The 576,716-nt window shown below is 42.2% G+C and overlaps 3 protein-coding genes across 3 annotated transcripts; 1 reads left to right on the top strand and 2 right to left on the bottom strand.

The window, feature by feature from the left end:
* Positions 1-92,990: 92,990 nt before the first annotated feature.
* LOC126213578 (E3 ubiquitin-protein ligase MIB2) lies at positions 92,991-326,684 on the bottom strand. Its single transcript, XM_049941425.1, has 19 exons — positions 326,196-326,684; positions 318,222-318,482; positions 303,075-303,246; positions 295,971-296,086; positions 274,855-275,040; positions 250,022-250,188; positions 229,703-229,918; positions 221,208-221,382; positions 202,677-202,807; positions 195,971-196,119; positions 177,094-177,250; positions 168,337-168,491; positions 153,724-153,916; positions 136,386-136,538; positions 126,857-127,060; positions 122,177-122,204; positions 121,615-121,672; positions 108,217-108,374; positions 92,991-100,962 (listed from the first exon to the last, which is right to left on the bottom strand). The coding sequence occupies exons 2-19, from the start codon at positions 318,445-318,447 to the stop codon at positions 100,733-100,735; spliced, it is 2,874 nt and encodes a 957-aa protein (XP_049797382.1). The 5' UTR covers positions 318,448-318,482; positions 326,196-326,684; the 3' UTR covers positions 92,991-100,732.
* A 192-nt stretch (positions 326,685-326,876) lies between these two features.
* Positions 326,877-447,213, top strand: LOC126213573 (phosphatidylinositol N-acetylglucosaminyltransferase subunit A). The gene is made up of 11 exons (XM_049941419.1): positions 326,877-327,024; positions 327,217-327,373; positions 347,058-347,237; positions 413,879-413,997; positions 420,999-421,120; positions 423,003-423,094; positions 425,819-426,024; positions 427,532-427,617; positions 433,335-433,518; positions 439,036-439,126; positions 446,741-447,213. The coding sequence occupies exons 1-11, from the start codon at positions 327,008-327,010 to the stop codon at positions 446,843-446,845; spliced, it is 1,359 nt and encodes a 452-aa protein (XP_049797376.1). The 5' UTR covers positions 326,877-327,007; the 3' UTR covers positions 446,846-447,213.
* A 66,903-nt stretch (positions 447,214-514,116) lies between these two features.
* Positions 514,117-516,587, bottom strand: LOC126213572 (uncharacterized). Its single transcript, XM_049941418.1, has 2 exons — positions 514,569-516,587; positions 514,117-514,336 (listed from the first exon to the last, which is right to left on the bottom strand). The coding sequence occupies exon 1, from the start codon at positions 516,335-516,337 to the stop codon at positions 514,583-514,585; it is 1,755 nt and encodes a 584-aa protein (XP_049797375.1). The 5' UTR covers positions 516,338-516,587; the 3' UTR covers positions 514,117-514,336; positions 514,569-514,582.
* Between the last annotated feature and the right edge of the window lie 60,129 nt (positions 516,588-576,716).

Below are 576,716 nucleotides of genomic sequence, written 5' to 3'. Positions count from 1 at the left end.
GTTTCATAGAATTTTTTTCTCTTCTAATACTAAGCTACATTCACTATGATGAGGAATACTGTTATCCTCAAATATAATTTGCATTAATAATATGTTATTTACTTTGTAAAGAGGTTTAGACATTATTTATCTGTTCTGTTTTGTTGCTCATGTGTGAAGTTGATGTTTCAAAAGTTATTCTGATCTTTTATGTAGGTACTTATAATTCCTGTCACACTGATGTATATGTTTATTTCTATTCTTTTGTAAAGCCTGTATTACAAATGTTCTCTGTATTGTTATGTTCTTTAATGATGTATTTTGTACCTTTGTAATTGTATTCTTATGTTATAAAATTGTAATTGGCACCAGTTCATCAAATTATTAACTTGTAAGTTACATTTCACTGCACACATTTCTGTTGGTCATAGTATAAGGACAATATGTGAGAAGTAGGGACTGTTAGTGTTTGCACGTGTGTTAATAATTCAGCAAGTGACTGGATAACAGCATTGCTGGTTCTAAAGACAATTAAAAAACTTTGTGAGTGCACAAGTGGTGGTTTATGGACTTGCTATATTATCCGCAAGACTCTTCAATGGTGATTGTGCACCTGCATAGTCACAACAGATGGCTGCTGGCCATCTCTACAAGGACTACAGTGGGTCTGCATCTTTGATGACCCAACAATACCATTATTTCTACAAGGACTGCAGTGGGTCTGCGCCTCTGGTGGCCCACCAATACCGTAATCTCTACCAGGACTGCAGTGGGTCTGCTCTGTGATGACCTACCAAACGATATTCTTCAAAACTTCGATTGACTCCGCTGTGGGTTTGCTCTGTTGTGGCCCATTACCTGTCAGCATGTCAAGAGTCAGCACTGTCTTTCCGTTGGAAGAACAACACTACTTCTTCAAGACTGCAATGGAAATCCACTACTTCTGTGTGCATTCTCTTTTACTAATGAGACTTTGTGAAAAAAAACTGTAATTACTATTATGATGAATGATCAGGACTATCTTTATGGACTGTGAGAAAATTTTAGCTTTTGACCAACATTGTATCAATAAGTGTGTGCATTTGATTTCTTTGTTATTGTAATTACGATTATGCAAAATTTTAACAAATATGTATTGCCCAGTGCCCAACACAATTTGTAAAATTTTTTGTGGGGAGCATGGGGGCTATGTAAGTAGGCTGTTTAGGTTTTTTTATTGGTAACGCCACCTCTGTATGAAAATCACTGGCTGTGCTGTGTGCAGTCTGTGGCTGCTTTGCATTGTTGTAATACTCGCCATTGTAGTGTTAGGCAGCTGGCTGTGAACAGCGCATAGCGTTGCGCAGTTGGAGGTGAGCCGCCTGCAGTGGTGGATGTGGGGAGAGAGATGGCGGAGTTTTGTAATTTGTCATGAACTGCTATATATATATTATGACTATTAAGGTAAATACATTGTTTGTTCTCTATTAATATCTTTCATTTGCTAACTATGCCTATCAGTAGTTAGTGCCTTCCGTAGTTTGAATCTTTTATTTAGCTGGCAGTAGTGGCGCTCGCTGTATTGTAGTAGTTCGAGTAACCAAGATTTTTGTGAGGTAAGTGATTTGTGAAACGTATAGTTTAATGTTAGTCAGGGCCATTCATTTGTAGGGTTTTTGAAAGTCAGATTGCGTTGAGCTAAAAATATTGTGTCAGTTTAAGCCCAGTCCTGTATAATTGTTCTAAGGGGACGTTTCACCCTGTACGGGAATGTACATAACGTATGTACGAGTGCAGGGGTAGCAGACACGTGCTTGACGACATATGGAAATCAGGGTCTAATCTTGAAGAAATGCTAGTGAATTTACGCTAACGCGTATAAATTTATGCACCATCTCGCCACATAAGTATTCTAATGTCAATTAAGTAGGTGGTAGAACACTGGCATTTTTTCCTGGGTTTGTTGGCGAGTTAATGTTTTCATTTTTTTCCATTTCTTTCCCTGAGCGACCAGCTCGTACTTCCTGTTCCACTTCCTCCTGAACGTGAATGTGGCGTTCCACGTTCGTTAGAAAAACTAAAGGCACGTACACACTCTCAGATGAGAACAGCAGACAGTAGAGCGCTGTATCATCTGCAGTTCGATAGAAACAAAACACAGTGACAAAGAAACAAATAAAGAATTATTTACCCATTGCGTGATAATGTAATGACTACTGGAGCGATGAAAATTTATACATTGTGCTGGGTGAGAGCAGTAACAGGCGGTAGTGTTCTGTCTATGCCAGTGGTACAGACACTAGTCCCTGCCCCTGTACATACACACACTCACACGCACACATAGTCAGAAGGTTAAGAGCTGCAAAGATGACAAATTTTTTCTTATTGAGGTAGTGGATAAGTTGCAGAACATAGTCGATGAAGGAGAAGTTCCAAGTGAACCCCACTCTTATTGACAAGAAGATGTACTGGTTATGGAAACATTAAATGCAGCTGGGTTCAGACGTCCATTCCGTCCAATGTGTTGACCACCCCACCTCAATCATGTGCAACACCTTGACTCTAGTAATTCCAAGACCCACGCAATTGTATAAAACAAACAACCACTTTTCAAACTCGTAACTACAGCCTTAAGAAACCATCCTATCCAATTTACTAACTTATGGGGTGTAAAGCTAGTTCGCGTCCGTAGTGTAACACTACACGTGCACCCTGGGTAACGCTAAATGAACTAGCACATACTGGCAGTCAGATAATCTGAGGATCTCCTGACTATAAGAAACTTTCAGTAAGAGTTATGTCACCAGACAGACCAAACGGCCCTTGTCAGGTCCCTCTGACCAGGAAACTCGGACCCGTGGTTCGAATTTGTCACATAAACATAGAAGGCATAAACTATGCTAAGTGCCAATTTCTATCAAAACTATTAAAAAATGACAACATTGACTTGGTTGCTATACAGGAAACTCATTGTGATACAGTGCAACAACTAAATAAAAGGGGCAAAATACCAGGCTATGAACTGTTGGAAGCGACCTATCATAGGTCTTATGGAGTAGCCACATATGTCAAACAAGATATTGAAAACGCTTTCCTAATTTCTACATCCACCAACGAAGACATTCATAACGTTGTCACAAAAATCGGAAGCATTACCGTCCCCAATATTTATAAGCCACCTGCTACACCTTGGCCAGCCCATGTTCTTTAAACTCATCCATCCTGCTGCATACTTTGGGGGCTTCAATAGTCATCATTAACAGTGGAAGTATAAAGACAATGATGCAAATGGAGAAGCACTAGCAAAATGGGCAGAAGACGAATACTTATACCATGTATTCGATGCTAAGGATCGATTTACGTTTAAATCAGCTGCCTGGAGACAGGAATACAACCCTGACCAGTGTTTCGTCTCGTCCAACAACAGAGACCAACCTCTCATGGCCTCACGTAGAGTTCTGTCCAACTTTCCGCACAGTCAGCACCGTCCAATCATAATAGAGGTAGGAACTCAAATTCCCCTAATTACCTCTATATCTCGCCCACGATGGAATTTTAAAAAGCCAATTGGACTGGGTTCTCCACAGATCTGGACAAATGTTTGGGATGGATACTACGTACTAGCAAAAATTACCAAAGATTTGTTGGTGCCATGATAAGCACGGCCAAGAAGCACATACCAAGAGGGCACTGCAAAGAATACATCCTTGGATGGTCCCAAACGAGCGAAGAACTATACCAGAGCTTCCTTGAATACGGAGATCAGGAAATAGCAGATGAACTGCTTCACAGCTTGGATGCTGCCAGAAGACAAAAGTGGACGGAAACTGTAGAAAGCCTTAATTTCCAAACATCTAGCAGGCAAGCATGGTCTATGCTAAGAAAACTAGGTAGCAGCCCACTAGCACAACGACAAAAAGCAGCTGTAAGACCAAATGCCATAGCTGCACATCTAGTTAACAAGTCTAGGACACCAAAGGATAAAACTCATACAATCCAAGTGAAGCGAGAACTCAAAATCTTAAAACATGAAGCCACAGAAACTGCTGCCATACGATAAATAAATACTGACTTATTAAAATACACAAGACTAACCCTAGACTGTACACTAACGTGAAAGCTGCACATACAGACCATACAAGGAAAGTGTACAACAGAAGAATACTTCCGTAGATAGTTACTGATCAAACATGAGAATTGCATCCTTCTACTGTACTCCACAACTCGAAACCTGGCAATTGACTTTTATCATTTTCCAGAGCCTGGAGTGTCGCTGGTATGTTCTATGACGCCCCCTGTGGACATCAAATGAATGACTACTGTCGATTGCCTAGCGCCGTAAGACGAGGCTCCAACCCACTGCAACAACATTTTCGTGATATTGACAGAGAACAGGCGAGTAGCGAATTACCATAGAATGCATCAGACGTAAATTAACGGTTAAGACGGAGGTGAACGTTGTTGGACACGAATGCATTTTAACGAAAATGAGATCGTCGTTATCACCAGCTAACATGTCTGCACACACACATACATAACCTAGGGTTTCGTGAATTTAGTCTCTGCACGTGCCCTAACTGATATACAGATCACTGTCTGTTGCTTTTTCGGCAAAACCGTACTGAACATGCAAGTTTTCGAAGGAGGCGGTGAGTTCTGCTCCCGAAGAATAGGAGGGATGTTTAAGGTTTCAAGTCCTCTTAACGTCGAGACCATTCGAGTAGCGACATGGCCTCTCACTACAGATGAATGAGGGCAGAAATCAACAGTACCCGTATTTAAGGTTCAAGTGGCTCTGAGCACTATGGGACTCAACTGCTGAGGTCATCAGTCCCCTAGAACTTAGAACTGCTTAAACCTAACTAACCTAAGGACATCACACACATCCATGCCCGAGGCAGGATTCGAACCTGCGACCGCAGCAGTCGCACGGTTCCGGACTGCGCGCCTAGAACCGCGAGACCACCGCGGCCGGCCTATTTAAGGGAAGGCCGCACTGTTTTCTGCAGTGGCTTGGCGAAACCACAAAAAACCTAAACCTGGGATGATGGACCGTGATTTGATCGTGCCCGCATCTCGTGGTCGTGGGGTAGCGTTCTCGCTTCCCACGCCCGGGTTCCCGGGTTCCATTCCCGGCGGGGTCAGGGATTTTCTCTGCCTCGTGATGGCTGGGTGTTGTGTGCTGTCCTTACGTTAGTTAGGTTTAAGTAGTTCTAAGTTCTAGTGGACTTATGACCACAGCAGTTGAGTCCCATAGTGCTCAGAGCCATTTGAACCATTTTTTTTTATTTGATCGTTATCTCTGTCTTCTCTTCTTCACGCGATCAGGCCCAGAGGACCGCGCGCCACCACAGTTAGAGCTCTCCATCAGTCTCTGTCTTCTGCTATCTGTCTCCAGTTTTCCGTGACTCCCAGCTGCAACAGGTCTTCTCTCACTCCATCGATCCACCTCTTTCTAGGTCTTCCCACTGGTCTGCTGCCTGACGGGATCCATTCCATTGTGATTTTGGGCCATCTTCTTGCCTCCATTCTAACAACATGTCCAGCCCATTGCAGTCTTTTGCTTCTCATCACTCCCAAGATGTTAGGCTCCTGGTACAGCTCTTCTAATTCAGTGTTATGGCGTCTTCTCGATTCTCCAGTAGTCTGATCTCTGACTGGTCCAAATATTTTCCTGAGGACTTTCCTTTCAAATGTTATCAGTCGCTTAAGGTCTTGTTTTCGAGTGCTCCAGGTTTGAGAACCATAAAGTACTACTGGCATTATTAATGTCTTATACAACCGTAGCTTTAGTTGTTGCGAGACACTTCTACATTTTAATATAGGGTCTAGAGAGTGATAGTATCTGTTTCCCGCCTGCAGTCGTGCTTTTATCTCTGCTTCAGTTGATGTTACTTCTGTAAAAAATGATCCAAGGTATTTGAACTCTTTCACATGTTTATACCTGGTGTTGTTCACAATTAAATCTTGAGAGTTCTGGATCTTTCTTCCTATGGTCATATACTCTGTCTTTTCAGAGCTAATTTGTAGACCGATCCTAGCTGCCAATAACTCCAAGGTCTGGATACTTCTCTTCAGATCTTCTTGTGTGCATGCTAATAGTGCAATGTCGTCTGCATAGGCCAGATATGTAATGTGTTCATTACCAATTTGAATGCCCTTGATGTTTTCTTTGTTGAAATCCCGCATTACCTTCTCAAGTGCCAGGTTGAAGAGGACAGGTGATAGCCCATCTCCTTGGCGTAATCCTGTTACAACTTGGAAGCTTTCTGTCATTTGATTGCCTACCTTAACCTTAAGTTCTGTGTCATTTAGGCATACCTCTACCAGTTTGACCAACTTCTTTGGTATACCAAACTCCGTCATAGTTCTAATCAGGCTAGGTCTATGTATACTGTCGTAAGCCTTCTTGAAGTCTACAAACAGGAGATGTAACTCTCGTCCGTATTCGTACATTTTTTCACAGACCTGTTTTAGGACAAAAATCTGGTCCGTGGTTGATCGCCCTGCCTGGAAACCTCCTTGGTATTCTCCAATTATGTCTGTTGCTATAGGTTTTATTCGTTGCAATAGGCAGTTGGAGAAGATCTTATAGCAGATGTTGAGTAGCGCTATGCCCCTGTAGTTGTCACATACGGATTTGTCTTTCTTTTTATATATGGGGCAGCCAGAGCGAGAGCACCAGCAGCAGCGAGTACTGTTTGTATAAAGCGTTTATTTTGCATTTTGTTTACGACCTTCCACTAAGGAAGGGATTCTATTTGTGTTTATCTGCTCTGCATAGAAACTAACAGTTCTTGATCGTTAGGAGAGAAATTTATTTTGTACTTATTTGCTGCGCTTAGCTTTTAAATAGTTTTTCTGGGAAAACCTAGCGTAGTTTTCGCGTCTCGTATTTCAGTGAGTGTTTCTTGATTATCAGAGTAGCTCATCAGAAGATTATCTTGGGAATTTGTCACCGTATAGAGTAGGGTAAACATAGTCATGTGTAGGGACTGTGGTTGTTGTGAGCGGACGCAAGGAGAATTGGCCACTCTTCGGGGGCAGGTGGAGGCTTTGTCTGTTAGGCTCATCGAGCTCGAGGCGCAGGCGTCGGCTCGTAGTGGCGTTGGGGCAACTGTGGTGAGACCTATGCCTACTTCAGTGGCCTTGGAATCACATGGAACCCCTGATGTCGCTGCGTCTTCCGGCAGTGAGCATCTTACCGGTCAGCCATCACTCCAGGGTGAATGGCGGACAGTGGTGGGCTCGCGCGTGCCTGGCCGAAAGGCGAAGGTGGGATCTGGCCGCGTGGCAGCTGCCTTACCCCTTTCCAACAGGTACGGGGTGCTTCCTAGTGGTGATGACATCGTTTCCGAGCCACCACGGGATGCCTCGCCTGTTGGGCCAGTGGCCGATTCTCCGGCAAGGTCCCGACAGTCACAGAGGGCGGGCCTATTAGTTATAGGGAGCTCCAACGTTAGGCGGGTTATGGAGCCCCTCAGGAAAATAGCGGGTAGGTCGGGGAAGAATGCCAGTGTGCACTCGGTGTGCTTGCCGGGGGGTCTCGTCCGTAATGTGGAGGAGGCCCTTCCGGCAGCTATTGAACGCACTGGGTGTGACCGGCTGCAGATAGTAGCACATGTCGGAACGAATGACGCCTGCCGCTTGGGTTCTGAGGCCATCCTTGGTTCCTTTCGGCGGCTGGCTGATTTGGTGAAGACAACCAGCATCGCACGCGGAGTGCAAGCTGAGCTTAATATCTGCAGCATAGTGCCCAGAGTCGATCGCGGTCCTCTGGTTTGGAGCCGTGTGGAGGGTCTAAACCAGAGGCTCAGACGACTCTGCGACTATAATGGTTGCAAATTCATCGACCTCCGTTATTGGGTGGAGAACTGTAGGGCCCCCCTAGACAGGTCAGGCGTGCACTACACACCGGAAGCAGCTACTAGGGTAGCAGAGTACGTGTGGCATGCACACGGGGGTTTTTTAGGTTAGAAAGACCCCCCCCCCTCTTGGGCGAAACGATAAAATACCTGACGGCTTACCAGAGAGAACATCAGCATCGTTGATAAAGAACGTCCGTCCTCAGAGACCAAAAACAGGAAAAGTTAACGTAATATTGGTAAACTGCAGGAGTATCCAGGGCAAGGTTCCTGAATTAGTATCGCTTATTGAAGGAAATAGTGCGCATATAGTATTAGGAACGGAAAGTTGGTTAAAACCGGAAGTGAACAGTAACGAAATCCTAGACACAGAATGGAATATATACCGCAAGGATAGGATAAACGTCAATGGTGGAGGAGTATTTATAGCAGTAAAGAATTCAATAATATCCAGTGAAGTTATTAGCGAATGCGAATGTGAAATAATCTGGGTTAAGTTAAGTATCAAAGGTGGGTCAGATATGATAGTCGGATGCTTCTATAGACCACCTGCATCAGCAACCGTAGTAGTTGAGCGCCTCAGAGAGAACCTGCAGAACGTCGTGAAGAAGTTTCGTGATCATACTATTGTAATAGGGGGAGACTTCAATCTACCAGGTATAGAATGGGATAGTCACACAATCAGAACTGGAGCCAGGGACAGAGACTCTTGTGACATTATCCTGACTGCCTTGTCCGAGAATTACTTCGAGCAGATAGTTAGAGAACCAACTCGTGAAGCTAACGTTTTAGACCTCATAGCAACAAATAGACCGGAACTTTTCGACTCCGTGAATGTAGAAGAGGGTATCAGTGATCATAAGTCAGTGGTTGCATCAATGACTACAAGTGTAATAAGAAATGCCAAGAAAGGAAGGAAAATATATTTGCTTAACAAGAGTGATAGGGCACAAATCGCAGAATATCTGAGTGACCACCATCAAACGTTCATTTCTGAGGAAGAGGATGTGGAACAAAAATGGAAAAAATTCAGAAACATCGTCCAGTACGCCTTAGATAAGTTCGTACCGACTAAGGTCCAAAGCGAGGGGAAAGATCCACCGTGGTATAACAATCATGTACGAAAGGTACTACGGAAACAAAGAAAGCTTCATCATAGGTTTAAGAGTAGTCGAATCATAGCTGATAAGGAAAAGCTGAACGAAGCGAAAAAGAGCGTAAAGAGAGCAATGAGAGAATCATTCAACGAATTCGAACATAAAACATTGGCAAACAATCTAAACAAGAACCCTAAAAAGTTTTGGTCATATGTAAAATCGGTAAGCGGATCTAAATCCCCTATTCAGTCACTCGTTGACCACGATGGCACCGAAACAGAGGACGACCGAAGAAAGGCAGAAATACTGAATTCAGTGTTCCGAAACTGTTTCACTGCGGAAAATCGTAACACGGTCCCTGACTTCAGCCGTCGCACGGACGCCAAAATGGAAAATATTGAAATAAACGATATCGGAATTGAAAAACAACTGCTATCACTTAGTAGCGGAAAAGCATCCGGACCAGACGAGATACCCGTAAGATTCTACAGTGATTATGCTAAAGAACTTGCCCCCTTTCTATCAGCAATTTATCGTAGATCTCTGGAAGAACGTAAAGTACCTAGCGACTGGAAGAAAGCGCAGGTCGTTCCCATTTTCAAGAAGGGTCATAAATCAGATGCGAATAATTATAGGCCTATTTCGCTTACGTCAATCTGTTGTAGAATAATGGAACATGTTTTATGTTCTCGTATTATGACGTTCTTAGATAATACAAATCTCCTTCATCATAACCAACATGGATTCCGCAAACAGAGATCATGTGAAACTCAGCTCGCCCTATTTGTCCAAGAAATTCACAGTGCCGTAGACACTGGCGAGCAGATTGATGCCGTATTCCTGGACTTCAGGAAGGCATTTGATACGGTTCCGCACTTACGTTTAGTGAAAAAAATACGAGCTTACGGAATATCGGACCAGGTTTGTGATTGGATTCAGGATTTCCTAGAAGAAAGAACACAACATGTCATTCTTAAATGACTGAATTCAGTGTTCCGAAACTGTTTCACTGCGGAAAATCGTAACACGGTCCCTGACTTCAGCCGTCGCACGGACGCCAAAATGGAAAATATTGAAATAAACGATATCGGAATTGAAAAACAACTGCTATCACTTAGTAGCGGAAAAGCATCCGGACCAGACGAGATACCCGTAAGATTCTACAGTGATTATGCTAAAGAACTTGCCCCCTTTCTATCAGCAATTTATCGTAGATCTCTGGAAGAACGTAAAGTACCTAGCGACTGGAAGAAAGCGCAGGTCGTTCCCATTTTCAAGAAGGGTCATAAATCAGATGCGAATAATTATAGGCCTATTTCGCTTACGTCAATCTGTTGTAGAATAATGGAACATGTTTTATGTTCTCGTATTATGACGTTCTTAGATAATACAAATCTCCTTCATCATAACCAACATGGATTCCGCAAACAGAGATCATGTGAAACTCAGCTCGCCCTATTTGTCCAAGAAATTCACAGTGCCGTAGACACTGGCGAGCAGATTGATGCCGTATTCCTGGACTTCAGGAAGGCATTTGATACGGTTCCGCACTTACGTTTAGTGAAAAAAATACGAGCTTACGGAATATCGGACCAGGTTTGTGATTGGATTCAGGATTTCCTAGAAGAAAGAACACAACATGTCATTCTTAACGGTTCAAAATCTGCAGATGTAGAGGTAATTTCGGGAGTACCGCAAGGAAGCGTGATAGGACCTTTATTGTTTACAATATACATAAATGACTTAGTTGACAACATCGGTAGCTCCGTGAGGCTATTTGCAGATGACACGGTTGTCTACAAGAAAGTAGCAACATCAGAAGACTCGTACGTACTCCAGGAAGACCTGCAGAGGATTAATGAATGGTGCGACAGCTGGCAGCTTTCCCTAAACGTAGATAAATGTAATGTAATGCGCATACATAGGGGCAGAAATCCATTCCAGTACGATTATGCCATAGGTGGTAAATCATTGGAAGCGGTAACGACCGTAAAATACTTAGGAGTTACTATCCGGAGCGATCTGAAGTGGAATGATCACATAAAACAAATAGTGGGAAAAGCAGGCGCCAGGTTGAGATTCATAGGAAGAATTCTAAGAAAATGTGACTCATCGACGAAAGAAGTAGCTTACAAAACGCTTGTTCGTCCGATTCTTGAGTATTGCTCATCAGTATGGGACCCTTACCAGGTTGGATTAATAGAAGAGATAGACATGATCCAGCGAAAAGCAGCGCGATTCGTCATGGGGACATTTAGTCAGCGCGAGAGCGTTACGGAGATGCTGAACAAGCTCCCGTGGCGGACACTTCAAGAAAGGCGTTACGCAATACGGAGAGGTTTATTATCGAAATTACGAGAGAGCACATTCCGGGAAGAGATGGGCAACATATTACTACCGCCCACATATATCTCGCGTAATGATCACAACGAAAAGATCCGAGAAATTAGAGCAAATACGGAGACTTACAAGCAGTCGTTCTTCCCACGCACAATTCGTGAATGGAACAGGGAAGGGGGGATCAGATAGTGGTACAATAAGTACCCTCCGCCACACACCGTAAGGTGGCTCGCGGAGTATAGATGTAGATGTAGATGTAGATCACAGCTACCTTCCATTCCTCTGGTATTTCATGTTTACCCAAATTTTCTCGATTAGCTTGTGGATTTTGAAACAGAGGATTTCGTCTCCAGCCTTGAGAAGTTCAGCAGGAATACCGTCCTCACCTGGACTTTTACCATTCTTAAGGTTTTTAATCTGGTTCCTTATCTCTTCAATGGTGGGTGGAGGATATTCTGGGTCCACTGTTACTGGTTCATCAAACTCAAGTAGTTCGGTTGGTTCATCAGAGTTTAGTAATTCTCTTAAGTATTCCATCCATCTTCTTCCAATTTTTTGATCTTCTGTTAACATTCTTCCACTGGCATCTTTTATGAATCTGTGTTGATGGTATGTCCCTCCTTTAAAACTTTTCACTTTTCTATAAAGTTCTTTATACCTATTTCCATGAAAGTCTTGTTCAGCTTCCTCCATGATACTTTTTAACATATTTTCTCTTTGCTTTCCTCAATGTGGCTTGGGTCTGCCGTCGTGTTTCTTCAAACTTCGATTTTTCTTCTTCTTGCATATTGCTTTGTATCCACAGTAGTTTGGCCCGTTGTCTCTCCCTGATAGCTCCCTCACACTCATCATTGAACCACACTCTTTTTCCCCTAGTTCGCTTTGGGATTACTTCTTGGGCTGTTTCTTTAATGGTCTCTGCAATCGCCTTCCAGTTCTGATCCACCACAGTATCTCCTTCCTCTTCATTCAAAGCCTCAAAACGGTTTGTTAGTGCTATCTTGAAAGTTCTTCTTATATTATCTTCAGTCAGACTCTCATGGTCATATCGAGTGACTCTTTGCATTCTTTTGTGCTTCCTGGCTCTCCATATTGTTTTCATCCTTCCTCTGACAAGGAAGTGGTCTGATCCACATTCCGCACCTCTTGCCGCTCTAACATTTTGTATCCTCTTCTTTATTCTCTTCTCTACAATTAGGTGGTCAATTTGGTTCACTGTTTTCCCATCTGGAGACACCCAGGTTCCTTTATATATTCTCTTCCTGTCGAAATCAGTACTACTTATAAACAAGCCTTTTGCAGTCGCAAAGCTAACCAGCCTAGTGCCATTATCGCTGCTCACATCATGTAAACTGTGCTTTCCGATGGTCCCCATGAAGGCTGCTTCTTTCCCTATTTTCGCATTAAAATCTCCAAGGATAATTTTGTAATGTTCACTTGGTACATTGTCTAAAACCGTTTCTAATTCCTCGTAGAAAATATCTTTTTTGATGTCATCGCTTTCTTCGGTTGGGGCATGACAATTTATATATGTGAGTTTGTGTTTTCCCGTGTCTATGGTTAGGAGTGAGATTCTGGGGTTGATTGATTTAAAATCTATGACAGTGGTACAGAGTGATTTCTTCACTGTACCACAACTTTTCCTGTACATTTTTGGTTTCCGCTGGTGTTCCGTGTACGGTCACAGCGTGGGGATGTCAGGCACTCCAGCTGTACACATCACGTGGAACACGCACACAAATGCGCACAAAATGAGTATCTGTCGAATAATGTTCAGAGAAATTTGTTGCCAAAGCATTCGTCTGCCGCATTCTATCGACAAGTTGCGTAATTAGTCACACAGGAATTCGTGTTCCAATGCAACATAGTGTCCAGCGGGATCTGAGTTGGAAATGTGATGTCATAAGATATAGATTCTTCTACGATATTTCTGCAGCCGTGGTCCAGGGGTATTTCCGCATCGAGCGCCGGGTGGAAGGGTCGCCAGTTTACTTCCTCACCACAGTACGCCCATACCTGGACAGCTTTCCCTCGGTGTTTTCGTGGCTTCGTGTGTAACACATCGTCTTGGCTAGAAGCTAACAAGAGTTTACTTTGGTCTCTTAGAGTGATGTGACGGGTATACGATGTGAACGCTAGTCCACTCAATATCCTTCACATACAGTAGGATCCGTTCAGTGGAGATGGTAGTAAAGAACAACATTCCTTCCCATCTACAGTTTTGTGTGTACCGCATTCATACAACATGTAATGAGGAAGTAGCGACGTTCTTTCTCATCACCTAAAGTGGCCACCTCTGATCTAATTGCTAGTGGAGAATATTTGTGTTGAAGTCCTCCTTGGAACAGCGTCGAAATTGGTGTTAGCTGATCTCGTTTCTATTCCCTACGAGATTGTTGCCACGTCTTGGCCAGGTGCAATGGAGCAACAGATGAATGCACATCTACCTGCTCCTGGCTTTTCAGTTTGATGTTCGTTGCAGGGTCGTGAAACTGTTGTTAGCAGACTGGCTGTGTCCGCAGTGCAACACAAGAGATGTCGTATACAGGACAGAGAGCAGCTGGGTACATCTACTCCTCACACAGCGCTCCCTGAAGTGAGGCTGTTGGTTGCTGTATACTGTAGTGCTGACTCCTGCTCTACTGGTGGGATCGATGGTGCGAAAAAGGAAGTTGAGATAGCTGGTGTGTGTCCTAGCATCTTCCAGAAACATACAGGCGTGGGGAAGTCGTTGAGATTTCTGGTGTTGCAATGATTAAACAACAGAAAAACTGTGAGGCCTCCAAATTTGTCTGTTCCGTTTAAGTCACCCTTTCCTACGACCTCTTACCGGCTTTCTCCTGTTACTCCCATTAAGCCGATTGGTAGCCAGGATTTGCTCCCTCTTTATCCAGATGTGATGCCTGACTCCTCTCGTGTGTGCGGATCAGAACTGCAAGACAGAGCCTCTGGTTCAAATTGTTTTTCAGGTAATCTGGCTAATGTTCAAGAACAACCTATGTACCTGACAGCAGTCGCTCTATTGCCTCGTAATCGCTATAAGCAACGCATCTTCCTTGAGCGGGTGGCAACTTGTAAAAGGAAGAAAATGGGTCCTGGCCTGAAACTAGCTATCAAGTGAATAAAAAAGTGAAATATCTCACAGTGGCTGGTTTTTCGTTGTACAGATATTTTGTTTCGGCCAGTATGTTGCTAAAAACTTCCGTGATTTCGAGACAACGTTGATTTAGCAGTACTCGCTCCTAATGTTTTATCTAGTGTCATAAACTTAATATTATCAACCAAAGAAAATGAAAAGTAAGAGTTGTATCGAGTGGATGGACAGACACAACCTCATGAATCCATGGACTCTGCATATCATCAGGGGACTGTTCAAGATGATGGATGCTCTGTAATGGTGTGCGGCATGTGCAGTTGGAGTGATATGGGAACTCTGATACGTCGAGATACGACTCTGAGAGGTGACATGTATGTAAGCATCCTGTCTGGTCACCTGCATCCACTCATGTCCATTGTGCATTCTGACGAACTTGGGAAATTCCAGCAGGACAATGCGACACCCCACACGTCCACAATTGCTACAGAGTGGGTCTAGGAACACTCTTCTGAGTTTAAACACTTCCACACGCCCCAAACTCCCAGACATGAACATTATTGAGCATATCTGGTATGCCTTTCAACGTGTTATTCAAAAGGGATCGCCAGCCCCTCGTACTATTACGGATTTATGGACAGCCCTGGACGATTCATTGTGTTATTTCCCCCAGAACTCATTCAGACATTAGTCGTTTCGCGGCACTTCTGCGAGCTCACGGGGGCACTACACGATATTAGGCCTGTGTACCAGTTTCTTTGGTTCTTCAGTGTATAACGTAACAATTCAGGAATTTAATACGGATGATACAGAAATACACGACGTTTCAATGTATAGCTATGCTGATATTGAACGACAGGAAGAACCTGAACCTGAATGTGGATGTTCAAGGAGTGTACGCCGACCTACATATGAAGAAACGATCGCCATAATAAAATAAGGGAAATCAGAGGTCGCACGGAAATATATAAGCGCTGTTTTTGCCACGCGCTATACTTGATTGAAATAACAGAGAATTGTGGAGGTGGTTCCATGAACCCTCTGACAGGCACTTAAATGGGATTTTCAGAGTATCCATGTAGATGTAGGTGTAGATGTAGACTTCTGCTGCAGCACCTGGAGACCTGGTCAAGTCAGCATGACAGCGGGTATGGAGCAAAATCAGGAGTGCTCGGACTGAGCATACGCAGAAGTAACAGAGGTGGTTGTGGAATTCAAACCGGAGTGTTTGGCAGAAGGACGAAGTTGTTTTCGTGAAAATCTAAAAAAAAAAAAAAAAATGGTTCAAGTGGCTCTCAGCACTATAACTACTGATAACTACTGATAACTATTTAAACCTAACTAACGTAAGGACATCACACACATCCATGCCCGAGACAGGATTCGAACCAGCGACCGTAGCAGCACCGCGGTTCCGGGCTGAAGCGGCTAGAGCAGCTCGGCCACAGCAGCCGAAGTGAAATTCTATTAGGTAAATTTACAGAAAAGGAATGCGAGGAAAAATGTGCTACATTTACGTTGAAACTATTGCACGTCTCAAGTAGGAACCTCGAGAACGAAGTAAGAGAAATTAATGTGCGTACAATGGTATCTATTCAGTTACACACACTCGCTAAATATGGCAAAGAAACAGTAGATACATTCGTTAAGGTTGTTACCAAGTACCGTTGACCATGCTGTATTATTCATTGATCAATCATCAGTGATTGTTTGCTTAATGGTTCCTCTAAAACATGATACTCAAAAGTGAGGTTGCATGTCACTGCCAGGGGAGCTGATGGACATCAGAACAACTTGTGCCACTTATCGCAGAAAGCGACGGAAAGGGCGGTGTTCTTGTGGAACATCGTCTCCTACTCACCCAGCAGAGGCAGGACAACACTCTGGACACCTGCAGAGTTCAGTAATTCCTCAGACACAGGAGGATCGTTTCATGTTAAAGTTCCCCAAGCCACGCGACTGAGAATGTATCTCATTTGTCACTTCCGAGGGAACTGATTATGTTTTGGAGAGTGACCCTGTGCTAAAAGTGTATAAATGTGTTGTCCTGTTGAAAGATCACCCCCAAAAGTAGCACAGTACTACAGCTTGGAGGAATCCAGCACAGTTTAGTGTTCCCTCACAGAACAACATAGGTTATTTTAAGTTACAGTTGGCCACAAAGGATATTTAAAAACTGATCCTTTAACCAATAATACAGGATATGAGGAACATCTGTGCTAGAGCAGCTGTGTGATTCAGGAAGTTAGTCAATAAGAGCTGTCCTGCTGAAACAACACATCCCAGTAAAGTTGTCCAAAAGGCAGCAGACCAGGCTTTTTGTATGTAGCAAATTCTGCGTTTTCCGACCAAACACCATTGGTTATTTTGGCTTATTATTCTGTCCAGCATGAAACGCCAATATATCAGCATGTCTGGGACAGGTGAGCTGAGCAACACCCTGCTGAGGAGATCCGTGTAACACAACAACTGAGTAGATGGGTGTCGTTCTGAGCAAAGGTTAAATCAGCTGGTTTTGTAGGAACAGGTCTGGTGTATACTGCTCTCATCAGGGTGCCGTGAACAGGCCTCAGGGGCTACTTTCGGCCACAACTGAACACGACATGCAACCTGGGTTAGCTCTTAGATGTCACAACCAGGTTGTTTGAGCTACTTCAGCACGATTGGAGCTATGAGTGAGGCGCATTGTCGTGCTGGTAGATACCAGTGTTGCAGGGTCAGTGCAGGCTCACGCTTCTTATGTTCTGCACAGTTCAGCGTCTCCTTAACAAACACCAGGCTTCGTTTCACCCTACGTTTCCGCACAGCATGATATATTAATCTGGTCTTGCATGTCTTCATGGTGGGACATAATGTGTATCACATCACTGTAACACAGCATGGAAGGTGAGGTAATGCTGATAATGTACGAACGGCAGCAGAGCAGGCTGGATGCTCCTGCCAACTTCCGTTTTACCTCCACAACCACCACATGTGATCTGCTGTAAACTCGTAATATTCACTCTCACCTTTAAAGTTATCTTTCACATCAGACTCTATAGCGTTTCCACGTAAAACATACTTTATAACTATGCAATTACAAGTTTATTTATGTATATACAAGCACTGATTACGTCTGTGGGCTCTGAATAATAATACGAGGGCGGTTCAGAAAGTAACCTCCGATTGGTCACAGTGCGGGTTGTGGGGGGAGTAGCGACGCAATCTGTGCGTTCACGCACTCAACAGGTCAGTTGGCATCAAGCCGTGGTCGAGTGAACGTCGTACCCGCGCTAGTTTAGTTTTTGTGGCAGTTTGAAATGTGTGCTGCAATAGAAAACCCCGCCAAATGTGAAGTGCGTGCTGTCATAAGGTTTTTTACAGCCAAAGGATATTCTGCAGCAGCTATTCATCGTGAGCTTTGTGCCGTGTATGGACCGAGAGTTATGAGTGAAGGAGTTGTCCGTGAATGGGTACGTTTATTTAAAAGTGGACGAGAAAACGTTCATGATGAAGAGAGGAGTGGTAGACCATCATTGGTGACTGACGAACTCGTTCAGACAGTTGATGCAAAAGTTCGTGAAAATCGACGTTTCTCAATGTCGGAGTTGTCTACTGGTTTTCCACAGATTTTCTAAGACTCTCTTGTACGAGATAGTGACAGCAAGATTGGGTTACCGTAAGTTCTGTGCATGATGGGTGCCCAAAATTCTTACCGACCACCACAAAACTCAAAGAATGGCCTCTGCATTAGACTTTCTGTCACGTTATGAGGACGAAGGAGAACCATTGTTAAACAGAATCGTGACCGGTGACGAAACCTGGATTAAGTACGTGAACCCTGAGACAAAAGACCAATCAAAGATGTGGGCACATTCAAATTCGCCTACCAAACCGAGAAAAGCCTCGCAAGATTTTTCTGCCAGAAAACTGATGGCAACGGTGTTTTGGGATGCCAAAGGGGTGTTGTTGGTTGAATTCATGGAACGTGGTACGACCATTAATCAAGACGTGTACTGTGAAACAATACAAAAGTTACGACGGGCTATACAGAACAAACGCCGTGGTATGCTGACTTCCGGTATCGTTTTTTTTGCACGATAACGCCCGTCCTCACTCTGCTCGCAGAACAACGGCCCTACTTGAGTCCTTCAAGTGGGACGTTATCAACCATCCACCTTACAGCCCAGACCTGGCGCCAAGTGATTATCACCTCTTCATGCATTTGAAGAAATGGCTCGGGTCACAGCGGTTTGATGACGACGAAGAGCTCAAAGATGCGGTCACAGGCTGGCTCCAGGCACAAGGGGGTGATTTTTATGCAGAAGGAATTTCAAAGCTTGTGAAGAGATACGATAAGTGCCTCAATCGCTATGGAGACTATGTAGAAAAATAGTGCAAATATGTAGTTGTAAGATGTATATATTAAAATATTTTTATTTAACTTGGTGTATTTTTTTAAATCAACCGGAGGTTACTTTCTGAACGGCCCTCGTAGAATAGAGACAATTATATTTTGTATTTGTAAAGGATTAAGTAGTGGATTTGTGAAATAATATCTGTGTCGGCGAGTTCTGAAACCGCCACAGAAAAGAATTAATAAAGAAAAACTCAAAGATTTCATGACAATCAGCCATTTAATAAGTAGTAGTGTAAGAATAATATTGTCGTTGTCTTCTTCTTGGAGTCACATAGAGAGGAGGAATCTGTGACGCTATGTTTAACACGTAGGTAGCTTTCATTTGTCAAGATTGTAAGCAGGACGCTATTGGGCGCTGAGTATAAAGAATGGTGTGTGAACTTGTTATTCGAGTTTTAAATGTAGTTGTTTAATGAGAATTCGTATGGTACTATTAGAAAGCTTCCCTGGTATTTTACACATCTATTTGCGACACTTTCAGCTTTTTAAGTCGTGTCCGCGGTGCAGAGCTGAGACACGGCGGAGCGAGCCGCCGCCGCGGCAGATTCAGATCTGATAATAAGGGCAGTCATCCGGCAATAAGCGGTCAGGCGAAAAGTGCATTTAAAATTATTTCTCGCAGCAGTTCGAGATCGGAGTACAAAGCAGCAGATTTTACGTTGTGTTTCACAGGCGGACGCGGGCTGCTAATATTGTAAACTTTAACAGTATCAAAGTTAAAATACTTTCATGTTTCAAAAGGAAACCTTGCTAAGCAAAAATTATGCGCTAGTATAAGTTATAGAAAAAGGGTTGAATGACTCTGACAAGGGAACATCCCCATCGCACCCCCCTCAGATTTAGTTATAAGTAGGCACAGTGGATAGGCCTTGGAAAACTGAACACAGATCAATCGAGAAAACAGGAAGAAGTTGTGTGGAACTATGAAAAAATAAGCAAAATATACAAACTGAGAAGTCCATGCGCAAGATAAGCAATGTCAAGGACAGTCTGAGCTCAATAGTGCAGTGGTCCCGTGGTTAGCGTGAGCAGCTGCGGAACGGGAGGTCCTTGGTTTAAATCTTCCCTCGAGTGAAAAATTTACTTTCTTCATTTTCGCAAAGTTATGATCTGTCAGTTCGTTCATTGACGTCTCTGTTCTCTGTAATAAGTTTAGCGTCCGTGTTTTGCGACCGCACCGCAAAACCGTGCGATTAGTAGACGAAAGGACGTGCGTGCCTCTCCAAAGGGAATAGAAAAAACTTGATCGCAAGGTCATAGGTCAACCGATTCCTCCACAGGAAAACACGTCTGATATATTCTATACGACACTGGTGGCGGCATGTGCGTCACATGACAGGAATATGTTGTCGACCCACCTAACTTGTACACTTGGCCAATGGGTAAAAAGATTCTTCTACCTTGCCCGATTTAGGTTTTCTTGTGTATGTGATAATCACTCCTAAAAAAGTGATGAAAACATAAGAGTTTGTCACATAAACTAAAAATAAAAAAAATAAACTTTTCGTTCGAGGAAAGACTTGAACCAAGGTCCTCACCTTCCACAGCTGCTCACGCTAACCACGGGACCACGGCGCTCCTGAGCTGACATTATCCATGATATTGCATATCTGGCGCATGGACTTCTCAGTTTGTATATTTTGCTTATTTTTTCATAGTTCCACACAACTTCTCCCTGTTTTCTCGATTGATCTGTGTTCAGTTTTTCAAGGCCTATCCACTGTGCCAACTTATAACTAAATCTGAGGGGGGTGCGATGGGGAGGTTCCCTTGTGAGCACTATGGGACTTAACCTCTGAGGTCATCAGTCTTCTAGAACTTAGAACTACTTAAACCTAACTAACCTAAGGACATCACACACATCCATGCTCGAGGCAGGATTCGAACCTGCGACCGTAGTGGTCGCGCGGTTCCAGACTGTAGCGCCGAGAACCGCTCGGCCACCACGGCAGGCCAAAAGTTATAGAAAAAACATTTTCTGGTTAATAATGTTAGTCTTATGCTCTAGTGTTAGCCATGGCACTGATTAATAATTAATGTTGACGAAAAATCCACTGCAAGGTTTGAGGTTCTTTAAGCATTGTGTACGGTAGCTTCTTTATTTTTGATAACAGAAATAATTTCACAACATTTTTACGATAATTGTAGCAGAGGTGGATACGTTGTGCATTCCACTGAGTTACAGTAACGAAACTATTCATTTAATAAGAAGCCAGTTCCAGTATAATAATAATTAATCTCATTTGTTCGCAACATACAATTAACCAAAGTAAACCAGTGTCCAGAAAAAATAATTGGAGCGCGAAAACTCATGCAATGAATTTTGGCAATAATATTCCACATACTAGCAAAAGTACGGCAACTAACAAATCTGAGCCTGGGGTAGGGGGAGACACAGTAATACGGTGTGACCTCCAGAACTGGAACCTGGGGGAGGAAATCGATATAAAACTGCAGTCTCCGTATGTCCATCTGTCAGTCACTCGACATGAATTTCCAGCTTTTCCATCTCACTTCGTCCTCGAGCCGCGAGTTAACGTCATTCCATTCCAGTCTGGGCATCATACGTGAAATGCAAGCAACAGGCAGGGGTAAATAAAAATGGCGCGGACGAATGGATGCGATTGGACGTGAATGTGACGCAGACACCACGTATATGCTGGCCACGTGATCCAGACCAGTGCAGAGCGCAGGGCCAGCTGTATCAGTGCGAGTGGAGCAGTACAAACGAGACGACGGTACTCACAGAGGAGCAGCGGGTGTCCGTTGTGGAAAGTAACGACACAAAAAAGGCATTGGAATGGTGTGGTTAGTTGTTTGTCGAGAAGTTTAATGGTGTCAAAGTGCCAGCAAGAAACGCCACGCAACGTTCAGTCCAAAAATGGCCTCAGACAGTATGTGTTTTGAACAAGTCATAAAACATTCCTAAACATGCCCGGACACCAGAAAATGTGAATGGAGCTCACCAGAAAATCCTTTAATGTCCTATCAAAGCAATCCGACGCCTGTTGCAAAAAACTGGAATGACCGATCATGCTGGCGAATATAGCTGGGCCTGCACATGCATCCCTACTGAGTGTCTGTTGTTCGCGCCTTAAAACCAGCAGAGTTCCCTTAGCGCCTCCAGTTTTGTGATTAGCTACTTCATGTCTACTTGAGTGGTTATGTCAACTCACAGAATCACATATAATTTTCGCAAAACACAGCTGCATTATCGCAACGATGGGGTTAAGTGTGCACACCACGTTACTGGCCCCATCTGCTTTCATCAGAGTCTGACTTCGGGGCGTTACATTGCCAACATTTTGAAATCATTTCTGGCAGCACTAACGGAGGAGGTAAACACCTACAGTTAGTTTCAACAGGATGGAGCAGCTGCCCATACAGCCAGCCAAATCTAGGAGTCATGTGTGTCAGAGTTGTTAGCGGAGATCAGTCTGGTCACGACCGCAGCTAGCCAGCCATTTCACATGATCTGTCACGGTGCAATCATTTTGTGTGGGGAGCTCTCATGTCTAGGGTGTGTCGCAACAACCCTCATAGCCTCCAAGGACTGCAGCAGAGCATTTGGGATGAGACTGCATCAATCCCAGCGGTCCAGCTTCGATCCACGTTCAGCAGCTGGCTGACCAGGACCCACAAGTGCCAAGACGTGGACGGTGGTCACTCGCGGCATCTGCTACAGACAGGTCAGTACTGTATTTCCTTCACCCTGCTGTGTTCCTTCGTACCCTGGAACTCTGTCCTCTGGGCCACTTTTATTTGCCCCACCATATAAACTGGCGAGCTATCTTGAAGGCTAAATTCATCATCAAGTCTCATCATAACCACATTTATCCTCAGATCATTAGTTTGTAACTCGACAGCATGATATAGCTAGCAATTAAGGAGATGTAACATTGATGATGTGCCACGAAAATTGCTCTGGGCCACAAACTCCGTTACAGCATGGAACTAAGTTTCTGATGATGACGTTCTTATGTCGTATGTTCTCGAAATTCCTTCCGTGTTAAATATGAACAAAAAGTTCAAGTTCACAAGAAATATTTCCATCGTCGTTATCAAAAACAACAGATTACCACTGGGCCACCAGACAAGTGGTCGGTGGCGGCCCCACCGTATACATTGCCGAGCTATCTCGAATGCTGTTTTCTCAAGTTTTGATGTAAATAATTTGGCGAGTTACTTTATAGTCTCCTAGGGGTAAGATAATGACCGTCATTCCGGTGAAAGCCAAAGCCCTACATTCTGATGTCTACAGCCTCTTACACAGCAGAAAATGTAAGATATGAATGGCGTGTCGCATTTTTTATTGAACAAAACATCCATGTCCGTCTTCCGAGATTTACCTGCTCCTTTCTCTTCATTCGTATTAAATATATTTTAGTTTTCTAACATTCTGTACCTTTTTCGAATGTTTTTCTGTGCTTTGGTAAACAGTTCCATCATACACAGTGCCGAAAACTCGTGACGGCGTAACCAGCGTCTGACAGGCATACAGACGTAAAAAGCACCTGCCGTAGAAAACTGCCGTGTCGCTGCACGCCCTACGCGGTTATACACGTCTGTGACGTCACGACATCAGCACTTGTGACACGCTTATTAGGAGTTAGTCTGACCCAGCACATCCAGGCTGGAGAGGTCGGCCGTACATTCCTTTCACTACATTAATGCTTTGTAAGTGTCCAGAACTATGGAGGGCAAATTCTACATTTGTTTTTTGCCTCCTCAGCGGTATTGTGTTGCGTGGTTCTCGTATTTGTCTGTCTTCTCTGTAGAACCAGTGGAGATAGTGCAGTCGCAGAGTGGCGCTGAGGCGGCCTGCGGCAGGGCACACACTTTCCACTCGCCGCTGAGTCTGCATAAAGCCTCGATGCAGCTGACATCAGTACCCCATTCCCACTCGCTTCCTTTCTTCCCCCTCCACCTCAATTTACATATAAAAATACATATTCCTCACACACTGTCAGTCGAACAACGACGAATACAATACTGAAATTTAATTTTTTTGTTTTAGTCTTCAGTAGCAGTTTATTTATTTTGCTACTGGTTACGTTTACTTCCCAAGTAGATGTAACGTGTCAAATACAAAAATCTGACACAGTTACTTCGGAAGTGAGGGTCACGAATGCGTGCCAGAGGATGGCCTGAGGATGGTAGTGTGTACCGCAACTGGTGGCTGGGAGGCAAAATAAACAAACTGTGGCTATAGACTAAAACCAACATTTTCAAAACAAAAATAAGCGCTCATTTTCACCTTCTTGTATCAGTCCACCTCAACATTATTTCACCTCGGTGTGAGGGCGGTTTGGTCGACCTGTTATAAGTAGTCACGTAATCGGTTTGATAGTTTATGCTTAACGGACCTGAAAGCATCGATGTACAGTGAGTTTTCCTTAGTCACCAATGTATTTGTTTACTGTAACAGACTTGTCCGAGTCGGCTACCCAGCCTCTCGCGCACTTTGGTCCACCCTCCTACGTACTGCGCACTTGGCTGAGGTCTGGGCACTTTTTTTTTTTTTCATTCCCCTGCCCCATATGGGCAGGGGAGGGCTGTCAGCGGCACAATCCGCCGTTCTTCAGCCGAGCGACATGACAACTAAAATAAGAAGAAAATGTTACATACATAAGGCGATAAAAAAGGGGAACATAAAACAGAGCAAAGGGAGAAAATGGAGATAAAATTAGACTGGCATGGAGACGTTCACAGGGGACAGTTAAAAAAGTCACCAGGAAGTTAAAAAACACAGTTGGCGATGCTTAAAACACAGAGAAGACACTGAATGGACATGCACAGGCTAAAAGTCGGCCACAGTATTAAAAAAAACTCCAGAACAACACACTTAAAACCCACTTCTAGCACACACGACGAAGAATAAAACTGCCAGGTGGGACCTGCCTGGGGAAAGGTCAGAGCGGATGGAAAAGGAGGGAGAGCAAGGGGCAGCAGGGGAAGCGGCAGGATGAAGAGAATAGGGGTGTCAGCGGGTACATGAAGAGGCCAGGAGATACGTGTGGCGGGAGATGAAGAGGGAAGACAGGGCAGGAGGGAGTGCAGACACTGAAAGAGGGCACAAGAGAGGGAGGGAAGTAGGAGGGGGAAGCCACTCAGGAGGAGGAAGGGGGGGAGAGGGAGCCCTGAGGAGGAGGCAGGAAGATGGGGTTAGATTTGGTAGAAAGAGTAGATGTCAGGGCGAAGCTCATCATCTGGGAGGGCTGGACGGTGGAAGTTGAGATGGAGGGTGTGGAGATGGAGAGAGGGTGGGACACAATGGTAAAGGTGTGGCAACTGGTTGAGGGTGGAGAGGAAGGGAGGCACCTGGGGGGTGAGGGGGATCAAGGTGGCGGACAATACATAGTGTACCGATGTGTTCAAGGGAAAGGAAAAGGTTGGGGAGGGGGATGAGGTCATAGAGGATGCTCGTGGGGGATGGAAGACGGATGTGGAAGGCGAGGCGGAGCGCAAGGCATTCGAGGATTTTGAGGGCTTTATAGAACCGGGGAGGGGCGGAAATCCAAGCTGCACTGGCATAACAGGGGATGGGGCGGATCAAGGATTTGTAGGTGTGAAGGATGGTGGAAGGATGCAGACCCCACGTCCGGCCGGACAGGAGTTTCAGGAGGTAGAGGCGGTTGAGAGGTTTGTTTTGGATGGTAAGGAGATGGGGAGTCCAGGTGAGGTGGCGGTCGATTGTGAGGCCAAGGTATTTGAGGGTAGGAGTGAGGTGGATAGGACGGCCATAAATGGTGAGGTAGAAATCATGGAGGCGGAAGGAGTAGGTGGTGCGGCCTATGATCAACGCCTGGGTCATGGAGGGATTGATACGGAGGAACCACTGGTTGCACCAAGTGGTGGATTGGTCGAGGTGGGTTTGGAGGGTATGTTGGGACTATTGAAGGGTAGGATAAAGGGCTAGGAAGGCGGTGTCATCAGCAAACTGGAGAAGATGAACAGGTGGGGAAGGTTTGGGCATATCAGCAGTGTACAGGAGATAGAGAGGGGACAGGACAGAACCTTGGGGCACACCGGCAGAGGGATAGAAAGTACTGGAGTTGGAACTGTGGATAGTCACATAGGAGGGACGATGGGAGAGGAAGGAAGCAACGAGATGGATGAAGTTGATGGGGAGAGCATACATCAGAGAGGAGCCCGGGATGCCAGACACGGTCTTAGGCGTTCTGGAGATCAAGGGAAACAAAGATAGCAGAGCAACGGGAGTTAATTTGGAGGGAAAGAAGATTGGTAAGGTTAACGGCCTGGTCGTTGGCGGAGAAGGAAGGCCGGAAGCCACATTGGGTAAGGGGAAGGAGGTGGTTAAGGTGGCGGTGAATATGGAGGTGAGGCAGATGGGACGATAGGAAGAGGTATCAGAGGGGGGTTTGTTAGGTTTAGGGAACAGCAGGACATGGGAAGTCTTCCACAGGTCGGGGTAAAATCCAGTGTAGAGGAGGACATTGTAGAAGGTAGCAAGGACAGACAGGAAGGATGTGGGGGATTCCTTGAGGTGGCGGTAGATGACGCCATCATGACCAGGGGCGGTGTTGCCTTTGGATCAGTCCCGGCGTTTTTTTGTTGTAAGGAGTTTCCAGATGTGTTTCACGTTTTCACATATGTGTCAGTGAAGCTGGTAAATGACTTTCCAAACCTAGCTAGGAATATTCATAACCATTTTAAAGCTAGTGTTAAGTGTCAGGATGTGCTACACACAGACCTCCATACAGTATAGACGCACTTGCCTTTTAAAGACATGTTTATCCTTTAGTGGGAAGCCACTGACGCAGGAACGCGTATTTGCGTAACGAGATCGTTGCGGATGTGCGCCAGGAATACTCCAGCTTCTTACGTGCGTGTGTGTGGGAAGAGCAGGCAAGAGTGCTGGCGTCATATCCCAGCTGTGACCGCAGGCGGCTAGCGGTCTGCGGTCAGCTGAAATCCTGTTTGTGCTCCAAACTGAGTCCCGGTTGCGACAGCGCGGCTGTGGGCGTTACAATGCAGGGCGTGCGAGGCCAGCGACACGGACCGAGACCGTACAGTTTGGGGCCCACCGTACGGGCCAACCCAAAATCACTACAGCGGTGACACATGACTGTGGCTAACACTTACCAGTACATTGATAAGCATTACAGAGAATGTAAAATTAACTTCAGAATTTCCATCGTTATGCAAGAGTGGCGAATCCGAAGCCGCTGCACACTTTAGAATCAGCACCTCCCAAAACGTTGAATCCGTCGTCCTTGCCACGACGGCACTGCGTTCCCTGCCCGGTAGAGTTCTGGCCCTGACACCAACTCATTTCTTTTCCAGGGGTTATGTGAAATACCTACGTCTAAAACCATTCCACAACACAAATCGCTCATTTCTGATGCGACAATTCATCCACAGACGCATCTAAATGTATGATACGAAATGTTCTCGCTTACATACTGTCTGTGTCGACAAGGGCTTCATACAAAATATCTATAAAGAATCTAAAATAAATTTGCTCCGTACGGAATATCTACAGCCACTGGTAATCGCTTCATTCTGTTTTATCTGTATACCTAGAGATACAAATACGTAATTTATAAATTTTACATAAGAATATGAAGAAAGACTCAGAAGACTAAAAGGATTCAGTAGACGTATAGACAATCTTACCCGGCGATTATCAGTGCAAGGGACAATATAGAGAGCCTGTGATACCCTCATGTCATTTATGAACCAAGGAAAATATTGGACAGCGTAGGCTACAATAGTCTAGTCCCACCTCCACCTCCACTGTTTAGCAGCAAGGCTATGCGGGAGTGGGGTGGCCTGCGTGCCTCAGTGACGCAGACAGCCATACTACAGATGCAACAACGTGGAAGGGGCGTCTATACAGCAGCCAGACCAACATATGGTTCCCGAAGAGGAGGGCAGCCTGTTCTTTAGTTAGAGGGGGCCAGTCCAGACGAGTGTCAGAAGGTCTGGCCCTGCAACATTAGCCCACACGCCCTCCATACGTTGGTATTATGGGCGGATGATGGCAAGCAGAAAATACAACTGTCATGCTCCCATCGTAGCAGAATCTGAAATGTGATACAGAATAATTCTGAAGATGAGATGGTGAAACAGAATATATAATGAAGAGGTACAGGATCGAACTGATAGGAAACAATAGAGGCACTGTCTGACTAATAGAAGGAATCGATTGACAGGATACATCCTCAGATATCAAGGAATCGTTAAGTAGGTAACCGAAGTAAGTGTGAGGTAGTGCAAAAAAATCGGAAAAGCAAGCAATGAATGGTTGGAGGTATCAGAAATTCCTTACGTCATTAGGTGCACCTGAAAGCATTACATACAGATATTAGCATCCATACGTTACATCCTGGTGCGCAAGTCAATTTGCGACACATTGTTCATAATTTCCAGTTCTGCTAATGACAAAGAACTATACAGACTTTCCCTCAGACCACAACTCAAACATGTCCTACGGACAAAAACAAACTAAAGAGTGTCACTAAATATTGGTCAATATTTTTGTTTCGCACGAGAGCTTTTCGTGGGCCAGTATTATACTGCTCTACCTGTGTTCTTCAGAAGTACACTGTAATGTCCTTTCGGACATGCATGCAAATACGGACGCATGCATGTCCGAGGAAACATTCCATCGTATTTATGAACAACACAGGAACTGCAGTATTGCATTTATCCGCCAATACCGGGCAATCGATAGTCAATTAACATGTCTCACCTGTAGGGGAATATATTTAGTCTAAGTACGAGTGCAAGGTGGTGGTGGTGGTTAGTGTTTAACGTCCCGTCGACAACGAGGTCATTAGAGACGGAGCGCAAGCTCGGGTTAGGGAAGGATTGGGAAGGAAATCGGCCGTGCCCTTTCAAAGGAACCATCCCGCCATTTGCCTGAAACGATTTAGGAAAATCACGGAAAACCTAAATCAGGATGGCTGGAGACGGGATTGAACCGTCGTCCTCCCGAATGCGAGTCCAGTGTGCTAACCACTGCGCCACCTCGCTCGGTCGAGTGCAAGGGGTTGCAGACATATGGTTGACGACATATGGAAATCATGGTCTGGTCTTGAAGAAAAGCAAGTGAATTGACGCTAGTGGACAAGATTTTATGCGCCATATCGTTACATAAGTATTTGAATGTCAATTAAATAGTTGGTAGGACACAGGCATTTGTTCCTGTGTTTGTTTGTGACTGAAGCTTCACATTTTTTTTTATTTCTTTCCCTGTGCGACTAGCTCGTACTTCCTGATCCACTTTCTCCTGAACGTGAATGTGGCGTTCCACGTTCGCTCCAAAAACTAAACGCAAGCACACACTCTCAGATGAGAACAGCAGACAGTAAAGCGGTGTACCATCTGCAGTTCGATAGAAACACAACACAGTGACAAAGAAAGAAATAAAGAACTATTTACCCATTGTGTGATAATGCAATGACTACTTTAGCGATGAAAATTAATACATTGCGCTGGGTGAGAGCAGTAACAGGTGGTAGTGTTCTGTCTATGCTAGTGGTACAGCCACCAGTCCATGCTCCTGTACATACACACACTCACACACACAGACGTAGTCAGAAGGTTAAGAGCTACAAAGATGACAAATTTGTTCTTATTGAGGTAGTGGATAAGTTGTAGAACATAGTCAATGAAGGAGAAGCTCCAAGTGAACCCTACTCTTATTGACAAGAAGATGTACTGTTTATGGAAACACTAGGAGCGGCCGGGTTCAGACATCCTGTCCATTTCCTCCAATGTGTTGACCATCTCACCTCAACCATGCTAACCACACACACCTTGAATCTAGCCATTCCAAAACCCAGGCAATTGTATAAGACAAACAACCACATTTCATCCTCGTAACTACTGCCTCATGGAAATATGCTATCCAAATTACTAACTCACTAAAATACACAGAACTACGCCTCGACAGTAAAGAAACGTGAAAACTGCAAGTACAAATCATACAAGAAAAGTGTACAACAGAAGGATACTTCTGTAGCTACTTACTGACCAAACATGGGAACTGTATCCCTCTACTGTACTCCACACCTCCAAACATGGGAATTGACTTGTCTCACTTTCCAGAGTTGGTATTTTCTATGAACGCCCCCTGTGAACATCAAATGAATGACTACTGTCGAATAATGTTCAGAGAAATCTGTTGCCAAAGCATTCGTCTGCCTCATTCTATAGACAAGTTGCGTAAATAGTCACTCAGAAATTCGTGAACAGTTCCAGTGCAACACACTGACCAGAGAAATCTGATTTGCAAATACGACGTCATAAGGTATAGATCCTTCTATGATATTTCTGCAGCCGTGGTGCAAGGGTAGTTCCACATCGAGCACCAGGTGGGGGGGGTCGCCAGTTTACTGCCTCACCACAGAACGCGCATACCTGGACAGCTTTCCCTCAGCGTTTTCGTGTCCACGAGTGTAACAACAGTTTACTTTGGTCTAAAAATGGTTCAAATGGCTCTGAGCACTATGGGACTCAACATCTTAGGTCATAAGTCCCCTAGAACTTAGAACTACTTAAACCTAACTAACCTAAGGACATCACACACACCCATGCCCGAGGCAGGATTCGAACCTGCGACCGTAGCAGTCCCGCGGTTCCGGACTGCAGCGCCAGAACCGCACGGCCACCGCGGCCGACTACTTTGGTCTCTTAGACTGATGTGAGGGGTATACGATGTGAACGCTAGTCCACTCAATATCCTTCACATACAGTAGGATCCGTTCAGTGGAGATGGTAGTAAAGAACAACACTCCTTCCCACCTACAGTTTTGTGAGTACCGCATTCATACAACATATAATGAGGAAGTAGCGACGTTCTTTCTCATTACCTAAAGTGGCCACCTCTGATCTAATATGCTAGTGGAGGATATTTGTGTCGAAGTCCTCCTGGGAACAGCGTCGAAATTGGTGTTAGCTGATCTCGTTTCTACTGCCCACGAGATTGTTGCCACGTCTTGGCCATGTGCAATGGAGCAACAGATGAATGCACATCCACCTGCTCCTGGCTTTTCAGTTTGAACTTCGTTGCAGGGTCGTGAAACTGTTGTTAGCAGACTGGCTGTGTCCGCAGTGCAACACAAGAGATGTCGTATCAGGACAGAGAGCAGTTGGGTACATCTACTCCTCACACAGCGCTCCCTGAAGTGAGTCTGTTGGTTGTTATATACTGTAGTGCTGACTCCTGCTCTACTGGTGGGATCGATGGTGCGAAAAAGGAAGTTGAGATAGCTGGTGTGTGTTCCTAGCATCTTCCATAAACATATAGGCGTGGGGAAGTCGTTGGGATTTCTGGTGCTGCAATGATTAAACAACAGAAAAACTGTGAGGCCTCTAAATTTGTCTGTTCCGTTTAAGTCACCCTTTGCTACGACCTCTTACCGACTTTCTCCTGTTACTCCCATTAAGCCGATTGGTGGCCAGGATGTCCTCCCTCTTTATCCAGATGTGATGCCTGACTCCTCTCATGCGTGCTGATCAGAATTGCCTCTGGTTCTAATTGTTTTTCAGATAATCTGTCTAACGTTCAAGAACAACCTACGTACCTAACAGCAGTCGCTCTATTGTCTCATAGTCGCTATAAGTAACGCATCTATCCTGAGCGGGTGGCAACTCGTAAGAGGAAGATAATGGGTCCTGGCTCGAAACTAGCTATCAAGTGAATAAAAAAGTGAAATATCCCACATCGTCTGGGTTTTCGTTGTACTGATATTTTGTTTCTGCCAGTATGTTGCTAAAAACGTCCTTAATTTAAGTCTTTTTGTCATGGTGCTCCAGGAAGCCAAAGAATACCTCGCATCTAATGACTTAACTAGCGTCATAAACTTAGTATTATCAACCAAAGAAAATGAAAGGTAAGAGTTGTATCGAGCGGATGGACGTGTACGGGTATAGAGGAAACCTCATGAATCCGAGGACTCTGCATGTCAGCAGGGGCTGTTCATGCTGGTGGAGGCTCTGTAATGGTGTTGGGTGTGTGCCGTTTTTTGGCTGATATGGGGCCCCTGATACGTCTAGATTCGACTCTGACAGGTGACACGTACATAAGAATCCTGTCTGATCACCTCATTCATGTCCATTGTGCATTCCGACGGATTTGGACAATTCCAGCAGGACAATGCGACACCCCACACGTCCACAATTGCTACAGAGTGGGTCTAGGAACACTCTTCTGAGTTTAAACACTTCCACTCGCCCCAAACTCCCAGACATGAACATTATTGAGCATATCTGGTATGCCTTTCAACGTGTTATTCAAAAGGGATCGCCAGCCCCTCGTACTATTACGGATTTATGGACAGCCCTGGACGATTCATTGTGTTATTTCCCCCAGAACTCATTCAGACATTAGTCGTTTTGCGGCACTTCTGCGAGCTCACGCGGACACTACACGATATTAGGCCTGTGTACCAGTTTCTTTGGTTCTTCAGTGTATAACGTAACAATTCAGAAATTTAATACGGATGATACAGAAATACACGACGTTTCAGTGTATAGCTATGCTGATTTTGAACGACAGGAAGAACCTGAACCTGAATCTGGATGTTCAAGGAGTGTACGCCGACCTACATATGAAGAAACGATCGCCATAATAAAATAAGGGAAATCAGAGGTCGCACGGAAATATATAAGCGCTGTTTTTGCCACGCGCTATACTTGATTGAAATAACAGAGAATTGTGAAGGTGGTTCCATGAACCCTCTGACAGGCACTTAAATGGGATTTTCAGAGTATCCATGTAGATGTAGGTGTAGATGTAGACTTCTGCTGCAGCACCTGGAGACCTGGTCAAGTCAGCATGACAGCGGGTATGGAGCAAAATCAGGAGTGCTCGGACTGAGCATACGCAGAAGTAACAGAGGTGGTTGTGGAATTCAAACCGGAGTGTTTGGCAGAAGGACGAAGTTGTTTTCGTGAAATTCTAAAAAAAAAAAAAAATGGTTCAAGTGGCTCTCAGCACTATGGGACAACATCTGAGGTCATCAGTCCCCTAGACTGATAACTATTTAAACCTAACTAACGTAGGGACATCACACACATCCATGCCCGAGACAGGATTCGAACCAGCGACCGTAGCAGCACCGCGGTTCCGGGCTGAAGCGGCTAGAGCAGCTCGGCCACAGCAGCCGAAGTGAAATTCTATTAGGTAAATTTACAGAAAAGGAATGCGAGGCAAAATGTGCTACATTTACGTTGAAACTATTGCACGTCTCAAGTAGGAACCTCAAGAACGAAGTAAGAGAAATTAATGTGCGTACAATGGTATCTATTCAGTTACACACACTCGCTAAATATGGCAAAGAAACAGTAGATACATTCGTTAAGGTTGTTACCAAGTACCGTTGACCATGCTGTATTATTCATTGATCAATCATCAGTGATTGTTTGCTTAATGGTTCCTCTAAAACATGATACTCAAAAGTGAGGTTGCATGTCACTGCCAGGGGAGCTGATGGACATCAGAACAACTTGTCCCACTTATCGCAGAAAGCGACGGAAAGGGCGGTGTTGTACTGGAACATCGTCTCCTACTCACCCAGCAGAGGCAGGACAACACTCTGGACACTTGCAGAGTTCAGTAATTCCTCAGACACAGGAGGATCGTTTCATGTTAAAGTTCCCCAAGCCACGCGACTGAGAATGTATCTCATTTGTCACTTCCGAGGGAACTGATTATGTTTTGGAGAGTGACCCTGTGCTAAAAGTGTATAAATGTGTTGTCCTGTTGAAAGATCACCCCCAAAAGTAGCACAGTACTACAGCTTGGAGGAATCCAGCACAGTTTAGTGTTCCCTCACAGAACAACATAGGTTATTTTAAGTTACAGTTGGCCACAAATGATATTTAAAAACTGATCCTTTAACCAATAATACAGGATATGAGGAACATCTGTGCTAGAGCAGCTGTGTGATTCAGGAAGTTAGTCAATAAGAGCTGTCCTGCTGAAACAACACATCCCAGTAAAGTTGTCCAAAAGGCAGCAGACCAGGCTTTTTGTATGTAGCAAATTCTGTGTTTTCCGACCAAACACCATTGGTTATTTTCGCTTATTATTCTGTCCAGCATGAAACGCCAATATATCAGCATGTCTGGGACAGGTGAGCTGAGCAACACCCTGCTGAGGAGATCCGTGTAACACAACAACTGAGTAGATGGGTGTCGTTCTGAGCAAAGGTTAAATCAGCTGGTTTTGTAGGAACAGGTCTGGTGTATACTGCTCTCATCAGGGTGCCGTGAACAGGCCTCAGGGGCTACTTTCGGCCACAACTGAACACGACATGCAACCTGGGTTAGCTCTTAGATGTCACAACCAGGTTGTTTGAGCTACTTCAGCACGATTGGAGCTATGAGTGAGGCGCATTGTCGTGCTGGTAGATACCAGTGTTGCAGGGTCAGTGCAGGCTCACGCTTCTTATGTTCTGCACAGTTCAGCGGCTCCTTAACAAACACCAGGCTTCGTTTCACCCTACGTTTCCGCACAGCATGATATATTAATCTGGTCTTGCATGTCTTCATGGTGGGACATAATGTGTATCACATCACTGTAACACAGCATGGAAGGTGAGGTAATGCTGATAATGTACGAACGGCAGCAGAGCAGGCTGGATGCTCCTGCCAACTTCCGTTTTACCTCCACAACCACCACATGTGATCTGCTGTAAACTCGTAATATTCACTCTCACCTTTAAAGTTATCTTTCACATCAGACTCTATAGCGTTTCCACGTAAAACATACTTTATAACTATGCAATTACAAGTTTATTTATGTATATACAAGCACTGATTACGTCTGTGGGCTCTGAATAATAATACGAGGGCGGTTCAGAAAGTAACCTCCGATTGGTCACAGTGCGGGTTGTGGGGGGAGTAGCGACGCCATCTGTGCGTTCACGCACTCAACAGGTCAGTCGGCATCAAGCCGTGGTCGAGTGAACGTCGTACCCGCGCTAGTTTAGTTTTTGTGGCAGTTTGAAATGTGTGCTGCAATAGAAAACCCCGCCAAATGTGAAGTGCGTGCTGTCATAAGGTTTTTTACAGCCAAAGGATATTCTGCAGCAGCTATTCATCGTGAGCTTTGTGCCGTGTACGGACCGAGAGTTATGAGTGAAGGAGTTGTCCGTGAATGGGTACGTTTATTTAAAAGTGGACGAGAAAACGTTCATGATGAAGAGAGGAGTGGTAGACCATCACTGGTGACTGACGAACTCGTTCAGACAGTTGATGCAAAAGTTCGTGAAAATCGACGTTTCTCAATGTCGGAGTTGTCTACTGGTTTTCCACAGATTTCTAAGACTCTCTTGTACGAGATAGTGACAGCAAGATTGGGTTACCGTAAGTTCTGTGCACGATGGGTGCCCAAAATTCTTACCGACCACCACAAAACTCAAAGAATGGCCTCTGCATTAGACTTTCTGTCACGTTATGAGGACGAAGGAGAACCATTGTTAAACAGAATGGTGACCGGTGACGAAACCTGGATTAAGTACGTGAACCCTGAGACAAAAGAACAATCAAAGATGTGGGCACATTCAAATTCGCCTACCAAACCAAGAAAAGCCTCGCAAGATTTTTCTGCCAGAAAACTGATGGCAACGGTGTTTTGGGATGCCAAAGGGGTGTTGTTGGTTGAATTCATGGAACGTGGTACGACCATTAATCAAGACGTGTACTGTGAAACAATACAAAAGTTACGACGGGCTATACAGAACAAACGCCGTGGTATGCTGACTTCCGGTATCGTTTTATTGCACGATAACGCCCGTCCTCACTCTGCTCGCAGAACAACGGCCCTTCTTGAGTCCTTCAAGTGGATCAACCATCCACCTTACAGCCCAGACCTGGCGCCAAGTGATTATCACCTCTTCATGCATTTGAAGAAATGGCTCGGGTCACAGCGGTTTGATGACGACGAAGAGCTCAAAGATGCGGTCACAGGCTGGCTCCAGGCACAAGGGGGTGATTTTTATGCAGAAGGAATTTCAAAGCTTGTGAAGAGGTACGATAAGTGCCTCAATCGCTATGGAGACTATGTAGAAAAATAGTGCAAAGATGTAGCTGTAAGATGTATATATTAAAATATTTTTATTTAACTTGGTGTATTTTTTTAAATCAACCGGAGGTTACTTTCTGAACGGCCCTCGTAGAATAGAGACAATTATATTTTGTATTTGTAAAGGATTAAGTAGTGGATTTGTGAAATAATATCTGTGTCGGCGAGTTCTGAAACCGCCACAGAAAAGAATTAATAAAGAAAAACTCAAAGATTTCATGACAATCAGCCATTTTATAAGTAGTAGTGTAAGAATAATATTGTCGTTGTCTTCTTCTTGGAGTCACATAGAGAGGAGGAATCTGTGACGCTATGTTTAACACGTAGGTAGCTTTCATTTGTCAAGATTGTAAGCAGGACGCTATTGGGCGCTGAGTATAAAGAATGGTGTGTGAACTTGTTATTCGAGTTTTAAATGTAGTTGTTTAATGAGAATTCGTATGGTACTATTAGAAAGCTTCCCTGGTATTTTACACATCTATTTGCGACACTTTCAGCTTTTTAAGTCGTGTCCGCGGTGCAGAGCTGAGACACGGCGGAGCGAGCCGCCGCCGCGGCAGATTCAGATCTGATAATAAGGGCAGTCATCCGGCAATAAGCGGTCAGGTGAAAAGTGCATTTAAAATTATTTCTCACAGCAGTTCGAGATCGGAGTACAAAGCAGCAGATTTTACGTTGTGTTTCACAGGCGGACGCGGGCTGCTAATATTGTAAACTTTAACAGTATCAAAGTTAAAATACTTTCATGTTTCAAAAGGAAACCTTGCTAAGCAAAAATTATGCGCTAGTATAAGTTATAGAAAAAGGGTTGAATGACTCTGACAAGGGAACATCCCCATCGCACCCCCCTCAGATTTAGTTATAAGTAGGCACAGTGGATAGGCCTTGGAAAACTGAACACAGATCAATCGAGAAAACAGGAAGAAGTTGTGTGGAACTATGAAAAAATAAGCAAAATATACAAACTGAGAAGTCCATGCGCAAGATAAGCAATGTCAAGGACAGTCTGAGCTCAATAGTGCAGTGGTCCCGTGGTTAGCGTGAGCAGCTGCGGAACGGGAGGTCCTTGGTTTAAATCTTCCCTCGAGTGAAAAATTTACTTTCTTCATTTTCGCAAAGTTATGATCTGTCAGTTCGTTCATTGACGTCTCTGTTCTCTGTAATAAGTTTAGCGTCCGTGTTTTGCGACCGCACCGCAAAACCGTGCGATTAGTAGACGAAAGGACGTGCGTGCCTCTCCAAAGGGAATAGAAAAAACTTGATCGCAAGGTCATAGGTCAACCGATTCCTCCACAGGAAAACACGTCTGATATATTCTATACGACACTGGTGGCGGCATGTGCGTCACATGACAGGAATATGTTATCGACCCACCTAACTTGTACACTTGGCGAATGAGTAAAAAGATTCTTCTACCTTGCCCGATGTCGGTTTTCTTGTGTATGTGATAATCACTCCTAAAAAAGTGATGAAAACATAAGAGTTTGTCACATAAACTAAAAATAAAAAAAAATAAACTTTTCGTTCGAGGAAAGACTTGAACCAAGGTCCTCACCTTCCACAGCTGCTCACGCTAACCACGGGACCACGGCGCTCCTGAGCTGACATTATCCATGATATTGCATATCTGGCGCATGGACTTCTCAGTTTGTATATTTTGCTTATTTTTTCATAGTTCCACACAACTTCTTCCTGTTTTCTCGATTGATCTGTGTTCAGTTTTTCAAGGCCTATCCACTGTGCCAACTTATAACTAAATCTGAGGGGGGTGCGATGGGGAGGTTGCCTTGTGAGCACTATGGGACTTAACCTCTGAGGTCATCAGTCTTCTAGAACTTAGAACTACTTAAACCTAACTAACCTAAGGACATCACACACATCCATGCTCGAGGCAGGATTCGAACCTGCGACCGTAGTGGTCGCGCGGTTCCAGACTGTAGCGCCGAGAACCGCTCGGCCACCACGGCAGGCCAAAAGTTATAGAAAAAACATTTTCTGGTTAATAATGTTAGTCTTATGCTCTAGTGTTAGCCATGGCACTGATTAATAATTAATGTTGACGAAAAATCCACTGCAAGGTTTGAGGTTCTTTAAGCATTGTGTACGGTAGCTTCTTTATTTTTGATAACAGAAATAATTTCACAACATTGTTACGATAATTGTAGCAGAGGTGGATACGTTGTGCATTCCACTGAGTTACAGTAACGAAACTATTCATTTAATAAGAAGCCAGTTCCAGTATAATAATAATTAATCTCATTTGTTCGCAACATACAATTAACCAAAGTAAACCAGTGTCCAGAAAAAATAATTGGAGCGCGAAAACTCATGCAATGAATTTTGGCAATAATATTCCACATACTAGCAAAAGTACGGCAACTAACAAATCTGAGCCTGGGGTAGGGGGAGACACAGTAATACGGTGTGACCTCCAGAACTGGAACCTGGGGGAGGAAATCGATATAAAACTGCAGTCTCCGTATGTCCATCTGTCAGTCACTCGACATGAATTTCCAGCTGTTCCATCTCACTTCGTCCTCGAGCCGCGAGTTAACGTCATTCCATTCCAGTCTGGGCATCATACGTGAAATGCAAGCAACAGGCAGGGGTAAATAAAAATGGCGCGGACGAATGGATGCGATTGGACGTGAATGTGACGCAGACACCACGTATGTGCCGGCCACGTGATCCAGACCAGTGCAGAGCGCAGTGCGGGCTGTGTCAGTGCGAGTGGAGCAGTACAAACGAGACGACGGTGCTCACAGAGGAGCAGCGGGTGTCCGTTGTGGAAAGTTACGTGACAAAAAAGGCATTGGAATGGTGTGGTTAGTTGTTTGTCGAGAAGTTTAATGGTGTCAAAGTGCCAGCAAGAAACGCCACGCAACGTTCAGTCCAAAAATGGCCTCAGACAGTATGTGTTTTGAACAAGTCATAAAACATTCCTAAACATGCCCGGACACCAGAAAATGTGAAAGGAGCTCACCAGAAAATCCTTTAATGTCCTATCAAAGCAATCCGACGCCTGTTGCAAAAAACTGGAATGACAAGTCGATCATGCTGGCGAATATAGCTGGGCCTGCACATGCATCCCTACTGAGTGTCTGTTGTTCGCGCCTTAAAACCAGCAGAGTTCCCTTAGTGCCTCCAGTTTTGTGATTGGCTTCTTTATGTCTGACGAAGTCTGGTTTCACCTGAGTGGTTATGTCAACTCACAGAATCACTGGTTCTGTGCAGCGGAGAATCCATATAATTTCCACAAAACACAGCTGCATTATCGCAACGATGGGGTTAGGTGTGCAGTGTCTGCACACCGCGTTATTGGCCCCTTCTGCTTTCATCAGAGTCTGACTTCGGGGCGTTACATTGCCAACATTTTGAAATCATTTCTGGCAGCACTAACGGAGGAGGTAAACACCTATAGTTAGTTTCAACAGGATGGAGCAGCTGCCCATACAGCCAGCCAAATCTAGGAGTCATGTGTGTCAGAGTTGTTAGCGGAGATCAGTCTGGTCACGACCGCAGCTGGCCAGCCATTTCACATGATCTGTCACGGTGCAATCATTTTGTGTGGGGAGCTCTCATGTCTAGGGCGTGTCGCAACAACCCTCATAGCCTTCAAGGACTGCAGCAGAGCATTTGGGATGAGACTGCATCAATCCCAGCGGTCCAGCTTCGATCCACGTTCAACAGCTGGCTGACCAGGACCCACAAGTGCCAAGACGTGGACGGTGGTCACTCGCGGCATCTGCTACAGACAGGTCAGTACTGTATTTCCTTCACCCTGCTGTGTTCCTTCGTACCCTGGAACTCTGTCCTCTGGGCCACTTTTATTTGCCCCACCATATAAACTGGCGAGCTATCTTGAAGGCTAAATTCATCATCAAGTCTCATCATAACCACATTTATCCTCAGATCATTAGTTTGTAACTCGACAGCATGATATAGCTAGCAATTAAGGAGATGTAACATTGATGATGTGCCACGAAAATTGCTCTGGGCCACAAACTCCGTTACAGCATGGAACTAAGTTTCTGATGATGACGTTCTTATGTCGTATGTTCTCGAAATTCCTTCCGTGTTAAATATGAACAAAAAGTTCAAGTTCACAAGAAATATTTCCATCGTCGTTATCAAAAACAACAGATTACCACTGGGCCACCAGACAAGTGGTCGGTGGCGGCCCCACCGTATACATTGCCGAGCTATCTCGAATGCTGTTTTCTCAAGTTTTGATGTAAATAATTTGGCGAGTTACTTTATAGTCTCCTAGGGGTACGATAATGACCGTCATTCCGGTGAAAGCCAAAGCCCTACATTCTGATGTCTACAGCCTCTTACACAGCAGAAAATGTAAGATATGAATGGCGTGTCGCATTTTTTATTGAACAAAACATCCATGTCCGTCTTCCGAGATTTACCTGCTCCTTTCTCTTCATTCGTATTAAATATATTTTAGTTTTCTAACATTCTGTACCTTTTTCGAGTGTTTTTCTGTGCTTTGGTAAACAGTTCCATCATACACAGTGCCGAAAACTCGTGACGGCGTAACCAGCGTCTGACAGGCATACAGACGTAAAAAGCACCTGCCGTAGAAAACTGCCGTGTCGCTGCACGCCCTACGCGGTTATACACGTCTGTGACGTCACGACATCAGCACTTGTGACACGCTTATTAGGAGTTAGTCTGACCCAGCACATCCAGGCTGGAGAGGTCGGCCGTACATTCCTTTCACTACATTAATGCTTTGTAAGTGTCCAGAACTATGGAGGGCAAATTCTACATTTGTTTTTTGCCTCCTCAGCGGTATTGTGTTGCGTGGTTCTCGTATTTGTCTGTCTTCTCTGTAGAACCAGTGGAGATAGTGCAGTCGCAGAGTGGCGCTGAGGCGGCCTGCGGCAGGGCACACACTTTCCACTCGCCGCTGAGTCTGCATAAAGCCTCGATGCAGCTGACATCAGTACCCCATTCCCACTCGCTTCCTTTCTTCCCCCTCCACCTCAATTTACATATAAAAATACATATTCCTCACACACTGTCAGTCGAACAACGACGAATACAATACTGAAATTTAATTTTTTTGTTTTAGTCTTCAGTAGCAGTTTATTTATTTTGCTACTGGTTACGTTTACTTCCCAAGTAGATGTAACGTGTCAAATACAAAAATCTGACACAGTTACTTCGGAAGTGAGGGTCACGAATGCGTGCCAGAGGATGGCCTGAGGATGGTAGTGTGTACCGCAACTGGTGGCTGGGAGGCAAAATAAACAAACTGTGGCTATAGACTAAAACCAACATTTTCAAAACAAAAATAAGCGCTCATTTTCACCTTCTTGTATCAGTCCACCTCAACATTATTTCACCTCGGTGTGAGGGTGGTTTGGTCGACCTGTTATAAGTAGTCACGTAATCGGTTTGATAGTTTATGCTTAACGGACCTGAAAGCATCGATGTACAGTGAGTTTTCCTTAGTCACCAATGTATTTGTTTACTGTAACAGACTTGTCCGAGTCGGCTACCCAGCCTCTCGCGCACTTTGGTCCACCCTCCTACGTACTGCGCACTTGGCTGAGGTCTGGGCACTTTTTTTTTTTCATTCCCCTGCCCCATATGGGCAGGGGAGGGCTGTCAGCGGCACAATCCGCCGTTCTTCAGCCGAGCGACATGACAACTAAAATAAGAAGAAAATGTTACATACATAAGGCGATAAAAAAGGGGAACATAAAACAGAGCAAAGGGAGAAAATGGAGATAAAATTAGACTGGCATGGAGACGTTCACAGGGGACAGTTAAAAAAGTCACCAGGAAGTTAAAAAACACAGTTGGCGATGCTTAAAACACAGAGAAGACACTGAATGGACATGCACAGGCTAAAAGTCGGCCACAGTATTAAAAAAACTCCAGAACAACACACTTAAAACCCACTTCTAGCACACACGACGAAGAATAAAACTGCCAGGTGGGACCTGCCTGGGGAAAGGTCAGAGCGGATGGAAAAGGAGGGAGAGCAAGGGGCAGCAGGGGAAGCGGCAGGATGAAGAGAATAGGGGTGTCAGCGGGTACATGAAGAGGCCAGGAGATACGTGTGGCGGGAGATGAAGAGGGAAGACAGGGCAGGAGGGAGTGCAGACACTGAAAGAGGGCACAAGAGAGGGAGGGAAGTAGGAGGGGGAAGCCACTCAGGAGGAGGAAGGGGGGGAGAGGGAGCCCTGAGGAGGAGGCAGGAAGATGGGGTTAGATTTGGTAGAAAGAGTAGATGTCAGGGCGAAGCTCATCATCTGGGAGGGCTGGACGGTGGAAGTTGAGACGGAGGGTGTGGAGATGGAGAGAGGGTGGGACACAATGGTAAAGGTGTGGCAACTGGTTGAGGGTGGAGAGGAAGGGAGGCACCTGGGGGGTGAGGGGGATCAAGGCGGCGGACAATACATAGTGTACGGATGTGTTCAAGGGAAAGGAAAAGGTTGGGGAGGGGGATGAGGTCATAGAGGATGCTCGTGGGGGATGGAAGACGGATGTGGAAGGCGAGGCGGAGCGCAAGGCATTCGAGGATTTTGAGGGCTTTATAGAACCGGGGAGGGGCGGAAATCCAAGCTGCACTGGCATAACAGGGGATGGGGCGGATCAAGGATTTGTAGGTGTGAAGGATGGTGGAAGGATGCAGACCCCACGTCCGGCCGGACAGGAGTTTCAGGAGGTAGAGGCGGTTGAGAGGTTTGTTTTGGATGGTAAGGAGATGGGGAGTCCAGGTGAGGTGGCGGTCGATTGTGAGGCCAAGGTATTTGAGGGTAGGAGTGAGGTGGATAGGACGGCCATAAATGGTGAGGTAGAAATCATGGAGGCGGAAGGAGTAGGTGGTGCGGCCTATGATCAACGCCTGGGTCATGGAGGGATTGATACGGAGGAACCACTGGTTGCACCAAGTGGTGGATTGGTCGAGGTGGGTTTGGAGGGTATGTTGGGACTATTGAAGGGTAGGATAAAGGGCTAGGAAGGCGGTGTCATCAGCAAACTGGAGAAGATGAACAGGTGGGGAAGGTTTGGGCATATCAGCAGTGTACAGGAGATAGAGAGGGGACAGGACAGAACCTTGGGGCACACCGGCAGAGGGATAGAAAGTACTGGAGTTGGAACTGTGGATAGTCACATAGGAGGGACGATGGGAGAGGAAGGAAGCAACGAGATGGATGAAGTTGATGGGGAGAGCATACATCAGAGAGGAGCCCGGGATGCCAGACACGGTCTTAGGCGTTCTGGAGATCAAGGGAAACAAAGATAGCAGAGCAACGGGAGTTAATTTGGAGGGAAAGAAGATTGGTAAGGTTAACGGCCTGGTCGTTGGCGGAGAAGGAAGGCCGGAAGCCACATTGGGTAAGGGGAAGGAGGTGGTTAAGGTGGCGGTGAATATGGAGGTGAGGCAGATGGGACGATAGGAAGAGGTATCAGAGGGGGGTTTGTTAGGTTTAGGGAACAGCAGGACATGGGAAGTCTTCCACAGGTCGGGGTAAAATCCAGTGTAGAGGAGGACATTGTAGAAGGTAGCAAGGACAGACAGGAAGGATGTGGGGGATTCCTTGAGGTGGCGGTAGATGACGCCATCATGACCAGGGGCGGTGTTGCCTTTGGATCAGTCCCGGCGTTTTTTTGTTGTAAGGAGTTTCCAGATGTGTTTCACGTTTTCACATATGTGTCAGTGAAGCTGGTAAATGACTTTCCAAACCTAGCTAGGAATATTCATAACCATTTTAAAGCTAGTGTTAAGTGTCAGGATGTGCTACACACAGACCTCCATACAGTATAGACGCACTTGCCTTTTAAAGACATGTTTATCCTTTAGTGGGAAGCCACTGACGCAGGAACGCGTATTTGCGTAACGAGATCGTTGCGGATGTGCGCCAGGAATACTCCAGCTTCTTACGTGCGTGTGTGTGGGAAGAGCAGGCAAGAGTGCTGGCGTCATATCCCAGCTGTGACCGCAGGCGGCTAGCGGTCTGCGGTCAGCTGAAATCCTGTTTGTGCTCCAAACTGAGTCCCGGTTGCGACAGCGCGGCTGTGGGCGTTACAATGCAGGGCGTGCGAGGCCAGCGACACGGACCGAGACCGTACAGTTTGGGGCCCACCGTACGGGCCAACCCAAAATCACTACAGCGGTGACACATGACTGTAGCTAACACTTACCAGTACATTGATAAGCATTACAGAGAATGTAAAATTAACTTCAGAATTTCCATCGTTATGCAAGAGTGGCGAATCCGAAGCCGCTGCACACTTTAGAATCAGCACCTCCCAAAACGTTGAATCCGTCGTCCTTGCCACGACGGCACTGCGTTCCCTGCCCGGTAGAGTTCTGGCCCTGACACCAACTCATTTCTTTTCCAGGGGTTATGTGAAATACCTACGTCTAAAACCATTCCACAACACAAATCGCTCATTTCTGATGCGACAATTCATCCACAGACGCATCTAAATGTATGATACGAAATGTTCTCGCTTACATACTGTCTGTGTCGACAAGGGCTTCATACGAAATATCTATAAAGAATCTAAAATAAATTTGCTCCGTATGGAATATCTACAGCCACTGGTAATCGCTTCATTCTGTTTTATCTGTATACCTAGAGATACAAATACGTAATTTATAAATTTTACATAAGAATATGAAGAAAGACTCAGAAGACTAACAGGATTCAGTAGACGTATAGACAATCTTACCCGGCGATTATCAGTGCAAGGGACAATATAGAGAGCCTGTGATACCCTCATGTCATTTATGAACCAAGGAAAATATTGGACAGCGTAGGCTACAATAGTCTAGTCCCACCTCCACCTCCACTGTTTAGCAGCAAGGCTATGCGGGAGTGGGGTGGCCTGCGTGCCTCAGTGACGCAGACAGCCATACTACAGATGCAACAACGTGGAAGGGGCGTCTATACAGCAGCCAGACCAACATATGGTTCCCGAAGAGGAGGGCAGCCTGTTCTTTAGTTAGAGGGGGCCAGTCCAGACGAGTGTCAGAAGGTCTGGCCCTGCAACATTAGCCCACACGCCCTCCATACGTTGGTATTATGGGCGGATGATGGCAAGCAGAAAATACAACTGTCATGCTCCCATCGTAGCAGAATCTGAAATGTGATACAGAATAATTCTGAAGATGAGATGGTGAAACAGAATATATAATGAAGAGGTACAGGATCGAACTGATAGGAAACAATAGAGGCACTGTCTGACTAATAGAAGGAATCGATTGACAGGATACATCCTCAGATATCAAGGAATCGTTAAGTAGGTAACCGAAGTAAGTGTGAGGTAGTGCAAAAAAATCGGAAAAGCAAGCAATGAATGGTTGGAGGTATCAGAAATTCCTTACGTCATTAGGTGCACCTGAAAGCATTACATACAGATATTAGCATCCATACGTTACATCCTGGTGCGCAAGTCAATTTGCGACACATTGTTCATAATTTCCAGTTCTGCTAATGACAAAGAACTATACAGACTTTCCCTCAGACCACAACTCAAACATGTCCTACGGACAAAAACAAACTAAAGAGTGTCACTAAATATTGGTCAATATTTTTGTTTCGCACGAGAGCTTTTCGTGGGCCAGTATTATACTGCTCTACCTGTGTTCTTCAGAAGTACACTGTAATGTCCTTTCGGACATGCATGCAAATACGGACGCATGCATGTCCGAGGAAACATTCCATCGTATTTATGAACAACACAGGAACTGCAGTATTGCATTTATCCGCCAATACCGGGCAATCGATAGTCAATTAACATGTCTCACCTGTAGGGGAATATATTTAGTCTAAGTACGAGTGCAAGGTGGTGGTGGTGGTTAGTGTTTAACGTCCCGTCGACAACGAGGTCATTAGAGACGGAGCGCAAGCTCGGGTTAGGGAAGGATTGGGAAGGAAATCGGCCGTGCCCTTTCAAAGGAACCATCCCGCCATTTGCCTGAAACGATTTAGGAAAATCACGGAAAACCTAAATCAGGATGGCTGGAGACGGGATTGAACCGTCGTCCTCCCGAATGCGAGTCCAGTGTGCTAACCACTGCGCCACCTCGCTCGGTCGAGTGCAAGGGGTTGCAGACATATGGTTGACGACATATGGAAATCATGGTCTGGTCTTGAAGAAAAGCAAGTGAATTGACGCTAGTGGACAAGATTTTATGCGCCATATCGTTACATAAGTATTTGAATGTCAATTAAATAGTTGGTAGGACACAGGCATTTGTTCCTGTGTTTGTTTGTGACTGAAGCTTCACATTTTTTTTTTATTTCTTTCCCTGTGCGACTAGCTCGTACTTCCTGATCCACTTTCTCCTGAATGTGAATGTGGCGTTCCACGTTCGCTCCAAAAACTAAACGCAAGCACACACTCTCAGATGAGAACAGCAGACAGTAAAGCGGTGTACCATCTGCAGTTCGATAGAAACACAACACAGTGACAAAGAAAGAAATAAAGAACTATTTACCCATTGTGTGATAATGCAATGACTACTTCAGCGATGAAAATTAATACATTGCGCTGGGTGAGAGCAGTAACAGGTGGTAGTGTTCTGTCTATACTAGTGGTACAGCCACCAGTCCATGCTCCTGTACATACACACACTCACACACACAGACGTAGTCAGAAGGTTAAGAGCTACAAAGATGACAAATTTGTTCTTATTGAGGTAGTGGATAAGTTGTAGAACATAGTCAATGAAGGAGAAGCTCCAAGTGAACCCTACTCTTATTGACAAGAAGATGTACTGTTTATGGAAACACTAGGAGCGGCCGGGTTCAGACATCCTGTCCATTTCCTCCAATGTGTTGACCATCTCACCTCAACCATGCTAACCACACACACCTTGAATCTAGCCATTCCAAAACCCAGGCAATTGTATAAGACAAACAACCACATTTCATCCTCGTAACTACTGCCTCATGGAAATATGCTATCCAAATTACTAACTCACTAAAATACACAGAACTACGCCTCGACAGTAAAGAAACGTGAAAACTGCAAGTACAAATCATACAAGAAAAGTGTACAACAGAAGGATACTTCTGTAGCTACTTACTGACCAAACATGGGAACTGTATCCCTCTACTGTACTCCACACCTCCAAACATGGGAATTGACTTGTCTCACTTTCCAGAGTTGGTATTTTCTATGAACGCCCCCTGTGAACATCAAATGAATGACTACTGTCGAATAATGTTCAGAGAAATCTGTTGCCAAAGCATTCGTCTGCCTCATTCTATAGACAAGTTGCGTAAATAGTCACTCAGAAATTCGTGAACAGTTCCAGTGCAACACACTGACCAGAGAAATCTGATTTGCAAACACGACGTCATAAGGTATAGATTCTTCTATGATATTTCTGCAGCCGTGGTGCAAGGGTAGTTCCGCATCGAGCACCAGGTGGGGGGGTCGCCAGTTTACTGCCTCACCACAGAACGCGCATACCTGGACAGCTTTCCCTCAGCGTTTTCGTGTCCACGAGTGTAACAACAGTTTACTTTGGTCTAAAAATGGTTCAAATGGCTCTGAGCACTATGGGACTCAACATCTAAGGTCATAAGTCCCCTAGAACTTAGAACTACTTAAACCTAACTAACCTAAGGACATCACACACACCCATGCCCGAGGCAGGATTCGAACCTGCGACCGTAGCAGTCCCGCGGTTCCGGACTGCAGCGCCAGAACCGCACGGCCACCACGACCGACTACTTTGGTCTCTTAGACTGATGTGAGGGGTATACGATGGGAACGCTAGTCCACTCAATATCCTTCACATACAGTAGGATCCGTTCAGTGGAGATGGTAGTAAAGAACAACACTCCTTCCCACCTACAGTTTTGTGAGTACCGCATTCATACAACATATAATGAGGAAGTAGCGACGTTCTTTCTCATCACCTAAAGTGGCCACCTCTGATCTAATATGCTAGTGGAGGATATTTGTGTCGAAGTCCTCCTGGGAACAGCGTCGAAATTGGTGTTAGCTGATCTCGTTTCTACTGCCCACGAGATTGTTGCCACGTCTTGGCCATGTGCAATGGAGCAACAGATGAATGCACATCCACCTGCTCCTGGCTTTTCAGTTTGAACTTCGTTGCAGGGTCGTGAAACTGTTGTTAGCAGACTGGCTGTGTCCGCAGTGCAACACAAGAGATGTCGTATCAGGACAGAGAGCAGTTGGGTACATCTACTCCTCACACAGCGCTCCCTGAAGTGAGTCTCTTGGTTGTTATATACTGTAGTGCTGACTCCTGCTCTACTGGTGGGATCGATGGTGCGAAAAAGGAAGTTGAGATAGCTGGTGTGTGTCCTAGCATCTTCCAGAAACATACAGGCGTGGGGAAGTCGTTGGGATTTCTGGTGCTGCAATGATTAAACAACAGAAAAACTGTGAGGCCTCTAAATTTGTCTGTTCCGTTTAAGTCACCCTTTGCTACGACCTCTTACCGACTTTCTCCTGTTACTCCCATTAAGCCGATTGGTGGCCAGGATGTCCTCCCTCTTTATCCAGATGTGATGCCTGACTCCTCTCATGCGTGCTGATCAGAATTGCCTCTGGTTCTAATTGTTTTTCAGATAATCTGTCTAACGTTCAAGAACAACCTACGTACCTAACAGCAGTCGCTCTATTGTCTCATAGTCGCTATAAGTAACGCATCTATCCTGAGCGGGTGGCAACTCGTAAGAGGAAGATAATGGGTCCTGGCTCGAAACTAGCTATCAAGTGAATAAAAAAGTGAAATATCCCACATCGTCTGGGTTTTCGTTGTACTGATATTTTGTTTCTGCCAGTATGTTGCTAAAAACGTCCTTAATTTAAGTCTTTTTGTCATGGTCCTCCAGGAAGCCAAAGAATACCTCGCATCTAATGACTTAACTAGCGTCATAAACTTAGTATTATCAACCAAAGAAAATGAAAGGTAAGAGTTGTATCGAGCGGATGGACGTGTACGGGTATAGAGGAAACCTCATGAATCCGAGGACTCTGCATGTCAGCAGGGGCTGTTCATGCTGGTGGAGGCTCTGTAATGGTGTTGGGTGTGTGCCGTTTTTTGGCTGATATGGGGCCCCTGATACGTCTAGATTCGACTCTGACAGGTGACACGTACATAAGAATCCTGTCTGATCACCTCATTCATGTCCATTGTGCATTCCGACGGATTTGGACAATTCCAGCAGTTGTGCCACTTATCGCAGAAAGCGATGGAAAGGGCGGTGTTCTTGTGGAACACCGTCTCCTACTCACCCAGCAGAGGCAGGACAACACTCTGGACACCTGCAGAGTTCAGTAATTCCTCAGACACAGGAGGATCGTTTCATGTTAAAGTTCCCCAAGCCACGAGACTGAGAGTGTATCTGTTACTTCCCAGGAAACTGTGGTACGTATTGGAGAGTAGTGAAAGTGTATAAATGTCTTGTCCTGTTGAAAGATCACCCCAAAAGTAGCACAGTAGTACAGCTTGGAAGAATCCACCATAGTTTAGTGTTCCCTCACAGGACGAAATGGATTATTTTAAGTTACAGTTGGCGACAAAGGATATTTAGAAACTGATCCTTTAAGGAGTAACACAGGATATGAGAAACATCTGCGTTAGAGCAGCTGTGTGATTCAGAAAGTTAGTCAGTAAGCGCTGTCCTGCTGAAACAACACATCCCAGTATAGTTGTCCAAAAGGCAGCAGACCAGGCTTGTTGTATCTAGCAAATTCCCGACCAAACACCACTGGTTATTTTGGCTTATGATTCTGTCCAGCATGAAACGCCAATATATCAGTATGTCTGGGTCAGGTGAACTCCTTGGAGAGCAGACCTGTGTAACACAATAACTGAGCAGATGGGTGTCGTCCTGTTCAAAGACTAAATCAGCTGGTTTTGTACGAATGGAGTTGGAACAGGTCTGGTGTATCCTGCTCTCTTCAGGGTGCCCTGAACAAGCCTCATGGATTACCTGTGGCTACAACTGAACAAGACACGCTACCTGGATTAGCTCTTAGATGTCACAACCAGTTTTGCTGAGATACTTCAGCACGACTGGACCTATGAGTGAGGCACATTGTCGTGCTGGTAGATACCAGTGTGGCAGTGTCAGTACAGGCTAACGCTTCTTATGTTCTCCACAATTCAGCCTCTCCTTAATAAACACCACGCTTCGTTTGACCTTACGTTTCCGCACAGCACGATATATTAAATTGGTCTTGCATGTCTTCAGGGTGGGGCACAATGAGCATTACGTCGGCTGTATCACTGCAACAGAGTATGGGAGATGAGGTAAAGCTGATAATGTACCAACGGCAGCAGATCAGGCTGGATGCTCCTACTAACTTCCGTTTTACCTCAACAACCACGATATGTGGCTGTCGGTTACAGATACACTCAGTAAGGTTCCTGCCGTCTCATCCACAATCAGTACGTATACATTTTATGTTAAGAGGTGCTGACTATTTGATTCCAAAGACTGATCTTTTATCTCTGTGCCATAAAATCCTATAAAATTGTGGGAGGGAGAATCAGTTTCACGCAGTATGTTAGAAAAACCGCGTCGTCTTGCTGAAAGTAAACGTGTTGCAGAATCTTCAGCAGAACCGACAGCACGTATACAGCACACTACTGTGTCAATTCAGCATTAGCCTGGTGCAATTTTAGGTTGTGATTTCGCACAGCACGGTACTCAGTCTTGGTCGGGTATGTCACCGCCAGCCGAAGTAATGAACACTTGTGAGAGCAGAGCGTGGAAAGCAGTGAGTACAGTCGCGTTGTCTTGTTGGAAGCACACGTTCCAGCGACGTAGTGGAAGAGCAAACAGAATGGGCTTTGTTTCATCCTGCACCATAAGGATCCCTCAACAGACGATAAGGCTTGTTTTGGGTTACGTTTGCTTGTGGTGTTCCCTCTATGTTTTGTACATTGTCCAGGAAACTGAATAACCTGCGGAAGGTTGGAGCTGTGTGACATGTTCAGTGAGTGATCGAGCGTTTTGCTGCTGGAAGAACACGTGCCACTTGTGACGCAACACCATAGTATGTAACACAATAATACAGCATTACAAGTGAAATACTTAATTTTGTTCTTTCTTGGCAATGTGATTTTTTTGTTATATATAATCAGTAGCATCTGAAGTTATGTACACGTGCGTGTTCTATAAATGTTTGCATTTTTCGCCATTTGGGTACTGCATGGATATAGTGGGTCGACTATTTTTTGATATAATAGAATGAATTTGTAATGCATATTACTTCATTTTTATGGTTTCAGAGTATATATTACAATAACAAACATCGTAACAGCTTTTCTTGACGTTTTGGTTTGACGATTTGTGCCGAAATTGCCGAAGATGAATAATTTTGCGAGTTTTATTACAACCTGTAAACTTCACACTTGGCTCCAGCACCACAGTTCTGCACAGTGGGTGTCAGTAGAAATTAATATCCCAGGGAATTATAATTGACATGCATCTGCTCATGGAGGCGATTACTGGCTGTAATTATTCCATGGCAGCGAAATTTGGTAGATATGCTAATGCATTAATGCGGAAACCACTCTTTTCATGCAAGATGGGACAACAACTCAAGTCGTTGAACCCATGAAAGATCTGCTTAACGCTGCCTCCGGAATTCCGATTTTGCCCACCCGGTGCAAATCAGCTTTACATTGTTTGTATGAGGCGAATATATCAGCGTAAGAGTGGAAATGTCAAACCACTGTCATCTCTATTAACATTTTATTTTCAACATGTTGACATCATTTATTACCTTATTAAAACAGTTGCAGTTAAAACAGTTCAGTAACGACGCAATATGGACGTCACGTCAATCTAGACGTACTTGAAAATGCGATAGAGCCGAAACAGTCTATCGTAAATAAAGATTACTGATTATAAGCAGCTATTCGGTGCATCTGCTCTAATAATCATGTCGTTATCAGACATTCATTATGCTGCTGGCCCTAAAGAAAATAAAAGAAAAACTTCTATCCTTCTTTCTAGCATTCACAGAACCAGAGCTGCACCTGATGGCCAACACTAGAACTACTTTTTTTTTTTTTGCCAGCGTAAATCATTTCTGTGTTAAGGCATTAGAATGTCTACCAACTTTCGTGACCATACGGTAATTACAGCCCACACTGGACCTCTACGAGTAATTGCACTTTAATTATAACCACGTTTTACGTTCGTACAGACTATCAGACCAACTGTGTGTCTGGACTGAAGAGCTCCTAGCAAACAGAACACAACATGACACTCTAAACGCAGAGAAATCATCAGACGTTAAAGTAATTTCGAGTATGGTCCAAAAGAGTGCTAAATAACTTATTTTTTATCACATAAATGACCTAGTAGATAACGTCAGAATTTCCATGAGATTTCCATGGATGATGCTGTTGTATACAGAGAAGTCGCTAATCAAATAATTACTGCGAAATGCTGGAAGAGCTGGAGAGGATCGACGCCTGGTGCAGGGAGTGGCAGCTGACGCTCAACATAAACGAATGTAGTGTACTGGCAATACGTAAACAGAAAGACTCTTTATCGTATGACGACATGAGCGCGAAACAATAACCGGAAGCAGTTATTTCCGTAATATATCTAGGAGCTATGTTTATGGAGTGATTTGAAGTGGAACAGCACACAAAACAGTTTTCGGGTGAGGGAGACGCCAGAGTGTGACTCGCTGGAAGCCAACGTACTGTTTCCTCCTACATACATCTCGCGAAAAGACCACGAAGATAAAAGTAGAGAGATCTTAACACAGAAGGAGGGTAACTAGTGGTCGCTCTTCCTGCGAACCATACACGGCTGGAACAAAAAAGGGGGAGGTGACAGCGTTGCGCAAAGTACCCTCCGCCACACAGCGCAAGCCGGCTTCTGCAGTATAGATGTAGATGTCACCACATGTCGCTAACCTTACTGATTTTTCCTGAATATGCAAATCAATTATATCTATGACTTAAGGTCTAATTAGTACTTTAAAATACACCATGCCCAGTTTCTTGATAGTTAAATAAATAAGGCAATAACTAGCGCTATTACCTTAACTATTCCTTGCCTTTCCCACAACAAATTTATATCGATTACATCCTCCAGGTTGCAGTTCTAAAGGTCGTACCTTACTACTGTCTCTAGCCCCCTCCACAGCCCTGGATATATTATTACTTGCCATTAGCATCACGCCGTATCTGTATTCACTTTTAATGTGCCACAGAAGCCTGCACTTTAAATAATGACAATTATAATAAAATACACTACCTGACAAAAAAACATTAAATGTCGAGAAGGGGAGGAGAAAACGAATGGAAACTTCAGCGGTAGAGGGAGATAATCGGTGTAACTTCCGTAATTGCAAGATCGAGTCAAATTGACAGAGATGAGCCCAGTTATCAGTGTGACGTTCCACCGCCTCTGCTGGGATGGGTGTCATGCAGTCGCTCTGTACCCACGTGGGGACAGCAGGCGCACAGCTGTTGATGCTGACACTGGGACGAAGCCGGCGTCCGAGGCTGCCCCACACACATTCAGTCAGGGTCAGGGAATACTTCAACAGGACACTGCCCGTTCACAGAGACACGTGCAATATGTGGGCGAGCATTGTCCTGCTGGAAAACAGCACCACGATACTGTCACACTAGAGGTAGCGCATGAGGATGCAAGTTATTTCCATTCATTAAGTAAACAGAGGTAAAATTTGTTTCATTTACTTTATCCAATAGCTGTACTGCCCTTGATCTGATAGTAAAATTAAAAAAACTAATAATATTCACTCTCACCTTTAAAGTTATCTTTCATATCAGACTCTTGCAACGAATATTGTCAATAATGCCTCACAAAATAGGGAAAGTACGGCATGTAACAAATCTGTGGCATGGGGTGGGGGCAGACACAGTAATACGGGGCGACCTCCAGAACTGGAACTTGGGGGAAGAAATCGACATAAAACTGCAGTCTCAGTACGTCCATCTCTCAGTCACTTCCAGCTGTTCCATCTCACTTCATCCTCAAGCCGCGAGTTAACGTCATTCCATTCCAGTCTGGGCATCATCCGTGAAATGCGAGCAAACCCAGTAATATACAGGCAGGGACAAATAAAAATGGAGCGGACGAATGGATACGATTGGACGTGAATGTGTGCACATAACAACACCCTGTGACGTATATGCCGGCCACGTGATCCAGACCAGTTAAGAGAGCAGTGCGGGCTGTGCCAGTGCGAGTGGAGCAGTGCAATGGAGGCGACGGTACTCACAGAGGAGCAGCTGGTGTCCGTTGTGGAAAGTTACGTGACGAAAAAGGCGGTGGAATGGTGTGGTCAGCTGTTTGTCGAGAACTTTAATTGTGTCAAAGTGCCAGCAAGAAACGCCACGCTAAGCGTAGTCCAAAAATGGCGTCAGACAGTATCAAAAACACTCTGAAACATGCCCGGACACCTGGAAATGTGATTTTAATGCACCAGAAAATACTTTAATGTTCTACCAAATTAATCCGGCGTCTGTTGCAAGAGACTGGAATGACACATCGATCATGCTGACGAATATTCTATCTGTCTCGGCACATGCATCCTTACTGAGTATCTGTTTCTCGCGCATGATAACCAGCACTCGTTCCTTAGTGCCTCCAGTTTTGTGACTGGATGAGATAACATTGAATGGCTTGGACATGGATCCGTTCTTTATGTCTGACGAAGTGGTTGCCTACTCACAGAATCACAGGTTCTGGGCAGCAGAGAATCCGCACAGTTTCCACAACGATGGGGTTAGGCGTGCAGTGTCTGCACGCCACGTGATTGCCCCATCTGCTTTCGTCAGGGTGTCACTTCGGGGCGTTACATTGCCAACATTTTGAAATCATTTCAGGCAGCACTAACGTAGGAGATAAACACCTACAGTTAGTTTCAACAGGATGGAGCAGCTGCCCATACAGCCATCCAATCCTAGGAGTCACGTGTGAAAGAGTTGTTAGCGCAGGTCAGCCATTTCACCTGATCTGTGACTGTGCAGTCATTTTGTGTGGGGAGCCCTCAAGTCTAGGGTGTGTCGCAACAACCCTCACAGCCTTCAGAGGACTGCAGCAGAGCATTTGAGATGATACCGCAGCAATCCCAGCGGTCCAGCTTCGGTCCACCTTCAGCAACTGAATGACCAGGGCCCACAAGTGCCAAGAGGTGGACGGTGGTCACTCGTGGTATCTGCCACAGTCTGGTTAGTGCTGTAATTCCTTTCCCCTGCTGTGTTTCCTTTTACCCTGGAACTCCGTTCTGTGGACCACTTTTATTTGCCCCACCATATAAGCTGCTGAACTATCTTGGAGGCTAAATTCTTCATCAAGTCTCATCGTAACGACATTTATCCTCAGATCACTACTTTGTAGGTCGACGGCATGACATACCTAACAATTAAAGTGATGGAAAGTTGATGATGTGCCACGAAAACTGCTCTGGGCCTCAAACTCCGTTACAACGTGCAACCAAGTTCCTGACGATGACGTTCTTGTGTCATACGTTCTCGACATTCCGTCCATGTTCATTTTTGAAAAAAAAAAAAAAGTTCCAGTTCACAAGAAATATCTCCATCGTCGTTTTCAGAAGCAGCTGACTACCACTGTGCTACCAGACAAGGGGTCGGTGGCTGCCCCACTCTGTACATTGCCGACCTATCTCGAATGCTATTTCCACAAGTTGTGATGTTAATAATTTGGCTCAAAAATGGTTTAAATAACTCTGAGCATTATGGGACTTAACATCTGAGGTCATCAGTCCCCTACAACTTATAACTACTTAAACCTTACTAACCTAAAGACATCACACACATCCTTGCCCGAGGCAGAATTCGAATCTGCGACCGTAGCGGTCACGCGGTTCCAAACTTAGGCGCCTAGAACCGGTCGGCCAAAGTGGCCGGCAATAATTTGGCGAATTCCTTTATCGTCTCCTAGGAATAAGATAATAACCGTCATTCTGGTGAAAGTTATTGCTCTATATTCTGATGTCTACAGCCTCTTACACCGCAGAGAATGTAAGACATGAATGGTGTGTCGCATTTATTATTATGTGGAACATCTACGTCCGTCTTCTGAGAATTATCTGTTTCTTTCTCTTCATCTGTATTAAATATATTTTAGTTTTGTAATGTTCTTTACTTTTCCTAGTGTATATCTGTGGATTGCAAACAGCTGCATCATACACATATTTTTATATTCAGAGGAGAAACTTGGTGACTGAAATTTTGTGAGAAGTTCTCGCCATAAGAAAAATAATCTTTGTACAAATTACTGGCATCCCAACTCGTAGATCATATCCATGACACTCTCTACTATTTTTCGACAGTACAACACTAACTGCCCTTCACTGAACTTTTACGATGTCTTCCACCAACTCAGTCAGCAGATGGTCCCATACCGCAGAGCAAAATTTCAGGAGATATCAACGAAGGATGTAAAACTCCCGTCATGGTAGGACGTTAAGCGCCCCCAACCTGAGGCGAAAGCAAAGGGTGCGTGATGGAGGGGAAGCTGCGTTGCGAGAGGCACACTTACTGTCTCTCCTGAGAGAGTGCGGCAGTTGGGCGAGGATATGAGGGTAAGTTTAACGACGATTCCGGAACCCTGCGGCCTGGCTGCTGCAGTTCCTCACTTCCTGGACGACGTTAGGAGTCTCCCAACCCAAAGCGAAAGCAAAGGGTGCATAGCGCAGAGGGAGCTGCGAAAAGGGACACTATATCTGTAATTTCTGCGTTCTGGGCTGAGTGGCAGTGTAGGGCCGGTGCGGCACATTGCTGGCCTTGGCTGCGTCGTGCTGCGCTCGCCCGGTGCTGCTGCTCCCCAGAACACAGGAACATGCCACCATCTGTGTCTCTGCTGCTGGTGGCCTGGTTTGCTGTCGTGAAATCTTACCTCAAGTCGGTAAGTGTGCCTCGCCACTCCTCTGTCTTCCGAGGCGTGTTCTGCCAAGCCCACGGGGTGGTAACACAGCCAGGGTTAGGCTAAATGGGTCCACACCCCCGAACAACTGCGTGACCAGCCCACCACCTGAGTAGGAGTGGGTCGTTGGCCGCAAGGTGGAAGCTCAGACCAGTAGGGGTCGAAGGGCGAGAGTTGCGTCCGCCTCTACGGACTGTGGGCTGTACTTGCCGATGCGGGGCGAGTGAAATCGGCGGTGACCAAGTACTGAAGGGCTGGGAACGAGGTGTTGAACGCGGCAGCTGAGGGCTCCTCGGTCTAGGAGCTGCAGTTTAGTCCCCCCTGCCCATGCCAGAGGAGTCGGTCCAGGTTAAGAGAAGTGGTTCCCAATCTTTTTCACTTGCCAAGAAAAGATGGCTACTGAAGAGAGAAGCGATTCTGGTGCGCCCATATGGGTTTCAATGCTAGCCCCTACCTCGCCACAAGATGGCCTGTGTCAGGTCATGGAGGATAGCATCAGGGATAGGCATACAAGGACTCAGTTCCTAGATCAAAATATTAAAAACGTCAAATTAGTCAGGACGCAGTCCATCAAAAATGAGCTGGCAGCAAGGGCAATTGTCAATGCCAAGTTAGAAGGCAGATTTGAGGAGCTAGAAGAGGAAAATGAAAAACTAAAAAATCAACCAGTCAAAACATGGGCTGGCATGGTTGCACAAGCAGAACCAAAGGCCCAGTTAATGGAGGACACCATGGTCAAGGTCTGCAAATGGCCAGACACGGCAGTCTTTTTAAGACCAATGCCTGGCCAAGATGTCAAGAAAGTTCAGGTGATATTCGCCACTACAGTAAATCTGGTCAGAGAAAAAATTAAAATTAATAGAGTTAAGGCAACTAAAAATGTAATCATTGTTGATGTTGATACAGAGGATGATAAAAACAAGTTATTAGCTGACATGGGCATAAATACCTTTATGAAAGATTTCGAGCTAAGATTGAGGACAGGACCTAGGGACCGAGATGTAGTCCATCGTGTCACGGAGGTCTCAGGGGCCTTGTGCAAGAAACTGACAGCTCTGGAAAAGAATTAGGTAGGGTTCCATGCCATACACGTCAAAAATTACCTCTTGGTATACATCGTGGTACCTCATTGCCACAATTGCGGAGACATACACTCCTGGAAATTGAAATAAGAACACCGTGAATTCATTGTCCCAGGAAGGGGAAACTTTATTGACACATTCCTGGGGTCAGATACATCACATGATCACACTGACAGAACCACAGGCACATAGACACAGGCAACAGAGCATGCACAATGTCGGCACTAGTACAGTGTATATCCACCTTTCGCAGCAATGCAGGCTGCTATTCTCCCATGGAGACGATCGTAGAGATGCTGGATGTAGTCCTGTGGAACGGCTTGCCATGCCATTTCCACCTGGCGCCTCAGTTGGACCAGCGTTTGTGCTGGACGTGCAGACCGCGTGAGACGACGCTTCATCCAGTCCCAAACATGCTCAATGGGGGACAGATCCGGAGATCTTGCTGGCCAGGGTAGTTGACTTACACCTTCTAGAGCACGTTGGGTGGCACGGGATACATGCGGACGTGCATTGTCCTGTTGGAACAGCAAGTTCCCTTGCCGGTCTAGGAATGGTAGAACGATGGGTTCGATGACGGTTTGGATGTACCGTGCACTATTCAGTGTCCCCTCGACGATCACCAGTGGTGTATGGCCAGTGTAGGAGATCGCTCCCCACACCATGATGCCGGGTGTTGGCCCTGTGTGCCTCGGTCGTATGCAGTCCTGATTGTGGCGCTCACCTGCACGGCGCCAAACACGCATACGACCATCATTGGCACCAAGGCAGAAGCGACTCTCATCGCTGAAGACGACACGTCTCCATTCGTCCCTCCATTCACGCCTGTCGCGACACCACTGGAGGCGGGCTGCACGATGTTGGGGCGTGAGCGGAAGACGGCCTAACGGTGTGCGGGACCGTAGCCCAGCTTCATGGAGACGGTTGCGAATGGTCCTCGCCGATATCCCAGGAGCAACAGTGTCCCTAATTTGCTGGGAAGTGGCGGTGCGGTCCCCTACGGCACTGCGTAGGATCCTACGGTCTTGGCGTGCATCCGTGCGTTGCTGCGGTCCGGTCCCAGGTCGACGGGCACGTGCACCTTCCGCCGACCACTGGCGACAACATCGATGTACTGTGGAGACCTCACGCCCCACGTGTTGAGCAATTCGGCGGTACGTCCACCCGGCCTCCCGCATGCCCACTATACGCCCTCGCTCAAAGTCCGTCAACTGCACATACGGTTCACGTCCACGCTGTCGCGGCATGCTACCAGTGTTAAAGACTGCGATGGAGCTCCGTATGCCACGGCAAACTGGCTGACACTGACGGCGGCGGTGCACAAATGCTGCGCAGCTAGCGCCATTCGACGGCCAACACCGCGGTTCCTGGTGTGTCCGCTGTGCCGTGCGTGTGATCATTGCTTGTACAGCCCTCTCGCAGTGTCCGGAGCAAGTATGGTGGGTCTGACACACCGGTGTCAATGTGTTCTTTTTTCCATTTCCAGGAGTGTAGATCATATACACAAATACTGTAGCAGGAAGCCTGCATGCTCAAAGTCAAAGCTGAGGACCACTTAAGAAAAAACTACAATAAACCAGGCGTCTGTATACCATGCATGCATAGGGGCAAAAAGACCTGTGGTGCATTTGGTACAAATTGCCCAACATATAAAATGTTGGAACAGCACCTAATTTCCAGAATAGATTATGGCTGATGGTGTCACTGAGACCAGGAGAGCCAAAAAAAGAAAGTCTCTCAGGCTCCTATTGGTTTCTCCTCCTCCCTCATCTGGGGGCCTACTCAAACTGATGAAGTGGAAAGATATGGTGGGCGACCAGTGGCAGTGGGCTGACCAGACATAATCCAATGCAGCCCAGTATTAGACAACAGCCCACATGCTAGTACAATAAACAGTGCCATGCCCGTACAAGAAGGACTTTCATAACAAATACTACAGGAAAGCAATGTTACCAGCACGATGCAGCTGCAGGCAGCACAAAGAGCTATGGGAGCAGACCCAAGAAGAGTGTACACAAACTTAGAGCTTGACATGCACGTCGTATGCATAGGGTACAAATATGGTAGAAAGGTCACCCTCTCAGCAATGGAGTCTGTGGACAGGATACAACTCAAGTCGATGAATCTCCCCACTGACTTCAGAGCCCTGCGTGACCTCATTGAAAAGGTTTTTGAAAGACGAGATGAAAGATTTGATTTGGAGGAAATTTAAATACAGTGTGTCCTAGCAAACGGACACATTGCGTTAGATTGGAAAAAGACCTGACCTGATTGTAACGTACATACTTACTTTCCACAATGTCAAGTGAAATAATGATTGGACAGATAATAGTCGCTAGGTCATTCAGGATGTGCCAAGGGCAGTGGAGGAATGGAGGCTGGATATAATCTGCTTGTAGGAGCCATACTCCCAAGCTGGACAAATCTCCTTTATGGCTGCCACTTGGCACGTAATGTACACTGGGGAGGAGCCAAAAGCAGCTATAATTGTAGCAAATAAGGCCTTACGAGTTGCTACCATAGCACAATTATGAAATAGCCACTGCAACATCATGGAATTACAATCACCTGTAGGACTAGTGTACATCATTAACATGTACTTCCAATATAGAGGTAGTTTTGACGACTTCTTGGATCATCTCACTCGAGTCACCACGGCATTGTGGGGGCAAAAGATTATTGTAACCGCCGATATGAATGCCAAATCGCCCCTATGGTAGGGCGGCACTAGAGATGCAAATGGGGAGAAGGCTGAAGAGTTAATCATGGCCTCAGAACTAGCTGTGGCAAACAGACCAGGGAATCCCCACACCTATAGAGGTGGAGGTGGATTTGGAAAAAACATAGATGTCATCCTGTCAACACCCAGTTCCATCAGCAACATCGAACTGGAGAGTCCTAGATCAAGTCACAACGACCATAATCTGATTGTGTTTAGCCTTAGTGTCAAGGAGTGCCACTGGGACCTGGGGTGGGAGATCCAATACAACTTCAATAAGACATATTTGTAATGCCTAGCTCAGGAGTGCGACATTCATCTGTTGCCTGAGGATGATGTAGACGTTGATAGGTATGCTGAAAAAATGGTGGGGTCTGTAGTTAGAGCAGTGAAAGCTGCTGTACCACCCAGGAGGAGAAACCATTGCGGCCTCCCCATCACCATGGACTGCCGAACTACAACGTATGCGCCAGTCTGTGAGACAGACGAGGAAGTATTACCAGCAATGTGTCATCTGGCAAGAAAAACAGTTCTGGCTGCAGCGATACAGGGCAGCCAGAAAGGTCTTCCATAAAGAACTGAGGGGGTTAGGGTTAAAAGCTGGGAAAGATATGTGCTGCACCAACTGGCCACTGCCCGTAGGGGAGGCCCCTACAAGTTGGTCAGAGAAAAAAAATAAGATCTCTCAAGGTTCTCTCGACAATCAGAGATGGCGACCAAATGACAGAGTCCTGGCAGGAGTCTGCCGAGGTCCTTCTACAGATTCTGTTACCAGATGATGAGGAGAATGAGGACAATGAGATTCAATGCCATATCTGTATGGAACATCATGTAGAGTAGAGCAACAACACCATAATGTACCCCTCTTAGAAGGAAGAAGAGGCAGTACATATTAAATCTTTCAGAAGGGGGAAGGCTCCAAAGCCAGATGGCATAGTAGTAGAGGTTGTACAATTACTCGCCCTCAGCTAATAGGACCTCTGACAGGGCTCTTCAATGAATGCCTAAGGCTTGGTAAATTTCCGAAAATTGGGAAAAGGGCAAATTTGGTAATTATAAAGAAAGGAAAAGATAAGGACCATAAGGAAACCAATTCCTAGAGGCCGATATGTCTCCTAGATATCCTGGGGAAATTAATAGAGAAGTTTTTGGCTGACAGTCTGGCGATACACAGGATACTGCGCGGTATGATTAACAGGCAGTTTAGCTTTTGGCTGGGGCAATAAGTGGCTGGGGCAATCAGTGTCTGACGCAACTGCCCTGGCGGTTGAGGTCTGCAGCTCAGCCCCACGCAAGTATGTGGTAGTCATCATGGTGGACATCAGTGGCGCATTCGACAACCTGTGGTGGCCCTCGCTCTTCTCCCCTTGTGTGAGAAGGAGTGCTCAGGGCCCCGCTGTGGCTCTCTGAGGAGCTGTTAAGAGGACAGGGAGGTTTGGTTATCATCGGGAAAATAAGTAAAACCATCATGAAGGATTGCCCATGGATCTGTTCTGGGGACACTCTCTTGGAATGTAAATATAGAACCGCTGCTAGAGAAATTATATCTCAACTAGGACGTACTAGACGTGACAGCCTACGCAGATGACCTGCTGCTGGTTGGTGGCCATAGCCGTGAAGACCTAGAACCGAAAGTGGAAAAAACAATAACATCACTTTTAGAATGGTGCCACGAAGCGAAAATAAGGATTGTACCACACAGATCCACGTATCTATTGCTGAAAGGTAGCCTGATTAGAGATCCAACCGTTAGAATGAAAGAATCACCAGTTGTTCAGTGCCGCGAGGCCAGATATCTAGGGGTTGTAATTGATGAAAAGTGGAATTGTACATCAGATATAGACACCATATCTCAATGAGCCCTACAAGTTTTAAACAATCTCATCAACATAGGTCATAAAAGATTCCATCTGAAACCCAATCATTAAACTCTATCACAATAATATTTCAACATCAATAGTAGGATACAGGTGTGGGGTCTGGGCACACAGGCTCACGAGGCCTGCCATGACCGTGAGAAGGGTGCAGAGGAATATGCTGTTACACTCTGTTGGGCATATCGAACTCCTCCTGGGGAGGCGGGGGCGTTGTTGGTGTTAATGGGGCTGTATCCATTAGACATCAATATACAGGAGCAGCCAGCATGCTACTGGATAACCAAAGGAAAGACCAGGGAAATCATGGGGGTACAGTTAGGTGACAAGTTTGCTATCAGAGGAAGGGGGAAGGAGCTATCTACATCTACATCTATACTCCGCGAGCCACCTTACGGTGTGTGGCGGAGGGTACTTATTGTACCACTATCTGATCCCCCCTTCCCTGTTCCATTCACGAATTGTGCGTGGGAAGAACGACTGCTTGTAAGTCTCCGTATTTGCTCTAATTTCTCGGATCTTTTCGTTGTGATCATTACGCGAGATATATGTGGGCGGTAGTAATATGTTGCCCATCTCTTCCCGGAATGTGCTCTCTCGTAATTTCGATAATAAACCTCTCCGTATTGCGTAACGCCTTTCTTGAAGTGTCCGCCACTGGAGCTTGTTCAGCATCTCCGTAACGCTCTCGCGCTGACTAAATGTCCCCATGACGAATCGCGCTGCTTTTCGCTGGATCATGTCTATCTCTTCTATTAATCCAACCTGGTAAGGGTCCCATACTGATGAGCAATACTCAAGAATCGGACGAACAAGCGTTTTGTAAGCTACTTCTTTCGTCGATGAGTCACATTTTCTTAGAATTCTTCCTATGAATCTCAACCTGGCGCCTGCTTTTCCCACTATTTGTTTTATGTGATCATTCCACTTCAGATCGCTCCGGATAGTAACTCCTAAGTATTTTACGGTCGTTACCGCTTCCAATGATTTACCACCTATGGCATAATCGTACTGGAATGGATTTCTGCCCCTATGTATGCGCATTATATTACATTTATCTACGTTTAGGGAAAGCTGCCAGCTGTCGCACCATTCATTAATCCTCTGCAGGTCTTCCTGGAGTACGTACGAGTCTTCTGATGTTGCTACTTTCTTGTAGACAACCGTGTCATCTGCAAATAGCCTCACGGAGCTACCGATGTTGTCAACTAAGTCATTTATGTATATTGTAAACAATAAAGGTCCTATCACGCTTCCTTGCGGTACTCCCGAAATTACCTCTACATCTGCAGATTTTGAACCGTTAAGAATGACATGTTGTGTTCTTTCTTCTAGGAAATCCTGAATCCAATCACAAACCTGGTCCGATATTCCGTAAGCACGTATTTTTTTCACTAAACGTAAGTGCGGAACCGTATCAAATGCCTTCCTGAAGTCCAGGAATACGGCATCAATCTGCTCGCCAGTGTCTACGGCACTGTGAATTTCTTGGGCAAATAGGGCGAGCTGGGTTTCACATGATCTCTGTTTGCGGAATCCATGTTGGTTATGATGAAGGAGATTTGTATTATCTAAGAACGTCATAATACGAGAACACAAAACATGTTCCATTATTCTACAACAGATTGACGTAAGTGAAATAGGCCTATAATTATTCGCATCTGATTTATGACCCTTCTTGAAAATGGGAACGACCTGTGCTTTCTTCCAGTCGCTAGGTACTTTACGTTCTTCCAGAGATCTACGATAAATTGCTGATAGAAAGGGGGCAAGTTCTTTAGCATAATCACTGTAGAATCTTAAGGGTATCTCGTCTGGTCCGGATGCTTTTCCGCTACTAAGTGATAGCAGTTGTTTTTCAATTCCGATATCGTTTATTTCAATATTTTCCATTTTGGCGTCCGTGCGACGGCTGAAGTCAGGGACCGTGTTACGATTTTCCGCAGTGAAACAGTTTCGGAACACTGAATTCAGTATTTCTGCCTTTCTTCGGTCGTCCTCTGTTTCGGTGCCATCGTGGTCAACGAGTGACTGAATAGGGGATTTAGATCCGCTTACCGATTTTACATATGACCAAAACTTTTTAGGGTTCTTGTTTAGATTGTTTGCCAATGTTTTATGTTCGAATTCGTTGAATGCTTCTCTCATTGCTCTCTTTACGCTCTTTTTCGCTTCGTTCAGCTTTTCCTTATCAGCTATGATTCGACTACTCTTAAACCTATGGTGAAGCTTTCTTTGTTTCCGTAGTACCTTTCGTACATGATTGTTATACCACGGTGGATCTTTCCCCTCGCTTTGGACCTTAGTCGGTACTAACTTATCTAAGGCGTACTGGACGATGTTTCTGAATTTTTTCCATTTTTGTTCCACATCCTCTTCCTCAGAAATGAACGTTTGATGGTGGTCACTCAGATATTCTGCGATTTGTGCCCTATCACTCTTGTTAAGCAAATAGATTTTCCTTCCTTTCTTGGCATTTCTTATTACACTTGTAGTCATTGATGCAACCACTGACTTATGATCACTGATACCCTCTTCTACATTCACGGAGTCGAAAAGTTCCGGTCTATTTGTTGCTATGAGGTCTAAAACGTTAGCTTCACGAGTTGGTTCTCTAACTATCTGCTCGAAGTAATTCTCGGACAAGGCAGTCAGGATAATGTCACAAGAGTCTCTGTCCCTGGCTCCAGTTCTGATTGTGTGACTATCCCATTCTATACCTGGTAGATTGAAGTCTCCCCCTATTACAATAGTATGATCACGAAACTTCTTCACGACGTTCTGCAGGTTCTCTCTGAGGCGCTCAACTACTACGGTTGCTGATGCAGGTGGCCTATAGAAGCATCCGACTATCATATCTGACCCACCTTTGATACTTAACTTAACCCAGATTATTTCACATTCGCATTCGCTAATAACTTCACTGGATATTATTGAATTCTTTACTGCTATAAATACTCCTCCACCATTGGCGTTTATCCTATCCTTGCGGTATATATTCCATTCTGTGTCTAGGATTTCGTTACTGTTCACTTCCGGTTTTAACCAACTTTCCGTTCCTAATACTATATGCGCACTATTTCCTTCAATAAGAGATACTAATTCAGGAACCTTGCCCTGGATACTCCTGCAGTTTACCAATATTACGTTAACTTTTCCTGTTTTTGGTCTCTGAGGACGGACGTTCTTTATCAACGATGATAATGTTCTCTCTGGTAAGCCGTCAGGTATTTTATCGTTTCGCCCAAGGGGGGGTCCCTCTAACCTAAAAAACCCCCGTGTGCACGCCACACGTACTCTGCTACCCTAGTAGCTGCTTCCGGTGTGTAGTGCACGCCTGACCTGTCTAGGGGGGCCCTACAGTTCTCCACCCAATAACGGAGGTCGATGAATTTGCAACCATTATAGTCGTAGAGTCGTCTGAGCCTCTGGTTTAGACCCTCCACACGGCTCCAAACCAGAGGACCGCGATCGACTCTGGGCACTATGCTGCAGATATTAAGCTCAGCTTGCACTCCGCGTGCGATGCTGGTTGTCTTCACCAAATCAGCCAGCCGCCGGAAGGAACCAAGGATGGCCTCAGAACCCAAGCGGCAGGCGTCATTCGTTCCGACATGTGCTACTATCTGCAGCCGGTCACACCCAGTGCGTTCAATAGCTGCCGGAAGGGCCTCCTCCACATTACGGACGAGACCCCCCGGCAAGCACACCGAGTGCACACTGGCATTCTTCCCCGACCTACCCGCTATTTTCCTGAGGGGCTCCATAACCCGCCTAACGTTGGAGCTCCCTATAACTAATAGGCCCGCCCTCTGTGACTGTCGGGACCTTGCCGGAGAATCGGCCACTGGCCCAACAGGCGAGGCATCCTGTGGTGGCTCGGAAACGATGTCATCACCACTAGGAAGCACCCCGTACCTGTTGGAAAGGGGTAAGGCAGCCGCCACGCGGCCAGATCCCACCTTCGCCTTTCGGCCAGGCACGCGCGAGCCCACCACTGTCCGCCATTCACCCTGGAGTGATGGCTGACCGGTAAGATGCTCACTGCCGGAAGACGCAGCGACATCAGGGGTTCCATGTGATTCCAAGGCCACCGAAGTAGGCATAGGTCTCACCACAGTTGCCCCAACGCCACTACGAGCCGACGCCTGCGCCTCGAGCTCGATGAGCCTAACAGACAAAGCCTCCACCTGTCCCCGAAGAGTGGCCAATTCTCCTTGCGTCCGCTCACAACAACCACAGTCCCTACACATGACTATGTTTACCCTACTCTATACGGTGACAAATTCCCAAGATAATCTTCTGATGAGCTACTCTGATAATCAAGAAACACTCACTGAAATACGAGACGCGAAAACTACGCTAGGTTTTCCCAGAAAAACTATTTAAAAGCTAAGCGCAGCAAATAAGTACAAAAACACTGTTATTGAAATAAAAGGTTCTACCTAGTAAGCACTCGAACACGCAAGAAATTACAAAAATAAACTAGTAATTACACAGATAACTGAAAATAAGTCGCTGCTGCTATGGCAGTAATCATGGGAAAATGAAGAAAAGGGGAGAAGGGTATTTCAACTGCTCCCTAATTAACAAGGAAAGATTAGAGATGGGTTTCTTTGAGCCAAGTAGAGGACTGCTGCACTTTCTTAAAGGGAATGGGCCATATCCGATATACTTTCGTCGATTTGGTAGACGGGCTCCACCAGCGTGTGACTGTGGTGTTCGTCGGGACGGCACACCTGAACATATCATCTATGACTGTCCAACATATGACGACGTAGCGTATGATTTAAGACAACAACCACCGAACAGACATCTTCTCCATAATACGACGTGCTGACACCTATCATAGCCTAAATAGTTTGGCAAACGAGGTATCACGCAAGATTATGTGGGAATTTATTAGGGACCAAAATAGTCAACAAACAAACCAACAAAGGCTGAGGGGCACCTGCCCAATACCGCCGAACGCGGAATGGCCGCGCTCCAGGATCAGGCAGGCAGGTGTATCAAACCTCATCAACAGTAACAGCACTTCCAGTTTCACACTGGGTATTAGAAATATAAGTTAGAATGTAGATGAACTAACAATACTAACAAGATTAGGGACTCCAGCGAAACGCAGTCTTTGGTTCCTTTTCCGACAACATTTTCTGTAACATCGTTGAAATTCGAATAGTTCGTAATTCCTAGGTATTTAGTTGAACTGACAGTTTTTATATTTGTGTGATTTATTACGTATCCGGTACGTGAAGGATTTCTTTTCGTATTCATGTGCATGACCTACATCTGTGCATTGTTTACAGTCAGTTGTCACTTTTGGCTAAATAAATTGGCATTTGGCGATTGGTTTTGATCTTATGCCAACTTTACTAGAGGGTTAACGGCAGAATAATGTGCAAACACTCTGACAAAGCTGTTCAAATTGTCTCCTAAATCGTTTATACAGATTAGGGACAACAGACGGTTTATAACCCTTCCCTTTCGTACCCCTAATGCCATTTCTGTTTTACTCGATGACTTTCCGTCAGTTAGTACGCCCAATGACCCTTCCGCCAGGAAATAACGGATCCAGTCGCACAACTAGGACAAAATTCAATGGGTTTATAAAATGATTACAAGCCGTTTCTGAGAAATGGTATCAAAAGCCTTCTGGAAATCAAGAAAAGAACCAGTTCAAAGTCCGTTGTCGATAGCACTCGCTACTATGAAAGCTAGGTGTGCCTCACAAGAACGATATTTACTGAATCGGTGGTGAGTATGTCTCAATAGACAGTTTTCTTCGAGACAATTCATAATGATCGAACCCAGTGTATGTTCCAAATCTTACTGCAGATCGACGTTACTGGTATGGGACAATAATTCAGGGAATTACTCCTGTTTGCTTTCGTGACTGTTGGTGTGACGTGTCGAACTTTCCATTCATTAGGGGCTGATATTTTGTCGAGTTAGTGGTTGTAGATGATTTCTAAATATATACCACCATACTCGTAAGGGGACGTGACTGGTATACAATTCGGACGGAAAAGTTGCCTTTATTAAGTGGTTTAAGTTGCTCCTCTACATCGAGGATATGTACTTCTAACTTACTGAAGTCGGCTGCTGTTATTGACCAAATTTTGTAATATTTACCGCATTTCGTGACTCCGCTTTAGCGGCACTTTGATCAGTAACATAACCAATGCCATCATACTGAGATGGCACTGATTGTGTCTTGCCACTGATGTACTTTACATACGACCAGAATCTCTTTGGATTTTTGTACCAGATGTGTAGGCAAAGCACCGTTGTGGAAACTATTAAAGGCATCTTGCATTAAAGTCCGCGCAAAATTTTGAGTTTTTATAACACATTGCCAATCTTGGCGATATTCCGTTGTTTTAAGTTTCCCATGCTTTTTTCCTTTCTTCTTGGATAGTGACCTGTTCTGTGCTCAATAGGAGATTAGTACCGTCGCTTATTAATATATTTGGTATAAATATCTCGATCTGCGGGAAGCTACTAACGCAGGATCGCGATTGCTCGCCTCCAAGTCGTATTTGCGTAAGTGGACCATTGCGGATGTGCGCCAGGAATACTCGACGCGTTTACGTGTGTGTGTGTGTGTGTGTGTGTGTGTGTGGGAAGTGCGTCATGTCTTCACTGCGATTGCATGCGGTTAGCGGTCAGCGGGCAGCTAACATCCCGTTTGCGGTCTGAGCCGCTTCCTGTTTCCGACAGCCCGGCTGTGGGCGTCACAACAACACAGGGCGAGGGAGGCCAGCGAGAGACACGGGCCGAGTACACACAGTAGGGGGTGCAGCGCACGGACAAACCCAAAAGCACTGTAGTGGTGACACGTGGCTGCAGTCGACTCTTGCCGGTACGTCGATAAGCAGTACAGAAAACGAAAAATAAAATTCAGAATTTCCATCGTTGTGCAAGAGCACCGGATCGGAAGCCGGTGCACGCTTTTGAATCAGCACCCCCCAAAACGCTGAATCCGTCGTCCTTGCCATGGCGGCACTGCGTTCTCTGCCACCTAGACCTCTGGGCCTGACACCCAAGGATTTCTTTTCGTGGAGTTATGCGAAATACCTTGTGTATGTGCCACATTTGTCGAAAACTATTCGCCCATTTCTGAATCGTCGGTTACTTTACACACACTTCTAAATATATGGCGTGACATAGTTTGTCGCTTACATGTTGCACCTGTCATCATGGGCTTCATGGTTCAAATGGCTCTGAGCACTATGGGACTCAACTGCTGTGGTTATCAGTCCCCTAGAACTTAGAACTACTTAAACCTAACTAACCTAAGGAGACCACACACATCCATGCCCAAGGCAGGATTCGAACCTGCGACCGTAGCAGTCGCACGGTTCCGGACTGCGCGCCTAGAACCGCGAGACCACAGCGGCCGGCTGGGCTTCATGGAAAATACCTATAAATAATTTAAAATAAATTTGCTGTGTTTCGAATAGCTACACCTATTGGTAAGTTTTAACTCTATATCTACAAATACAAATATCTAATTCAACAAATTTATACAGGAATATGCTAAAGAATAAGGAGAAGATAAATGGGATCAAGTAGACATATAGATGTCAGAGTAGCAAATCTTACCTGGAGATTATCAGTGCAAGGGGGAGCCAGAGAAACTGTCGTACCCCCATGTCATTTGTGCACCAAGTAAAATATTCAACGTTGTAAACTAAATTAGTCCAATCCCGCCTCCACCTGCATTGTTTAGCGAAAAGACCGCCGTGGGGTGGCGTGATTACCTCAGTGATGCAGTGTAGATGCAACAACATGGGAGAGGCGTCTATGCAGGAGCCAGACCAACATGGGGTTCCCGAAGAGAGGCAGCAGCCTGTAGTGAATAACGCTGAAGATAAGATGGGTACATCGAGTACTTAATGAAGAGGTGCTGAATCGAAGTGATGAAACATATAAAAGGAAACGATTGACAGTAAATGACGTGAAGTATCAAAGAATTGTTAATCAGGTAATGGAACGAAGTGCGTGGTACAGAAAAAGGGAAGAAGCTAAACACTGAATGGTTGGAGGTATCAGGAATTCTTTACGTCATTAGCTACAATTCAAACCATTACTTCTAGATAGTAGCATCCATATATTTAATCCTGATACGCAATGTGCAATTTACAACACATCGTTCATGATTTCCAGTCCTGTTGATTACAAACAACTATACAAACTTTATCTCAGACCTCAACCCAAATGTGTCTTACGGACGTAACCTAAAATATTGGTTTTCCTCATCAGGATCGACAGCAAACCAACACCTACAACGATAGTTCAGGTATACTTGCCAATGTTTCAAGCGGAAGATGAAGATATGGAGAACATATATGAGGGTACTGAACGGGTAATTCAGTATGAAAGGGGAGGGGAAACAAAATAGTCATGAGGAACTGGAATTCGGTTGTAGGGGAGGGAGTAGAAGAAAATGTTAAAGGACAATATGGGCTTGGCAGTAACAATGAGAGAGGACAAAGACTAATGGAGTTCTTCAGTAGATTTCAGGTAGTAATAGCGAAGCCTCTGTTCAGTATTTACGAGTGGTAGGGGTAGGCCTGTACTAGGGAAAGACTGGGAAATATGGAAAAAGTCCAGTTAGATGACATCATGGTCAGGCAGAGATTCCGAAATCAAAAGAGATATCGAATCCAGTACTAGAATCAGGTAGGTACACGCAGAAGCTGATGTAGACCCAGATCGCAATTTAGTAATGACGAAGAGCAGACTGAAGATTAACAATTTGGGCGCTAAGAACTGGGATACAGAAATACTCATGAATAAAGATATATGGTTGAAGATCTCTGAGGCTATAATAACAGCGCCGATGAATAGCTCAGAGGGAAATTCAGTTGAAGAGGAATGGACATTTATAAAAAGAGGGACTACACAATTTGGAAAGAGAAACATAGCTAAAAAGAAGGTAATTGAGAGGAAAGAGAAAGAAGTTAACAGAAGAAATACTTCAGCTGGCTGACGAAAGGAGCAAGTACAAAAACGTGAAGGCAAAACAGGAATAAGGTAATAAAAGTCATTTAGGAATGAAATAAACAGGAAATGCATGAAAGCTAAAGTGGAATGGCTGCATGAAATGTGAAGAAATCGAAAAAGAGCTCAATAATTGTCGTAAGGAGTGACTCAGGAATAGAAAAGTCGAAACAGCCTTCGGTGAAATTAAAAGGAAGGGCGGTAAAATTACGAGTGCAATGGGAATTCCATTGTTAATTGCAGAGGAGCAGCTGAACTGATCTATTTCAGAATTTCGCTACCAGAATGAAGATGGTGGTCTCAGATTGGTGTTTGGAGAAGCAAAACAGAGGATGTAGACAGACTGAATTTCAGGAAATGTAATTTTCAGGTCTCTGGTCGGTAGTCGCTCGATGGCGAACGATTGGTTTGACAAAACTCAGATCTCATTTTTGAACAACTGCAGGAGCCGTTCATGTAATCCGTAAGAAAGAACATTTTTAATTAGGAATGAAATCACGCCAGTGTCGGATGAGTAATGAAATGAAACATGTGGACTGGAGTACTTAAGTAACTCAAGATAAGCTAGTATATTATAATATCACTACAATTACAGGCCGTGATGGTTACATTATGGAAGTAGACTGCAGAAAGACAAGAGTGAACACCCAGGTTTTTACTATCTGCTCTCAAAAATTTTACGAGGACACAAATAAAATTGATCGTAAATTTTGGAGCCTTTGTGAAATCTCTAGGCACGGTGAATATGATAAGGTGCAACAAGTGAGACGTTTTATTCTAATCTAATTCTTTCATTTTTAGTACAACTTTTCTGAAAACAATATTATAAGATTTGCTTCTGCTGACTGTAATTATATGAAGCGTCCGAGAATCGCTGCTGCTACTCGGTTAACTGGAAAGCTTCCTGAACTAATTATTTCCTAATTCATATTTTACTCTCTTCACAAATGTGCTGGTGAAGCTTGTAAATGTTTTCTCAGAGATTGGGTGACCTAGCTAGGAACATTCATAAACATTTTAAAACAAGTGTTAGGTGACAGGAGCAACTGCATGAATTCAAAAAGTTTTTAGATATCAAAATTCATAAATTGTTACATCCATCATAGACAAGATGGCTATCTTTGCAGGGCATGGTAGTGAGAAATTTAGAAGAGTGGAATACGTTGGAGGAGTCTCCTTTGATTCTAAGTACAACAGTTTTCAAATCGGACTTTAAGTAACTCTGCCAGTCAATCGAGGTCCATGTCAAGCAGTTTCCAAGTGAACATTTTGTATAATAGCTGCACACAGAGGAGATGTGGAGCTCGGTACCTGTAAGAAGGCCATCGCCCACAGTGGCACATAACGCTGCACGTCTCCAGTGGGCCAAACAGCACAGGAACTGTCCAGAGGCTGACTGGAGTGTGTGTGTGTGTGTGTGTGTATGGCGGGGGGGGGGGGGGGGGGGGGGGGCAGGCGAGTACAGTGTGTTGCAGACGCTTCCGTAATGTTATGATAATGTACCATGAATATCACGAATATAAATCAGGTCGTTTATTTCAACATTCTTGGTGACCAATTGTTGTCCTTCATCCTACCGATTCTTGACGAGTGTGCTATGGACAGCGACATCTTCCAGGGCTGTACACAAAGCTCCTGCTTTTACTAACCTTGAAGCACTCTGTCGCGCCTTGAATGGTTCACTAAGCAAACAGATCCTAATCCTGCAGATCATGCAGGGGTCCTTTGGAATACCACATCAAAACAGAAACAGTACTGAAATGGAGAGCTGCAGGCTATCTCCACGTTGAACTATCTGTTTACTAAGCAACAAGTAAAGGAACAACGGGTTCAAATGGCTCTGAGCACTATGGGACTTAACATCTATGGTGATCAGTTCCCTAGAACTTACAACTACTTAAACCTAACTAACCTAAGGACATCACACAACACCCAGTCATCACGAGGCAGAGAAAATCCCAAACCCCGCCGGGAATCGAACCCGGGAACCCGGGCGTGGGAAGCGAGAACGCTACCGCACGGTAAAGGAACAGGAAGAGAAGTTTTGTGAGGAAATGAAAGTTCTGTGGCGAGAAGCAAAACCCTTAAGCATTCTGCATGTCACAGTTCCGCCAACGACGCCGAAACTCATGGGACTGCAATAGAACTGAATGGATAATATCTTGAAAACCGGTTGTAAATGATTTTCTACCAAAGTAAAACAGTGATAATGGAATGTAATGAAATTAGATGAGGCGCAGCTGAACGAATTAATTTACGAAATTATGTAGGCATGAGCTTTGCTCTATGGGCAACAGAATAACTGAAGATGGACGAAACAAAGGGCGACAAAATAAAAAAGTAATAGCAGGAAACGAGATTCTGAAGAGCAGAAAAGCGTATCCGAAAAAGAGGAATATACTACCACTGAATGTAAATAGAAATTTTACGAACTTCTCCCGAAGGTATTTGTCTTATGTTGAACAGCAGTTTAGGCAAGAAGGGAGCAGAAGCTTTTAAAAAGTGGCGCTACAAAATACTGTTGACTATTTAATCGGTAGATCGAGCAACTAATGTGGAAGTACTACATTGACATGGGAAAAACGGAAACTTAAGCTGTAACTTGGTTGGGTTGAGAGGTCACACTGAGACTTCAAGGAATTGTAGAGTTTCTAATGAGGGAATTACTGGCGGTTGAAACTGCAGAGGGGGACCAACGCTCGACTACCGTAAGAAGGCTGAGATGGGTATCACGGCAGTGGCTGTACACAAGTGCAAAGGACATACCAGCCGGTAAAGTACCATCAGACCAGTGTCTGTACCACAAACAAGTGTTGTGCAGTTAAGTGTGTAGGCGGACAACACGTGTACATGGCCACTCCGTAATTGACTCTAAAGTGCCTGGCAGAGGGTCTGTCGAACCACCTCCAGCCTATTTCTGTACACTTCCGCTCTCGAACATCGTGCATGAGAAATGACACTTGCATCTTCCCATGCTACCTCCGATTCCTTGTACTTTATTACGACCATCGTTCCTCCCTATGTAGATGGACATCCACAAATTATTTTTATATTCGCAGGAGAAAGTATTTGACTGAATTTGTCTCGCCGCAACGAAATACATCTTCGTCTGACTTATTGCCACCCCAAACGCGCAGATCATATGCGTGACACTCCTTCCCTTACATCTCGCTGGTACAAAACGGACTGGTTTTGAGCTTATGTTGACTTTACTGGCCGAAACACGATAGCATCATGTACACACATACATAGGCTCCTAAATCGTGTATAGAGATCAGAAACAGCAGACGGTTTCTAACACTTCCCTTCCGTACGCCAAATATAATTTCTGTTTCACTCGATGACTTTCCGTCGGTTATTATGAACTGTCCCCTTTCGTACAGGAATGCACGATTACAGACGAACAACTGGGACGATGCTCCATAGGCACGCAATGTGACTACAAGCGTTTTGTGAGCAACGGTATCAAAAGCCGTCCAGAAATGTGGAAAGGAATCCGTTTAAGGTACCTTGTCGATAGCACTCATTACTTTGAGTGAGTGAAGAGCCGGTAGTGTTCCAGAGGAGCGGTATTAACTGACTGAATCGGTGCTGAGTAACGTGGACGCGTCAGCGGACTCGGAAATGGACCCTGACACAATCTGGTCACGTAATTAAGCCAGCCATGAGATCGAATTTAGCTTCTTGGTTGTTAAAGTGTGCTGGCTCATACGCTTCCTCCTTTGAATATTAATAGGGTTGTATCGGATTTGCGGCTAGCTTCTTAATGTAAATTGTTCTGTGTTTCTTTTGCAGGTACCGTATTCCTGCAAGAAGTCGAGTCAACATCTTTTTCTGTCTCGGTTTTTTGCATGTGTTTAATGTGGCTCCCGTGTGTTCAATATGTTTTTTTTGTGGAGGACATTTCCATTGAAGGAATTGAAATCCTTGATAATGGTAAAGGGATAAGATGGACTTTTCTTCACGTGACCATTCTCCTTTATGCGTCATCCAGTACCTGACGCACTTTGGATCTATCCGAATTTATTAAGGAACAGGTGATTCATTTGTTTCACAAATGTTTGGATACTATTTTGACAGGTGGTTGTTCTAACTGTGTGTTGCGTCCTGTAGACCAGTTTCCTGATTTTAATTCTGTCGGTACTAGTTAAATTCCAGAATGAGAGTTTCACTGTGCAGCGGAGTGTACGCTTATATGAAACTTCCAGGCAGATTAAAACTGTGTGCCGGATCGAGAGTCGAACTCGGGACCGAGTTCGAGTCTCGGTCTGGCACAGTTTTAATATGCCAGCAAGTTTCAGTAGTTAAATTGTCCGTTCTTTGCGTCTATCAGTATTACTTATTTTACTGTTTCTTCTAGCAACAGGTGTCACATGTTTAGTCTGACCGGACGTGTGAAAGGACTTTGGCTATCGATGCCATCCCCGCCGACTTCACGGACCACAGTGTAGTAGCTGTCACATTACGTCACACACGACTGTCGGTGAAAATGTTCTGATTCCGTTGGGTGTTGAATACGTCGCAAATGGAGATCCTTACCGTATTAAGGTGAACCCAGAAGTGTTGTACCATAGTCTCTGGTCAGCTGCGTGATAAGCCTCCATTTTGGAATGCTGAGTTCGGAGGGCAAACCCGAGGTTCTGACAAACGTTGATACGACTGTACGCTGATAGAGCGCGGAAATTTCGGAGCACGCAAGAATTTTACAACTCTCTCTTATGTGGCCTTTAAGAAAGTGCGCATCAGGCTCTGCTACGTATTGCAGACGTCAGGCGTGTAAAGGCGCGATCATTAGGAGTGAAGCGGCGTCAAGTGGGAGGTTTGAGGTGGCGTTCCAAACCACGTCCGCTGGGTTGTGGACCAACTGACTCCTCTGTATCATCTGATTCGGCATCAGACTCGTCTTCCTCATGCGTGTATCACATCGCTCAATATCGACGAGGGCAATGTTGTGACGGCACAAAAGGACATGCTGCATGCTCTGCACCATTTCTACGTTAAGCTAAATGATGTACCCATTAATTTTTTTTTTCTTTAAAGTCAGTACCGCCATTAGACTGTTGTTTATTTACAGTGTTACATTTACACTTACACAATCATGATATCGTCTTCAAAGTGCCAGTATCAAGTGTCTTTTGAAAGTAGGTTAGACAATAACAGTGAAATACGTAACAAATGACATGACCATATAAGAATCTATATATGTAACGCTTACTTACAAGTGTTATAAATTTCCTAAGATGGCATACTGCCGAATTAAAATGCACTATTGGACACAGAGTCGATTGTTCTGGCAGAGCCTACTGCTTTGCTTCATTACTGAGTACACCATCTTGACTGAATGACAGTTGGCTAAGTGTCAAATTGTCTTGGTCAAAGAAATTGGTGTTACAAGCAGGTCACTTTTTTTTAATCTTTGGACTCAGTGTCGGGTAGGATAGGAAAGGTTAGGAGCAATTTATTTTCTTTGGTAGCTGTTACATCTTTGCAGTACCTGTTTATCTCAGTATACCATGAAGTTGCCTGCTCATAAACATATACTGTAACAAACCTGCCGATAACATCCGCTGCATCCATAAATATAGCAGTCCAGCTAGTCATTGATGTTGTTTGAAGTACCCTTTCCTCCCTCTGAGATATACTACTTTCATGAGGAATCAATATACCTCACCCCAAACTTCTGTCAATAACCAAAGGACAAACTGACTGTCTCTATAAAAACTTTAATTTTATTAAATTTATGGAATAAATTTTAGTATCACAACTATTTAACACATAAAATACTATGATACACGGATCCACACAGAGAATATACCGATACACACTTAAGCCATACCTCCACTTTGGACACATCATTCCCACACAATGACCCAACATATGCTATATTTGAACCTAGCTTTAGCATTTAAAAGTGCCCATTTACCATAGGTGTATCTTAATTTAAAAAAAGTCAGTCACTTCACATATTTATTCTTATTCCTTTATTAGTTACCCTTTTGTCCCCCTCCCCCCCACTATAATGGCTTCTTCATTTTATTAGTCATTTTATAACCCGCCCCCAATCCATCCTTCTATACCCTCCTCCCTTACATTTACACTCCATATGCCTACGGAAGTCAATGAACGATTCATAGTATTCTTGACCTTGTGTTTCTTCTCAATTGTTTATTACCTCTCTAAGAAGTAATTATGATCAATAATGTTACATTTGTCTTTGTTGTTAAGAAATACAAATTAACCCATTTGTTCGGTATTCTGTGTTCACTCAATCCACAGTTCATGTCTCTGTTATTGTGCTGCGTACAGCTGGGGAGTGCTGATCCATCTGTCGATGTTGGTCTATTGACGATACTCCATAGGCACGTAATGTGACTGCAAGCAGTTTGTGAAGAACGGTATCAAAAGACTCCCAGAAATCTGGAAATTAATCGGTTTAAGATTGCTTGTAGGTAGCTCTCGTTACTTAGACTGAGTGAAGAGCTGGTTGTGTTTCATAGGAACCATGTGCGCTGAATCGGCCCAGAGTAAGTGTCGATATATAGTTTTCTTCGAGATAATTCATAATGATCGAACACAGTGGATGTTCAAGGTCACGGTGAAAATCGATGTTACTCGTATTGGTTTCCTTTCTTCACTGTAGGTGTGGTGTGTGGAATATTTCAATCTTTAGGTGCGGACATTTTGTCGAGCCAGTGGCTGTACATGATTCCTAAATATGGAGATATTTGACCGGCGTCCTCCGTAGTTTATCCAACAGGTATACTTATCAGGTAGTTTCAGTTGCTTCTCTACATCGACGGTATCTACTGCTAATTTACTCACGTTGGCAGCTGTTGCTGATTCGAATTCTGTAATATTTACTCCGTCTTATTTGGTGAAGGACTTTTGGAAAACCGTGTTTAGTGACTCCGCCGTAGCGGCACTTTGATTAGTAACATTACCACTGCCATCGTGCAGAGATGGTATTGATTGTGTCTTGCCACTGGCGTACTTTACATACGACCAGAATCTCTCTTGGTTTGCTGCCAGATGTAGATACAAAGATTCACTGTGGGAAATATTAAAAGCTTCTCACACAGAAGCCTACTCTAAATTCTGAGTTTCTATAAAACATCGCCAGTCTTGGAGATATTGTATTGTTTTAAATTTCACAACGTTTCCTGTTGTTTCTTCTTCGAAAGTGACCTGTTTTGTGCGCCATGGGAGAGCAGTTTCGTGTCATACTCATCTGTTGTTATAAATCTCTCGAATGCTGTCGATACTACCTTTTTTTTAAAAATTGAAGTGACAAGCGGTCTAAGCCTGCATAGGTTTGAAAGCTTATGAAGTCATGAAGCTAACGCTTGTCTCCTGTTTTTCTAATAGATATATTTTTCTTTGCTTCTCAGTGATTTTGGGTGTTAAGTTGTTCAGTCTAGCTGCAGCAACCCATGTAAGCGTCATGATGCTCCCAATGTGCTCAGAATTATTTGTTACCGAATGGTCACTGAATGTTTTCGCAGACGTTGGCTCCGGAACCAATTCCTTGAAATAAATTTCGGAAAAAGCATTTAGTGGATTTTCGGGCAGTATTTTATGCCTATCACCGACTTTAATATGCACTGTCGCAAACATATCGTGGGTCAACTGGAGTCACCATCATTTACAACGGCTATTCGGAGAGTAGGGTGCCATCGGCCGCGAAATGGAAACCACAGTGATAATATAAAGTGTTTTGTTTGTAACAGTTAGCTACGCGATCGCGATACTTCTCTACACACTCGGCACCCCGACTTAGATATTTGTCGTTGCGTTGTACCAACTTTCCGACATCCTTGTCATAGAATGCAGCCATCTGTGCTGTCCGCCAATTCTCTGAGCTGGTCTACAGCTCTCTGTCTGTTCCAAGAGGGTGTCCTGAAAGCGAGCAGGGCATATGAGCAGAGATAAAAACTCAGAGGGAATCAAGTCCGGGATGTATGGTGGCCAATCAAAACTGCCCATCCAAAATGCTGCTGGAGCGTCTTCGTTGCCACAGCAGAAGGAAACGCACGACAGGTACGTTAGGCAGGGTTGCATGAAATCAGGCGAAATACGGGGCACGCACCCATACTTAACGGCAGACACTATTTTCGAGTCATCTTTACGTTCTCACTGCGCGGTCAGAACTGGAAAGAGTGACATGACGCGATCGATTACCATACTAGACTCACTGCCAATCACATCCGTGCAAAGCATCATCGGATTTTCTCTGTGCTTTCCATTTTACACCTGATCGGATTTTACTTCCCAAATAGGGCTTTACGTGATTGTGTTAGTGGGGTACCTGTCTGACATGAGGATCAAAATTTCCTTGAACCTTTTAAAAACTATAGATTCTCTATTGGGAGGTCGATGTGAAAATGTATTTTAGGCATAAACTATCAAATAGTATTAGGAGCTTGTGACATATGGCCTTGGTGGCTGTCGACGGTTGTGAGTAACCATTACACATTACAATTCAGTTTGCGTAAATCACGTGGGCGAGAACAGCACACTAGTCAGCACACTAGTCCACCACAGACAGGTCTCCACACAGTATCGATGCACTTGCCGTTTAAGGACATGTTATGTTTTATTTGCGTAACGAGATCACTGCGGATGTGCGCCAAGAATACTCCACATGCTTACGTGTGTGTGTGGGAAGTGCGGCCACGAGTGCTGGCGTCATATCCTAGCTGTGACCGCAGGCGGTTAGCGATTTGCGTGAGCTGAAATCCTGTTTGTGCTCAAACTGTTCCTAATTCTGACAGCGGGGATGTGAGCGTCATAAGCATTACAGGCAATGTAAAATAAACTTTAGAATTTCCATCGTTGTGCAAGAGCAGAGAATCCCAAGCCGCTCCACATTTTTGAAGCTGCACCTCCCAAAACGATGAATCCGTCGACCTTGCCATGGCGCCGTTGCGTTCTCTGCCTCCTATATCTTTGGGCCTGACACCCAAGGTTTTCTTTTCGTGGGGTCATGCGAAATACCTTGCGTGTACGCCACCTTTGCCGGAAACCACTGCAGAACACAAATCACACATTTCTGCTACGCCGCAAACTCCACATACGCTTCTAAATGTGTGGCGTGAAATGGTTGGAGGCTTAAATCTTGTACGTGTCACCAAGGGCTTCATACAAAACACCTATAAAGAATCAAAAATTAATTTCCTCTCTGTTTTATATCTACAGTCACTGGTAATCGCTTCATTCAGTTTTAACTGTATATCCTCAGACACAAACACCAAATTAAAAAATTTTATATAAGAATCTGAAAAAAATAGGATTCAGTAGACATATAGACGTCAGAGCAGCCAGTCTTACCTGGCCATTATCAGTGCAAGGGAGAAATCAGAGAACCTGTGATACCCTCATGTCTTTTATGAACCAAGAAAGATATTCCACACTGTAGACTACAATACTCCAATCCCACCTCCACCTCCACTGTTTAGCAACAAGGCCATACAGAGGTGGGGTAGTGTATGTGCCCATACTGTAGATGCTACAACGTGCAAGGGGCGTCTATGCAGGAGCCAGACCAACATATGGTTCCCGATGACGGGCAGCAGCCTATTCCTTAGTTAGAGGGGACCAGTGCAGGTGACTGGCAGAAGGTGTGGCCCTGCAACATTAGCCCACATGCCCTCCATACGTTGGCAAGTGGAAAAAAGCTGTCATGCTCTCATCGATTCAGCATCTGAAATGATATACAGAACAAAGCTGAAGATAAGATGGCTAAATCGAATACGTAATGAAGAAGTATTGGGTCGAACTTATAGAAATCAGTACTGGTACAATCTGACTAATAGGAGGAATCGATTTGTAGGATATATCCTCAAGTATCAAGGAATCGTAACGGAAGGAATTGTGTGGTATTACATAAACATCGGAAAAGCTAAGCACTGAACGGTTGGAGGTACCAAAAATTCTTTATGTCATCAAGTACACCTAAAAGCATTACTTACAGATATTAGCATCTATAGGTTACATTCTGATGCACAAGTTAATTTGTTTATGATTTCTAGGCCTGTTGACTACAAAGGACTATACAAACTTTCCCTCAGACAACTCGGACGTGTCACACAGGATCTACACAAAGTACAGAGTGTGACTAAAATTTTGGTCAAAGTTATTTCCTTGGACGAGAGTATAAAATTGTACTTGCTGTGTTCTTCAGAAGTACAATGCAATGTTGTTCTGGACATACATGCATATTTGCATGCGTGCATGTTCGAAGAAACACAGCATCGTATTTCTGAACAACATACACACTGCAACAACGTATTTGTCGGCAGACACCGGACAAGCGACTTTCAGTTAAAATGTCTCCTCGTATTAGAATATACACTGTGGATGTACGAGTCCAGGGGTTGCTAACACATGCTTGACGACATATCGAAGGCTGGGTCTGATCATGAAGAAAAGCAATTGAATGTACGCTAATGGGCATGATTTTATGCGCCAACTCGTCACATAAAGCCTTGAACGTCATTTAAACATATTGTAACACACTGGCACTTTTTCCTATGTTTGTCAGCGAGTGAAAGTTTATACTTTTTTCATATCTTTACCTGTGCGACCAGCTCGTACTTCTTGTTCGGCTTTTTCGTGAGGGTAAATGTGGCGTTCCACCTTCACTCCAAACAGTAAAGGGAAATACACGCATTCAGATGGGCAACAGAGGGGAGAAAAGCCGTCTACCGTATAAAGTTCGATAGAGGCACAACACAGCGACAAAGAAAGAGAGATTTCGTCATGCGAATTTAATTATGTTTTTAATATATCACCAAGAAGTTCACATAGTACAGGAGTGAAAAAATATGACGACTGGTACTTCCGAACAGTACTTGAGTAAATATTAAAATTTGTGCAACGAGTGAAAGTTGTGGGTGTAAACTCGAGTAGGAGTCCCAACGTCATTTACACTGTGTATTATAATTTCTGATATTAAACTGATTTTCTGTGAAAAATGCTTTGAAATTCGATGTCAACTTGTGATTATATATTTTGTTAAGGGTTTACTATATACATTTTTAAGAGGGATTTTGGGATTTAAATTTTAATGTTAAGCAGTTAGCTAGTTTTAGCAGTAACTTTCACTAATGTCGTAATTGTCATAATCTTAAATTTCTTTAAAAAATGTAATCATTACAATGCTCTTCATTAAATATTAATCCTGACACTATTTCCAGGAAGTCCGGCCTGTCGACCAAGATGTACCCTCTCTTGTGCGTTGATCAGAATTTCAAGTCTCTCATTCTAATTGTTTTTCATCTACTTTGGTTAATGTTCAACAACCAAAAATGAATGAGAAGGCGTTATATAACGTGATACCGTTTCCTTCTTTCTCGTCTCAGCATAAGCATATACCTATGGCACAAGAGTAACATAATCTGCCTGACGTTGTCGTCTACGTCCAGCAATGATAACGATAATGTGCCGGGACAAATAGGTGCTAACAGTTTCTTATCACCAGAAGACAACGTATATGAAGTCAGTGTATTGAACAGAAAGTAAGATTAGATTAGATTAGATTAATACGTGTTCCATAGATCATGAATACGACACTTCGTAATGATGTGGAGCGTGTCACGTTAATAAAAGATGTCTGTACAAGATATTACATCACACAAAATAGTGCATGACACTAATGTTTAAGTTAGTTTTTTTCCCCTCCCTTAATTTATATCTAAAAATTCAGCCAATGAGCAGAAGGAGTTGTCATCTAGAAATTCTTTTAATTTATTTTTAAATGTTGGTTTACTATCTGTCAGGATTTTGATGCTGTTTGGTAGGTGACCAAAGACTTTTGTGGCAGCATAATTTACCCCTTTCTGTGCCAAAGTCAGATTTAACCCTGCATAGTGAAGATCATCCTTTCTCCTGGTGTTATAGCTATGCACACTGCTATTACTTTTGAACTGGGTTGGATTATTAACAACAAATTTCATAAGTGAATATATATACTGTGAAGATCCCTAGATCCTTAAATAGATGTCTGCAGGATGACCGTTGGTGGGCTCCAGCAATTATTCTGATTACACGTTTTTGAGCAATGAATACTTTTCTACTCAACGATGAACTACCCCAGAGTATGATGCCATACGAAAACAGTGAATGAAAGTAGGCATAGTAAGCTAATTTACTGAGATTCTTATCACCAAAATTTGCAATAACCCTAATAGTATACGTAGCTGAACTCAGACGTTTCAGCAGACCATCAATGTGTTGCTTCCAGTTTAACCTCTCATCAATGGACACACCTAAAAATTTTGAAAATTCGACCTTAGCTACAGACTTCTGTTCAAAGTCTGTATTTATTACTGGAGTTGTGCCATTTACTGTACAGAACTGTATATACCGTGTTTTATCAAAATTTAAAGAGAGTCCGTTTGCTGAGAACCACTTAATAATTTTGTGAAAAACATCATTTACAATTACATCACTTAGTTCTTGGTTTTTGGATGTTATTACTATACTTGTATCATCAGCAAAAAGAACTAACTTTGCATCTTCATCAATGTGGAATGGTAAGTCATTAATGTATATCAAGAAGAGTAAAAGACCTTAGACCGAACCCTGTGGGACCCCGTACTTGATAGCCCCCCAGTTTGAGGAATCAGCTGTTGTTTTAACATTACATGAACCACTTATTTCAACTTTATGCATTCTTCCAGTTAAGTATGAATTAAACCATTTGTGCACTGCCCCCCTCAAACCATAATGATTTAGCTTATCTATAAGAATTCCATGATTTAGACAATCAAAGGCCTTTGAGAGATCACAAAAAATACCAATGGGTGATGTCTGGTTATTCAGAGCAGTGAAAGTGTATATAGCACTTTCTATTGAAAAGCCTTTCTGAAAACCAAACTGACATTTTGTTAGTACTTTACTTTTACAAATGTGGGAGGCTACTCTTGAACACATTAATTTGTCAAAAATGTTTGATAGAGCTGTCAGAAGAGAGATTGGGCGATAGTTGTTGACATCCGACGTATCCCCCTTTTTATGCAATGGTTTTACAATGGCATATTTCAGTCTATTGGGGAAAACACCCTGCTCCAAAGCGCTATTACATACGTGGCTGAGAATCCTACTTATCTGTGGGGAACAAGCTTTAAGTATGCCATCAATTCCGTAAGAGCTTTTACTTTTCAGTGATTTTATTATTTTACTGATTTCAGAGGGAGAGGTTGGTGGAAATACAGTTGTTTCAAACTGCACAGGTATGGCCTCTTCTATTAGAAGCCTTGCCTCTTCCAGTGAAGATCTAGATCCTATTTTCTCCACAACATTTAAAAAATGATTACTGAAAATATTTTCAATTTCTGATTGTTTGTTAGTACACTTGTCATTCAGTTTTATGGCACTAAAGTCTTCCTGTGCTCTTGGTTGCCCTGTTTCCCTTTCAATAATATTCGAAATTGCTTTAATTTTATTATCAGAGTTACTGATGTCAGACATGATACACATGCTTCTGGACTTTTTAATAACTTTTCTTAGTACCACACAATAGTTTTTATAATATTGAACAATTTCGGGGTCAGTACTCCCTCTTGCTGTTAGATACAGTCTCTTTTACGGTTGCAAGATAATCTTATTCCTTTAGTTAGCCAAGGTTTTTTATATGTTTTCTCGGAATTATGTTTAACTATTTTCTTGGGAAAACAATTTTCAAATACCCATAAAAATGTATCGTGAAATAAGTTATATTTCAAGTTTGCATCGGGTTCCATATACACTTCATCCCAGTCTAGCTGCTTTAGGCTTTCCCTAAAGTTTGCAATATTTATATTGTTAATTGAATGCACTGCTTTGAAATTCTGATTTGATATACTGCATGGAGTTATGTCATGTACTGTAACTAGCTGTGCACCATGATCTGAAAGATCATTCTCAACAGGAAAGTTTTTAATAGTAGTTGTAGCATAGCAATTGTCATTGCCCTAATTTGATCATGGTTTTAAAAGATTAGGTTCACTTCAGTTCCTAGTAGTTTTCTATCATGTAGAATTCAAACGCGCACATCACATTCCCCTTGAGTAGCTACTAATGACATATCTCCTCTGTCGTCATCAAGTCTACTCCTGTTATGCTTAAGTACGAGGCCGGAGGGTGAACGATGTTGCAGTTCTACTTCACGGAGGAAGAAACAACTAGAAAGACATCACTTTGGCAACAGAGGTTGCGCGATTCGAATGCCGAGCAGAAAATAAAGCGGAGGAAATCCCTACGTTTGTCGCTTCTAAACCACCTTGTTCCTAACGATCGATTAAATGTACACCATTTAAATGTTTTAATTGCGTATTAGGGCTTGTTTCAGTGAGAAGGGTGTAAGGAAAAGCTCTGTCAATTGTAGGGGCCACGTATGTGGCGTTGCAGAGTCGGTCGTACTAAACACGACGACAGCGTCCATCTTATGGCGACTCGGCTTTGTATCACACAACGAGATCTGCCGCGTAGTGTGGAGTTGTATGTGTAAATGTTCTAAGGTAGGTGACTACATCTCCATACGCGTTTCCGGGGCTGGGTTTACAGTGGTGAGTTGTCGACACTGCTAAAGGTGCGAGTGCTTGCCGACCATCAGAAGCACCCGTGTAACATAAGTGATTACAGTTTGCCCAGTGACGAAGCACCGGGGAAAATTTGGTCACTCTCTTCCAAAAGGGAGAATTTCGAGCTAAATGACTGCACGAGCTATGCAGTCATCATATTCCAAAATCCTTGCTTCGATGGAAGTAGGGATGTGGGCTATGTCGGTCGTCAGAACTAAAACTCTACGAAAGGCGAAAATTTTTGACACAACAGAACGTTAATCTCTAACCCAGTATTATGAATTCCCTCTACAAGTAACGTATCCTGGCACATCTTTCTTATCTCGATATTATATCGTTAGCCATATTCGATTAAGGAGAAGTCATAGCCTTTTATTCCCTGTAAAAGTCGGACATTAGGGATATTACTTCACAACGCATAATAAAACACATCACACGTACTCCTCAGTAAATGGCCAGAAAACTATGTGCTTCCCGTCAAACCGATATTCGGTCTCCTGTGAAAACGGCCAGCTAAATGAGCCACAGTCCAACAAGAACAGAAAATCGTCGAATTACTGCAATTCTATCGTTTGTGTAAAAAACGAATTGTCGGGACAGTGTTTGAAACGTTTGCTGTCGTTACACCTAGCCAAACGTAACAAGGATAGTTATCGGACTAATACTGCGACTCTTGGGGAAATTTGGTTAACTGAATTACTACATGTGTGACACTAATACGACAACGAGATCAGTTGTTGAAATCAGTTCTTGATTCCAGGTACGGAGACTACAACTGTCTGATCTATTTGCTTTCAGATACCATCAAGCAGGGATTGAAGCATGCGCCGTCTGTTTCTGCATCTCTATGGTCCATGGCATTAAGGGTGGTGTTTGTCCACATACGAGAACTAGGGGCGTATAACGCAGTCATGCACCGTAAAATAAAGCTTTGGTGGCCTTCGTTCTCGCGATCGCTGCTGCCCAGCGATACGACAGAATAATATCGCTGACACAACTTTCTTTTTCTTTTCATCGCCTTTTCAGTGAATTAATTCTCGACTTGGATGCGGTCCTCCTCCATTGTGTAAAGGCCCTGGACAGATCGTTTTTATCTGTTGCCGTTTGACGAATGCTGTTTATAGAAACAGAGGGAGAACTCGCATATACACAGACCACCAAGCTCTTTCTTTCTTGCTATCATGCAAATTGCCTCATTCACGGCTCACCCGGTGGTGCCTTTCACTGCAAGAATACAGCTTCGAAATTATTTACATTAAAGGTAAATCAAACGTAGTAGCCGATGCCCTGTCCCGTTTGCCCCAAGGTATACAGGATTTTTCGGAACTATCCGAGCAAACATCAGACTTTTAACATCTTACTTATGTATTATGGTACATACGCCCCATACTACCGCAATATGTGCAAGAACTTTGCTTCACTTCAGGACAGCGACCCCAGGTGGTCAAATATCAAAAAGAAATTACGTACAGATCCTTCTTCACATTTACAAAAATATTACACAATACACAAAAATGTACTTTTTCATAGGCGTACCCCAGACTCGCACCATTGGTGTGTTTGTCTACCCGACGCGCATGTTGACGATTTTATTCTGTTCACACAAAAAACTTGGGGACACTACGGAGTCACCAAATACACTGATAAAATAGTACAGTACTGTTATTTTCCCAATCTGCTCAAATGGCTCTGAGCACTATGGGACTTAACATCTATGGTCATCAGTCCCCTAGAACTTAGAACTACTTAAACCTAACTAACCTAAGGACAGCACACAACACCCAGCCATCACGAGGCAGAGAAAATCCCTGACCCCGCCGGGAATCGAACCCGGAAACCCGGGCGTGGGAGAGTGTTGCAAATTGTTCGTAAATGTATCATCTGCCAAAAAGCAAAATTTTCCAACCGATCATCTATTGTACCAACCCGACCTTTGGAGATAGTATCGTTGGATAACGCCGGACCTTATCCCAGAGCTCGTGGAAGTGTGAAATACATCGTTGCTGTATTTGATGTCTTCTCAAAACACTATGTTGTGCAATAAAGCCAAGATCAGGAAAGAGAAGTATGACAAACATGTTACAAATACACAAACCTATCAGGTTGATGACCTTGTTCTTTTGCGTTCACATCCCAAGTCTACAAAGTTAAAACAACTGAACAGAAAATGGCAGCTATTATATTCAGGTCCTTTCAGAATAGCAAGCATACCTCACCCAGGTTGCTACTCCCTAGAATACCCGTTATCTCACAAGCCGAGGGGGCTGCATCCCCACAGACATTTGAAACCCTTTGTGCACTAAAACAACATAATGATAACTAAGTTGAACATGAGCAAGTTGCTGTGAAAACGAGATCATAATATTTGTATTGAATACACGAACATTAAGTTATACAGCCTAAGAACACAAACATTCATTTATGGAAAGTATATACTGCAGTTACACTTGTACACATAATTATGAAGAGAAGGTAAACCCAGGTGAGTACACTTACTGAATGAGAAAAGATATTCATATAGGAATGAGACCTACGCAGGTTACATTAGTTGTTAATTGTAAATTATAAGGTGAATCAACAACTAGTTAGTTATTTCAAGGCACTACAATGAGAGGAAATAATAGCTATTGAGATCAGTAATGACATATGTAAGTAGCAGAATGAATGAGGAAGTAAGAATGAATGATCAGTATGAATGAGTTAATATTTAGGTTAATATAAGAAGGTTTTGGAGCAAAATAACTGATGATGGTCGAAGTAGAGAGGATATAAAATGTAGACTGGCAATGGCAAGGAAAGCGTTTCTGAAGAAGAGAAATTTGTTAACATCGAGTATAGATTTAAGTGTCAGGAAGTCATTTCTGAAAGTATTTGTATGGAGTGTAGCCATGTATGGAAGTGAAACATGGACAGTAAATAGTTTGGACAAGAAGAGAATAGAAGCTTTCGAAATGTGGTGCTACAGAAGAATGCTGAAGATTAGATGGGTAGATCACGTAACTAATGAGGAGGTACTGAATAGGATTGGGGAGAGGAGGAGTTTGTGGCACAACTTGACCAGAAGAAGGGATCGGTTGGTAGGACATGTTCTGAGGCATCAAGGGATCACCAATTTAGTATTGGAGGGCAGCGTGGAAGGTAAAAATCATAGAGGGAGACCAAGAGATGAATACACTAAGCAGATTCAGAAGGATGTAGGTTGCAGTAGGTACTGGGAGATGAAGAAGCTTGCACAGGATAGAGTAGCATGGGGAGCTGCATCAAACCAGTCTCAGGACTGAAGACCACAACAACAACAACAACAACAACAACAACAAGAAGGTTAGTTACTGTGAAGTAGTTGATGGAGACAAGAGTATTTGAGGAAAATATTATTGGAGTTTTATGAGAATGGAAGTGCCAAATGGCCCCACGTATGTGATATATTAATGCTAGATGAGGAATATGTTTAATGTATAAGGATATATATATTATGATGAATATGTGAGTAAGGAATGAGTGAGAATGTTTGGTAATATTGTGCTACATAGAGAAGTGAGTAAACAGTCTACATCTTTAAGATTACATAAGAATTTCAGTTTGAGAGAAAACATTTGTGATGAGTTAAAACACGTGAGTACAAGGCGTTAAAGGTGAATCTATTTACAGTGCCCACGAAAATGAACAAATGCAAGAAAAGCAGAGTGAACATGATGATTACAGCTGTGGAAAGAAGTGTAATAAGAATGTAACTTGGAAACACATTAGCTTTAATTTATTTCAGAAGTGTAACTTAGTAACCTTTCGTTAAGTTTTGTTAGGCCATTGTGTGGAAGAAAACATTTATAATTCGTGTTCAGACAGGAGAATGATATTTTAAGGAACTTAAGTTGAAATATAGTTTTTACACATCCCTCATGTGAATACATTTGTGTATACGAAAGTGAAATTTAGTGCCATGTTAGCCTTTACCATACTTACACACAACAGAAATCCCTGAGGAAACAAAAGATAGGAGAGTTATTAAGGCCGTTTTGTGATTCGTACACCACCTCCACTTAAGCGAACAGATGACAAAATTACATCTACGTTGAAGACATTTGACTTTTCAGGCTACGCAAGGTAAGTGCAAAGGAGCAGTGACCATCCGTGCAGCCGAAGTCGAGCAACGGACACTGAGAAAGAGACATTTTACTGTCAATTATAATACTATGTTCTTTATTTATGATTTATAGAAAGAATGATATATATACACCACATACATGATGTTTAACCTTCACTAAAGTAGAAGAAAGTTTATGGTTGAACTCTTGAGAGGAAATTTGATATGTTATCATATAATACACATTATGAGAGAGACAATCTCTGAGATACATTTTCCATTTGTATAGACGGTATCCACAAGAAGTCGAGATATTGAGGAAGTACTGAGCAGATATGCGATTCACTCATGCAAGGATTTGTTAAGGTATAATACACTAAGTCATATGAACAATCACAACACAAACAGAGAATCTGTCATGACGTTACACTACACAGACTTGACGTAAGGACACTTACATTTACCCATGATTTGGTAAATTGTAAGCACCTCCTTCCACACACCCCTTGAAGGTGATGCAAACGTTATAATGTATTATGTTCTTTTTTTATGTATTAGCTGTAGGATTTGGAAGTTTTTAGGTAGTGAATAGTTTCTTCCAGTCTATCTTTCTTTCTTTCTCCATTATCCTACCACCTACTGCAACTGGGTATTTTTTGTTTGTGGAATGTAAGAATATATTGTGTGACAATAAACTTTCAGGTATGAATAAAAAGACATGAAGAAAACTGAGTATGGCATTACAAGCCTGGTCAACCACTAGCCAAGATATGGAATCAAAAGAAAGAGATAAATAATAAATGAAGGAAAGCCCGTGCTTTAAATGTTAAGTCTGATGTCCCTTGGCACGCCCAAACCTGATTAAAAAAAAATTAAAAAAAAAATAAAAATAAAAAAAATTAACACCACAATAAAAGAAAACCAATGGGACTTAGTATAATTTTTTAGTGTAAATATTTCACATGCAGATTCTTGTAAATTTATATGTATTTGTATATGTATTAAAACTTTGCATATTGTCAACATATTTTGAAATGTGACCACGAAATGTAAGCTTTCAGAATTAACGATGTAAACATGCTTGGACAAAGTGAACTTTGTTAAAATGTAAATATGGCAAAAAAGTGTTGCAAACTGTGTTAAACTGTGAACTTTATAGACAACGAATTTTGTGTTATTTGTGAAACTTATAGTGCATAAACCAAATAACTGTTTGTAAATCGATATAAACTGCAATTTACTTCGACGATAATGAGGATTTTCACACTGCAAATGAACGTTTGTTGGCAAGTGTAAACAAAGTGGTGAAACACCTACCTTTGCGAACATCGACGCCGTTGTTCCTGGCCGGCCTTCAGATGCTTTGGAGACAATAAACTCAGCACCTGTCGTAGGCGATGTGGAGACTAAAAACTACATCGACCATGTATGCCCCGGGAACAATAGTCATGAAAACGCACAAGGACCTGGAGTGTTGTGTCGTAACAGAAGACATGGACGTTGCTTCAGATCACGCACACGCTCAATCTTATGGTGTCACCGGACTTTACACGCCATTCATGCTGGAAAAACAACTTGTAATGAACACTATGTGAAAGTGAATACTGTTTAAGACTGTCATAACACAGCGACTTTGAAACTGCCGCACGCGAAATTCAGTGATGCTATTGCGCATGCGCAAAGACTATGTGCTGCCAGAGATGCATTGGGAAACCAACGCTGGAAGCTCACAACATTAACTGCGCTGGCGAACAGCTTGTTCAAACAAACTGTATGTAAATATATATATATATTAATTGTGTAAAAAGGACCCAAACTGTAATAATTGTATTTAGTATATAGATTTAGAAAGTATTGACAAAGATAATTCCCTAAGTATGCACGTGCCGTTTCCTATGAAAATATGTATAATAGACATTTAGGTATATCTATTCTATAGTTTGCTAGCCTGCCACGCTAAATGTTTTAGCGTGACAGTCGAGGGGGCGATGTAGCGGGACTTTGAATTTCGCCGCGCTACACTCGTTCCCTCAGATAAAAATATCCCGTCGCAGCGGTATGAGCGCTCGACGGCAGAGAAAATACCAAAATTGTAACTTTTTTTGTTTCCTATCCGTTTTCAATTGTCTCTTGATAGCCGGAGCTTAAGGCAGACGTGATCTGATGGAGACGTTAAACAAAACTTATTAGCTAGTCTTGATCTGATTTTAATGTGTAGACATGTTGTGGAAGTTGTTAAGAAATTCTAAGGATGGAAGTAGCGAAGTAAATTAAATTCCGTACAGTATCAAGATGATTTTAATTGGTATAAATTAGTGGTTCCTGGACTATTGCAAGATTTCGGAGCAGACTTTTCACGCAGAAATGAAGGAGATTTTTGAAGACCTGGACGCCGCCCGAAAGAAGACAAGTTAACCTGGTAAAGGATGATCTCTCATCTACGCCACTTCCCCCTGTCAGTTACATTCTGTTATTCTCTGTTTCTTTTCAGTAAGTTTTGTAGTGGAAATTGGTTTAACTTTTGCTCAAAAACACCACAAGGACCACCCCAACTATAGCCTTTCTGGAATACAAAGTCCGATTTGCATTTCATTCTTTCCTTTCTTCACGGTCATTTACGATTTTAAAACCCCCTTTTTATTCACCATTTCTTCCCACATATTCAACCTTTTTTTTCTTTTTCTTTTCTTCTCTCTTTTCTTTTTTTATTAACCACTAGGCTACAGTGTGTTACTTAATATTTCAAATACTGTTGATTCATTGTAGTATTCAGTAGTAACATGGACAAAACGGAAATGACTTTTTATATGTTGGCACATCAACTACATTATTTAATATGATATACTACTCGTGGTTTATTTTCCGCTGAGGACCTGCAGTATTGTACAACAAGCACTAAAATTAAAACATTACAATTATTTTTTGATACATTTTCTTTTATTACTTGATGGCGAATCGGAATGAGAGATATATAATACTTATTCAAGTACAACATCCATTTTGTATTGTCGGTAACAAATTCCATGTTTCAAAAAAACAATCTTTGATGCCAGTCTGCAGTAACATTTATAACTACCTTTTAGTACATCATTACAGTTAAAACAACTGCATGTCAGAGACTTTTCACCGGAGAAAGCAGCTGCTTTATAGCTTTAACAATTGGAGAGAACTTCATTTAACATGGCGACGCACAGCTGTATCTCTGCTGTAAAAGTATGTGGTATTTGGCACGTAAATATTCTTTCTCACTTCAGCACAACACATGGCTATTGGGTACATGGTAAGCCTGCCTGCAGCGGCTTGCAATGCCTGCGAATCACATACAAACTTAGGAATAAACACTTCACTGCCATGACTGAAAGAGCAGATAGAAGGTCAGATGTGAATATAATTACACTTTAGTAAAATAGTTCCAAAAACATACAATCACAACAAATAAATGGATCACATAAGATTACAGTATTCACCTCTTATTTTTAATACTTTTATGGATGAAATCACTAAGACCAGAAAACCCATCTTAATGTAATATACACACACACACACACACACACACACACACACACACACACACAGTCACTGTTTTCCATTGTCTGTACACCAACATTAAAATAAATGTTACCTGCAAGGTGAAATCTGTATTCTGTGTAAAATTTGTAACCAATATAATCTGAAAATTTTCAAGAAGGTGACTAAATTTATTGCATTCATTGGAAACAATTCTGAAATAAAAATGATGTGAATGCTGACAAAATAAAACTGAATAATTTGAGGTGTGGCATTACTAATAAACATGGCACGGCACAGACAAAAAGTTGTCAAAGCTGAGACTGTAAGCAGAAATTCTCATGTAGAAATATTAAGGGATACTGGAGAAGCACAGAAACAAACGAGAGTTACAATTTGTAACACAAATCTGTTCTAACAGCACTGTATATAATGACTAGAGAAGCACTTACTATACATTTCTCAGAACAGTGAAAGGGTGTATCGGCTTTATTAAGAAACTACTTGGGGGGAAAAAAGGTATGGTCTAAGAAACAAAGTTCAAGAGGAGAAAAGGAATTGAAATAAACCCATTACAAAAATAAGTAGCAAGAGATGAGCTCCCGAAATAGAAACCTGTACAATTAGAGGGTGAAGTCAAGAAAAATGTTACACCAATTTCTGACAATAGATAAACTTTTTTGTGGTCTGGAAGCATGCTTATCCCTTCCTATTAGAAACATTGTTTAAACAGTGAAACCGCATTTATACATTTCTCAGCTTACGTTTTTTGCTCTTGTATGTTGTACACTGTGCACGTTTTCGATTTTACATGCAGAGTTACCCCACTTTCACATTTTCCATTTATATGTTTTTGCACTTTTACGCTATTATTTTTACTCCTTCACAGTCATTTTTGTCAGACTTATATGATATAAAGACCAAGAAATCATCTCGAAACATTTTGTATATAGTGTGGCGAGCGATTATTGGTTTGCCGTCTGCATCCAAAGTCGCAGTTATTATCGCGGGTCAGTACACGTGGCGACACTGTTGTTGTTGACCTTGTGACAGTTGGTTTCAGATCGTATAACCTGGCGGAACATTGCTACAATAGCTGCCTTCACACGACGCCACTCGGGGGAGGGGATGGTGCTGTCGGTCGGCCAAGCAGCGAGTAGCCATTTATGAACAGTCAGCACGAGACATCAGCAAAAACAGCAGCAGTGGTAGCATCTAAGTTGCTCACAGCAACAGCTAAACCTGTTCTCAGTCGTCGCACGAAGTGTCGCGCCGTGTGAATGCGTGAACACTGCAGACTAGCACTTCTCAATGACGTCATCTCACGGAGTCCTAAGGAGGGGGTAACACGGCCTGCAGTACAATACATTCCAGTGGCACTTGATGGTAGTGTCAGCAGGTGGAGAGCACACCGAGTGAAACAGTGTTTTTGTAAGGGGTGAACTCAATTTGTTTAGTGTAGTTTCCAATTTTTATGCATGCGAAAATGATGAGATTGTCACGAAGAAAAAGATGACGTCTTTCCATGCAGGAGAAAGTAAATGTAATTGAAGAAGTGCAAAGAAGTCCTTGTGAACCTAAAGTGGGCACTGCAAAGCATCTCAAAATCCCATATTCTACCTTAACTACCATACTGGCCACTGAAACATGGATACGATCTAGTGCTTCGAAAGCCAGACGTGATGAGAAACGCATGCGTATCCCAGATGGAAAGTTTGCAGATGTGGGAAAAAATGCCAACAGACTCGGTTTCAGAAACAGCGTGCAGGTAATGTACCTATTTCAGGTGCAATACTGAAAGAAAATGCCTTAGACTTCGCTAAAAAGTTAAATGATGAAAACTTTCAAAAAATGCCGGTTCATCACGTCATCGCACATCTCGACAGTGGGAAGGAAGATCCTAAACTGGATATGATGCAGATAAACCAAAGAATAGATTTGTAAGCTGGGACACACTTTACACATATGCTATGTATGTATAACATTCTCTGTCAATTCCATCTGAACTTCACTAACATTTTTAGAATAGCACTAGCAACTAAATTAAATTCAGTACAGATATGTAAATGTAGCTTTTTAATTTATTTTTCTTATCCTGGCAATGAAGTACATAAGGAACGCTTGGGATCAATTGAAGCCATACACAAACCCAACTCCTTTTGAAAAACTGACATCACAGAAGATGAAACTCAAGCTGACTCCGAAGATGCTGAACATTTTGACGTAGATTTCAATATACCAGAAGACAATGAATAAATGATGACTAACTGAAAACCTCAGCTGCCGACAGGTGTTGCTGATATACCTCGATGTGGACAGCTGAAAATGTGTGCCTCGACCGGGACTCGAACCCGGGATCTCCTGCTTACATGGCAGACGCTCTATCAATCTGAGCCACCGAGGACACAGATGAATAGCGCGACTGCAGGGACTTATCCCGTGCACGCTTCCCGTGAGACTCACATTCCCAACTGTCCACAATTCTACATATGTATTGTACCTTATACACATTTGATACACATTTGCCCACTCACTCATTACTCGCGCACACTTTGGCGATTCCCGTAAGAGTTTGGGCAACCTGTGCGCATTCGCACAGACGAGGGTCAATGGCTGGGTAGCCTTTAACTATATATACAAAGACAGTAACTTGAATGACTGGGTTCGTATTTCAAATGGAACTGATTCTGGTGATTGTGATGCTGGTACTGCTATGTGTTGTGTACCAGCTGAGGAGGAAATAATTAAAGTAGCAGTGCAAGTATCAGCTGAAATAAATATTTTTGGGGAATCCAAGGAATTGGATGGTGGACCTGTGGACCCTCTCAGTCAGTCAGAAGCACTTACTGCATTGCAAGTAACACAACGTTACATAAGATTAGTGATGACAAGATGTGCACAGTGACTGCATATGAAATCTTGATTTATGACTTCAGTATTGCTTCCAAAAAACAAACCGCAATTGATTCATAGGCCTAAATAACTTTAATTTCCCATAACTTAGGCATAAGCTGAGCTACTGTACCTATCACTGTACAATATATTTGTATTTTATTTGTACACACTTGACTTTAATAGAAGTATATTAAAAAGTTTCATTTTAACATTAATCCAACTTGCACATTTACTTTATCATCTCCCTTCAAAATGTATAAATGAGGTTTTACTGTATTAATAGCTTGCAAGGACAGAATTTTCTGACAGAAAAATTGTAAAAATGCCACCTTCTAATAGCAGCACCTTCACATTATCAGAATTCACAGTACAATTTCACATTTACTACGTGAACGAGAAATACGACAGAAGTGCTGAAATGTACAAAAAATGCCTGAATTGTGTTATAATAGATGACAAATAGATCAGAACTGTTTATAATGCACAGAGGGCTTGGCAAGGAAGCAGGCACTCCACAGTGTTTTTTAACATAGCCGTGGACAACATCATAAGGAAAGTTCGCCAAGGGTCAACAGCAGATGATATGAAAATCATAGCATATGCAGATTAATGATAATTCGGGAAGTAAATGAGCAGAATTTTGAAGAGCAACCAAATACCTGACAGAGAGTAATTGAAGAAGCGGGAATGGAAATAAGCTTCACAAAAAGCGAAGTAATGAAAATTGGCAGGAAAAGTGAAAACATGAAAGATTTAACTCACAATGGAAAAATTATTCAAGTAGTAGATGCTTTCTAGTATCTAGGAAGAAAATTAATCCCGAAAGGAAACGTCAAGGATGAAATTTAGGAGAGAAAGGAAAATTGTTCAAAATTTTATTATTTTGTATCCGACATAATTAGAAACTGGAAAATAACTGCCAGAGCAAAGATCGTGATATACAAGTCATATTTTCTTCCAATTTTGACCTACGGATCAGAATGTTGCGCTTGACTAAGAAAGATCTGTGTGGAATACAAGCAACAGAGATACAATTTCTACGAGGAATCCTCGGTAAGACACGAAGAGACAGGATAAGAAATGAAATAACACAAAATCCCCTGCTGATCGAGTCCCTAAAAACCAAATGGTTTGGTCACATTAAAAGAATGGGACCTGGAAAGCCATGGACAAGATGGAGAGACTCAGTGAAGGATGGCGTGAACCAAAAAGGATTGCAATGGGAGGAGATGCTAAATGATAGACTGTGGGAGAAAAGAGAAGCTTAGAAGAGGCTCTGTGAATGACCTGCATAAGGAGAATCATGTCGAGAAGAAGAAGTAGTGTTGAAATGATGAGGGGACATCACTTTGACATTAAATTTGGATATTTTATAACTAAGGTGGTCTGTGATCATAAATGAGAATTAGGACAGCCATAAATTAGGACTACACTTGCGGCATGACTGATAATACGTTATTTGCCTAAGCCCACCTCACGTATTTGGAATGTTGCACGAATTAACACGACAACATTCATAAACTGTAACTTTTGCATCTTTTATTTGACTGTGAAGAATGAATTTTTTGGCTCTGCTCCTCTGGCCTTTGACTTTAATTCATAAGGCTATAAAACCACTACACCCCAGCATTTCCAATCATACATAAGAATTGGGAAAAGTGATACTCGTGCTTCAGAAGAATGTTTGTAACTGCAATAAGCTATTTCCCTTACAGTGGGAAGACTTACACCTGTAAGCTTAGAAACGTGTGTCCCACGACCTGAATAAGGAAAAATAACACTATTTAATGCCTTGTCATTGACAATATTATTAAAGGTGAACCACAGGCTTAGATTGGGAAGAAAATCAGCAGGGTCCTTTGCAGAGAAACTGTCCCAGCATTCACATAATGGAGTCTCGGGAAATGTGAGAAAGCCGACACCGAGATGGCCAGAGCCAGAAACCAGCTCCTTACGAATGTGAGCCTGCTGTGCTAACTGCTGTGTTTCATCTGAAAGAACTATTACAAGCGATAGTATGTACAAAAACAATGTCAAGAGAGGGACTGTTTTCAATGGTAAAGACAAACTGTGTATAGGAAGCATTGCACAGCCTACATGTACATGTATATGTACAAACACCCTACATGTACATGTATACGGACGGGGTGTTACAAAAAGGTATGGCCCAACTTTCAGGAAACATTCCTCACACGCAAATAAAGAAAAGATGTTATGTGAACATGTGTCCGGAAATGCTTAATTTCCATGTTAGAGCTCATTTTAGTTTCGTCACTATGTTCTTCCACCTACGCTCAATGGAGCATGTTATCACGATTTCATACGGTATACTCTACCTGTGACACTAGAACATGTGCCTTTACAAGTACGACACAACATGTGGTTCATGCACGATGGAGCTCCTGCACATTTCAGTCGAAGTGTTCGTACGCTTCTCAACAACAGATTCGGTGACCGACGGATTGGTAGAGGTGGACCAATTCCGTGGTCTCCACGCTCTCCTGACCTCAACCCTCTCCACTTTCATTTATGGGGGCATTTGAAAGCTCTCGTCTACGCAACCCCGGTATCAAATGTAGAGACTCTTCGTGCTCATATTGTGGACGGCTGTGATACAATACGCCATTCTCCAGGGCTGCATCAGCGCATCAGGGATTCCGTGCGACGGAGGGTGGATGCACGTATCCTCGCTAACGGAGGACATTTTGAACATTTCCTGTAACAAAGTGTTTGAAGTCACGCTGGTACGTTCTGTTGCTGTGTGTTTCCATTCCACGGTTAATGTGATTTGAAGAGAAGTAATAAAATGAGCTCTAACATGGAAAGTAAGCGTTTCCGGAGACATGTCCACGTAACATATTTTCTTTCTTTGTGTGTGAGGAATGTTTCCTGAAAGTTTGGCCGTACCTTTTTGTAACACCCTGTATGTGTACACACACACACACACACACACACACACACACACACACACACACACACACACACACACACACACACAGAGAAAGAAAGAAATCACGTACCACGAAGGAGTCTGTGATGAGGGATTGCAGTTTAACAGCTGTCCGATATGCAGCTTCCTGTTTATGTGCCTATCTGTACACAAGGCTTACCACTGTTTGTATTCCGGCTAGGAATTTCCACTGCTGAGGAAAGAATCTCTCTTTCAAATCTGAGCCCCCACTGCATTTGACTGAGTAAGTGCCAAGGAAAATAAAATTCTAATTCACAACCTGGATGGCACACAATATCACTCCTGCATGTAGTACAAAATGACACTCTAGCTTTGCCGTCGAGCTTGCACCGGGCGAAATGCTACTTCTGCTTTTGTAGCAACATTTGTTCTTAAAAAATGTGTCTACTAACTTCATTCTAATGAATATACTTACAGTTAAAACTTTTTAAACCTAAATCTCTCTCTCTCACTCTCGTTCACACGCATGCGCGCACACACACACACACACACACACACACACACACACACACACACACACACACACACACACACACCATAGTAAACCACAGAATGTGACACAACAACCCAGTCAGTCAGTATAGACTACCCTACACACAGAAAGAGAACAATGACACAAAAACTATGTTGCAATGCCCAATCAGTCAACAGTATTTCAAATCGTACTGAGACATATAATTCCACTGCTGCCAAACACATTATTGTAGTGACTTTCCCCAAAGGCAGGCGAGTTACTGTGCAGTGAAAGCAAAACATTTTTTTCTCGAAGGGTAAACACGCAGTGCAACTCTCGGCTGCACTCGAGTGGCACTGCACTATTTGTAACAACACTGTACAGCTGCCCGCACAGTGTCACCGAGATACTCTCACTCCGCGTCAGACTGCATCGTGACGGAGACCTTACGTGACGACACACTATTTCCTGTCGAGTGAGACTATTCCCGGTAGAAATAAAAAGTGTACGGACACACACACGCCGTGGCTTTACCGGCGCAACGAGTGGAGCGCCGCAATCGTTTCTATCGCCTGGTGACGCACCGGGACACTGTAGACTCTACCCGCAGGCCTTTGACGGTAGAAGCTGGCAGGATGCAACTGTCTCGTGGAATACGTGACGGGTAGCCCGTACAGGTTTATCTCCGACGTTACAGGGTTGCGACACCCGTGACATGTGGCTGGCACTGGTTTCTCTCTCACTCTACTGTCTCACGACGCACGTGGCAGGTGGCCCGGTACAGGTTTTCACCGTACGTCGTAGTCTCGGCCGAGCACCAGTTTTCCGCGTCACGGTCCCGAGGCGGGCAGCCTAGTACAGGTTTATCTTGCGCGTTATGGTCTTGCGGCACATGTGGCAGGTGCGCAGTGTGGCCGAGCAGGGGGCGCAGGCGCCGTGGCCGCACAGGAAGGCGACGTTGCGCCGTCGCTCCATGCATATGGAGCAGCAGTGCGTCTCTTCGATTTCGGCAATCTTCGACTCGAGGTAGCGCAGTCTCTCGGCACTCGGGTGTCGTGACTTGCAGGCGATGGTGCGCCCGTCTGTGGAGGAAACAGATCTTACATTAAAACTCGAGTATTATCCAGAAAGTACAGCAACAGAACACTAACCTCGTACGTTTGTAGGTGGATACATAGGGTGCCTCTCACAGCATTTTCTCTGTGGTTTTGCCAAATATTTGCAGATTTTTTTTATGTAGTGTGTCTGTTGTCGGCTCAAACAAATACTGCTCATCACATTTTTCGTGCGACGCCCGGAAGGTGTAACTTTGTTCCCCGTTAAAAACAAAATGATTTTTAATTTGGAATATTACACGGCCATTCGATAAGGCAGTCCCAATTAACCAAGTGCGATATTCCTTTTATTAATACGCATTAACAGGGGCAGTAAAACGTGAAGAATAACAATTACTCCCGTAGTGGAAGTCTCGCCCCGGTCCGAGCTGACTGCTGCCACCGTGGAGCAGCGCTACCGATTTGCTGCCTGAGTACTGGTGTACTCTTCACATTTTACTATCCCTGTTAATGTTGTTGTTGTTGTTGTCTTCAGTCCTGAGACTGGTTTGATGCAGTTCTCCATGCTACTCTATCCTGTGCAAGCTTCTTCATCTCCCAGTACCTACTGCAACCCACATTCTTCTGAATCTGCTTAGTGTATTCATCTCTTGGTCTCCCTCTACGATTTTTACCCTCCACACTGCCCTCCAATACTAAATTGGTGATGCCTTGATGCCTCAGAACGTGTCCTACCAACCGATCCCTTCTTCTAGTCAAGTTGTGCCACAAACTCCTCTTCTCCCCAATTCTATTCAGTACCTCCTCATTAGTTATGTGATCTACCCATCTAATCTTCAGCATTCTTCTGTAGCACCACATTTTGAAAGCTTCTATTCTCGTCTTGTCCAAACTATTTATCGTCCATGTTTCACTTCCATACATGGCTACACTCCATACATGGCTACACTCCATACAAATACTTTCAGAAATGACTTCCTGACACTTAAATCTATACCCGATGTTACAAATTTCAGTTCTTCAGAAACGCTTTCCTTGCCATTGCCAGTCTACTCTCTACTTCGACCATCATCAGTTATTTTGATCCCCATATAGCAAAACTCCTTTACTACTTTAACTGTCTCATTTCGTAATCTAATTCCCTCAGCATCACCCGACTTAATTCGACTACATTCCATTATCCTCGTTTTGCTTTTGTTGATGTTCACCTTATATCCTCCTTTCAAGACACTGTCCATTCCGTTCAACTGCTCTTCCAAGTCCTTTGCTGTCTCTGACAGAATTACAATGTCATCGGCGAACCTCAAAGTTTTTAATACGTGTCGTTAAATCAGATATCGTACTATACTAAATCTGGACACACAATATTTTGCTTTAAAAACAATTCTGTTTGTAATGGGAAACAAATCGACTCTTTCCTTCTACACGTGGCACTGCACGAAAGACGTCATTAGCAGTATTTGTCTGGGCACACATGACCTACACACTGCAGAAACAAAGTTGCAAATACCTCCCGAAACACCAGAGAAAATCCACCTGACGGCTCTTGGGAGAGATACCCCGTATAGCTGATACCTTTTATCAGTTCTTTGTCTAATCATTAAATTTAGGATTAGGTTCCTAAATGAAACTTTAACTCTCCAGAACAGCTAATGCTGGTTTGAAATTTTGTGTAAAGTGAAAACTGTGTAACGTGCGTGCAGGCCACAACATGAAAAAATTTTATTTTTTCAATCTCTATAGATAAGAGCAAGTGTCCTGATTGAATCACTGACTCATCATCACCCAGCCTAACCGCTAAGCATAGAAAATTGAAATTTGGAGAGCATTTTGATATTACACTGTAGGCACCATTTAAAAAGGGATTTTTATCAAAATTCCACCCCTAAGATGATCAAATATGGGATGAACAGTTTTCTTGAAAAATGTCACTATTAAGGAAATTTTGAAGGTGGAACCGTGAAAAATGATATTATGTTTCTCAGTCAGAAACAAAAAAATACTTGTTTCAACATTTTTGAAAATTGAACCCCTCAGGGAGTGAAATAGTGAGTGAAATTTTTTTTCCCTTTTTTGTAAAAGAAAGAACTACTCAGTATTTTAAAGGTACATCTATGAAAACTAGCATTTGACGTCTAGGTTAGAAATAAAAATAATAGGTTTTAAGTGTTTTTGGATTTCAACCCCTAAGAAGGGAAGGGGGTGACAGGGGACGAAATGTTTTATGAAAATATTTAATGATCCAAGCATTTTTAAAACTAAATCTATGAGAATTTGTATTTGGCTTCTCAGTTAGACATAAAAAATGTGTGTTTCAGTGGTTTTGGAAACCCAACACCTAAGAGAGTAAATAAGGGATAAAAGTTTTAATAGAAATATTTTGTTATATCAAAATATTTTTAAAGCTAAATCTATCAAAAATGGTATTTGATTCTCAGTTAGAAATAACGAAATATCTGTTAGGGGACGAAAGTTTCTACCGATTATCATCACAAGAACTCAAAACGCAGCATCAACAAAAACCTCTGACTCCAGCTACCAGAATTGCTTTTTGGTCAGATGTACATTCGGAGAAGACCAGGCTTCTACTGCCTTAATTAGCGACACTTTTGTAAGGTGGTGATACAGCTCACACTGCCTTTAAACTCCTGTTCGGCCTCATCAAATTTAAAACGTTTGTATGCAATATCTCTAGGCTGAGTAAAGTTCTCCAGGAATGTAAATTTATTATATGGGATGAGAGTACTATGGCCCACAAAGGCAGATTTGAAGCAATTAACGGAACTTTGAAAGACATAAAACGTGACGATTGTGTGATAGATGGAGTTCCTGTGCTCTGGCAGGGGACTTTAGCTTCCTTTCGTACGTAGAGGAGCCCGAGCTGACGAGGTTAGGACGTGCATAAAATCTTCGCATCTATGGCCCTATTTCACGAAACGGCATCTAAAGAAAAATATGGGAGTCTATGTAAGAGGTGATAAGTGTGCTGGAGAGTTTTCTGAACCTCTACTGAAAATAGGGAACAGTAGTCACAATCTTAAAAAAACTAACAGATAGAATTTACCCCGATATTTTGACCGTACGGATGAAGTTCACAGACCGGATGTGTAAACAGGGCGTACAACACCTGAGAACAACAGAGCTGGCACTATTAATGACATACTACTTATGTCCTTTTGAAGGTCAGAAATGGAATATAGTTCTACGGAGTCAGTGTGGCAGACAGATGAAGTAGTCCACTAACCAGTGGAGTTCCTTAATAGCACTAACCCACCTGATCTTCTTTCTCCCAAACTTCTCCTTAAGGTTAGTACAACAATCATGCTACTACTGTGGACCTTGAACTGCCTAAACTTTGTAATGGTACTAGACTACGAGTAACTGCTCTCCACAAAAACATTACCAACACCACCATTCTTACCGGATGTGCTCGGGGTGAACCGGTATTCGTACTGTGAATACCATTTACACTGTCTGACAACCCATTTGAGTTCAAGCGATTACAGTTCCCCCTCGCAAGCCCCACTTTGCAATGGCACTCAATAAATATCCTGGCCAGTCGTAAAAGGTGGCAAGTGTCCACCTGGGGGAGGACTGCTCCTCACACGGGCAGTTCTACGTCGCCTGTTCGAGAGTCAATTCTGAGAGCAGCCTGGTGATTTCGCGCCAAACACTACAACCGGCAGTGTGGTATATCGAGAATAGTTTCAATAACTTCCAACATCCTGCCTGCATCTCCATTACTTTTAGACCAGGTACACTGTTTCTAGATTGCTGACTTGTACAAGTACAATGTGCTTAAGAACTTACGAGGGTGGTTTGAAAAGTCTTCTGAACGCAATAGAAAAAGCTTTTTTATTTTTCAATGTAGTCTCCTTGCAGATTAATGCACTTGGTCCAACAATGTTCAAGTGCCTCGATCCCATCTCGAAAAATGAGTTTCCTCCAGGCCTGCAAATTAGTTGTCAACTCCGGTTATCAGTTATTCGTCTGAAGTGAATCTTTGACCACCAAGAAAAATTTTCAGTTTTGGGAAGAGCTGGAAGTCTGACGGAGCCACGTCACGTGAATAAGGTGGGTGTGGCAACAATTCGTACCTTAGTTCGCGTAATTATGCCATGGCGATGGCAGGTATGCGGGCGCGCATTGTCTTGATGGAAGATGATTTTCTTCCTTGCTAAACCTCATCTTTTTTCCCGTATCTTTTGTTGCAGGAGGTTAGCACAGTATTCTCCGGCAATTGTTTGGCCAGTGGGGAGATAATCAACAAACAGAATCCCATTCGTATCCCAGAATACTGATGCCGTGACCTTTCCTGCCAAAGGAATCATTTTTGCTTTCTTTGGCTGTGGACAATCAGCACGTTTCCACTGCTTTGACTGTTGTTTTGTCTCTGGTGTATAGTAGTGCACTCAAGTTTAATCTGCGGTTACAAACTGGTGCAAAAAACCTTGTTTATTTCTCCTAAAATGGGCCAAACATTGTTCCAGTATGTCCGTTCTCGTGCGTTTTTGATCCAGTGTCAAGAGTCGTGGCATCCGTCTTGCAGATATTTTTTTTCCATTTCCAATTCTACAGTTAAAATGTGGTATGTCCTTGCAAATGAAATCTGGCAAGCGTGAGCAATTTCACGCGCTTTCAATCGGTGATCGTCCGTGACCATTTTGTGCACTTTTGCAATGATTTCTGGAGTAGCAACGCATCTCGGCCGACCTCTGTGCGGATCATCATCTAAGCTCACCTGACCAAATTTAAATTCATTTGTCCACTTGGCAACAGTTGAATATGAAGGATCAGTCACCCAGTGTATTCTGGAAATCGGCACAAATGTACTTTGCTTCCATACCTTTCTTCTCTCTCTCTCTCTCTCTCTCTCTCTCTCTCTATTCGTTTAGTCGGTTCCGACTCTTCGTGACCCCATGAACCAAATCACGCCACTTTTTCCTGTCTTGCACTTTCTCCCGTAGACCTTCCAGGTTGGAACACATTGCTTCTGTGATGCCATCGACCCATCTCATCCTCTAACGTCCTCTTCTTCTAGTTCCTTCAATCTCCCCCAGCATTAATGTTTTTTCGAGCGAGGCATGCCTTCGCATTGTGTGTCCAAAGTAGGTTAGCTTTTGTTTTAACATTAGACCTTCCAGGGAGAAATCTGGTTTAATTTGCTCCAATATTGATCTGTTCATTCTCTTTGCAGTCCATGGAACTCTAAGAAGTTTCCTCCAACACCACAATTCAAAGGAGTCAATTCTTCACCGTTCAGCCTTTCTAATGGTCCAGGTCTCACATCCATACATCACAACTGGAAAGACCATAGCCCTCACAATACGGATCTTTGTTGCTAGTGTTATATCTCTGGACCTTATAACCTTGTCAAGGTTTGACATCGCCTGTCTACCGAGCAACAGGCATCTCCGGATTTCGTGGCTGCAGTCGCCATCAGCAGAGATCTGGGAACCGAGATAACTGAATGTGGTCATTATCTCCATGGTTTCTCCTGCTATATCCCACGAATTGGTAGGTGTAGTTGCCATAATTTTCGTTTTCTTCACAGTCAGCATAAGACCGGCCTTTTCACTTTCGTCTTTCACCTTCAATAAGAGTGTTCTCAATTCTTCTTCACTTTCTGCCAACAGGATCGTATCCTCCGCGTACCTGAGGTTGTTTACATTTATTCCAGCTATTTTAATTCCTGTTTCTCCTTCATCTAGTCTCGCATTCCTCATAACACGTTCTGCATACAGATTGAATAAGTACGGTGACAGTATGCAGCCTTGCCGGACCCCTTTCTGAATCTTTATCCATTTCGTTGTTCCATACATAGTTCTCACCGTGGCTTCTTGGTCAAGGTATAAACTCCGTATCAGATGAATGAGGTGATCTGGTACACCCATGTTTTTCAGTACGTTCCGTAATTTGTTGTGATCGACGCAGTCAAAGGCTTTGGCGTAGTCAATAAAGCAGAGGTACACATCTTTCTGGAATTCTCTCGCTTTTTCCATAATCCACCGAATTTTAGCAATTTGATCTCTAGTTCCTCTTCCTTTCTTTTACAAAGTACTTAACCACTGCTCGAATATCGATTTTTCCATCTTTGCAAATCACTACGCGGAAACAACAACAGAGCCACGTCACCGCCACAGCTCTCTTCCGAGACGTGGCACGTGTTTACAGGCAACAGTCCAATGAATATCACGTGAACAACTCGTTGCGCTAGCACTGACCTCTTGTGGTGATTCCGTATAAATTCAATTACATTTTTTTTTTTTTTTTAATGTGCCAATGTTGGGTGAAGAATTGCTTTATTAAATTTTAATGCCCTGTCGGCATCTTAGTTTGCATAGACTAGATACAATGTTTGCACAGTGTGTACATTGAAACTGTAAGTAATGGATGAAAGAACATACTTTTGTCCATCCCCTTTCCTCTGATGTGACAACAATCAACTAGTGCACTCCAGGAATAGGGTGAATGAACATGAGCAAAGCGACCTTGCCGTTCAGATCACACTGAAAGGCTCACCTGACTGAGAGGAGGAGGGCTCTCCGAGCACAGTTTGCTAAACGGAACTCTTTTTTAGTGAGCTGCCGACGGGAACAGACACTCAACAGCTTACACGTCAAACTCTACCTGTTCACTTCACTTCCCTTCTCTTCTGAAATAGGACTGCGGGCTACTGGAGTTACCGTGTCTTCTTGGCTTTCCTCAAGGGATTCTACACTTTGTTTTGTGAAGCGCACTAATTTACATTTCTAAACATTAAGAGAAGATTCACAGTTTTTGGACTGTTTTGAAATCTTATCAGGATCTGACCGAACGAATATTTGTGCAGCTATTTTCAGAGGGCACATTGTAATTGATAACTGCAACAGGGATATTAATCAAGAAATAACCCTGTATCATTACTGATTTATGAACGTTCTCCCGACTACACAAAAAATCTGCACACAGTATCGAGAACGACTCCAGTGGCTATTACAGTGGTGTGAGGATTGGGTTGGGTTGGGTTGTCTGGGGAAAGAGATCAAACAGTGAGGTCATCGGTCTCATCGGATTAGGAAAGGACGGAGAAGGAAATCGGCCGTGACCTTTTAAAGGAACCATCCCAGCATTTGCCCAGAGCAATTTAGGGAAATCACAGAAAACCTACATCGGGATGGCCGGACGCGGGATTGAACCGTCGTCCTCCCGAATGCGAGTCCAGTGTGCCGACCACTGCTGCCCTCGCTCGGTGAGGATTGGGGCAGAGGTGGAGGAGGACGGAGGACGTGGGGCACTCACCGCTGGTGATCCTCTTGTTGACCACCTGTCCACAGCGGAGACACTTCTTGACGCGCGAGGCGCACTCCTCGCAGGTGACGCGGTGCCCGCACGGCTCGAACCGCACGTTCTCGTCTCCGAGCTCGGAGCAGACGGCGCACTCGACAGGCGGGGGCGCGCTGTGGCCGTGGCTCTGGCCCCGCGCCTCCGCGGGCTGCGGGGGCGGCGCGGGAGGTGCCGAGTGCGGACGCGCCGGCACGCCCTGCAGGGGGTGCGGAGCAGCGGCGGCCGACGAGGCTGTCGCGTCGGGTGTCGCGCTGCGGCCCGGCTGCAGAATTGCGTGTGAAAAATGCAGAACGGGAAAATGTATTTTTAACTGTCAGCGATAAGTGAAATGTGATATTATGAAATCTGTTGAGGAAGCAAATGGAACTTCACAGCAAACATAAACATAGCCAAAGCCTTGCGGACAAACAAAAATTACGCGAAGCGAAATGTAGTGTGAGGAGGGCTATGCCAGAGGCGTTCAGTGAATTTGAAAGTAAAGTTCTGTGTACTGACTTGGCAGAAAATCCTAAGAAATTTTGGTCTTATGTCAAAGCGGTACGTGGATCAAAACAATATGTCCAGACACACAGTGACCAAAATGGTACTGAAACAGATGATGACAGACTAAAGGCCGAAATACTAAATGTCTTTTTTTCAAAGCTGTTTCACAGAGGAAGACTGCACTGTAGTTCCTTCTCTAGATTTTCGCACAGATGACAACGAAATAGACGACAGAGGGATAGAGAAACAATTAAAATCGCTCAAAAGAGGAAAGGCCGCAGGACCTGATGGGATACTAGTTCCATTTTACACAAAGTACGCGAAGGAACTTGCCCCTCTTCTTGCAGCGGTGTACTGTAGGTCTCTAGAAGAGAGTAGCCTTCCAAAGGATTGGAAAAGGGCACAGGTCATCCCCGTTTTCAAGAAGGGACGTCGAACAGATGTATTGAACTATAGACCTATATCTCCAACGTCTACCAGTTGTAGAATTTTGGAACACATATTATGTTCGAGTATAATGACTTTTCTGGAGACTAGAAATCTACTCTGTAGGAATCAGCATGGCTTTCGAAAAAGACGGTCGTGTGAAGCCCAGCTCGCGCTATTCGTCCACGAGACTCAGAGGGCCATAGACACGGGTTCACAGGTAGATGCCGTGTTTCTTGACTTCCGCAAGGTGTTCGATACAGTTCCCCACAGTCGTTTAATGAACAAAGTAAGAGCATATGGACTATCAGACCAATTGTGTGATTGGATTGAAGAGTTCCTAGATAACAGAACGCAGCATGTCATTCTCAATGGAGAGAAGTCTTCCGATGTAAGAGCGATTTCAGGTGTGCCGCAGGGGAGTGTCGTAGGACCGTTGCTATTCACAATATACACAAATGACCTTGTGGATGACAACGGAAGATCACTGAGGCTTTTTGCGAATGATGCTGTGGTATATTGAGAGGTTGTAACAATGGAAAATTGTACTGAAATGCAGGAGGATCTGCAGCGAATTGACACACGGTGCAAGGAATGGCAATTGAATCTCAATGTAGACAAGTATAATGTGCTGCAAACATACAGAAAGAAAGAGCCCTTATCATTTAGCTACAATATAGCAGGTCAGCAACTGGAAGCAGTTAATTCCATAAATTGTCTGGGAGTACGCATCAGGAGTGATTTGAAATGGAATGATCATATAAAGTTGATCGTCGGTAAAGCAGATGCCAGAATGAGATTCATTAGAAGAATCCTAAGGAAATGCAATCCAAAAACAAAGGTAGTAGGTTACAGTACGCTTGTTTGCCCACTGCTTGAATACTGCTCAGCAGTGTGGGATCCGTACCAGATAGGGTTGACAGAAGAGACAGAGAAGATCCAACGGAGAGCAGCGCGCTTCGTTACAGGATCATTTAGTAATCGCGAAAGCGTTACGGAGATGATAGATAGACTCCAGTGGAAGACTCTGCAGGAGAGACGCTCAGTAGCTCGGTATGGGCTTTTGTTGAAGTTTCGAGAACATACCTTCACCGAGGAGTCAAGCAGCATATTGCTCCCTCCTACGTATATTATCTCGTGAAGAGACCACGAGGATAAAATCAGAGAGATTAGAGCCCACACAGAGGCATACCGACAATCCTTCTTTCCACAAACAATACGAGACTGGTATAGAAGGGAGAACCGATAGAGGTACTCAAGGTACCCTCCGCCACGCACCGTCAGATGGCTTGCGGAGTATGGATGTAGATGTAGATGTACACCATCAGCACTGCCACCCCTCCCAAGAAAGGGCTCTGTGTGTTTGGATCACATCCAATACGGACGCGTCTTATGAGGACATCACTGTCTGCACAGTTGGAAAAGCTTCGAGGCAGTGAGCGGCAAAACTGTAGGCAGTGTGTTACACACTGCGGGCTTTCAAATAACAATGAAATGGTGTAGTGTGATGGCTCTCAACTACATACCCTCAGACTCAAAGTTGAAATATTAAAAGTTTCGGCCAGTTTCGTTGTCTATGGGCCGGGATACGTAGTTGCCGCATTACGAGCCAAATACTACCAAGTCTAGAATACACAATATGAGTATACACACGAATCGAATGGACCGAGGTTCGTATCACTCGGCAATTGTGAATGTAATGTAGAAATTTATAAATGAAAGATTGCAATTAAATAATATCTGCAGGTGCTATCTTAACAACTTTGAATGATGAATACGATAGTAGTAGTACTTCCGAGAATGTGGTATATTTCTGCAGAACACTTATTGGTGCCGATGGTCCAGCAATTAAATAAAATATACGTTCAATAACAGGGAAACAATAGATTCCTACTGCATTCCTGCGACAACATAGCTCGCGAGATATTTACTTCTAAACAAGTAATACGTCTTCACTGCAGAAACCTCTGAAATCTCACAAGTTCGCAAGTCGGCGCTCCGAAGTATTTCTATATCTTGTGACCACGTGCAAACTGCTACACCCTCTCCGAGTCTCTCTCTCGCGACCGTGTGTCCGTCACGCCGTCACGTCCAGCACTCCCCGTGTCCTGTCCCGTACTGTCCGTGTCCTGTGCCGTTCTGCCCACAACTCTCCTTCCGCTTCCATCCAGTCTCCCCAATCACGAGCACTGTGATTGGCTAGAGCGCTCGCACCATGTCTTAAAGCACACACACCCACACAAACATAATGAAACACATTTGATATACTGGATTTACATTTAAATAAGTTGAAATTAAATAAATATTCCTACGGCTGGACCATAAACACACACTAATACACATTAATAGATACATAAACAAATTAAATAAACATATATAAAAGAAATAGAACAAAAGGTAGGCCAGTAGCCTAATGTCTCTGTGCTTTCTAAAACAGTAAATATTTAACCAATTTCTTCACGAATAGCATATGTCGGATATAAACAAAGACATAGATGAATAAATATATTTATAAGCAGGCTACTACTGTTTTTTCGTGTCAGTGTGGAGTACTTATGGCCTGACGCGATTAGTAGTAATCGGCCACTTTGACCTCCAATAGCTCGTGTACTATTCGAGTTACACACCTGTAATTTATACCAATTTAGGTTACACTAATAGCTTTCTAAAAACTTGTCGAGCGACAAAATCAGAAGAACCCTTTAAATTTTGGAAATTTGTTGCTGGGTGTTACTTGCACAATTTACAGTCAGATACTAAACTTTAAACTAATAAAGATACTGAAAATCTGACTACACCATCAGAATCGTCGTGAAAATAATGGTAATGTACATGTCTCTTTTTGAGGTATCATGATTTACCTGGCTACTATTCATTTCTATACGAAATGTGAAATGTCTGCCATGACGGTTTCGCAAAGTCCGCCATCTTTGGCACTCTCGGAGTGGCTCCTTCACCTACACAGCGTCACCTTGGAATTCCCAGCCAAACGGTCAATGGAGCACGTGACCCGGCCATCGTGCGGCCGCCAACTAGCCGCGGCCTGCCGAGAGGCCCCAGCACGGCCACGCCAACTCCCAACTTAGAATATTTTCAGGGCGTCTCACAACTCGTCCGTTGCCTCACAACACGTGGGTGAACTCGGGACAGCATGAGTTGGGGAGGGGGACCTGCTATTTTCCTCCCCCCCCCCCCCCCCCCCCAGAAAAATATGACCTTCAAAAACACGAATTTGTAGCCTGCCCCACAACACAGACAAACACAACAATTAATAGGTATTTACAGTTCATTCTAAAAATAAGGTGGCACTGCAGTCTACTATAGTTAGTAGCAATGCAGTGTACTGGAGTTAGTAGTTGAGTAGATATAGAAAAAATTGTGAAGCTGAGCATATACTTTTTCACAACACTGATCCATTTTAATGTGGTTTATACGTTTCATATTTAGAACCTAAGGAAGATGATGATATAACGCCTGAGGTTAAATATTTATCTTTTATTATTGTTACAAAAAAAAGTCTATATTACTTTCTGTAAGAAGAAACCAAGTGTTACTTTCTGAATGAAAATTTTGTACTGCAGTGAATGATGCCTTTGGACTTCTTTTTTTCTGAACTAGTATGATCTTTGTTTCTTTCCTGATTGCGTCCATTTGAATCTCCTGTCTACAGATGATCAATGTATGGTAGATGTAGGTTTATTATTTTATAAAAATTGCATAAATCCTAGTAGCATGAGACTAGTATTGGACTTATTGCAGTTTGACAAACGTAATGTAACAGAACAGTTATTTTGATAGTGAAATAATAATAATAATTTTTTTTTTTTTCTAACACAATGAAAAATTTGCACTGCAAGTATAGATACTACAATGGAAGGAAAGCGAAGTTTTAACTGTTCTGGCTTATGTACGAGTAAAAACCTCAACAGAAATTAAAAGTCATTTCCTGCCAGATATGGAGCAAGTCTAGGGAAGTGTGGGTCACATGTAATGTCGTCTCCTCAGGGTAAAATACATAGACTGCCTAAGTACGTTCTGCAAAGGAGTAAAGAAAGTCATCTGTAATTTCACAGTTATATACATTCAGTATCAGGATTGGTCGATTTGTCCCGGAAGGTTAGTTGTAGAATGCTTCGTCAGTCCTAGAGAAATAACACACATCGGTTTCTACATCCAGAAGATGAGATGACAAATGTAGTGGTCTGTTAGAAAGGGAGGCAGCTTGAAGAAATGTGGGACATGTAAAGGGTACTGACTAAGTATACCCGGAACTGTTTGGTGGGGAATCTCAAGACTATTTCTTCATTAGTATCAGTAACACCTTCCCTGCTCGAGATGCAGTTTGGAACCGAGTCAATGTGCAGCATAGCTTGGTATGACCATTTCTGCCTTTCATGTTACTTTATTGATGCTGGATGCTAATGAACTCCAGGGCTGTTTGTTCAGTTAACGATTAGTGATGGAGAATGCAACCAGACGCAAATACTTTTAAGGAGCTCTATTTTACGGATACGACTGGTTTCAGGCCATTACATCCACTTCCGACAGCTGGTTCAAATGGCTCTGAGCACTACGGGACTTAAAATCGGAGGTCATCAGTCCCCTAGAACTTAGAACTACTTAAACCTAACTAACCTAAGGACAGCACACACATCCATGCCCGAGGCAGGATTCGAACCTGCGACCGTAGTGGTCGCAAGGTTCCAAATTGAAGTGCCTAGAACCGCTCGGCCACACCGGCCAGCTCCGACGGCTGGTCCTGCTTTTTGTTGCAGTATAAGAATTGTTAGTAGAATGTTGTCTACTTCTGTAGTTTCTTCTAATGAACAGCATTTTCTTTCATTCTGGTATTTATGCATTTCTGGAGGAAGCAAAAAAGTAAACAGCACACACATCACAAACCATGTCACACAAACATTTTGCAGTATTCTACATGTCAGTTGCAGTAGTAGACATGTGCTTTACATGTAGTATTTTTGCCTACTGTATACAAAAATGTATTACAATGAAAGACATCACATACGGGAACATACAACACATCTATATGACGTTTTAGTCAATGATCATACACACATCAAAAAAAGTTTTGCATCACCTTGGTTCCAAGAGTTCTGGAACCTGTACAGAAAATTGGAATTTATATCAACATAAACATCATTTCCATCGTTTCTACTGCTCATGGAAACCACACATTGTGTGTTGTACCACCATGCAACAAGACCTTCAGAGGTGGTGGTCCAGATTGCTGTACACACCAGTACCTCTAATACACAGTAGCACGTCTTGCATTGATGCATGCCTGTATTCGTCATGGCATACTATCCACAAGTTCCAGATTGTCCCTCTCCTCAATGGTGATTCAGCGTAGATCCCTCACAGTGGTTGGTGGGTCACACACCCATGAACAGCCCTTTTCAACCTATCCCAGGCATGTTTGATAGGGTTCTTGTCTGGAGAACATGCTGGCCCCTCTAGTCGAGCAATGTCGTTATCCTGGAGGAAGTTATTCACAAGATGTGCACGATGGGGGCACGAATTGTCATCCAGGAAGACGAATGCCTCGCCAAGATGCTGCCGATACAGTTGCACTGACAGTATCGCTAAGGCATTCAGCCTGACCAGGCTGCCTCCAAACATGTCTCTGACAATTGTCTGGTTGAAGGCATATGCGACACTCATCGGTGAAGAGAACGTGATGCCAATCCTGAGTGGACCATTTGGCATGTTGTTGGGCCCATCTGTACTGCGCTGCACGGTGTCCTGGTTGCAAAGACGGACCTTGCCACGGACATCGGGAGTGAAGTTGTGCATCCTGCAGCCTATTGGGCACAGTTTGAGTGGTAACACGACGTCCTGTGACTGCAGAAAAAGCATTGTTCAACACGGTGGCATTGCTGTCAGGGTTCCTCCGATCCATAATCCGAAGGTAGCGGTCATCCACTGCAGTAGTAGCCCTCGGGCGGCCTGAGTGAGGCAAGTCATCGACAGTTCCTGTCTCTCTCTATCTCCTCCATGTCCAAACAACATCGCGTTGGTTCACTCTGAGATTTCTGGACACTTCCCTTATTCAGAGCCCTTCCTGGCACAAAGTAACAATTTCGGATGCGATCGAACTGCGGTATTGACCATATAGGCACAGTTCAACTACAGATAACACGAGCTGTGTACCTCTTTCCTGGTGGAATTAATGGAACTGATCGGCTGTCGGACCCTCTCCGTCTAATAGGCGCTGCTAACACATGGTTTTCTACATCTTTGGGCGGGTTTAGAGACATCTGTGAACAGTCAAAGGACCTGTGTCTGTGATGCAATATCCACAGTTAACATCAACCTTCAGGAGCTCCGAGAACCAGGGTGAAGCAAAACTTTTTTCGATGTGTGTATATGAGGGCGTAATGGAAACTATTACCTTACAATTTTTTATGTGAAAACTCTGACACTGGCGATGCACGTATTTCTATCACAAGAGATCAGTTTGTTGATAACATCACTGTACAGTGTTTGACTTTGTTGACAGAGCCACATACTCAGCTATGCTCATATCGCTTCATCACTATCAAAGTTACATCATCCAAGTTTTTCTTTAAATTTTGGAAACAGACGAAAATTGGAGGATGATTGATGACAGTTAACCCAAGAAGTTGGAGTATTGCAGATGCTGCAGCGTTAGTGTGTGGTCTGGTATTGTCACGCTGAAGAAGAGCGTGCTTCACGTGTGGACAGTTATAAAGTCAATTACAGCACACTGCTTCCCACGCACTGAAATAATTATTTTACACACCACCACATTACAGGCCACAATTTGTAGCCCTCTGGCAGTAGCGGGTTGCAATTTGTGTCAGTGAAGTGGGAAAGTCAGCCGAGTAATACAAACGAATTGTAATACCTCAACTGATACTGAGAACAGAATACCGTATTTACTCGAATCTAAGCCGCACTTTTTTTCTGGTTTTTGTAATCCAAAAAACTGCCTGTGGCTTAGAATCGAGTGCAAAGCAAGCGGAAGTTCTGAAAAATGTTGGTAGGTGCCGCCACAACTAACTTCTGCCGTCGAATATACATAGCGCTACACAGGCATGCTTTGCAGGCACAAAGATAAATACTGGTACCAAAACCTCTGCGCCAGTAAATAAATTAAAACTGCATTTTCATACATTATTCGATGAAGTAAATAGACATTCCGTAATGTTCATCTTCGAATGTAGGAGCATTTCAATGTACTACGAAAATCCACTGAAGAGACTGGGATGTTTGTCAATCAAAATGGCCAACTCTACATTCTGAATTTTTTCCTACCTGTGAGAAGAGATGGTTGCTAACAGGAACTTTTATGAATTGTGAATCACATGCAGTATTCTCTTCACCGTAAGAATAATACGAATATAAACATTTTGCCATGTATTCTTTCGTGCTTGTTGCTAACTCATTTAAATCCTGTCTGCGTAATAAACTACGAAACTAGAGTGAGACAACAGCAAACGCGGAAGAATATACATATCATGTCATGTTTATATTCGTATTATTCTTATGCCCAATAGTGGTACAATCAGAAATGAAGCACGGCAATTGACTAGATTTTTAAATCTAAGATGACTCTTATTTCTGTGCAGAATGTAAAGTAATAAAGAGGTGCCTGCAAAGATTTTGAAATTGAGAAAAATTTTCGCTAAACTCTCGTTCAGAACATCTTCTGTCATACACAGCCTATTATTTCGCTCTTGTTGATCATTATCAAAGAAAACACCAGTGTAGATAGCAACAAATAGCAGTCTCTTGTCATTGTTTTGCTAATGAGACAATTCCTCTCTCTCTATTTTTTTTTTTTTAAATTGTAAGTGGCGGCAGTGCGCACAAACAATGGATGACACAGTACAATAAGGCATTTTCAGCTTAGAGTGACGTAAACACCTATAACAAAGAGAACGGCACTTATCCGATAAAAGAAAAATAGGTAATGAATTCAAACGAGACGAAGCACGTGAAAAAGGAAGGGTACCCGTACAAATACGTACGAAGCGCCCGAAGCATAGCAACGGCTACCTGGTAAAGCTTAACTGCTAAGCTTACGACTCGAACCAAACTACTGTAGGTGTATCGTCATTCATTCGACCTCAATTGTGTCTCATATTACAATGGACCAACTTCGTTTCGATTTGGAGGTGCGGCCATAAACTTTTCCCTCCCCTTGAATTTCGAGTCTCAAATTTCAGGTGCGACTTAGATTCGGGAAAATTTTTTTTCCTTGATTTCGAGTCTCATTTTTCAGGTGCGGCTTAGATTCGAGTAAATACGGTAAACAATTCGGAGGCATTACATTTGAGCACACCAACGTATCAGCAAAAAGTAACTGGAATGTATTTTGTGTCACAACAATGAAAAAAAATTTTAGTTAAAAATTTCTAAGTCAAGTGATTTTAAGAATGGTCAAGGAACCTGCAATCTGAAGGAGGGAGTGGGGAGGGGGGAGGGAAATCTTAAGAAAGAGAATCACTATACCCTCCTATAGCCAGTACATCTCTCATACCTCCCAAACTCTTGGGACATACTCTGCAGCAGAGGGAATTTCATTCTGGAAGCAGTTCCTTAGGGTGTGGTTAAGCCATTTCTCCAAAATATATCCTTTTTCCAAGAGTGATAGTACGGCACAGCATGCAGGGGTAGTGCTATGAAATTCAGGAAATGGGGAGAGGATGTGGTGGTAAAAGGCTTTGTGGGTGGGGCCTGAATTGTTTAAATCTGCCAGGAGATTTAATACAGGGTGTTTCAAAAATGACCGGTATATTTGAAACGGCAATAAAAACTAAACGAGCAGCGACAGAAATACACCGTTTGTTGCAATATGCTTGCGACAACAGTACATTTTCAGGCGGACAAACTTTCGAAATTACAGTAGATACAATTTTCAACAACAGATGGCGCTGCAAGTGATGTGAACGATATAGAAGACAACGCAGTCTGTGGGTGCGCCATTCTGTACGTCGTCTTTCTGCTGTAAGCGTGTGCTGTTCACAACGTGTAGACAACATGGTTTATTCCTTAGAACAGAGGATTTTTCTGGTGTTGGAATTCCACCTCCTAGAACACAGTGTTGTTGCAACAAGACGAAGTTTTCAACGGAGGTTTAATGTAACCAAAGGACCGAAAAGCGATACAATAAAGGATCTGTTTGAAAAATTTCAACGGACTGGGAACGTGACGGATGAACGTGCTGGAAAGGTAGGGCGACCGCGTACGGCAACCACAGAGGGCAACGCGCAGCTAGTGCAGCATGTGATCCAACAGCGGCCTCGGGTTTCCGTTCGCCGTGTTGCAGCTGCGGTCCAAATGACGCCAACATCCACGTATCGTCTCATGCGCCAGAGTTTACACCTCTATCCATACAAAATTCAAACGCGGCAACCCCTCAGCGCCACTACCATTGCTGCACGAGAGACATTCGCTAACGATATAGTGCACAGGATTGATGACGGCGATATGCATGTGGGCAGCATTTGGTTTACTGACGAAGCTTATTTTTACCTGGACGGCTTCGTCAATAAACAGAACTGGCGCATATGGGGAACCGAAAAGCCCCATGTTGCAGTCCCATCGTCTCTGCATCCTCAAAAAGTACTGGTCTGGGCCGCCATGTATCCAAAGGAATCATTGGCCCATTTTTCAGATCCGAAAAGATTACTGCATCACGCTATCTGGACATTCTTCGTGAATTTGTGGCGGTACAAACTGCCTTAGACGACACTGCGAACACCTCGTGGTTTATGCAAGACGGTGCCCGGCCACATCGCACGGCCGACGTCTTTAATTTCCTGAATGAATATTTCGATGATCGTGTGATTGCTTTGGGCTATCCGAAACATACAGGAGGCGGCGTGGATTGGCCTCCCTATTCGCCAGACATGAACCCCTGTGACTTCTTTCTGTGGGGACACTTGAAAGACCAGGTGTACCGCCAGAATCCAGAAACAATTGAACAGCTGAAGCAGTACATCTCATCTGCATGTGAAGCCATTCCGCCAGACACGTTGTCAAAGGTTTCGGGTAATTTCATTCAGAGACTACGCCATATTATTGCTACGCATGGTGGATATGTGGAAAATATCGTACTATAGAGTTTCCCAGACCGCAGCGCCATCTGTTGTTGAAAATTGTAACTACTGTAATTTCGAAAGTTTGTCTGCCTGAAAATGTACTGTTGTCCCAAGCATATTGCAACAAACGGTGTATTTCTATCGCTGCGCGTTTAGTTTTTATTGCCGTTTCAAATATACCGGTCATTTTTGAAACACCCTGTATAATATCTCTCTTCATCTGTAGCCTTATGCTCTGTTATAACCTACTGTGCAGTTGTTTTGCTGCAGAGACAGAATCGAATCACAAATTTTGTTCAATACCCTCTACACTCTACGACGGTACTGTCTTCCGCGAGCATTTCTGTGCTAATAGACAAATAAAATGGCACGTAGTCAGTATTACCGACCTGGTCCACGACTGTCCCCGCCCCGGTGGAGCCAGTGGCCGTGCAGTTCTGCGTGGGCCGAGTGCCGCGGGCCGCCGCGTCGTCAGCCCGTTCGGCACCCGTCGGCTGCGGTTGCGGCTGCGGCTGCACAGTGCTGTCGGCCTGCCTCGCAGCCGCAGTGCTGCGGTGGGCGTGGCCGCCACTGCTGCTGTTGCTGCTACTGCTGCTGCTACTGCTGCTGCTGCTGCTGCTACCGCTGCCGCTCATCCCTGCTGTGCCGTTGGGGCTGTGACAAAACAGAGTCTCGTACAGTTTTTGTTTGAAACTTAATGCTAAACGTACACATTTCGAAATTAGTACATTTTTACAACACTAAAATTTAGAGAATGGAAAGTCACACAGAGTAGACTGTGTGACATAGAATTATCACCCTTTTGAAAGTACTTACATCGCATGCCACAGGGCGTATGAAGAAACATTTTCTTAATTTGGCCAAAAAGGAATCACCGGTCGGTCGGTCGATTTGCCGGAGGGGACCAAACGGCGAGATCGTCGCTCCCGTCAGATTAGGGAAGGAAGCCGGCTGTGCCCTTTCGAAGGAACCGTCCCAGCATTTGCCTGAAGCAATCTAGGGAAATCGCGCAAAACCTAAATCGGGACGTCCGGACGCCGGTCTGAACAGTCGTCCTCCAGAATGCGTGTCCAGTGTGTTAACGAATGCACCACCTCGCCCGGTACGGGTTTCGTCAGATTAATGGTATGTAAGGGTAGAAAAGGAAAATATTGTCTAGATTTTAAATTAAGCCCAAAGATAATTCTGCAATGACATCTTTGCGCTGTTTCACAATTCACGTTACACACTTATAGAGTTTGTAGATGTGTTACAAACTTTTAAGGATGATGAAGACAGATGAACATGTCAATTTGAGGTAAGGGTCCCTGGTTCAGAAATAAGCATGTCAAAAGTTACAAGAGAAAACTGTTCCGATACCTTTGTCAATGAAAGTTTTGCTGCGATTTTAGGGTAAGCATCTTACAGAGGTGGTAATATAGAGCAAGACGACCGTGGCACGCTACTTTGTATGCATTCAATATCCACTGTTAGTCTCTTTTGGTATGGGTCTCTCACACTTCTAGCACAAGTCATGTTATAAAGAGACATAACATGGGACAATGACCTAAAATCAGTACTAGGAAAGACTTAAATTTGTTGGAAAATACAATGCACCTGTAAGAGAAATTATGTGCAAGTTGCTAGTGTGACCAATTCTGGAGTACTGCTCCAGTGTTTGGTGCCATTGTCGAGTAGACGAGACAGCAGACACGGAACGAATTCAGAGGTGTGCTGCTACGATCGTAACAGGTGTTTATAGCACATACGTAAGTGTAATAGAAATGCTCAGGAGACTTAAAACGGGAACCCTCGGAAGTAAGACGATTTAGTACTCGTGAAACTTTTTAGTGGACCTGTAATCGAAGAAGACAGTGTAACTATTATGTTGCCAAAACAGTACATTTCATACAGGAATCAAGAGAAAGAGACGAGATTAGGGCACATACACAGGAATACAGAAGGTCATTTTCTCTTACTCAGTACAGGAATGGAACAGCCAGTCTGCTAGCCAGTAATTATTATGAATCATCACAATTTTTACAGGCAATCGTAATACTGTACTGAGATTTCAGTAAGAACAGTCTTTAAGTCCTTTTATGTAAAATACGTGGAGTACTTCATAACTTATGCTCACTGAATAATTATGAAATTTACTCTCCACAAAGTTTCTTAACTGCAGTGAAAGTTTACTGAAATGTCTTTTCAGCTCAGTAAAATAGGATATTTGGAAATATTGTAGCACTTGGGATAGGACCCTATCTAGGTAAACTACTAAGGATAAAATATAGGTGCTAAATACAAAGCTTACAGAACACAAATTTATTATTAAAAAGGAAACTGCATAACTGGTTCATGTAATTACACAATACTCAACTGATAATCTGAGATGGAGGTGATGGCAGAGTCACTATTGTTGTGTGAAGAACTCTCTGCTCTGCACTTTTCAATGGCTCACAACATCTACATTGTATTCTTTGTTTTTCGACCTCTTTTTTCCACAGTTGCAAATGTATAAGGCGTATAGATTAAGAATCGTCATTTGCAGTGGAATGGTGAGATGACAGTAGTTCCTCACAACACACAAACGTGAATATACTTAGTGCAGTGAAAGTGCTGTGGTCTAAAATCTAACACATACATGTGGAAAAACACGAAGAATGACGTAAAAAAAACGTGAAAAACAATAAAAATTAAAAATATTTACAGTAATAAGTAAAGTACCTGCATGTGAACTGTTCACGATCCTAGCAAACAAAATTTTAAGAGAAAAGGATCATTGTTACAGTGACCACTGTAGATGCTTCAGAGTAGAGTGAAATGTGTTTGGTCTCATTAAGACTGTCATTACAGTTGCAAAAGATGGTATTTAACCTATACAACTTGCTTGGCTTACAGAGTATTTACGTCAATATAACTGTAGGAAGCGAGTGATTTACAAGACACGGGAAGATTACAGGCGAATGGCTGGTGTAACCACTATAGTTTATATTACCTTCTAACTTCTTTCTCTGTTTTTACTTACTGTGACTTCTGTATCACCAAGCTCTTGATGTAACATCTATGAAAAAAATTTATTCATTATTTACGTCAATTTGTGTCAATGTAATTAATCTACGGATGTAATTTTAAAAGTAATGTTATGTAAAAGAATGAAAATGTTAAAACTTTACTTGTAATAATGGTCCATGCATAGGGAATGTAGGTTTGCAATCACGTGAAACACGGGGAAAGTCTCTCTGCAAAGAAACTGGCTTGGCAAGAATAGAAAAGGGGGATTTGGCAGTCAAACTGCATGGCTCGTTTGTGATAAAGAGATAGTCAGTGGCTAGCAGACAAAGAGTTTGCATCTTGTGAACTGAACAAAGCAAGAAGCCTAGTAACATTACATAACATAACCTCAGATGTGGAAGTAATTTGCTTATTATTCATGGCACACTTTGGCTAGCTCTGTACTATGAAAATTTGATGCTAAGAAGAACATTTTCAGAGATTGTTACACAGCAAGAACCACGGATAGGAGCAGCAGATTGACTCAGTCATCACCTCCATATCGAATTATCAGTTGAGTACTGTGTAACTGCGTGGACCAGTTATGAAATTTCCTTTTCAATAATAAGTTTGTGTTCTGTAAACTTTGTGCTGAGAACCCATATTTTATCCTTACTAGTTTACCTAGACAGGGCCCTATCCCAAGCACTATGATATTTCCGAGTAACGTATTTTATCGAGATGAAAAGTCACTTCAGTAAACGTTCACTACTGTTAAGAAACTGTGGAGAAGTAAATTTCATAATTATTCAGTGAGCCTAAGTTTTGAAGTACTCCACGTATTTTTCATAAAGGGACTTAAAGACTATACTTACTGAAATCTCAGTACACTATTATGATTTCCAGTAAAAATTGTGATGATCCATAATAGTTACTGGCTAGCAGACTTTAAAGGGCCAGCACGAGGATTACTTATTTTGCAAGTTTGGAAGTAACAGTGTTTACAATTTCATTTGTATGTAGTTAATAGGGTTTCTCATGTTGTGTTGTGAATAAAATGTTCAGCCTTGATCTGAGTCTACTGGTAGATTAGTTTCTGGGTCCCCACGCTAATTGTTAAGCCAAATTTAATTTTCATATTACAATTACAGCATTAACGACATGCACTTACCAGCTCTCTAAAATTTGCATGCTATAATAAGCAATTGGCTACAACTACTGAAACAATACTAGAGCCCAGTAAATAATATAAGGAGCTAAATAATGTAAGGAAGTGAATGTTCTCCAAGTATAAAAATAATAATAGGAATAGAGGACGTAATTACCTGACAGCCTTTTGAAGGACAGTATTTACCAATAATTAAGCTGATAAAAGAACATCTAGTCCAAGTTAATATTGCTGCACCATTAGTAATTATTTATCTATGATAATCATTAGCTTCCCGCTTTAATGTACAGATAGGAAGTGTTAATGTACATATAGTAAGTGTTAATGTATAGATAGTAAGTGTCACAAGAGCCAGTTTGTACAAAAACAGTTAATATTCCCACTGTTGTTCATGCCAAACTAGTGTTACATTGTTTGATAAACTACATTACTTCTTGGTATCTTACTTACAAACATAATTTTTGTATCAAGTAAAGGCAATCTAAATAGTTAACGTTGCTTACGAAATGTTCTAGTACTCGATACAATTTTGCCTTACGAGGCTAGCGACTGTTTCCTTTTATGTAATTACAGGGTGTTTCAAAAAGGACTTTCAACTTTAAAAATTTATATAAATTTATTGAAAGAAGATACAGAGCTGGGTTCAGTGTTATTTTGTAGGGAAACACATCAAGTTTTTTTACCTGAAACTAAAGATTTTATCCTGCACACATCCCATCGGAAGTCAATTTCTTCCCAAATTCGCTGTATCACTGCAGGTGTAACTTGCTCAGTGGCAGTGTAAATTCTTGCTCTAAGTTCAGGTAGAGAAGCTGGCACAGGAGGTACAAACATGACACCCTTGCTGAAACCCTATTAAGAAAACGGAAATCGAGTGGTGTCAGGTCTGGGGAACGTGGGGGCCAAGCGACTGGTGCATCAAGGCCACTCATTGACCTGGAAAGCTGTCACTGAGAAAATCCCAGATGCTGGCCTAGTAGTAGGGTTGTCCACCATCTTGGATTAAGTAAACATTTCATTCTTGGTCATCCTCACTGATCTGTGGTATCAAAAATTGTTGTAACATATCCAGGTACACTATCCTGTTAATGATTCTCTCACGGAAGAAAAAGGGGCATGCACTTTGTTCTCACTCAATGTACAAAAAACGGTCAGTTTAGGGCTATCACAAACATGTTGCAATGTTTGATGTGGATTTTCACTGCCCCAAATCCTACAGTTACACGTGTTAACCTTGCCACTTAAGTGAAAAGTCATCAGAACGGATGATTTTGTCCAAGAAATAGTCATCCTCAAGTAATCAATTTAACATATTCATATAGAAGCTCTTTCAAGCAATTTTATCAGTGTCTTTTATTGCTTGTACAATAGTCAATCTGTACAGTTTGAAATGCAAACAGTTTCTCCCCACAAGCCGAACAGTCTTACGTGGGATTTGCAGTTCACGAGATGCACGCAGGGTCAATTTCTTAGGGCTGTCGACAAAACATTGTCTCACTCGCTCGATGACATCTTCAGATGTGCTCGGACGACCTGACTATTTCCCGTGTCTTACTGAGCACCCTGATCCTATAAAACACGTATGCCACTCATAAACTGTAGGCCTATTAGGAGGATCTTTAGGGTACTGGGTACAGAAATTACAGTGAACTGTTGTCGCCGACATCGATTCTTCAAACCAAAATGCACAGCTGGCACACACGGGTCCAGTGAAGGCAGCCATCTTTAACGGAATTGCTGCTAGCGCTCCTTACAGTACGATTCGGCACTAGTGAACTACGTGAGACAAAACTCTTATTTCCTTATGAATTGACACTACAATCACCTCTGTAGGTACTACGAATTAATTTATATGAATTTTCAAAGTTATAAACTCCTTTTTGAAACACCCTATACAGTTTGTTTGATTACTAATACAACCTCAGCCCCATTGGCATTTTTTGTGCTGCTGCTTCCTTTAAATAAAAATCTTTGGAGAATTGGAAACAGTCTGATACCTTAACCATTATACGCACGATAACAATAAATACCGTGTTTACTCGAATCTAAGCCGCACTCGAATCTGAGCCGCACCTGAAAAATGAGACTCGAAATTCAAGGGGAGAGAAAAGTTTTAGGCCGCACTACCAAATCAAAACAAAGTTGGTCCATTTTAATATGAGACACAATTTAGGTCGAATGAATGACAATACAGCTACGGTAGTTTGGTTCGAGTCGTAAGCTTAGCAATTAAGCTTTACCAGGTAGCCATTGGAACGCGTCAGGCACTTCGTCCGTATTTATACAGGTACCCTTCCTTTTCCACGTGCTTCCTCTGGTTTGAATCGATTGCTTATTTTTCTTTTATCTGATAAGTGCCGTTCTCTTTGTTATAGGTGTTTACGTCACTCTAAGCTGAAAATGCATTACTGTACTGTGTCATGCATTGTTTGTTGTATTCTGATAATGAGCGTTTACGACCTGTCGCCGCTCGCGGCACGGCTTGCTTTTGTGCACGCTACCGCCGCTTACAAATAAAAAACAAAAGAGAGGAATCGTCTCACTAGCGAAACAATAGCAAGAGACTGATATTTGTTGTTACTTACACTGCTGCTTTCTTCGATAATCATCGAGAACCAAATAATAGACTGCGTATGATAGAAGATGTTCTGAATGAGAGTTTAGCGAAAAATTTTCTCCGTTTGAAAATCTTTGCAGAAGCCTCTTTAGTACATTACATTCTGCACAGAAATCAGAGTCATCTCAGATTTAAAAATCCAGTCAATTGCCGTGCTTCATTTCTGACTGTATCACTATTAGGCATAAGAATAATACGAATATAAACATGACATGATATGTATATTCTTCCGCGTTCACTGTTGTCTCACTCTAGTTTCGTAGTTTATTAGGCAGACAGGATTTAAATGAGTTAGCAACAAGCACGAAAGAATACATGGCAAAATGTTTATATTCGTATTATTCTTACGGTGAAGAGAATACTGCATGCGATTCACAATTCATAAAAGTTCCTGTTAACAACCATCTCTTCTCACAGGTAGGAAAAAATTCAGAACGTAGAGTTGGCCATTTTGATTGACAAACATCCCAGTCTCGCGAGTGGATTTTCGTAGTTTTGGTGCCAGTATTTATCTCTGTGCCGGCAAAGCGTGCCTGTGTAGCGCTACATATATTCGACGGCAGAAGTTAGTTGTGGCGGCACCTACCAACATTTTTCAAAACTTCCGCTTGCTTTGCACTCGATTCTAAGCCACAGGCGGTTTTTTGGATTACAAAAACTGGAAAAAAAGTGCGGCTTAGATTAGAGTAAATAAGGTAAGTATCCTTTCACAGGAGTAAAGTTATCGGTGTACGGCTAATTTAGTAGGAGCCGGCAGTGTTGTACCGGACGAGGACGTGGAGAGCGCCCAGAGGCCGCAGACAGCGTGACGCACCTGGCGGTGGCGGCAGTGACGGCCGGGACGGGCGGCGGTGGCTGCCCCTGCAGGTTGTACGCCTGGAGCAGGTCGGCGAGGTGCGGGCTGCCGGCGACCAGGTCGAGCGGGCTCTTGCCGCGGTGGTTCCTCTTGGTCAGGCTGCAGCCCTCCTGCACCAGGTAGCACGCGATGGCCAGCGCCACCGGGCTCTCCTCCTCCACCCGCTGCGCCTGCATCAGCTGCGTGTAGATCTGCCCGACACACACCCGTTCCGTCACCTACTGCCACCGGGTAAACGGCTCCGAATACATTTCGCACTGTCCTCTTAACTCGCGCAGTCTACCTTTTTAGATCGGGAACGTAATCTTAAGACGATAGTAAACTGCTTACAAGGGAACCTCCCCATCGCACCCCCCTCAGATTTAGTTATAAGTTGGCACAGTGGATAGGCTTCGAAAAACTGAACACAGATCAACAGAGAAAACAGGAAGAAATTGTATGTAAAAATGAGTGTTTACAGCATCACGATGGTCGCTTCTGTGTTTGATGACATTGCAGTGAACGCACATTGGAAGCGTGTATTTGTCATCGCCATACTGGCTTATCTCCCGGCGTGATGGTATGGGATGCCATAGGTTACACGTCTCGGTCACCTCTTGTTTGCATTGAAGGCACTCTGAACAGTTGACATTACATTTCATATGTGTTACAATCCGTGGCTCTATCCTTCATTTGATCCCTGCGAAACCCTACATTTCAGCAGGATAATGCATGACCGCATGTCGCAGGTCCTGTACAGGCCTTTCCGGATACAGACAATGTTTGACTGCTGCCCTGGACAGCACATTCTCCAGATCTCTCACAAATTGAAAACGTCTGGTCAATGGTGGGCGAGCAACTGGCTCGTCACAATACGCCAGTCGCTACTCCTGATGAATTGTGGTATCGTGTTGAAGCTGCATGGGCAGCTGTACCTGTACAAGCCATCCAAGCTGTGTTTGACTCAATGCCCAGGCGTATCAAAGCCGATATTATGACCAGAGGTGGTTGTTCTGGTTAATGATTTCTCAGGATCTATGCACCCAAACTGCGTGAAAATGTAATCACATGTCAGTTCTAGTATAATATGTTTGTCCAATGAATACCCATTTACCATCTGCATTTCTTCATGGTGTAGCAATTTTAATGGCCAGTAGTGTATATCGAGACAAGAATGTACGCTATCGGAAAGTGGCGTCTGGAAGGTGGCCGTTTGCGGACAATGACAAGCCCGAAACGGATAGGCACGCTCGAAAGTCCCGACCCGAATCCGAAGGGACACTTTCGGAACTAGTCGGACACCGACTTCGCTCCAGATCACAGTGTCCACATCACTATCTCCTCCAATTTCAGCTCTCGAGGAAGAATTGGCAGCCGTTCCTCCATAGACATTCGTACACCTCACCGAAAGTGTCCTAGCAGAGTTCGAGCCTTCACAAAGGTAAAGGGTAGACACACCTGATATCGTTGTTCACAAATAGCTGTCTAGATACTTCTGACCAGATAGTGTACAGCCAACCGTAAAACGGAGATAGGATGAAACCTGCATTCTCAGTGAATTTCAGTAGACGACTAGGGCACTCCGATCGTGAGAGGGACAGGGCAATTTGCATACTCTGTTCAGTTTGTTGACACACCTCAAATGGTAAACTGGTGAATAAATCGTGCACACACTGTCAATTTATGGTAAGAAGGGTCTTCAGCACGGTACGTTGCCTGGAAAAGTGAGGTACACCACAGTATCGTCATCCGACTGTTATCGTGACACACAACATTGTAGATACGCTTCGTAACAGTCACCCGCAGACGACAATAACCACCGACGACCACTACCGACGAATTACGGTTCACAGGTACTCTCAGGACCCTGTGGCAGAACTGCGTGTTACCTTTTTGGAAGCAAGAGGAAAGGCTGTGTCGAGACAGGTAGAACGTAATCGTCTCCTCAGACAGGCGGTGTCTCTTAAAAACAAAAACACAAACCCGTCAGCACTGTGGTGGGAGGAGGTGAGCAACGGAACACAGTTTCTCTTCATCGACTGGGCCACGATTTGTCAGACATCCGACCGTCACCGTAGACGAGTGTGGAAGTGCCCGTGTACTAAAGTGTGTCTCAGGCTCGTTGTCCCGCAGGTTCGGTGCACACGCGATCGGTCACACTTCGGACAGGACACAATTGAGGTTAATATGAGGGCTACGGAGTGTCAGGATGGGATCCTTTAAACTGTCATTCGAGCCCCACAGTCGACAGGTCTGTCTTTTCATTCGACAGTGCAGAAACGCAGCCTTCCCGCCTCTCGAACACAGTCGGCCCGGGAAGGGAGTTAACGATATGCCACAGCCTGCGATACCCGCAGACACGAATGCGACAGAGCACAGCCGGGACCGAACGAAATTGGCAGTGTCATCTCGGGAAGTCACCTCACACTCTGTTACCTCAGGAGGGCTGCCGCCGATAAGCGGGACACGCTCGTGCAGTGACGTCTCCGCCACCTCGCAGATGGCGCACCGAGGAGGGTCCTAGTCTGTAGTGGTGTGGGCTACTGCGGTACTGAATGTAACCCGACACCAAATTTTAGTTACGACAGATGTGCAATTTTGAATGAACTGGTTATTGTGTTGTTATTACTTCAGAGTAAAGTTATTTTTTGCTTTCATAAGGCTGACTTTCTTAATTCCCTGCTGCCCTTCAACCCAGGCCTGCTCACATTCATAGAGATGTAAGTGGTGCATAACATTATTAAGGGGCCAGGGGGAGGGGGGGGGGGAGTTAGACATCAAACGGGCTGACTTGGAGCAGGAGAGGCACTACAAGACATTTTAATTTCCACTGTCTATACCTTTACAAATAAATCCATAAAACTTTGTCAGCATGACTAACTAGTAAGGATTCAGGATTCACACTCATAGCAGTGGCAGTTCAAAAACATGACAAATAATGTTTTTTTTACATGTGAAATTTCTTCATTTTTTTCCACTTACTATTGGCTGCATTTGTTGCTATAGGCACACTGTTTCATATGGCACACTGTTTCATATGTAAGAGAGATTCTTAGATGAATTTTGCACGGCCTACAAACCGTACTTACAGGTGTATGAAACTCTAGAATTTATTTAATTTATGAAAAAAGAATGAGCTGTTACATTTTAAACTTCATGTTTAGAAAAAACTCAAATTTTATAGTTCATTCTCTCAATTTTTACCATAGTTTTTAATAGATTTGGAAAATTCTAAAGTTTTGCACTAAGGAGTTTGTGTTTAATAAGAAGTTATTTTCCGTTGGTAAGTATGTAAGGGATTACAGGTTATTGCACCAGCGTTTTAAAAAGATTAAATTAACACAAGGACACTTGACAAATTTACTTTCTTTCACACTAGTTTTTGAAACAACATTTGCATTTGTTTATTGCTGTTTATAATTTTTCGCTGTATAGAACTTGTCAAAACATTCACCTTGGTGAAGTTGCAGCTTCCGCTTGTATGTTTTGGAGTAGAAAATTGATTCCTTTCATCCCCATTTCTCCTTGTGTTTGCCGCAAAGCATGCAATCCTTAGCTGATTTTTTTCATACTTTTGCATTATAAAATGCGAAAACTGAGTCTTCAGTTGTTCTCCACATTCATTTTTGTCTTTCGAGTAAAGAATATAACTGTTCACTGCAGCAGATTGAATCAGCCACAAGAATAATTTTTTTCCACAACTTGTGGGACAGTCTTGTAAAACCATAGCATCTGCATTACTGATCAGCCCTGTACACTCCTCCCATAAACGCGTATTCCCAAATAACAGTGGGTTTCAGGAACCACACAGGCTCTTTGTTCCTGTAACCAGTGATTAGTTGGATTTGAGGACCAAAGAGTTTACTCAAACAGTCACTGATCTCTTGGCATGGAATGAAAGACACATGATTTTCATCTCACTTTGATAGCCACATAACTCACGTCCATCAAGTTTTGTCTTCTTCAAATTGCATGGAAAATCTTTCCTAGAAGGCATAACTGTACCTGTTAGATGAAATTTCATTTTGTGCAGTTCCTGAGCAAGTCGAGGGCTCGTACAGAACCTGTCAGTAAACGTATGATAGCCTGAACCACCTGCACAAGCTAGTAATCGCTCTGTCACATGAACCACTATTCAGACTGCAGAAGGTGAATCAGGGCAAATTAGACTTTCTACAGTTGTCTATCCACAATATGGGATGTGAGAAAAACCATAACCATTTCTTGAATTACACAGGCAGAAACGTCAAACTCCACATCACAGGCTTCTCTGGGTTGTAGCACTTTAACTGAATTCCTCCTTTGAATCCTACTGCACTCTCATCTATAACCACATTTTTTTGGTACATAAAAGTTCTTTGCACTCAATGTCATAATACTCACTAAAATTCTTCACCTTGCTCGAACTCATACATTGACATCCCTGAGCTGTGACAGTTGGAACTAAATACAGCATTCAAAATAAAAATAAGAAAAAAAAAATAAAAAAAAAAATAAAATAAAAAAGGATAAAATACAGAGACGAGAAAAAAATATCGGAAAATGTAGTTCATTCTAGCCAGTCTTCTGTAAGGTAGTCAATTAATTTTGCCTGTAAATTGAAGGCCATGTTCAATATTACACCAAGAAAAGCCTTCAATTCCTCTTACGAAACATCCCTCCATGAGTACCACATTGAGCATTTTGTGTTTTGCACGTGGAGTGACTTTCTGTATCTTCCCTTCAGCATACACCTCTGTAGCAGACACAATTTCACTAATAAGAGCTGGAAATATTCGAGTTCGGATTTTGATCGAACACCGGGAGAAATGGTGATATCTCATCGTGTGACAGACAAAGGAAACTTCATGAGATCACTGTTACCATGGCAATAAACTTTCCAGGTTTTCGCTACAGGTTTTCTCTCTCCGTCGCTTTCCACTCCGTCAGTAGATTCTGATTCACTGGAATTTATACCACTGTACACAGCAGAAATTTCTTCCCAGTTACTTTCATCACTAAATTCTTTTTCATCCATAATGTCTTCGGGGAGCCACCTTGCAATATCGACATCACTTACATGTTTTCTACCAGCCATTATCGTACTAGAAATTTAAGAATGCAACACGCTTTGAGTTGCCAGATTTTTGTACTGAGTGCTGCCACAGGCCTAATGAGTTCCAATAACAGAGCAGCCAGAAAGCACAATAACTGAAACGTGTCTGACGTCGTATGAGATTGGAGCCGTAGCTGAAAATTATAATGTCAGACATTGTCCGACAGTGGAGTGGACAGAAATCGTGTTATCATACAATAAGAGGGATTTCTGCCTATTTATAGACAGTTTTATGCGGACAGTACATCGTGGCAGTCTGTTGCAATCATAAATAAACGAGAGCTACGAGTGCTCGAATGGAGACAAGTTGTGCGAGGGAACAAGCCCCGCCTCCTGTTTGAAGGGCTGCCATCCTACAACCGCGTTCCATGTCTTGACGAAAGTGTAACTGACATAACAATCACAGGGATCGCCAATTCCTTTTTTTGGTGGTAAGATTACCATTTCAATCCCTTCGTGCACCAGGATTAATCCCTTCTTTCATTTAGGAATGTTGTTGTTGTGGTCTTCAGTCCTGAGACTGGTTTGATGCAGCTCTCCACGCTACTCTATCCTGTGCAAGCTTCATCATCTCCCAGTAACTACTGCAACCTACATCCTTCTGAATCTGCTTAGTGTATTCATCTCTCGGTCTCCCTCTACGATTTTTACCCTCCACGCTGCCCTCCAATGCTAAATTTGTGATCCCTTGATGCCTAAGAACATGTCCTACCAACCGATCCCTTCTTCTAGTCAAGTTGTGCCACAAACTTCTCTTCTCCCCAATTCTATTCAATACCTCGTGATTAGTTACGTGATCTACCCACCTAATCTTCAACATTCTTCTGTAGCACAACATTTCGAAAGCTTCTATTCTCTTCTTGTCCAAACTATTTATTGTCCATGTTTCACTTCCATACATGGCTACACTCCTTACAAATACTTTCAGAAAAGACTTCCTGACACTTAAATCTATACTCTATGTTAACAAATTTCTCTTCTTCAGAAACGCTTTCCTTGCCATTGCGTCTACATTTTATATCCTCTCTACTTTGACCATCGTCAGTTATTTTGCTCCCCAAATAGCAAAACTCCTTTACTACTTTAAGTGTCTCATTTCCTAATCTAATTCCCTCAGCATCGCCCGACTTAATTCGACTACATTCCGTTATCCTCATTTTGCTTTTGTTGATGTTCATCTTATATCCTCCTTTCAAGACACTATCCATTCCGTTGAACTGCTCTTCCAAGTCCTTTGCCGTCTCTGACAGATTTACAATGTCATCGGCGAACCTCAAAGTTTTTATTTGTTCTCCATCGATTTTAATACCTACTCCGAATATTTCTTTTGTTTCCTTTACTGCTTGCTCAATATACAGATTGAATAACATCGGGGAGAGGCTACAACCCTGTCTCACTCCCTTCCCAACCACTGCTTCCCTGCTTTCGAAATGAGAAAACAAAATAAGCAATCCACAACACAAAGTAAATTGAGTACACAATGCATTTGGTGGTGCCTACAGTGCAAATGTTTGCTTCAGTTGGCAGTGGTAGTTCAGACCTGACCACTACCGGTAACTTACGCAACTACAGTTGAGAACACTCCCCACCTAAAGCTGCCACTATACAGTGTCCACATAATACATTACATTTCTTTATGTTGAGGGACAACTGCCAATTCCTGCACCAAGTGTCAACCTTCTTGTCCACCGTGTCGATCCTCGGCAGGTCGTCCTGAATTTTGCTACAATTTTCTAACACTGTGACTTCTTTACAGACAACAGTATCTGCCTTGTGGGGCTTCAAACATTGAGTGTTGCCTCGGATTTGTTCAATGTAAACATTTAAAATGTGTGCTGCAATTGGTGATTAGGTTTTTGTTCCCCAATAAATGGAGACAAACTGAAATTTATTGGGAACCTTGCACGGCATATGAAAATAGTGTAATGAGTGAAGCTGAAATGAGACAATGGTGCACAATGTTTAACAATGGCCACATTAATGTCCACAAGGAAGCATGAAGTTGCCAGCTGAGCATTATCAATGCTGAACCGGTGGAGAAAATCAATGAATAGATTCACAAAAAAACAGCCATTTCACAATTTTGGCGCTCTCACTACAGTTTCCTTAAATTTTAACGAACTTTGTTATTTTGTGTTGTGATGCAACTTCTAGGCTACCGAGGTTTGTGCGAGATGGGTAACGAAACTCTTTCCAGAACGTCACAAAGCAGCACAGGGCAGTATCTATGACAGTTCTCGAGGCCTACGACAAACACGGAAAATCACTTCTCGATTGTGTCTTAACGAGGGACGAGACTTGTGTACAGTTCGTAACTTGTGAGACAAAACAGCGGCCTATGGAGTGGGGTCACAAAACGGAGGAAATGTTTGCAAACATTGCCATCAAGAATGATTACTGGAGATTGTCTCTGGCAGATTTCCTCAAACGAGTGAAACATTAAAAAAATTAAGAAGTGCGACAGGAAAACAAGTGTCGGGCAAGTGTCCAGGAAAGTAGCATTCCGAGAATTTTTTCATTCGTGACAATGCACGATCCCACACAGCCATTCAAACTTGACAGATCCCCGATAATTTCGGATGGGAGCATTTCGGTCATTCAGTGAACAGTCTAGGCTTTAGTCCAAAGGACTTTAACTTCATTCCACACCCGAAGACCTGGCTCACAACATAGTTCACACAAAATGACGAGGAACTGCATACAGGTGGAAATATGTTGTTGAAGTCTCAAGCAGCAACATTCTATGATGATGGAATAAAAAAATGGTATTGTGATAAGTGCCTTAATTTGTGCAAAGATAATGCTAAAAAAAAAAAATAGAATGAGATTTTCACTCTGCAGAGGAGTGTGCACTGATATGAAACTTCCTGGCAGATTAAAACTGTGTGCCGGACCGAGACTACATCTACATCTACATCTACATCCATACTCCGCAAGCCACCCAACGGTGTGTGGCGGAGGGCACTTTACGTGCCACTGTCATTACCTCCCTTTCCTGTTCCAGTCGCGTATGGTTCGCGGGAAGAACGACTGTCTGAAAGCCTCCGTGCGCGCTCTAATCTCTCTAATTTTACATTCGTGATCTCCTCGGGAGGTATAAGTAGGGGGAAGCAATATACTCGATAGCTCATCCAGAAACGCACCCTCTCGAAACCTGACGAGCAAGCTACACCGCGATGCAGAGCGCCTCTCTTGCAGAGTCTGCCACTTGAGTTTATTAAACATCTCCGTAACGCTATCACGCTTACCAAATAACCCTGTGACGAAACGCGCCGCTCTTCTTTGGATCTTCTCTATCTCCTCCGTCAACCCGATCTGGTACGGATCCCACACTGATGAGCAATACTCAAGTATAGGTCGAACGAGTGTTTTGTAAGCCACCTCCTTTGTTGCTGGACTACATTTTCTAAGCACTCTCCCAATGAATCTCAACCTGGTACCTGCCTTACCAACAATTAATTTTATATGATCATTCCACTTCAAATAGTTCCGCACGCATACTCCCAGATATTTTACAGAAGTAACTGCTACCAGTGTTTGTTCCGCTATCATATAATCATACAATAAAGGATCCTTCTTTCTATGTATTCGCAATACATTACATTTGTCTATGTTAAGGGACAGTTGCCACTCCCTGCACCAAGTGCCTATCCGCTGCAGATCTTCCTGCATTTCGCTACAATTTTCTAATGCTGCAACTTCTCTGTATACTACAGCATCATCCGCGAAAAGCTGCATGGAACTTCCGACACTATCTACTATCTACTACTCGGCACCTTCGCCTTTCGCGGGCAAGTGCTCTACCATCTGAGCTACCCAAGCACGACTCACGCCCCGTCCTCACAGCTTTACTTCTGCCAGTACCTCGTCTCCTACCTTCCAAATTTTACAGAAGCTCTCCTGCGAACTTGCTAAAAATAGCTGAACAATGTGTCTTCCAAATTTAAGTAACAATTTTTTTCTCCATTTGGTTTTTTTATTATTATTCTAAAATGTAAGTTTCATTCTGAAAAGCTCTTGTACATACTGTGAAAAATAATGGATCTGTAACAGTTGCTTGCAGCCTGAAGTTACTTTTAGATCTGAAGACTTGTCTCCGGTAACGATGACATGACGGGTTCCGTCTTCTAGAAAGTGGTCAAACCAATTAGAAAGCTGGTACAATATTTTGTACACTTGTATCTCGTTCATTAGGAAACAGTGCAGAACTATACTAGACACTGTCAAGAAGTCGGGTAATACAACACCCACCAGATGCGAACAGTGAGGCTGGGTTTCACACAATCACTGTCTGCCGAATCCATATTTGTTCCTACAGAGGAGATTTTTGGCATACTCGAGGATAAACACATTCAAAAGTTCTGCAACACACCCACATCAGTGATGTACGCCCGCAGCAGTGCTGGGGCTAACAAATTACTCCGGAAGTGCAGGCCACTCACCCCGTAGATGGCGGGCGCCTCCAGCTCGTGGATCTGCGTGCAGATGGACGCGCGCTTCATCAGTGCCAGGTGCAGCCCCGTGTCGCCGTCCTCGTCCTCCGCGTTGACGTCGCCGCCCGTCGACACCACCAGCTCCACCACCGAGCAGTGGCCCTGCGACCGCATCGGAAAATGCACAGCTACCGAGAGAGTCACACCGAAACTCTCGACAGATGCTCCGCTACGACTGCGACTCCGACAGTGTAATAAAAGTGACTACGTTACTGTAATCTACAGACGTTACACTAAGAATTGACACATTGTGACATCGTGTGACCATATGCTATACAGAACATATCAAAAATAGAGAGCAAAAATTTAGATATTTATTCGCCATATGCAGAGAGCTAAAAACAGTTCGACATATTTTATTTTAACTACAAGTTCTTTGTTGCATTACTTATTTACTTACTTGTGAACCAATTTACAGTATGAGCTCATTTCAGCATTTTGTCATTATCTAGTGTACCTGTGGACATGGGACAATAGGTATAATATTGTTCCTCGCGTCTGCGCTAGTCTATGCATATGTATGTCACCTAATGCTTACATCTTAATTGGTATGTGTAGCACCACAATCCTTTTGGAAACCTGTATCCTCTCCCAGCCTCATCCCTACTCTTCCAAAGAGGGCATATGTGTAATATCACTAATTTACACCAATTTAAACTGCTGCTTTGATTTTATCTTTTCTGGTTATCTGGGTTCAAATACACCGAACTTTATTTATTTATTTATTTTGCAGCAAACTGATAATTGTTTTGACATTGTTTACGTTGGGCCTCACCAGAATGTAGAATGAAGGAAACATGTTGGATTAAAAGCTCATGTACCATCATCACTTGTACATTATACAAACTTCAGGCACATGGTATGAATAATTTTGCTATTGTAACTATGGAGTAATTAATGATTCAAGTTCTGATATTTCTAGTCGTGAAAAGATAGCTTTTTTATGTTTTCGAGCTAAAAAATTGATTGTAACTTTAATAGAAATATGACATGGTGATTTCTCAGTCAGAACCAAATATGCTCATGTTCTAATTGATGTTAGTTAACAGAACTGTAATTAAGACTATACAGAAATGTAAAATTTTACAGTGCAAAATTTAATTAATTAAATCTAGGCCTTTCATTCAATAAAACTAATCGCTCTGTTCACCTGTAAATGATAGTGTGATCATTCTTTAAGTAAGTAAAATGATGTAAGCAAAATAACAAAATATATTGTTGTAATGATAAAACATGTAATTTATGGTCTTAATAGAAACAAGAGTCTTTCTTGTCTTTGTACGAGATTATTCACTTTTATTTCATGTAAATTTGGGTAGTGTAGTTTCAGCTCTCTGAGACTGCAGACGTGTGTGCAAGTTGCATTTGCTTGAGTGAGTGAGTGAGTGAGTGAGTGAGTGTGTGTGTGTGTGTGTGTGTGTGTGTGTGTGTGTCTACTGCTGAGAAAGGCCTTAATGGCCAAAAGCTACGAGTGTGTGAATCTTTTTATTGTGCCTATCGCGACTCAGCATCTCCGCTATATGGTGAGTAGCAATTTTCCTTCTCTGATATTGTTACATTCCATCCTGGGTTTTCCATTGTTTGATTTGTATGTAATTTGGGAAGATGTATGTAAAAAATTTTACTGTATACATCTAAAAATTTAATATGTAACAATGACAGTAATTGTTTAAAATCATATAAATAGAGGTGATTTGTACACCACCACAGGTCAGTTTGAGGGCAGTCTTACGTCACTCATGAGACAGTATTAAGTCAATTTTATTCACGTAGTTTGCTGCCGAACACCTAGCGTGCAACATAAAACTCTTTGTGAACAAGAAATATTGGGATTTTTTTTTTAACCATTGCACGATTCCCGTGTGGCGATGCAACAACATCAAGATGAGCCTATGACATCATTAAGAAGCAGCATCCCAGATTACACAAGATACGTATTATTTACTTGCTGGAGGGTATCCGTATTATGACGTGATATACTGTTTTTCTTTTGTTAAGCAACAATACACGTCCCAAACTTCACAACACAAAAACATTTTCGCTACAATATATTACATACGACATGGACCGTATCGCGCCTCTGAACAGGTATGTCGGTTATATTTCTGTTACGATACAATCATATTATTTATATATTTACTTTCTCTTTGTGTGATCTTGTAATGTTATTTTTGATAGCTCCAGCTCCAGCAATGCTATAAGTTTACAATGGAATATCTACTTCACGGAAAGTCAGTTCGTATGTTTGATTTTTCGGAGATAGTATTTTGTGATTTTTATGTAAGTGATAAGTGTTCTACTGTCTTATGTTTATCACTATCAAAAATAATTTTTTAAGACTGAAAATAAAAAGTAAACCTATAAATAACATATCAAACAGTCATGGGACAGTGATATGCTCAAATACAGATGGTGGTAGTATTGCATAGACACAGTATTAAAGGGCGCTGCATTGGTGGAGCTATCATTTGCACTCCAATGATTCATGTGAAGCCGGCCGGTGTGGCCGTGCGGTTCTAGGCACTTCAGTCTGGAACCGCGTGACCGCTACGGTTGCAGGTTCGAATCCTGCCTCGGGCACGGATGTGTGTGATGTCCTTTGGTTGGTTAGGTTTAAGTAGTTCTAAGTTCTAGGGGACTGACGACCACAGATGTTAAGTCCCAAAGTGCTCAGAGCCATTTGAACCATTTTTTGATTCATGTGAAAAGGCGCCCAATGTGACAATAGTGGCACGACGGGAATTAACAGACTTTGAATGTGTAATGGTAATTGGAGCAAGACGCACGAGACATCCTGTGTCCAAAAACGTTAGGGAATTCAATTTTCCGATATTCACTCTGTCAAAAGTGTGCCGAAAATACCAAATTCCGTGCACTACCTCTCTCTCACCCTGGACAACACAGTGTCCAATGGCCATCACTTACCAACCGAGAGCAGTAGCTCGAAATCAGTGTGGGACGTTTGACAAACGTATCTGTTAGGACAGTGCAGCGAAATTTGGCACCGATGGGCTACGGCGGCAGACAAATGACTCGAGTGCCTCAGCTAACAGTACGACATTGCCCGCAGTGCCTCTCCTGTGCTCGTCGACTACACCAGTTGGATCCTAGGCAGCTGCAAAGCCGTAGCACGGTCAGACGAGTGCCGACTTCAGTCGGTAAGAGCTTACAGTAGGGTTGGAGTGTGATGCAGACCCTACAACGCCACGGATCCGAGTTGTCGACAAGGAACTGTGCAAGCAGGTGGTGGCTCCAAAACGGTGTGCGCTGTGTTTCAATAGACGGAGTGGGTCCTCTGCTCCAGCTGAACTGATCACTGACCATTTGCAGCCATTCACAGGCTTCGCGTTCCCAAACAATGGTGGAATTTTTACAGGTGACAATGCGCCGTGTCACCGGGCCACAATTATTCTTTACCAGTTTGAAGAAGATCCTGGACAATTAGAGTGAACGATTTGGACATCCAGACTGGACGACACGAATCCCGTCGAACATTTACGGGAGAGATTCGACAGGTCAGTTCGTGAAGAAAGCCCTGCACTGCGAGCACTTTCGCAATTATGGACAGCTATACAGGTAGCACAGCTCAATATTTCTGCACGTCACTTTCAATGACTCATTCAGCCCCTGTCACGTCAAGTTGCTGCACTGGGCTGGGCAAAAGGAGGTCTAGCACGAAATTAGGAGGTAACTCGTGACCTTTTTAGCATATCGTAACTATATGACAGTCAACATTTAAACTCCAAGATGCCATATGATCCAAATCGTACCTGCTAAGATGTAAGAATTAGGTGTCTTGTGTAGACACAGACTAACACAGATGTTAGGAACAATATTATACCTATAATGGCATCTTCACAGGTACACTTGATAATGGCGAAACACCAAAATGAGCTCATCCTGTAACTTGTATCACTACAATTTACTCGAATCTAAGCTGCACTTTTATCCGGTTTTTGTAATCAAAAAACCCGCCTGCGGCTTAGAATCGAGTGCAAAGTAAGTGGAAGTTCTGAAAAATGTTGGTAGGTGCCGCCACAACTTAACTTCTGCCGTCAAATATATGTAGTGCTACACTGGCATGCTTTGCAGGCGCAAAGATAAATACTGGCACCAAAACCTCTGCGACAGTAAATAAATTAAAAAAAGGTGGAAAACGAGATTATTTCTCTGCCCCGAGTTTCGACCACTGCATTTTCATACATTATCCAGCGAAGTAAATACAAATTCCGTATTGTTCATCTTCGAATGTAGCAGTATTTCAATGCACTACGAAAATCCGACTGGCGAGACTGTTTGGGATGTTTGTCAATATGGTCAACTCTACGTTCTGAATTTTTTCCTACCTGTGAGAGGATTGCTAATAGGATCTTTTATGTATTGTGAATCACATGCAGTATCCTCTTCACCATAAGAATAATACGAATATAAACGTTTTGCCATGTATTGTTTCGTGTTTGCTGCTATCTCATTGAAATCCTGTCTGCCTAATAAACTACGAAACTAGAGTGAGACAACAGCAAACGCAGAAGAATATACATATCGTGTCATGTTTATATTCATATTATTCTTATGCCTAATAGTGGTACAATCAGAAATGAAGCACGGCAAGCGACTAGATTTTTAAATCTAAGATGACTAATTTCTGTGCAGAATGTAATGTACTAAAGAGGCTTCTGCAAAGATTTTCAAACGGGGAAAAATTTTCGCTAAACTCTCGTTAAGAACATCTTCTATCATACGCAGTCTATTATTTGGTTCTTATTGATCATTATCAAAGAAAGCAGCAGTGTAAGTGACAACAAATAGCAGTCTTTTGCCATTGTTTCGCTAATGAGACGATTCCTCTCTCTCTCTCTCTCTCTCTCTCTCTTTTTTTTTTTTTTTTAAATTGTAAGCCGTGGCAACGAGCCAGCGAGCCATGGCGTAAACACTCATTATCAGAATGTGGCAAACAATCCAAGACACAGTACAGTAATGCATTTTCAGCTTAGAATGACGTAAACACCTACAACAAAGAGAATGGCACTTATCAGATGAAAGAAAATAAGCAATCAATTCAAACCAGACGAAGCACATGAAAAAGGAAGGGTACACGTATAAATACGGATGGGGCGCCTGACGCATAGCAAAGGTTAACTGGTAAAGCTTAACTGCTAAGATTACGACTCAAACCAAACTACTGTAGCTATATCGTCATTCATTCGACCTAAATTGTGTCTCATATTACAATGGACGAACTTTGTTTCGATTTGGAGGTGCGGCCTAAAACTTTTCTCTCCCCTTGAATTACGAGTCTCAGATTTCCAGTGCAGCTTAGATTCGGGAAAATTTTTTTTTCCTTGATTTTGAGTCTCATTTTTCAGGTGCGGCTTAGATTCGAGTAAATACAGTAAATAAATAAATAGTGCAGCAAAAACATTGTAGTTAAAAATAACCCATTCTTCAATCACATATATGCTGTGGGGCACTGGAAAGAAATCCACTGAAAAAAATTTCATTACAACACGTGTCCAGAAGTGTTTGGTTTCAGGGTTATGGCCTCCAAAACACCAATATTCACCAGAATGCTTTTCCTGCTGCAAGCTGTTGCTTTTAAAGAAGATGTTTGAAAATTTCTATCTCCTGTTCGAATACAGACCCCACATTGATGCCTCACGGCTGAGGAACCCAATCCCAAACTCCAGGAGTTCTGCATATTTCGTTACAACCTGCGACAATTTCATTCCAAACAAATTCCGTCTCAGGCAACAGAGACAAATGAGCCGACAAATGCCCCACAAGTAGAAAATGATACGGTTCATATAACGTGAGTGAGAAGGGCGAGCAATCCGTCGAGCAGGAAACTTTCGATACAAACACTGCTGGGCCATACGACTGAAGTGCACACAAGTGCCACAGTGCGAGAAATGAGCTCGTAGATAAACAGACAGTGGAGTGCTGTCAACAGCATGAGATATGTTGTTTTCCAGGAAGTCTGTGTACACCTGCCCATAATTATGTTTACAAGTAAACAGGATCCAACTAATTGATCACCAATGATAGCAGCCAACAAGCTGAGGGAGAACCAAACACAGTGATGCCACTCATGTGAACCGCGCTACCATCTGCGAATAACGTTACGGCAGTTCTGCCCGCACCATTCACAGAATGTAATGTGTGGAGTGTGATCTACTGCTGACAGGGTCCGTACACATTGCAAATGTTAAGGACACAACCGCTGCTCCCGCAACCGTCTCCAACAGTCATACGAAACCGAGCACTTCAGGACGTCTTTTAATAAAGTTCTTTTATCGTCTACTAGCTGCAGTGCCCATTGCTACAGGTAAGATCTCTGCAATTGTTTTGCTTCTTTATACTAATTTTGTAGACGCTATGAACCACCTGGTTGTGACATTTTACTGTACGCATCTTATTGCCGATACTCACAAATAATGTGATGCATATAACCTTCCGAAGAAGGGCACTAAGTGTCTGAAATCGGTACAGAAATTAAATTTCTTTTACGCAACTGACTGCTTATTTCTTGTTATGGATTATGAACTCTTATGTAGGCAGTGATCGCCCTCTTGTCTTGAAGGTAAAGTGTTCAAAATTTCATCAAGATCAGAATAAAACTGTAAACTCATATGAATTACAAAGAAAACAAATGAGCTGACATTCTTCTTTATACAAATGGGGAATACATATCTAAAACGATGCCCTCTATTTCTGTACAGGGTGTCCCATTTATCTTGACCACCCTAAATAACTGTTTGTCCAGAAGCAAATTACAAAATGTTTCAAGCAGACGTTCTTTAGCCGTCAGGGGACACCAATCAGCACGACTGTCTTCGTAGTAGCTTTGTTTTTTACAAAGACATGAACAGCGGTATGACTTTTTTAAATGGTACCCTGTATTTTTTATTCAGTAATTAATTTCCTCTTCTAAAGACCTATTCAAAAATGTATCACAATGTACCATTCACTCAAACACAACATTGACGTTGATGCTCCCAGCGCTTAGTGCTGGTACTCGGGGTAATGGAACACATCCACGAGCCGATGTTGACAGAGGACAAATGTAAACATAAGTAGAGTGCACACCCATCATTCCGTCAATCATTGTTAGTTGAAGATTTGTGTGAATAGAATGTAGGCCAATGAAGAGAAGGTAGAAATACTACTCATGTATAGTGGATGTAAGTTAGCAGAACAGCAACTGCAATACTGTTTTCTTATGTACGGGTACATTTATTACAGTAGTTTAGTCCTTTTCAATACTGTTGTGCATAGTAGGCATGCATTAAAGTCTGTCCTTCCTACAAACTGCATCGACATAACGTTTCTTTTATTGTTGTTGTTGATGATGATGATGACGGTTGGCGAAATACTACGCAAGCAGCGGAACTGTACAGAGCAATATCCTGAAAAGAACCCACCTTCCCAACAGATGTTTTCTCGTCTTGCTGTGATGCTTCAGGAAACGGGAAGTTTCAACCCACGACAACGCAATCGTCGTAGCACTCGCACAGACAAAGCTGCTGAAGTTACTGTTATCACTTCCTTTACTATGAATTCACATGTGGGCACACAACAGCTTGAACACGAGATTGGCATTCCTAAAACTAGTGTAAGTGATATTCTTACACGTCACCGCTTCTATTCTTACCGTGTACACCTACATCCTAAAACTGCGTGGGAATGATTTCCAGAACCGTGTACAGTTCTGTCGGTGGGCACAGCAGCAAATCCTCACCAACCCGAACTTCTTCCCCAAAGTTCTATTTACTGATGAATGTTCCTCCTCAAACAAAGGACAGGCAAATACAAGGAACGTGCATTATTTGTCCAGCGACAACCCACGACGGCTTAGACAGGTGGAATATTGGTGTCAATGGAGAGTTAACATCTGGTGACGGATGCTTGATACTACAATTATTGGCCCTATTTCATCAATGGTAGTCTAAACGGCATAGAGTATGCCAACTTCCTCAGACGAATTGTTCCTCCTCTTCCGGATGAAGTGGCGGTAAGAACCAGAATGGTGATGTGGTATCAACACGATGGATGTCCAGGACATAATGACTCGCGTGCACGTCGTGTTCTGAACCGAAGGTATCCTGCCAGATTGATTGGTCAAGGAGCAACAGTTACTTGGCCTGCTAGGTCTCCCGATTTAAATCCTCTGGGGTACGCATTAAAGACGTTGTCTATCGCGATATTCCAACAACTCCAAAGGATATGCAGGAATGTATCGCGCTTGCTTGTAATTCTCTTCAGCAGGCAACACTGGAAGCAGTAAATAATTTTTTCATTCAGTGAGTGCACCAGTGTATCGTTGTCCAGGGTCACCACTTTGAGCGCCTTTGTATGTTCTACTCCTGAGCAATGGTACAGGAGAGTCAAAGTCAACTGTGTGTTACACTTTTATTTGGTTTTCATTTGTTTTCTGACAACTCCAGCAAGTGTACAAGTTTGTGATCCCGGACTCACAGTCAATGTAGTGTTATGTAATTAATAACGTCGTTTTTTCAGTGAATGGTACACTGTGATACATTTATACATTTCTGAATAGATCTTTAGGAGAGGAAAGAATTACCGAATAAGAAACACAGCGTGCCATTTAGAAAAGTGATACCACTGTTCGTATCTTTGTAAAAAACAAAGCTACAACGAAGGCAATCGTGCTGATTGATGTCCCCCTGACAGCTAAAGAACATTTGCTTGAAACATTTTGTAATTTGCATCTGGACAAACAGTTATTTAGGGTGGTTAGCCGTGCGGTCTAACGCACAGCTTTCCGGACTGGGAAGGAGCGCCTGGTCCCCGGCACGAATCCGCCTGGTGGACTTGGGTCAAGGTTTGGTGAGTCGGCCAGTCTGTGGATGGTTTTTAGGTAGTTTTCCATCTGCCTTGGCGAATGCAGGCCGGTACCCCTTATTCCGCCGCAGCTACACTATGTCGGCAATTGCTGCGCAAACAAGAGGGAGGGGAGGGGGGGGGGTCCACCGGGTGCCGAACTGCACAATAACCCTGGGTTCGGTGTGGGGTAGTGGAGGGGTGAAGTGGACTGCGGTAGTCACGTGGGGTTGTGGACCACTGCGGCTGTGGGGACGGAGCCTCTCCATCGTTTCTAGGCTCCTGGTTAACATACAATACAATACAATAGGGTGGTCAAGATAAATGGGACACCCTGTATATGTTCATATGTGTGTGAATTCTGAAAGGACCAAACTGCTGAGGTCATCGGTCCCTAGACTTACACATTACTTAAACTAGAACAAAACACACACACACACACACACACACACACACACACACACACAACTCGAACCTCCGGTGGGAGGGGCCGCGCAATCCATGACTTGGCACCTCAAACCACACGGCCACTCTGTGCGGCACCTATTTCTGAAACACCCTGTATTCACAAAACGATTGACATTGATGATGTTTTGTTTCAACTACGTGCTGTCTTTGAATGTCTCATTTAACACAAAAAAATCTGCTGCAGAAAATCATCCAAGTGTTTAGCATACAGGTGGAGATGTGTGCAACAGAGCTAGGAGTGCTGGCAGACAGGTGGAACAGCCCCACAGTCCACGGAAAGTGGAGAGTCTACTACTTCGTTACGGAAGACAGGCGTGTCACTGAACGATATTGCAACAAAACATTCGACAGGGCCGAGTGCGAGGCAAGCCTTGCTCCAAAATTCGGATTATCGAAATTTTGGAGTGCTAGGTCCCAAGTACTTTCACTGAAGACTACAAAATTCAGTATTTTTCAGAGTACTTCTAAAGATCCTGAAAGGAGAATTGTAAAAACACAGTTTGAAGAACAACTTTTTCTTTGCAATGAAAATAATCTAATACAAACATTTATCTATATTTTTTTACCAGTGGTCACGAGAGTAAAAAATAGGATAACTAAGAGCTATGGCACTGCGGAATATCTTTCACTGATATATTTGAGAAAATTTAGTAACAATGGCTGTTTGAGTAGGGAGTGCAAATGTACAGCAAGATGGAATTTCTCTTTCTAGCACATTATTTTCTAATGAGGAGAAAGAGATAGCTTCAAAATTTTTTCAGTGTCGGGTATCCCAGTGGGTAGCAGAAATATGTGAGGAAGACAGATGAGCAAAAGAGATGGAAGATATTCTACAGAATTTTCAGTATGTCCTGGAACCAGAAACTGTAAATGCTATGTTACACAAATCTCAATTCTCAAAGTTCTATAAGGAAAAGATGAGCACAAGCGTCACTACTGACTTGACATCAAACGTGGATAGATTGGCACCAAAACATCAAATGTAAGGATCAGTATATTAACAAAAATAATCAATATTTGAAAATATAGCGTGAATGTGTAGATAAAAAAAAAATCTACTCACCAAGTGGCAGTAGCAGAACAAACACATAAAAGTATTAAAGGCTGCCAACTTTCGAAGCAAGTGGCTCCTCCTCCTGGCAGAAGACTCGAAGGGGCAGGAAGATGACTGGTGAGGTTTAGGAAAAAGACGGAGAGTTCGGAAAAGTAGCCCAGAAGTCCACGTCAGTGGACACTTACTGGATGGGATGAGAAGCAAAGACTGATTCCTCAGGACTGCATCAGACAAAATTTGAAAAACTCAGAGCTTAAAAGTGGAAGATAGAGTAATATAAAGGACAGAGATTGCTGCCAAAACATCGTGCACGAGTTAACACGAGCAAAAAGCTAACTGCAGTCTATGTGATAGACGTGGGAGTGGTGCGGCGAAAAATAAACAGATCGGAAAATTAAAGACACAGAAAACCAAAATGAAGTGAAGAAAGAATTGTTACTGTGAAGAAATGTCAATACCGAAGAAATTAACATAAATTAAGGCTAGCTGGGTGACGAGAACCGAGGACACGAGGTAGCACCAGTTGCCACGTGTGGAGTTCTGAGAAACTGGTTTCAGGAGGGAGGATCCAGATGGCGCACGTGGTGAAACAGGCGCCGAAGTCTCACTGCTATGTTGCACTGCATGCTCTACAACAGGATACTGTGTATTGCTGGTATACCAGGTGTACCGGTATGAAATGAGCGTTTTTTTGTGAAAATGAAACACTAATTTTAAATTGAAAAGTAAAAACATTTTATTCAAAGTACTGGCCATTGCTTTCTACACATTTTGACCACCTCTCTGGCAATTTGTGGACACCACACCAATAGAAATGTTCATCTTTTGAAGCAAACCAATCAGACACCCAATTTTCGACTACTTCGTAAAAATCGAAGTGTTCCTCAGCCAATGCGTGTCCTATTGATGAAAACAAATGGTAGTCGGAAGGGGCCAAGTCTGCTGAATACCGTGGGTGTGGTAGCAGCTATCAGCCGAGTGTTTTGATCGAATCCTGAACCAGTTTTGCTTTGTGTGCAGGTGCATTGTTGTGCAAAAAAATTACTTTGCCATGTCTTCCGGCCCATTCTAGTCTTTTTTCGATCAATGCATGGTTCAAATTGATGACTTGTTGTCTGTAGCGATTAGTATTCACAGTTTCACTGGGTTTTAGAAGTTCGTGATACACCACACTTTTCTGATCCCGCCCAACACAGGGCATTGTCTTCTTGCCGCATCGATCTGGTTTTTGCAGTCGATGTTGACGGTTGTCCCGGATTAACCTGTGATATTCCCAGTTTAGGATTCTTAAAATAAATCTATTTTTCTTCGCCAGTAACAATTCGATGCAAAATTGATTTTCTTTCATGTCTTTGAAGCAAAATTTGACAAATGGTTTTTCGGTTTTCCATCTGTCTTTCATTCAATTCGTGTGGCACCCATTTTCCACACTTTTGGATGTTTCCCATAGCTTTCGAACGGTCAGGAATTGTTTGTTGTGCAAGATTTAGCATTGCTGCCATTTGCTTCCGACTCAAAGTATCATCTTCATCCAATATTGCTTGCAATTCGGCATCTTCGAACTTTATTGATGGTTTTCCACGTTCATTACTTACATCAAAATCATTATTTATGAACTGTTGAAACCATCTTTTGCATGTTGCTTCTAACAGAACACGATCACCATATGCCTCGACAAGCATTCGATGTGACTCTGCAGCACTTTTTTTCAAATGAAAACAAAAAATTAATGCTTTCCGCAAATCATCACTTTCTGGTATAAAATTCGACACTGTTAACACGATGAAAACATATGTTGTTTGTTCCATGACTTGATGCATACTAAATATCTTTGACAGATGTCATACCAACCAAACAAAAAAAAAAAAAAAAATTAAGGCTTGTTCACAATAAATGTTCCCTATCGACACATTTGTATCTTAACGCTCATTTCATACCAGTACACCCTCTGCCTATGCCCATTCATCCTAACTGATAACTTGGCACCAGTCATGCTGATGTAAAAGGTAGAACAGTGTTTACAAAAGAACTGGTATACAACATGTCATTTCACACGTGGCTCTCCCTTTGGTAGTATATGCTTTGCCAGTTACAGAGCTGGCATTAGTGGTAGCAGGAGCGTGCATAGGGCAAGTCTTGCAGTGGGGATGGTCACAGGGGTAGGAGCCGTAGGGTAGAGACATGGGAGCGGAAGCAGCGAACAGTCTGACGAAGATATTATGGAGATCGGGTGGGCAATGAAAAGCTTTTCTGTGTGTGGTAGCCGAAATGCCTGACAAAATGGGCCTCATTTCAGAGCACAATTTTGGGAAATCATAGCCTCGTCAAAGTAGCTAATTAATATGTTCGAGACCAAGATCACACTGAGTGATAAGTAGTAGAAGACCACTTTGCTCAGCTTTAAGAGCGGAAGAATCCATGTCTAGTGAAGAAAAGGGAACGGGGAAAAAAATAAATTTACAGCTCCCGGCTTTGATGAAATGAGGTTGGAAGAAATTGACATCCTGAATGACTGAACTGATTTGAAGTTGTCAGGATTCCATTAATCGTCCTTCTGAAAGCCTCAGCAATTTTGCGAAGTGGAATGCCACACAGCTATCTCGCAACCACTGAGAGTCTAGCGACGGAAAGCAGTGTTTGGGGGGTGAATGCTGACTGAGTTTCTATCAGCTATCCACTCAAACATTCAGCCAAATAAACCCATATAAAATAATTGCTACATCATAAGGGGATGCACACCACAGTATTAAAATAGATTTCTTTTGTATCAAAGAAAAATTCAACCGAGAAAACCAGTAAGACAGAGTTTCTGGTTTACCTTCAGGAGGCAAAATGTGTAGTGCTATCAGTAGGTACATAAAAGAAGGTACACACTATTTTGGTATCAGAAGTAATAGTTCCTTTCTTGCAGATCGGAGACAGCTAGGTCGGGGAAGGTTAAAAAGGAAGGACAGGACGAGAGGGACCCACCTGTAGTGAAGACGACAGCAGACCGGAAGTGGGGAAGGACTACAGAGAATAGGTCAGAGACAGTACGCCGATAAGCACTGAGCCGACTTTAATGCAGAGATGATAATGACAGAATGAGAAGTAAAGACAGATGTGGCAAGGTAGAGACGAATAATACAAGTAAGTATTAAGACAGGAAAAAAAGTCAATATACACTGCCTGAGAAAAAAGTGACGACAACGAAATGAAATTTAACGAGTTGAGACATTAAGTGATGTTATTTCACCGATTACAAAATCGAGTCACACTCAGAGAGGTTTCCAGAATGAGATTTCCACTCTGCAGCGGAGTGTGCGCTGAAATGAAACTTCCTGGCAGAATAAAACTGTGTGCCGGACCGAGACTCGAACTCGGGACCTTTGCCTTTTGCAGGCAAGTGCTCTACCATCTGAGCTACCAAAGCACGACTCACGCCCGATCCTCACAGCTTTACTTCTGCCAGTATCTCGTCTCCTACCTTCGAAACTTTACAGAAGCTCTCCTGCGAACCTTGCAGAACTAGCACTCCTGAAAGAAAGGATACTGCGCAGACATGGCTTAGCCACAGCCTGGGGGATGTTTCCAGAATGAGATTTTCACTCTGCAGCGGAGTTTCATATCAGCGCACAATCTCACAAGAGAAACTTCAACACCCACACCTTTCAGGTGATGGCTCAAGTCAGTAGAAGTAAGTTTACAGTTCACTATTGCCACGTTTGTAAGTGTTCTCATTTTCCTTCTCTGTTTGGCTTGTATTCACCACATTCGTACACTGAAAGTTTGATTATGCTGACAGTTTTCTGTGATACTCTCATTCTGCCAGCAATTTCTTGCTGTGCATAAATATTCCCATAAGATCACTTTCTTTAGCAACTTCAAGATGTATTCCTTACTAAAGACATTCAAATTCGCAGGTTATATAATATCTTGTTAATGTAACAACAAGTTAGTGGAATAAGAACCAAGCTGAAGCTCACTTCAGAAACAGTACTGTAAACACAGTAGCATGGTTTGTGCACTGCCAGCCTGCACTAACACAGACTGGAGGGAAAATCACAAATGTTGGCAACTGTGAAAACAACAGTGATCAGCGAGGTGCTCCAAAATCTCATAGTATCAATCAAGAATGAAGTAACCAGTAAAACCAATCAGATATAACACTTTTCTCCCTCATATTTTTATCAGTGAACTTAAGAATATTAAAAATACAGGGTGTTTAAAAAGGACTTTAAACTCTCAAAATTCATATAAATTAATTCACAGTACCTACAGAGATGACTGTAGTGTCAATTTGTAGGGAAATACATCAAGTTTGTCTTGCGTAGACCAGTGCGGACAAATCGCACCATAAGGACGGTTAGCGGAAGTTGCATTAAAGATGGCTGCCTCCACTGGACCTGAGAGTGCTAGCTCGTGTGTTTTGGTTTGAAGAATTGAAGTCGGCGACAACAGTTCAGCGTAATTTCCGTACCAAGCACACTGAAGATGCTCCTAGTAGGCCTACAATTTATGAGTGGCATATATGTTTTGTGGAAACAGGGTGCTCGGTAAGACACGGGAAAACATCAGGTCGTACGAGCACATCTGATGACATCGTCAGGCGAGTGAGACAACGTTTTGTCAACAGCCCTACAAAATCGACCCAGTGTGCATCTCGCGAACTGCAAATCCCACATACGACTTTTTGGAGTCTGTTGAGAAACCATTCGCATTTGAAACTGTACTGATTGACAATCGTACAAGAAATGAAAGACACTGATAAAATTGCTAGCAAGAACTTCTGTGCAGATATGTTGAATTGATTACACGAGGATTAACATTTTTTGGACAACAATCATCTTCTCTGACAAGTCAACTTTTCACTTAAGTGTTAACCTTAACACACACAACTGTAGGATTTGGGCAGGGAATATCCATGTCAAACATTGCAACATGTCCGTGATAGCCCTAAACTGAACGTTTTTCGTGCAAAAGAACAAAGTATATGGCCCTTCTTTTTCCATGAGAGAACCACCAACAGGATAGTTTACCTGAATATGTCACAACAATTTTCGATACCACAGATCGATGAGGATGACCACGAATGAAATGTTTACTTCGTGCAAGATGGTGCACCACCCCACTACCCGACTGACGTCCGGGATTTTCTCAGTGACCGCTTTCCAGGTCGGTGGATTGACTGTGATGTACCAATTGCGTGGCCCTCACGTTCCCCAGACATGACACCACTATCTTTTCTTTATGGGGATTCACCAAGGGGATCGTGTTTGTATCTCCTGTGCTGGCTTCTCTACCTGAACTTAGAGCAAGAATTTAGACCACCACTGACCAAGTTACACCTGCAACGCTACAGCGCGTTTGGGAAGAAATTGACTTCCGATGGGATGTGTGCAGGATAACCAGCGGAAGCCACATACAACATCTCTACCGTATTTACTCGAATTTAAACCGCACTCGAATCTAAGCCGCACCTGAAAAATGAGACTCTAAATCAGGAGAAAAAAAAAATTTCCCGAATCTAAGCCGCTCCTGAAATTTGAGATTCTAAATTCTAGGGGAGAGAAAAGTTTTAGACCGCCCCTCCAAATAGAAACAAAGTTGGTCCATTGTAACATGAGACACAATTGAGGTCGAATGGATGGAGATACAGTTACAGTAGTTTGGTTCGAATCGTAAGCTTAACAGTTAAGCTTTACCAAGTAGCCATTGCTATGTGTCAGGCGCTCCGTCCGTGTTTATACGGGTACCCTTCCTTTTTCACGTGCTTTGTCTGGTTTGAATCAATTGCTTATTTTGCTTTGATCTGATAAGTGCCGTTCTCTTTGTTATAGGTGTTTACTTCACTCTAAGCTGAAAATGCATTATTGTACTGCGTCACGCATTGTTTGTCGCATTCTGATAATGAGTGTTTACGACGTGTCGCCGCTTGCTTTTCTGCGCGCTACCACGGCTTACAATTAAAAAAAAAAAAAAAAGGAGAGGAATTGTCTCATAACCCAACGACAAGAGACTGCTATTTGTTGTTACTTACACTGCTGCTTTCTTTCATAATGATCAACAAGAACCAAATAATAGACTGTGTACGATAGAATTTGTTCCGAACGAGAGTTTAGCAAATAATTTTCTCCGTTTGAAAATCTTTGCAGATGCCTCTTTAGTACATTACATTACATTCTGCACAGAAATTAGAGTCATCTTATATTCGTGCTTCATTTCTGATTGTATCACTATTCAGCATAAGAATAATACGAATATAAACATGACATCATATGTCTATTCTTCCGCGTTTGCTGTTGTCTCACTCTAGTTTCATAGTTTATTAGGGAGACAGGATTTAAATGAGATAGCAGCAAACGCGAAAGAATACATGGTATAATGTTTACATTCTTCAACCTTTTCTTTTAATTTATTTACCGACGCATAGGTTTCGGTGCCAGTATTTATGTTTGTGCCTGCAAAGCATGCCTGTGTTGTGCTACATATATTAGACGGCAGAACTTAGTTGTGGCGGCATATACTAACATTTTTCAGAACTTCCGCTTACTTTGCACTCGATACTAAGCCGCACGCGGTTTTTTGGATTACAAAAACCGGCAAAAAGTGCGGCTTAGATTCAAGTAAATACAGGGTTAAAGGTCAAAACACTTGATGTGTTTCCCTACAAAATAAGTCTAAACCCAGCTCTACATCTTCTTTCAATAGATTTATATTAATTTTTAACGTTATGAAGTCCTTTTTGAAACACCCTGTATATCTTTTAGTCTAATATGTGAACCATCTATAGTGTGATACTTTGACTATTATGTGTGTAATGACACTACTACACATTTCACTTCCTCGGTCAGCCATTTTGTCTCAGATGTCAGAATTTTAAATTTGTGCGGTGCGGGCCCTCGGGACGCAGCCCAGGCAGCCACACATGCAAGCAGCGCTCACCTGCGACACTGCGAGCAGGAGCGCCGTCTGCCTGCGATTGTTGCGCAACCCGACGTCGGCGCGACCCAGCGAGAGCAGAGTCTCGGCGACAGCGCGGTGTCCGTTGAGGCAGGCCAGGTGCAGTGCTGCGAAGCCGTCGTCCTTCTTGACGTCCACCATCTGGCGGGCACGCTGCAGCAGCCTCTCGGTGGCACTGCAACGTACCGATCTCGTAAATGAGGCTGTTGCCCGGGTGTGGGACAGCACCGCCGTCTCGCAAATGAGGCCGCTGCCTACGGTGGGGTGCGGTTTTGTTCTCGGCTTTTCCTAGTTAAAACTGAAGTATATTAATTCTGATGTTTCGGTATTAAACCGACATTGTAGTCTCGGAATGATGAAGGCAGCAGAAAAAATTGGAGAAGACAAGGTGAAAGCAATAAATGATGACTAACTGAAAACCTCAGCTGCTGACAGGTGTTGTTGATATACCTCGATGTGGACAGCTGAAAATGTGTGACCCGACCGGGACTCGAACTCAGGACCTCCCGCTTACATGGCAGACGCTCTATTCATCTGAGCCACAGAGGACACAGGTATATCAACAACACCTGTCGTCAGCTGAAGTTTTCAGTTAGTCATCGTTTATTCCAGGGAAAAGCTGCACGGTCATCAACAGTAATTGTTCTTTCGAGAACAAGTTACTGTCTTCATATATAAGGTGAAAGCAATGCTGTTCACATACGACTTGTTCTAAAGAAACAGAGAGGAGGAGAATCGGGAACAGCCAGGTGCTTAGCAAGAAACTTTGAGAAGGTATGTGATGGAATCTGTTAAAACTAGAGGGAAAAAAAAAAACACAAATAGCAGAATACGGGTTGGAGGTGAACAAGTGAGGAAGGTGGAAAGTGAAAAGTGTCAAGTACTTGGGAATTGTGATACAGGAAAAAGGAAGAAATGAGAAAGAGATAAGTGAACATGGCAGACATGCAGAAACATTCCTGTGAAATGTTAAGAGCCTGTTTAGGTACAAATTTGGCGTCAGATTGGGTCGTTTGGGGGAGGAGACCAGACAGCGATGTCATCGGTCTCATCGAATTAGGGAAGGACGGAGAAGGAAGTCAAGGATGGGGAAGGAAGTCGGCCGTGCCCTTTCAAAGGAACCATCCCGGCATTTGCCTGGAGTGATTTAGGGACATCGCGGAAAACCTAAATCGGGATGCCCGGACACGGGATTGAACCGTCGTCCTACCGAATGAGAGTCCATCGTGCCACCTCGCTCAGTTGGAAGAAAGCAAAGAAGTAATATATAAAAGTTACTACATCACAACATTGACCTATGCATCTGGAATATGGGTAATGAAGAAATGAGATGTAAGTAGATTACAGATACGTGAAATAAAGTTCCTCAGTAGTAGGATAGGAGCAACAGGGAGAGGTGGGATGAGAAGTGAAAGAGGAACCCTTGCGAAGCAGGATAGAAATATCGAGACTAAGACAGTATGGGCACTTAAAGAAAATTGGAAAACATGAGGATTCCCAAGAAGATACACGAAATGTAAATGCGAAGGAAATGACCAATGGATAGATGGCTGAAAGAGTGGAGAAGCCTTTTGAAAAAAGTGGCAAGGACTGGACCAGAGCGAACACCAAAAGAAGGTGGGAAAACAGGACTAGATGGTGAAGCTTATGTTCCAAACAGGCCCAGATTGGGGCTGGAGACGGTTCAAGATGGTGGTGGTGGTACTGAACCTTGTTCCTTCTACATCTACATATGTACTCCGCTAGCCACCAAGCGGTGTGTGGCGGAGGACACAAATCGCGCGTAAGTCATATTTCCCCCCCTCTGTTCCACTCGCGGATCGTGCGAGGGAAAAACGACTGTCTGAACGCCTCTGTACGAGCTCTTATTTCCCTTATCTTTGAACGGTGGTCATTACGCGATTTGAAAGTTGGTGGTAGTAATATATATCCTACATCCCCGGTGAAGATCGGATTTCAGAATTTAGTGAGCAGCCCCTTCTGTTTAGCGTGCCGTCTATCTGCAAGTGTGTCCCACTTCAAACTTTCTGTGAGATTTGTAACGCTCTCGTGATGGCTAAATGTACCAGTCACGAATCTTGCCACTCTTCTTTGGACCTTCTCAATCTCTTGAATCAATCAGACCCAACTGGTAAGGGTCCCATACAGACGAACAATACTCCGAGACTGGACGAACTAACGTATTGTAAGCTATTTCCTTTGTTGAAGGACTGCATCGCTCCAGGATTCTACCAAGAAACCACAATCTAAAGTTTGCCTTACCCGTTACTTGTGTAATCTGATCATTCCATTTGAGATCGTTGCAAATAGTCACACCCAGATACTTGACGGATGTTACCGCTTCCAAAGACTGGTCATTTATTTTGTACTCTTACATTAATGGGGATTTTCGCCTTGTTATATGCAGTAGGTTACACTTATTAATATTGAGATAACTGCCAGTCATTACACCACACATTTATTTTTGGCAAATCCTCATTGATTTGTTCACAACTTTCATGTGATACAACATTCCTGTAGACTACAGCATCATCGGCAAACAGTCTAAGGCCACTGTCAATACCATCAACCAGATCGTTTGTGTAAATCGTGAAAAGCAGCGGACCTATTACACTGCCCTGAGGCACACCTGAAGTTACTCTTGTTTCCGTTGAAGTTACCCCGTACAGGACGACATACTGCTCCCTGTCTGTTAGAAAACTTTCTATCCAACCGCACACGTCACTGGATAGACCGTAAGCGTGCACTTTTTGTAGCAAGCGACAGTGCGGAACTGAGTCGAACGCCTTTCGAAAGTTGAGAAATATGGCATCAACCTGGGAGCCAGTATCTAGAGCCTGTTGAATATCATGCACAAAGAGGGCCAGCTGTGTCTCGCATGACCGCTATTTCCTAAAACCGTGCTGGTTTCTGCAGATGAGCTTCTCATAGTCTAGAAAGGTTATTATGTCTGAACACAAAATATGATCCATGATTCTACAACAAATTGATGTCAGTGAAATTGGCTGGTAATTATGTGCATCCGATTTTCTACCCTTTTTATAGATTGCAATGACCTGGAATGCATGGAACTTTCCCCCGTTCCAATGATCTCTGATGGATGACGGATAAGAATGGAGCCATATTTGTAGCATAGTCAACGTTAAATCTTACGGGGATACCGTCTGGACCAGATGCCTTTCTGGCATCTAAGGATCTTAACTGCTTTACAATCCCAGATACACTAAACACTATGTCAGCCATCCTTTCGTTTGTTCGTTAATTGAAACGGGGAATAGTGCTGCTGTCCTCTATCATAAACGAGTTTTTGAAAAGTAGGTTTAGAATTTCGGCCTTCTGTTTATCATCATCAGTTGCATTACCCGTACTGTCAGCAAGAGAAGGTATTGAATTATTTGTAACATTCATAGTTTTTCAGAATGAGATTTTCACTCTGCAGCGGAGTGTGCGCTGATATGAAACTTCCTGGCAGATTAAAACTGTGTGCCCGACTGAGACTCAAACTCGGACCTTTGCCTTTCGCGGGCAAGTGCTCTACCATCTGAGCTACCGAAGCACGACTCACACCCGGCCCTCACAGCTTTACTTCTGCTGGTATTTCGTCTCCTACCTTCCAAACTTTACAGAAGCTCTCCTGCAAAAGCTGTGAGTACCGGGCGTGAGTCGTGCTTCGGCAGCTCAGATGGTAGAGCACTTGCCCGCGAAAGGCAAAGGTCCCGAGTTCGAGTCTCGGTCGGGCACACAGTTTTAATCTGCCAGGAAGTTTCATATCAGTGCACACTCCGCTGCAGAGTGAAAATCTCATTCTGGAAACTTCCCCGAGGCTGTGGCTAAGCCATGTCTCCGCAGTATCCTTTCTTTCAGGAGTGCTAGTTCTGCCAGGTTTGCAGGAGAGCTTCTGTAAAGTTTGGAAGGTAGGAGACGAGATACCGGCAGAAGTAAAGCTGTGAGTACCGAGCGTGAGTCGTGCTTCGGTAGCTCAGATGGTAGAGCACTTGCCTGCGAAAGGCAAAGGTCCCGAGTTCGAGTCTCGGTCGGTGCACACAGTTTTAATCTGCCAGGAAGTTTCATATCAGTGCACACTCCGCTGCAGAGTGAAAATCTCATTCTGGAAACTTCCCCGAGGCTGTGGCTAAGCCATGTCTCCGCAGTATCCTTTCTTTCAGGAGTGCTAGTTCTGCCAGGTTTGCAGGAGAGCTTCTGTAAAGTTTGGAAGGTAGGAGACGAGATACCGGCAGAAGTAAAGCTGTGAGTACCGAGCGTGAGTCGTGCTTCGGTAGCTCAGATGGTAGAGCACTTGCCTGCGAAAGGCAAAGGTCCCGAGTTCGAGTCTCGGTCGGTGCACACAGTTTTAATCTGCCAGGAAGTTTCATTCATAGTTTTTACGTACAACCAAAATTTTTTGGGGTTATTTTTAGAATCTGCAGATAAAATATCCTTACATTATAAGTGATAGTAATTACTTAATAGTAACACTGATTTTTCTTTTCTGTGCAGTTCTGAGGTGAACATGGCACATGAAAATAGAGAATTCACAGTGAAAGAGGTAGTGTTGTGATTCAGTACCTCTTTCTAAAAGGGAACCCAGCCACACGAATCTATGATGATATGTCTCCCAGTGGTAGCTACCCTTCCTACTCCACTATCAAGAGCTGCATTTAAAACTGGGCATCTCAGCATTGAAGACTAAGAGCGTCCTGGAAGGCCAACTCAATAATTACACTCCTGGAAATGGAAAAAAGAACACATTGACACCGGTGTGTCAGACCCACCATACTTGCTCCGGACACTGCGAGAGGGCTGTACAAGCAATGATCACACGCACGGCACAGCGGACACACCAGGAACCGCGGTGTTGGCCGTCGAATGGCGCTAGCTGCGCAGCATTTGTGCACCGCCGCCGTCAGTGTCAGCCAGTTTGCCGTGGCATACGGAGCTCCATCGCAGTCTTTAACACTGGTAGCATGCCGCGACAGCGTGGACATGAACCGTATGTGCAGTTGACGGACTTTGAGCGAGGGCGTATAGTGGGCATGCGGGAGGCCGGGTGGACGTACCGCCGAATTGCTCAACACGTGGGGCGTGAGGTCTCCACAGTACATCGATGTTGTTGCCAGTGGTCGGCGGAAGGTGCACGTGCCCGTCGACCTGGGACCGGACCGCAGCGACGCACGGATGCACGCCAAGATCGTAGGATCCTACGCAGTGCCGTAGGGGACCGCACCGCCACTTCCCAGCAAATTAGGGACACTGTCGCTCCTGGGGTATCGGCGAGGACCATTCGCAACCATCTCCATGAAGCTGGGCTACGGTCCCGCACACCGTTAGGCCGTCTTCCGCTCACGCCCCAACATCGTGCAGCCCGCCTCCAGTGGTGTCGCGACAGGCGTGAATGGAGGGACGAATGGAGACGTGTTGTCTTCAGCGATGAGAGTCACTTCTGCCTCGGTGCCAGTGATGGTCGTATGCGTGTTTGGCGCCGTGCAGGTGAGCGCCACAATCAGGACTGCATACGACCGAGGCACACAGGGCCAACACCCGGCATCATGGTGTGGGGAGCGATCTCCTACACTGGCCGTACACCACTGGTGATCGTCGAGGGGACACTGAATAGTGCACGGTACATCCAAACTGTCATCGAACCCATCGTTCTACCATTCCTAGACCGGCAAGGGAACTTGCTGTTCCAACAGGACAATGCACGTCCGCATGTATCCCGTGCCACCCAACGTGCTCTAGAAGGTGTAAGTCAACTACCCTGGCCAGCAAGATCTCCGGATCTGTCCCCCATTGAGCATGTTTGGGACTGGATGAAGCGTCGTCTCACGCGGTCTGCACGTCCAGCACGAACGCTGGTCCAACTGAGGCGCCAGGTGGAAATGGCATGGCAAGCCGTTCCACAGGACTACATCCAGCATCTCTACGATCGTCTCCGTGGGAGAATAGCAGCCTGCATTGCTGCGAAAGGTGGATATACACTGTACTAGTGCCGACATTGTGCATGCTCTGTTGCCTGTGTCTATGTGCCTGTGGTTCTGTCAGTGTGATCATGTGATGTATCTGACCCCAGGAATGTGTCAATAAAGTTTCCCCTTCCTGGGACAATGAATTCACGGTGTTCTTATTTCAATTTCCAGGAGTGTATATCACATCAACGGAAGTCAGTAGGCAGGGTAGAGCATACTAAGTTTTTGGGTGTAGATATAGATGAGAATCTTAATTGGAAAATTCATGTTTTGGATCTCCTAAAGTGGCTAGGTTCAGCAATTTTTGCAATCAGAATAATTGCGAATTTTGAGGGTACAGAAATTAGCGCTCTAACATACTTTATGTGCTTTCACTCTCTGTGTCATATGGAATATTATGTTGGGGTAACTCAACACTTAGGCAAAAAGTATCCACTGCTCAAAAGAAAGTGGATAGAACAATGTGTGGGCCTCATAGTCGCAAATCTTGTATACATCTCTTTAAAAGGTTAGGAATTCTTACAACTGCCTCACAGTACATGTATTCAGTAACGAAATTTGTTCCCAACAACATGGACCAGTTTAAAAACAACAGTGACATACATGATTATAATACCAGAAGAAAGAAAGACTTATACTATCCTCCACTTAACCTATCTTTGGCACAGAAAGGGGTAAAATATGACGCTGTAAAACTTTTCAATAAATTACCAGACGTAATAAAATGTCTGACAGACAGCAGTAACAGTTTCACAAATAAATTGAAATCGTATCTCCTTGACAACTCATATACCATAGATGAATTCTTGAACAGGAATAAATAAATCTATAGGTATAATGTATGTATTTTGTGCCATTTAAGGGCATGGAGTTGGTAACAAAAATTTTAAGCTTAAAAAATTTTTTTTTTTTAAGAAAGACAAACACCCTTCATTCATGTGTGTATTTCTTATGCACTTGACTTGTTCCACATCATAACAGTTACCATGAGATTGATCAATGGAACACGTAACTAACTAACTCAAGTCAAAGTTCTGGAAACTGTGGATGACATTCATTCCACAATCCTGGATGATCAGAGGACAAATTCTAAAAAGATAGCAGAGACCTTGAGCATATACCGAGAATGTGTGGGTCCGTATCATTCGTGGCGCTTTTGGACGTAAGAAAGCTCTCAGCTGAATGGGTTCCCAAACATCTGAATGCGGAAGAAAAGCCTGAACGAGTGACTGCTTCACAGTCCATTTTGGTCCAATTTTGCCTTGATTCTGTATAGTATTCTCAGATCATTTCATCACTGTGCAGGAAACATGGATATACACTTACGATGCAGAAACCAAAGGACAGTCAAAAGAATGGACAAACATTGGTTCTCCGTGTCCAAAGAAGTTCAAAACACTAAGATCGACATACGAGTTCCGCACACCCGTCTTTTAGGATGGAGATGGAATCCTGCTGATTACTTACAGTGTAGTAAAACCATCGTGGCAAAGTACTATGTCGAACTTCTTAAACTGAAGCAACTGTCGGTCCCCAAACGTCAAGGAAAGACAAGAAAAGGAATCTTGCTCCTCCATAAGGCTGCTATCACACAGTTTGAAATCCTCAAACATCCACCCTAGTCCCCTCACTTGGCCTCCTCACACATTATCTGTTTTCAAATCTCGTGAAACATCAAGGGAAGACAATTTTGGATCTACGATGGAGCCAGAAAGGCTGTAGGTGAGCAGTTCACAACATAATATTGTTTTAAAAGATGGGGGTCACTCCATATGAAGTGGTCCATTTGCTTGACCATTTTTTATATTTTTATTATGTGGTTACCCCATAATTGAGAAGTTAAAAAAAATTTTAAAAATAATTTACCTTGCACCTTTACTGGATGGGGGCCATTTTTATTTGTAGGCGCGTGACGATTTTTCAGTCTGGAGACATTAGTGAAAATTTGAATATCTCTGCACTGGGTTAATTTACAACACTGCAATTGACATGATTGTTTTTAGAAAAGTGTCCTCTACAACATTGTCTATTACACAAAATACCCTAAATTCAAAAATAACCAGTCAAAATCACCTCCAAAGTTTGGTATCCAAATTTTCAAAAATCCAATTTTTAGGCCCAAACATAACAAACAAGGAGTGATTTATGAGAGAGTATTTTTTCCTACAGTTAGATATCATACACTACTAGCCTCAAACAGAGCAAGAACTCTTACAAATGTTTCCTTAATTTATTACGAATTTTTGAAATTTGAAAATTTTCAGTTTTTGTAAAGTTTGGGGTTAGTTATCTCAGGTGGGACTGAATATAAAAATATGATTTTTGCGCAGTTTGTACACCTATATGATAGCAACGTACTGTAAAAATTTCAACATTGATATCTGAATGTGAACAAAGATATAAATTTTTGAAAATGAGGAGATAGTACACATTACTCTACAACTGATATTATGGCTGTTGCCTATTTAAATGGTTTATTGTTTCATTGTAATAAAATTTAATTGTGACATATTTAGTTAACATTATCACCCCATATTCATTTAGTTTATTTATTTTTAATAATGCAATATTAAACAATAGTAGCTTTCGCTTTTGTTCTATGGTAATAAAAATGCCCATTTACCTTTAGGTTTATTGTCAAAGAAGTACATTATTGCTGGGTCTGGCATTGCATATGTACATTATTGTTGGTTGTGGCATTGTTGTAATTAGTCTGTTCTGAAACCTCTGTTAGAGTGGATGTACATACTTCATCGGGAATGTAAAATGTGTTATGTGCTTTGTTCTGTGCGTAATTTGTAATTAATTTTTAGAGATTAACTGGAACGCAATAACATGCGTGAACAGTGCTCTATTGGACAGATAGCAAGTGAAGTGTGTCACAAAAAAGTTCAAGGTTCAGTTTGAAAAAACTTGAAAAATGTCAATGAAGTTGATGAAGTCAGACAAACTTTGTTTAAATTTCGAGTACGTTCTTCTGTAACATCAGTGTGTGAGTATCATAAGAAGAAATATATTCTGAGGTACAATAACATTTTTGGAAGCAAGTGCTGTGATCCACTTAACGTTCATAAAAAGCCTATTACTAAAGGCTTGAGGGAAATAAAACTTGAACATTTGTCCTTGTTATTTGAGAGCGAAACAGCTTTCCAAGTGAAACGTAATGTGATTCCTGGAAATTCCCTGTGCCCAAAATGTTACTCAAAAATATTTGTTGTGAATCTAGAACCAGAGTCATGTAACCTTGTTAATGACATTTATATTACTAATGAGGAAGCTGTTAGCAAGTTAAACATATCGCCTGCTTTGGAAATAATAAAATTAAGTAACAGTAAAAGAAAAGCAGCTATTGAAAATAAGGCACAACAAACCTCAGACAAAATTAGAAAAGACTTGGAATCATGATTTAATAATACAGATACCAACATTATTTCTAAAGAAGAAGAAAACATACCATTAGCATCATCTGACACTGAATATTTGAGCTTAATTGAGGAACTAAAAATTAAATGTTTAGTGACATCTAAAGAGGAAAAAAGTTAAAATTTTAAGTTTGCTCCCTGACTCATGGTCAAGATAAAAAAAGTAGTTCATAAATTCAAGGTTTCTCATCATTTGCATAAACTGACCCAAAAATTAGTGAGACAGCAAGGCATTCTTCCTATTTTAGGAAAAAAGAAAGGAGTAGGTATAAGTGAAGAAACAATTAAAAAGATCCAGCAGTTTTTTGAAGATGACGAAAACAGTATGATGTGCCCAGGTTGCAAAGGTAGCAAAACAGTTGTTATAAATGGAGTTACAGTAACAAAGCAGAACTGACTAGTGTTGTCAAATTTAAATGATCTTTATGTAGCTTTCAAAAATTCCCATCTTGAATGCAAAATTGGAATGTCAAAATTTTGTGATCTCCGCCCTAAGTGGTGTATTTTGGCTGGATCCTCAGGGACACACTCCGTATGTGTTTGCTTATATCATCAAAATGTCAAACTGATGATTGTGGGTGCAAAACTCAGTGATCTTAACTACAAAGAGTTACTAGATTTAATGGTCTGTGAAACTAAGACTGCATGACGAGATTGTGTAATAAATGCCCTGGTAAGAAAAATGTTTTTGAATTGTTTCATGAATATGAAGAGGAAATGCCAGACAATATTACCTTCAAACAGTGGGTCACAACTGACAGAGCAGAAATGATAACAGTGGTTAAATCTTAAGAAGAGTACTTGGAATCTTTAATTGATAAATTACAAACACTCAAAAGTCACCACTATGTTTCTAAAATCCTAAGTAAGTTTTTGAAGGACAAAAAAGCACAACTTCATGAAACTGAATACATGGTGCTAGCTGATTTTGCAGAAAATTTTCCATTTGCGGCTCAGGTAGCAATACAAGGGTACCACTGGGTCAATGACCAGGCAACAGTGCATTCAGTATTCTCTACTTTAAAAATGAGAAAGATGAAGTTTGCAGTTCTTCAATTTGCATTCTAAGTGATTACTTGGAGCACAAAACTTTGGCTGTACATGTGTTTCAAAAGTATGTAATAAATTACATAAAAGAAAATTTTCCCGAGGTTGAGAAGCTGATATACTTTTCAGATGGAAGTGGTAGTCAGTATAGGAACAAAAAGAATTTTTCAAATCTGTGCAACCACAAAGTAGACTTTGGGTTGGAGGCTGAATGGCACTTTTTTGCATCATGCCATGGTAAAACTGCATGTGATGGAGCAGGAGGTACAACAAAATATGAAGTAAGTAAAGGCAGCCTACAAAGACCAACCACAGACCAAATTCGCACAGTACACGACATGTGTGTCTTTTGCAAGGATAATATTAAGGCATTACCTATTTCCTGATCAAGAAAGAAGATGTGATTCTGTATATGAAAACAACACTTCAAACCAGATTTTAAAACTATATAGCAATAAAAGGAACAAGGCATTCCCACAAATTCCTTGGCACTGCAGGAAACTTAGTTCGATGTTACGTAACATCAGAAACCGAAATTTGTGAGGATCGTTGTGTCAGTAAAACTACATCTCTGTCTTTAACGTCGAACGACATAGTGGCATGTGTGTATGATGGACATCGGTGACTTGCAGAGGTGACAAAGTTCGGATACCAATGAAAAATGTTTTAAGGAAGCTTTCAGTGCTTGGATTTACTATAGAAACTGGGAGGTCTTATTCTGTATCACAGAAGCTGTCTGAAGAAATAAGTTCTCAACATTCACCACCAGGTTAGGAACAGTCGCACCTCGAAGGATGATAATTGAAAATATTTATTTTAAGTACGTCAAAATAATATAAATGTTAATTTCAGTGATGTTTCCACTTTTTGTACAAAATTCAGTACCTTTCTTCAATATGAAACGAAATGTAATGATGGTATGGCTTTGTTGGCCGGGAGGCCGCACGCAGCGGAGTTCGGCCGCCGTATTGCAAGTCCTTTTTAGTTGACGCCACTTCGGCGGCTTGCAGGTCGGTGATGATGAAAATTATGATGAAGGACACACCACACCCAGTTTGATCATATCCTGCCAATATCACACATGAATAGGTGACAGCCATAACATCAGTTGTACAGTAATGTGAATTAACTCCTCATTTTCAAAAATTCGTATCTTTGTTCACAGTCAGATATCAATGTTGAAATTTTTACAGTACGTTGCTATCATATAGGTGTAAAATCTGTGCAAAAATCATATTTTTATATTCAGTCCCACCCGAGATAACTAACTCCAAACTTTACAAAAAATGAATTTCAACAACATACAATGTACTGTTCATTGTCGACAGCCCTCTGAATTGGTCAATGTGTAGACTGCAATTGAAAATGGAGAAAACCGAGCTGTTATTAAATATTTTCATCTGAAGGGTTGGACTACCGCACAAATCAAAATAGAATTAGTTGGGGTTCATGTGGACTCTGAAGACCATTTACTATTGGATTAATGAATTTAAACACCGTCACACAAGTGCCAAAGACAAAGTGCGCTGCAGCTGCCCAATTGAGATAACCACGAAGGAAATCAATGTCAAAATCCACGATAAGGTAATACGAGGCAACCGAATAAAAATTCGTGAGATTGCTGATACTGTAGGCATCTCAAGTGAGGAAATGCATAAAATCCTGCACGGAAAACTAGCTGTGATGAAGCTGTGTGTCAGGTGGGTACCACGATTGCTCACAACATTTCAACACGATGTCTAGCGAAGTTTATTCACAATCTGTGAGTCTTTTCACTCTGATTTGTGACTGCTGGTGAAACCTGGATCCATCATTACATGCCACGGTCAAAGCAATGGACAGAGGCTGGTGAACGTGCACTGAAGAAGAAAAACATCATTTTCTCAACTGGTAACGTGACGGCCATTTTTTTTTTTTGGGGGGGGGGGGGGGCGGGGCTGTTGGGGGAGGTGATCCCCACAGAATAATCCTCATGGGTTACTTGGAAAGAGGCAGGACCATAACTGGGACCTATTATGCTTCATTGTCGGATCATTCAAAACTTACATTTGCTGAAAAAAAAAAAACCAGAATAATGTACCGATGTACCGCCCCACACATCAGTGATAACAATGGCAAAAGTGCACAGATGGGTTCCTCATACACTGTATTCGCTAGGCTTGGCCCCGAGTGACTTCTTCCTGCTCCCTACGTTGAAATATTGGCTTGCTGAGAAGGAACTTTCATCAAATGAGGAAGTGATAGTTATAGTCAATGAGTATTTTGTGGAGTCTGACAGAACCTACGAGGGTGAATCAAATGAAAACCTTAAATATTTTTTAAAATATTATTTATTATGCAGAAGTGATACAAAGCTGTATCACTTCTCAACATAATCTCCCCCACGCTCAATGCAAGTCCTCCAGCACTTACAAAGTGCATACATTCCTTTAGAAAAAAATTCTTTTGGTAGTCCGCACAACCACTTATGCACCACGTGGTGCATCTCTTCATCAGAACAGAACTTTTTTTCTCCCATTGAATCTTTGAGTGGTCCAAACATATGGAAATCACTTGGGTCTGGTGAGTATGGTGGATGAGGAAGACACTCAAAATGCAGGTCTGTGATTGTTGCAACTGTTGTACGGGCAGTGTGGGGCCTCGCATTGTCACGTTGCGAAAGGTCACCTGCTGACAGCAATCCACATCGCTTTCATTTGATTGCAGGCCACAAATGAGTTTTTAGGAGATCTGTGTGTGATGCACTGGTGATGGTGGTCCCTCTAGGCACGTAATGCTCCAAAATGACGCCTTTTTCTTCCCAAAAGAGAGTGAGCATAACCTTCCCTGCTGATGGTTCTGTTCGAAACTTCTTTGGTTTTGGTGATGAGCAATAGCACCATTCCTTGCTCGCTCTCTTTGTTTCCGGTTGGTGGAAGTGAACCCAGGTTTCGTCCCCAGTAACGATTCTTGCAAGGAAGCCATCACCTTCCCGTTCAAAGCGCCGAAGAAGTTCTTCACAAGCATCAACATGTCGTTCTCCCATTTCAGGAGTCAGCTGCCGTAGCACCCATCTTGCAGACACCTTGTGAAACTGGAGCACATCGTGCACAATGTGGTGTGCTGACCCGCGAGTAATCTGTAAACACGCTGCAGTGTCATTCAGTGTCACTCGGCACTTTTCCTTCACTACGGCTTCAACCGCTGCGATGTTCTGTGGAGTCACAACTCTTTGTACCTGTCCTGGACGAGGAGCATCTTCCACTGAAGTCACACCATTTGTGAACTTCCTAATCCACTTGTAGACTTGCTGCTGGGACAAACGTGCACCACCACCTTCATTGGTTGATGAATTTCAATAGCTTTCACACCTTCACTACGCAAAAACTGAATAACAGAACGCTGTTCTTCCCTGGTGCAAGCCGCAAGTGGGGCGGCCATCTTTATACTGATACTGCGACGGTATGTGTGCATCTGCACTATGCTGCCACCTACAGGCAATTCTGCACGCTGTTTGTAGCACGCTTACCAACTTACAGGGTAACAGCACGAAATTTCGATTTGTTATTACAAATTTAAGGTTTTCATTTGAGTCACCGTCGTATTTTTCCCACGAAACAAAAAAGCTGAAGTATTGCCGGACTCAGTGTATATCTCATAAAGGAGAAGTAAGGCGACTTGTTTATAAAACAAACATTGTTTTTCCTTTTTTTTCCCATATTTATCATCAAACTACCTTCACATGTACAGTTTAATATTGTGAAAACGTGACCTATCTTCGTTCCTATGTGACATTTACGTGTGAGTTACTACCCTAGAAATCTACACCAGGTCACATTATCACAATATTAAACTGTGCGTGTACTTAAAATGAGGAAATACAGAGAGCTTTACAATTCCTATTAAAGGCTACTAGGAGTTGTAGTGGGGACTTTGATAGTTTTCATAAGAAACCCTTGTCCAGTAATATACCATTTGCAGAAAATACTGGCAAGTCACTCTGTTCATTGGAAAATCAACAGTTGACTATGTGGCACATCTTATGACTACCCGGTACTTAATAAATGGCTTACATTTGAAATTGAGTTTCTCACAATTATATTACCATTACGATACAATGCTTTACGCAGGAGCTCTCGACAGCAGGCGACTGCAGCTGTTTGGAACCACGCGGTACTCACAAGTTGTTCCCCTTGAGGGCAGCGTGCTGGAGCACGTTGAAGCCTCGGCGGTTGCGCAGTGTGAAGTCGATGTTCGGCACCGCGCACAGCATGTCGGTGATCTCGGCACTCTCCTTGCAGATGGCGTCGTGCAGGGCGGTGTCTCCGTACAGGTCCTGTCGACACCACGCGTCTCGCTAGGAAGGCCGATCGGAGACAGGAGAACGACTCTATTACGGAACTTCCTGGCAGATTAAAACTGTGTGACGGACCGAGACTCCCACTCTGGACCTCTGCCTTTCGTGGGCAAGTGCTCTACTGACTGAGCTACCTGAGTACGACTCACGCTCCGTCCACACAACCTTACTTCTGCCAGTACCTCGCCTCCTACCTTCAAAAACTTTACAGAAGCTCTCCTGCGAGCCTTGCAGGACTAGCACTCCTGAAAGAAAGGATACTGCAGAGACACAGCTTAGCCACAGCCTGGGGGATGTTTCCAGAATGAGATTTTCTCTCTGCAGCGGAGTGTGCACTGATATGAAACTTCCTGGCAGATTAAAACTGTGTACCCGACCGAGACTCGAACTCGGGACCTTTGCCATTCGCGGGCAAGTGCTCTACCGACTGAGCTACCCAAGCACGACTCACGCCCCGTCCTCACAGCTTTACTTCTGCCAGTACCTCGTCTCCTACCTTCCAAACTTTACAGAAGCTCTCCTGTGAACCCTGCAGAACTAGCACTCCTGAAAGAAAGGATATTGCGGAGACATGGCTTAGCCACAGACTGCGGGATGTTTCTAGAATGATATTTTCACTCTACAGCGGAGTGTGCACTGATATGAATCTCATTCTGGAAACATCCCCTAGGCTGTGACTAAGCCATGTCTCCGCAATATCCTTTCTTTCAGGAGTGCTCGTTCTGCAAGGTTCGCAGGAGAGCTTCTGTAAAGTTTGGAAGGTAGCAGACGAGGTACTGGCAGAAGTAAAGCTGTGAGGACAGGGCGTGAGTCGTGCTTGGGTAGCTCAGTAGGTAGAGCACTTGCCCGCGAATGGCAAAGGTCCCGAGTTCTCGGTCCGGCACACAGTTTTAATCTGCCAGGAAGTTTCACATCGGCACACACTCCGCTGCAGAGTGAAAATCTCATTCTGGAAACATCCCCCAGGCTGTGGCTAAGCCATGTCTCCGCAATATCCTTTCTTTCAGGAGTGCTAGTTCTGCAAGGTTCCCAGGAGAGCTTCTGTAAAGTTTTGAAGATAGGAGACGAGGTATTGGCAGAAGTAAAGCTGTGAGGACGGGGTGTGAGTCGTGCTTTGGCAGCTAAGTTGGTAGAGCACTTGCCTGCGAAAGGCAAAGGTCCCGAGTTTGAGTCTCGGTCCGGCACACAGTTTCAATCTGCCAGGAAGTTTCATATCAGCACACACTCCGCTGCAGAGTGAAAATCTCATTCTGGGAACTCTATTACAGTTTCAGGGCCCGGCACTGTGAATGCGCGGAGAGACGGTCCGAGCGAGCGCAGCCATTTAAATTTTCTCGTGTGTAGGGAATACTGTTTATAAATTTCTGAGACGTAGATTTCTTTATGGCACAGTATTGAAACAAAGCTAAAATAAGTCTGGGGAAGAACAACATTTCAGTTGTACTGGAAGTACCAGTGACTGTTCAAATGATCAGTATCAATCAGAATTATGCGTTACCCAGCCACCTCTTACACGTCAGACACGTGGGCCGGCCTTCAGGGGCCCCAAAATGAGGGAGGACGAAAAGAGAAACCTCAAACACTGAAGCAGAGAAACGAGAGGAGAAGGGAAACAGTAGTGAGACTGTTCTTACGTCAGTGACGGACAATGCAGAACATTCCCAATAACACCCCAGACATGTGCCCCAAAGGAGCGGAAAAAGAATAGCAAGAGAACTGACATGCAGCACAGAAGGGTAAAAGTGCTGCAAAGGCTGGGGCCCTGTGGTAGCCAAGCACGGACCCACCGAAGGGGGGATGAAGTATGGAGGAGATGGCTTCACAGTATGGGTGTTCGGTCTCCTTACTGCACTTCAAACACTAAATGCAGAAGGATACGAACGCACTTTACAGCACTGTGTATTGTGTACAGTAGAGGGAGAGTTTGGAAACGGTGAACGACTGTATCAGTACCCGCGATAAAGCAGCAAAACCCTGAGGCAACGATTTGTGGACAGTAACCTTCATCAAATGGACCGGCCCGCCCAGAGTCACGACACCAATCTCTCGGAACACTTGTGGGACATCTCAGAATGTCAGCTTCGCTCCAGACACCAGCATCCTACACGTTACCTTCACCGCTTTCGGTTCTCGAAGAATAATGGACTGCCATTCCCCCACAGACATTTGAGCGCCTCTCTGGAAGTGTCCTCAGTAGAGTTCATGTCATCATAAAGGTGAATTGTGGACACACCCCAGACTAATTACACACTATATGATCAAAAGTATCCGGACACCTGGCTGAAAATGACTTACAAATTTGTGGCGCCCTCCATCGGTAATGCTGAATTCAATACGGTGTTGGCCCACCCATACCCTCGGTGACAGCTTCCACTCTCGCAGGCATACGTTCGATCAGGTGCCGCAAGGTTTCTCAGGGAATGGCAGTCCATTCTTCACAGAGCGCTGCACTGAGGAGAGGTACCGATGTCGATCGGCGAGGCCTGGCACGAAGTCGGCGTTCCAAAACATCCCAAACGTGTTCTTCAGGATTCAGGTCAGGACTCTATGCGGGCCAGTCCATTAAAGGGATGTTACTGTCGTGTAACCACTTTGCCACAGGACGTGCATTATGAACAGGTGCTCAATCCTGTTGAAAGATGCAATCGCCATCCCTGAATTGCTCTTCATCAGTGGGGAGCAAGAAGGTGCTTGAAACATCAATGTAGGCCTGTGCTGTGATAGTGCCACGCAAAACAACAAGGGGTGCAAACCCCGTCCATGAAAAACACAACCACACAGTAACACCACTGCCTCCGAATTTTACTGTCGCCACTACACACGCTGCAGATGACGTTCACTGGGCATTCCTCATACCCACACCCTGCCATCGGATCGCCACATTGTGCACTGGGATTTGTCACTCCAAACAACATTTTCCCACAATTCAATTGTCCAATGTTTACGTTCCTTACACCGAGCGAGGTGTCGTTTGGCATTTACTGGCGGGATGTGTGGTTTATGAGCAGCCGCTCGACCATGAAATCCAAGTTTTCTCACCTAGTGCCTAATTGTCACAGTACTTGCAGTGGATCCTGATGTAGTTTGGAATTCTTGTGTGATGGCCTGGATAGATGTCTGCCTATTAGACATTACGACCCTCTTCAACTGCTGGCGGTCTGTCAGTCAACAGACGAGGTCGGCTTGTGTGCTTTTGTGTTGTGCGTGTCCCTTCACATTTCGACTTCACTATCACATCGGAAACAGTGGACCTAAGGATGTTTAGGAGTATGGAAATCTTGTGTACATATGTATGACACAAGTGACACTCAATCACTTGACCACGTTCAAAGTGCACGAGTTCCGTGAAGCGTCCCATTCTGCTCTCTCACGATGTCTAATGACTACTGAGGTCGTTGATATGGAGTACCTGGCAGTAGGTGGCAGCACAATGCACCTAATGTGAAAAAAACATGTTTTAGAGAATGTACAGATACTTTTGATCACATAGTGTAGCTGACTGGGGATGGAGTTATGTAATTTTGATATCATCATCATCATCTTGGACAGTTTCCAGCCACTGGCTGGGTCTGTCGGGAACACAAGCCTCTCCATCGTGTTCTGTCTTTCCACCATTCCCCCCTCTTCCACCTTCGTCCAGTTCTCTCCTCTTCTCGTCACACATTCCTTCACTCCCTTCACCCATCTACCTCTTGGTCTTCCTCTGGGCCTCTTCCCCTCCAGTTGCAGATCAAACATCCTCTTTGGAATTCTTCCCTCATCCATTCTCTTCATGTGTCCATACCACTGCAGTCTTTATTTTTCTATCCTGTCCTGTACTGGTTCCTCCTTTAGTCTTTCCCTCACATACACATTTCGCAATCTGTCTCGTCTTGTTACACCCAACCTGCTCCTCTGGAACTTCATTTCACTAGCCTGTATTCTACTTTTGTCGCTTTTGTGAATTGCCCATGTCTCACTTCCGTATGCCAATATGGGGACAAAGTAGGTTCGGTATATAATTCCCTTGGATTTCTGTGGCACCTCCTTGCTCCAAATAAGCCCCCTAATGCATTTGAAGAACTGCCCTGCTTTTCTGCACCTTTCATTTATTTCCATTGCATTTCCCCCCTTACTTTCAATCATGCTTCCCAGGTACTTGAATTTCTCTACCACTTGTAGTTTTTCCCCTCCACAAGTTATATCCACATTTGGCTTATTCTTCTTCCTTGTTGTGACAATTATTTCACTTTTCTTTGCAGAGAAATGCATTCCATATTGTGCTGCCGTTGCCTCCCATGCATCTAACTGCTCTTGCACTTCCTTCTCGCGATTTCCCCATAACATCAGGTCATCGGCAAAAAGCACTGCTTTCATTTTATGATCTCCAATTGCATCTGATACTTGTTGTAGGATTTCATCCATAACAATAATAAACAATAAAGGCGAAAGTGCACTTCCCTGTCGCAGCCCATTTTCCAGCTTGAATCGTGCAGTACGTTCCCTCCCCACTTTCACACAACTCTCACTTCCCTCATACATTTTTCTGACTTTTCGTGTTATCTCTTCATCTATCCCTTTTGCGTTCAGCACATCCCAGAGCTTGTCCCTACAGATACTGTCATACGCCTTCTCAATATCCAAAAAGGCCACGATTAAGTCCTTCCCGTACTCATAGTGCCTTTCCTGCAGTTGCCTTACCGCAAATATGAGGTCCGTTGTTGATCTTCCCGGTCTGAAACCGTACTGCTCCTCTTGCAGTCTACTTTCAATACTGCTGCTTATTCTCTTCTCCAGGATCTTTTCATAGATTTTTCCACAGTGGCATAGCAGGGTGATTCCTCTGTAGTTCTCACATCTCTTTTTATCCCCTTTCTTGAAGATCGGGACTATAATTCCTTTCTTCCAATCCTCAGGAATTCTTCTCCTTCCACACCACCCTCAGCACTCTGTATAGCCACTGGGTTCCTACTTCTCCTGCTGCTCGTATCATATCCACTGTCACTTCGTCCCAACCTGGTGCCTTGCCCCCTTTCATCCTCTTTATGGCTCCTTCCACTTCATTCCAAGTTAGATCATCAATTTCCCCACTATTATAACATCTACATCTACATCTACATCTATACTCCGCGAGCCACCTTACGGTGTGTGGCGGAGGGTACTTATTGTACCACTATCTGATCCCCCCTTCCCTGTTCCATTCACGAATTGTGCGTGGGAAGAACGACTGCTTGTAAGTCTCCGTATTTGCTCTAATTTCTCGGATCTTTTCGTTGTGATCATTACGCGAGATATATGTGGGCGGTAGTAATATGTTGCCCATCTCTTCCCGGAATGTGCTCTCTCGTAATTTCGATAATAAACCTCTCCGTATTGCGTAACGCCTTTCTTGAAGTGTCCGCCACTGGAGCTTGTTCAGCATCTCCGTAACGCTCTCGCGCTGACTAAATGTCCCCATGACGAATCGCGCTGCTTTTCGCTGGATCATGTCTATCTCTTCTATTAATCCAACCTGGTAAGGGTCCCATACTGATGAGCAATACTCAAGAATCGGACGAACAAGCGTTTTGTAAGCTACTTCTTTCGTCGATGAGTCACATTTTCTTAGAATTCTTCCTATGAATCTCAACCTGGCGCCTGCTTTTCCCACTATTTGTTTTATGTGATCATTCCACTTCAGATCGCTCCGGATAGTAACTCCTAAGTATTTTACGGTCGTTACCGCTTCCAATGATTTACCACCTATGGCATAATCGTACTGGAATGGATTTCTGCCCCTATGTATGCGCATTATATTACATTTATCTACGTTTAGGGAAAGCTGCCAGCTGTCGCACCATTCATTAATCCTCTGCAGGTCTTCCTGGAGTACGTACGAGTCTTCTGATGTTGCTACTTTCTTGTAGACAACCGTGTCATCTGCAAATAGCCTCACGGAGCTACCGATGTTGTCAACTAAGTCATTTATGTATATCGTAAACAATAAAGGTCCTATCACGCTTCCTTGCGGTACTCCCGAAATTACCTCTACATCTGCAGATTTTGAACCGTTAAGAATGACATGTTGTGTTCTTTCTTCTAGGAAATCCTGAATCCAATCACAAACCTGGTCCGATATTCCGTAAGCTCGTATTTTTTTCACTAAACGTAAGTGCGGAACCGTATCAAATGCCTTCCTGAAGTCCAGGAATACGGCATCAATCTGCTCGCCAGTGTCTACGGCACTGTGAATTTCTTGGACAAATAGGGCGAGCTGGGTTTCACATGATCTCTGTTTGCGGAATCCATGTTGGTTATGATGAAGGAGATTTGTATTATCTAAGAACGTCATAATACGAGAACACAAAACATGTTCCATTATTCTACAACAGATTGACGTAAGTGAAATAGGCCTATAATTATTCGCATCTGATTTATGACCCTTCTTGAAAATGGGAACGACCTGTGCTTTCTTCCAGTCGCTAGGTACTTTACGTTCTTCCAGAGATCTACGATAAATTGCTGATAGAAAGGGGGCAAGTTCTTTAGCATAATCACTGTAGAATCTTAAGGGTATCTCGTCTGGTCTGGATGCTTTTCCGCTACTAAGTGATAGCAGTTGTTTTTCAATTCCGATATCGTTTATTTCAATATTTTCCATTTTGGCGTCTGCTGCCTTAGGCTCTCCATCGCTGTTAGTTACCCGCTTGGCGGCATTCAACAGATCTTCAAAATACTCCTTCCAAATCTTTTTGAGCTCATGCATTTCCTCCACAACTCTTCCATTATTATCCATGATCCTCAGGCACTCGCTTCTGTCGTAACTCTTATTTCTTACCATGGTGTAAAGTACTTTTTTGTTCCCTTCACTGTCCTCTTCTAACATTCTTGTCCATTTTTCCATCCACTTCTTCTTCTCCGCCCTTACTATGGTCTGTGCCGCTTTCTTGCTTTCCTTATATTTTACCCTAGCTTCCTCTGTTCGGGTCTGGAACCATTCTCTGAAGGCTTTGTTCTTTCGAAGTACTGCCTCTTTACATATGTTGTCCCACCATGGGGTTTCCCTGCTTCTCCTCTTTGTGCTAGTTCTTCTGCACACAGTCTCAGCTGCCTCAACTAGAGCCCTCTTAAAATCTCCCCATTCTTCTTCCACTGTTCTCTGATCTTCCTTTGGCAGCTTCTTCCTGATCAGTGTCTGGTACTGGGTCCTCCGTTCATCCTCATTCAGCATCCATGTCTTCAACCTTTTCTCCTGTATATCTGTTGCCCTCCTTTTGATATCAATGACATAATATAGACATGAAAATTGTAACTAAAGATATCACAGTGGAATTTCCACACACAGGCCCATAGGGTCTATTTGGAAAGACAGGGAGAGGTTGTAGTAGTAGTAGTAGTTGTTGTTGTTGCTGCTGCTTGAGTACGTGGCAGCACAATGCACCTAATATGAAAAATGTATGTTTTTGGCGGTGTTTGGATACTTTGATCAAACACTGTAGGTGTCTGGATACTTTTGTTCATCTAGTTTCCACTTAACAGCACTCAGGAATCTCCAGAGGTATTTTTTAGCATTTTTGAGTAATGCTCATACTGCTTCAGAAAACTGATGTCCAGACACTGGCCTTCAAATCCTGTAGGGTCTCTTAGCGAGACATTTACAGTAAATGTAGCACTTGTAACGGTTCTTTATTTACGTGACCGTTACGGCACTCCAACCCCAGTTCTCGATACCAGTGATATCGTACTATTTTTCTGCGAAGTAACAGACATATTTTTGTGACAATATTCACATTCGGTTTTATTAATGTAAAGGTACTCCGATGTATCGATATATTACATTGATACGGTTCTCGTGTGTATTCATTTCTGTGAGACTGTCATCATCTTTGACTTACTCGTAACCATTTTGGCGTGAATGTGCACAGAGCAGTCTTTGTTTCACTTTGCAGAAGTTATGTTGTTATTTCGCTTTGTAAAAGAACATTCAAGTCTCGTGTTTGGTTAAAGTGGAAATTAAATATACGAAGATTGATACAAAACTGTTTTCTTGACGATGTGGCAATTAAGAAGAAGTATATGTGAATTTACAAGAAGTTTAATAAAAATGTGGATCGTGAACACCGAGTCAAAAATTATTTCTACCATACCGTTGATCTGACCTGGGATTGTTTGATCATTAAGAATTTCCTGAAAAACACATTTGTTAGGTCTTCAAATATTGCTAAAATACAGATCTGGACCTTCTAGCAGTCAAAGTGGAATCACCCTAGAATCGACAAGACGAGCCATAACAACTTCGACGAAATCTACACGGGAATCCACTCGAGATAAGTGCCAAAATTAATGACTTTTTTACAGTGACTTCATTATTTCCATTCTGACGATACCATCCACAGGCAATAACTTTGTCGTTGCCCGATAAAGCGAACATATGCTGCGTGAGCAACATCATTAATCTGATTTCTAACCTACTTTGCAAGTGGTGGTATTGTTAGACACTGAACACATTAAAGTGTGGAAAAAAATGCTGGAGACAGTGTTTGAGATTGTGTGTGAAGGCAGTTTTAGAGTATTTTGGCTGCCCTGATGACACTGGGAGTTGAGTGCAGCCCCTGACGCTCACCTGAATGTTGACATTGCAGCCTTTCTTCAGCAGCTCAGACACACACTGCACGTGTTGCTTGTTGACCGCTACGTGCAGCGCGGTGCAGTGACCTCTGTTCACGGCGTCGATGTCCGCGCCTCTCGACAGGAGCAGCTGCATTATCTCGGGCTGATTCCTGTAACACGTCATTACAATTGTACAGAGCTTTCCCTGTCGTACAGCGTACACCGATTCTAAGAAACGGGCCTCAAATACACACAGTTTCAGCCAGTACAGAATTTGTGACACAGAAGCAAAATATCAGATATTTCACGATCTCTCTCCCCTCGGAGGATTTCTACTCCCTCCCACCAGTTATGGATACATCTACATCTACATCCATACGATTACTCTGCAATTCACATTTAAGTGCTTGGCACAGGGTTCATCGAACCACAATCACACTCTCTCTCTACCATTCCACTCCCGAACAGCGCGCGGGAAAATCAAACACCTAAACCCTTCTGTTCGAGATCTGATTTCTCTTATTTTATTTTGATGATCATTCCTACCTATGTAAGGTTGGGCTCAACAAAATATTTTCGCATTCTGAAGAGAAAGTTTGTGACTGAAATTTCGTAAATAGATCTCGCCGTGACGAAAAACGTCTTTGCTTTAATGACTTCCGTCCCAACTCGCGTATCATATCTGCCACACTCTCCCCCCTATTATGTGATAACACAAAACCAGCTGCCCTTTTTTGCACCCTTTCGATGTCCTCCGCCAATCCCACCTGGTAAGGATCCCACACCGCGCAGCAATATTCTAACAGAGGAGTAAGCTGTCTCTTTAGTGGACTTATTGCATCTTCTAAGTGTCCTGCCAATGAAACGCAACCTTTGGCTCGCCTTCCCCACAATATTATCTATGTGGTCTTTCCAACTGAAGTTGTTCGTAATTTCAACACCCAGGTACTTAGTTGAATTGACAGCCTTGAGAATTGTACTATTTATCGAGTAATCAAATTCCGACGGTTTTCTTTTGGAACTCGTGTGGATCACCTCACACTTTTCATTATTTAGCGTCAACTGCCACCTACCACACCATACAGCAACCTTTTCTAAATCGCTTTCCAACTGATACTGGTCTTCGGATGACCTTACTAGACGGTAAATTACAGCATCATCTGCGAAAAACCTAAGAGAACTGCTCAGATTGTCACCCAGGTCATTTATATAGATCAGGAACAGCAGAGGTCCCAGGACGCTTCCCTGGGGAACACCCGATATCACTTCAGTTTTACTCGATGATTTGCCATCTATTACTACGAACTGTGACCTTCCTGACAGGAAATCACGAATCCAGTCACACAACTGAGACGATACCCCATAGGCCCGCAGCTTGATTAGAAGTCGCTTGTGAGGAACGGTATCAAAAGCTTTTCGGAAATCTAGAAATACGCAATCAACTTGAGATCCCCTGTCGATAGCGGCCATTACTTCGTGCGAATAAAGAGCTAGCTGCGTTGCACAAGAACGATGTTTTCTGAAACCGTGCTGATTACGTATCAATAGATCGTTCCCTTCGAGGTGATTCATGATGTTTGAATACAGTATATGCTCCAAAACCCTACTGCAAACCGATGTCAATGATATAGGTCTGTAGCCAAAGAACAAGTTCCAACCAGAGCAGGACCTGTGTAAGGACCTTTTTTCTTTTTTAAGATTAATAAAAAACCGAGCTTATCAAAACACGAGCAAATATCTATGCTGAAAATTACCTATTAATCAAAATTATGAAATATCATTAATAAAAAAATACAGATCTGAAAACCATTTTTTGAAGTAATGCTGAGGAAGTTAAAATACTAATAGAATACACATGAATGGACATAAACAAATGTGTTTTAACATCTCATTCTTGTTTCTTTCTTTTTAACTCGTTTTTTAAGTGACTTTCTTGGCTGTTTGGTACAGATTTTCTAACTCATTTTAAACTAACTTCCCATTGAGCCTGTTACTTGAAACTTTTACATAGCTTCGAACTGGATGACAGTGCAATATTAACTCACTTTCATATCTGGTGTGAGGCGGAGAGTACTTTGTTTTTCAGTCTGTGCCTGTTTCGTACAAATTTTGTAACCGATTTTAAACCAGCTTCCCAATGAGCAAGTTACTTGAAAATTCGAATATAACTCAGAACAGGATGACAATATAAAAATATCTGGTGTGTTGTGGAGGGTATCTTCTGTAATGCTGTTATTTTCCCCTTTTTCTATTTCACTTGTGAATGTTTCTCAGTAAGAACGATTGCTCGCAATCCTCTGTGTAGTCCCTGATGTCTCTAATTTTTACCTTCACAATATTATCACAAGATATACACAGGAGGAAGCAAAATATCAACTGATTCAGGTGATTTGAAACTGAAATAAACTTGTTATTTATGATTTGGCTCTATTTCAATTGCATAAAATGTTTGAAATCGATTGAAAAATTACAGAGACATAACTAAAAAGCAGAAAATAATTGTTTAGATAACTTTTAATACAACATTTTTAAAATGGACTAAGACGTATAAAATAATTCCTTCTAGCCCCCCGCACATGTTCCTAACCCAGTACAGATAGCACTGAAAATTTGTGCTTGTGATTTTTTGATAGCTTTGACGATACTTGTAAAATGAAGGTCATTTGAAAAGTTCTCGTAATCACCACGAGAGGTCAGCACTAGCACGAGTTGTTCACGTGATATTCATTGGACTGTTGGCTGTAAACATGTGTCACGTCAGTGGTCTCTGAAGAGAGCTGTGGCAGAGACGTGGCTCTGTTGTTGTTCCCGCGTAGTGATTTGAGAAGATGGAAAAAATAAATAAATAAATAAATAAATAAAATAAATAAAAAAATAAAAAAATAAAATAAATAAATTGAGATTCGAGCAGTGATTAAGTACTTTGTAAAGAAATGTATGAAAGCAAAGGACATTTGTGCCGATTTCCAGAATACACTGGGGGACTCTGTTCCTTCATATTCAACTGTTGCCAAGTAGACAAATGAATTTAAATTTTGTCTGGAGAGCAGAGATGGTGATCCGCACAGTGGTTGGCTGAGCTGTGTAACTACTCCAGAAATCATTGCAAAAGTGCACAAAATGGTCACGGAGGATTGTCGATTCAAAGTGAAATTGCTCGTGCCTGCCAGATGTCATCTGAAAGGGTATATCACATTTTAACTGAAGAATTAGAAATGAAAAAATTATCTGCAAGATGGGCGCTGTGAATATTGATGCTGGACCAAAAATGAACAAGAATGGACATATCGGAACAATGTTTGGCCCGTTTTAGGGGAAACGAACAAGTTTTTTGTGCCGGTTTGTGACCACAGATGAAACTTGGGTGCACCACTATACCCCAATGACAAACAACAGTTAAAGCAGTGGAAAAATGCTGATTCTCCGCGACCAAAGAAAGCTAAGATAATTCCTTCGGTGGGAAATGTAATGGCATCAGTGTTCTGGGATGTGAAGGAGGTTCTGTTTGTAGATTATCTCCCCACTGGGCAAACAATTAGTAGAGAATACTATGCTAACCTCCTGGACAAATTACAACAAAAGATACAAGAAAAAAGGACAGATTTAGCAAGGAAGAAAGTCATCTTCCATCAAGACAATGCACACGTGCCGTCGCCATGGCAAAATTACACGAACTAAGGTATGAGTTGCTGCCACACCCACCTTATTCGCCTGCATCAGACTTCCACCTCTTCCTAAAGCTGAATATTTTTCTTGGTGGACTAAGATTCACTTCAAATAAAGAATTGATAGCCAGAGTTGACTTTTGCAGGCCCGGAGGAAACTCGTTTTCGAGATGGGATCAAGGTACTGGAACATCGTTGGACCAAGTACATTAAAGTAGAAGGAGACTACATTGAAAAATAAAAAAAGGTTCAGTGATGTAAGTACTTTTTCTCTATTCCATTCTGAGAACTTTTCAAAATGCCCTCACATTTAAAACAACAAATGTGGGGACCATGCAATGGATAAATAATAAAGAGTGTAGACAGTAGCTGTCATTGAGAGAAATCACAGAACAGTTAAAAATATTATTTGTCAGTGCAATAAAGTTGTTAGTGACTTAGGTGAACTAGTCATGCATCAATTATCTATTGCATATGTCCTCAAACTTTCAGTTTAAATTTTACAAGTACTGTCATAGCTATTAAAAAAGTCACAAGCACAAATTTTCAGGACCATCTGAATAGAGTTAGGAATATGCAATGTGGCTAGGAGAGATTACTTTATACTTTTTAGACCATTTCAAAAACAAGGTATTTTAAAAAGTTTTTATTTACACAATTATTTAAAGATTGAGCCTGTAACTAAGCTTTCAGACAATATCCATCATTGGAGTGAACAAACAAAACACGCACAGTGTGTGTGTGTGTGTGTGTGTGTGTGTGTGTGTGTGTGTGAGCGCACAGAAAAGGAGGACATACTTTGAAGCTTGGCTAGATTATTCTGTTGTGGACTGACAAGAGCAGCCAGTCCACAATGAAGTAGCCGATAGGGCACGCGTCAACTCATGCCGTCTTGCGTTAAGTCTGAAACAGTATAGGTGATGAAAGCTATAAAGAAAAGAACGGAGCTTCTCATATACTTATCTTTAATGTTTTGTGTAGTACATCTCTAGGGTGAATACAAGTGAATCTCTCTCCAGATATGGTTAACTGCGCCTTGCTAGGTCGTAGCCATGGACTTAGCTGAAGGCTATTCTAACTGTCTCTCGGCAAATGAGAGGAAGGCTTCGTACGTCTAGTCGCTAGCTATGTCGTCCGTACAACTGGGCCGAGTTCTAGTCAGTGTCTCGAGACCTGCCGTGTGGTGGCGCTCGGTCTGTGATCACACAGAGGCGACACGCGGGTCTGACATGTACTACAGGACCGCGGCCGATTTAAGCTACCACCTAGCAAGTGTGGTGTCTGGCTGTGACACCACATATTCATCTTGTTTGTGGGTCGTTACTCAATGCATGTGTGCTCATTAGTTAACTCTGTGTCATCAACAGTTTATACTTCATCCAAGACTTTCCTGTAATGTATTCCCCACTTTTTTGTACTACATCTACAGATATGGAAATACGAAGATAAATAGAGGTAAGAAATTACACAAAATGCAATTAGTTTGTAATGACCCACTGGAGATCACAGGGACCTTATATGAAAATACTAAGAAAATATTCCCTAAAAGCAGCCAAAAATTTGTCAAGCGTTTGCTTTCCTCCTGTATATTCCAAGCTCTACCCTCCCTTACAGTTTCTGCCTTTACAACTCCCTCTCATTTGTAGAACTTACACCGTTCTGTCATAACAAATGCACTATCACCCTGTGTCTTCTCTCTGTTACCCCTGTTGAAACATTCCTTTCCTCGCTAATGCTGCAGAAAGCCACCTCGTTTCTCACCTTATCGGTCAACTTAATTTTGAACACTTTTCTGTAGCACTTCATCATTTAAAACGATTCCATTTTCTTCTTTTTTGCTTTTCCCGCAGTCCACAATTCACTTTAAGACAATGTTGTAGAATTACATTTTCAAAATATATTTTATTACTTAATGCATATGTCTGATACAAGTATACTTCTTTCGACAAGGAATGCCCTCTTAAGGTGCACCAGTTTTTCCTTCACTTAATTTACTACATTGCCCCCAATTTTGATGTCAAGTCCGTCACTAATCTCCTTTCTGCTGCTGCTCAATTCTTTCATATATCTTTCACTTACTTTCCATCTACAGGGTTATTACAAATGATTGAAGCGATTTCACAGCTCTACAATAACTTTATTATTTGAGATATTTCACAATGCTTTTCACACACATACAAAAACTCAAAAAGTTTTTTTAGGCATTCACAAATGTTCGATATGTCCCCCTTTAGTGATTCGGCAGACATCAAGCCGATAATCAAGTTCCTCCCACACTCGGCGCAGCATGTCCCCATCAATGAGCTCGAAAGCATCGTTGATGCGAGCTCGCAGTTCTGGCACATTTCTTGGTAGAGGAGGTTTAAACACTGAATCTTTCACATAACCCCACAGAAAGAGTGTGGAGGCCATGACATGAATTGCTGATCATGATCTCCACCACGACCGATCCATCGGTTTTCCAATCTCCCGTTTAAGAAATGCCGAACATCATGATGGAAGTGCGGTGGAGCACCATCCTGTTGAAAGATGAAGTCGGCACTGTCGGTCTCCAGTTGTGGCGTGAGCTAATTTTCCAGCATGTCCAGATATACGTGTCCTGTAACGTTTTTTTCGCAGAAGAAAAAGGGGCCGTAAACTTTAAACCGTGAGATTGCACAAAACACGTTAACTTTTGATGGATTGCGAATTTGCTGCACGAATGCGTGAGGATTCTCTACCGCCCAGATTCGCACATTGTGTCTGTTCACTTCACCATTAAGAAAAAATGTTGCTTCATCACTGAAAACAAGTTTTGCACTGAACGCATCCTCTTCCACGAGCTGTTGCAACGGCGCCGAAAATTCAAAGCGTTTGACTTTGTCATCGGGTGTCAGGGCTTGAAGCAATTGTAAACGGTAAGGCTTCTGCTTTAGCCTTTTCCGTAAGATTTTTCCAAACCGTCGGCTGTAGTACGTTTAGCTCCCTGCTTGCTTTATTCGTCGACTTCCGCGGGCTACGCGTGAAACTTGCCCACACGCGTTCAGCCCTTTCTTCGCTCACTGCAGGCCGACCCGTCGATTTCCCCTTACTGAGGCATCCAGAAGCTTTAAACTGCGCATACCATCGCCGAATGGAGTTAGCAGTTGGTGGATCTTTGTTGAACTTCGTCCTGAAGTGTCGCTGCACTGTTATGACTGACTGATGTGAGTGCATTTCAAGCACGGCATACACCTTCTCAGCTCCTGTCGCCATTTTGTCTCACTGCGCTCTCGAGCGCTCTGGCGGCAGAAACCTGAAATGCGGCTTTAGCCAAACAAAACTTTGAGTTTTTCTACGTATCTGTAGTGTGTCGTGACCATATGTCAATGAATGGAGCTACAGTGAATTTATGAAATCGCTTCAATCATTTGTAATAGCCCTGTATATAGTCATTACAGTAGATAGCAAGATGCTCCTCCTCATTCCTGATTTGAGAGTAGAACATTCTGACTCAGAGGCTGAAAAACTTGAATGTGTGATTACGTATTCTACCGTGTCTTCCTTCGTCGTCGGCGTTGCTGTTGCCGTGAGGCACCGTTATACCAAGTGGAAAGGCGCGTCAATCTTAGAGCATGAGATACGGTAACCTTAAGTCATTGACAACACACGACAGTATCGGTAGCACCTGATTCCAGAATAGCTGCAGTAATTAGGAGCTACATACAACCTCCTCTTGACCATGTCCCCAAAACTTAACTCATAATGAGATCCCCTCGAAGCAAATTGTCATAAAGATCATCTACAGAGGCTTCGTACAACGATAAGAAATGTTACAGTCTATGGAATAATAACAGATACGACCAAACTGTCTTGTTTCTTCTGTTTTATTTAACGTAACTTTGTTCACAGTTTTATTTCGCATTCACACCCTGATGTGGAGTATATGCGAGTGCCTGAACCCTAACTCCCAAGTTCCATCGAAACCCTTTGACGAACAGTTTACATTGCTCGACACCAACAGTCAATGATAATGATACAGTATTTTGTTATTGACTCTTCTAGTTTAGCCACCACCCTCCACGAATGTTTGTCAGGCGTAAGACAATTTCACACTTTTCTCTCCGATCCACTATTATTAAGAGTTCACGTAAAAGTTAACGTTTTTCTCCTTTTCATAAATTGGAGCCCGCTATCCGTGATATAATTAAATAAACGGTCTCATCCCTCGTGAGATGTGTACAGATTTATCCCGGAATTGACCGCCCTGTAGGTGTACTCAATTTAATGACCACACTTCGCTATCCACGATTTTGTGTAACTAATTGTCCTTTTGTTACTCTGATCGTATACCGTAGTTATTTAAAACTCGCCCCCTATATTTTTTCACAATGCACAATTAGCACTTCTTTACTTGTTTACTTCTAAGAGTAAACAAAAAAAATGACGCTGTATCATCGGCTTCGTCGATATAAAGCAAAACACCTCAATATGCCCAATTTTACCTCTTCTTATAGGATTGGCTACTTTACTTATTAATTTACTACATATTATTTCCAATAACACTAAAGAGGTATCGCCGTTATATTTTAATTGTATTCAAAAGCATGTTATTATTCTCATGACTGACCAAATCGTAACAAATCGCACGGCGTGCGTTTTTAACTATAGCTTTACACTCGCTCAGCCTATATGAATGATATGAATATAATAGAGGGAAACATTCCACGTGGGAAAAATATATCTAAAAACATAGATTCTGTAACTTACCAAACGAAAGCGTTGGTACGTTGATAGAAACAATAACAAACACAAGTTTCAAGCTTTCACAACCCATGGTTGCTTCATCAGGAAAGAGGGAAGGACAGGGAAAGACGAAAGGATGTGGGTTTTAAGGGAGAGGGTAAGGAGTCATTCCAATCCCGGGAGTGGAAAGACTTACCTTGGGAGGGGGAAGGGGGGGGGGGGGGGGAAGGGACAGGTATACACACACACACACACACACACACACACACACACACACACACACACTCACATAAAACCTCACATAACAGACACATGCAGACATATATGCCTTTACATATGTCTGCATGTGTCTCAGTCTTAAAGAATATAGCACCAAATTTATTTTTGTGCTTAGTTTTGCGTATGTACTCAATTTTCTAAGTTCTTTTGACTATCCCTAGTTAATATCTTTTACTATAGGGCAAAATAGGTAATTGTTTTGTGACTTAAATGCTATTGTCGACTTACAAACAATTATAAATTATGTACTAATTATAAACATTTGGAAGAAGAAATACTAGGATTCTTAAAGTATTTATTTGGCTTCATTCGAAAACGTATTAGCAAAGCCAGCCCTTATTTAATTCCACAGTAATTACTAGGTTTGTCAAAAGTATTGTTTGTATAACTATACCTGTTAATTTCATTATTTAATCAAATGATTCAGCCTAACCCTTGTAGAAGAAGAAACTGTTAACAAGAAGGAATTTATCTATATATTCAGTTAATTGAATGAGTTGTGTTTTGATTCTAAATTTCTGTAAATTAAACATCGTACAATGTACAGTTTCAGTACCTATTATTGTGAGTGTATATAAAGGCCCAATTTTTGGTCTTGAGACAGTCAGTACAAGGCCAATTTTCAGACGAGAAATCTGTATTGGTTAGATCAACAACAATGCATAAACTTAACCTTGAAATAAGTGCAACACAAATTGGCCATATATGAGGTATGTCCACAAAGTAAGTTCCGTTTGGTTATATAAAACAAACGTATACAGATACAGAAAAAAATATTTATTGTACAAAAACCTACAACTGTTAAACTACTTTTCTACATAGCTTCCGAAATTTTGTAGGCCCTTGTCACAGCGTGGCACAAGCTTTTGTATGCCTTCTCCATAGAAGGTTGCTGCCTGTGTATTCAACTGTGTGGTAACATGTTCTTTCAGCCCGTCTTTCTTAATGGTCTTGTAGTAACCACCTGCACTGATTGTTTGGCCTCGTGGTAATAAATCAATCAGTAAAATGCCTTTTCTGTCCCAAAAAACAGTGCACATGACTTTTCTAGGTGTCAAGATTTGCTTAGGCTTAACTTTCGTTGAGGATGAAATGTGCTTCCATTCCATTGACTGCCGTCTTGTTTCAGGGGTGATTTACGATACCCAAGTTTCATCCCCCGTGACTATCCGAGAAAGAAAACCACCGCCTTCTTCATTGTAGCGCGTAAAAACTGAAGTGCACTGCCCATCCATTGTTTTTTGTGTTGACCAGTAAGAATTTTGGGTACCCAATGTGAGCAAGGCTTCAAAATTTCAGTTTTTCAGTAATAATTTCATGCTCGGAACTGCGATCGTAGCACTGCCGTAGATAGAAATAGAAATGGAACTTACTTTGAGGACAACCCTCGTTTAAAACAATGACTGTCTGTTCAATAGTGTCACATGTACCGTGTTATTCTGCAAGAACTGTGTGATTAGGTTTTTACTGCTCATAGATGTTCAATGGTAAACTATTGTAGTAGCACACCGATGTTTGGCTGCAAACTATTAACGAGGCTTACCTGGCTATATAACTGTGTAATATTTTGGGGGGGGGGGGGGGGGGGTTGTGTACAGTGAAAGTAATGAACTGTGAAATGCAACTGTCCAGTTGTTGGCTACATCATTTACAGTAGTCAGTGTTGAACCTCCACCACCCATTTTTCAGCCAGTATAGCACCGCAATATGTTGACACCGAGGACTATCAACGAAGAAATAAAGCACGCGAACGTCACAGCGCATCGAGAAAATCGCAGCCTGCTCTATAGATGGGCACAGTCTTTTAACACAAAGCTGCGACCCGAGCTATGCTCAAGCTGGGTCTCCAAAAATGCAAACCGATGTTTAGCTTTCGTAGATTTAGAGAAAGCTTTAGACAATGCTGACTGGACTAGACACTCTAATTTTGAAAGTAGCAGGGATAAAATAAAGACATAAAAAGTTATCTACAGCTGGTAGTTTTAAGAGTCAGAGGGCCTGAAAGAGAAGCAGTAGTTTAGAACAGAGTGAGACAGGGCTGTCACCTCTGTGTGATATACTTGAGCTGTACACTAAACGAGAGGAAAGGAAACCGGGGAAAAAATGAGATATTCAGGGAGGAGAAACTGAAATTAAAACTTTTAGGTTTGCTGATGACATTGTAACTCTGTCAAAGATGGCAAAGGTATCATAAGAGTAGTTGAACGGAATGGATATTGCCTTCAAAAAGAGATTTAGTGTCAATGCACAGGTATGCGTTCCCCGCCCCCGTTACTGAGGTGCATAATACAGTGGTTACAATCAGAGATGGTGCTACAATAAAGACCAGATTTCGTTCTCTACGGTTTCTCAAAAAAGAAAGTGTACCAAGAAATGCTAACTTGTGTAAATATGACAAATAGCAAAACAACTATTTTCCCCTTCCATCGTGCATAACGATGACAGCTGCAAAATTACAAGAAGTTAAAAATCATAAAGTGAGTTACTTATCGTTGATCACTGCTAACAGTTAGTTATTGCATCGGGAAAAGGAGGAAATTTTAGTGATAGCAGAAGTACCCTCCACTACGTACTGCAAGACGTCTTGAGGAGAATAGGTGTGGAAAGCATCATATGAACTTGTAGAGGCAGCAATTGACAAACAAACACTGACACACATCCCTTACAAGGAGGGTCTATATATGCATCAAGCTCTTCAATTATGACATCTACCAGTGTAACATGTTTTTGGATAATTATTCTCAGTCTTGTATCAAATGAGGGTTTATCAAGTAGATATGTAAACAAGAAAATATTTCAGTAATATTTTGTCATACAATACAAATATGCTGTTGAAATTGGGGGTTCATACCTCATAAAAATGAGTCACCCCTTATGTGTCACTGACAATAGTGCAAAAAAAGTATTGCAATACTTTTTGTAGTTATAGTAAAAGCAGCTATAGCTAAAGATCACTTGCCCATCTCATTTACACTATTTATTCACGATTTTATAGGTTATTAAAAATAGTAAATGAACTACAGCTATAATACAGCTGCCTCCACCTCCCCCAGCTTAAAACATACCAAATATATGTAACTCTCAGGGGCTGACTGATGGAGTTCATAAGTTACCCCTGTGGGACTCAGGCAAAAGGAGGATATCCTAAGGGTGGAGGCAACAGGGGCAGTACTCTCATAAAATATCCATAGAATTACAACTGCTACACACATTTCAAAATTCATTTTTGACTGAATTCTTTGGCATCTGCTCCATTAGTATGTATAGATGTACAAATGTACAATGGAGTACACAAAAAAATTAATTACTTTTTTTCTTGGGGGGGGGGGGGGGGGGGGAGGGGGGGCATCGTGTTTAAGAGTTTTATAGTGGCGCATTTTGCCGTTATGATTACACAGAGCAAACAGTCCAGAGTCTGTAAGTGCCGCAGTCGTTGATGGAGGTCAGGACTAGTTTCGGCTCAGATTATAGTGAGACCTGTTTTGCGTGATTGACATTTTCTTAATGGCTGATTTTCATGAACAGTGTGCAGCAGTGAAATTCTGGGTTTTGCTCGGAAAGTAGTGGAACAGAAAAACTTGAAATCTAAAGAAACAGCAGACAAGGATGATGCTATGGGGAAAACTCAAGAGTTGGAATCATTTTCCCTCTTCAAAAACAATGAAATGTCAATCGATAACAAACCTCGTTCTGGTCATACTTCTGTGACCCAAACACATGAAAATGTAGAAAACATTTGTGCAATCATCAACTAAGATTGCTGATAGACCGCTGAAGAAATTTTGTAGCTGACTGAGGTTAGTGCAGCAAATTATGGCAGATTTGGAAAGGAAGAGGGTGATTGCCAAATTCATTCCTCGACTGCTTAAAAAAAAAAAAAAAAAAAAAAAAAAACAAGTTTGTGTGAAAGCATGATGTACTATGAAAGAACAGTCCCGAAATAATTCAAACTTTTTTTCAAAAATTAGCATAGATGACAAAACTTGGTGCTATGCTTACAATCCTGAACAAAAGTAATAATTAAGCCAGTGGAAAACTTCGAGTTTCCCTCACCCTGAGAGAGGTTGTCAGGTGAATCCAAACATTAAAAGAATGCCGATTTGTTTCCATTCAGAGTTTGTTCCACAGGTTCAGTTAGTTAACCAGGTTTTCTACTCTGAAGTTTTGAAAAGATTACATACACTTGTGTGGCAGAAGCAACCTGATTTGCGGCAGTCAGGTGACTGGATTTTCCAGCATGAGAATTCCCCTGCTCAAATAGCCCTCTCTGTATGACAATTCTTGACCAAAAATGGTATGACCCTTGTTCCACACCCTCCCATACTCACCGAACCTTGCCGTGTGTGCCCCTCCCCCCCCCCCCCCCCCCTTTTTCCCCAGAATGAAGAGAGACATGAAAGGAAAGTGTCAGTGACGTCATTAAAGTCATGCGATAATGATATGCAAATATACAGATAGTCATAGTATAAAAGGGTACTGCATTGGCACCGCTGTCATTTGTACTCAGGCAATTTGTGTGGGATGATATCCGATTATTCTCCAGCTTATGTTAACATCGGCGAATCAACTCGAGAATTCCACATCGTGAGGGGTGTTAAGCAGGGCGATCCCATCTCCCCAAAACTGTTCTTTGCTGCATTGGAAATGGCTATGTCAAAGTTGAGCTAGGAAGGTAAGGGAATTGGAATTAGAATTAATGGAGGAAGGCTTACCAACTTGAGATTTGCTGACGATATTGCCTTACTGGCCAAAGACTTCGCAGAGCTCCAAAACTCAGTTACAGATCTTGCGTCGGAATGTCAGCTGGTTGGCTTGAATGTGAACCTTTCCAAAACAAAAGTAATGTCCAACAAATGGGTCCCAACTCGAGATGTGAAAGTCAAGGACAGTCTATTAGAAGAGGTCAGTGAATATGTCTACCTCAGCCAGATTATAAATATGAAGGGAGACATAAGGCCAGAAATCTATCGACACATCAAGCTGTTACGGTACTTTGACTACCGCGCCTCTGCCAATACAAAGATATGATTTACGATCGCGCATGCAGAAGAGCGCTGTGCCAGCGACCGATTTTTATAAATAATTTTTTTTTTCTTTTTGCGTAGGTGTTTGTTTTTAATAACTAATTTAATACTCTCCCTCTCTCGTCTTCATACGAAAGACGTGTATTTTTTGGCACTGTATTAAATATGCTTTTAAGTGGAAATTAAAACTATATTAGGAAACGAAGTTATTTTAATAGTGATTCGAAATTGTTATCGCCAAAATTACAAATTAATCCTGACAGTGACAACTTAAAGAAATTTTCAACAGACGGAGAACAATGAAAACAGGTCATACTACAAGAAAATGAAGAAGACAGCCACGAAGACTATATTATAATAGATACTACGTTTCTAACAAAATTATAAGGTAAATTTCAACTAATTTCTGATGCTATTTCCGTACAGTCGCTTTTTGTAGTGTTGCCAACCCGGTCTGCCATGCACGGTCAAATTACAGCACTATCACAATCAGTAATACGAAGTCCGCCTCATCCGTAACTTATTCCATCAAAATTCAAAACCCAATCAGATTTTCTATTTTGTATTTTCACGGCAGAACTCTGAGGAAAAGAAACACTACAAAGCTTGGCTGGCAAGCATTTGGGAAGAATTCAACAGTATTCACATCATAAATGGCAGTAAATCTGAAGACAGCAGTATTTGATCAATGCATTATTCCTGTGATGACGTATGGCTGTGAGACATGGACACTGAACTCATTTACAAAAGGGAAACTTAGGACAGCACAGTGAGCCGTGGAGAGATCAATGCTGGGCTATACAAGAAAGGATAGGAAAAGGGCAGATGACATCCGGTCTGTGACGAAGGTTAACGACATCTTAGAGCAGGGGCGGGCAAACGTTGCACGCGGCTCATGAGCACACGGCGCTGCACGTGTGCTGCTCGCGTGCAATCGTCAAACGGGACAGTGACGACAGCCAGCAGGTTGCGGCAGTGTAGTGCCAGGCTAAGCTGCGGACGTTGATGCGAAGCGACCACTACATAATGAACGTTGTATTTCAAGAACCGGAAAATGCAGAGTGAATCAAGGAAATGGAGAAGTGGAGATTTGCTATCTTTTAAAAAGGAATGGGAGAATCATTTTTTCTTTGTGCAAAAACGTGAAAATTCGAAATTTATAATATGTGATAGTATTCTCGCTGGTCAGTGGAAGTTTAATATTGGACGCCATTATAAAAAATTTCAATATGTTCCCGTACTTAGTGCAATAAAAGAGGAATTTCTCAAGCGATTTGGGGATATATCATACTTATCCCAAGGTTTTGAATAGTTTTCGAGACAATTTGCTGTTTCTGTAGATGATATTCATCCCAGTTTGCAAATGGAATTAATAGATCTGCACTGTAGATTCTACAGCATAATTCTCGTCTGAGAGACAAGTTCCTTTTGGCAAGATATTTAATAGATATTTATCACGTCTTTCCACAGCAAGAGTTTCCTCGTCTCCATCGTGCAGCCGCGAAGATAATGTCAATGTTTGGCTCGACATACGTTTGTGAGAGATTTTTTCTGCTATGAAAATTAATAAGTCTCGGTTAAGAGCAAACATCAGTAATGAAAATTTACGTAGCTGTTTGCCTTTGTCTGTATGTAGAAATTTTGTTCCAGACATTAAACGTATTGTAAACTCCACCTGTGATACTTAAATAAAACGTATCATAGGTAATAGGTACTCTTTCAAACCACAATTTCTTTCAAGCAGCCGGCCTCAGTGGACGTGCGGTTCTAGGCACTGCAGTCCGGAACCGCGTGACTGCTACGATCGCAGGTTAGAATCCTGCCTCGGGCACGGATGTGTGCGATGTCCTTCGGTTAGTTAGGTTTAAGTAGTTCTAAGTTCTAGGGGACTGGTGACCTCAGATGTTAAGTCCCATAGTGCTCAGAGCCATTTGAACCATTTTTTTCAAGCACTCCTACTAACCTTATTCCTTCATTCAATAATGCAGGCCAGGAAACAAAACGCATTGCAGAGGAAGAAGCGGAGAGACGGTATGGTGGGGCGTGGAGAGAAGTGGGTGGCCAGCTTGCCCCTGTGTGCACGCAGAACACCTGTTAACTGCACACGTGCAAGTGCATCGCACACGTGCAGGATTCCTGCCCGCCCCTGTCTTAGAGACAGTAGGTTCCTCGAAATGGCAGTGGGCTGGCCACGTCACAAGAAGAAAAGACGACAGATGGACGAAGCTAGTACTGGAGCGGAGCCCGAGAGAGTACCGGAGGCCTGGAGGAAGACCACCAGACAGATGGGACAAAGACATAGAGAAGGTCGCTGGTAACACCTCGCAGAGAACTGCCCAAGACCGTCCCACTTGGAGAAGACTGCTGAAAGCCTACCTGAATCCACGACTCGAAGAGGCCACATCGTTTAATGATTGAATTGGCTGCTGCTGCTGCTGCTGCTGCTGCTGCTGATGATGATGATGATGATGATGATATCCGATGTGATTAGGGCCACACAATGGCAATTAATAGACTTTGAACATGGAATGGTAGTTGGAGCTAGACACAGGGGACATTCCATTTCGAAATCATTAGGGAATCCAATATTCAAATAGTGACAGTGTCCAGAGTGTGCTGAGAACAGTAAATTTCATGCATTACCTCTCACCATGGACAATGCAGTGGTGGATGGCCTTCACTTAATGACCAAGAGCAGCAGCATTTGCCTACAGTTGTCAGTGCTAACAGACTGACAACACTGCACGAAATCACTACAGAAATTAATGTTAGATGTACAACGAACATATTCGTCACAACAGTGGGGTTGAAATACAGTGTTAATGGGCTGTTAGAGCAGACTCACGAGAGTGCCTTTGCTAACACCACGACATGGCCTGCACCGCCTCTCCTGGGCATGTGACCGTATCCATTGGACCCCAAACAACTGGAAAACAGTGGTCTGCTCAGATGAGCCCTGACTTTGGTCGGTAAGAGCTGATAATAGGGTTGAAGTGCAGGACAGTATAACATAACAGGGCAGTATAACATTACAGGTCGGGATTAATCTATGAGATCTTGAATATCTTATTTGTATCTGTTGGGTTGGTATGGGGATATTGAGATTTGGGGGATTTCTTTATATAGTTTTGCACGATTGAGTCACGACGTTATGAAAAGCCGTGATTTAGTTACGTGCGATTTGCGATCTGTTGTGTGTTACTTTCCGATAATAAATCATATTTTTTTCTGATTACCGTTAAAATATGACGACGATAAATGTTAGAGATAATTTTGAATAATATTTTAATAACTATGTAAATTATGTGACGTCATTCGTTTACTCTTAAAAAAAAAAAAAGTGTGTTAATTGTGCGTTTACGGATGGTCAGTGTCAGGATGAGTGATTACAATTCCAGAATTAATTGACTGGACGAAGTTCAATTGCACACAATCGTGTAGGGCGAATTATGACCTTGAAATTGGTTGTAGATGTATGCACGTCAATTTCTTGACAGGCTAGTAAGCGGCGCGAGTGTGTCGCGGTATCAAGACTGCTTTCATGCCGCCGATGGTTTGCTGCTTTAAACTCGGGAAATTACAATTTACGCGAATTCTTAATTATCGCAAAAGGGTAGAATATTTGATGAGCCATTGTGGATGACGTAAATCTGGATAGGAAGATCATTTTCAAAATCCAATATAAATCCTGTTGATCAAAGTAGCCTAAGCTCATACGTGGTTATCAGCAGAAACTGTGTACTATTTTTCATGCACACGTTTACGCTCTACATCAAGGTGTGGACGATTTGTGGGCCTGAAATAAACATTTGAAAGCATTTGATTAAATAAAAGGAAAAATATAAATAAGTTTTTTTGTATTTTTTGTTATTTCATGAACAGTGATATTTTCTTATAGTGGTGTAGAGCCTTAACTATTATTAATATTGTGACTGACTGATCACAAGTGCTCTCGTTACAAGTCAAGTTTTGGGCCTGATTAAGAGTAGCTGGTTCTTAAAGTCTCAAAGGTTAAATGAAGAATAATATCACACTTGAATAACGCTGCTTCGAAACCCACTATCTTTATACTATATTTAGCTGGCTATTCCGGAATCAGGTGATACCGTGGTCGTGTAGTTGTGTGTTGTTGACAACAAATAGGTAAACACAAACAAAAACATAAAAATTTCTCTGATATCGACGAGGGAAACAAGAAACGACAACAACAACATACACGTATATATACACAAACGATATACGTGGCGCCCTACAATACAACAACAGAACGGACGTCACAATATAACAGACAAAGAAAGTCATGGACCCAGGTTGTCAACAAGATGCTGTGCAAGCTGCCGTGGCTCCAAAATAGTGTGGGCTGTGTTTAGATGGAACGGACTGGGTCATAGTTATATTCGGGTACTTGGAGACCGTTTGCAGCCATTCATAGACTTCATATTCCCAAACAATAATGGATTACGGATGACAATGCACCATGTCAACGGGCCACAATTGTTCGCGACTGGTTTGCAGAAAGTTGTGGGCAATTTGAGTGAACGATTTGGCTACCCAGATCACCTGACGCGAATCCCATCGAACGTTTACAGGACACAATCGAGAGGTCAGATTGTGCACAGTCCTGCACCGGCAACACTTTTGCAATTACAAATGGCTACGGAGGCAGTATGGCTCAATATTCTGCAGGGTACATCCAACAACTTGTCCAATCGGCACCACATCCAGTTGCTGCACTACACCGGGCAAACGGTGGTCTGACAAGATATTACGAGGTAGCCCGTGACTCTGGTCATCTCCATTTCATCCATCATCAGTTATTGTGTCACCCGACAGCAAAATTCAACTACTACTTTTGGTGTCTTATTTTCTGCTCTAATTATATCAGTATCAGCCGATTTAATTCAAGAACATTACAGAACCCTCATTTTACTTTTCTTGATATTCGCCTTACAACCTCTGTCCACAACATGCCCATTTCATTCAATCGAACTTCAAAATCCTTTACCATCTGACAGAATTGTAATGTCATCAGCAAGCTTTTACTCCTTCCTGCACTTTACTCCCATTTCTGAATTTCTCCTGAGATTTCTTTACAGCTTACTAAATGTACAGGTAGAATAACACGGGACATAGGTTACAACACTGTCTCTGTTCCGTATCAATTACTGCTTCCATCTCACATCAAAGTACTTCCTTCATCGACAGCAGCAGCACTGACCCAAATGCCGCGTAGTGGAGCGCGGTGTCACCCTCGTCGTCCGGCAGCACGAGCGACGCCCCCGCGTCCAGTAGCATCGTCACCAGCTCCGTGTGGCCCTGGTGACACGCGACCTGCAGGCACGTCTTGCCGCCGCTCTTGCCGTCCACCTGAGACATATTACTGCCGTTAAAACTCTGCACACCCAGCAGTATACACACAATATTGCTCTGTGTAACTCATTTGACTGTGGTGGACTGTGTAATGAAACTGTTTGACAGTACAAAAAAAAAAAAAAAAAAAAAAAAAAGAGTATTTGTTTAATTTACAACACAATCCAATAGAGCTTCACATATAATTTCTTTTCACATCTACATTCATAACTTAAATGGCATACAGACTAAGCAGAGATGTGGTTCAAATGGCTCTCAGCACTATGGGACTTAACATCTGAGGTCATTAGTCCCCTAGAACTAAGAACTACTTAAACCTAACTAACCTAAGGACATCACACACATTAGTGCCCGAGGCAGGATTCGATCCTGCGACTGTAGCGGTCGTGCGGTTCCGGACTGAAGCACCTAGAACCGCTCGGCCACTCCGGCCGGCAAGCAAAGATGTGTATCAATGTGAAATACATATATAAATTGTACCTGCACTCTAGTAACACTGGTTCGAGAACATTCAGCATACTTTTGCCTTGCATAATAATTAATTTATTTGGAAAATTTCTATGTTAAAATTAAATTTGGAATCGTTATTACTGATTACTGAAACATTTACTCAATAACAAAAAGAATGTGAAAAAGAGTGAACTTCCTTTATTGATGTCACGATTGCTATCTTCGATGTATTATCTTTGAAGTCAGTTTCTTAACAAGAAATAGTAGTTTTGTATAAAGCAAGCTCATGTACTGTATTATATTCTGGCACTCACACTGACTGGGTATGATCAGCAAAGAAGATCATTAATACAGTGAGGAAAAATGCAACAAGTTCATTTAATAATATATAAGGTGCAGTCAAATGAAAACAAGACAGATGGAAAAAAGCAAGTAAACTGTTTATTATTTCAATAACAATTGCCATATCTGTTAATACATTCATCACAGTGTGAGACAAGACAGACATTGCCCCTTGGTGGGAAAATGTTTGTGGTTGCCTACAGAAACACAGTTGTAAGCAGCTGTGCACCTCTCGGTCCGCAGCAAATTGATGGCCAACAAAAAGAGCTCCAAAAACGTGGAATTCACATGGGGAGAGATCAGGACTGGATGGAGGATGCGCAAGGGCTTCCCAGTGAAGCTACTGCAGCAAACAACAAGCACACCAAGTCTAAGAAAGTCATAATGACCTCCTCCTCTGACTGCAAGGGTCTACTGCTCATTGAAATTTCACAACGTGTCACAATTAATGCAGCAGTACGTAGACACCACGCAAAAATGGAGCACGCTATCAAGTCCGAACACCTGAGAATGTTTATGGCTAGCATCATTCTGTAGCTGAATAATGACCACCCACATGCTACCAAAGTTGTTTCAACAACACTGCTCAAGTTTTGCTTAATTTAATGCCGTGTGGCTAGAGCCTCCCGTCAGGTAGGCTTGTCACCTGGTGCAAGTCTTTTGAGGTGTGTCGATGGGGATGAGATGATGATGATGATTAGGACAACACAACGCCCAGTCCTGAGCAGAGAAAATCTCCGAACCAGCCGGCAATCGAACCCAGGCCTGTCGGTACGACAGTCCGTCGTGCCGACCACTCGACTACCGGGGGCGGACACAAGTTTCGCTGGGAATCCCTTACACGTCTTCCCTTCAGTCCCAGCCTCTCCCCGCGCAATTTCAATGATTTTGGAGCCCTAAGGAATGAAATTTGTAGCTGTCAATTTGCTTCATGCAAAGAGGTGCACACCTTGCTACAGCAAGCAAGAGGAAAGTTAGCACAAAATTTAATGTGGGCACGTTGCTCCTCTAATTCTGCCATCTCAAAAATTGCAAAATGTGTGACACTGTTCTACTCGATACAACACTGAACAATGACTAACTGACATACAACAATGAAACTTCTCTTTGTTACACATCAAACACAGGCATGTGCAGGGATGCCAACCGTATTTCACTCCAACAACCATTTGCATGAAATTACAAATTTTCTGTAATTTTTTGAACAGACCACGTACTGGGCAGCACCAAGCCACTCACCTATCCTGTAATGCATCCCAAGTGGAAGTGAAATAATCCAGCCGCAAATTGCAACAGCCACATGGCCAGAGAGATGACTCATATACAGGGTGAGTCACCTAACGTTACTGCTGGATATATTTCGTAAACCACATCAAATACTGACGAACCGATTCCACAGACCGAACGTGAGGAGAGGGGCTAGTGTAATTGGTTAATACAAACCATTAAAAAAATGCACGGAAGTATGTTTTTTAACACAAACCTACGTTTTTTTAAATGGAACCCCGTTAGTTTTGTTAACGCATCTGAACATATAAATAAATACGTAATCAGTGCCGTTTGTTGCATTGTAAAATGTTAATTACACCCAGAGATATTGTAACCTAAAGTTGACGCTTGAGTACCACTCCTCCGCTGTTCGATCGTGTGTATCGGAGAGCACCGAATTACGTAGGGATCCAAAGGGAACGGTGATGGACCTTAGGTACAGAAGAGACTGGAACAGCACATTACGTCCACATGCTAACACCTTTTTATTGGTCTTTTTCACTGACGCACATGTACATTACCATGAGGGGTGAGGTACACGTACACACGTGGTTTCCGTTTTCAATTACGGAGTGGAATAGAGTGTGTCCCGACATGTCAGGCCAATAGATGTTCAATGTGGTGGCCATCATTTGCTGCACACAATTGCAATCTCTGGCGTAATGAATGTCGTACACGCCGCAGTACATCTGGTGTAATGTCGCCGCAGGCTGCCACAATACGTTGTTTCATATCCTCTGGGGTTGTAGGCACATCACGGTACACATTCTCCTTTAACGTACCCCACAGAAAGAAGTCCAGAGGAGTAAGGTCAGGAGAACGGGCTGGCCAATTTATGCGTCCTCCACATCCTATGAAACGCCCGTCGAACATCCTGTCAAGGGTCAGCCTAGTGTTAATTGCGGAACGTGCAGGTGCACCATCATGCTGATACCACATACGTCGACGCGTTTCCAGTGGGACATTTTCGAGCAACGTTGGCAGATCATTCTGTAGAAACGCGATGTATGTTGCAGTGCTCTCCGATACACACGATCGAACAGCGGAGGAGTGGTACTCAAGCGTCAACTTTAGGTTACAATATCTCCGGATGTAATTTTACAATGCAACAAACAGCACTGATTACGTATTTGTTTATATGTTCAGATGTGCTAACAAAACTAATGGGGTTCCATTTAAAAAAACGTAGGTCTGTGTTAAAAAACATACTTCTGTGTATTTTTTTATGGTTTGTATTAACCAATTACACTAGCCCCTCTCCTCACGTTCGGTCTGTGGAATCGGTTCGTCAGTATTTGATGTGGTTTACGGAATATATCCAGCAGTAACATTAGGTGACTCACCCTGTATATATTTGGGGTCGGAATAGACAACTTTCGGCCTATATGCTAACACCAAGTGGCCTCTACATTTGTACAGGACACGTCATTCAATGTGGAAAATATTGATTTGTCAGAAAATGTCACATTCTGCTAGTATCGCGAGAGAGTTTCCTCTGCAAACGCTAACTGGTACAGTCTACACATTCGCTATGTAGTCTAGCATCCAGAAGCCCGCAACGAACCCAGTCAACTGATAGGGTAAATGGAGTGGTTTGTTTCAAGCATACCACATTTAAAAAGGATTAAGTTGTGATGTGTTTATAATTCACTATACCGCAATGGTGCTGTTACATACCAATGTCCAGTTCTCACAAGCCTACTGGAGTCGCCAGCATCACAATATTGTTTTATTTGGTATCGTGCTGTGTGCCACAAAACCCGTCTTCTGCATAAGCAATAATGTGGCCTTGGATAGCTTGTTGATGATGAGTGAATGAAGTGGCTGCAGTCAAAGGAAAGCAATTTAGGTAACAGACAAAATGTGTAATGTCATCGGCTCTTGTAGAATGTATCACATAATAACAGGCATAACTCACTGTGTTACACTGTCAGCCAATGCAGCAGAATACTGCAATGACATTTAAGGATAATATTTTGCCCTTGAGGTAAGGAAGTTATGGAGTTCAGTCTCTTTAAATGAGTACGGGGTTTAGGTCAGAGACATTCATTTTCTAAAAAATGAAGACCCACATAACATCCGACCCACTCGCATAGCATCACGTGCAGCATGCCAACTTGGGCAACGGGAAGGTGAGCCAGACTCGTATCGAATCCGTACGACGGATTAATGACAGTGGCTCGTACGCCAGCCAGCCTGAGTGTGGTTATCTGATTGTTTCCCAAACTTGTATAGGCAACTGGGCTGGTCCTCAAATTCTACGTCAGAGAATGCAATAACAAGAAGTTAAAGCACGAAGATACGCACAATTTACAGACAATAGGTCCACATGACTTACACCTCTTTGCTACCTTGGCGACTTTGGTGTCAGAAAGGGCATCAGGCCACACAGCTATGTAATAAAAAATTATTTAAATAAAAAATTAATGTAACCACATTTTTAAAATGGACTAAAAAGTATAAAATAATTTCTCCTAATCTCACTTAGCTTCCTAACCCCTATACAGGTAGTTTCGAAAATATGTGCTTATCCTTTTTTTAATAGCCATGACAATACCCATGGAAATGACTGATATTAGTGTCACAGCCAAAGACCTTTGGAACAGTTTGCTACAACAGTCCTGAGGACATTACAGACCTATCGATACTGAAAGTTTGTAAATGGGGTAGTATACCAAAACCCATTGATATTGCCTTCAGGAAAATTAAAGAGACCTTTGGAGAAAAGAGAACCACTTGTATGAATATCAAGAGTTTAAATGGAAACCTAGTTCTAAGCAAAGAAGGGAAAGCAGAAAGGTGGAAGGAGTATAAAGAGGGTCTATACGAGGGCGATGTACTTGAGGACAATATTATGCAAATGGAAGAGGATGTAGATGAAGATGAAATGGGAGATATGATACTGCGTGAAGAGTTTGACAGAGCACTGAAAGACCTGAGTCGAAACAAGGCCCCCGGAGTAGACAACATTCCATTAGAACTACTGACAGCCTTGGGAGAGCCAGTCCTGACAAAACTCTACCATCTGGTGAGCAAGATGTACGAGACAGGCGAAATAACCTCGGACTTCAAGAAGAATATAATAATTCCAATACCAAAGAAAGCAGGTGTTGACAGATGTGAAAATTACCGAACTATCAGTTTAATAAGCCACAGCTGCAAAATACTAACACGAATTCTTTACAGACGAATGGAAAAACTAGCAGAAGTTGACCTCGGGGAAGATCAGTTTGGATTCCGTAGAAATATTGGAACACGTGTGGCAATACTGACCTTACGACTTATCTTAGAAGAAAGATTAAGGAAAGGCAAACGTACGTGTCTAGCATTTGTAGACTTAGGCAAAGCGTTTGACAATGTTGACTGGAATACCCTCTTCCAAATTCTGAAAGTGGCAGGGGTTAAATACAGGGAGCGAAAGGCTATTTACAATTTGTACAGAAAGCAGATGGCAGTTATAAGAGTCGAGGGGCATGAAAGGGAAGCAGTGGTTGGGAAGGGAGTGAGACAAGGTTGTAGCCTCTCCCAGATGTTATTCAGTCTGTATGTTGAGCAAGCAGTGAAGGAAACAAAAGAAAAATAGGAGGAGGTATTAAAATCCATGGAGAAGAAATAAAAACTTTGAGGTTCGCTGATGACATTCTAATTCCGTCAAGAGACAGCAAAGGACTTGGAAGAGCAGTTGAACGGAATGGACAGTGTCTTGAAAGGAGGGTATAAGATGAACATCAACAAAAGCAAAACGAGGATAATGGAATGTAGTCGAATTAAGTCGGGTGATGCTGAGGGAATTAGATTAGGAAATGAGATACTTAAAGTAGTAAAGGAATTTTGCTATTTGGGGAGCAAAATAACTGATGATGGTCGAAGTAGAGAGGATATAAAATGTAGACAGGCAATGGCAGAGAAAGCGTTTCTGAAGAAGAGAAATTTGTTAACATCGAGTATAGATTTGTCAGGAAGTCGTTTCTGAAAGTATTTGTACATAGTGTAGCCGTGTATGGAAGTGAAACGTGGACGATAAACAGCTTAGACAAGAAGAGAATAGAAACTTACGAAATGTGGTGCTACAGAAGAATGCTGAAGATTAGATGGGTAGATCACATAACTAATGAGGAGGTGTTGAATAGAATTGGGGAGAAGAGGATTTTGTGGCACGACTTAACTATAAGAAGGGATCAGTTGGTAGGACATGTTCTGAGGCATCCAGGGATCACCAATTTAGTATTGGAGGGTAGCGTGGAGGGTAAAAATCATAGAGGGAGACCAAGGGATGAATACACTAAGCAGATTCAGAAGTATGTACGTTGCAGTAGGTACTGGGAGATGAAGAAGCTTGCACAGGATAGAGTAGCATGGAGAGCTGCATCAAACCAGTCTCAGGACTGAAGACCACAGCAACAACAACCAAAACCCAGTAATCAGCTTATATGTAAAGTTAACCTCTGGAGGAGTTCCACACCGCGGGAGACGTAAGCAACCAGGACGCTCACCTTGTCGGGGAAGCTGGTGATGAAGTCTCGGACGGTGTCGGCGTGGCCCTGAGCGGCCTCCCTCACCAGCCGGTCGATGCTGCCGGCCGCCTGCTCCACCACCAGGTCCTGCAGCAGCGCCGCCAGCGGGCCTGCCGCACAGACCGTACGCGTCTCACTCCGCCTGCTCACACACTTTGCTCAAAACTGTGGATACTTCTACGCGACCTTCTGTTCTAGCACTCGCACACACTGATGGTTTGACACAAATTTTATTACGTACTTCGACAGTTTGTCCGTTCCGGGAATTGAGGGTCTCTACTATTTTTGACCATTATCGAGATCGTTAGTGGGGAGATATTGGACACACAACTTCTAAAACTTTCAAGAATGTTTTAATTTTGAGTTTGAAATCAAATACCAACGATTATATATAATAGAGGGAAACACTCCACATGGGAAAAATATATCTGAAAACAAGGATGATGTAACTTACCAAACAAAACCGTTGGCATGTTGATAGACACGCAAACAAACATAAACACACACACAAAATTCAAGCTTTCGCAACCCACAGCTGCTTCATCAGGAAAGAGGGAAGGAGAGGGAAAGACAAAAGGATGTGGGTTTTAAGGGAGAGGGTAAGGAGTCATTCCAATCCCGGGAGCGGAAAGACTTACCTTAGGGGGAAAAAAGGACGGGTATACACTCGCACACACATACACACACACACATCCATCTGCACATACACACACACAAGCAGACATTTGTAAAGGCAAAGAGTTTGGGCAGAGATGTCAGTCAAGGCGGAAGTACAGAGGCAAAGATGTTGTTGAGTGACAAGTGATGTACGGGGGCGGCAACTTGAAATTAGCGGAGGTTGAGGCCTGGTGGGTAACGGGAAGAGAGGATATACTGAAGGGCAAGTTCCCATCTCCAGTGTTAGTGGGAAGTATCCAGATAACCCGGACGGTGTAACACTGTGCCAAGATGTGCTGGCCGTGCACCAAGGCATGTTTAGCCACAGGGTGATCCTCATTACCAACAAATACTGTCTGCCTGTGTCCGTTCGTGCGAATGGACAGTTTGTTGCTGGTCATTCCCACATAGAAAGCTTCACAGTGTAGGCAGGTCAGTTGGTAAATCACGTGGGTGCTTTCACAGTGGCTCTGCCTTTGATCGTGTACACCTTCCGGGTTACAGGACTGGAGTAGGTGGTGGTGGGAGGGTGCACGGGACAGGTTTTACAGCGGGGGCGGTTACAAGGGTAGGAGCCAGAGGGTAGGGAAGGTGGTTTGGGGATTTCCTAGGAATGAACCGAGAGGTTAGGAAGGTTAGGTGGACGGCGGAAAGACACTCTTGGTGGAGTAGGGAGGATTTTGTGAAGGATGGATCTCATTTCAGGGCTTTGAGGAAGTCGTATCCCTGCTGGAGAGCCAAATTCAGAGTCTGATCCAGTCCCGGAAAGTATCCTGTCACAAGTGGGGCACTTTTGTGGTTCTTCTGTGGGAGGTTCTGGGTTTGAGGGGATGAGGAAGTGGCTCTGGTTATTTGCTTCTCTACCAGGTCGGGAGGATAGCTGCGGGATGCGAAAGCTGTTTTCAGGTTGTTGGTGTTATATCTAAAAACAAAGATGATGTAACTTACCAAACGAAAGCGTTGGTATGTTGATAGAGACACTGACAAACACAAACACACACACAAAATTCAAGCTTTCACAACCCACAACCCGGGATTGGAATGACTCCTTACCCTCTCCCTTAAAACCCACATCCTTTCGTCTTTCCCTCTCCTTCCCTCTTTCCTGACAAAGCAACCGTGGGTTGCGAAAGCTTGAATTTTGTGTGTGTGTTTGTGTTTGTCAGTGTCTCTATCAACATACCAACGCTTTCGTTTGTAGATATATATTTATTCATGTGATATAATTTTAAATTAACAATTTTACAATTTCTTTTCTTTACTTGTACTGTTGAACCATACCTTTTGCCAAATTTCACAATTCTACACCAACGGGAAGTACCCTATTAAGTTTTAACGAGTGAGTTTGTGAGAATCAAAATGTGAGACATAAACTGCCATACAATTTGACTGCATTAACTTGGATGCTTAACATTTTTGCACCACCAGAGGACTACGAATCTCAGTATATGACAAATTTCAAATTGATGGGTCTATCTGTTCCTGAGAAATGGGGTCTCAACAGACAGATAGATGGCAAACAGTTTAATAACAAATGAGAAAAAACGTTTTTTTTTTTCTTTCCATGTGATAATATCAGAAATTAATGATTTTCATATTATTTCCTTTGGTTGCACTGTGAAACCTAGCTTCTTGGCTGATTTCATGATTGTAGGTGAAGGGGGAAGCACCCAGTAGGTTTTGATGACTGAGTTTGCAAGTATCAAAATATGTTACATAAATGGCCGTATCTTTTGATTCCATTTATATAGATGCTTCACTTTTTGCAGCACCAATGGACCAAAGACCTTAATACTTAACATAAATTTCAAATGGATACATTTATTTCATGGTGAATGATGACAGCCAAAACAGTTGCAGGATAAAGATTTATTAAAATTCTCGACCACAGTTTCGGTATATCTAAATATACCTTCATCAGAAGTAAAATACCCTGAACAGGAAGACAGTTTCACTGGAAAAAACTTAGCATCGGAAATGAGACAGAGAAAACACTATAGCTTAAGTAACTATAAAATTACCAGATTATTACAGGCACAAAAACATTTAGTCACTTACTAAAATTACTTCCTGCACTGGAGATTCATAAAACAATTGTGCCAAAGGCGTCGTCAGTAGTTAAAACATCATCTCCATTTATACAAGATGATTACAGACAGAGTGTCGATGTGAACACAGCTTAGCACCAGTACTAGCCTACGAACTGTCATGACGAGGGTGTTAAAGCCCTAGGGCAGACAGTTTCGCCGAGAGAGGTCACTTGTGGTATGTGCCAGACACGCGCGTACATTAAAATCCATGGATACATACACATGCGCATCAAAATTGTTGAAACTTGTGCTAATTCAAACCTTCTGTCTTAATAAATAAAACATATCAGAAACATTTAAAAACATCTACGTAAAATAGGAAATATGAAACCAATTTACCTGTGTCCTAGTGTCAAGCAGATGAAGCTTGTGCTACGGAACACATCTAATGAGAGAGGGCACTAGTGTTATGCACGAGAATCTCGCATAACTTAAATGGTAAAATACATACTAGCGAAAACAACCAGAATGTTAAAGTAAAACGAAACCATCTGTCGTGAATAAAAACAACCACACATCCACATCAAAAACCACAAACAGCAAACATCAAAAATACGTAGAATATTATTAAATATTTATCCTGCAACTGTTTTGGCTGTCATCATTTACCGTGAAGGATTTCTACAGTTGCTGTTTCAGCCATGTTTAAAATCTTGGATACATTTACCCCTTCCCGAGAAACAGGTTTCGAACAGTCAGTCGGATGGACGGACGGACAGACAGACAACAAAATGATTCTCTTGTTAGAGGATCATTTTTACAGACTGATTGAAGGTAGAAGTGTATTTTTGAAAGGTAACCCTATGGCCAGTGGATGTCAGAGATTACATTTGGCCCACAAACTTCATAAAGTTTGCAATGGATTTCAAGAGCTCTGCAGTTTTTTGCCACAAACCCTTCTGCACAAAATCAGTGTATGTGGTAAAATTCTACTTTGATTGTAGAATTTCAAAGTTCATCAAACGCTGCAACAAATGTCTCAACGAATCAGGTTCACATAACAAAGGCTACGGTCGAGACGCTGTAAGATGATCCACAAGACAGGCTGGAGCACAGTTGCCAGTCTTCAAGCGTGCAGCGCAAACAGCTGCAGGTGACAACAATAGCCACCTACACAGTTGTGACAGTGACATTTACTAAATCCGTTTGTGTGATCGGTCGAGGTACACATGCGAAGCCCTCTGCAACTGTCAGGGATCAATTTACACCGACTCGTCTTTATTACAATGTATCTGACATTATTGTTCACTGCCACATCAAGAAGTAAGCTTAACAAAAACAAAAAATGACAGCTGATACTGTCCTGTTGTACTCTGAAATGCCACAGCCACACTACTTCAGCATCCTCTAGAGGAGCCAAAATTGGAAGGGGCAACCAATCTCCATTTTCACAGGCAACACAATTTTCTTTTCGCTCCTCTAGTGGCTTGTTATGATACAGTGGTGTGGGGCTTTCAATGTCCAGGACTACACAGGCGTACATCCACAAAAATCAACAGAAGTGACACCCAATCATTGCACTGGCCATTATAGTAGTTCATGTGCCCACAGACGTTTACAGTGAAGTAGGACAGTGCATTTCTTCTTCTTCTTCTTCTTCTTCAGTGCTAAAGCCCTTGGTAAGCCTTGCCTCTTCAACTACACTGCTGGGAAAAAAAATTCATCTAGAAAGATGAGGTCAATTTTCATCTCATGACAGCATGTGCTACCTAGGCGATATTAGACAGACTGATAATGGTTTCAGCACTGTTCACCACCAGGCAGTGTAGTGGCATAGCTATCTGAGGTCATCTGTGCCTTCCCTTTAATAGGGAATGCTCACATCCAGAAGACTCGACGTAGTGTGAATGTGTGAAAAGAGCAGGCAGCTGTGCCACGAAGATTCACTCATGTTTCCTACAGCCAAACGAGCGAGTTTTGAAGGGGTCAAATAGTGCCTTTTGAGAAGTGAGAAGTGTAATGATTCTTTTGGAGAATTGTTATACGAGTTGGATGTCCTGGTCAGTTGTGCAACAATGCTGGTACCCGTGGTCACGTGAGCATTCTCCCACCCTTAGACGAGGTTCTGGATATCCACACAACACAGGTGCCTGTCAGAATCTTCATACTGTAAGAGCAGCGGTGGCAGGTCATACAGCTGTCACAACACAGTAAGAGGGCTTGTGAGCCCAGCCGTGACAACATAAACTGTTGCAAGCTGCTTATTAGTTTAAACTTCCTGGCAGATTAAAACTGTGTGCCGGACTGGGACTCTAACTTGGGACCTATGCCTTTCACGGGCAAGTGCTCTGCCATCTGAGCTACCCGAGCACGACTCACGCCCCGTCCTCACAGCTTTACTTCTGCCAGTACCTCGTCTCCTACCTTCCAAAAGGCAAAGGTCCCGAGTTCGAGTCTCGGTCCGGCACACAGTTTCAATCCGCCAGGAAGCTTCATATCAGTGCACACTCCGCTCCAAGGTGAAAATCTCATTCTGGAAACATCCGCCAGGCTGTGGCTAAGCCATGTCTCCGAAATATCCTTTCTTTAAGAAGTGCTAGTTCAGCAAGGTTCGCAGGAGTGCTTCTGTAAAGTCTGGAAGGTAGGAGACGAGGTACTGGCAGAAGTAAAGCTGTGACGACGGGGCGTGAGTCGTGCTCGAGTAGCTCAGATGGCAGAGCACTTGCCCGTGAAAGGCAGAGGTCCCGAGTTCGAGTCTTGGTCTGGCACACAGTTTTAATCTGCCAGGAAGTTTCATATCATCGCACACTCCGCTACAGAGTGAAATCTCGTTCTGCTTATTAGTTGTGCGACTACGGGCATGTACACTTCCAGCCTGTCTTCCACCCGTGCCACAACATCACTGGTGCTGTCAGAGGGTCACTTGGAAGAGGAAATTGCACGTTGTGGTCTTCAGGGATGTAAGCAGATTCTGCCTGCAAACAAGTAACGGTCATTTCTGCAATGACGTAGACCCGGTGAGTGCAGTCTCAGAGCGCATTCGAGACACACTGGCCCCACCACAGGCCTTGCGGTCTGGCGTGTGATCAGCTACAAAACTTGTGCACTGTCGGTGTTTCTGGAAGGGACGCTAACCAATGCTCGGTACGTGCAGAATGTTGTCAGACCCATTCTCCGGCTACTGTTGCAATGGTAGGATGACGTGTCGTTCCGACAGGATAACGCTCGCTCGCACACTGCCCGTAAAACTCGACACGTTCTGCGAGACGTGAGCAACTTCCCAGGCCGGCACAATCTCCAGACCTGTCTCCGATCGAGCACGTGTGAGAAACGGTGGGCCGAGAACTGACTCGTGCGACTCGTCGACCGATAACTCTCACAGAATAACGGAAACAGGTCGAGCAGGTCCAGCGTCACATATCCTGGGACAGTATTCGCCGTCTGCACGATCGACAGGACGGCAGAGTCAGTGCCTGCACTGCGGGGTGTGGAGGCAACACCACGTATCTATATGGGTGCTTCTGCACGGGACAATACCTGTTACCTCAGAATTGTTTGTGTTATTGATCTGTAAATACACTACTAGCCATTAAAATTGCTACACCAAGAAGAAATGCAGATGATAAAACGGGTATTCATTGGACAAATATATTATACTAGAAATGACGTGATTACATTTTCACACAATTTGGGTGCATACATTATGAGCAATCATTATCCAGAACAACCACCTCTGGCCGTAATAACGGCCTCGATACGCCTGGGCATTGAGTCAAACAGAGCTCGGGTGGCGTGTACTACAGGTACAACTGCCCATGGAGCTTCAACACAATACCACAGTTCATCGAGAGTAGTGACTGGCGTATTGTGACGAGCCAGTTGCTCGGCCACCATTGACCAGACGTTATCAATTGGTGAGAGATCTGGAGAATGTGCTGGCCAGGGCAGCAGTCGAACATTTTCTGTATCCAGAAAGGCCCGTACAGTACCTGCAAAATGCGGTCATGCATTATCCTGCTGAAATGCAGGGTTTCGCAGGGATCGAATGAAGGGTAGAGCCACAGGTCGTAACACATCTGAAATGTAACGTCCACTGTTCAAAGTGCCGTCAATGTGAACAAGTGACCGAGACATGTAACCAATGGCACCCCATACCATCACGCTGGGTGATACGCCAGTATGGCGATGACGTATACACGTATCCAATGTGCGTTCACCGCAATGTCGCCAGACATGGATGCGACCATCACGATGCTGTCAACAGAACCTGTACTCATCCGAAAAAATGACGTTTTGCCATTCGTGCTGCCATTTGTGCACCCAGGTTTGTCGTTGAATACACCATCGCAGATGCTCCTGTCTGTGATGCAGCGTCAGGTCTCCTAGCTGATAGTCCGTGCTGCTCCAAACGTCGTCGACCTGATCGTGCAGATGGTTGTTGTCTTGCAAACGTGCCCATCTGTTGACTCAGGGATCGAGAAGTGGCTGCACGATCCGTTACAGCCGTGCGGATAAGATGCTTGTCATCTTGACTGCTAGTGATACGAGGCCGTTGGGATCCAACACGGCGTTCCGTATTACCCTCCTGAACCCACCGATTCCATATTCTGCTAACAGTCATTGGATCGCGACCAACACAAGCAGCAATGTCGCAATACGATAAACTGCAATCGCTATAGGCTACAATCCGACCTTTATCAAAGTCGGAAATGTGATGGTACGCATTTCTCCTCCTTACACAAGGCATCAGAACAACGTTTCACCAGGCAACGCCGGTCAACTGCTGATTGTGTATGAGAAATTGGTTGGAAACTTGCCTCATGTCAGCACATTGTAGGTGTCGCTGGCAGCGCCAACCTTGTGTGAATGCTCTGAAAAGCTACTCATTTGCATATCACAGCATCTTCTTCATGTCAGTGAAACTCCGCGTCTATAGCACGTCATCTTTGTGGTGTAGAAATTTTAATGGCCAGTAGTGTATAAACAATTCATGTATGCCATATGCACTGTTGCAACAATGTGTCCTGAGTGGGCTGGAAACCCACTAATTTTTTTTTGCTTTTTATTTTCCTCCATGCTTCTCAGCTTTTTGCAGCTCTCTTCCACCCTGGGACTCTCATGGTGGTGAGATAATCTACTACGTCATCAACCCCCTTTCTTGTAGGTCTCCCTTTATGTCAAGTAGCATGGCTCACACCTTTCATTGTTTTCTTTTGTATTCTATCCTCCGCCATTCTCTCCATTCATCCTAGCTTTTGTATTAATCATGGCTTGACAAATTTTACTGCATCTCTTTCTTGTATCAATGCTTGTAGCTCGGAGTGATAGTGTCTCCTCCAGCCTTCTTCCCTTCTTGGAGCATAAATTTTGTACACTACTTTTCCTGCAAAGTTTCTTAAAGCATTTCTGTCATCTTCTGTCAGCATCCATATCTCGGCTCCATACATGTCAACTGGATGAACTGGAGAGCTATATACTGAGAGTTTGACTCTTTCTGAAGGAAGGCTGTTTCTGAATAGTTGTAGCTCTATTCCCTGCTTGTATCCTTTCTCTTATAGCCTTTCCAATGCTGTTATTGTTTCATATTAAAGCTCCAAAGTGATTAAAAGAGGACACTCCTTTGAAACACTTATATTTAGATTTTTAGTGATTCTTCTGGCCTCAGAATGTGACATTACCACCTTTTTTTTTATTTTACTTAGGTTGGAACTTCAGTGGCAACACTGCTATGGGGACATGCTATGCAATGGAATCTACTATTGCCCTGATAGCTCACATTGTTGACATACCTACCTTACCTCCGAGCAAATGGACTCGCCCGTCCCACGTCACCGGCGTGCACACGATCGAGGGAAACACAGTCACTTGTGAGTGAGTGGTCTAACGTAACGGTGCCACTATGTTTTCGAAACAGGAACAACGGAGTTTGATCGAGACTGAATGTGCCAGAGGTCATACAGCACGACAGTGTCATCGAGGTCTTCGAGAGGAGTGCGGGGAATCGGCATTGCCGTACACAACAGTGGCACACTGGGTAAAAGCCGTCAACGAAGGTCGTCAAACTGTGGCAGACACGCATCGTGCAGGTCGTTCTAGAGTCTCTGAAGAAGAAATGCACGCTATTACCACTTTAGTGGACAGTGATCGAAGCCGTACAATTCGTGAGCTCACCCAAGAAATCGGATTACTGCATACGACTGTGCTTTGCATCCTGAAGGAACGTGAAATATTACTGTATCTCATTGCTACCTATCAGAACCCCTCGGAGAGCATTAAAGATGAACACCAGTCCAAATTGTCCATTACATACAAAAATAACCACTATTTCAGTGTACATATAATTCGAAAACGATGCTTTGCTGATTAACATTGTTCTTATGTGAGAAACACAATATAAATGTGAAATTAATACTGTAGCTAATCGAAAGAAATGTAGCACATGGTCAGGATGTACCAGTAAACCTATCAGTATAAAATTACTACAGAAAATTAAATAGAACATATAAATAAAGCACGTTAATTGAATCTCCGAAATATGTTAGCACTAAAATTCAGGCACTAGTTGATTTGTTATAAACAAATTTAGAAATGTAATTGTTACCTGTAACATAATTAGTCAGAAAATGTTATATTAACTCGTAACTAAGTTGAAAATAGGTTCACCTTGTTCAGCACTGAGATCGTAAATTTTTAGCAATGTGTAGCTCGTATTCGGTTTAACTTTTAATTGTGATTTTACATAAAATTGTAATTCTCATTGTAGGTAATTGTTAACAGAAGTATAAATAGAGGTCACGCAGGTGCCTTGGGGCACTCGTTTTTTGGCTAGGGTTGCGAGCAAATGCATTGTAGGCTCACTCGTTTATTGATTGTTGTTAACTCTGTGTCGTTTGATGTCAACTTTGGGTAGATGTTACGTAACCGGTACAGTTCACCAGGCTCGGACACCAGAGTCCTGTAAATATATTGGTATTAAAACTGCACTGTACTTTGGAATTTATTTGGGAGTCTTCCGCAATCCTTTTCATAAGCTGCACAGCGACGAGACATGAATCCAGGATTGTTTCAAAACCCTGAGAACCAAACAACTCTCAATGTTGGTAGAATTGACGTGAAAACAACAGCGCATCGACTGGGCATTTCACTCAAAACATTTGCAATGCGGAGGTGGGAAAATATAAACATCTCAAACGCTTGGGCACAGGCGAAAAATTGCATCGTGTTGGGTTCCTTATGACTTGACAGAAATGCAGAAATGGATGCATTACGACACTGCTCGGACGCACCTGGAATGCTAAGAGTGTGAAGGAGAGGCTTTCTTACACCGTATCGTAACACTGGATGAGACGTGGACCACATTGTACGAGCCAAAACTAAAACGCCAATCCAATGAATGGCATCATTATGGGTCAACGCGAAAGTCAAAAGTGCGCATTAGCCCCAGTATGGTGGAAGTCGTGGTGATTCTCATGTACGGCTGTTATGGTGTTATCCTAACGCATTACGTTCCTCCACAGCAGACCGTCAATGCACAGTATTACTGTTTGTTTTGGAGAATCACCTGCGAGCAGCTTTGCAAAAGAAGTGACAACACTTTCTGAGCAACCTACTCATCATTGTGCACGACAATGTGCGAGCACATACAGTGCAAGCTGTGGCTGCTCTGTTCGGTCGATGGGACTGGGAAGTACTGTACCATCCACCGTACTCCGCGGACTTAAGTCCTTGTGATTTTCATTTGATTCTAAAGATGAAGGAACCACTTCGTGGCATTCACTTGAGAACTGTTCTAGAAATTCGACGGGCAGTAGACTGCTTCATTCGCACCATCAACAGAACAGGCTCCGCTAACGGTACACTACGCCTTCCACATCACTGGCAAAGCGATCTACACAACGCTGGTGACAACTTTGAAGGACAGTAACAGGAGCAAACATGTAACTCTTTTGTATCGGTTGTGAATAAATAATTGCCACTATTTAAGTTCCAACCCTTGTAATTTACTATAAAGCTGATTTTTAATTATACTCTTTACACTGCCAGGTAGTTTTCTTTCAGTGGGTTGGCATTTCTTCTAATTGCAATGTCAATTAGTAAATGCACATATCTATCTGTATGGTGGCTCTTTTATTATTTTATTTCCTGTGCTGTGTAGGGCTACATTGAGTAAGTCAGTGGAGAGCCTATCACCTTGCCTTACACCTTTTAATAAAGACAAAGTTTTCACTTCTACTGAATATCTTTACTCATAATCTTGTCTCCGTAATTGGCATTCTGATTAGATTTATTGGTTTAGTACATATACCAACTTCTCTCAGCACTCTTGTGTAGTTCTCGGTGATTTATGCTGTCGGCTTATCTGAACTTAATGAACAGTAAGTGCAGATCTATATTATATTCATAGAATTTTTCTATCATTTGCCCAATTGTAAGTATTTGATCAGTTGTTGCTCTGTCTGGTTGAAAACCACATCTGTGCCTACTTTTGTATCCTTTCATTTAGTACATTTATGAATATCTTAAAGCATGCTTAGTAGTGGTATACCTCTTTAGTTTCACATTTCCTTACTTGTAAATGGGGATTATTAATCCAGCTTCCTAACTGTCTGGCAAGGTTTCAATTTCCCATATGTCTGATATTAGTGTGCACAGTCTCTTATTACTGCAGCTCCAACACTTTTTATTAATTCAGAGATAATGCTGTCTTCACCGGGATCTTGATTGTTTTTCATCTTATGGCAGCCACAGAAATCTCTTGCAGCATTCGCTTTCTTGCATCCTTGCCTACTTCCAGCTCCCCTCTATCTTCCGGTGAAACTGTCTGTTGTTCTTCTTCTATGTCGGTATTTACTTACAATTTCCCTCTCTCTACTTCAGCACGGTTTTACTTTTGGCTGGAGTCTACTCCTTCTTTTGCCTACAGCACAATCAATTTTTTTTTTATTTCGCTCTGTAGTTCTTGACATTTCTTCTTGGTCCATTCTCCTTTCCCTCTCTTGCACAGTCTGTTAGCTCTCCTCCTTAATTTCCCAAATTGTGACATATTAGTTCCCATTTCTATTTCTAACAATCTTGTCCTTGTCCTATTCTTTTCCTCTATTACCAACTGCGATGTTTTATCAAATCATTCGTGGATTCTTCTGTTTTTCTCTCACACCTACTATTTCTTCTGCAGCATCCCTTGATGCCTTTTCAATCCAGGTATTACTCTTTATTACTCAATTTTCTACTTAGTGTTAGTATAGTGGTACATGTTGCCAGAAAGCACAGCACCATGTATTACTTTCATTTTAATAGACCAAAGGAAGGCGTGTGTGTGTGTGTGTGTGTGTGTGTGTGTGTGTGAAAAAACTGACTTTAATTAGTAAAAGCATAAAGAGCACCTACTGTGACCTGGTTTGTGGACTGGCCAGTAAGAGGTCATTTGCACTTTGCAGTAAGAGGTCATTTGCACTTTGCAGTCGTGCTTCGAGGGTGATGGGGTCCAAAGAAGAAAGCAGCCTGACGACAATGGTAGATCACTAAAGAAAAATGAATGTTGTTATATAGACTCTGTGGTACAATATTTTGTCTGAAAAGCTTTGTTAATTATCAGTTGTTTTGAGGTGAGAACATCCTTAACGAACAAACAGAGTTAGCTAACACCCCTTTCCTGAAAAATTTCCAAAAATTACTTTCCAGCCTCCAAAGCAAATAATATTAGTACACCTATCTGCAGATCAAGTAGCAAATTTATATGTTACTATAATTCTCATGATGCTAAATATAATTAAATAATATACTATTTTACAACTTTATAATTAATTTAGCAATATCAACTAAAAAAAAAAAATTTCAATGTCTCTGTACTAGTGTAAAACACATTACAGTTGTGTAAATGAATATATGATCCTTTCCAAACATAGGACATCATCGTCAAATGTAACAATATATCATAGCATCTGTGATACTCATATGGTTGTACGTTCTTTGTATGTATCAAAACATGTGGTGCGTGGTAGAAATCATCTCAGAGACAAATCTTAAGTGTTCAGTGAGAACAATTTACGTGTGCAACAACAAGAATGCAGTGGGAATGCATTTACATCTACTGGACGAATTTTATGAAAACAAACACTCAAAACTGACGTTTCACGTAAGTCAGGTGCAACGAAAATCTGTAACACAACCATCTGTGTGTGGCATGTTTATAATTATGTATTATTTATATTTTAGGACAATTAATCTGTAAAAAACACACCACATGTCATAAAGAAAGCATGAAAACCGTCCGAGGATGAATCACAACGATTCGGAACTGGTAACGGTAGCCTCTGAATAAAGGAACTGAAAGTAAATTTGTGGCTGGTTGCTGTCCTAACACCATCAACATTTGTATTCGTAAACATATTTTCTGCTCACGGCTTCCGTCTCGTACATTTTTCCAGTCTTCCCCAGTTTGTAACAATACTTGATGTTTACATGTTGCTCCACTGTGCTGTGACACTTCCTCTCACATTGACTAAGTTCAGCTGGTAGCAATGTGTTAACACAGCCAGTCACATGCCGTGCATGCCATGTATCGATTCTTGTCAAGTGTCTGAAGACCCGTGCTCATGCACGTACACATGTGCCAAGTTGCCATTCAGATATGACACCATTCACCAAACTTCTTAGACACACCACGTACAAAAGGCATTGTCCTGACCGACTGACTGACTGACTCATCATTGCCCAGCCCAATACGGTCGCAGGTTCGAATCCTGCCTCGGCCATGGATGTGTGTGATGTCCTTAGGTTAGTTAGGTTTAACTAGTTCTAAGATCTAGGGGACTGATGACCACAGCAGTTAAGTCCCATAGTGCTCAGAGCCATTTTTGAACCCAGCCCAAACCACTAGACATAGAAACTTGAAGTTTGGAGAGGGTGTGAATCTTATAATGTAGGCATCGTTTACAAAGGGATTTTTCAAAATTCCAGCCCAAAGGTTTTTTTACTTTTTTGTTTTTGTTTTTGATTAATTCAGTCTCTTTGGGTGTGAAACAGATGATGAAAGGTTTTATGGAAATATTTCACTGTGGAAGCATTTCTGAAGATAAATCTATGAAAATTTGTATTTGGGTTCTCTGTTAGAAATAAAACATATGCCTGTCACCGATTTTGGAAATTCAACCCCTATGGAGGTGACACAGGGTCAGCCGGATACACGGACTCATCGCCCGGCCCAAAATCGTTAAGGATAGAAATTTGAAGTTTGAAGAGGGTGAGGATCTTATACTGTTTAAGAAGGGATTGTCGGAAATTCCATTCCTGAGGGGGTAAAACAGGAGATGAAAGGCTTTTTGAAAGTATGTTGCTGTTATGGGAATTTTGAAGCTAGAACTACGAAAACAGGCATATGGTGTCTCAATCGGAAAATTAAAAATGTGTGTTTCAGCATTTTTGGAAATTCAGCCACTAAGGTGGCAGGATAGTGGGTGAAAGCTTTTTAAAAATAAATAATTACTAAAGAATTACCATCAAACAGGGTGATTTTGGACACTGGGACAAATTCGGACAGTATGGCTTATTTGCTCTTTGCTACTGCACAGAAACAAATACTAACAAAGAGATAGAGGGGCTGGCCAGTACTTACCTCAGCTCAGTACAGCCGATAGATAACACAAAACAGAACAGAAAATTTACATTCCCAGCTTTCGGAACTTTGTTCCTTCATCAGGGAGGAGAGAGGGGAAAAAAGGGAAGAAGGGAAAGGGGATTCAGTTACTCACAACCCAGGTTTTCTGTTCTGTTTTGTGTTATCTATCGGCTGTACTGAGCTGAGGTAAGTACATCTACATCTACATTTATACTCCGCAAGCCACCCAACGGTGTGTGCCGGAGGGCACTTTACGTGCCACTGTCATTGCCTCCCTTTCCTGTTCCAGTCGCGTATGGTTCGCGGGAAGAACGACTGTCTGAAAGCCTCCGTGCGCACTCTAATCTCTCTAATTTTACATTCGTGATCTCCTCGGGAGGTATAAGTAGCGGGAAGCAATATATTCGATACCTCATCCAGAAACGCACCCTCTCGAAACCTGGCGAGCAAGCTACACCGCGATGCAGAGCGCCTCTCTTGCAGAGTCTGCCACTGGAGTTTATTAAACATCTCCGTAACGCTATCACGCTTACCAAATAACCCTGTGACGAAACGCGCCGCTCTTCTTTGGATCTTCTCTATCTCTTCCGTCAACCCGATCTGGTACGGATCCCACACTGATGAGCAATACTCAAGTATAGGTCGAACGAGTGTTTTGTAAGCCACCTCCTTTGTTGATGGACTACATTTTCTAAGCACTCTGCCAATGAATCTCAACTTGGCACCCGCCTTACCAACAATTAATTTTATATGATCATTCCACTTCAAATCATTCCGCACGCATACTCCCAGATATTTTACAGAAGTAACTGCTACCAGTGTTTGTTCCGCTATCATATAATCTTACAATAAAGGATCCTTCTTTCTATGTATTCGCAATACATTACATTTGCCTATGTTAAGGGACAGTTGCCACTCCCTGCACCAAGTGCCTATCCGCTGCAGATCTTCCTGCATTTCGCTACAATTTTCTAATGTTGCAACTTCTCTGTATACTACAGCATCATCCGCGAAAAGCCGCATGGAACTTCCGACACTATCTACTAGGTCATTTATATATATTGTGAAAAGCAATGGTCCCATAACACTCCCCTGTGGCACGCCAGAGGTTACTTTAATGTCTGTAGACGTCTCTCCATTGATAACAACATGCTGTGTTCTGTTTGTTAAAAACTCTTCAATCCAGCCACACAGCTGGTCTGATATTCCGTAGGCTCTTACTTTGTTTATCAGGCGACAATGCAGAACTGTATCGAACGCCTTCCGGAAGTCAAGAGAAATAGCATCTACCTGGGAGCCTGTATCTAATATTTTCTGGGTCTCATGAACAAATAAAGCGAGTTGGGTCTCACACGATCGCTGTTTCCGGAATCCATGTTGATTCCTACATAGTAGATTCTGGGTTTCCAAAAACGACATGATACTCGAGCAAAAAACATGTTCTAAAATTCTACAACAGATCGACGTCAGAGATATAGGTCTATAGTTTTGTGCATCTGCTCGACGACCCTTCTTGAAGACTGGGACTACCTGTGCTCTTTTCCAATCATTTGGAACCCTCCGTTCCTCTAGAGACTTGCGGTACACGGCTGTTAGAAGGGGGGCAAGTTCTTTCGCGTACTCTGTGTTGAGTCGAATTGGTATCCCGTCAGGTCCATTGGACTTTCCTCTGTTGAGTGATTCCAGTTGCTTTTCTATTCCTTGGACACTTATTTCGATGTCAGCCATTTTTTCGTTTGTGCGAGGATTTAGAGAAGAAACTGCAGTGCGGTCTTCCTCTGTGAAACAGCTTTGGAAAAAGGTGTTTAGTATTTCAGCTTTACGCGTGTCATCCTCTGTTTCAATGCCATCATCATCCCAGAGTGTCTGGATATGCTGTTTCGAGCCACTTACTGATTTAACGTAAGACCAGAACCTCCTAGGATTTTCTGTCAAGTCGGTACAAGTACTGGCCATCCCCTCTATCTCTTTGTTAGTATTTGTTTCACATCTTTATATGAGATTTTCCATTAATCATTTAGATCACCTACTGCACAGAAAGAAAGAGTTACTTATTTTAACGTCCGTGTGCCAGTTATTTTAAGCACAAGATTGCATTTATCGCTTTCCACAACTTTTATTTTGTGTCAATTGTTTCCCTAGGTGAATAATTGACAAAAAGTCTCAGTGTTAAAGATCCACACATTATCGTAAAGTTGAAACTTTCTATTGTTGCACCGAGTGGGAAGTTATTGTAACCGTAATTGTCGACATGCTCAGTAGCTAAAAGCACTGAGACAATTTCTGTTCAAGTTTGTCGAGTTTCTCGTGCAAGGTTATAAAATAACGACAGTTTTGTAAAACTGTGTAATGTGTGGGGTGATTTCGGACAATGCCAAGAACGTATAAGAGCAGGAGAGGTGCTACAGTACGGTGTAATTATGACCCAGAACTTTTAGATAAAGCTGTTCATGATATTCAGAGTGGTAATTTATTGTACAGAAAAGTGTGTGATTTGTATGGTATACCTGAATCAACCCTACAAAATAAAGTGCAGGAAGCACATCCGTAAAAAATGGGAGGACAGCCAGTGCTAAATAAAGAAGAAGAAGAAGAAGAAGAAATGTTGAAGCAAGGTATCTTGAGGGCTGCACATTGGGGATTCCCCTTCACTAAATTAGATATTAGATATTTAGTTAAAGGCTACCTCGATAAACCTAGCAAAAAAGAGAAGAAATTTCATTATACCTTGCCAGGAGAAGAATGGGTGCATTTATTCCTCAAACGACAGTCAGAAAATCTTTCCATTCGCTTAAGCAAATATATTAAATGAGCTCGTGCAGAAGAGAATGAAGAGACTGTTTGTTTAAATTCTTGCAAAATAAAAACTTATTTGTAATATATAAAATTCATTATATCATTCCCTATCACTTATTCGTAACAAATGGCTCCCTTAAAATGTGTAAAATGTCACCAAAATCATATATATATAAAAAAGAAAACGGGGGGGGGGGGGGGGGGGGCAGTAACTGTCTGAATTCACCCTCTATATACTGTAACTCTGTAACTTTGGACAGAGATGATATGTCTGCTTGTGTCTGGATATGTGTGGATGGATATGTGTGTGTGTGCGCGAGTGTATACCTGTCCTTTTTTCCCCCAAGGTAAGTCTTTCCGCTCCCGGGATTGGAAAAACCCACATCCTTTCGTCTTTCCCTCTCCTTCCCTCTTTCCTGATGAGGCAACAGTTTGTTGCGAAAGCTTGAATTTTGTGTGTGTGTTTGTTTGTGTGTCTATCGACCTGCCAGCGCTTTCGTTCGGTAAGTCACATCATCTTTGTTTTTAGATATATAAGAAAATATTTCGTTACATTAAAAAAAATTTTAAAGTTAAATTTATTAAAACTGGTATTTCCCTTCTCGGTTTGATATACAGAAATATTTGTTAGGCGATGGAAGTTACTATGGAAATATCTCCACAAGAATGCAAAGGGCACAACTAACAAAAACTTTGGACTTCAGCTACCAGAATTGCTTTTTGATCAGAAATAGATTTGGAAAAGACCACACTTATACGGCCTTAATTAGCATGAAAAGCTCAGAAGGCATTGCACTTCCTGAACAACAAAATTTGATTAAATAAAAACAAAACAAAAAAATCTCTGCAGGCCGCACAGTCTATGTGAGCGAAATCGTGGGTGCTAAGCTAGTACATCTATAACTGAGGTGGTATGGTGGGCATTTATTAGAATATGGTCAATATGATTGACTATTCCACTGATAGACTTCCATGTACCCCAATGTCCCCTGGGGATGGGGGCTCTTTTGTTGAAGTCACATCCTCCTCCAGACAACAAGAGTACATCGTCCGACATCTGTGTCGACAGTACTGTTACAGCTTTTTAACGATAGATGACAGCTAGTAAAGTGACAGCCTTCAGCACCTTCCACAGCGCTACAGGTCAAAAAAGTGCAGTATTTTTGTGTCACATTTTAGTTTGATTTCACACTTACAGTGTATAAAGTTAAGCTCTACCACTGTATGTCATAATTCACAACAAGAAATCAGTTAGTGAGTAAACAAATAGATCCACAATGCAGGTCCCGTACAAACTTTACCTCCCGAGGCACCCCACATCGGCTCACTGACCTCACTCGATATTTGCACACGATCTCTCGGTACTCGCGAGTGCTAGATACGCGCACTCCCGACGTGCAGAGTACTCACTGGCGTGGTCCTGCCTGTCGGCACTCCGGCCTCCCATCGTGTTGCTGAGCTCGCTGTCGACGGCAGTCACCAGCGTGACGGACTGCGGGTTCAGAGTCCACGTCTCGCTGTCGACGCAGACTCGCAGGTCCCCGTCTCCGTACACGCGCGTCACCTGCCCCAGCTTCCCCAGCGCCTGATGACAGCAGACGTTTACGTAATTGCCTAATGCAGCTTATGTAACATCTGAAACGGCTACTGACCACTAAATTCCACATCAACACACATACTCTGCAAACAACTGTGAAGTGTATCACAAAGGGTCTCAGCACAGTACCGCACGTTAGGACTTCTTCCTGTTTCGACTGTGTACGAATTGCAGGCAGATTCTATAAATGCCAATGTCCCTGTAGGAGCAAAACTTAAGAATCTAAAGATTATCTCTACAATCTTGTACATCTACACGCATATTCCACAAGCCACATGGCAGAGGGTAACTCGAACCACTACAAGTCATTTCCTTTCCTGTTCCACTCGCAGATACCGTATTTACTCGAATCTAAGCCGCACTCGAATCTAAGCCGCACCTGAAAAATGAGACTCGAAATCAAGGAAAAAAATTTTTCCCGAATCTAAGCCGCACCTGAAATTTGAGACTCGAAATTCGAGGGGAGAGAAAAGTCTTAGACCGCACCTCCAAATTGAAACAAAGTTGGTCCGTTGTAAGATGAGACACAATTTAGGTCGAATGGGTGAAGTTACAGCTATAGTAATTTGGTTCGAGTCGTAAGCTTAACAGTTAAGCTTTACCAAGTAGTCATTGCTATGTGTCAGGTGCTCCGTCTGTATTTATACGGGTACCCTTCCTTTTTCACGTGCTTCGTCTGGTTTGAATCGATTGCTTATTTTGCTTTTACCAGATAAGTGCCGTTCCCTTTGTTGTAGGTGTTTACGTCACTCTAAGCTGAAAATGCATTATTGTACTCAGTCGTGCACTGTTTGTCACATTCTGATAATGAGTGCTTACGATCTGTCGCCGCTCGCGGCACGGCTTGCTTTTGTGCGTGCTACTGCGGCTTACAGTAAAAAAAAGAGAGGAATTGTCTCCTAAGCCAAACAATGGCAAGAGACTGCTATTTGTTGTTACTTACACTGCTGCTTTCTTTGATAATGATCAACAAGAGCAAAATAATAGACTGCGTATGATAGAAGATGTTCTTAACAAGAGTTTAGCGAAAATTTTTCTCCGATTGAAAATCTTTGCAGATGCCTCTTTAGTACATTACATTCTGCACAGAAATTAGTCATCTTAGATTTAAAAATCTAGTCAGATGCCGTGCTTCATTTCTGACTGTATCACTATTCAGCATAAGAATAATAGGGATATAAACATGACATGATATGATATTTATATTCTTCCGCATTTGCTGTTGTCTCACTCTGGTTTCGTAGTTTATTAGGGATACAGGATTTAAATGAGATAGCAGCAAACACAAAAGTATACATGGCATAATGTTTACATTCTTCTACCTTTTCTTTTAATTTATTTACTGACGCAGAGGTTTTGGCGCCAGTATTTATCTTTGTGCCTGCAAAACAAGCCTGTATAGCGCTACATATATTCAATGGCAGAAGTTAGTTGTGGCGGCACCTACCAACATTTTTTAGAACTTCCGCTTACTTTGCACTCGATTCTAATCTGCAGACGGTTTTTTGGATTACAAAAACCAGAAAAAAGTGCGGCTTAGATTTGAGTAAATACGGTAGAAAGGGGGGAAAAACGACTGTCTATATGCCTCTGTATTAGTCCTAATTTCTCTTATCTTGTCTTCGTGGTCCTTACGAGAAAAATACGTTCGCAGCATTGGAACCTTTCTGCAGTCAGCTTAAAATACCGGTTTCTCTACATTTTCTCAACATTGTTCCTCAAAAAGAATGTCCTTTTCCTTTAGGGGATTCCAATTTGAGTTACCAAAGCATCTCTGTAATAGCTGCATGTTGATCGAATCTTCTGGTAAAACATCTAGCAGCCCGTCTCTGAACTGCTTCGCTGTCTTCCTTTAATCTGATCTGGTGTGGATCTCAAACACACTAGCAGTACTTGAGAATGGGTTGCACTTGTGTTCTACATGATGTCTTCTTTATAGATGAACCACACTACCCTAAGATTCTCCCAGTAAACCAAGTCAGTCGTTCGCCATCCCTACTACGATCGTACCTGCTCATTCCATTTCATACTGCTTTGCAGCAATGCACGTCAGATATTCCATTGATGGGACTGCGTCAAACAGCGCACTACTAATGCTGTATTTGAAAATCACTTACTTCTTATTCTCTATACTTTGTGAAGAGGATCTTGAGGATATTTGGGATACACCCTCAAGTGTTACCAGTTCACATTTTTCAGTGTCCATGACGTTCTGCTATAAGTAAAACAAACCTGTAGCCATTTGTACCACTTTCTTTTGATAAGTTCAATATCCCTTGTTAATCCTGTTGTTGTTGTGGTCTTCAGTCCTGAGACTGGTTTGATGCAGCTCTCCATGCTACTCTGTCCTGTGCAAGCTTCTTCATCTCCCAGTACCTACTGCAACCTACATCCTTCTGAATCTGCTTAGTGTATTCATCTCTTGGTCTCCCTCTACGATTTTTACCCTCCATGCTGCCCTCCAATGCTAAATTTGTGATCCCTTGATGCCTCAAAACATGTCCTACCAACCGATCCCTTCTTCTAGTCAAGCTGTGCCACAAACTCCTCTTCTCCCCAATTCTATTCTATACCTCCTCATTAGTTATGTGATCTACCCATCTAATCTTCAGTATTCTTCTGTAGCACCACATTTCGAAAGCTTCTATTCTCTTCTTGTTAATCCTATTTTATATTATTACCACATACTTGAGCAATATTCTAAGACTGGACAAATAAGTGAATTGTGTCTCCTATGCTGTCTGATTGCATTTTCCCAATAATCTACCAATGAACTGAAGACCAACAACTATTTTACCCACAGCTTAGCCTCTGTTAAAATTACATCCTGAATCATCACAAAATCTTACACCAAAGTTTTTGATCAAGTCAACAGATTACAGTTGTGACTATGTTGTAATCACAGGACACTATTCCTCTGTATTTTGTGATATGACTGGACATTTGAGACAGTGCAGAGTACTTATTAAACTCTGCTACATAAGAGGAATCCCACAAAAAATGAACGATCGTAGGATGCTGAAATGTTGTGACAACATTTGTAAGGACATGCAGAAGAGAGATAATGGATAAATTATCCGTGAAAAAAAAAGAAGAAGATTAATTTCTACATGACAGAGTAACATTTTTTAACTGTGTACCACGTTTACACCCCAGATTACAACTTTGCTCAATGTGACGACCACCAGCATCCGTGACAGCCTGGAAGTTTGTACGGCTACCATTTCACAACTGTTTGCTTTTCAAGTGGTGGACCACAGAACGTTCAGTTATCACGACACAGCCCGTGCACTGCTTGAAGATCACGCATCGCATCCAGCAGTCTCAGCCATAGCGAGCGACGGTAACTTCTCGAACAATTTGTGGCGCAATTCACTGTCGGTCTATCCCGGGAACAAATGCCAAATCGCCAGTTACTTTCAACTTTCCAGTCACGTTCTTCAACCGTGGTGCGGAAAGAGGACCTCTCTGTATCCTTTAATGCATCAATACTTATAAGGACCGGCAGCACTGGTGCTGTTGTTTGGATAAAACATTTTTATAAGTACAGCGTTGCTCACCTTGTCCAGAACCGTGCTGACTGTCTGCAACTGCAATGCATACGGCTGCTCGTGTTTCGACACAACGGCGCCGTACCCAGTACTGGCACCTATAAGCAAGCTGTGATACTAACAACGCAACTCCTGCAATGCAAAGACTGAACATCATTCCTGTAAAGTTGGGTACCCATACAGTAAATATTTTTCCATCTACACTCATTCAAGTAGTGAAAGATGAAGTATAACCACCCTGTAAAGCCTTATCTACCAGGTTGTCTGCATACTTGACGGTGTTGATGAGACATCCTCCTACTTTGAAGTTTCCACATACTTTCAGCACTTCTCTCGCCAGCATTTCTCCGTACAGGTTGAAGAGACTTGGTGACGGACAACATCCTTGTCTCACTCCCCTTCCTATTTCCACACTGTTCGTTTCTCCGTAGTTCAGTCGTACCTTTACCCTTTGTCCCAGGTACGAGTTCCTTATACGTCTCCGATCTCTCCAGTTGGTACTATATTTGTTAATTAAAATTTCCATTTACAAATATTTAAAAGGGTGATTTTGCTATATGGGGACAAACTGGAGGGAACAATCCCTGAGAGCATACAAGAAGAAAAGTCATCTGGGCATATGGCCCGAAATTTGTTTCTAGCAACAAATTAATATGTACACTAACTCGAACGTCATGTTTTTTAATCAGAAAATTACAAAAAGCCAGTCTGTTGGTTGTGTTTGAAGTATTCGCCCCTTTCTTTAATTAGTCAAGTATTAAATTTTGTGGGATGATTTGTGTAACAAAATATAAACTGAACAGGCCTGCAGCATCTTCAGCATTCAATTGCACAAACCAAAACAATAAAACAACAAATATTTCATATCATGAATAGCTGTTTTAGTATAACAAATATTTTCAAGCATCAATGACTGTACTGGAATTGGAATTATGAATAAGATAAATGCAGGAAAGTAATTTGGTTTTCATTAATCAAAAATTTCCTTTAAAAGAAGAGGAACTATGAAAGAAATGGGTCGTAAATATGAAACAAGACAATCGGTTTACAACTACAGCTAGTTACCTCTGCTCAACTCATTTCGAAGAGAAATGTACATATCAATCAAATGACCACAGGAACCTTTCATCCACGGAAATACCAACCATCTTTACTTTTTCAATATACTACAAATAAAGCATAAAATCTTATGACCACTACACAGAGAGCAGGTTTTTGACAATTTGCAAGATAATGCTATTAATGAGACATCAGTAACTCGCAGTAAGTCTACAATTCAATTTTACTCCATGTTCTTACTTTACAGATATCAATAATTTCTCTTTTATGGTGTAAAATTATTATTCTACTTTTATTGTGGAATGTCATTCTTTACGTACCTAGTATAATGACCACAGTTCCTGTCCTTAAATCACAAAATGCTGAAAGTACAATATGACAGAGTAAAAGAAAAGAAAGTGCTACTGAAGAAGCATATTGAGCAACTTAATAGTAAACACTAAACAAGAACAGTACAGTTAGAAACTTTAGTTGCTAGTTTGAAAAAATAAATACATAAATAAAAAGTTTAAAAAATAAAAGAAATAAAAAGAATGTGTAATTCGGTTTCTAAAATGATAAGCAGCAAAAATGTAATGGATCTGTTGGAGTGGCTTTTGAAACTTCAAGCTAGTGGTAAAGTATCACAATATTTTCAGCAAATAAGGAAATTTGTTCTGACCTCACACTTTTATTGTGCTAAAGCACATACTACTTACAGAAATTTGTGGAATTACCTCACCCAAGAACCCTTTGCTGCAACTGTAGAGACGTTTCTTACTTATAAACAGTGAGCATCACTTCACAGCAACTGAATTTGGGGAGGAAACCCATTACGTGAAATTTATAAAACTGCTTGTGAAGCATCTTGCAGAATAAAACAGTCACATAAATCTAAATCTTCTAAGCAGAGGGGTAAAGTCGTAAGAGAACTATGTACTGGTAGCAATCATATTTTATTTAAAAGGGGGAATGTCAACGAAAAATTGTAAAAATTATACCCCCATGAAATGACCCTAAAAATGTGTGCCGATAAATTATTTTAGTGTCTTGTGAGTCATTATTACTATTACCATTATTACTGGAATATTATCAGAGAAGGCAGAAAACGTATGGCAGAAGACAAAAATAGAGTAAAAATTGATCAGTAAATGGTGCCGTATGTGTCAGAATATGTAAATGAAAACACCTGTCATGCGCATGACCCACTGAATTTGGTATGAACACGCTCGGTACACAGCTTTTCCTCCTTTTGTGTCTGCGACGTTCGCCATGACTGTTTCAATGTAGGATTGCGCACTATGCTTGTAAAGCTGTTATTACAAGAATGATGACCATGCAGACATTTCTCTACAGAAGTTCCACACAGAAGGATTTTAAAAAAGGTGTCGGTCCAATGACTACTGTGGGTCTGGAGAAAATGATTTGGAAATTCGAAAAGACGGGTTCTTTTGGTGCACAACTCGGTAGAGGGAGGAAACAAATTGATTCGATGTCATTGGAAGACAAACTGATTCGATGTCATTGGAAGCAGTGGTCACAGCAATGCAGGAGGAGGCGAGTGGTGGCGTGCTAACGTATAGTGCACGGACAATTGGCCAAACATTGGACATACCCGTGAGCACAGTGCGTAAAATCCTACGAAACATCCTTCTTTGCTGTCCATTCAAAATTACCCATGTGCACAAGTTGCTTCCTGTTGACCTGCCAGCAAGAGAGACATCTGCTTTAGAAGTTCTAGCTATCACAGAAGTGGACAATGAATGGCCTCGAAAGATTTTGTGGACAGACAAAGCCCACTTCCATCTGTGGTTTTTGGCCTCAGGACAATTAAAAACCTATGTGATGGATTCTTTTTATGCAGTTTTTGGCCTCAGGACAATTAAAAACAGATTTTTCCATCCAATGTAATATGACCCTGTTGTGGTGGATGGGCTTATGTAACTAACAGTATCACACCTGTACACCCATGCACACTGAGTAGTACAATTTCTTTAACGTCAGACACACACCTTCGGCATTATTGTACGATTCATTTGTCATTTGTAGTCGGCCACTACGAAATTATGATGTTTACAGCACCATCCATTGCTACACTTTGTAACTATTTATTTTGCTTCTGCCACAATTTTCCCCCTTCTCTGATAATATTTTGTTGCAATTTGATGTCATTCTGCCAAGTGATGTTATTTCTACAACGGTTTGAAAGTTTAACTTTAATTATAATCACCCTGTATATGATCATCTATTCAAACTGACGACCTCGGGTAAGATCAGTTTGGATTCCGTAGAAATATTGGAACACGTGAGGCAATACTGACCCTACGACTTATCTCTTAGAAAATAGATTAAGGAAAGGCAAACCTACGTTTCTAGCATTTCTAGACTTAGAGAAAGCTTTTGACAATGTTGACTGGCATACTCTCTTTCAAATTCTGGAGGTGGCACGGGAAAAATACAGGGAGCGAAAGGCTATTTACAATTTGTACAGAAACCATATGGCAGTTATAAGAGTCGAGGGGCATGAAAGGGAAGCAGTGGCTGGGAAAGGAGTGAGACAGGGTTGTAGCCTCTCCCCGATGTTATTCAATCTGTATATTGAGCAAACAGTGAAGGAAACAAAAGAAAAATTCGAAGTAGGTATTAAAATTCATGGAGGAGAAGTAAAAACTTTGAGGTTCGCCGATGACATTCTAATTCTGTCAGAGACAGCAAAGGACTTGGAAGAGCAGTTGAACGGAATGGGAAGTGTCTTGAAAGGAGGATATAAGATGAACATCAACAAAAGCAAAATGAGGATAATGGAATGTAGTAGAATTAAGTCGGGTGATGCTGAGGGAATCAGATTAGGAAATGACACACTTAAATTAGTAAAGGAGTTTTGTTATTTGGGGAGCAAAATAACTGATGATGGTCGAAGTAGAGAGGATATAAAATGTAGACTGGCAATGGCAAGGAGAGCGTTTCTGAAGAAGAGAAATTTGTTAACATCGAGTACAGATTTAAGTGTCAGGAAGTTGTTTCTGAAAGTATTTGTATGGAGTGTAGCCATGTATGGAAGTGAAACATGGACGATAAATAGTTTGCACAAGAAGAGAATAGAAGCTTTCGATATGTGGTGCTACAGAAGAATGCTGAAGATTAGATGGGTAGATCACATAACTAATGAGGAAGTATTGAATAGGATTGGGGAGAAGGGATCGGTTTGTAGGACACCTTCTGAGGCATCAAGGGATCACAAATTTAGTATTGGAGGGCAGCGTGGAGGGTAAAAATCGTAGAGCGAGACCAAGAGATGAATACACTAAGCAGATTCAGAAGGATATAGGTTGCAGTAGGTACTGGGAGATGAAGAAGCTTGCACAGGATAGAGTAGCATGGAGAGCTGCATCAAACCAGTCTCAGGACTGAAGACCACAACAACATTCAAACTGACAGATAATTTAGGTGTGGGTTTAATTCCTTGATGAATGGCACAGGGTACAAGAAAGAAAGAGCTCTACAAGTGGAAAGGATGTGGTTTTGAGACAGTTGAGTCGATAAGGTTCCAGGTTCGAGTCCTGTTCCAGCACATAGTTTTAATTTCTCACAAAATTACACCCAGCAGTCAAATGAAAGGCACAAAACCCATTCTCAAAACACAAGATATGAACAACTGGAGAGTCTCCCACCTGAGCACAAGACGACTGCACGCGGCAGCAGAATACGACGGTACTCACCGGTCGCATCGCCTCACTCCATTCCCCGTGGCCCTTCTGGTACTCGCGCACCAGTGCCAAGTCGTCCTTCACGCGCACCGTGTCTCCCACGGCGAACGTATTAACCTTGGTGAGTGCCGCCGGGTGCAGTGTCCAGCGGTTGTTGCAGCCCTCGTAGCGCACGCGAATGTCCCCGCGCTCCGTCACCCGGTGCACAGTCCCGACTGTACCGATGTACTGCGTAAGGAAAAAAGCGGGAAACTACCGTGACACTCATCTTCGCATAGCAATGGCTGTAGCAGTTGGTTCAGATAATTATTTGAAAATAATAACAGTAGTCATAAAGATAACACTAAGAAATAGTAACCTGCACTATTAACCACTTACCCTTATTCTTGCACAGGAACGAGCAAAGCGTGCAGCCATAAAAATGCAAGGACCGTTCTAAAAGTAAAGTACATTTGTTCCTCCCAACACTTTCAAATCCAGATAATGAAGAAAAACTTACTGTACAATATTTTTTGGCACCTCAGCTATTTTTTACACAATAACTATTCGAATTTAAACATTAGTCACAGCTATCAACAATGTTTCCTACTCCTTCAGCATAGTTGACTGCCACCAAGTTGTCAAACCAGTCAGTAACATCCACTTTCGCTTTGTTGCCATTTCCATACTGCTTTCCACCCACAAAAATTGTTCAATTTGGGAACAAGAAGGTAATCGCTTGGGACCGAGTCTGGGCTATAATGTGGATGTTCAAAACTTTGCCACTAAAACTGCCAAACCAAACCCTTTGTCAATGCAGCAGAGTGCAGGCGAACAATATCGTGAAGAAACACAATGCCTCCGTACAACAAATGACATCGTTTGTTTTCAATGGTGTGGCGTAGCTGGGGAAGGATTGGACAGCAGGCCACTGCAATTACGGTCTGTCCTCTAGGCATGACGTCAGTGAGCAAGACGTCATTCTAATCCCGGAACACAGTGCCTGTAAAATTTTTGGTGTTCATAATTTGTTTGTTTTTGTTGGGGTTCATGAAATACGCCATTTCATTGACTGGCACTCTGTTTCAGGACTTCTACAAGGGTGGTTTGAAAAGTTCTCGGAATTGAGAAACATATATATATACCAAACGGGAAAGCACTAGTAGACAGACACAATAAAAAACACACAAACAAATTTCAAGCTTTCGCAACCCAAGGTTGCTTCGTTAGGAAAGAGGGAAGGAGAGGGAAATACGAAAGGATATGGGTTTTAAGGGAGAGGGTAAGGAGTCATTCCAATCCCGGGAGTGGAAAGACTTACCCTAGAGGGAAAAAAGGACAGGTACACACACACACACACACACACACACACACACACACACACACACACACACACACACACACACACACACACACACACACATCCATCTGCACACATCCAGACACAGGCAGACATGTGTAAATTTGTGTGTGTGTGTGTGTGTGTGTGTGTGTGTGTGTGTGTGTGTGTGTGTGTGTGTGTACCTGTCCTTTTTTTCCCTCTAGGGTAAGTCTTTCCACTCCCGGGATTGGAATGACTCCTTACCCTCTCCCTTAAAACCCACATCGTTTCGTCTTTCCCTCTTTCCTGACGAAGCAACCTTGGGTTGCGAAAGCTTGAAATTTGTGTGTGTGTTTGTGTGTTTTTTTATTGTATCTACCTACCAGCACTTTCCCGTTTGGTAAGTCACAACATCTTTGTTTTTTATATACATTTTTCCCATGTGTAATGCTTCCCTCTATTATATATATCACTGAAACGTTTTTTTATTTTTCAATGTAGTCACCTTGTAGATTAATGCACTTCCTCGTACGATGTTCCAGTGCCTCGATTCCATCTCAAAAATGAGTTTCCTCCAGGCCTGCAAAATAGTTGTCAACTCCAGCTATCAATTTTTCGTACGAAGTGAGTCTTCGTCCACCAAGAAAAATTTTCAGTTTTGGGAAGAGATGGAAGTCTGACGGAGCCCTATCAGGTGAATAAGGCGGGTGTGGCAACAATTCATACCTTAGTTCATATAATTTTGCCATTGCAACAGCACGTGTGCAGCCGTGCATTGTCTTAAGGGAAGATGACTTTCTTCCTTGCTAATCCTGGCCGTTATTCGCATATCTTTTGTTGCAATTCATCCAGAAGGTTTGCATAGTATTCTCCAGTAATTGTTTGCCCAGTGGGAAGATAATCTACAAACAGAATCCCCTTTGCATCCCAGAACACTGATGCCAAGACCTTTCCTGCCAAAGGAATTGACTTTGCTTTCTTTGGTGGCGGAGAATCAGCATTTTTCCACTGCTTTGGCAGTTCTTTTGTCTCTGGGGTATAGTAGTGTACCCATGTTTCATCTGTGGTCACAAAATGGCACAAAAAATCTTTTTCGTTTCTCCTAAAACAGGCCAAACATTGCTCCAATATGTCCATTCTCACGTGTTTTTGATCTAGCGTCAAGAGTCGCCGCACCCATCTTGCAGATAATTTTTTCCATTTCTAATTATTACGATAAAATGTGATATACCCTTTCAGATGACATCTGGCAGGCACGAGTAATTTCACGCACTTTCAATCGGCGGTCCTCCGTGACCATTTTGTGCACTTTCGCAATGAGTTATCCAGTAGTGACACATATCTGCCTTTCAATGCGTGGATCACCACCTAAGCTTTCCCGACCAAATTTAAATTCATCTGTCCACTTGGCAACAGTTGAATATGAAGGAGCTGAGTCCCACAGTGTATTCTGGAAATTGGCACGAATGTCATTTTGTCCTTGGCTTTCATACCTTTCTTTACGAAGTACTTAATCACTACTCGAATCTGCATTTTTTTCCATCTTTGCAAATCACTACGTGGCAACAACAGAGCCACATCACTGCCGCGGCTCTCTTCCAACAGAACTGATGTGGCACATGTTTATAGGCAACAGTCCAATGAATATCATGTCAACAACTCGTTGGACTAGCACTGGCCTCTCGTGGCAATTCCGAGAACTTTTCAAACCACCCTCGTATGAAAAATCCAGGTCTCATCACCAGTAAAAATGTAGCTCAAAAACTCTTCAGCATCCCTATCATACCAAGTGACAAAAATTGGTGCAGTTCCCTTGTGTGTTCAATCGTCAACTGTAGCGAAATCCACATTTTTCTATATTCCAAAGCTCCACTAATAACTGGATCCGACAGCAATAAATAGACCTGACCTCTTTGAGGAAATTCACATCGAAACTGGTATCAGTGATCATGATACGGTAGGGGCAACAATGATAAAACAAGCAGAAAGATATACAGGGCGTTACAAAAAGGTACGGCCAAACTTTCAGGAAACATTCCTCACCCACAAAGAAAGAAAATATGTTATGTGGACATGTGTCCGGAAACGCTTACTTTCCATGTTAGAGCTCATTTTATTACTTCTCTTCAAATCACATTATCCGTGGAATGGAAACACACAGAAACAGAACGTACCAGTGTGACTTCAAACACTTTGTTACAGGAAATGTTCAAAATGTCCTCCGTTAGCGAGGATACGTGCATCCACACTCCGTCGCACGGAATCCCTGATGCGCTGATGCAGCCCTGGAGAACGGCGTATTGTATCACGGCCGTCCACAATACGAGCACGAAGAGTCTCTACATTTGGTACCGGGGTCGCGTAGACGAGAGCTTTCAAATGCCCCCATAAATGAAAGTCGAGAGGGTTGAGGTCAGGAGAGCGTGGGGGCCACGGAATTGGTCCGCCTCTACCAATCCATCGGTCACCGAATCTGTTGTTGAGAAGCGTACGAACACTTCGACTGAAATGTGCAGGAGCTCCATTGTGCATGAACCACATGTTGTGTCGTACTTGTAAAGGCACATGTACCAGCAGCACAGGTAGAGTATCCCGTATGAAATCATGGCGGTGAATCGAAGAAGTACAGTACATACTGACGAAACTAAAATGAGCTCTAACATGGAAATTAGGCGTTTCCGGACACATGTCCACATAACATCTTTTCTTTATTTGTGTGTGAGTAATGTTTCCTGAAAGTTTAGGCGTACCTTTTTGTAACACCCTGTATATGTTCCGTAAACTTGATAAAAAAATCAGTAGTGTCATATCTCAATGAGGAACCTGGCTGAAGTTTAAAACAACGGTTGACCATGCAATGCATTCGTATGTGCCCAGTAGAATAGTTCATAATGGGGGGGGGGAACCTCCACAGTATACAGCCACTTTCAAGAAACTTCTAAAAAAAAAAAAACACCCAGAAACTACTGCATATTGGAAAATGTGAATCAGTTCAAGTACCTGGGGAGTTTTATCAAAAAGTATGCCCAAACGAAATCCGAGCAAGAATCGTCATGGCCAAAGCAGCTTTCAACAAGAAGAGGACTCTGCTGACCAGCAAGTTGAGTTTGGCATTGAGGAAAAAACTGATAAAAGTGCTACATTTGGAGCATTGCACTGTATGGAGCAGAGACATGGACCATGAGAAAGAAGGAGAAAAAATACTTAGAGAGCTTTGAAATGTGGTGCTAGAGGAGAATGGAAAACATCAAGTGGACAGATCACATAAAAAATGACAATGTACTGTGAAGAGTAGGAGAGAAGAGAAGTATTCTGGGTACAATTCTTCAGAGAAAGGCCAACTGGATTGGACATGTACTTAGACACGAGGGACTCATACGTGATGTCATCGAAGGGAAACTCAGAGGAAACGCACAATGAGGAAGATGAAGAATTCAACATCTGGACGACATGAAAGATGGAAGGAGATAAAACAGACTTAAGGAAAAAGCTGAAGGCAGGGAACAGTGGAATCAGAAATTCTCCATACTACATAATAATAATAATAATAATAATAATAATAATAATAGGTGTCAAACACAGCATAGGACTAGAGATAGGGGGATGCTGAATGAAACACATTTGGTGTCAAGAGAGCAAAGTGTGAAGCCTTTAGTGTCTACCGTAGCAGACTACTGTCAAATGCTCTTCCACAAAACCCAAAGAAATTTTTGTAGTATGTGAAGGCTGTTCATGGCACCAAAATTGGTGTCCAGTCCCTAGTGAATGAGATAGGAACTAAAATTGAGGGTAGGAAAGAAAAAGCTGAAAAAGGTTTACTTTTCTTGAACATACTGGCAGTCCATATGTTCCTAGCAAACAATACAGGATTATAGTTTGTTTCAACTTCCTCTAGTGAATCTTTTCTATTTGGTTTCTAATTCATAAATACATTCAGCACTTTGATGCCTGTATCAAAAACATGAGCAGAAGCACAAGATTTACGAGGGTTGTCCACAAAGAAAGTTCCGTTTCTATTTCTATCTGTGGCAGCACTACGATCGCAGTTCTGAGCACGGCAGTTACTCTGACTCGAGGAGAAGACGTGTACACAATTTTCAGATCGCTGATGCTCCTTTATAATGTCAGCTGTAATTGAAAATGCCGTCACGTGTGAAATCGGATCTGTTATTTGTTTTTTAAATGCAAAGAAATTTAAACCAAAAGAAATTCATTGTCAAATTTGTGAGGTTTACAGATAAAATGCTATGAGTGATTCAACGGGTAGAAAATGGCTCCGACTGTTCAAGAATGAAGTGGACACTCGTCTGTGGTTACTGACGAATTGGTTCGCACAATTGAAGAGACGATAAGCACAACCGTAAGTTTACACTTAGTGCCCTTGCTATGGAAGTTCCACAAATATCATGATCACTAATTCATGAAACTGTTACTGAAATTTTGGAAACTTTGCTCACATTGGGTACCCTAAATTCTTACTGAACAATACAAAAAATAACGGATGGGCAGTGTCAGTTTTTGACATGCTACAATGAAGAAGGCGATGGTTTACCTTCTTGGATAGTCACGGGGGATGAAACTTGGGTATCGTATGACACCCCTGAAACAAAACGGCAATCAATGGGAAGGAGGCACACTTCATCCCACATGAAGGTTAAGCATAAGCAAATCTTGCTTGACACCTCGAAAAGTCATGTGCACCATTTTTTTTGGGACAGAAAAGGCATTTTGCTGATTGATTCCCTACCATGAGACCAAACAATCAACGCACACAGTTACTGCGAGACCATTAATACATTGCGCTGCACAGTACAGAACAAGCGCGAGGATTACTGCCAAAAGGTGTTGTTTCTTCCCCACAATAATGCCCGACCTCACACGGCGAATGTGACCAAACAACGCTTACGGGAATTTCACTGGGACGCGTCTGTACAACCTGGACCTCACGCCTAGCGACTTCCATCTCGTCTTACACCTAATCTTTGTCGTTGGTGGTCAACACTTTAACAATGAAGATGAGCTGAAAGAACATGTTACCACACGGTTGAATACACAGGTGGCAACCTTCTATGAAGAAGGCATACAACAACTTGTGCCAACGCTATGACAACTGCCTACAAAATTTCGGAGGCTGTGTAGAAAAGTAGTTTAACAGTTTTAGATTTTTGTACAATAAATATTTTTTTCTGTATCTGTATATGTCTGTTTTATACAACCAAATGGAACTTACTTTGTGGACATACCTCATATTACAAGACCTGGACATTTGTTACATGTTCATCTACAGTGCCACAGTGTAAACGAGATACATATATAACATCAAATCATAAAGTTCTAATTTTATTTAACAAAAAATGTAAAGTACTGTTTACCATTTTGCAGACAGACAATGTTTGCTGATTACGTAAGATGGCGGACCCAATGAGAGAACTGCATTTGATAATTGTCATTGTGTTGTTGCTTGTATGTAGATATGTGACAATACAATAAAACAGGCCTTTCTAGGATGGAATATAATACAACAGTATGTGGAGTTAAAATTTAGCTCTCTATGTATTTAACTAAAAACATACATCATACACTACCTGGTAACATCTTCCCACAAATGAAAATCACTGCTCTTCTTTTATGAAAAAAAGTATGCCAACAATTCCCATGTAGTTCACATATTTATACTAAGAGTACCACATGTGCAATAGTTAGAAATCTCTTTTTAATAGAATATCAGCAGAGGCACTACTGTAGCTCTCATTGAACATTGGCAACTTTCCATCCATTCAGATTATGAAGAAGTTAGCCATTTCATTCAATAACACAACTAACGGCAACACTACACACGCCATGATTATTGTTACGTTGGCTACACCCAAAGAAAGTTAACGTCTGCTGAGTGGTCAGCTCGACAGAATGTCAATCCTAAGGGCTCAGGTTCAATTCCCGGCTCGGTTGGAGGAGATTTCCTCTGCTCAGGGGCTTGGTGTTGGGTTGTCCTAATCATCATCATTTCATCCCCACTGACGCCGAGTCGCCGAAGTGATGTCAAATCGAAAGCCTTGTACCCTGCGAACAGTCTGCCCGACGGGAGGCCCTAATCACACGACATTTTAAGAAAGTTAACTGTGTAATATCTGTAAACACTACTTTTTGTGAAAGCCAGGCATCATTTTATGTCAATTATGTAAGTCCTTCCTTCCCCCCCCCCCCCCCAGCTCTCCTGCCCCCCTTCCATGAGTGTTTATAAAAGTGATTTTAAATGGTGAGGAATTTACAATTACGACAACAGAAAAGCCATTGCAAATTAACAATGTTTACAAAAAAAAAAATTTGAACGGACAGATAATAAAGACTGTAAACAGTGGAGAAAAGTTGATTCTGAGAACATAAAAAGCAGTGTTACACTGTTTATTGTCACAATTGGTTTCAGCTCCTATGTCATTATGAATGATGATTTCTTTAGACTGAGCACAAAGACATACAACAAGTATCTTAAAACAAGGGAGTAGCAGCTGAATTCAGTGTAATTGCAAATAATGTCACCAGATGACATGACTCCTTGTAATGTTTAACTTGTGTATTTCAAAACACAACCGTATGCAATATACATGTTGCAATTTCACATATGTTCAGGAAATGCAGGTGGAATTTCCCTTAGGGAAATAGCGGAAAGCTCGGGGAAGAAGGCCAGTGTTCACTCTGTCTGCTTGCCGGGGGGTCTCATCCGAGATGTGGAGGAGGCCCTGCCGGCAGCGATAGAGAGCACTGGGTGCACCCCACTGCAAATTGTTGCTCATGTCGGCACCAATGACTCCTGCCGTCTGGGTTCAGAGGTCATCCTCAGTTCATACAGGCAGTTGGCAGAGTTGGTGAAGGCGGAAAGCCTCGCTCGTGGGATGGAATCTGAGCTAACTATTTGTAGTGTCATTCCCAGAAGCGATCGCGGTTCTCTGGTTTGGAGCTGAGCGGAAGGCTTAAACCAGAAGCTCAGACAATTCTGCGGAGATCTAGAGTGCAAATTTCTCGACCTCTGCTATTGGGTGGAGAAATGTAGGGTCCCCCTGAATAGGTCTACATGCAGGAAGCCACTACAAGGGTAGCGGAGTACGTGTGGAGAGCAAATGTGAGTTTTTTATGTTAGAGAATTCCCTCCCTAGGCCCGACAAAATGCCTCCTGAGACGCGACAAGTAGGCAAAACGCAACAGGGAATGACAATATTAATGTGGTAATTGTAAACTGCAGGAGCATCTATAGAAAGGTCCCAGAACTGCTCTCATTACTGTACAGACAGAAAGTTGGCTGAAACCAGATGTAAACAATAATGAAATTCTAAACTCGGAATGGAATGTATACCACAGAGACAGGCTGGACAGTGAAGGGGGAGGCGTGTTTATAGTGATAAAAAGTATCTAAGGAAATTGATGGAGATCCAAAATGTGAAATAATTTGGGTGAAGGTCATAGTTAAAGCAGGCTCAAAGATGGTAACTGGATGTCTCTATAGCCCCCCTGGCTCAGCAGCTGTTGTGGCAGAACACCTGAAGGAAAATTTGGAAAATATTTCAAGTCGATTTCCCAACCATGTTATAGTTCTGGGTGGAGATATTAATTTGACGGATATAGACTAGGAGACTCAAAAGTTCATAACGGGTGGCAGGGACAAAGACTCTAGTGAAATTTTTTTAAAGTGCACGCGCAATTGCGCACACACACACGCACGCGCGTACACACACACACACGCACGCGCACACACACGCGCACACGCGCACACGCACACGCGCACGCGCACACACGCGCATGCGCACACACGCGCCACCGTCCCCGCGCCCACGCACACTCGCCCACACACATGCGCCCGCCCGCCCGCCCGCCCCCCCCCCCCCCCCCCCCACACACACACACACACACGGGCCCCCCCACACACACACACAAATAGCCATCTGCCACCTGTCCCCTCTTTCTACACCCACAACTAGCCAACAGATGGCTCCCCACTCTCATGAGCTGCTAGACACTTCCCCCAATCCCATCCCTCTCTCCATCACCCACCTCACCCCACTCCACCCTGCACCCCGCCTTACCACAGTACACTCACCGTGGGCCAGCAAAGAGCTGGTGGTAGAATGGGCACAACATAGGAAAACAGGTGTGTGTGTGTGTGTGTGTGTGTGTGTGTGTGTGTGTGTGTGTGTGTGTGACAGAGAGAGAGAGAGAGAGAGAGAGAGAGAGAGAGAGAGAGAGAGAGACAGATATCGTATGTTTGTCTACAGCCTGAGAAAGGAATTTCATTCTATAATCTAGCAGAGAAATTTGTTAATGTCGAGTAAAAATTTAAGTATTAGAAAGTCTTTTCTGAAAGTATTGGTATGGAGTGTAGCCATGTATGAAGTGAAACATGGACGATAACTAGTTTACACAAGAAGAGAATAGAAGCTTTTGAAATGTTGTGCTACAGAAGAATGCTGAAGATTAGATGGGTAGATCACGTAACTAATGAGGAGGTACGATACATGGTGGTCCATTGATAGTAACCGGGCCAAATATCTCATGAAATAAGCGTAAAATGAGAAAACTACAAAGAATGAAACTTGTCTAGCATGAAGGGGGAAACCAGATGGCGCTATGGTAGGCCCGCTAGATGGTGCTGCCATAGGTCAAACGGATATCAACTGCGTTTTTTTAAAAATAGGAACCCCGTTTTTTATTACATATTTGTTTAGTATGTAAAGAAATATGAATATTTTAGTTGGACCACTTTTTTCACTTTGTGATAAATTGCGCTGTAATAGTCACAAATGTATAAGTATGAGGTATCACGTAACATTCCGCCAGTGCGGACGGTATTTGCTTCTTGATACATTACCCGTGTTAAAATGGACTGTTTACCAATTGCGGAAAAGGTCGATATTGTGTTGATGTACGGCTATTGTGATTAAAATGCCCAACGGGCGTGTGTTATGTATGTTGCTCGGTATCCTGGACGACATCATCCAAGTGTCCGGACCATTCGCTGGATAGTTACATAATTTAAGGAAACAGGAAGTGTTCAGCCACATGTGAAACGTCAACCACGACCTGCAACAAATGACAATGCCCAAGTAGGTGTTTTAGCTGCTGTCGTGGCTAGTCCGCACATCAGTAGCAGACAAATTGCGCCAGAATCGGGAATCTCGAATACGTCGGTGTTAAGAATGCTACATCAACATCGATTGCACCCGTACCATATTTCTATGTACCAGGAATTGCATGGTGATGACTTTGAACTTTGTGTACAGTTCTGCCACTGGGCACAAGAGAAATTACAGGACTATGACGGATTTTTTGCACGCGTTCTACTTAGCGACAAAGTGTCATTCACCATCAGCGGTAAAGTAAACCGGCATAATATGTACTATTGCGCAACGGAATATCCACGATGGCTGCGACAAGTGGAACATCAGCGGCCTTGGCAGGTTAATGTATGGTGCGGCATTATGGGAGGAAGGACAACTGGCCCCATTTTATAGATGGCAGTCTAAATGGTGCAATGCATGCCGATTTCGTACATAATGTTCTACCGATGTTACTACAAGATGTTTCATAGCATGACAGAATGGCGATGTACTTCCAACATGATGGCTATCCGGCACATAGCTCTCATACGGTTGAAGTGGTATTGAATAGCATATTTCATGACAGGTGGATTGGTCGTCGAAGCACCATACCATGGCCTGCACATTCACCGGATCAGACGTCCCTGGATTTCTTTCTGTGGGGAAAGTTGAAGGATATTTGCTATCGTGATCCACCGACAACGCCCGACAACATGCGTCAGCGCATTTTCAATGCATGTGCGAACATTACGGAAGGCGAATTACTCGATGTTTAGAGGAATGACGTTACACGTATTGCCAAATGCATTGAGGTTGACAGACATCATTTTGAGCATTTATTGCATAAAGGTGGTATTTACAGGTAATCACACTGTAACAGCATGCATTCTTAGAAATGATAGGTTCACAAAGGTACATGTATCACACCTACATTCTGTATTTTAATTTTAAAAACCTAACTGTCACCAATTGTTCGTCTAAAATTGTGAGCCATATGTTTGTGACTATTACGGCGCCATCTATCACAAAGCGAAAAAAGTGGTCCAACTAAAACATTCATATTTCTTTACGTACTGCACAAATATGTAATAAAAATGGGGGTTCCTATTAAAAAAACGCAGTTGATATCCATTTGACATATGGCAGCACCATCTAGCAGGCCAACCATAGCGCCATCTGGTTTCTCCCTTCAAGCTAGACGAGTTTCATTCTTTGTAGTTTATTCGTTTGACGCTTATTTCGTGAGATATTTGGCCTGGTCACAATCAATGGACCACCCTGTATAGAATAGGTGACAAGAGGAATTTGTGGCACAACTTGACTAGATGAAGGGATCAGTTGATAGGACATGTTCTGAGGCATTGAGGGATCACCAGTTTTGTATTTGAGAGCAGTGTAGAGGGTAAAAATTGTAGAGGGAGTCCAAGAGATGAATACACTAAACAGATTCAGAAGGATGTAGGTTGCAGTAGGTACTTGGGGATGAAGAAGCCTGTACAGGATAGAGTAGCATGGAGAGCTGCATCAAAACAGTCTCAGGACTGAAGACGACTACCATAACAACAACAACAACAACAACAACAACAACAACCTAGCAGAGCAAAGCTCTGTCTGTTTGTTCGTGTATCTTTTGACAGCACAGCGCTTCTGTGTTTTGGTGAGTAATTTATTTTTTATTTATTTATTTACATGTCAAGTTCCGTAGGACCAAATTGAGGAGCAAATCTCCAAGTTCATGGAGCGTGTCAGTACATGAACTTACAACATAAAAGTAATAGCAGATAAAAATAAATGTTCATGAACCTGAAAGAAAATCCGTCCATAAGTTTAAGCAAACGCTATCAGCAATGCAATGAGAATCAGCTTAATTTTTCAAGGAGCTCCTCGACAGAATAGAAGGAGTGACCCATGAGGAAACTCTTCAGTTTCAATTTGAAAGCGCATGGATTACTGCTAAGATTTTTGAATTCGAGTGGCAGCTTATTGAAAATGGATGCAGCAGTATACTGCACACCTTTTTGCACAAGAATTAAGGAAGTCCGATCCAAATGGAGGTTTGATTTCTGCTGAGTATTAACCGAGTCAAAGCTGCTTATTGTTGGAAATAAACTAATATTGGTAACAAGAAACGACAATAAGGAATATACATATTGAGAGGCCAATGTCAAAATACCCAGACTCGTGAACAGAGGTCGACAAGAGGTTCGTGAACTCACACCACTTATTGCCCAAACCGCCCATTTCTGAGCCAAAAATATCCTTCTAGAATGGGAAGAGTTACCCCAAAACATAATACCATACGACATAAGTGAATGAAAATAAGCAAAGTAGACTAATTTACGTGTGGAAGTATCATCACTTTCGATACCGTTCGAATAGTGAAAATGGCAGAATTAAGTCTTTGAACAAGATCCTGAATGTGGGCTTTCCACGACAGCTTACTATCTATCTGAACACCTAGGAATTTGAACTGTTCAGTTTCACTAATCATATGCCTGTTCTGTGAGATTAAAACGCCAGGTTTTGTTGAATTGTGTGTTAGAAACTGTAAAAACTGAGTCTTACTGTGATTTAATGTTAGTTTGTTTTCTACAAGCCATGAACTGAGGTCATGTACTGCACTACTCGTGTGAAACAGTAAATATGTAACTTCAAAGTGCTGTGTGTCTATGATTTATGGTTGAATTAGTTCTCTTCCAGATGTGTTTGTGAAGGATGATATTCACATTTGTTTACCTGTACAGTATAAAACTGGAACTGGCCATCAACAATGTGGATTATTTTTTAGTAATCAGTCTCTTGACTGGTTTGACTCAGCCTGCCCAATTACGAGGGCAGTTCAGAAAGTAACCTCCGATCGGTCACAGTGCGGGTTGTGGGGGGAATAGCGACGCCATCTGTGCGTTCACGCACTCAACAGGTCAGTCGGCATCAAGCCGTGGTCGAGTGAACGTCGTACCTGCGCTAGTTTAGTTTTTGTGGCAGTTTGAAATGTGTGCTGCAATAGAAAACCCCGCCAAATGTGAAGTGCGTGCTGTCATAAGGTTTTTTACAGCCAAAGGATATTCTGCAGCAGCTATTCATCGTGAGCTTTGTGCCGTGTACGGACCGAGAGTTATGAGTGAAGGAGTTGTCCGTGAATGGGTACGTTTATTTAAAAGTGGACGAGAAAACGTTCGTGATGAAGAGAGGAGTGGTAGACCATCATTGGTGACTGACGAACTCGTTCAGACAGTTGATGCAAAAGTTCGTGAAAATCGATGTTTCTCAATGTCGGAGTTGTCTACTGGTTTTCCACGGATTTCTAAGACTCTCTTGTACGAGATAGTGACAGCAAGATTGGGTTACCGTAAGTTCTGTGCACGATGGGTGCCCAAAATTCTTACCGACCACCACAAAACTCAAAGAATGGCCTCTGCATTAGACTTTCTGTCACATTATGAGGACGAAGGAGAACCATTGTTAAACAGAATCGTGACCGGTGACGAAACCTGGATTAAGTACGTGAACCCTGAGACAAAAGAACAATCAAAGATGTGGGCACATTCAAATTCGCCTACCAAACCGAGAAAAGCCTCGCAAGATTTTTCTGCCAGAAAACTGATGGCAACGGTGTTTTGGGATGCCAAAGGGGTGTTGTTGGTTGAATTCATGGAACGTGGTACGACCATTAATCAAGACGTGTACTGTGAAACAATAAAAAAGTTACGACGGGCTATACAGAACAAACGCCGTGGTATGCTGACTTCCGGTATCGTTTTTTTGCACGATAACGCCCGTCCTCACTCTGCTTGCAGAACAACGGCCCTTCTTGAGTCCTTCAAGTGGGACGTTATCAACCATCCACCTTACAGCCCAGACCTGGCGCCAAGTGATTATCACCTCTTCATGCATTTGAAGAAATGGCTCGGGTCACAGCGGTTTGATGACGACGAAGAGCTCAAAGATGCGGTCACAGGCTGGCTCCACGCACAAGCGGGTGATTTTTATGCAGAAGGAATTTCAAAGCTTGTGAAGAGATACGATAAGTGCCTCAATCGCTATGGAGACTATGTAGAAAAATAGTGCAAAGATGTAGTTGTAAGATGTATATATTAAAATATTTTTATTTAACTTGGTGTATTTTTTTAAATCAACCGGAGGTTACTTTCTGAACGGCCCTCGTATTTGCTGGATGTATTCCAATCTCTGTCTTCCTCTACAGTTTTGCCCTCTACAGCTCCATCTAGTATGATGGCAGTTATTCCCCGACGTCTGAAACACTTGTCCTATTATCCTTTCCCTTATTCTTGTCGGTGTTTTCCACACATTCTTTTTCCTCACCAATTCTGCAGAGAACCTCCTCATGTCGTACTTTATCCGTCAACCCAATTTTTTGTCTTCTGTAGCACCCCATCTCAAATGCTTCAATTATCTTATTTTCCAGTTTTCCCATAGTTCATGTTTCACTACAACATAATGCTGTGCTCCAAATACACATTCTCAGCAATTTCTTTCTCAATTTAAGGCCTATATTTGATACTAATCGACTTTTCTTGGCCAGGAGTGCCCTTTTTACTAGTGTCAGTCTGCTTTTTTGTCCTCCTTGCTCCGTCCGTCATGGGTTACAATGCAAATAAAATGGGACGAGTTTCTTTTAAAATTCATCTATTGTGTGGTCAACTTCATTTCGCATTGTCCTCCATACAATTAGTTTCCAGAATATCTATTCAGTGCATGAATATATGAGCTTTCAAGAGATGTATAACCAATTACAACATCAACCAGAGGTAAGATGGGTGCACCGCCACCATAGCCAACTGCCATCCTGGTACTTGTGTTCAGCCTGTGCACTTTCTGTGTGTGTGTGTGGGGCGGGGGGGGGGGGGGGGAGGGGGAGGCACGGGTGGCAGGGGGGGGGAGGGGTTGGGGGGATAGACATGGACGTGTGTACTACCTTGTTAAGCCAGCATAGTTTTCATTTTTATTTGTGCACCTTTCAAAAATTCTGTGCTTCCACTATTCACTGACTAAGTGTAAATTACTTCCAAACTAGCATGAAAGTAATACACATTACAATAAAACAATCAAGATCCAGGATGGAATGACAAAAATATAGAAAGAATACATTTCTACTCATCACACACAGGTGGTGCCGAGTCGCAAACAGGCACAGTGAAAAAGAATTCTTTTTCATTGTGCCTGCCTATGGCTCAACCCCTTCTCTATGCGGTGAGTAGCAGTCTACCCTTTCCACACACAAGCGTAATACACATTCCATAACATCAACATCACAGTGTTCAGGTATGTCAGTGCAGAAATAACCAGCACAGACAGCCAACACTCACTTGTGAAGCAAAGATAGGCAATAATCACTCGTGACTGGATGCCCAGCAAAATCATCTCTACTGTCATTTGGTTTAAAAATTTCTATTTTAGGATCTTATTTTTTACTAAACTGGTGTTTGATCCATCTGCCTACCCTCTGCGAGTGTACTCTTTTACTCACCACCACCACCACCACCACCACCACCACCACCACCACCACTACCACCACAACAACAACAACAACAACAACATTTGCAACAACTTCTCCTGTTCTACGAATGCCTCCTCACTCGTGAACTTACCACATGTGACAGCCTTATTATAAGATACCGTAAAATGGGGTTACTTTGTGACTGTAGGGGCTACTTTGTGACATACGTTCATTTTCGCTTATTTCGAATCTCCCACTGCGTGAAAGATGCCTAGAAACCAAAGATTAGTGCCAGCGGCTTGCCTGTAGTGCTGCACCATCTACATCTACATCTACATCTACATCCACATTCTGCAAGCCACCTGACAGTGTGTGGCGGAGGATACTTTGAGTACCTCTATCGGTTCTCCCTGCTATTCCAGTCTTGTGTTATTTGTGGAAAGAAAGATTGTTGGTATGCTTCTGTGTGGGTTCTAATCTCTCTGATTTTATCCTCACAGTCTCTTCGCGAGATATACGTAGGAGGGAGCAATATACTGCTTGACTCCTCGGTGAAGGTATGTTCTCAAAACTTCAACAAAAGCCTGTACCAAGCTACTGAGCGTCTCTCTTGCAGAGTCTTCCACTGCAGTTTATCTATCATCTCCGTAACACTTTCGCGATTACTAAATGATCCTGTAAACGAAGCGCGCTGCTCTCCGTTGGATCCTCTCTATCTCTTCTATCAACCCTATCTGGTACGGATCCCACACCAGTGAGCATTATTCAAGCAGTGTGCGAACAGGTGTACTGTAACCTACTTCCTTTGGTTTCGGATTGCATTTCCTTAGGATTCTTCCAATGAATCTCAGTCTGGCATCTGCTTTACCGGCGATCAACTTTATATGGTCATTCCATTTTAAATCACTCCTAATGCCTACTCCCAGATAATTTATGGAATTAACTGTTTCCAGTTGCTGACCTGCTATATTGTAACTAAATGATAAGGGATCTTTCTTTCTATGTATTCGCAGCACATTACACTTCTCTACGTTGAGATTCAATTGCCATTCCCTGCACCATGCGTCAATTTGTTGCAGATCCTCCTGCATTCAGTACAATTTTCCACTGTTACAACCTCTCGATATACTACAGCATAATCCGCAAAAAGCTGCAGTGAACTTCCGATGTTATCCACAAGGTCATTTATGTATATTGTGAACAGCAATGCTCCTACGATGCTCCCCTGCGGCACACCTGAAATCACTTTTACTTCGGAAGACTTCTCTCCATTGAGAATGACATGCTGCGTCCTGTTATCTAGGAACTCTTCAATCCAATCACACAATTGGTCTGATAGTTCATATGCTCTTACTTTGTTCATTAAACGACTGTGGGGAACTGTATCGAACGCCTTGCAGAAGTCACGAAACACGGCATATACCTGGGAACCCGTGTCTACGGCCCTCTGAGTCTCGTGGACGAATAGCGCGAGCTGGGTTTCACACGACCGTCTTTTTCAAAACCCGTGCTGATTCCTATAGAGTAGATTTCTAGTCTCCAGAAAAGTCATTATACTCGAACATAATATGTGTTCCAAAATTCTACAACTGATCAACGTTACAAACACAGCTCACACCATTATGGAGCCGCCACCAGCCTGGACAGTGCCTCATTGACAACTTGGGTCCACGATTGCAGTACAAATAGAAAGAACTTCAGAAGCTAGTCAAAGGCAGTGCGCAAGCAATCTGAAAGTCCAGGTAGTGCCCAGGCGTCAGTCGTCCGGCCTCGGTAATCCAGCCCAGATAGAAGAGCCAGGCACAACAATGAATTAGCAGTGCAAAAAATGTTTTTAGTTAATTACAATATTCAACAATGCTGTACATATTTGAAATTGTCACTTTCTTTACAATTCAGTACCACGGCTCCTAAAAGGAAACGAGTTATACTAGGCCTCGAACAGAAAGACGAAATTTTAGATGTGATGAACTGAGGAACTTTGCAGAAAGCCCCTGCTGCTGAGTACAGTGGTAAGGAGCAAGTAATTATGGCATCAAAAAAGAAAAACAATGTTATTCAACAGCATGAAACCCAAACTGACAGCGAGTTGGGAAAATGGAAGGTTATGCAAATAAAAGTGAGAATGAAGATCCGCATTTAGCTGTTTATGAATGGCTTACACAACACTGCAGTAAAGGAATTCTAGTCAGTAGCCTGATAACATAGGAAAAAGCACTTGCATCTAACAAATGACTTGGCAGCAGTAATTTGCTTGCCGCAACAGGCCTCTTTGGCAAGATGTTTCATTCAAAACAATTAGCTGCCAACGAAGAGAAGAAAGGTCACTATTACAAACAACAGAAACAGCACGTAATATCAACGGCACGTTGTAATGTAAGTAGGAGTGATAAACTGCCACTAACAGTGATTGGGAAATCACGACATCCACGTCATTTTCTGCAGTCAGAGAAATACACTGCCAGTGCAATCTAGTGCTCAGAAGAGAGAGTAGACGAACAGAAGTATTCTCTCGGCAGTTCTACGAAACGTCAGTATCGGGTGTGAGAAAAGAACTGAAAAAGAAAACGCATCCACTGAAAGCTATTTTAGTAGGAAAAATGCGCGTGTGGATGCAAAAGGGTTAGGCCCAGTCCACGAGCTCTTTCATTGCTCACCTGCTCCCATTAAGTGTCAGGAACAAAATGACAAAAAATAAAAATATCTTTACAACTTTTGAATAGAGCACGTTTTGTTGCCCTACAAAGCTGGCACCTGGTGCAGACCATACCCCTGCACCCCCTTAGTTCTACCACTGACAAGATTGCTGTACTCACAATCACCCAGTAACTGAAGACAAGCAGTATAATAATCTAAAGTCACTGCCTGAGATAAAACTAAACTTCAGAATACTATGGTGACACTGCACATCTCGCTGAACAGTATGGAATACAGGTTGCAGCTCACCAAACAGTAACAAGTAAGGCCAACAACTCACTCACCAAACAGAAAGGAGTTACGGTAGGTAGGTAGGTAGGTAGCAAGGAAGGAAGGAAGGAAGGAAGGTAGGTAGGTAGGTAGGTAGGTATGTATGTATGTATGTATGTATGTATGTACGTACGTACACATGTGAACAAAAGTATCTAGACACCCCCCAAAAACACACATTTTTCATATTAGGTGCATTGTGCTGCCACCTACTGCTAGGTACTCCGTATGAACGACCTCAGTAGTCATTAGACATTGTGAGAGAGCAGAATGGGGTGCTCCGTGGAACTCACGGACTTCGAATATGGTCAGGTGATTGGGTGTCACTTCTGCCATACGTCTGAACGTGAGATTTCCACACTCCTAAACATCCCTAGATCCACTGTTACCGATGTGGTAGTGAAGTGGAAATGTGAAGTGACACATACAGCACAAAAGCGTACAGGCCAACCTCGTCTGCTGACTGACAGAGACGACCAACAGTTGAAGAGGGTCGTAATGTGTAATAGGCAGACATCTATCGACACCATCACACAGGAATTCCATATTCCATCAGGATCCACTGCAAGTATTATGACAATTAGACAGGAGGTGAGAAAACTTAGATTTCATGGTCGAGCGGCTGCTCATAAGCCTCATGTCATGCCAGTAAATGCCAACCGACGCCTCGCTCAGTGTAAGGAACGTAAACAATGGATGACTGAACAGTGGAAAAATGTTGTGTTGAGTGACGAACCACGGCACACAATGTGGTGATCTGATGGCAGGGTGTGGGTGTAGCGAATGCTCAGTGAACGTCATCTGGCAGCATGTATAGTGCCAACAGTAAAATTTGGAGGCAGTAGTTTTATGGTGTGGTCGGGTTTTTCGTGTGTGTGTGTGGGGGGGGGGGGGGGGGCTTGAACCCTTGTCGTTTTGCATGGCACTATCACAGCACAGGCCTACACTCATTTTTTAAGCACCTTCTTGCTTCCCACTGTTGAAGAGCAATTCGAGGATGGCGATTGCATCTTTGAACACGATCGGGCACCTGTTCATAATGCACGTCCTGTGGTGGAGTGGTTACATGACAGTAACATCCCTTTAATGGACTGGCCTGAACAGAGTCCTGACCTGAATCCTATAGAACACCTCTGGGATGTTTTGGGACGCCGACTTCGTGCCAGGCATCAACCGACCGACATCGATACCTCTCCTCAGTGCAGCACTCCGTGAAGAATGGGCTACAATTCCCCAAGATACCTTCCAGCACTGATTGAACGTATGCCTGTGAGAGTACAAGCTGTCATCAAGGCTATGGGTGGGTGAACACCATTTTGAATTCCAGCATTACTGACGGAGGGCACCACAAACTTTTAAGTCATTTTCAGCCAGGTATCCGGATACTTTTGATCACATAGTGTGTGTAGGTATGTAGGTAGGTGTGTGTGTGTGTGTGTGTGTGTGTGTGTGTGTGTGTGTGTGTGTGTGTGTGTGTGTGTGTGTGTGTGTGAGAGAGAGAGAGAGAGAACATTACTCACATTGGCCATGCGTGGATTCCATCCTCCATGGCCTTCCTGCAGCTGCTTAAGGGAGGCAACATCCAACGTGACCTTGACACGCTCGCCGACATTGAATGTCAGGTGTCGCCTCGGGGCCACTACAGTACCACCGTTTGGACTCGCACGGCAAATGCCTACCACAGCTCCTGTTGAAATTGACAAACAAAATTAAACACTATTGCATATTAGTAATTAACATAAAAGTGCTACTCATACATCTCAACCAAATACAGTAATGGGAAGTCCTCAGTCGTCTATAAATAACAGAAGGAGTAAAAGTAACAATCTACCATACATTGAGTCATAGCCAGGCACATATAGGAGACTGAAAATGTTGCCGAGCTTTTGAAGGAACTCTTTTGCAGAGTTAACTGAAAACACACTTGTGCGGCCACACTGTCCTGGCCGACTACACTGCAGCTCGACGGGACCTGTGTCGTGGAAAGATGGCGAGGGGAGAAAGGATCGGAGGGAGGGTGACCGAGCAGTGGGAGAGAGTCACATTTAATACTCAGTTTGTGTTAACTAGTGGAATTACAGCAGCAGTAATTTAAAATAGAAAGACTGCAAAATGTGTTTTGTGTATGCTTGTTTGTTTTCCTTACAACAGCAACACAGCAACTGAATGAGAGCCGACAGAAATTTTCTGTGCTGCACAGGCAGGTTTTCTCCACCAGGTGAAATTCTCACCAGGCTGACTGTCGCACATTGCAAGAAGATGACAGAAGTTGCACTCGACTGCATTTAACGATTATTTTAACAGTGTATGAAAATAAACAAAATAATGTTTGTAATGGAATGCGATCAGTCTAAGTCAAGACCCCATCAGAGTGTGTTCACGTTTGGCCACACTTATAAATGATTGCATGTTATTACTGGACTTAAGGGGGTTAAGACGTGAAACGGGCCAACTTGGAGCAGGAGAGGCACCACAGGACATTTTAATTTCCACTGTCTATACCTCTGCAAATAAATTCATAAAACTTTGTCAGCATGACCAGGAAGGATTCAGAATTCACACTCATAGCAGTGGAAGTTCAAAAACATAACAAAATAAATTATTTTTATGTGTGAAATTTCATTTGTTGCTACAGGTACACTTTTCTTCATAAGTAAGAGAGAGTCTTCAATGAATTTTGCACTGCTTATTAAACACAAACTCCTTAGTGCAAAACTCCAAAATTTTCCAAATCTATTAACATTGTGGTAAAACTGAGATAATTAGCTATAAAATTTGAGTTTTTTCTAAACATGAAGTTTAAAATATAACACCTCATTCATTTTTTCATAAATTAAATAAATTCTACAGTTTTATGCACCTGTAAGTAGGTTGTGTATGCTGTGCAAAATTCATTGAAGAATGTCCCTTACTTATGAAGAAAAGTGTACTTATAGCAACAAATGCGGCCAAAAGTAAGTGAAAAAATGAAATTTCACATGTAAAAAAAATTATTTTGTTATGTGTTTGAACTTCCACTGCTACGAGTGTGAATCCTGCATCCTTCCTGGTCATGCTGACGAAGTTTTATGAATTTAGATTGGATTGTTTGGGGGAGGAGACCAGACAGCGAGGTCATCAGTCTCATCGGATTAGGGAAGGAGGGGGAAGGAACTCATCCGTGCCCTTTCAGAGGAACCATCCCAGCATTTGCCTGGAGCGATTTAGGGAAATCACGGAAAACCTAAATCGGGTTGGTCGGACGCGGGATTGAACTGTTGTCCTCCTGAATGCGAGTCCAGTGTGCTAGCCACTGCGCCACCTCACTTGGTTTTATGAATTTATTTGTAAAAGTATAGACAGTGGAGATTAAAACGTCCTGTGGTACCTCTCCTGCTCCAGGTCAGCTCATTTGACGACCTACCCCCCTTCGTTTTAACATGGCGTATGTTGTAATCTGCGACAAGAATAAATCAGCTATAAGTTATTTTTTAAAAATTAAATATTTCTATGTGATGATTCAGCCTGAAAGTAGATAAATAATTATACGAATGTCTAGTGTTTGTACCGTCATGCAGGATCCACAGCTGTAATACACATAACGTAAACTGAAGGGCAAGGGAGGAGAAAGGACAGGAAAAGGAAGAAACTAATGATATCAGCTGCAGATAGGTTGCACTAGGTGGGAACGTGAGTCAGCTAAGCAGTGGCACGATAGTTTGCACGTTTGTGATTAACACACTATTTGGACGGTGAACAGGTTAGCGCAGTTGCCTAGTAGGAAGGAGATCCCGGGTCGGAATCCCAGTCCGGCACGCATTTTCACTCGTTGCCGCCGATTTCACAAAGTCCGGATGCAGCTGACATCCTTTGTTCCTTCGCTTCTGTTCCCTTTCTCCCCCTTCCCCTTCAATTTTTGTAATATATAAATGCAGTTTAATTAGATCTAGTCTACTGCGAAAAAAATCCAGTGAATTAATATTACTGAAGTGAAACAAAGTATTTATGAAGCAAAACTGCAAAGTTTCATTTGTCTTTGGAACTGATATACTTTGATGAAATAACTTTATTCCAGATTATTTTACATTCTCTGAAGAAAAAAAGGTATCTACTAGTTACAAAATTTTGAAATGTACAAGACTTATCACTAGTGCCAGAGATTAGAGAATGAAAATGAAAGCCTTAAGTTACGTACGATCTGAAGAAAACTTCACAAACCAAGATCGCTAAAAAAGCCTTTTATGGTATAAATAGTTTTGTCAGAGATACACCGTCATCGGATTTGCAAGAGGACAAACAGAAGTTGATAGGAAAATATTTTACAATCACAATGTTACAAGAATTAAATTTTCACTGTGCAGCGGAGTGTGCGCTGATATGAAACATACTGGCAGATTAAAACTGTGTACCCGACCGAGACTCGAACTCGGGACCTCTGCCTTTCGCGGGCAAGTGCTCTACCGACTGAGCTACCCGAGCACGACTCACGCCCCGTCCTCACAGCTTTACTTCCGCCAGTACCTCGTCTCCTACTTTACAAACATCACAGAAGCTCGCCTGCTAACCTTGCAGAACTAGCACTCCTGGAAGAAAGGATATCGTCGGTCGAACACTTGCCTGGGAAAGGCAAAGGTTCCGAGTTCGCATCTCGGTCTGGCACACCATTTTAATCAGGCAGGAAGTTTTGTGATATTACATCACCATAAAATGTATTTTTATATAACCTACATTGTTATAAGATACCTAATGCTTTAAATTTGTATGGTCATTCAGATGTACATTATAAACATGAAACCAGAATTTGAACATAACACTTTTATATTTGACATGCCAATAAGCAGTAATCTTCATAGTAGTGGGAAATGCATATGCAATGTGAAGCAATTTGCAACACTGCCAGACAATGTACTGTAAAAAAATTTAAAGTATAAGGTATGTTGGAAGTCCACAGTTTATGTAACAAGACAATTTAACAAGTTGTAATATCATGATTGTAAAATATTCTACCAACTACTGTTCATCATCTTGCAGGTCCAATGAGGACACCACAGCTCATCTGGTAAAACGCTTTTTTAGTGACCTTGGCTTGTGCTTTTTTCTTGTGTTGTCACACATTGCAGATTGCTTCCAGACTGACAACATCCGGACTATACAAGGGTAATTCAGAAAGTAAAGAACATCTTGACACACGACTGTGTCCCTCCACATGCACACCCACATCCACATCCACCCCCACCTCCACCTACCACTGTTACACTGCCAACTGACTGCCGATCTCAATACTCATCTGCTTCAGTTCGGTGCCAGCTTTAAAATGTGTGATAAAATTGATGATCCCGCTAAGTGTGAGGTGTACAGAGTTATTGACTTTTTAAATTCACAAAAACTCTAACTCGTCGAAATTCGTAGACGAATAACTGACATTTATGGTAATGTCACAAATGGGGTGACATTCTTGAAGTGGCATATCTTGTTTAATGACAGATGGAAGAATATTCACAACAGAGATCATTCGGGCCGGCTCTCAGTGACGGCTGATCGAGACTCAAAGTGAGAATCGAAACAAAAATCTAAGAAGACAGGCATTTAAAAATTAGTGGACTGCAGTGGCCTACTGTCACATGCTACACTATTAAAAACTCAATTACTTTGCTTCACTATTAAAAACATGTGGAGAAGAATGCTAACCAGTGGAGTCATCTCCTTCATGATAATGCACGTCTGCACACAGTGCCAGTGACACAGAACTCACTTCAGCAACATCTGCCATACAGTCTGGACTCACCAGCAAGTGACTATCATTTATTTCCCAACTGAAAGATGTTTTTGAGTGGACAACAGTACGGAATTTATGATAAACGTAAAGAAGTCATGAATCAGTGGGTCCTCAATTTGGTAGCAACTCAGTATGCAGAAGGCATAGAAAACTGGTAAGCCAGTATAACAAGTGCCTAAATTTGAGTAGTGACCATGCAGAAAAATAGCTTGGGTATCAAATTGTATGTTAAATACAGTTGCATTTGATTATATCAAATAAAAATGTTTGCAGAAAAAAATACATTTCTTACTTTCCGAATGACCCTCATGTAACATTAAATTACAATTTAAATGTTTTTTATAGCAAATTGTCTGGATACAGAGGGTAACACTAAATGCAGTGAAGCATCTTTGGCCTCTATAGTTATAAAAACAGACTGCATTAACACTAGGCAGAATCTTAAAATGAAATTTTTATTGAATTAACACAAGAGATTTTGTGCCCACTTCGCGTCGCATTAGCGATCGAAAAGAATCTGTTCAATTGCAATATAGTCTTTGGGCAAAAAAGTTAACTACAATCTGGAGTGGCATAACTACACTACTGGCCATTAACAGTACTACACCATGAAGATGACGTGCTACAGATGCAAAATTTAACCAACAGGAAGAAGATGCTGTGATATGCAAATGATTAGCTTTTCAGAGCATTCACACAAGGTTGGCGCCGGTGGCGACACCTACAACGTGCTGACATGAGGAAAGTTTCCAACCGATTTCTCATTCACAAACAGCAGCTGACCAGTGTCGCCTGGTGAAATGTTGTTGTGATGCCTCATGTAAGGGGGAGAAATGCGTACCATCACGTTTCCAACTTTGATAGAGGTCGGATTGTAGCCTATCGCAATTTCAGTTTATCGTATCACGACATTGCTCCTCGCGTTGGTCGAGATCGACTAACTTTTAGCAGAATATGGAATTGGTGGGTTCAGGAGGGTAATACGGAACGCCGTGCTGGATCCTGACAGCCTCGTATCACTAGCAGTCGAGATGACAGGCATCTTATCCGCACGGCTGTAACGGATCGTGCAGCCACGTCTCGATCCCTGAGTCAACAGATGGGGACGTTTGCAAGGCAACAACCATCTGCACGAACAGTTCGACAAAGTTTGCAGCAGCACGGACTATCAGATCGGAGACCGTGGCTGCGGTTTCTCTTGACGCTGCATCACAGACAGGAGTGCCTGCGATGGTGTACTCAGCGACAAACCTGGGTGCACGAATGGCAAAATGTCATTTTTTTTGGATGAATCCAGGTTCTGTTTACAGCATCACGATGGTCGTATCCGTGTTTGGCGACATCGCGGTGAATGCATATTGGAAGTGTGTATTCGTCATCGCCATACTGGCGTATCACCCGCTGTGATGGTATGGGGTGCCATCGGTTACACGTCTCTGTCACCTCTTGTTCGCAATGACGGCACTTTGAACAGTGGACGTTACATTTCAGATGTGTTACGACCCGTGGCTCTACCCTTCATTCGATCCCTGCGAAACCCTACATTTCAGCAGGATAATGCACGACCGCACGTTGCAGATCCTGCTCGGGCCTTTCTGGATACAGAAAATGTTCGACTGCTGCCCTGGCCAGCACATTCTCCAGATCTCTCACCAACTGAAAACGTCTGGTCAATGGTGGCCGAGCAACTGTCTCGTCGCAATACTCCAGATGTACCTGTACACGCCATGCAAGCTCTGTTTGACTCAATGCCCAGGCATATCAAGGACGTTATTGCGGCCTGAGTTGGTTGTTCTGGGTACTGATTTCTCAAAATCTATGCACCCAAATTGTGTGAAAATGTAATCACGTCAGTTCTAGTATATTATATTTGTCCAATGAATACCCGTTTATCATCTGCATTACTTCTTGGTGTAGCAATTTTAATGGCCAGTAGTGTATTTTATTTGTGAAGCAAAGACACTTAAAGTACTGGTGTGTGCTATTTTACTCTGCTACTTTCCTTACTTTCTCGAACGGGTCGTACGCACTTTAACAGGCACCGGTGAGTTCACTTCGATGGCCACAGGTAGGCGAAGTGGTGTGCAGTGCACAGTGGTTGAGAGCAGTGGTCGGCACAGTAAAACGCAATGGAGGACAAGCATGACTGAGGAAGGAGGGTGTGAGTGTAGCACGAGTGGTTGGTTGTTTGGTTGGTTGATGATCATGATGATGATGATGATGATTTGGTTTCTGGGGCACTCAACTGCTCGGTTATCAGTGCCCGTACAAATTCCCAACCTTTGCTCAAAGAACACTCCTCGCATCTACATAATTCACAAAACCTAATTGGGGGGGGGGGGGGGGGGAAGGGGCAGGTGGGGGGGGGGAGAAGCAAAAATTAGAGTTTAACATGCTATCAACTATGAGGTCATTAGAGACTCAACCCAAGTTTGGATTGTGGAAACATGAGACGGAAATCAGTGGTGCCATTCCCAAAGAAAGCAACGCAGAATTGGACTTTGAAAAATATAGGGAGTTACAGAAAACTACACTCGGATGGCCGAATCAGAATTTGAACTGTTGTCCGTCACGCTAACCACTGTAATGCCCGGTTCAGTAACAGGAGGCACTGAAGTCGAATAAGTCATGCTCAGCAGCACTTGTCCAACCACCAAGTGGTCAACTCCAGTGTGAGCCACAGTTCGGCGAAGGCTGTGTGTTCGGTCAGAGGGACAGAGGAGGGTGGAGGGGGGGGGGGGGGGGTTAGAGAGAGAGAGAGAATCCAACCAAAAGCTCATCCACATTCTCTAAATCATTTGTGTGTTGTTCAAATGTTCATCAGATTGTTACCTTTGCTCCTTAAATCATTTAAGGTGATTATATTGCACTAATATGGGCCACTGTTTTAGTATGCTTGAAATACAGAAACCTGGATAGCGAAGCACAGCCCATAACAGGTGCAGTGTCTGTGGGAGCCCTATTGCCAGTGGCGAGACTTAATACAATGGGCACTCGGTAAGAAAAGCAACATTTTCTTGTTTCTCAGCCTATTTTCTGTTGAAATAACTGCAGAATTTGTTGCGGGACATCACGGAATATTCTCGCTTCAGCCTCTGTAGTTTAAGTTCCGGTACGTGGTGACGCTATACGTAGCCTTCAAAATGGCGTCTGTAGCGGAGGTGTGTTACAAGAAGAGAACTGGCATTGAGCTTCTTTTTACAGAAAGCTGGGAAATCGCAGATATTCGTAGACACTTCCAGAAATGTCTGCAGAGACCTGTCAGTGAACAGAAGCACATCGAGTTGTCAGGCAAGGCGTCTGTCACTATTGCAACAATGTCACACAAAGCTGTCCGATCTGCTGCATTCAGGCCATCATACAGCTGTGACTCCTGCAATGTTGGAATGTGCAGACACACTCATGTGGTGTGACTGAAAGATCACAATCGAACACCTCACTGCTCAACTGGATGTCTCTGCTGGTAGTGCCGTCACACTCGTTCACCACCTGCGGTGCTCAAATGTATACGCCTGCTGGACTGTCCTTCATCGACCCTACAGTCCGGATCTCACTTTTCCGACATCCCACAGTTTGCCCCAATGAAGGACGCACTCTGCAGTAAGCATAATGTGGACGATGAAGAGGTTATTGATGCAGCACAGTATTGCGTCCGATATCAACCAGCAGTGGCAGATACACATGGGGGGGGGGGTGTTTGCACGGGGCACGCGCACCCTTCCCTGCCCCCCCCCCTCTTGCAGGGCTGCCCGCATTACCACCTGTGCCACCCCCACCAGTGAGCCCACACGCTATTCGTTCATTTCTTTCGTCAGTCGACTCAACTGAATTGAGTTATCGAGTAGTTTTACTTTCCCATGTAGCACGCGTGTCTGCGTCATCGTGTTTTATAGATTTCTGTCTGGCACATAGATAGCTAACACATATCGACGAGAAAAGTTGTGACCTCCCCTCTCCTCCTTTCTCTCTCTTGCTCCATCGCCGTCGCTTTCTTCTTTTCTCCTCGGCTGTCCAAACCCTCTTCCTTCTCCCTTCGTCGCACTGCAGCTATATCTCAGGATTTTCGACAAAAGGGAGTGAAAATGGGGCACATATGTGGTTGATCACGATGACGTAGTGCTATGTGTGAGTGTCGCCCTTATCTCCGTTTTGGGAAGATTGATGACTAAAGCCGAAACAGAAAGGTAAGTGTTCTCTTTTTCAAAAGGTGAAAATTGTAGAGTAGACTATAATGTTTATCGATCTACTAAATTGAAGGAACACGACACCATTTATAAAGTTCCAACTTTGGATGAAGTTTATTGATCCAAGGAGCTGAAACAAAACGTATCCATTCCAAATGTCATTCACAACAAGAGTAGTTAGTTTTCTAGTGTGTGTGTGTGTGTGTGTGTGTGTGTGTGTGTGTGTGTGTGTGTGTAGTGGTCACCAATTGGTCACCAAAATGATTGAAACGATCATTCCAGTAATTCCTTTACAATCTGTTTATTGGTTGCTAACCAACGCATCAATCAATCGACTATTCCGTGATTAATATATGTCGCATTCAAACAGTAAATGAAACCCCATTTACTGTAAGCACCAACAACGATTACTATAACCTCCAATAATTCTTTTATAATTATTATCAAGTTAATGTCAAGAAATTACGGAGAGTATCAATTAATCTTTCACGGGACTATAACGCGCAATAGCCTACCACTTATCTCAAACTTTGCGCAGTTATTTCAAAGTCCGTGGGCGATCTGTTTATAACAAAGTTCGGCCGTGGCTCTCTAGAATGTTTTCCAAATCAACTCTGGATTATGGATTACCAGTTTTAGGTCAATTCTCTAAAATTAAAGAAGATCTGCATTCAGTTACAACTTGTCCGTGCACTTGAGCAACTCAGAAATTATTATCTTTTTCCAAGGGAAAAAAAAAAATCTTGCATAACTCAATATTGTTATCTGCTACGTCCAAAAAAACTCATTACCTGTTGATTCTTACACAGTGTCAATTGCTCAGCAAAAACTGCACTACAAAAAAATCTCGACTCGAGATGACGTCACGCGTTACTACCGGTTTTGACTCTCCTACTCTCATGTGACACAAAGTATATCCGACTTTAATGGACATCCAGACAGGATTATTGCTTAAAGATTTCGTGGGCTACTCGGACGATTACCCACGAAATGCTACAAAGTCACGGCCATTCTAGTAATCTCGATATGTTAATCTGTCCGGCAATTGTTTGAGAAAAGTCGTGAATATTCTACTGTTTTCTTGTACAGAGTACCTTCGATACGTAGTGTTATAAATATAGACTATTCACTGAATAGGAAGCTAGTTTACATTTAGAAGCAGAAATATTAAGACTGAAGAATGAATAACTAAAAAGGTCTTAGTTGTAGCAAGTAGAAGTGTGAAGATTAGTCAAGGGTGAGAGTGATCTGTTGACTGCAATTCTGTTATGCAAGGGTTGTCTGTTTGTCCTAGATCTGACTATCCTACTTTTCACACACTGTACAAAATATTTGCTTGTCTACGTGCATCTATTGCCACAGTAGAAAGAAGTTTTTCAACATTGCGGCGTACAAAGACACGACTGTAACATGTGACGGAAGAGTAATGCCGTGGCCATGGGAGTATGATTTAGGGTTCCTCTGTGGTGTGTTTGAATATGTATGTTATTACTGGAGAAAAGGATAGTACACAAAAGCTAATGTTAATGCTGTTTCCTGTTAAGTGTTTAGTGCTCCACGCTTCGACCCACCTAGAATTCATCATTTAAGGAAAAGAACCACAACTGTAATTTTTTTATATCATAAGACGGCATAGTCTTGTATATGTGTATAATCAGTTTAAATAAAACTTTTCTTAAACTCTGCATGTGACAAATATTTTTTATTACGGTAAAAGTGAAGGTAGCTCAAGATATCTTTAGCGCCCCCTCCTCGCGTTTTTTCTGTATCCGCCGCCGTCGTCAGTGGAGTGGTACTGTACAGCCTTCCCAGTAAGGTGGCATAAGGCCATCGCATTGAACAGAGATTATGTTGAAAAATACGGTTTTGTAGCTGAAAGAGTGGGGAATAATATGGAGTACTAGAATCCTGAATGAAACCAACCTGCTTTCAGAAAAAAAGTGTTGCTTTACTTATTGAACGCCCCTCGTATTTTTAATATCTGCAGTGCAATAGACATGATTATTTGTACTGTGATAAAGGTGCAAATAAACATTTTATTGGTGAAAAGTGAAAAAGCTAAATCGTCAGAAGAATTTATTTGTCATATTACCCTTTTTTTTGAGAATGTTTAAAGATTAAAAGAGAATAGAAAATATTTTATAAAGTTAGGGTTTGCTCGGTCCTCCTCAGACATACGCGTAACATTGCAGCATCCCATTTAGCATTGTGGCACAGCATTTTTTGATCAGCATGACTTTCTGAGTTTGGCAGAATCTTGGCATCACTGCTCTTTACCCTTCGCTATTAGCTCGTGGTATGAAGGACGTACACACATCCAGTGGCTATTTGCACAAAAAGGAGCCGTCTAGTGATCCATTGTCACAATCATTTAAAAAGAATGGGAATGACGAAAGAGAGGGATGAGAATTCTCAATTCACATAAGCAACGGGTACTGCTTATTTGCTATGAAAGGACATTACGATACCATGCAGAGAGAACTTAAAAATTTAGATGACAATGAAAGAACAAAAAATTACAATGTTCGATAGACGGAATTCATTGTTCTGTACATCTAGAAGTATTCTGCGTTAAATTTGCCGACACGGAACACTTGAAGGAATTGTTGATGGTAATGAAGACTATGGCAGCTTCTTATTAGTGCAAAGTAGGATGGTTAAGTCAAGGGTATGCCTGGAATGATTTTTCAATTTAAAATTCACTATCATTGAATTTATGAAAGGAAAAAGGAAGGCAGGAACAAAAATTAGAACATCCGGAATGTTTTGCAGACTTCTCATTTTAAACGGACTTGACTGCGCACTGCCCACAGTAAAGCATTGCAAGGTGACTTCTTTCTGATTTGGTGGAGATGCACTTAAAAAGAAAATCACATTCCAAAAGGGACATTCTGGCAAAGACAGTCCAGACCCTTAAGCTCACTAGTTAAAGAAAGGGCAATGTTTTAATAATTCATTGTGGTCTTCCATAATTTAAAGGATAGTTTAATAAAGGTTTTGAGGACACTGTCAGTCTTACATCTCTTTTCGAGACTGACTGACGTTCCAATTGAAAGTGACCTGTGCATGTGCAGACTTAACTGATTGACCTGCACAGTAATTCCGTTTCAACGACAACTCTTGTTTACATTAAAACTGTCCAGGATGTCTGCATTGCTTTCCTCAGGTAGATTTTCCAAGTCTCCATAATGAAGTTGTGAAAGTGCTACAATATTTCCATTGACATATTTGTGCGAAAGACCTTTTCTCGATTATGAAACCAAATATGTCACAATTACGTGGCAACCTGAGTGTGAAACTCTGTGAAATCGTATGCACCTCTGCTTTTGCCGATAGTTTGTACCAGATAAAAATTATATTATATCCCCAGCATATAAAAAGTAATTAATTGATACCAAAAACCTGTTTTGTTAGTGATATATGTTGTTCAAAAATGAGAAATATGAAACGAAGTCGCATCCACTGCAACTGCACTACAATTTAAATGCAGCGCATTCGCTGTTTTCCCCTCTTACCCCTCCTCACATTCGGACAACTAAGTGTGGCGGTGGGGGAAATGTGATGCGAGGTTGAGAAGGCACGGCCTGTGAGCCAAAATCTTTGCCACCCCTGTTCTAGGTATTGTAAAGTTCTTTTTAAACAAAAGAAGCAAGGGAGAAAAGCATATACAAGTATAAAGAATATCGAGGACTATGAATAAAACTATAATAAATTTCTGAATTTTAACAATACAACAAGTGCTAAATAAAAAGGACATCTGCCATCAGTATTTTACTAACAATGTCAATAAAAATGAACAGTTATCCTACATCACCTTATCAATTGTCACATTCTCTAGATAATTACTAACAGAACATTTCCCTCCATACAGAGACTCTATCAAAAATACAAATTAAAATTCATTCCACTGACCTGTGAGTGGAAGAATTGACGAACCCATTCTGGGTTCCTTGCTTCTCTTTAAACTTGTCAAGAGATATACCACTAAATGTGACAGATCACACAAAAATTTCTGTTTGCAGATGGGCTGTAATACAGGAAACTCCCCTCCCACCCTACCCAATGAAACACAATCATCAGGGTAGAAACATTTAAGTATCTGGGTGAGACCATTACGAAAAATAAAATGGACAAGGAAGCTCTTAACCCTCGAGGGGGCTTGTAGCTTTTTATAATTGAGCAGGCACACAGTGTACTTTGTACATATGTAAAGAATAGCTGTCTTTATGTTACCATGGTAAAAATATACGAGCACAATCACAGTTTAATCATAGTTCAATCAAACAATGAAAAAATAAACTTACATTACATGGGGTAAAACACTGTTTAATTAAACAATAATAAAATAAACTTTCATTATATCACTCTGTTGCCACGTACAAGTGGTACAACACACTAACGACCCGCTCAAAGCATTAAACAGCACAGTTTCTTCTGATCCCAGTCAAATTGCATCAGAGAGCAGTTCAACAAATTTGGTGGAGTTTTCGTGGATTCAAATAAATTTACCAGTGATAAATGTTAAAGACAAGAAGGGCTGCTTCTAAACAAGCCAGGATCGGCAACATTCGACAATATGTACAGTGATATTTGTAAGGTCATACTTAGTAAGGGAAACTAGCATGCAGATATTGGGGTGTAAAAATTAATAATAAAGTTGAAACAAAAATACACAAACAGCATTTCAAAACAGATGCCATTAGGAATATTCAATACGGTCATAATGCACTTTAACATAAATGGGTTAATTTCGAACTATACAAATGGCAGAGAAACAAAACTTAATGACTAGCAAGTCATTTTGTAAGAAATGCCAAATATCAAGATTGAATGCTTGAATCAATACTGGCTTACAAAGAATAGTATCAACATCTTAAATAACTTTGATAATTTTTATGTTGCCAGCAGCTTTTGTAAGAGTAATTTAACACGAGGAGGATCATGCATACTTGTGGACAGATCAATGGAATATAGAGCAAAAACTGATTTTGATTCCCTTAATGAAGAATGAATATTTGAAAGCTGCTGCGTAGAGTTAGGGCAAAATATTGTAATTTTATCTGTGTATATAATTCCAGGCACAGAAATAACGAAACACTTTTTGTTAAAAATCCCAGTGATTATTGCAAAAACTTAAAAACAAAAGCAAGAAAAGGGTCATATCTGCTGATTTCAACATAGATCTAGCCAGTGAAGCCAAAAAAACTCAACAAAATTCAGTGATGTGATTCAAATATGAGGTTTCTTTGCTAATTTCACTGATCTTACTTGAGTAAACAAAATGTCTGCAACATTTATAGATAATATTTTAACCAATTACGGTATACGTATAACGAGGCAAATAAGTTTTGTTTAGGTTTAGCACTTTCTGATCATTGGGCTCTGTTTATGGAGTTACTGAAAACTATAGAACCTCACTAAAAAAAAAATCTACGCCAACTCTGATTTATTTGTAGCAAATCATTTTCAACAGGATTACAACACCAGAAATCAAAATAACTTTATGCTTCCCACCCACCGTTTAAAACATTTTGCTCAAACTCCACATTATATGGATATGAAAATTTATAACGAAGTGAAAAGAAGAGAATTGCTCAGCATAAATTTAGAAACTCTGAAAAAATCTTGTATGAGAAACAAGTGCTGAAATGTTATTATGCAGTAGAAGAATTCATGAATGACAACATAAAAATTTGAGCAGGAGAGAGCAAGTACTTATTTTTTATTTATTTGCATGTCAATTGCCATAGGACCAATTCAGGACCGTTCCAAGGTCATGGAACGTGTCAGTAAATGAAATTACAACACAAAAGTAGTAACAGAAAAACATAAAAGTCAAGCCATAAGTTTAAGTAAACACAATCAACAATACAACAAGAATCAGCTTAATTTTTCAAGAAACTCCTCGACAGAATAGGAGTGACCCATGAGGAAACTCTTCAGTTTTGATTTGAAAGAACATAGGTTACTGCCAAGATTTTTGAATTCTTGTTGTAGCTTACCGAAACTGGATGCAGCAGTATACTGCACACCATTCAGCAAAAGGGTTAAGTAAGTTCGCCAAAACACTCAGCCTCATGAACAGGGGTCGACAAGAGCTTTGTAAACTTACACCACTTATTGCCCGAACCGCCCATTTCTGAGCCAAAAATATCCTTTTAGAATGGGAAGAGTTACCCCAAAATATAATACCATATGACATAAGCGAATGAAAATAAGAGAAGTAGACTAATTTTCATGTCGAATGATCACTCACTCCAGATACTGTTCAAACAGTAAAAATGGCGGCATTAAGTCCTTGAACAAGATCCTGAATGTGGGCTTTCCACTACAGTTTCCAATCTATCTGAACACCTAGAAATTTGAACTGTTCAGTTTCGCTAATCATATGCCCATTCAGTGAAATTAAAATGTCGGGTTTCGTTGAATTGTCTGTTAGAAACTGTCAAAACTGAGTCTTACTGCAATTTAGTGTTAGTTTATCTTCTCCAAGCCACAAACTTATGTCATGAACTGCACAATTTGAAACCGAGCCAATGTTACACACAACATCCTTTACTACCAAGCTAGTGTACCCATAATACTAGAGGGCATATCAATTACATAATAACAAACAGGAGTGGCCCCAACACTGATCCCTGGGGCACCCCCCCATTTGAGCGTACCTCATTCAGACCCCACATCACAGCAGTTTCTCAACACTGTGAATAATGACCTTTCGCTGTCTGTTGCTAAAAGAGGTGAACTAATTGTGAGCTACTCCCTGTATTCCGTAATGGTCCAACTTCTGGGGCAATATTTTGTGATCAACACAATCAAAAGATATGCCTAGTGTTCGAAACCTTTTGTTTAACCCATCCGATACCTCACAGAGAAAAGGGATTTTATCATTTTCAGCTGTTAAACTACTTCTAAAGCCTAACTGTACATTTGATAGCAAATTATGTGATATAAAATGATCAATTATTCTTACGTACATAGCCCTTTCAATAACTTGAGCAAACACTGATGACATAGAAACCAGTCTACAATTGTCTACATTATCCTTTTCTCCCTTTTTATCAAGCGACTTTACTACTGAGTACTTTAATCGTTCAGGAAACTGACCATTCCTATAGGAAAAATTACAAATATGGCTAAATACAGGGCTAACATGTGCAGCACAATACTTTAATATTCTGCTAGGCACTCCATCACATCCATGACAGCTCTTAGTCTTCAGTGATTTAATTATTGAGTGTCACTCAGTTCTATTTGCAGATGAAACATCTGTAATCACTGAATGCAACAGTACTGACCAAATTCCCCAAACTGTAATAAATACTTTAGAAAAACTAGATACCTAGTTTGAATTAAACACGGACTGTCAATTTTTAAACGTTTGTTACTTTTGAAGAAACCTTATTATTAATTGCTTCACTAATTAACTGTACAGTACAATATATTATATGAATGATATTATAAGGAAAATTGTGAACAAGTTTTTGTTTTTTGATGAGTCTCTGGTAAATTAAGGGAATAGCTTGAAATTGTATGTTACGAGACAATAAACTTCTATTCTATTCTCGTGCTTATTCGGTTGCTATTTTTCTTGTAGACAACTGCCTCACTGTGGAGTGTGCCACTAGCTCAGAATCGGGCTCATTTTCTTGAATAGACTGTAAATTTTTCCTCACCTAGCTTGCTGTTTATTGCACAGCACTGTGGCTCACTTGGAATATGACAGCACAACTTAGCACTGTGTTAGCTGAAGCAACAATGACGGAACAGGTATTGGCTCACAGTTGTAAAACAACGAGGGAACGGTAGGAGACACTGTTATTTGTGGATGGCGCACTTTATACTTAGGCGTGCCCACTCGAGGGATAAGGAACAAATACATATGCAGCTGAATGCCTATCTCTAAATGTAAATAAAGGCCTCCTTGAAGAACTGGAGAAAAGAGGGTGCAGAATTATTACGGGAATCACGGGATCCAATTACAAGAACAGCATCAACCAAAGAAGTTCCCGAAAGCAAGTCTATGTCAAAACAGAGAAAATTAGAGAGACAGTTGCCAAAGACACTTTAAATTTTATGGTCACCTCAAACAAATGGATGGAAACAAGTTGACAAGAAGATCTTTCACTTTTTTTATTCAAACCTCAAAATCACAATGTCCCAGTTCAGAAATACCAAAGACGATCTCCAACACCTACAAATCAAACCCAAAAATGCCTGTGACAGAGATATTTCCCCCACAGCAAGACAGTGACAAACAGGCGTTACAGAGCAGAGCAACCAGAAGGAAGATGCAGGGCCCTTGGACAGAGGAGTGTAAGCAAGCCCATTTACAAAGAATGAAGGAAATCTATATCCGAATCCCGCTCCAGCTACTGCCGGGTCTGGGTGCTGACGAGTCCTCTCCATTTGGCTCGGTCCTCCCACCACTTTTCTTCCTCCACTTGCTGCCAGGTCACACCTCTCCTTTCTACAGATATTCCACTCCCGTTTTCCACCGTGTTCTTGGGCGCCCTCTAGGTCTTTTCCCATCCGTCTTTAGTTCTTCCATAATTTTGGGGAGTCTTTGCCCATGCATCCTCTTAACATGCCCATACCATCTTAATCTCTTTCTTTCAATTTCTTCTCTCATACTGTCTTGTTTGAGGTCCTTTCTAATCTCTACATTCCTTACTCTGTCCATTCTTGTTTTTCCCTTAACTGCTCTGAGAAATTTCATTTCCCCTGCTTGCAGTCTGCTCCAGTCCCTTTCTGTCATTGTCCATGTTTCTCCACCATAGGTGACAATAGGGATGTAATAATTCTTATACATAAGGAGTTTTGCTCTTTCTGAAACTTCGTTATTTGAAATCAGGTGTTTTATTGTTTGGTAGAAATTGCCTCCCTTCTGTAACCTCCTATTAATTTCGTTAGTTATTCTTCCATGCCTAGGTATTTCACTCCCTAGATAAGTGAAACTTTCTACCACTTTGAGGGGTTCTCCATTCAAGGTAATATTTCCGTTGATTCCTTTCTCACTTTCAAATACTATTACTTCACTCTTATCTTTATTTATTTTTAATCCATACCGTTTCATTATTCCCTTCCACACATCAAGCTGTAACTGTACATACCTCTTTATCACCCCATATTACCATATCATCTGCAAAAATCATCTTTTTGTCTTTTTCTTTTACTATATAGTAATGAAGGAAATATGAGCTTCAAATAAAGCAAAGTTCACTGCCAAATGTAACAAGACTTAACATGGTCCTAGATGGCCTGCTCCGGAATTCTGAGATAGTAATATTGTGTATTCAATCTGTGTGCAGAGCACATTATGAGGAGTGCCAGGTTACATGAAGACGAAATCTGAGTTAAAATGGCTGAGATAAATATAAATAACCTTAGGTATGAACACAATACCATTCTGAGGGCAGACAGTGAAGCTGAATTAAGGATCCTATCAATGAAGGTGAAAGAAGAAAGTGCAAAGGCTGGTCTAGTGCTGAATGTCAAGAAAATGAAAATTATGCCAACTATACATACCACTTCCCTGGCATACAGGAAGAGAAACAAGGGAGGTTGTTTTTAAGTTCAATTATCTAGGCTCTCAGATTTCTGTTGATGGTGACTGCAGCCACAAAATTGAGAGACACTAGCTACTTGGCAGAGGGAAATATCCAACCTTAGTTTTAAGGAGTAGAGACATAACTTGACACAATAGATTCATACAGTAGGGACTATGGTCTTTCCAGTTGTGATGTACGGATGTGAGACACAGCCCATAAGAATGACTGAACAGCACAGAATAGATACCTCAAAATTGCGGTGTTGGAGGGAACTCCTCAGAGTTCCACGGGCTACAAATAGAACGAATGGTCAATATTCTTCATCATCATCAGCCAGTTCTATCACTTAATGATGTGGCCTCCTTGAGTCAGCGGGTAATGAAGCATCCCAGTAAGATCTTCCATTTCTTCCGATCCTGAGCTTTCTGTTGCCAATTGAATCCCACTGACTTCCTTATATCTCTGTCCAATCTGTCTGGTGGTCTTCCTCTAGGTCTTTTTTGGTAAATTGGCCTCCAGTCTAGGACTTGTTTAGACCATCTAACATCTTTTGTTCGAACAACGCGGCCAACCCACTGCCATTTGAATGTATTCACCCTTTCCATTATGTCGGTGACCTTCGTTGCTCGTCTCTTATTTCAACTTCTTCCTGTCTTTTTTTGTGTAATCTGATCTTTCCATTCCTCCTTCGGCTACTGTTAGCTTCCTAACAATGAACTCATTTAATGTCCATGTTTCACAGCCATAAGTTATTACTGGCAATATATATTGGTCAAAAATAGATTTCTTCAACTCAACTGACATCTTAGATTTCAAAATTAAAGTTTTTTTTTTTTTTTTTTTTTTTTTTTTGGGGGGAAGAGACCAAACAGCGAGGTCATCGGTCTCATCGGATTAGGGAAGGAAGTCGGCCGTGCCCTTTCAGAGGAACCATCCCGGCATTTGCCTGCAGCGATTTAGGGAAATCACGGAAAACCTAAATCAGGATGGCTGGACGCGGGATTGAACCGTCGTCCTCCCGAATGCGAGTCCAGTGTGCTAACCACTGCGCCACCTCGCTCGGTCAAAATTAAAGAGTGCCTCCCATAAGCTTGCCAGCCCAATTTAATTGATCACAATATTTCTCATTTCAAATCTCCTTTCATGCTTGTCTGTTGACTCAGATAGATATATTCTGTGACTCTTTGGAGTTGTGTACGTCCAACTGATATACTTTCCTCAGGTGTCCATCCACTTATCATTATCTTGGTTTTATCAATGTTCATTTTTAGTCCAACTTCAGAGCACACTACTGCAAGTTCTTCTATGCCATTTGCAAATAGGACAATATCTTATTCTTTTCCAACCCTGATGCTATTAGGTCAATATTACAGCTAACAAAACCAGACTGCTACCTGGCAGGTCTGACAATGAAACAAAAACTGACCTACTTTGAGCATGTTACAAAAAGACACGACTTGCTGCAAAAGAAGTTAATGATGGGGAAGATCTAAGGCATAAAGGGAAGAGGAGGGCAAAGGACGAGAGGAATCAATAGTGTTACAGAAGTAACGGATCCCCTCCTGGAAAGCCTTTGGGAGAAGTTACAGGACAGAAGAAATTGACGTGCTCCAGTTCAGGGGCCATGGAAAGCCAGAATCGACTAAACAGAGAGAGAGAGAGAGAGAGAGAGAGAGAGAGAGAGAGAGAGAGAGAGAGAGAGAGAGAGAGAGGGGGGGGGGGGGATTAGGTGGGAGCATCCAAATGGCCCACATGGGAATGGCAACTGAATCTCAATGTAGATAAGTGTAATGTGCTGCGAATACATAGAAAGATAGATCTCTTATCATTTAGCTACAATATAACAGGTCAGCAACTGGAAGCAGTTAATTCCGTAAATTATCTGGGAGTACGCATTAGGAGTGATTTAAAATGGAATGATCATATAAAGTGGATCGTCGGTAAAGCAGATGCCAGACTGAGATTCATTGGAAGAATCCTAAGGAAATGCAATCCGAAAAGAAGTAGGTTACAGTACGCTTGTTCGCCCACTGCTCGAATACTGCTCAGCAGTGTGGGATCCGTACCAGTTAGGGTCGATAGAAGAGATAGAGAAGATCCAACGGAAAGCAGCGCGCTTCGTTACAGGATCATTTAGTAATCGCGAAATCGTTACAGAGATGATAGATAAACTGCAGTGGAAGACATTGCAGGAGAGAAGCTCAGTAGCTCGGTGCGGGCTTTCGTCGAAGTTTTGAGAACATACCTTCACCGAAGAGTCGAGCAGTATATTCGTCCCTCCCACGTATATCTCACGAAGAGACCGTGAGGATAAAACCAGAGAGATTAGAGCCCACACAGAAACATACCGACAATCCTTCTTTCCACGAACAGTACGAGACTGGAATAGAAGGGAGAACCGATAGAGGTACTCAGGGTACCCTCCGCCACACACTGTCAGGCGGCTTGCAGAGTATGGACGTAGATGTAGATGTGGTAGTAGCAGACACCCAGATACCATCTGTTATGCTGTAGAGCGTGCTACGCAACTAGGTATCCACAAGGTGACCAGTTCTTGTATGCCACAGGAATGGCCACCACAAAACTAACTGAGTGCACAAATAGGCACAGAAGAACTATCTGCCTTAGGGACACTCAGCAGCCAGCAGCATAATCGATGGGAGCGGAGTGCCTATTACTGCTGCATTACACAGGCAGTGTAGATCCTCTCAATTCATAGTAGTGTCCCTGGTCTCTGGAGATTGGAACTCACTCTACGACACATCCCAACACCCTCCTGGACTTAATCTATGTTAACGCATCCTCCTCTCTTTCCAATATACAGGGTGTTTCAAAAAGGATACATGTATGACAAAGTATTATGTTGTCAAAACTATAGATAGCTGGATGTGCCACCTCTTCTCTTAAGTGAACGAGTTTTTACACAGTTTTCACGTTTTGTTTGTTATGTATAAGTAATCATAATGCACCAGCACTCTTGTTAAGATTATGTACGAGTAAGGAAAAACTAAATCATAGAGAGACAATACAAGTTACATCGTAACATGAAGAGAATGTTTTTTCACAATCCGTATATCAGTTACGAAAAAACATAGTGCCTTTCATTAGCATTCAAATTCTCATTTGCTTCATTTCCCTTTGCTGGTTTCACTCTGATTCTAATTGCTGTTAATTGCAGAATTAATGTAAGCATTATATCAAAAATATACGCTATGTGATCAAAAGTATCCGGACACCTGGCTGAAAATGACTTACAAGTTCGTGGCGCCCTCCATCGGTAACGCTGGAATTCAATATGGTGTTGGCCCACCCTTAGCCTTAATGACAGCTTCCAGTCTCACAGGCATACGTTCAGCCAGGTGCTGGAAGGTTTCTCGGGGAGTGGCAGCTCATTCTTCACAGAGTGCTGCACGGAGGAGAGTTATCTACATCAGTCGGTGAGGCCTGGCACGAAGTCAGCATTCCAAAACACCCGAAAGGTGTTCTATAGGATTCAGGTCAGGACTCTGTGCAGGCCAGTCCATTACAGGGACGTTATTGTCATGCGAGCACTCCAACGCTGGCTGTGCATTAACAGGTGCTTGGCTGTGTTGAAAGATGCAATCGCTATCCCCAAATTGCTTGTCAACAGTGGGAAGCGAGCAGGTGCTTAAAACATCGATGTAGGCCTGTGCTGTGATACTGCCATGCAAAACCAAAAGTGGGTGCAAGCCCCCTCTATAAAAAACACAACCACACCATAACACCACCGCCTCCGAATTTTACTGTTGGCACTACACACGCTGGCAAATGAAGCTCATCGGGCACTCGCCATACCCACACCCCGCCATCAGATTTCCACATTGTGTACCATGATTAGTCACTCCACACTACGTTTTTCCACTGCTCAATCGTCCAATGGTTTCGCTCCTTACACCAAGCGAGGCATCGTTTGGCATTTACCGGCGTGATGTGTGGCTTATGAGCAGCCACTCGACCATCAAATTCACGTTTTCTCACCTCCCGCCTAACTGTCGTAATACTTGCAGTGGATCCTGATGCAGTTTTGAATTTCTGTGTGACGGTCTGGATATATGTCTGCCTATTACACATTACAACTCTCTTCAACTGTCAGCGGTCTCTGTCAGTCAACAGACGAGGTCGGCCTGTATGTTTCTGTGCTGTACGTGTCCCTACACGTTTCCACATCACTATCACATCGGAAACAGTGTACCTAGGGATGTTTAGGAGTGTGTAAATCTCGCGTACAGACGTATGACGCGAGTGATACCCAATCACCTCACCACATTCGAAGTCCGCGAGTTCCGCGGAGCCCCATTCTGCCCGCTCACAATGTCTACAGACTACTCAAGTCGTTGATACGGAGTACCTGGCAGTAGGTGCGAGTGTCCGGATACCTTTGATCACAAAGTGCAATTTGAAAGCCAAGTGTTATTCAAAATCGTGTGTATTATTTATGCAATCTCAGTTACAACATAATTTCAAAAATACTGTGAGGCAAGTAGCATATTTTAAAGATGAGGTTTTTATGGGAGAGTTCCAAGTTTGCTTCACCAACATTTAACCATAGTGTGTATCTGGAGGAGCAATCTGCAATTTTCGAAATCACGTTAAAAAAACCTTGATCATTTTCATTATAGGCAGTACGGTCAAATATCTTTTGTGATCTTATTCAAATTCCACAAGCCGATATTACAGATAACTTTGGCTTGGAGTAGATCTATTTTATGAAAGACATTTATTAACATAAATTATGAAACATTGCAATATTTATCTCATTAGCATTTCATACAAAAGAATTTTTTTTTATAACAATTTATGAACCAAAGATGTAGCAAAATCGCATTGCAGCCTCGTGTAGGAATTTACTGTTATAACTAGAACAAAAGTAATTGTAATCTCCCAACATATACAATTTTTAAGCAAGCCAAGCCAAATTTGTAAAATTATTATTTTTTATTTAGTTAGAAGCACCACGGCTGAGTTATTGGAGGGATGAATATACTGTATAGTTTATATTCATTGTCAGTAGAAGTTTGTTGTCCTCTATTTGCTCAGTTACTGTCACACGTTGCAAAATGACTACTCCAAACCAGAAATCATTTTGTGCCCTCAAGTTTGTGAAGTGCAATTCCGCGAATATAGAGAAATACAGTTCAGGTTGTGGTACCGATCCTCCAAATGGACGGGACATTCGTGGTCAGTATCGACAGTTTGTAGACACACAATGTCTACATAAAGAAGGAGTCTTTCTCACCCTCGTGTTAGTAACAAAACTATCACACAAATTCAAACTGCTTTCCAACATGGTCCTACAAAACTGACTCATAATTCCAGTGAGGAGTTACAACTGCTTACAACATCAATTTGGCATGTTTCAAAATGTCAGTTGGTTATGAAGCTGTAAGTGCTACAGCTGTTACAGGCTCTATGTCATGATGACAGACGCAAAAATGTGGCTTTTTCTGACAAGTTTCAGAACGCTATTGACAATGATAACACTTTCACCCAACGCATCACGTTAAGTGATGAAGCAACTTTCCACATTATGGAGAAGTAAACAAATGCTATTTGATACAAGATACAAGGGACGCATCAGAACATGGAAATATGGTAAAAACCATCTTAAACAGGAATACCACAGAGCAAGCTCCATTGAAAAAGATATGAACATCAAAAGAATCAGTGAAGACAGACACCTTCTTCCTTTCCAAAAAAAAAAAAAAAAAAAAAAAAAAAAAAAACTCCATTGTAGAAAAAGCACTGAAACAAAATAAACTGTTGCTCAATGACCAAATAAATATTGGAGAACCAGACACTATATAAAATGACAAAAATAAAATAAAAAAGAACGGCCTTTTCCATTATTCTTCACCATCTTTCACTGAAGCCCCTCTCCCCCGCCCCCTTCTTGCCCATCACTTTTTCCTACTAACTCACTCTCCAGCACACTACTTTGCACATGTGTCTGCTCATCTTTGCTCAGCTCACCACATACATATCACTCAGAAATTGCTTAATGAAGTTGACAGTGATCCAGAACTTCTGATGGAGGTTACAACAGGTGATGAAACATGGGTATACGGGTGTGACATTGAAACTGAGGCCCAAATGTCCCAATGGAAAGTGCCTTAAAAAAAAGAGAGAGAGAGAGAGAGAGAGAGACAAGTTTTTACAATGGAATAGTAGATCATGAGTTCCTGCCTTATGGCCGTACGGTCAATAAGGAATACTACCTCGAAGTTATGTGCCATTTACATGGAGCAAACCGAAGAAAATAACGAGAATTGTGGCAAAACCACTCACAGAAATTGCTTCATGATTATGCTCCCGCTTATACATCTAGGCTCGTTTCTGATCTTTTGGGGGGGTGGGGGGGGGGGGGGAGAAAAAATTGTTATGTTGCTTCAGGCATCACATACACCAATCGTGGCCCTCTACTACTACTTTCTTCGCCCAAGGATGAAGAGAACAATGAAGGGACACAATTTTGCCACCAATGATGAGATGAAAACAGAATCGCTGAACACCATAATGAAAGGCGAGTTCCAGAAGTGCTTCCGAGATTGGACAAAGCACTGGCACTGGTGTATTGTATCTGGGGGGGAATTACTTTCAAGGGGACAAAGTAGTAGTTGGTAGCGAATAAATGAAGTTAATTTAAGAAAAACAAAAATTCCTGTTACTTACCAATCACACCTCGTATGTGTGTGTGTTCACATTTCCACTCCTAAAGTTGAAGCAACTGGTCACATTGGACTACGCATCACCCAATTATGTTCAATGAACACAATCAGTAGTGAAAACTGAAGCACTTTAAGCTGTAGCTAATATTCTCAGTACACTACCACGACTCCACGTACCGAGCACAGGCAAGTGATCCCTGTAGTAGGAACCTCCCGACGCCTCCTGCACACACTTCAGGTCCACCTTGCCGCGGTGCCCGACACGGTACACGTTGGTCGAGCCCGACGTCCACGTCACGTTCGCCACCGACCGTCCCGATTCGTTGTCCCAGCCGTGAATGTCGATCACTCTACCGGTCTTCCCTGCAATGTGTGTGAAAGTGAATACCTCGCCCTCGCACTTTCAAACAGTTACGTGCCAGCAATCAAACAAGGTTACAGGTAGTCATCTTCCATTTTGCAGTTGCAGGAAGAAACAGAAATTCATATGGCAGACTGAAGAAACTTCATACTACACTTAGTCAACTTAAATAATTTATTTACTTTTCAGTTTTGAGGCCACCTCCAGGTTAGCAAAGTATTAATTATCTGAATGTCATAGATACAGTTGACATAGCACATACATCTCTCACAGCACTTTTCACAAGATATATACCGACTATAAATTATTTAATGCATAGCTATACACAAGTACGAATCACAGAGAATGTAAAAGAATACTCAAAATTTTGATCATTGCGAAAACACCCCCTTGGGGTATGGAGGTACACACATTTTTAAACTGACTTACTCCAAGCTGACAGATTGGTTGTACTAAAAATGACAAAGTTATGTTCTGCTCCTAGCCACCTTAGATCTCCAAACTAAATGTGGATTTATTTTTATGAGATTCATTTGAAAGACTTTGTGCATATGCCTCCTTCGTTGAAAACAAATCCGAAACAATGTCCGCGTTCGTAATGCACTCACATCAGTGTTTCCACATTTGCTTCAGAATGTATGGTGTGAAGCTGAACATCTCTTAGATATCCAGGGGAGTCACTCAGAACTTCTCTAATGTATGTAAGAAAAAAATTGAACTTTTTTTCATTCTAATTGTTGTACAACTATGCATAATTTGGTTATAGCCATTTCTAATTAGTATGGTATATTCCTTTTGACTTGCACTGTATAAATAAAATACAAGGAGCAAAACATTATCTTCAATTTTCACAGGAATCACTGTACACATCAAAAGACACGAAATGGATGCAGCAGTTGAGAAGGGAGTGAGACAGGGTTGTAGCCTCTTCCCAACATTATCCAGTCTGTACATTGAACACACAGTAAAGCAAACCAAGAATAAATCTGGAGAGTGAATTAAAGTTCTGGGAGAAGAAATAAAAACTATACTGCTCACCAATGACATTGTATTTCTGTCAGTGATGGCAAAGGAATTTCACTGAACAGAATGAATAATGTCTTGAAAAGAGGTTACATGTTAATCATCATCAAAAGATAAACAATAGTAATGGGGAGTAATTGAATTAAATCGGGTGACAAAGAAATTACATTAGGCATCAGTTATTAAAAGTAGCAGTTGATTTTTGCTATTAAAATAACTCACAGTCCCAGTAGTAAAGAGGATATAAAATGCAGACTGGCAATAATAAGAAAAACTTCCCTGAAAAAGAGAAACGTTTTAGCAATGAGTACAAATTTAAGTATAAGGAATATTTGTCTGGAGTGTAGTGTCACAATGAAGTGAAACGTAGCTTATAGAAAGGGATAAGAAAAGAAGCTCTTTCAATGTGGTGCACTACAGGAGAATGCTGGTCTATGTCTACTCAGTGTCTCTGAATAAACTGAAGAATGCAATAAACAACTACAATAAACAAAAATATAAATTGTAATGTTTTATAAAGTTGTTAGGTTGACTCTTGTGGCATACTGTATTAGAATAGGTCAGTTTTGTATAATCACGTCCATTACTAAATTAATAACTTAAATGACTGCCTCCATTTAACATAATTATAACTTAATTAGAATACCGTAACATTGTAACTATAGATGCATATAAGCTTTATATGATTACACCATTTACAGGTTAACACATTTAAAAGTGAGCAAATGCTTCTGTCTATTTTTTTGGATGGGTAATTAGAAGGTACGAATGCATGTAGTTATGCAGACATGAAAAGGCTTGCACATGATGGACTAGCATGGAAAGCTGGATCAAACTAGTTTTAAAGCAAGAGACCACAACACAACAACAACAACAACAACAACAACAACAACAACTAGTTGCACACTAATAGTTCCATAGAGAGCAGTTTCATTTCATTTGTGTAGAGGTGGTTGGGTGACAACAATATTGAAATACATGATTAGGCTAGGCCATCTGAAAATATTTGGACGTATGAGTATTATAACAATTTTTTCCTCTTACAGAATGAGAACCTCCCTAATTTAACATAAACAGAAATCCTGGCAGAATGACATGTATGATCCACAAATCTAAATTCTACTCATATCATCTTTATTATTCTGTACCAGTTCTCAGAAATCTATATAAACTATGTAATCAAAAGTATCCAGACACCTAGATGAAAATGACGTACAAGTTCGTGGCACCCTCCATCGGTTATGCTGGAATTCGATATGGTGTTGGTCCACCCTTAGCCTTAATGACAGCTTCCAGTCTCACAGGCATACGTTCAGCCAGGTGCTGGAAGGTTTCTTGGGGAATGGAAGCCCATTCTTCACAGAGTGCTGCAGGGAGCAGAGGTATCTACATCAGTGGGTGAGGTCTGGAACGAAGTCGGCATTCCGAAACGTCCCAAAGGTGTTCTATAGGATTCAGGACAGGACTCTGTGCAGGCGAGTCCATTACAGGGACGTTATTGTCTTGTAACCACTCTGCCACAGGCCGTGCATTATGAACAGGTGCTCAATCGTGTCGAAAGATGTGATCGCCATCTCCGAATTGTTCAACAGTGGGAAGCAAGAAGGTGCTTAAAACATCAATGTAGGCCTATGCTGTAATAGTGCCATGCAAAACAACAAGGGGTGCAACCTTCCTTGATGAAAAACACGACCACACCATAACACCCCGCCTCCGGCATCACACACGCTGCTTTCACAATTTGTAACTGCACATTTCGATTCATTTGTCTTCTGATTGGTTTGATGCCACCTGCCACGAATCCTTCTCCTGTAGCAATCTGTTCGTGTCAGACTAGCACTTGCACCATGTGTCCTCAGTTATTTGCTGGATGTACTCCAATCTTTGTTTTTCCCTACAGTTTCTACCCCCCTACACCTCCCTAAGTACCAAATAGGTGATTCCCTGGTGTCATAAGCCTTGACCTTATTTCTTATCTTATTACGAGGCTGGTTTGAAAAGTTCTTGGAATCACCACGAGAGGTCAATACCACCGCAATGAGTTGTTCACATGATGTTCATCCGGATGTTGCCTGGAAACACGATGTTGCCTGTATACGTGTGCTCTTAGAAAACAGCTGTGGCGGTGACATGGCCCTGTTGTTGTTCCCGCACGGTGATTTGCGAAGATGGGGGGAAAGAAAAAAAAAAATTCGAGATTCCAGCAGTGATTAAGTACTTCGTAAAGAAATGTATGAAAGCAAAGGATATTCATGCCAATTTCCAAAATACACTGAGGGATTCTGTTCCTTCATATTCAACTGTTGCCAAGTTAACCAATTAATTTAAATTTGGTCGGGAGAGCTCAGATGACGATCCGCGCAGAGGTCGGCCAAGATGTGTCACTACTCCAGAAATCACTGCAGAAGTGCACGAAGTGGTCACGGAGGATCGCCGATTGAAAGTGCGTGAAATTGCTAGTGCCTGCCAGATGTCACCTGAAAGCGTGTATCTCATTTTAACTGAAGAATTAGAAATGAAAACATTATCTGCAAGATGGATGCCATGACTCTTGACGTGTGCCAGCACACATGCGCCGTCACCATGGCAAAATTACGCAAACTGAGATACGAATTGTTGCCCCCACCCGTCTTATTTACCTGATACGGTTCCGTCAGGCTTCCACCTCTTCCCAAAACTGAAAATTTTTCTTGGTGGATGAATATTCACTTCAAACAAAATATTGATAGCCGGAGTTGACAATTATTTTGCAGGCCTGGAGCAAACTCATTTTCGAGATGGGATCAAGGCACTGGAACATCACTGGACCAAGTGCATTAATCTACAAGATTAATCTACAAGAAGACTACATTGAAAAATAAAATAGTTTCAGTGATGTAAGTGCTTTTTTTCTATTCTATTCTGAGAACTTTTCAAACCACCCTTGTATTCCACCTGATTTTCAACATTCTTGTATAGCACCGCATCTCAAATGCTTCAATTATCCTCTGCTGCAGTTTTCCCACTGCCCACAATTCATTACTATACACCGCTGTGCTCCAAATGTACATTCTCAGAAATTTCTTGATCAAATTACAACCTATGTTTGATACCATTTGAAGTGTTAAAGCTCTGGTTGCGAGTTGTAACTGAACCAACAACTTCACTAATGATCTGTCATCTCACTGTTGTGGTTGCTTCACACAGTGGACCTGCCACACTATACCACTAATTGTGCCGTAGGACTTTGTCTCTAACGGCAGTGTCGAAGTGTAATACCACACCCCCTTTGCGATCCTATATCCTTTTACCAGTCTGATCCCCACTCTCCTGAAGAGGGCATATGTGTAATATCAGTATGCTGCTTTGATTTTGTCTTTTCTGGTTATCTGGATTCAAATACACTGAAGATTTTCTTTTGCAGCAAATTAATAATCTGCATTAATTTAAACTATTGTTTTGACATTGTTTATCTTGGGCCTCACCAATAAACAGAATGAAGGAAACGTGTTGGGTTAAAAGCTGATGTACCATCACAATTTGTACATTATACGAACTTCAGGCACATGATACGAATGTAACTGCTATTGTAATTATGGAGTAATTAATGATTAAAGTTTCGATATTTGTAGTCATCAAAAGACAGCTATTTTTATGTTTTCAAACTAAAAAAGAAATTGTATCCATAATCGTAATATGACATGATAATTTTTCAGTCAGGATTAATCCTAATGGAATTGTAATTACAACTATACAGAAACATAAAGTTTTTACTCGTACAAAATTTAATTAATTGAATCTCAGCCTTTCATTAAACAAAACTAATCCCTCTGTTCATCTGAAAATGATGGGATTATTATCTTTTAAGTAAGTAAAATAATATATGCAAATTAACCAAGTATATTGCTGTAATGATAAAACATGAAATTTACAGTCCTAATAGAAACAGATTCTTTCCTGTCTTTGAATGAAATTATTCAATGTTATTTCACATAAATTTCTACGTAATTGGGGAAGACGTATGTAAAAGTTTTAATTGTTAAACCTAAAAATTTAATCTGTAACAATGTCAGTACTTGTTTAAATTTACATAAATATAGGTGATTTGTAAGCTGCCATATCTCTGTTGGGGATCAGTTTGACAGCAGTCACGAGACAGTGTTAAGTCAATTTTACATGTAGTTTGCCCCCGAACATCTAGCGTGCGAAATGAAACTTGTTGTGAACACGAATTCCTGGAGCTTATTTCTTCCATTGCACGATTCCTTAGTGGTGATTCACTAACATCGAGATGAACCTACGGCAGCATTAAGAAGCAGCACCCTGGATTACACAGGATATGTATCATTTATTTGGTGGAGGATATCCGTAATATGATGTGGTATTCCGTTTTCTTGTGTTAAGCAATGATACACATCGCAAACCTGACCATACAAAATCATTTTTTGCCACGTTATATTACAGATGGCTGTAAGAGCACTCACATTTACACCAATTCACAACAAAATGATGTAACTGTCTTTTTTTTTAAAGAACTGTTCTGTATCTGACTGTTCTGATATTTGACATTTACAACATTACGTAACAAATCTCTTATTACCCAGAACAACATGTTTAAAGTGAATCTCAGACCAGCACAAATGAGAATGACATTTCTCCCCAGCTTCTATCAACTGTTTCTGCCAGTGTTTACATTATTAGCAGGGTTGCTTCCTCTATGCCTTCCAAAACACTGCCAAGACACAACACTGAAGTACGAACGCCGCTACCACAGCAGGTAGATTCTTTTGACAGCAGCACACATTCCAATGTCCTGTGCTGGCACTTCACTCACTCACGGTCTCAGCACAAACCAAAATCGAAGTGCGCACAGTGGAAATTCTCTAGAAGCTAGCTACGTAAACAACGTTTTTACACTCTCAAGAACATCTTCCACTAAGCCAGAAGTACAACAGCAGAAAATGCTACTCTGAAGAAGCTCATCTTACACTACACAGCAGTTTTCTGTTGGCCAGGAATGCCTTCTTCCTCTGTGCTAATCTGCTTTTTGTATCCTCCTTGCTTCATCTGACATGGGTTATTTTGCTTCCAAGGTAGCAAAATTTTTACCTTCGTGACCACCAATTTTTAATAGTTCCTCACTATTCTCATTTCTGCTACTTCTTTACTGTTGCCCTTTTCCAGTTTACTCAATATATATTCCATATTCATTACACTATTCATTCCATTCAACAGATCATGTGATTCTTCTTCACTTGCACTGAGGATAGCAATGTAATCAGCAAATGTTATCACTGATGTCCTATCACCTTGAATTTTAATCCCACTCTTAAACCTTTCTTTTAGTTCTGTCACTGCTTCTTCAATGTACAGCCTGAACAGTAGCAGTGAAAGACCGCATTCCTGTGTTATACCCGTTTTAATCCGAGTAGTTCATTCTTTGTCTTCCAGTTTTATTGCTCCCTCTTGGTTCTTGTGCGTAGTGTATAATACCCATCTTTCCTTGTAACTTAGTCTTATTATTATCAGAATTTCAAACACCTTGTACTATTTTACACTGTCAAATACTTTTTCTCGGTTGACAAATCCTATGAGCGTGTCTTGATTTCTCTCGAGTCTTGCTTCCATTGTAAAGTGCAATGTCAGAACTTTCTCTCTGGTGCCTTTTCCTTTCCAACAGGCAAACTGGTCATCATATAACATATCCTCAATTTCTTTCCCATTTCTCTGTATCTTATTCTTGTCAGCAGCTTGGATACGTGAGCCTGTAAGCCGGCTGAGATAATTTCTACACATATCTGCCCTCGCTATCTTTGGAATAGTGTGGCTGATACTTTTTCCGAAAGTCTGACAGTATGTCACCAGTCTCAGATTTTACACTCCAACCTCAACAGTTGTTCTATCCCTTCTACCTTATTTGGTATCAAGTCGTCCTGGTGTCTTAAATTCTGACTAATACTGGATGCTTTATGTCTTCCTCACTGATACCAATTTCTTCTCCTGTCATATCAGTAGCCTAGCCCTTCCCCACATAGAGGCCTTCTATGCACTCTTTCTACCTATCCACCCTTTCTTCTGCCTTTAAAAGTGGAATTTCCATTGCACTCTCAATGTCACAACCATTGTTTTTAATTTCACTGAAGGCTGTTAATTTTCTTGCAGCTATTTCAACTTGGCTTCCCTGCACTTTCCATTCACTTTATTCTTAAATGATTTATATTTGTGTATTCCTGTCCTTCCCAGAACATTTTTGTACTTCCTTCTTTCGTCAATCAACTGAAGTATTTTTTTTAAATACTTAAACTTTCTTCACAGTTGACTGCCCAACATCTATGACTGTCCTTTTTAGGGACGTATACTCATCTTCTACTGAGCTCCCTAGTGTGGTATACCTTTACATCTTTAGTGGACTTCAAATGAATCTTATTTTTCCTCAAACATTGGAAAATCCAGGACGGAATGTAACAATATTATGAAAAGAATAGTTGCTACTCAACATGCTGTGGCAGGAGGATTATGGGAACATAGGCTATATCGCAGTGAGAGTTACCACCCGCACAATTCAGAAAAGCTGGTGGTGGTGGGAAGGTTCCACACGGCACAGGCTGTGAAGCAGTCATTGAAATGAAGGACGTCTTGTCGGACGGTGTACTCAGCAACAGGGCAGTCCAGCTGTTACTTGGCCTCAGTTTGTCGGTGGCCATTCATGAGGACAGACAGCTTGTTGGTTGTCATGCTCATGCAGAATGCAGCACAGAGGTTGCAGCTTCACTTGCAGATCCCATGACAGGTCTCACAGGTAGCCCTGTCTTTGATGGAATAGGTGATGCTTGTTACCGTACAGGAGGATGTATAGGAAAGGTTTTGCATCCAGGTCTATTACAGGAATATGAGCCACGAGGCAATGGGTTGGGAACAGGCATTGTGTAGGGATGGACGAGGATATTGTGTAGGGTCGGTTAGCGGTGGGAAGGATAGTGGTTAGGATGTTCCTCACTTCAGGACACGGCAAGAGGTAGCCGAAACCCTGGTGGAGAATGTGATTTGGTTACTCCATCTCTCAGTCGTACCGAGTCACGAGGAGAATGCTTCACTGTGGCCAGACGGTGGAACTTTTGGGAGGTCGTGGGTGACTGGAGAGATAAGGCGTGGAAGATCTGTTCTTGTACACGGCTGGGAGTGTAATTACAGTCTGTGAAGGTCTCACTGGAGAACCTCAGTATATTTCGAGAGGATCCGCTCGTCACCACAGACGCGATGGCCACGGCTGATTAGGCTGTATGGGCGGGACTTCTTGGTATGAATGGGTGGCAGCTGTCAAAGTGGTGGTATTGGTGGTGGTTGGTAGGTTTGATGTGGGGGTTGGGTAGGACCAGGTGAAGCGAATGGGGGAAAAAGTGTCAAGGTTCTAGAGAAACGTGGATAGGGTGTCCTCAACCTAGATCCAGATCATGAGGATTTCATCAATCAATCAGAACCAGGGGACGGGTTTGAAATCGTGAGTGTTTAGGAAGGATTCCTCTAGATGGCTTATGAATAGGTTGCACCCCAGATTTGTTTGTAGGTAATGCCTTTAAAGGGGAAGTAACTGTGGGTTAAGACATAGTTGGCCATGGTGACTAAGAAGGATACTGTCGGTTTGAAATTTGTCTGGCAACAGGAAAGGTAGTGTTCATTGGCAGCAAGGCTATGGGCATTAGTGATATTAGTGGCATTCGTGTAAATGGAGGTGGCATCAACAGCTATGAGCAGGGCATCGTGTGATAGAGGAACAAGAAGTGTGGAGGACTTTAGGAAGCACGTTGAAGGTAGTGCGGGGAGTGGCAGGGGTGAGAAGAGAGATGGACTACAGGGAGATGTTCTGGCAAGAGCCTATGGATTTGAGGAGACACTGGAGATCCTGCTGGATTTTTCCAATGGGGTCACTATGGCACGGTTTGTAGGTGGATGAATCTGAGAGCTGGCAGAGTCCTTCTGGCAGATAATCCTTGCAGTTCAAAACAACAGTGGTGGAGCTTTTGTCAGCAGGTGGGGTTATAAGGTTGTGATCAGTTTTTAGGTGGTGGATTGCAGTTCTTTCTGCGGTTGTAGGGTTAGTTAGCATGTTGAGGAATTTGGCAAGTGATGATGAGGCAAGGTTCGAGGATCGTGACAGTCTTTTTGTTGTGCCTATCTGCAACTCAGCATCTCCGTTATATTGTACGTAGCAACTATCCTTTTCACAGTGTTATTTTTCCTCCGTACTTCAGTATCCCATTTCCTTCCACACTGACCCTTTCAGACGATTCTCTTACATTTATGTTCATTACTCATCAATATTATATTGTGATGAGAGTCTACATGTGCTCCTGGGTTTGCCTTATTATCCAGTAATCAGATTTGAGGTTTTCTGTCGGACTATGATGTAATCCAGTCGTAATCTTCCTGTGTCTCTGGGTCTTTTCAAAGTATACACCATCCTCCTGAGATTCTCAAACAGAGTATTCACTCCCACCAACTGAAATTTATTGCAGAACTGAGTTACACTTTCTGCTCCCCATTTTACTACCAAGCCCATATTCTCCCATAATCCTTTCTTCTATTCCTTTCCCTACAACCACATACCAAACTCCAATGATTATTAGAATATACACTACTGGCCATTAAAATTGCTACACGAAGAAGAAATGCAGATGATAAACGCGTTTTCATTGGACAAATATATTATAGTAGAACAGACATGTGATTACATGTTCATGCAATTTGGGTGCATAGATCCTGAGAAATCAGTACCCAGAACAACCAACTCTGGCCGTAATAACGGCCTTCATACGTCTGGGCATTGAGTCAAACAGAGCTTGGATAGTGTGGACAGGTACAGCTGCCCATGCAGCTTCAACACGATACCACAGTTCATCAAGAACAGTGACTGGCATATTGTGGTGAGCCAGTCGCTCGGCTACCATTGATCAGACGTTTTCAATTGGTGAGAGATCTGGAGAATGTGCTGGCCAGGGCAGCAGTCGAACATTTTCTGTATCCAGAAAGGCCCATACATGACCTGCAACATGCAGTCGTGCATTATCCTGCTGAAATGTAGGGTTTCTCAGGGATTGAATGAAGGGTGGATCCACAGGTCGTAACACATCTGAAATGTAATGCCACTATTCAAAGTGCCGTCAATGCAAACAAGAGGTGACCGAGACGTGTAACCAATGGCACCCCATACCATCATGCCGGGAGATATGTCAGTATGGCGATGACGAATACACGCTTCCAATGTGCGTTCACCGCGATGCCGCCAAACATGGATGCGACCATTATGATGCTGTTAACAGAACCTGGATTCATCCGAAAAAATGACGTTTTGCAATTCGTGCACCCAGGTTCGTCGTCGAGTACACCATCACAGGCGCTCCTGTCTGTGATGCAGCGTCAAGGGTAATCACAGCCACGGTCTCCGAGCTGATAGTCCGTGCTGCTGCAAACGTCGTCGAACTGTTCGTGCAGATGGTTGTCGTCTTGCAAACATCCCCATCTGTTGACTCAGGGATCGAGACGTGGCTGCACGATCCATTACAGCCATGCGGATAAGATGCCTGTCATCTCGACTACTAGTTATACGAGGCCGTTGGGATCCAGCATGGCGTTCCGTATTACCCTCCTGAACCCACCGATTCCATATTCTGCTAACATTCATTGGATCTCGACTGACGCGAGCAGCAATGTCGCGATACGATAAACCGCAATTGCGATAGGCTACAATCCAACCTTTATCAAAGTCGGAAACGTGATGGTACGCATTTCTCTTCCTTACACGAGGCATCACAACGTTTCACCAGGCAACGCCAGTCAACTGCTGGTTTTGTATGAGAAATCGATTGGAAACTTTCCTCATGTCAGCACGTTGTAGGTGTCGCCACCGGCGCCAACCTTGTGTGACTGCTCTGAAAAGCTAATCATTTGCATATCACAGCATCTTCTTCCTGTCGGTTAAATTTCGCGTCTGTAGCACGTCATCTTAGTGGTGTAGCAATTTTAATGGCCAGTAGTGTACAATCTCCCTTTGCATATGGAATTACCCTTTCAATATCCTCATATCCTTTCTGCATTTCTCCTTTTGACATCAGCATGTATACCTGAACTATCATTATTGGCGATGGTTTGCTGTCGAATCTGATGAGAACAACCTTGTTCACAGCTCATTCTCTTCCCTAAATTCATAATCATAACTAATCCCACTCCCATTATACCGTTTTCTGCTGCTGTTGATATTACCCTATATTTGTCTGGATAGAAATCCTTATCTTCTCTCCATTTCACTTCACTGACCTCTATAATATCTAGACTGAGTCTTTCAATTTCTCCTTTCAAATATTCTAGCTTTCGTATCACATTCAAACTTCTGAGATACCATGCTCATACTGGTGGTATGTTACTTTTCACTGGTTATTCTGTCTTTCTTCCATATTAAAATCCCTCTTAGCTGTTCCCTCTAAGAGATCTGAATAGGAGACTAACATATAATCTTTTACCAATGGAGAGATGATCATGACACTTTTCCCAATTTCAGGCCATATGTCATGTGGATACACATTACGTGCCTTTAATTCAGTGGCTTCCACTGCCTTCTGCATCCTCATGCCAAAGATCATTGGTGATTCTTCCACCACTGAGCAGCAGTTCGCCACACAATGGCTAGACAATGCCCTGAACCACTGTCTGCTCCTTCACTCTATTTGCAAGGCGGTTGGCAGATCCCCTTTCATCAATTAAATTCAATATCTGCTCTGCTACCCAAGGATTTCTACTAGACCTCGTCTTTTTACCTACTTGATCCTCTGCTGCCTTCACTATTTCATCTCTCAAAGCTACCCATTCTTCTTGTACTGTATTTCTTTCCCCCATTCTTTTAAACCGTTCCCTAATGCTCTCTCTGAAATTCTCTACGACCTCTGGTTCTTTCAGTTTATCCACATCCCATCTCCTTAAAATGCCACTTTTTTGCAGTTTCTGAAGTTTTAATCTACGGTTCATAACCAACAAATTGTGGTCAAAGTCCACATCTGCCCCTATATATGTCTTACAATTTAAAACCTGGTTTATAAATCTCTGTTTTACCATTATATTATCTACCTGAAATCTACCAGTGTCTCCAGGCCTCTTCCAGGTATACAACCTTCTGTCATGATTCTTGAACCAAGTGTTAGCTATGATTAAGTTATGCTCTGTGCAAAATTCTACCAGGCGGCTTCCTCTTTCATTTCTTCCCCCCAATCCGTATTTACCTACTTGTCCTCCTCTTCCTTTTCCTACTACTGAATTCCAATCCCCCATGACGATTAAATTTTTGTCTCCCTTCACTATCTGAATAATTTCTTCAATCTCTTCATCATCTGCAGAGCTAGATGGCATATAAACTTGTACTACTGTGGTAGGAGTTGGCTTCGTATTTATCTTGGCCACAATAATGCGTTCACTATGGTGTTCATAATAGCTTACCCGCTCTCCTACTTTTTTATTCATTATTAAACCTACACCTGCATTACCCTTATTTTATTTTGTATTTATAACCCTGTATTCACCTGACTAGACGTCTTGTTCCTTCTGCCTCTGGACCAAGCGAGATGGCGCAGTGGCTAGCGCACTGGACTCGCATTTGGGAGGACGGCGGTTCAATCCCGCATCAGGCCATCCTGATTTAGGTTTTCCATGATTTCCCTAAATCGCTCCAGGCAAATGCCGGGATGGTTCCTTTGAAAGGGCAAGACCGAATTCCTTCACCACCCTTCCCTAATCCGATGAGACCGATTACCTCGCTGTCTGGTCTCCTTCCCCAAAACAACCCCAACCCTGCCACCAAACTTCACTAATTCCCACTATATCTAACTTTAACCTATCCATTTCCCTTTTTAAATTTTCTAACTTACCTGCCCGATTAAGAGATCTGACATTCCACGCTCCGATCCGTAGAACGCCAGTTTAGTTTCTCCTGATAACGATGTCCTCCTGAGTAGTCCCTGTCCGGAGATCCGAATGGGGGACTATTTTACCTCCGGAATATTTTATCCAAGAGGATGCCATTGTCATTTAACCATACAGTAAAGCTGCATGCCCTCGGGAAATATTACGGCTGTAGTTTCCCCTTGCTTTCAGCCATTCGCAGTACCAGCACAGCAAGGCAGTTTTGGTTAATGTTACAAAGCCAGACCAGGCAATCATCCAGACTGTTGCCCCTGCAACTACTTCAAAGGCTGCTGCCCCTCTTCAGGAACCACATGTTTGTCTGGCCTCTCAACAGATACCCCTTTGTTGTGGTTGCACCTACGGTACGGCTATCTGTATCGCTGAGGCACGCAAGCCTCCCCACCAATGCAAAAGGTCCATGCCATGGTTCATTGGAGGGGGCAGGGAATTTAAAAGGTAATTTATGTAAAACTTTCAGTTTTAGTAAGTCACTGCTCAAATCAGACACTCACAATGTACATGCATTTACCACTATTTGTGGAAAAAAAAAGTGGAAGTCATTCAACTGGAACACCACTAGAAGATAAAATGAAACAAATTTTTTACAGTCAACATGATATCTGATCTTCAAAGCATTTTTGGTTATAAACTGTGTTCCATTACGCGTTTATTACTTGTGCTGTGTCATCATTGTGGTGGAGAATGTGCACTGTGATGACAAAAGTCAGGGGGTACCTCCAAATATTGTGTTGGACCTCCTCTTGCCAAGTGTAGTACAGCAACTCGAAGTGGCACGGACTCAACAAGTTGTCAGAAGTCTGCATCTACATAAATACTCCGCAATCCACCATACGGTGCGTGGCGGGGGGTACCTTGTGCCGCAACTAGCATCTTCTCTCCCTGTTCCACTCCCAATCAGAACGAGGGAAAAATGACTGCCTATATGCCTCTGTACGAGCCCTAATCTCTCTTATCTTATCTTTGTAGTCTTTCCGCAAAATGTAAGTTGGCAGCAGGAAAATTGTACTGCAGTCAGCCTCAAATACTGGTTCTCTAAATTTCCTCAGTAGCGATTCACGAAAAGAATGCCTCCTTTTCTCCAGAGACTCCCACCCGAGTTCCTGAAGCATTTCCGTAACACTCGCGTGATGATAAAACCTACCAGTAACAAATCCAGCAGCCCACCTCTGAATTGCTTCTATGTCCTCCCTCAATCCGACCTGATAGGGATCCCAAACGCTCGAGCAGTACTCGAGAACAGGTCGTATTAGTGTTTTATAAGCGGTCTCCTTTACAGATGAACCACATCTTCCCGAAATTCTACCAATGAACTGAAGACGACAATCCGCCTTCCCCCCAATTGCCATTACAAGCTTGTCCCACTTCATATCGCTCTGCAACGTTACGACCAAATATTTAATCGACGTGACTGTGTCAGGCGCTACACTACTAATGGAGTATTCAAACATTACAGGATTCTGTTTCTTACTCATCTGCATTAATTTACATTTATCTATATTTAGAGTTAGCTGCCATTCTTTACACCAATCGCAAATCCTCTCCAAGTCATCTTGTATCCTCCTACAGTCACTCAACGATGACACCACAGCATCATCAGCAAACAGCCGCACATTGCTATCCATCCTATCCAAAAGATCATTTATGTAGATAGAAAACAATAGCTGACCTACCACACTTCCCTGGAACACTCCAGATGATACCCTCACCTCCGATGAACACTCACCATCGAGGACAACTTATTGGGTTCTATTACTTAAGAAGTCTTCGAGCCACTCACATATTTCGGAACCAATCCCATATACTTGTACCTTAGTTAGGAGTCTGCAGTGGGGCACCGAGTCAAATGCTTTCCAGAAGTCAAGGAATATGGCATCCGTCTGATACCCTTCATCCACGGTTCGCAAGAGCCCCCTGCAGAAATATTGAGCAACTCTGCCAATACAGCCATCCATAATTGCAGTTGCCAGTGCACGATTTTGTACACGTTTCACTTCCACACGTATAGCCTTGTATGGAATTGAAACATGGACGATAAACAGAGTAGACAAGATGAGAATAGAAACTTCTGGAATTGGTACTACAGAAGAAACCTGAAGATTAGACGGGTAGCTCACGTAGCAAATGAGGAAGTACTGAATAGAACTGGGGAGAAGAGGAATTTGTGGCACAACTTGACTAGAAGAAGGGATCAGCTGGTAGGACACGTTCTGAGGCATCAAGAGAACATTAATTTAGTATTGGAAGGAAGCATGGAGTTACAATTGTAGAGAGAGACCAAAAAATGAATACACTAAGCAGATTCAGAAGGATGTATGGTGCAGTAGTTACTCAGGATGAAGAGGCTTGCATAAGATAGAGTAACACAGAGAGGTGCATGAAATCAGTCTTTGGACTGAAGACCACAACAACAAACAACTTAACTGACCTCTCAATTGTTGTTGTTGTGGTCTTCAGTCCTGAGACTGGTTTGATGCAGCTCTCTGTGCTACTCTATCCTGTGCAAGCTTCTTCATCTCCCAGTACCTACTGCAACCTACATCCTTCTGAATCTGCTTAATGTATTCATCTCTTGGTCTCCCCCTACGATTTTTACCCTCCACGCTGCCCTCCAATACTAAATTGGTGATCCCTTGATGCCTCAGAACATGTCCTACAAACCGATCCCTTCTTCTGGTCAAGTTGTGCCACAAACTCCTCTTCTCCCCAATCCTATTCAGTACCTCCTCATTAGTTATGTGATCAACCCATCTAATCTTCAGCATTCTTCTGTAACACCACATTTCGAAAGCTTCTATTCTCTTCTTGTCCAAACTATTTACCGTCCATGTTTCACTTCCATACATGGCTACACTCCATACAAATACTTTCAGAAATGACTTCCTGACACTTAAATCTATATTCGATGTTAACAAATTTCTCTTCTTCAGAAACGCTTTCTTTGCCATTGCCAGTCTACATTTTATATCCTCTCTACTTCTACCATCATCAGTTATTTTGCTCCCTAAATAGCAAAACTCCTTTACTACTTTAAGTGTCTCATTTCCTAATCTAATACCCTCAACATCACCCGACTTAATTCGACTACATTCCATTATCCTCATTTTGCTTTTGTTGATGTTCATCTTATATCCTCCCTTCACGACACCATCCATTCCGTTCAACTGCTCTTCCAAGTCCTTTGCTGTCTCTGACAGAATTACAATGTCATCGGCGAACCTCAAGGTTTTTATTTCTTCTCCATGGATTTTAATACCTATTCCGAATTTTTCTTTTGTTTCCTTTACTGCTTGCTCAATATACAGATTGAATAACATCAGGGAGAGGCTACAACCCTGTCTTACTCCCTTCCCAATCACTGCTTCCCTTTCATGCCCCTCGACTCTTGTAACTGCCATCTGGTTTCTGTACGAATTGTAAATAGCCTTTCACTCCCTGTATTTTACCCCAGCCACCTTTAGAATTTGGAAGAGAGTATTCCAGTCAACATTGTCAAAAGCTTTCTCTAAATCTACAAATGCTAGAAACATAGGTTTGCCTTTCCTTAATCTTTCTTCTAAGTCGTAAGGTCAGTATTGGCTCACGTGTTCCAGTATTTCTACGGAATCCAAACTGATCTTCCCCGAGGTCGGCTTCTACTAGTTTTTCCATTCGTCTGTAAAGAATTCGTGTTAGTATTTTGCAGCTGTGGCTTATTAAACTGATTGTTCGGTAATTCTCACATCTGTGAACACCTGCTTTCTTTGGGATTGGAATTATTATATTCTTCTTGAAGTCTGAGGGTATTTCGCCTGTTTCATACATCTTGCTCACCAGATGGTAGAGTTTTGTCAGGACTGGCTCTCCCAAGGCCATCAGTAGTTCCAATGGAATGTTGTCTACTCCGGGGGCCTTGTTTCGACTCAGGTCTTTCAGTGCTCTGTCAAACTCTTCACGCAGTATCGTATCTCCCATTTCATCTTCATCTACATCCTCTTCCATTTCCATAATATTGTCCTCAAGTACATCGCCCTTGTATAGACCCTCTGTATACTCCTTCCACCTTTCTGCTTTCCCTTCTTTGCTTAGAACTGGGTTTCCATCTGAGCTCTTGATGTTCATACAAGTGGTTCTCTTATCTCCAAAGGTCTCTTTAATTTTCCTGTAAGCAGTATCTATCTTACCCCTAGTGAGATAAGCCTCTACATCCTTACATTTGGCCTCTAGCCATCCCTGCTTAGCCATTTTGCACTTCCTGTTTATATCATTTTTGAGACGTTTGTATTCCTTTTTGCCTGCTTCATTTACTGCATTTTTATATTTTCTCCTTTCATCAATTAAATTCAATATTTCTTCTGTTACCCAAGGATTTCTACTAGCCCTCGTCTTTATACCTTCTTGATCCTCTGCTGCCTGCACTACTTCATCCCTCAAAGCTACCCATTCTTCTTCTACTGTATTTCTTTCCCCCATTCCTGTCAATTGTTCCCTAATGGTCTCCCTGAAACTCTGTACAACCTCTGGTTCTTTCAGTTTATCCAGGTCCCATCTCCTTAAAGTCCCACCTTTTTGCAGTTTCTTCAGTTTTAATCTACAGGTCATAACCAATAGATTGTGGTCAGAGTTCACATCTGCCCCTGGAAATGTCTTACAATTTAAAACCTGGTTCCTAAATCTCTGTCTTACCATTATATAATCTATCTGATACCTGTCAGTATCTCCAGGCTTCTTCCATGTATACAATCTTCTTTTATGATTTTTGAACCAAGTGTTAGCTATGATTAAGTTGTGCTCTGTGCAAAATTCTACCAGGCGGCTTCCTCTTTCATTTCTTAGCCCCAATCCATATTCACCTACTACGTTTCCTCCTCTCCCTTTTCCTACACTCGAATTCCAGTCACCCATGACTATTAAATTTTCGTCTCCCTTCACTATGTGAATAATTTTTTTTTATTTCATCATACATTTATTCAATTTCTTCGTCATCTGCAGAGCTAGTTGGCATATAAACTTGTACTACTGTAGTAGGTGTGGGCTTCGTATCTATCTTGGCCACAATAATGCGTTCACTAAGCTGTTTGTAGTAGCTTACCCGCCTTCCTATTTTCCTATTCATTATTAAACCTACTCCTGCATTACCCCTATCTGACTTTGTGTTTATAACCCTGTGGTCACCTGACGAGAAGTCTTGTTCCTCCTGCCACCGAACTTCACTAATTCCCACTATATCTAACTTTAACCTATCCATTTCCCTTTTCAAATTTTCTAACCTACCTGCCCGATTAAGGGACCTGACATTCCACGCTCCGATCCGTAGAACGCCAGTTTTCTTTCTCCTGATAACAACATCCTCTTGAGTAGTCCCCGCCCGGAGATCCGAATGGGGTACTATTTTACCTCTGGAATATTTTACCCAAGAGGACGCCATCATCATTTAATCATACAGTAAAGCTGCATTCCCTCGGGAAAAATTACGGCCGTAGTTTCCCCTTGCTTTCAGCCGTTCGCAGTACCAGCACAGCAAGGCCGTTTTGGTTATTGTTACAAGGCCAGATCAGTCAATCATCCAGACTGTTGCCCTTGCAACTACTGAAAAGGCTGCTGCCCCTCTTCAGGAACCACACGTTTGTCTGGCCTCTCAACAGATACCCCTCCGTTGTGGTTGCACCTATGGTACGGCTATCTGTATCGCTGAGGCACGCAAGCCTCCCCACCAACGGCAAGGTCCATGGTTCAAATTATGTCCCATAAATGTTCAATGGGATTCATGTCGGGCGACCTGGGTGGCCAAATCAGTCACTCAAATTGTCCAGGATGTTGTTCAAATTAATTGCTAACAAAAGTGGCCCAGAGATATGGGGCACTGTCATCCATATAATTTCCATCGTTGTTGCTACAAATGGTCTCCAAGTAACGAAACATTCATTTCCATTCTATGGTCAGTTCAGTTGGACCAGTGGACCCAGTACATTCCATGTAAACACAGCCCACATCATGATGGAACAACAATCAGCTTGCACAATACCTTGTTGAGAACATGGACCCATAGCTTTGTGGGGTCTGCTCTACACTGGAACCCAAACGTCAGCTCTTACCAAATGAAATCTAGACTCATCTGACAGGGCCACAGTTTTCCAATCATCTGGTCGTCCAACTGATACGACCATGAGCACAGAAGAGGCAGTGCAGGTAATGTCGTGCTGTTAGCAAAGGCATTTACCTCAGTTATTTGTTGCCATAGCCCATTAATGACAAATTTTGCTACACCCTCCTAATACATACATTCATCGTATGTATGTCCCACATTGATTTCTGCAATTTATTTTATGCAGTGTTGCTTGTCTATTAGCACTGACAATCCTGTGCAAATGCTGCTGCTGTTGGTCATTAAGTGAAGGCCACTGGTCACTGCATTGTCCGTGGTGGGAGATAATGCCCGAAACGTGGTATTCTCGGCACACTCTCGACACTGTTTCTTTGGTCTGTGGCGTGCTCAACTGCGTGGTCATCAGCGCCCGTACAAAGTCCCAATTTTTTCACAGTCCAATTGAGACAATGTCACAAATGATGATGATGAGGATGAAATGATGAGAACAACACGAACACTCAGTCCCCTGGCAGAGAAAATCCCCAACACGGCCGGGAATCGAACCCGGGACCCTGTGATCCAGAAGCAGCAACACTAGGCACTAGACCACGAGCTGCGGACTCTCCCGACACTGTAGATTCTGGAATATCGAGTTCCCTAACAGCTTCTGAAATGCAATGTCCCACGCTTGTAGCTCCAACTAGCATCCCACGTTCCAAACCTGTGTGTAATGTGCTGTACAGTCTCCACCATAATGACAAAATGGCACGAGTGATGAACTCATAACGGAACACTATTTATAAACAAATATTTTTTGAAGATCAGATGACAACAGTTTCAACTCTCAAAATTGTCATCAATAATAAATAAAATTAATGTGATCTTGGGTATGAACAGTTTTTTCAAGTTACATATACAGGGTGTTACAAAAAGGTACGTCCAAACTTTCAGGAAACATTCCTCACACACGAAGAAAGAAAATATGTTATGTGGACATGTGTCCGGAAACGCTTACTTTCCATGTTAGAGCTCATTTTATTACTTCTCTTCAAATCACATTAATCGTGGAATGGAAACACACAGCAACAGAACGTACCAGCGTGACTTCAAACACTTTGTTACAGGAAATCTTCAAAATGTCCTCCGTTAGCGAGGATACGTGCATCCACCCTCCGTCGCACGGAATCCCTGATGCGCTGATGCGGCCCTGGAGAATGGCGTATTGTATCACAGCCGTCCACAATACGAGCACGAAGAGTCTCTACATTTGGTACCGGGGTTGCGTAGACGAGACCTTTCAAATGCCCCCGTAAATGAAAGTCAAGAGGGTCGAGGTCAGGAGAACGTGGAGGCCACGGAATTGGTCCGCCTCTACCAATCCATAGCCCACCGAATCTGTTGTTGAGAAGCGTACGAACACTTCGACTGAAATGTGCAGGAGCTCCATCATGCATGAACCACGTGTTGTGTTGTACTTGTAAAGGCACACGTTCTAGCAGCACAGGTAGAGTATCCCGTATGAAATCATGTTAACGTGCTCCATTGAGCGTAGGTGGAAGAACGTGGGGCCCAATCAAGACATCACCAACAATCCCTGCCCAAACGTTCACAGAAAATCTGTGTTGATGACACGATTGCACAATTGCGTGTGGATTCTCGTCAGCCCACTGGCGGTGAATCGAGGAAGTACAGTACATACTGACGAACTAAAATGAGCTCTAACATGGAAATTAAGCATTTCTGGACACATGTCCACATAACATATTTTCTTTATTTGTGTGAGAGGAATGTTTCCTGAAAGTTTGGCCGTACCTTTTTGTAGATCACTCCTTCCATTTCGTCTATACAAGAAACTTGAATCAAATAGCAGAAGGTAACTACTTATGGCTCTGAACTCACCTTCTCCTCCGTCCTGATTTCCCCAGTCCCAGCTCGGCCCCCTGACCACTTTGGCTCCGATGAATATACCCTTCAGCTGAAGCTTCACACCTCCCTTGCGAGGAGGCATGTCCACCCTGCAAACGTGCTGTTGTTGCAGTAGACAGTAGGCAAATGAAAAGGTTTCCAGCAAATAGCTGGACTTTTTAGTTAATATGTGTCAATTGCGAGGACATCTAAGGGATGTACCTTAAGGAATGAAACTTTAAAGTGTATAATAATATACAAATTTACTGATGAAAATAAGTCAGTTACATATTATTGCAGCGTACGCTGTGATTATGTATAAAATACACTAACAGAAAAAAAATTGCAATACAAAAAAATAATGAAATTTTGGGAATACATTTGTCTAGGTAACATATTCAAGTACACACACACGCACATAAACACTCACGCAAGCGCAACTTGCACACACATCTGCAGTCTCAGAGAGCTGAAACTACACTGCGAGCAGCAGCACCATTGCATGATGGGAGTGGTGACTGGGTGGGGGTAAGGAGGAGGCTGGGGCAGGGAGGGGGAGGGGACCTTTTTTTTTTTTTTTTTTTAGGGCGCAAAACTGCTACGGTCATTAGTGCCCAGTCTGTGACTTAGGAAAAGGCAGAAATGGGAACGAAACTCAATAAATTGGAGAAACTAAAAATAGAAGGAAAGCTTAAAAAACCACTATAGAAGGGGGTTGGTTGTCCCCAAAAAGAGCTTCAAATGACTGACGTCATCTCACTGGTACTAATAAACTCAAGAATGCGATCGGCTGAGCGCGTGTCATCTGCTAGACAGATGGAAGATATATCAGGCGACAGCTGTAAACGGGCGTATAACGGAGTAAAATAGGGGCACTCGAGTAAAAGGTGTCTTACCGTCCACAGCTGAGAGCAGTGGGGACAGAGTGGGGGAGGATCGCCACTTAAAAGATGTCGATGGCTAAAAAAGACAGTGCCCTATCCGGAGTCTAGTTAAAATTACCTCCTCCCGACGACGCGTTCGGGAGGAAGAGGTCCAAGCACAGGGAAGAGCTTTCACGACCCGCAATTTATTATTGGGAAGTGTCGACCAATGTGCGTGCCATAAAAGAGTAACACGATGACATAAAACACTCCGTAGATCGGCGAAGGGAATCGTGCAAATAGCTGGCCGAAAAAGAGACTGCAGCCTTGGCCGCTATATCGGTCGCCTCATTTCCACAGATACCAACGTGTCCTGGGATCCAGAGGAACGCTACAGACACACCCCCGAAGTGGAGCAAGTAGAAGCAGTCCTGAATCTGGTGGACCAGAGGGTGGACAGGGTACAGAGCTTGGAGACTGAGGAGAGAGCTGAGAGAATCTGAACAGATAACATACTGTATCCGCTGATGGCGACGGATGTATTGGACAGCCTGGAGGACAGCGTAAAGCTCCGCAGTATAAACCGAACACTGGTCGGGAAGCCGAAAGTGATTTGGGGTGTCGCCAACAATATAGGCACTCCCTACACCTAACGATGTTTTCGAGCCGTCAGTGTAAATAAATGTGGCTTCCTTCATGTGTGCACATAGAGCAGCAAATGCCTGACGATAAACAAGTGAAGGGGTACCATCCTTGGTAAATTGACAAAGGTCACGGAGCAGGCAGGTCCGGGGACGGAACCAAGGCGGTGCTGTACCCCAAGTTGTCAAGAAGGTCTTAGGAAAGCAGAGGGGGAGGGATAGTATGGTGGGAGTGGCGGACAGTGAAGTGTTGCAGTTTAGATGGAGGGTAGGAGAGAAGGTGCAGAGGGGGGAGGGGGTAAGTAGCAGAAAGGAGAAAAATAAAAATAAAAATAAATTACAAGACTGGGTGTGGTGGTGAAATGACGGCTGTGTAGTGCTGGAATGTTTTGAGTGTGAAAATTTATCAAATATATCTATCAATTACAGCTCAAAATCTTCAATTATAATCATAGTTCCTGACCCAGCTGAGTAAACAGAGAATAGAAATATTTCTTTCAGTGGGCTGGACAGGAATGTGAATTTGCAGACTGGAAACTGTGGTATGTGTCCTCCATTGCTTTCTGGCTCACCACAGAAATAGTTCCATATTTTAATATTTCCTTTCGCTGATTAATATTATTATTAAACCGCTGCCCCACAAGACGGCAGGCGCAAATGCGAAGGGATTACACTCTGTGCACGATGCGACAGTCCTTCCTCGTGGAAATCAAATGCGGTCGACCTGGACCTTAGTGACGAGTAAGGCTCCACTCGCACTCCCGTGCAGTCCGACGGAGTTATTGTCACGTCTGAGTGCCCTGCAGATTTGGATACTGCACAATTTGACCAGCTGCCTACATCATCATCAGTTATCTGCTATATCAACAGGTCCTTTGCCTCTCCATTTTCTGCAATCCATTGCTTCCTCGTAAAGGCTGCTGTATGTTGTACCGTCCATCGTGTCATCCAGTATCTGGAATCTCTTCCTTCCTCGCTTCCTTTTCCCTTCTACATAACCTTCTAAAACAGTTTTTATCAGTCCGTCATTCTTCCTTAATATATGCCCAATCCAATTTCTTTTTCTTCTCTTTATTACATCTAGTAACTGTCTTTTCTCTCCCACTCTTCTCAGTACTTCAGTACCTAAATAAAGACTCACAATGAGGCTGCTTTCAAAATCTGTCAGTTGCTGGTAGTGGTGCCTCAGACGAGTACAAGTCATCTTAATGCCCTTCACAGTGATCACATTGTTAGTACACGTGTTCCTGATTTATGTTTCCATTTTCAGTTATTTTCAATATTTAGTTTATTGTTGAAGGTCAGAAAGGTTATATGTGCTTTACAGTACTCGATAAATTTATTATTTCGAAAAAGATGGAGTGAGGAATTTGCATTAAATTTTGCTCAAAAAATAGAATAAAGTGCATTAGAAATGTGGACTGTAGCTTTTGGCGAATCTACTACAAGTAAGACAACGACTGCCCTGGGTGCCCTAGCACATCAATTACTGACGACAATGTGGAAAAAATAAAGCAATCAGTTAAACACCGTCACAGAAGTTGCTGACGATGCCGGCAAATCCTTTGGCTCACGCCAAGCAAGGTTTTTGGCTGTTTTACGCATGACATGTGTACTACCAAAGTTTGTTCCAAAATTACTGAATTTCAGCCAAAAATGATGGTGCACAGACATCACTCAGAAATTGCTGAATGAATCGAACAACAATCCACAACATCTAAAGGAGGTTATACAAGATGACAAAATGAGGGTACGATGTTGAAATTGAAGCCCCATTGTCCCAATGGAAACTACCGTATTTACTCGAATCTAAGCCGCACCTGAAAAATGAGACTCGAAACCAAGGAAAAAAAATTTTCCCGAATCTAAGCCGCACCTGAAATTTGAGACTCAAAATTCAAGGGGAGAGAAAAGTTTTAGGCCACACCTCCAAATTGAAACAAAGTTGGTCCATTTTAATATGAGACACAATTTAGGTCGAATGGATGACGATAGAGCTACAGTAGTTTGGTTCGAGTTGTAAGCTTAGCAGTTAAGCTTTACCAGGTAGCCACTGCTACGCGTCAGGCGCTCCGTCCGTATTTATATGAGTACCCTTTCTTTTTCACGTGCTTCGTTTGGTTTGAATTGATTGCTTATTTTTCTGTGACCTGGTAAGTGTCGTTCTCTTTGTTATAGTGAGTGTTTATGACCTGTTGCCGCTCGCGGCATGTCTTACTTTTGTGAGGGCTACCGTTGCTTTTAAAAAAAAAAAAAGAGAGAGAGAGAGAGAGAGAGAGAGAGAGAGAGAGGAATCGTTCCATTAGCGAAACAATGGCAAGAGACTGGTATTTGTTGTTACTTACACTGATACTTTCTTTGATAATGATCAACAAGAACCAAATAATAGACTGCGTATGATAGAAGATTTTCTGAACGAGAGTTTAGCGAAAATTTTTCTCTGTTTGAAAATATTGGTAGACGCCTCTTTAGTACGTTACATTCTGCACATAAATTAGTCATCTTAAATTTAAAAATCTAGTCAATTGCCGTGCTTCATTTCTGACTGTATCACTATTAGGCATAAGAATAATACGAATATAAACATGACATGATATGTATATTCTTCCGCGTTTGCTGTTGTCTCACTCTAGTTTCGTAGTTTATTAGGCAGACAGGATTTAAATGAGATAGCAGCAACCGCGAAAGAATACATGGCAAAATGTTTATATTTCTATTATTCTTATGGTGAAGAGAATACTGCATGTGATTCACAATTCATAAAAGTTCCTATTAGCAACCATCTCTTCTCACAGGTAGGAAAAAATACAGAACGTAGAGAGGGCCATAGTGACAAACATCGCAGTCTTGCCAGCCGGATTTTCGTAGTACATTGAAATGCTGCTACTTTTGAAGATGAACAATACGGAATTTGTATATACTTCGTTGGATAATGTACGAAAATGCAGTGGTCGAAACTCGGGGCGGAGAAAAAAATCTCGTCTTCCACTTTTTTTTAAATTTATTTACTGACGCAGAGGTTTTGGCGCCAGTATTTATCTTTGTGCCTGCAAAGCATGCCTGTGTAGCGCTACATATATTCGACGGCAGAAGTTAGTTGTGGCAGCACCTACCAACATTTTTCAGAACTTCCGCTTACTTTGCACTCGATTCTAAGCCGCAGGCGATTTTTTGGATTACAAAAACCGAAAAAAAAGTGCGGCTTAGATTCGAGTAAATACGGTAAAAGTATTCGACAAGTTCGATAGCACTTGAATGTTGTTCTCACTGTTTTCTTCAATCACAAAGGGACAGTGCATCACAACTTCCTGCCTTACGGTCATACAGTCAGTAAGGGATACTACCTGGAACTTATGTACCATTTGTGAGTAGCAATCTGAAGTAATGTGCCAGATTTGTGGCAAAACCACTCGTGGAAACTGCATCACGATAATGCTCCTGTCCACATCTCAATGCTCATTCACGATTTTTTGACAAAAAGTAAAACTGTTACGCTGTCTCAGTCACTATATTCATCAGATACGGTCCCCTGTGACTTCTTTCTATTCCCGAGGCCGGAGAGAACTGCTAAAGGACGTTGTTTTGCTGCTACTAATGACACAAAAACAGAACCACTGAATGAGCTGAACGTTACACAAAGTAAGTTCCAGAAATGCTTCCAAAATTGGAAACAGCACTGGCACAAGTGTACGAGGGTTGACTGAAAAGTAATGCCTCCACCTTCGCAACTCTTCAACAGTTGGCATCATTGGTATGTGGCAGGTACTGGATCATTCTGTAGCCTCTTCTCTACAGCTCCAGTTGGCGGGAAGCCTTGGCATTGAACGGTTGTGTAGTTACAGTGTAAAGCATGGAACTCTGCGCAGAAAGTCAGTCAATGCAATTTAAGCAACGTGCAGTCATTGAATTCTTGACAGCAGACGGTGTTGCTCCAAAGGAGATTCATCAGAGAATGAAAGCAGTTTATGGTGATTGTGTCGATGTGAGTACTGTGCACAGTTGGGTGTGTAAGTTTAAAGATGTTGAGGCGGGAACATCTGACCTCCGTGACAAAGAAAGAGTTGGACATCCTGTGACAGGACCCCCCCCCCCCCCGTCCCCCACCCCTCCGAGTTCCACAAGCAAAATGTTGGCAGATTAAATCAGGACTATCGTTGTATCACTCAGAGAGAAATTGCAAGCACAATTGGCATTTCACAAGAACATGTGGGTCACATTTTTGCTTTGCTTGGCTATCAGAGGATCTGTGCACGATGGGCACCCAGGATGCTGACTCCTGAAACGAAAGCACACAGACCTGAAATTTGCCAGGAACTTGTCTCGCATTACGAGAATGAAGGTGACGCCTTTCTCCATTCAATTGTGACAGGAGACGAAATGTCAGTCTACGGAATATCGACACACAGACTCGTCGCAGAAAAAGAAATTCGAGACGCTGCTCTCAGCTGGAAAAATCGTGGCCGTAGTGTTCTGGGACACAGATGGTGTTATCCTTGTCGATTTCCTCCATCGTGGAACAATAATAAATTCATAGCATTACATCACAACGCTTCAAACTCTGGAACGACATCTAACAAGGGCCAGAAAGGAAAAGGGAAATGTTTTCCTGCAGCACGGCAAAGCCAAACCACACACTTCACGTGCCACCAAAGCAGCACTTCAGAGACTGAATCTAACCGTCCTCCATACAGTCAAAATTTAGCACCCAGATTCCCATCTGTTCCCGATAAAGGAAGACGATCTGAGGGTATATCATGATGCTTCTGATGAAGATGTTGAGAGAACTGTGAGACTGTGGTTGCGAAAACAGAGTGTCGACTTCTTCCGTGACGGCTTCAGAAAACTTGTTCATCGTTGGCAGAAATGTGTCCGATTGGCTGGTGATTATGTGGAAAAGTGAATATTGGTAATTAAAGATCACATTCTAAGGATTATTTCTGCATTTGATTTATTAAAATATTCCCATCCAAACCCAATTAACAAAGGTGGAGGCATTACTTTTCATTCAACGCTCATATTATATCTGAGAGGAATTATGCCGAGGGAGAAAGCTGATGAATAAATAAAGATTCTTTAAGAAAAACAAAAATTCCCATTACCTTTTGGTCACAACTCATACAGCCCACAGAGCCTAGTAAAAACATTAACCAGGAAGAACACTAATGTCCTCTGGTGGCCATTTTACCTGTCGCAGAGAATTGCAGCTCTAATCAATTGCACCACCTGCAGCTGGTAGTGTACATGTGCAAAGTTATCTGATTATGCTGTCTGGGTGGTTCAGTATATAACATACAATGGTGCTCTTACAATCTCTCGTGGCACACCAGATATTACTTCAGTGTCTGTACATTAATCTCCATTCAGAACAATGTGCTGTGCCCTGATTATCAGTCCCACAGGAATGTATTTTCTTTACAAGATGTCAATATTGCTACGTGGATTTAGAACAGTAAAGTTGCTTAACTCAACATCATATGTTCCAAGTCAGTGTTCAACAGAATCCCATTTTCAATAACACCCGGTACTGGTAAACTCGCAAGTGCGTCTCCGAAATATTAGGAGAGCAAATAGGCTCTGCGACGCAGAATACTCACCCGACAGACCTGTTGGTCTCGAACCTCTCGAAGGCGTGGTCCGTGTCGTGCTTGTCGGCCATATAGCACTGGGTGCAGATGTCAAAGTCGTAGCACTGGACGCACTTCCATCGCATCCCACGGATGCCGTGCTTGAAGCACGCGTCGCACTTTATGTTCGGGTGCCTCACACCTGTGCAGGGCAGAAGAAAAGGAACAGTTCATTTAATTGTAGGAGGAGATTTGCCAACACACGAAAAAAATATTTCTGACAACTAGGAAACCAGAAGGAACATTATGTTACTTTAGTTATATATATGTTGCATATATTACCTTCATATCGCCTCAGTATTATGTGCAACAAGATAGTTAGGTCTTTCCTCACCCTCCCTCACCCCCCCCCTCCCCCCGCCCACACGTTTAAAGAATCAAACTCGCACATACAACACAGCTTCAAACATTCCATTACTTTACAAATAAGTTAATATGTTACGTATCTGAAATTAAGCACGTAAAACCATTATGGTTGAAGGTGCAAAAACCTAATCGTGTTGGTTTTATTAGGAGGGAATACAGCAAAAGTAGTGGCTCCAAACTTTTTATGTGGAAACTCAGAGTGTTTAAATAAAAGTAAACCTCATCCGAACAGGCCTCGGAAGGCCCAATGGTACTGATCAGCCACTGTGTCATCCTCAGCCCACAGGCATCACCGGATACAGGTACAAAGGGGCGTGCGGTCAGCACACCGCTCTCTCGGCCGTATGTCAGTTTACGAGACCAGAGCCGCCACTTCTCAACCGAGTAGCTCCTCAGTTTGCCTCACAAGGGCCGAGTGCACCTCGCTTGCCAACAGCGCTCGGCAGTCCGGACGGTCACCTGTCCGAGTGCCAGCCCAGCCCGATAGTGCTTACCTTCGGCAGTCTGACGGGAACTAGTGTTACCACTGCAGCACGGCTGTTGCACTTGTTGTTGTTGTTGTTGTTGTTGTTGTGGTCTTCAGTCCTGAGACTGGTTTGATGCAGCTCTCCATGCTACTCTATCCTGTGCAAGCTTCTTCATCTACTGCAGCCTACATCCTTCTGAATCTGCTTAGTGTATTCATCTCTTGGTCTCCCTCTACAATTTTTACCCTCCATGCTGCCCTCCAATACTAAATTGGTGATCCCTTGATGCCTCAGAACATGTCCTACCAACCGATCCCTTCTTCTAGTCAACTTGTGCCACAAACTCCTCTTCTCCCCGATTCTATTCAATACCTCCTCATTAGTTATGTGATCTACCCATCTAATCTTCAGCATTTTTGTGTAGCACATTTCAAAACCTTCTATTCTCTTCTTGTCCAAACTATTTATCATCCATGTTTCACTTCCATACATGGCCACAATCCAAACAAATACTTTCAGAGACGACTTCCTGACACTTAAATCTATACTTGATGTTATCAAATTTCTCTTCTTCAGAAACGCTTTCCTTGCCATTGCCAGTCTACATTTTATATCCTCTCTACTTCGAGCGTCATCAGTTATTTTTCTCCCCAAATAGCAAAACTCCTTTACTGCTTTTAAGTGTCTCATTTCCTAATCTAATTCCCTCAGCATCACCCGACTTAATTAAACTACATTCCATGATCCTCGTTTTGCTTTTGTTGATGTTCATCTTATATCCTCCTACGCGAAACAAACTTTATCATCATTCTGCACCTTTATTCTTCAAGTCCTCATATTTATTTCTCAACAGCTTCCCTGGTGCCAAACAAATTTCTTCTGACGACAGACCAGTTTTTTGATACCGTCGCTGTAGATTGTTTGACTATCGACAGAGCCGCTTCACTTCACCTCTACTTGCACCACTTCATCACTATCAAAGTAAAGTCTTCGAAGATGTTATTTATGTTCTTGTATGTGGTCTGCCACTGTCATGCTGAAAGAGAGGGTGCTACCCGCATGTACAAACTCTTCCAATTCGTTGGTCGGTTGGTTTAAAAGTGGGGGGAAGGGACCAAACTACGAGCTCATCGGTCCCTTGTTCCTAATAAAACAATGCCACAAGTGTGAGAATAAAACAGAAGAGACATATAACACAAAACAAAAAGAAAGGAAAAACCACAAGAAACAAGGAAAGGCAACATACACTAAAAGGAACAAATGAGGACAAGGAAACAACAGAGATGCTAGAAACAGAAGAGAGTAAAACAAAAAAGCAGACTACGTCGGCTGGCCGACCACGAAAATAAAAAGGAAAAGCCAGCCACTCTGCGACACATTAAAACCTCCACCCTAAAAACACTAGGCGTCGTCAGATAAAATTAGCGGCAACGAGTCCGGTAACCCGAGATTTCGTCACCGGCCAGTCAAAGTGGGGCAGTGCACCAGAATACGGGCCACTGTCGACCGGGTGCCGCTCCGACATTGGGGCGGGTCTTCGCGATGCAGGAGGTAGCCGTGTGTCACCCCAGTGTGGCCGATGCGGAGCTGGCAGAGGACGACCGATTCCCTGCGAGAGGCTCACACGGAAGACTTCCACACGTCCGTTGTCTCCTTAATGACGTGTACTTTGTCGTGTGTACTGTTACGTCACTCTGTCTCCCGAAGCCGAAAAACCCTGCGGTGTAAGTCAGAACTAGAGTCCTGCGTGACCGAGTACGCGAGCACAAAATACGAGACGGGGCGAGCACAGCCTAACTGGATAGGCTGCCCGCACTAGTTCTAGTGACCGAACAAAGAAGCCGTGACCGAATACGTAGCACGTAACTTCAGACACATTACACGTCTCATTACCCGAGTGAGACTGCAGCCAGTACGGGCTTCTCATTTGTGGTGTGTCTCTCTCTGTAATCGTGCAGCGCGAGGAAGCCAGTGCAGTAAGACATAATATGACCGAGCCGGGACTGGTTCCCGTTGAGGATTCTGTCGCCCACCACACACCAGCTCCACAGTATGTCACGAATCTCCGAGTATAATTCCTCGGTTATTCATCTGTGACAGTCACAAGCAGCACGCTAAATCCCCAACCGGCACATTGGCACGGTAGGCTTTATGCCCGCATTTCTACCGTCTAGGGAGTCAAACGCTCACAGGTTCACCCCGACTTACCAGACAACGATGCTGGCGCATCTCTGCAAAAACTATACTGCACGTATTCATCCTCGAAATCTTGCAATATACCACAATCTTGCAGTGCACTGACGCGTGCCTGCAAGCATTGGTATGGATGTCTCACGAACTGGTTGTGGCCGCTATGGAGCGTATCACGACTTCTCACAACGCTTCTAAGAGCACGTTCTTGTATGCGCCCATTTGTGCGACATCTCCTCATTCATCATTATCCCTCAACATAGACACCAGACAGGAAAGGACAAAAACATTGCTCACGGAAAGGTAGCGTCTCCTACTCCATAGACATCAGAAGTCGCGAACATAAACAAAAAAAGGATAGCAGCAGTAAATTCTTATGCGAGACAATGCAGCGTGTTAATACTTTAACAATCTTAATCTATTAATGCAACGATTATTGTTCCCCGAAGAAAGGTTCATATATTTGCCTATTCTACTATGTACACCACTTAAACTACTATTATTCCACGAACTTTTTTGTGTGAGAGATGTGGTGGAGTCCTATGGACTAGCGCCAATCCCTTGTCAGACTCCCCCTCCTCTGACGTGCATTAGGATTTGCAGGTCTAATTTCAATCTCCTGGTTCTCCTGTTGTCCTCGGTTTCGCTCTCTCCAATTACGGTCGCTTTGCCGTTCGTTATTCCTCCTGTCCCAGATTCCTTATCTAGATTGACCCTGTTCGCTGACGTTCTGGTTTCCGTGTCTCTGGTTTCCATAACCTCGAATAGCGTAACCTTGATTTCCGTAACCCTGGTTTCCAAACTGACCAGTGCGATTATGCAATCTGTTGTCGTCTTCCCTTGCTGGCCCGTGGTATTTGTTATTTTGTGCCTTCTTCCTGCCCTTTGCGTCTTGTTTATCAAAGACTACTTCGAGTTCGCGCAATAGACTCTTGAATGCTTCTATGTCAGCTCCACAAGATTGAAACCAATGTTTACTCATTGAAGGAACGGAAAAGGTCTAAAAAGCCAAGTATGGAGTACATTTCTGTTGGTTGTAGACAAAAACAGTGCATCTACTGGGTACGTATTGTGCATAAACTGCTCCACATTATTGTGTTTCCAGTCGGGAACTCCTCATTTAAAGAAACACAGTTGCAGGAAACCTCACAAAGATACAGCTCCTTCACGGATATCGGCAGTAATAAAAAATATTGTTACAGAAAAATGTGTTGCAATGTGCGCTAAAGATATAAGACCTTTTAATGCTGTTTCCGGTAAAGGTTTGAGAGAAATAGGCCAAGAATTAATACATCTAGGTGCGCATTATGGAGAAGTTAACGTGGCAGATGTCGTGCCACATCCCTCTACTATAAGCAGACATGTCAAAGAACTAGCTGATGCAATGCGAAGCAGCATAATGCCTTCTGTAATTACGGAAATTATTAATAAAACAAGTGCTGCCACAGTTGATATGTGGACTGATTCGCATAATCAGGTGCACTGTTTGACACTTACAACACATTACATTAACACAGATTGGTCTCCTGTGAAAAATGTTTTATTTACAACAAAATTCCCTTATGTTAAGAAGACGGGAGTAAATATTATGAAAGAAATTGAAGAGAGGATGGCCGATTGGGACATTTCGCTGCACACGTTGCACAGTTTTGTTTTTGTCTCTGACCAGGTTGCTAATGTACTAAAGGCTTTGGAAAATCACGAAAGGATTCCTTGTGCTGCTTTTTATATAAACGCAGCACTTAGCCATACTTTAGATGAAGATAACTTCTTGTTAAATCGTGCCCAAACATCGCATCAACAATAAATACTGCAAAATGCATTGTAAGGTTCATTAAGAAAAGTGGTCTCTGCTCGTCTTTGAAATCATCGTCGAAACAAGAGGTCTGCACACGCTGGAACAGCTTGTACACTATGCTGGAATCCTTACACATTCCATATAACGATGTTGCTGCTTTGCTGACAGAAAAGGACTCTGCTTACAGATTGCAAGGATATGATAATGAGATTTCAGGAAAAATTGGGCATTTTCTGAGACCATTTAAAGAGGCCACAGATGAATTAGAAGGCGAAAAAGAACCGACAATCCAGTTAGTTGTTCTTTGGTTTCACAAACTGCAACAAATTTGCAGTGTCAATGACACTGACACTGACTGTCAGGTGAGTAGTTACTGCCGTTAAAAGCACTGTTTCATTATGATACGCGATAGATTTATAATTAACTAGCGTAATTCATGTGTACTAACAGATATGTATTTTTTAAGAGGAGGTACAAAGGATTAAAAATTGAGCCTTGACTTTCGTTTGTGAGAAGACTGATCACTTCCAGACATAAAATTGCTATGTCTCCTATCCACGATTGTATTGAAATATCATTTTACTTTCCAAGTGCTTTATGAATTTAGCTGTGTCACATACTTGTTCTTGGAAACGTTACTTTTGTATTAAAAGAGAGAGGGACAAACACACTGTGTGTGTGTGTGTGTGTGTGTGTGTGTGTGTGTGTGTGTGTCAGAGAGAGAGAGAGAGGCGTTGGATTTGTACAGTACAGTGCAGCGAGCCGGGGCGAGGCAAGGTGAGACGTCAATGGTGACCGGTCATGCTCGGTTATCCGTGGAATCCGGACATCAGACATGGGCGAGTACGTGACCGAGCCGAGTCGTATGGGGCCGGACACGAGCGGTTCGGTCCCCCCCGTCAACAGATGAGCCGTGACCGGTCAAACATTGCGTGTTGCAACACTCTAGTCAGAACACAGGTCAAGTTCAGAGATGCCCATCTCTAGAAGCAGTTTCCGCGTAGTCTGTTTGGCCAGCCTGTCGGCAAGTTCGTTGCCTGGGATGCCTACGTGTCCTGGGGTCCGTACAAACACCACTGAATTTGTGTCAGCAAACCAGGGAAGTTGATCAAGTAATACACGTGACGTGCAATATCTCGAATGGCATTGAAAACAGAATAAAAAATTTTGAGGCATTAATTTTCAGCTTGTCCTTACAGTTTCAGTTTATTCACCCACACCTCGTGAATTGTGTCTTATGATACAATTCTGAAGCTACATTTAGTAGAAGAGGTGGATACTTTCTGAATGTGTTGCAATTAGAGTTAGTACAACATAGTAGAAAACTAAAATGTCATGCCCGATCCTGAATTTTTAGCACACAACAGTGCAAATGTAGTGAGCAATAAACTTGTTTTCCTTACGTTAGTTTGTGGGCGTGCCAGCAAGAAAAAGTTTGAAAAAGCTTTGAAATTATGAGCAAAGTTTTTTGGAAGTCACCAAGTGCTCTTGTTCTCAAATACTGGACGAGTATAATCTGGATAATTTGTGAGATACACTACCTCAAGGTATATACACACAGTTTCTAACTTCAATACCTGTAACAGCACATTAATTCCTTTAAAATTCAGTCAGTAATTGTGTGAAATACTAAAAAATCAAATTTTTGTTGCCATTAGGGAGGCGCTCTGCCGTTGGGAGTGGGTGACAACCTTACCCATTTTGTAATATACAGGGTGGTCAGAAAATATGTGAAATGCTTGTAGGGATGTTACGGGGCAGGTTGTACTGAGGCATAAATGTTAAGAAAGAAATTCGATACGTTGCTCCGTTTCTGAGTTATTTAGCACAGAATTTAGCCAACCGGGGCGTCGCGTGCTCGCATTCGAGCGGCCTGCCAGGGGCAGTGTTGCCCAACGAGTGCTGTGTCTCGTTAGCTGAAACTTGAATTTACACATGCAACAATCTGATTGGCTAACTTCAATGCTAAATAACTCTGAAAAGGCGCAGAATTTCAAATTTCTTTCTTAACATTGATGCCTCAGTACAACCTGCCCTGTAACATCCCTACAAGCATTTCACACATTTTCTGACCACCCTGTAGATTGTAATACAACTCAAGTAGGGCAATGTGCGGACTCTTTAGAACACTGTATTCAAATCAGTCTTTAGTTACCTTTAAAAAAAAGTTGTCTGTCCACATTAATGGCAACCGACAAACTGTGACTGAGAAACAAGTGGACCACCCTGTTGCTGAACACGCTGGCAGACACGATACCCCTCATCTCGATGACTGCTTCACAGCCTGTCCCATATGGATCTTCCCACTGACACCAGCTTTTCTGAATTGTGTAGGTAGGAACTTTCCCTGCAATACATCCTACGTCCCCATAACCCTCCTGGCCTCAACCTTCATTAGTCACTGTCCTCACCCATCCGGCCCCCTACCTGTTCCCATTTCAGCATTACACAGCCGTCATTTCACCACCACACTCAGTCTCTTAGCTTCTCTTTACTTCCTCCTTTCCACTACTTACCAACCCTCCACCCCCCCCCCCCCTTCTCCTGCCCTCCATTTAAACAGCAGCACTTAACTGTCTGCCACCCCCACCATACTATCCCTCCCCCTCCCTGCCCCAGCCTCCTCCTTACACCCCCACCCAGTCGCCACTCCCATCATGGCCTGGCACTGCTGCTCGCAGTGTGGTTTCAGTTTTCCAAGACCGCAGATGTGTGTGTGTGTGTGTGTGTGTGTGTGTAAACAAAGATGATGTAACTTACCAAACAAAAGCATTGGCATGTTGATAGACACACAAACAAACACAAACACACACACAAAATTCAAGCTTTCGCAACCCACGGTTGCTTCATCAGGAAAGAGGGAAGGACGAAAGGATGTGGGTTTTAAGGGAGAGGGTAAGGAGTCATTCCAATCCCGGGAGCGGAAAGACTTACCATAGGGGGAAAAAAGGACAGGTATACACTCCGCGCGCGCGCCCACACACACACACACACACACACACACACACACACACACACATCCAACCACACATATACAGACCCAAGCAGACATATGTAAAGGCAAAGATTTTCCCTCTCTCTCTCTCTCTCTCTATATATATATATATATATATATATATATATATATATCACCCTCCCACCACCACCTACTCCAGTCCTGTAACCTGGAAGGTGTATACGATCAAAGGCAGAGCTACGTGTGAAAGCACCCACGTGATTTACCAACTGACCTGCCTACACTGTGAAGCTTTCTATGTGGGAATGACCAGCAACAAACTGTCCATTCGCATGAATGGACACAGGCAGACAGTGTTTGTCGGTAATGAGGATCACCCTGTGGCTAAACGTGCCTCGGTGCACGGCCAGCACATCTTGGCACAGTGTTACACCATCCGGGTTATCTGGATGCTTCCCACTAACACCAACCTGTCAGAACTCCGGATATGGGAACTTGCCCTTCAGTATATCCTCTCTTCTCGTTATCCGCCAGGCCTCAACCTCCGCTAATTTGAAGTTGCCGCCACTCGTACCTCACCTGTCATTCGACAACATCTTTGCCTCTGTACTTTCGCCTCGACTGACATCTCTGCCCAAACTCTTTGCCTTTACATATGTCTGCTTGTGTCTGTATATGTGTGGATGGATATGTGTGTGTGTGCGAGTGTATACCTGTCCCCTTTTCCCCCTAAGGTAAGTCTTTCTGCTCCCGGGACTGGAATGACTCCTTACCCTCCCCCTTAAAACCCACATCCTTTCGTCTTTCCCTCTCCTTCCCTCTTTCCTGATGAAGCAACCGTTGGTTGCGAAAGCTTGAATTTTGCGTGCGTGTGTGTGTGTGTCTCTATCACCATACCAATGCTTTCATTTGGTAAGTTTAGAGGGAAACATTCCACGTAGGAAAAATTATCTAAAAACAAAGATGATGTGACTTACCAAATGAAAGTGCTGGCAGGTCGACAGACACACAAACAAACACAAACATACACACAAAATTCAAGCTTTCGCAACAAACTGTTGCCTCATCAGGAAAGAGGGAAGGAGAGGGAAAGACGAAAGGATGTGGGTTTTAGGGGAGAGGGTAAGGAGTCATTCCAATCCCGGGAGCGGAAAGACTTACCTTAGGGGGAAAAAAGGACGGGTATACACTCGCGCGCCCCCCCCCCCCCCCCCCACACACACACACACACATCCATCCACACATATACAGACACAAGCAGACATCTCACAAGCAGACATATTTAAAGACCACAATATATATATATATATATATATATATATATATATATATATATATATATATATATATATATATATATATATATATAGGGAAACATTCCACGTGGAAAAAATATATCTAAAAAGAAAGATGATGAGACTTACCAAACAAAAGCGCTGGCAGGTCGATAGACACACAAACAAACACAAATATACACACAAAATTCAAGCTTTCGCAACAAACTGTTGCCTCATTAGGAAAGAGGGTATATATATATATATATATATATTGATTGCTGACGAAGGCCTTAATGGTCGAAAGCTATAATTGTGTGAATCTTTTTGTTGTGCCTATTGCAACTCAGCATCTCCACTATATGGTAGATAGGAACTTTCCAACTCTAATATTGTTAAGTTACTTTTCATTTTTTAAATATATAGGGTGTAACTAAGTTTCCTGTATGGACATTGAGGACTTCTTGCGGGGACCAAGATGGTTCAGTTCAGCACGAGAACTCACAATCAAAAATGTACTGTTCTCTGGCTACACACAAAACACCACGACAGATTTGAATCTCCTTCATTTTCAGTTACCGACTAGGGTATTACGGGAAGTCATTCGGCGATCGCCTGGTGCCCCGTGCCCACCGCAGGTTTGTTTACGTGCCATTCAGTCAAGTTTGTGACCTGCCCAGAGAGGTCTGTGCAAGATGTGCTCGTGGTCTTTGTTCGTACTGTACAGTGGTAATCACTCACACCAGTACAGAATGCAAGCTGTATATTCATTTCATTTCAAGTGTGTCACTGTTGATCGTGGTGAACTGTACGTTTGCGAAATACGCCAAAACGAACTTATTGTTCGGGGGAGCTCGGTGGGAGTGCTGCTCGTCAGATTCGTTGGGCAGAACACATGATATCACAAGTAGGCCTAACCTCATTTTCCTTGTTCTTGCTTTAACCAATTTCTTGTCCTTACCGATCCTTCCTCTCACAGAATTATTTCTTTCTGCTCTAGATTCGTTAAGTTCCAAAAGCTTAATTATTAGCAATTTGTAGCCTTTATTCTCCTGTGCGTTCATTTTTTAAAATTGTTTTTCCAACAGCTGCTGTCTTTAAGTTTCCTTGATGGGTTGGATGGCAACGCAAAATTGTGCGGAAATGTGCCCCATACAGAACTGCGCAACCGTGCCCCATCGCCATGTTCAAATTAAGTTCTAAACTACAGTAGTAGTAACTAATATTTACTCAGACATGAATATAAAATGCGGACTAAAATTTTACGAGGGTGGAATAATTGCAGAGTTCGGCCAAACTGGCTTGGAAACTTAAACTGAGGCAATTAAATGGATCGCAGTAGTAACAGAAGACTTGAAAGAGAGAGAGGGATAGGAGGCAGGGGGGGGGGGGGGGGGGGGAGAGAGATCGCAACACAAAACGCAACGAATTGAATTCAGAAACATTCACAACTGAAAATAACTTCAGAATGAGTAATGTACCTCACAAGGGAACCTCCCCATCGCACTCCCCCCAGATCTAGTTATAAGTTGGTACAGTGGATAGGCCTTGAAAAACTGAACACAGATCAATCGAGGAAACAGGAAGAAGTTGTGTGGAACTATGAAAAAATAAGCAAAATATACAAACTGAGTAGTCCATGCATAAGATAGACAACATCGAGGCTACCGTGAGCGCAGGAGCTCCGTGGTCCCGTGGTTAGCGTGAGCAGCTGCGGAACGAGAGGTCCATCGTTCAAGTCTTCTTGCAAGTGTAAATTTTACTTTCTTTATTTTCGCAAAGTTATGATCTGTCTGTTCGTTCATTGACATCTCTGTTCACTGTAATAAATTTAGTGTCTGTGTTTTGTGACCGCACCGGTAAACCGTGCGATCAGTAGACGAAAGGACGTGCCTCTCCAATGGGAACCGAAAACATTTGATCGCAAGGTCATAGGTCAACCGATTCCTCCACAGGAAAATGTGTCTTATATATTCTATACATCACTGGTGACGGCATGTGCGTTACATGACAGGAATGTGTTGTCGACCCACCTAACTTGTACACTTGGCGAATGGGTAAAAACATTCTTCTACCTTGCCCGATTTAGGTTTTCTTGTGGATGTGATAATCGCTCCCAAAAAAGTGATGAAAAGAGTTTGTCACATAAACTGAAAATAAAAAATTAAACTTTTCACTGGAGGGAAGACTGGAACCGAGGATCTCTCGTTCCGCAGCTGCTCACGGTAACCACGGGACCACAGCGCTCGTGGGGTCACGGTAGCCTTGATGTTGCCTATCTTACGCACGGACTACTCAGTTTGTATATTTTGCTTATTTTTTCGTAGTTCCACACAACTTCTTCCTGTTTCCTCGATTGATCTGTGTTCAGTTTTCCAAGGCCTATCCACTGTGCCAACTTAACTAAATCTGAGGGGGGTGCGATGGGGAGGTTCCCTTGTGAGCATTTTTCAGACCACCTGACACCTTCACATTCTCTCTTTGCTAGGGTGTACCGGCAGGCCTCGGAGACGGGTGCTTTTGCCACCGGCAGAGCAGACTTTGGTGCTCCACAGCAGTGCAGCACATCCGAGTTTGAAATGGTCGTATACCGTGTAGTGGAAGAGTGAAATGTACCATACCAATTCATGAAAGTGATAATTTACTACCCGCATCTGTTACCGACGAATGACTACTGTCATTTGCGTGTAGGAATTGTGCCAAGTGTGTGATAAATGCAAATATGTGCATTGTCCACAAACTTGTTTATATGTGCACAAAGTCGGGAGACCAGACGCTGCATTTTTACGAGGCGGGTCAGCTCTGACAGCCGTTTACCGCCATTCGTGACTTGCCGGGTCGGCAGTCACTCCGTGGAGGTGCTCCCCTTCTCAGGGAAGTGCAGCGCTCTGGAGAATGCTGAATCTCTCGACTATAAGGCGGATGATGTCACGAGACAGGTGGCAGTTTCATTCTGTCTATCCTACAAACTGGAAAGTCTGTTCAATTAACGTAGTGGCTGTTGTTGTTTACATAGTTCCGCGTAGTCAGCGCGTACACAACTTTCCCAATAGAGCGCGCCCCGCTAAGCACAAACAGTGCAGGCGCAGCGCTCGTCTGTCTCCGCACTACGAGATGGCGCTGTCTTAGAGACGGAGCAAATTCTGATTCCGTCGATCCGCGTATTAATATGTAACGCAGTCAGTGAGATTGCTGCTAACGTAGAACCTTTTCTCCTCGCGGATCACACTCGCGCAGTGATACCTGAACACTCTAGGTATTATAACGAGTGTACAGACCTCCGATTAGTTAGTCTGCATCAGTCTGTATTAGTCTGCAGCAGTCTGTAGTAAAGTTTCATTCTGCGCCCAATAAGATTATCATATTCCTGTACACAGCCATGAAGATAAATGAATAGACACTTCGTCAAGTATCAGGGATATGTGAGAATAAGATTAACGTACCAAGACCAAAGGAACTTCAGATCGTCAATTGTAAATAGCATCCAGAACCGAGTTAAGTTATTTTTATGCTTGTTATTATTTTAATAAATGTGTCTGAAAATTAATCAAGTTCTGTTTAAAGTTGGTCACCGTCAATCTTCTACTCTAAGTGTGCAAGTGGCATTTCTATCGTCTGACCTAACGGCAGACGATAAACACGCCATCGTAAGACCAAGAGACATATTGCTGACACTTGCCTACTTCGTTAGAGCGACAAGTCAAATAATCTGATGGTGTGTGTACCGAAGGTCTTACAGTACGCACACCACAGCTGTTAACATTTATCGAGAGAAATGTATTAAAGGAAGTGTTTCCTGCTGTCTTATTCAGTTAAGGATAACGTTTTACAAAGAAGTTCTACTTCTTATTCTGTGGATTCGGAAAATAATTTGTACTTGCATTTTCAGCCTCAAGATTTCAGTTCACAGCAGCCAAGTCAACAAGAAGAATAGACCTGGCAAAGCAAAAGGAGGTCACAAGTGATCGTACTACGGTTCCTGTAACCTTTCAGCCCTCACTTTTAATCTAACTACAATTAGCCGAGGCAGAAAACACGGTGACAAGTGCCAGTAGTGTAGCAGGCAGACCGAATGTGGATCACCAAACTGCTTGCCGTGTTCTGCACGGGCGACAGCTAGACCCGTACTGCAGGCAATGGAGCCAAAGGATTAAGTGCACAGTTTGCCTGAAGTTTCCGGTTTCTGACACAAATAAGCCAAAAGGATGACGTCTTTTTGTCATTCAGTTTGCTTAATACTGTAAGAGCAGAAACACGAAGTGATTGATAATCAAAGTAAATCACCGCTTTAACTCTGCTGAAAAGTGTGGATCAAGTCTGCAGTCGATACAGAGAATATGAAACTAATTTTGGGGGTAACGTTTATTCGTGATGCAAAGGGGTGGGGGGGTTCTTGGGGAAGAAGACCAGACATCGAGGTCATCGGTCTCATCGGATGAGGGAAGGAGGGGGAAGGAAATCGGCCGTGCCCTTTCAAAGGGACCATCCCGGCATTTTGCCTAGAGCGATTTAGGGAAATCACGGAAAACCTAAATCGGGATGGCCGGACGCGGGATTGAACCGTCGTCCTGCCGAATGCGACGTGATTCAAAGGCAACAAACAACTGTGCTGCGGAAAGAAAACGAATGATCACAGGTGGCGTCAGATGAAGAATAAATCTGAGATTGCCAGTCCTACGTGCCAAACATTCAGGGGACCAAATCTGGGAAGGTTTTGTGAATTGGAGCAGGAGGTCATTAAGTACGTGCAAGAGAAATGCAATTACATCTCCCCGATTATTCGAGAAATTATCCAAATGAAGGTGCTGGAGATAAAGAGGAATTATCCAACGGCACGCATACTGAGCTTCAATGCAAGTGCAAGCTAGTGTGCGAAAAGGATCAGGCTCACCTTACAACGCAGGACAACTTTAGCTCAGCGACTTCTGGCAGCTTTTCGTGAAAAACTATTTGCATATAAAACTTCCTGGCAGATTAAAACTGTGTGCCGGACCGAGACTCGAACTCGGGACCCTTGCCTTTCGCGGGCAAGTGCTCTACCAACTGAGCTACCCAAGCACAACTCGTGCCCCGTCCTCACAGCTTTACTTCTGCCAGTACCTCGTCTATTTGCATATAGGTGTCAGATAAGCTGCCTAAGAAAACACCACAGCTGTTTACAATAAATAGTGTTAATGTTTTTAGGCTTATCTTATGATATTTTATACCAGCACAACAATTTCTATATTAAAACAGTGGAAAATCCACAAAGAATAATTACAATATTAGGTACAGATCAAACAATGGAAAATCCAGGATGAAATTAACAATACAAGAGACAGAAAGTTGCTACACACCATATAGCGGAGATGCTGAGCTGTGATAGGCACAATAAAAAGATTCACACAATCATAGCTTTCGGCCATTAAGGCCTTTGTCAGCAGTACACACACACACACACACACACACACACACACACACAAGTGCAACTTGCACACACGTCTGCAGTCTCAGAGAGCAGTGTAGTTTCAGCTCTCTGAGACTGCAGATGTGTGTGCAAGTTGGCGCTTGCATGAGTGTGTGTATGTGTGTGTACTGCTGACAAAGGCCTTAATAGCTGAAAGCTATGATTGTGTGAATCTTTTTATTGTGCCTGTCGCAGCTCAATATTAGGAAAAGGATAGACTGCTACTCAACATAGAGCAGAGATTTTGAGTCACAGACAGGCACAAAAAAAACTACGAAGCAAGTAAGCTTTTGGTCAAAAAGGCCTCCGTCTGAATCTGACAACATACACACTTACACTCATGCAAATGCAACTCGCACACATGAGGACAATCTCCATGTCGAGTCCAGACAGATAGGCAGCGTGGCATCAGCAAAAAATTTCTCACAGGGCTTCTCCTTTTCAAAAAAAAAAAAAAAAGGGGGGGGGGGAGGGAGGGAGGGAGGAGGAACGGAGATAGTCTCATATTTAGGGTGACCTCACTGTCGGATAAATACAATATATCTCAAGTGATACGTTCCGCACGTACTGAGATGAGAATGTGGAGAAGCGAGTGACACAACGGCTCCGACAGTGCGTACCTGCGGGCGCGTTGTCGACGACGCGCAGGTCGTAGGCGCCCTGGTAGCCGGTGCGGTAGTTGGTGCGCATGCCCGCGTCCCACTGGACGACGACGGTGCCCTCCGGGGAGGTGCCGGAGCCGGTGCGGCCCACCTCGACGACGGTGCCCGCGTGGCCCTCTCCGCCGTCCTGCTCCCCCCAGCACCAGTCCGGGCCGCGCACCACGCGCACGCCGAGCTCCACCATGCTGCGCTCAAGTCATGGCCGGCGGCCGCCCCCACCTGCGGACGCCACAGAGGTCGAATGTCGTAGTGCCGCACTGCGGGCGAAAAGTCTCGGTAATACGCGATACGGGATGTCCCAAAAGTAACATTCGTTTTTGCGAACACATTAACACTGTCAATTTGTCTTTCACGTGTCTCTGATATGCTCTCTGTCACAGAAAGAAAGCCACTATCTCCTGAATTCTGAAGGTGGCAGAGGTAAAATACAGGGAGCGAAAGGCTATTTATAATTTGTACAGAAACCAAATGGCAGTTATAAGAGTCGAGGGACATGAAAGGGAAGCAGTGGTTGGGAAGGGAGTGAGACAGGGTTGTAGTCTATCCCCAATATTATTCAGTTTGTGCATAAAGCAAGCAGTAAAGTAAACAAAAGAAGAATTCAGAGTTGGAATTAAAATCCATGGAGAATAAATAAAAATTTTGAAGTTCGCCGATGACATTGTAATTCTGTCAGAGACAGCAAAGGACTTGGAAGAGCAGTTGAACGGAATGGACGGTGTCTCGAAAGGAGTATATAAGATGAACATCAACAAAAGCAAAATGAGGATAATGGAATGTATCAAATTAAGTCGGGTGATGCTGAGGGAATTAGATTAGGATATGAGACGCTTAAAGTATTGAAGGAGTTTTGCTATTTGGGGAGCAAAATAACTGATGATGGTCGAAGTAGAGAGCATATAAAATGTAGACTGGCAATGGCAAGGAAAGTATTTCTGAAGAAGAGATATAGATTTAAGTGTCAGGAAGTATTTTCTGAAAGTATTTGTATGGAGTGTAGCCATGTATGGAAGTGAAATATGGACAATAAACAGTTTGGATGAGAAGAGAATAGAAGCTTTCGAAATATGGTGCTACAGAAGAATGCTGAAGATTAAATGGGTGGATCACATTACTAATAATGAGGTATTGAATAGAATTGGGGAGGATTTTGTGGCACAACTTTTCAAGAAGAAGGGATCGGATGGTAGGACATGTTCTGAGGCATCAAGGGATCACCAATTTAGTATTGGAGGGCAGCGTGAAGGGTAAAAATCGTAGAGGGAGACCAAGAGATGAATACACTGAACAGATTCAGAGGATGTAGGTTGCAGTAGGTACTGGGAGACGAAGCTTGCACAGGGTAGATTAGCAGGGAGAGCTGCATCAAACCAGTCTCAGGACTGAAGACCACAACAACATCTCCCAGAAAATTGGTTGTAAAACATACGAGGTGCTGCGTGGGCTGTACCATCGAAGGTGTGGGGAAAACCTTCTCCGAGGACCGCTATCGGGCGTTTTGTCAACAAATTCGGACAAATACAAATTATGCTTAAAGAGGACTGTCCCAAATGACCTTTGGATGTCTGACAACACGCTCCGGAGGATTGGGGCGGCACGAAAAGATCCCAGATGCTTCCATCTGTCAGATGAACAGTGAGTTTTACATTCCACAATCCACTGTCTGGTGTATTCTACATTTGACACTACAGTCAAATTGGATAACTTTTTACCAGTCAGAGTATCTTCGTGTCACTTACCACTTTTGTTTCAAATGGCTGCTGCTCCACTTACTTGCATTATTTTGTACTAAAAGTGACAGTTTTATTACATCTATGATTTCTAGTTACTATGTCAGTTGTCTTTCCAACTGCCTACAAGCTCTTACACTTGTTATCATCCTTTAGTTACACTGACTGAAGAGAGCGTCTGGCGACAGTGATTTGACTTGAAGAGTGCAATGTCAATACAATTATCTCAATATTTCAAAGTAAACCTGCAGTACTGAATTAACACTGTTTGTTTTTACTTCCTATTAACACCCGATTTCCTTCTGGCACTATCTAAATTTACCCAGAGCATTAGATATTGGAAAAATTCTCAATCTAAAGTTATCAAGAATGAGACTTTAAGTATGTAGGAGCATTAAAACTGAAATTTTACTCTAGTAGGGCACAGTCAGCATACATTTTCACTTTCCAAGCACTCGGTAACTATAGGTGCAAAACATTACAATGTCTATTCCAATGTGTAATTTATCCTGCGTCCAGTATTTTTAGAAAGTGGTACAAAGTTATCTCGATTGACTGTAATGAGGATGGTACGTGATATCCGGGTAACACGTCAACTGGAGCAGAAAGATTGCACCACTTGTATGGAAATGTGTGGCGACATTTGGAGGTCGCGCAAAGTGAAAACCTGTTGGATAACTCCTCTGCACAGACAAGGCCACGTTTTACAACGTGTTGTTTTGTAAACCACCACAACTGCCGCTTACAGGCTGATAACAGTCCTCACGAGGTGGCAGAATGGGAGAGAAACACCCCCAAAACTGAACGTAGCTAGGTATTGCGATGATGTTTAGTTTGTGGGGCACTCAACTGCGCGATTATCAGCACCCGTACAATGTCCCAAACTTTGCTCAGTCCAATCTCGCCACTTTCAGGAATGATGATGAAATGGTGAGGAAAACATAAACACCCCGTCATCTCGAGACAGAGAAAAATCGCCGACCCTGCCGGGAATCGAACCCGGGACCTCGTGCTCGGGAAGCGAGAACGCGACCGTGAGACCGCAAGTTTGGGACAGAGCTACGTATGACCGAGACTAATATTTAGGAACCGTTCTTTTTCCAGAGCCAACAATAACAGGTACCAGGTAACTCTACGTGCTCGAGCTTCTTTTGGAAACGCAATTGAAGTCAAATGGAATTCAGTACTCTGTTGCACACTGGTAGGGCAGGGCTCCTCTCCATTTTGCTCTCACTGTTCAGAATTAACTCTGCAAGTTCCCTGGACGGTGGGTCGGTAGGGATTCAGCGTATATGTGAGCTCCGCGTTCTCGTGACCGTACCCCTGTAGCATTCTACACACGAGGTTACATCAAGTTTCACTTGTACGGGGTTAAAAACCATTAGCCTGTGTCAGCTGTGTGACCGGATTGTTGAGACATTTAACACACCACACATAATCGATTATCGAGCACGTTTCAGGGTACAGTGTAAACGGGGTCTGTGTTGATTTGCATGTTGGGCACAATGAACTTCAATGATTTCTGTTGCCTCATCTGTTGCCTCAAGAGAAGAAGATTGAGCTCTGCGAGCATAGTTTCGGTAGGTTTACCGCAGCCAGTGCTCGATAGGTTTACCCTGGCCAGTGGTCGTAGTTCCATCCCCCAAAGGGTTGAGGGAAATTGCCCAAAATAAGGAAGGGTGGCTGGAGCTGAGATATCAGTGGCACAACACATTCCAAGACACTTCACCATCAGAATGGAGACGCACATTACAGAGGGTAAAATACATTGACTCCTCACATGAATTGCCACAGCCTCCAAAGTCATACAGAATGGCACATGCTCACTGTAGACATAGTCAAGGATGTATGTGCAAACTATCTCACACTCTTTCAGTCAGTTCAATTCTTAAAACAGCCAAGGTGGCTGTTAAGGGTTGTTGTTGTTGTGGTCTTCAGTCCTGAGACTGGTTTGATGCAGCTCTCCATGCTACTCTATCCTGTGCAAGCCTCTTCATCTCCCAGTACCTACTACAGCCTACACCGTTCTGAATCTGCTTAGTGTATTCATGTCTTGGTCTCCCTCTACGATTTTTACACTCCATGACGCCCTCCAGTACTAAATTGGTGATCCCTTGATGCCTCAGAACATGTCCTACCAACCGATCCCTTCTTCTAGTCAAGTTGTGCCACAAACTCCTCTTCTCCCCCACTCTATTCAATACCTCCTTATTAGTTATGTGATCTACCCATCTAATCTTCAACATTCTTCTGTAGCACCACATTTCGAAAGCTTCTACTCTCTTCTTGTCTCAAGGGTAAGAGTTTGCAATGCTGGGAACCAAGTCTGCTGTAGGAAAATGCAGAATGCAAGGCAAATGCATAAGAGATATTGCAATCAGCCAGAAGATGGAAAAAAAATGCTACAGTTCCACTGGAGGATAGCACTATCGGTATCTGGTGGGGGAAGGGGGGGAGGGGGGGGGGGAGTCGAAGGAAGCAAGTCACATCTCAGGGTCGCCTGCTGCCACTGATTGCGAAGATACAGCATTGATACACTTTGGTTCTGAAGCAGGTTGTGAGGAGGGATCTGATGCCACAGGGGGGGGGGGGGGGGGGGGGCGAGAACTCTGCCACAACTACAGAGTCGGAACATGAGGGGTCCAGTGGCACAGGGACGAATGGAACCTCCTCCATCTCTGAGATATAGTTTTTGTCCCTCTTTCCTTGGACAATTTCAATGTTCACGAGGGCTCGTCTGCCTCGGTTTCAGCGACAGAGGAGGAACGTGAATCCCTGTGCCACTGGTTGGTATCTGGTTATAGATCAGCAGAAACTTGGGAGAGAAGTGGCTCGAGGGATCCCTTCCTGGTGAGAGATGCCAGAGGAGAATATTGATTCCGGCTGGTGGTTGGGCATTAACATCCCCAGTAGCTGGACAGTCAATGCTCCCAAAGTGGGTACTGGATACAACAGGAGATGGTCCCCAACCGACAGGGAAGCACGCGTAGTTGAGCAGCCCCAAATGCCTGACGTAGGCAGCATTGAGGGTGAGGGCACTGTCACTTGACAGGATGACATCACAGACGTAGCAAGCATCATCAGACATACAGCACACAAACAATCATATTTCTTCTTGTCCTCCGGATATGTGGGTCAGTTAAGGGTCTTGTATTTTCTTTCCTCTTTGGAAGACGATGCATTCCAGTGAAGAGGTATTATGGTGCTCCGCGCATTTGACACAGATGGGGCAGGAGCGGTACAAGGAGCATTTGTGTACAGCTGACATCCACAATTCCTACAGATGGAGCTGGTGTCACAATGTGAAGACGTGCATTGCACGAATCTCACGGATTTGAAGCAATGCACGGGAGGGGGAACACAGGGTTTCACATCGCATCGATACACCATTACCTTGACCTTTTCAGGCAACGAGTTGCCTTCAAACCCCAAGATGAAGGCGGCAGTGCCAACCGTAATTTCCTTTGCTCCCATCCGGACACGACTGACATATCGCACACCCCACTGCTCCAAATTAGCACGTACGTTGTCGTAGGCCTGTGAGTGGAAGTCACAGTGCCATAATGAGACTTATCGGGGATGGTAGTTACAGGAATGTCATCCAATTTGTCACAGGCGAGCAGTGCCCGTGGCAGGGGATTCTGCTGTAATCAGAACTGAACCACTTTTTTCAAAATTTCTGCTATATCCTCAAGGTGTTCAACAAAGAATAATGACATTGTGGCCAAAACAGAATCGCCATTGGTCCTAAAACGCCAGGGAAGGAAATACTGAGGGGTCATATGGCTCCACATTGTAGTAATTCTTTCTATCAGAAGAGACAGTTGGGGCCAGGTGGCCACCACCTTAGGAAAGTTTGAGTCACTTCATTTGCACGTCATCTGCCTTGGTGCCACCCACTCTGAAGAAGGCTCTCCCCTTGGGCACCATGCAGTCACGGCAATGGTTACCTTTCTGAGTAACCATTAACTGTTACCCGGAGACATTTTGCCGGCCGCGGTGGTCTAGCGGTTCTGGCGCTGCAGTCCGGAACCGCGGGACTGCTACGGTCGCAGGTTCGAATCCTGCCTCGGGCATGGGTGTGTGTGATGTCCTTAGGTTAGTTAGGTTTAAGTAGTTCTAAGTTATAGGGGACTTATGACCTAAGATGTTGAGTCCCATAGTGCTCAGAGCCATTTGTTACCCGGAGTCCTCGTGCCCCAGTCAGGACAGGCATACACTCCTTGGCAAATGTAGGGAGTTTTCACCACAGGCAACAATAGTACAATCTCTATGTGGTCAGGGGGCTACCACCGTGTGGATACTTGACCCCCCCCCCCCCTCCCACAACATAATGGCTACTGTGTTGGGTTCCTGCCTGAAAGGAAGGGTGCAAAGATAGAAAGGCACAAGATGTGGAATATACACTACATTGGACAACCTTTCCCACATGATGTGTGCTTCTATAAAATATAAAATTTTGGATAGGAATGATATATCAAACCCAAGAATGGAGACCATGTTATGAAGGATGAAAAGTTGTATAGAGTACAAAGGGGGGGGGGGGGGGTAGAGGGCAAGGGACAACTATCCAAAATCATAAACCAAATAGAAGCATCGTTGGCACCAATGGAAAGGGAAGTAGCATTGAAAGGGTGGGTGCCCTGTGTTGGCTAAGCAAATACAAAAGCGATGTGAGCCCTATTAGGGGTTCAAATGGTTGTAAGTTACAGTAGTTATTTGGAAATGAAGAGGTTTGCGTAGGATAGAGACGTGTGGAGAGCTGCATCAAATTAATCTTTTGACTGAACATAACAACAAAAATGAATAGCAATAAGCAGAATTGATATTTTATTGTTGTTACAGTGTACTGATTAAGTTTTCATGGTCTGCTTGTATTTTGTAAATGTAGGCCTATACAGTACCTTACCGAAGATTTCTGAAATTTTATGGTCTTGATGGCAGCTCACAGAACAGAATGAATAAATCAACATTATATCCTTCACCTAACATATCATTTGATGTCAAGCAAAAGTGTGTTTTCTTGAATCACAAATTCACAAACACTTAGCTAACCACCTAAGAATTTTTTGTTAGAAATGCAGAACATCAAATATTTAATTTACATGATTACATTTGTATATTGTGATGTTTACAAAATCATTTCTTCTGTCAGTGTTTTAATTTTTTGCAAGGCAACAGAAGTGACTTTGGCGTAGACCACACTGTTTATCTGAAAAAGTCATGTTGCACCTTAGTTCCGAATATACATGAGATCTCCATGGCTGGTTGGCTCACAGGAAGGTAAAACCACACCACCTTCAATGGGACTGTACCTATTAAGGCCAACACATTTAAAACACATAAATAGGATAATAACACTTTACTTATGAGTGCATTATGTTAGCCTAGAAGAGAAAATATTCTGTCTTGTTTCTGGAATCCAACATAGCAAAAAAAATTAAAAGATTGGCATTTTATTTCAATTCATGCAGCATTAGTGTATATAGCCCCAGTACTATTCAAAAAGAGAGTCATATCATCTAAATTCAATGTTAAACTTAACTACAATTTGCACCTCAGTTAGTATTAGAGTACATGCAACAGCACAGAAAAACACTTGTCTTTTACTTTTCTGGGCATGGGAAGGATATACAGTTAAAATTTTTTGTTGCCGGTTAACAAAAGTGGTAACATTTTTTAGAATGAAAATTTTACTATCAACGAGTTCGACAAACAATTTATCAGAATTTCAAAAATGAAATAGTTCGCTAATTGCAGTTAATATACACAGCTGACAGTACTGTTTTCTCTCTCCGTGTATTCCAGAGTCATTTTGGATGGAAAAGAAAAATGTATGTACAAAATAACACGGGTTGTTAATGCAATGCCCCATAACAATGCAGAACATACAAGCACAATACATCAGACCTGTTAAAAGCAGTAAAAATTGCACTTCCGTTCTGGATTTGACATTTATAAAGGTAGTCTAACACTTCCTACTGTTATATTTGTAGTAGTGCAACTAATTTGGACTAGTTTGGCCTATATATACTACAACGTATACACGGTCGTCACGCGTGATTCATTGCTCAGTTCAAATCAAATTTACATGAACAGATGACAAATATGTGAAATCAATGTAGTAAACAATACACATGCATCAAAGGACGCCACGCTAAGTCTACGTATCTCAGTGTGAAAAAGAGCAATGTGTACTTACTACAGTAAACTTGTGCCACAAAACACTTTTAGAATACTAGCAAATGTGAACCGTTCTGACAGAGCCAACTTGTCATCTTCTTTATGCTGACGTAAATTGATTGACATATTACTCCCCGGGGTTCATCCTCGCTTGACAGTACTTCCTTCAATTGTTTCCTCTTTCACAACACTACCACATGATACAAAACTAACGTCAGGCAAGCGGAAAATCCGATCATTCCTCCCGTTGTTTGCAATGCTTTATAAGCAGCATAACACAAAACAAACTTTCAAATTTCTGCTCGTTAAAACAAGCATTCCAAACGGATTCAGAGGACACTTGCATAATTATCGCTAGAGGTCCTTCCCAGTGAAATCTGCTAGAACTTTCATGTGCTGTGCAAAGCTAGCTAGCTTTTCGCATTTTGCTTTTCTGTTTGCAACTGTTTCAACATGGCCACATCTGAGGAAGACCAAATTACAAATAGAAAAATAAGTCTTTATTATAATAACTTAACGTATTCGGACTTTTTTCTACGTGTATCTTGAGATTGCTAGACATGTTGTTTCCACCTCATCTTCCGCTCCTGTCAGATCAGATGTAAGGAGCCACTATTTTGAAACCGTACTCTTGATGCTAGTCATCTCTGTGAGGTGTTTTATTACTTCGTCTTTGAATCTTTGACTGTGTACACGGGAATCAAGGGGTGTGTTACTGTCAGTTGGGAATTACAGGCCGAGTTTGAAAGAGAGGAAAAAACAGGGATTTGTAGGCTGCAGGCATGATTTACCAGAAAGAAAGGTGACAAAGGAGTTGACGACGTCTGTAGAATGAGACATAGGATCTGGTAAGTGTAATCGATAATCAGTGTAAAGGAAATAGTCCGCAAAAAAGTGTCACAATCGTAACTGGATAATCTGGTACTTGAAGCAGAACATGTGTTGAATTGTATATCTGCAGAGCTAACTAGAAAGAATAAGGAAGTAATCGTAGCCGCATAAACAGTCACTGCTGACAACACTTGTTTCTACATTTCCAGCATGGCATCTGATTTCTTCTACCCGAACATGGGAGGAGTGGAGGAACACATTTACAACCTGTCACAGTGTCTCATTGCTCGCGGGCACAAAGTGATTGTTCTAACCCACTCTTACGGTAATCGTAAAGGTGTCAGATACATGACAAATGGACTCAAGGTAAGTTCGTCGAGATAAAGCAAGCATTTTTCGTAGATCAAATGTTTCATATTACCTATTAGCCCTACGTTAATAGTTGCCCATCTAGAACCATAATGTATTACCCTGTTAGAACTAATTCTTTGCAAGTGGTCATGTAATTATCGAGCCGGCCGCGGTGGTCTAGCGTTTCTAGGCGCTCAGTCCGGAACCGCGCGACTGCTACGGTCGCAGGTTCGAATCCTGCCTCGGGCATGGATGTGTGTGATGTCCTTAGGTTATTTAGGTTTAAGTAGTTCTAAGTTCTAGGGGACTGATGATCACAGATGTTTAGTCCCATATTGCTCAGAGCCGTTTTGTAATTATCGAATTTGAGTTCACCTTTATACTAAATGCAAATGTTTAAATATGTATATAGCTGTGAGAATAATAATACATATTCTGGCAAGATACAGTGGAAAGGAAAAGAAATTGCACTTGGGTGTGATTCTTATAGGTAGTAGTACAGTTTTGAAAATTAGGTGTACTGGAAGTTCAAAAAGCTTGGCTTCAAAACTTCATAGATGGTATCTTATTGCATTTCCAGTTTGTTGGTTTTCTTTTTCATTGGTGTGCATGCAGTCCATGTTATTTCCCATTTACATTACAGTAATCAGATATACAGGGTGAAAGAAAAAAAAAGTCTCATTGTGCAATTCGTTACACCAGTTAAAGACAAAGGGGTATCTAGCAAAACCTAGTCCTACAAATAGGTCTAATAGTAATGTGATTTAAAAAACAAGGCTCCAGCAATGCTGTAACCACGTGCAGCATGGCCAAAAGGTGGTAGCATGAACTCTGCAATCTGCTGGAGCTGTTATAGTAGTTCAGTGGCATAAGGATATGCTTTGGGGAATGGATATGCAGGTTCTCTTATGTTAGAAATACTCATACCAAACGTTTTTTCAGTTAATGCAGCAAATTGGATACAATTTACATCTCCACACTGTGTGTATTTCTTTCTGTTAATGTTACATGTAATTAAATATTAAGACGTAACATGAACTTCTTACTGATGTAAACAACCACTTTGTTTTGTCCATGACATAGATAAATCCTATAAAAAATAATAGTGGCTAGAGTAACTTTCACTGTATCCAGTGAGGTACAAAAAACACACTAGTAGGCTAGACTAGACTGCACATTATGCTACACACATAACTTCCATTTTGTGTATTTGGTGTACAGGCTTAACTTCAGAGTCAGTACATACACGTGTGAGCACCATTCATTTTAGAGATGATGTTCAAAGTGACCACTTTGCATTCCATGTCAGTTCAACCAGGGGCTCCAGCTCATAGTCTCAGATTTGACTGAAATTCAGTATACTAATTCTACCATGTGTGGAGCACTTGTGTACAAAGTATTAGTTTCCCCTGCTGATTAGTTCCAGAATTATGACTTGTGAAAGAAGGTGGCGGCTTGACCCAGAAATTGCAACCCGTATCTGGCAATCTATCTTCAGACCCAACTTCAGGTCTTAATAACTTTGGAACTATTCCACAGAGTCCAGTGAAATTTTTACAACCCAGTAACATCCATTTAGAGAACACACTCCATGAATCAAAACACCAACATATTTCTGAGGGAAAATAAAAAATTTCAAAATGTGATTTTAAAAATGTAATACGTTAAAAGGTACATATTGTAGGTGCCCTCTATACCAAATATAATTCACTCAAAAAGGGTATAAATTTTTTTGTGGTGACCTTAATGTGGTCTAAACACACACAGAACTCATCATGCCCACATCAGTCACAAAAACTGAGTTACATGCACACGAAAATACAAAAATTTGAAAAATTACCTGAAAAACGTGGATTTTCTAAGTGTGGTAGCACAAAAGGGACAATCGATATCCAAGCCAAATTTCACACACTGCATAAGTAGAGCATAATGATATATATCTAAAAATTTCAGCATGTTATTGCAAGAAATTTGTGTAAAATGGAAGTTGACATATGTATTTGGTGATGTGGCCATTGTTCCACAACACAATTTTGTAAAAACATATTGTAAACTGTTCTGCCTCTTCTTATCCTCTCCCACAACTGTTTAATCACTAAGCAACAACATATAGACGGATTAACACAACCTATCATTAATGTTTACTGCACCTTAACTGCTAAAAACCAGTCGATTGTGCTTCGAACAGAAGTTCTCCCACACTCTGTACATTGAGTGGCAAATTGTTCTGTCTTCCTGACACTGTGGTAGGAACTGGAACTGTCATAAGAATATGTTCAAAAGGAATCCAACACCTGTCTGCCAAACGTGGCCAATGAAATGATCTTGTTGGTGCCACGAAGTTCACAAATACATCACCTTCTGCTTCACAGCACTCTGCAACACGTCCTAAGTACCATTTGTCATCATAAACAGCAATAACATAGCAACCTGGCTGTATGTTGCTGCTTTTGCTTCTGAATCCTGAGTCAGACACACTGTGAAGACACATGTTGTGCATGAATGTATAGTTATAACCAGACAGTCTGCTCATCTGCACATTGTCAGAGTCCACTGGAGAGAAGTTGTGTCCGCAACAGTTTTAACGTGTTCTAGTCTGCTTTTTAGCAACTCTTACACTGATTTCACCTCATCTTTCGAAACATAGAATGAGTGTATGCCAGAGAGATTTTTCTGTACCCAGGTAAATAATTGAAGAGGTGTTAGAATGTGACCTCCTGTAGGGTGCTGCAGACTAGCTCGTGATGCCATGCGCTTAATGGTAGCACCAATACCATCACATACATTTTTACCATGACTTGTTGCAAAAAAATTCCATTCTGCATGAATCTGAAAATCATGGTAATGCATGCATAAATTTTTGAGATTTTTACAGTTTTTGTACTGACTAGTTGCCCCATCATTGAAGTATTTCACAAATTGTATGTGAGGCAGCTAGTTTTTCACATATGCCGTGACAGTGCGAATGTGGGCACGAACTGCAATGGCATCGTGAATTAAACAAGTCACTAAAAATGCACAGGTTCATGACAGACACATCACCTGATTAACCTCTTTAGTAAATTGCAAATGGCTGGAGAGTTGTTTGACTGTTGTCCCAATGATATCCTTGGATGGCACCTTCAACTATAAATACATAATTTTCAGAAAAGTCTAGTTTTACTATAATTTCATCTTGTTTCAAATTATCCCTACAAAACTGGAGATAAGCCGATTGTGCTGTTGCTGTGAAGCTGTGTATAGTCAGTTTGTCCGTTTCTTTGACAACACATTTCAACAAAATCTTCCACTGTACTTTGCTTTGTTTCAAGACTTGTGCGATCCATGTGTGTCCATTGTTTATAAGAAACAAGTTCGTCATCCATAAGGAGTTCACCATACAGTTTTATTCATGTTTTATGCAAGATTTTCCCTACCAGGACACTTTTCACACCTGTGTATCATGCACTGGTAGGAACTGATGTCACACACCATCAGCTTCATTGCACCTTTGTAATCCAGACCAGAATCCTTTATAGCAGCAAACATCAGCATAGCATTTTGATGGGTCTCGCATACACAAACATTGTGTGTGCCCCCCTTGCACTTACAGGCACAGCCCAGTTTGACCGAAGATTGAAAGAAGATGATAAAGCTACTTTGGTATTGGGATACTTTTCCTTGAATTCTACATATAGTTTTGATATGTTGCATAGCAACAGTCTTTTTTGCATCTGTACACGTACATTTCCCATTTTCACCGTTACAAAGTCTTTTCTTTTCCAGGCATTATTCGGATGTAGTTATTATTTTCATAAAACTCTGACACTAGCACCTTTATTTCTGAACTCATTTGCTTACCCTGAGCCTGCTCAAGTTGTGGAAGCACTTCTTGGGTTGCTTTTATTTTCCTAGCTTGCTTTACCGTACATGTAGAAACATTGAATTCCTTTGCAGTGTAGTCAGTAGACCAGCTGGAAGGTGCAAGGGTAAGAATAGCTACTTTTTTCTGGCGTGTGGATATGGCACATTTTTCTTTCAAATCGTGCACAATTTTGTCCAAAATCAGAGCATTTCTGGCATGATTTCTGTTCCTTTGGAGCAGATAGTTCCTCCTCTTCCACCATTTGTGTGTCAGCTATTTTGTGTTTTAATTCCATTTGAGCTTCTTGTAGTTTTCTTCTACTATAGCTGGACCAGTCTCTTTTTCCCAACTTTGTGTGTCTTCATGGGAGACAAACCAAGAGCAGTCACTGAAGTATTTAATTGCTCTTCCTCTGTGGTTGTAGGTGGCTGATAGTCTTCGTCACTGTGATGTAAATTATCAGAATATTCTTAATTTTTTTGCAGTTTAACACACCTGGAACATAACTTTTGTCCTGGTTTCATGTTAAGTCCCATGCACTGATTCACTTTCAATACTGATTTTAGATCAATTTCTCTGAGGCTACACTTCACTGTCTTCTTATGAATCCGAAATGGATCAAAACAACTTCTTTGAAGGAAAGAATACTTATCCAGAAACACTTTCATATGATAAGAAACACTAAAGTTTCCTGGAACTGTACTTCTTGTGCCCACAGGGTGTATCCTGGATCTCCATAGCAACAAATCTTGGTCCGATTCATCCAGTTCGTACAGTATAAAGCAAATGCCACATTTTGTTCCATATGTTGTTTTATGATGTTCAGATGCTTGTGCTCTACCAATACTGCAACTTGTTTGAACAAAAGCACCACTAGTACACTCTTCTGCCTCCATACTGATTTTCCATAACAGTACTGACTAGTCTGAACTAGAATCTTAAAAACATGAGTAACCTGTAATTGTTGCTTGTTTCCTTTGTTGTTGCTGCCTAACAATGACTCATTCTGTCCCTGAAAACTGCCATTGTTTAAGTTTCTGTTGCCTAATGGTTCCCAACAATTGCTGCAGCTTTATCTGAAACAAGCTGTCTGCATCATCACTATTACTTGCTAGATCGTGTTAAAAGAAACCTAACCAAATACATCTGTCAACTTTTATTGTACACAAATGCCTTGCAATAACAAGTTGAAAATTTGCCACATATTATATTATGGTCTACTTATGCAGTGTTTGAAATTTGGCTCGGATATCGCTTGCCCCTTTTGTGCTACCACACTTAGAAAATCCACGTTTTTCAGGTAATTTTTTCAAATTTTTGTATTTTCGTGTGCATGTAACTCTGCGTGACTGATATGGGCAAGATGAGTTCTGTGTGTGTTTAGACCACATTAATCTTACCACAAAAAAATTTATACCCTTTTTGAGTGAATTATATTTGGTGTAGAGGGCACCTACAATATGTACCTTTTAACGTATTACATTTTTTGATCACATTTTGGAATTTTTTTATTTTCCCTCAGAAATATGTTGTTGTTGTTTTTTGATTCATAGTGTGTGTTCTCAAAGTGGATGTTACTGGGTTGTAAAAATTTCGCTGGACTGTGTGGAATAGTTCCAAAGTTATTAAAACCTGAAGTTGGGTCTGAAGATACATTGCCAGATGTGGGTTGCAATTTCCGGGTCACACCACCTTCTTTCACAAGCCATAATTCTGGAACTAATTGGCAGGGGAACTTAAAACTTTGTACATGAGTGTTCCACACTTGTTAGCATTGGTGTGCTAAATTTCAGCCAAATTTGAGACTATCAGCTGAAACATTTTCTCAAATTGGTTGAATTGACATGGAATGACCCATTTGCAAACTCTTCACCACAGCAGCAGTTTGGTTTTTGGATACACCCAGCACCACAAGCATATCATCATAGGTTATTCATCATTTGTGTATTCCATTGGGAAGGCACCGTACATAAAACTGACATGACCGCTCATGGTCATGCACTGCACTGTTAGTATATACATGCATGGAGTTCAATGGAGCCCACTGTTATGTGATAGACTATTGTTGTGTGACAAAATGATGTCCTGTTTATAAATAAGAACTAGGCAACGGTCGACTAAAAAATAAAAAAGGAACCCTATGATGTGTCAAACTATAGCTGCATGGTGGATGCGAGTTTGATGTCCCAGCAATCTACTCGGCGAGATAAAATGGCTGGTGCAGTGGTGTTAGGTGACACACTTTCTCCTATACATTCCGAAGCACTTCATGATGTAACTTTGCAGCCAGCTCGTCATTTTCATATGTGTTTTCAAAATTCACCTGATCTGATTTTTATAGGTAAACTTTTGTCTCAAATCTGGACGAGTAGTCGCGTACCGACCTCAAAGTGCGGCATTTGTCCTTCACACTGTGTATTTAATCTGAATGCAATACTGTGAAATGAGAGAAAATGTGCCCTCAGTTACCTCCCTGCAGTGATTCATCCGAAAAACCTTTTGTTACCGTTTGTTGAGGTTTCGGAAACGCGTTCCTGTGACAGTTTGCTCTTTATGAACATAATCAGTTACTGTAGCCTGATGGCACTCCCAAAGAACACAGCATCCATTTGCCCGCTTGTATCTTTGGCCGACAGAGGTTATTCCGCATGTTTAGTAATTGCCCTTCCTTCTTCCACATGTTCAGAGTGCTTGCTTTGCAGCAAAAGTTACATAGTGGAATCCCCCCCCCCCCTGCAATTTTCCTAGTTTGTGTATGATATATGTGCATAATATCCATTAAAATGCTTGTAGAGGACTTTTTGATTATGTAGTATGTTTTCCTGAGTTTACCTTGCAGTTTTACTTTTTCTGATGGAAAATGTTCGAATATGGTGTGAATATAAACATCAGGGTATGCTATAGGTCAGACCAGTATTACAACCATTATTTGGCATACACCTTTTTTGGCTTCACCAACTCTATACCAAATTATCACCTTCGATCCTAATTTAGACCGCAGTAGCCAGTTTTGTAGATCAAGAAGGATATTCTATACTAGTTGTAGACTTTGGCCAGTGATGTCTCCTTTTGGTGTGTATTTTCACAGTTTGGTTTTTAGTTGCTTAATACATATGTCACACATTTATTACATCCCTGGTCAAAGCAAATGACTAATATCGAATATTCCCCTTTACCCAGCTTTACTCCTTTTTGGGTGTGAGCAATCTTGGAAGCCAGTGGACAGCAACATTTTGCTGTGTTCTAAATGTCGTGCTAGAATATCTGTGACAGATTTTTGTTTGTGGCACCTTGATCCTCAAGCACTAAACCATCTACTTCTATTTTGGTTCTAAGTTCTTCAGATCCGTGGTCTCCCACTTTGTTCTTCAGATACTTGTCTGACCACAGTGAACGTCGTGTCTGCACCGCCTAACGACTGTCGTATAATGGTTCATTGTTTCTGTATACCTCCACCAATTCAGTACGGATTGTTACAGCGTTGTTCCTCTTTGAATACAGAAAACGAATTACTGCATCTTAAAACAATCAATGTGTTGTACAATATTGTTGGAATGATTCCTCTTCCATTGAGGTTACCTAATGAGGCATGATTTTAGTGTGTAGCAGGACTACAAACAAGTACTTGTAAGCAAACAAAAAAATTAATCAAAAAACTTTTTGTGTAGGTGATACTTTGTACGTCTGGACCCGTGTGTCAGACCCCTTTTAGTACCAATGTTAAGCCCCTGATCTCTTCATAGTGGTTGTCTTTTATCCGAGTGTGATGTTCATGCTTTTTCACAGTCTTTCGAGTAAGTCCATGAGACTCGGAGGGCCATAGACACGGGTTCCCAGGTAGATGCCGTCTTTCTTGACTTCTGCAAGGCGTTTGATACAGTCCCCCCCCCCCCCCCCCCCAATCATTTAATGAACAAAGTAAGAGCATATGGACTATCAGACCAATTGTGTGATTGGATTGAAGAGTTCTTAGATAACAGAATGCAGCATGTCATTCTCAATGGAGAGAAGTCTTCGGAAGTAAGAGTGATTTCAGGTGTGCCGCAGGGGAGTGTCATAGGACTGTTACTATTCACAATATACATAAATGACCTTGTGGATGACATCAGAAGTTCACTGAGGCTTTTTGCGGATGATGCTGTGGTATATCGATAGGTTGTAACAATGGAAAATTGTACTGAAATGCAGGAGGATCAGCAGCGAATTGACGCATGGTGCAGGGAATGGCAATTGAATCTCAGTGTAGACAAGTGTAATGTGCTGTGAATACATAGAAAGAAAGATCCCTTATCATTTAGCTACAATATAGCAGGTCAGCAACTGGAAGCAGTTAATTCCATAAATTATCTGGGAGTAGGCATTAGGAGTGATTTAAAATGGAATGATCATATAAAGTTGATCGTCGGTAAAGCAGATCCCAGACTGAGATTCATTGGAAGAATCCTAAGGAAATGCAATCCGAAAACAAAGGAAGTAGGTTACAGTACGCTTGTTCGCCCACTGCTTGAATACTGCTCAGCAGTGTGTGATCCGTACCAGATAGGGTTGATAGAAGAGATAGAGAAGATCCAACGGAGAGCAGCGCACTTCGTTACAGGATCATTTAGTAATCGCAAAAGCGTTACGGAGATGATAGATAAACTCCAGTGGAAGACTCTGCAAGAGAGACGCTCAGTAGCTCGGTACGGGCTTTTGTTGAAGTTTCGAGAACGTACCTTCACCGAGGAGTCAAGCAGTATATTGCTCCCTCCTACGTATGTCTCGCGAAGAGACCATGAGGATAAAATCAGAGAGATTAGAGCCCACAGAGAGGCATACCGACAATCCTTCTTCCCACGAAAAATAAGAGACTGGAATAGAAGGGAAAACCTATAGAGGTACTCAAGGTATCCTCCGCCACACACCGTCAGGTGACTTGCGGAGTATTGATGTAGATGTAGATGTAGAAGAAATAAAGGGTGTACGTAAAGTCTGGGAACACTTTCAATTATTTATTGCACAAGAACCAAATATTGTTCAGATATCATACATACGTCATTTTAAAGAGAAACCCTGAAAGTTTTTTTTCCACGTATACCACCACAGCGTAGTTTGGTAATTTGCCGATAGTCAGTGCTAGTCGCAAACGTGACAAGTTCAAGTGCGGAGTGAGCTTTCTGTGTGTTGGAGTTGGACAAAAACAAGTGTGCTACGGCTGTTCAATGGATGTTTAGAACCGAGTACAGTAAGAAGCCACTAACAAGGAAGGCCAGTTCGCACTGGCACAACAAATTCGTTACGGTGGGTAGCTTGTGCCAGGCAAGGAGAAATGGACATCCCAGCATGAGTGAAGTGAATGTGGAGCACGTACGAGAGACATTCATAAGAAGCCCAAAGAAAACGGTGTCTCGTGCATCCCGCGAACTCGAAATTGCTCCAATGACAGTGTGGAAAGCCCTGCGACAGAAGCTGTCTGTGAAACCATTCAGATCGGAGCTAGTGCAGAACACGGAGCTGCCACCTTGACAGATCAGCTGTGCTACAGAAGGGGACAGCTGTTTCATGAAATGGCCTCCCCAATCACCAGATCTCATTACATGTGACTTTTTTCTGTGAAAATTAAGTCCGATGCTGCTTGACAGTGTGCAGGAGAACAATGCTTCAGGCTTGCAGCGCTGTACTAGGCAGGGTCCTAATGGAGGTGGTTTGCCGGTGCCTTCCTCCGACCGTAATGGGGATGAATGATGATGATGACGACGACGTTGACGACACACCACCACCCAGTCATCTCAGGGCTGATGAAAATCCCTGACCCCGCCAGGAATCGAACCCTGGACTCGTGCTCGGGAACCAAGAACACTTCCGCAAGACCACAAGCTGTGGACTTTTTTTTGTGGGGTCACATTAAAGATCTGGTGTATTTACCACCTCTACCACATGATGTAGCAGAGCTCCGGGAGAGAATACGGGAAGCGACTGCCACAGTCTACGATGCCATGCTGGGACAGGTATGGCAAGAATTCGATTACTGTATTGTCTGCTGGGTCACTCCTGGATTGCATATCGAATGTTTGGGAGGGGAAAAAAAAAAAAAACACTTTGAGTTTTTCTTCAAAATGCAATATATATGACATCTGTACAGTGTTTAGTTCTTGTGCAATAAATTATTGAAAGTGTTCCCGGACTTTATATACACCCTGTATACACCCTGTATACAAAGGACTTTGACGTGTACAGGGTGAGTCAATAGGAAAGATACATACTTCGAGGTGTAACAGTGATTCTGAACAGAAAACTTCATATTGGGTTTGGTTTCGGAGATATAACAAATTTAATATCCCTTTTTTAAGTTTTCTTGAATAACTAAAAATCTGCGTGCTTCAGTGAAAATGTGTCACAGTACAAAAATAAATTAAATTTCTTATAAAAAAAAAGGCTGTCATTTTTTCTCTAGGACTAGTAGTCTGTGCCACAATATTGAAAATCACTCTGCAGCTTATGTAGTTTTTGTAGCGGATTTGAAGTAGTTTGCTGACTTGGTAGACCACAAGTGTCTTGTCTCAACTTCCTCTACCATTGTAACAATGACAGTGTTTGAATAATACAAAAAATAAACTGCAGTGTACATCAGATGTGTTCTATCTCGGAAACCATTCAGAATAGGACATATGTCTGTATGACGTTTTTTGTTCGGAATTGGTAATACTGTCACCCGTCAAAGCATGTACCTTTCCTCCTGACTCGCTCTGTAAATGTCTTGTAAAGTAACTGTCAAACTGCCAAAGCTTTTGCTGAAGTCCTTATAGGATATTTCAACACCAGATAAAATTCTTAAAACACACTTCTGTATTCTGAAAATACTGTCCTTGTAATTGTTTTGCCAAACATGATTCTGTAACTCATTAATAAATTGAAATATACAGAATAAGCCCAAGTTATATCTGCATGCATACTGAAAGGATAAATCATGATTCAGTATCCAAATGGTAGGAATGTAAGGGGATAGGACCTGGATAAACTGATAGAACCAGAGGTTGTAGACAGTTCCGAAGAGAGCATTAGGGGACAATTGACAAATACAGGGGAAAGAAATACAGTAGAAGTAGAATGGGTAGCTTCCAGAGATGAAATAGTGAAAGCAGCAGAGGATCAAGTAGGTAAAAAGATGAGGGCTAGTAGAAATCCTTGGGTAACAGAAGAGATATTGAATTAAATTGATGAAAGGAGGAAATCTAAAAAAGCAGTAAATGAAGCAGGCGAAAAGGAATGCAAAGGTCTCAAAAATGAATTGCCAAGAAGTGCAAAATGGCTAAGTGACGATGGCTAGAGGACAGATGTAAGGATGTAGAGGCATGTATCGCTTGGGGTAAGATACATACTGCCTACAGGAAAATTAGAGAGAACTTTTGAGAAGAGAGAACCACATGTATGAATATCAAGAGCTCAGATGGAAAACCAGTCCTAAGCAAAGAAGATAAAGCAGAAATGTGGAAGGAGTATATAGAGGGTCTATACAAGGGTGAGGTACTTCAGGGCAATGTTACGGAAATGAGAGACGATTTAGATGAAATGGGAGATACGATACTGCTTGAAGAATTTGACAGAGCACTGAAAGACCTAGGTCAAAAAAAAAGGCCTCAGGAGTAGACAACATTCCATTAGAACTACTGATAGGCTTGGGAGAGCCAGCCATGACAAAACTATACCCTCTGATGAGCAAGATGTAAGAGACAGGTGAAATACCCTCAGGCTTCAGGGTGTCAACAGGTGTGAAAATTACCGAACTATCAGATTAATAAGTCATGGCAACAAAATACTAACACGAATTCTTTACAGACGAATGGAAAAACTAGTAGAAGCCGACCTCGGGGGAAGATCAGTTTGGATTCCATAGAAATGTTGGAACACGTGAGGCAATACTGAACCTACAACTAGTCTTACAAGATAGATTAAGGAAAGGCAAACCAAGCTATGTTTCTAGCATTTGTAGACTTACAGAAAGCTTTTGACAATGTTGGCTGGAATACTCACTTTCAAATTCTGAAGGTTGCAGGGGTAAAACGACAGGGAGCGAAAGGCTATTTACAATTTGTACAGAAACCAGACTGCAGTTATTTGCATCGAGGAGCATGAAAGGGAAGTAGTGTTTGAGAAGAGAGTAAGACAGTGTTGTAGCCTATCCCTGATGTTATTCAATCTGTATATTGAGCAAGCAGTAAAGGAAACAAAAGAAAAATTTTGAGTAGGAATTAAAATCTGTGGAGAAGAAATAAAAACTTTGAGGTTTGATGATGACATTGTAATTCTGTCAGACAGCAAAGGACGTGGAAGAGTAGCTGAACGGAATGGACAGTGTCTCGAAAGGAGGAGATAAGATGAACACCAACAAAAGCAAAATGAGGATAATGGAATGTAGCCGAATACAATCAGGTGATGCTGAGGGAATTAGATTAGGAAATGAGATACTTAAAGTAGTAAAGGAGTTTTGCTATTTGGGGAGCAAAATAACCGATACTGCTCGAATTAGAGAGGATATAAAATGTAGACTGGATATGACAAGGAAAGCATTTCTGAACAAGAGAAATTTCTTAACATAAAGTATAGATTTAAGTGTCAGGAAGTATTTTCTGAAAGTATATGTATGGAGTGTAGCCATGTATGGAAGTGAAACATGGACCATAATTTGTTTGGACAAGAAGAGAATAGAAACTTTCGAAATGTGTTGCTACAGAAGAATGCTGAAGATTAGATGGGTAGACCACATAATTAATGAGAAGGTATTGAATAGAATTGGGGAGAAGGAGTTTTGTGGCACAACCTGACAAGAAGAAGGGACAGGTTGGTAGGACATGTTCTGAGGCATCAGACTAGCATTGGAGGGCAGCATGCTTCCCCCATGAACCATGGACCTTGCCGTTGGTGGGGAGGCTTGCGTGCCTCAGCGATACAGATGGCCGTACCGTAGGTGCAACCACAACGGAGGGGTATCTGTTGAGAGGCCAGACAAACGTGGTTCCTGAAGAGGGGCAGCAGCCTTTTCAGTAGTTGCAGGGGCAACAGTCTGGATGATTGACTGATCTGGCCTTGTAACATTAACCAAAACGGCCTTGCTGTGCTGGTACTGCGAACGGCTGAAAGCAAGGGGAAACTACAGCCGTAATTTTTCCCGAGGACGTGCAGCTTTACTGTATGATTAAATGATGATGGCGTCCTCTTGGGTAAAATATTCCGGAGGTAAAATAGTCCCCCATTCGGATCTCCGGGCGGGGACTACTCAAGAGGACGTCGTTATCAGGAGAAAGAAAACTGGCATTCTACGGATCTGAGCGTGGAATGTCAGATCCCTTAAACGGGCAGGTAGGTTAGAAAATGGATAGGTTAAAGTTAGATATAGTGGGAATTACTGAAGTTCGGTGGCAGGAGGAACAAGACTTTTGGTCAGGTGATACAGGGTTATAAGTACAAAATCATTTAGGGGTAATGCAGGAGTAGGTTTAATAATGAATAAAAAAATAGGAGTGCGGGTTAGCTACTACAAACAGCATAGTGAACGCATTATTGTGGCCAAGATAGACACAAAGCCCATGCCTACTACAGCAGTACAAGTTTATATGCCAACTAGCTCTGCAGATGATGAAGAAATTGATGAAATGTACGACGAGATAAAAGAAATTATTCAGGTAGTGAAGGGAGACGAAAATTTAATAGTCATGGGTGACTGGAATTCGTCAGTAAGAAAAGGGAGAGAAGGAAACATAGTAGGTGAATATGGATTGGGGGCAAGAAATGAAAGAGGAAGCCGCCTTGTAGAATTTTGCACAGAGCACAACTTAATCATAGCTAACACTTGGTTCAAGAATCATAAAAGAAGGTTGTATACCTGGAAGAATCCTGGAGATACTAATAGGTATCAGATAGATTATATAATGGTAAGACAGAGATTTAGGAACCAGGTTTTAAATTGTAAGACATTTCCAGGGGCAGATGTGGATTCTGACCACAATCTATTGGTTATGAACTGCAGATTGAAACTGAAGAAACTGCAAAAAGGTGGGAATTTAAGGACATGGGACCTGGATAAACTGAAAGACCCAGAGGTTGTAGAGAGTTTCAGGGAGAGCATAAGGGAACAATTGACAGGAATGGGGGAAAGAAATACAGTAGAAGAACAATGGGTAGCTCTGAGGGATGAAGTAGTGAAGGCAGCAGAGGATCAAGTGGGTAAAAAGACGAGGGCTAATAGAAATCCTTGGGTAACAGAAGAAATATTGAATTTAATTGATGAAAGGAGAAAATATAAAAATGCAGTAAATGAAGCAGGCAAAAGGGAATACAAACGTCTCAAAAATGAGATAGACAGAAAGTGCAAAATGGCTAAGCAGGGATGGCTAGAGGACAAATGTAAGGATGTAGAGGCTTGTCTCACTAGGGGTAAGGTAGATACTGCCTACAGGAAAATTAAAGAGACCTTTAGAGAGAAGAGAACCACTTGTATGAATATCAAGAGCTCAGATGGCAACCCAGTTCTAAGCAAAGAAGGGAAGGCAGAAAGGTGGGAGGAGTATATAGAGGGTTTATACAAGGGCGATGTACTTGAGGACAATATTATGGAAATGGAAGAGGATGTAGATGAAGATGAAATGGGAGATAAGATACTGCGTGAAGAGTTTGACAGAGCACTGAAAGACCTGAGTCGAAACAAGGCCCCGGGAGTAGACAACATTCCATTAGAACTACTGATGGCCTTGGGAGAGCCAGTCATGACAAAACTCTACCATCTGGTGAGCAACATGTATGAGACAGGCGAAATACCCACAGACTTCAAGAAGAATATAATAATTCCAATACCAAAGAAAGCAGGTGTTGACAGATGTGAAAATTACCGAACTATCAGTTTAATACGTCACAGCTGCAAAATACTAACGCGAATTCTTTACAGACGAATGGAAAAACTGGTAGAAGCGGACCTCGGGGAAGATCAGTTTGGATTCCGTAGAAATGTTGGAACACGTGAGGCAATACTAACCTTCAGACTTACCTTAGAAGAAAGATTAAGAAAAGGCAAACCTACGTTTCTAGCATTTGTAGACTTAGAGAAAGCTTTTGACAATTTTGACTGGAATACTCTCTTTCAAATTCTAAAGGTGGCAGGGGTAAAATACAGGGAGCGAAAGGCTATTTACAATTTGTACAGAAACCAGATGGCAGTTATAAGAGTCGAGGGGCATGAAAGGGAAGCAGTGGTTGGGAAAGGAGTGAGACAGGGTTGTAGCCTCTCCCCGATGTTATTCAATCTGTATATTGAGCAAGCAGTAAAGGAAACAAAAGAAAAATTCGGAGTAGGTATTAAAATTCATGGAGAAGAAGTAAAAACTTTGAGGTTCGCCAATGACATTGTGATTCTGTCAGAGACGGCAAAGGACTTGGAAGAGCAGTTGAACGGAATGGACAGTGTCTTGAAAGGAGAATATAAGATGAACATCAACAAAAGCAAAACGAGGATAATGGAATGTTGTCAAATTAAATCGGGTGATGCTGAGTGGATTAGATTAGGAAATGAGACACTTACAGTAGTAAAGGAGTTTTGCTATTTAGGGAGTAAAATAACTGATGATGGTCGAAGTAGAGAGGATATAAAATGTAGACTGGCAATGGCAAGGAAATCGTTTCTGAAGAAGAGAAATTTGTTAACATCGAGTATAGATTTAAGTGTCAGGAAGTCGTTTCTGAAAGTATTTGTATGGAGTGTAGCCATGTATGGAAGTGAAACATGGACGATAACCAGTTTGGACAAGAAGAGAATAGAAGCTTTCGAAATGTGGTGCTACAGAAGAATGCTGAAGATAAGGTGGGTAGATCACGTAACTAATGAGGAGGTATTGAATAGGATTGGGGAGAAGAGAAGTTTGTGGCACAACTTGACTAGAAGAAGGGATCGGTTCGTAGGACATGTTTTGAGGCATCAAGGGATCACAAATTTAGCATTGGAGGGCAGCGTGGAGGGTAAAAATCGTAGAGGGAGACCAAGAGATGAATAAACTAAGCAGATTCAGAAGGATGTAGGTTGCAGTAGGTACTGGGAGATGAAGAAGCTTGCACAGGATAGAGTAGCATGGAGAGCTGCATCAAACCAGTCTCAGGACTGAAGACCACAACAACAACAACAACAACATGTTTCTGCTTCACTATCACATTGGGAACAGTGGACCCTAAGGATGTTTAGGAGTGTGGAAATCTCGTGTGCAGATGTATGACATATGTGACCAGGTTCAAAGTCTGCGTGTTCCGCGGAGCACACCATCCTGCTCTCTCACGATGTCTAATGACTACTGAGGTCACTGATATGGAGTACCTGGCAGTAGGTGGCAGCACAACGCACCTAATATGAAAAATTTGTTTTTGGGGGTGTCTGGATACTTTAGATCACATAGTGTCTAAGCCCATTTTTGTGGAGCACACGTGAGCCACACCAGTTTCCTAGTTTGATGTGTACTATTTTCTTCCATGTATAAGTCTTCTCATTCGGTATCTTATATATCTTGGATAACTGCATTAATTTTTTAAAAAAATCTATTTTTTACCGATATTTGCATCAGTAGATGCAACTTAAAAGTTGTGAAACTGGTTTTGTTGGTCTATAAGTGACCTGTGACTGAACAGAGCTACAGCGGACCATTGGACATTCCGTTCACTTTCATTTTAATAGTTTTATCTCCTTAATTAAAAAAAAAAAATTCACTGTATGAACTGTCAAGCAGCGATGTATACAGGGTGTTACAAAAAGGTACGGCCAAACTTTCAGGAAACATTCCTCACACACAAATAAAGAAAAGATGTTATGTGGACATGTGTCCGGAAATGCCTAATTTCCATGTTAGAGCTCATTTTAGTTTCGTCAGTATGTACTGTACTTCCTCAATTCACCGCCGTGGTTTCACACGGGATACTCTACCTGTGCTACTAGAACATGTGCCTTTACAAGCACGACACAACATTTAGTTCATGCACGATGGAGCTCCTGCACATTTCAGTCGAAGTGTTCGCACGCTTCTCAACAACAGATTCGGTGACCGACGGATTGGTAGAGGCGGATCAATTCCGTGGCCTCCGCGCTCTCCTGACCTCAACCCTCTCGACTTTTATTTATGGGGGCATTTGAAAGCTCTCGTCTACGCAACCCCGGTGCCAAATGTAGAGACTATTCGTGCTCGTATTGTGGACGGCTGTGATACAATACGCCATTCTCCAGGGCTGCATCAGCGCATCAGGGATTCCGTGCGACGGTGGGTGGATGCACGTATCCTCGCTAACGGAGGACATTTTGAACATTTCCTGTAACAAAGTGTTTGAAGTCACGCTGGTATGTTCTGCTGCTGTGTGTTTCCATTCCACGATTAATGTGATTTGAAGAGAAGTAATAAAATGAGCTCTAACATGGAAAGTAAGCGTTTCCGGACACATGTCCACATAACATATTTTCTTTCTTTGTGTGTGAGGAATGTTCCCTGAAAGTTTGGCCGTACCTTTTTGTAGCACACTGTATACAAAGTGAACAAGTATAGACATAGAACGTTTACTGCTACTCATGAATGTAAATTTGAGATCGGTAAGAGATCTGTGATGTGACTCGAAATCATGCCCCCAGTTATGCGATGGAAACGCTAAGTGGTTGATACTGATTAATATCGAAGTTATGAAAGCCTCCGCCCTGTCACTGACAGTAAAGAGGTCTGCGATGAAACAAATAGAACTTAACATACTTACTGTTAAGGATTCCCTATTGTCGACCTGTGGTGTGTATATCGCGGAATTCTGTGCAGTGAAGAGCAGTTCTGCTGCAGTGATGTGCTCACTGCTGCCAGGGATCGTGCACATGAAGTGTGCTTGCGTAGCTGAAAATTCTGGCTACACACAGGATGTAAAACGGCATCCACAAACTCCTAAGGTTGAAGCTACTTCGTACAATGCCAGCCGCAACTCGAGACTTCTGCTTGCTCGTAAGCCGGGAGCACTTTCTAATACCTCAGTCTCCACAAAGCAGCACAGGTTCCTATCACTACTCACTGAGGGGCGGATGATGCTGTTCCTACTGGTGAAATCGGCACTTAAAATCTAATGGCGAGTGACGTGGCCGAACAAAACGTAATAAGTTTTAAAAACAAGATGAAGGGATCAGAATGAGATTTTCACTCTGCAGCGGAGTGTGTGCTGATATGAAACTTCCGGGCAGATTAAAACTGTGTGCCGGACCGAGACTCGAACTCGGGACCTTTGCCTTTTGCGGGCAAGTGCTCTACCAGCTGAGCTACCCAAGCATAACTCACGCCCCGTCCTCACAGCTTTACTTCTGCTAGTACCTCGTCTCCTACCTTCCAAACTTTGCAGAAGCTCTCCTGCGAACCTTGCAGAACTAGCACTCCTGAAAGAAAGGATATTGCAGAGACGTGGCTTAGCCACAGCCTGGGGGATGTTTCCAGAATGGAGAGGAATGTGGAACAGTTAGGAAAGGTTCAGGATAAACATTTTTCACTCTTTAGTTTACACACTTTATTTAAACAAGATCCAAGATTTTTCAATTAAGGAACAATTCAGAGTTACACTTTTCTGTCATTTAAAGGCAACACACACACTCGGGGGGGGGGGGGGGGGGGGGAGAGAGAGAGAGAGAGAGAGAGAGAGAGAGAGAGAGAGAGAGAGAGAGAGAGAGAGAGAGAGAGAGAGAGAGAGAGAGAGGTGTGTGTGTGTGTGTGTGTGTGTGTGTGTCAACCCTTGAGAAAAAGTAGGATAAAAAAACATTTGGGAGACGCCATCCAAGGTACACCTTCAGGCATGGTTTCAATAATGGGCAATTGCTTTACGTAACTCTTTAATTCGATGAGCTGTGTGCCGAAGCGCCATCCCTCGGTTGTCGCAGGTCTGGCCATCCCTCCACCGTCAGACTGGCATTGTCTTCTACAAGGCATGACCCTCGGGCCGGCAAAACTAGAACACGCCGAGGCATGTGTTACTGACCGGTTCCGTAGCGGTAATTTAGTAGTAGTTTCGGTAAACGCACGGGAGAGAAATATAACTTTTGTGCGAAATAAAACAGAGCTTTTGTAAAACCACGGTCAGTATCGAAACGGCGAGCTACCGGGGGCTCGAAAGGCCACGGGCAGAAACTGAGGCCTGCAACTCCGTGCGGACGTATCGAACCGAAACCCCGGAGAGATGTTACGGAGAGCCGGAGTGACTAGAGGTGGTGGACAGATGTGAAGGTTCAAGGAAGCAGACCCCCGACTTAGGGCAACTCGGAGGGGGCAGCAACTTGCACAGTTTGTGGTTGGCGTTAGTGATACGCAACCATTACCTCGAAGGTGTTGGGTTCTACATATGATATGGCATTGTACTTTTCCTGCCGTATTGCAGTCAGATTAAAATCTGCAACGAAGGACAAAGGAAAAAAAATCTGAGAGAGCTTTTAAATGTTTTACAACAAACCATGACTCTCCATGTTCAGTAGTTTCTAAGTTATGGTTTGAAATTATGGGACATTATGAACATCCTATAGTTCATAATGATGTTCTACACCGTCTCATGGATGAGGGTTAGAGCACACTTTCAGTTTCTCCAGTAATTTCACTCACACCCCATTTTATTACATTATATCTTTCCCTTTCTGTCAACGGAAGTATTTAAAAGTACAGGAAACTAGAAATTTCTTGTACTTGAACTCGTTTCTGCTAGCCTTGCTCTATACATTTGTGGTGCTGGCAAGTAGACATTCTTCCTATGTCTCAAATTGTGTAATATTCATATTAATCTAGTGCATTTTCATGTTCACACTCTATAAAACTGTCCCGAAGCACACGGTAATTACTGTCTACGGTACCACAGGTTTTCTACCTCCCAGTGCGCGTCTTCTATAACCAGTGTGTGCTGCCGACGATGGTCGCCTCGCTGCCTCTTATACGCTACATCCTGCTGCGTGAGAGAATTTCCGTCGTTCACGGCCACTCTGCATTCTCGACGCTCGCTCACGAGGCCATGATCATTGGCAGGCTACTCGGCATAAAGGTCAGTATTTCATATTCGAATACATTAGGCAGTGGTTTCCGCAAATTAAGTAAAACTTGTGGTGAAAACAGTAAATTAGTTTTGGGAACTGTAGTGCAACTTACCAATTTGTTTACCCACCATCTTTTGAAATGGAGATCTTTTATCGATGTGCAGTGAATTAAGATGTATATTAAATGGAATAAGGAGGCACCATCTTCTGGGATAAGATAGTCACGCCTTACAATCTCCGGGCTGGGACTACTCGGGGATGTTATCAGGAAAGAGACGACTGGCCTTCTACAGGTTGGAACATGGACTTTCAGAGCCTGTAGTAAGGCAGGTAGGCGAGACAACTTGGAAAGATAGGAGGATAGTTTGAAATTAGGTATAGTGGGAATTAGTAAAGTTCAGTGGCAGTAAGAATAGACTTTCTGGTCAAGTGAGTACAGGGTGGTGGACACCAAATCGAATAGGGATAATGCAGTAAAACACTAATAATGAATAAGAAAATAGGAATGTATATAAGCTATTATGAACAGTATAGTGAATGCATTGTTGTGGCCATGATACACAAATATTTTATACAGTGTAGGCAACTTTGAATCCCATGATTAGAGATTTTTAAACTGCAAAACATTTTCAGGGATAGATATGGAGTCGGACTGTAGTTTATTAATCATGAACTGAAGACTAAAACTGAAGAAATTGCAAGAAGATACACTTCAAGTGATTGGGACAGGATTAATAGAAAGAATAAAAAGTTAATTTAATTCGTGAATGAGATTTTCACTCTGTAGTGGAGTGTGCGCTGATATGAAACTTCCTCGCAGATTAAAACTGTGTGCCGGACCGAGACTCGAACTCGGGACCTTTGCCTTCTGTGGGCAAGTGCTGTACCGACTGAGCTACCTGAGCACAACCCGCAACCTGTCCTCACAGCTTTACTTCTGCCAGTACATTTTAATTTAATTCTTGTTTATTGTTCCCTCTCAGATTACATGTTTCACCATTCTGGATCATCTTCAGATCTGAGTAGTTGTTGGCAAATTGTCTCATCTACTCAGAGCTACATATCAGAGTAATGATGCAACTACTTAGATCTGAAAGTGATTCTTGGTGATCAAAACATGTAATCTAATTAAAAATGTGCAACTGGGAGAGAACAATAAATGAGAATTGCCTTAATTATCTAAACCATTGCTGAATCTTTCTAGGTGATTATGTTGACTATAGTGAACCAAAACTTGTTGAAAGTTTCAGAGGGAGAATTGGGCAGTGACTAGCTCAAACAGGGGAAGGAATACAACAGAAGACAAATAGATAACTTTGTTAGATGAAATAGCAACTAGGAATCCACCCATAGGTAAAACTTACATTTTCAATTTTACAAAGGAAGAAAATAAAAATGCAGCAAATGAAAGGGACAAAAGAAATACAGATGTTAAAACATACTAATTGACGAAGAGTACAAAATGGCAAAGCATAAATGGCTACAGACGAAATGTAAAGCTGGAGAAGCACAGATGACAAAGGGAAAGATAGATGTTGTCTCTAGGAAAATTAAAGACTTTAAGAAAAAGACAAACAGCTGTATAAATGTTAAGAGCTGAGATGGCAAGCCAGAACAGAGCAATGGATGTGTGGCTGTAAGAGGAATCAGTATATAGGGTGTAACAGGGTGATATTTTAAAAAATTTGTGAGATTGTAGACAATGAAATTTTGAAAACAGTGTTAAGACCCCTGTAGCTAGAAATGGGAAATCATTTCTACAGTACTATGCACTTTCTATTCATTTGGTAGCCTAAATGAAACATGAGAATACTGCAGTTTGGAAAACATTTATTGACAGTAGAGTACAATCAGATACTGTAAAGCTAATCTGTGACCTCGTAATTTTAGAGTAAGTCTTCAATGTGATGACCATCAACTTTATTACGTAATGTGCAACGATGAACTGTGTTTTGTGTGATTCCCTGTATTGTGCTGTGTTCCCCTCTGCCAGTATCAAACATTGTAAAGATGCACCATGTAAGTGCAGGTACTGTTCCTACCGGTGTTGAGTGCAAGAGGAACTTGATGTAACCCCCAGAGGAAAACTCCAGAGGTGAGGGCAGGGGAGTGCACAAACCAAGGGACTGCACCTGTCCAGCTACCCTCTGCCTGAAGTTGTCTGGGAGATACACATTGTCCCGACAATCAAACTGAGCTGGAGTACAGTCATTCCGAAACTGCAGACTAGTGCACAGTAGCGAGGAAGTGTCCTCCAGAAGTTTAGGTGAGGTGTTCTCCAGTAAGTTCAGATGCAGTGCACGTTCAAAGGTTCTTGTAAGATATGTCGTCCAATAAGGTGGTCTCCAAAAATTCCAAGCCAAATGTTCAATGACAATTTGACGTGGTACTTTATGTGCATGTAATGTGTGCATTCTCGACAGCCTATTGGGAGCTGTAGAATCGTTTTCACATTTCTGGCTATAGGTTCCTTATATTGAATGCTCAAGATGTGATCCTGTGCAGTCTTTCAAATTTTTAGAGTGCGTCTCTGGTACACCATGTATAGAAGTGGTACAAACTTAAAAAGTATTGTGGAAAGGGAAAAGGAGTAGACAGTTATACAGTAGATACGATACCACGAGTAGTGATAGACTCGAGTTAAAATGAGGCACCTGAAGTAGATGACATTTCATGAGAATTATTGGGATTGTTAGGAGAACCTGCCATGACAAATTTGATATTCGAGGTCTACAAAACAGATGAAATACCACTAGACTTACAGAACAACACGATAACCCTATTTCCAAAGAAAGCAGGTTCTGGCAGGTGTGTATATTACCAAGCAATCAGTTTAATAAGTCACGGTTGCAAAATCTGGCACATATTACTTTAGTGGACTGGAAGGAAAACCTGTGCTTAAAGTGTTTGTAGATTTACAGAAAGCTTTTGATAATGTTGACTGTAATACACTCCTTGGAATTCTGATGTTAAAGGGACAAAATACAGGGAGGAAAAGTTTATATACAACCAGACTAAATTCATAGGACTCAAAGGACATGGAAAGGGAAGCAGTGGTTGAGATGGGAGTGAGATGGTACTGTAGCCTCTGCCTGATATTATTCAATCTATGCCTTGAGCAAGCAGTAAAGGGACTCTGGAGAAATATTACAGAGAGAGGGGAAATTAATACTTTGAAGTTTGCCAGTGACACTGTAACTGTCAGAAATAGTAGAAAACATAGAACAGTTGAATGTGATGGATAGTGTCTTGAAAAGAGACTACATAATGATCAGCAACAAAAAATACAATGAGCATAAAGGAATGTAGATGAATTAAATCAGGCGACACTGAAGGAATTCAATTAGGAAATGAAACACTGAAAGTGGTAAGAATTTTGATTTTTGTGAAATAGACAGGATACGTAATGCAGCCTGACAATAGCAATTGAAAGATGTGCCTGAAAAAGAGAAATAGTATACATGTAATACAAATTTAAATTTCTAAATGCAACAAAATGTATAAATAAATAGTTTTATCATAAGAAATCATTTCACACTTTCATTGCCATGTATTCTGCATGCAAAGTCACCAAATCAAATATGTTACGGAAAAAAAAGTAAAAGGCCTTTAAACCTGGAAACACAGGGATACTTATGTGAGATGTTAAAGCCCACTTTAAAATATTAAGTTGTGACACGCTGGAACATAGTTTCCAGCAGTCTGAAACCAAAGTGTGTGTTGTGGTGTAAGATGTGTGAGTACACACCATGTAGATGGTACAAAACAGCAGTCAGCTATCATAAAAGTAAAAACGCATCCACAATATATGCCAAAGCACGATGCTCATGTGGCCGAAATGGTGGCAGAATTAAAATTTGATAAAATGTCAGGGGTGCAAACAGAGCGTAAGCTTTGACGTACAACGGTGTTAATATGTAGAGTTCATATTGTGTAGTTTGTAAAATGTGTGCTGACAATGGACAGTGGACAAATGTGATCAATATGTCTGTAATAATATAAAGGGAATAAAAAATTAAAACCATGAATGTAAATTGAATGTAGTAACACATAAATGCATAAGTACATGTAGGTGTAATTGTAACAGGCGGTAAAACTGAACTGACTTGCCTAGTAACGGGAAACACCGTGCTTAAAAGAGTGTAACAGGGTCAAGAACCCTAAATGTAAATTAAAAGTAGATCTCCACATATGTAAAGCACACACATAGGCACCAACAGAATGTCATACTCGGCATGTGACGTGCTAATGTGAATGTTTTAATTCAGAGTGATAGCTACATACATAAGTACACATACATCTAATCACATTTGAAACATTATACGGTAAAAATGAAGTAACCTATGTAGCCACAGTAAACACGGTTTATAAAATAAGTTTTAACACTCGAGTGCCTACACAGTCTTACATGAGTGTGGTACCATGTAAGTGACGCACTAATGTGAACATACTGAGGAAGGATAAAATGGATACTAATTAGTAACAAGTGTAGCATGGTCTAGAATACTTCCCAAGACAAACAGTGCACAAATGCCAACTTATCCTAAGAGGCAATCATACAAGATGTCCTGAAATCTATTTTTCAGGTCAGTCTGTTCATTAAAGATATTCTGGCTGTTCTCTAAACACACTATGAATTTCAGTCTGTTATAAATAATCACACTGTTTTCCTTTTCTGCTTCTAAAAAAGAATTTTTGTGGAGAATCTTATGTCATTCAACTTATGTTTGGTTGTCTGAATATGGTTCCCAAATGAAGATCTGCAACTGTCACTGGTGTTAATTCATTGTCTAAATCCAATGGTAAATGTTTTACACATTTGTCCTATATAAAACTTCTTGGATTATCTGTAGTTTCTAAAATCAAACCCTGAAAGTGTGTATTGTTTCCTATGTTGGATGTTGTGTCATATAGTCTTAGTATGAAAGCCGATACGTGGTATCCCGGAACAGTCTAGCTGTTCTATCACACAGATCCTGTATAGGGTACAGACAAGTATTTAATTTTAACCTCTTCTTATTTGAGCAATATAATCTCACCAGTAGTACCGGGTGATCAAAAAGTCAGTATGAAAACAGAATAAATCATGGAATAATGTAAATAGAGAGGTACAAATTGACACACATGCTTGGAATGACATGGGGTTTTATTAGAACCAAAAAATACAATGTTCAAAAAATGTCTGACAGATGGTGCTTCATCTGATCAGAATAGCAATAATTAGCATAACAAAGTAAGACGAAGCAAAGATGATGATGTTTACAGGAAATGCTCAATATGTCCACCATCATTCCTCGACAATAGCTGTAGTCGAGGAATAATGTTGTGAACAGCACTGTAAAGCATGCCCGGAGTTACGGTGAGGCATTGGCATCGGATATTGTCTTTCAGCATCCCTAGAGAGGTCGGTCGATCACGATACACTTGTGACTTCAGGTAACCCCGAAGCCAATAATCGCACGGGCTGAGGTCTGGGGACCTGGGAGGCCAAGCGTGACGAAAATAGCGGCTGAGCACACGATCATCACCAAACGACGCGCGCATGAGATCTTTCACGCGCCATGTATCAGACATTTTGTGAACTTTGTTTTCCTTTGTTCTAATAAACCCCATGTCATTCCAAGCATGTGTGTAAATTTTTACCTCTCTGTCTACATTATTCCGTGGTTTATTAAGTTTTCAAATTTATATTGACTTTTTGGTCACCCTGTATTTTACTTATGTAATTTTGCAGCAAACATTTTATTAGCCGTGTGTGTTGTGAAGCCATTGTTCTCTGCTACTTGTCTAATGATACAAAGTTTTGTCTGTTTTGTTCTGCTCGAGGCGAAGAACGAATAATGTGTGTTCCATGGAATGAAAACACATTTTCTTAAGATTCATGGATAGCAAGAATTATTGTGGGTTAAGGTATCATTATAGGTGAACTTACGGTAAATGCTATATCTGTGAACACCATTATCATTCTTAAGTCATGTGTAGGAAATTAATGGCATGTTAACTTTGTAACTCTGTAGTGAAGGTAATGTTAGTATGCATGCTATTCAGTTGCACTAACATAATATCATTGAGTGATCATCTGATCAATGGTAATGTCATTCATGCACTTTTATACTCTTCAGTTTTACTAGCTGTAATGGGAAATTTCTCTAAGAACTGACTTTTGATATAATTGCAAAAATGTTGCAATGACGTCCAGTTGCAAATTTTATTAAATTTAAGGTAGGTATAGGACTGTATCAGATCTAAACTAATGTTCTCGTATTTGCTTTCTTGTTTTTCAGTATATTCTCTTCTATGATTTTAAGTGTCTTGACTTAGAATAGTAAATAAGTTCACTGTGTCAAAAGACACACACTTAATTTCCATTGGTTCTTGACCCTGTTACACTGTTGTTTTGAAGGTGTTGATTTCCATGACTAGACAAGTCACTTCAGTTTTACTTTATGATTTGTTTGTTACAAGTGGGTGTGTATGTACTTAGCTACTTTTAATGTACATTCATGTTTTTAGTTGCTTATTCCTTTTACATTACTAAATATACAATATTCACATTTGTCCATTGCGAATACACATTTTACAAACATTGTAGTACTGACTGTACATACTAATGTCTTTGTACTCTCAAGTTCGCATTCTCTGTGTGTTTATATCCCACAATTGTAATGCACCCATCACATTGATAACAAGAGTGTAGCACCTTGGTGTACATTGTGGATGTGTTATTACTTGTAAGCTAGTTGATTGTTATTGTATCAGCTGCAAGGTGTGTGAAATGGCGGGCAGCCTTATACAATGACACACACATTGTTACACTCTGCTGGAACTACGTTCTAGCATGTTACAAGTTTATGCTGTAGAATTGGCTTCAACATACTGCGTAAGTACCCTTTTGTTTTCAGCTCTAAAGGTCTTTTGCTTTATTTTTAATTCTGGCATATTGAATTTTGTGGCTGTTTTCAGAATTCTTGACAATGACAGTGTTGAAATTCCAATGGCAATTCATAAAATATATGGCTTAATGAGATAAAAAGTTCAAAATATGGCTATGTGGTTTATTACTTACTAAATCATCCTCTAGCACATGTCATGCAAAAGTTTGCATGTACGTGTGATTGGCAAATGAACCCCAATTGACGTGTGTATGGACTGCTAACTGCAGAAAAGGAATAAGCTCACTTTAAAAAATTTTGCAGGGGTGACAGAACAACCGCTTTGCACCAGAATTCTAAAGCAAAATTATTCTATGGTTTTATGAAAATATGTAGTTGTAGATTGCTTTAGATTATGTAATTTTTATCCAAATTTGTGTTACTGGTAACATTCCCCCCCACCCAACTGGACATGTTCCCTTTGTGCAGGAAACTATGTGGAATATAAATTGAAAGTCTTATATTTTTAGGATACAGATTTATTCTATTTGTTTTTTACAAACTGAATACTTTTAAACATTATTACAAAAAGAAATTCATGGCTTGCACATTATCTTCAGCTGGACATCCCTTTGTCATCGGATATGTTAAAAATTTCATTCCAAAATTGTCTTTTCTTCTTGAATGTAGATTAAATTGTTTTTAATATAATCATAAAAATAGATGTTTGTGTAGTGAGGCTTTTTAAGCATATTCCATGGGAAGTTGTAGATTCATCTGATAATTCCTTAAATGAAAGTTATCAGTTTGCAGTCCATTGATGTTTCTTACATTGAGCTACTTGTGGTATATCTTTGGTGATACTAAGTTCCTGATAGGGCAAAAAAATCTTTTGCTCCTTTGGAACACATTTTCTATAAAAATTATAAGGCAAGATTTTTTGTAGAATTTTGACCACTAAGTGTTATAATCTGTAAAATCCTCTACTTTCATGAGAACAACACTAAATGAGTGTTTCTTCTGTGAAGAATTGCATATGAGGTCTGTCACTTTACTAACAGTGTTGTATTGTTACTGTTTTCTCAGTTTTGTCCTGATGATGCCTATAGGAAATATTGTTCACAGTGGAAAGGGAACACATCCAGGCCATGTTCCCTTTCCCAGTAACTGGTGAATTATACCTGTTGTTAGTGGTGTTTCATTGTCTGTACACAAGTTTAGTATATGCAGCAAATCGTGCCCCTATCGAGCTGTACTTCTGTGATGCAATAAAACAAATTTTAAAAATTTAGGATGTTCCCTTTCTCCGGTTAGTGAGTTGTAAGTCTTGTCTTGTCATAAAGTGTAAGAGCAAACCACATAGACAACAAATATCATTATATATATATTACCATTATGTCTTGTAGTAATACAATTAAACCAGTCTGCCACAGTACTCATAAATATAGCCAAACAAGAAATAACAGTGTGATTATCCTGGAACAACTCAGCGACTGTTGTTCCAATTAGTGGAAGACATACTGATATATATGTGTGAGTAATACAGGTGGTCTTCTGTGTGCTAGTGCATATTAAGGGTATGAAACAGGTTGTTTATTCAGTCTATCACTCAATATATACTTACAACAAACTAGTACAGTGGTATAACATACATGTACATTGCCATTACTAAAACACGAGGCTTCTGAACAAAGTAGTATTCTCTGAAAATATTTGTCTGGAGTTCAGCCGTGAACAGCAATAAAATGTGGACAATAGAAGCTTTCAGAATGTGGTGCTGCAGAAGATTAGTTGGGTAGGTCATATAACTACTGAAAAGATACTAAATTTACTTGGGATCAAAAGAGGTTCATTGCCTTAGTTGACCAAAAGGAAGGTTTGGTTGATGAGACACATCTTGAAACATCAAAGAACTGTCTATACAGTAATCGAGGGAAGTGGCGGGGGAGAAAGAGCAAGGTTTGACTACATTAAGCAGGTTAAAAAGTGGAAGGTTTCAAATGTTATCCAGAGATGATGAGGCTTGCACAGGGTAGACTTATTGTGGAGAGCTGCATCAGACCATTTTTGGAGTTAAAGGATTGCAACCAGCCAGTGTAGTGTAATCCTGTAAAACACAGAGTAGAAACTGTTGGATAAACAGAAATCTGAAGTCAACTAGTATGAGATGGAGTAGAGGAGCATGAAAGGGAAGCAGCGGTTGGGAAGGGAGTGAGACAAGGTTGTAGCCAGTCCCCGATGTTATTCAATCTGTATATTGAGCAAGCAGTAAAGGAAACAATAGAAAAATTCGGAGTAGGTATTAAAGTCCATGGAGAAGAAATAAAAACTTTGAGGTTCGCCGACGACATTGTAATTCTGTCAGAGACAGCAAAGGACTTGGAAGAGCAGGTGAACGGAATGGACAGTGTCTTGAAAGGAGGATATAAGATGAACATCAACAAAAGCAAAACGAGGATAATGGAATGTAGCCGAATACAATCAGGTGATGCTGAGGGAATTAGATTAGGAAATGAGATACTTAAAGTAGTAAAGAAGTTCTGCTATTTGGGGAGCAAAATAACTGATACTGCTCGAATTAGAGAGGATATAATATGTAGACTGGATGTGACAAGGAAAGCATTTCTGAAGAAGAGAAATTTCTTAACATAAAGTATAGATTTAAGTGTCAGGAAGTATTTTCTGAAACTATTTGTATGGAGTGTAGCCATGTATGGAAGTGAAACATGGACGATAACCAGTTTGGACAAGAAGAGAATAGAAGCTTTCGAAATGTGGTGCTACAGAAGAATGCTGAAGATTAGATGGGTAGATCACATAACTAATGAGGAGGTATTGAATAGAATTGGGGAGAAGAGGAGTTTGTGGCACAACTTGACAAGAAGAAGGGATCGGTTCGTAGGACATGTTTTGAGGCATCAAGGGATCACAAATTTAGCATTGGAGGGCAGCGTGGTGGGTAAGAGTCGTAGAGGGAGACCAAGAGATGAATACACCAAGCAGATTCAGAAGGATGTAGGTTGCAGTAAGTACTGGGAGATGAAGAAGCTTGCACAGGATAGAGTAGCATGGAGAGCTGCATCAAACCAGTCTCAGGACTGAAGACAACAACAACAACAACAACAGTATGAGATGGGGAGGAGGGGGGGGAGGGGCAGTGAAGCTGTCACAAACATGGTGACCATCTTGGATGCAACTCATAATTTTCAAATGGAAACGCATCACGTGATGTGCCAGAGAACTGTGTGGGAAAAACAGTGGTGCCCTTCATTTGAGCGTAGCTTTACTCGACATGTGCCATCCGATCTCTACTTCTGTTACCTTTTTATATATTGGGAAGTGCTGCATCAAATGTGTGTTTTGAGTGATTTACCCCGTTCCCCCCCTCCCCGTTTTTCCCTCTAAACCCTTAGCAGAATTGGTTTTATATTGTCTATCTCGTGTCAAACATCTGTCTTTGTATATACTGAACATAATTTTATATATCTTAAAATGAAATTCGACTTGAGCCAGTGCCCAGTACAATATAATGAAACAGTCTGTTCTTAACACATTCAGTACACAGTCCACCCCCACAGGAAGAGTGAGAAATTGAAATAAAATAAGACTTTTAATTTTACAAAATTGTTAAGGCTTTCGTGGCCACTTGTTGACAAACTGCCTATTGGCTTCTGTCTCGGGTTCTTCGGCCGACGTTCATCTAATGATTTTTCTGACGTTTCGCCAGCACGAGTGGCTGGCATTGTCAAAGCTTCACCCTCCATTGCCGGTGGTGAACTGGAGGCGAGCTCGCGGCCGCAGACTATATGTACCTGGTGCGCCAACGTCTGAGGGCTTCTCCACGGTCATTTCCGGTGCGGTTCTCCTCTTGCTACCTGCGACGGTCGTTCGCTGCAGTACGGGAAGCCAAGATCCGTCTACCTTAAGGCTTTCCTCTTTCTTGTAGAAATAAAAAAAAAAACACGTGAACAGTTTCAACAAGAAAGAGAAAAGCCTTAAGGTAAACGGATCCTGGCTTCCCGTACTGCAGCGAACGACCGTCGCAGGTAGCAAGAGGAGAACCGCACCGGAAATGACCGCGGAGAAGCCCTCTGACGTTGGCGCGCCAGGTACATATAGTCTGCGGCCGCGAGCTCGCCTCCAGTTCACCACCGGCAATGGAGGGTGAAGCTTTGACAATGCCAGCCACTCGTGCTGGCGAAACGTCAGAAAAATCATTAGATGAACGTCGGCCGAAGAACCCGAGACAGAAGCCAATAGGCAGTTTGCCACTTTTAATTTTAGTTTACATGACTATTTATTCAAAACAGGCTCCTTGTTAGATAACGCACAACTATAAGTGATGGATAAATTGCGATAAACAATCCTGACACTCGAAACTTTTTCTGCAGTACCACAGTTGTTGCCTTTGGTATATCTGAAATTGGTCAAAGCGCTTGATTTTTGGTTTGAAAATTCATCAGAAGCCACACGGAGGCAAATCAAATGACTAAGCAGGGTATTCGAGCACCACAACAAATTTCTTGTGCAGCAAACACAATGTCCCTTAAACCTGGTCTTCAGATTGGACCCCAACAATTCTCATCACAATTTAAACCACTCGAGTAGTAATTTGCATTCACCATTTGACCTTCTCGAACAAATTCTGTATGGATAATTCGTTTTGACTCGAAGAAAACAGAGTGCACCATCTCGGCACAGGTCTTCTGCGAGTGAGCTTTTTTCGGCCCTGGAGATTCTGGACGTTTCCATCTGTAGCTTTGGCACTTAGTAAGTGGCTTGTAGTCAAAACACTATGTTACATCACCTGTTCTGAAGCAAGGTGTGAAGTCCGACTCCCTAGCGGCCAACCTTTTCATTTCTCTCCAGTGTTTCACCCTGCAAACATATAATCGTCGCCGAGCGAGAGGGGGAAAAGTGACAACAGATATTCTTCTTGCCCAAATTCTCAGTCAGAATGCAATGCACAACTGTTTTGGAAATTCCAGTGAGTTCCTTAATTAACCTGGTAGATACACAACAATCATTTTGAAGGAGGTCAGGCACTTTTTGAACATTTCTTTGACTCACTGTTGATCCTGGATGTAGATATTCTTCAGCATTCTGAAATCATTTGTGCCACTTAAAAACATTCTTATGACTCACTGATGCACTAACATAGATAGTTTGCGTCATTTCAAAATTGTCTGTGGCACGTTTATCCAATTTAAAACAAAATTTTATGTCCACACATCGCTTCATTGCTCCTTCAATTACCAAAGTTCAAATTGTGCTGTTAAAGATACAGTTATTATGAGAAGTCTGTGATGCCAGCACTGTTAAATTTAAAATGGAAGGTAATCAAAATACCACACTACTTAATCCATGCTTCCATTCACAACATCTTTAGTAGTTACGCAAATATAAAACCCGTCACCTTTCTTGTGGGACTGAGTCTGTATATGAATATAATTAATAGACAGCTTTTTTCTGGATTACTTTCTATTCAGGATGAAATTACATGCACTATTATCTAAAGTTAGCAATAATGGAAATTCATAGATGGAACAATACGTAAAATAAGGAAAAGACGACCATTCACACATTGAGACTGATGGGTGGAGTGTGCAGTGTTCACTAGCTTCAAAGTTCTGGCCCTTTCTCTAGTAGAAAGTACACACATTCACATACTCATACAGACATCCAAATGCACACTGCCAGTGTACTTGGCGTCTCCTGTTTTATGTATTACATAAAGTTATTTATACATATGTCTAAAATGTATTACACACTTGAGCTACTTTGAAATTATTGAATGTGCGCCAACTTATATAACAGTGTCACATAAATTTACTGCTTTCTAAATTGGCTTAGGCTTACTATCACGCATGAAATGTAATAATATCTACTGAAGCATGTGTATGCCAGTTTTGTTATGCAAGTAATGCTTATGCCATAACCATTGTTTTGTATTGTTCTACATGAAAACAAACAAGTCTCATGTGTACCGTCATATGTACCTTATACTTAGAATGCTTGTGTGTCAACAAAAGTAATGTATTTTAGTAAACCACCAGGAATATTATATATGTAACTAGTATTACCAATGTAAGCCAAATAGCCGTGCAATATGAGAACCATGGAGTTGCATGAACACAACATCCATAAGTGCCTTATAACCTTATAGTTCACAGTATTATTTTTTTTTTTTTGTACAAGCAATGTTATGTAAGAAGTGGGAAGTACCCCAGCATGCATTATTTTTTGTGATTGTTTTGCTTGTTCAATTTGTGTGCAAGTTTTGTTGTGGGGTGGTGTTTGTGCAGCTGTGGTGTTCACGTTTATGACATTTGTTACAGTGTTTGCACATGTAAAGCAGTGTATATGATTTACTGCCATGTTTTTATCAGCATCAAAACTTTTGCATTTTAATATAGAATGCCAAACTTTTGTCAACTAATTTAGAACTAATAAGTTACTGTGATAGTGTATGATCAAAGCATATGACCTGTGCATGTGTTTCCTGGTCAGTTACTTCTGTTGTCATGTATATATACAGTGTACATGAGTAGTGATTTAATGCGAGTCATGTGAAAGTTGTTAATAACAAAATTATGTATAATTTGCCCCATTTTCAGTATGTAAATAGGCTCACTCTCATAATTTTAAACACATTCATACATAGAACCAATGTACAGATGTGAATACGATGACATGTACTAGAGCACAATGTAACTAATGTGTCATTTTTAGCAATTTATAACATAACTGCCATATTCATGGCAAGCTGTGCATATTCTGTGTGTGTGTGTGTGTGTGTGTGTGTGTGTGTGTGTGTCACTTTTTTCTTTTTCTTTAAAAAAAATGCTCCTTGGGAAAATTTTATTTTTAGCATATTCTGACTACTCGGAATTGTGAACTGTTTTATTGATATAAAGTATCTGCTTAAAAGCAGGGTCTTGTGCCACTTGTTAATTGTCTACATTTTGATAATACAAAGAGAAATAAAATAAACAAAAACAAGTGGTATACATTAATGTTTATCTTCACTTCCTTTTTTGGTTACCATCAAAGCCAGACATCTTTGGTATCAATATTAGTTATGATGGCCATTGGTATAGTTTCATGAGAGGCAATAAAAGAGGCTGTGTACTTCTGTATACGAGCAGCAGTGAAGTTTATAATCGTATTTGTTACAAATATATGGCCATTTCTTGCAAGTATGTTGCAATTCCCGAGGTTGTAGCTACAGTTGGACCTGAGCACATAGCTGGTTTTTTTTCTTTTTATTTATTTATTTATTTTAGAACACACAGCCAATTTTGTATCCACATTGATGGGAGAACATTACAATATTCCTTCATCTGTTGCTTCAGAACATATCATCTGGCCAGCTCTCTTGCTGCATAGAACCAGCAACTGATACACCCCCTTTGGTTCCTATTATACCACAGCACTGCTGCACACTACATGTGAGTATGCAGCAGTCACCAGTGTAGACTTTCACCAGCTCCTGCAAAAATGCATACTATTAAGGAATATTTGTCCTATTTTAAAGTCAGTTCAATGTAGATAACAAATGGATTCAAGCATATCTGGTAAGTTTAAAACAGTTAAAGTTACGATCAGACGAAACGACAATCATCTGCCAATAATTGTGGATGCTTTGCTTTCTCTGGGAGATGGTTCATTGGAACTACAACATATGAAATATTAGTTCACTTAGTTACATGAATGATAAAAATACTTACTTAAATTGATACACTCCTTTGACATGGGAGTGCTAGATATTTTATAATTGTCATTGACTATCAAAGCATCACAAGATGTATGAGACAGGTGAAATACCCTCAGACTTCAAGAAGAATATAATAATTCCAATCCCAAAGAAAGCAGGTGTTGACAGATGTGAAAATTATCGAACTATCAGTTTAATAAGTCACAGCTGGAAAATACTAACGCGAATTCTTTACAGACAAATGGAAAAACTGATAGAAGCCGACCTTGGGGAAGATCAATTTGGATTCCGTAGAAATGTTGGAACACATGAAGCAATACTGACCCTGCGACTTATCTTAGAAGAAAGATTAAGGAAAGGCAAACCTACGTTTCTAGCATTTGTAGACTTAGAGAAAGCTTTTGACAATGTTGACTGGAATACTCTCTTTCAAATTCTGAAGGTGGCAGGGGAAAAATACAGGGACCGAAAGGCTATTTACAATTTGTACAGAAACCAGATGGCAGGTATAAGAGTCGAGGGGCATGAAAGGGAAGCAGTGGTTGGGAAGGGAGTAAGACAGGGTTGTAGCCTCTCCCCGATGTTATTCAATCTGTATATTGAGCAAGCAGTAAAGGAAACAAAAGAAAAATTCGGAGTAGGTATTAAAATCCATAGAGAAGATATAAAAACTTTGAGGTTCGCCGATGACATTGTAATTCTGTCAGAGACAGCAAAGTACTTGTAAGAGCAGTTGAACGGAATGGACAGTGTCTTGAAAGGAGGATATAAGATGAACATCAACAAAAGCAAAACGAGGATAATGGAATGTAGACGAATTAAGTTGGGTGATGCTGAGGAAATTAGATTAGGAAATGAGATGCTTAAAGTAGTAAATGAGTTTTGCTATTTTGGGAGCAAAATAGCTGATGATGGTCGAAGTAGAGAGGATATAAAATGTAGACTTGCAATGGCAAGGAAAGCATTCCTGAAGAAGAGAAATTTGTTAACATCGAGTATAGATTTAAATGTCAGGAAGTCGTTTCTGAAAGTATTTGTATGGAGTGTAGCCATGTATGGAGGTGAAACGTGGACGATAAATAGTTTGGACAACAAGAGAATAGAAGCTTTAGAAATGTGGTGGTACAGAAGAATGCTGAAGATTAGATGGGTAGATCACATAACTAATGAGGAGGTATTGAACTGGGGAGAAGAGGAGCTTGTGGCACAACTTGACTAGAAGAAGGGATCGGTTGGTAGGACATGTTCTGAGGCATCAAAGGATCACCAATTTAGTATTGAGGGCAGCGTGGAGGGTAAAAAAGAAGCTTGCACAGGATAGAGTAGCATGGAGAGCTGCCTCAAACCAGTCTGAGGACTGAAGACCACAACAACAAGATCAAAGCATCACTTGGTGCCTACAACTACACCACCTCTTCTCTTGAAGTATAGTGTTCAACATCTGAGAACTGAATAACTGCTTAGGCCTACTTGATCATGTTGTTTTCTTCAGCTGTCACGAACTGGGCAAAGCACATCCTCACTCAGCTCTATATTGACCTCTGCACGAGAGCACTGCCATGCTGAAAGAGGGCATGTCTTTTTCACCCGCTCCCGCTTGTCGTTATGGACTGCAGTGATACATCACTATTGTTGGTGGCATTGATGTGCATTGCTGACTATAGTGTGGCACCACTATCTTTGGACAGTACCACAGCAGATGTTCATAAAAAGCTAAAGTGTGTGATATACATTCACACAGTTGGTAGCATGAAAAAATTTGCTTCTCCCTCTCACTGGTTCCCTCCCCACATTTTGCCATATTTCTTAGCCAAGGTAGTGTCACTGTTTCCCCTCTGATCCATCAGAATCCTTCAAAATAAATCTTCCCGTATCTTTGAGTTGCCAGAGCTTCATCTGTAAATATAAGACGACCGCTTTGTTACTCCATTACACAGTGTTAAAACATTGTTCTCAGCAGCAGTAGTTTAATGCATGAATATAAGACCACCCTTTATTTTTTGAATTGCAAATTTGGAAAAAAACTTGTTTTGTAATTGGGTAAATGTGGCTTATTTTTGTTTTGAGCAAAGGGAAAATTGCTTTTTTGTGTGCCTCTGTATATGCCGTAATGTGTCATCTTATGATTTTATGTGGGATATACACTGGGGGCACTAGAATTGTTGCACAGTTTTCTTTAAATATTGTCTAAATTTACCAAACACCTGTTTTGCAATAATGTTGCCTCTGAGAATTCCTATTATGTAAGTTTTCTGAGCTTCACTGTTAAGCTTCTGTAGAGGCTGCGCTGACCAGTTGCAATCCTAGTGGCGAGTGTTTCAGTTTTTTAACAGCGTTTTTCACTCAACTTTGGCTTCCAGTGTAGCGTTTGCAGGTGCAACAAGTTTCACCGGTGGGTTTACAATCTAATTGCGAGATCTACAGGAATAATTAAAATCAGTGAAGTTGTCTGGTTTGAATAAGACTGTAAGGACTCGAGGATATGTGATCACGTATTCGGAGCCCGAGGTGATCTTAGAAAGATTTGCATATGGGTCTAGGCTAAGTTGGGAACCAGTGTGCATAATTTTACAGAAAGCTTCATAATTTCATCCATAAAAAATGTTGTCCAACAAATTAAGGCATCAGATTACGAGCTTGAACACTTTGTCATTCAAACGCAACACCAGATTGAAGTCTGAAAATTGAGGCTCATTTTTGAGTGACGAATGATAATTCTTGAAAAACTAAGAGGAAATTTTATGTGTGTATATGCAGGCTGATCTTAGGAACTGCTGTAGGAATCGTGATCTGGTTTTGACTAATAGATATGTTGATTCACGAGAGGTTTTTGTACAGTTTTGATAACTCCAGAGACGCAGTGCCTGGAGAACCCAGCGAGTGGGGTCTAATTTCCATCTGATGTTTGGTATAGTGTGTGGCTGGAGACTGCTAAAATGGAAAGGTGGTTAGATCAAACTGTGGCTGTGTCATTTCTTTTTTCACTCTGTTATTTCACTCAGCATTCACCTCTCAAAATATGAGGTGTGACTGGAAAGTTTTAAGAATGGATGCACTACTGCTTACTGGTTTGGCGGGCATGTACACGGAGTCATTGCCGTGTCCTAGGACAGGAAACTGTGTTTCCTTTATTCAGTTTGCTTTGGCAGCTGGTTGAGTGCATGTCTGTTGGGCTTGTTGCCAGATTCTGTCTGCGTGAAAATGGACGTAAAAACAGAGCAACAAGTTTGTGTGAAATTTTGTTTTAAAACCAGGAAAATAGCTTCTGAGAGTTATGAACTATTAAAAACCACTTTTGGAGATAATTGTATGAGCCAGTCAATTGTTTTGTCTTGTTCAACAGATTTAAAAATGTCCGCGAATCATTTGAAGATGGACAACGGTCCGGCCGTCTTTCTACCTCAAAAACTGTGTGTGCCTGATCATAGGCTTACAATTAGGGAGGTGGCTGATGACTTAAATTAAGTTTATGCAGTTCAGTCAGTTTTAACTGAAGATCTGAACATGCGTTGAATGTACGCAAAATTCATTCCAAAAGTGCTGTCGAGTGACCATAGACAGTACCGACTTGAAGTATGCCAAGAACTGATAAATCAGACTAAAAATGACCCAGGTTTGTTAAATAGGGTAATTACAGGTGACTAATCGTTTGTATATTGATATGGTCCTGAAACCAAAGTGCAGTCTTTGCAGTAGAAGACTGCAGGTTTACCACGACCGAAAAAAGCACGGCAATGTCAATAGAAGGCAAAAACAATGTTGGTGATTTTTTTTTTTTTTTTTTTTTCGGTTCTTCCAGTATTGTGCATCAAGAATTTACCCATGGAGGACTGTTGAATTCTTGACCAAATTCAAAATTCCTGTGCTTCCACAACCGCCGTATTCCCCTGATTTGGCCCCTGCGGACTTCTGCCTGTTTTCTAAACTGCAATTTTCACTGAAAGGGAAGTGATTTGACTCAATTGAAGACATCCAGGCAAATATGGAGAGCATCTGTTCCATTGACTGTGTACTGTGTTCTTGACAGCAGGCTTTACAGGCTGTCCTGTGACCAGGGGTCAGTGGAATGCACCTTGCAGATATCCGGGCGAATAAACCGTGTCTGTTCAGTCGTCTGGAGACAACTGTTCCAGTGGCTGTAGCAACATCCCGAGCGAAGCTACCTGCAGTACTCAGTGGCCGTCTGCGGGCACTGATGGTGAGATATCGGTCTTCTTGTGGTGTTGTACACGTCCCGTACTGTAGCGCCTGGAAACGTTTCCTGTCTGCTGAAATCATCACCATAATCCTGAGATCACACTTTGTGGCACACGGAGGGCCCGTGCTACGACCTGCTGTGTTTGACCAGACTCCAGTCGCCCTAGTATTCTACCCCTCATAACCTCATCAATATGCGTTCTTTGAGCCATTTTAAACACACAGCCGCCATTAGCACGTCCGAAAACGTGTGCACACTTATTCACTGCACCGTACTCTGACATGCACCAACACACCTCTGCACATGTGGACTGCTGCCGGCACCACGGTCACCGGGTCAAATGCACCGCGTGGTCATACCCCGAGGTGATTTAAACCCACAAACCACCCACCAGAGCGTTGTTTCACCACGTATCAGCATTATCCTTAATATATGAGCACGAGTGTAGATGGTGCACATGTAATCCACGCCATTATAAATGGCAACAGGCTGTCACACCTGATAGTGTACGATGTATTTCACTGTTCCACCATTGCTCTGGAGCCGAGGTCGACGCAGATCAGTCCTGCAGTGCCATTCGGATGAGGCGTTGATCTCCTGGGGAAGGTGGTCTCGGTGGTGCAAGCTGACCTATCTCATAGTTCTGTGGCCTACTGTGAACCATTCTGCACACACCTGTTGCGCTGTTGAAACACTTCTTCCCACAAGAGCAGCAGTTTCCAGGATGGATGCATCACATTCTCCCATACTAGTAATGCACCCTCTTTCACACTCACTGGTTTAACTGTGTGGTTCAGGCATACATCTTAGTCATCCTGCATGTCTGCTCAAGTCACACTGATCTATTACCTTCGGTTTACAGTGACAACATGATCCACAGACACATTTTACCGTGGGTGGTGTTGCAGCGCAATAGCGATGTCGACCTCGAACCCACGGGCCGACATGGTTCATATACTAATCATTCCTGCAGAACATATTAATGTACATGTCCTGTGAATACGAATGTCCTATCTCTAGTTGTTAAAGGTGTTCTGTTTTTTCTGAACGTGGGTGTAAAAATGACCAATAAAAGAAAGATAACGACCCCGTGATGAGGCTGTTATGTGAGACATACAACTTTACAACTTGAAATAATCATATATTTTTAACCAACAGTTTCACTAAAATTATTTGAGGACAATTGTGTAGTAAAAAGAAGTATGAATGCAAAATATGTAGTGTTTTATTTTTTGTGCCGCAAGTAAAATATTTTCCAAAAAACTACTTCACCAACTGTGCTTCGTTTATGTACAATATGTTCTTTCAGCAGCACAGTAGATGACTCAGCTGTCATCCTTCTGCCTTTCTGAAATCAAACCTAGATATGGACGGCAATGGCACAGAAGTCTGTCGTAAAGAGTCCACAGTGAAGAATTGCAGCAGTGAATCTCAACGATGCATCACAGTGCTTGAGCAAAACAGCTACGTTTTGCGTGTTTCCTTTCATTTCTTCATTATTTGCATACAATATTTAGATTGGTTGTAAAGATATTATTTAGGTCAAGATGTGCTCCTATCATTGCCACAAGATGTCACTCCAAATGCCAGTTAAGTATAGAATGCATAACGTTAATGCCTTTGGTCAACTATCCTGCTGTGAACCATTTACATTGTGAAAGTTGTATGAAAATGAAAATGATGATATTTAGTTACTTAACACGATTTGAAATTTATTCACAACTTTACGCACTGGCCTGCAAACAAAATACGCTTCATCACATGGCTCATCTGGCAATAGACACTTAATGTTACCTCTGTGAAGCCAGACCAGGTCGTTAGTGTGTAATAATGTTAATTCACAGGACATTTTTTAATTTGCCCAAAAATTTTGAGTACTGTGGAGGGAATTATTTTCTGCACTGTATTATATCAGAAGTTCATGACACAAAGAAAAATATTTGGTTGCTTCAGTGCTATAGATATTTTTGACACCAACAATAGAAGTATTCATGTATGGTGAGTCAAATGGTTTGTGTATGATATTTGTTGAAAACCATTTTCTGGCAGATGTTCAGAAACATTTTAAAACAACTGACGAGAGCATCATTTAACACATTCAACCAGAGATGTCACTGTAAGCACCAGATATCCAAGTTAGTTTTTGTGAACTGTTTTATGGTAAAGTTATGCCTTATTATGCTTGCCTTACTGGTGCATTTTAGTAGAATATATCAGGGAACAGGAGTAGAAAGTGCAGTTAGGTAGATGGGTTCAAGTAGCCTTGTAGTGCACACAGTATATTTTCTTGCTAATTTGTGCCTCTACAACCTTTGGTCAAGTTTTCCTTGAATTGTTTGAGAGAGATGAGGACAGTGGTATTTTTTTTTTACATAAATATATGTGAAGTCATACAAATAATTTCATAGTAAAGATAACTCACCAAATACTAGATGTCCTCTCTCTCTCTCTCTCTCTCTCTCTCTCTCTCTCTGTGTGTGTGTGTGTGTGTGTGTGTGTGTGTGTGTGTGTGTGTGTGTGTGTGTGTGTGTGTGTGTCACCCCCCTCCCCTTCCCTCCCCTCATCTATTCAGTAAGTGAATTTTTTGTAGCGTGGATGTTTAATGTCATAAAGTTCACTGTAATGTGAGGATCCAGTGGACAGAGAATGAGAGAATGAGCTCCATATCTAGTGAACAAAATTCCTGACAGTAAAGAGATATTGAAAAATTAGTTTTTTCAGCATTAATGAATTATATTGGCCTAAGAGACTGCATGATCCTCACGAGTGAAGGTCATAAATATTTTGATATACCTGATTATCAGAAGAAACAATGATACCTCAGTATAAGTTGTCCAGAAGGTAGTTTCAATGTGATGCGGAAAAGGAAGTGTTAACCAATTTTGAAAAATCTCGTATTTCCATTAATAGAAATGTGACTGCATCGAAACTAGTCTCATCTTACATCAGAAGCTCTTACAAACAACAGATTCTGCGCAAGATATGTATAATCATGAGAAAAAAGTCAGGGAAGCTTGTATTTGTCTCATTGTGACATTTTCGTATTTTGTAAATATTGCGAATCGCACTGAATAAAAAAAAAGTACTACAGATACCACTTTCTAGAGCACCATATGTCTGCAGCTTTGACATCACCTCTGAAGTCACTTGAATGAAAAGTAATGCCTCCACCTTCATTAATTGGGTTTGGATGGGAATATTTTGATAAATCAAACACAGAAATAATCCTTAGAATGTTACCTTTGATTACCAATACTCACTCTTCCACATAATCACTAGCCAATTGGATACATCTCTGCCAATGATGAACAAGCTTTCTGAAGCCGTCACGGAAGAAGTCGGCACCCTGTTTCCGCAACCACAGTCTCACAGTTCTCTCAATGTCTACATCAGACGCATAATGATATCCCCGCAGATCGTCTTTCGTTATCGGGAACAGATGATAGTCAAACGGTGCTAAATCTGCACTGTATGGAGGATGCCGTACGGTGGTGAGATTGTCTCTGAAGTTCTCCTTTGGTGGCATGTGAAGTGTGTAGTTTGGCATTGTCATGCTGCAGGAAAACCTTTCCCTTTTCCTTTCGGACCCTTTTTATCCGTCGTTTCAGAGTTTTCAACGTTGTGATGTAATGCTCCGAATTTATTATTGTTCTACGATCGAGGAAATCGATGTGGAGAACACCATCTGTGTCCCAGAACACTGTGGTTATGATTTTTCCAGCTGAGGGCTGCGTCTTGAATTCCTTTTTCTGGGGCGAGTCTTTGTGTCGATATTGCACAGACTGACGTTTCGCCTCTGGGTCGTAATGGTGTACCCATTTCACCTCCTGTCACAATTGAATGGAGAAAGCCTTCATTTTCCTAACACGAGAGGAATTCCTGGCAAATTTCAGGTCTGTGCACTTTCTTTTCAGGAGTCAGCATCCGGGGTAGACATCGTGCACAGATCTTCTGATAGCCGAGCAAAGCAATAATGTGCACACACATTCTTGTGAAATTCAGATTGTGCTGGCAATTTCTCTGAGTGATAAGACGATCGTCCTGAATCAATCTGTCAAGATTTTGCTAGTGAAACTCGGTGATTGCTGTTACAGGACATCAGACTCCTTGTTTGACATGCAGGTCGGATGTTCCCACCTCAACATTTTTAGACTTACTCACCCAATGATGCACAGTACTCACATCCACAAATTACCATAAACTGCTTTCATTCTCTGGTGAATCTCCTTTAGGGTGACACCTTCTGCTGTCAAGAATTCAATGACTGCACGTTGCTTAAATCGCACTGACCGACCGTCTGTGCAGGGTTCCGTGCTTTACACTGTAATAACACAGCCGTTCAATGCTAAGGCATCCTGCCGACTGGAGTTGTAGAGAAGAGGCTACGGAACAAGCCAGTGCCTGCTGCATACCAATGCTGCCAACTGTTGAAGAGTTACAAAGGTGGAGGCATTACTTTTCAGTCAACCCTCGTATGGTTTGTACAAGATTTTGTCCTTTTGGATTAAAATTAAATAGATGTACTGCGAGGAACAAAGTTAGCAATGGATGAATAGTTTTGTCCTGTTAAAGAAATCTCTCTTTGGATAGTAAGGCGGTCAAATAATTTTGTTTTGTATGACGTCGGTTTCAGCTGGTACAGTAGGGGGCAACTGAATTTGTCACTATTCTAAACTGTATGTCAACACGAATGGCATGTGTTGTGGATTGGCAGGAGAGCCAACCCAGGAATACAAGAGGAAGCCGAAAGGCACGCGTTTTAGCTCACGCAAGCTGGCATGAGGTCTGGAACAGGACAAGGAATTTAGAACTTAGAAAAACGGGTGTGCAGATGGTGGAATACTTAACTTTAATCCATTAATGTTGAACGTAGCTCTTGTCTGTACATTATTTACAATATCAATTGTAACTGAACATGGCACCTTGCTAGGTCGTAGCAAATGACGTAGCTGAAGGCTATGCTAACTATCGTCTCGGCAAATGAGGTCGTATTTTGTCAGTGAACCATCGCTAGAAAAGTCGGTTGTACAACTGGGGCGAGTGCTAGGAAGTCTCTCTAGACCTGCCGTGTGGTGGCGCTCGGTCTGCAATCTCTGATAGTGGCGACACGCGGGTCCGGCGTATACTAACGGACCGCGGCCGATTTAAAGGCTACCACCTAGCAAGTGTGGTGTCTGGCGGTGACACCACAGCATGTACTTGAAACTCGCGTATGATTTGTCAGAGTATAGAGAACTGGGTAATACTAATAGAACCACTTGTGACACTACCAATATCACAACCAGTGAAATGAATTACTTTTTTTATTAATTCTGGTAACAAAGAAAGGACACACAACTCAGCAAAATTGTAACTATAATTTAGGCATTAATAAACATACAGAAAAAAAGTTATTCGTATAACAAGAAACCTGTAACATCCACATTTAACTGAGCTCAAATTGCTGTCACTGATGTTGCAGTAGCAATAGGAGACTTCAGCAACTCAAAATCAGAAGAGCTATATAGTCTACCAAATTTTGTTACTAGACATTTAACAATATGAAAAGGATAGTTGCTACTCAACATATGGCAGAGATGCTGAGTCGCAGATAGGCACAACAGAAAGACTGTATGAAAGTGAGCGTTCAGCCAACAAGGCACGTGTCAAAAATAGACAAAAAACAGTCTCTCTCTCTCTCTCTCTCTCTCTCTCTCTCTCTCTCTCTCTCTCTCTCACTCAGATACTGTGGTCATTTGTGTGTGTGTGTGTTTGTTTTATAACAAAGGCCACTTTGGCCAAAAGCTCACTTTCATACAGTCTTATTGTGTGCCTGTCTGCGATTAAGCATTTCTGCTATGGTTAATTTTGTTATTAGAAGATAGCACATATACTACAAACACTTTGCGTATTGATAAGACGATTTTTGAGCCTGCTTAAAGCTAAGTTGTTGTCCCTCTACAAGGAGACAACTTGTGTGTTGATAACTACTGTCCCATTTTTGTTGTACCAACACTTTCGAAAATAGAACAACATTACATGTACGACCAAATTTAGAAACAATTGAACTGCAATTGAAAACTGACAAACACACATTGGGGTGTCAGGGAAAATTCATCTATGCTGAAAGCTGTTAGAAATATTGTTTCAGCAATACCCAGTATCCCTTAAGCAAAATCACTGATTAACCTGGGCAAGACATTTAACTCTGTAAGTTATTGGATTCTAATAGACAAACTGAGGTGCTGTGGCATTTGAGATACAGAACTCCCTCTTGTAGAATCGTATCTTGACAATAGGAAGCTGACGGTACACTTTACTGGTATGAGCTCTGAGATGTTTGAAGAGGCATGTCTCAAGGTTCTGTACTGGCACCTTCATCTATATTAATGAACTACCTAGTGTTGTGCCATGTAAATCTATTTTGTTCCTGATGATGCCATTTTCATTGAAACTGGAAATGACAGAGGTCCTAAAGGAACAAGACAAAGCCCCTAAAGGAACAAAACAAAGCCAACCTAACAATAGAAAATCCCGGATGGAAAGTAACAATGTTATGAAAAGAATAGTTGCTACTCACCGTATAGCAGAGATCCCGAGTCGCAGATAGGCCGAGTCAGAGATAGGCACAACAAAAAGACTCTCAAAAGTTTGAACCACCATACAGATTCTGTATACTGTAAATTATCAAGAGTCATATACCTGTTACATACACTTAGAGCATGTGCGAGTGAAAACATGATGCTCAGCTCACTTTTTCATGCCATCCTATTATGCACTTTTTCATAGCCACATAGCTTACTCCATACTCCTTTCAGACAGCTCCACTGTAGCAAAATCAGTTTTTGTATGACAGAAAACTACTGTTAAATATGCAGTGGCTATTTTCATAAATAATGTATCTCGTAGGCCATTTTTCTAGAAAACGGGCGTTTTGTGATGGACCCATCATTATTTATACTTAGATGCCTAGCCTAAACAAACCAAGAGAGCTGCAAATTAAGGCAATCATTTCATTGTCACAATACATGTCACAAAGGAGAGATTGACCAACCCTTTACAAGACAAAGCAGAAATCAGAATAGCTATGCATACCTTGGATTAAAACTGTTCAGTGCATTGCTACTAGAAGTATACACTAACCAATAAAAACCTGCAGAAATGTTCTACATAACTGACTTAAAAAGGCTTTCTATGCCATAAAAGAATTCACCCGACTTAATTCGACTACATTCCATTATCCTCGTTTTGCTTTTGTTGATGTTCATCTTATATCCTCCCTTCAAGACACCATCCATTCCGTTCAACTGCTCTTCTAAGTCCTTTGCTGTCTCTGAGAGAATTACAATGTCATCGGCAAACCTCAAAGTTTTTATTTCTTCTCCATGGATTTTAATACCTACTCCGAATTTTTCTTTTGTTTCCTTTACTGCTTGCTCAATATACGGATTGAATAACATCGGGGAGAGGCTACAACCCTGTCTTACTCCCTTCCCAACCACTGCTTCCCTTTCATGTCCCTCGACTCTTATAACTGCCATCTGGTTTCTGTACAAATTGTAAATAGCCTTTTGCTCTCTGTATTTTACCCCTGACACCTTTAGAATTTGAAAGAGAGTATTCCAGTCAACATTGTCAAAAGCTTTCCCTAAGTCTACAAATGCTAGAAATGTAGGTTTGCCTTTCCTTAATCTTTCTTCTAAGATAAGGTCAGTATTGCCTCACGTGTTCCAGTATTTCTACGGAATACAAACTGATCTTCCCCGAGGTCGGCTTCTACTAGTTTTTCCATTCGTCTGTAAAGAATTCGTGTTAGTATTTTGCAGCTGTGGCTTATTAAACTGATTGTTCGGTAATTTTCACATCTGTCAACACCTGCTTTCTTTGGGATTGGAATTATTATATTCTTCTTGAAGTCTGAGGGTATTTCGCCTGTTTCATACATCTTGCTCACCAGATGGTAGAGTTTTGTCAGGACTGGCTCTCCCAAGGCCGTCAGTAGTTCCAATGGAATGTTGTCTACTCCGGGGGCCTTGTTTCGACTAAGGCCTTTCAGTGCTCTGTCAAACTCTTCACGCAGTATCGTATCTCCCATTTCATCTACATCCTCTTCCATTTCCATAATATTGTCCTCAAGTGCATCGCCCTTGTATAGACCCTCTATATACTCCTTCCACCTTTCTGCTTTCCCTTCTTTGCTTAGAACTGGGTTTCCATCTGAGCTCTTGATGTTCATACAAGTGGTTCTCTTATCTCCAAAGGTCTCTTTAATTTTCCTGTAGGCAGTATCTATCTTACCCCTAGTGAGATAAGCCTCTACATCTTTACATTTGTCCTCTAGCCATCCCTGCTTAGCCATTTTGCACTTCCTGTCGATCTCATTTTTGAGACGTTTGTATTCCTTTTTGCCTGCTTCATTTACTGCATTTTTATATTTTCTCCTTTCATCAATTAAATTCAATATTTCTTCTGTTACCCAAGGATTTCTACTAGCCCTTGTCTTTTTACCTACTTGATCCTCTGCTGCCTTCACTAGTTCATCCCTCAGAGCTACCCATTCTTCTTCTACTGTATTTCTTTCCCCCATTCCTGTCAATTGTTCCCTTATGCTCTCCCTGAAACTCTGTACAACCTCTGGTTCTTTCAGTTTATCCAGGTCCCATCTCCTTAAATTCCCACCTTTTTGCAGTTTCTTCAGTTTTAATCTACAGGTCATAACCAATAGATTGTGGTCAGAGTCCACATCTGCCCCTGGAAATGTCTTACAATTTAAAACCTGGTTCCTAAATCTCTGTCTTACCATTATATAATCTATCTGATACCTTTTAGTATCTCCAGGGTTCTTCCATGTATACAACCTTCTATCATGATTCTTAAACCAAGTGTTAGCTATGATTAAGTTGTGCTCTGTGCAAAATTGTACCATGCGGCTTCCTCTTTCATTTCTTAGCCCCAATCCATATTCACCTACTACGTTTCCTTCTCTCCCTTTTCCTACACTCGAATTCCAGTCACCCATGACTATTAAATTTTCGTCTCCCTTCACTATCTGAATAATTTCTTTTATTTCATCATACATTTCTTCAATTTCTTCGTCATCTGCAGAGCTAGTTGGCATATAAACTTGTACTACTGTAGTAGGTGTGGGCTTCGTATCTATCTTGGCCACAATAATGCGTTCACTAAGCTGTTTGTAGTAGCTTACCCGCGCTCCTATTTTCCTATTCATTATTAAACTTACTCCTGCATTACCCCTATTTGACTTTGTGTTTATAACCCTGTAGTCACCTGACCAGAAGTCTTGTTCCTCCTGCCACCGAACTTCACTAATTCCCACTATATCTAACTTTAACCTATCCATTTCCCTTTTCAAATTTTCTAACCTACCTGCCCGATTAAGGGACCTGACATTCCACGCTCCGATCCGTAGAACGCCAGTTTTGTTTCTCCTGATAACGACAGTATAATTGGTATAATGTCAACTTCATCCTGATGCCACATGTCCTTGACTTCCTCAGCCAGTTGGATGTATTTTTCAATTTTTTCTCCTGTTATCTTCTGTATATGTGTTGTATTGAGTATGGATATTTTGATTAGTTGTGTTAATTTCTTTTTTTTTTTATTGGTGAGTATGATGGTGGATTTGTTATGTGGTGTTGTTTTATGTGTTATAATGGTTCTGTTCCAGTATAATTTGTATTCATCAATCTCCAGTACATTTTGTGGTGCGTACTTGTATGTGGGAACGTGTTGTTGTGTTAGTTTATGTTGGATGCGTCTTGATTGATGTGTGGCTCTGTTAGATGATATGGGTGCTTGCCATGTAGTGTTTTCTTTTTCCAATTTACTTTCTTTGTATCTGTTGATGTTAAGTGGTCTAAAGGGTCGTAGAAGCGGTTATGAAATTGCAATGGTGTAGCCGATGTATTTATATGAGTGATTGCTTTGTGTATTTTGCTAGTTTCTGCTCGTTCTAGAAAGAATTTTCTTAAATTGTCTACCTGTCCATAATGTAGGTTTTTTATGTCGGTAAATCCCCTTCCTCCTTCCTTTCTGCTTAATGTGAATCTTTCTGTTGCTGAATGTATGTGATGTATTCTATATTTGTGGCATTGTGATCGTGTAAGTGTATTGAGTGCTTCTAGGTCTGTGTTACTCCATTTCACTACTCCAAATGAGTAGGTCAATATTGGTATAGCATAAGAAATTATAGCTTTTGTCTTGTTTCTTGCTGTCAATTCTGTTTTCAGTATTTTTGTTAGTCTTTGTCTACAGGGCTATTACAAATGATTGAAGCGATTTCATAAATTCACTGTAGCTCCATTCATTGACATATGGTCACGACACACTACAGATACATAGAAAAACTCATAAAGTTTTGTTCAGCTGAAGCCGCACTTCAGGTTTTTGCCGCCAGAGCGCTCGAGAGCGCAGTGAGACAAAATGGCGACAGGAGCCGAGAAAGCGTATGTCGTGCTTGAAATGCACTCACATCAGTCAGTCATAACAGTGCAACGACACTTCAGGACGAACTTCAACAAAGATCCACCAACTGCTAACTCCATTCGGCGATGGTATGTGCAGTTTAAAGCTTATGGATGCCTCTGTAAGGGGAAATCAACGCGTCGGCCTGCAGTGAGCGAAGAAACGGTTGAACGCGTGCCCGCGGAAGTCGACGAATGAAGCAAGCAGGGAGCTAAACGTACCACAGCCGACAGTTTGGAAAATCTTATGGGAAAATGCTAAAGCAGAAGCCTTACCGTTTACAATTGCTAAAAGCCCTGACACCCGATGACAAAGTCAAACGCTTTGAATTTTCGGCGTGGTTGCCACAGCTCATGGAAGAGGATGCGTTCAGTGCGAAACTTGTTTTCAGTGATGAAGAAACATTTTTTCTTAATGGTGAAGTGAACAGACACAATGTGCGAATCTTGGCGGTAGAGAATCCTCACGCATTCGTGCAGCAAATTCGCAATTCACCAAAAGTTAACGTGTTTTGTGCAATCTCACGGTTTAAAGTTTACGGCCCCTTTTTCTTCTGAGAAAAAAACGTTACAGGACACGTGTATCTGGACATGCTGGAAAATTGGCTCGTGCCACAACTGGAGACCGACAGCGCTGACTTCATCTTTCAACAGGATGGTGCTCCACCGCACTTCCATCATGATGCTCGGCATTTCTTAAACAGGAGATTGGAAAACCGATGGATCGGTCGTGGCGGAGATCACGATCAACAATTCATGTCATGGCCTCCACGCTCTCTCGACTTAACCCCATGTGATTTCTTTCTGTGGGGTTATGTGAAAGGTTCAGTGTTTAAACCTCCTCTACCAAGAAACGTGGCAGAACTGCGAGCTCGCATCAACGATGCTTTCGAACTCATTGATGGGGACATGCTGCGCCGAGTGTGGGAGGAACTTGATTATTGGCTTGATGTCTGCCGAATCACTAAAGGGGCACATATCGAACATTTGTGAATGCCTAAAAAAACTTTTTGAGTTTTTGTATGTGTGTGCAAAGCATTGTGAAAATATCTCAAATAATAAAGTTATTGTAGAGCTGTGAAATCGCTTCAATCATTTGTAATAACCCTGTATATTTTTCTTTTAGTTCTTCTTTAATATTTGTATTATCTATTCCTATTTTTTGTCTGTATCCTAGATATTTATAGGCATCTGTTTTTTCCATTGCTTCTATGCAGTCGCTGTGGTTATCCAGTATGTAATCTTCTTGTTTAGTGTGTTTTCCCTTGACTATGCTATTTTTCTTACATTTGTCTGTTCCAAAAGCCATACTTATATCATTGCTGAATACTTCTGTTATCTTTAGTAATTGGTTGAGTTGTTGATTTGTTGCTGCCAGTAGTTTTAGATCATCCATGTATAGCAAATGTGTGATTTTGTGTTGGTATGTTCCAGTAGTATTGTATCGATAATTTGTATTATTTGGGATGTTGGATAGTGGGTTCAGAGCAAGGCAGAACCAAAAAGGACTTAATGAGTCTCCTTGGTATATTCCACGCTTAATCTGTATTGGATGTGATGTGGTATTATTTGAATTTGTTTGGATATTAAGTGTGGTTTTCCAATTTTTCATTACTATGTTTAGGAACTGTATCAATTTAGGATCTACTTTGTATATTTCCAATATTTGTAGTAATCATGAGTGGGGTACACTATCAAAAGCTTTTTGGTAATCAATGTACGCGTAGTGTAGCGACCTTTGTTTAGTTTTAGCTTGATATGTCACCTCTGCATCTATTATCAGTTGCTCTTTACATCCTCGTGCTCCTTTGCAGCAGCCTTTTTGTTCTTCATTTATAATTTTGTTCTGTGTTGTATATGTCATTAATGACTGAAGTTAATATTTTGTATATTGTTGGTAGGCATATTATGGGGCAATATTTTGCTGGGTTTGCTGTGTCTGCTTGATCTTTAGGTTTCAGATAAGTTATTCCTTGTGTAAGTGTATCAGGCACTGTGTATGGGTCTGCAATGTAACTTAAATAATTTAGTTAGATGTGAATGTGTTGAGGTGAACTTCTTTAGCCAGAAATTTGCTATTTTATCTTTTCCAGGGGCTTTCCAATTGTGTGTAGAATTAATTGCTAGGGTGACTTCATGTTGCAAAATTATCACTTCAGGCATTTGTGGTATCATCTTGTATGTGTCTGTTCCTGCTTGTATCCACCATGCGTGTCTGTTATGTTGTACCGGGTTTTGACCATATGTTGCTCCAGAAGTGTTCCATGTCTGTTATGTTTGGTGGATTGTCTATTTTAATGTGTGTGTTATCTATTGTCCGGTAAAATTTCTTTTGGTTTGTGATGAATGTTTGGTTTTATTTCCTTCTATTTTCACTTTTTTTGTATCTTCTAAGTCGTTTGGCCAATGCTTGTAATTTCTACTTCTTTTCATCTAATTGCTCCATCGCTTCTTGTTGTGAGATTTTACCTAACCTTTTTCGTTTTTTGTCTGATAGTTCATTTCTTATAAATTGTGTTAGCTGTCTGATGTCTTTTCTCAGTTTTTCTATTCTGATCTGTAGCCTGTGTTGCCATGTAGGTTTTGTGGGTTTCTTCTGTGTGTTGGTTGGTTCTGATCTCTGCCTAGTGTGTATATTTAGTGTAGTGAGTGCTCCTATATAAACCAGTAGTTGTAACTCTTCCATAGTTGTATTTTCATTTATTTTGTTGTGTATGATTGTGTTGATAGTTGTTATTGTTGTTTCGACTTGCGGGTTATTTGGTGGTCTATGCGAGAATGGTCCAATGTCTGTATTTGTGTCTTTGTATTCTATATATGTCAGCTGAAATTTTTCTTCTATATCTAACATGTGTGTCACTTCGTGTTCTATTTTTGCTTGTTCTGGTGGCTGTCTTAAGATTTCGTTTTCCTCTGATTGTCTAATTGATGCGTGTTTTTCTTTGTTTGTTAGCTCTGGGATGTTTGAATCCATTACTGTATTTTCTTCTTCTTCTTCTTATTGCACATTATTTTGTTCCAGTATTTGTTGTACTTGTTGTTTGATGTTTTCTAATTCTGACTGGTGTATCCTGTTATTTTTGATTATTACACGGATATGATCAGCTAGTCGTTGTTCTGTTAAAAATTTTAATTCTGGGTATCTGGTAATAAATGTTGTGTATACTTGTGATCTGTATCCACTTGTGTTGGTTCCTAAGTTTGTTGCTTGGTAATAACAGAACATGAGGTGTCGGTTAACTTCATCTGACCATCTCATCCTCTGTCTTTGTTTTCCTTCTAGAGTGGTTGCAGGAAGCATATCCTGCAAAACACCTCTATTTCGATTGAAATCATTTTCCGTGTGGCTAGCAGTGTCATTACCATTGTGGATGGGCATAGGGTTCAAGCTTCGTCCCAGACCATGATAGCGCTTGTCTGAGGCTTCATTAGTTGTGTCCTGAACCAACTAATCACACTAAAAGGAGGGTTAGCCACATTAGTGGTTTGTTCTTTTCGTCGCCTTTTACGACTGGCAGAACATACCAGAGGCCTATTCTATTATTATTATTATTATTATTACTATTATTATTACTATGTATTATTCAATGCATAAAAACTATTAACATCAATAGCATGCAAGACGCTCGAAGTTGAAGACGAAATAAGTAAATAAATGTGCATATTGGAGCATGGCTATTTGCATGCGTAGGTGGGAGGGGGAGAAGCTGTGATACAGGAATCACCAGGAGGTCGATAACTGAAGGCCCATAGTAACTTGTTGCTTTTCATTATCTACCTTAGATAGCAAACAACGCATTGTGTGGATGCGTTGTTTCAACCACTGGTAGATGTTGTTTACTCTGTTGTTACACATAATCGCTGCCTCCTTGTCACTTCTGCTTGCACAGAAACGCACAATATAAGTATAAGCTGCCTACCACGTTAGTAAGGGGCAATGCTTCCCCCTTCCTGGTAGGTTAGTCCATACAAGGCAAGTATCACATACTTTCACTACCAGCATTCACCATACAAATGGCCAAGTACTGACCACAAGTGGTATAAATGATGTCACTCAAATTGAATGCTCCTCATTTGTGCACATGAGAGAAGAGTTGCCAGTCACAATGTAATTTCATAACAAATAGGCAGTGGGCGTAAAGTACACTCAGGTTGCAAAGAATCCCAAGTGTTGTGTTCAATTAATAATCTGTTAACTGTGTAGTTTGAACTTTGTTACAGTAAGTAACAATTTTTAATATTGATGTTCCTGGCCTCTGGAAGAGACATATGACTTTGATATCTATATCAACTGTAAAATTCAGTCATGGTCCCTCTTTTTTTTTTTTTACAGATAACCATTTTAATTTACTGCCATAATCATATAAGAGTGGAAAGGAAAACGATAAGTCCTAAATCTCAAATTTGTCAGGAGAATCAAAGAACAATGTCTCTCTTTTTGTACATAACTTATTTGTATCCAGTAAACTAAGCAGCTATTCTGCCACTTCAGAATTATGCTGCCAGCCTCATTGCTGCAAAAAAATGAGAGAAATTAAAAAATTATTAAGAATGTTCTCAATGGTATATCAAACAACATTCTAGTTCTAAATGTCTGTAAGAAAATGTTTGTTTTAAAGTGCTACTAACATTGAGGCACCATGTTTTTCATTTTTGATAATGCAAGTACAGAAATTCAGCAGAAGGGTTTTAACTAGTAGAACAGTACTCAGCTAACAGCATTTCCCTTGTCTTTTAAATTCATCACAAGAGAGTAGCCAAATTAAATTCAAGAAGAAAAAAAATTCTCAGCATTGACTTCTGTTTATTACACTGCTTCATTTCTGGATCAAATGTTTCAAAGTTCCCTGTGAAACTCCCTGTTCTGTCGAGCAAGAAATGGGAATATCTTTGTTTCACAGCTGATAAACACAGCTGTTCTTTCAGATGAAGTACGGTACGGCATACATCGGCCACGGTCTTTCCTCTTTTGACTACACTGACTTTTTTCCATTCTTCTGTTTCAGAGTAAGAATTTTTATATAGCTATTTGAAATGGTCGAGTGTGACACACTTGGTTCGTACTGCATTGGACAATCTGCAAAATCAAAGACATCAGTTGTACGCATTGGAATTATACGGAATGGGTTTGTAGCTTTAACTTACTCAACAATCTAGTGTAAATCTGGGTAGAACAATAGCTTTGCTTACCTTTTTTAACTTCTTTGCATCAGCAAAATGTCACAGCTCAGAAAGCTGTACCCTCACCAAAATCTTTTGTGTTATCTCTTCAAACCATCCCAGGCTGAATGGACAAGACCTTGATGGTCTGGCACTTGGAACTCCATTGGGAGTACCACTTGGCCCAAAGACCATGCACAATGTGGTAATGAATGTTTGGAACTTTTTCTCCTTGTTACAAGTCTAGGGTAATGCAAAAGAGTACTGAGAACAAAGTAGCACTGAAAATGCATTTTATGAAGGAAAAAAGGAACTTAGAATGTTTTCAATTCCACACCTCGTATCTTATAAAGTAGGGACACAGAGAATACACAGTCATAAACTCTGCATGCATCCTCTGTCACTGCTTTCTTAAGATCTGGTGCATGAAAACCAAAACTGGTTATCTGTTCATAATATGGGACCTAGACTGAATTCTACAGTTATTGCATTCACATTGGATTAATGAAAACAAGGAGAGGTCCCCAGCGGTGAAACCGTCTATATGGTGATGTCAGTTACCACTCATCCTGACGGTCCCTCGTTTCCGAGTAATCAACGAAAAAATTTTGGAATTTTTCACGGCACTGAAAAGCGTTAAAAGGTAGTGCTGGACACATTGGTTTTGTGACTTAACATGCAAAAGGACTAGGGTTCAAATTTCATCAGGATCATACTTTTTTTTAGTTTTAAATCTTTATTGAAATAACTTTGATCATTATTTGTATTTAATGGATTTGTATAAATGAATTTTTTTCTTTCTATTCCTTTGTCACAGCACTTTAATCATCATATCAAGTTCTTAATTTGCTCGCATTTTTCTTCCTATCACTCTTTTTCCATTGCATATTTTTGTTCCTATGATTTTAATTAATTTTATGTGTTAATTTTGATTTGATTTATTTCGTTTTATCATTATATTTTTTTCATTTGTGTTATTGCATTCATTATTTCTATTCCTCATTTTATGTGAATTTCGTTTTTCTTGTAATCTCTTCTTTCATTTGAATCTTCATCTGCATTATTTTTGCCTTTATTGCAGTAGAATTTTAGTCTGTTTTGAATGTTTGTAAGACAATTACCATCCAAAAAATATGCACTTGTGATAACGAAAAATACATCTTTGACAGCATTGTACAGTCAACATCAATAGGTTATTTCATGTTTTGTTTTCCAACTGATGGATCAGCATTTTCAAATATTTAAATATTGTGAGAGATAAATATAATTAAAATTAACATTCACAAAAATTCCTAATGGAAAACAACGATATAAAGAAAACACAATAACAAATGAAAAAGGTAAAATGATGACAAAGGAACAGAAACAAAAAGAAAACACAATAACAAATGAAAAAGGTAAAATGGTGATTAAAATGATGACAAAGGAACAGAAACAAAAAAATTACATTTAATCTAGTTAATTGAGTAAAAATAATGATCGAAGTCATTTTGATAAAGATTTAAAAATGAAAAAAATTTAAAGCACCTGACAATATTTGAACCCACAACCATCCTTTAGCAAGTATGTTACCCTGCCCTTTACACCACACAACCAGTCTATACTGTAGGCCTTCTTTAAAGCTATTGAGCAACACACACAATTCTGAATTATTTTTCATCATTACTTGCACCAGAGGGAATAGCAGCAGACTGTGATACACATACATTTACGTTTACAGCTACTCCTATTCTCTGCAAACCAGAATGATGTGCATGGCAGAGGTCCCATTGTACAAGTTATTAGGGTAGGTCCCATTGTACAAGTTATTAGGGTTTCGACCTGTTCCATTCACGTATGAGGTTCGGGAAGAATGATTGATTCAGTGCCTCCGTGCATGCAGTAATTATTCTAATCTTATCTTAACGATCCCTAGTAATTATTTAAAGCCGATTCTTGAACGTTGTCAATAGACCTTCTCAGAATAGTTTGTCTGTCTTCAAGAGTCCACCAGTTCACTTCCTTCAGTATCTCTGTGACTCTCTCCCATGTATTAAACAAACCTGTGACCATTCATGCTGCCCTTCTATGTATACATTCAGTATCTCCTGTTAGTCCTATCTGGTACAAGTTCCACACACTTGAGCAGTATTCTAGGACTGGTTACATGAGTGATTTCAACTAATCTCCTCTGCAGACTGATTGCACTTTCACAGTAGCGTACAAAAAAAAACAAAGTCTACCACCTCCTTTACTTACGACTGAACCTATGTGATCATTCCATTTCATATTCGTAGAAAGTGTTACGCCCAGTTGGCCAATTTCAGCAGTGACTCGGCGATATTGTAGCCGTAGGATACTGCATTTTTTTCCTTTTGTGAAGAGCACAGTTTTATGTTTCTGAACAGTTAGAGCAAGTTGCCAATCTTTGCATCACTTTGAAATCTTAACATCTGACTGAATATTTGTGCAGCTTCTCTCAGATAATATTTCATCATGGATAACTGTATCATCTGCAAAAGGCTGATTTTACTGTTATTATTACCTGCAAGGTCATTAATATACAATATGAACAGCAAGGGTCCCAACACACTTCCCAGGGGCACACCTGAAGTTACTTCTACATCAGACGATGTAGAAGTCACAAATTTCCCTTCAAATGCCATATGATCGTACTTTTGACAACAAGTGTAGGTGCAGTACTGAGTCAAATGCCTTCTGGAAATCAAGAAATACTGCATCTACCTGGTTGTGTCAATCCAGAGGTTTCAGTATGTCGTGTGAGAAAAGTGTGAGTTGGGTTTCGCACGATCTTAATGTACGTCAGTGTATGGATGGTTTCAAAAAGTCGATCCCACCTCTGGGGACCTTTCCTTGTAAGTGATATTGCAGCATCCAGCCCACTGAAGGAGTTAGACCGCCTCTGATGCAGATAGTCTAAGGTTGTCTTCGGGAACATTACGCTTTTCGTAGTTTGGCATTTAACACTGATACTCCTGTAGTCTTGTGCATCATGTTGAGCCAGCTATGAAAAACAGAAAGCTTAGATTTTTGCTCAAATCTGTGTTTACCTTTAAGCATAACTCAAGCTGTTAACCCTTACTTGTTGCAAATAATAGTTTTTTGTGTCAAATATGAGAACTTACTGTTCAAACACCTACATTCCAGCAGTCATAACAAAATATAGGCTATAAGCATGAGAAAACTGTTTCCTCTGTCCTTGGGATATTTTATTGAGAGTAGTCTAGGGACTGGTTAAATTCACACTGCTTGTACTTGGGTGGTGTTCAAAACATGAGACATTGTAATGTAGGCATCCACAAACATAAAGACTCAAGAAAAGTAGTGTGTAACAAATGTAGGAACATTGTGTAATATGTTATGAAGCCATTCCATTTTTACATAAAAAATGTAGGGCTTCTGTTATGGCTTTACATTTCATGTCCATAGTGTCTGGTAAATAAAAAAAGGTACTATACTTTGAATTGCTGCTTTTTGTATTGCTCAAAGTTTCCTTTTATGTACAGTGTTCTATCCAAGTAGAAACTAGATCTCTTATTTTCCTAAAATAAATTTAACAACCACACACTGTTCACCAGCTGTCTTGGGGGGGAGGGGGAGAACATGGGTAGAATTCACAGAAATACAACTATTTACTCCAATATTTAAGCATAGTTCCTTTAACTGTAATTATAAGAACAAACACTAAAATTATTTTCGTCCAAAGAATATTTTGGATCTCCACTTCCCAGCTGCTTAAAAAATTAGTGCCTTCACACTGCATCCTGTTCACCCTTCAGTTCCTACATTTAAGTCTGTTGCGTGTGATTGTGGATACTATGGAGCCCTTGAGCTTTTAATGTTCTAATTCCTGTAGAACTGGATACGAATTTTCCAGATGCACGACAAATACAGTAACTTCATTTATCTGTGCTAGTTAACTCAGTTGCAGTGTGTGAGGAGATCAGTATACCTAGGGCCACTTTGCATGTAGAGCCGGATATGTAATTTGGGGGGAAATTTTGGGATATTTAGTTTTTTTGTACTCAGTTGGTTGGCAGCTCTCTGTAAATAATTTAGCAGTCCACATTTGGAGTTAATTTGCTAGTCTTTAAGAGAGGTGAAGAACTTTTCACATTTTTGCACTGTCGAAGTAAAATTTTTTGTGTTTGGTTCTGCATTGTTTTTTAGAGTACGTACCACACAACTCAGAATTTAATGTGTTATTTTTCATATGTTGTACTTTTAATTTGTCGAAGAATATGAGGTTATTACTGCCGTATTTGCATAGTACTGTAAACAATTGCGTCTAGGGCCAATGATGATGGATCGAAGAGGAGGAGGGGGGATTAGTGTTTGTTTGTCCATTTGACAGCAAGGTCATTAGAGACGGAGCACAAGCGCAGATCAGGGAAGGATAGAGGAGGAAAGCGACCGTGCTCTTTTGAAGCAACCGTCCCAGCTTTTGCCTTAATCAATTTAGGGAAATCACGAAAAACATAAATCAGGACGGTTTTACACACGTTCGAATCATCATCCTCCCGAATTCAAGTCCAATGTGCTAAGCACTGCGCTATCCCGCTGGATGCCGTGGACGTAGACACGAGGCCACTGTAATAGCCTATTTGCTGAGGCAGTGCTTAATCTTCGCAGCAAATGTAAATCATAAAAATGAATTTTCAGTTGATAAGAAACTGTAAAAAAATCTGGTTAGGTCTGAAATAAAATGCTTTAAAAAATGCTGTTTTCAAGTGTCATGATTTCATCACGTCAAAATTTTTTAAGTTTACAGTTTCAGGCTAATAGATACGTGTAGGCCAAGATGACAAAAACAGTTTTTAATTTCTCTTTTCAGTAAATAAAGGCATATACATCATCCTAGGATTTAAAACTTTTTACCTTCAGATGTCACAAAACAAGTGGGGTTAAGAAACCAAACTCGATAAAACTGCAGTATTTGAGGCAGTAAAAAGAGCACAGAAAAATGACCTGTGTGTCCCAGAAGGTGCCAAAAAGTATTTAGTTTCCAGAACTACTGTACAGAATACTTGTCACACAAAAGTGCTGTTGGGAAGCAGGCAACTGGGAGTTACTTTGAGAGATGGGTAGTATTGACTGTTTCTGCAAAAGAACAACTACTTCGACTCAAAACATAAACGTGGTACATACAGTGTTACTTTTAATTTTTCAAAAAGTTGCACTCGTTTTTTTTATAATGACTCACAAAAAAGTGACCCGACGTACGATGGTCTGCATCAGTTATGCTGATAAGGCGTGTGCCTTTGTTTGTGTGTGTGTGTGTGTGTGTGTGTGTGTGTGTGTGTGTGTGTGTGTGTGTGTGTGTGTGTTTGTTGGGGCTTATGGGCGCTCAACGTCGAGGTCATCAGCACCCTGAACACATTAAAGGGAACGAATGTGGACAGACCTAATAAAACTGAAACACACTCGCAAAGAAAGCAGGAAAAGAAATAAAATGCGACATAAGAAAGTAGAACGTAAGGAAAGGGAAAAACGTAGCAACAAGAATGCCACAGTAAATTGTCATTGGCTGGCCACTTACATAAAATATGGGCGAGCTTGTCACACAGTGAGCAAATTAAGATCCTCTCCCTAAAATCTTTGTAAAAACATTTGACACGACACAGAACTTCAAAACTTTAACCACATTCGTCCGATTGTTGCCTACAAGAGATGGCAGGTCCCGCTGGCAAGTCAGTCGCGGCCCGCGGGTCAGAAAATAAAACGCAATCCAATAAAACGTGGCGCACAGTGACCTGGATGCCACAAGCACTCTACAGTTTTCCATTTCACAAACTCTGCAGTATTAATTTCAAACTGAAAAGTCATTGTGCACTACTGTTGCACAATGGATGATGATAACTACAATTTAGTCTAGAGTGTGATACTGGACCTTCCCTCAAATCTTGGTTGTGGTAACAGATTTATTTGCAGTGTAGCCTGAGATCTAGGTTAGTTCAGAAAATGAAAATTTGATTGATAGTTGGAGAAGCCAAAAAATGTGGATTCCAAATGAAAGTTGTCATAGCAGATTGAGCTGAAGCCTAATGTTTACTTTCACACAATATTTGATACACTTTGCCATGTTTAACAACCTTTCATCATAAAAAATAAAACTGCAACATAATTTCAGAAAACTTACATTACCAAATAGACAAAACTGAGAGTATGTTGATGCATATTAGGTACACCTATTGTGCATAAATTAGGAAAAACACAAGGGGACCCACTACATAACATCTACTACAACGGTTACTTTATTAATGCTGTCAGTGAAATATTGGGCAAGAAAACTGGGTACAACAGCTTGAACACAATCTGCACCCCTGAGTAATACTGAAAGCAATTTCAATTATTTTTAATCCAAAGACTGGTGACAAAATTGTTACAAATTCCTATGAAGCTCTTGGCTATTGCCATGTTTTAAAGATCAAAAATTGGAGGAATTCAGATAATGTGATTTATTTCACATATTTTTCATTTCCATCGACTGTTCAGCACAGTCCACAACAGCTTTACATTCACAAATATGAGCTTATTCTGCTCATCTGTCCATTGAACATTTAACAGAGAAAATATTCTCTCTACAGCTGCATTATGTGCAGGTATGACAAAATAATACTGTACCACTTTCAACTATTTGTTGCAGTCAACTTTACCACTCGTGTTTTGGTACCATTTCTCAGCAACCTGTTTCCCTACAAAAGTTGTAGTACGCTCTTAAGCCACTTGTTTCATCAAACAGTAAAGAGTCGTCAGTATCAATGTAGCACTCCGTATTCAGGCCACAAGTGGCCCTCATCGGGACGATCTGATCGCCGTGTCATTCTCAGTTGAGGATGCGGATAGGAGGGGCGTGTGGTCAGCACACTATCTCCTGGTCGTTATGATGGTTTCTTTGACTGGAGCCGCTACTATTCGGTCGAGCAGCTCCTCAATTGGCACCACGAGGCTGAGTGCACCCCGAAAAATGGCAACAGCGCACGGCAGCTGGATGGTCACCCGTCCGAGTGCCGGCCACGCCCGACAGCACTTAACTTCAGTGATCTCACGGGAACCGGTGTATCCAGTGCGACAAGGCCATTACCAGTATCAATATAAGCACCTCTTAAATAAGTTTTTTTCCACTGCTTACCACACTAGCTCATTTTTTTCCAGAGCTAAGCCCTGAAATATGCATACCACTGTATTGCGCCATCCAATTATTAATATAATTAATGCACATTTCATTTTCAAAGACTTAAATTAAATTTCTGTCATCTTACAGTTTCCTTTTGTGTAAAGGGGATGAAATGGTTTTCTGCTCTTTCATTCAAACTACAGGCAGTGCTCTGTGAAGAGAGTAGACTTCTACAACTGTTAGACGTGACGGCGGCCTACATCAGTGCCACCTAGAGGTGGCGTTGCCTACGTACGCTGCTGTTTGATGACGTCACGTTTATCAACCAATTGGCGCACAACACGTTACATGGCGATTTGCTCGGGAGTGGCCTCCTTGGGAAAGGCTATCAACTGTATAGGGGTCGAGTGTGCTTCGCCAAATTTGATGCGCAGCTGCTTGATAGTGACCCAATCGTGAGCCGCCCTCTAATCGATGGGGGACTGTTCGACAGCAGCTCGCCAAATACGAGCAGTGTTCGTATTCTGAGAGCGGATGTACAGGGTGTCCGAAACGTCTTTCCCTGATTACATAAATTGATAACTCAGGCTAGAAGTAAGATACAAATATGAAACTGGTGTCTAATTGTTTACAAACTATCAAAGTTTTTTTCACACATCAGTAAACTTCCACATGAGCACCCTTGGTAGCACGTAGCACATCTAGGCGATACTCAATTTTCGGCCACACATTAGCAGGCATCACTGGAGGGATCGATTCAACGACTGTGGTTATCCGTTGGCGCAAGGTTTCAAGATCTGGTACACGTGTTCGGTAGACCTCGTCCTTGACATACCCCATAAAAAAAAAGTCTAATGGAGTTATGTCAGGAGAGCGTGGAGGCCAAACCGTTGGCCCATCATGACCAATCCATCGTCCAGGAAAGGTCGTGAAAAAAAAACTTTGATAATTTGTAAACAATTAGACACAAGTTTCATATTTGTATCTTACTTCTGAGTTATCAATTTATGTAATCAGGGAAAGTCTTTTCGGACACCCTGTGGTTTATCTTGTAGTGCAGAGGTGGGCAACCTTTGATAACCTGGCGGAGTGAGCACACTGGGCTTTCATTCGAGAGAGCGATTTCAAATTCGCGCCCGATATCCTCAATTAGGTTTTCCGTGATTTCCTTAAATCTCTCCTGGTGGATGCCGGGATGGGCCGTTTGAAGGAGCACGTCCCATTTCCTTCCCCATCCTGGAGTCATTTCGAGCATGTGCTCCGTCTCTTAGGACTTCTGCTCACATCAGGAAACACCATCTGCTTGCAGGTTTTTCCCCTTTGTTTACACTATTGTTTCTTGTACCCTAGCTGCAAAGACAGATTGTCAAATTACGTCTTAACTTACCCTTGAGATCCCAAAATTTGTCACGGAAAAATGCTAAAACTTGTCTGGAAATCAGGGAAATTCACGTGGGGAAATTTGTGGCAACCCTGCGAACGTTTTCACGATAAATCTTCGGCGCAGACTCAAACTGCACACACGGAAATTTTATTCCGTGTTATTTACTGTTTGCTGTCAGACACAGCAGGTTATTTGGAAGAGCAGTTGAAGGGAATGGTCAGTTTCTTGAAAGGACGATGTAAGACGACCATCAACAAAAGCAAAACGGGTAATGTAATCGAATTAAATCAGGTGATGCTGAGGGAATGAGACACTTAAAATAGTAGATGAATTTTGCTATTTGCCGGCCACTGTGGCAGAGCGGTTATAGGCGCTTCAGTCCGGACCCGCGCTGCTGCTACGGTCTTAGGTTCGAATCCTGCCTCGGGCATGGATGTCCTTAGATTAGCTAGGTTTAAGTAGTTCGAAGTCTAGGGGACTGATGACTTCAGATGTTAAGTCCCATAGCGCTTAGAGACATTTGAACCATTTTTGCTATTTGAGCAGCAAAATAACTCATGATAGTCGAAGTAAAGATGATTTATTTATTTAATTGTATGGTGATTTTATACGATATACATATGATATAAGACAAGATTAAACCTTAAAGTCCGTGTTTTTAAACCAGTTAGTTAAGCTGGGTGTGAGAGTGAACAAGTCGTTGGGAATTCCAGGGTATGAATGAAGTGGACAGCGTTGGACTAAATGTTCAATTGTTTGCTCTTCCTGATTACATTCACACATTGGTGAACTGATCCAGCCCCATTTGTAGCTGAAGTAGTTACAACAACCGTGTCCAGTCCTTAACCTGTTGAGGCGGCACCAAAGTTCCCTCCATAGCTCAAAACCTTTTGGCTTCTTTGTGGGATCAAGGTGATGGGCTCTTGTTCCCAATGTTTCTGTTGACCATTCATGTTTCCAGCTTTCATTTAGATCAAAACCATCTGCGATGAGTTGTCCTGCAGTAACATTTGCTGGTCTTCTGGATTGCAATCGTTGCGGTGGCGGATGACAGAATTCCTGGTGCAGTGGTAGAGAGAGTGATGCAATTTTCTTGGCCTCCCTCAGTAGAGCTTGTTTCCGCCTTAAGTGAGGTGGAGGGATGTGACTCAGTACAGGTAACCAGTGGCATGGGGTTGACTTGATGGAACCGGCAATTCAGCGCATTGTGTCGTTAAGTTTAGTGTCTACCTTCTTCACATGTACACTTTCCAACCAGACAGGTGCACAGTACTCGGCAGCAGAGTACACAAGACTGATGCCACTTAAACGCAGTCAGCAGAGGTTCCCCAGGTGGTACCACTGAGCTTTTGTAGTATCTTGTTCCTTGCAGCAACTTTATGAGAAAGCTTGGTGATGTGCTCTTTGTAGCTCATATATTCTATCTAGAGTGATTCCGAGATATTTTGGGAAAGGATTGTAGCTCAACGTTTGTCCATTGAGCACAACGGTTTGTAGTTCACAGCACGATTTGCTAGATGGAAACAAGAGACTTCAGTTTTGGATGTGTTTGGGATCAGTCTCCAGGTCTTAAAAAAAGTTGAGAGATGATATAAAATGTAGACTGGCGATGGCAAGGAAAGCGTTTCTGAAAAAGAGAAATTGGTTAACATGGGTGTATAGACTTAAGTGTCAGGCAGTCTTTTTTGAAAGTATTTGTAAGGAGTGTAGCTATGTATGGAAAAACACGGTCGATAACAGTCTAGACAAAAAGAGAATAGAAACTTTCGAAATGTGGTGCTACAGAAGAATGCAGAAGGTTAGATGGGTAGATCATGTAACTAATGAGGACCTATGAAAAGAATTGGGGAAAAAGGAATTTGTGGCACCACTTGACTAGAAGGGATCGGTTGGTAGGACACGTTCTGAGGCATCGAGGGATCACCAATTTAGTACTGGAAGGAAGCGTGGAGGATACAAATCGTAGAGGAAGACCAAGAGATGAATACACTAAGCAAATACAAAAGTATGAAGGTTACAGTAGTTACACGGAGATGAAGAGGCTTCCACACGATGGAGTAGCATTGAGAGCTGCATCAAACCAGTCTTTGGACTGATGACCACAACAACAACACATATCATTGATGAATTCTTCTCGGGTTATCAGCCAAGTGGTGGCGTCGTCTTGTCGCAGAAGATGACGGGTACGAAACTGATTAAAACGTTGCGACGAGACGTCGCCACCATTCGGCTTATAACCCGAGAAGAATACATCAGTGGAATACGCCGAGAAAGACTGAAATCGCATATAACACATATCATTATTCCGTGCAGTATTTAATGATTCGTCGGAAGATGAAGGCCTTGCAGGCTGAAAGCTCGCTTCCTGATAGTCTTTTCGTTGTGCCTACCTGCGACTCGGCATCTCCGCCTTAGGTGAATATCAGCTATCTTTTTCATAATATTATTTAATGTTTTTTGGAATACAAACGCTTTCTTTTTATGATAAAATGAACATAGCTTTGCTTCCACCCTCTTGGTGCTGCGTGGCCCACTTTTGTATCTCCTTTTACGTCTTTTGACCCGTCAGAATCTGTAAGAAACTGCACCTTGCTGCTCGTTAAAGGCGAAATGCGCTCAGTTCTCGAATTAGCGTATGGGTTGCGGCTAGAGTTGTGAAACTACCGTAGACCATCGTAAGTAATCATGGACTGTAGCAGTTTACGTAACAGCTTTGCTCAGTTCACCGCTTTACCTTATGTCAGGTGTGTTGCATACCTATCGGGCGTTACCTCATTGCGATTGTTTGTTCGCGTACACAATCGGTGTCTTACTACATTCCCCTGGAAATCAGAAGCCGTGAGACGTATAGAAAAAGTGTGTGTGGATATATAAAGGGCCACGTAACCCTTGAATATTTTTGTTCCCCATAGTTATCGTCCTGTCTGTTACTTAAAAATAAACAGTATTTATAGCAAAACTGAATCTATCATTGTTTAATTCAGGTTTTATTCGAAAAATGTTGATTTGTAGCTTGAAACAGAGAGATGTAGTAAAAATGAAAAAAAAATAGATTAATCATATAGAGAAGGAAATGCAGTTTCCTCAAAAGATGGTAAAATTTAAAAAAAAATTTAAAACATAACATATCAAACATCGCTTCAGTACTTCTGTGAGCTTATATAAAAGACGTTTCTGTTACTGCTTAACAACTTTCGCCATTATCAGTTACAATAGGAAACTGTTGCCTTTGATCATTACGAAAGTTTTATTAAGTACAACATAACAACAATAATCATACTGAATTTTTGTGTTTGCACATGTAAATTGTATTTGCATCAAAAGTAATTGTTTTGGTTACATAAAAGCGCATAAGTTACGCGAGCAGCTACCTTTTTGTACATATAAAATGCAATTTATTTTTTTGTAAGGATGTAACATACACAATGGACTAACATTGAACGATCTCTGATTCTAATTATGTGCAAACCAAAACAAACTAAAATTTTCATTAAGCAAATTCTGTGGCTCGAGGTTCAGATAAAACTGCCGATACACGTTAGATTATGAAGTATTACTACTATGTACGTGATGTAGACACTAAAGTGTGTTATATGTCCTAGATAACAACTGAGTCAAAACTTCGAAAACGAAATGCAAGAGTCATATGTGGCACTCGTGTAGAGCACATAGGTGGTACATATGTCTGGACGTCCCTTTCGTAACCTCGCTGTTGCAGACGGACGTTACACCACAACACAGACACGTCAATAATCGGACAGACAGTTCATAATTTTGTGAACAAAAAAGGGGGCACGAGTGAGATCTGAACACAGATCTTCCCCTTCGCAGTCCAACAGCGTAACCACATAACTATAACATTAGAGGTTGGGATTGATCTATGAAGTCTTGACTATCTTATTTGTATCTTTCAGTTGGTATGAAGAAATTGAGATTTCGGGCATTTCTTTATATAGTGATGCGTGATTAAGTCCCGACACTATGCAAATCTGTCATTTAGTTACGTGCACTTTGCGATCTGTTATGTTTTATTTTCCGATAGTAAATCACATTTTTTTCTGATTACCGTTAAAATATAATGATAAATGTATGAGGTCATTTGGAATAATATTTTAATAACTATGTAGATGGCATGACATCATTCTTTTACTCTTAGAAGAAAAAAAGAGTGCTAATTGTGCGCTTATGAATGGTCAGTGTCGGGATCAGTAATTACGATTCGAGAAATAATTTATTTGACGAAGTTCAATTGCACTGCGTCGCGAGTATCACGGCTTTCGCGCCGTCGATGGTTTGCTTTAAACTCACGAAAATACAATTTACGCGAATTCTTAATTATCGCGAAAGGGTAGAATATTTGTTGGTTATCCCACTGTTTATGGGCCATTGTGGACGACGTAAGTTTGGATAGAAAGATCATTTTCAAAATCCAATATAAATCCTGTTGAAGCAGCCTAGCAACCCAAAAGCTCATACGTGGTTATCAGCAGAAACAGTTTACTATTTTTCGTGCACACGTGTACACTCTACATCGAGGTGTGATTGATTTGTGGGTGCGAAATAAACATTTGAAAGCATTTGATCGAGTAAAAGGAAAGATATAAAGAAGTTTATTCGTACATTTTGTTATTTCATGAACAGTGATATTTTCTTATAGTGGTGTAGAGCCTTACGTATTATTAATATTGTGACAGGCTGATCGCAAGTGCTCTCGTTACAAGTCGAGTTTTGGGCCTGATTAAGAGTAGTTGGTTCTTAGAGTCTCAAAGATTAAGTGAAAAATAAAATCACACTTAAATAACGCTGCATCGAAACCCACTATCTTTATACTATATTAAGCTAGCTATTCTGGAATCAGGTGGTATCGTGGCCGTGCAGTTGTGTTAATTTGCACATTTTTTGCCGTCTTTGCCTTTGTTGAGCGAAAAGAAAACTGGAATTGTAGTTTCTGGTGTGGAGAATGACTAATGGAACGAGAGACTTAGTCTCTCACGTTAAGATATTTTGTTAGCATAATATACTCGTACATCTACAGCACCGGTATAATTCCCTCAGGCTCGGTGGAACCATCCATCTAACACCGTTAAGAATAAGGAGACATGAAAGCAGATACAACAGCACATCTATACGTATCATTAATACACAAGTGTTAATTTACCTATTTGTTGTTGACAAGACACAGTTGTCAACAACAAATAGGTAAACACAAACATAAACATTTCTCATGCTCTGATATCGACGAGGGAAAGAAGAGACAACGACGACATACACGTATAAATATACAAACGGTATACGTGGCGCCTTACAATACAACACGACGACGTCACGGTATATAACCGTGACGCCGTGGTTACGCACGTCTTCTCGATGCTGCACCTTTTGAGCCTGGACAGTTCACAGTTTCTATTTTGCAGTTTTTTTTACACCTTTCCTGCTTTTAACGGGGGGGGGGGGGGGTGCATTGTGGCGTTTCCCTTGTGAGAGCGAGGACGACGGTTCAAACCCGCGTCCGGCCATCCTGATTTAGGTTTTCCCGTGATTTCCCTAAATCATTCCAGGCAAGAGCCGGGATGGTTCCTTTGAAAGGGCACGGCCGACGTCCTTCCCTAATCCGATGAGACCGATGATGACCTCGCTGTTTGGTCTTTTCCCCCAAACAACCCAATCCATCCCTTGTGAGAGTGTGAGAGTGACTCGAGAGTTCTTAACTGTCCCGAATTCCCCCAAGTGGACGCGCACCTTAAATGCGCAACTGCAAGAGTGATAAGGACGTATAAATCCCTTTCGCCTCCACGCAGTCGAAGCATGCGCGAATAAGATCAGTTTGTGCTGCTAAGACGTAGTGATCGGACGGCAATAATTTGCACATTTTTTGCCGTCTTTGCCTTTGTTGAGCGAAAAGAAAACTGGAATTGTAGTTTCTGATGTGAAGAATGACTAATGGAACGAGAGACTTAGTCTCTCACGTTAAGATATTTTGTTAGCATAATATACTCGTACATCTACAGCACCGGTATAATTCTCTCAGGCTCAGTGGAACCATCCATCGAACACCATTAACCCTAGCATTACCAACGGGGGGGCCTCGTAGGCCCACTGACTCAGTTTTTCTATGTTGTATCCACACCCTTTGATATATGAACTTGAAAGCAAAGGTAATTGTTCGTTATTGAATGTACTATTGAGTCATTACAGAATTTCGGAATAAAAATGTAATTAAAATTCATTTACTTGATTTAATTCTCTGTGGGCCTTAGAAGCCCACCCGTTGGTAATAGCAAGGAAAGATTTACGAGGTTGAGTCTCTCGTTTCAAATTCTTACCATGAAACGAATTTTGGCATTGTTGCCTTCAGACATATTATGAAGCGGACCATTGTTATTTTCAGTGTTTCTGCTGCTGTTGAACCAGCAACATGAGTAGGCATCGTTTACGTGATAGTTCCATTGAAAGAGTGCTAGAAGAAGTTTTGAACGAATCAGATTTAGAGGAAAGTGAAGTGGATGATGATGTGGAAGAAATTAGAACTGATTCATCGTCTGAGAATGAAGATTAGGTTGAAGCCAATCCACCAGATGATAATGATACGGAATGTGATAAATTCATTGCAAAAAGTGGACGAGAGTATATTACGAAGCCATCTCGACAATATCGGCGTTCTGTACAAAATATAGTGCGAGAAAGAATGGGGCTAGGACAACAAGGAAGAATTGCGTCTCCGAAAGAGGCTATAGAGCTCTTTTTTACACCTCAAATTATGAATCTAATAAAACTACACTCAAATGAAGAGGCTTCTCGACTAGGTATTCAGCACACAGATGAAGATGAGTTATTTTGTTATATAGGACTCTTGCTAATCATGGGTTCAAATCATGACAATAAGATACCTGTCCAAGATTTATGGTCTTTGCTTCAGGGCCGACAAGTGTACTATGGATCAATGAGTCGGACCCGATTTTTCGAATTGACTAAAATATTGAGGTTTGATGATAAGAACACAAGAGAAATTCGTCGCCAGACTGACAAGTTTGCTCCAATGAGGGAAATTTTTGAAAGCTTCAATTCTTCACTTCCATTGTATTTCATTCCTGGTCTACATACAACAGTGGATGAGATGTTGTCTTTGTTCCGTGGTCGCTGTCCATTCAAGGTGTTTCTAAAAGAAAAACCTGGAAAATACGGCATTCTAATTCGAATGCTGTCTGATTCTGAGACTAGATATGTGATCAGCATGGACATCTATACAGGCAAGTCAGGAAATACACAGCATTCAAATGGACCGATGGAAATTGTAAAGAGACTAATAAAACCTATTGAAAAACCAGGCCGTAATGTTATCACAGATCGGTACTATACTTCAGTGGAGCTTGCTGAGACTATGGAATGATTTTCACCTCACACTTGTTGGCACCCTACAGTCTAACAGACGACACATACCTGAAGAGCTGAAGACTACAACTGGCCGCAGTTTACACTCTTCCATCTTTGCTTATACTGACCCTCAGACACAGAGGCCACCAGTTACTCTTGCATCAACGCTAGTCCGCGAGAAGCCAAAACGACTGCTGTTGATGCTTTCAACTTATCACTCAGAAGGGGTGTTGAATGAAGACTCAAAAAAGACTAACATAAATCTTTTTTATAATTCTACAAAGGGAGGCGTGGACACCATAGACCAGATGGCAAGACACTAACAGCACAAAGAGAGGAACAAGAAGATGGCCTTTGTCCCTCTTCTACACACTCATTGACATAGCAGCAATAAATGCATATTCACTCTTCCTCCTCAACTTTCCGAATTGGAAAAAGAATTTGCTAAACCGCAGAAGAGTTTTTATCACTAACTTAGGTCTCGAACTAATAAGATCTCAAGTAGATAAACGGGCACAAAATTTGTATGGACTTCAGAAGCCAGTAATAATGGCAATGGAAAGCATCACACAACGGAAGCTCAGCTGCTCTGTAGAACCATCATCCTCAACAGCAGAACCAGGAACACGTGGACGGTGCCACCTATGCTGCCAAGAAGCTGCATCTAAAAAGATCAAGTACAACAAGCTGGGAAAGTCAACTGTTACCTGCTCTCAGTGCCACAAACACGTCTGTGGGAAACACTGCAGGAAGACAGTGTTGTGTGAAAAATGCGTTGCAGAATGAGACAGTAAATTTTGTTTGCTTCATGTAGTGTAACGAATTAAAAAAGTCGTTTTTATAAGAAAACACTATTTTGAAACATTATTCCAAAAAATATATAAACTGAATCTCGTGATTTGTTCGTTTTATTCCTATTATAATAACATCTTTTATTATCCAGTATACAAAAACAATGTCTAAGCATTTTGAATTGTTATTAGAGGTATCAGAAGTAAATAAACTTGATTTATGATAAAATAAATTGTGGTATTCTTTATGGGCCTTTGAGGCCCCCCCGTTGGTATTACATGTAACAAAAAATACGTTGGTAATGCTAGGGTTAAGAATAAGAAGACACTCCTGAAAGAAGATACAACAGCACATCAATACGTATCATTAATACGCAAGTGTTAATTTATATATTTTCGCCTCTTTGCGTTCTAGACTTATAACTACCACCCAGTTTTTGCTTTTCACACCCGTATTGCTTTCTGGGAGAATTTGGTAGCAACGTGTTTACCAGTCAGTTGCCTTGTATTTGTTAAGAGTATAGATAAGAATTATCTCTCTTTGCCTTATCGTGACAGGCACTCTATTTAACGTTCATGAAACGAGGCTAGCGTCCATTTGCTCGAATAAACTTTCCCAGCAATTTTCGACAGGTATGCCCGTGTTGCTGCGCTTCACATCTCTAGACTTAATTTATGCCGCTAGATACAGTGCTACCACGGTTTGCTTGTACAAGACTACATATTATCGCACACATACTCGGCGTGTGGAACCTCGCTATGCCTGCACTAGCTTGCATACTTTTAAATAGATAAACGCTTAAGCAGCTTGAACCGACCATGGGCTTGTACAGAACTTCAGTCGCTCGCAAAGTTGCTACTCTGCTTGCTAGTAAAGCTTGCAGTTGGGCATGTAGGTAGGTACCGTATCGATCGGCAGCTACGCCTAGCGCAATTTCCAGCCGCTGCGGATGAAGTTGCAGTCGTATATCTTTAAATTTACGAACTAATTTTTGCTGCTTCAGTAAAGACTGAAATAGTGAAAATTGCTTCAGAAATTATAATAAAGTTACTGACCGCCACCAATTCCGTAAAACAAGGATAAATTTAAATATACGTTTAATCTTCGCAGCCGTTAAATTTCCTTCGCTCGACTTCCCCTACCCTGCCCCCACCACCTTCACACCACCCCGCCCGTCGATAACTGTCGCAGGTGGAGCTCCTCTCTCCGACAACCTCTCCCAGTCTAGCTGCAGGGAGCGGAACGGATGGAAGTGCGGGAGTGTAGGACACTGTCGGAAAGTCAAATGATGATTTTAGACATACCTACCACTATGCCTTTCGATCGTTCAGCTATACCGTGAGTACTTTGCTTTAAACCTTGCGCTATTTCCAATCTCGTATATATATATATATATATATACCTTAACTTTATCTGCCGGCGCCGTGTTGCCTGGCATTTTCTTACCACAGAGTGCGCCAAAAACTACGCATTTTGGAGAGATTTTTAATGTGCTGTTGCAACGAAACAGCATATATTCGTAGCGCACAAGCAAATATGAAAAATCATCAAAATAGGGTACGAATAAGTATGGCAACTGGTCGATTGATCAGCGAGTGACGCGCATGCTTCCGGCGGTTAAAAGGAACGCAAACAGTATCTGAATCAATATTTTCTGGTTACAGGCTGATCTGTAGTGAAGTGAGAACTCTAAACATAATAAGGATGTGTTAGCGAAGCCAACAATTGTGATATAGCGAAGTGCTATTTCTGTGAACGAAGTACAGGTATTACCGTAGCCACAATGCGGCGTGTCTAGCACTACGCTCTTATCTGAAAGTTTAATGTTCCGTTGACGTAATGTGCAGTGCGTAGCGACAACTTGTATACTGTCGGAAGGATGCATCTTAATAATGTTGTAGTAATTTTGTGTCATTGACGGTTTGGTTAAGAGTTGGCGACAGCTACGAATGGGGTTTCGTAAGAGGGTATTAATCTTCTCTCGGCCTTAACGTGCGATGCGTTGGCGCAGCCTCTCCTCAAAAAGTAGGCCGCGACTGCAGTGTGTGACGTCACATCCTGTGCTGATGTCAGTGGGAGTTTTCCGTTCTAGTCCAGCTTTAGCACTAAGACACTGTTGCTATGCTGCATATTTAGAACTACCGATTTTCGATAAGCTTACCAAAGTAAAACGTGTTACTTGCTTCATTTGCTGAACATTAACATAAACGTTATATCGAAGCAAAAAATGCAAGCAAATGCCGGTTCTGTGATAAGTGCGAAATTTTGAGACGAAATTGTGAGTAGATAATAACGCAACAGCAGTATCGCCATTAAGAGTTCAAATGCCCTATCCCAGCAATGTTAAATTTAGTGACTTGGCTTCCCTGTACTTCAGGAACCACTATAGCCATTGACATGAAACTTTCACAGCACATTAAACTGTATATTCGGAGTCTACTGAACTTCAGTAATTGCATTTCAGCCACTGCTTCTGGAAATAAAATTTTTTAATTACACGCTTAAAATTTGTGTACTTCTGTATGTTATCCTAAATAATTTTAATTATACATAAAATTATGTTCTTCTAGTTCAATAGACTCAGGATATGTATGTTATTACTCCCTGAAAATTTGAATACCCTACTCGCAGTTGTTTAAGATTTAGGGAAAATGCAACAGAAAATGTAAATTTTCAGGAAGGCTTCTAAAGTTTCAAAAGACTGTAACTCACTTTAAATACGTTTAATTTTTTATTTTTAATCACTCACAAGCACTCTGCACCATACTGTATTTCATCCTCTTGATCTTTTTCCAAGTTTTTTCTTCTTTCTGGACTCCTATAGTGGCTAGCTGTGCTGCATATCCTGCTTTATCCTTGCGAACCTTGTCCATCCGTTCAAGTTCTCTGATGCAGTTTGCTCCAGGATTAATTCCCATAACCGGTAGCTTTTCACCCTACCAATGTTGTTATTAAAAGCAATAATAGCATCACTGCCGCCCCCCCCCCCCCCCCCCCCGCCTTCATTAGTGTCTTCATTCCAACAAAAACTTTTTTTTTTCTTTTTGTAAGCGAATCCATATAAGGTTATTGAACAACTCATTGGGATTTTGAGTCTGACCATGCAGACGCTTCCCTCAGTAATTCACGATTTGCCAGGTCTCTGAAAATAGGATTTATGATATTCATGACTGCAGTGGGGATGGAATGTTTATGGCTGTATGAACTGTTTGAGTACTGGGCATTGCAGTAATTGCATCATGAATCAGGTCCAGGAGGGCAAAGGTGGTGTGCTGGTTTTTCATCAGTTGACAGTCAGTAGACGAAGGTAGCCCATACTGCCTGCTTCATTTTCAACAAATCCTCAGTATTATTTCTAATTGCCACCCCATAATACTGCTGTAGTTCGTCAGTCATTTTGTCTGTCAGCCTGCCTCTTATGGCTTTACCATCAGAAAGTTTCTTGTCTCTCAAACATTGTTTCAACTTTCTCAACCTGGTGCCCACCCTCTTTTGGACATGGCCAACACATTCAGTTTTGTGATAATCTTCTCACCATAAGGCTCAGTGGCAGGTAAAAATTTTAACATTTTCAACCAGTGTAGATTATATTTTTAAAAAAGTAAAATACTTCGCATGTGAATTTGTAAGTGATTATATTTTATTCGGAAAATTGCAAATTTTGAGATAAAAATCAGAAAATGTGAAAAAAATGTGGGGCAATCTTAAGGTAGGGGGTTATAGGTGGTTTCTTACCTGTCTTCATACGTGATTGTAGGAAAAAAGTTTTCATATGGAAACCTCAAATTCTCACAGTTGCCGTCAGTTAGCTTGCAAATTGAAGTAAATGATGCACTTCTTTATAATAACATAATCGCGGGAAACATGTTTCTGCAGTCTTCACATTATTTGCAGTTTTAAACATTATAGACGCCATGTTGGTCACGTTTTCTAATAGTTTTATTTTGGTAGTGTATTTTTTCTTTCTTGATGGAATAGGTGATACATGTTTAATTGTGAAGTATGTTAATTCATAACTGTATATCAGTCTCAACGTAGGCTGCCGTAAGACACGCCTAAATTTCTTTACTCTAATTGCCCGTACGTGTGTCATATCGATTCCAGCTGTAGAAAATTTTCGTTAAACGTTTGTCTGTGTGGTAATTGTAACTCGAGCCATATCTTTTTAGCGATGCACTAAATCCAATATTTAAAACTGCCTGATTGACTTACGATTTTCTATTATTTGTAATTTGCTGTTGGAATCTTCCTAGCCGGAAGACTTCCAATCCCTGTAGTTATCGTCAATTAGCTTGCATAATGTCGAAGTAAATCGTGTGATATTCGTGTATTTTATTTATAAGAACGAAACCGCGCAACACGCCTTTTTACGCAGTGTTCATACAAGTTTAAAATATAATTGTAAATATGTATTAAAGAATAAAATATAACGTTGTAGTCGCCATGCTGGTTACTTTGATGCAGGGACATCGTCACGAGATCGGTATCAGAAGAGTATGACAGTGAAGTGAGTGTAGTGTATGTCTCTAATATCCAGTTGGGATTATCTCCAGTATAAAATTCAATCGTCAGCTGCACAATTGGAATATTTTATTAGTTTCAACAGATTAATATGTCATCTTCAGAAGTTTAATACCGGCTTATAATACGGATAAGCAGATGTCCATACTAAAATTCCACCGCAAAATACTGAGTTGTTGATCCGGATCCCGCTGCAGCTACGGCTACTGGGTGCTGCCGAGTCCTCTCCATTTGGCTCTGTCCTCCCACCACTTTTCTTCCTCCACCTGCTGCCAGGTCTCGCCTCTCCTTTACACAGATATTCTCACTCCCGCTTTCCACAATGTTCTTGGGCGCGCTCTAGGTCTTTTTCCACCCATCTTTAGTTTTTCCATAATTTTGGCAAGTCTCTGTCCAGGCATCCTCTTAACATGGCTGTACCATCCAAATCTCTTTTTTGTTTTTCGATTTCTTCTCTCATACTTTCTTGTTTAAAGTCCTGAGAAATTTCATTCCCCCTGCTTTCAGTCCCTTTCTGTCATTGTCCATGTGTCTCCTCCATAGCTGACAATAGGGAAGTAATAACTCTTATACAAAAGGAGTTTTGCTTTTTCTGAAGCTTCCTTATTGCAAATCAGGTGTTTTATTGTTTGGTAGAAATTGCCTCCATTCTGTAACTTCCAAATAAATTCGTTGGTTATTCTTCCATCACTAAATATTTCGCTCCCTAAATAAGTTAAACTGTCTACCACTTTGAGGGGTCTCCATTCAAAGTGATATTCCTGTTGATCCCGTTGTCTCTTCCAAATACCATTACTTCACTCTTATCTTTATTTTTAATCCATACCTCTTCATTATTTCCTTCCACACATCAAGTTGTAACTGTACATCTACCTCTTTATTGCCCCACATTACCATATTATTGTCAAGTGTTCCGGAAACTGTATAGAAAATAATTGGAATAGAGATTAACATAAATATCATTTCCGCCCTTTCTGTTGCTCATGAAAACCACACAGCGAGACCTTCAGAGGTGATGCTCCAGATTACTGTACACACCGGTACCTCTAATGCCCAATTGCATGTCCTCTTGCATTGATGCATGCCTGTATTTGTCGTGGCATACTATCCACAAGTTCATCAAGGCACTGTTGATCCATATGCCTCAGAGTGGTTAGTTGGTCACGTCGTCCATAAACAGCCCTTTTCAATCTATACCAGGCATGTTCGATGGGGTTCATGTCTGGAGAACATGCTGGCCACTCTAGTCGAGCGATGTCGTTATCCTGAAGCAAGTCACTCACAAGATGTGCACAAGGGGGGTGGGTGGGGGGTCGCAAATTGTCCATGAAGACAAATGCCTCGCCAATATGCTGCCGATATGGTTGCACTATCGGTCGGAGGATGGCATTGACGTATCTTACAGCCGCTACGGCGCCTTCTATGACCACCAGAGGCGTGCGTCAGCCCCACATAATGCCACCCCAAAACAGCAGGGAACCTCCACCTTGCTGCACTCGATGAACAATGTGTCTAAGGCGTTCAGCCTGACGAGGTTGCCTCCAAACACGATTGTCTGGTTGAATGCGTATACGACACTCGTCGGTGAAGAGCCCATCTGTACTGCGCTGCATGGTATCGTGGTTGCAAAGATGGACCTCGCCACGGACGTGGGGAGTGAAGTTGCGCATCATGCAGCCTAATGCACACAGTTTGAGTCGTAACACAACGTCCTGTGGCTGCACGAAAAGAGTTATTAAACATGGTGGCGTTGCTGTCAGGATTCCTCCGAGCTATAATCCTTAGATAGCGGTCATCCACTGCAGTAGTAGCCCTTGGGCAGCGTGACCGAGATATGTCATCGACAGTTACTGTCTATCTCCTCGATGTCCGAACAATATTGCTTCGGTTCACTCCGAGACGCCTGGACACTTCCCTTGTTGAGAGCCCTTCCTGGCACAAAGCAACAATGCGGACGTGATCGAACCGTGGTATTGACCGTCTAGGCATGGTTTAACTAGAGACAAAACAAGCTATGTACCTTCTTCCTGGTGTAATGACTGGAACTGATCGGTTGTCGAACCCTCTCCGTCTAATAGATCTTGCTCATGCATGTTTGTTTACATCTGTGGGCGGGTTTAGTGACATCTCTTGAACAGTCAAAGGGACTGCGTCTGTGATACAATATCCACAGTCAACGTCTATCTTCAGGAGTTCTGGGAACTAGGGTGATACAAAATTTTTGATGTGTGTAAAAAATAATACAACAGCAAAGTGTATTGCAATGTATGTTAAAGCTATGAGACCTTTCAATGCTATTTCTGGTAAGGGTTTGAAAGAACTGTCGAGAGTTAATTGTTGTTGTTGTTGTTGTTGTTGTGGTCTTCAGTCCTGAGACTGGTTTGATGCAGCTCTCCATGCTACTCTATCCTGTGCAAGCTTCTTCATCTCCCAGTACCTACTGCAACCTACATCCTTCTGAATCTGCTTAGTGTATTCATCTCTTGGTCTCCCCCTACGATTTTTACCCTCCACGCTGCCCTCCAATACTAAATTGGTGATCCCTTGATGCCTCAGAACATGTCCTACCAACCGATCCCTTCTTCTGGTCTAGTTGTGCCACAAACTTCTCTTCTCCCCAATCCTATTCAATACTTCCTCATTAGTTATGTGATCTACCCATCTAATCTTCAGCATTCTTCTGTAGCACCACATTTCGAAAGCTTCTATTCTCTTCTTGTCCAAACTATTTACCGTCCATGTTTCACTTCCATACATGGCTACACTCCATACAAATACTTTCAGAAATGACTTCCTGACACTTAAATCTATACTCGATGTTAACAATTTTCTCTTCTTCAGAAACGCTTTCCTTGCCATTGCCAGTCTACATTTTATATCCTCTCTACTTTACGGAGAAGTTATTTCAGATGTAGTGTCACATCCTTCTGCTATAAGTAGACGAGTGAAAAAATAGGCTGATGCTGTTTAAAAGGATATTATTACAGAAGTTGTTACTAAAGCATATGTTGCCACTGTTAATATGTGGTCTGATTGTTAAATTAGGTGAATTATTTGACGCTACGGCACATTGCATAAAGACAGAGTAGTGTCTTGTGAATGTTATATTTACATCTGATTTCCGGGACCTTGAAATGACTGAAGTAAATATAGGGTGTCCATAATCAAAGTTCCGGCTTGAAAACGCTGTAGAAAGGGAACCACTGCTTAGAATGTCGTCAAACCTGAGCAGCATATTCTTGACGCAGGGGGAAACTTCATGGAACAAAGAAAAAAAGAAACCAATACATCCCGATTGCGCAAGTTCGGCAGTCAACAGTTGTGGCACTGTGATGTCACCACATCCACCACGGTAAGGTTTACCATATTGGACAGTAAAAATGTTTTCAGTTTCCTGCGGCAAAAACAGCATAAAAAATTGTCCTGGGTCCAAAGACTGCATAAAAAACAAAATGGCATCGAACTCTAATTGTCGTGAGACTGGCGCAAGTCTTATTTAATATACTGTCCACCGTTTCTGCCACAAGTTAAAATCGAAAAGTAGCATGTTGCACAACAGATCAGACTGTGTCGAGTGACACGTTCAGAATGTGTTGAGCAATGCGAGTTGAAGACGTGCGCAGAAAAACGGGCTAACCCTCAACTGTAAAAGCTTAGACCTAAGTGTTGCCGTCTGTTGCTGACAGAACTCCACTGAGGTCTAAAGAAAAATTCAATATGTTAGCTAAATTTGATATGCAGCAACATATTATGTAATATGCACCACATGCAAAAAAAGCTATCCTTATTTTTCATTGCAAACTTTTCGAATTTCTCGCAGTAGCATACTTCTACGTGTGGCACATTGCATGTACAGTTGTTACACATACCATCCAATAGGCCACACAACATCGCTAACAAGTACATTATTGTGTATGCTGTACCAATTCTTATACTATCTACATCTATACTTGGCATGGCAGAGGGTATGTCCCACTCTACCTGTTATTGGGGTTTCTTCCTGTTCCATTCACGAATGTATCTCGTGAAGAATGGTTGTTTGAATGCCTCTGTGCATGCAGTAATTATTCGAATCTTATTCTCATAATCTCTATGTGAGCGACATATAGGGGATTGTAGTACATTCCTAGATGGATCATATAAAGCTGGTTGTTGAAACCTTTAACAGACTCTCGGAATAGTTCACATCTGTCTTGGAGAGTGTGCCAGTTCATTTCCTTCAGTGTCTCTGTGACTCTCTCCTACGGATTAAACAAACCTGTGGCCATTCGTGCTGCCCTTCCCTGTTATCCTATCTGGTACGGATCCCACACACTTGAGCAATATTCTAGAACAGGTCGTACAAACGATTTGAAAGCAATCTCTTTTGTAGACTAATTGCACTTCCCCAGTATTCTATCAATAAACTGAAGTCTACCACCTGTTTTACACATGGTTAAACCTTTGTGATCATTCCATTTCACTTGTATGAGTTGGCCGACCCCAACAGTGAATACTGATACTATAGTCATAGGATACTAGGCTTTTTATTTTTGTGTAGTGTACAATTTTACATTTCTGAACATAAAGAGCAAGTTGCCATTTCCTCATAAATATGTCAATAAGTATGACCATTAACGAAATGATGAGCGCATCATAATTAATCTGACATATAAAGCTACAAGTGAAGCAAAAAATGAACGTTTTCTATCGCATAGTTTTTTGTAAAATCGTTTGAGAAAGTCCACAGGGCTTGTGCCTCTTTTCTCTCATCGCCGACCGGCCGAAAGGTGGACAGTGTTGGCCTCCCCTTGCGAATGTATAAATGAACTCGTCTTTCGCTTCGGAGGAAAATTGGTCACTGCGCATCGTCCACCGTAGCCTGCCGTATATGCTGGAAGACTCAGTCGTGAGTTGCCCGCGTAAAGCAGAGGTTTTGATTTCGAGTCTATCCGACACACAGTGTTAATCTGCCCGGAAGTTTTGTATCAGCATACACCCCGCTTCATAGAGAAAATTTCATTCAGGTCCTATATTTTTTTCTGTTATGGTACTGAAATGTGAAATTATTCTCCAAATAGTGTATGAAGTGACTGTGATGTAAGTGTTCATGGGAACAAGACTCTTGTGTTTAAAAAAAAGAAAGAAAGGAACAGTGATAGAGAAGAGGGGAGGCAGAGGTGGATTTGGTGAAGAGTCAGCGGATACCGGTCGTGGTATCTTTTTATTTGCATAACTGGAGTCCAGACAACAGACATGCAGTCGAGTACGTAGGCTAGCGGATGCCCCCCGCCCCGTGCAGCTGGCGGTTCGTAACCGCTCGATCTATAGCGATGCAGCTTGCAGCATTCTATTGGCTACTATGCGCCATGTCAGCAGCTGCAACAAGGCGTATCCAGCGAAGTGGCAACGCCTCTTTCAGGTAATCTCTTACATAATTTCAAGATGTGGAGGGGCGCCATTTTGTTAAAAGATTAACTCCCTGCCTTCCTTTTCAAGTTGTGGCATGAGCCACATTGCAGTATGTCGAGGTAGGTGATATCATCTACATACCATCTCAGGAAAGTAATTTATATCTACGTACCATGCCAGGAAAGGAGCAGTTAACTGTCTTGTTAGATGAGACACACACGTTAACTGCCGTGGAATTTCAAATGTGTTTCACTGTTGCATGCGGAGTCTCCACCCCCATATGCTTTAAGCTGGTAGGTATTACACTATCAAATATCGTTGTCAAAGAAATTTGATGGTGTAATAGGCAATTTTGTCAAATCTCGACTGTCGTCAAAGAAATTTGGCCAAATCTGGGGCCTCGCTGTAGATTTGATCCACGAAGTCGCTTGTCTTCAGTTCACTGCAATGTGACCCATTACCACGTGGAGCGCTAGTATCGCTGCAGCGTTCTGTCATCTATAGTGTTTTTATAAACATGTACCGAAAACTACAAAATTGATAGCGATGTATGAAGCTGATGAGGCACTTTAAACGTGAGGCACCCTGAATACAAAAATAGATTAAGAAGATTGGAGACCTGACCTAACATAACCTAATTCTCTCCTGTAGCAAGGAATCGGAGTGTTACAGTGAGCCTGTCTTCTGCAGATACAACAGTTCTTAAGTGAGTACTGTACTTTGTGACATGAGGATACACTTCACTTAGCACATACTGAAGTGTACGCTCATCCATTCTTAAGTAATTTATCTACGACTAGACGTCCTCCACTAAAAGCTCACGTAATAAGTTTTGCTGAATGCTTTTATCGTGGTGTCCACGGCTTCACCCAGGTACGTTTCCTTTTTATCTCCCCGCTTCTCTTCCGCATGTGCACACAGTGCAATAGTGGTACATGTAACTGCTGTGGTTAACAAGATGATGTCAGCAATCATTAATTTTGACGAAAATATGACAGCATAATACTCCTTTTTAGCGTCACTCAAAGATCTTTCTGAAATATATTTGATCAAATCTTTGACAAAGAAATTTGATAGTGTAATACCGGTCTTATTGTCGTCTGATCTTTCCCGAAAGAAAAGAGGTTTTTTTTCATTGGCACATAAAAATAATTTCTTTCGTGTAGGGCCTACTATATAATTTGTTGCGCTATGTTTATCCGTTTACCTAGACCGTATTTTAGAGTTCTGTACATCAATCTGTACAAACGGAACCTTTAAGGATCACTTTGTTGTCCGTCCGTTTATCTTTCTGGCTTTTCAAAACTCTTTGTCACGTATTTTGATACTCGTAAACTCACTCATTAAAACGAACAGGATACTTCTCTTGAAGTAGAATCATGAGACTGGGCAAGAAGCAAGGTTTCAGAGTACAGGTAAAAAAAATGTTAATTTGTAAATAGGCCTACATAAAATGAAAAAAAATTCTTTCGTCATTTGTTATGCGACTACAAACTCGAAATTAAAACCTCGATGTCTTGGAATCACTGGGACCTGTGTTTTACCGGTATCAATGTCGGTAACAGGCAAAAATCGTCGAGATTATCGATTGCTGGCATGGACGGACTGTTCCTATGCGTAATTAGGTTTGGACGGAACTCGCAGTGCGCAAGTCCTACTCGCAGCCGGTATGGTCGCCCCCCTCTTCATGTTTTGTGGACGGTATAATTCCCCTGTATAGTGGTAGTATCTATCCTAGATTTGGAAAAAGTCATTTCTGATAGCTGCGTGATACTGTTTAGACATGAAATGCTTGCTACCGAACGGATTACATTCTCTTCCAGTTCCGTGTATACGGTAAGCCAAGGAAAAGGAAATTCATTGAAGAAAACGTTTATCTGCGCATTTAAAATACATGCACACATTGAGCTGTATATATGATTTTAAATGTTATTGCTCTTTTGACAGAGTATTAGAATAAGTGTGGAGCGGAACATCAGTTGTACTGTTAAGTTTTACAGTACGAGAGACAACGCGATGGACGAGCAAGGCTAGGATAACCTAGGGTGCGGCCATATCCCATTCTCATGCTTTTCGTGGTGGTTTGCGAAATCTCATTACGGCTGGAATGGGAGCGTTGTGAAGTTTTTTATTATTGTTAATACTTTTTTAAAATCACCTCCCTCGTGGGAGAAGGCGGGCCGGATGGTAGCCGCTTAATAAAAATCCTTTTAATCTTCCGTGATGACGTCATGTACTGGGCTGTGATTGGTTGTTGATGCATGTCGAGCGCACACATCAAGCTATCGTAGCCATATTGGATTTTAACGTATGTGAAGCATCATACGTTTTTCGTGCTTACGCTTGCGTGCAGTGAAAGTATGCGTTTTCATGCCATTGCGAATTGGAGACTTACACTAAATGAAATGTTTTATTTTTAAAAAGTTAAAAGTAATTTTAGATGGCAATAGAGCAGTGGACTCATTATTGCTCGTCTTGAAAAGGTGAAATATTACTGTTAATGTATTTAATAGCTTTTAGACGTTTGCTGTGATGTTCATATGTGCTGCTCTTCAAGTCAAGTAGGAAAATTGTGAAACAGATTTTTTAAATATTTTTCAACATCCCTGTGTAACGTTTTTTGTTTGGTAATTTATTTTGGGATTTACAATTTCATTTAGCGGCAACATAATACCATGCCCGCTGCAGGAAAAAGATGTAGTTGATAAGCATGCCTTCATATTATTCGTGCACCAGTGTGGTAGGACTAAAGTGCATTTACGGTGTCGGCAGACATTCGTATCCGAATTCTTCACTAAAGAAGTTTCATCCTGAACAAAAGCACTCTCTGAATTGCATTTTATCAGTCAGTATAATAGTCAACGCGTGAGAAGTTCGCTGCACTTGTTTAGAAATGGTTTGATAAACTATAAGATCATCTCAGTTGTGTAAAAATCATCATGCGAGCGACTTCGAGCACTTCTTAAGCAATAAACGAATACCGGTAATTTTCGAATCATTTGATCTTTTTCATGGTGTGACACTCTGTGATCATAAGACTGAACAACAGATGTGCATTCAGTATAATGTTCCTGCTAAATTGTAGTACATGGTGTTTTCTCTGACTCCGTTATACTGTGTGCTGTTCCATATGTTAGCTGTAGATAAGTCCGGATAGCGTTATTAACTATCTCAAATATTAAGTGTTCCATTGCTTTACCACTTTTTTTTTTTAATTTCACATCTGCATAGAGATGCACACTGTAAGGCAATACATGGCGAATGACAGACTGCAGGACATAGGCCTGTAGTAATAGTGGTCTACATGTAATCCTGATTTTCTAAATGTGCACTGCAGTGTTTGGAAGATAATTTCAATTTTTAGGACTGCTAGACTAGATCTGGTAAGTTACCTATAACAAATCCAGAGGCCGAGGTTGGGTTCGAACTGACAATTCCACTTTCAATTCATCATGTTCACCTCGCATCATTTGTTGCGCAGTTATCAACTACAGCACACAATGCAAGAGACAGGTACAATGTAAATGCACCTTTGCTCGTTTGCTAATACACCCACACACATTTAATGTGGGCTATAGGAGTGCTAGTCATTCTTTTCCTCTGGCCTTTATGTCGATTTACACAAGTTCTGAAATTGCTGTTCATCTGACTTAATACTCTTTTCCTCGGCAGGAAATTCTGGCAACACGATTTGTGATTTGAAGCAACTGTGATTGCCTGTGCTAGTCATTTGTTCTGCACATATGTATTTTAGGCATTAATGTAGTATGGACTTACTTCTGTAGTCTCTCACATGTATTTGAAAAGTCTTGGGTTCCAAATTGGAGAGAGATTCATTGGAGAAAATTGTTACCAGTTGTTACTGCACTGCCAATGACATTGTAGATTAAGGAGTGCACTGTGAGGAATGTGTACCAATGGTGCTCTAGTGTTTTAAGTAAGAGGGGTTTTGTGGTTGTCACTCGAGTGAATGCAGTTTATACTTTCAGTAACCAACACACAGTGATCAGACTGTAGGGCTAACAACTAGTTCTTGCCCTTTCAGTCTAGTTCTTCCACACACATCTGTTACTAACATAGTATTTGGAAGTAGGAAAGTATAGTGTGAGGTAAGGTGCAAAAAGTCAAAAAGTTTTTAGTGTGTGTGCGTGCGTGTGTGCGTGTTAGACTTATTTGTCAGGTATTTTCTGTTCATTCTCATACTTGGTTTCGTGACACTTTTCGACTGATACGGCATAGTGCTGTTAGCTTATACAACTATCAGACAGTGTTTTACAACTTTCAGCATTACCAAGCAGCCTGAGAGAATGATCATAAAACCTGAAAACTTATATTTTTCTGTTGTTGCTCATTCATTCTACCATAGGGCTAACACAAGGCATCTTAACAGATAGTTTTCAGTGTCAGAGTTTTCCATATTTGTCACTCCGCTGGGTATTTCATAATCATCATCTTTGGTTGGAAAATTGTAGCAAATTACATTCTTTGTGTGATTTTAGTGAGACTTGCGAAAGATAAAGCAGCAGGAATACAAGTGATAAACAGTCTACACCATGTTTGAGGGGGGGGGGGAGGTTTATAAAGCAAAGCTCTGCGTACTGGGCCAATTGGGACCAATCAAATACCACGTCATCAGCTGCTGATGGTGTCATTTGTATGCAGTTTAGAGGGACGCGGGATAAGCACGCCTCTCCCAGCTGCTGTCAGCTTTCCTGATCTCTTAGCAGCTACTGCTCAGTCGAGTAGCTCCTCAGTTGGCTTCACAAGTCCAAGTGCACCCCATTCCTGACCTCGCACTGAGGAAAAATCCCCGGCAGCACTGGGAATCGAACTGGGTCCTCTGCGTAGCAGCCCGACATGTGAGCTCTGAGTAGAGGAGGCAGCCACCTTCGGGCTGCTGCTGCTTGCGAAAGATGAAGTGCTTTTTTTTTTTCTTTTTGTACTTGTCCCTCCGGCTAAATAATGCTGCTGGCATCAGAATCTCAACAAGACCAGCAACAAAAGCCTTAGTCATTAAAAAAATCTTAATATTTTCTCATTCCTAAAATTTTCTTATGACGATTTTGTGGTTTCAAAACTAGTCGAGCAAATTTGACGTGAAATTTTCGTTCACAGAAACAGGTATACTCTTTTAATATGCATTACCCATCCATTAAAATATGTGCATTATCGATTAGAGGAGTTATAAAAAAAAGGCCACCAAGTCTTCATTTTTAGAGTGCCATATGTTCACTTTGCATACCGCTATGTTGCTACTGCAGTCCATCAGTCACAGAGGTATTTTATTTGAGCTGTAGTGTCAGTATAAGGCTACATTACCTAGTCAGCTCTTGGTATGTGCACTTCGTACAACCATTTAAAAGGTGTTATCGTCTCGCATTTTCTGTCATTCCGTAACATTCGCACCGCATTACCTACGATAAATATCATGCGAGTGTATTATTCGTATGCTTACTTTGTCATAAATTTCTTTGATTGTTATTCCTTTTTCACTGCGAGCTCAGTTAATGAACAGCCGTGAGCATAATAGTTATTTTGCAGCAATGTAAAAAAAAATTGTTTTTCCAATTCATTGCCTAATAAGTGTGTTAAATATTTTTTACAGCTAAATATGCACTCAAAATCCTACAATCTGGTGAAGGTGACATTTTCATTGTTTGCAGTCGGTGTTCACAGACCACTCACTGTTTGGCTTTGCCGATACGTCTGCCGTTATCACCAACAAGTTCCTGGAGTTGTCGCTGGCAGCCTGTGATCACTGCATATGTGTCTCCCACACTGGGTAAGCCTTGACTGCTGCATGTTTAATAGTTAGATGTTCTGAAGGTAACAGGTGCTCAAAGTTTTTCTTTTCCCCCATACGTTAAATTTTTTTACACACACTATACAACCATCTCACACATTCATATGTGACATGTCTCGTCAGAGTTCATCATCGTTTCTTGTTGTTAAAGTGAATGACAGAGGAGAAAAAAAATAACACAAAACCCTTACTCCTAATACAGTGTTGAAATCTGACTTTCTAAATGCCTTGGAAAATGCAGGATGGAATGTAACAATATTGCGAAAAGGATAGTTGCTATTCACCGTATAGTGGAGATGCTGAATCGCAGATAGGCACAGCAAGATGACTGTTACACAGCAAGCTTTCGTCTAACTTTGTCAAAGATTGACCACGCGCGTGCGCCCACAAACGCAACTCTCTCTCTCTCTCTCTCTCTCTCTCTCTCTCTCTCTCTCTCTCTCTCTCACACACACACACACACACACACACACACACACACACGACCACAGTGTCTGGCAGCTGAAGCCAGACAGCAGTGCATGTGCAGGGATGAGGTGAGAAGAGGGGCTAGGGCAGCTAGGTGCAGTCAGGAGGTTAGATGGAGAGTGGGGGGGGGGGGTTAGCAGAAAACGAGAGAAGTAAAAAGAGTGCGTGCCTTCGAGGACTAGAGGGCTGTGTAGTGCTGGAATGGAAACAGGAAAGGGTTTGGATGGGTTAAGGACAATGGCTAAGAAAGGTTGAGGCCAGGAGGGTTATGGGGACATAGTTTATATTGCAAGTAGTGCTCCCACCTGCAAAGTTCAGAAAAGCTGGTGTTGGGGGGGAAGGATCCACATGGCACTGGCTGTGAAGCAGTCATTGAAATGAAGAACGTTGTGTTGGGCAGGGTGTTCAGCAACAGGGTGGTCCAATTGTTTCTTGCCACAGTTTGTCGGTGGCCAGTCGTGCGGACAGACAGCTTGTCGGTTGTCACGCCCACGTACAATGCAGCACAGTGGTTGCAGCTTAGCTTGTAGATCACATGACTGGTTTCACAGGTAGCCCTGCCTTTGATGGGATAGGTGATGTTTGTGACCGGACTGGAATAGCCACTGGTGGGAGGAGGTATGTTGTTCCCCACCCTTACTCTCTCTGCCCATCCCAGCCTCTTCCTTACCCCCACCCGGTTGCCTCTCCCATCATGCTCTGCTGTCCGTAGGTTAGTATGGCTTTAGCTGCCAGAGTGTGTGCGTGCATGTGCAGGTGCGCAGTTTTTCACAAAAGCCTTGTTGGCCGAAAGCTTATTGTGAGACATCCTTCTCATTGTGCCTATCTGTGACTTAACATCTCCGCTATATGGTGACTAGCAACTGTCCTTTCCATAATATTGTTTTTAAAAAGCCTTTAAATATCTGCAAGTATGTTTTTATATTTATGGAAAACATATTACATTCAAAATATTAGATCATAATTGCATTTTTTGTTCTGAATAAAATTTGCTATTGTGCTATAAGTTCTGAAATCTAGTAGTAATCATAACAGGGCACTGCTCTTTTCTACAAGGATATTTGTCGTACCACTTTTTAAAAAACTTGGACCCATTGCCGCACAAAACTTTCACTCGTAACATTTGGACTGTGTACAGTACACAATTGATGGTGAATATCTGCTGCTGAAATGTTTTGCACTGAAAGAAATCTTATCACACTACTCATTTTGTGGTATTTTTTACTGCAGCATTTGTGTTTTGAGGTTATAAAAAGTAAACGGTGGGACAACGGCAGCACTCCGTGTACAAATACTAGCACGTTGTTCGAATGATAGTTACTTTCTGAACTGCCCTCGTAATTATGACTGAAATTTTATAACCGTCCCATAATTAATGACCATCTCCAATTGGTAGTTTTTATAGACATGGTCTACAGGGTTGGGGGAGGAGAGGAGGTGTCAAAAATAACATGCTGCTATGATTTAACTTAACTTCCCCTTGTTCTTGATTGTGGACAGTTTATATCTACTTGCTCTGGGTCCTTGATCAATTAAGAGTCGGAGGGAGGTGGAGAGGAGTTAAAACTCAAATTTCAAAACAGTTAAATGATTAACAGTTAGATATCTTTTGATAATAGTCACATCCATGAGCTGAGAGCATCTACACTGACGGTTTAGCAATATAGAGAAATAAACTGTATGTTGACAGCCCTTAACACGAGGCTAATAGTATCTGCACAAAAAATACGAAGTTGTGTAAACCGGATCAACGGTAGTACTGTGCTCGGGATAGAGTGTGCGAATTCATCCTGTCGTGTTAGTAGTAAGTTTGCGGAGCCTTTGAAATCACGGATGATAAGGCACGTGGTCATAGTGATTTCTTACCACGCTGTCAGAGCTGATGGTGTTCAACTGAAGTGTGGTGCAGTAGTGCGCACCAAATAAAAATGGTGACATCTCTACACCATGCTTAAAGTAATTGGCAGGCAAAATGTGAGAAGCTGTGATGCGGTTCGTGCCGACAGCAAAGTGCGATCGTGTTAGTGTTGTCTCGTGGAGGCTTTTGGTTAGGATTCGAGCAAATGGTAAGGGGTGTGGGTATCTTGAGTTCGAGTTTTTATAGTTTAGTGTCATTCCACCTCAATGAGTTTCTGACCTGAAAAATAGCACCATTGCCCACCAAGAGGAGCTGTGGCCTAGGGAAATTGACACATCTTTTACTGACAGAGGTTTTACATTCTGCCTGAGTTCCATGCATCAGGAAAGGTCATTACTGTTAGTAGTAGTAGGAAGAAGACATTTCAAACATTCATCTTTTGATAATGCCCATCATTTTGAACAAGTTATCAGCTTTTCTCTATATGGCAACAACCAAAATCTGATTGATTTTAGTTCCTCAGTATTTTGGGAATGTTTATAACAGTATTCTTTCACTTGAAATTTTAATAAAGGATTTAGTTGCCATCTGAAATTTAAGGAAACTCAAAATAAAATTAACACTTACTCTGAAATTATTTCACTTGTGGATTGGTCATTAAGAAAGGTTCTGGAATCTGTAATTAGATGTAGTGTTTCTGTTAGAAGCCTTATATGGGTGCACATGTACCGTATTTACTCGAATCTAAGCCGCACCTGAAAAATGAGACTCGAAATCAAGGAAAAAAATTTTCCCGAATCTAAGCCGCACCTGATATTTGAGACTCGAAATTCAAGGGGAAAGAAAAGTTTTAGGTCACACCTCCAAATCAAAACAAAGTTGGTCCATCATAATATGAGACACAATTTAGATCGAATGAATGACGATACAGCTACAGTAGTTTGGTTCGAGTTGTAAGCTTAGCAGTTAAGCTTTACCAGGTAGCCATTGCATTGCGTCATGTGCTCCGTCCGTATTTATACAGGTACCCTACCTTTTTGACGTGATTCGTCTGGTTTGAATTGATTGCTTATTTTTCTTTGATAAGTGCCGTTCTCTTTGTTACAGGTGTTTACGTCACTCTTAAGCTGAAAGTGCATTACTGTATTGTGTCATGCATTGTTTGTCACTTTCTGATAATGAGAGTTTATGGCCTGTCGCCGCTCGCCGCATGACTTGCTTTTGTGCATGGTACCTCCGCTTACAATTTCTTCTTCTTCCTTCTTCTCTCTCTCTCTCTCTCTCTCTCTCTCTCTCTCTCTCTCTCTCTCTCTCTTTTTTTTTTTTTTTTTTTTTTTTTTTTTTTTTTTTTTTTTTTTTTTTTTAAAGAAAAAAGAGGAATCGTCTCATTAGTAAAACAATGGCAAGAGACTGCTATTTGTTTTACTTACACTGCTGTTTTCTTTGATAATGATCAACAAGAACCAAATAATAGGCTGTGTATGATAGAAGATGTTCTGAACGAGAGTTTAGCGAAAATTTTTCTCCATTTGAAAATCTTTGCAGATGCCTCTTTAGTACATTACATTCTGCACAGAAATTAGTCATTTTAGATTTAAAAATCTAGTCAATTGCCGTGCTTCATTTCTGACTGTATCACTATTAGGCATAAGAATAATACGTATATAAACGTGACACGATATGTATATTCTTCCGCGTTTGCTGTTGTCTCACTCTAGTTTCGTAGTTCATTAGGCAGACAGGATTTAAATGAGATAGCTGCAAACACGAAAGAATACACGACAAAATGTTTATATTCGTATTATTCTTATGGTGAAGAGAATACTGCATATGATTCACAATATGTAAAAGTTCCTATTAGCAACCATTTCTTCTCACAGGTAGGAAAAAATTCAGAACATAGAGTTTCCCATATTGACAAACATCCCAAATAGTCTTGCCAGTCGGATTTTCGTAGTACATTGAAATGCTGCTACATTCGAAGATGAACAATACGAAATTTGTATTTACTTCGTCAGATAATGTATGAAAATGAAAATGCAGTGGTCGAAACTCGGGGCGGAGAAAAAATCTCGTCTTCCACTTTTTTTTTTACTGGCGCAGAGGTTTTGGCGCCAGTATTGTGCCTGCAAAGCACGCCTGTGTAGCGCTACATATATTCGACGGCAGAAGTTAGTTGTGGCGGCACCTACCAACATTTTTCAGAACTTCCGCTTATTTTGCACTCGATTCTAAGCCTCAGGCGGTTTTTTGGATTACAAAAACCGGAAAAAAAGTGCGGCTTAGATTCGAGTAAATACGGTAAGTATCCCAGTATGTGACAAATGTGGAGAAGATCTGCGTTACATAATGAAAATGCAGTTGAGGTGCATGGCACATACATCCCCAGGAATGTATGCTACACATACTAAGGAAGTTGTTTGAAGAGACTCTGTGCAATAAGAAAAGACAGAGACGTGTAATGGGAGCTTTATAGCTGGCATTAAAAGATGTGCCGGAGAAATGGCCAGGATATTTATTGCTAAATTCTGCAAACATGGAAAACCTTGAGCTGGTCTTCCTCAGTATTGATGTTTTACTTTTGATAGTTCCTAATGGCATAGAAGCTTTAAGGTATGTTATACTACAGGACAATATGTACATTGTTGTCAGTATCTGTAGTATTTTGCTGTATTGATTCATTTCCTTGTTCTATAGCACTCTATAGTGCGATAACGCACTTTCGAAATGTACTGTGGTTAATATATCGCATGGGTAAGAATTGGTGCATAATATTTTCAGTGCTGACATGTAGACAGTGTAGTGGGAGAAGCAAACTGAAGACTGAATTTCATTGGCAGAAAACGCAGGTGATGAACTAGTCTACTAAAGAGACATCTACAGTATGCTTGCCTGTTCTTTTCTGGAGTATTGCTGCAAACTGGAATTTTTATCGGATACAATTGAGTAGAGACCTAGAAAAAGTTCAGGGAAGGGCAGCTCATTTCATATTCTTATGAGATAGAGAGAATATCGTAGATATTATATGCAATGTGGGGGGTGGCAATCATTATAACCAGGCCATTTTTCATTTCAGCAAGGTCTTGCCATGAAATTTAAATGAACTTTCTCCTCTAAATGCAGAAATAGTTTTTTGGCACCATCTACATAAGGAAAAATGATCATTATAATAAAATACGCGAAATCAGAGCTCGCACAGGAAGGTGTAAGTGTTAAATTTTCCCACACACTGTTTGAGGGTAATCCCAAAAGTAAGGTCTCCTTTTTTTATAAGTACATAGACCTGTTTATTTCTACAATGGTTTACATCAGTTTACAGTGTGAACATTTAGCTATTTTTTGACATAATCACCATTTCTGTCGATGCATTTTTGTAGACGTTGTGGCAGTTTTTGTATGCCCGTGTCATACCGACTCGCCGCCATGCTGTTCGGAAAGTTACGAACCTCTTCTTTCACCTCGTTGTCAAAGCTGAATCACTTTCCAGTCAAAATGTTCTTTTAACCTAGGGAACAGGCAGTAGTCACTGGGTGCCAAGTCAGGACTATAGGGTGGGTGGGTGATTATGTTCCACTGAAACTGTTGCAGGAAAGTAACAGTTTGCCAAGCGATGTTTGGACAAGCATTGTCATGGAGAATGTGCACGACCTTGCTCAACATTCCTCTTCTCCGGTTCTGAATTGCCCGTTTGAGATTTTTCACAGTCTCGCAATACCTGTCAGCTTTAATTGTGTTCCCAGGGATTCAGCTCCGACAACGAGGTGAAAGAAAAGGTTCATAACTTTCTGAACAGCATGGCGGCGAGCTGGTATGACATGGGCATACAAAAACTGCCACAGTGTCTACAAAAATGCATCGACAGAAATGATGATTATGTCAAAAAATAGCTAAATGTTCAAGCTGTAAACTGATGTAAAACATTGTAGAAAAAATAGGAGACCTTACCTTTGGGATTACCCTCGTAGCTTGAAGGTGGGTTCGATGAACCCTCCACCAGTCACTTAAGTGTGAATTGCAGAGTGGCAGTGTGGATGTAGATTTAATGTAGAGAGCTGCATCAAATACATACCAGAATTAGAATTTCGGAATTGTAAGTCAAAATCAAGAGGTGGATAACCCAAACACATTCAGCTAGATTTTGTGTAGCCCTATTTTTCATGAGATTACTCAGTTTTTGAAATAGAGAAAAGTCAACCAAACAACTTGAATTCTCTGTAAAATTACATTTGATTTCTGTAAATTTCCAACTTTCCTTTCCTGTTGCTCATAAAAATACATTGCAAAATGTGTGTGCTGTAACTCCAGAAATATTTTAACATTACATTATTGACAATTTGCCAGATGTTAGTTTTCATATACTGCATAGTGATGGAAATGTTATTTGATGAACAGTTATTACTTTACAATGATTACACAATAAAAGTAACATCATGCGGAACTGCAGGGTGCACACAGCATTACAGGGGGTTTGTTCTCACAATCAGAAGCGTTTGGCAGCACAGTCTGATTACAGAGCTGGCTACTATATTAGTGAGTTATGTCAGATGACCATACTTGCTTCCCCACAGCTGGTGACAAGTGTGGTGAATATTTGATCTGTTTTGTACTGTGTGTAGCTGATTGACCTCTGTCTGAAATCCCTTTCCTTTTCTAGGAAGGAGAACACCGTTCTGCGAGCCAAGGTGCAACACAACCGTGTTTCGGTGATCCCCAATGCTGTCGACATGACAGTTTTTGTGCCAAAGCCAAAGTCGGAGAACAACAGTGCAGATAGGAGTGAGTTATAACTTATTAAAACATTCATTGTGTTGTAGATTCTGTACTCATATTGCCTGAGCATATCAATATACTTGTCACAGGACCACTAATAAGGTTGTGCTCATGCTACACGATTATAGAATGTTGTACTTTTGATTGATACTAAAGTAGCTAGTTTATATGCACTTCACTCTTCTGGCCTTCAGCCCTGCAGGAGGAAGATTTATTTTTTTATCCAGGGATTATCTTACAGTGATAAACAAGTTGCATTGTAATACAATTGAAAAATACTTAACACACAGAATAAATAAACTTTTAAGAAATTGGAATAAGTGGTCGGCTGTGGTATTGATGAAGGAACCATAATAGTGTTTGCCTGAAAACGGGTTGACTCAACAGAGCAAACTCCATCCACCTGAAAATAGTCATTCTCTTAATGGCTGCAAGGGCTCATATGGTTGATCCCTATTCTACTGTGTTCTTCATTTTCTACACAGTTGGCATCAAATAGTTATGCTCTTCATTGCTTCAGGAACCTCTGCCCACACATTGATGCTTAACTGATGCTGATGAGATGCGTCGACCATTCTCAGAGGATTGTCTGTAGCCCATGGTTGATTAGACAGATTGATGATACCAGTACTGGGAAAGGTTGCTTCATTGGTAAAGCGGTCTGATGACAGAAATCCCATAATTTCGATAGTGTGGTGTAAAAACAGTGACAAAATGCTTTCACAGAGAAAAATCTGCTGCTGAATAATCCATGCACTCATTGCAGGTGATACAGCTAGTAGCGGTTGTCGAGTAGGATACACACAATTGTACTTTGGCTTACACCGTGTTGGCAGGGTATTTGCTTGAAGCTTGCACTAGAGTTTGTTTCAATATCCTGTAGAATCCTGTCCTCCAAATCAGGTGTATACACAGTCTGCCGTCTCACTGCACCTATGTGATGTGGTTGGTGTCTGGTGTCTGTTGCAGGTACGGATATAGACTAAAAAGCTAGGTCGCTGATATAAACTTGTGGGATGGCACTAGACTCGGATGTATACCAGATAGTCCTGGTGGGGAAAGATTTTCACTGCCAGTATTTTGCCATCAAGGGGAGGAGAAGTGCTCGTGTAAAGTTCCTGATCAGCAGTCTCTACGCCAATAGTTTTGTTAAATTTCAAATATTTCTGTGCAGTGTCTCATCCACGTGACACTGTTGACGACAATCCGTCTTACGGGCGGGGACGTTAAGCTCGACAGCTCCCTCGGCGCAATTACAGAGGAATGTGCTGTGTGCCAGCATTGAGTTTCACCCTCTCCCTTTCATTCATCCTTAAAAATGTCAACACTACGCTGCACAGGCACTCGTCAGTCATTCAGATGACACAGTACACACTCGATACTTCATAATGTGTCAGAGGACGGGCAGTGGCATGCAATCTCAACTAGGACCTCGCCTTAAGTGGCAGTACATGTTTCTCGAATCTGTTGCTCTTTGCTCATATCTTTTGAGTACGAGACTATTTTTGAATTTAAAGGACACATTTCAAGCAAAAGCACTAGTGCTCACTGATACGCTACAGCATCCTAAGAGGTGCTCACAGTCAGACATCCTGTGTCAGGGTTCTGATATGCCAATTTATTGTTAAAGACAAGCTTACTGGTGTCCTGTGCTCGGGTAATAAATGTTAATGCTTCCCGAATATCCTGTGGTTCTAGAAAAGTCTTCAGTCATTACGTTTTATGCGACATTTAGTTTTAACGTGAATTTCTTTCCCTGTTTTTCTATGATGAAATTTTTTCTTTAAATTTGGTTTTAAATTAGTTGTGCAGGAACAGTAAGTGTTAATTTCACACAAACGAAGGTGACGTAAATATTGTTTGCTGACATTAAAATTTTTTGTTACAGTAACAATTGTCATTGTTAGCCGACTGGTGTACCGAAAAGGAGTGGACCTCATGGCGCAGATCGTCCCAGAAATCTGTTCCAGGCACTCTGATGTAAGTGCTACTGCTATGATGCCTTCATTATACTCTGCTTTGTTGAATTAGTAATTATTTTGTTTGACTCGTGCTGATTCTGTTTACTCCATCACACTGCAATAATAATGTTAATCTCCATGTAGGCCATCCCAGTGTAATCATTTTGGTGTGTTTCTGCAGAACCAACAATTATTCCAGCATTCTGTTTAATTTCAAATTGAGAAATCTTTTAACTTTTGGCTTATGACATTCCTTCTGTAGGCTCATAGCTTCGTAGATGGAGGTGCTTGGAAAATTCTCAATTAAATTTTCTATTGTTGGAAATCGGGTAGTCCAGCAGCCTAACCTCTTATTTTAATAACTGTCACCTAATGGATAACAATGGATCCTTTTTAACTGCTGCAGTATTGTTTCAGTTGGATTTTGGCTGCTCAGTGATACTACACAGTACAGGTTTTTCAGTAATCAAGACAGTGTTCGTTTACACTAAGTAAGGTAATATATTATCAGCAAACATAATAGGAGGCGGTCGCAACCTTTGTCACGCCCACCTATTCGTGTCTAATCTCAAAGTAGGTCCAGTGGATTGAGACAGTGCCACATGCTATTGCAATAATCTGCATGTGTGATCCACACTGTAGTCTACTGGCTGGCACAGTAGATGTGAATGCATCTATTGGCACACTGTTGTTGTTATCAAGTTCTGGTAAAAACACCTTGTCCGCATTCTTATGTTTACTGAGGGTCAACCCGTGGTGATGGGGACACACTCGGCTGGTATATTTCCTGTACATCGCTTTTTTCTATGTCTTAACACCACCAGCTACCTACTGCCAATGATATCACTTGCTCACTTGGCACTTGACGGTTGATTCTTTACCTACCCTCAACCTCTGTGAGCTAAGCATGGGTTGCCACTGTGTGAATCCCTTACATGCTGAATCTAATTGGGGCAAAAAGAACTTAGTGGCACAACTTAATTACAAGGTTGATAGGAGACATCTTGAGGCATGAAGGAATTGTCAGTTTGATAAAGAAAGAAAGTGGGGCGGGGGGAGACATAAGAATTGATATGGAAACGGCTTGGACAGAATAGACTAGCATGGAGAGCTATATCAAATTAGTCTTCCAACTGAAGACTACAGCAACACAACATATTTATTTGGTTCTACATTAATTCTCCCTCTCCACCCTCATTTTATTTATTTAAAGTGTTGTTACATGTAACATTTTGTAGGGATTTGAAATTGTGATAATAACTATGCTCAGTCGTAGATAAAGCTGGGGCAGGCCTCAGTTCATTTGTGGTTACTGAGAAAATGCAGCTAGTCTGCAAAGGAGACTGCTTCAAATCACTTGTGTATCAGATTTTAGTACATGGATTGTCCAGAAAGTAAAGCACACTTTAACATACCTAAATAAAAATGAGATCAATGCAAAACTTCATTTACAAAGTTACACTACCTACTCTATTTTTCAATGCTATCACCTTAGCTGCTGAGGCACTTCTGTAATGTGGAACCAATTTTTCTATTCCCATGTTGTACTCCTCTACTTGCAAAGATTTGACCCCGGATGTCACTACCTGTTGGGGGTATCATTATTTGCAAACAGTTTTCCACCCAAAACGCCTTTGTTTTCAGGAATAAGTGAAAATCACTTAGTGTAATGAGGATGTCCAAAAATTTCCCACTTAAGTCTTTGAAGGTCTCGCTGTGTTTTTGCCGATGCAGGAGATCACACATTTGTTAAAAATCAAAAACACTTGCCGACAACATTCAATAAACTGTGGACAAAGCCAGACCAACAGGCATTACATGCATTGACCAAAAAAGGATAGTGCTTTGAGAATGGCTAGTTTCTAGCTCAAATCTATTATTTACAAATCAAAATAACGGTCGCTGCGTGCAACAGCCTCTGAATGGAGGGTAACCTGATAGACCATTTCTCTTCACCAGTAACGGTACAGGATAGGATCGATCGGTGTTGTTCAGGAGCCAATTGATGTTGAGTAAGCCGAAATGCACATAGGGCCACGTGCCAATTTTTACGATTTTGGATTAGAGCGTGTGATACCCGTTCACCCAATTTTTTCACCTTTCCCATCGCACGCAAATGTTGCACGATGGTCAAATGATTACAGTTCACCAAAAATTGCCAGTTCTCGAGTACAGTGACGTGGATCATTGTAAATTAATACATTTAAACAATCTTCGTGAAATCCGTATGGTCTTTCAGAACTTGAAAAGTCATAATGTCAAAACGATCCTCCTCCTAAATGAGAAAACCATTTTTGCCATGAGAATTGGTAAATAAACCCACAACAACCGGAATACCAACTTGGAAAATAAAAATGCTACAAACTTATGCACCGACCTAATAAGAAAAATCAAATTTAGGTGTTCATTGTTGCCACTTTTGAGAGTGGTGTGGATGGGACATTCTGAAAGTGCTTCTGTAAACCCCAAATGCTTCAAGTGTGATTCGTGGAGTAGTTGTATAAAAAGGTAGCGGCGGCTCACTGTTACAGTGCAGTTCGGTATCGGATCTGTTCTCACATTTTGCCATGTAACGCACATTACAGACCTAATCGCTCTATTTCTTTTCTCCTAATTTCCACCACTACCTCCAGTCACCGTCACACGTAGAGGTAAAACCGATCGCGACAGTCGCGTCGTCATAGGTCGACGGCAGTAACGGTACCCGTACGGTAACGGCGGCAATTTCGCTTCCGGTCGACAGGTGGACTTCCTGGTGGTAGGCGACGGGCCGAAGCGGTGGCTGGTGGAGGAGACGCGGGAGCGGCACTCACTGCAGGAGCGCGTGACGCTGGTGGGCAGCCTGCCCCACGATCGCGTGCGCGACGCGCTGGTGGAGGGCCAGCTCTTCCTAAACACGAGCCTCACCGAAGCCTACTGCATGGCCATCGTGGAGGCTGCCGCCTGCGGGTAAGTGGCAGTGTCGCTACGCCAGTCTCAAAAGTGAAAGGTGGGAGTAAGAGGAAGGGAAGTGACAAACTGAGTCAAAAGTGTAACTAAGAGCTCAGATGACAGTGGAAAAGGGCCGAAGGGTGGGACGTCAGACAGGAAAGGGGATTTCTCCCACTCATTGATTTTTCTCCCATTGTTGGGCTTTGTTTGTATACTTAATTACTTTCTGCACAGTTGACTTTGCAGTTCCTATTTCTGTCGGTGGTTGTTGCCTTGACGTTCTGCAGTCAATAGGGTTCATGTGGGAGAACATGCTGGCTGGCCACTCTAGTCGAGCGATGTCATTATCCTGAAGGAAGTTATTCACAAGATGTGCATGGTGGGGTCGCGAATTGTTGTCTATGAAGACGAATGCCCTGCCGATATGGTTGCACTATCGGTCGGAGGATGGCTTTCACGTATCGTACGGCCGGTACGGCGCCTTCCATAACCACCGGCGGTGTACGTCGGCCCCACGTAATGCCACCCCAAAACAGCAGGGTACCTCCACCTTGCTGAACTTGCTGGACAGTGCGTCTAAGGTGTTCAACCTGACCAGGTCTCAGTCTCCGACGATTGTCTGGTTGAAGTCATATGCAACACTCTTTGCTGAAGAGAACATGATGCCAATCCTGAGTGGTCCATTCAGCATGTTGGGCCCATCTGTACCGCACTGCATGGTGTCATGGTTGCAAAGATGAACCTCGCCATAGAGGTCAGGAGTGAATTTGCGCATCATGCAGCCTATTGTGCACAGTTTGAGTTGTAAGACGACGTCCTGTGGCTGCACGAAAAGCCTTATTCAACCTGGTATTGTTGCTGTCAGGGTTCCTCTGAGACGTAAACCGTAAGTAGCGGCCATTCACTGGGTGGCCTGAGTGAGGCATGTCATCGACAGTTCCCGTCTCTGTATCTCCTCCGTGTCCGAACAACATTGCTTTGGTTTACTCAGAGACTCGGCACTTCCCTTGTTGAGAGCCCTTCCTGTCACAAAGTAACAATGCGGACGCGATCTAACCACGGTATTGACTGTCCAGGCACGGTTGAACTACAGACAACACGGGCTGTGTACCTCCTTGCTGGTGGAATGACTGGAACTGATCGGCTGTTGACCCACTCCGTCTACTAGGCGCTTCTCGTGCATGGTTGTTTACATCTTTGGGTGGGTTTAGTGACATCTCTGATCAGTCAAAGCGACTGTCTCTGTGATAAAATATCCACAGTCAACGTCTATCTTCCCGAGTTCTGGGAACTGGAGTGATGGAAAACTTTTTTTTATGTGCGTATTACGGACAGCAAAAGCCAGATGGTCATGTGATCTTCATTTGAAAATAATTAGAATGGAAGCTAAAATACTAACTCAGTGGTGCAACACTTCTGTAATTATTTTATGTCTCTCTCTGTTCTGCAAAAACTACTGTTCTTACTCCAGTTTGAGAAGATGTGTAACATTTAATTTATAAGCTTTTGGCCTTATTTTTTTCAGGTTGCTGGTTGTCAGCACCAGAGTGGGAGGAATACCAGAAGTACTTCCACCTGATCTGATCTACCTCACAGAACCAACTGTGCCAGGTGAGTATCACAGCTGCTAAATTTTCTCCCTCATAGCATGTCTAAAAGCTCTGTAACAAGTAATGGTCCATAGTCTGTCAATATTATAATATTTGTGTGATTAAGTTTTGTATTTTTCTAAGAAAATATGCACGTGCATCAGTAAATACTGAATCCTGTTGGTGCTACATTATTATTTGTGATGCAGCTTTATAGCAAACACTGGTTCTTGCAGTGTAGCTAACAGAACATTCAATCCGTGAGCTTAGATATTGACATAATTTCTAGAAAGTGTGAATAATGAGGTATATTTTTAATTTTATTTTAAAGTGGTAGGGATTCTTACTTTCTTGCTTTATTGAGGAGAAGATTCTCAAAAAAGCTTCTAGAAGTCGTACATTTACATACTTTGAGCAATATTCTTATTATGCACATCTACAAAACAAAATCCCTTAACTTTGGATGCACTGCTCCAGAAAATTCCATAGCAGAGTAGAGAAATAAGCAAAAACATGCGTGACAAGCAAAGACTCCTGTCTAGGTCAGCATGAGAGAGATTTGTGAGGGCATAACAGACTGAACCGAGCTTGTCGGTTAGTCACTCTGTGCACTGATTCCATTGCAGCTTGTTATCCAGCTGGACAACAAAGAAATTTATGTACAGTGCTTCATTCAGTGTATGACAGTGTCTACTGTTGGTACTAATAGGTCATTGTTGCTAGTTTGACACTGCATAATAAGAGTCTTTGTGCGAGTCAGGCTTAAACTGTTAGCTGTAAACCACTTATAGGTACTTCAGCTGTTAACTGAACTGAGTCTGCTGTTGTCGAGTTTGAAGACATGTTAGTATGCATGTGTCATCAGCAAACATTACAGTGTATGAGTGAGTGCTGTCACAGGTGGGGAGCTGTAGCTTTAATCCTATGGCTCATTTGATATAAAATAATTTTTAAGATATATGAATATAACAGAGGGAAACATTCCACATGGAAAAATATATCTAAAAAGAAAGATGATGAGACTTACCAAACAAAAGCGCTGGCAGGTCGATAGACACACAAACAAACACAAATATACACACAAAATTCAAGCTTTCGCAACAAACTGTTGCCTCATCAGGAAAGAGGGGAAGGAGAGGGAAAGACGAAAGGATGTGGGTTTTAAGGGAGAGGATAAGGAGTCATTCCAATCCCGGGAGCGGAAAGACTTACCTTAGGGGGAAAAAAGGACAGGTATACACTCGCACACACACACATATCCATCCACACATACAGACACAAGCAGACATATTTAAAGATATAACTAATAAACAATATGTCTGCTTGTGTCTGTATGTGTGGATGGATATGTGTGTGTGTGCGAGTGTATACCTGTCCTTTTTTCCCCCTAAGGTAAGTCTTTCCGCTCCCGGGATTGGAATGACTCCTTACCTTCTCCCTTAAAACCCACATCCTTTCGTCTTTCCCTCTCCTTCCCCTCTTTCCTGATGAGGCAACAGTTTGTTGCGAAAGCTTGAATTTTGTGTGTATATTTGTGTTTGTTTGTGTGTCTATCGACCTGCCAGCGCTTTTGTTTGGTAAGTCTCATCATCTTTCTTTTTAGATATATTTTAAGATATATGGATATACGAGGGTAAGTCAATTACTATCCGCAATGTAGTTATATTTTGGTTTATTTTGGTAGTACTGTCATTTTACGTTGGTGGCGCATGTTTTGTTTATTTTGGTGGTACTGTCATTTTACGTTGGTGGCGCATGTTTTGTTTATTAGTTATATCTTTGCAATTTTCAAGCTGCTAGGTTAGTTTTGTTATTGCTGCTGTGCTGTTAGTCGTGGCTGCTACGCTGTCTATCTGCACTAAAGAAGAGCAACGTTCAGTGATTCGTTTTTTTGTGGTCGGAAGGTGTATCGGGCCGAAATTCATCGAAGACTTTCGGTACAGTATGAGAACAATGTTTTTGCCACAACGGAGTGTCAACGAATGGATTGAAAAATTCCGGAATGGTCGCACAAGTGTTATGCACGATGAAGGAGCCAGATGACTGTTTACCGCCACAAATGAAGAAACTGTTGAGTGTTCATGTGAAATGATTCTCTTAGACAATTAACTATTGACAAAGTGGCACAATGTCTGCAATTAATCATGGTTCTGCGTAAGAAATCCTCCACAACAGACTTGGGTTTCGTAAAGTTTGTGCAAGATGGGACCCAAAACAACTCACAAAGTTGCATAAACAAATGTGCTTGGACATTTGCAAAAAGCATTTGGATCGCTACGGTAACTGAGGGTACAATTTCTTAGACAGGATCATTACTGGTGACAAAACATGGATCCGTTATTATGAGCCGAAGAGTAAATGGCGGAGTATGGAATGGAAATATCCAAATTCGCCGTGCAAGAAAAGGTAGACCCAACCGTCTGCAGGAAAACCGATACTTACGTCCAGTACTGGAACATTATGGGGAAAGGAGCACAACAATAAACAGTGTACATTAGAGTGAGATGCTTACTGCCAGGCTAAAGCCTGCAGTTTGAAGCAACGCCAACGACTGCTGTCTAAAGGTGTTGTGTTGTTGCACGACAATGACCATCCCCACACTGCTGAAACACTCCAGAAACTCAAATTTGAAGTACTGGATCATCCTCCATGTAGTCCCGATCTTGCCTCTTCTGACTATCACTTGTTTGGTCCACTGAAACACGCATTAGGGGCTGTCGATTTGCTTCAGACGAAACAGTGAAAGAAGCGGTGCATTCCTGGCTCGCAGCTCAACTGAGAACTTTCTTTTATGAGGGCATCAGAAAGCATGTACAACAATGGACCAAGTGTGTTGAAACACAAGGAGACTGTCGAAAAATTATGTTCTTGTAAGTTTATTATTTGATTACAATAAAATTTTATAACGACTTTGCGGATAATAATTGACTTACCTGTGTATATAGAATATTAATTGAATCTTGTAAGTATCTCTGCTTCTTATGAGATCATTGTAAGTTGCTGAAAGCCAGCCTTTCTTTAAAGTTAATACACTTGACTAGTAGTACTGCCCACAGATGATTATTCTGATTGTGTGTAATGTTTTTATTTCTGGCCAAGAAAGTCAGAAATGCAACATAGAGTTTTTCAGTAACATGTGTTGCGATGTTCTGCTGGTTCTTCACTGCGATATTGAGTAATGAAATAGTCTGATCAGAAGCTAAGACTTCCTGCTAATCTTTCTTACCTTATTATGTCAGCTCACTCAACAACCTCTTCAGATTGAGCCTCTTGTCTCGGGAGTGCTGCAGTTACTGTGCAAGTGAAGAGTACAAATTGAACATCCAGTTATTTAAATAAATATGATGCTTCTAATAAACAATGTATCATATATTGTACTTGGGTTGTTTCAACATTTTGGGCATCACTGTTACATTGATAAGGACTGAATTGAGAAATGGTCTGCCTTATTTAAGAGATTCTAACTGGTTGAGTATATATCAAGCCTTCTCATGTCCCTATACATTGTAGGCATGGTCACAGCTGCTCTTCATCTGTGACTTGCACTATATCTCTGAGGCAGGGTCCGCCCGACTTGTGGGTACCGTGAATGTTGTAGAACATTTATCGTCAACCTGGTTTGCAGATATATTGTGTCCATCCATTTTGTAATACACATTCATAAATAAAATATACATCAAAACGGTAGGTTATACTAATTCATTACAAAAATTAACTTTTTATTGTGGCAATCATCATTCTTCGGTTTGGAAAATGCTTGTGCAATGTATCACTTCACCAAAGTGATAAGTTACACTACAGTGTCGTCTAAACCGTACGTTATGAAAATAGCTGACCTATGTGCCGTAATGTAACAGTTTAATATTTTATTTAAGTTTATGCTATTAAGCATTGTTAGCAGTTTCATTGTAATATCCTTTTTTTTAAATATTGAGCATTGTCCTGCAATACTGTGCTGGTACTGTTGCAGTATAACATTTTCAGTACCTGTGGAACTAGTTTGTCCTGCTACCTGGGCAACAGATGCTTCTATCCATAATAATGTCTTTCCCCATGTGCTACACACAAAGGGTAGTCGTAGTTTTGTCACCTCAAGAAAAGAGAGAACGCTCTCTCCATCCAAACGTGCCTGGGAAGGCTCGACATTACTGACCGACTGCCGCGTCCTCCTCAGCCGACAGGTGTCACCGGATGTGGAGGTGGAGAGGCACACGGTCAGCACACCGCTGTCTCGGCCACTGTCAGTTTTCGTGGCCAGAGCTGCGACTACCTGGTCGAGTAGCTCCTCAATTGGTCTCGTGAAGGGTGAGTGCATCCCTTTGGCCGAGAGAGATCGGCACACCGGGACCGTCACCCGTCCGAGTGCTAGCCGAGCCCAGCAGTGGTGTTACCACTGCAGCAAGGCCATTAAAAAAAAAGGGGGAGATGGAGAGATATGGGGGGAGGGGTGGTTGTTGTTGATACCACCACCATCACCACACCACCCCTCCCCCACACATCTGCATTCGAGAGTAACATTGAAACCGTGCACCAGTACTATAGCAAATTAGAGGTCCCAAACCAAAGTGGGACAGCCTGTAGATAAATTGGAGTCCTGTGTGGCAATTGGTTTCTGGTACAGGCAGAAACATTGCAGCTGCATCAGACCAATTCGGATGACTCTTGTAGCTATTTGGGTTGAGTTGACACAGCTGCAATGTTTCCATGGCTGCCAAAAACTGATTACCACGTGATACTCCATTTCAGCAGTGGGTTGCCACATTTTGATTTTCCTCCTAGAGCACACTTACAGTACTGTGTTGCAAGGAGTTCTTTGTCCACTATGACTGCAGGCAAGTACACGGCAATGTAGTGTATTGTTGTCAGTGGTGGGAGGGAGACACCAAATACATCACTGATTTTGGGGCCATCCTCTATTTCAATAAGGATGAAACCACTGAAGGCAGAGCACGCTGTGTTCTCATACAATACTTTTGTCCTAAATGAAGAGTATGTCGTTGGGACATTGCGGGTACTTCGGCACTGTTGTCCTGCAAGTTGTATCACTGTATGACACACATATTGGGAGATGTGACACCGTAAACATTGAAGAAGAAGAAGAAGAAGAAAAAAAACTTTCGCTTAAAATGGAGCACATATTACCGAGTTTATAGTTGCTCAGTGCTTCCTGATGAGAGCACTTAGCGACTTTTGACAAACTGCAAGTCTGATTTCAAACCTTTTCCTAAACTTTTTCCCACTTAATGCATAAAGGCAAATATTTAACACATCGTTTCATTTGTAACCAGGTGTTGGAGCTGTTACATACAAGGGAATTCACTGCTTTAAACAATTGGGGTAGAATTTAACACTTGATCTCTATAAAGCAATTTTTTCCTTGTAAATCAAGATACAAATGTTCATTTGAAAACTGTCATGTAGTCTAGTCTCGGAGTACCTATACAATTTTTATGCTCACACTTTCCTCCATTACTAAATTGACAATTCCTTCATACCTAAAAGGGTGGCATAGGAACCAATCCATTCTTTTAGTCAAGCTGGGGTATAAACGTCTTTTTTTTCCCCGTCTTGATTCGGTACCACATTAAGTACTCAATTTACCCTCGTGATCTACAGCGTTTCGAAACTTGTTCTCTTCTCGTATGATGTTATTGTATGTGTTTCACTTCTGTGTGAGGCTACATTTGGTCTTTTGGCCACTTGTCCTGCTACAGAAACTGACACCCACTCTTTCTGCAGCTCTCCTGGAAGGCCTGGAGTCAGCTCTGTCAGACCTGAGGAGCGGTCGGGGCCCGGACCCCTGGAAGCGGCACGCCCGCGTCTCTGCCCTGTACAGCTGGCCCGACGTGACGCGGCGCACCGAGAAGGTGTACCGCACAGTTGCCAGTTCCCCTACGCACACATTGGGGCACCAGATGAGAAGGTTCGTACCTTGCACGATTAATTTGGTGTCCTGTGTAAATGTAGCTCTTCTCTGCATTGTGAATGGCACGAATTTTGGAACACGATAGTGTAGCTCAGTAAAATGAATGGGAAACCTGCATAGGGTGGTGCCACCTGTGTGTTTGTGCCTGGTAAATGGGGATTTGATACAGTAATAGTGCACACTCAAGTCTTCTTACAAAGGGAGTGCTGCATGCACGTCTGTAACTTGAACACGTGAAAGACAGAGATCCCGAGTTTGAGTCGCTGTCCGGGACACAGTTTTAATCTGCCAGGAAGTTTCGTTTCACTGCAGTTTCCACCGCGGAGTGAAAATTTCATTCTGCTCTTATATTGTTATCGACAGAAACTGTCTCTCAATTTTAAATTTCAGTCAAATAATGTTAAGAAGTCCATCTCATTCATAACTCATCTGTTGAGTTTTCAAACATGGTCATACTGTCATTCACCCGATGGGCACAGAAATGAGATGGGAAAATGCTGTGAGCTTTCAGAGGAATTTCCTTCGGAGCTAATAGAATACATGTACGGTTTCACCCTTGCTCTTTGTCGTGCAACACTGTAGCTCGAATGGGATGAGACGTCTCATCTGACAATTTGGGGGGGGGGGGGAGAGAGAGAGAGAGAGGGTGAAAGTGTGAAAATCTGCTGGGAAAGAGTGGGGGGGGGGGGGCAGCAGGAGGGAGTGGTCGGAATGCGATACCGGTGAGCTTGCCAGATGGGTAGGAGTTGTGTTCGGGATGTGATGGTGTGGAGGGGTGTATTGGGATTGGGAGGTAGGGCAGAGGAAGAGAGACTGCGGGGCTTGGAGCCAGGGCTGCCGGAGGAGGAGGAGGCCAAGAGGATTACCGGGTCAAAGGATTTGTAACAAGGACAACTGCCGTTCACATAAATCTGAGAGTCGGCTGTCGAAGGGAAGGGTCCGGACAGAACAGGTTGTAAAACTGTCACTTAAAATAGAGTATGTTGTGCTCGGTAGTATGTTCTGCTTCCGATTGTACACTATCTGAGCAAAAGTATCTGGACACCTCTCAGTTGACATTATTATGGATTGTGCACCTTTCCCCTTTTGGATGACTTCAACTGTGCTGGGGTCACTATCAGTGAGGAGTCTGGATGTCTGTGGAGGAATGGCAGTCCATTCTGTCTTAAGACCTGAAACCAGAGGAGGTAATGATGTTGAACCCTGGAGTCTGGAATGAAGTAGACATTCTAAATCGTCCCAAAGGTTTTCCGTCAGGTTCAGGTTGCAACCCTCAGTAGGCAAGTACGTTTGGGGAGTGTCGATTGTCTGCAAACTGTTGCTTTATGATAGGGTGCCCTTTTGTGCTGCCACAATCGATCATAGTCTCTGAACTGTTCCTCTACTGTATGCAGTACACGGTGCTTCCACATTTAGCATTTCTTTAAGTGAAGTAAGGGATCGAACTCTACCCGTGAGAAACACCCCAGTACCGTAAGTCAGCCTCCTCTGTACTTTGCTATCGCCCCTACATTTGCTCGTAGCTAATGTTCTCAGGACATTTGCCAAACCCGAACCCAGACCCTACCGTCAGACTGCCGAAGGGTACAGTAAAATTCGTCACTACAAATCACTACTTTAGAGTCGTCCACTGTCCAGTGGTGTGGCTCTTCACACCACTTCAAGAACATCCTATCTTCTAATCGCTGAAATAGGTGGTTTGTAAGGATGTAACAACTTGCTTGACTGTAGTACCCCATTCTTTTTAACTTCTGCACGTGATCATTGTATTAGCTGGACAGTCGGTAACACATTGCAACTCTTAAAGTGATTCCTCCTGCCTTCTCCGTGCAATTTTTTTATGACGTGAGGTCTGCCCTGTCTCGATCTAGCTGCGGTTGTTGCTCCTGGTTTCCACTTCACAGAAGCTTCACACACAGTCAAATTCGGCACCTTTAGATGGATTGAAATGTCTGACAGATTTGTTCCTCATGTCTCATTCGCTGATTTGTCTACATTTATAATAACTGAGCTCTCATGACAAGCCCATTATGCAATTACTGCATCTCTACCTATGGCACATACTCCCCCCGATATACACTGAAGTGCCATAGAAACTGGAATAGGCATGTGTATTCAAATAGAGATAGATGCATAAACAGGCAGAATACGGCGCTGCGGTCGACATCTATATAAGAGAAGTATCGGACAGATGTTAGATCGGTTACTGCTGCTACAATGGCAGGTTATCCAGATATAAGTGAATTTGAATGTGGTGTTACAGTTAGCGCACAAGCGATGGCAGCATCTCCGAGGTGGCAGTGAAGTGGGGATTTTCCCATATGACCATTTCACGACTGTACCGTGAATATCGGGAATCTGGTAAAACATCAAATATCTGACATCACTGCGGCCAGAAGAAGATCCTGCAAGAATAGGACCAGTGATGACAGAAGAGAATTGTTCAGCGTGACAGGAGTGCAACACTTTCTGCAAATTGCTGCAGATTTCAATGCTGGACCGTCAGCGTGTGAACCGTTTGATCGTCAGCGTGTGAACCGTTTGATAAAACGTCATCGATACGGGCTTTCGGAGCTGAAGGCCCACTCGAGTACCCTCGATGACTGCACGACACAAAGCTTTACGACTCGCCTGGCCCCGTCAACTCTGACATTGGACTGTTTATGACTGGAAACATGTTTCCTGGTCGGACAAGTCTAGTTTCAAATTGTATCGAGCGGATGGACGTGTATGGATATAGAGAACTCCATGAATCCGTGGACCCTGCATATCAGCAGAGGACTGTTCAAGCTCTGTATTAGTGTGAGGCATGTTCAGTTGGCGTGATGGGGACCCCCTGATATATCTAGATACAACTCGTGACAGGTGACACGTACGTAAACATAGTGTCTGATCACCTGCATCCATCCTTTTCCACTGTGCATTCCAGCGGACTTGCACAATTCCAGCAGAACAATGCAACACCCCACAGTCCAGAATTGGTACAGAGTGACTCCAGGAACACTTTTCTGAGTTAAAACACTTCCGTTGGCCACCAATTCCCCAGATATGAACATTATTGAGCATATCTGGGATGCCTTGCAACATGCTGTTCAGAAGAGATCTCCACACCCTCCTACTTATAAAGATTTATGGACAGCCGTGCAGGATTAATGGTGTCAATTCCCTTCAGCACGACTTCAGACATTAGTAGAGTCTATGCCAAGTTGTGTTGTGGGACTTCTGTGTGCTTGTGGGGTCCCTACACGATATTAGGCAAGTGTACCAGTTTCTTTGGCTCTTCAATGTATTTCTCTGGTCCACTGTTAGATATGTATAGGGGTCAACAGACAATATCTACATCTACATAGATACTCCGCAATCCACTGTACGGTATGTGGCGGATGGTATGCTGTACCACTATTTGTCATTACGTTTCCTGTTCCACCTGCAAATAGTGATGGGAAAACAACTCTGTATGAGCTCTAATTTCTCATATCTTATCTTCGTGGTCCTTAGACGCAGTGTGTGTTGGCTGCAGTAGAATTGTTTGGCAGTCGGCTTCAAATGCTGGTTCTCTAAATTTTCTCAATAGTGTTTCTCAAAAAGAATTTCACCTTCCCTTTAGGGATTACCATTTGAGCTCTCGAAGCATCTCCGTAACACGTAGCGCATTATTCAGACCTATCGGTAACAAATCTAGCAGCCTGCCTTCGAATGGCTTCAATGTCTTCCATTAATCTGAGTGGTACGTATCGTGCAATCTCGAGCGGGACTCGAAAATATGTTGCACCAGCATCCTATATGCGGTCTCCTTTACAGTTGAACTGTTCTTTCCTAAAATTCCCCCGATAAACCAAAGTCGGCCATTCACCTTCCCTACCACAGTTCTCACACTGTTGCTCCATCTCGTATCACTTTGCACAATTACGCCCAGATGTTTCAACAACTTGGCACTGTAAAGCAGGATACTAGTAATACTGTATCTGAACATTACAGGTTTGATCTTCTACTCATCCACATTAACTTACATTTTTCCATGTTAAGGGGTCGTCTTGTGTCTTCGTACAGTCACACAACTTTGACGCCTTACCGTACACCGTGCCATCGTCAGCAAGAAACCACAGATTTCTGCCCACCCTGTCAAGTGGCCTATCACACTCCTGACAATACCCTTGTCTCTGATGAACACTCACTGGCGAGGACAACATGCTGGGTTGTATTATTTAAGAAGTCTTTGAGCCACACACATATCTGTGAGCGTGTTCCTTATGCTGGTACCTTCATTAACAGCCTGCAATGGGGCACTGTGTGAAGTGCTTTCTGTAAATATAGAAATATGGAGTCTACCTGTTGCCCTTTATCCGTAGTTCACTGCCTATCGTGTGAGAGAAGGGCTAGCTTGAGTTTCGCATGAGCGATGCTTTCTAAAACTGTGCTGATTTGTGCGCACAAGCTTCTCTGTCTCGAGTAAGTTTATTATATTCAAACTGAGAATATGTTCAAGGATTCTACAGCAAACAGAAGTTAGCCAAACTACTTTTGATTAGTGTGACATCACAGCTGTTTACATTTCTAATAAGCTGTGGGAAATATTGTGAATGGTGGTTTGAGAAGCATTACTTTTGACGTAAATTTCCGGTTATTCAGTATGAATTATTTTACGTGCGAGAATGTGGGATTAATTTCTTAAATTGCAAAGTACTTGAATTTCATTCAAAACTTAACCCTTTGAGGACGAGCCACTTAGAAAAAATTTGGGCCCAGAAGACCAGTCATTTATGCCAGTATTTAAAACTTAGTGACTCATTTGTGTTTGATACGTCTTAAAGGGTAACACACACTAAATAAAAGACCAAGCTTTAAGGTTATTTTTTCATATTTATTTTAGTTCTTTCATATTGCAAATTATGAATAACGATGGCAAAAAGTAAAATAATCCGTTAAAACTTCCTTTTTATTCGACACTTAGTGGTGCTTAAGTCATATTGCTATTGGCTGACTACCTCACATGTCCTACACTCTGAATATCTGCTCTCATTCTCTGGCAAATCGTGGCACGAGCTACGATTTGCTGACCAAAGCACTTGGCGATCTGGATTTCAGTGCTTCGAAAGCTACCGTGCTGTATTTGGTGGATTTCATATTTATACCTCCATAATAAAAAACATGCGCTGTACATGTTGCTGCACTTCAAATAGCTTTGCAAAACACGTTACTTTTTTTTTTTTTTTCATGGGTTTTGTTTCCTAAAGTGCCTGGAAGTTCTGGCTGGAGTGCGAAATCCGAGGGAAAATATGTTGTCACTTATCATGAAGAAAATGTACTTTCACCAGGGATGTAGGGTATTTTAACCTGGGAAAAAGTATTTTCACCTCCAAAAGAGCATTTTTAGCCAGTAAATACAGAAAAATTTTTCTTTTCAGCATATATACCCTGTCGTGGTAAGATGGCATTTGACACTATAGTGATTGAAAGAGGGGAGAACTAGTATAGTGGTTGTGGAGGCTCAAGTGGCTGTGTGTTGGGTTGCAGTTACGCTGCCAGCGGCGTGTGGCCCTTCCTGCTGGTGATCTCGCTGTGCCACCTCGTCCTGCAGCTGCTCGACTGGCTGGTGCCACGACAGGTGAGTGGCTGGGGTCGTGCCTGTAGCCGTCTGGAGTAATGCTACCCTCATACGGGACGTGTGCCCACTTTCACAGTAGTGCTTGCTCATGTCACACAGAACACGATTTGTTGTAATGGCACTGTTTGACAGTAGTTTCCTATTGTAGTTGACACACTAATCACACTGTTGCCAGATTGAACTTATACTCATCAGTGGAGTGTGTGCCTATTAGAAACTGACAGATTAAAGTGGTGGCTGGGTGGGGAATCCAACCTGGGACCTTTGTCTTTAGCAGGAAAGTGCTCTACCAACTGAGATATCTGAGCACGACTCACCTTCACAGCTTTACTTCAACCAATACCTCTTCTCCAGAAACACATGCCCTCAAAAAGCAAAGGTCCTGGGTTTGAGTCCCTGTCCAGTACCCAGTTTTAATCTAATGGGGAGAGGTCTCCTGCGATGGGATCTACTTTCAAAACTGTCTGTACGATGACATAGGGTAAGGTAGGTCACAGGTATTGCACCCTGCAGCCATTAATACTGATGGTCCCTAGTTTGCTAGTAATTAACGGAAAAAAATTTGAAATTTCACATGACTATCAGTAGTGTTAAAAAAGTAGTGTTATGAACTGGTTGTGTGGTGTGTTAGGTGTGTTAGGGTAAGGCTTTCATGTGCAAAAAGTCATTGGTTTGAATCTTGTCAGCTACTTCAAATTTTTATTATTTTTAAATTTTTGTCGAAATAACTTTATACATTAGTTTATTCAGTTAATTGGTTTAAACTTAACTTTTTATTTCGATGCCTTTGTCAAATTATTTTAATCATCATATAAAATACTTCACTTGGTCTAATTTTTCTTCGTTTAATTCATTTTCCATTTGAACTCGTTATTCACGTGATTTTAATGTATTTTATGAATTAAGTTCGATTTAATTTCTTTCGTTTCATCATTGTTTTTTCATCCATGTTATTGCTTTCATTAAGTCTAGACCACATTTTGCTTGAATTTCGTTTCACTCATAATACCTTCTTTTGCTTAAATCTTCATCTGCGTTTTGTCCATAGTGCAATAGGAATTTAGGTTGCGGTTTAAATGTTTGTATAATGATTACAATCCAAAGCAAATTGTTCCCCCTGCGGGTCCGGGGTAAGAATAGGCCCGAGGTATTCCTGCCTGTCGTAAGAGGCGACTAAAAGGAGTCCCTCCCCCTCAAGGGGGTAGTTAGCGCCTGCGTCCGGAGACGGACGGTTTCACGACCTATAATCGGTTTCACGACCTATAATCGTGGTCTTTTTGGTTTTTCACTTCTCGTTTCTTCCTTCCTTTTGTTGGTTCCTTTCTTTGCTCTTCTCCACTTCACTGTCTTCCTTACTCTTTCCCTTGACTCCTCCTTGCCTTCTCATTGCCTTTTTCTCATTGCCTTTTTCTCCTTGCCTTCTCATTGCCTTCTTCTCCTTGCCTCCTTCTCCTTGCTTTCTCATTGCCTTCTTCTCCTTGCCTTCTCTGGTCTCCGCCTCGGCGTTTGAGACAGTCTGTCCTCTTTCTCCCTCTCTCTTCTTTTTCCTCTTCTTCCTTCCTCCCTGTGCGTGTCTGAAGGCCGACCCACGCGTTCGCACGCGTAGCCGGTGACGGGGTAACGCGTAAGTCCCCGCCCTGGGTAGACATGTAAGGCACGCGCGTACCCCCTGGTAAAGGCCAGGCCCGGGGAGGGGTGATTGCCTGAGCTGATACCTTCTGACCATGCCGATTGGTCCCTCCGTCTGTTTCTCGGGAGGTGTGACCTGAGGTGTAAACATTCACCTAAGGCGGGAGTGCCCTCTGAGAGGGTCCCCACAAGGAAGGAGCGCGCCATCGGAGACGCTGGCAATCATGGGGGATTCCTCCGCAATGGATTCTACTCCATCGCTTTCGACTTCGACCCACAAACGGAAACGTGACCAGCCAACAGTGACAAAAATACTACCGCCTGCCCCACAGTTCCTCGTAGTTTCTCGATCTGAGGACGGAAAGGATTTTTCCTCTGTCAACCCTTTCGTTATCCAGAAGGGCGTAGATGCCATAGCCGGATCTGTCAAATCTTGTACCAGGTTGCGTAACGGTACCTTATTACTAGAAACTGAGAGTGCCTTTCAGGCACAAAAACTGCTTCGGGCCACACTCTTGTACACGTTCCCTGTCCGGGTGGAGGCCCACCGCACTTTGAATTCGTCTCGTGGTGTAGTCTATAGTAGCTCTCTCGACGGATTGACTGACGAGGAGCTTCAATCTTTCCTCGCTGAGCAGGGCGTGACGGCTGTCCATCGGGTCATGAAAAAGGTCAACAATGACCTTGTACCGACCCGGACACTTTTCTTAACCTTCGATAGTGTTAAGCTGCCATCGCGCATCAAGGCGGGCTACGAGGTTATTTCTGTTCGCCCCTATGTCCCGACACCTACGCGCTGCTACCAGTGTCAGCGTTTCAATCACACTCGACAGTCTTGTTCCAATGCGGCTAAATGTGTCACTTGTGGCAGGGATGCCCATGAGGGTGACTGTCCACCTCCGTCTCCTCGTTGTGTGAACTGTCAGGGTGACCATGCCGCATCCTCCCGCGACTGTCCTGTCTATAAGGAAGAACGCTGTATCCAGGAAATTCGAGTCAAAGAGAAAGTGTCCACCTCGGCTGCTCGCAAGCTATTGGCTAGTAGGAAGCCCACGCTGCTCCCAGCGGGGAAATACAGCACTGTCCTCGCCTCTCCTCGGACTACCCGGGAGGTAGCAACCCAGACATGCGATCTGACCTTCAGCACCACGGTCGTCCGTTCGGCCAGTGCTAAGATCGCGCGGTCGACGTCTCCTCTTCGTCCCATCACCCCACAGACACCAGCCCCTTCATCAGCTTCTGCTAAGACGAAGACCCAGAAGTCAGATGCACGGGCCTTCAAGAAGGAACCGTCCCGTGCAGACTTCCTACGTACCTCGACCTCCCAGCCTTCGTCCGGTACTTCCACCAAACGACCATCCAAGAAGGCTAATAGGAAGCACAGTTCTCCTTCTCCGCCACGGCGCATTTCTTCTCCTGCGCCACCCAGCGGTTGCCGCCCCAGGCCGTCATCCCTTTCGCCTGGCCGCACCGCTGGTAGCCGAACATCTGGCCGTTCACCGGCGGAGGAAGCTCCCCCTCCCGGCCATCTTCCCAAGATGGCCGATGAACCTATAGAACCAATGGACGATGACTGTCCGCCTACTGATAGCGGCGGCAGTGCTCGCTCGAAGCCAGGCCCTCAGCGGCCTTCGAGGTGACCCCTTCTCTCATCTTCCTTTTCTTCCGATGGCACTTAACTGGAATATTCGCAGCGTTCGCTCCAACCGAGAGGACTTGAAGTTGCTGCTCCGCTCGCATCGTCCGCTCGTCGTAGCCCTCCAGGAAACGAAGCTACGCCCATGCGATCAAATTGCCTTGGCACACTACACCTCTGTGCGTTTTGACCTACCCCCTGTGGTAGGTATCCCAGCTCATGGAGGGGTTATGTTGCTGGTCCGGGATGATATTTACTACGATCCCATCACGTTGCACACCGGCCTGCAGGCAGTTGCCATCCGCATTACTCTCCCCACTTTTACGTTTTCCTTTTGTACCGTTTACGCTCCATCGTCATCTGCCGTTACCAGGGCAGACATGACGCAACTTGTTGCTCAGCTACCTGCACCATTTTTGTTAACTGGAGACTTCAATGCCCACCATCCTCTTTGGGGCTCTCCAGCATCCTGCCCGAGGGGCTCCTTGTTAGCAGACCTTTTCAACCAGCTCAATCTTGTCTGCCTCAATACTGGCGCCCCTACTTTTCTTTCGGACACATCTCATACCTATTCCCATTTAGACCTCTCTATATGTACTCCCCAACTTGCACGCCGGTTTGAGTGGTATGCCCTTGCTGATACATATTCGAGCGACCACTTCCCGTGTATTATCCATCTCCTGCAGCATACTCCCTCTCCGTGCTGCTCTCATTGGACCATCTCCAAGGCAGACTGGGGGCTCTTCTCTTCCAGGGCGACCTTTCAGGATCAAACCTTCACAAGCTGCGATCGTCAGGTCGCACACCTCACGGAAGTCATTCTCGCTGCTGCTGAATATTCCATCCCTCACCCTACCTCTTCTCCACGTCGCGTACCGGTCCCCTGGTGGACCGCAGCATGTAGGGACGCTATACGTGCTCGTCGACGTGCTTTACGCACCTTTCAACGCCACCCTACAGTGGCGAATTGTATTAATTATAAACGATTACGTGCTCAGTGTCGTCGTATTATTAAAGAAAGCAAGAAAGCCAGCTGGGCTGCTTTCACCAGCACCTTCAACAGTTCTACTCCTTCTTCTGTTGTCTGGGGTAGCCTGCGCCGGCTATCTGGCACTAAGGTCCACTCCCCAATTTCTGGCTTGAAGGTCGCGAATGAAGTCCTTGTGGCCCCTGAGGCTGTCTCCAATGCCTTCGGCCGCTTTTTCGCCGAGGTTTCGAGCTCCGCTCATTACCACCCTGCCTTCCTCCCCCGCAAACAGGCCGAGGAGGCTAGGCCACGTGACTTCCGCTCCTCGAATTGTGAAAGTTATAATGCCCCATTCACCATGCGGGAACTCGAAACCGCACTTGGCCGATCACGGTCCTCCGCTCCAGGGCCTGATTCTATTCATATTCAGATGCTGAAGAACCTTTCTCCTGCGGGTAAAGGTTTTCTTCTTCGTACATACAATCGCATCTGGATTGAGGGACATGTTCCCGCATGCTGGCGCGAGTCTATTGTTGTCCCGATTCCTAAGCCGGGGAAGGACAAGCACTTGCCTTCCAGTTATCGACCTATCTCGCTTACCAGCTGTGTCTGTAAAGTGATGGAGCGAATGGTTAACTCTCGATTGGTTTGGCTGCTCGAGTCTCGCCGCCTACTTACCAATGTACAATGTGGATTTCGAAGGCGCCGCTCTGCTGTCGACCATCTGGTTACCTTGTCGACCTTCATCATGAATAACTTCTTGCGGAAGCGCCCGACCGCGGCTGTGTTCTTTGATTTGGAGAAGGCTTACGACACCTGTTGGAGGGCGGGCATTCTCCGCACCATGCATACGTGGGGCTTTCGCGGTCGCCTCCCTCTTTTTATTCGTTCCTTTTTAATGGATCGACAGTTTCGGGTACGTGTGGGTTCTGTCCTGTCCGACACCTTTCGCCAGGAGAATGGGGTGCCACAGGGCTCAGTTTTGAGCGTCGCTCTCTTCGCCATCGCGATCACTCCAATAATGGATTGCCTCCCAGCTGATGTATCAGGCTCCCTTTTCGTGGACGATTTTACCATCTATTGCAGCGCGCAGTGTCCACGTGTCTTGGAGCGCTGTCTTCAGCGTTCTCTTGACCGTCTTTACTCCTGGAGTGTCGCCAATGGCTTCCGTTTTTCTGCCGAGAAGACGGTCTGTATAAACTTCTGGCGCTACAAAGAGTTTCTCCCACCGTCCTTACGACTCGGTCCCGTTGCTCTCCCACTCGTGGAGACAATCAAATTTTTAGGCCTTACCTTTGACAGGAAACTTAGCTGGTCTCCACATGTGTCATATTTGGCCGCCCGTTGTACCCGTTCTTTAAATGTCCTCCGTGTTCTCAGTGGTATGTCGTGGGGAGCGGATCGAACCGTCCTACTTCGTCTATATCGGTCGATCGTCCGCTCCAAGCTGGATTATGGGAGCTTCGTATACTCCTCTGCACGGCCATCCCTCTTACGCCGCCTCAACTCCATACAACATCGGGGTTTACGACTTGCGATCGGAGCATTTTATACCAGTCCCGTAGAGAGTCTTCATGCTGACGCTGGCGAATTGCCACTCACCTACCGGCGCGATATACTGCTTTGTCGGTATGCCTGTCGGCTACTGTCAATGCCCGACCATCCTTCTTATCGTTCCTTTTTTGACGACTCTCTTGACCTTCAATACGGGTTGTATGTCTCTGCCTTGCTACCCCCTGGAGTTCGCTTTCGTCGTCTCGTTCAACACCTTCATTTTTCACTCCCTGCAACCTTTCGAGTGGGCGAGAGCCGCACGCCACCTTGGCTCCAGGCTCAGGTCCGCGTTCACCTCGACCTCAGCTCGCTCCCAAAAGAGGTCACCCCCGGTTCGGTCTACCACTCCCGTTTTTTGGAACTTCGTTCGAAGTTCAACAACATGACTTTCATTTATACGGATGGCTCTAAGACCAATGACGGGGTCGGGTGTTCCTTTATTGTCGGGGCACAAAGTTTCCAATACCGGCTCCATGGCCATTGTTCGGTCTTCACAGCTGAGCTCTTTGCCCTCTACCAGGCTGTTCTGTACATCTGCCGCCACCGACATTCTGCTTATGTCATCTGCTCAGATTCCCTGAGCGCCATCCAGAGCCTCAGTGATCCGTACCCGGTTCACCCTTTCGTACACCGGATCCAACGCTCTCTTCAGCAGCTGGTGGACGTCGGTACGCCGGTTAGCTTTATGTGGGTTCCTGGCCATGTCGGTATCCCTGGGAACGAAGCTGCAGATGCCGCGGCCAAGGCTGCGGTCCTCCAGCCTCGGACAGCTTCTTGTTGTGTCCCTTCGTCCGATTTTAGCAGGGTCATTTGTCGGCGCGTTGTGTCGCTGTGGCATGCCGATTGGGCTGCACTTACCGACAACAAGCTTCGGGCCTTAAAACCTCTTCCCGTGGCTTGGACGTCCTCCTCACGCCTTTCTCGGCGGGAGGAGGTCGTTTTAGCAAGGTTAAGAATTGGACACTGCCGGTTCAGCCATCGCCATCTGCTGACGGCTGCGCCGGCGCCGTTCTGCCCATGTGGGCACTTGCTGACGGTTCGTCACATTTTAATGTCCTGTCCCGATCTTAAAACACTGCGCCTCGATCTTAACCTGCCTACTACTTTAGATGCCATTTTAGCGGATGACCCACGAGCAGCTGCTCGTGTTCTTTGTTTTATCAATTTGACAAACCTCGCTAAGGACATTTGATGATGTTTTTTAATCCTATGCCTGTCAGTCTGTCTTTTATTGTGTTTTCCCTTTTAGTTGTTGTTGTCAACTTGTGCCTCGCGGTGCATTCTTAGAGTAGTCAGGGCGCTAATGACCATTGAAGTTGTGCGCCCGAAAACCACAAAAAAAAAAAAAAAAAAAAAAAAAAAGCAAATTGTACATTATATAACAAAAATACATTTTTGACACAATTGCACAGATATAGATAGATTATTTCGTATTTTGTTTGGGACTTGAGCCGGGTGAGAGACTGGTGAATAGATGCGAGCTGAGGGGCTAATGCCGTACATTACTCATTTTGTAAAACCGAATTGTGATTCCGTCCAGAGCTGATGACTTTGTTTTCAACTCTTTCAGTTGTTTCCCTATGCCAGGGTGCCTATTACTGTGTCCTCCATATGAGAGTCTGTGCGACCGTCAAATGATGTCTTATTTGTAACAATTCTCCTGTGTGAATGATTTTTTACTTTATAGAATCGAAAGTAAAATTATTTGCAGTGCATTTTAGCAGTTGAAACTCTATCACAATTTCCTTGTTAACAATGCAATATTTATTTTATTTTCTAATATAAAAAGCAATAAGTTGAAATTGTCATGATGAAATTCATTTTGCAGTACATAGACACTGCTCGAGACTACACCAACCCCGGAAGAGGAAACTGCGCAGCTGGTGACCAGTGGCAATGGAAGCCGCAGACGCGCAAGAAGAAGCCCGCGTGATATGCCGGCTGCGTCCTGTCGTCGCCAAAGGTGAACGGCCTGTCGAGGCTGAAGGTATTGTCGGTGATATGTGGCAGCAGACCGTACACACGAGAAGAGGGGGGAAGGTCCTGTGATGAGTCGACAGCTTGTACTTTCTGCCTTCAACAGTTCTGCCTGGTACATAACAGTGGATATGCAATTTGGATCCACTAGTTGCAAATGTGCAAAAAGCTATTAGCTTGTGGACAGCTGCATAGTGTTTTGATGTAATGTAATGTTAATGTTGTGATACATTCCTAGTCACAAGAGCTCAACTATTTTGGCATGCCTTTTTTGTTCAGACATGCATCGAAGTACAAAAATAATTTAGTTACATATATCTTCTCTTTTCTCTCTCTCTCTCTCTCTCTCTCTCTCTCTCTCTCTCTCTCTCTCTCTCATATAAATTTTGTGTGTGTGTGTGTGTGTGTGTGTGTGTGTGTGTGTGTGTGTGCGCGCGTGTGCGTGTGTGTGCGCGTGTGTGCGTGCGCGTGCGTGCGTGCGTGCCAACCAATATTTTTTCCACAAACCTGTCCTAACCAAAATGGCGTTGTCAACCAATACCACAGCATATAAAGTGTTCTGTGTTCAGGAGTTTCAGAAAAAGAATGCAGTACCTACCAACCTTTTTAGACATGACTGTGCAGTCAACTACCCCACTCTTGGCTGTAGCTCCTATGAACTTTAAACATTACAACTGTGGTTCGGCCACGATTATTGTGACCCATTGTCAAAAATTGTTTTGTTTCACGCAACTGGCCTCTTTTTGCTATAGGTGCTGATTTTGAGTGATAAGAAGCTGGCCTGTTTTCTCAGCTTATCACCTGAAGATGACCTCTTAATTCTGAAACTGGTCAGTTATTATGTGCCATTGAATTGTAACATCTGAAAAACTTTTGACCCCAGCAGAACCATTAATTTAACCCTTAAGAAATCAAATTCATTTTCAGGCTACATCCTTTTAGAATGTTGGATTATTATTTCACTCGCTAAATGTATTATAATGGAAAAGGTCGTGGAGATTCATTAGGAGGCCTTATTCCATATAAGTATGTTAACTTTCCACACAAAATACCCACAAAGGAATGGTTGCTGCTTGAAGAGCCAAGCTGAGCTACTAATAACCTACAACCTATAATAGCAGAGACAGTGGAAACTTCAGAGGTTAACATATTTACAGATTTGGGGTGTGAGGTATCACTCGCGCATTTTTTAACTCTACAGAATAAACAGCACTTACCGGTATTGCCAGTGACTGGAGTATACATAATCGGGATAACTGGAACAAAAGTAACTTGTAAAATACGAAACTCGAGTGAACTGTAGTATTGGGCATACGTCATTTTGTCAAGCGCTATTAATAGTAGAGAATATTAATAGAGATGTACTGTTTGGTTTAGATTGGTTGTTAGTTTAAAGTCATCTTAAACTTTGATGAACATCTTCTTTGTTATGGTAGAGGGGACAGTAGATGCTGGACACCATTTGTAACAAATCGCCACGTAGAGAAACAAACAACAGAGTGTCAGTGTCTACGATTAACAGCTACGTTTCCGACTTAGTGTGAGTGTGAATCTGGGTTATTCCAGTTTATTCCCCCAAACCACCTTCCACTTCTTTACGAGGTGACTTAGTTGGAATTTGCAGCTACTCTTCTTTACTGGATAGCCGGCTGCTGGAAACCCTCTTGACTACTTCTTCTCAAACGAATAATGCTAGGTACAGAAATTTTTAGACGTTCTACTTATGGAATAAGTAGACATGCAAACTTTGCTTTTCATCGGTTAACGATGTATTTGACTTTCAACGCACAATAAAACTCTCACTTTCAACATATACAGGGTGAAGCATAAAGGATGAATGGTTTCCAAATGAACAATACATAGTTAGGAGTGCTTCAAAAAAATGTTAATTACATAATAACACTCAAATAATTTTGCCATTTAACAAAATTAATGCTTGAAAAACATCATCTCTCAGGTGACGGCCGTTTTCAGCGGTGCACTTCTCAAGGTGCTCTCGGAAGTTGGCTTCAACACTCTGCAACATGCCTTTGTCTATTTCGATGATTTCCAAACGAACGGCTTCCTTCAATTCTTAAACTGTACGTGGTTTATGCCCGTACACACATGATTTGAGGTTACCCCACAAAAAGTAGTCGCACATGGATAGGTCAGGGAAACGAGGAGGCCAATGAATTTCCCCGGACCGGGAAATAACTCTACCACGAAAAACAGTCTTCCATAGTCAAACTTGCCATGTGAGCTGTAGCTCCCTCCTGCTAAAACCACACTCGCCGAATAGGAATAAGTTTTCTTCTTAATACAGGCAGGAAGAATTCGGTGATCATCTCTCTATATCATTCAGAGGTTAGGGTTACAGTGTTCCCGTACTCATCTTGGAAAAAGTATGGACCAATAACATCTGTACCTGTCACAGCACACCAAACAGTCACCTTGGGACTATGTAATGGTTTCTCATGCAGTAGTTTTGGCCTTTCACTGGCCCAATAAAAACAGTTGTGCTGATTTATCATTCCATTGAAATGGAAATGAGCTTTACCACTCCTAAGCAAAATAATGTCATTTTATTCATATGTCACTACTTTATTAATTATCACTGAAGCATATTTATTAGAAAAAAACTTAAATTCGTCTGTAATATCATAATGTTGCAGTTTTGCAAAGTTCTTGGCTGTTTCGTCATGTTTCTCACTGATGCCCATTTTCCCATACTCGAATCTTACGCCATCTGCACATACAACCGAAATAAGGCCTACTCAGATTGGTCCGTCGACGTATCCAACGCCTCGGGTGTGCGGTGCGAAACTTGCGGTATGTCCTCATCCGACAATATACATATGACCTCCTCCGGGGTTTCCATATCCGACATGTCCGACGAATCCAGTTCCGCCTTCAAAGAACAAAAATGCAAAATGTGACAGTCCGCATGTACAACATCCAATCGAGAAATGAGTGCTTCGTCACCAATACTAAATTCATTTGATACAATATCACCAGGCCATGATGTTTAATAACCATACCCGGTTTATTTTTTACATTTACAGTAACAGGGCGTCCTTCAACAATACGCTTTAACGTAGAGGCATACTGCCTCCACCTAGACCATTCAAATTCTTCAAATACAATTACATTATATACACGTGCATCATATCCGCCAAATCCGAATTCAGAACAAAACGGTAGATACACATGCTGCTTTTGAGAAATAATCTTTTCAATTAACGTTGACTTGCCAATATTTGTATCGCCATAAAGGTACAACTGTTTCTTACGCAACTCCGTGGACCGAAAGGCCTTGTTATACCAGCGTACAACGCGGCCCGCCCAGCCATTATAATTTAGATGACACTCACTCAAAGACTTGACGACCAACCGATTTGCCTGAAAAGAATCGAAATACTTCTCAATAAAATGAATGCGTGACCAATTGTTAACTAAAAACGGGTCTGTATAATCGATCCTATTAGTTCGGTCAGCCCAGTGACGCAACCGAACATTAAAAGACAAACATGAATCGTTACAATTGGATATTGGAAGACAGTCGTATTTCGTTATGTAAATAAGTGCAGACTTTCGACTTCTACAATTCTGAACATCAAAAACCCCATTAATACTACCGAACATAAATTCTATGCCAGACCTAACCTCATTTAAAAACATCTTTTCTTTCATCTTTATGTAACAATGCAAATGAGTCAAATTACCTTGAGCAAAAGGTTCCTCTGAAACGCAATACTCCAAAATAGGCCACACAGACAAAATAGTGTCCACAAAGTGCTGTTTTCCACAAACTACTGCTCGCGCGGTTGCGCAATCAGCCGCCGCCGCGCTGTCAGGAGATGACGTAACCTCTCGAGTCGCAGATGCTGCGTGCAATGCAGCATCAGATGGCAGACGCGCGACTTCATTGCTGTGCTCATAAGGCAATTCCAGCATATGCAGTTGCTCCCAAGTGTCCTCTTCAAATGTAATTGGACTCCATGAGTCTGAACCTTTACAAAACTATGAGTTATGTTCTTTGGCATCCTCACTGTGACAACTCCAACGGGATTCTCCACAAGGTGAATTTCCTGCAGTACCAAATCCTTCCATTCTGAGTGTAAACAGTGTGTACAATCAATGTCGTCTGCTTTGCAAGTTGTACACAGTCGGAAGCATTCAAATGTAGTGCACCTGGCGTCGACGAATGTTGTCGTACCTGCAATAAAATGTTCAATGGAAGTACAAAAACTATAATAAGAAAGCTCTCGCTCCTCTTTTTATACCCACGGCGCCGCGGTGGAGTTGTAGCAGCGTCTGGCACATGTCCAAGCCGGTCAGGCACGTCGTGGTCTGCGGGCGCCTTGAGGAAGTTACGCAATCCCTAAATCGCGGAATCTTGCCACTAGTAATACTAGGTGGCAAGGCTTCACTTTCTAATGGGGCTCCCACAGGGTTTTCACTCGCAGCGGTATGGCCCCCATTTCTCGGGAAAAATTTAGCCTCTGTTCATAATATCTTGAGTTTAACGTTTGCATAATGGCTATTTTGTAGGGATAAAATTTTAGGTTAGTATGCAAAATACGCCTTACTGAGCGATTACTGAGGCGTAGCTCAGCCGAATGTCTTCTAGCAGATTGACCAGGACTCTGGGAGTATGGCTTGCCGAACTCTTACTCATGCTGCATTGCAATGATAGACTCACTATTACACACAAAACTATCGTAGCTAAATACACGATGTTGCACAGTCCGCGGCTCCATGACCTTGACTAAACAAAATGGCACGATCTGCCAATCACGTTACCACATCACTCATCCCACTCTGACCGCCTGAGCGTGAATACTAGCTGTTCTAAAAATGTCTGTCCTTTCTGCCTCACCTTACACATCTCCATAGTTCCTCTAGGCATGTCAAAAATCTGTTCTTGATATTAATGAGAGCCAGAGCTAACACTAATTTTTTTGAAATGGTTAAATTGTCCCATTCGTGAAGAGCTTCAAACTTAATGTCATACCTCAAAAACTACTGAACTTGGAGCAAAACTTTTTCTTTGTTAGTTACCAAAATATATCTCACTTGACAAAGAATCTGAGAAAACAGGATATACACACATTACATTTAACGTTATCAGGATAGGGCACCGATATTCCCCTTTAATACTGAAACTGCATAAAACCACAGTTTTCAGAAGCTTGCAAATAGGAAACAAGGTGTAAATAACAACTTTGGGAAGATCTACATCTAGATGTAGCACTTCCCAAAGTTGTTCATTACATCTCGTTTCCTATTTGCAAGCTTCTGCAAACTGTGGTTTTATGCAGTCTCAGTATTAAAGGGGAATATCAGTGCCCTTTCCAGATAATGTAATGTGTGTATATATCCTGTTTTCTCAGGAACTATCCAAGGTTGTGCAACAAAACTTTCCTATGATGTACAGTCATATACATTCATTGATCTGCTATCAAGTATCTAACATTGTTGGGAATCAAAATATGAATTTCTTACTGAAGGTCTTGAAAAAGGTATGTAATTTTTAAAAATACAGGTATCGAAAAGAATCATCCAATATGACACGTGTTATGTTTCTGAAACTATTAAACACATGCAATGAGTTTTATTTTTTGGTGAACAGGAAACAAACTTTTTTATACGTTTTCATAGGTGTTAATATGCCACTTTCGAGATGCACGGTGTCAGCGATCATGTCTTGAGTTATAGCTTCCACAGCTGCTGTTATGCATTGCCTCGGTTCATTCATTGTTGTTGGTAATGGAGGCACATTACCAAACTCTTTTATAAACCCCAGCAAGAAATAATCAGTCAGTCAGATCTGGGGACCTTGAAGGCCCGTAATTAAAAGCTGAATCATTTGGTCCAGTGCGACCGATCCATCATTCAGTAATCCTATGATTTAAAAGTTCCTGGACTTCCAGTTGCCAGTCAGAAATGGAAGAATGGAAACTGAAATCGAGTAGTACTGTTCTGAAGAGAGGAGAGCTTCATTATCAGTTCCGATATTTTTAAATATTGATACACAACACTGTTGAATTTCACACCGATCCTGTTGGTAAATGATGTCATTCGAATCAGTCTCCAACTGTGGGAAGAGGAAGTTCTCAGGCATATCGAGATATGTGCTTCCCGTAACAGTGTTTTCAGCCAAGAAAAATGGACCATACACCTTTTCCCGTGAAACTGCACGAAACCCATTCAATTTTGGAGAGTCCCTCTCACATTGTACAACTTAATGTGGTTGTTCTGTACCCCATATTCTGACATTACGGCAGTTCACCTTTCCATTTAAATGGAATGTTGCCTTGTCACTAAGCATGAAAGAAAACTGTCGTCCTCCATTCTGCCAAGAACGAAATCGCAGAACTCCATAAATTGTCACCTTCACAAAGAGCTTGCAGTAGCTGAATATTGTATGGTTTCATGTGTAAACGTTGACACCACACGGACATCGGGGTGTGCAACTATGGCAGATGCGTTTGACATCTGTGACGCATTCTTGGGTGTGCCCGGGTGATTTGGCTTGACACAAACAACCTGTTACTTGGAATTGTTCATGGCATCATCAAATGCTCTGTGCTGTAGGAGGATCCACACCACACCCAGTACAAAAGTCATGCTGAATAGTTATTACTGACTGGCACTGCGCAAAACGTAGAACACAAGACGCTCTGTCGTCCCGACACCATTTTTACTAGAACTGCACACTGCTGCTACATAGTGGGAACCAAGTAAAACTCGAGAGTTCGCTCTTAACAACATTGCTCATGCTTCCAGTAGCCCAAATAACATAATAGTTAAGATTTTTTAATCAAATGATTCTTTTTGATACACTTGTATGTTTATGATCAAAATACAAGTGCCACATAAATACAGAGTGATTCAAAAAGAATACCACAACTTTAAAAATGTGTATTTAATGAAAGAAACATAATATAACCTGCTGTTATACATCATTACAAAGAGTATTTAAAAAGGTTTTTTTTTTTTTTTTCACTCAAAAACAAGTTCAGAGATGTTCAATATGGCCCCCCTCCAGACACTCGAGCAATATCAACCCGATACTCCAACTCGTTCCACACTCTCTGTAGCATATCAGGCGTAACAGTTTGGATAGCTGCTGTTATTTCTCGTTTAAAATCATCAATGGTGGCTGGGAGAGGTGGCCGAAACACCATATCCTTAACATACCCCCATAAGAAAAAATCGCAGGGGGTAAGATCAGGGCTTCTTGGAGGCCAGTGATGAAGTGCTCTGTCACGGGCTGCCTGGCGGCCGATCCATCGCCTCGGGTAGTTGACGTTGAGGTAGTTACGGACAGATAAGTGCCAATGTGGTGGCGCTCCATCCTGCTGAAATATGAATTGTTGTGCTTCTTGTTCGAGCTGAGGGAACAGCCAATTCTCTAACATCTCCAGATACTGTAGTCCAGTTACAGTAGCACCTTTGAAGAAAAAGGGACCGAAAACTTTATTGGCTGAAATGGCACAGAAAACGTTCACCTTAGGCGAGTCACGTTCGTACTGAGTTGTTTCCCGCGGATTCTCAGTGCCCCATATACAGACATTGTGACGGTTGACTTTCCCGTTAGTGTGGAAAGTTGCTTCATCACTAAACACAATCTTTGAAACGAAAGATTCATCTGTTTCCATTTGAGCAAGGATAAAATCACAGAAATCGATTCTTTTAATCTTATCAGCTGCAGACAGTGCTTGAACCAATTTCAGACGATAAGGTTTCATAACTAACCTTTTTCGTAGGACTCTCCATACAGTTGATTGTGGAATTTGCAGCTCTCTGCTAGCTCTGCGAGTCGATTTTCCTCGGCTGCGAACAAATGCTTGCTGGATGCGTGCTACATTTTCATCACTCGTTCTCGGCCTTCCAGAACTTTTCCCTTTGCACAAACACCCATTCTCTGTAAACTGTTTATACCAACGTTTAATACACCACCTATCAGGAGGTTTAACACCATACTTCGTTCGAAATGCACGCTGAACAACTGTCGTCGATTCACTTCTGCCGTACTCAATAACACAAAAAGCTTTCTGTTAGCGGTCACCATCTTAGCATCAACTGACGCTGACGCCTAGTCAACAGCGCCTCAAGCGAACAAATGTACAACTAAATGAAACTTTATAGCTCCCTTAATTCGCTGACAGATAGTGCTTAGCTCTGCCTTTTGTCGTTGCAGAGTTTTAAATTCCTATAGTTGTGGTATTCTTTTTGAATCACCCTGTATAATACCACTGTCAATAACAGGTGAAAATTTGAGAGCTTTAGCTTAAATAGTTTTTGAGATAATGAGAATGGGAAACATTTGCAAAAAGTAGTGTTTTGGAAATTGCACTTGTCATCTTCTTGAGGAGTAATCAGATACAGTCTCTTTCTGTGTCTGAGGGATCTAGGATTGCTTCATTATTATGGCCAGACTTAATTCCAAATTGCTTCAGAATCTTTACTCTGCTGTATTTCCACCACTGAAGGTTATCACAGCATCACTGCAGCCTTCAGGTTTACCAGCTGTTTTCGGGCACCTTGGTCTGTACAAGTTTGTTGAAAGACACTCTTACATTTGGAGTTTTTCCTGTGAGGCATTTCTTCAACTCATCTGGATGTGCTAATTGTTTTATAATGGCTGTATTACTGTTTCAACATCTACAGGGGCGGTGTGTCAATGGGTATATTCAGCTCTGCTGGCTCACTGAGAGAAACGGCCATTTTCACGATTTTGTTTAGCTGACTTCCAGTTCTTGTCAGCAGCTGCAGTTTTGTGTGCATTCATTTTTCAGAGTTAACTAACTGTGGTAAGAAATTGGTACGTGTTTTGGCACGACAAGTCTGACTGTTCCCTCGTGAGATGGCATACGACACTTTGTAAATGAAAGTGATATCGCAGTTCATTTAACCCGTTCGGCTCAATTTGCAGCAAATGCATTTCCGCCGCATTCTCCACTGTCGGCTTTGTGGCCACCTGCCGCTTACACTTCTGCGTTCGGGACTGACATGACGTATTTATCGGTGGCAGCCAGCAGCTGGAGCACGTCTTGTCTGCGGGCTAGGAAGCCTCGAGTGTATAGGAGTAGGCTAGTAGCTGCCTTAGCACTGGGAAACGTAGTTTGTAATCACGGACTTCTCTACAGAGAGCTGTTACGGCCACCTGCTGCTCGCACTCAGTCTTCAGACGAGACGTGCTATACTTATCTGTGGCGGGCAGCTGCTGTAGAGGAAGAGGGGTGAGGCACAAAACTAGAAGCTGGGTAGCTCCGAGTGTATAGAAGTATGATAGCAGCTGTTGCAGCACTGGGAAACAGTTCTGATAACACCCATCTCTACAGCGAACTGCTACGCCCACCTGTTGCTGTCGTCGAAATCTGCAGGCAGACAGCCGTATTTATCAGTGACGGCCAGTAGCTGGAGAGAGATGGTGTGAGGGAGGTGCATAGAAGCTGGGGACCTCGAGTGTATAGTGGTAGACCATCGGGAGTTTTAGCACTGGGAGACATAGTTGTGACCACTGCCTTCTCTACAGCGAACTGTGCTGCTTGCACTCGGTCTTCAGGCCAGACACGCCATACTTGTCTGCAGCGAACAGCAGCTGGAGACGAAAAGGGGGTGCTCAGAAGCTGGGTAACCATGAGTGTACAGAAGGAAACCTGCAGCTGTTGCTGCAGCAACAAGCACAGCTGTTGCTTCAGGTCAGACATTCCCCCATGCTTAGCAGCGGCAGCAGTCATCTGGAGAAGCTCGTGCTGGGGTGCCTCGAGTGTGTAGAAGTAAGACAGCAGTTGTCTCAGGACCGGGTCTTCGATGTCCGTGATGGTGACCTGGCCGCAGCCAGCCCTCGGTGGCTGCTAAGACAGCCTCGTGTGCCACCAACTTCGTCCACCTCGACCTCTTTTTCTCCTCCTCCTCTCGCATCACCACGTGAACCGCTTTTAGCTACACAACACTATGTGCGCTAATACGAGGGCAGTTCAATAAGTAATGCAACACATTTTTTTTCTGAAACAGGGGTTGTTTTATTCAGCATTGAAATACACCAGGTTATTCCCCAATCTTTTAGCTACACAACACTATTTTTCAACGTAATCTCCATTCAATGCTACGGCCTTACGCCACCTTGAAATGAGGGCCTGTATGCCTGCACGGTACCATTCCACTGGTCGATGTCGGAGCCAACGTCGTACTGCATCAATAACTTCTTCATCATCCGCGTAGTGCCTCCCACGGATTGCGTCCTTCATTGGGCCAAACATGTGGAAATCCGATGGTGCGAGATCGGGGCTGTAGGGTGCATGAGGAAGAACAGTCCACTGAAGTTTTGTGAGCTCCTCTCGGGTGCGAAGACTTGTGTGAGGTCTTGCGTTGTCATGAAGAAGGAGAAGTTCGTTCTGATTTTTGTGCCTACGAACACGCTGAAGTCGTTTCTTCAATTTCTGAAGAGTAGCACAATACACTTCAGAGTTGATCGTTTGACCATGGGGAAGGACATCGAACAGAATAACCCCTTCAGCGTCCCAGAAGACTGTAATCGTGACTTTACCGGCTGAGGGTATGGCTTTAAACTTTTTCTTGGTAGGGGAGTGGGTGTGGCGCCACTCCATTGATTGCCATTTTGTTTCAGGTTCGAAGTGATGAACCCATGTTTCATCGCCTGTAACAATCTTTGACAAGAAATTGTCACCCTCAGCCACATGACGAGCAAGCAATTCTGCACAGATGGTTCTCCTTTGCTCTTTATGGTGTTCGGTTAGACAACGAGGGACCCAGCGGGAACAAACCTTTGAATATCCCAACTGGTGAACAATTGTGACAGCACTACCAACAGAGATGTCAAGTTGAGCACTGAGTTGTTTGATGGTGATCCGTCGATCATCTCGAACGAGTGTGTTCGCACGCTCCGCCATTGCAGGAGTCACAGCTGTGCACGGCCGGCCCGCACGCGGGAGATCAGACAGTCTTGCTTGACCTTGCGGCGATGATGACACACGCTTTGCCCAACGACTCACCGTGCTTTTGTCCACTGCCAGATCACCGTAGACATTCTGCAAGCGCCTATGAATATCTGAGATGCCCTGGTTTTCCGCCAAAAGAAACTCGATCACTGCCCGTTGTTTGCAACGCACATCCGTTACAGATGCCATTTTAACAGCTCCGTACAGCGCTGCCACCTGTCGGAAGTCAATGAAACTATACGAGATGAAGCGGGAATGTTTGAAAATATTCCACAAGAAATTTCCGGTTTTTTCAACCAAAATTGGCCGAGAAAAAAAAATGTGTTGCATTACTTATTGAACTGCCCTCATAGGTTGAGAAAATCGAACGACATTGAATATGTCGAACTGTGGTTTATTGATCCTTCTGAAATAAAACTGCAGTCACTGTGCATCCACTCATCTTAAATAGTGTGATTTCGTGTACAACTGTAATTGTGCTGAATGATTCGTGCAACCTAGCAATGGAATCGAGCTACTCCCTATTGCCAATTATTTCAAAATTCAATATTTTAATACTTAGCACGGGTGAGTCTTAAAATCACCGCTGATTATTTTGTGACCTGTTGTCCACTTTTCGTAAGTCTGTCGAAATGTTCTTGTGATGTTACTATTAGATTCCTTACAGCTTGATTCGACGGAGAATGGATTGAATCCGGTTATACATACAGTTTCATTTCCCTGTTTTTGTGTCTCCACCATTGAAACCTGTTGATGTGTTTTATCGTCTGAGTTGAATAAAATTGAGCAATCATATAAAATGGTTGTTCATCCTCAATCCATGAAGAGGATGTAATAGCATTGTTTTTTGAACTGAAATACTGCAATAAATTTCTTTGGCCTTGTTAATTGGACCTGATAAAGACTTTTGTATATTCTGACTTCCCAACACTGTTAGTGAAGTGTGCTCTGAAGTAACATCTGCACCATCCATTTCGTCTGTTACAGCAGTGGACGACATGGATGTGCTCCGAGTTGGTTTCTGATTTCTCAGCAAGGATGAAGAGAAATGTGTTTCTTTGATTTTGTTTGCAAAAGAATCTAATGCAAATTGTAACGTATTTATAACACCTCGAGTATTGGCTTTGGATGAACAGTGTGTCCAATCCAATTCTCTAAATTGGATATTGTCTGAGGTGAATTTCCCATTCCCCCTTCAATTTCTGTAAAGTTTGTAAACATTCAATTTGTTTTGACGCTACTGTGTGCAAGTAAATGTTTCACTGTTCAGCCCAATGACTAAAGCACTTGTTCATCATGTACTGACGGAAATAGTTATACACTTCCAATGACGCCGCATATGTACCTGCTCGTGGCCTCACTTGCAATGCAAATGAAGAAATTTCTTTACTATTCAATGAACGCCAGCCACCCACCGACCTCGGCCGTGACCTCACGGCCGCCGCTGTCATTTAATCAAGTGATTCTTTTTGATATACCCTGTATGTTTATGATCAAAATACAGGGTGGTCCCGAATTCATGGTACAAACTTTAATGGTAGGTGCAGGACATTGTAACAAGGATATATTGTATAGGAATGTATAGTCCCAGGTGACGCGGTGAGGCGTAAACAGGGGAAATAACGGCCGAAAGGAAAACGAAAGATTTTATTGAAATCGTTGTTGACAAGTGTCATGTTTACAGTAAGTGTTCAAAATTGCGTCCACCATGAGCGATACATGCTTGACAGCGTCGGTGCAGCGATTGGCGTACACGTTCAAAGATGCCTGGTATTTCACGCACACCTGCAGCAGCTACAGATATGCGAGCAACGAGATCCTCATCTGAGTCAACTGGAGTCTCATAAACAAGGCTCTTAAGATGTCCCCATAAAAAGTAATCGAGGCAAGAGAAATCAGGAGATCGGGGTGGCCAAGGGACTGGTCCACCACGCCCAATCCATCTAGCACCAAACGTGGCATTCAGGTAATTCCGTACAGCAGTGCTGAAGTGTGCTGGCGCTCCATCGTGCTGAAACCACATGCGGTTACGAATGGCGAGCGGAACATCTTGCAGCAGTTCTGGTAACACTTCTTGCAGAAAAATAAGATAGCTTTCGCCACAGAGTCGCGTGGGTAGTAAGTATGGCCCAATCAAAAAGTCGTTCACAATACCAGCCCACACATTAATACCGAAACGTTGTTGATACGCATGTGGACGCGTTGCATGTGGATTATCTGTTGCCCACACATGGGAATTGTGCGCATTAAAGACACCCTCGCGTGAAAATGTCGCTTCATCTGTAAATAGCACATGACCTACGAAATCCGGCTGCAACGCACATTGCTGCAACAACCACTGGCAGAAGTTCACGCGAAGAGGATAATCTGCCGGATTCAATGCTTGTACTTTTTGAAAATGGAAGGGGTGTAAGCGATTTTCATTTAACACTCTGCATACAGTCTGATGACTCACATGTACGTCACGCGCAACAGTTCTTGTGCTTGACTCGGGTCTATCAGCCACTATGTTCAAGATGCGTTCTTCCAGTCGTGGAGTGCGTACAGCTCTTAATCGACCAGCGTCATGTCTGTTGACGTCGAACGTACCTGTTTCACAAAGTTGACGATGTAACCGTTGAAAAATTCTATGATCCGGCATTCGTCGATTAGGATACTCCGCGCGATACATTCGTAACGCAGCTCTGGCGTTACCATTTGCACGGCCGTACATGTAATGCATGTCTGCTTTTTCTGCATACGTAAAGTCACCCATCGTCTACGGCAGCACAATTGTGAATGGCGCTTGTCCCTACTGCGATACATCATGTTCATCTACTGCCCTCTACCGGCAGTGACACCAACCGATCACTCCATTTCTCTTTCCCCTGTTTACGCCTCACCGCGTCACCTGCGACTATACATTCCTATACAATAAATCCTTGTTACAATGTCCTGTACCTACCATTAAAGTTTGTACCATGAATTCGGGACCACCCTGTATAAGTGCTATCTCTACCATTGTAGAGCCGCATTAATATAATACCACTGCCAATAACAGGTGAAAATTTGAGAGCTTCAGCTTAAATAGTTTCTGAGGTAATGGGAAACATTTGCAAAAAGTAGTTTTTTAGAAATTGCACTTGGAAGTTGACGTAAAGGAAAAATAGCTATTGAATGAAGAGACATAAAACTCCCCAGCTTTTGAATTTTCTTAAGGATCAATCAGATGCATTCTCTGTCTGTGGCTTGGGGATCTCACTGCCTCTGTTGTATTTTTTACCACAGTTGCAGCCTCAGACACACACTTTTCTATTCTTGTAGACTTCATTATTATGGCCAGGCTTAATTCCAAATTGCTTCAGAACCATTATTCTGCTGTATTTCCACCACTGAAGGTTATCACAGCATCACTGACTCCAGTCTTCAGGTTTTTCAGTCGTTTTCAGGCACGTTAGTCTGGACAAGATTGTTGAAAAACACTTTTACCTTGGGTGATTTTCCTGTGAGGCATTTCATCAGATCATCTGGATGTGCTAATTGCTATATACTGGCTGTATTACTGTATCAACATCTACAGGGGCGGTGTGTCAATGGGTATATTCAGCTCTGCTGGCTCACTGAGAGAAACGGCCATTTTCACGATTTTGTTTAGCTGACTTCCAGTTCTTGTCAGCAGCTGCAGTTTTGTGTGCATTCATTTTTCAGAGTTAACTAACTGTGGTAAGAAATTGGTACGTGTTTTGGCACGACAAGTCTGACTGTTCCCTCGTGAGATGGCATACGACACTTTGTAAATGAAGGTGATATCGCAGTTCATTTAACCCGTTCGGCTCAATTTGCAGCAAATGGATTTCCGCCGCATTCTCCACTGTCGGCTTTGTGGCCACCTGCCGCTTACACTTCTGCGTTCGGGACTGACATGACGTATTTATCGGTGGCAGCCAGCAGCTGGAGCACGTCTTGTCTGCGGGCTAGGAAGCCTCGAGTGTATAGGAGTAGGCTAGTAGCTGCCTTAGCACTGGGAAACGTAGTTTGTAATCACGGACTTGTCTGTCACTCCAAAACGAAAACTTTTACACGTGCCAACCTTTTGCTGGCGTGGGTGCTTGCTCAGATAATTGTCCTAAAAGGACAAATTGTCTGAGCGGGACAGGGACCGCCGCCATGCTGGCCCCGGTGGGTAAATGACCTTGGGCGCTCATGAAACGAAGACGTGACGACTCGTCTTCATGTTTCGAGTGCCCAGGGTTTCTCCAAAATGTCTGATAATAAAGAGACATTAATTACCTCATATTTTGTAGTCCCAGCATTTAGTTTCTTGTATTCTTTTTCAATTCCAGCTAGTTTTCTTCTTGAAGCACTTTCCGGTGTAGTGGCAGCATCATCACTCAATGTATCACTACCAGTGTTGAGGTTAGTCGCAACTGGGACATCAGATACTGATGAAGATGAATCAGACGAATTTTTAGTACACTTTACTTTCTTGCGCCAATGTACATGCTTTCTAAATACCTTCAGACTAGGTCTTGGCATGTTGAAGGAAAGAAAACTCAATGACTTCTCCACATACGACTTTCACAACAATGAATGGATGTACTCGCAAAGGAAGCAAAACAAATGGTGCAGAATCTATTGTCAACTGTCTAACAGTGTAGCCAACAGAAAAGCTAACTCTCTTGTGCTCAATTATATCTCTGGCAAGGCTGTCTATATCAGGTATATTTCGCGTCTCATATACAAGGTGCGGAACATCGTATATCGAAATTATTTTAAAAAATTATTTAAAATAGTTCTATTCACGTCATCCGAATATTTTATACATGGTATTAAATGGGAGAGTCGTAAATTTTTTGAAAATGCATTTACCCAAAAATCAATTTTTTTCATCGAAAAACTCATTCCGTATACCCTTAACGAAAGCTCATCACGGGGAAGTTTCTCTAACATTCTGTGGGGTACGAGACTTGTCGTGCACATACTCGGTACTTTTGCCCGTGCTAAGGCCACATCAGTTCATCCCGCCATTTGTGCAGCCCGTTCCCAAAGCTTCTCGTCTTGCCGGCACCGTAGGATCGGCGGAGACTGTAATCGCTTTAGACACGTCCTGTCCAGTGGTTGGCTCCTATAGTCCGTGAGACGAGTGATTGGTACTGACAGTTCCGGCGGGCAGACGGCGCTGTTGCCGAACGTTGCTCACAGCACGCGGCGCCCTGTCTGCTACACGCATTCTCTAGCAGCAGAAATAAAAGCGAGACAAAATACCAGTCGCATTGGTATGCGTGAATTTATTTAAAGTTGATGCTTGACATACGAGGGTTATTCCAAAAGTAAGGTCCGGTTATAAAAAAAAAATCAAAACTAAAATGTTTTTTCAAACAATTGTTTTATTTACATTCCTTACATCTTTATCTATTTTTCTACATAACTTCCATACGTATTTAAACATTTGTCACATCATTCTACAAGCTTTTGAATGCCCATGTTATAGAAATCGGCCGCCTGTGACGATAACCAGTCCTTAACTGCTTCTTTCACTTCATCATCTGTGTCGAAGCGCTTGCCGCCGAGAAACTCCTTTAAGTAACGGAACAGGTGGAAATCACTTGGCGCCAGGTCCGGACTGTAAGGAGGATGGTCCATCTGTTCCCATCCAAATTTCTTGATCAGAGCTTGCGTTTCATTTGCAGTGTGGGGTCTGGCATTGTCATGCAACAACAAGATTCCAGACGACAAAAGACCACGTCGCTTATTCTGGATTGCACGTCGAAGTTTAGTCAGGGTAGCGCAGTAGGCGGCTTTATTAATCGTTGTTCCTCTCTCCATAAAGTCGACTAACAATACTCCACGTCTATCCCAGAACACAGTCGCCATAACCTTACGTGTTGAGATTGTCTGCTTTGCCTTGACCTTGACTGGCGATGACGTGTGACGCCATTGCATTGACTGACGTTTAGACTCTGGAGTGATGTGAGAAACCCATGTCTCATCCCCTGTGACAACATGGTCTAAAAGAGTGTCACCTTCCTTATGATATCGCTCCAAAAAATCAAGAGCAAAAGCCATTCTTTTCATTCGTTGGGGCTCAGTAAGCAGCCTGGGAACCCAACGGGCACACAATTTGTGAAACTTCAAATGTCCAGACACAATTCTGTACAAAGTTGTTCTACTCACATTCGGAAAATGCATTTCTACGTCTGTAATAGTGAATCGGCGATCTTCACGAATTTTTTTGTCAACCGCATTGACCAAATCGTCTGAAATCACTGATGGTCGGCCACACCGTGGTTCATCGTGCACATTATCCCGTCCTTCATTAAAAGCTCGCACCCACTTGCGCACTTTACTGTTGCTCATTATGTTAGGACCGTACACTTCAGTAATCTGCCGATGGATTTCCGCCGCTGAATTGTTTCTTGCAGACAAAAACCGTATCACTGCCCTTACTTCACAATCGGCGGGCTGATCAATTGTCTTAAACATTGTAAAGTGACACTGTGAACTACACTCAGCAACAGTAACAAAGCGAATGGCGGCGTTTGACGCGCAAGGCTTGCCGGGAGTCGGCGCGCATGCGTGTTTTGTCATTGGCGCCAAATTTCAATAGTTACGGCGAATCGGACCTTACTTTTGGAATAACCCTCGTATATTAACTCGGAAACTGATAAGAGCTATTTAGTACAAGTATCTAAGATGCTGGAACATAATAAAGTTATTTGTTAAACTTCACAACTGAAATGAAAACTATTTTCGCAAGTTGTTTAACATTAGCAGTTTTGATTTCCATTGTTAAGTATTAGCATTATTAATTTGTTCTACTACAAGCTACAGAATAATTGGTCAGTGTATTAAGAGTTATAATCTGAAGAAAGTACTCACAAATGATGATCTGGTTGTAGATCGATAGCAAACTCCCTCCTTACATTCCTGAATACGTTGTAGTTACTGTAATGGAAAAACACCACTCACATCACTGTCAGAATCTGATTTGACATTGTCTTCCTCAGCACTACTCGAACTATCACTGCTCTCTCACAGATGTATAATTAAATTTTCGATGCATTCTTCCACAACCCCTTCGGTTTTGGCCGCCTCTGTGATGGCACTTGCAGTGCTGTTTACAATTTTAGCCCACGTCTCGCTTGTCACTTTATTGATAGCTGCTGGAAGGAGAGTTTCCACTTCAGAGATCGTGAATTTTTTATTGTTTGCAGCAATTTAATTTTTTATCTGCGCCCACACTCCTTCAATTGCATTGAAGTGACAGTGGTATGGAGGAAGCTGAACGATTTCATGCCTGTGCCTTTTAGCAATCTCGTCAATTACATATGTTGGAAATTGGGGTTTCTTTTGTGCCACAATTTCGAGCAGTTCCGCCTTCCTTAAATCTTCTCTGGAATCTACTTTTCGCCGTTTCAACCACTGAATGGTATCGTTTTTTTTTGTTGCCAAGGTTGGTGCCTTATCGTGAACAACGGAATGATAAGGCGCATTGTCCATAACAATCACTGATGGACTTGTCAGATTCGTCATAAGCGATGTCTCGAACCATTCTTGAAATACTACACTGTTCATTTCTTCATGGTAATCTCCCGTCTTTTTTGACCGAAACATTTTCAAGCAGTTTGGCACAAAACCTTTCGATGTTGCTGCATGTTAGACAATAATACGCCCTCCTTTGCCAACAGGCACTGCCATTGTCCCCTCGGGCGTTCCATCATTCCAGCCTCTACGTAAAGAATGGCTGGCATTGACCCAAGTTTCATCTAACCACACTATACTTTCGAATTCCACACCCGTGATCCTGCGCAGAAATCTGCACCGCCATGCAACTACATCTGTCCTTTCCATTAATATTTTGCGTCCGTTAAACAGTGAATAGCTGAAGCCTATGTCTTTCAACACTGTACGCAATGAAAATTTGCTCCCTTTAAAAAGATCGTCTTTCTGAAGCGACACCAGTAATTTAGATAGAGTGGGATGTTCCCTTCTCTTATAATAGCTGTATATATGACGACGAATAGCGTCTTTCTGAAAATCGTCCAAAGCTGTCACCTGCTTATTTCTCGTCGCTTCTTTCCTGGTGTGTGCAGCTTTGTTGTGCCACTCTCGTCACAATCTACACTATACTGTTCTTTCCCTATCTTTACAACAGTGTTCTTACTTATTTTCAATGCTGCTGCAGTTCTCTTCACAACCTGAACAACAGGAATTAAGGGCCCACCTTTGTCCTTTTCTTTCTCAAAGTAATCCCTCACAGAGCACACGAATTCACGGGCCTGGGTGTGTAGCACACTTTTCTTCCTCCGTTTCACTTCTTGTGTTGGGCTGGTACTACCCGCCGCACTAGACATTGTTTACAACGAAACATAAACAAAGAAACTCTAAAAACAACAAAAACGAAATAAACTGCGAATTCAACTTCAGACAAATGACGAACGAACGACCGCACCGCCTGCACGCGAGACACTGGTAAGTTTCATAAGCGCGCGTGACCGGGTTTCAGAGCGGCAACATGGCCCTTGCTACCTGCTCAAAGTCAGGCCGTCATTGGCTGCCTGCCTGCGGGCGCTAGGCAACGGAAAGACGCTACCGAGCTGTCAATACCAAAGACTCGTCTCCCAGACTATAGGTCAAATATAGTAAGAACTCTTCTCAACAGCTCTAACCAAAATATTGGATGAGACGGAGGTTTACGACAGCATTAAGATAGAACTCAATGTCACTGAGCACAAGTACAGCCTCGTATGCTGTCACTCGCGCGTCACCCACCACCAGCGTTACGACGGCACCGTCACCTGCGTCGAGCAGAATGCCCAGATTAAGGCCAGTCTCCTGAAACTCATTACTCAGTGTCACTGAGCATCAGTACAGCCTCGTATGCTGTCACTCGCGAGTCACCCACCACCAGCGTTACCACGGCGCCTTCACCTGCGTCGAGCAGAATGCCCAGATTAAGGCCAGTCTTCTGAAACTCAGTACTCAGTGTCACTGAGCATCAGTACAGCCTCGTATGCTGTCACTCGCGTGTCGCCCACCACTAGTGTCACCACGGCACCTTCACCTGTGTCGAGCAGAATGCCCAGATTAAGGCCAGTCTTCTGAAACTCAGTACTCAGTGTCACTGAGCATCAGTACAGCCTCGTATGCTGTCACTCGCGAGTCACTCACCACCAGCGTTACCACGGCACCGTCGCCTGCGTCGAGCAGAATGCCCAGTAGAGTGCCACAGTAGATGTCTATGAAACACACTATCCATTCACTCCAGTATGGCTCTGTACGCTGCAAGCCACGTGTCACCCCCACTACCGGCGTGGTGTGTAACCGCGGTGTCGTCCTTCACGTACGTCTGGGCACTCGGATCTACGGTCCCTGTCTCCCAAACATTTTCATTTTTGTGAGTGGTGTTTCTGAGTGACCATCTTGAATCATTAATTCTTTATCGTTGAAACACTCAACCTGTTAGGTGGGTAGCTTGCGCGTGCACGTCTTCCACAATGGGTAATATAAGCCAGTGCGCCCTTTCGCGGTGGTGCTGCGCACTGTTCTCACATTTTCCTTCGCGTTTTCATTGTTGAATTTAAATTGATATTCGGTGGAAATGAATAAAATATATTGCAGACGTTAACAAAATTGTTTTTTCTCAATATTGCATATAGTTTTCAGTGTGAACCATTTTAAAACGAGGTGCTGCACACAAGGAAACTTCGCATTCTGTGCACCAGTATGAAGTCTCTTTGCGAAGGCCTTTTCTCGTAATACACACCACACACCTCCTTGTTTGTCTTTTCTTCGTTGTGGGTGGCAGAAGGTCTGGAAAATGCCTGGCTGTAAGGCGTGTTGCTTTTGGTGTTCGAGGTGGGCGTCCTACTGATGTGCTAGTATTTTTTCAGCCTGCTTCTGGCCATCTGGTAGCTTTGTAACTGAGAATCTCACCTATCCATGCCCCCCATATTCTGGTTGTAGTCAACGACAACTTGTTGCTTTTGAACGATTCCCTTCTTCGAGTTTTCATTTACAAATGTATAGTCATGGAAGGTGCTGACCATAACGACGTCTCTTTTGTCTTTCCATTTAATTACCGTCTGCTTGCCTTTGTACCCTGTTATGTACTCCCCTTTCTGCAGTTTTTCCTTTTTTACGAAGTCAGGGAACCCCTTCCTGTCTTGCCTCATTGTGCCAACAACATCGGTGTTATTGCTGGTTAGTTTGTCTACCAAATCTGTACTGGTGTACCAGTTGTCTAGATAAATACAGTGGCCTTTCCCCGAGTAGATCGTGTGCAAGCTCCAAAACAATTTGAGAGGTTATTTTTACATCTGGATAATGGCTACCATAATTAGTGTCCTTTCCAGTGTAAACAATTAAGTCCCATAAATACCCGGAACTACTTTCACAGAGTTTGTGCAATTTGATGCCAAATCTGCTACGCTTTGATGGAATGTATTGTTTCCATCCGAGCCGTCCTTTCCAGAGTAACGACGATTCGTCAACGGTGATGTTCCTTTCTGGCATGTACGCTGATCTGAATTCACGCCGCAGATGCTCCATAATGGGGTGAATTTTGTATAGTTTTCTGCTGATAGTGCCTAGTGGATCATATGAGGTATTGTCAGCAAAGTGGAGGAATTTAAATAGAAGATGAAACCGCTTTTCACTCATCACTTTCCTGAAGAAAGGTGTGTCAACTGATTCCCTCTTTGAAAAGTACATTTTGTGGTCTGGTTTGTGAAGAATTCCTTGAAGTACAAGCATTCCAATAAGTGCTTTTACCTCGTCGCGTGTAGTATTCTGCCAACTGTGAACCCTGGAGTGTGCTGCTAAATTGGGATGAGAAGCTATGAACTGTTCTGCATATAAGTTCGTCTGTTCAGCTATCATTGTGCACAAAGCATCATCCACAAAACACGTAAAACAACTCATCACATCGTTTTGTTTTAGAGGCACAACTGTACCACTATTACCACTGAACCAAATATTGAATACGAACTGAACTACCAGGCACAAATTCACTAGGTACCGTCTGCTGCAGTACTGTCTCGGATGTTTCTGAATCGAAGTCACTTTTACTAGCCTCAACATCTGTATCTTGAAAACTTTGAGAACTGTCACTGAAATTATCGTCACTTTCTAAAACCAGCTTCTCAATCTCCGAATCTGATAAGACTTCTTTTCGCCACTCACTAACGCTGCGGCAAACACAGACGATAAGGTTGCGACATCAAGTGAGAAATTAACACGACAACCACGAAAGAATATAGGTCCATTGAGAATAACAGATTGAGATGTGCCGTTTGTGCCAAGTTTATTTTCGAGGCTAATAATGTGTTTGTAGACTGGCATGCAGTGGCGGCGGTGACGATACACATGTCGACGAGGCATAGTGCTTCAATGCTGTTGCCGATAGAGCTCACAGCGGAATAATTCCGCTGGCATGCACTGCCCGCTTATATACTGAACGGGTGACCTTGGTTACGTAAGGTACTGATAACGGATTTAGACTCTGTGGGCACCAGCGAGATAGTGAAAATCCCGTATGCGTGCTGTAGTCTTACTGGCAGCTAGCGTGTGCTGGTGCCCCGGCCTAGTGCCGAGCCAGGCGGGTTGCATCACCAGCCAGCTAGGCACCCAGCAAACAGTGCGGCACTATGCTTTGTTAATTTTTTAAAAATTGTTGCATCCTTGATCCCACTATTACCAGATGTACATCTAGCAGTTCTCAGCTGACCCCCGGTTACAGGAGTCAAGGACAACACTTTATTAATAATTATAATACAAAGTAATATATATAAGGCTGCTTGACAGGACACATTTTCTCGACACGCGCTCGGGTGGGCAATGTTATAACTAGCCTAGAACACGCTGTGTTGCGTGACAAGAGCTGCCAGCTACTGGACGAAGCTCAACTAATACCACAGTATCAACGGCAGGCCGATAACTCGTCATACCCACTGTGAAATAGCAGAACATGGACGGATATATCCGTCATGCCCACTTAAAAGGTTAATACCTTTGTGCCGTCAGACTGAAAGCTTAACTGCAGTACCTCTATCGTGTGCCAGTCGTTCGGCCACACGGTAAGATCTGGAGGTGTCCACCTCTCGTTATCCCTCGTCCCCCTGTCTACTCCTGCTTCGAATGGAATGGACACTCGGTACTGCCCAATGATGTGGCAGCCACACTTGTATGCAGCAATTCCGTGTGACCTATGCAGATACATGTTCTGAAACCTCCACCCCACACTACCAGGCAGCTTGCCGCCCCCACATTCCCCCAATGTTGGCATAATTTGAAGTTCGCCCACAGCTGCAAGATAAGCCACTTGAACCAGTCTCCTGCCTCTCTCCTCTGCTTCAAGCCTCCTACACAAAATTGATATTCTCACATTTTACTACAAATGTGGACATCTGCTGAATGGTGAGCAGTTCTATAGTCGTTGTTGCCCAGTTTTTATCTTATTTATTCCCTATTTATTTTAGCTTTGTGTGTGTTGCAAGATAACCACCTACACCAGTCTCCTCGTTCCGCTCCAGGAAGGCTCCTGTACGGAGCTGTGAAACTCCTACATTCTGTAGCGACAGTGGTGCTGAGGCTAACTTATAGACGAATTCAGAATTTCGGGTGACAGGCGACACAGAGGTGGTGCTGACTGTACATTGCAGGGTCCCACTCTGATCTGAGTACTGCTGGACCCTTATTTATGTTAATGATAGCTTGTCAGGGTGTCGTGTCCCACTGACGTGTCCTGAGAGGGAGTGGAAGGACTGCGTTGGTGCGCGTCAGAGAACTTACTTGGCATGAGGTCTCGGTGGTGTGGGCCGCCAACTCCTCACTGCTCCATTGTAGAGAAGGCTGCAAGGTGAGCTAGAGTACGGAACTCGGATTGGACCTTAGGGAAGCTTTCATGTATGAACACTCGATGTATAGAACGATTATACTGGAAGCTCCCCTGGCACTTGTGAATTAAATAAGATTCTATATACAGTCTCCAATGATTGTTTATCTGGCTATACAGTTGCCAATCCCTAACTTCCCAAACCTAAGTCCTAATACAGCAGAGGCGAGCGCACCAGACTAAGTGTCAGCTGTGTCGATTCAGCCTAAGTCCCTACTTGTTGCTGTGCTCAATACTCTCCTGGGAAATACACTTCCCTCCAGCTATATAGCTCAACACCAGTTACCAATCCCATATCGACCACTACCCATGACCTATGATCTCAAACACATCTTCCAATACGAATACCAATACCAACCTTCACAGCCACAAATCTCAATGAAACACTTCCCTATACCCAATACACAACACATACACCAAAAACAAAAGAAAAATGGAACTTACCACAAAAAAGTTCCAGCCCCACAACCTAGATTGGTCACCACAATCACACACAAATGCACACACACGCGCACACACACGCGCACGCACACACACACACACACACACACACACACACACACACACACACACACACACACACGAAAAAATACTGAACTAAAATAAAAACCCAACCCACCCAAACGTCAACCCCCTCCCCCACAACCCCAAAATAAAAAACCCACAAACATAAACCAAATACAACATAAAAAACATCTCAATCACACACTACAACTCAACAAAAACTTCAACAAAATAGATCCTCCACAACAAAAAGAAAACACACACACACTCCCCCTCCCCCCCACCTTAACAAACACTATACAACAAAATAAACCACCCACCCCACCCTGAACCACAGCCACCCACCCACCTACCCAGCCCACCCTAACTAACCACTTTCAGCCTATACATTTTACCAACAGCCCTTAAAAAAACACGAACAATGCAATAGCCCTCTGGAACACTCTTCCGCCAACAGTACTCATCTAAATGAGACTGAAGGTTGGAAGAGCGCCTCTTCCCCCTCCCAAGAACTGACTTAACCGCCCCCCACATCCCCTCAATTGTGTTAGTGCAAGCCCCCGTATCATAATTCTTAAACTCTAAACTGTGATTCACTACTAAATGATTAAATCCCCTCTCACCCAACCCCCTATAAGAAGAAAAAGCATCGGAAACTACTGTGGACCCCGGCTCTACATACTCCTCAATTAACCCCACTAATTCAGCCTTCGACCTCCCCTCCACAACCCTAAAAACACATTCGGAACCCCCACCCCCCGAAACAACAGCCCCCCACACCCAAAGACCAGCCACAGACTTCCCCCTCCCATACTTCCTTTTCCCAAACTGCGACTCGTCCACCTCCACAACCACCCCATGCCCCCCCCCCCCCCCCCCCAACTTACAACTTACCCCTGTACTTAATAAATTCCGAACACACTTCACGACAAAAGGAATACCAGTCTAAAACAGTCCTCTCACTCACACCAGTCTCAAACGCGCAAAAACTCTGTGGAGATCTATAACAAAAATAATACGTAACAAGCACAATCTCACGCATGCCCAATCTAGACTTCTCGAACCAGGTACCGCGCCTTATGGAACGCCATACGCCATCTTTCCTGCAGCACCACATGTACCCGTCCCTGGTCCGAGAGGCCGGAACTTTAACCAATTTCATCGCCTCACGGCAAAGAGAGCACTTTACAACTTCGGCAATTAATCCGAATAGCTGTAGAAACTTGATCAGGTCTAACGGTGTCTCGCCCATCATCGCCCTAAACCGAACACTATTCATGCGGTCTTTCATATCCATTCCTGAACAAAAAACCAAATATTGGACGAGACGGAGGTTCACGACAGCATTAAGATAGAACACGGTGTCGCTAAGCGTCAGTACAGGCTCGTATGCTGTCACTCGTGCGTCACCCACCACCAACGTCACCACGGCGCCGTCACCTGCGTCGAGCAGAATGCCCAGATTAAGGCCAGTCTCCTGAAACTCAGTACTCAGTGTCACTGAGCATCAGTACAGCCTCATGTGCTGTCACTCGCGCGTCACCCACCACTAGCGTCACCACGGCGCCTTCACCTGCGTCGAGCAGAATGCCCAGATTAAGGGGATACGGAATTGCCTATCCTCGCAATGTTAAAATATGCCTACTATAGGGAACATTTTCTCACAAACCACTGAAGAAAGAGAGATAAGATTTTTACTGTATGTGCATTGATTTGTTATAACAATACTGAAACAACAGTAAATTGTCAAAGTATTTTCTTACAGAGATATTTTACATTTATTTTTAAGTAAATTTTTTCCATCACTTTTTACTAGATTATCACCCCTAAGTCTTGTGTACGTCAAGTAATTAAAAATCATTGTTTCAGTATGTAAAAGAGACCCATTTGACTAAGTCATAAAAATTTCAGGCTTCTAGGTTCACCAGTACTTGAGATAATGTTCCTAGAAGAAGTAAAAAGCAAACTTACAGGGAACTGAGAAAGAAGATTAAAACATTCCTGATCCATAGTTAATACCCCCTTCACAGTCTTCATAATCATCTTCAAGTCTTCTTTTGGCACCTGTCTGCAACTGTCTTGCTTTTTTCACTAACGCCTTGATTACACTGTCAGCATGCTGATCCAAAGTCAACATAGCACGTACTGTGCGGGAACCAACACGCAAACCCAACTTTTGAAGGACGTGATATTTAGTTGTATTCCCAAGATTGAAGGTTGCCACAGCATCTTACACACCAAAATGTAGTGTATTAATTCCGACAAACTCTGTTTTTGGGACATGATGCCATATCACACTATTCAAGCACTCGTTGGGGTTCTGCGTTTTTCCATGAAGGTATTGCAGCAGAAGACTTCTGTCAGCCAGATCTCTGAAAATGGGCTTTATTTCTTCCATGATGGCTAATGGTAGACTGTGGTGGTGAGTGTATTTCTCTCCAGTTGTTATTCTCCTATTGTATTTATACCAGCTCTTTTCACCTTTGGGTCACAAACCATGTTCTGGATGCCCATCTGTATATGCGGTGTGGAAATGCAAAGCCCATATAGCTTTCCTCATTGCTTCAAGACTGCCTGTGTTTTGCCTGACTGCATGGCCATAGCAATTCTGAATGTGGTCTGTTATGGAATCAGTCAATCTTCCTTTACCATGGAAGGTTTTCCCATCATCTACTTTCTTCCCTTTCATAAGTGATTTTAACCTTCTCAGCCTGACACCCATTCTCTTCTGCACATGCCCTATACATTCAAGTTTGCTTATATTTACACTGTTCCCATATGGTTTGCTTTCCAAAACTTCTTTGAATGCTTTAGAGTCACCACCTCCCACATACTTGACATAGCGAATATTATACCACTCTGAAGAGCGATGAAAAATTTTTTTCACACCAGCAACGTCCATGCCACCGCTACTACTATAATAATTATCGACAGAGTCATCACTATGTTCATTTTTCAGGCTGTCTATGCATCTACAGTATTTATACATTATTGCAACATCAATAACCTTGCCACTGACAACACTAGTTGCTGTTACAACACCATTGTTGGACGTGTGCGCCTTTTTTTGCTATGTGCCATCAAAAGCTACTGTGAGGTCACGACTTCTATCATTTTCTTTCACTGCTTCTCCCACAGCTGCCTGCATTGACTTCTGTGCTATAACTGCGGATCCCAGTACATAGTTGTAAGCATCAAACTTTGAAGGTACACTTGGAAGATTTAGAACACCACATAGCATATCACTAGCTGCTTTGCCATTACCAATTACTGGGTATCCATAAACAAACCTAATATTTACACTATGAAGTTCAGTTTTCTTGTATCCATTTTTACAGTTACTGAAACAGAAATTGGAAACTTACAGCTGTACTTATAAACACTGCATATTAAATTAAACTGGGCAGCCAGGCCAACATGGAATTCTACTTTCAGAGAAATGTTTCCTAGACATTTTTATAGCACACACTAGTTTCAAAAGCTTCTCACAATATACTCGTATCAGTGAGTTCAAAAACTTCTTTCCCTTTATCAAGTAAATTATATTTCTCTTCCAAATATCTTAGTTTTTTATGAGAAGCACTATTTGCATTTGGAGTAAGTTCGTTCGGCAAATCAGTAATAAGTGGACTGACATTTTCCAACAATGATGATGAAGAACTGCTTTGCTTTGCTAATGAATCATCATTTCTTTTCTTTTGCCAGTTCGCACGCTTTATAAGCACTTTTGCTCTAGCTCTAGGAATTTTCACTGTGAAAAATGAAGGACTAAATACGAAATAACTCGACAACAACTCTCATATAGCACGCTGTTTACAAACTATCCCGTCACAAAGTCAAAGAATAACTTGAGGAAACCAGAGGGTAACATTTTCGGATAAACAGTGTATAAAGAGTCGCTGGAAAGCGGGATATTTGAATTCATGTCACATAAATGTACTGCCAAAAAGTTTATGTTGAGCAATGAGAGACGTGTATAACTAAAGCGCAATACCCAATCTCACAAATCTATAAAAAATAAAATAGTTATAAATCTAGTAGAGCTATGTATCATACGTCATTTTAAAGAGGAAACTTGGCGGAATATAACACGTCGATAAAACGAAAATCGATTTTTTCACCCAAAATCCGATTCCGTATCCCCTTAAGGCCAGTCTTCACTGAGCATCAGTACAGCTTCGTATGCTGTCACTCACGTGTCACCCACCACCAGCGTCACCACGGCACCGTCACCTGCGTCGAGCAGAATGCCCAGATTAAGGCAAGTCTCCTGAAACTCAGTATTGTGTGCCACAGTAGATGTCTATGAAACACACTCACTATCACTTCGCTTCAGTATTGCTCTGTACACCGCAAGCCGCGTGTCCCCCCCCACTACCGGCGTGGTGTGTAACCGCGGTATCGTCCTTCACGTACGTCGGGGCACTTGCATCTGCGGTCACTGTCTCCCAAACATTTTCCTTTTTTTGAGTGGTGTTTCTGAGTGATCATCTTCAATCATTAATTCTATATCGTTGACACTCTTAAAGGGAGACAGTGGCAGTCTTGCACTGATATACATGGTAAGCACAAAGTCTTGCCCTGATAACTGTTTGACATAATAATTTAAATTTTATGCTGTTACATAGGTTAGTGTTACTAGTGTTTTGCAACTTAAGCCTTTCATGAAGAATCTTCACCACACTTGCTTGCGGTATTTGAAGTCCACCTGATGCTTTACGCATTGATTTAGATGGACTCCGTTGAAACGATTGCCGAACACGAGGCCTGCCACTTCGAGGACGTTCGTCGATGCTGCCTGTTTCATTAAACTTTGCATACCATTGCTTTACTGATTTAACGCCAGGAGGGCTGCGTCCATTAGAAGCCCGAAATTTACGCTGAACGATGATGGGTGATTTCGTTTTGTGAAACCAAAGCACACATTTCGCCATCTACTAATGTGACCTAACAGACAGTCTATTGGTCACAACTACTAGTAACACTAACCTATGTAACGGCATCAAATGTAACTTATTATGTCAAACGGTTTTTCTGTTATAAATTGTTATAATCAGGGCAAGACTTTGTGCTCACCCTGTATTTCTAAATCCATATGTCATTTTTTTAAAAATCCCTCTGAAGTTTTGCACACTAATGTAAAGGGATCCAATATGCTTTGAATAATTGCTAGGCTTTTTAATAAAATTTTGTAATGTGAGAGAATTTTGATTTTTTTGTTAAATTATTATTTTGAAGTACAGTTTTTCCATTATTTCCAGGCCAATGGCCAAATTTTTTTCTATCATACAGTAATCTACACCAATAAATACACAATTAAGCGCGGTAAATTTTTGGCAAATTATTTCAATTATTTTCTGTGATGTTTTGGACCTGAACATTTTTTTACTGACAGATTTTCCATATGTTGTCAACCATAAAAATTTTTATACTGCCTAGACTAATATTCTGTTCCACTTAAATTTTTAAATGAATAAGACTGATCCATATTCCAGTTGTTCATCATCATCATCATTCTCTGCAGGCCTTTTAGCTCTTCTGCTCCTTTGTCTAGAAATTTTTCTGTATTCTGTACTGAAGTCTCCGTCTTCACAATTTATTGCTAGTCAATAATCTGCAGTATCTGCTCAGTTAAGGCTCCAGAGGTAAAGCCTATCTTGCTGAGGATGTGAAGTCTTGCTACATTCCCATCATTGAAAACTGTTGCTGCTTCCAGAGGAGAAATCTTCACTACCAAATTGGTAACAAAAACAGTCTTTGGACAACTCTTCCAAATAACAGCATGGAAACTTTTATTCAGGTTCTTTGTTTTGCCACACAGACATTTTGCTACCAGTTCTGGTGAATCCCATGCTCGAAAAGATGGTTTAATGGCCATTGCAATCTCATAAGGGAGGTTATTTCTATGGCTGTAAGCTTCCCCACTTTCCTTGCTTCACAGAAATTCGAACTATTCATTATAACATAGTCATTGTTGAAGTGAAGTGTCTGTTGACAAGTAATGAAATCAAACAGCCTGTACTGCCTTCCTCAGTTATGTAAATCTGTGAGGTTATTTCTAACTGCACCAGTCAGTGCTCTTTTTCGTCTGTTTTTACTTCCCAGTGGCTTCCTATCCTCTAGTAGCTTGCCTTTATTGCCTGCAACAAGTCTTCTGAGTCCTCCACCCATCCTCTTCTAAATATGGCCAAGCACTCCAATTTTTCAATAGTGCAGTTTTTTCCACAGGGCTGACTTTGCGCAAAGTCTTGAAAACACTAGAGTCTCCATCTTGTAGACACCGTGTATCTTACTCCATACTTTTGCAAAACCTGTGGAAGACGAGTTTCATACCAGCAACTTCTATCCACTACTGGAGCCTACATAATTCCTGCTACAAACGGTTTTGTGAGCTTCTTGCCATTCTGTTTCTCTACTTGCATCAATTTCTTTTTCAAGGTAAGTGCAGAACAATATTTAGACATAACCTGTAAATCTAATACTTGCCCAGTGTAGAGACTAATGATTGTCGAATCTCTATCCAGCGAAGTGTGCTCCCCTCTTCATCCAGGAACTGGCACAGGAAACTGCTATATCTTTGATATTAGTTGAATCACATTTTTCTTGACTTGCCCCCTGCACTGCCGTTTTTATGCTCTCTTCACCTACATCAGCAACTGAATTGAGGTGAGTAGTGTTCATTTCAGTAAGTTTTAGAATAATACCTGATTTGTTTCTTCGTTTGTTGTCTTCGGTGTCGATCTGAAAATGGTGTACATGTTTCTCCTCGAGTCATAGTAAATGCCGCACATGCTCGGATCTGCGATCGTAGCGATGCTGTGGATAGAAATAGAAACAGGACTTACTTTGTGTATGACCCTCATAGTTAAAGATTTTTTAGTCGGATGATTCCTTTTGATATACCCTGTATTTTTCAAATACTTACCTCTTATAGGCACTGTAAAAAAGGATCAGAATACTACACCTTGTATGTAGAGGAGGGCACAATAAATCTGACTACACTCGAATTCCACCAAACAGTACATAACTTGTTTAAGAAGCCCCAAAGCTTTATATGCAACACTGCTTAGATCACAGAATGGCTCTGTAGCCTTTTCTACAACACTGCTGTGTTGTATACAAAAAATTACAGCCTTTTAAAGTTATATTTTCCAGGTTCACCGGCAAAATTGAGATACCTTGGGAAGTGGACATGGTGCATTAAACTGCTTATTGTTTTAATTTTTTTATACATTTGTAGTTTGAATTTCAAAGAAAACATTTAGGATGATGATCCAGTTACATGTACTTTCCAATAAGCAAATAAAAATATTTTGTAAATTTTTTTTCACAATTTCTGCTACCATCTCTCCTTAACTGTACTAGTCTTTACACATACTTTCTGCAACACTCCATCGTTGTTATCCTATAAAAAATTTTGCACATTCTATAAAACATTCACCTGACATTTGACTTGAATTTGTTGAGATTGGAATCGTATTAGCATACAAGCAGATTTGCTGGTGCATACACGTGCCATTAAGTGGTAGTGGTGTGAGAGGCAACGGGATCACCTTTAAAACTAGTAAGTTTCAGTCAATGTATGCGACAAGGACCAGCTTTCCTGGTGATGGACAGTCTTAAACTAAATCCACTTTGCTTCAGTACAGCCCTGTATGCCAGCAAGCCACGTGTCCCCCACTATCAGCGTGGAGTGTTACCACGGTGCCGTCCTCTGCATACATCGGGGCACTCAGCTCTGCGACCAGTATCTCCCAAACCTTGGTACTGGATGCAGTGGTGCACAGTTCTGAACTGTGCTCACATAGCACCCTCAATTTTTGTGTGAGGCACAAGCAGACCTGTGTTGACATTACAAGAAGGTTATACGAATGTCTAAAGACCCTCGATTAGGGAGGTATGGAAGGATTTACTATCCCTGACACAAAAATACGTTTACCAAGCACATTTTCGAAATCTCGGAAACAGAATGCACAGTCCACTTCCAAGAAGCATTCTATATTGACTTAATTCCTAAAGCCCGAGCGAGCAATGAACGTACCCCACCACTGTTTTCTGATTGTTGCACATGAGCAGAAAGCTTATAAAATATTAACTTTCTTGTGAAACATCCTGTTGTCGGACTATGCTTTGTCGATGATGTGATCTGGATAATAGTATGTCTAACGAGCACATCTCGGAGTTCTTTGCTGACTCCAGTTGAATCGTAGACAGGATTAGGAGAAATAGTACGTATTGAGGCTACTTGGCAAAATGATTACATAACCACTACAAATACAGGGTGTACATAATTAAAGTTCCAGTTTCAATCACTGTAGAAAGAAGCAGTGCTCAGAATGATGTCAAATTTGAACAGAATATTATTGTCGCAAGGGGAAATATGCATCAACAAAAAATTTAATGAATATTTTAGCAATAGATAGCACTGAAAGTGTTTTAACGTAAATGCGATCAGCTACAAATGAAAAATGGTTCTTAATAATTTCTACAGTTTGCGTCACATATTGCACCGTCAGTACTCATAAATGTGGATGACTGCACAAGTTTTGCAGTTATCAGTTGTGGCACTGTTAGATAAGCCTATCCACCACGGCAAGGTCGTGCTACATTCGGTGGGAAAAATCAGTTTTTAATTGTTCCGAGGCCAAAAACCACACAAAAAATAAAATAACACTGGCTTTGAATTGTCCTGGGGCCAAACATCACATAAAAAGCAAAATGACATCAGTTTCTAGTTGTGAGACTGGCGCGAGACACGTTCAATATGCTGTCCACCGTTTTCTGCCTCGTGTTGAAATCGAGAAACAGCATGTTCCACAAAAGATCGGAGCATTTGGGGGTCACGTTAGAATGCATTGTGCAAGCGTGCCTTCAATTCGGCTTCGTTCGTAATTGGAGCACTGAACACATCACCCTTGAGAACCCCACACCCAGAAATCACACGGATTAAGACCGGGTGATCTGGACGGCCAGCCTGTAGTGAAATGACGGCTGACTAATCTAGCATTTCCAAAATGCCTCTGCAACAGCCCCTTCACTGGCTGATCGTTGTGTGGAGAAGCGCCATCTTACAAAAAAAAAATCCTACCCACATATCCACACTGTCGAACAGTTGGAGTGACATCGGTGCACAAGACTATACCGATGAAGATACAGGTAACTGGACCCGCAGGACTCACTCCCTCGAAAAAATGACACTACAGTAAATGATCCCGTCAACTCGCACTACACACACTTTTGCAGAATGAAATGGTACTGGTTGATGTACTTTCAGCTTTTCTGTTGGCCATATTCTGCAATTCTGCGTATTGACGTTTCCTCGGAGATGGAAATGGCTTCACTTGTCCACAGAATGTCCGTGACCATTCATTTCTCAGTTCCACGAGAGAAATTCCAGTGAATGTTTGTCGTGCTGACGGATCAGTAGGTAGCAACCCATGAATATGGGTGATTTTGTACAGATAGCAATGCGGGATGTTCCTTACTTTTATGCACTATGTTCACAGGGATGTCCAATGTTTGGGCAATTCCCCATGCGCACCATGTTTGCCCACCACCACTCGACCCCTCCTGCAATGGTGTGGCCACATCTTCTACAGACATTGGATAAACTGTTTGCCTCCCTCCACCACAATGCACTTCGAAATAAGCTGTCTTTTCAGATTTTGCAGTCATTTTTTCCACCTGGTGGACATCAGAAAAATATCTTTTTCATCCCTTTGATTGTCCGGAATTTCTGCAGGGCTACTGGCACACAGTCACTGTTCTTGTAAAAGCGCATTACCTGCAGTGTGTGGTCCTTCACAGACAGTCATGTTGGGCATCTCAGTTGCAAAATGAACAGTTGTATGCCATACGTCTGTTGGCGATCATACAGGGTGATTCAAAAAGAATACCACAACTTTAAAAATGTGTACTTAATGAAAGAAACATAATATAATCTTCTGTTATACATCATTACAAAGAGTATTTAAAAAGGTTTTTTTTTTTTTCACTCAAAAACAAGTTCAGAGATGTTCAATATGGCCCCCTCCAGACACTCAAGCAATATCAACCCGATACTCCAACTCGTTCCACACACTCTGTAGCATATCAGGCGTAACAGTTTGGATAGCTGCTGTTATTTCTCGTTTCAAATCATCAATGGTGGCTGGGAGAGGTGGCCGAAACACCATATCCTTAACATAACCCCATAAGAAAAAATCGCAGGGGGTAAGATCAGGGCTTCTTGGAGGCCAGTGATGAAGTGCTCTGTCACGGGCTGCCTGGCGGCCGATCCATCGCCTCGGGAAGTTGACGTTGAGGTAGTTACGGACAGATAAGTGCCAATGTGGTGGCGCTCCATCCTGCTGAAATATGAATTGTTGTGCTTCTTGTTCGAGCTGAGGGAACAGCCAATTCTCTAACATCTCCAGATACTGTAGTCCAGTTACAGTAGCACCTTCGAAGAAAAAGGGACCAAAAACTTTATTGACTGAAATGGCACAGAAAACGTTCACGTTAGGCGAGTCACGTTCATACTGAATTGTTTTCCGCGGATTCTCAGTGCCCCATATACAGACATTGTGACGGTTGACTTTCCCGTTAGTGTGGAAAGTTGCTTCATCACTAAACACAATCTTTGAAACGAAAGATTCATCTGTTTCCATTTGAGCAAGGATAAAATCACAGAAATAGATTCTTTTAATCTTATCAGCTGCAGACAGTGCTTGAACCAATTTCAGACGATAAGGTTTCATAACTAACCTTTTTCGTAGGACTCTCCATACAGTTGATTGTGGAATTTGCAGCTCTCTGCTAGCTCTGCGAGTCGATTTTCCTGGGCTGCGAACAAATGCTTGCTGGATGCGTGCTACATTTTCATCACTCGTTCTCGGCCGTCCAGAACTTTTCCCTTTGCACAAACACCCGTTCTCTGTAAACTGTTTATACCAACGTTTAATACACCACCTATCAGGAGGTTTAACACCATATTTCGTTCGAAATGCACGCTGAACAACTGTCGTCGATTCACTTCTGCCGTACTCAATAACACAAAAAGCTTTCTGTTGAGCGGTCGCCATCTTAGCATCAACTGATGCTGACGCCTAGTCAACAGCGCCTCAAGCGAACAAATGTACAACTAAATGAAACTTTATAGCTCCCTTAATTCGCCGACAGATAGTGCTTAGCTCTGCCTTTTGTCGTTACAGAGTTTTAAATTCTTAAAGTTGTGGTATTCTTTTTGAATCACCCTGTATTATGACACTATTGGTCAATTTTATTTTTTTATTTTTATTTTTTTCTTTTCTTCTCCTATGACCTTTCGCCTGCATCAATAATATCCTGGTCAAGTTTGATGTCGTCTGAGAAGTGGTTCTCTTTCTACAATGACTTGAAACGGGAGCTTTAATTACTTTAAAATACAAATCCATTAATACAAGGACAATATAATTTTTTTTTTTTTTTTTTTTTTTTTTTTTTTTTTTTTCAGTTCGAATAAGGGTGAATATAACTAAAGTTAAACTTCCAAACTGCTGTAGAAATAATGATGACCTCAAATTGCAACAGATTATTATTGGAGAAGGGGGAAAATGCATGGCAGAAGAAAAATAAATATATACAAAATGTAGCAATAGATGGCGTTGTAAGCATCATAATTTAATAGTGGGCAACTACAAGTGACAAATGAATTGTACAACATTGCCTAAGGTCTACATTTGACATTAAACAAACTACTACTCAGTGTGCATGGTACAGGTGTGTTAGTTATGTAAGCCGATTCAGCATGGCAAGGCCATATCACATCAGGTGGGAAAAATTGGTTTTTAATTGTCCAGAGGCCAAAAACCACATAAAATGCATCAATCACATCAGTTTTTAATTGTCCTGAAGCAAAAAACTGCATAAAAAGCATCAATCAAAATCAAATTGGATTATTAATTTCCTTGTGACTGGCGCGAAACCTGTTCGATATGCTGTCCATCGTTTTCTGCAACAAGTTGAAATCGAGAAACAGCATGTTCCACAACTGATCAAAGTGTTTCCAGGGTCACATTCAGAATGTGTTCGCAATGCGTGCCTTCAGTGCATCTAAGTTTGCAATCGGAACACTGAACACAGCATCTTTCAGATAGCCCCACAGCCAGAAGTCACGCAGATTAAGATCTGGTGATCAGGATGGCCGGGCTGTAGGGAAATTGCGGCTGATAATTCTAGCATTTCCGAAATGGTGCTTCAGCAACTGCTTAACTGGATTTGCAATGTGCGGAGGTGCGCCATCTTCCATAAAAATGATCCCATCCACACTGTTGGAGAGCTGGAATGACATGGTTACACAAGAGACACTCATAGTGCTTACCAGTCAGTGACTGTACAGGTCACAGGACCGGAAGCACCTGTATCTTTGAAAAAATATGGCCCTATGATAAATGAAGCACTTAACCCACACCACAGAGTAGCCTTTTCACGATGAAGTGGTACTGGTTGATTTGCGTGTGGATTTTCCGTTGCCCATATTTGACAATTCTGTGTCTTGACATATCCTGTCGTAGGAAGTGGGCTTAGTCTGTCCACAAAATCTTCTACAGCCTATCACTGCCCACTTCAATGTGAGCAAACAGTTCTAAAGCAAAGGTCTCTCTTGCTGTCAGGTCAACAGGAAGCAACTCATACACATGGGTAATTTTGAATGAATAGCAAAGAAGGATGTTCGGTAGGATTTTACATGGTTTGCTCACAGGCATGTCCAATGTTCAGGCAATTCTCCGTACACGACATGTTTGCGCACCACCACTCGTATCCTGTATTGCTGTGGCAACTGCTTCCACTGACGTCGAATCAATTCATTTCCTCAGTCTTGAGCCCATCCCTTTCTGATTGTGACACACACATTCTAGTTTTCACATTGTTCCCGTAGGACCTCAGTTCCTTTGAATGCCATTGAGCCACCATTTCCAAGATACATTCATCAGTGAGATCATTATGACAACCTTCCTAATAGCCGGTACGTCCACCTATGGCACGGTTAACAGTGGCGACGTGTCGTGGCACGGAAGCAGTGAGGCCTCGATAGATCTGCACACACGAGTCACCTAATTCCCATAAATTACAGGGAGTGTGGCAATGTGATCTTGATGCCACATTGAATCACATCCCAGGGGTGTTTGATCAGGTTCAGATTGGTTAGTTAGGAGGCAGCACATCAGTTGGAACTCGCCACTGTGTTCCGCAAACCATTCCGCGACACCCTCTTGGCCTTGTGACATCGCAATAAACATGAAAAATATCATTTGAATATCAGATCTATCAAATTCATATAATAAGGATCAGTTATAGGAATAACATTTGTAATATCGTCAGGCGGTATACAATTGTAAGGCATTAAAAGGTATAAAACCTTTTTATCTGCAACCGTAGGGTTGCTCCCTTTTCCTGTGGTGATTTGTTGCCTTCTTGAATGAGGGAATTTACAAGATCCATCACTTTTGACTGTTTGTCCACATCGGAAATTCATAAGTATATCTGTCTTCAATATTACTGGTAAAGGCAAAGTCAATACATCCAGTGCATTACGCAAGTTCCCTATAACTAGATGTCGGCACAAATCTTCTAATGAATACACCATTATTCTGTAATGTACTTACTGGTGTGGTTTCTGGCACAGGTGATGTAGACGACGATGGTGATATGTTTGTAGACGACATGTTACATCAACTCTCAAACCGGTCCCTTATACAGGGTGAGTCACCTAACATTACCGCTGGATATATTTCGTAAACCACATCAAATACTGACGAATCGATTCCACAGACCGAACGTGAGGAGAGGGGCTAGTGTAATTGTTTAATACAAACCATAAAAAAATGCACGGAAGTATGTTTTATAACACAAACCTACGTTTTTTTAAACGGAACCCCATTAGTTTTGTTAGCACATCTGAACATATAAACAAATACGTAATCAGTGCCGTTTGTTGCATTGTAAAATGTTAATTACACCCGGAGATATTGTAACCTAAAGTTGACGCTTGAGTACCACTCCTCCGCTGTTCGATCATGTGTATCGGAGAGCACCGAATTACGTACGGATCCAAAGGGAACGGTGATCTTAGGTACAGAAGAGACTGGAACAGCACATTACGTCCACATGCTAACACCTTTTTATTGGTCTTTTTCACTGACGCACATGTACATTATCATGAGGGGTGAGGTACACGTACACACGTGGTTTCCGTTTTCAATTACGGAGTGGAATAGAGTGTGTCCCGACATGTCAGGCCAATAGATGTTCAATGTGGTGGCCATCATTTGCTGCACACAATTGCAATCTCTGGCGTAATGAATGTCGTACACGTCACAGTACATCTGGTGTAATGTCGCCGCAGGCTGCCACAATATGTTGTTTCATATCCTCTGGGGTTGTAGGCACATCACGATACACATTCTCCTTTAACGTACCCTACAGAAAGAAGTCCAGAGGTGTAAGGTCAGGAGAACGGGCTGGTCAATTTATGCGTCCTCCACGTCCTATGAAACGCCTATCGAACATCCTGTCAAGGGTCAGCCTAGTGTTAATTGCGGAATGTGCAGGTGCACCATCATGCTTGATACCACATACGTCGACGCGTTTCCAGTGGGACATTTTCGAGCAACGTTGGCAGATCATTCTGTAGAAACGCGATGTATGTTGCAGCTGTTTGGGCCCCTGCAATGAAGTGAGGACCAATGAGGTGGTCGCCAATGATTCCGCACCATACATTTACAGTCCACGGTCGCTGTCGCTCTACCTGTCTGAGCCAGCGAGGATTGTCCACAGACCAATAATGCATGTTCCGTAGATTCACTGCCCCGTGGTTTGTGAAACCCGCTTCATCGCTAAACAGGTAGAACTGCAACGCATTCTCTGTTAATGCCCATTGGCAGAATTGCACTCAATGATTAAAGTCATCACCATGTAATTGCTGATGTAGCGACATATGAAACAGGTGAAAGTGGTGACGATGCAGTATGCGCATGACATTACTTTGACTCAGTCCACCGGCTCTCGCAATGTCCCGTGTACTCGTGTGGGTTCATGGCAACGGCAGCTAACACACCAACTGCACCCGCTTCTCCTGTGACGGGCCTGTTACGGACCCGTTTGCGTGCTACGACCATACCTGTTGCATACAGTTGGCGGTAGATGTTTTGCAATGTGCGGCACGTTGGATGCTCTCTGTCCGGGTACCGTTCTGCATACACCCTGCAGGCTTCAGCTGCATTTCGTCGACACTCGCCATAGATGAGTATCATCTCCGCCTTTTCAGAGTTCGAATACACCATGGTCACAGTTCCTACGACACTACACTATCACAGACATCTGGTAACACGGTGTACTACAGTTGGTCTGCGTGCGGAGACGAATGCAGAATAACAATAGCAGCAATTGTACGTACACGAATATCTTTAAAATCTGGGTGAGAACAAATAACTGGTTCAGAATTTGAAATTAACAATAACGGAGTACGTCTTAATATAGCGTCTCCTTTGTACTTTACTCTAATATTACAAGCAATACCTTCACACACTTTTTTAAAATCTTCAATTGCACCCTCCTCTAAAGAAATTTCATTACCAACAATGACACGTCTATTAACAGCATCTTGTAATGCAAACTGATTTGTTTTATTACAACGTCCAATGTGGCCAACATTTAAACCAAGTGAAATTATACAATCAAAAAACCAATTTTTGCCACTATTTGGTGGACCAACAATACATAATGTGTTTAATTTTTTATTTGGTACATATACACTTTTTCCTTCAAATTCTTGCCATTGATACAATCCTTTTTTATTGAACCAAGATACAAGATTTGTTAAAAATTTTGTAACCTCGTCAGTATCATCTGCACATTGAAACAATAAAAGTTTATTTAGCCAAGCAAGAGAATCCTGAAGAGTATAATAGTACTCCCAAACATTTGTGGAATGAGAATAAAAAATATTATCTTCTGAACCAGAACACAATAAATTTTCTATACCATGTAAATCCAATTCATTTATGGTTTTTTTATACAGTTCTAAGCCCATATCGAAAAATCGTTTGAATTTAGGGTCAATCAAATTAATAAAATATGGATGAGCAGATGGTATTACATTCACTAAATTTTCTGGCGGTATGCAATTGTATGACATTAATATGGAAAGTACCTTTTTTGCCGTCGTTTCAGGGTTGCACCTTGGGTAGTCAGAGATTGGCTTGCGCTTTGTATGAGGCCATTTACGTGAGCCATCTCTGGTGAGTTCTTGTTGCAACTGATCATTAATTCGAGGGTTTTCCCTTTCCAATACTGAGAGGGATCCCTCGATGAAACTGACCCATTGTACAATTTCAAATTCACCAGGCACTCTCTTATGGGTTCCTCTAATCCATACTTGTCCCCGACTTGGCCTTTTTTGCAAGAAGAAATATATGAGTATATTGAACCAGTCGAGGTCGGACATGGCTGTGATTGCTCTCCTTCGTCGTGGACATTTCTTAATTCTGGTGGCAATAAATGGGTCAACCCTAAATCGGCATCTACATCGTCTAGAGTAGTACGTGCAATCGTGGACGAGGTGGATGTGGTCGTCATCATGTTTCCATATGATAATTTCTCCAGGGTAGACTGATGTGATAGAAGCAATTCGTCTACTAAATTCATCAATATCGTTCGGTCCTCTGATGACAATGACATCAGTGTAATACCATCGTTCTGAGATTTCAGATATTCGCAAAAGTTCTGGCAACCAAACGATAATTGTGAACAGGAATTTTCGAACTTCGTCAAACAATTCAAAATGGTGAATATGTATGTCCCTAAGGGTCCATCGGTTGCTCCCAACTGGCAGTGTAATCTCGTAGCAATCCAAATGAAGATTTTCAGGGTTGGGTTCGTCAGGTGAGCTTGAACCAGCGTGAAGATGGACTGAAAGATCTCCGTCAGCGTGTCCATTAGAGCTCTGCAAGTAATAAACCAGGTAAATCATCATCGTTGTCTTCGGAATCAAATACTTGGCTTAATGAGCCACCACAACGTACACTTCTGAATAAAGGACTATTGGCACAGAACATGCATAATTTATTTTATTCCCATAGAATGTGATAGCTAGATCATCAATTCGTTGTTGGTTGGTAGGAACCAGGAATGCAAGACGTAGGTCGTCGGGATAGTTCCTTATATGATCCCAGTTGGCGTGAAAGAATTCCAACGCAGACATTAGCTGTAAACAATAATCTTTATTTAAAATGTGACCGTTCCTTTACGCTTACAGAATGTCATATAGACACGATTTCTTACAACAAATGTTACATACTTTACTTCACTTTGAACAAGATCGTTTTTCTCCGGTTCATCACCGGCAATTTGCAATCCAACATAAAAGGGGTTAGTTCCTTGAAATAATTTGTTTTTACATTTACATTGATTTTCCAATTCACCCCAATTTCTTACTTTTGTTATGTCTGCACTTGTTTCAGGTTTTGAATACGTTACAAACTTAAAATGATTACGTCTACTATATTTCCTCCACGGTACGCCCGATGATTTATCAGGCCTTAAACTAAATGGTCCCAGCTTATTAGAACATGCTATTCTTACTTTTTCTAAGCTACCCTGATCTTCAAATATTTTCTTGTTTGCTCGATCGTCCAGTGTAAGTCTCTCAACACGTACATTTACTCTATATACATATGTCACAATCTTGTTACTTATAACTGCACTATATTTATTGGCAAAAAAGCTAAATAGTAGTATCGAAGAAAGACATTGTGGTTAAAGCGAGTGTTTCCCATGGAACTGGAATTCCAGCTCTTATTTTGGAAGCTGCTTCTATTGCATCATTTACAATTTCGTTAATCATCGGGACATTTTCACTTCTATCAAAAATATAGCATTCTGGCAGTCTATATGAATTTAGCATGAAATTGAATTTTGAATATCTGAATTCCAGTAAAATATCTTCTCGTATGGTTTGTGGTACTTCTAATTGATACACATCTAAAGCATTTGTAAGTCTTCCACAAACAGCAATTCGTGCAAGTTTGTACAAAGTGGTCATTATACAGAAATGTACTTACTGTTTCTGGCAGCTCGTCACAGACAATAGACATTTTCGACGTGTAGTCAGAGGACATACTGTGAAGACAACAATTTTATGCCCCTTATATACAGGGTGGCGCAGGTGGATCGGGTGGTTTTAAAATACTTGTCAAACTGTCAATTGTAAAGGTATTGGATTGAAATAAAGTGCAAAACGTGTAGTTACAATGGAAGTTTATTAACAAAAAAATAGTAATGTTAGTTTTTAAAAATTACATCCATCAAATGCCCTCCTTCTCGAGCGACGCATTCTTGGAGTCGGTCCTTAACGTTCCGCATTGCCCGCTCAAGCACATCACCAGGAATTGATGTGATTTCGGTGTGAATTGCTGCCTTCAACTCCTGAATGGTCCGGGGTTTGTTCATGTAGACCCATGCTTTTAAATAGCCCCATAAGAAAAAGTCACATACCGTGAGGTCCGGCGAGCGAGGGGGCCAATGGACATCTCCATTACGGGAAATCAAACGGCCAGGGAACAGAGCGCGTACAGCTTGCATTGATATCCTAGCGGTATGTGCAGTTGCCCCGTCTTGTTGGAACCACATATTGCCCATGTCGTAATTGTTCTCTTCAAGTTGTGGGAGAAGAAAATCTTCAATCATGTTCACATAACGCTGCGAATTAACAGTAACCGCCTGCTCCCTTTCATTTTCAAAAAAGTAAGGACCAATTATCCCTACCTTAGAAACCCCACACCAAACCGTCACTTTGTCACTATGGAGAGGCCGTTGGTGTAGATCTCTTGGGTTAGTGTCGGCCCAGTAACGGCAATTTTGCTTGTTTACGTATCCGTTAATGTGAAAGTGAGCCTCGTCAGACATCATGATAATCAGGTTTACATCTTCCAATAACTCCAACATCTGTTGGCTAAACTGAAGCCTTTGAAGATGGTCTGTTGGGAGAATCTTCTGTACCAACAGGATTTTATAGGGGTGGAATTTCAGTTCTTCGTTAAGAATCCTTTGAAGGCTCCGACGTGACATTCCAAGAGCTTGAGCACGACGTCTCGTTGATCGACGTGGGCTCGCAGTGACATCGCGTCTCACACGCTCCACGTTCTCAGGCGTTGTTATTGTTGGCGGTCTAGGCGTCCATTTTGGAGCACATGAACCAGTAGTGCGGAAATTATGCACCCAACTCAATATCGTATCTCGCTTAGGAACACTACCGCGAGGTGGGATGTTGAAACGCCGGCGAAAGGCACGCGTCACAGCAACAATTGACTCGTTATTGCGTATGAACTCTTCCACTGCGAAAACACGATGCTCAACGGACCACGTAGCCATCGCGACTGACTGCCAGCCTGCAACTGAAACTTCCCCCCCCCCCCCCCCCCCCCCCCCCCCCACCACAGGACGAAGTCGCCGAACACCTGGCTCCCCCCCTCCAGACGTACAGTCCACTTCAAAACCACCCGATCCATCTGCGCCACCCTGTACTAGATTGGTTGCTAAGCAATTTCAGTTATCAATACTTACATGTCTGTCACTCCAAAAAGACAACTTTTACACGCGCCAACCTTTTGCTGGCGTGGGTGCTTGCTCAGATAATTGTCCTAAAAGGACAAATTATCTCGGCGGGACAGTGACGCCGCCATCGCGACCTTGGGACCCGGGGGGCCCCTTTTTTTTTATCAGTTGCTGACCCTAAACCTCAACAGTGCACTACAGCCACACTCGTAAACACGGTCGTCATCGTAAACATGTCCCTGCAGATGCTGCTCGCAGACCGTGGCCCGTGTTTGTACAACATGCAACTGAACATCGGAGGTTTCAAGCGTCAACTTTAGGTTACAATATCTCCGGATGCAATTAACATTTTACAATGTAACAAACGGCACTGATTACGTATTTGTTTATATGTTCAGATGTGTTGACATAACTAATGTGATTCCATTTTTTTAAAATGTAGCTTTGTGTTAAAAAAACATACTTCCATGCATTTTTGTATGGTTTATACGAGGTGCGGCTAGAAAAAAACCGGACTGATGCTGGAAAAAACATTTATTTACAATTTCATGTTATCTCCTTCAATGTACTCTCCTCCTCGGTCTCTACACCGCTCCATACGAATTTTCCACTGTTCATAGCAATGCTGCAGATCATTTTCGGTAAGTCCATACATTACTTCCGTCGCTTTTTCTTTTACTGCTTCAACAGTCTCAAATCTAGTTCCTTTCAAAGCTGACTTGACTTTAGGGAAAAGAAAAAAGTCACAGGGGGGCCAAATCAGGTGAGTAGGGTGGATGATCTAAGATGGGAATGTTGTGTTTTGCCAAAAACGTCTTCACTGACAATGCACTGTGAGCTGGGGCATTGTCTTGGTGAAGGATCCATGACTTTTTTCTCCACAAATCGTTCCGTTTTCTCCGTACTCGCTCACGTAGGGTAGCCAGGACGCTAATGTAGTAATGCTGATTCACTGTTTGTCCCTCTGGTACCCAATCAATGTGCACAATCCCTTTGATGTCAAAAAAAAAACAATCATCATTGCCTTGAATTTCGATTTTGACATTCGTGCTTTTTTTTTTTTCGTGGAGAACCAGGAGTTTTCCAATGCATCGATTGGCGTTTAGTTTCGGGATCGTAAGTAAAAAACCACGATTCATCGCAAGTAATAACTTTTTGTAAGAAGGTGGGATCACTTTCAATGTTTTCCAGGATGTCAGAACAAATCATTCTTCGGTGTTCCTTCTGTTCAATTGTGAGACACTTTGGAACCATTTTTGAACACACTTTGTTCATGTTGAAACTTTCATGAAGAATCTGCCTAACACTTTCCTTGTCAACTCCTGTTAACTCAGACACTGCTCTGATTGTTAAACGGCGATCTTGTCGAACAAGTTTACCGATTTTTTCAATGTTTGCATCAGTTTTTGCTGACAATGGTCTGCCAGAGCGAGTGTCATCACTGGTGTCTTCGCGGCCATCTTTAAATCGTTTAAACCACTCAAACACTTGTGTTCGCGATAAACAATCATCGCCGTACACTTGTTGTAACATTACAAATGTTTCACTTGCAGATTTTCCTACTTTGAAACAAAATTTGATGTTAACACGCTGTTCTTTCTGTACACTCAACATTTTCCGACACACAGACAAAATGTCAACTACTTAAAACAGACGCCACAGGCAGACTGAGTGCAGGAGGCAGATGAAACTCGAGCAGTAGGCGGAGCGAGAGTCACGTGACAGGCCACGCGACTTTCAGCCTTATTGCATTCGTTTTATTGTTTCACCAGTACTAGTCTGTTTTTTTTTCTAGCCACAACTCGTATTAAACAATTACACTAGCCCCTCTCCTCATGTTCGGTCTGTGGAATCGGTTCATCAGTATTTGATGTGGTTTACGAAATATATCCAGCGGTAATGTTAGGTGACTCACCCTGTATACTGCTTTTCAATTGTGCAAACATGGCTCTACATAAGATACGTACACATGCTGCCACGGCCAACCTTTCACTGTCGTGGGTGCTTGCCCAGATAAGTACCTAAACGGACCATTATCTCAGCGTCACATTGACAGCTGCCATGTGACCCTGGCCTGACCTTGGGTTTTCATGACACATGATACGTAGTATTGTGTTGTGTCGAAAACCCATGAATGATGTATATACAGGGTGGCCCAAAAAGGATGGTCACATTTTAAATAACTATAACTCCATCAGTTTTACAAATTAATTTTATTCAATTACGTAACTAAATGCTCCCAGGCACCCAATTACAAGAACTAACCACAAAAAATCATGTACGGAAAATGACTTCCGGAAGATGGTGTCCTTCCTCGGTGATGCATTCCACAAGTCTTTCCTCGAAATTTTCCATCACTTTCACTACTGTTTCTTCTTGAATTGCCATAATTTCCGCACTGATTGCCTCCTTCAGATCAATTAAGTTTCGGGGCTTCTGTACGGAGACTTTTGACTTTAGGTATCCCTAAAGAAAAAAATCACAGGCTGAGAGGTCAGGTGATCTCGCGGGCCAGTGGACATCTCCAAAACGCGAGATGATGTGGTGGGGGAACATCCGCCTTAAAACACACATGGAGTCATTGGCTGTGTGGGCCGTGGCCCCGTCCTGTTGAAACCAAATTCGATCTCGATTTACATGTAACTCTCGCAGTTTCGGCACCAAAAAGCTACGTAGCATGTTAACGTAACGTTTTGAGGTCACTGTGACTGTAGCGTTGTTCTCCTCAAAAGAATAAGGACCAACAATCCCCAATCTTGAAATTCCACACCAGACTGTTACCTTAGCACTATGAAGAGGCTTTTGGTGCAATTCTCTGGGATTATCTGCTGCCCAGTACCTGCAGTTTTGTTTATTGACATAGCCGTCTAAATGGAAATAGGCTTCATCTGACATAAGAAGCACAACATCATTATTAGAGTACAAGATGTCAAGCATTGATTCACAAAATCGTCTTCGCTGCTCAAAATCACGATCATACAGCTTTTGCGTGATCATAATTTTGTATGGGTGAAACTGTAACTCACGGCTTAAAATACGCTGCAACGAACTACGGCTGAGGCCTAAAGTTTGAGCACGACGCCTAGTGGAACGACGCGGGCTTTGCAGCACTGACGCTCTAACATCATCAATGTTCTGTGGAGTAACTGCCGTACGTGTACGCCCTGTAGATTTACCACTTTTGACAGACCCTGTTGTCCGGAATGCAGTCACCCAACGTGATATGGATCTGCGATCTGGAATGGGTCCATCACGCGCTACACCAAAACGTTGTCGAAACAATCGTTGCACAGTAATAAACGATTCATCATTTCTGAAAAACTGTTCCACAGCAAAAACACGATGCTCGACCGTCCACTGCGCCATCTCGTGGCAAACTGGGTGTAATGGCCGACTTGCAGACGGCCGGCAGTGGTCCCCCCTCCTCACCTTTCAATGGTACTACGCAGTTCAAATCCGACCATCCTTTTTGGGCCACCCAGTATTTTAGATATGCAAGGTTCAAAATATCGAAAGAATGCGTAACATATAATATTGTTATATTCAATTTAAAAAACTGTTTGTACTGAAAAGTGACTTCTCGGCAAGTACTGGGTGAGATCACCAACAAGTTTAATTTTTTTACAATGGTCAGCACCTTTAACACACACTGACACAGATTCGGATTCATTTATTTTACGATGATTCCTGGTCCTCAGGATGAATGGCATTGATGGTTGGTAATGTGATTTAGCCATATCTTTTATTGTAGACTTCTGCGATGTGAAATGTGCGATAAGCGATGATGTCCCAGCTATTAAAACTTTCTAGCCCTGGAACCTTTTCCACTTTTGGTCCACGGGCATTGGTGATGTCACACAGTGGTGATGTCATGCTCTGCGCGACAAACACGTGCAGTGAAATACAACCTAACCGGTACGGATAATTTTGTTACCACAATCAATGATATTATGCCAACCAACGCGATTAGCAATTCCACTCCCACGACGATTAATAAACACTGGTTGATCATTTAAATTGAGAACTGTTCTATGTCTCAAATTGTAATAAGTGTGCCTTGGTCTCAGATACCATGAATGTCTAAAATTATTATACCATCTACACCAAATTCCATACACTCTTTCATTAAACTCTGCATTAATATGCTTACGTAAAATTGAAGGAGGGAGTTAGTGTAGCTGATTTATCTTCATATCTTTGGAAGGTTGTTGCAAATTCCAATTTTCCATATTCAGTGGATTGCCAACCAGCACGGTCAGAAAGGAGTTCTTTAATTTACGTTAGTAAAAATGATTATAAATGTATTTTCAATTGTAGTGTTGAGAAATTATCACGTGCTTTGAGGATGTTCTACTTTTGTAAGAATAATAGACATTTTGATGTGAAACATCCATTTGTGGTAGAACACATGAATGCATGGCGATTTGTAAGTGATTATCATAAATCATTTTGGTCTGATAACATTCAGTGTGCTATATGTAATACATTATCATAGAAATTAAAATAAATATTATATTATCCTTGCCTTGGTCCACGGTTAACCAGCCGTTACCTTGCTGCAGGTTATCATTGTTGCTAATGGTAAAGTTAAGAACTCCACCACAGAAAACTGTTGGACCATGCAGGGCAACTTGTGCACCTATGCAGTTAGAGGCATTGATAGCAATATTTTCTATTGTTTTATAGACTGTAAGGCACATACATTTTGTCCTCCTGTAACATCGTGGCATCTTCTGTGTGAGCGGTGCAATGCTGTTGCTCGCGCGGCTGCACGAATACTGACGTCGTCTTCCCAGGTTGATTACTTATATACGAGGGCCGTTCAGAAAGTAACCTCCTGTTGATTTAAAAAAATACACCAAGTTAAATAAAAATATTTTAATATATACATCTTACAACTACATCTTTGCACTATTTTTCTACATAGTCTCCATAGCGATTGAGGCACTTATCGTATCTCTTCACAAGCTTTGAAATTCCTTCTGCATAAAAATCACCCGCTTGTGCCTGGAGCCAGCCTGTGACCGCATCTTTGAGCTCTTCGTCGTCATCAAACCGCTGTGACCCGAGCCATTTCTTCAAATGCATGAAGAGGTGATAATCACTTGGCGCCAGGTCTGGGCTGTAAGGTGGATGGTTGATAACGTCCCACTTGAAGGACTCAAGAAGGGCCGTTGTTCTGCGAGCAGAGTGAGGACGGGCATTATTGTGCAAAAAAACGATACCGGAAGTCGGCATACCACGGCGTTTGTTCTGTATAGCCCGTCGTAACTTTTTTATTGTTTCACAGTACACGTCTTTATTAATGGTCGTACCACGTTCCATGAATTCAACCAACAACACCCCTTTGGCATCCCAAAACACCGTTGCCATCAGTTTTCTGGCAGAAAAATCTTGCGAGGCTTTTCTTGGTTTGGTAGGCGAGTTTGAATGTGCCCACATCTTTGATTGTTCTTTTGTCTCAGGGTTCACGTACTTAATCCAGGTTTCGTCACCGGTCACGATTCTGTTTAACAATGGTTCTCCTTCGTCCTCATAACGTGACAGAAAGTCTAATGCAGAGGCCATTCTTTGAGTTTTGTGGTGGTCGGTAAGAATTTTGGGCACCCATCGTGCACAGAACTTACGGTAACCCAATCTTGCTGTCACTATCTCGTACAAGAGAGTCTTAGAAATCTGTGGAAAACCAGTAGACAACTCCGACATTGAGAAACGTCGATTTTCACGAACTTTTGCATCAACTGTCTGAACGAGTTCGTCAGTCACCAATGATGGTCTACCACTCCTCTCTTCTTCATGAACGTTTTCTCGTCCACTTTTAAATAAACGTACCCATTCACGGACAACTCCTTCACTCATAACTCTTGGTCCGTACACGGCACAAAGCTCACGATGAATAGCTGCTGCAGAATATCCTTTGGCTGTAAAAAACCTTATGACAGCACGCACTTCACATTTGGCGGGGTTTTCTATTGCAGCACACATTTCAAACTGCCACAAAAACTAAACTAGCGCAGGTACGACGTTCACTCGACCACGGCTTGATGGCGACTGACCTGTTGAGTGCGTGAACGCACAGATGGTGTGACTACTCCCCCCACAACCCGCACTGTGACCAATCGGAGGTTAGTTTCTGAACCGCCCTCGTAGACAAAGCTGTTGCCTCCTTGAGGCCCCCGTTCTAGATGTAAGACTACAGGTTCTCGGATGACGCTGTGAATCGGGGTTTTAGCATATTGCTGCTTGTAAATGGCACATAACATCAAGGTAATACTCCTTATTGACCGTACGACCTTGAGGCAAAAATTCATGGTGCCCTATGCCACGATAATTGAAAAAAAACTGTGAGCAAAACTTTGACATTTGATCGAATTTAGCATTCTTTTTGCAGTCTTGGCTCTCCAGGATGCTTCCATTGGGACAATTGAGCCTCTGTTGCGACATAACTGTAAACCTTTATTTTGTCATCCATTATGACCCTTTTGTGCAAATCGAGATCATCATTGATGTCGTTCAAGAGCTCCTGAGTGATGCTCATGCGACGGTTCTCCTGATCGAAATTGGGAAGTTTTGGAACAAACTTCACTGACACAAGTCTCGTGCCCAAAACATCCAAAAAAATGGCATGTCACAAGCCGACCGATATGCCAACATCCTCAGCAACTTCCCTCACAATAATTTGATAATTTTCCAAAACAATTTTCTTCACAGCATTGACGTTATCTGTTGTTTGATGTGCTGGGGCGTCCAGAGTGAGGTTTGTCATTGGCTTCATCTCGGCCATCTTGGAAGAGCTTGTACCACTGCGTCTGCTACTGAAGCAATTATCACATTTGAACGTGCTGGCGGGAGCACGTGTTTAGGATCACGTCCATCAAGCGTGTGGAGCTCCATAAAATAAAAATGTTCATGTAATGTGCGCATCTGAGTCCGTGCCAAATTCAAGAAGCCTGTTTGGGCATCTCCCAAATCAACACCTCTCATAGTATGAACATACCCAAAATTTGGGTCATTGTCACCTTCTAAATGGCAATAGGGAGCTAGAGCGTTCCGCTTCACCGTTTGATCAATTCTTGCAGCACACAACTCAGAATCTGACACCCCCTTATGTGGCAGGTGCTACAACTATATTCTGTTCAATCTGTAATGAAGTGAAGTCGGGCTGAGCGAATAACAGGCCCCTGTTCTCCGACAATCCTAAACATAATATCATTTCGACTAGAAATGATTGAATGTAAACATTTTTTGCTTAGAGTAGACTCACTGTACGCAACTGTCAACATTTCAAGTGTTTTAGAGCACTTGATTCAATTTTTCACACAAAATTTGATGCAAATTCTTTGCTCTATTTTTTATAATAATCGAAAATTGCCAAGCACACTAAAACACGTCTAACATTTCTGTCAAAACCAAATGAAGTATGCTGTATACTTGAAACTGTGAACATATGTTCGGGACACGTGTACCGACATAACAAAGAAAAGATCAAAAATCAAATGTATGTTGCCCCCACAATTTGAAAAGTCACCGTTACCTTTTGCACAGCCCTCATATTGGTCAAATTTTGAGAGTATGGCAGGAATTAATTTACCACATAATATGGCACCGACACTTAACAGCGGCACGTGTATTTGTTCTCGGAGTGGGAGCTTGCAAAATGTTATGTGTGATGTATATGCATCTCAAAATGTTGCACACAATGTCGGGGGACAGTTTGTCCCCCAGTGTCTCGATACATACGACATTGAGCCACGTTGGGCCAGACAAGGGGCCAGCTGGTGTGTCCATTCCGTGTGGTCCAGTGCAGAGGTGTCCACTGCCACCTAACTTCCTCCCTCGTTTTCCTCCTTTGCTGCGTAGTGCAGGGCAGTCTCCCTTGTCACTCCCCTCCCCCTCTCGTGTTCCTCCTTTGCTGCGTAGTGCAGGGTAGTCTTCCTCATCCCCCAACTACTGTTGCCTGCAGTCCCCAGAGGTACAATTAAAGTGCTAATTGGCCAGCCTTGTAGTTCTGCAATGTGCGGCACACCTAGGTCGAATTTTTCTTAGTGCGAAAACTGTACGTGTACAGGTACAGTTTTATTTGTGTTATGCTGTGCTGCTTAAAGCTACATTCGTAAAGAAAAGAAACCTTTTCTACATTACTTGCACTTGTGCTGCTGTCCTTTGGGGTCGTGTGTGCAAGTGATGTAGTATCCCCTATCCCAAAACTGTCGCCATCAACTTCCTTGCTGACAAGGTTAGCAAACATTTTCTTGGTTTTTGGGGGTACCTCCACGGACTAATTTTTTCTCGCAATTGATGTGTTTCACCCAAGTCTCGTGACCAGTTTAGATTTGCTCCAATAATGAATCACCACGTTTGTGGTAGGCCTCCAGAAATGTCAGAGTTGCTTCCATTCGCTGTTCTTTATGGTGCTCTGTAAGCATCTTGGGCATCCATCGTGCACAAAATTTGAGGTAGCCTAGCTTTTGAGTGAAAATTTCAATCAACAAAGTCCGTGAAACATGTGGAAAAGAAAGCAAAAGCTCCATTATTGTGAAGCAACAGTTTTCACAAATCGTTTCATCAACTTTAGCAACAAGATTGTCAGTCACAGTGCTCGGAAGTCCACTCATCTATTCAGGGTGAACGTTGGTTCGGCCATTTTTAAACCTAATGCACCATTTCCAGACGGAACATTCACTCACTACATTGTTTCCGTACACTTTGCACGGTTCACAATAAATTTCTCTAGGTTTTAGGTTTTTTGCCAACAAAACTGTTATCACAGACCGCACCTCACAACTGGCGGGATTTTCGAGCGCACATTTCTGATTCCAATATCGAAAAAACCAGGTGCACAGAGCCGTTCCCGCTGTCACAGATGGCTGCCGACAGTTGCCGAGCACACATGTACCAAAATATACGTGATCAGTGCACGCCTAGTGGTGTAAGACGGAAACATTCCCCACTTTGTGAATAGCCCTCGTATGTTATCCTCTGTCCATATATTGCCTTTTTATTGATTTTTTTTTTTTTTACAGCAAATAGATCTTCATTACAACACAGCGATCCTTGCATAGTACACGAGTCCAGGGTCAGGCCCAGAATCTACAGCAGGGTCATTCCATGCCAAGTGGTCTAAACCTTCCCACCATCATGTCTCCAATTTTCTTCAAATTTTATCTGTAGCACTAGTCAAGTGCTAAATTAAGTTTCTCAAGATTTCAAGCCTCTAGCTGCAATACTTGCTGATCTAGACCCCCTTGTCTGAAGGGTAGTAAGTTCGCATGCGCGCGACATCAGACGAAATGCCATTTTTGGGGTCTCATAAAATTGAAACCAATTCATAAGAATGGTTAGTAAGATGAGACCCTGTACAGTTTTTTGTGCTGATTCAAACGAAATTAATTATAAGATTACTGATGCAAAATCCGGTCAAACAAGTCGACTCAAAGTGTACCCCTAATTCTGTCGTGACTTAATGCGACAAATTTTGACCAATATTCAGACTGCAATAATTTCCTTGCAGATAAAGATATGGACTTGAACTTTTTACCAAGTCTTATCTTTGTGCTGGACATAATACAGCTGGATTTCCAACTACCCAGGCTTTATAGTCGCCTTGCAAAATCTCTTCAAATTTGGCAGTGTCAGCGCAAATGGCTTTATTTACCAAAGTTCAAAGCCCATTACTACAAAATAGTCAGCCTGGATTTAATTGTGAATAGTATCATCTGAAAGAGAAAATTTTGCTCTACAAGATGGATATATTTTTCTTTTGCAACGCTTCCATTAAGTGCTTATTTACTCAGGTCAAAGTATCTTATATTTTGTGTGCGCAGTGCCCTGCGTTGGTCCATGATGGCTGAGCCATTACTGGTTATCACAATAAAACCAGCATCCCCATCGCCATAGGGGCCACGCCCGATAGCCATGCAGTAACAGCCACGGGTGGGTATCTTTACTGCAGGTTCCCAAGCCTGATTACAGGGTGTCTTTACCACAGGATCCCAAGCCTGATTGTGGGTTTCTTTATGCAGGTTCCCAAGCCTGTCTTCCTCAGTTACTTCATCATTCTGAAAGCATCGTTGATTTGCAAGAGAATGCTTTCAGGAAAACTGTATTGCCGACCAGATGATGTCACTGATGGAGCTGGAATAACACCAATGATAAGTTGTTCTGGAATCCAGCAAGTATCACGTCTTAAGGGCCAATAAAATGAACTTGCAGGACCATGAGGATGCATAAAGCTTATGAAAGCATCTTTCTGTTCGACTGAGATTTCAACGATGTTTCCAATCCACCATTTCTTTTCATAAATGCAAGCAACATACTGCCCAGGCTGAAGATCCATGACTTGAACTACTAGTTCAGCAGCACTAATTTTGGCCAAAAAAGATGTCGCATCATTTGAAACTCTACTGACCTGAATTGTCGTCATATCAATGGGCAAAAAATGGTGGTTTTCTCCTGTGCCAGCTAGAGTGTGCCCTTGCAGGAATCTTTCTTCTTGAGAAGCTTTTTCTTCTTCAACTTCCTCTTTGCTGATGAAAAAGAATTTGATTCCATTGATATTATCATTGCAGAAGTTGAAAAGATCTTTGGGTGTTAGAATCTGGTTTTCATATGGACGTTGCAAACTTGCTCTTGCTGCCAACCGTTTTGTTGTGCCTCCAATGCCATCACAAGGCGACTTTCCATGGCTTGTTCCAAAGAAATTCCATTCTGCTGTTATTTCAAAATCTTCTTTGTGATAGCATAAGTTGAGAAAATTCTTGAAATTCTTATATTGTGCAGCTGAACCATCACTGAAGTAGTGGATGTGGCTTATTTTGGAAAATTGCATCTTCAGGTAATTGATTACTTTTCCAATGTAAACATGGACAGTAATCGTATCGTGTCGAAGGCAGTCACTAATAACACAAATATTCACACATTGCACCTCTTCGTTTTCACAGTAGTAGACTACAAATGGATGAACTGTTGCTTGACTGTTTTCCCAGTGAAAGCCTTGCACTGCATCTTGAACAATAAATGAATAGTTTTCAGCAAAATCCATTAGTATTATGAATTCGCCTTCTTTCAAATCAGTTTTGAGAGCTTTCAGGTGCTGGCTTTGATGCTTGGCAATGTAGTGATGACAAGACAGGTTCCAAATTTTTGCTGCAATATCTTCAACATACTCTTCTGTTGAAAGCTGCTTTGTTTCTAAAGTATCCCTGTCGGTATGAATCCATTGTTTGTACTCAATCGGTTCTTCAGGGTCATTATCTTCAAAATATGTTGCAATAACTGCTTCTACACCTTCTGGACCAGGGCAGTTTTCACAACGATGAAGCATACAATCCTTGTTTTCCAAGCTGCAAACAGCTTTGCTAAGAATTTCCTTGTAGTCTTCATTGATTGATGCACCAGTGAGCATAAGCTTGACATTTTGGTGTATTGTACAGACACAAACTGAGTGCATTCCAGCAGAGCCAACTGTAACACACCATTTTGGTCTAAGCTCGCAAAACTTTGAGAAGCCAATTTCTGGTCCATTTTGCTTCTGATAAGACACGTACATTTCCTTCAAATTGCAAAGCAACAACCGCTTTTGCTTGTACACCTTTGTTCCTGAAATTCTCACAGGCACACAGTCTTTCTTCCCTGGACAAAGTCTGCTGAATTCGTCATCTTGAAAAAAGTCATGTACTTTCTGGACAACTTCATCTGAAAGCTTCCTTCCTTGCCGATTTGCTGGAAAAGCTAGAACACCTTGCTCATTCTTCAGTTTTCTCGCTTGCTTTACCATTCTTTCTGATACATTAAATGCTGTTGTCGTATCTTTAATTGTCCAGCTTCTTGGAACCAAGGTCAATATTTGAACTTTTGTCCTACGATTTGACACTTTACATTTTTCTTTCAACTCTTCTATAAGATTATCAAGATCTGCACAATTACTGCATGGGCGACTTTTACTTGAACTTGGCTGTTCATCGTAATTGATTCCTACAGCAGCAGCAATTTGATTCCCAATTAAACTTTGTGCATCCAAGATCTTTCTTTTTGCATAGCTTGGCTTATCTCTTTTACTTAGTTGTCTTCTTTTCAATGGTGAAGCACCAATAAATGATAAACTTTTGTTGATGGCTGGTTCAGTTTCATCCGTTGTGAAATCTTGTTCAGATTGGGTTGATAGTGATGATGAATCTTCTAGCTTTTGGTTCAGTGCCGACATGCAGCGAGGGCAAAGCTTCTGACCAGGTTTTATATCAATCACTTCTTTTTTCTTTAACAGGCAAAGTTTGGCAGCTGTTTCATTATCAAGCAGTCTAAGTCCAGCTTTTACATTGTGATTCCTCTTCTTGAATGGATTGCAACATTTCTTTTGCATCGCTTGATATTCATGTAGGAAGAGGGCTTCATGGTGGAAGCAAATGATGGAATTTTCGTCAAGTTTGGCTTCTGAACGCGAAACAAGCAATTTCTGGTCACATTCTGTGAAATCACTAAACGCTTTGAATCCAGTCTTCTTAGCATAGAAGATAACATGGCACTTTGATGCAGCAGCATCTTTTCCAATTGAACAGGGGGCCAACGATTCTTCTTCTTCATTAACTTCTGACATCTCTCACTGGCCAATCACTGAATAAAACACGAATGAAATATCCAATTATATCAGTAATTCTAAGCGACTATTAAGATTCAAATTCCTAGAAATGAAGAAAAATTAGTGCATCGCGCATACAAAATATAACAACTTTGATGTGAGTTAATGAGTACTTAATGGTCGCGTTGCAAAAAAAACAAATGTCAGTCTTGTAGAGCAAGATTTTCTCTTTTAGGTGATACTATTCACAAGCAGATTCAGGCCAACTATTTTTTAGTAATTGGCTTGAAACTTTGGTAAATTTTACCGTTTGTGCTGACACTGCCTAATTTGAAGAGATACTGCAGGGCGACCATATGGCCTGGATCATTGCAAATGCTGCATTATGTCTAGCACAAGCATGAAGCTTGGCCAAAAGTTCAAGTCCATATCTTCAACTGCAAGGAAATCATTGCAGTCTTAATATTGGTCAAAATTTGTCGCGTTGTGTCACGACAAATTTTGAAGTATACTTTGAGTCGAGTTATTTGACCGGGGTTTGCATGAGTAATGTTATAAATAATTTCGTTGGAATCAGCAAAAAAAACTGTACAGGGTCGCATCTTACTAACCATTCTTATGAATTAGTTTCGATTTTATTAGACTCCAAATATGACATTTTTTTTATGTTGCATGCACACGGACTAAGTACACTTCAGACAAGGGGGTCTAGATCAGCAGCTATTGCAGCTAGAGGCCTGAAATCTTGGGAAACTTACTTCAACACTTGACTAAAGCTACAGTTAAAATTTGACGAAAATTGGAGACCATGATGGTGGGAACTTTTTTCAGTTTTAGACCACTTGGTGTGGAATGACCCAGCAGTAAATCATAGTCATTTATCAGCATGGTTAAAGAATGTTCTACTAACAGATCCAACAATGCTTTCTGGAAAAACAGCTTTTAAACAATGTCTACAAAATAACATTTGAGCCATTGACTTAACTGTCACAATATACAGTCGGATATGCGGAATCTGCATACGGTGTGTACCGTTCAGTGAAAGTGGTGAGAGAGGCAATGGGATCACCTCAACGTGCCATGGAAACGAGTAAGCTCTGTCAGTGTATACAATGAAGGAACAGCATTCCTGGTGGTAGGCACGCTACACCCACAGTGCACATATCCATACATACCAGTTTCTGTGTCGTGTCCCGAGAACAATCCCTATTCAGGCCAGACACGCGATATTTGTCGGCCGCTACCAGTAACTGGAAAATCCCTATTCAGGCCAGACACGCCATATTTGTCAGCTGCTACCAGTAACTGGAACAATCCTTATTCAGGCCAGACACGCCATACTTCTCGGCTGCCGCCAGTAACTGGGACGATCCCTATTCTGGCCAGACATGCCATACTTGTCGGCTGCCACCAGTAACTGGAACAATCCTTATTCAGGCCAGACATGCCATATTTGTCAGCTGCTACCAGTAACTGGAACAATCCCTATTCAGGCCAGACACGCCATACTTCTCGGCTGCCGCCAGTAACTGGGACGATCCCTATTCTGGCCAGACATGCCATACTTGTCGGCTGCCACCAGTAACTGGGACGGTCCTTATTCAGGCCAGACACGCCATACTTGTCGGCTGCCACCAGTAACTGGGACGATCGCTATTCAGACCAGACACGCCATATTTGTCGGCTGCTACCAGTAACTGGAACAATCCTTATTCAGGCCAGACACGCCATATTTGTTGGCTGCTACCAGTAACTGGAACAATCCCTATTCAGGCCAGACACGCCATATTTGTCGGCTGCCACCAGGAGCTGGGACGATCCCTATTCTGGCCAGACACGCCATTTTTGTCGGCTGCTACCAGTAACTGGAACAATCCCTATTCAGGCCAGACACGCCATACTTATTGGCAGCGACCAGCAACTGCGAGGATCCCTGCTCAGCAGCTGTGGAGCCCGGAGTGTATAGAAGTAACGTTTAAGCTGGCAGCAATTCCAGTACCGAGGTTTTGACGTCCGGGGTGATGGTCTCGCCACCGGTGGCTTCCGGTGTTTCACAGTCACGTGGCCTCGAATGTGAGGCTCCTGTCAGCCAATGCGTCCCTGTGGGCTACCTACTGCAATTTACCTACCGACAGTGTGACCGATGCATTGGTCCCAGAGTGTAGCAAAACGCCGAGTTATTCAGCTGCAGTCTTGTGACAGTATTTTTAGCAAGTGTGTAAAGCAGAACTGTGTCGTCGTCATACACTTACAATCCCGACACTAGGTCTGCTACTGTATATCAACTGAAAGCGATGTTATTAGCATTTGAAGTGTAGTACATGGTGGAGCAGAGGAAATGCATGGTTTTCACTATTGAATGACTGGGACACCGTTTTATGAAAATAATAAAAACAGGCATTAAGTGACAGATTTTTAATGCAGGTTTGAAATCATCAATAACACCGACTAAAGAACCACTAATTTTACACCATACATTTAGTCTCTCATTAGCGTTAATCTTCCTTCTGTTCTTCATATACAATGAAAACGATTTGTCTGTAGTTACAACACAGGTACCATAACTTATTGGGAATAACACCAATACAGAAAGTACGAAATGCTATAATATCTCTCTCATTATAGCTCTCTAGTCCTCCTAGTGCTGAATCACCTCCTCGTAGTAATGCAATAGTCAACCATGAATTACCACTCACAACCTCTGTAGTTGTACTAGAAAAATTAACTTTACAACCTACAAAAGTGATTGGTCCTCCAAGTAGTTGCTGCTGTGCTGTTGAATTAGGTTTGAAATCAAATGTACCTACATTCTTGTACACTGGAAGTCTAGCTCTCCTTGTGTATCTTCTCCGTCGGTAAGGCACGGCTGTCTCTAATATGCTGTTGCCTCGTGAACAGTCAGAGCTGCAGTGGCCTCAGAAGCCAGCTGCTAGCGTAAGTCGCTACTGGTAAGAGCTTATCGCAACCGCAACTTCCTGGGCGTGGCCGGATTTCCTGCCTTTATCTCAGTGGATCGCGCTCTGTTAAAACTAGAGCGCGATCCTCCACGGCCTGGTGGCGGCCAGGCGAAACTCATTCAAGGTCACCCGCCTTGCGCAACAACTTGGCAGTAGCTCAAGACAGCCATGTCTTGGAGATATGACGTCCTTATTGCTGGATACAAATTGGGATCCTCTCCCTAAAGTTACGCATGGCTCTCCAATATTTTATTTAGCACGCGGCTGAGTATGTTTCTCGGGTAATAATGAAAGTCGAAGATTTACAGTGAAGTAGGAATTCTACCCATGGCACTATTAAATGCGTTTCTATAAGTCCCACTCTGCTATTCACGACGCTTAAGCGTTTGCTGCTTGGAACATCGCGACTCGAATTCTATCTCCACAGAGTCAGCTGCACTGCAGCGTAAACTTTTCTAAGTCCGTAGGCTGGCACCGACCAACACAGGGGTTGCGTCCCAGACGCCAACGTGACTGTGTGTCCATTGCTAGGGCAGGCCCCCATTTTATAACGCTCATCGAGTTTCCAGATCCTTCCCTCTGACACACAATCACCAGCGGCAAGTGTACATTACCGTATAAGGGAAACTCACGAGGCCCTTGTCTCACTGTCATGCGTTGCTGGACGGGGCCTCGGTCACGTACACGCTGACCGAAGTTTACTTCCATGTGTACTTAAGCTGTGTTGCTCGGCACTGGCATGGCGGGGTTTGAGTAAAGGGTGTTGCAAGGGCTTCCGTGAGCTGCGGCAGCCGAAATATTCATCTTTCTATCATTGGACCTTTCTGAATCCTTATTAATTCTAAATGACGTTACACCTCCCTTCCCCGGGTGAAATTTTATAGGCTCTGTCCTCAGAGACTATAAAATTTCTGTCGACCTCGCATCAATAGTGCCAGCAGATGATCATCCGGGTTTTATTCATCTTTGCTCGCTACAGGTTACTACAATGCGAACAAATTAAAATTTTAAGTTCATCGGGATTCGCATCTTTGTCAAAGCACATGGTTATCCCCGGTTATGGCTCAGATTTCGGGGTTTACATTATAAAAACATCTCATAGTTAACCTCTAAATTTCCGGTACACAATTTTTACAATCCTTATATTACCGCTGTTGATACCATGGTTCATATGACAAAGAGTTACACCCATTTTTCTATATGCAGGGTTATTACAAATGATTGAAGCGATTTCACAGCTCTACAGTAACTTTATTATTTGAGATATTTTCACAATGCTTTGCACACACATACAAAAAGTTTTTTTAGGCATTCACAAATGTTCGATATGTGCCCCTTTAGTGATTCGGCAGACATCAAGCCGATAATCAAGTTCCTCCCACACTCGGCGCAGCATGTCCCCATCAATGAGTTCGAAAGCATCGTTGATGCGAGCTCGCAGTTCTGGCACGTTTCTTGGTAGAGGAGGTTTAAACACTGAATCTTTCACATAACCCCACAGAAAGAAATCGCATGGGGTTAAGTCGGGAGAGCGTGGAGGCCATGACATGAATTGCTGATCATGATCTCCGCCACGACCGATCCATCGGTTTTCCAATCTCCTGTTTAAGAAATGCTGAACATCATGATGCAAGTGCGGTGGAGCACCATCCTGTTGAAAGAAGAAGTCGGCGCTGTCGGTCTCCAGTTGTGGCATGAGCCAGTTTTCCAGCATGTCCAGATACACTTATCCTGTAACATTTTTTTTTTTTTTCGCAGAAGAAAAAGGGGCCATAAACTTTAAACCGTGAGATTGCACAAAACACGTTAACGTTTGGTGAATTGCGAATTTGCTGCACGAATGCGTGAGGATTCTCTACCGCCCAGATTCGCACATTGTGTCTGTTCACTTCACCATTAAGAAAAAATGTTGCTTCATCACTGAAAACAAGTTTCGCACTGAACGCATCCTCTTCAATGAGCTGTTGCAACCGCGCCGAAAATTCAAAGCGTTTGACTTTGTCATCGGGTGTCAGGGCTTGTAGCAATTGTAAACGGTAAGGCTTCTGCTTTAGCCTTTTCCATAAGATTTTACAAACCGTCGGCTGTGGTACGTTTAGCTCCCTGCTTGCTTTATTCGTCGACTTCCGCGGGCTACGCGTGAAACTTGCCCGCACGCGTTCAACCGTTTCTTCGCTCACTGCAGGCCGACCCGTTGATTTCCCCTTACAGAGGCATCCAGAAGCTTTAAACTGCGCATGCCATCGCCGAATGGATTCGTCCTGAAGTGTCGTTGCACTGTTATGACTGACTGATGCGAGTGCATTTCAAGCACGACATAAGCTTTCTCAGCTCCTGTCGCCATTTTGTCTCACTGCGCTCTCGAGCACTCTGGCGGCAGAAACCTGAAGTGCGGCTTCAGCCGAACAAAACTGAGTTTTTCTATGTATCTGTAGTGTCGTGACCACATGTCAATGAATGGAGCTACAGTGAATTTATGAAATCGCTTCAATCATTTGTAATAGCCCTGTATAGTTACTTTCACATGTTACCAGTCAATATCCATCTGTGTGGAGTTAGCGTTTGTCTGAACGTGCTATAGATGAATCTGGTACTTGGATGTTGGATATAAGGTCACAGGTTTGTTCAGGTAATGGACTGGTAGCCCTTCATAATCTATGTTCTGGGTGAGGGAGATGCTGTATCGATCGCACTTCATACGAAATTGACTCTTCCTCACTTTCCGTGTGTCGTGCTGGTGCATATCTAACCACCATGTTTGGTGATCCCTCGTTTACAACATTAGTGACACAAATTTTAGCACAACAGTCTTTTTCAATACTTCGACATATTCTCTTTCCACACGTTCTACAACATTTACAGTAACAACATAGTACTATTACTATGACACCGGAGCCAGAGTATCCCCAGGTGGAATACTGGCTCATGGACCAACCTTTGAAGGTCGTACGTTGCTGGTAGTCAATTTCATGCCCAGTGGCTTTCAGGTCATCTAATTGACGCACTACATGTTCTAATGGTAACATTACTGGTATCTCTGACAATTTCTGTTTCTCATCTTCTATGACACAACAGTCAATTTCTATATTTAGAGCAGGTACTATATCTACATTACTTATATTAGTACTAATCGTACGCTCCAATTGTATCATAATCTGGGCTCCATAGCCTTTACACTTTCTCAGAAACGTTAATTTGCCAGTACCACGTACTATAATGTCGGTTGGTGGCAAGTCATTACACAGAATAGTTAATCCCTCATCGTTTGGCGCTACGAATATCTGCGTCCAGATACTTCCGTTCAATATTATGTAATTTTGATTGCAATCCTTCGGTACTTCTCTTACCGCCTGCAGCATTCGTGCTTCGCATCTTTCGTGATCATAGGTTGACATGAGCACGAAACTCTGTCTACATATCTGATGCTTAATATTTACTTTCTTACATGTTAGTTGTTCAAAGGACAGTTGCGCATACTGCCGCTTGGCATAATCTATTACTAGAAACTTCGTCTCTGGGGCAATATATGTAAACAACCTTTTTGTACTAACAACTTCAGCTGGTAATGGGCATACCTTATATAGAGTATACTCATTACTGTCTACTAGAGGTACATTAAGAACATAACGTATTGCCGGCCACGAATACATCTAGATCTATAAGCTGTAGTAATTTGTAACCTTGGTCCTTGGTGAGCCCGATTGGGAACCTTTTATCCCGTATCTCCTCCTTGATTAATTCTAAATATCGTACCACCTGTACCGGGTTTATTAAGTGCGGCTCTAATAGTCCCTTTTGTGCATTTACTATTGCCGTAATTAGTAGATTGTACTCTCTTTCCAATTCCGCGAACATTTCCGTTAACCGTACCAACTGCTCTGTTACTGTGATTATAATTAACGCTTGTTGCAACTTCGTAGACGTACTATTCTCGTACTCTTCCACGTACTTACTCAATTTCTTAATTCCATCCGTAATTATTTGCCCATTTTTCGTCACTGCATTCACCGTCTGATTAAAACTCATCAGGGATGTTTTGACTATGGTTACTTGATCTTTAGACAGCCTTAGTAATTCTCGTTGTTGTTCCTCTAAAACATCTATCTTTGCTTTGAAAAACGACGCGTCATCTTCGTCCAAACTGCCAAATAGAATTTTACTTGCTTCCCCTATAATGTTCAGTATCCCTCTTCTCTTTCGGCTCGCTTCGTGTCTAGCCAGTTGTCCTATAAGATCCTTAGCCTTGAAAATTTTCTCCACATGCCACTTTACTGCTTGCTGCGCATCTTCACATTCGGCTGTGGCCAATTTTGCGGTATTCATCCTTGTCATGCAATGAGATACGGCCTGATTCGCAGCCTTGTTTGTCCTGTCAAATTTATCATGTAGCTCCTACAAGCTAATATAACCAACTATTCGCCATGTGGTACTATATAGGCTAATCGTTCCTTGGTTATCGTAGTACAGCCCTGGTGCTGACTGGAACCATCGTAACCGAACGTCCCTCAGTGTCTCCGTTGTCGCGGCTTCTATGGCCACCATAATCCCGGTGACTAGCATCGTTTCCAATAGTCGCATTCAGGATCGTTTCCAATAGTCGCATTCGGGCCATCTCTCGTAGTTGTTGTCGTGGAACTGACTCGGATGTAGAACTGCCGTTGGCTGCTGTGGTGGGCCTCTTGCCCACGGTGGTGCTGGCGTCGGCAGTAGCTGCAATCGATACGGTGGCGGTGGTTACCGTCTCGTTAGGTGGACCTCTCGCCCATGGCTGCGGCGGTGTCGACAGCGGCTGTGTCCCGCTGGTAGGGTGAGCCTCTCGCCCACGATGACTGTGGTGACGTCAGCGATTGCTATCGAGATCCCTACTCCTATTCCAGTGCCCTGACTCGTTTGTTCGTCTGTCCAAAAATGCCTATTTGTTTCTCAGAATGCATCCACCCCACATCTGACACCACTTTTATGTCCGCCCTTGTCGTGTCCCGAGAGGGAGTAAGGAGGACACTGTAAGTGGTGACAAGGGCTTACCTCGGTAACTGCGACCATAGGTGGACGTTGAGCGTGGGCAGCTTGCAGAACTCCGACCTGAAAATGCTCTACAAGCTATTGGATGCTCAGGAACACAGAACTCCGAGTATGTTTCTCGGGATCTTGGCTAACAATGAAAGTCCAAGATTTACAGTGAAATAGGAATTCTACCCACGGCACTATTGAATGCGTTTCTCTATGTCCCACTCTGGTATTCACGACTAAGCGGTTGCTGCTTGCAACATCGCAACTCGAATTCTATCTCCTCAGAGTCAGCAGCACTGCAGCGTAAACTTTTCTAAGTCCGTAGGCTGGCACCAACCAACAGTGGGGTTGCGTCCCAGACGCCAACCTCACTGTGTGTACATTGCTAGGGCAGGCCCCCATTATACAGGGTGATTCAAAAAGAATACCACAACTTTAAAAATGTGTATTTAATGAAAGAAACATAATATAACCTTCTGTTATACATCATTACAAAGAGTATTTAAAAGGGTTTTTTTTCACTCAAAAACAAGTTCAGAGATGTTCAATATGGCCCCCTCCAGACACTCGAGCAATATCAACCCGATACTCCAACTCGTTCCACACTCTCTGTAGCATATCAGGCGTAACAGTTTGGATAGCTGCTGTTATTTCTCGTTTCAAATCATCAATGGTGGCTGGGAGAGGTGGCCGAAACACCATATCCTTAACATACCCCCATAAGAAAAAATCGCAGGGGGTAAGATCAGGGCTTCTTGGAGGCCAGTGATGAAGTGCTCCGTCACGGGCTGCCTGGCGGCCAATCCATCGCCTCGGGTAGTTGACGGCAAGGTAGTTACGGACAGATAAGTGCCAATGTGGTGGTGCTCCATCCTGCTGAAATATGAATTGTTGTGCTTCTTGTTCGAGCTGGGGGAACAGCCAATTCTCTAACATCTCCAGATACTGTAGTCCAGTTACAGTAGCACCTTCGAAGAAAAAGGGACCAAAAACTTTATTGGCTGAAATGGCACAGAAAACGTTCACCTTAAGCGAGTCACGTTCATACTGAGTTGTTTCCCGCGGATTCTCAGTGCCCCATATACAGACATTGTGACGGTTGACTTTCCCGTTAGTGTGGAAAGTTGCTTCATCACTAAACACAATCTTTGAAACGAAAGATTCATCTGTTTCCATTTGAGCAAGGATAAAATCACAGAAATCGATTCTTTTAATCTTATCAGCTGCAGACAGTGCTTGAACCAATTTCAGACGATAAGGTTTCATAACTAACCTTTTTCGTAGGACTCTCCATACAGTTGATTGTGGAATTTGCAGCTCTCTGCTTGCTGGATGCGTGCTACATTTTCATCACTCGTTCTCGGCCGTCCAGAACTTTTCCCTTTGCACAAACACCCATTCTCTGTAAACTGTTTATACCAACGTTTAATACACCATCTATCAGGAGGTTTAACACCATACTTCGTTCGAAATGCACGCTGAACAACTGTCGTCGATTCACTTCTGCCGTACTCAATAACACAAAAAGCTTTCTGTTGAGCGGTTGCCATCTTAGCATCAACTGACGCTGACGCCTAGTCAACAGCGCCTCAAGTGAACAAATGTACAACTAAATGAAACTTTATAGCTCCCTTAATTCGCCGACAGATAGTGCTTAGCTCTGCCTTTTGTCGTTGCAGAGTTTTAAATTCCTAAAGTTGTGGTATTCTTTTTGAATCACCCTGTATAACGCTTGTCGAGTTTCCAGATCCTTCCCTCTGACGCACATCACCAACGGCAAGTGTACATTCCCATATAAGGGAAACTCACAAGGCGCTTGTCTCACTGTCATGCGTTGCTGGACGGGGCCTCGGTCACGTACGCGCTGACCGAAGTTTACTTCCGTGTGTACTTAAGCTGTGTGTTGCTCGGCACCAGCCTGGCGGGGTTTGAGTAAACGGTGTCACAAGGGCTTCCGTGAGCTGCAGCAGCCAGCGGCTACCGAAATATTCATCTTTCTATCATTGGACCTTTCTGAATCCTTATTAATTCTAAATGACGTTACAAGATGTTTGATTTAAATACCCCACAAAAAGAAGTCGCATATCGACAAATCGGGTGAACGAGGGGGCCAGTTAACATCACCATATCTTGAAATATGTCGTGGGAACATTTGTCAAACCACTACCGTGGCTGCTCTCGCTGTGTGAGCTGTGGCACCGTCCTGCTGAAACCATATATCTGTCATGTTCACTTGACGCCTTTCTGGACGAAGAAAGCTGTTCTAAATTTTAACGTATTGCGCTGATGTCACAGTAACTTCAAAACAAATATGGTCCATCTTTGAAATGTGGCACCACACTGTTACTTTTAAACTGTGAAGAGGTCTTTGGTGTAATTCATGTGGGTTCTCCAGCACCCAGTTCCAACAATTTTGAACATTAATATAACCATCCACATGAAAATGTGCTTCATCACTCATGAAGACTGTAGCATCTGCATCTTCCATAAAAATATCAGTGCTACAGCCTGTCGTGTAGCCGTATGTTTCGGACTAGCAAGAACTGCCGTTCTCACTCGGTCTACATTTTCCAGAGTACAAACTGAATGGGCAAGACCAGGTGGTTTCTTTTTTATCACAGATCCAGTATTTCTAACACTGTTGCACTGTGACTACGGCATCATTGTTTTTAAGGGGGGACGTACACGAAACTGCAGTAATTTTAAAAGTATTTTATAAAACTCTAATTTTTTAAGATAATCAATCCAAATTTGGTACAGTTATTAAGAAATGTTATGCGCATATGAACCTAAATTTTCATTTTTATTGACCTTTTACATCTTTAATTATTAACAATTAATTTTTTTTCAACAATGTAATTACAAATGTTCCTTTTTTGAGAAAACTGTGAGAGCAATGTTAATGAATTTTTGTACACACTTTCATACCAAATAATTACAAAACTCTGTGGAGCAGAATTTTTATATCTTCTTTTGTTCAGTTTTTACGGGTCTCCCAATTTCCCTGAAAAATAATATATCAAATTTAAGGAATATTTTCTACCATAAATACCTTACTATTTTATTAAATGAAAATTCCTTCCACAGAATTTTTCACTATAGTACTGACTAGTCATATACCAAATTTCACTTCTCTACCTTTTGTGGTTTTTGAGAAAAAGGTACATAAAGTTATAAAAATGTAAGTTACGGGAAAACTGAATCAATGATTTGATAGTGTTTGTATTAGGTCTTACCGTCTCTGTGTGAACTAGTGCAAGCCATATGCATACTCCTCTTCATCTGCAAGCAGTCTCTTCTTTGCTTGTCTTCTTTGGTTAACCTGCTGTTCAATTTTATTGGCTGTAATATCAGCCGCAGCAACTCTTTTGTCATCGATGTCCTTCAATATTGAATAGGTGAAAGCTCCTGGATGAAATCCTAGCCTCTGTAGAGTTTTTATTCTTCCAAGATTACCATTGTTAAAAACTAAACAAGCATCATATGCAGCAATTTCAACAATAATTGTTGAAACAAATGTTGTTTTTGGGCAACGTTTCCAAATCAGTGAGTTGTAACTTTCATTAGGGTTTTGTGTCTTTCCATGCACACACTTTCGTAGGAGGTCTGGCTCTGCTAAACACCTAAATGTTGGTTTTATAGCACTTAAAACAGCCACAGGTAAACTGTGCTTGTGTGAATAGTTCATGCCATCACGCTCAGCCTGCTTGAATTTGCACCACGATATGTCACACAAATTATGTACAGGTTTGTCATCTGTGGATAGTTTATGAAAATAAATAGACCACACAGCCTTCTGCATGTTATTCAAATTTCCACTGTTGTCCCTTATTGCCTTGCCATAGTACACTTGTAAAGAATGAATTTCTTTGTCTGTGAGTCTGTTGGGACCACCTAAAAGTTTTCCATCCTCAAGTTTCCTGCCCTTCAATTCACGTTTCAATTTTAAAAGTCTGCCTCCCATTCGTTTTTGCACATGTCCAACACATTCCAACTTTTCTATAGCACAATGGGGACCATAAGGTTCACTTTCCAAAACAGTTTTGAAGGAGCTGGAGTCACCATCACCAAGGTATTTTGTGTATCTAACACCGTACTTTTCCACACTTCGATGGAACATAAGTTTCATAGCTGCAGGTTCCATTCCACCACTAGAACCAGAATAATTTCTACAGCACACTTTCTTGTGTTCAACCTGCCACTTATTTTCTTCCACTTCACCAGCTCTCTTTCCGAGTACACAGCTATAGCAATATTTGCTCATTACCTGAACGTCAAGAATTTTTCCAGTATCAACACTAATGACAGATGATACTCCATACAGTGATGTATGTCCACGCTTCATCCACGTTCCATCACATGACACACACAAATCGGTGTCTGGCGTGTTATCTGCTTCTGTCTTTAGTTCACTATTCATCTTCACAGCTTCCTTTGCAGAGGACTTCAAGTTTTCTTCCACTTCCTCTTGAAGAGCACTTAGCAGTGTTTTATTTCCAGTGGTGTACCTAGCACTTGGTTGTGGCATGTTCATGATCCCACAAAACAGTCTGGTACCTTCCCTGCCTATGCCCAAACATCTCATGCCATATATTAAACGCATATTTGCTTCATATATCCGGTTACTTGATGCCGAAGTTCTAAAAGCAGTGTCTGAATGACAGCTTTCACAAGTAAGATGCAACATACACACTATTCCAATTCTGTTTTCTTCGTCATATAATCTCAAACTTTTTGCACCACAGTCAGCACATACACAAGCAGATGATATAATATCAGATAGTATTTTCAAATCAATAAGCCTAAAACCACTAGTAGCTTGAGTGTCTGAGCCACAATCATCAAGTGATTGACAGCTGTCAATTTTCCTTCTCGAAGCACTCGCTTTCTTGGTTGAAGTATCGTTTCCATTTGTTATTATGGGGCTGGTTTTCAAGTTGTCTTTACTAAATCGAGAAGCTTGACACTTTCTAACCTTTTTAAACACCTTACTAGAACGCGGCATGCTGCAAAATATAATAACAAGTCTACTTACAACTTTCGTAAAAATGTATTCCAAACAAACACTCGTAAACAAACGCTATAAATCAAAGAATATAAAACCAGCGGCAGAGATATTATTCCACAGCCTTCTTGATGTAGTACACAAACGTTCCCTGCATTGTGACTGCACAAAACTGGAAAAAAACGCAGTATAAATAGATATACGAGAGGATGAAGACCAAGATGGGGGGGCGTCGCCCTGTGCAAGCTATTACAAATTATTATTTTTTTCCCCCTTAGAAGCGGAATTGGAACGTAATATTTGGTAATTGAAATTTCAATACCATGTAGTAAATGAAGAGCCAATAAAATTTTTTTCACAAATTTGGTCATTTTCATGTACGTCCCCCCTTAAAGTACTCCTCGACAATGAACAAACAATGCTCTACGCTCATTACATTGTATGGGCAGTCTGCCAACATTCATTAAAAGTTAATACTCCCTCTTGTTGCCGCGTACTAGCGGTTCAAAGAACGTGCGTTTCCTCTGATCCACCCTGTACACTGTTGACGGGAACAGAACAGGAGTATCTGGGAATTTACAAGGGCCATCCAGAATGCCACTTTCTCTGAGGCCACCTGTTATTCAGGCCAGACACGCCATACTTGTCGGCAGCGACCAGCAAATGCGAGGATCCCTGCTCAGCAGGTGTAGAGCCCGGAGTGTATAGAAATAACGTTTAAGCTGGCAGCAATTCCAGTACAGAGGTTTTGACGTCCGGGACGATGGTTTCGCCACCAATGGCTTCCGGCGTTTCACAGTCACGTGGCCTCGAACGTGCGGCTCCTGTCAGCCAATGCGGCCCTGTGGGCTATCAACTGCAATTTACCTACTGACAGTGTGACCACTGCACTGGTCCCCGAGTGCAGCAAAATGCCCAGTTATTTGGGTGCTGTCTTGTGACAGTATTTTCAGCAAGTGTATAAAGCAGAATTGTGTCTCATGGTACAATGTTGCCTGTCCTTGATCTACTACCTCTGTCCCCACCGTATATCAACTAAAAGAGATGTTATTAGCATTTGAGGTGTATTACATTGCTGACAGAAACAGAACAGGAGTATCTGGGAATTTACAAGGGCCATCCAGAAAGCAAAGAATGTTTCACCTAACGAAGATATTCTTTAAAATAAATACATCTTCAGCCAAATAAAGAAACAGAACTGACAAAATTGAAAAACGGTGCGGCAGCGTTCATTGTAGGATATTAAAAACACACCATCAGGCGGTAACTGTAATGTACTTACTACAGGGTGTTTCAAAAATGACCGGTATATTTGAAACGGCAATAAAAACTAAACGAGCAGCGATAGAAATACACCGTTTGTTGCAATATGCTTGGGACAACAGTACATTTTCAGGCAGACAAACTTTCGAAATTACAGTAGTTACAATTTTCAACAACAGATGGCGCTGCGGTCTGGGAAACTCTATAGTACGATATTTTCCACATATCCACCATGCGTAGCAATAATATGTCTTAGCCTCTGAATGAAATTACCCGAAACCTTTGACAACGTGTCTGGCGGAATGGCTTCACATGCAGATGAGATGTACTGCTTCAGCTGTTCAATTGTTTCTGAATTCTGGCAGTACACCTGGTCTTTCAAGTGTCCCCACAGAAAGAAGTCACAGGGGTTCATGTCTGGCGAATAGGGAGGCCAATCCACGCCACCTCCTGTATGTTTCGGATAGCCCAAAGCAATCACACGATCATCGAAATATTCATTCAGGAAATTAAAGACGTCGGCCGTGCGATGTGGCCGGGCACCATCTTGCATAAACCACGAGGTGTTTGCAGTGTCGTCTAAGGCAGTTTGTACCGCCACAAATTCACGAAGAATGTCCAGTTAGCGTGATGCAGTAATCGTTTTGGATCTGAAAAATGGGCCAATGATTCCTTTGGAAGAAATGGCGGCCCAGACCAGTACTTTTTGAGGATGCAGGGACGATGGGACTGCAACATGGGGCTTTTCGGTTCCCCATATGCGCCAGTTCTGTTTATTGATGAAGCCATCCAGGTAAAAATAAGCTTCGTCAGTAAACCAAATGCTGCCCACATGCATATCGCCGTCATCAATCCTGTGCACTATATCGTTAGCGAATGTCTCTTGTGCAGCAATGGTAGTGGCGCTGAGGGGTTGCCGCGTTTGAATTTTGTACGGATAGAGGTGTAAACTCTGGCGCATGACACGATACGTGGACGTTGGCGTCATTTGGACCACAGCTGCAACACGGCGAACGGAAACCCGAGGCCGCTGTTGGATCACCTGCTGCACTAGCTGCGCGTTGCCCTCTGTGGCTGCCGTACGTGGTTGCCCTACCTTTCCAGCACGTTCATCCGTCACGTTCCCAGTCCGTTGAAATTTTTCAAACAGATCCTTTATTGTATCGCTTTTCGGTCCTTTGGTTACATTAAACCTCCGTTGAAAACTTCGTCTTGTTGCAACAACACTGTGTTCTAGGCGGTGGAATTCCAACACCAGAAAAATCCTCTGTTCTAAGGAATAAACCATGTTGTCTACAGCACACTTGCACGTTGTGAACAGCACACGCTTACAGCAGAAAGACGACGTACAGAATGGCGCACCCACAGACTGCGTTGTCTTCTATATCTTTCACATCACTTGCAGCGCCATCTGTTGTTGAAAATTGTAACTACTGTAATTTCAAAAGTTTGTCCGCCTGAAAATGTACTGTTGTCCCAAGCATATTGCAACAAACGGTGTATTTCTATCGCTGCTCGTTTAGTTTTTATTGCCGTTTCAAATATACCGGTCATTTGAAACACCCTCTATCTCCTATGTCAATAGTCGAAGGTTTGCCATTTACTGATGTGTTAGTCATTGTCCATTAATTAGTTTTTGAATATGACTCTTGTCAAATGATGTCCCCTCCGCACAACACATTCATCTAGGCAGCATTGGAAGCTTTTCATAACTCGGAGTAACGTATTCCCTGGGAAATTGCCGGCGGCAGTTCTGATGCGATCCTTTAACTCTGGAATGGTGGCACAACATGTTCTGAACACTTCTTGCTTCAGGTTGCCCCAAAGGAAAAGTCACGTGCTTGAAAGGTCAGGTGAGCAAGGCGGCCAGAAAATGTCACCAAAACGGGAAATTACTCTGCCGGGAAATGGCTTTCGCGAGAAATCCATGCAAATTCCAGCTGTGTGCAGGGTAGCTCTGTCTTGTTTAAAACATAATTGTTCCAAATGACAGTTACAGCCACACTGCTGTCATCGTCAAAGAGGTAAGGGCCAATAATCCCAAAGGAAGCAATTCCACACCACACTGTGACACAAGAACTGTGCAAGGGCTTGATGTGCAGTTCGTGCAGGCTAACATCACTCCAATAACACACATTCTGTTTATTCACTGAACCACATAACTCGAAATGAGCTTCATCCGACATCAGGATGGTGTGCATAATACACGTACATTATATACGAGGTGTGGTTTTTAAGTAAGTACCATTTTGAAATTAAAAAAAAGGCGTGCGAAGATATCTCAATAATTTTATTTTTACATGAAAGCCTGTACCTTAATCTACCTTTCTACATAATTTACGTCAGTATTGAGGCACTTGTCATAGCGTTGTACCAGTTTTTGAATACCCTCCTCATAGAAGTCTGCCGCCTGACTTGTTAACCACTGCATCACCACTGTTTTGACTTCGTCAGCTTCTTCAAGACGCTGACCGCCCAGGTGTTCCTTCAAGAGCAGGAACAGATGGTACTCACTGGGCACAAGAAATTCCACAAGCAGTACTCCTTTTCTGTCCCAAAAAAACTGTGCACATGATTTTCCGGGCAGAAATTGCTTGCTTAAACTTCTTTTCTGGGTGAATCTGAATGCCACCATTCCATGGACTGTTGCTTTGATTCTGGTGTGATGTAGGCCAACCAGTTTCATCGCCTGTAACAGTTTGGCTAAAGGAATCATCACCGTCGTCATGGTACTGCTCGAGTAAAGTCAAAGCACTATTTAAATGTTTTGTTTTGTGCACATCTGTCAAGACGAGCACACAATTTTCGGTAATTCAAGCACTCGGTCACAATGCCATACGAAAAACTACAGGAAACATTGGGAAAGTAATCCCGCAAGAAGGAAATCGTAAAGCGTCTGTTTTCTCTCACTTTATTGTCCACTTACTGCACCAAACTTTCATGAACGACTGAAAGGACACCCACTCCATTGTTCATCGTGCACACTTGCGCGGCCATCTTTAAATGCTCTCACCCACTTTCTTACCATTCCGTCACTCATAATGTTTTCTCCGTAAACTGCACAGATCTCACAATGAATATTGATCGCTTTTAGGCCTTTAGCACTAAGAAATAACAGCCCATACTTCACAATCGGTGGGACTCAAGATTATCGGAGGCGTTTTAAACACTCGGTACACAATGTAAACAAGGAAGAATCAGACTGTAATGGCGTCAGTGAGTAGATAACAGATGTAGGTACCCAGTGCGCATGCACAGAACGCCGACCGCAGCGCTGCAGCCGCGTTGTGGCAAAACGGTACTTACTTTAAAAAACACGCCTCGTGCATATACAATTTGATCGGCAAAGAGCGGTGACGATGTACTCAGAATCTCGGCTGCATAAACGCGGATGCTTATTTATCCCACCACTATTATCACAATGAGTCTGACACTTCATGGTCACATTTTAGCCATCAGTGATGATAATTGGACTGAAGTGAAGAGCAGCTCCTCAGACCAAATTGTTTATATCCGGTGCTGACATGTATGTCCCAACTTGCACATGCTGATGATGCAGCTGCCTACTTGTGTGTGTCAAGGCCTGTGAACTGATCTCTGCAACACTTCTCAGTTTCATATTTAATCATCTCACCAAGCTCTGACAGGCTGGGTACTCCAAATGCACTGCACGTGCTTTTGAAATTTTTGATAATGACAGGAATGTTTTTGTTGGTGTTAACGGCACACTAAGATTGAACATGGTATCTTTGCATATCAGTACAGCCTTATACGCTGCCATCTGTGTGCCCCCCACCACCAGAGTCACTATGGCGCCGTCCCCGGTGTCTGGCAGAACACCCAGATCTAGGGCTACAGTTTCCTGAACCTCGGTATTCAGTATGGCTCAAGCCACATTTTTTCACTATCATCATTGACAAATACTGTCGCAATGCTTCCGCCCCGGATCTTACGCCCAGCTGCCTTTCCTGCTGAATAAGTTTGCTCTTCAAGATGCTGTAAACAGAAGAATAATAGTTGGGAACGAAATTTCATTGGAAGAGGGTGCATTAGAAGATTTTAAGAAAGTTTGTGAAGGTATAGCCTGTTTTATTGTTGCAACGACCAATGTGGCCCCCATTTAAAGCTAACTATATTTAACAGTCGAAAAACCAGTGTTTACCACTATGTGGAGGCCCTATTACACACTGTGTATTTAACTTTTTGGAAGGTACATAATTATCATTTCGCCAAACATAAATTGTGAGGAAACCCAAATGAACGTAACGGCGGCGCGCAAGCTGCTGACCGCTTATCAGGCGGCGGGTCAGAGGCCAGCGCACGCCTGTTTATCACCTCATTAGTGATGTCTTTCAAGCGTAGCGTGCCCATGACTGGCTTTTTTACTTTGAACATTATGTCTGATAGACTTTATTACCACAGTCAACGTAAAATCTCCAACTCCAAGTATTGTTTGAACCTTGACCACGTGACTCTACGTGTGTCTGTATGTTATTCAAATTAAATACTGCCTCGTGTCTCAAATTGTAATATAAGCGAGCTGCTGCTGCTGCACAGGCAACTGCATTGAATGCTGCCAAGATGCCTAGAAGGAGATTTCGTCGTACAACAAGAAGTACTGTATATAAAACAATTGAGAACATTGAATTCTCAACATCTGCTGCAGACAAGAAGAAGAATACTGTGAAGACTGTTGCTGTTACTGCACTTCTTGATGGACCTTCCGTTTTCTGTGGCTATATACTTAATTTTAGCATTGATATTAAATGATACCTTTACACATGGTAATGGTTGGTTAACAGTAGCTATTGTACGTGGAGGTACAGGTGTTCCTAACGTACCTGGCCTTCAAAGTTTTGTTGACAGAGACATTATTGCATACCGCACCTACCATATTGGTGAAATTGCAAATAAAGACTTTGGTAAATCTGTATATATGTCACCTTCTCCTTTGTCGTTGTATACTCGTAATAGGAGAAAAGTATCTGTAAATGAGTCTGTATTCATTTGGGTTAAAGGCAAAGGTGTGTGTGAATATGTGAAGTTTGTCGGTGATTGTACTTTGTATTTTCATAAATAAATTGATCTGTAGCATAGCTGAGAACCGGACAAGGGTACATCTAGAATCTGTCGGCATAGACTATGTAACAGCATGGTACGTCATCACACTGGCCAGTTGACCTTTGACCTCTGCGCGATAAGGCCGTCTGACGCCATCTTGGCAGCGCGCCAGCGGGGGACTTAGCGCACAGTGTGATGACGTAACATGCTGTTACATACTCTATGCTGACAGATTCTAGATGTACCCTTGTCCGGTTCTCAGCTACGCTACAGATCAATTTATTTATGAAAATACAAAGTACAATCACCGACAAACTTCACATATTCTCACACACCTTTGCCTTTAACCCAAATGAATACAGACTCATTTACAGATACTTTTCTCCTATTACGAGTATACAACGACAAAGGAGAAGGTGACATATATACAGATTTACCAAAGTCTTTATTTGCAATTTCACCAATATGGTAGGTGCGGTATGCAATAATGTCTCTGTCAACAAAACTTTCAAGGCCAGGAACGTTAGGAACACATGTACCTCCACGTACAATAGCTACAGTCAACCAACCATTACCATGTGTAAAGGTATCATTAATATCAATGCTAAAATTAAGTCTACAGCCACAGAAAACAGAAGGTCCATCAAGAAGTGCAGTAGCAGCAACAGTCTTCACAGTATTCTTCTTCTTGTCTGCAGCAGATGTTGAGAATTCAATGTTCTCAATTGTTTTATATACAGTACCTCTTTGTGCATGGTAATGGTTGGCTAACTGTAGCTACTGTACGTGGAGGTACAGGTGTTGCTAATGTACCTGGCCTTGAAAGTTTTGTAGATAGAGACATTATAGCATACCGTACTTATCACGTGACTGAACATGCAAATAAAGACTTTGGTAAATCCGCTTATATGTCACCTTCACCATTCACTTTGTATACACGTAATAGGCGTAAAATATCTATAAATGAGTCTGTATTCATTTGTGAGGAATTCTGTAGTTTTGTCAGTATCATCATTACATTGATACAATAATAGTTTGTTTAACCAACTTAATGAATCTTGAAGAGTGTAATAATAGTCCCATACATTGTTACTATAAGCATAAAACACATTGTCCTCAGAACCAGATCCTAAATAGGTTTTCTAATCCTCTTAAATCTAGACCATTCAGTCTTTTGATATAGTTCCAATCCCATATCACAAAATCTTTTGAATTTCGGATCAATTAAATTCATAAAATATGGATGTGCCGCCACAATTACATTAGTTATATTCTCAGGCAGAATACAGTTGTATGACATTAGTAAGGATAAAACCTTTTTCGCGATCATTGCAGGGTTGCACCCTTTTCCCGTAGTAAGGTTGGCACTTTGTATGAGGCCATTTACGGCCAACCATCGCCGGTGAATTCTGCTCTGCACTGATTATTAGGTCCAATGTCTTCCCCTTCCAGTACATCGACGGATCTTGTGATGAAATCTTACTGTTGTATAATTTCAAGCTGACCAGGTAGTCTTTTATAGGAGCCTCTAACAGAATATTGATCCAGTCGATGTCTGACATTGCTGCGATGGCCCTGGTTCTTCTGATTCTCTTTTTAATTCTGGAGGCAATAAATGCATCAGTGCGGATTCTGCATTTGCAACGTCGCGAGGAGTAGACGCAGTCACGGATGAGATGGAAGTGGTCTCCGTCTTGTTTGAAGATAACTGTTTCTCCAGCAAGAACTGCTGTTCTCACTTGGTCTACATTTTCCGGAGTACGAACTGAATGGGCAAGACCAGGTGGTTTCTTTTTTATCACAGATCCAGTATTTCTAATGCTGTTGCACTGTGACTATGGCATCATTGTTTTTAAATACTCCTCGACAATGAACACACAATGCTCTATGCTCATTACATTGTACGGGCAGTCTGCCAACATTCATTAAAAGTTAATACTCCCTCTCGTCGCCGCGTACTAGCGGTTCAAAGAACATGCGTTTCCTCTGCCTCACCCCGTACACTGTTGACGGGAACAGAACAGGAGTATCTGGGAATTATCAAAGGCCATCCAGAATGCCACTTTCTCTGAGGCCACCTGTTATTCAGGCCAGACACGCCATACTTGTCGGCGGCGACCAGCAAATGCGAGGATCCCTGCTCAGCAGCTGTGGAGCCCGGAGTGTATAGAAGTAACGTTTAAGCTGGCAGAAATTCCAGTACCGAGGTTTTGACGTCCGGGACGATGGTCTCGCCACCGGTGGCTTCCGGCGTTTCAGTCACGTGGCCTCGAACGTGAGGCTCCTGTCAGCCAATGCGGCCCTGTTGGCTACCAACTGCAATTTACCTACTGACAGTGTGACCACTGCACTGGTCCCTGAGTGCAGCAAAACGCCCAGTTATTCGGGTACTGGCACGTTTCCATCATCATGAGACGCGTGACAGCTATTTGGTTCCCTGTTATCGTCACATAAGCTTATTTGACTCTTGTGCCGCTGTGACGGCACTTGGGTAAACGCTATCATCAAATACACCCACAGCGCTTCCGTTCTGGAACATGCTGCTTCGTTACTTTAAGAGCTCAATTGTTCTTACTACTGTTAATTTATACTTGTTGTTAGGCTAGAGTCGTAACAGATTGTTGTGAGGGCAAGTGATTATGTAACTGAATAGCTAACAATTCGAAGGTCTTCATGGAAAATAACACTGTTGCTGAAATTAAAATTATTTATTATTAATTTTTATATTCTGAGGAAGGGGTTCAGTGGTAGAGCTAAAGGAAACACAGTTTCTTGTATATTTATTAGAAATTATCTTTGTATGGTATAGGTCAAACCGTGGTATTGCACACAATCCAATATCACACTCTTTGCAATACATACACGTTTCTTTTCTTATTTTTTTTTCCCATTGTCATTCAGTTTGTTGTAACACACTCGGCATTTTCGTGTCGGTGCCTTCATGTTTTCAGTAGCTGTAACATGTTTAGGAAAGTGCCAGCCTACCAAACGTGTTGGGGCTGAAAGTTGGAAGGGGTGTCCAACTTTACTGTGCTGAGAGGACGAAACAACATGTGCACTTTAATTCTCTAGTAAACTTTTGATTAGACTAATTCGAAAATAGTCATCCCAATTTTCCAACAAAAGGTAGGAATTGAGAGCTGTCACATCCATGAAATGGTGAAACAGCTTCATATAATATTTTCGCAGGCGGTTTCTTGTTGCAGTATAATTTGTCATGTACTGGTCAGCCAAATCAATGCCGTCCATTCTGTAATTGTATTTCTTGTATAACTTCAGGCTTTGTTTTTACTGTTCGCCTTTTCTCAGTTTTTCAGCTTGTTACTATAGATATTGGATAGTGTGTACACATCATTTTTATCTTGCCATCGCATCGCCATCAACTTTCCTCTGTAAGAGGTCTTCACTTGACCCTTCTCGAGTTTTCCCTCCCTCAGCTGCTGGAATTTCTTTTCTGTTTACCATAACTGTTCCAATAGTCAGTGCTTTTCGATACAAGAAAATCTAACAGGTGAGGACTTGAGTAGAGTTGGTCAGTAAAAACTATATATCTCTTCTCAAAATACCCTTCGAGTAATGACAAAACAACTTCAGATGCTTAAGGGGGGCCGGAGGTGCCTATGCTGCCCATGTTAAAATCACTAAGTTCTAGGAACATTTATGAATAAACTACCAAATAGAAAAATTTGAAATTTTTTTTTACATATAGAGTGGTTTAGTATTGCAGTTATGACAGAGGGATTTTGGAGTATCTTTTCTAGTATCCTTCCGATTATTTTTTTTATTAATGACCCAAATTTTTTTACAAATAATTGCTTTATAATTAAACTGAAATGAAACTACTGAACATATTGTCAAATGGCTGTGTTACAATGTAAGTTTGACCAATAGAAGTGCTGTATAAAAATTTCATCTCTCTAGCGTGAGTGGATTTTTAGAAAATGTTCCTTATATTCGAAAAATTCTAATTTACGGGAAATGGCTATCAAAGTTTCTCAATACATTCCTGCACTATAGGATGGATTATCAGGGTCTTCTTCTTCATACTTCATATGCCTTTCTCCTCTTTCTACTCCTCTTATCCTTTCTCTGTCAATATTTCTTAGTGCTCGTACAGTGTTCACCCCAGCTGTAAATCCTAATGCCTTCAGAACTTCACACTGTTCCCTTGGTTGTAGGTTGCTATTGCATCATAAATGCCAAAGTGCAGTGCTTTTATGCTTACAAACACCCGTTTAGGAATCACTTTCCAAATCAAATTGTTTACGCTCTCATTAGGATTCTGCGTCTTTCCGTGTAGACATTTGTGTAACAATTCTGGCTGTGCTAAGTCATGAAAAATTGGTTTTATTGCATTTATCACAGCTGCTGGCAAACCATGTTTGTGATCATTGTCCTTTTTTGCATTATATTTGCACCAGGAATCTTTTGGGCACAGGGTGTGTTGAGGGTATTCATTGGAAGAGGCAGTATGAAGGAACAATGCCCACACTGCTTTTCGCATGTCATTAACATTACTAGTATTTTGCCTTATAGCATACCCATAGTATCTCTGTAGACGTTCAATCACCTCATCAGTAAGCCTGCTTCTCCCTTCTATTGTCTTTCCATCACAGCTTACTTGAACCCAAAGTTTGTTTGAGCCTTCGAAGCCACGCACCCATACGCTTTTGCACATGCCCAATGCATTCCAACTTTTCAACTACAAATTCATTTCCATATGGTTTCAGTTCCTCTATAGTCTTGAAACCTTTGGAGTCACCATCCCCAAGGTAGTATTTGTACCTAACGTTGTATCTGGGAACTGAAGGTTCAAAAATTTGTTTCACTCCATCCACTTCCATTGCTCCACTTGATCCACTAAAATTTGCCTCACAGGTTCCACTGTGCTCTCCTTTGATTTTATTTTTGCACCTACAATGTTTTTATAATATTGCAACATCTATCACTTTTGCACTATCACCACAAGTAGCAGTTACAACCCCATTCAGGGATTTATGACCCCTCTTTTGCCAGGAACCATCTAATGCCACTACCAAATCCCTAGAACCACCGTTCATTTCTAGATTCCTCCACTGCTTCCTTCATGGTTTTCAAAGCCACATCTTCAACAGAGGATCCTACCAGTTCACAGTAGTACCCAAATTTGCTTGGAGGCGATGGCAAGTTCATAATACCACAAAACAGTTTACCAGCAGCAGACCCTTTTCCAATGGATCGAAGACCATACACAAGTCGAACATTCACATCAAACACTCTAGATCGTCCATTTTCACCAAAGGGACTGGCATGTGAATTGTAGAAAGTCACTTGATACTTGCAACATGCACAGATTATCTTCATCTCACAAGCTAAACCAAAGTGCTTTGTTATCTCTAGTCCCACTCCTACACTTGAACACATTTTGCACAGAACACAATAATCCAATATTCAGTACTTCGTTAATATCATCACTGTCACTAACATATTCACGAAATCTGTCACTTCCACCAGTCAGCTTCTTGCTAGAAGATGTCACAGGACTATGGCCGGCCATGTGTTGCTTAGCAGAAGAACGCACTGTTTCAGTAATTATAGTATCGCAACTTGGTATTAGTGTTAATTTTCTTTTCCCTACGTTCTTCCTCTTCTTATATACACGGTTACTAAAACGTGGTATAGTAACCAGAACAACGCTTTACACAAGAAGTATAATACTACCAACAGGCGCAACACTGAACTAATTCGAAACGGTAAACAGCAAACAGACGATGTTCCGCGCTCTTAGCGCTTCATTTGTCACAGAAAACAATGTAGCCAACCCTTGCACACTCGCTGTATGCGTAAAATAAGGCGCTGTATGCGTAACGGGCCAAGAAAATCCCAAGCAGTTTGCCAGGAAGTCACGAGAGGGTGTTAAGATGCATTCAGCGGGCGCCCATTTCCTCTGCAGGCGTGGGGGAAAATGGTAATAACTCCACTTCTGGGGCGAGTAGAACAATAATTCAAAGTTTACATTAAAGAGGAATGTTCCAATTAATTTTCGGTAGCAAAGAAAAAAATCGTAATTTTTTGGATTTGACCACTTCCGGCTCTCCTTAACCCCTTCAGGAATGCCAGACTTTCACTGAGCGTTGTAGTGGTCATAATCACCTCTGAGATGCCAGTGCAGCTAGTAACTGCTCCATGTACGGGCGAGACAGATGTGTCATCCGCGGTGCGGCTTTCGCTCGCACTCTGGTGCTGCAGGGGGCAGGTACCACCGGAAAACAGTCAGGGTACATCAGTGGCCTCACCCCAACATCCAAAGCTCATGCTACTGTGTTTGGAAGCAAGCACCCTGCCCATTACAGAGCTTGCCGTTAGCATCCGTAACTCACACTGCCACCTGACTACCTCCCCTCGTGTCCCTCCTTTGCTGCCTAGTACAGGGCGGTCTCTCACCCTCCGCCCCCCAACTCATGTGGTCAGCAGTTCTCAGATGTGCAATTAAAAATTGCTAATGCAGATCATTTGGCCAGCCTTGCAGTTCCACGATGTTTCTACAGTGTTTCACTCGAATTTCTTACTGCGAATGTCGCACATGTAAAGTTTTACTTTTATTTGAGTTCTGTGCTTTTCTACATTAGTTGCACATGTGCTGCCATCCTTTAGGGTCACTCGTGTGCAAGTGACGTATTACCCCCTAGCAAGTTGTCATCACATTGCCAGTGTGAGGACATAAGAAATGGGAGAGTCTGCGGCTGGCGCGCTGCCACGATTGCGTAAGCCAGCCTCGCGCGATGGGGTCAAAGGTCAAACTGATAAGAACTTTAACATGGAACATGCTGTTACATACTCTATGGCCGACAGGTTCTAGATGTACGCTTACAGGTTCTCAGCTACGCTACAGATATTAGGGCTACGCTAGCAATCACTTTATTTATAAAAATATACAACACAATCTCCCACAAACTTTACATATTCACAACATCCTTTACCTTTAATCCACATATATACAGATTCATTAACATTAATCTTACGTCTACTTCTAGTATAGAGGGATAATGAGGAAGGTGAGGTATATACAGATTTTCCGAAGTCTTTATTAGCAATTTCTCCAATGTGGTAGGTGCGGAAGGCAATGACATCACGATCGACGAAACTCTCCAGGCCACCGACTGCAGGAACTCCAGATCCACCTCTTACAATGGCTACTGTAAGCCATCCATTGCCATGGGTAAATGTATCGTTCACATCAATACTGAAATTGAGTCTGCAACCACGAAACATACAGGGTCCTTCGAGAAGTTCACTGGCAGAAATGTTCTTCAACCTGACTACCTCCCCTCGTGTCCCTCCTTTGCTGCCTAGTACAGGGCGGTCTCTCACCCTCCGCCCCCCAACTCATGTGGTCAGCAGTTCTCAGATGTGCAATTAAAAATTGCTAATGCAGACACATTTGGCCAGCCTTGCAGTTCCACGATGTTTCTACAGTGTTTCACTCGAATTTCTTACTGCGAATGTCGCACATGTAAAGTTTTACTTTTATTTGAGTTCTGTGCTTTTCTACATTAGTTGCACATGTGCTGCCATCCTTTAGGGTCACTCGTGTGCAAGTGACGTATTACCCCCTAGCAAGTTGTCATCACATTGCCAGTGTGAGGACATAAGAAATGGGAGACAATTCCAAAATTTATGACTCCTTAGAGTTTGGTACCAGAGAAACGTTCTAAGGAAATAGTTACTGTCTTAACAAGGTTAAGTACATGCCAGTTTGGTACAACATTAGTTATTCAGTGTATCTGTGTGGTCTATGACAGATACATTTTATATTGTAAATTTTGGCCTCAAATGCAGGTAAGCAAACACGATAAACACAAGAAATTAGTCGAGGATAGTGTTGGAGCAGCATTATCCCATCCCGAATCCCGGTATCGGGGTCAGCAGAGGATGCCAACAGCAGGCGCATCACTGCCAGTGTCCTCCTTTCTGATCTCCCGGTGTGAGGAATGTCAGAGGACAGCAACTGCTGCATCCTGATTTTCCATCCACGATGTGGGGGTCACAGAGGATGTCGCCGGCAGGCACACGACATCCTCCACTCCTGATCCCCGTTGTGGGGGTCGGCAGATTTCGCCAACAAAAGTTGCACCGCATCCGCGACATCATGTCACGACTCCCGATGTGGGAGTCGTAGGACGTCACCGACAGACGCTTTGAGGCTACGGCATTGGGGGTCGGTGGACGTCGCCAAGAACAGTTGCACCGCACCCGCAGCATCCTCCCATCCAGACTCCCGATGTGGGGTTCGCAGAGGACATCGCCGACAGGTGCGTCAAAGCCACACGTCCTCCCATCTCGATCCCTGGCGTTGGGGTCAGCCGACGTGATGAACGACAATCACGCCACTACCACAGCATACTCCTTTTATGACTCCCGATATAGGGGTCACAGAGAACGTTGCCGGCAGGTGGCCGTGACCACGGCATCCTCTACTCTCGAATCACCAGCGGAGGATGCAGCCGGCAGGCACATCACAGCTGTAGCTCGTTACAGGAGCGTGTTCTGACAGCTGTCCCTGGCGTCCACATCTGCGCTGCTCTGTCAGACTCGCAACTGCCCCAATTTCTGCCCTCACCGTAGGCAGCGTCCAGATCAGTTTCTGCCCGACTCTGGGCCCTGTTTTGCCATCAGCAGAGTCCGCAGCTCTTCCAGTGCCCCCTTCTTAGCAGTCAGGATCAGCTTCCTGCCTTTCTCCTCTCCAGACAGGCTCCTGCACAAAATAGTGGAATTATTCCAATTTACTGCAAACATTGACATCTACAGAAAAACACTAATCTTGAAGCGAAAAAGTGATCAGTTTTCAAATAATTTCCCTTTTATTTAAGGGGAGGTGATGACTCCTAGTCCTCAGAACGAACGGCATTGACGGCGGGTTATGTGATTTACCCATGTCTTTATTATAGACCTCTGCGATGTGGAATGTCCGATAAGCGATGACATCCCAGCTATTAAAACTTTCTAGTCCTGGAACTTTGTCGACTTTTGGTCCACGGCCGAGGGCCACAGTTAGCCAGTCGTTACCTTTCTGCAGGGTATCATTGTTGTTAGTGGTAAAGTTGAGAACTCCACCGCAGAACACTGTTGGACCGTGCAGGACGACTTGTGCACCCTTACATAGAGATATTAATAGCATATGCCGTTGCACACGCTTGAGGAGTTAAAGAAAAAGATAAATGGAAAGTGTGTTTGGCACAAGTGTGTCAGTGGTGACGTAACCACCATGTAGCAAATTTGCTCAAGAGTTCGGGGAATTACTAATACTATACAAAGATGGCTGGTGAAATTTCGGAAAACTTCTCAGGCTGCTTGTGGGCCGTACTGTAAAATCAGTCAAGAACTACGTGAACTAGCTGGTTCAGAGTTGGGGCATCTCGTTGCCCGGGACCATGAAAGTCGCATGGCCTCACAGGAGGAAGTGTTAGTGTGGGAGGGCAGTGTCAGACATTCAGGGCTATTAGTGTGTGAATGTATGTTTGTGTTGTTGGGTGCAAAACACCTTTGCTTAACCATCACACCAGGAAAAAAGAAGAGGGAAGCAGTGTTGCTTCAGTTGTATCATCACTGAACAAGTCCGTAACTAGATGGTACAGTCAAGTTTCCATACAAGGGCCTGGGCAAGAATGGATGGATAGTCTAAGGGCATGCTTCATATCAGCATTGGAAAAAGGGTAATGTTACAAGAGCTGTAAGCCGCAAGCCACGCAGGATGAATGTTACAGAGGAGCCCAGATGGTCTGTAGGCTGAATGTAAATGGTACCATTGTGATTGGGGCAGACGACAGCAGAGAAATTCTTGGTAATGTGGGTGGACATCTTAGCAGCGGCATATCATCTCATAGTCCACTCTGTATTAGTGGAGCAAATATCAGATAGCCGCTTCCGGCGTTTACACTACTGTTAACAGCCTCTTGCCCAAGATGTTTTCCCATCTGGCTTACTGGTTTCAAGTTAACTACTAATACCAATGAATATACTGTCCATTGCAGATTTTTAATGTTCGCGACACCACGTGTTAAGCTGTTGTCGAAACCACCTCAGCCACTATGGGGATTCTCTTTTTGTGAAGCACTAACACAAGTGCCGATCACTGCCACAATGTCAGTTGTCCATTGTCGGCCGTGTTGTGAACACTAGTCTCCTAGTAACTGTATTGTGAATTATGCATCATTTTGTAACTCATATTTTTCTCCGATCTGTACTATTACTGTTGTTGAAATGCTCAACAGGATATCTACTGCAGCTTGTAAATTATGTGTGAAGCAAATAGTGACACATTTTGTGCACCACTTTGTTACACGTTCAGGATTCAGATGACGTGATGTAGTACCAAACTGTCGATATCCGGTGAAGGCGAGAGGGAAGATTCCTTCTAATCTCAAGAGTGTTACTTAGGTAATAGTAAGAAGGTCGAGCATAGTGTAAGAATTTTGGAATCTGTAAAGGGGTACAGACTTTATGTGATACAGTTCATTTCCTTAATATCTTTGTGCGCTCTATCGAGTGCCAGTCATTCATCGACACACTGAGGTCTGGAGGTGTCCACCCCTCGTTATTCCTGGCCCCCCTGTCTACTCCTGCTTCCAACGGAGTAGCAACTCGATACTGCCCAGTGCAGCAGCAGCCGCACCTGTGCTGCCATTCTGGAAAGAGATGTTTTCTGACATTTCCGCCCCACTCTCCAACAGGTAGCTAGTCGCTCCCACATTCGCTTACTGTTGGCAAAATTTGAAGTTTGTCCACTGCCGCACTATAAGCCACCTAAACTCCAGACAGGCTCCTGCACAAAACTGTGAAATTCCCACACTTTACTTCAAATGTGGGCATCTGCTGAAGAACACACTATGTAGTAAAAAAAGAAAGAAAAACTATCCAATGATTGTATGCGTCAAAAAAAATTCCTTATAACTGTGGGTCCTACAAAGCATCCATTCTGACATATGACCACTTGTTCAGGGGAGGTGCAGAACGTGTCTATTCATCTCAATGCATGCCTCTGCCCTTTGGTGTAAGGACTAATTCACCCTTTGAAATCGCCCTGGTTAGTTCTGAATGTGCTGAGATGCACAGAAGACACGATTGTGTAGTGTCTGCTCTCAGGAGTGGTGTAGACCAACTGCTTTGTGTCCCCGTAACCGGAAGTCTAATGGATTTAGGTCCAGGGAATGAACAGGCTGAGATGTGGGACTTCCACAGCCAACCCACCGGTTTTCAAATGTTCTCATCTGGTGCTGACACACGGTGCAGAAAAAATGTGGTGGTGCACCATAGTGCTTGAACCACACCTGTAGTGTGTCCTTACGTGGCACATCCTGCAGAAAGATAGGTGTACATACTTCATAGAGTGGTGGTAATGAGCCCCAGTTAATCTCTGTGGTAGCACGTACGGCCCCCAGTAATTTATCGCTAAGAACACCTACCCGTACGTCGATCGAGAATCGACCCCGATGTCTCTTTTCTTGAACAGCTCGGGTATCTTCATCGCCCCACACATGCTGGTTATGGAAATTTAAGATGCCATCTCGTGTAAACCCTGCCTCATCAGTAAACAAAATCTTGCGGAGGCAATTGTGGATCTGCACCACACTGCCGCAACAACCATGGGCAGAACTGCACTTTCTTGTGCCCTGAGGGTCTGGACACATGAAACATGGTACGAATACAACTGTTCACAGAGTACCACCCAGACCAGACAATAACTAACACTTTCAGTTGCTACTATTCATCGCACAATGGTTCCGAGATTGTTATTCACTGCATCTAGAACACGCTCCTCGATTTTAGGCTTGCATCCGGAACGAGGCTCCCCACTGTCTGCTTTGCCGTATGCCAAAAAACTTGTTTCCCTGAGTTACTCTAACAATTGGCTGAACAGTTTAACAAGTGGCGCCCTGTGTGCTGGAAATTGTTCAGTGTACAGTTTATGGTCTCTCAGATTATTCCATATGGTAAATCGTAGCAGAAAATCATATATGCCGTGTCCCTTGTGGAATAAAAGGCGCGTCACAGTACTCACCTGGAGTTAGGAGAAATGTACGCAAACGTAAACAGATGTAACAGGAGTACGATACGTTTGCACAAACTAAATGGAACAACTCACTGCAGACCTGAGCCATACAAAAACGACGTCGTTTTCTCACCTGCAAATTCCAGTAGATCGCATTATACCACTCTACTACACGGCCAGCCCAGCCAATGTATGGATAATCAAACTTAGTAAATGTCCTCATCAAGACCATTGGATCTTTGTACGATTTTATAAATTGTTCTATATATTGAAGTTTATGAGAGAACCTACAAACGAAAGGATCCGTATAATCAATCACAGACGTCCTTTCGCAAACCTGTGCAACTGGTAATAAAAATTTAGGTGACCATGAGAAACATTTGTTAAAGCATAGCCGTCCTCTTTAGGTATGTAACCAGTTTGCAACATTTCGCACACTCTGTAGATCAAATACTGCATCATTACCATGAGAACGAATAAACCTGGCATACAACAAGTTAATGTACAGTGGCTGCTTAACTTTAATATAAGTATGAATGTGCTTACCTTCATTCACATGAAAATCCCCATCTGCTAAGCAATATTCCTCAGCATCAAAATTCCACTGCAGCCAAGTTATGCCAACTTCTCGTCTAGCATTTTTAGCATGGGCAGTGCCAAGTAAAACTAGTGAGAACTGGGTGAGAACAAATAACTGGTTGTGAATTTGAAATTAACAGTAACGGAGTACGTCTTAATATAGCGTCTCCTTTGTACTTCACTCTAATGTTACATGCAATTCCTTCACACACTTTTTTGAAATCCTCAATTGCACCCTCCTCTAAAGAAATTTCATTACCAACAATGACACGTCTATTAACAGCATCTTGCAATGCAAACTGATTTGTTTCATTATTACAACATCCAATATGGCCAACATTTAAACCAAGTGAAATTATACAATCAAAAAACCAATTTTTGCCACTATTTGGTGGACCAACAATACATAATGTGTTTAACTTTTTATTTGGTACATATACAGGGTGTTTCAAAAATGACCGGTATATTTGAAACGGTAATAAAAACTAAACGAGCAGCGATAGAAATACATCGTTTGTTGCAATATGCTTGGGACAACAGTACATTTTCAGGCAGACAAACTTTCGAAATTACAGTAGTTACAATTGTCAACAACAGATGGCGCTGCGGTCTGGGAAACACTATAGTACGATATTTTCCACATATCCACCATGCGTAGCAATAATATGGCGTAGTCTCTGAATGAAATTACCCGAAACCTTTGACAACGTGTCTGGCGGAATGGCTTCACATGCAGATGAGATGTACTGCTTCAGCTGTTCAATTGTTTCTGGATTGTGGCGGTACACCTGGTCTTTCAAGTGTCCCCACAGAAAGAAGTCACAGGGGTTCACGTCTGGCGAATAGGGAGGCCAATCCACGCCGCCTCCTGTATGTTTCGGATAGGCCAAAGCAATCACACGATCATTGAAATATTCATTCAGGAAATTAAAGACGTCGGCCGTGCGATGTGGCCGGGCACCATCTTGCATAAACCACGAGGTGTTCGCAGTGTCGTCTAAGGCAGTTTGTACCGCCACAAATTCATGAAGAATGTCCAGATAGCGTGATGCAGTAATCGTTTCGGATCTGAAAAATGGGCCAATGATTCCTTTGGAAGAAATGGCGGCCCAGACCAGTACTTTTTGAGGATGCAGGGACGATGGGACTGCAACATGGGGCTTTTCGGTTCCCCATATGCGCCAGTTCTGTTTATTGACGAAGCCGTCCAGGTAAAAATAAGCTTCGTCAGTAAACCAAATGCTGCCCACATGCATATCGCCGTCATCAATCCTGTGCACTATATCGTTAGCGAATGTCTCTCGTGCAGCAATGGTAGCGGCGCTGAGGGGTTGCCGCGTTTGAATTTTGTATGGATAGAGGTGTAAACTCTGGCGCATGACACGATACGTGGACGTTGGCGTCATTTGGACCGCAGCTGCAACACAGCGAACGGAAACCCGAGGCCGCTGTTGGATCACCTGCTGCACTAGCTGCGCGTTGCCCTCTGTGGTTGCCGTACGCGGTCACCCTACCTTTCCAGCACGTTCATCCGTCACATTCCCAGTCCGTTGAAATTTTTCAAACAGATCCTTTATTGTATCGCTTTTCGGTCCTTTGGTTACATTAAACCTCCATTGAAAACTTCGTCTTGTTACAACAACACTGTGTTCTAGGCGGTGGAATTCCAACACCAGAAAAATCCTCTGTTCTAAGGAATAAACCTGTTGTCTACAGCACACTTGCACGTTGTGAACAGCACACGCTTACAGCAGAAAGACGACGTACAGAATGGCGCACCCACAGACTGCGTTGTCTTCTATATCTTTCACATCACTTGCAGCGCCATCTGTTGTTGAAAATTGTAACTACTGTAATTTCGAAAGTTTGTGCGCCTGAAAATGTACTGTTGTCCCAAGCATATTGCAACAAATGGTGTATTTCTATCACTGCTCGTTTAGTTTTTATTGCCGTTTCAAATATACCGGTCATTTTTGAAACACCCTGTATATTTTTACCTTCACTTTCTTGCCATTGATACAATCCTTTCTTATTAATCCAAGATACAAGATTTGTTAAAAATTTCGTAACCACGTCAGTATCATCTTCACATTGAAATAATAAAATTTTATTTAGCCAAGAAAGAGAATCTTGAAGAGTATAATAATACTCCCAAACATTTGTTGAATGAGAATAAAAAATATTATCTTCAGAACCAGAACACAATAAATTTTCTATACCCCTGTAAATCCAATTCATTTATGGTTTTTTTATACAGTTCTAAACCCATATCGAAAAATCGTTTGAATTTAGGGTCAATCAAATTAATAAAATATGGATGAGCAGATGGTATTACATTCACTAAATTTTCTGGCGGTATGCAATTGTATGACATTAATATGGAAAGTACCTTTTTTGCCGTCGTTTCAGGGTTGCACCTTGGGTAGTCAGAGATTGGCTTGCGCTTTGTATGAGGCCATTTACGTGAGCCATCTCTGGTGAGTTCTTGTTGCAACCGATCATTAATTCGAGGGTTTTCCCTTTCCAATACTGAGAGGGATCCCTCGATGAAACTGACCCATTGTACAATTTCAAACTCACCAGGCACTCTCTTATGGGTTCCTCTAATCCAAACTTGTCCCCGACTTGGCCTTTTTTGCAGGAAGAAATATATGAGTATATTGAACCAGTCGAGGTCAATCGGCATCTACATCGTCTAGAGGAATACGTGCAATCGTGGACGCGGTGGATGTGGTCATCATGTTTCCATAGGATAATTTCTCCAGGGTAGACTGATGCGATAGAAGCAATTCGTCTACTACATTCATCAACCTCGTCCGGTCCTCTGATGACAATGACATCAGTGTAATACCATCGTTCTGAGATTTCAGATATTCGCAAAAGTTCTGGCAACCAAACGATAATTGTGAACAGGAATCTTCGAAGTTCGTCAAACAATTCAAAATGGTGAATATGTATGTCCCTAAGGGTCCATCGGTTGCTCCCAACTGGCAGGGTAATCTCGTAGCTATCCAAATGAAGATTTTCAGCGTTGGATTCGTCAGGTGAGCTTGAACCAGCGTGAAGATGGACTGAAAGATCTCCGTCAGCGTGTCCATTAGAGCTCTGCAAGTAATAAACCAGGTAAATCATCATCGTCGTCTTCGGAATCAAATACGAGGGTTGCCCAGTAAATAATGCCCCATATTTTTTTTCTCCAGAAGTATTTATTCCACAACAATCAAATTTACATATGTGAAAGACTGATGTTTTGTCTACTTGCTTTATTTTTCCACATAATCTCCTTCAAGTTCGACGGCCTTTTTCCAGCGAGACACAAGAGCGTGTATTCCCTGCCAGTAAAAATCTTTACTCTGCCTACGGAGCCAGGTTGTCACTTCGTGAATCACTTCTTCGTCATCGGCAAAACGTCTTCCACGAATGAAATTCTTCATTGGCCCAAACAAGTGAAAGTCTGAAGGAGCCAAATCGGGGCTGTAGGGTGGATGGGGTAACACTATCCAACCCAGTTTCGCGATGTGTTCACAAGTCCTCAAACTTGTGTGAGGACGAGCGTTATCATGCTGAATCAAAACATCCTGTGGGTTAACATGACGCCCAAGGCGCCGGAAGCGCTGCTTAAGTTTGTCTAATGTTTTGACATAAGCCTCTGAATTAATGGTACTGCCTTTTGGCATCACATCAATGAGAATTACGCCCTCGCAATCCCAAAACACAGTCATCATGACTTTTCCGGCTGAAGGACCTGTTTTGAATTTTTTCTTCTGTGGAGAATAAGCATGACGCCATTCCATCGATTGTCTTTTTGTTTCGGGCTCAAAATGATGCACCCAAGTTTCATCACCTGTCACAATCCGTGACAAAAAGGCCTCCCCGTCAACGTGAAAGCGTCGCAACAAATCGAAAGAAATGTCTTTTCTTTGGGATTTGTGATCGACAGTAAGACACCGAGGAACCCATCTTGCACACACTTTTGAGTATCCAAGCTGATTGATAATCACATCCACACTTCCTTTGCTTACTGACAACTCCAGTGCCAATTGTCGAGTCATAATGCGTCGATCCCGTCGAATGAGAACATCAGCCCGCTGCAACATGTCAGGCGTGACAGCCGTGGGAGGCCTTCCCGAGCGCGGCAAATCTCGGAGCTCCGCAGCACCGCCCTCTGATGCTTTCACCCTCTGTGCCCAGCGACCAACAGTACTCCTATCGACTGCAGATGTTCCGTAGACGTTGCACAAGCGTTTATGGATATTGCCCACGGTTTCTTCCTCTGCTACGAGAAATTCAATCACTGCACGTTGTTTCTGACGGATGTCACTTGCAGACGCCATTTTAGAACATTCCTACACCACCGCTCTCTGTCGGAGGAAATTGAAACTTTGCGTACACACGCGGGAAACTTCAAATAACTCGCACCTAAAGTTTCATATTTCTAATATTTTTTATTTCGGAGAAAAAAAATATGGGGCATTATTTACTGGGCAACCCTCGTACTTGGCTTAATGAGCCACCACAACGTACACTTCTGAATAAAGGACTATTGGCACAGAACATGCACCAATGGCTATATTGCTTAATTTATGGAGGACAAATTACACCATTTGAAAAATATGGTGGCTTGGTAACCATATTAATTTTCATATCAATTAGAAGTGGTTGTAGTAGCGGATTTTGCCAGGAATCTGATAATTTATATAAGCAATTTTCACAAATGGTAAATACGAATTGCTTATAAGTAATTTCATAAAAAAACATTTTAATTTTAAATCGACTTTGCCAGAATGTAGTAGTATCGAAGAAAGACATTGTGGTTAAAGCGAGTGTTTCCCATGGAACTGGAATTCCAGCTCTTATTTTGGAAGCTGCTTCTATTGCATCATTTACAATTTCGTTAATCATCGGGACATTTTCACTTCTATCAAAAATATAGCATTCTGGCAGTCTATATGAATGAGGGTGGATGATCTAAGATGGGAATGTTGTGTTTTGCCAAAAACGTCTTCACTGACAACGCACTGTGAGCTGGGGCATTGTCTCGGTGAAGGATCCGTGACTTTTTTCTCCACAAATCGTTCCGTTTTCTCCGTACTCGCTCACGTAGGGTAGCCAGGACGCTAATGTAGTAATGCTGATTCACTGTTTGTCCCTCTGGTACCCAATCAATGTGGACAATCCCTTTGATGTCAAAAAAAACAATCATCATTGCCTTGAATTTCGATTTTGACATTCGTGCTTTTTTTTTTGTCGTGGAGAACCAGGAGTTTTCCAATGCATCGATTGGCGTTTAGTTTCGGGATCGTAAGTAAAAAACCACGATTCATCGCAAGTAATAACATTTTGTAAGAAGGTGGGATCACTTTCAATGTTTTCCAGGATGTCAGAACAAATCATTCTTCGGCGTTCCTTCTGTTCAATTGTGAGACACTTTGGAACCATTTTTGAACACACTTTGTTCATGTTGAAACTTTCATGAAGAATCTGCCTAATACTTTCCTTGTCAACTCCTGTTAACTCAGACACTGCTCTGATTGTTAAACGGCGATCTTGTCGAACAAGTTTACCGATTTTTTCAATGTTTGCATCAGTTTTTGCTGACAATGGTCTGCCAGTGCGAGTGTCATCACTGGTGTCTTCGCGGCCATCTTTAAATCGTTTAAACCACTCAAACACTTGTGTTCGCGATAAACAATCATCGCCGTACACTTTTTGTAACATTACAAACGTTTCACTTCCAGATTTTCCTACTTTGAAACAAAATTTGATGTTAACACGCTGTTCTTTCTGTACACTCAACATTTTCCGACGCACAGACAAAACGTCAACTACTTAAAACAGACGCCACAGGCAGACTGAGTGCAGGAGGCAGATGAAACTCGAGCAGTAGGCGGAGCGAGAGTCACGTGACAGGCCACGCGACTTTCAGCCTTATTGCATTCGTTTTAGTGTTTCACCAGTACTAGTCTGTTTTTTTTTCTAGCCACAACTCGTATTAAACAATTACACTAGCCCCTCTCCTCATGTTCGGTCTGTGGAATCGGTTCATCAGTATTTGATGTGGTTTACGAAATATATCCAGCGGTAATGTTAGGTGACTCACCCTGTATACTGCTTTTCAATTGTGCAAACATGGCTCTACATAAGATACGTACACATGCTGCCACGGCCAACCTTTCACTGTCGTGGGTGCTTGCCCAGATAAGTACCTAAACGGACCATTATCTCAGCGTCACATTGACAGCTGCCATGTGACCCTGGCCTGACCTTGGGTTTTCATGACACATGATACGTAGTATTGTGTTGTGTTGAAAACCCATGAATGATGTATATATTTTAGATATGCAAGGTTCAAAATATCGAAAGAATGCTTAACATATAATATTGTTATATTCAATTTAAAAAACCGTTTGTACTGAAAAGTGACTTCTCGGCAAGTACTGGGTGAGATCACCAACAAGTTTAATTTTTTTACAATGGTCAGCACCTTTAACACACACTGACACAGATTCGGATTCATTTATTTTACGATGATTCCTGGTCCTCAGGATGAATGGCATTGATGGTTGGTAATGTGATTTACCCATATCTTTTATTGTAGACTTCTGCGATGTGAAATGTGCGATAAGCGATGATGTCCCAGCTATTAAAACTTTCTAGCCCTGGAACCTTTTCCACTTTTGGTCCACGGTTAACCAGCCGTTACCTTGCTGCAGGTTATCATTGTTGCTAATGGTAAAGTTAAGAACTCCACCACAGAAAACTGTTGGACCATGCAGGGCAACTTGTGCACCTATGCAGTTAGAGGTATTGATAGCAATATTTTCTATTGTTTTATAGACTGTAAGGCACATACATTTTGTCCTCCTGTAACATCGTGGCATCTTCTGTGTGAGCGGTGCAATTCTGTTGCTCGCGCGGCTGCACGAATACTGACGTCGTCTTCCCAGGTTGATTACTTATATACGAGGGCCATTCAGAAAGTAACCTCCTGTTGATTTAAAAAAAATACACCAAGTTAAATAAAAATATTTTAATATATACATCTTACAACTACATCTTTGCACTATTTTTCTACATAGTCTCCATAGCGATTGAGGCACTTATCGTATCTCTTCACAAGCTTTGAAATTCCTTCTGCATAAAAATCACCCGCTTGTGCCTGGAGCCAGCCTGTGACCGCATCTTTGAGCTCTTCGTCGTCATCAAACCGCTGTGACCCGAGCCATTTCTTCAAATGCATGAAGAGGTGATAATCACTTGGCGCCAGGTCTGGGCTGTAAGGTGGACGGTTGATAACGTCCCACTTGAAGGACTCAAGAAAGGGCCGTTGTTCTGCGAGCAGAGTGAGGATGGGCGTTATCGTGCAAAAAAACGATACCGGAAGTCAGCATACCACGGCGTTTGTTCTGTATAGCCCGTCGTAACTTTTTTTTATTGTTTCACAGTACACGTCTTGATTAATGGTCGTACCACGTTCCATGAATTCAACCAACTACACCCCTTTGGCATCCCAAAACACCGTTGCCATCAGTTTTCTGGCAGAAAAATCTTGCGAGGCTTTTCTTGGTTTGGTAGGCGAATTTGAATGTGCCCACATCTTTGATTGTTCTTTTGTCTCAGGGTTCAGTACTTAATCCAGGTTTCGTCACCGGTCACGATTCTGTTCAACAATGGTTCTACTTCGTCCTCATAACGTGAGCCAACTTGAAGATGGATTGGAAGATGTCGGCCAGGGTGTCCATTACAGCTCTGCAAGTAACATATCAGCCAAGTCAGCATCGTCTTCTTCTGAATCAGATACTTGGCTTAACGAGCCACCACAACGTACACTTCTGAATAATGGACTATTTGCACAGAACATGCACCAATGGCTATATTGTTTAATGTGTGGCGGACAAGTTACGCCATATGAAAAATATGGTGCCTTGGTTACCATATTAATTTTCATATCAATTAGAAGTGGTTGTAGTTGCTGGTTTTGCCACGAATCTGATAATTTGTATAAGCAATTCTCACAAATAGTATATACGAATTGTTTATAAGTAACTTCATAAAAAAAAAAAAAAAAAAAAACACACACACACACACATTGTAATTTTAAATCTACGAGGGTTGCCCAGTAAATAATGCCCCATATTTTTTTTCTCCAGAAGTATTTATTCCACAACAATCAAATTTACATATGTGAAAGACTGATGTTTTGTCTACTTGCTTTATTTTTCCACATAATCTCCTTCAAGTTCGACGGCCTTTTTCCAGCGAGACACAAGAGCGTGTATTCCCTGCCGGTAAAAATCTTTACTCTGCCTACGGAGCCAGGTTGTCACTTCGTGAATCACTTCTTCGTCATCGGCAAAACGTCTTCCACGAATGAAATTCTTCATTGGCCCAAACAAGTGAAAGTCTGAAGGAGCCAAATTGGGGCTGTAGGGTGGATGGGGTAACACTATCCAACCCAGTTTCGCGATGTGTTCACAAGTCCTCAAACTTGTGTGAGGACGAGCGTTATCATGCTGAATCAAAACATCCTGTGGGTTAACATGACGCCCAAGGCGCCGGAAGCGCTGCTTAAGTTTGTCTAATGTTTTGACATAAGCCTCTGAATTAATGGTACTGCCTTTTGGCATCACATCAATGAGAATTACGCCCTCGCAATCCCAAAACACAGTCATCATGACTTTTCCGGCTGAAGGACCTGTTTTGAATTTTTTCTTCTGTGGAGAATAAGCATGACGCCATTCCATCGATTGTCTTTTTGTTTCGGGCTCGAAATGATGCACCCAAGTTTCATCACCTGTCACAATCCGTGACAAAAAGGCCTCCCCGTCAACGTGAAAGCGTCGAAACAAATCGAAAGAAATGTCTTTTCTTTGGGATTTGTGATCGACAGTAAGACACCGAGGAACCCATCTTGCACACACTTTTGAGTATCCAAGCTGATTGATAATCACATCCACACTTCCTTTGCTTACTGACAACTCCAGTGCCAATTGTCGAGTCATAATGCGTCGATCCCGTCGAATGAGAACATCAGCCCGCTGCAACATGTCAGGCGTGACAGCTGTGGGAGGCCTTCCCGACCGCGGCAAATCTCGGAGCTCCGCAGCACCGCCCTCTGATGCTTTCACCCTCTGTGCCCAGCGACCAACAGTACTCCTATCGACTGCAGATGTTCCGTAGACGTTGCACAAGCGTTTATGGATATTGCCCACGGTTTCTTCCTCTGCTACGAGAAATTCAATCACTGCACGTTGTTTCTGACGGATGTCACTTGCAGACGCCATTTTAGAACATTCCTACACCACCGCTCTCTGTCGGAGGAAATTGAAACTTTGCGTACACACGCGGGAAACTTCAAATAACTCGCACCTAAAGTTTCATATTTCTAATATTTTTTATTTCGGAGAAAAAAAATATGGGGCATTATTTACTGGGCAACCCTCGTACTTTGCCAGAATGCAGTAATATCAAAAAAAGACATTGTAATCAAAGCGAGTGTTTGCCACGGAACTGGAATTCCCGCTCTTATTTTTGAAGAAGCTTCTACTGCATCATTTACTATTTCATTAATCATGGGAACATTTTCACTTCTATCAAATATACAGGGTGATTCAAAAATGCATGTAAATATTTCAAGGGTGTGTTTGTGAGGTAAATATAAGACAAAAATGATCTATACAATTTTTTCCATACTTGGCTTATTACAGAGTTATGAACAAAACAGGATAATACATTCAATACAACGTAAGGTATTTAATTCCCAGAGTTCACAGTTTAATTACAGTGCATTTGGACTAACAACGCAAACTGATAAATAAACGTGACGTAACAAACTGAAACAATTCCTCGCGAACACTGTATTAATTTAGGTCCTGTTGATTGAACTACAGCAATGCACAATAACTAAGGAAAATTGAAGCATTTTACAGACTGTACTGTATTTGCACAAATCTTAATGCAATGCATGTTCAAAATGCTGTCCCTGAACTTGCAGACAGACCCGTGCTCGTCGCATCAATGATCTCTGCACATTACACAGTCCGTTCAACTCTCCACGAATAATTTCACAACCACCTTCAATTCTTTGTTGTAGCACTTCTCTGTTCGGTACTGCAGAAGAATACACCAATGTCTTTAGTCGGCCCCATAAATAAAAGTCTAAAGGGTTCAGGTCAGGTGATCTGGCTGGCCAAGCAATTGGTCCTCCGCGACCTATCCATCGATGTGGATACGCAGAATTGAGGTACGCCCTTACGTTGCGGCTGTAATGGGCGGGAGCACCATCGTGCATAAACCACATGGTGGCTCGTGTTGCAAGAGGGACATCCTGTAACAATCCAGGCAATTCTCCCTCCAAAAATTCGCAGTACGCGTGCCCATTCAGCCTTGGAGGCAGAACATGAGGTCCGAGTAAGTAATTCCCCACAATACCACACCAAATGTTTATGGAGAATTGATGTTGATATCCACGCACAATTCTCGCGCCAGGATTCTCGACAGCCCACTGGTGCATATTATGCGAATTGATTACACCCGCACGAGTCAACATGGCCTCATCTGTGAATAATATCTGCCGAATGAACATTGGATCATTCAAATGACGCTCTTGTAACCACTGGCAGAATTGCTGACGGCGAGGATAGTCTTCAGGTGTCAATTCGTGCACTTTTTGCAGGTGAAATGGATGCAACTGTTGTCTCCGAAGCAGCCGCCATACAGTAGATTGTGGAAGTCGTACAGCTGCACTAATTTGTCTCGTACTGATAGATGGATCTTGGTCTACCAGGTCCAAAACATGTTCCTCGACGTTCACTGCATGCTCAAGTGGTCGACCTGAATGTGGCCCAGGACGAATGCCATACTCCCGCATACGTCTGTCCACAGATACAAATGTCTGATGACTTGGTAACCGTCTTCCTGGAAACAGCTCACTGTACCTTCATCTTGCTGCAAGTGCATTTCCATCTGCTGCACCATACATATCAGCATATCAGCATACTCACTGTTTGAGTACATCATGTGCACGAAACCTTTAGCCTTCCGACGATGAATGAACGACAGGACGTACTTTTCCGTTACCAACAACATCAGCGCCATCTTCCGTACAGTAGGAGTAAACATCACGTGCAAACAAAAACAAACACTATTCATGCAGTTTCGAATCAACTGTTGGGAGATACGTATGTGAATTACGTACCAGAATATGGCATCCTGCTGCTTGCACTGCCGTCGCTTTGATACGGACATGACTTTCGTATTTAACGATAACTCTGGAATTAAACGTTTATGGAAAAACATTTATAGAACATTTTTGTCTTATATTTACCTCACAAATACACCCTTAAAATATTTACATGCATTTTTGAATCACCCTGTATAACATTCTGGCAGTCTATATGAATTTAACATGAAATTGAATTTTGAATAATGGAATTCCAATAAAATATCTTCTCGTATAGTTTGTGGTAACTCCAATTGATAAACATCCAAGGCATTTTGAAGTCTTCCACAAATGGCAATTCGAGCAAGTTTGTACAAAGTGTCCATTATACAGTAATGTACTTACTGTTTCTGGCAGCTCGTCGGAGACAATAGACGTTATCGCAGTGGATTCAGAGGACATACTGTGAAGACAACAATTTCATGACCCTTATATACTGGATTGGTTGCTAAGCAATTTCAGTTATCAATACTCACGTGTCTGTCACTCCAAAAAGACAACTTTTACACGTGCCAACCTTTTGCTGGCGTGGGTGCTTGCTGAGATGATTGTCCTAAAAGGACAAATTATCTTGGCGGGACAGTGACGCCGCCATCGCGACCTTGGGACCCGGGGGCCCCATTTTTTTATCAGTTGCTGACCCTCGAATCATGAAACGACGCGACGCATCATGTTTCGATTCATGAGGGTCACGACGGAGGTGTTTTATATCCGGGACCAGAGGAAGACATTGAAATGGCGGAAAGAATTCCATTATCAAATGTTAATCGTTCACGTAGCAGTAATGATATTCGAACAGTGCAAAGAGAGGATGCTGCTAATCGTATACGATATGGAGATAATCCAGCATACGACGATTTGGATACGAGTGGTGAAACAGTTGAATTCGAACGGATGCCAGAAACAAGGCCAGAAGAAAGTAATCTTGGAGTGCGACGACGCACATTCGTGATGCCTTCCTACCTCACAGAATTCCGTGGCGGGGGTTGTAATTAACATTAATAATCGGGTGCCGTCTGTAATAGGACAAGTAACACATTGCCGTGGATGACATCACGAGAGCACCTCCTACGAACACGTGTTCGTATGTCAAAACGTATGCTTTTTGCAACACATCGTTATAAGACATTTTTCTCTTGTTTTGATGCTTACTGTCATCCCCTAAAGTATTGGGTAGTGTTTTTTTCTTTAACATCCTGCATAGGAGTACCATTACAATGTGAGACAATTATTTCCTTAATATCTTCGTGCAGTCAGAATGGAAGCTTAACTGCAGTACCTCTATCGTGTGCCTGTCGTTCGTCCACACGGTAAGATCTGGAGGTGTCCACCTCTCGTTATCCCTCGTCCCCCTGTCTACTCCTGCTTCGAATGGAACGGACACTCGGTACTTGATGTGGCAGCCACACTTGTGTGCAGCAATTCCGTGTGCCTGTCGTACGTCCAGACGGTAAGATCTGGAGGTGTCCACCTCTCGTTATCCCTCGTCCCCCTGTCTACTCCTGCTTCGAATGGATCGGACACTCGATACTGCCCAATGACGTGGCAGCCACACTTGTGTGCAGCAATTCCGTGTGCCTGTCGTTCGTCCACACGGTAAGATCTGGAGGTGTCCACCTCTCGTTATCCCTCGTCCCCCTGTCTACTCCTGCTTCAAATGGATCGGACACTTGGTACTGCCCAATGATGTGGCAGCCACACTTGTGTGCAGCAATTCCGTGTGACCTATGCAGATACGTGTTCTGAAACGTCCACCCCACTCTCTACCAGGCAGCTAGCCGCCCCCACGTTCCCCCAATGTCGGCAAAATTTGAAGTTCATCCACTGCTGCAAGATAAGCCGCCTGAACCAGTCTCCTCCCTCGCTCCGCTCCAGGAAGGCTTCTGCACTAAGCTGTGAAATTCCTACATCTCACTACAAAGATGGACATCTGCTGAACAGTGAGCAGTTCTATAATCATCGTTGCCCAATTTCTGTCTTATTTCCTCTTTCTGTATGTGTGCTGCAAGATAAGCCACCTGAACCAGTCTCCTGCCTCTCTCTTCTGCTTCAAGCCTCCTACACAAGATTGATATTCTCACATTTTACTACAAATGTGGACATCTGCTGAACGGTGAGCAGTTCTATAATCATTATTGCCCAATTTTTATCTTCTTTATTCCCTCTTTAGTTTAGCTTTATGTGTGTGGCAAGATAAGCCACCTAAACCAGTTTCCTCCCTCTCTCCTCTTCGGGAAGGCTCCTCCACAAAGCTGTGAAATTCCCACATTTTACTAAAAATGTGGACATCTCCTGAATGGCGAGCAGTTCTATAACTGTTGTTGCCCAATTTTTATATTATTTATTTCCTCTTTATTTTAGCTGTATGTGTGTTGCAAGATAAGCCACCTGGACCCGTCTCCTGCCTCTCTCCTCTGCAGAGAGCCTCCTGCACAAAATTGCAAAATTTTCACATTTTACTACAAATGTGGACTTCTATTACCCTTTGATGTATAACACGTAGCACTGTTGTAAAACTTTCATCAAATTGTAATGCAATAATACATTTATCCAATTGAACATGGCAGCATCGTTACCAGCTACTGGACTAAAGGCCACTCATAATTCAAAAAACCAAAAATTAATTTTGAATTTGTTATGGGGAAATATATGCTCATTTAATTTACACATTTTTAAATGACATATCTCATCCCACGATTTGTACGAGGGTCAGTCAAAAAGTAATGCCTCCTATGTTTTTTTCTACGTTTGTCAGGAAATTTAAATGCAATTACATAGGTTGAAAACCACAACATTGAGGATCATTTTGTCATTTTTCAATGTAATCTCCGCCCATCTCTACAGTTTTGGTCCATCTTTGAACAAGGGCATGTATCCCAGCACGGTAAAAATCACAGCTCTGCTTCCTAAGCCATTGACGCACGGATGTTTTGACGGCCTCCTCATCTTCAAAATGAATCCCACGATGAGCTTCTTTTAGTGGCCCGAACAGATGGAAGTCTGATGGTGCCAGGTCAGGGCTGTATGGGGGATGAGGCAAAACTTCCCATCCAATTTTGACAATCTCATCAGAGGTGTGACGACTGGTGTGTGGTCTTGCATTGTCATTCAAAAGAAGAACATCTGCCATTGATTTTGTTGGGCGAACTCGCTGAAGACGTGCTTTAAGTTTTTTGAGGGTTGTGACGTATTGAACAGAATTTATTGTGCATCCCTGCTCCAAAAAATCAACCAGAATCACACCCTCTGTATCCCAGAAAACTGTTGCCATAACTTTCCCTGCCGATCGCACAGTTTTGAATTTTTTCTTCCTCGGCGAGCTTGTGTGACGCCACTCCATTGACTGCCTCTTTGATTCGGGTTCAAAAACATGCACCCATGTTTCGTCCCCGGTCACAATTTTTTTCAGAAACTCATCTCCCTCCAAACGGAAGCGCTGCAAGTGTTGGGAGGCTATTGTTTTCCTTGCCTCTTTATTCTGATCGGTTAACATTCTTGGAACCCACCGTGCACAAACTTTTGAGTACCCCAATTGTTTAATAATCGTGATCACACTGCCTTTACTAAGAGAAATAATGCGACACACTTCATCTGCAGTCACCCGACGGTCACCACGAATGATGTCATCAACTTGCTGAATGTTGTGTGGAGTCACTGCACTCACCGGCCTGCCGCTCCGCTTTTCGTCAGTCAACGGTGTTTGCCCTTCAGCTTCCTTACAACGACGAACCCATCGTCTAACAGTGCTGACATCCACTGTCACAACACCATACACCTTCTTCAGTCTTTCATGAATGCGTATGGGCGTTTCACCTTCTGCATTCAAGAATTCAATCACACAACGCTGTCTCAAACGAACATCGATGTTGGCCATCTTACAAACTTCTGCTGTGCTGCCACCTGTTGACACAGAAAGTTACTACTGCAGTGGATTGCAGAAGAAGGTTTGAGGAATGGTGCCAAATTCAAATTTTTCACTTAACTTAATTTCTTTAAGTAGAAAAAAAATGGGAGGCATTACTTTTTGACCGACCCTCGTACAATTCCGAACGAAACTTCTTACCACAATCTGCCGCGGTTCGTAAAATTTCATCTATCATAGCCACATTAACAGATTGAGTATATACAGGGTAGCACAGAGAAACAGGAAATTTCCAAATAACGTCATTTCCATGAATAAATTCATAAAACTAGTAATTTATTAAGGGGCTACGGAACGCCCTATACTTGCAATGTTAAAATAACGCTTATAAATTACATCTTTCCTCACAAAGTATTTGAGGTAGGAAGTTGAACTTTTTACAGATATTGGAATATGGGCTACAACTTAACACAGGGATTTTACAAAATTTTAGTTCAGTTATTAAAGATGATTTTTTTTCAATTGTAATGAAAATTCACAACATTTTTTGCAATTTTTTATTTATATATTCAAAAATATACAGTTTTTTGGAAAAAGGCTGTGTTAAATTATGCAGAAGGTACTGTGTAACATTTACCGAAAGTTTGAAACAAATATGTTTGGAAGATCCTTAGAAAACATGTAATCGAGTGACAAAGATTGGATTAACTTTTTAGTGTATTCCAGGTCCGTAGGATGTATTATCTTAATCCTCTGCAAACTACTCCTCCTCCAGCTTCCTCTTGTTCCTCCTCCTGTTTACTCTTGCTTGTATTTCTAGACTCTTTACAGCCCTGTCTGCAGCCCGAAGGCGTTCCTTGCCTAAAGCAAGCATCGCTCGTACCATGTTAGAAACCTATCTTCATTCCCATATTTCTAAATACCTTGCACCTTACAATGTTGCCATCATTGAAAGTCGCAACAGCATCCTACACACCAAAGTGAAGTGTTTCTATTCCAACAAATACAGTCTTGGGGATTCTCGACCATATAACACTATTTACACTTTCATTGGGGTTTTGAGTTTTTCCGTGAATACACTGTTTCAACAGTTCAGGTGCTGCTAAGTCTCTGAAAATAGGTTCTATCACCTCCATTAATGCATGAGGCAGACTATGCTTATGAGTGTACACTTCACCAGTTAGCAATCCTTTGTTATATTTACACCAACTGTCTTCTTCTTTGGGACACAAGCTATGTTGGGGATTTTCATCGGTTGAAGAAGTATGAAAAAAAAAAAAGAGCCCAAACAGCCTTCTTCATTTCGTCGACACTTTGTGTATTTTGCCTAATAGCCATTCCATAATAGTTCTGTATTTTGTCAATTACACTGTCAGTTAACCTTCCCTTCCCATCCAACCCTTTACCATCACTGAGTTTTTGTTTTTTGTACAAAGCTTTCAGTCGCCGAAGTCTTGTTCCCATTCGCTTCTGTACGTGTCCAATACACTCAAATTTCTGCACTACATCATCATCACCATAGGGCTTCAGTCCTTGAACATGTTTGAAACTTTTAGAATCACCGTCACCAAGGTAATTAACATATCGCACTTTATCACACGCCTCAGAATGCTGGAATATACTGGCAACACCAGCCACTTCCATTCCTCCACTACTGCCACTATAGTTAGCTTTGCAATTATTTTCATGTGTACCTTTATATTTTTGTGGACATCTACAATACTTTGATATTACTGCTACATCTAAAACTTTACCTGTATACATACTGGTGGCAGATACTACACCATGAAGAGATGTGTGTCCCTGTTTATGCCAGGTACCATCGAACGCTGCAGTTAAATCTCTGTTACCATTATTTTCCATTGCTGCCTCTTCCACAGCGTTCTTCATAGATTCTATACAGACATCTTCTACTTTAGACCCTATTGATTTATTATAGGTCGTAAACTTGGTTGGGGGATTTGGAAGATTCATGATGCCACAGAAAATTGCACCTCCAGTAGCACCCTTACCAACTGAACGCAAGGAATAAACAAATCTAATGTTGTGTTCGTAGATTTTGCTACCATTTTCTTCAGTTGCAGTTACTGCAACACTGTTCCAAAAGGTGGTCATGTATGAACACTTAGCACATTTCAGTTGTATTTCACTAGCAAGTCCTACGTGCTTTATTATGGAGAGTTCCAGACCAACTTCACTACAATGAATACATCTTACACGGTTTGAAAAAATTCCTTTGAGAACCGACATTCACATCCGATTCGCCCATGAAACATTCATAGTTTTCACTCATTGAACCAAGCTTCTTCTGTGAAGTATTTTCTTTCCCACTTTGACTGCTATGGGCAGGTGTACTTGAGAGGTTAGGTTCACTCACTTGGTTATCGTCTTTATTGTTTACAGTAATAACACACACCTTTGGCTTTCCAACATTTCTCCTTTTCTTAAAAGCCTTCAGAGGATTTCTAATAACTTTACTTTTACTCGTTATTATACTTCAACAAAACAGAGACTCAAGAAACAGAATTAATTACGAATATTTTCGAGATAACGACAGAGTAAATAAACATGAAACAATCGACAATCACACCAGCGATATATATTGAACCATCACAGGTTAGCCACAACACATACTTTATCTCACATCACTAAAATGTACCTGATGAACACGGACGTTAATAATAACACCATTTGACAGCAGTTTAACAGCGCCACAATGGGTCACGCCCATGTAGAACACATTTCAAAAAAAAATTTAAAAATAGTTGTAGTCTTCGGAATTGAATTAATTATATATCTATTAAAAGGTAATAGTCTGCAGATTCAGAAAACACAAAAAAGTAAAAATTCCGGAACCCCTTAATGTATTCAGTATGCCATTGTTCAGTATGTCTTTACAATCAAAATGTCCAAAAGTGTCTCTTTACTTTTTAAAGATGACATCGGAAAGATGTGCTCCCATTCGGCGTTCACTCTAACAGCCTGTTATGAAAACTCTGGAATGCGCATTGTAGCAAATCTTGGGGAATGGCAGTGATTTCGTTTTCAATGTTCTCCTTCAGTTCATGGATTGTTGCAGGACGTGTACGGTACACCTTGCCTGTAAGATATCCCAACAGGAAGAAGTCGCACACACGCCATGCAATGTCACAGTTACGTGAAATAATGTGTCTTCCAAACAATTGATGAACTGCTGCCATAGATTGTTGAGCAGTGTGTGACGTGGCTCCGTCCTGCTGAAACCACATGTTTTCGACGTTAAGATTAAGCTCATACAGTCTCGGTGTAAAGAATGTTTGAAGCATTTCAACATATCGAGCGGATGTTACTGTCACTGCACTACCATCCTCACGTTCAAAAAAATAAGGGCCGATAACACCATGACATGATACAGCACACCTTATTGTGACCTTGACTCTATTCAGTGGTCACTGGTGAAACTCACAAGGATTGTCCTGTGCCCAGTAACAAAAATTCTGTTTGTTCACGAATCCATTCAGGTGGAAATGGGCTTCGTCGGATACCCATAAGTTACCAAGGAAATTCACGCCCTCGTTGATTTTATCCAATATCTGGCTACTAAACTCCATGTGACGCTGGGTCTCGTTCATGTAAGTGTTGCACAATCTGCAACTTATAGGGATGGAAGTCTAATTCGTGCAGTATACTTTGTAAGCTGCGCCACCCTGTATAAAAGAGCTATCTAACCTGAAGCATCCTAACACATAATTAAACTTCTCACGTCGGAAATTAAAAAGAATATCTTTCTTCAATACTATTGGTAGAGACAAAGTCAATACATCTAATGCATTACTGAGATTCCCTACAATTACATGTCGGGACAAATCTACTAATGAAGACACCATTATTCTGTAATGTACTTATGGGTGTTGGTTCTGGCACAGGTGATGCAGACGACGACGATGCAGAAGATGACGCTGATACTTCTGTAGATGACATGGTACATCAACTACCAAACCCAGGCCTTATATACCATTATCATGTTATGCAAACATAGCGCGAAAAACGATATGAATAACAAATGGCGCTGATACTAAAAAAAATTGCCATTGCCAACTTTCGCCCATATAAAGAAGTACTCGTCAGCATTTAACTTCTTCTTTCTTCTGGTAGACAGTACAAATGGAAGAAGAGTACCATAAGGCTGTTTAGCCAACAGTCCTGCAGTCTCAGCAATACTCCATGTCTTCCAAGCCAAAATGTTAGCATCTAGAAATGCTTAAAGGCCACCATAATCTGCTTGGTTGCCTCAAAGAACTACACTTGCTAACTGAAACATTAAAATATGCTTCAGAATCCTCTTTAGTAATATACTTTAAAACTGATTTAGAGGAACGACAAGGTTGGATATCAATTTTACAGGATGATGACTGCAAAAATTCTCTGAGTTCATCAATTGATGTCTTCTTCAAATTTAACATATATATGCATATGAGAATACTCGCCCGTAATACCACATTTCTCAACAGAACAACAATATTCAATGATTTCACCAAATACTGTCAAACAATCTATGAAATCTGAGCGAATTTTTGAATAATATTTATTAATGGAGACTCTGATGAAAAATAACTTACCAGGTTTCCTCCGAATCCCTTTCTCAACTGTTCCTCTACACTGCTTATCATCCGTGTCTCCAGTACTGAGCACAACAGGCTTATTCGGACTTAGAATATTTTCATCAGCCGGGCGAGCGTTATCCCGGACGCGCACACTGGGTGTTCTAGGTGTGCGCGTCCCCGACGGCCTCGCTATATACCAGCCACTGGGCGCGTTACGTAAGGTCAGTACATTCGCAGAGCGAATGGTGCTCCATGCTGCAGTGCAGCTGGACCCCAGTAGCGCTTATCGCAACCACAACTTCCAGTCGCCGCACGTTCGCACAGTGCCAGCGCGCCTTATCAGCCCGACTGCCGCGACCGGAAGTGAATTTTAGCGCAACGCGGGCCTAGTAATACTAGGGCCCGCGTTCGCCCGGCAGCCTGATTGTACTGTGTTTTTTCATAAATAAAGATCTGTAGCGTCAGCCTGTAACCGGACAAGGGTACATCTAGAACCGGGGGCTCAAGGATGCAACAGTTTGAAAAAATTGATAAAGCATAGTCACGCGCTGTCAGCTGGGCGCCTAGCCAGTTGGTCATCTTAATGCAGTTGACTTTGAACGGGACTTAGTCGCTGGCGAGGCTGCCGCAACGACCCGATCTCTTGTATTACTTAGATCGCGTTGCGCTATAATTCACTTCCGGTTGCGCAATAGGTGCGGATCCCTCCGCCTGGCTTCTGCTGTGTAGATCCTCCGACAATGCGCACAATGCACGCCGCTGATTGCACTCGGGAGCCTCAGGCCACCAGTGCTCCACCGAAGAGATGAACCCGGCGCCCCAGTACAGGCACACCCACAGAGCCGTCGCCGTGAGGTCAGCTGCCGATGCCTGCTGCACCGGCGGCTGGGAAGCCGTCAGTCGCGATGTAACTCGGGCCGACCTCCAGAGCTTAAGTTGACATCTGGCGGCGAACGGATGACTTCTGCGAGCTGCAACAGACTTCCAGAATCGTCACCTACGAAGATTGAACATTCAGACACGGACCACGTCCGTCCTCAGATCCGAACTGCTTCATAATGGCTTCTGTCTGTGGCTGCCTGCGCTCTACTATTTATATCCGGCAGGACGACGTTTTTTACCCTCTGTGGTAGCTTTTTGTTATTACTCCCGCAGTATATTGCGGCGTAACTTCGTGTGTTGTCCTCACTTCCCCTTACTGAGCACTCTCCAGGCGTCGCTCGGTCTGTGCGCGTCATTGCGTCAGCCTGTTGGTAGACTGCTGCTGTCAGCAAGGCTATCTGTGCGTGCTTACTTCGCAACGTCACTGTCGCCGGCGTGCCTCTGTTTTGCCATTCTCCACTGCGTGAAGCAGTGCTTACTACATGTGGCCGCAACACATTGTTGCCCAATTTTTATCTTATTGATTTCCTATTTATTTTATCTGTATGTGTGTTGCAAGATAAGCCACCTTAACCAGTCTCCTGCCTCTCTCCTCTGCAGAGTGTCTCCTGCACAAAATTGAGAAATTCCCACATTTTACTACAAATGTGGACATCTGCTGAATGGTGAGCAGTTCTATAATCGTTGTTGCCTTCTCACCCACAAGTTTGGAAATAAGTGGCTTATTGCTTCTCTTGCTACAGAAGAATTACAGGCAGGACGTCCATCACATCGGAACCACGATATATGACTAGTTTTCAAGTCACGTTTTCCGATAACAGTGCTAAAGTATTTATCAAAAAAGGTGTGTGCTTGTCTCTATTCAATGTCAATGAAATAAGGGACGGTCAGGTGCTGTCAGATTTGTCGCACCAAATATTCTCACTCTACTGTCATTAGCTGAACATCTTAGGAATCCAATGTCGGCTTTCTATTGATGAGTAGTGCTCATTTCTCAAATTAACACTATCATGTTTTCTGAATGTTACATTATCAGTCAACAACACATTCTCCACAAAATTATTATCTTGCTGGAGAACCCACTATAGTACTCAAAACTGAGCCGAACATCACTGCTATGTAGCTCTTGATACAGAGGGATTTGGAATGGATGATACTTCTATACCAAATACAGCATTCTCTTGTTTTTGATTCTATTGTATTGTTACAGATTGTGGACTGTCATACAACTTTTGCAACATTTAGTGCAAGAGCAACTGAGGTACTCTGTCTCAAAAAATAACTTCAGCCGACAAGTGTCACGAGCAAATGAAATCGAGCAAATTGCGAAGGTGATGGAAATTTTTAGTATGAATACCTTCTCATTTGCAAGTCTTGCTTGCAAATTTTCATTGAAAATTAAAAATCACCTGTCGGTAGTAACTGGTTTTGATTGTATCTAGATCGTCGGCAGATTGTGTCTAATCACTCTCTTTAGAGGGTAACAGGTCAATATTATACGGTTTTGTCTAAATTACATAATACAGTAAAATAAGAATGTAATAAAACAAAGTTTTTTTTTTATACGATTAGTGGTGAGTGTAAATAACAAGTGGAGCACTGACATTAATGTTTTCAAAATTATCTTTACTGTGGAACTGAAATTTATATGCCCGCACACTAAAGTAGTTGCTAGTGGGTGAAGTTTTGAGCTCTCAGTACATCAGCTATATCTAGTTCTCTTGCTCAAGTGAATGTCAACAACAACACTGTTGTAATATTGATTTACTCATTCTTTCCTTGCCTGATAACTTCCGTGTGGAGGGAATTTATCACATTATGTACAAGATTGTACATGAAAATTCTCTACCAAACACACACTCGAAATTCATGCCTGTTGAATTTATCATTTTAAATTTTGTGTAGGTATCATTTCAGAGAATCCAAATTTTATTTGCAATAATCATATGTTCATGAGACGGCTGTTGTTTAACAGTGGTCCATTCACTGATGAGTGCATTTGTTACTTTAAATTTAGTTATACTGCTCACTTTTAACTCTCATTGTTTTCACTGACATCTTGCATTATTTTAAGGAACTTATGGTTTTGTGTTTCCTTTAATCTGCTATGTAATTTATTTAAAAATATGCTACCAGCAACAACTATTGCCTGCTTAAATTTCTGTTGTCCTACATGCTATAAATTACACAAGTGTAGCTACCCAAGTTTGTATTGCTTATTGTTTACTGGCTCTGAAAGCCCATAAGCCAAGTAACTTGCAAGTAGCCATTACCCACCAACACACATTTACCTGGTGTGTGTGTGTGTGTGTGTGTGTGTGTGTGTGAGTGTGAGAGAGAGAGAGAGAGAGAGAGAGAGAGAGACCAACCTTGCACAGGCACTTTGAATGCAGTCAATGAAATTAATTTAATGCCAATGTTGAATGTGATTACAAGGTGAGAAATAGTGTCTCTTGATTAAGTGTATTCTCAGTTGCCCATTTTTGATAAAGATAATGAACCATTTAAATGTACATATTTATTAAATGTGTTGCACAGCCTAAAATGCTGCCACATCTGCAATCTACAAATGCTAGATATTACTCATTTGTATTTCATACCTGAGATTTATTGTTTTGCATCATTTCATCAGATCATGTAAACCAGGACTATATTAATTACATATTGAGTTGTGCTAGGGATGTGGTTCCACAGAATCTGAAAATAATAACAAAATGTATCAAACAGTGATGGCTTAAATAATATTCCAACTGAGGGAGAAAAAGCATTTTTAATACCATTGCCATTGATGATTAGTTTGTGCTTCCTTTAAAGTCTGCCATAAAACTTATTGTAAAAGTATTTGGTTGTATATATCTCAGCCTACAGCTTGTGTGTGATGATTTATTACCTAACATTATACAATTAATCTTTCATTTTGTTGTTGAACTATCATGAAATGTTGACCTTTATTGTCTACTTTGTGGAAACTGGTGAATGTATTAACATAAAATTAGCTGCTTCCAATTGAAAATAGTAGCATTTCCGATAGTCAATTGTGTTGCATTATCTGTTGAGTGCTAGTCTGTAATGACTTTACGCGATTGTGTAATGTGACACAGTTCCAAATGAAATTGGCAGAAAATTCAACTGGAGTGAAATGTAGATCCTGACATAACCAAAATGAAATGTTTTCTGTTAATTTTTAGTGTGAAAGCTGGGAATCGTTCCATGCTTGTAATGAAGTTAAATATGATTTTTTCATCTCATTACATAAAATTTTCAGATCATTAGAAACATTTGAGACATGCTAAGTTTTGCAATAACAACATACATCAATTTATATGCATTTCTGTGTTACAGCTACACAAATACTTATCATAGTTTAAAGTACAAAAAAAATTAAATATGTACTTCCATTGTTCAAACTGTGAAATGGTCCTCAGTAAATTCTTTAATAGAAAAATTGCACATTTCCAGTTAGAAACAATCTTTTCAGTGAACATATTACTACCTTTTATTTTATTGCAAATTTTTGATCCCATAGACTGTTGTTTGGACATAAAGAGTTTTAAATAGTGTCAGAAGTTTAAAATCCTCTCTGTGGCTAGTGTTATAGCTGCGATGGAAATGCAAAGTATCAAATGTGTATCGGTTTTTGTATAAAAACATCACCATCTCACATATGTAAACGGAGGGAATGGATAAAAATTTTAAATTTTTTAGTGTTGGTCGATAAGGTACCTATTGTTAGGTTTACTTGCATACCTGGCTGTATTGACAGAAGTGCCAAATCATTATGTATGGTGTGTGAAAGTTGTGAGAAGAATTACAGAGAAAATGTATTGAGGCAGCAGCTTCTTCTCCCCCCCCCCCCCCCTCACTGTTTAAATAATATAGTGAAATACTCCTTATACTTCCTTATTTAATTAGTCATATTGCTAAGTTTATTTACACCATCAAATTTAATTATATTAAATCATTTTGGGTCCTCAGTTTGTGTGTGTGTGTGTGTGTGTGTGTGTGTGTGTGTGTGTGTGTGTGTGTGTGTGTGATGAATGAATAAATTTAAATTTTAGTTCCTTTGCATAATGAAATCTTTACTGTGGAGCCAGCCTCTTCCTGTGTGACACATTCTAGTCCAGCAACAAATGCAGGAAAGCTCAATGCTGTGAGGTGTACTTGGGTGGTTCCCACAGTATTCTGTTCCTGCCAAAATGCAAATACCACAGTTTGAATCCTGGAAACAGACAAATACACAGGAAGTCCCACTCTCTTCCACGTTTCTATTACTGTGATCATGTAGGAGTGGAGATATTGAAGGGGCACAGTCCCTGCGAGACCAAAAAAAGTAGCTAGACACATTGTGTGGCATAGTGTTGCCACTTGTAAACAAATTCAGTATGGAAAATAGTGACAACATTTTCCTATCATTATTGTGGTGCTTTTGAGACCAAAGACATTTTTCTGTGTTTTAACAACTTTTTGTGAGGAGTACTGGTCTATAGCTTTTTAAATTGTACACTGCCATAAAAACAGACTGAAGTGGATTGTGTAGCCAAAGAAAGGTGTGCTGTAAAATGTCTCTAAGAAAAACAAACTTGTAGTGTCCTCATATGGTTTCAGAATGAAAGCATATGAGTCTCATAAGTTTTATTTGTTTGTCTATCTATGAACTATAGAAATGTAATACAGTATTCCATAAAATTAGATGTGAAAGATGAAGTATGTTAGTTGGATTATATCATTCCAGAACTGATTACTATGTTGTATCACCTCTGAAATAAATTTGTGAATTTTGTGTGTTGCGTTTTTCTATACTGATAATTCACATCTTCCTCACCTTTTTAATTTTCTGCCAGATATAACTTTGTCACTTTACACAAGGCACTAAAACAAGAAGTAACTGTGCACCAGAAGGCCAGTAGTTTAAAAATAAAAAGTACGAATGTTGCGTGTATGGCCGTAAAAATACTTTTGATGAATTTGAGAATGTGGCTCAATGCAAACTGTAGGAGTAACAAAAAGAAAAATTATTGACACGGCTACAAACAAGCTGTCAGAATGAAGGGCAACAAACAAAACTGTTCACAGCAGTGAAAAAATTACTACTGCTTCAACTACTACTCTAATACTTGTTAAAACATAAATGCAGAGTTTATAAATACTTTAGGCCCTCAGCAGCCACCTCTTATTAATTGATACTAACTTCTTCCCCTGATATTTTTCATTCTCCACCATAGTATTCCTTTCCACCCTTTTCTATTGACCCTCTCCCCTTGTCAGAATATCTTTCTTTTTGAAACAGTTCTTTTTTACAGCAGTTCCTCCACTCTCCTGTCAAATTTTACAATTCTTCTTCATTCGGGTTTTTATCAGTCAGTCTTGCAATATTTTTGATCCATCCCCTTTTGTTCCTGCTTACTTCAGCTCTCATTTCTTGCTTTGTTCAGCCTTGCAGGTCTTTGTAACGGGCCTGAGATTTTCATGGAGCATTCAAATGAAAACTCTAATATAAATACAGAAAACTGTTTATTGTTTGCATCCAACACAAGGTATCGTGTAAGTCAGCATAGGATTTTGCAGCTGGAGTAAGTTTCCACAGTATTCTTCTTCATTTTAGATTGTATTATGTAAAATAATGTGCCAACATTTCAGCTGCATATGTTATATTTAACTTGCACAGCTCCAGTAGAATGACACCAGTAAACCCCCAATTCTTTAAAGAACCGTATTACCTTGTACAAAACAGCTTCAAACATTTGATTACTTTGCAGATCAGTTGATGTGTTAAATATTTGACATTTGGAATGTAAGTGAGAAGAAGTTTAGACAATGTTTGAAATTATGTGTAAAGTTTGTTACAAGTTGCTGAGTGCTCTCGTTTTTAAACATACAGTGAACATAGCCTAGGTATACGTGCATGGTGGGTTACGCTGCCGCGAGACGTGTGTGCCCAGTGGGGTACTTGCCGTACTGTGTTAAACCATTAACTTAAAGATTACACCTCTTTGTGCGTTGATTATGACAGCATTTTAAATTTGGTCAACAGTTGTACGAAATACTTAAAAATCAAAATTTAGTTGCCCCTTGGAACCATTGGGTAAGTAAAATGTAACTGGAAGTGGGCACCCATGCACCATGTTAGCCATTTACTAATACGGATACCATCACAAAAGATGCTTGGAATAGTGGCTGAAATATTGGCATACTATTTTGCAAAATGAGGTCTACATCTGAGAAGAATTTTATGGAAATAACTATCACTTTATGGTACAATCTCCTCCACACCCATTGCAAGTACACAAATACTGTACGAGAGTATTTGTGTAACAGTTCGTCTACAACTGGGCACGTAAAAAGGAATTGCAGTACTTTCATCACTCAGTATTTGGCAATGCCATTGAATAGTCTAAACATGGATGCTTCAGGGTCATTGACACACAACGAAATAAAGGGCCGAGCTTCGCCCAAAAATAACGAGAATGGTACCGCGGGTAGAAACCTTCAAACTATTAGTAATTACAAACAAATAACAGTGTAATGATTTTTCAGGTAGACAAACCGCCTAATAATTTTCATAATAAAATGAATCACGCAAGGGTTTAAAGAATTAATATGATGGCTTGGCGTTGTCTGGTGTCACCTCGAGGAACTGTCACGAAGATGACAAAAGTAAGTGAACACTCTTACTACTACGTAGAGCTCTTATCAGCACGACTTTCACTGAGAGCTATCATTATAGTGTGGTCTGCCTTGTTCTTGTTGCTGGAGTGCAGACAATTAATTCCAACTATCTAGAATTATCATTTCATATTAAAATCATTAGGAATCTCTTACTTTTATGCCTTTTGGCACTATTGGACTCGATGTGTTCCACAAAGTTGACGGTCACCCTTCGGCATTGGTAGTCAAAGCATTGCATCAGAGCTCGGGTTAATATGAGCACAATACAAAAATCAAAAAATGAAATTTGACAGCCAAAAAATTGCTGTAAGCTGAAAAAAAAAAAAGACTGTTTTGTGACAACTAGGCCAGAAAAATAATAGAAAGGTTAATTAGTCTGATATAACTTGGCATTGTACAGTTGCGATGTTAAGAATTTGAGCTGAAGCCTTACACTTCGTACACGACTCGTGTTCAGTGCGGTGTATCTTTCTGTCGGAACTTCTCATTATCTAGCGCTTCTGTGAGAGGTACAATCACACTGAAATAGCTTGGGGAACACCTTTGGTGAGTACTGTGGACAAAAACTCTCGGACCTGAATTTTGTTATTGGTGCATCTGTTTTAGAGGTCGTAAAAGGTCCGAAATTTTCATTTTGCAACAGAACACCTGCAGACAGAGATGCACAATGTTTCGACTTAACTGCGAACCGCACCTGATCTTTAGCAGGTCTGAGTACAATGCACAGTTTACGGTACCCTTTTTGTCCCAAAACTGGGTACGCACAATGTTTCTTGTTGACAGCGGCATTTGGGTTTTTGGTTTAGGTGATAAGTGGCACCATCCCTCACTCTCTCCCATCGTTTCTGGTCAGTCATAAGAGATGCAGATTTTGCCTCCAAGGCAATTCTTGTGAGAGAAGTATTTACCTTCTCCTCCTCAAGCGACATTCACAAATCTCGACAGATCTCCATTTCAGTTTGGATGTCAGCAATCGAGGCACTAATCTAGCAAACTTTTTGTGAAATTGAAGTATACTGTGCACAATGTAGTGTGCTAAATCTGAGGCTAAGCTGCACAGTGGCCTTAATGTCATCTAGCAACACTCTGTTATTTTCGATCACAGTGGTCAGTGTTTTCTGAAATTGGTGCATTGGGACCAGAACACTGATAACTGTAAAAACTCTTTTTTTAAATTCCTTTTAAAGACTTGCTGCTGAAGGGAACGTGATTTACCATATTGGGTCTTCATTCTGCAGTTAACTTCACTGTCTCACACCTTGAGGATTTTGGGAAACTGAAATACATATGAGTAACTGAACATAGGGGTGTAAGTGGGAAATTCCATGTAAAGTAGGACACACGATATTTAAAAGTTTAAAATTTGGTACTTTATATTTTTTTTAAAAAAGGTTGGACTTTTTTACTGTATGGCAACAATGGTTTGTGGCCCATTATTGCTTTCCCTCCATAATTTGTAGCGATATTTATAACTCCATATGTTTTTCATGTGATGAAGAGTGTGAATTATTGGAGATTTTGGACCTTCATTTCAATTAATTGGCAGGTAAGAATTAGCATATAATTATATTACTGTTACATACCCTAGTGTACTGAAAAAGAGTAAAACTGAAGAAGGTAAATTATAGGTTGGGGTAAATAATATAATACAACAGCATGAACTTTCATGTAGCATGAGTCACTCTCATCTAATTACGTTTTTATACCAAGAGAGGTATTACAGATAAATTTATCTTGTCCAGTAATTTACTTTTTAGTGTGAACTTAATGAACCAAAGACCTTGCTGTTGGTGGGGAGGCTTGCGTGCCTCAGCGATACAGGTAGCCGTACCGTAGGTGCAACCGCAACGGAGGGGTATCTGTTGAGAGGCCAGACAAACGTGTGGTTCCTGAAGAGGGGCAGCAGCCTTTTCAGTAGTTGCAGGGGCAACAGTCTGGATGATTGACTGATCTGGCCTTGTAACACTAACCAAAACTTGCTGTGCTGGTATTGCGATCGGCTAAAAGCAAGGGGAAACTACAGCCATAATTTTTCCTGAGGGCATGCGGCTTTACTGTATGGTTAAATGATGATGGCGTCCTCTTGGGTAAAATATTCCGGAGGTAAAATAGTCCCCCATTCGGATCTCCAGGCGGGGAATACTCAGGAGGACGTTGTTATCAGGAGAAAGAAAACTGGCGTTCTATGGATCGGAGCGTGGAATGTCAGATCCCTTAATCGGGCAGGTAGCTTAGAAAATTTAAAAAGGGAAATGGATAGGTTAAAGTTAGATATAGTGGGAATTAGTGAAGTTCGGTGGCAGGAGGAACAAGACTTCTGGTCAAGTGAATACAGGGTTACAAATACAAAATCAAATAGGTGTAATGCAGGAGTAGGTTTAATAATGAATAGGAAGATGGGAATGCGGGTAAACTACTACAAACAGCATACTGAACGCATCATTGTGGCCAAGATAGATACGAAGCCCATGCCCACTACAGTAGTACAAGTTTATATGCCAACTAGCTCTGCAGATGACGAAGAAATTGAAGAAATGTATGATGAGATAAAGGAAATTATTTAGATAGTGAAGGGAGACAAAAATTTAATACTCATTGGTGACTGGAATTCGATAGTAGGAAAAGGGAGAGAAGGAAATGTAGTAGATGAATAAGGATTGGGGGGAAGAAATGAAAGAGGAAGCTGCCTGGTAGAATTTTGCACAGAGCATAACTTAATCATAGCTAACACTTGGTTCAAGAATCATAAAAGAAGGTTGTACACATGGAAGAAGCCTGAAGATACTGACAGGTTGCAGATAGATTATATAATGGTAAGACAGAGATTTAGGAACTAGGTTTTAAATTGTTAAGACATTTCCAGGGGCAGATGTGGACTCTGACCACAATCTATTGGTTAAGAACTGTAGATTAAAACTGAAGAAACTGCAAAACGGTGGGAATTTAAGGAGATGGGACCTGGATAAACTGAAAGAACCAGAGGTTGTACAGAGTTTCAGGGAGGGCATAAGGGAACAATTGACAGGAATGGGGGACAGAAATACAATAGAAGAAGAATGGGTAGCTTTGACAGACGAAATAGTGAAGGCAGCAGAGGATAAAGTAGGTAAAAAGCCGAGGGCTAGTAGAAATCCTTGGGTAACAGAAGAGATATTGAATTTAATTGATGAAAGGAGAAAATATAAATATGCAGTAAATGAAGCAGGCAAAAAGGAATACAAACTTCTCAAAAATGAGATCAACAGGAAGTGCAAATTGGCTAAGCAGGGATGGCTAGAGGACAAATGTAAGGATGTACAGGCACATATCACTAGGGGTAATATAGATACTGCCTACAGGAAAATTAGAGAGACCTTTGGAGAAAAAAGAACCACTTGTACGAAAATCAAGAGCTCAGATGGAAACCCAGTTCTAAGCAAAGAAGAGAAAGCAGAAAGGTGGAAGGAGTATATAGAGGGTCTATACAGGGGCGATGTTCTTGAGGACAATATTATGGAAGTGGAAGAGAATGTAGATGAAGATGAAATAGGAGATATACTGCGTGAAGAGTTTGACAGAGCACTGAAAGACCTGAGTCGAAACAAGGCCCCGGGAGTAGACAACATTTCATTAGAATTACTGACAGCCTTGGGAGAGCCAGGCCTAACAAACCTCTACCATCTGGTGAGGAAGATGTATGAGACGGGCGAAATACCCTCAGACTTCAAGAAGAATATAATAATTCCAATCCCAAAGAAAGCAGGTGTTGACAGGTGTGAAAATTACCAAACTATCAGTTTAATAAGTCACGGCTGCAAAATACTAACGCAAATTCTTTACAGACGAATGGAAAAACTAGTAGATGCCGACCTAGGGGAAGATCAGTTTGGATTCCGTAGAAATATGGGAACACGTGAGGCAATACTGACCCTACGACTAATCTTAGAAGCTAGATTAAGGAAAGGCAAACATACGTTTCTAGCATTTGTAGACTTAGAGAAAGCTTTTGACAATGTTGACTGGAATACTCTCTTTCAAATTCTGAAGGTGGCAGGGGTAAAATACAGGGAGAGAAAGGCTATTTACAATTTGTATAGAAACCAGATGGCAGTTATAAGAGTCGAGGGGTATGAGAGGGAAGCAGTGGTTGGGAAGGGAGTGAGACAGGGTTGTAGCCTCTCCCCGATGTTATTCAATCTGTATATTGAGCAAGCAGTGAAGGAAACAAAAGAAAAATTTGGAGTAGGTATTAAAATCCATGGAGAAGAAATAAAAACTTTGAGGTTCACCGATGACATTGTAATTCTGTTAGAGACAGCAAAGGACTTGGAAGAGCAGTTGAATGGAATGGACAGTGTCTTAAAAGGTGGGTAAAAGATGAACATCAACAAAAGCAAAATGAGGATAATGGAATGTAGTCGAATTAAGTCGGGTGGTGATGAGGGAATTAGATTAGGAAATGAGACACTTAAAGTAGTAAAGGAGTTTTCCTATTTCAGCAGCAAAATAACTGATGATGGTCGAAGTAGAGAGGATATAAAATGTAGAGTGGCAATGGCAAGGAAAGCGTTTCTGAAGAAGAGAAATTTGTTAACATCAAGAATAGATTTAAGTGTCAGGAAGTCGTTTCTGAAAGTATTTGTATGGAGTGTAGCCATGTATGGAAGTGAAACATGGATGATACATAGTTTGGACACGAAGAGAATAGAAGCTTTCGAAATGTGGTGCTACAGAAGAATGCTGAAGATTAGATGGGTAGATCACGTAACTAATGAGGAGGTACTGAGTAGAATTGGCGAGGAGTTTGTGGCACAACTTGACTAGAAAAATGGATAGGTTGGTAGGACATGTTCTGAGGCATCAAGGGATTACCAATTTAGTATTGGAGGGCAAAAATCGTAGAGGGAGACCAAGAGATGAATACACTAAGCAGATTCAGAAGGATGTAGGCTGCAGTACGTACTGGGAGATGAAGAAGCTTGCACAGGACAGAGTAGCATGGAGAGCTGCATCAAACCAGTCTCAGGACTGAAGACCACAACAACAACAACGTGTAACTAAAAAAAATTACCAATTTCAACCAGTATTTTGAAAAGAGAAATAACGTGAGTCACATAATCTGAGTCACAAGTGTATTATTTTAAGATTAGAAGAAGAGGATGCCCTTAGCAGCAGCAGAAGGACACAGAGTAGGAGCAGGGAAAAGTTAGAGCGAAGGAAAATATGAAGAATTTAAGAAGCTGCATCTGGAAGAAGTTCCAAAAAGTCAGCAGAAGCAAAACTAAAGTTTCTACAGTTGAGTCAACTGTTATTAGAAGAGCTAAAAATGGGGAGAGAGATGGAAAACATAGTTAACACAAGATGCAAGATCAGCAACCTACTAAAGCAAGTTCGTCACCGTATGAGTCACACAGTGCTCTGGATAAAGCCATGGTTCGAGTGCTGCAATTGCTTACATTGGCTAGGTACTGTAAACTATATCTGAAAATGTGAAGGTAGTTTCAATCTGGTCCGATGGACCTGCCTCACAATTTTAGAAAAATATGTTATTGCTGCTGTACTTCAATTTCCATCATTTCACAATGTCGAAATCTACTGGAACGTACTTGCCACATACATGGTAAAGGTGCCACAGATGGAATTGGTGCAGTTGCGGAACAGCTAGTGGGGCATGCAGTAAAAAAGTGAAAATTCATGCTAGATGATGCATCAACTTTCGCTTGGGCAGCTGTAAGTACAATTACTATGCTGGTTTTTCATGTGTCTATTGATGAAATTCAAGGAATCAATGTGAAACTTAATCTGGCTCAAATATTTTCTTCAGCACCAAACATACAATACATTCATTGCTTTCACTACAAGAAATGAGTACTACAAACATATCTGCAGTCTCCAAAGAATTTTGCTGCTGAAGATCATAATACTGAAGAAACTAGAAAGTGGGGAAATTGGAGACTGGTACAAAGTAGAATATGACATCAAATTCAGTGTTGGAGAAGTATGTGCAGTTTTTGGGAATTCTTACTTAATCAGTTCAATTGAATGTGCTGGTCACTATTGGAAATGGCCTGTAAAATGTGATGAAATTATATAGAAAATTAATCCACTTGACGTTGTCAATACAAGAGGATATTTTATTTCTCTGACTACAATATTTCACGTGGTATAAATATTTTTAGAAACCTGTAACTCTGTCATTTGAATGCCAACCTAATATAAATTTTCTGTGATAAAAACCAGATCCATACTGCTAATATTTTGAGGACACTTTTGACCTAAAATGCACATTATGAGCAGTATGTCCCACATTTGTAACATGAGTCACAACATAAATTACATTCTTGTTCTTTAATTTTAATGCTCTTCCCTGCTTAAATAACACTTAAAGATCTTTGCCTGAATAGCACAATTTATAATGATGATTTACAAAAGAAAAGATGGGTTTACACATTATAACAAGTCAACATAATAAAACTCTTATTTCAAAATGTAATGTGAGTTGCAAGGGAATCTCTCAAGTGCATTAGAGGTCACAAAACTGTTGAAACAGAATAAAGGAACTGCACATATCAAGTAACTCACATTTAACCACAAGGGAAAGAAAACACTGTAACCAACTTATCATTCTTTGCCTGTGGAAGTGACTAGTGGGGCCACGCCACACTGACTTTCTCCCTCTAAAACCTGAAAGGAACAAATTAAGTAGATATTGTCCAATTTATTAGTTTCTGGGCTAATTTCATCCAAAATTATCTCTGTTATACCAGAAATACCACATATTATGTATGCTCACAAAATGATTGAAATAATGTGTGTTTCTTTGCTTCTGCTGCATAAATATGGGAGCGATAAGTATACAGAACTTTCAACAGAATAGCACAGCACAGATGTAAATTTTCTTGGAGTACCAGTATGGTATTATCTCATGTTTGGTTCTTTATTCTGTCATAATGCCATACGTGCTAGAAGATGAAAGCGTGCACACGAAATGCAGTGAATAGTTGAGACTAGCCAACAATGTGGAATTAAACACTTTGTTTCAAATATATTGACTCCCTCAGTAGAAAAGATTTATAAATTTCTTTAGCAAACCGACAAAAATAACCTCATTGTTCTGCAAGGCGATCAATGCTTGACTGTCAAAAAGGTGGAAATAAAATAAAATCTGAAACTAATAATATATTTCAGCCTTCCGTAATTAAGTGAATGTATTTTAAATCACTTGATAGCTCCCGGCCACAGAAATCTTTTGTTTTCATTTGACGTGAGTGCAATAAACGAAGTGGAAACAGCAAAATCACTAAACGTAAACACGGGTCACGTGGAGACTTCCCAACGCAACGCAGATTGCTGCTCTGTGCATCAGCTCCGAATCTATGACATTTCCAAACCGGCGCAATACTAGATAATGTGTCCCCCCCCCCCCTCGAACGTTCGAGGCAGGACGCCAAAAATTAAAAAAAAAAAAATAGCTTTACAAAAATATGTTCGTTTTGCAGCGCACATCTTTCTGAAGAGTCTGATAGCCTACATAAAACATGTGTTCGTGGAAATGTGAGACATGGTATTTGGTCTTTAAGTGTGCCAAATTGCAGTGCCACGCTTTTTCATACAGCATTCATCTGTCGCACGTCACTGTATTATAATATTTTGTAATGGGTGCCATCAAACTATATTCAGGACAGTGGAAATTAAAATGTCGTGTGGTACCTCTCTTGCTCCCAGTCGGCAGGTTTTACATCCCGCCCCTCTTAAAAAAAAACTCGCAATTAATCCTGGATGAGATTATTTTAACCGGGAAAACCTGGACTCTTCAGAAAATTTGCACTTTCTTGCCTATTCGCTAATAACTTATTGTTTTGTGTGACATAAAATTAAATATAGGAACAAAACCAGTAAAGACAAGAGACAGGCCAGACATCACACATTTCTTCAGTCCTTAGGTCTTAGCATTTTTTTCTCTCTAATCTTGCTACAGCTGTGCGTGGCGTGCTTTCCTTTCTGGGAAAGAATCTATAACCTCGTCAAAGTTCGTCAAACGTTTTGCTACATGAAAAAACGAAATGTCGTTGTCTAATACTGAAAAAGCTGTCAATACACATACTACCCAAGACTTGTGTCGTTTCTCGATCAGATTACGTGCATTCAGGCACTGCTAGATAAAACGAAATAGGCCTGCCTAATATTGAAGCAACTGTAACACACACAAAATGAACGAAACTCTTTTGGCACAAATGGTCATTTTTATAACACAACAGGACATAATTCACGAAGTACCAATATTAAATGCCTGTTAGGCCTACTACAAGCAAAAGTCTTTACGTTAGAAGATAGTTTCATATTTCGCTCATAAGCTCCAGCTCCTAAAGAGTGAGTTCGAAAAGTAGTAGTACGAAATTTTTATGCAAATTTGGAATCGTTATATTCGACCATAATTTGTGATTGTCCCCGTTTCTTCTCGCTCCTCGTTCTAACAATCTTGTCACCACGAATTCTGTAACTATTCCTGCCATTGTCAAAATGGACTAGCCAAAAATTTTCTATCAAAATTTCATTTTCTTGGATACACCTAGAAGATAATAATTAATCTTTCTTACCTGTTAATCATTTATTTCCACTCTGGTGGCCTGAATCTATGGTTTTCGCTAGTAATTACGCTGATCATTCGCAAACCCAAAAACCCACATAATCAAACAGCCATTGGAACTCACCCGTTCGGGTTTATTCGGCTCAGGTCGTATAGCCCCGTCCCCTTTTGTCTGCCGGACTTCTAGATGCGACGGGGATTCCCCTGGCAGACACACCACGTACACTGTGCATGCACTCTAAATTCAACTTATGATTCATTCGAAAATCAACTTAGAATTTGTTCAAAAACCAACAAGGGTGCGTTTCAAAATCGTATGAATAATCGATAGACCAACTTGGGTTTGATGCTAGGCGCTTTGTGAAACGAGGTCTTTTTCCTCAAGACTATGTATTTGGTGTCCCCCTCCCCAACCTGAAATAACCGCCCGGGGCAGATACCTCGGTTTGCCCCCCCCCCCCCCCCCCGGCCCATAGATCCGAGCCAGTTGCGCGCGTGTTTGAATCTGGCAGCTTAGGCGCGCCACTAAAATTTCCCCGGGTAGCATCTGGCTGCTATTTAGCTGCTACTGCTTATACAGCTAATAGCCACACTTCTGTAGCCAGAAGCGGGAGAAGGTACTACTCATACGCAACACAACTGCACATGCTACTGTTCAATCAAACCACCTGTTGTGACGTCACGCTCATCAGACGCGACTTGTTATGAAGCATTGCATAGTCTTCGGCCGGTATTACACTATCAAATTTCTTTGTCAAATATCTTTGTCAAAGATATTTGATAGTGTAATAGGGACTTTGTCAAATGTCGTCCAATATTTGATCAAATCTAGGGCCTCGCTGTATATTTGATCAAAGTAACCGCTTGTCTTCTGTTTACTGCAATGCGACATGTTACCACATGGAGCGCTAGCATCGCTGCAGCGTTCTGTCGTCTGTAGTGTTTTTATAACCATTGTCGGTAAATACAATTGGTGTGTGCCGACAACTACAAAATTAATAAAGATGTCTGAAGCTGATGAGGCGCTTTACAACGTGAGGCACCCTGAATACAAAAATAGATTAAGAAGATTGGAGACCTGAGCTGACCTGACCTAACCTAACCTAACCTAACCTAACATAACCCTCTCCTGTAGCAAGGAAACGGAGTGTTACAGTGAGCCTGTCTTCTGAAGATGTAGCAGTTCTTAAGTGAATTTTGTGATATGAGGATACACTTCATTGAGCACATACAGAAATGTATGCTCATCCATTCTTAAGTAATTGATGTACGACTTGACGTCTTCCACTGTAAGCTCACGTAACGAGTTTTGTTGAATGCTTTTATCGTGTCGTCGTAAAACCCACGGCTTCACCCAGATTAGATTAGTTTTTCGTTCCATAGATCCGTGCTGAGGAGATCCTCGTGGATGTGGAACATGTCGATTTTTTTAAAGCTGAAATAACAATACTAATAGTATGAATAAATACAATATACCATTTGTTTCTATTAAAAAATTCGCCAATGGAGTAGAATGAGTTGGCCAGTAGTAAGTCTTTCAGGCTCCTTTTAAACTGATCTTTATTTCTAACTAAATTTTTTATGTTTCCTGGCAAATTATTGAAGATGAGTGTTCCCGAGTAGTGGACCCCTTTTTGAACTATAGTAAGTGCTTTTAAGTCCTTGTGCAGATCATTTTTGTTCCTGGTATTGTATGTATGAACTGAGTTGTTTGTTGGAAAAAGAGATATATTATTTACGACAAATTTCATTAAGAAGTAAATATACTGAGAGGCAGTAGTTAGTATATCCAGTTCTTTGAAGAGGTTTCTGTAGGACGTCCGTGAATTTACTCCACAAATAATACGTATTACACGCTTTTGGACTCTGAAAACTTTTGTTTGACTTCAAGATTTACCCCAAAATATTATCCCATATGACATTATGGAATGAAAGTAGGCGAAGTATGCAAGCTTTTTCATTTTTATGTAGCCTATGTCTGCTAACACTCGAATTGCAAATACAGATTTGTTAAGGCCTTTCTGCAGTTCTGTGGTGTGCTCGTCCCAACTGAATTTATTATCAAGTTGTAATCCCCAGGACTTTTAAGACTGTCAACCTCGTATGTATGGTTCCATTTTTCCCCCACTTCTTTTCCGCATATGCACACAATGCAATTGGGGTACGTACAACTGCTGCGGTTAATAACAAGTTGTTGTCAGCCATCTTGAACTTTGACGAAAAATTTGATGACAGTGTAATACCCGTTCTAGCGCTACGTCAAAGATCTTTGTCAAATATATTGGACGGAATATTGGATCACATCTTTGAACAAATCTTTGACAAAGAAATTTGATGGTGTAACACTTGCCGTTACCTGCGTCTCGCGACCCGCTGGTCGCGATGCTGATTGGCTGACAGTTAAATTCATGACGTCATATACAGTAGCGAATCGGAAGCGCAGCATTGCGACCAGCGGGTCGCAAGACTCTTGTCGAGACGCGAGTAAATAACAGCCGCCATCTTAATTTCAAGGTTTCCGAAGTTGTTGACGTATTCTGTATTTCCGTATTGAAGCCTGCAATTTTGCGTATTACGAAAGTAATGATCCACCGTATTAAAGATCTCTCCAAACAGTGCCATTTTTAATTCGGTCTTTCATTTGTGCATGAGGAAGCTAGTATTATTGAGTGATTACTGATAGATAAATTGTAGTTGCACATTCTACAAATGATTAAATTAATGCAGTGCTGGCGTTATATTCATATTCTCGTACTGCCACCTTCAGTGATCTTAAAAACAGAACACTTGCCAAGTGGTTTTCCGAAACGAAGTAACGAGGTTTCTAGTAACAGTATAATTCCAGTCTGACTGTATCCCTTAATAAAAGAGATCGAATATATTACAATGTCTTATAGTGTATTTGTACGAAACATAACTCCAATATCTGTAATTGAGTAACATTAACATTAAAGATATCACACAACTTCACATTTTAAAAAAACCAAGCCGTATGACGTTGGTTGTATTGATAGAGAACGGTATTATTGTTTTACGTGACAGTTTGTCATATAATTTCCGAACACAGATTGTATATGCGAGATTACTGCGTTATTAATAGATGAACCCCAGGCACATGTTACACAAACAAATACGATGTTTGATAAACCAACAAGAATAACGTTTACGTTTATATCTCCTTAGATCATCTTGCATGGTGCCAGGTATGACAGCTTGAAACAAGCAAGAAAAACAGAGTTTTACGTTACAGGACTGATAAGAATCGTACATATTTTTGGATACACATTATCAACATAATTTTCCCAGTTTTATCACCACACCCAAATACTTAAATATAACTACTTGTCTGTTGTATGTCTGTGTTCCCATATTTCAGGCTGATATTTTCAGTATGGATATTTCTGCTGAATTGGGACTGCAAGTACATTGTGTGTGCACCAATTATGAACAAACTTACTACTGAAATACTGGTTTGCATTTTCTATGTTCAGAGTAAGTTTTTTCTCCATGTCATTGTAAGTGCTATCACTAGCTACAAAATATGTATTATCTGGATTACAGAAGCGTCCGATTCCACTCGTCTGCCTTGACTCTCACTAATATGGTGGAAACGGCCATTCTCAATATCTCCAATATAGCGCCTATAACGTCATTACATAAACACAAAAATAGATATAAAACCAACAAACACATCTATCTCCAAAAATATAATCAAACTAACGAGACCAGTGCGGGAAATTGAGGGTTTATGGGTGGGAACAAACTAAATATAAACACATACAGGCACACACCACGATCCCAAACCACACAAAACGACTACATAAAAACACCACAAAATCACAAATTCCGGTACACTCACAATATCGACAGGCATTGGTTGCTTCCCTTCACCTACATAGCTCAACCGCAATTGTCGATGTTACTTAAAATCCGTCTTGATTGCAATTTTTTTTTATTACTGACTTTTTTATCACTGATTGCTGTTATCCCATAAGACATTATGTCTGTTTTTGCAATTGTCGATACCACAAAATAAAAACCAACTACTCCAAAAATTATAATCACACCGCAACTATTAATACCACAAAACCAACACATGAAACAACGGGAATTGCACACTTTCCTTGACCTATATAGGTCAACAGCAGCTTACGATACCAAAACAGCTATGACGACACATTGGAATCGGACACTTCCCTTGACCTATATAAGTCAACAGCAGCTCCAATAGCAAAACTCACATAGCTATGATGACAAATTGGAATCAGTCACTTCCCATGATCTATATGGCTCAAATACAACAGACGATACCAAAAAAATTGGAATTGAGTTCTTCCCCTAAGATACATAAATCAACCACGAGTGCCAATACCAAAACATCAACTACCAACACATGCAGTAAATATCACCAACCGAAGAACATATAAAAACTCCACCAAACATCATAACACGTGAACAATAGACCCAAAACAATGACTATTTACCCCACAAAAGTTCCGGCACTACACACTAGGTCAGCCACCCCAATCTCTCTCTCTCTCTCTCTCTCTCTCTCTCAAAAAAAAAAAAAAAATCAACTCCCAACCCACCTACAACCTACCAGTGCTCCTCACCCAACCTTCACCCTCCCCCAAAAAACAAAAACCCACCAACAGTCCCTGGTCTGAGAAGCCAGAACTCTGGATAATCACATATCTCCACCACAAGCCCAAAAAGTTGCAGAATCTTAATAAAGGGCAATATGTCGTCCCCCATTTTAGGCCGCAGACGCACACTATTAAACCTAGAAGTCATATCCATACCTAACAATAGAAGCCACAAATAATCATAAACACAACAGAAACTTAATTCTTAACTCACTGAAATCAATTTTCGTTCTTCTATAGAAGTCACGACAGATAAAAGCACACTTCTAGCACCGAGTCCCAAATGAACCCAGTGTACACCACATGACATGCGGACCATATACACACCACCAACCGCAACAAGACAGCATCTACAAACAAAACACACTCATAAACTAAACTCTGCACCATAATACATCACACACCACAACACCTTTACGTCATGGGCCACAGCTGACGGGTGGGATTGGCCACCTCCATTGACCCATGTCATCAGCATATATAATGACATTTGTACCCTTTATTGTACTCATATCGTTTATATAGAGAATGAAAAGCAGTTGACCCAATACTGTGTTGGCTTTGAGACTCAGGGATTCTTCCCTACACTTGTTTATGAGAAACGTCAGTGGCTCGACTGGAAACTCTGAACAATAATTAACTGCTCTTGTACATATGCCATCGGGCCCTATAGCATTTTTTTTCTTTATTTTCATTTTGCAGATTATTTTTTATATTTACAGATCACTTGTGAGAAACAGAAATAAACACTCTGTTACATTTACAATGCTTAAAGAAATATATTATTCTTTTTGTTTTGCTTTGTGAGATTTTGTCATATGAGATTGTCTACCACAGTTACAATTGTGTTCATAGAAAATGGAATCGATGAAATGTGGGTCCAAAAATTCATTTCCTTCTTTTTTTTGGGTATTATATTTTCATTATTATTGGCACGTATTTCAATTCTGTCTGTGCTAATCAAAGCCCAGACAGTCTTTGCCATATTAAGTGGGTAATTGATTTCTTGAAGAACATTGTCT

The sequence above is a fragment of the Schistocerca nitens genome, chromosome 11 (assembly GCF_023898315.1).
Source record: "Schistocerca nitens isolate TAMUIC-IGC-003100 chromosome 11, iqSchNite1.1, whole genome shotgun sequence".
NCBI classification, from domain to species: Eukaryota; Metazoa; Arthropoda; class Insecta; order Orthoptera; family Acrididae; genus Schistocerca; species Schistocerca nitens.
This window is presented reverse-complemented; position numbering and strand designations above follow the sequence as displayed.

What these genes read in the sequence shown, in the direction of transcription:
- LOC126213578 (XM_049941425.1), bottom strand. Translation starts at nt 318,447, where the DNA reads ATGGTGGAGCTCGGCGTGCGCGTGGTGCGCGGCCCGGACTGGTGCTGG. An exon ending in AAATCAGGACGGAGGAGAAG is followed by an intron (nt 275,041 to 295,970) that starts GTGAGTTCAGAG and finishes CACACATTGCAG; the next exon opens with GGAAGACCGGTAGAGTGATC. An exon ending in GGATCACTTGCCTGTGCTCG is followed by an intron (nt 250,189 to 274,854) that starts GTACGTGGAGTC and finishes CAATTTCAACAG; the next exon opens with GAGCTGTGGTAGGCATTTGC.
- LOC126213572 (XM_049941418.1), bottom strand. Translation starts at nt 516,337, where the DNA reads ATGCCGCGTTCTAGTAAGGTGTTTAAAAAGGTTAGAAAGTGTCAAGCT.
- LOC126213573 (XM_049941419.1), top strand. An exon ending in ACATGACAAATGGACTCAAG is followed by an intron (nt 327,374 to 347,057) that starts GTAAGTTCGTCG and finishes ACGGTACCACAG; the next exon opens with GTTTTCTACCTCCCAGTGCG. An exon ending in GTGGAGGCTGCCGCCTGCGG is followed by an intron (nt 426,025 to 427,531) that starts GTAAGTGGCAGT and finishes TATTTTTTTCAG; the next exon opens with GTTGCTGGTTGTCAGCACCA.